This window comes from Pan troglodytes, chromosome 16 (assembly GCF_028858775.2).
Source record: "Pan troglodytes isolate AG18354 chromosome 16, NHGRI_mPanTro3-v2.0_pri, whole genome shotgun sequence".
Classification (NCBI taxonomy): Eukaryota; Metazoa; Chordata; class Mammalia; order Primates; family Hominidae; genus Pan; species Pan troglodytes.
This window is the reverse complement of record NC_072414.2, coordinates 89051102-89627817: the sequence shown is the minus strand read 5'-3', so window position 1 is coordinate 89627817 and position 576716 is coordinate 89051102. Positions and strand designations below refer to the sequence as shown.

At 37.7% G+C, this 576716-nt stretch overlaps 5 long non-coding RNA genes across 7 annotated transcripts; 3 read left to right on the top strand and 2 right to left on the bottom strand.

Annotated features, from left to right (window-relative positions):
• Positions 1-158838: 158838 nt before the first annotated feature.
• On the top strand, positions 158839-257172 carry LOC104002450 (uncharacterized). Its single transcript, XR_001709630.3, has 4 exons — positions 158839-158955; positions 251360-251557; positions 255952-256131; positions 256794-257172. It is a non-coding gene; the product is annotated as an uncharacterized LOC104002450 (long non-coding RNA).
• LOC107968436 (uncharacterized) lies at positions 244556-271243 on the bottom strand. The gene is made up of 8 exons (XR_001709626.4): positions 271111-271243; positions 253121-253197; positions 252502-252649; positions 249554-252076; positions 248629-248720; positions 248464-248537; positions 244888-244950; positions 244556-244774 (listed from the first exon to the last, which is right to left on the bottom strand). It is a non-coding gene; the product is annotated as an uncharacterized LOC107968436 (long non-coding RNA).
• A 17685-nt stretch (positions 271244-288928) lies between these two features.
• On the top strand, positions 288929-474536 carry LOC104002448 (uncharacterized). 2 transcript variants are annotated; one of them, XR_010151529.1, is made up of 7 exons: positions 288929-289747; positions 296146-296283; positions 379961-380093; positions 385926-386035; positions 386111-386227; positions 471038-471213; positions 473259-474536. It is a non-coding gene; the product is annotated as an uncharacterized LOC104002448 (long non-coding RNA). The 2 variants fall into 2 exon arrangements; XR_674759.5 differs by having other exon boundaries at positions 288930-289747; positions 386108-386227.
• LOC134808481 (uncharacterized) lies at positions 377524-517713 on the bottom strand. Of its 2 annotated transcripts, XR_010151531.1 has the most exons (5): positions 517293-517713; positions 516947-517063; positions 402561-402647; positions 381946-384828; positions 377524-380047 (listed from the first exon to the last, which is right to left on the bottom strand). It is a non-coding gene; the product is annotated as an uncharacterized LOC134808481 (long non-coding RNA). The 2 variants fall into 2 exon arrangements; XR_010151530.1 differs by having other exon boundaries at positions 516947-517713.
• On the top strand, positions 493980-541148 carry LOC134808482 (uncharacterized). Its single transcript, XR_010151532.1, has 4 exons — positions 493980-494065; positions 495598-495650; positions 501252-501330; positions 540795-541148. It is a non-coding gene; the product is annotated as an uncharacterized LOC134808482 (long non-coding RNA).
• Positions 541149-576716: the final 35568 nt, after the last annotated feature.

Sequence of the window (576716 nt, the reverse complement as noted above, 5' to 3'; positions counted from 1 at the left end):
GCCCATTTTTATCCCCTAGGCACTGAAGTTACTCTTAGCTCTTCTATTCCCAACCTTGCCAGACACCATTTCTGTGCTTTCTCTGGTGGAGGACTCGATGTTTTGAATGCTGGGGACTGACTTATTTCTGTTTCACAGTCCAGATCAAAATTGTGACATGGACAATGTTGTTTTCCACACCTTGTTCCCCAGTGATGTTCTTTATTCCATTGCGGTACTTTATTTTCAGGGCTCAGGGTCCTCTGACATCTGACCTCAATTCGCCTGACCTGCCACCTAGTCTACTTTTCAGGGATGGCTATGCAAAACATCTTCCCAAACTTGGTGACTTAAAGCAACATCCACCTTCTTATTGCCTAGGTTTCCATGAGCTCAGCTGGGCAGTTCTTCTGCTGGTCTTGCTTGTGGCCTCACATAGGCTTGTAGTCACCCAGTGACTGGGGCTGGAGTCATGGAGGCTTGGTTCCTATGGGGGCAATGCTGGGGGGCTTTCCCTCATTATCTAGTCTCAGGGTCTTTCCACTACAAATGGGACAGATGTACTTCTTATGTGTCCTCTCTGCATGCTTGTATTCATTTCCTGGGGTTGGTGTAAAAGATTAACACGAACTGGGGTGGCTTAAGAGGAATTTATTTTCTGACATTTCTGGAGTCCAGACGTTGGAATCCAGGGGTCCGCAGGGTTGTGCTCCTCCAATGACTCTAGGGGAGAACCCTGGAGAAACATCTTCCAGCTTCTGGTGGCTCCAGGTGTTCCTTGACTTGTGGCAGCATCACTCCAATCTCTGCCACTGCCTCTGCATGGCCCTCTCCTCCTCTGTGTCTCAAATCTCTCCCTCTGTCATCCAGGCTAGAGTGCAGTGGCATGATCAGGGTTCACTGCAGCCTTGACTTCCGGGGCTCAAGCGGTCCTCCCGCCTCAGCCCCCCAAGTAGCTGGGACTACAGGTGCGCGTTACCATGCCAAGCTAATTTTTTTAATTTTAGTAGAGCTGGGGTCTCACTATGTTGCCCAGGCTGGTTTCAAATTGCTAAGCTCAAGCAATCCTCCTGCCTCAGCCTCCCAAAGTGATGGGATTACAGGTGCAAGCCACTGGGCCCACTGACCTTTTGAAAAATAAGGACATTGTTATTGGATTAGGAGCCCACCTGGATAATCCTGGATGATCTCAAGATCTTTAACTGAATAAGATATGCAAAGACCTTTTTTTCCAAATAAAGTCACATCCACAGGTCCTCGGGCTTAGGACACAGACATATCTTTGTAGGTGATATCATTTAAGTCACTGCAACTCCCCACAGCAACCACTTCAAGAGAGAAAGTAGAAGCTGCCATGCCTTGTAAGGCCCAGAATTGGCCTGGGGTCATGGGGGCCCATGTCTCTATTTATTACATGTTGCAGGTCCAGCCCAGATTCAGAGTATCACATGAACACCAACCCAAAGAAGCATGGCTCACTGGGACAATGACTGCTTATTTGGGGGGTCATTCTTCCTGAAACCACACACATGTCCCCCTGCCTCACGAGTTAGGGCTCTCTGAGTGGACTGACAGTAAGCCGGCTCCTTAGAATAAATGGTGATTAAAAGATAACAACGTTTTAATGTGGTTTTCTCCCAAAAAAGAGTGACTTTTAAGTCAACCTCTTCAAAATTTCATGTGAAATCACAACCTGGTAGGAGAAATATTTTCAGTGGAGTGAGGGCTAGGGTGATCATCGGTGCTTTGCAAGGACCTGCACAAAGACCACTTTGTGCTTTGCCATGAGTGGGCTAAGTGCAGAGTGTAGGACTTTCACAGGGACAATTTTGAAGGGTGTGGGTTTTGCAGGCAGACAGATCTGGGCTCCACCTCAGCAGTGATGGTCACTGTGACACCCTGGGAAAAGTATCAAGGGTCTCCTCCATGAAATGCAGGGAGTATGCCTAAAGTCCAGGGGTGGATGTGTGGGCTCCATTGATGATAAGGACGGTTATGACCATGATGAAGATACGGTATTGTGAGATCAATGTGACCTGTCTGAGGAGTATGCAAAAAGTATTGATGTACCCTTGATTCAAATGGAGCAACGTAAACAACTGTACCTTAGCTGGATACCTAATAGTCAGCTGCATTTTTAAGACTTAACTCTTAATTGCTTTTAATTAATACACAATTTCTCTTTTTGTTTTATTAGTTAATAAATGCTCCATATGCAGCACCCGTTGGTTTGCAAACTCCATAGAAGAACTTCTGATAATCTCACATCTCTGAACTTGATTTAGGGGTAAGAAAAGGATTGGCCTGATAATTCCTTGAAGAATGAATTTAGTTTGGATTTATTCTGTGTGAGAAGAAAACTCTGATTATGTAGAGTCCAGGTTTGCTCTGGTTTCCTGACCTTTCTCTCTCAGAGCCCACTTCTTGGAAGCAGTCACCGGAGATGTGCAGCTGGTATTAATTGAAGTAGCTGGAGGAGACCTCACGCTCTGATGACAGCAGGGTTTGGTTTCTGTGAGATATGACTCAGAGGGTTTTCTTTTCTCTCTCTCTTTCTTTTTTTTAAGAGATGGGGTCTCACTATGTTGCTCAGGCTGGTCACGAATTTGTGGGCTCAAGCAATCCTCCCGCCTTGGCCTCCCAAGGTGCTAGAATTACAGGCCTGAGCCACTGCACATACCTGCTGGCAAACAGTGTCTTTGTGGCTCTAAACTAGCCCCCACTGTGTGTGGCCCTTGGTAGGTTCAAAAGCCAGGGCTGGAGAAGGATTCCATGGACCAAGGAGCTGGCAGAGGCTAAGGGTCCGGGTGAATTGAGCTCCGTGTTGGTGGGTCTCACTGCCTACCCATGAACTGCCTCTGATAGCCGCCAGGGTTCTTCCTTCCTCCTCTCTCCTTCAGTTCTTCCCCTTCACATGTATTTTCTGATTAGTAGTTTATGCATGTATGGAATTTGGAAGTAGAAGGCCGGTTTTAAATTCAGCTCAATTGTTCATTCCTTCTTCTCGGATTTTTGTCAAATTGTTTTGCGTCCCTGAGCCCAGAATGTTTTTATCTGTGAAAGGTAAAAAACCACATCTGCCCTGGTCTGTATTTGTGTAAAGAAGATGGGATTAGATGAGACAGTATCTGTGAAAGCTCTTTCACAGAGCTACCCGCCCGGTGCTCCTCCCAGGTGAGTGATCATTTGTATATTCCCAGCTGAGCATGAGTGCTTAAACCCATGGATGATTGGAACATTCCAAGAAGTGCAGAAAAGAAGTGGACAGGTGGAACTGGGCAGATGGCATGGCCTGGGCCAGGTGTTCTAGGTGCAGAGGAAAAAACCTTGAAGATTATCTAGAGTCATACTCATTCTATAGAGGAGGAAACTGAGGCCGGAGGGGTGAAGGGCTGAGTCTAGCTCCCAGACTTCCTTTTCTGTCATTATTTTAACAGCATTTATTGTCCACTGCAAAGACCATCTATAGATTTGTTTATTGTTTACCTGCTCTCCTGCCTACTCCAATATCACCTAGGCTGGTAAGCCCCCACCACCCACAGAGAGCTGGAGCCTGTCTTGTTCATGTCTGTGTGCTCAGAGCTGTGGGCAGTGCTGTCACATAATGGGCCCTGATGAAGAGGCATGAGCAACGTGCCTGATGCTTCTCCTGACTCCCAGTCCAGGGGCCTTGCTGGTTCTGCTATTATTTTCCCATTTCAGGGATGGTGCAAATCCTGCAGGGTTGCTCTTTCTTTCTTTTAGGTCTTGGACATCTCTGAAATAGAAGTCCTTAGCAGAGACCTGGCTGTCATTTCCCATCTGCTCCTAGGAAATTAATAGAAACGGAAGATTGCTAATAGGTCAAGAAGCTACCCATGTGGAAGGTGTGAGAGAAGTGAGCTCCATGAGGTCAGACACTGGGCTGGCATGTTTATGGTTGTGTCCTGATGACTGGGTGAGAGACTGGCCCAAAGGAGACCCTTGGCAAATGTCTGTTAAATGAAGGAGAGAATGAAGGAATGGCCTCTTTAGAATATTGATAAACGTGTAGCACAACTGCAAGGTGACTGTTCAATTGACATATTGATGGCCTTTTACTATTCCAAAAGAGGACGGAAGAGGGCAGAGGGATGACAGGAGGACACATTGTGTTTTTATCTGTCAATGGACGTCAGAATATCTGGTTGGGTAGTTTCTGTGCAGATGGGGGTGGGGTGAGGGCGCAACTGCAGCTGCTGTGGGAATGAGCAAGCCATCACTGAAATCGTAAATATGCCACGGACCCACACTGGGATGCTGACAGATGCCCTCCCTGCAAGGCTCAGATGGGAGGGACTCCTGGAGTCCAGATTTTAAATTAGATTCACCTGAGCCCAGTCAGTGAACTGTCATCCTTCGGCTGGAATGGAAAAGGGGAGGGGGGAGGAATGGAAGAAAATCTTTGTAGCCGAGCCGACCTGACTTTCCTCAGTGGGAGACACATGAGTAGTGTTTCATGTCAAGGAGAGGTAGTTAAAATGCAGACTGCTCGATCCTGGTCTCAGAATTCGGGAGGTGTGGTTCGTGCCTGTGGACCACTCATCTTCCCTTCCTTTGATCTATCACTTGATGTGGAGAAAGGTTTTTATGTGTGATTCCCACATAATGGGTAATTTAGTCCATCCCACTATGAAAAAGTGGTAAGTCTAGTTCTAGTACATTTGCTTCAGTTATTCTTAAAAGTACCTAAAAATATATTATTCTCGTATGCTTTAGATAGCCTGACTGCGTTTTCTTGGTTGTTTATAATTTTTGAGCTCCTTTTAGCCAGTTGAAAGACAGTGAGTTGCAAATTAAAAAACAAAATAAGGATGAAGGCATGTACTCTGCCAGTATGCACATTTGGGTGAGAAATGTGATGTCAATGGAATATATTGGCGCATCGACCAAATAGGGTTTGCCTTATTTATAATTGAAATTGGCACATCACCGTGCATGTTAAGTTTCAGGTCCTTTCCTGGTCTTTTTATGCAGTGTAACCCATACTTAAAAAAATACCTCTCCCCTGATTAAAGCCTGAGCATTGTATTTTTGAAGTAGCTTTCTCGGCCAGTCAAACTGAGTCCTAAAGTAGTTTACAAGGAGTCAACCACAGAAACTTTAGATTTAAGGCTCAGACATGACCATAGCTGACTGAATGGAGTGGCTGCCCATAGAAAAGTTCAAGTTCATCAGACTTGGATGAACATCTGCAAAACAAGACTAGTAAGCTCTGATTCACACACCTCACACCTCGTGTCTACTCTTCATTTAAAAGTGAATTCAAAAGTTTCAAGGTTGCAGAAGAATTTTCCTTCACATTTTCATTTCTCAGAGGATATTCTACAGGCTGACGTTTCTCCAAGAAGAATATATATTAAAATAATCAGTGGCCAAATTGCCCTTGGCCTTTAAAATAGATACTGCCTATCCTTGGCCTTTCTTGGGGAAGGACTTGAAGAAGTAGAGAAATATGAAAAGAAGGAGTAAACCTCTGAGTTTCTGTTTTGGTTGAAGAAGTATAAGGGGAGAAGAAGGTGGCTTCCAAGATCTAATGGGATGGAAGAGATTTTGATTTTTTTTACCTAACTGGGGAAATGGAGAAAGAATATGTGTGACTATGGTGGTTGAGTAATTTCTGAAGTTTTATATCTGACTGCATGTTTTACCAGCTTCAAACCTGATAAAACAGGATGCTTTTTGGACCAACTTTCAGGGGAATTGGGGTGACAGTATTTGTGAACAGGGCTCAAAGTGAACTGAGAACAGGGTATAAAACCTTTGTGGAACACTCTGAGTGAGAGAAGACCTTGTCTGCTGAAGAGAGGTATGATAAGACTCGAGCATAACTGCTTTTTGCTTCTATGCTAAAAAGTTCTCTTTCAAAGCAAAATGCTCCAAGGTTTCCCACACACTTCATTCATCATTAAAGAAAAATAAAATCTTTTCATACATTTTCAGCTTCTTACAATGTACTCTTCTGTGCTTCAGAGAACTTTCAAATCGTACCCTAAACATTTTAGTAACAGGACAGAATACTTAAGACATGTATGCCATTCTCCCTGCATTTCCCTCCCTTACAACCAGGCAGCCAGGTGGCGTATGTCCTTGTTTCCAGAGAGGCAGGACAAAGAGAAGAAGGTCATTAAAGCTATGATATTTGGTGTCTCCGAGAGGAAAGGAAGGGTGGTTTCCTGGACTGTAAGGATTCAGGGAAGCTGGTGCTGAAGCTCTTGAGAACTTTGAACCACTTAAGGGCAGCACTCTGGCTCAGAGAAGAATGCAGGTATGGTCTGCTTAGACACTTGGTTCCTTGCCTTGGTAACTACTCTGGCTCACGAATGCATAACAGCAGGCAAAGGCACATTGCTGGGAATTGCACAGGCTTTAGCTATGATGATATTAGCTATGCCCAGGATAGTATTAGAGATTAGAAAATTTTCTCCTGTTTCCATGAAGCCAAGTATGTTCTATGGATTCTGGAGTGAACCTGGGAAAGGGGATGTGGCCCAAATAATGCCTGAATTCCATACCAACCCACCAAGATGGGGGCTAGGGTAATTTTAAAAAGAAGGTCCACAAATTCTTTGATATTTTTCCCCTATAAGAGGTGCAGTTTATTTACATTCTCTTAAGTGTGGGCTATACTTAGTGCCTTGCTTCTCATGAATAGCCTATGGTAGAAGTGATAGATGTCACTTCCAAGGTTAGGTTATAAAATGACTGTGGCTTCTCTCTTGATGTGCTGTCTCTCTCTGTCGAGTGGATTGCTTGCTGCGTGAGAAGCAGGCAGTGATCAGCCCTTGTGAATGGAAGTCCCCAGCTGGCAGCCAGTGGGAAACAGAAAATGTCTTTTATGTGATAGCCACGAGAGTGCCTCTAATCTCATGAGTGATATCCCCCCACCTTTGCCTCATGCTATTCATTAGAAATGAATTAATAGGTCTAGGCCACATTCAAGGGGAGGTGTTTATACAAGATTGTGTATTACAAGAAGTGGGGATCACTGTGGGGGGGTCACCTTAGTGGATACCATAAGGACCAATTTAGCTTCAAAGATGTATTTTAAGGATGAGACCACATTTTTTCCTCTGTAGATGGCTCTACATCTCTGTAGATGGCTTTCCCCCTCTGTCTTGCTCTAGTAGTGAATTCCTTACTGAAGAGAATTTTTTGGCACCATGTTTTGTGGCACTCTGGGAAGCATTGTTACAGAAAGAAAACCCTGGTTCCTTTTCAGATTACAAAATCAGCTGCATGTGTGGAGAGCACGCATATAAGTCTTTCCTTTCTAACAAATCAGTCCTTATAAATAATCTCCAGGTCAGAGCCTATTAAACCTGGGTAGGCCCAGAGTGAGGCCACACCATGTTGACTCCAGAATCAGCACTTTGGCTTGGGAATGTGGCCTGAGGCGTACTTTCGGAGTGATAAGATTGTTCTCAAGAATCAAGGAAGAAACATCACTATGATCAAAATCATCCACTCAGAGAAACAGCGGTTGATGTTACTTTAATGGCATCTATAGAGCTTCCAAATATTAATAATAAAAATCCAGTATTGATTATTATTATTATTATTATTATTATTTTTTTTTTTTTTACCTGCAGTACAATCACAGGGGCAGGGGAAGAGATAGAATGGCAACACGTCAGGAACATTCTGTTACTAAGCTAATTATAACCTTTCAGCACAGAATTCATTCTACTGTCCATCAATTGGGGTGGAGGGGGGTGGGAGGGGGGAGAGAGAGAGAGAGAGACAGAAAGGCCTGACTGAGATACTAGAATTTTGCAGTTGCAAGCCCTTAAAAATAGCAGAAAGCTGAGAGATGATAAATAATATATGAAGCCAGGTACTGAGCCAGAGGCAAGTTTTCTCCCTGTGAATTCTGCCATTTACATCTCTGCTGCGTGTCTCTCAGCAGCACCTTGCCAGGTATAAGGAACATTCTTGGTTGGATTTTGCCTCTTATTTTGTTGGGTTCTCACAGGACTTCTACTTTCAAAACCCCCACCTTTTGAGTGCTGCTTGCTCTCCTGGGCTGCAGGTCTCTCTGTTTTTCTGAACTTCAAAATGCAGATTTGTAAAATAGGATCTCTTTTTCTATCTCAGAAGGAAAATATTGTGCTGAAACTTTAAGTAGATCTGCTAAATGTACATATTGGTAGCTCTGGCAGTGTGTAAACTGACCAAGGGAATCAGCTTGTGGAGCAGATGTCTGGTGTTGTGAAGCCCCGGTATTGTTCATGTAGTGTTGTGGGTTCCCCAGCAGAAGGCGGTCCCATTGAGCCTAGCCACCATAGCATGGACACAAGGCTGACACTGTGACTGGATTTGCTCCTCCCAAGTCCTTTCACCCCTGATGACCAGTGATTCCATCACTGTAAAGCTCCTTGAGGACGCTGGATACATCCCGTGGATCTAAGTTTTGTTTTGGTTGTCTGACCATAGGGCTTTCAACACATGATTTTGGAATAAATTAACATATCAATGGAAAATATAAATTACATATATGCATACACATGAATGAAACATTCTAACATTGTGTCAGTTTTTGAATGAGCTACTGACGTGGTGGAAAGTATGTGTGCCTTGGCCTCGGATAATCTGGGTTTAAGCCTTTCTCTTTGTACCAGCTGAATAAACATGGACACATTAATTAAATTCCCCTCTCCACAATGCATATAATACTGGTAATGCTGATCCCACAGGCTTCTGAGTATAAAAGTATAAACACACGATAGTCGCTAGGTAGTACTTGGCATTTAGTGGAAGCTCAACAAATGTTTGTACTTCAGGTGGTATAGACAAATGAACAATATGCACTTCTTTTTTTCCATATCATTTATTCTTTATTGGTTTATTGACTTTATAGGTGTGCTCCTTTCTCTCACATTGGAAGATGCTGATGATTTCATAAAATTTCTGGTGTCTCAGTGCCAGATTGAGTACTTTACACAGTACTCAAATTTTTTTAGAAATTAATTTTTTTAAAGGGTTGTTTAAATGAAAGAAGGTCTAGAATCAAATCACGGTCTGAATTCCTCCGTGACCAAGAGCTTTAATATTTCTGGGCCTCCTTTTCCTCAGTTATGAAAAAGAGGATTAAAAACATCTGTCTTTCAGAGTTGCAATGACAAATGAATATGTTCAAGTGCTTAGTATGGAACCTGGCACACAGTAGGTCCATAACAAATTTTAGTTCCCCTTCCTCCTTCTACTCAAAGTGCTGAGAATCTCTCGTCTCTGCTCTGATCCTGGTTGGCTCTGGTGACATCTTTTGTTCCGTAAATCGATGTCTCCAGAGGCATGTGACTGGAGGCAGCAGATTGGATGTGTAAAGGTACAAGAGAAGCCATCCCTGACTCAATTAATCTCCCTCTGCTGATGGAAGGATGGGTGAAAAAAATAATAGTGAACACTCAAAACCCAGTGGCTCAGCTCAGGAAGTAAAGTAGAAAAGAATGTAAAAGTAGAGTTCCTGGTTACCTGTTTTCTTTTATTTTTTTTTCCCTTTCTACTGCCGGTTTCCTTGCTGTCTCCTGAACCCATTTGAAGCCAGACCTTGTGTCAGCCTACCATTTTTCAGTTCTTGCCTCTCTCACTTACATAACTTTATAGATTGGTTATCATAAATCCATCTGCCTGTTTTCTAAAATACTTTAAATGCAAGAAAGCATTGTTAGCAATATAGCTGATGCTCATCTTGCTGTGTCAATCAGTCCCTTGCTTAAGGATAGGTGCTCATGGCTAAAGACAAGTGGGCTGTTTGCAACTCAGCTCATGCCTGAGGCTTGACTAAGCATCTTCTTCTCAGGGCATAGACTCATTTTCTTCCCAGATGGCAGCCATGTTCTCCTAAGGAAGGAGCTGAGTTGACTGGGAGCTCCAAGAGCTTTTGGGAAGACCTACTGAGAACTTTATGATAGGCTGAGAAGTACTTTGTGGAATAAGATAAGTTTGAGTAAAAGCCTGTGCTCCTCTCCATTTTCTATTTCTCCACCCTCCACCTTCCCAACCCGCCTTCCCCAGCAATTAGTGGGCTTCTGCTAACTCTGTAAAATGGACAAAGAGAGATAAAAGTAGTTTCTTGGTTTTGGTTTCATAAGTCCTAAACCCATTAAAGGAATTTTCAAAGTAATTCCTAAGTACACCATTAAGGAGGAAGTGCCCCTCTGGGAGAGTCATCAAAATTGAGCAAAGGGGATGATTTCTTCTAATATAAAGGCAGATTTCTTCTGGGGTGGGAGTGGATCCTGAGCCCTGGATAGATGAGCCCAGAGACAGGTTTGGGGCAGGAGCCTGGTGAGTTTGCCAATCCTTGGAGAGAGAAGGTCTGTCTGGTGTGCCCCAGTAGATGGGACTATGCCCAATCTCCAAGAGATGTCTGTGCTTGCAGGGCAATTCAGAAGTAAGAAAGAGCCTCTCACTGGACTGCAGAAGGACTCAAGGTCCAGGGTAGCAAAGTCTCAGTAGACATACAGGTGGACATGGGGCTTGGGGACATCTGGAGGGGCTCCATGACATTGACTGGGGTGTAAGTTTCTACAACCCTGCTGACATAGGTGATTGAAATAAAGATGAAATTTAATTAGGGAACAAGGAAAAGTAAATTCCTTACACAATAGAGTTTATGGCCCTAAAGCTATTTTCTCTACATTTATCTCTATTTTATTGACATCAGGTTGATGTGTACAAGGACTTAACAGTTTGTTTTGATGGGAATTGGCAAAAGACCCCACCTGGAGCTGTCAGGGAAGTCTTCTCCACCATTGCCTTTGCTCTGTCATCTCAACTTGCCCAGATCTCACACACTGGTCATAGCTTTGTCCTGATTTTCCCCAAAAGTGGACCATATATCTTTAGGCAGATAGATCCATATTAAACAGACAGACACCAAAGACATACAAAATTCCAAGCCCTGGGTAGAGAAATGCAAGTCGTTTGGTGCACTGGGTGCAATATTCATCAGGACTCATGTTGAAAATCACAGAAAAACTAACTCAGTTTAGCTGGAGCCCATAGGCAATTTCCTGCATGATAGACTCAGAAAGTCCAAGGAGATTCTGACATAGTAGAATCAGGTACAATTTATTCAAGACTAGGTTTCTTTCTTCTATTTATTTTGGCATCATCCATAGGTGTGGGTTGTTTTCGTTGTGGTCCCCAGTAAGTCTGGGTTAAAACCAGGCAGCCCCTCACCCTTCAGAAAGAAAGTTTCTCTCTGTCAGTATTCCTAACAAGGTCTCAAAGGGCCATCTGCTTGGTTTTCACTGGTTTTCGAAGTTTTTCCTAAACTAATCACTGTGCACAAGAGATGCCACAGTCTGATGGTTTAGCCTGAAGGATATTTTTAGCTCTCGATGTACAGAAGAATTTCTATTCACTAAACACAGGGATTGAAAACAGGTCAAAGTTAGAGTGTGCAGGTGAGGATGGTAACAGTGGGAAAACAGAATGCTTTTTAGCTAGAGAAGAGAAAGGAATGCTGGGCAGGTCCAAGCAATGCTTGTCAATTGGAGGTTTAATTTTCAAGAGAAGCAGCTAGAGAAATTGGTAGGGTCTGATTAGAAAGGGTTTGGGATTCTGAATTTGGAAGCTTGGACTTGTTTGCATTGCAGCCAGTAGAGCACAGTTATTGGAGATGGCAGAGGTGGGAAGATCACACTATATGAGTGGGAGGGGACACGGGGATAGGAGAAGGAGCAGCACTGGGCATTTATCAAGGCACAAGTGCTGGCACATCTTCATTTTCAGCTTTCAATTTTCAAAGAGCATTGTTTTTGATAGTAGTGCAAAAATGGACTCTGATGCTTCCGATTTTCTCCCTCAGTACAAAGAGTCAAGTTCATGTCTGTGTTTGTCATTATTTGTTTGGTGCCATTGGAGCCCCATACCTCACAGACTATTTAATGGGTCCATGAACAAAGGAAATACAATGCATGTACTCACAGTGCTCCATATTTTGAGGGTTAAAATGATTCTGTCCTGGAAAAGGGAGATGAGTTTTAATTTTTTACTAGGATTTCTTACCTCTACACTGTCAAGCAGGTAACCTGTATATCAAACGAGATGCATGTCAGCCACCCTGAATGTTGCTATTGGTGTCTAGTACCTATCAGCCGAGAGATCTAGGAGTTCTAGAAAAGAAAGACTCATATCCAGAATAGCTTTGGTGGTTTAGGTAATGCTTGTACTATTTGAAATCACTCAAAATCTGATTGCCATAATTTTTAGAAGTAGGCATCTTCTTTCGAAGTAATCGTCCATAATCTAAACAAAAAAAGACGAAAGGCCTACAGCATGAAAAGAGGCAAAATGGGGACATTCTTCCGGCATTGCCCCAAGAAGCTTAAACGTTGTTTCAGAGCTTGGCTTAAGAGCTCCACACGTTTTACAGAGTTCACAGCTGCTGAGGTTTAAAATGTAATTACGTTTAATTATCAGTGTCAGATAAAACACACACAGCCACTCCGGCCCAAGTGGAACCACAGCAATGAGGAAAGTGAAGTTGGTGGCAGAAAAGTGACACTTGAAGATACATCTTTGATTCTTTTCAAAAGAAGCTTCTTGCCATGAGACTTCTCTGAATGTTCATCAGAGGAAAATGACAGTAGAGACTCTGGATATAAAGAATGTTGGAAGATTTATGTGCCAACTCTCAGTTAGATTTATTTTGATAAATTGTACTGTATCAATATGTAAAAATCTAATAAATATAACTCTTTAAAGAGGGGGCTGCTCTAATTTTACTGTTTCAGAGAAGAGGTTTGGCAAAAAGTCAGACTGTGCATTAAAAACACACTTTCAAGAAGTCTAATAAATAAAGTCTTTGAAATATGGTTTCCCAGTGAAAGGCATTTTAAATCATTTTGATAAAGAATCTAAATTAGACCTTTAAATAAGAAAGGCAAGTTCCCTTAACATATTATTTATAGATAGTTTGAAAATAAAATCTTTGCAAACTGACTTCTTGTTCTATTCTTTACAAGGCAAATATATTATCAAGTTTTAACAGCACATGTGGTTAGCCGGAGAATGCCTTCATTAAAGGAGGAAGGCCATGGCTAGCTAGTTAGTATTTACTGAGTGTTTAGTATGTGCTGGGTGCTGTGTGAGATGCCATATGTATACTGTCTCATTTATTCTCAGGTGAAGAAATTAAGCAAGTAGACCCTGGATTCAGAATGCCTGTCATGGTTGAGCTGTGTGACCTTGAACAAATTACTTAACCTCACTGTGCCTTAGTTTTCTCACCTATGAGGCCAATCATAACATCTGAGTAATAAGGACTATTGGAAGGTTAGTTAAGTCTGGTCCATAGAAGATGCCAATGTGTCATATCATATAATCATCCTCATTTTAACTAGGCTCAGGTGATTAAGAGATTGGCCTATAAATAACAGAGCTGATCAGAGATAGCACCTGGACTCAAACTCTGGGTGTCATCTGTGTCTGAGGATATCCTCATATCAGTGAATGTTCAGAACAATGTTCTTCACAGCTTTCATCTCAGACTGTACAGTGTTTGCATTCATTCATTCTGTCATATTTTATATATGTGTTATATGTCTATAGCATATACTGTATGCTATATTATATAGTAAAATATATTTTATATTATGCATTATGTATCATATTAATGCAACATGATATTATATAATTTTCCATATAATTTTATCATATAATATACTCTATTACTATATATTATATAATAGTATGTATACTATATAGTACATAACATACACATATGTATACACACACATATATATACCGAGGACTAAATCTGTGCCATGAACTGGGTATAAAATGTGACAAGAAAGATTCTGTCCTGCTGGACTGAACTTACAACAGAAAAACAGACCACAATAAAGTATGCTAACAGTTATGATCAAAAATCATAACCATTGCAGGCACATTACTATGTGCAAATCAGGCACATAATAATGGTGGAGTGGAGAAGTTACTTGTTGTGGGACAAACAGATTTTGACAATCTAATTATTTCTATTATTTCTATTATTGCTAAGGTAGAATTTCAGTTTTATTAGAACACCCCATTCCCCAAATGTTTTGGATAATCGAGCTATCACCGGAACAAACACAAAGATTAGGAGTGGTTAAGATGTTGCTCAAGGCACTTTGTGTTGATTACGTGCAGCTTGGTAGAGTTGAAAGGGTAGCTGCTACAGTCAGCCACGCTGGAGTTAGAATCTGCTCTCTACCACTTCCAAGTTAGGTGACTTAACGATGATATTTAAATAACACTTAAGTTTTCAGAAACTCAGTTACTATCTCTTCAAAGCGGGGACCATGCTTCTTTCATAGAATTTGTGGGTGTTTAACAAGCCCTGACCTCCCCCTACCTGTCCACCACTGCCCCACATAATTTGCTTCATACCCAGAGCTTCATTGTTCCTGACAGCTGTGCACGGGGGATGAAGGTCTGGAGAAGCGCTCAGGGTCCTGGTCCCTGGATTTTTAGTCATGAGTGACATGCCATAGATGTGAACCACCTCGGTGACCAGCTATTCTTCCTGTAGATTCTCCACGAAAGGACTGAACTCTGGATGAGACAGAACACAGGGTTTATTGGGATTGGCTGTTCATTACTGGGAGGTCCTCTGCCCTGCTTACACTTAAGTTCACTTGGTTGGATCAGCTCAACTCTCTTGGGGCAGCAGACTTCGGGGACACTTCATTGACTATTCTGGGATCAATCTCTCTGTCCCCTTGTGTGCCCAAAGTCAGTTCAGAATTCCCCGTCTAGCCTCCAAGCCCTACTTCTCTCTTTAGAAAATAACACACTGCCCTGAGGAAACACACGCTGATTGGTAGAATTTGGAGGATGCTGCATCAAAATGAATTAGAATTATTTCTGTATTTAGTGACTCCCCCAGGCTTTGATTGGGAAGACGCTGAACTCGAAACAGTCACCAAGGGGAGACACACGGACTATCGCATTTCTCTTCTGGATCTAGAATCTAAAAAGCCTCACTGGAGAAGTTTTGCAGCAACTGAAGCCACCATCTCCCCATCTCTGGATCTGCAAACTGGCAGGAAAGAAGGGGCTGTGAATTTATAAACTCTCCTTCCTCTCCTATACGTGGGCAGAGACACATATTTAGTGAGAAATTTCTTTGTTAGGCACTGTTTAAAACTATTTAAAAATCAATTTTTATTTACAAAAATGCTATCTAGTGTCACTGCAGCTTAGATTCAATGCTTTTACCCTTCAAACTTAATAACAAAATACACCAAGGAAAATGACTTCTCCATTCCCTCCAACATTCATATTCAGGCAGGCGCCAAGGGCCAGCACTTTTCATATTAAGGTAATCCACATTTGTTCATATCTCCTGCACCCAAGGAAAATGAACCTGCATCCTTGATGAATAAATTGCATTTCTCTGCAAGAGGAAAGACATACGGTAAGGCAGTTAAATGTCAGGAAAAATCACGTTCAAAAGCCCATCTGAAATAAAAAGGATGCCACGAGATGTGACATTCTTAGCTTCATCGCTACCCAATAATTGTTAATTAGATTAATTACTGTCCGGTATGCTGAGCTGGAAACTTCATTTTCACGCGATAAGGTGTGAGGTTAGCTGCTTTGCCTGCCTGGGACTGATCTTGGGGTTTCAGAAGCAGCTGCAGGAGGAAGTATAGCCAGAAGATTTCGGCAGTCACAGCAGAAATAGAGAAAATAAAGTCTCAAAAGCCTTCAAGTGTCTGTGCTTGCTCCACCAACCCACTTGTCGATTAAATTAAAGCATTCCTTCCAGCTCAGTTCTCCAATCTTCAAATGCGTCTCAATACACTGTTTGACATCTTAGCCCTTCTAAGAAATGAATCATATTTTCTCTGTCATACTTGATTGCTGTTGACTACTAATTCACCCTGTATTGATCTCAAGTCCATATTTCTTACTGTTACGATGGGGAATTATCTCATGCTATTAAAATGCTGCCAAGTTGCAGAAGCCTTTACAATTGCTGTACCCAGAGGCCAAGTTCATCCTCCTAAAGCATGGCAGGATTGGGCATTTAGATGCGACTTTTTGCCCCTCGATTTCTTGTGCTTTCTTTGGTATATGTGTCAAGAGGCCCTATTATTTGTGTGAGAGAGAAGAAACATGGTGCTTACATAGGAGTAAAAGCAGGTTTAGAGGGAGATGACATCTCTGTAAAGGAGCTTGCCAATTTGCCATATCCTAATACTTTTCTCTGGTCCTGGAAATTCCAAAAAGAACCTCATGAAAAAGGCTCCTTGTTCTGAGATATTTTTTACTTTGTCTAAAATGCAGACAATATGAAAAGAGGAAGACTTGAAAATATCATGTTTTCCTGATTAAAAATATTATATGCTTTCATTACAAAGAATGTTACAACCTAGAGAAGGATAAATAAGAAAATAAAGCTGATCCTCCACCTCACCTCCCAGGGGTTGCACTCCTCAACCTCTGTATTTTGGAAGAAATAGCATACAGTGTTCAAGAGCATAGACTCTGACCCCAGATGCCCGGGGCATTAATTTAGACACTAGTATTTACTAGCTGGGTGACCCTGGGCAGTTTGCTCATCTGTACCCCAGGGACAGTAGTGATAACTGTAAAGGAACATATAAGGCGATCCATTCAGAGAACCCACTCTGATGCCTAGCACGTAATAAGTATTTGATGTTTGCAGCTATCACCATTTGATTTTTTGTGTTATGATTTCCTCCCTCCATGCACGGGCATGTCAATGCTTATGTGTGGCAGAGTTTTTCAGGCACTGGTTGCCACGTCAAAAAAAAAATGTTGATCAGACATTTTATCCTATTTCATATATTGAACACCTGAATTTAATGTACTTGTTATACAACTTTACTTTATTGAATCATAGTAATTTATATTGTTGCATAAATCATAAGCCTGAATAGGAAATGAAGGTCCATTTTTCCCCCAGGCAGCTGAGAGAGTGATTCGACTTGCAGCTCTCGGAAATACAGCCAGATGCCTTATGGGATGGTAGAGCGCCAACTTGGCTCTGGGCACAAGGCTCATATTGGGAAGGGAAATGAAAGCTAACCTTACCTGTTACCTTTCCCAGCAAGAAAATTGTAGAGGCAAAGAAAGGAGGGTGAAGAAAGAGTTCCCAGGCCCATTACCCACCACCTGAACGTTAACAGAGGTCTTATTGAAAGCACCACCTCCGTGGCATTTGAACCCATGACCTATGAAACATGAAGCAGCTCTGCTGCCCAAGGTCCTGGAAAAGCTTTTGGGGCGGGTGAAATCAAATTGGCCAGAACTGGCTTCTGGCCAAAATCCCAGGAAGAATCATTACTTTTTCTTTGAGGTGGGAAGAATTGGTGGGAGGGAGTATCCAAGTTGCTGTAATGACTGTCTTTTTAAGGAACGACCTTGCTAGGGAGAGTGCAATTACCTAGGTTGAAATATAGCCAGAACCTAATATCTCTGCTTTTGTAAGACGTGCTAAGACATTGTTAATGACCTAGGGTGAGGACCTAGGTTTGCCGGAAAGAAGAGACTGAAAGAAGAGAGGGTGTTAGGCTAAAAGGAAGCAGGCTTGGCTTTTCCAGCCTTCTTATCCGGCATCAATTCAGAGCTGGCTCAGAGGGACGAGCAATAGCACTGAGGTTGCCTTGAAGGCCTTTCTCATCAACTTGGTGTATTGACTTCTTTTGAAGCTATTCATTGGCATTGCTGTTGAGTTGGTGGGGGGTGGGTGGGCTTGTCTAATGGTGTGGGGGAATAAAACGAATAATTGTTAATTAGATTAATGACTGTCTGGTATGCTGAGCTGGAAACTTCATTTTCATGCAGTAAGGTGTGCATCTTTGGAAGAGGGCTATTCTGTCCTGCTGGCACATAGGACTTGGAATGGTTTCAAGAAGTGCGGACCCTAGGACCAGGGGGAATTCCCATGGGCTTGAGTCAAATGCTTTTAGAACAGCCAAGCTCCTCTACCCATCTCCAGGACCCAGGCCTGAAGGAGGTGTCCCTCCCCATTTTCCTCCCAGCCTATCATTCCCTTGGACCTCTTCTTGTTTTTTGCACTCTTCCTCTCTTATACATTTGACCAAATGCTGGTTTTATACATGCTTGGAGATTTTTGCCCAAATTGCAAATATGCATTTATCTTTTTAACACATCTGTACAGTTTATTTCAGGTTACAAAAAGTATTTGCACCTATCCATCTTCCTTTCCACCTCATATATTATCTTCCACCTCATATATTATCTGGGATGTGAGCAAACGGTATCATTTCACAGATGAGGAAACTGAGGCCAAAATATTGAGCAATTTATTGTGAACCCAAAGTCCACAGGAAGTCAGTGATGGAGCCGGGGAATGAACCAGCCTTGACCTAAAGTCCCTCTTTACTTTGATTAACAAGAAACACAGTAACCTTACCTGTTACCTTTCCACATTGCCTGTGCAATGTTTTGTATAGTAGATTAGATTAGATTTTTGCTGAAATTAGAGTTTCTCCAAATAATTTTCATTGTGTATGTTTAAGGTTATGCGCTTGGCTTCTGATATGCAGGAGAGAAACCGTGTATCCCTCCAGCAGGGCTGCCCTGAAGCAGTGCCTCCGTCTGGCCTCTTTGACGCTGACAAGTCACTGGACCCCAGGGCTCCAGTTCTGCTGCATCCCAGCTCCTGGCCCCTCTCCATCTCCCTTGTCCTGGATGAACCGATTTTTTTTTTCCTGACAGCCCTCCCCCATCTGTTCTACTTACCCCATCTCATCAGGATGTCTTTTTGATTTAAGGCCAAGCCTTCTCTCCTGGGTCAGAGGGGGCCTCCGGTGGGAGCTGTTGCTGCTTTCTGCATTCCCCTTCCCAGCCAGCGTGGGGGCTGTTTCTCGGGAATGACATGCCTCTCCTCACACCACACCTCGTTTGGTGCCTTTGTTTGCTCATTTCTTTTCCAAGTCCTGGCAACCAAATAACACCTCAACACAGTTATAAACTTCTACCATGAGTTGTCACTGATGTTTTGCAGGATTGAAACTGCCTGATTTTTTTTCACCTTCTTCCATGTGAGGCTAAATGTCATCCTCGGAACAGCCCAGGAGAGCCTGGCAAACCACCTACCCTGCAGGGAAGAGTCCACTCTGGCTAGGGAAGAGACCACTCTGGCTAGGGAAGAGACAAACTCTCTAAGCTGTAAAACTGTAGGAGAAACAAAGAGAATTCAAACCCCCAAGGCATGCATTCCTCAGGATCCAGTCACTCATTTATTCAATAGATGTTTAGGAAACACTGACTTCTTAATGGGGCAAGCATGGTGCTGGGTGCCAGGATTATAATGCGGAGTAAGACGTGCCCCTACTCTGGAAGAGACACAGAAATGAGAGTGTGGCAAGGTAGTTACCGTGAGATTGGTGAGAATTGGGTGCCAGGCACACTTCAAAATAAAATCAGAGGCACAGACCCTCAAGCACCTCCCAGAGTGGGAAGCACTTGGCAAACTTGAGCTTGGTTAAAATTTGAGCTCAGGAGTCCAGCTAAGGATGGAAAAAGTGTGCTCAGGCAGCAGTAAGCATCCGGGAAAGCCCAGGGTAGTGAGTGTTGGAGGGATTGCAAAAACGGGAGGAAGATGAGGCTGGTGCAGAAGGCAGGAGCTACATCAAAGGTTTGAATGGTGCCTTGAGAAACAAGAGCCACCTCTGAAGGCCCTAACCAGAGTTATGTTGTAGGTATCATGGAGGCAGGAAGCAGGTGGGGTGCTGTTTCATTCTTCCAGGTGAGCAGAGAGGAGGACCTACACCATTGTGGTGGTAGTGGAGATGGGTCCATGTAGTTTTTCGGAGGCTGAAGCTACAGGGCTTGGAGCTGATGATGAGTGAAAGAGAGGAGAGATTCCAAGAACACCCTATTTCTATCCAAGGCAATTGTTGGATGGTGAATGGTGCATTTGATGAGATAGGATATGCAGGCATTGGTCTGGCAGGGAGGAGAGGGTGAGTTTTATTTTGAATATAAATATTTATTTGACTACTGAGTAGGTATTTGGACAGGTTGACATGAGCTTGGCACATAAGTCTGGCCTGAAAATGTCTTCTCATAAGAAGGATATTTGATTGTCGGCTGTGAAAATTTTCGATGACCACCTGGAACCCATTCTCATCCCTTGGAGAACAACAGATAGCACCAGAAGGCAAAAACATCACAAGTCCATTTGCTCCCAGGGTATAGGCAAGGCAAGAGTGTGCTGCTGACTTGGGTCTTTTTCTGACTTCTCTTCCCAGAATCTTGTAAGAAGGCAGGAGTTCTAGATTGGTGAAGAATGTGGTTGGGAATGCAGTTGACAAGGCTGACCATGCTATTGACACCATGGACAATGCAGTCTGATGTCCACACAGACTCCCTACACTCAGAGAGTCATGCTGCAAAGGTGCTTTTTCTGGGAAGAGGCCTCTCTCCTCAGTAAGACTCAAGACCTTGTACACAAGACCTCTGTTATGGAAGAAACAAATTCTCTAAGCTTTGATTCAAGCTACCCAAGCTGTGAGAAGTCAGAAAGGAGCTTAAGGGGAAAGGTACCAATTGACCACTTCAAATCTGAACCTAAGTCCTCAGCAGGAAAATACTCACAGTCTACAAGGAAAGAAATGAGTGGGCTATGGAAGAAACAGAGCCATTAAATCTTATATTGAATGTTTCCTCTGTCTTTCTCTCTAGATAGATGAATAGATAGATAGATAGATAGATAGATAGATAGATAGACACAGACAGACAGACAGATGGATAGATAGATATAGATGGTGGATAGATACAGACATAAGCATACCTGTAGCTGTCATTTATCATCTCTCTATGTATCTTATCCTGTCTATATCTATCTATCTATTATCTATCTATCTATCTATCTATCTATCTATCTATCTATCTATTTATCATCTCTCTGTCTGTTTATCATCTCTCATCTACCTACGTATCTATCATTGGTCTAATTCTTGAAGAATAGGCACCAGAATATGAATGGGTCACTTTTCCATTCATTCAATGTGCAATGACTCAGTCTTCTAGTAGTTGGGGACTCAACAATAAACAGAAAGACAAAATCCTGACTCTAAGCAGCTTACAGTCTAGGGAGTAATTTTTCTTCTTCTGTTGGGATTGTGTTTGTGGCTCAGCTTCTCACTGTGGGACCTCAGGTGGCCTTTTCTGGCTTTGGGATTTTGCCTTTGAGGAACACTACACCCTGAGTGAGCTATGCTAGGTGCATTGTTTGCAAGCTTTGGTAATGGTCTTTTGGTTTCTTCTACTAAAACTTCCTCCTGATTATAACACTTTCTCTGGATTTCCAATAAGCTCCCCTTCCTAATGGAGGTGAGCTACTAACTTTGACACACGTGAAGAATCCAATTTTCTTTGAATTGAAAAAAGGAAAAGTACCGTTAGTGAGTTTTCATCATTAATTTGGCTTTTATAAAATATAAAAGCACTTGGTTATTGCAGTCTAAACACACATCAACCTTGCTGTGAGGGACTTAGGCTGTGGAATACAAATCATGCTGACTAAGTGCACAGAATAAAATCACCCTGTGTTCACATTTTACTAATGTAGAATTCAATAAAAAAAGAATGCACTCTTTACAACTACAGGATACAGGAGCCCTGAGAAATCATCATGTTTTACCCTCCTTTAAAGGTGAAGGTGTGGAGACCTGCAGGGGCTAGTTACCTGCATTTCCCAGGGCTCAGTTCCCAGAGTCCTAGCCCAGTGTTCTGCTCCCTAAATTGAGGGAGATCCCTCCAGAAAGGCCTGAGTGTGCTCTTTCAGAACTGCCACAACCTCTGCCCAGCTTAGGCCTCACGGTCAAGCCCTTTGCAGGGCCTAGTAGATCTGGTGCTCTCCACCCCACCTCTTTCCAAGGCCAAAAATATAGAACATCAGCCGCAGTCTGGGAATCTTATCCACCCTGTAAGCCTCCTCTCCCTCTAGAAAGTCACCTCCATCTAAAGAAGCCAGGGAGTGATGCAATGTCCCAAGAGCCACAAGCAATAGATAGTATGGGCATTTTACAGATGAAGAGACCGAGGTTCTGAGGGATGAATGACTTACTTAATGAGAAGGTCGTGGGAATGAGAGGCCTGCACTCAATTTCAAGTTTCTATCAAAGCTTTATATGTCCTCAGCCACATATTCCACAGCCTCTTCCAACAGCCACTGCCATTTATAGTTCTATGCCAGGCTTTGTGCTGAGGGCTCTGCAGGTGTTACTTAATTTAAACCTTACAGCCACACTGTGAGGCAATGGGTGCAAGAAAGCAAAGCAAGCCTGTTCTGGCCTTTCCTGGATGGCAGAACTTGGCTATTTAGATGACTTCATCTTGCTGCAAATGCCAGCCTCAGGGTGGCTGCAAACACAATGCGGGGACAATGATGCAGGCTGGAAGCATGCCAGGGAGAGGTTGCTCACTCTTCCCCCACTTCTCAGAACAACAAACAAACAGACAAAACTCTTGTATTAGTCAGCTCAGCCTGAGAGAAGGAAATACGGTAAACTGGGTGGCTTAAACAGCAGAAATAATTTTTCTCATAGTTCATTCAGTTTCTGGTGAGGGCTTCCTGCCTCGCTTGTAAGTGGCCACCACCTTCTCATTGTGTCCTCACAAGGGACTTCCTCACTGTTTGCAGAGAGAGAGAGAGAGAGTGCTCTGGCGTGTCTTCTTATAAGGACACTAATCCTATTGTATCAGGGCCTCATCCTTAAAGGCTCCATCTTCAAATCCAGCCACACTGGAAATTAGGGATTCAACATACGGATTTTGGAGAGACACAAACATTCAGTCCACAGTAATCTTCAAACTACAAATGCCAAATAACAGCAGGCTCAGCCGGACTTTCCAGGGCCACCTTGCGGCTTGTGAGGCTTTCCCAACCTAGGGTGTTTCCAGATTTGCCTGAATTATCTTTTAAAATGTATATAATTAAAATGCTTTCTATTCAAATAACTTCCCAAATATGGTGTAGTCAGTTGTCCAAGATTGGGTTGAGCCCGCCTGCCCCAGATTGACCGGTCTTGCTGCACAGTGGCAATGACCAGGCTCAGGGTTAAGAGCTCTCTTTTCACGATTGATTGCACAATGCATTGGTCGTGATCTTAATAATGAAAATCAATGCCCTTCCCATGTCAGTAATGGTGCTAACCTGTCTCATGGGGTTATTATTAACATTAACTCAAGTTAATGTACATAAAGTGCTTCCAATGATGCCTTGCTCATAGTAGGCATTTTATAAGCATGTGCTAGTGTCATGGTTGTTTTGTTGTTGTTATTGGTTATTAAAGCTGTTTTCCAGTTAAATTTACTTCCATTTAACTAAAACCTGTAGCTACTTTATCAATAGGCTGCCCTATACTATGTGAAGCACTGGGTATTTGCTACTGGATAATGGAGACGTGGCCTCTGAATGCACAGTGCCTGAAGGTTATCAAAATAGCACAGGAATATAACAATACTTGGGCAGTGGAAGTGCCGCACTCACCTTGAATGTGGCAGGTGAAATAAAGGGAGCACTGAGCCTGAGGGAAGGTCTGGGTTCTAGTCCTGCCCACCAGCTCTATCAAAGGGCAAAGGCCCTCTTCGGCTTCAGTCCTTTCCTTTGTAATAGAAGAACTTAGATATATAACCTTGGAGGCTTCCTCACTCTCTGCATTCTCCGTGGTAAGTCACTGAAGACACTCCATGTCAATTGACTTCTCTGTCCCAAAATATCTGCTACAACATTATCTTTTGGTTCATCAGCTTCTGTAGAACAAGTTTAGATTCCGTTTGGGTCTATATGTTGTAAGACAGGGATCCATAACCCCCAGGCCCTGGATCAGTACTGGTCCATGGCCCATTAGGAACTGGGCCACACAGCAGGAGGTGAGCAATGGGTGAGTAAGCATGACCGCCTGAGCTCCGTCTCCTGTCAGACAGTAGTGACATTAGATGCTCATAGGAGTGCAAACCCTACTGTGAACTGCACATGTGAGGGGTCTAGGTTGTGTGCTCCTTATCAGGATCTAACTAATGCTTGATGATCTGAAGTGGAACAGTTTCATCTCTAATCCATTCCCCCTCCCAGCCCCTGTCCACAAAACCGGTCCCTGGTGTTGGGGAACACTGTTGTAAGATATACTTGTGGAAAAAAAAAATCCGTTTTCTAGGCTGCTTAGTCATTGACGAACTCCAAATATCTAAATGCCTGGCTGCCTTTACAGTTTTTGCTCAAGTATTTACCATCATGAAAGCAGGACCTAAATACAGAGCTGCACTCATCATTTGGATATGCTGGGATCCTTTGCCTGCTCAGTGTAATCCTTTTAAGGACCATGCTGGATGTTCCTTAAGCAATGGTTCATCACCCTTAAGCAATTCCAGTCTTGAAAAGAACATCTCTCTGCTTTGTTTTTGTGCATCCCCACATGTAGGCCATTCGTGAGTGAATATATGAGGGCTTTCTTCAAGAAGAGGAAGGGCCAAGAGCCACATCAAGAGAGCAATTGAATGAGGAACTTCTAAATGCCAGGCCTTAAATCATCCTGGCAAATGGTTTTTCTGCTTGTTTCTTTTCTGGTCGCCAAAGTTTGATGATGGATTTACATTGGCTGGAAAGAGTTGGAGCTGATGATATTAACCCAGTTGCTAGAGTGATGTAGGGCGTCTGTTCTCCACAAATAATGGGTCTCATTCTGAGAGTGTTGGCTATCGTAAAGTATCTCAAGTTTTGATGAGGCAATCTTTGGTTGAGAGGTCCTTGCTACACCACCCCATAAATGAAATTGGCTACTATAGAAAAAATGTTATTATGAACATTTGAGAAACACACCCAAATGTCTTTTCTTACCTCGTGGCTGGTCATATTCACTGAGAAAGCTTTATAATCGTCTTTGAAATTTATTGAATTCAGGTAAAGCTATGATTTAATAATGTTGATGATGAATTATACTGCACATTACCATTCCTGGGGATGACTTCATTACATTCTTATGGTGGATAGAAGAAATGGAGTGCAAAGAGGTTTTCTTATTTTCCCAAATTCATTCAGCAGTATAACAGCCACAACTCCTCCTGCCTTGGTGTTCTTTGAAGGCTTTCTACCAGATGCTAAAGTTCTGAGATCTCTTGCCTATGTCCATATCTTCAAGATTCATACTTGTAATCTATATGATTACACAGTCTTCATATAGTAAATGAAAAAATCCTTTAACTCCAGGACCTCGGAAAATTCCAATAAAATTCTTCACAGTTGTGCTACCCAGAATCAAATTTTCATGGTTATTTTCCTTTACTGACATTACAGCCTCCATATATTTTGAAATATACAAAATTTCCTCTTTACTTAAATATTTCCTAGCTTTCTCTTTTCATCATGGGTACTGACCAATCTTCTGGAAAAGTCATTTAGTTTAGAATTGCAAGAAAGAGTGGCATTTTTATAGAGTTTCTAGTTCAAGTCATTCATCTGAGAATTTCATTTGCAGAATCTCCTTTCCAAGGTGATTCTGCAGTGACCATAACACTAACATCCCCTTAATATTAATTTAATTTTAAAATTACATTTCAGGGTTTATCATTTAGTCACAAATAGCATCATTTTACACATCAGATGAATAGAAATAGGAGTGTATCTTAAAATGCAATTTACAGATTGCTTAGTTATTGATATTTAAAACAAGTAAACATAGTTGGGTCAAAGCAAACCTCAATGAAAAAGTGAAATAAGTTTATACTTTTTGCATTTGGACATTTTCCGCATGTTGGTGCTCCAGAGATATTTATTACTTTATTTATTTTATTTATTTATTTGAGATGGAGTTTCTCTCTGTCACCCAGGCTGGAATGCAATGGCGAGATCTCGGCTCACTGCAACCTCCGCCTCTGGGGTTCAAGCAATTCTCCTGCCTCAGCCTCCCAAATACTTGGGACTACATGTGTGAGCCACCACACCTGGCTAATTTTTGTATTTTTAGTAGAGACGGGGTTTTGCCCTGTCGGCCAGGCTGGTCTCAAACTCCTGACCTCAGGTGATCCACCTACCTCGGCCTTCAAAAGTGCTGGGATTACAGGCGTGAGTCAACGCTCTTGGCCTCCAGAGATCTTTAGTTCTTCTTAGGTGGAAGTCAGATCTTTGTGGGATGGGAAGGCAGCATCTTCACTTATTATGTGAATGGAGAAAATAACCAATACCATCAGCCATTACTATAAAACCTTGCCTAACTCAGTAAACTTCATATGCTGAGTCATGTGCTACCATAAATGGAGCTATTTTTCCACCCTTGTATGATGTGGACAGCATCTCTCAGGATCCTGAGCATTGTACCTCATCCATAAAAATATACCATTCCTTTTTTTTTTAAGGATCACTGTATAGCAAGCAATAAAGTTTCCTTCTTAGTTGGCTTATATACTGGTAAGAATCAAGACTTCCTTGTCTATGCATTTCACCAGAACCTAGCATGGGCATTGAACACCGTGATGCTCCATAAACGTAGACTGAATGCATATTAATTGGCCGATCCCAGAAAAGGAAGAATTGGGAAGTATGAGGAGATGGCTTTTCTGTGCTATTGCATGGTGTATTGAGATCCTGACTGTTACATTCCGAATGTGTGTGTCCTCCAAAATTTGTATATTGACATCTGTCACCAAAGTGATGGTATTAGGAGGTGGGGCCTTGGAAGGTGATTAGGTCATGGGAGTGGAGCTCTTATGAATGGGATTAGTGCCCTAATAACAGAGACCTAAGAGAGCTCATTTGCCCCTTCCACCATGTGAGGACACAGTGGGATGACAGTTGTCTATGAACCAGGAAGGGAGTCCTCAGCAGACTGAATCTGCCAGTGCCTTGCTCTTAAGATTTCCAGTTTCCAGAACTGAGAGAAATACATTTCTGTTGTCTATAGTCTGTCCAGTTTATGGTATTTTGTTATAGCAGCCCCCGTGAGCTAAGTCATTGACTCAAACACAGAAGTGAAGGCCAAAATGGTCACAGGGCCATAGGAGAGGCAGAATTAAAAAATCTCTTCTCCCATATATTCTGGAGCTTTTCAGCAATGAATCCTCAGTCTCCTGTTCTTTCAGGCATTTGGAAGTAGAATATAAAAGGTTCTAGTTGTTTCAAAACAATCAACCTATGATGAAACCATTTGGAAAGTTATTAGAATGGTAACTTGAGCCTGATATTTGCTTTTTGGGACTTCCTGGCTGCATTTCTCTGCATTATCCCAGCATAATAACAATTCCTAGAGCTATACTCTGTGGTTTGCTACATGTTGTTTAGTTTTTAGTGATGTCGTTGCATAAATAGTGAACTGGAAATCAAATCATTTTTGTACCGGAGTTTTAAAACTGATTTGTAGATTAGCCCTTCAGTTATAGATGTCTGGATTAGGGACTACTCAGTTTATACAGGAAGGCTTTGGATTTTTCAAACACTTCCTGAGTGTCCGTCTACCCAACAAGAAAATTGGCTACAAATACAATACAGCAATCTCCCAGCATGCCAGATGTTTCATCTGATCTAAGTCTCTTTGGAGGAGGCCAATTAAAGCAGCATAGATTTATCCCTATCTCTGTTAAAAATAAATTTCCATTCTTTCTTTTACCACACATAAGGTTTCCTCCATACAGATAAACAATAAGAAACAATGAACTCAGTGTTGTGTGTAGCCTTGATATGTAGTCATTGCACCTGGGACATTGGAGACAGGATTGCAAAGGACTTTGTTAATTGCACACTGGGGCAGATGCCCTTCCTCTGAGGATGGTTTTAGGATAAGTCTGAAACAAATAGTCCATTCACCTCTTGTTATGACTCACGATATACACGTGCTATGAAATTATTTTCTCTCAGATATCTACAACGCTGACTGTACCTTGGAAACATAGCCTGAAGCTTGGGAGGAAAAATATAAAATTTAGGACATCTTCCTCTATGTATAGCGTAGGCTCAAAATATATTTTCACTCTTTAGAGCTACATGTGGCAATATTTTTATGTTCATGGAGAAAAAAGACAGCCCATTTCTGGAAGTCTGATTTTTCTTTGTTTTTCTTCCTGTTTAGAAGCTGTTGTGATGTTTATAAATATCCCTAAACAAATAGCTCAATGTTAATTTTTGTGAATAGCAATTGTTTGAGAAAAAGCAAAGGGAAATATTCAAAGCAGAGGCAGTTTTGCTTCCCGGAAATGGGTGATTTGCTTAAAGAATGTATTTCAGAAGCTGCAGCAACAAGCCCATTTCATCTCAGTTTTTATCCCACATGCAGGTTATATTAATTTTTATGGATGAGTTACAGACTCAGAAAAAGAGAGGCAGGGGGCTTTGGTAATGGAGAAACAGAGTGACCCACACTCTATAAGAGCAGGGAGTGAGTTCTTTAACTATGGACAACTGATTTTATTTTCAGCTTTAAGGCTTTCATCACTAACCAAAAGGTTTACAAACTAGTTGAGCTTTCTCTGTCACTGGTAGATTAAGCCCTACAGACAACATCTGATAGTTACATAAAACCACAGTTCACTTATTACCAGCAGTAGAAGGATTTATAAGGGTCATTTGTTAACTTACATCTCTTTTCCGTATCACCCCAAGATCAAAGTGTGGATAAACAGGATTGATAAACATTGTAAGCATTTTTTTGAGGACACAACTCATCACACTGCTCTCTATGTAACATTTCCTTATTTAGCAAATATCAGTTCTATTGGTAATGAAAGCTGCAATGCTGAAGCGTCATTTTCTTAAGCCTGTTGGAATCATTGGAGCACATCAAGGAGAACAAACAAAACTTGTGGTCAAGAGGCAGGAAGGATACAGGTGTTGATGGTCAGACAGGGAGAAAATCTTGCCAGGAATACAAACCTTTGTGTTCTAAAGTAGGAATACTGTGTCTGTGCTTGCTTTCTCTGTTCTGACAATCTATTCTCTCCATTCTGGTTAAAAACTCAGATCTAGCCTACTAGTGAACATTGGTCATGGAGTAAACTCACTTTTGTACTGGGCCCTACAGTATACACAGTGCCTCCGCATAGGACTCCACCAGATCTTCCCAACGCAAGTGTTGGTGTATCAGTCCTGAAGAAGAACCAAAGCTCTGAGAGGTAAAGTGATGCCCTTAGAGTTACGCAGCCAGCCAGTTGCAGTTCTTCAGTTCCTATGAAGGCCAAATCTTTTGCTTCTCTTCTTTCTAAGATACAACATTCCTCTAAATTGAAGGGGAAGGGGAAAAAAGAGTTGGGTTTTGTGCCCAGCTGCACCACTTTGTCACCATCTGGCTTTTCATGCATCTATTATCATATCCAGTTTGGGGAATTAGTATTTATAAAATAGCCCCAACTGACCCTCTGGGTCAAGTTATGCTGCTTCTCCACAAGTATGCAAATGTGTTATGTCCTACAGGGTCAGGATAGAGTGCAGGGCTTAAAGTTCAGAGAATTAGACATATGGTACCAAAATATCCCTCAATTATGGGCTAAACATGTCATGCATCTTTTTAAAAATATATCTTCACTTTTCATGGCCTCTTTAGTAGTGAACAGCTCTATGATTAAAAACAACAGTCCCACAAGTTTATTATCTATGGTGTGAGTAGTACTTAAACAAAATTGTTTTGTATTAGGAAAGCAATTGATTTTCATTGTAGGTAATCCATATATACATATATTTTGAGATGGAGTTTTGCTCTTGTTGCCCAGGCTGGAGTGCAGTGGCGCAATCTCGGCTCACTGCAACCTCCGCCTCCTGGGCTCAAGCGATTCTCCTGCCTCAGCCTCCTGAGTAGCTGGCATTACAGGCACGTGCCACCACACCCGGCTAATTTTGTATTTTTAGTAGAGACAGGGTTTCTCCATGTTGGTCAGGCTGGTCTCGAACTTCCGACCTCAGGTGATCCGCATGCCTCGGCCTCCCAAAGTGCTGGGATTACAGGCTTGAGCCACCGTGCCCAGCCTATATATTTTTTAAAAGTGAAAATAAGCAAATAATTTACTTACAATATTACATTATGATTTCAGCTTATTTACTTTGAGTTTTCATCTGTTTATATCCTATCCATACATTTTTCATATCATGTCATGTTATGAAATGTCATATCACTGAAGTAATTACTAAAATGGAATAATTATTTTATATATTAATTTTTTTTGAGATGATGTATCGCTCTGTCATCCAGGCTGTAGTGCAGTGGCACGATCTCTGCTCACTGCAACCTCTGCCTCCTGGGTTCAAGCGATTCTCCTGCCTCAGCCTCCCAAGTAGCTGGGATTACAGGCATGCACCACCATGCCTGGCTAATTTTTGTATTTTTAGTAGAGACAAGTTTTCACCATGTTGGCCAGGCTGGTCTTGAACTCCTGACCTCAGGTGATCCACCCGCCTCGGCCTCCCAAAGTGTTGGGATTACAGGCGTGAGCCACCGCACCTGACATTTCTTGAGATATTTAAGCAGGATTATTAAGGAATAATAGACATACAATAAATTGCACATATTTAAAGTATATGGTTTTGTTAAGTTTTGACCTACATGTATACTTGTGGAACCATCCGCACAATCTAGATAATACACATATTCATCAATCCCCAAAAGACTGCTCATGCTCTCTTGTAATCCATTCCTTCTTGTCCTTCCCCACACTTCCATCCCCCATGCCAACAGTAATTGATTTTCTGTTAATATAAATTATTTTATATTGTCTAGAACTTTATATTAATTTATTTTCTATTAATATAAATTATTTTATATTCTCTAGAACTTTATATAAATGGAACCATAGCATAGTTCTTTGCTTTGCATCATTTACTCCGCTTACTTATTTTTTATTCATTGATGTTATGTCTCTCAATTTTTCATTCCTTTTCAGTAGTGAGTAAGTAGTCTATTTTATGGATGTACTGAAATGTGTTCATGTATCTATTGATGGACATTTGAGTTGTTTCCAGGTTTGGATATTTCTAGAAGTCCTTATACGGACTTTAATTTATCTCAGAGAAATACCAAAGAATAGAATTGCTGGATCATATAGTAGGTCATTGCTTAACATTTCAAGAAATTGCCAAACTGTTTTTCCAAAGTGATTCTACTGTTTTCCATTTCTCACCAGAATTGCATGAGGGTTCTAGTCCTCTACCTCATGCCAACACTTGGAAGGGCCAGTCTTTTACATGGAGGGTCTAGTCTAACGGATGTGTAAGTGGTTTCTTACTGTAGTTTTAATTTGCATTTACCCAATGACCACTACTGATGTTAGGCAACTATTTTTGTCTTATTTGTCATCTGTATGCTCATTTGAAAATTTTAGTAGTTTCCTTATTATCAAGTTTTGAAAGGTCTTTATATATTCTGCTTACAAGTCCTTTATCAGGTATGTGATTTGCAGATATGTTCTCCTTATATGTGGCTTGCCTTTACATTCTCTCAGCTGTACCTTTCAAAGAGAGTGCATTATTGATTTTGATTAAGTTAAAAATATGAAAATTTTATTCTATGGATCATTCTTTGGGTATCATGTCAAAGAAATGTTTGCTCAACCCAAAACCACAAGGACTTTCTCCTATTTTATCTAAGTATTTTTTTTAAACTTTTATACTAGGTTCAGGGGTACATCTGCAGGTTTGTTATACAGCTGAATTGCATGTCATGGGGATTTGATGTGCAGATTATTTCACCACCCAGGTAGTAAGCATAGTACCCCATAGGTAGTTTTTTGATCTTCACCCTCCTACCATCCACCCTGAAGTAGGCCTTGGTGGCTGTTCCCTTCTTTGTGTCCGTATATACTCAATGTTTAGCTCTCACTTATAAGTGAGACTATGCAATATTTGGTTTTCTGTCCCTGTGTTATTCACTTAAGATAATCGTCTCCAATTTTATCCATGTTGCTGCAAAGAACATGATTTTGTTCTTTTCTATGGCTGCATAGTGTCTCCATTGTTTATATGTAGCACATTTTTTCCAGTCTACCATTGGTGGGGATTGAGGATGATTCCATGACTTTGCTATTGTAAATAGTGCTTCAGTGAACTATGCATGCATGTGTCTTTATGGTAGAAAATTTCCATTCCTTTGGGTATATACCCAGTAATGGCATTGCTAAGTTGAATGATAATTCTGTTTTAAGTTCTTTGAGGAATTGCCACACTGCTTTCCACAGTGCCTGAATTAATTTACATTCCCACCAGCAGTCTATAAGCATTCCCTTTTCTCTGTAACCTCACCAGCATCTGTTATTTTTTGATTTTTGAATAATAGCCATTCTGACTGGTGTGAGATGGTATGTTATTATGGTTTTGATTTGCATTTCTCTAATTACTAAATATGTTTAGCATTTTTTTTGTTGGCCATGTGTATGTCTTCTTTTGAAAAGTGTCTGTTCATATTCTTTGCCCACTTTTCAGTGGGGTTGTTTGCTCTTGCTTCTCAATTTGTTTAAGCTCCTTATAGATGCTGGATATAAGACTTTTTTCAGATGCATAGTTTGCAGATATTTTCTCCCATTCTGTAGGTTGCCTGTTTACTCTGTTGATCCTTTACATTTTGCTGTGCAGAAGCTCTTTAATTTAATTAGATCCCATTTGTCAATTTTTGTTTCTGTTGTAGTTGCTTTTGGTGTCTTTGTCATGGAATCTTTGCCAGGGCCTATAACAAGAATGGTATTTCCTAGATTAACTTCCAGGATTTTCATAGTTTTAGGTTTTACATTTAAGTCTTTAATTCATCTTGAGTTGATTTTTGTATATGATTTAAGGAAAGAATCTAGTTTCAATCTTCTGCAAATGGCTAGCTAGTTATCCCAGCACCATTTATTGAATAGACAGTCCTTTCCCCACTGTTTGTTTTTGTTGACATTGTCAAAGATTAGGTGGTTGGAGGTGTGTGGTGTTATTCCTGGGCTCTCTATTCTGTTCCATTGGTCTGTTTTTGTAGTAGTACCATGCTGTTTTGGTTACTGTAACCTTGTAGTGTAGTTGGAAGTTGGATAATGTGATGCCTCCAGCTTTGTTCTTTTTGCATAGGATTGCCTTAGCTATTTAGGCTTTTTTTTGTTCCATATAAATTTTAAAACTTTTTTTTTTCTAGTTCCATGAAGAATGCCATTGGTAGTTTGAGAGGGACAGCATTGAATCTGTAAATTGCTTTGAACAGTATGGCCATTTTAACAATATTTGTTCTTACTATCTATGAGCATGGAATGTTTTTCTCTTTGTTTATGTCATCTCTGATTTCTTTGAGCAGTGTTTTGTAATCGTCATTGCAAAGATCTTTCACCTTCCTGGCTAGCTGTATTCCTAGATATTTTATTCTTTTCATGGCTATTGTAAATAGGATTGCATTCTTGATTGACTCTCAGCTTGGACCTTGTTGGTGGATAGAAATGATGTTCAATTTTATTGAAAGCTTTTTCTGCATGTATTGAGATGATTATGTGGTTTTTCTTTTTAGTTCTGTTTATGTAATGAATCACATTGACTGATTTGCATATGTCGAGCCAATCTTGCATCCCAGGGATAAAGCCTACTTGATCATGGTGGATTAGCTGTTTGATCTGCTGCTGGATTTGGTTTGCTAGTATTTTGTTGAAGACGTTTGCGTTTATGTTCATCCATGATATTGGCTTGAAGTTTTCTGTTTCTTGTGTCTCTGGCAGGTTTTGGTATTAGGGTGATTCTGGACTCATACAATAAGTTAGGGAGGAATCCCTCCTCTTTATGTTTTTGGAATATTTTCAGTAGGAATGATATCAGCTCTTTTTTTTTTTTTTTTTTTTTTTTTTTGAGATGGAGTCTCGCTCTGTCACCCAGGCTGGAGTGCAGTGGCACAATCTCGGATCACTGCAAGCTCTGCCTCCCAGGTTCATGCCATTCTCTTGCCTCAGCCTCCCGAGTAGCTGGGACTACAGGCGCCCACCACCACGCCCAGCTAATTTTTTTTGTATTTTTAGTAGAGACAGGGTTTCACTGTGTTAGCCGGGATGGTCTCGATCTCCTGACCTTGTGATTCACCTGCCTTGGCCTCCCAAAGTGCTGGGATTCAGCCCTTCTTTATACATCTGGTAGAATTGGACTCTGAATCCATCTGATCCTGGGCTTTTTCTGGTTGGTAGGCTTTTTTTTTTTATTATTGATTCAATTTTGGAACTCCTTATTGGTCTGTTCAGAGATTCCGTTTCTTCCTGGTTCTATCTAGGCAGGTTGTATGTTTCCAAGAATGTACCCATTTTGTCTAGTTTTTCTAGCTAATGAGAGGGTTTTTGTTTGTTTGTTTGTTTTGTATTTCTGTGGGGTCAGTGGTAATGTCCCCTTTGTCATTTCTTATTGTATGTTTTTGGATCTTCTCTTTTTCTTTACTAGTCTATCTAGTGATCTATCAACCTTACTTATTCTTTTAAAAAATCAACTGCTGGATTCATTGATCTTGTGTATGGTTTTTCATGTTCGATTTCCTTCAGTTCAGCTCTGATTTTGGTTATTTCTTGTCTTCTGCTAGTTTTGGAGTTGGTTTGTGCTTGTTTCTCTAGGTTGTTAATTTTAGATCTTTCATACTTTTTGATGTGGGTGTTTAGTGCTATAAACTTCCCTCTTGACATTGCTTTAGCTGTATCCTACAGATTCTAATATTTTTGTTCTCATTAGTTTCAAAGGATTTCTTGATTTCTGTCTTAATTTTATTGTTTACCCAAAAGTCATTCAGAAGCAGGTTGCTTAATTTCCATGTAATTGTATGGCTTTGAGTAATTTTCTTAGTATCGATTTCTGTTTTTATTGTGCTGTGGTCTGTCAGTGTGGTTTGTAATACTTACTTTTTTTTAATTTGCTAAGGATTGTTTCATGGCTGATTGCGTGGCCAATTTTAGAGTAAGCGCTATGTGTAGACAAGAACAACATTGATTTTGCTGTTTTTAGGTGGAGCATTCTCTATATGTCTGTTAAATCTATTCGTCAGGTGTCTAGTTCATGTCCCGAATATCTTTATTGTTTTTTTCACCTCGATGATCTGTTTAATCCTGTCAGTGTGGTGTTGAAGTCTTCCACTATTATTGTATGGTTATCTATTTTCCTAAGCATTTTATGGTTAGGTTTAATTTCTATAGTCTATTACAAGTTAATCATACATGGTACGAGATAGATCAATGCTTATTTATTTATCCGCACAAGGACATTCAATTGTGCTAGCACAATTTTTTGAAAAGCCTATTCTATCTCTGATGAGTTGTCTCTATACATTTGTTAAAATGATTAGTTGGCTATATATGTTTTTATATATTTCTGAATTCTGTATTCTATACCATGCCTGACTTGCCTATCCTGATACTAATACCATAGTATCTTCATTGCTGTAGCTTCTAATAAGTTCTTAAATTAGGTAGTGTTAGTCCTTCAACTTTGTTCTTTTTCAAAGTTGTTTTGGGTATTCTATGTTGCATTATCATATACATTTTGGAATCAGCTTGTCAACTTTTAAAAAGGTTTCCTGGGCTTTTAATTAGGATTGCCATATATAAAATGTCATTTCATCATGTAAAGCTATGAAATCATCAACATGGCAGAACATTCCTAAGTGATTATGTACCTACTAAGAGATCATCAAAATACATGAAGAAAAGTTAATATAAGTCCAAAGACAAATAAACAAGTTTATAGCAATGGTCAGAGATTTCAGTACCCTCTCTCAATAGTTTATAGAACAAGTATATACTACATCGGTAATAATATAGACTATCTAAATAACACAATCAACCAACTAGAACTCAGTGATATTTATAGAACACTCCACTTAAAATAGTAGAATATGCATTCTTTTCAAACACATATGGAATAATTACCAACAAATACCATATGCTTCTTTCCTTGGATATCTTACTTGGTTATGGGGTATAATCCTTTCTTATATTGTTGGGTTTGGTTTGCTAGAAGTTTGTTGGGTATTTTTGTGTCTATATTTAGAAAGGATATTGGTTTTGTAATGTCTTTGTCTGGTTTTAGAACCAGGGCAACATCAGTCTCATAGAATAGATTAGATAGTGTTCCTTCCTCTTCTATTTACTGTACAAGTTTGTAAAGAATTGGTATAAATTCTTTTAAATGTTTATTTGAATTCTTTAGTGAACGCATCTAATTCTAGGCTTTACTTTCTGGAAATTTTTTAAATTACTAACTTAATCTTTAACTTGTTATATATAAATTTATATTTATTTTTTCTTTTTTCTTTTTCTTTTTTATTTAGTTAGTGTTAGCAGTTTGTGGCACTTTGCTACTTCATCTAGGTTATCTAATTTGTTGGTATGCAGTTGTTTATATTATTTCCTTATAATTCCTCTTATTTCAGTAAGGTTGGTAGTTATGTCCCCTCTTATTCTTGATTTTAGTAATTTGAGTCTTTTTTCCTTTTTTGGTCAATCTAGCTAAAGATTTGTTAATATTGATCTTTCTGAAGAACTGATTTTTGTAATCATTGATTTTTATAGTGTTTTTCTATCCCCTATTTCATTTCTTTCCATTCTAATCTTAATTATTTCTTTTCTTCTCTTTGCTTTAGGTTTAGTTTGCTCTCCCGCACCCCACCCCCCTCAGTTTCTTAAGGTGTTCATTTGAGATATTTCTGTCTTTAAAAAAATATTAGTCTTTCTCTCTAAACAGTGCTTTAGCTGTATTCATAAGTATTGGTATGTTATCTATAATCCATCTACAATTATTTTCCAATTTTCTTTAAGATTTCCTTTTTAATTCATTGGTTATTTAGGAATTTCATATTTGGGAATTTCTAACATTTCCTTTTGTTATTAATTTCTAATTCTATTTGGTTGGACAATATACTTCATATAATTAAAATTATTTTGTTTATTTTTTAAATTAAGTTTAATTTTATTTTAAGTTCTGGGATACATGTGCAGGACATGCAGGGTTGTTGCACAGGTAAACAAACATGTGCCATGGTGGTTTGCTGCACCTATCAACCCATCAGCTAGATATTTAACCCCACATGCATTAGCTATTTATCTTGATGCTCTCCTTCCCCCCATTCCCCCCACAGGCCTCAGTGTGTGTTGTTCCCCTCCCTGTGTCCATGTGTTCTCATTGTTCAACTCCCACTTATAAGCGAGAACATGCACTGTTTGGTTTTCTGTTCCTGTGTTAGTTTGCTGAGGATAATGGCTTCCAGCTTCAACCATGTTCCTGCAAAGGACATGCTCTCATTCCTTTTTATGGCTGCATAGTATTCCATGCTGTATATGTACCATGTTTTCTTTATCCAGTCCATCATTGATGGGCATTTGGGTTGATTCCATGTCTTTACTATTGTGAATAGTGCTGCAATGAACATACACGTGTATGTATCTTTATGATAGAATGGGTCAAATGGTATTTCTGCTTCTAGATCAGTTGACATCCACCCATGAAGGAAGCATTTAAACCAGTCCAAGCCAGAGGGGAATTGCCAATCTTAGTGGTTAGTTCCTCCAAGACTCTCCATCGCAGGCTAAAGTGCTCTGGGGCCCTAACAGTCTAGGCCACAAGGACTGCAACTCCTAGGTGAGTCCTAGTGTTGAAATGGACCCAGAGCTAGTGGACTGGGGGTGGGAGGAACACAACCTATAGACACCAGCTGGGGTGGCTAAGGGAATGCCAACATCACCCGTTCCCTAACCCCAGGCTGCACTGCTCATGGCTCCAAAAAAGACTCCTCCCTTCCACTTGAGGTGAGGGAAAGAGAAGGATTAGTGGGAGAATATTCTCTTACATCTTGGATACCAGCTCAATCACAGCAGTATAGGGTACCAGTCAGAGTCATGAGGCCCCCTTTCCAGGCCCTAGTTTCTGGATGACATTTCTAGACACTATGGGTCAGAAGGGAACCTACTTCCTTAAAGGGAAGAACCCAGTACTGGCAGGACTTATTATCTGCTAACTGGAGAGCCATTGGGCTTTGAATAACCAGCAGTGATACCCAGGTAATATATCATGAGCTTTGGGTAAGACTCTGAGACTTGGTGGTTTCAGGTGAGCCTCAACACATTACCAGCTGAAGTGGCTATGAGATGAGACCCCTTCTGTTTGAAAAAAGTAGAGGGAAAATTAAAAGGGACTTTGTATTGCACCTTAGGCACCAGCTTGGCCACAGGCGGTAGAGCATCAAGTGGGCTCTTGGGGGTCCCCAATTCCAGGACTTGTCTCTTGCATGGCATTTATGGACATGCCCTGGGCCAGAGGGAAGCCCACTGCCCTCAATGGTGAGTCCCAGGCCAGGAAGCATTCACCACAAGGTGACTGAAGAGCCCTTGGGCCTTCAAAGAACATCAGTGGTAGTCTGGCAGTATTCCCCATAGGCCTGTGTTGGCAGTGGCCACATGATAAGGATCCTCTGCCTTTGGAAGGGGAGGGAAGACTGGGAAAGACTGTATTTTGTAGTTTGAGTTCCAGTCCAACCATTGTACAACAGAACGCCAAGTAGACTTCTAAGGTTTTTGACTCTACTACCTGGCTCCCAACAGCACCTCTGGACATGCCCAGGGCCTGGGAGAACTCACTGCCCTGAAGGGAAGGACACAGGCCTGTCTGGCTCTGCTACCTGCTGATTATGGAGCCCTAGGGCCTTGAGCAAACATAGGAAGTAGCCAGGGAGTGGTTACACCAGGCCTTGTGCGAGACCCAGTGCTCTGCTGGCTTCAGGTCAAACTCAGCACAGTCCTGGTGGTGGTGGGCACAGGGTTGCTTGTGTCACTCTACCCCCAGCTTTAAGTTGCTCAGAACAGAGAGAGAGAGATTCTGTTTGTTTGGGAGAAAGTAAGGGAAAAGAACAAGAGCCTTTGCCTGGTAATCCAGAGAGTTCTTCCAGACATTGTCCAAGACCATTAAAGTAATACCTCTATGAGTCTATAAGAACCACAGCAATACTGTGCTTGGGGTGCCCCTTAAGGCAGATGCAGCTTAGATCACAACATCTAAGTCCATTTGAATATCTGGAAAGCTTTTCCAAGAAGGATGGGTACAAACAAGCCCAGACTGTGAAGACTACGATAAATACCTAATTCTTCAATGTCCAGACACAGAAGAACATCCACAATCATCAAGATCATCCACGAAAACATGACCTCACCAAATGAACTAAATAAGGCACCAGGGACCAATCCTGGAGAAACAGAAATATGTGACAGTTCAGAAAGAGAATTCAAATAGCTATTTTGAGGAAACTCAAAGAAGTTCAAACTAACACAGAGAAGGAATTCAGAACTCTATCAGAAAAATATAACAAAGAAATTGAAATAACTTATAAAAACAATCAGAAATTCTGAAGCTGAAAAATACAACTGGCATGTGGAGGAATACATCAGTTGTTTAACAGCAGAACTGATCAAACAGAAGAAATAATTAGTGAGCTTAAAGACAGGGTATTTGAAAATACACAGTAAAAGGAGACAAAAGAAAAAAGAATTTTAAAAAGACATGTTAAAATTTACAAAGTTTACTGTTCTTACTGAAATTCATGCTTTTCTTAAAGAAATGCTTCTTTAATTTCCGCAAAACTTTTCTTTTTTTGCAGTCCCAAAAAGTAGGTTTTGACATTTTTTCTTAGCGTTCTCCTTGTTTTAATCAAGGAGTACGTTTCTATAGGTCCTTACTCTGCCATTCCAGAAGTGCTTATCCCAGCTTTCTTTTGATCAGGGTTAAGAGGATGTATTTTTTCTCATTTTTAAAAATTCTATTTAACTTGGTAATATAGTCTAAGTTCACTTCCTAGAGGTCACAAATATTTGACTTGTGCTTTTTTAAAAAAAAATCCCTGTGTTCTAGTTGGGATGTTTAAATGATATACATTTGATGTAATGACTGATACAGTTAGATTTACCTCTGCTATCTTGCTATGTGATTTACACTAGATTCATCAGATTTTTGTTTCCCTTTCCTCCTTTACTACCTTCTTTTGGATTAATTGATTCAATTTTTGCAATTTCATATCCAGGTTGGATTATTAGCTGTAACTTCTTTTGTTACTTAGAGATTGATTTATGATTTATATAGTATAACTCTCCATTTTATCACAGTGCATCCTCAAGTGATATTACACCATGGAACCTTACAATAGTCTGTTTCCTTTTCTTCTCTCAACACCTTTGGGCTACTGACGCTACACGTTTTTTTAAAAATGTGTTATTAAGCAAATACTAAATTGTTACTATTGTTTAAATATTAATTAACTTTAAATACATTTAAATAACAAAATAAATTATATATTTTGTATGTTTTTAGTCCTTGAAAATTTCTGGTATTCTTCCTTCCTTTGTGCAGATTCATATTTTCATCTAGCATTGTTTTTCCTTCTGCCTGAAGGATGTCTTTTGACAAATTTTGTTAGTCTGGATCTGCTGGTGATAAATTTTTCTGCTTTTTTACATCTGAAAAAATTTTAATTTTGCCTTTATTTTTGAAAATTATTTTTTCTTAATTCTAAGATGACTTTTAAAAATTCAGTATTTCAAAGATATTGCTCTACTGTCTTCTGGCTAGCATTGTTTCTGATGAGAAATTTGATGTCATCCTTATATAACATGTCTCCTTCCCGTGGCTTCTTTTGAAATTTTCTCTTTATCGGTGGCTTTGAACAATTTGATTGTGATATGCGTTAGGGTAGTTTTCATTATGTTTTCTGTGCTTGGTTTATTGAAATTCCTGGACTTGTGGCTTTATAGTTTTCATTAAATTTTGACATTGTTAAGGTATTATTTCTTCAAATATTTTGTTGCACCAGGTTTTCTCCATCTTAATATCTAAAGCTCAAAACCTCAGTGTCATACTTAACTTCTCTCTTTCTCTTTCATGACACATTTATCAATAACTCTTTTTTGTTTCTTTATTTAAACTATTTCTTGAATCTGTCCACTGATCTCCATTTCCACTAACACCTGCAAAACTGCAGCTGCATCTTCTGTGCAGCTTGATATGATAGACTCATGAGTGGTCTCTTTATTGTCCTCTCTCTTCTTCCCCAAACCGTTCTCCACTCACATCCATTGTTTTTATTTTTCCACTGCTTGAACCCATTTAATGGTTTTGCCTTACTTTTTTTTTAAATTTTTTCTGAGACAGAGTCTCACTCTGTCACTCAGGCTGGAGTACAATGGCGCTATCTCGGCTCACTGCAACCTCCGCCTCCCAGGTTCAAGCAATTCTCCTGCCTCAGCTTCCCGAGCAGCTAGGATTACAGGTGCCCACCACCATGCCCAGCTAATTTTTGTATTTTTATTAGAGATGAGATTTCATCATGTTTTTCAGGCTGGTCTCGAAATCCTGATCTCGTGATCCACCTGCCTCGGCCTCCCAAAGTGCTGGGATTACAGGCATGAGCCACCGCACCCGGCCACATTTTTTAAATAAAATTTTTTTTTGTTACAGGATTGTCTAGATGAGAAAAGTTGCAGAGATAGTTTGGTGAGTTTCCTTATACCCTGTACCCAGTTTGCTCTATTTTTAACAACTTACATAATTATATTTTTCACAACTAATGAACTAATGCTGATATATTCAGATTTCATTACTTTTTGCCCAATGTCATTTTTCCGTTCTAGGATCCATCCAGAACCCCACATTGCATTTAGTCATCTTATATCTTAATCTCTTCTGGACTCTGGTAGTTTCTCAGAATACCAGAGTGTTTTCTGATGACCTTGATGACAGTCTTGAGGCATAGTGGCCAGATATTTTGTAGAATTTGAGCTTAAGTTAAATTTGAGTTTATCTGATGTGTTCTCATGGTTAGTCTTGAGTTATGAATTTTTTGCGAGGAAGATCACAGAGGTGAAGTAATCTTATCATCACATCTTATCAAGGGTTCCTAATGTTAACATGACACGCCACCAATGATGTTATTAACTTTGATCACCCTGCTGAGGTAGTGTTTTCCCACTTTCTGCAGTGTAAAGCTACTACCCCCTCATACTTTTCTCTTTATAAGCAAGCTACAAAGTGCACCCAAACTTAACAAGCAGCAAATTAAGCTCCACCTTTTCATGGAAGGAATAGGTACATAGATTATTTGAAATTCTTCTATATGGAAGGTTTGTTACTTCTCTCCCTTTTATTTACTTAATCATTTATTTATATACATGTGGATTCATGGATGTTTATTTCATACCTTTTTAGATTATAATCTTCAAGTAATCTACATTTTTAATCTTGTTGCTCAAATTATTCTAGCATTACTGAGAACCCTTTCATTTGGCTCCTATGTCCCTTTGACACACCCTCATCATTTTCTTTTTTGAGAACTTCTTTACTTATGGGACTGCAAATGCTCTAGGGTCATCTTGTACGGTCCCTGCTCCAGCCCTGGAATGAGTCATTTCTCCAAACCACCCTGCGTCATTTTGCTGGGAAATACTACACAAAGTCACAATCTGGGCACCCATCACATTTTGAATTAGATTCAAACTCCATTTCTTAGCTTACAAGACCTTGAAGTATTTAGTCCCATTCTGTTCTAGAAACAAGGCTTCAGTTAGTTCCTAAACCATCTCACTCTCCTTTCTGCCACAGGACATTTGCCCTTGTTCCATCTGTCTATGATGTTCTTCACTAGGCTCTTTACAGGACTGGCTCCTTGCAAGGTAAAGGTATTTACTTTTAAATAAATCCTCCCCTAATATCCTGTTGAAAGTAGCTCTTCACCTTCATTTTCTATCACAGAAGGTGTTTTTTTTTTAATAATCACAAATATCATTACTTCATTTATTTACTTGTTTATTTGCTTAATGTCTATCCCCACATTAGGAAGTGAGCTTCATGAGTTCAAGTACCTTCTCGGTTTTACTCTTTGTGTTTTCCTAGCATCTATTATAGAGAAGATAATAAATAAGTGCTAATTTAAAGGCTTAGTCCCTCTCTTTACTGCCTCTGATGTGGATGTTATCTATGTGTTCGCATGCTTACTCTTCCTGCAATCCTTTTTTATTTTCTCTGTCTCCCATGATTGCGTAAATCTGACTTTATAGAGGCCACTTTGTTTTTAAATTATATTTAGGATTGCCAAGTAGCTTGAAATTTATTTTCCTGATCTTACAGCAAAATATTTTCAGAGCTTTGTGATTTTTTCCCCCTAGTTTATTTCTTTTGTTCTGAATCATTTCCTGTAGCACTGATAAGGATTTTGTGTTTTGTTTTGGTTTCTAGTATAGAATGAAGAAAGATTTTTAGGTTCTTAGTATTATGCTTTGTAAAAGATTGTGATTGTAGTTGATCCTACTCTTAGCAATTTGGGTGCCAATCATTGTCCTTTTCAGATCTATATTTCAAGAATGAGTTGACATGTACTATGACAAACTAGTTTCTATTTCTGCACAACAACTTACTACCAAATTCGTGGCTCAAAACAATGCACATTTACTATCTCACAATTACCATGAATCTGGATACAGCTTAGCTGTGTCCTCTGTTCAGTGTCTCAGAAGGTTGCAGTCAAGGTGATGGCTGGGCTCCAGTCTCATCTTGAAGCATGACTAGGGAGGAATTCATTTCCAAGCTCATCCAGATTGGTGGCAGAGTCTATTTCTTGTATGGCTGAGATCCCTGCCTTTTTACTGACTAGAGGCTAAAAACTGCCCGTAGGTTCTAGAGCCCGCCTCCTCGTCTCTACCTACTACCCTGTGGTTTCTTGCCATGTGGCCCTCTCCATAGTTCAAAACATGACTTTTTGCTTCTTCAAGGTCACCAGGAGCATCTTTCTCTCTCAACTCTATTCTTCTCAGAGCGTACCCCCTGCTGCCCCCAGCCATACACACCAGACAATCTCATAAGTTAATCTGAGGAATGACATCTTTTCTTTCACCTTTGCCGTATTGGATAGAAGCAAGTCATAGGTTCCACCTGCACTCTAGGAAAGAGGAATATAAAAAGGCATGACTCTTTGGGAGGTCACCTTAAACCCATGATTAACGGAATGACCAGTCTGTCTTAGCTCTTTGACTGACCTGGAAGTCACTCTACCACAACTGCCTGGTTATCTGTCATTCTGAATAGATAAAGTTCATGTTCTCTCTCTTTCTCTGTCCTTTTCTATCCCATTTTTATTTTTATTTATTTATTTATTTATTTATTTATTTATTTATTTATTTTTATTTATTTTGAGATGGAGTCTTGCCCCATCGCCCAGGCTAGAGTGCAGTGGCGCGATCTCAGCTCACTGCAACCTCCGACTTCCGGGTTCACGCCATTCTCCTGCCTCAGCCTCCTGAGTAGCTGGGACTACAGGTACTCACCACCACGCCCGGCTAATTTTTTATATTTTTAGTAGAGACGGGGTTTCACCGTGTTAGCCAGGATGGTCTCGATCTCCTGACCTCGTGATCCGCCCTCCTTGGCCTCCCAAAGTGCTGGGATTACAGGCATGACCCACCGCGCCCAGCCCCCATTTTTATTTGGTCAAACTATACTCCCTAGAAAGCAATTCTTTTATTACGTTTTAGTTTTTGATTGATATGGGAATAGCATTAGTGGTGATGGACTCAGAAGAAGAATTGACTCTAGAGGCCACCACAAGCACACAGGAAAGGGATGATCACTGAGTGATCTAGAAACATTTTTTTACTTCTGAGTCCTCCTATTTCACTCAGAAACAACTGTGACAGGGGCTGCTAATACAATATCACATTAAACACAAAATCAAGAAGCACGTATTTTTATTTATTCTCTACACCCCTGTTAAGGGATAGATGGTGTCTTTCTAGGTCTGTTGTCCAAGGATTTGTTGACAAGAGTTTATGCTTCTTTCTCCAGCCCTAATGATTCTTTTATAATTTATGCCTATCTGGAAGTCACAGTTGCCTCACAGTGACGGCAGTCGCTAATGATCCATTTACATGTGTGCTGTTACAACATCTTCAGTGCCTACTGTGTATCAGCTCCTCTGTTGGGGGAACAAAGTCGATGAAGAGACTATGATCTCAATAAATCCCTAATCTGGTGGAGAAGGAAGACTTACGAACAAAAAAGATAACAGAGAAGCTGAGTACAAGTTCTGCAGAGGACAGCAGAAAAAGGAATGTTCTTACGGGATATGGGGAACCAGGGATGTCTCTCAGGGCATGCAATGTCTGACTTGGGTTTTGAAGAAGAGAAGATCACTGAGAAGTCAGAAACCAGAAGAATATTCCAGGTGGGGAAACATAGAGAACTTACGGGCTAAATCCAAGGGTGGTTGCACCAATGTCACAGCTCTGATGGCTCTTTAAAAGTAAAATTAAAAACAGATATTTTAATAAGTCTTTTAGAGGAAGATTCCCATTTGTATTAGCTTTCTAGGGCTACCATTACAAAGTACCACAAACTGGTGGCTTGGACCACAAAAATCTGTTGCGTAGTTCTGGAGGCCGGAAGTCCAAGACTATGAGAAGCTGGTTCCATCTGAGGGCTGTGAGGTCTGTTCCAGGTGTCTCTCCTTGGCTTGTAGAGGGCTGTCCTTACACTGTGTCTTGTCATATTGTTTTCCCTCTATGTATGTCTCTGTCCAAATTTCCCTTATAAGGGCAATAGTTATATTGGATTGGAAGCCATCCTAATGACCTCATTTTTACTTAGTTACATCTGCTAAGGCCCTGTCTCTAAATAAGGTGACATTCTGGGATCCTGGGAGCTATGACTCCAGTACATCTTTTTGAGAAGGTACAATTTAACCCATAACACTGCTGTAGAGGGCTTGAGACAATACCACATCAAGAGGAGGCCTCAAAGGACTTGAGATGGCTGGGGTATTGGAGAAATTCAAGGCAAGGGTAGCTTATAGGAACTCAGTGGATGCTAAACTAGTGCTGGTGTTGGAGCAAATGCAGGAGGCCTTTTTTCACTGCTTGGTTGCAACATTGCAGGGCCTGGCACATTCTAGAGACCCATGTCTATTGAACGAGCAAATAAATGAATAATAACAGATATCACTGGCAGCCAGTGGGGCTCCCTGCTGCCTTGGCCACTAAGTTCCTGGTCCTGAAGCTGGCACTGAGGAAAGGGGTGATATTGGTTCATGAATTTATTTCCTGTGGTGCTGTTTCAACCAGGCACCCTGGGCTCCTTCCAATCTTCCAAACTCTCCTCGTGCCAGGAATATCTGATGCTCAGTATACTTCCCATCTCTTTTGTGCTCAACCAATTCCTCTTCACCCTTAAGGCTCTGTCATCGGTCTTAAAATGTCTTCAACTACTTAGAGTCCTTCTGTGTGCTCTCTTTTATTCCTAATTATTTTGTGTGAGACTCTTGCGTGCTTATTTAGGCATGAGCTGATAGAAGACAAATGCCTAGTCACTGGTTTTCTTATATTTTCTCATCACTATTACTACCACCACTCCTTCTCTTCCTCCTCCTCCTCCTTCTATTACTACTGCTACCACCACCACCAATACTGTCAATGGCAAGAATAGCAATGACTAATATTTGTTGCATATTTTCAGGACACCAGACACCATGCCAGATTATCTTTAACCCTGACAAAACTCTTCATGATTGACAAAAGGACATTAGTGAAATGGAAGTATTTACATATAACTCCCAAGTAAGAATTGAGCTCAAATCTGTCTGATTCCAAAGTCCACGTGGTTAACCTTCATACATGCTCGCTGGCCGCTAGTAACATCAATTGGTACAGCTGTTCTTATAATTCTTACTATTACTTTTACCTCCCTGCAGGTCTCCGAGTTTACTTTGATATATTTCTTGTGACCCATTACTTTAATTTCACAATGATTTCAGGAATAATTATCCCTCATGAGGGAGTGAAAACCAGAGGCCATACCTTTGACGGTTCTCTAGAACAAATTATGGCTAATGATGGGAAGAGTCTAGTCTGTGGACAATTCAGATGTTTCAACTGTAGGAGATATGATTTGGGATAAGAAACTGCTGGATAACTGCTGGCATTTTCATTTTGAAAAGTGGCGAAATAAACTTCAATATTTTAGTGTCTGTTAGAACCTCAGGAACAAGACCCATCACAAGGCAAGTACAGGACAGTCCCTAATTCAGGTGGGACCTTAACTTTAGACTTGTGGGGTCATTTCCATATAAGATCATACCTATAGTCACAGATATATTGATAAGTTTCATGAGAAATGTTATCATTTTACTTAATTTTTAAATGTAAACTATTATTATTTGTTATAATTTTTATAAATCTATTTTGGCATTTCTCAATTAAAAAAATTAAAAAGAATTAAAGTGTCCTGGGTCTTACTTGACCACTAAGAAGCCCTGAGGAGGGAGTCTAGGGAAGTCTTGCTCTTGTCCTGACCCCTGCAGAAAGGTCACTGGGCAAAGATGTTCGGTTTTGGGTTTTGGGTTATTTCTGCTGGAATGTGAGTTGATCTTTCTAGTTCTCTAGGGAGAGGAAAAGTCGTGGGTTTTCTGGCAGAAAGAGACTTTGAGAGCATAGAGTCCGACTACCTCATTCTCAGACATGCAATCTGCGGCTGCACAGCATTTGGGCCTTGTCCGCTCCCACACACTCTTGGTTGTAGGTGAGCCCTAGTCAGTCCTGGGCTGCTGTCCTGCTGTCACTCTGCCTTCTTGAGTTTCAGGGTTCAGAACTCAGACTAACTCTATACCCCATTTATGGACTTCTTTGTGGGCTGAGGTGGAGTGGGCTGCAGTAAACACATGGACCAAGGGAGCCGGAGAGGAGTTTCAGGGGGTAGCGCTTCTGAGGGCCAGTCCTCCCAGGACAGCTGATGGAGATGTATAGGTGGAGTCTTTCCCACTGGTCAAAGACAACGGTGCTCAGACCGTGGCCGTCTGTTCTTGTGGCAGATAATGGCAACACTGGTGGATAGAGCCCTCAGAGGATCACTCTGACCTTGAATCTAGCCAGGTAAGCTACTCCAGCCTCAGTTTCTGTATCCGTCCATTGGGAATAATGGACGCAACCAGTTATTGTGAGGATAAACCGAGATAAAGCCTACACTACATGGGGCCAAATAATATTCGGTTCCTTTCTCCTCAACTTCCTGGGTGTAGATTATAGTGGGAACCTTTTCTGAAGTAAAATGAAATCTATTCTAGTAACAAATGGTTACAACCAATAGCAAAGACCTCAGTCTTACCAATTTGAGAAGCACACGGCCATTTTTTCTTTTATATGTTATCATGCCACCATTTTTTCCTTTTGTATGTTACCTATGTCATCCAAATCCAGGAAATGTCAAGAAATCACGGCTACTGTAGTTGAAACCTTAAATTAAAAATAATAAGGACAAAATAAAATCCTCAAATAATCATAGTTTTCTTAAGATGCACCCGAACCTTAAAAAGTAAATGTAGTCTTGACCTTCAACAAGCAGGGCTCGTGGGTGCTGTATTTTTGTCTCCCATTTACCTTTAAATCCACTCTGCATAGTTCATCTGTGGTTCATCCATGATTTTGCTTATCGCTGTTAGTTTCTGCAACCACTAGAGTCACAAAAGCACTACCTCAATTTAATTATTTAAATGTCCAGTCCTGTTAATCATGAGAAAATATTCTTTCTCCAGCATTCCTCTCCTCTTCTATCTCTGTCTCACTTCATGCTGACCACTGACCAGATGGCCGGGAGGTCAGGCCGACTTCCTTCTCATCCCGCGAGATTCTCTGTGCTTCCTCCTCCCTGTAGCTCAGAATGGTTATGAGGCTGACAGGATTGGAGTCATAGCAAGGAAAAGAATTAAGACCAACAGAAAAACAGGTGGGTTTTTTTTAAGAGCTGGGGTCTCATTCTGTCACCCAGGCTAGTGTGCACTGGTGCAGTCGTGACTCACTGCTGCCTCTACCTCCTGGGATCAAGGGATACTTTTCAGCTTCCTGAGTAGTTGGGAATACAGGTGCACACCACCACACCTGGCTAGTTTTACAGGTGACTTCTTACCTGACTATTACTGACCTGGTCACCCAGCTCTGTACTCTCTGATCTTGGCATATATTTAAAATATTCTATTCTGAGATTATCCTCTATCTATCTATCTATCTATCTCACACACACACAGTGACACACACACGCACACACACACACATCTCTGAGCCCCTCTCACCAATTTTTCTCTCTTGGTGGGTTTAATAACCCCCTGCTTCAACTGATCACTTGTGACTTCCTCGCTGCTTCCGACCACTTTCTTCTGAAGTTCTCTTCTTTCCTGGTGACCCTCTGTCATGTATCTAAGGCAAGCCTAGACCTTTATCCTGTGTGGATCACAGCTGGACAACAGGAAATATCAAGGATTCATTCTCCTAACAAACTCTGGGGTGCAAGTCTGTGCCCACATAGCATCAGCCACTCCCATGTTCCGCCGTCAGAGAAACCAGCCTAGGCACTGTGGCCCCAAACAACAGAGACACACATTTAAGCTATCCAGACTCACATTTCAGCTATATGCATTGGGTTACTCAAGCCTCTTTCTCCAGGAGGTAGTGATAAAGGGTTGCCAGGATTGGAGTTGGGGAAACATGCCCATTATTTTTCAATTTCAGATAAACAAGAAAAAAAATAGTATAAATGTGTCCCATGCAATATTTGGGACATACTGATACTAAAACAAAATCATTCTTTATCTGAAATTCAAAGTGAATTGGACGTTCTCTATCTTATCTGCCAATTCTATGGTGGTCAGATTCAGAAATACTCCAGGTCCTTTTATGTCCACAATCTACGTGAAGTATTAAATATCTTGTGACCAATTTTTAGCAAACTTTTTGAAAATGTTCCATCCATTCTGAGATATCGCATTGGAAGCTGGTATTTATGGTGTCAGGCTATGGCTGAAATTTCTGTTGAAATATCCCACTGCATTTTTAAGAAAATACTCTTTGCTCACCATTCTCAGCACCCAAACCTCCCCAGCCGTCAGGAAACCTGCATATTTAGGACATGTTGGTTCAAGTTTAACTTAGCCATTATACCAAAGACATCTTTACCTTCATAATTTGGAGACAGATTTCACAGGCAGTGCTTATGCTGAAATAGCAACTCATTCGGAGGTGTCGGGATTCCTAATGTGTTAGAAATCACTGCGCTTGATTCCACTTCTGCAGCACAACTGGCTCCTGCCCAGTATTGGAGAACAGGGCGTCTAATTCACAGGGAACTAAGGCCAAGATTTCTACATACGATTGTCTTATGGGGCCAGAGCTTTTTTTTTTTTTCTTTTAAGTGGATGATATATGATACAAATATTGTTCTTAATCAAAAGTATATTAGCAATCTACCACAACTGCAGAGTTACAAGGAAGCAGTACAGCATGTTTGGAGAGGATTATTTTCACAAGAAACACGTATTCATTTCTCTGTCTGCCTTTATCAACATGTATTTATCAAAATATGGAAGCTTGTCCATGGGCCACATTTTAATTACTCATAGGTTGCCTGAAGACAGCTGCAGTCTAGGAAGGAAGAGAGATTGAAAAGAATAAGGTGCTTTTAAAATTTGGCCATAATTGTAACTAGAGGACTCTGTTGGCTTTATTCCAAAACTCTAAGGAGCTGTCTTCCCCTAGTTTTTTTTCACTGACGTTTCCCCATGCAGCATTTACACTGGCTCTCATTGACTTCATCAGCTGTTATCATGTATATTTTTATTTTTCTTTGGTAATATTTTCATAATAAGATTGTATAAATTCATCAGAGGAGATTTGGAACATACACCTGTACAAAAAGAGACAGAAGAATGTATTGAATCCTACTATAAAGGCATTACCTTTTGGAAGTTCTAGAAATACTATGCATGTTATTTTTAACAAAACAGAAATCATGTGAAATATGCTATTTTGTAAATGACCTTCTTTGCTTAACTATATAACATAACATTCTTTTTATTAAATAAAATATCCATAATGCCATCTTTGGCTGTGGAGTGTGTCATCATAAAGATGTACCACAAATACCCTTGTTGTTATATCCAACAATGATTATACATACATATTTTTTCTCATTTTTTTATTAAAAAGAAAAAAATGAAGGGAATTAAGAGTCCTGGGGGAAAAACTGGGCTGCAGTGAGGCATGAAGCTCAGGTCTTTATTATACATTCCTTGTCCTATTTGCATATGTATATAGTTTTTCTTATTTTTGAAATCACTGTGAATAATTCCATAGCAAACATTTTTGAATACAAATCTTTCTATAGAGCCGATTGGCGTGTTTTAGTATACAATTTGAACAATGGAATTTTATAGATCAAGGAGAAGCACATTTTGGGCGCCTTTGAAGCGTATCACCAAACCGCTTTTTGGAAAAGCCGTAGCATTGCCCTTCCACTGATGTTCTATGAGACTGAATAATTTTCTAGAAAATTTCCTGAACCCTCATAAACATTGAGTGTTACTGCTTTGGAAATAAAAAATAAAATCAAATTTTATTTAGCACATAAAATTTTTCCAACATTTAACAGATAAGCAAAATGGATGGATTTTTTTTTTTTTTAGCTCTGTTTTATTTATTTGTTGTTGAAAGTTAGGAGGTTCTCAACTTTAGCTTGTTACGCCAAAATTTTGGGCGGCCTCTTATAGACAACCTCTTATTCAAAATATGAGGGATTCTTGTTTGCATGAGTTAAAGAAACTAGGCTTCTTAGAAAGAGTGATATGGAGAGAAGCCGTACATAGGATGCCAATCATTTGTCAAACACTCTGCTAGGCATCTTCCCAAGGAAAATAACCCCATTCCAATTCAACTGCTTCCTTTTTTTTCAAATATGTCTCACAGATTGTGGTTTCCTCCATTAAAGCCACAATTGCTGCTGAGTCACAGTGTATACATAGATGTGTGTGTGTGCATGTTTGCTTGCATTTGTGCATATGTGTGAGCCCGTGTGTGTGTGTGTGTGTGCTTGTTTATTGGCTTTTTGGTTCTTTTCATTCTCACTAAAACAAAACAAGACAAATTTGATTTTCTAATGGAAGCCGTGTGGTGTACTTGTACACATTTTGGGCGCCCTGTGTATCTGGGAATGTGTGTGGGGTGTGGAAGAGTGGTTTTCTTTTTTTTTTTTTTTTTTTTGAGACGGAGTCTTGCTCTGTCGCCCAGGCTGGAGTGCAGTGGCGCGATCTCAGCTCACTGCAAGCTCCGCCTCCCGGGTTCACGCCATTCTTCTGCCTCAGCCTCCCGAGTAGCTGGGACTACAGGCACCTGCCACCACGCCCGGCTAATTTTTTGTATTTTTTAGTAGAGACGGGGGTTTCACCATGTTAGCCAGGATGGTCTCGATCTCCTGACCTCGTGATCCACCCGCCTTGGCCTCCCAAAGTGATGGGATTACAGGCATGTGCCACCGCGCCCAGCCGGAAGAGTGGTTTTCATGCCATGTGGTGCCTGTCTTGGAGGAAGGAAGATTCGGGAGACATTAAAGAATGAGCAGCCCTTTGTCTGCTTTTCTGAGTGTTTTGTCTCTGGGCTGTGTCCCCGCAAGTCAGGCATAAACAGTAGGCCCCAAAGTGAGTGGCGACTCCTCAGTAATAAACTTCCACAATGATGCACAGTTAATCAGGATCCCCTTTTGATTTCAAGCACTATTGTTAAAAATTGTTCTCTGTGCTACTTGAATTCCTATTAATCTAAGTTAATTCTTTTGAAACCTTAAATATTGTGGCATCTTAGTGTCATGGTAATCTATTTTTTTCTCTTATAGATGAGGACATAGAAAGATGAACTTAAAGCTGAAAACTGAACTTAAAGCTGGAAAAAATGAAGCAATCTCAGCTATGATAGCTGTAATAGAAAAATGGAGTTTTCCTCAGTTTTTCTTCCTCAGAATAAATGGGATGATCCTGATGGCTGTTTAAGTGGAGAGGATTTGTTTGGTAAGCACTTCAGGATGAAGATGCATACTTTAATAGATTCCCAGATGAGGAAGCACCTATATCTATGCTTTCCATCTGCTACTTCTTTGGGAAAAAATGGAAGACAGAAACAGCAAAACTTGTAGTCGCTCCAAATACATCCTCAGATAGAGCACAAAATATAATAGACAAAAGCCCTACTAAACCAAGTTTACGTTTAATGAAAGCAAGGGCATAAAAGAAATGCATAATGTCTAAAGTAGATACATCAAGAAATAGCAGTACCTGTGCAAACAACATTTTTAGAGATTATAGAAGTAACTGCTGAAAAGGAAAAAACAATGGAGTTAAGAGTTCTAGGGAAAAAACTGGGGTGTGGTGAAGCAGGAAGCTCAGGTCTTTCTTTCTTAAAATGTCTTTTCATTTATAATTCTATAACATGAAATATTGATTTCAAAACAAAACTTCAATGAAAGAGAATGAGAGATAGAGCAAGAGTAAGAGAGAGAAAGAGAGAGGCTCGAAAGGGTGAATGAATGAGCCTAGGAGTTTGGAGGAACTTGGATAAAGGGGGAAGAAGTAGTGCAGTATAAGGAGATCAATGACCTATTACTTTGTTTAATTAGTGCAGGCTCATGACAGGAGACTGAAGCAGGAGAGAGGGGCATACAGCAGAAAACATGGAAACTTCCACCTGCTGTTTCCATTGCATTTTTGCAAGTCTTCCTGTGTGTCAGGTATGGCTGCTGGCGCTGGCCTTGGAGGATCTGCACTGGCTGCAGTCTGCAGTTAGGTCTAGACTCCCAGTCCCAGCACCTTAGAGACCTCTGGAAATCAGGCGAGGAGACCAGCTGTCTGAGAGAGCTCCACTCTCTGGCTGCCCCTGCCACAGTGCCCAAATAAGGTATTTTTTGAAATCAGCCTTTATTAGTGCCTGTTTCTCTTACTTCTGGTTCCCATATATTTTATAACTTCGTTATAAAAATGTGCTATTCCAGGCCCTAACATTTAGCCAGAGGTTGAAAGTCTTAGCTGGTTCTTATGACGTATCAGAAGAGGATTGTTTTACTTGTTAGGTGACTTTTGGGTTTTCCTACATCAATGGACTTTTTAAACCATTGAATTTTGTTTTTAGTATTTAAAAACTAATTTATTTTAATGAAATATTGAAATTTTGGTGAATGTTCAATTTGTCTTTTTTTCCTGGTGGGAGAGATATTGGCCCCTTTCTCAATGAGCTGTTCTGGATTAAGCAAAAGCTGTCAATATTGGTCCAATTTTCAGGAGTTAAAAATGAGTTATTTGATCCCAGTACATACAGGGTTTTATTAAAACTAAATAACTCTGACCTAAACATCTTCATTCTGGGTTGTGCCAAGGAACAGAAAACGTGGACTGTATACCGGAGCTGTGTCAGTCTGCACCAGTCCCAGGATGCGCTGAGACAGGCTCAGGGACATGGTGTCACCTGCTGATGCCTTCACAGCAAGGGGTGGAGCCAGCAGCAGACAGAGGTCCTGGCTCAGCTCAGCGGCTCCAAAAGTTGCTGCAGAGCAAGGGCGGAAGGCGCAGGCTCTTTCTCTTCTCTTCTGCTTCCACCTTCTCTTTGATTCAGAATGTGGCTTCCTCCTCAATAGGAAGAATGTCTCTTAGGAGAAGATCTGAAGCCAAGGTGGGGGCAGTGGGAAGGGACATTTTGCAAGAGGATTCCTAATTGTCCAAAAGCACTGAGACTCCCGCTAAGATGGTGTCCTCTGCGAGCTGAGGGTCCTGCTGGAGGAGAGGATCTCCTTTGCCTGCGTGAAAAGCAGAAAGGGCAGAAGATGAGCTTCAGTTGCGAATGACGATTGATTGAATGATTGTATTATTAGAACTGTTACTTGTTTCGTGGTTATTTATGTCATAGATTTAATTTGTATCATATATTTGTACTAATTATTTTTATTGATGATAATCATAGGAAGAGCTGTCACATCAAGGTTTTGTCATGTGCTAGGCACTGCACAAAGCACTTGAATGACATCCTTGAAACTTTTCCCATACTGATCATACTGGAGGATGTCCAGAGAAATACAGAAAAGTGGTTTGGAGGGGAGTAGCTGATGGTAAGTTAAATAAATAATAATAAAATTAGCCAGACTTGGTGGTGCATGCCTGTGGTCTCAGCCACTTCGGAGGCTGAGGTGGGAAGATTGCTTGGACCTGAGAGGTCAAGGCTTCAGTGAGCTGTGATCCTGCCACTGCACTCCACCCTGAGCAACAGAGTGAGACTCTGTCTGAAAAATAAATAACTACACAAATAATATTGATCAATAACAGATACAAGACCACTATGACATTGGAAAAGATAGCAGAATTAGGATACAAATGTATGACAGGCTGGAACCATGAACCATCACCAGTAAGAATATATCTTAGATCACTGAATGAATGTATGGATATTTTCTTAGTTTCAAAAATACAACTGCATATGTCTATTAGGGGAGCATAGCTTAGCAGCCAGTAGCACAGATAGAAAGATCTAGGAGATTTCCTGAGTGCAAGTTATTACATGGTGTGTGTAGCTGCCAAAATATTGACTGTGATCTTTGGTTGCATTGACAAAGCCCGAGGTGCTCTATCTATTCTGCGGAGTATTTTCTTTCAGATGCAGCATTTAACGAGAAAAGTACGTGAAAGAGTTTGTTCAGAGGACAGCTATCTGGCTTTTGATGGGACTTCAAACCACGTCAGATGTGGAGCTAATAAAGAAAGGTAGGCTGCTTAGATTGAAGAAGGGACTGAGCGAATGAGAGGGAGAGAGAAACAGAAACAGAGAGAGAGAGAGAGAGAGAGAGAGTGTGTGTGTGTGTGTGTGTTGGGTGGGTGGGAAGAGATAGGAAGGGCTTGAGCATTGCCCTCCGAATTCTGAAGAGTTTAAGAGAAAATCAGCATCCTCTTTATACCAGTGGAGGCCAAGGCAAAGCCCAGGAGGTGGTATTTACAGGTAGATCGAGTTCAGTTCAGATTAGGGAAGTATTTTCAAACATTTGGAACAACTGCCAGACTAATGAGTTGTTCCAGTAGAGCTTTCAAAGTGTTTTCTTTTGAAAATTCCTTAATTTTATAAATTTAAACCTGTACCTTTAAATCATAATATTTGAGCAATGGTCAGTAGATGGCGGTAGGATACCATGGATTTTACCAGTGGCAGCTGGAATTTCACCCTTCAATATGCTGGAAGTAGATGATTTTTTTCTAATTATTATTGGAAGGTGTATCCTAATCTATTGTTCAGAGAGAAATTGCTGATTTGAAAAACAGGAAATAATACTTCCTAATTAAATAGACGATAATGAGTAACAAATACTTTTATGTTGCCTGAATGCTACCATGCTGTTTCTTTATTGGCCTCTAGAAATTTGTGGTAGGAAGTGTGTGTGTGTGTGTGTGTGTGTGTGTGTAAATGAAAGGTCTGGTTTGTTTTAAATAATTCCAAAATGTAATATACTAATTTTGTGTAAAATTTTAAAAATACATGACTGAATTGAATAGAAAATATTTCTATGAAGCATTGCATTGAAAAATTTTATTTTCTTCTTTATACTAGCACCTTTTTGTACTTAGACATTATGAATTTTAAAATAAAAGTGTGCATTCTTCATAAATGCGCTGAATTAATTATTTTTTCCTAGTAGTTTGTAAAATAAAGTTTGTTCAGAAATGGTCAGCTTGGGAGATTTTTATCTGTATGAGATTTTTCTCTCCCTTTGAATTTTTTGGGGAATTTTGTAATAGCGGAAGGGCCTGTATTTTTAGACACACAAGCCTTAATAAATATTCTTTAAAAGTGGATGTATGTCCAAAACATGTGGAAAATAAAACATGTTGATGTTTAATTTGGAAAGAGGAAGATAATGCTGATGCCACCCCTTCCCCACTTTTTTTGTTTTTCAGAAAGTGTAGCATGATATTCTTGTGTGTTAGGTTCTTAAGTATCTAGCATAGCAACACCTTTTTCCCATCTAACTCTGAGCAGCGTATTTAGGCTGGCTGCCTGTCTAAAAACTTGTTTGTGGAGAGCAGTTAGTCACAAAAGCACATGTGGGTCCCTTATTCCTCTTCAATTCTAAGCAGTGAATATACTCCGGGCTTCCAGGGAGACAAGTTGTTTTAATTTGCTAACATTTTGGGACTCTCCAGGACTGTGAGAAGCTAATTTCCAAGTTTTGGGAGACCCCTGATAGAAGCTTAGGCAGACATTTTCTAAGATTATCTCTGAGACAAAAAAACAGGCAAAATATCAATTTCTGCACATGAGTCTCATGCAAACCATACAGTCCATTCAAGCACGTTCTTTTTCCCATTCATTTTCTCTCCCTCTTTCTTTCTCTTTCTCGCTCTCGTTTTTATTTCAATTGATGGGATACATGAACAGAGTTGTACTCCCCTATGGAGTGAATGGAAGCTGGGAGATCAACGCCCTATCACAGAAAGGCCGTGTGACCTTCGCCAGGTCCCTGGGCTGTCTGAATCTCTGCTTAGTCATCAACAAATTTGCTCTTCTGCTGATGGAAATTTGGCCGAGAATTATGAAATGAATGTCTGAAAATTTTTCTTGTTACTCCCATAACAAAAAGCTCTATGTAAAAAGAAAGTAACGTGCTTGTGTCTAGAACTATCAAAGAATTTCTTCTTTGGCTAGTAAAATAATCATAATTAATGGTCGTCTATGCATTTTCCCTACAAAATATTTATATCGCCCTTTAAAGGAAAAACTCAGACAGGACTAAACGTTCTTTTTTATTTTAGCAAATAACGCTAATGTTCTTTTTCTATTTTATATACATATGTACACACACACACACAGGCCGCAAGCACACACAGACACATATATTATTCTTCCTATATGTGTAGAAACAACGTATAAAAATATGTTGTACATTTTTTTCTTGCTTCAGTGTTTCTGCATGGGTTAAAAATGTAACAAAGTAAAATTTAAGCTCTTTCATGCAAGCATTAGTTCTTTAATATATAAATTGTTATCAGTTAAGTACTGCTTTAAGGAATACTTCTTCTTGCGTTCTTTTTTTTTAAATTGAATATTATTTAATGAGAGGCTGGAATCATATGTAATTCTTTTATGAACATGTAATGTAAAACTTTTAGAGACTTGCTTTAAATAAGAAACTTGCTAAGATATCTGAACAGTTGTATACTGATTTCTAGATTATCAAGTTGAAACTCAAAGGTACGTTGCGTTTTTTTTAAAAAAAAAATCTCTTGATGTGACAGAATTTGTCAGTAAGCAAATATTATGCTCATAAAACAATTTTTTGGAGAGTATCATGATAGAAGTATTGCACAGCACAGAAGTTGTTCAACTTGAACTCATAAAACATCATATTATTTACTTGTCTTTTCCTTTGAAAAATAGTTAATTATTGAAGCACTGAGAACATTTTACATTCCTGGCTTGTGGTTGTGTCTTGCAAACGTGAGACTAATGAGAGCAAGTTCTCACCCCAACTCTGAACTTGCTGACTTATCTGATTTAAAATCCGAGCATTTGAACATTGGTGAGTTATTTTAAATAATGATTCTATTTTGTTGTTGCTGCTGTTTCATGAAGAGTGATTTTTTTTTTAATTCAACAAAGACAATGCCTTGGATCTGATGTAGGAGAAAAAGGAGTGATGGGTCTGGCAGACATCTATGGCGTGTATATTTATTTAACGGTTTGCTATAATGCTTATTATTAATGATGACAATCATGAACTTGCATGCATTGTTTATTTTGTAAATACACATAATGGAGCTTTCAAAAAAGGAGATCAGCTGCCCCTTGCAACGATGGCCGTCTGCTGTGGAAGTAACTACTCAGAGACCCTTTGTGACTTGGGTTCCTGACCCAGTCCATTTCACTATTAATGCTCTTGGAACATTTTATGAAGTCCATTTATAATTTCCCTGCTCCGAGCATCTAAAATGAACTGCAGGTCTATGTTACATCTACATGGTAGATTAGATTTGAGTATCTATAAGTGGATTTGAACACCAACAGTACCTGCAAAACTAAATATGCATTAAATGCCATGAAGTTGTGGTCATAAAATGCAAAAAGGATTTCCGAGTTCTTGGGGGATTGGGGACACTCTTCAGATAGGACATAGGTAATTTGATTAACATGCACCTTGAATCTACTTTGTTTTGATTCTGGAGCAGAAATAAAATGGGCAAAAACTCTACATGAAACCGGAGGCATCTCAGTTTATTTCAGTACTTTTAATTTTTATTTTATATCTTTATGGCAACTTATAAAACTTCTACTGGACATTTGGGCTTCATTTTGACCTTTCCATGCTCTTTCCCTAGATCTGAATTATTTGGTTTTAGTGAAAATGGAAGGAGTACAATAAAAAGAAGCTCAGTCTGAGGGGCACAGCTATTCCTGCATTAATTCCGGATTTAGTCGTGTGCTACCTGAACTCTGGGACAGCCAGCTTGGCGTTTATATCTCCCTCTCATTGAAAGTCCGAAAATCCCAGGGAAACATTCGAAGGAAAGGAGAAAACGTTTGTTTTCATCAATTTTACAAACCCTGGCTCTAACAGATCTTAAAAGGGCGTCTTACATAGTGCAGAGACGCTAAATACTACATCTGCTTTAAATATTGTTGGGTGTCTCAGGCCTTTGTGGAGAGAGTTTGATGCCGTCTTTTGTTGTAGGACAACTAGTGTACTCTGTGATGCAGGGGAGGTGCTAGTTCAAAGGATACAGCCTTACTTCGGGTTTCTTTTCTCTCTTTCTTCCTTTCTTTCTTTTCTTCTCCCCTCCGCATCCTCCACATTGTGGTTTTTGCTTGGGGGGGGCTCTAGTTTTAAACATTCACATGGAACCCCCAGTCTTTCTTCTTTCAAGAAAAGACAAGCCCTTTATAATAATAATTACAAAATCTGCAGTAAGGTTTGTAAATTGAACATACATGAAGCTATATTGGCTACTATCACAACCTTTTGTCTTAAATTGGGTAAATAACTCTCAACTTTGTGCTTGTGGAATGGAAGGTATTTATAGATATTAATTACAGTCAAGCTAATTTAAAGTATCCTTTATTAACTTTCTTCCGGTTTTATGATTTTCAGGAATAATTGCAGCCACCTACATGCACAGTCTTCACATAATATTCTTAATTGTATTAAATATCTACCCGCACTCAGTTTACATAGCATTTTAATATACATCTTTTATTCAGCAGAAGTCTAAAGGCTTCTCTTTATTCAAACTGAACATTAGATCAGAAAGTGAAGAAGTCGGAGACCTAGCAATGAAAGCAGGCCTTCCCTGTTTCTCCGACAATGATTTCAGGTAGGTGACTGTGTGTTTGTTGAGAAATGGACTGGATGGGATATTGACAGTTTCCTATCAATAGCTAGACCCTAGAGGCCTGGCTGTTTGGGCCCACACTGATTGACTACTCTTTAATAGACATATAATTGTTGACAAATACCTTCCAATAGACTGTGGCAGCGCCCAGGCAGACAAAGGAGATTTCAGAATGATAGAGACCAGAGCTGAGCCATTTGGTAGAGGCAGTGCCTTACAGAGGAAAGGACTTTGCACATAGTGAACCTACTAAGAGAAACCAGGTCAGGGCATCTCTGTGGCCAATCCTGGGCAATCCTGCCAAAATCGAGAAATTTAAAAAGACTCATTGTTTCCGTGTATCATAGAGTTTGCTGGAGAGGGATGAACACAGACTGTTTTGTGCAGTTTTGTATCCAATCTATTACTTTGTCCATGTTTAAAAAATTATTGATAGGGAGAGAGGGGTGTGTGTGTGTATGAGATTTGATACCTAGAATATTTAGCTTGTTTATGGATTGTAAAACCTATCAATCTGATCCTTGTAGAAACACAATAGGCTATTCAGATAATTTCACAGAGTCTTGGACAGTAATAAGAATTATGGAAAAAATTGATTTTAGACATCAGCCCCATTTACAACTGAAGTATCAGAGGAGCTTGGAGATGTCCCTATAAGGCTGATGCATCCAGGAGTATTCGGGAACCTCCATCTCAGCCTCCGCGGCTTGTCTGGCCAAGCCTGCCTTCCCAGATCAATGCCTGGCTGAGAAATAGCTCTTGAAAGTTTGCCTCACAGGATGCATTCTCTCGGCCCGTTCAGTTTCAGTAAATCTCCCTCCTTGGGGGCTCACTCTCAACCACAGGAGGCCACAGTTGCTTTCAGTATGTGACAGGAGCCTGCTGACAAGGGACTAGGTGATCTCATTTAGATCTGCAAGCTGGTGTAAGCTTAATAAAATAATAAAATAAAATATAAACAGTTAAAATGCAACCTCAGCCTCATTGTCGCCATCATACACCAGACAGAATAGCAGATCGAGCCAGGCCTAATGTCATCTGCGAGGCAGGTTCCCTCATACTGTCCTCTGAACGCATTGGGTTGACACGGCAGACCGCCTCCTGACATCCTGCATGAAACTGAACCAGCTTGTGCCCAAAAGACCTTGAGTCCTGCCTTTGATTCTTATTGATCAAATACGCAGATTAAATCCCACATCACAAAGCAAGGCAAAACCCAAGCTTTCTCTGTCAACTTCTAGGAATCCCGGTGAAGCCCTTTCTGAATTATCTTCTTATGCATGAAGGAGAGCTGGAGTGCACATGTATTTCAGGAAGATATACATGGTGGGCAAGCAGATACGTAGGTCTGATAGCTCCCAGGCTTTGTGGCAGGAGGATGAGACAGATAAGAATGTTGTGCTTGTTACCTGTTGTCAAATTCAAACCCATGGTTAGGATTCATTTGGAGAGAAGAAAAGATTATTTTTGAAGTTGCTTCTTTGCAATCTGTAAGCATTCCTAAACAGGCAGGCTTCTGCAAACAGCTGCCTCAAAATGTTGTGTGTGTGTGTGTGTGTGTGTGTGTGTGTCCATTAATTCAGAATTACTCCAATTACAAGCTTTTGATGCTCTGAAACCCTCTCTCTAACCCAAAAGAGATGGAGAGCCCTCGGACCATCCAATCAGATCATTTTCCCTGCCGCCTGCAGCAGATGTAAGCAATTTACTTTTTTATTTCTGCATATTCAGTGTGAGCGGAGCTGTTGGAGACCTTTCACCCCAGAGCCTGCAGGATTCTAACCCTATCAAATTAAAGCATTTTGCTCACTTATTCCCAAACGCTTTGCTGGTGCTAAGCAGACATCCCGCTGCATAGCAATGGCGGGTGTTCGTGTCCACTCATAGCCCCAGCCTAATCAGAGGTTATTAAGGAAAATATACAGTGCTTTAATTTGATGAGATTGGTTATAGGTAGTGCAGTTAAAGGTCACACTCCTGCGTGTATCTCCCTCCGTCTCTGTAATATTTTCTTCTCGCTTGACAATCCTGAGCTGCAAACAATAGGCCAAGGCGACACATTTATTTTTGACATGCTGTGATGGGCTCAATAGGGATAAAGATTATTTAAGGATTGCATAAACAAACATCCTGGGCCAGGTTTTGGTTACATCTTCCACTCTGTGCTCTGTGTACGCTGTTGCCGTAAAAGAACATGCTCAAGCAATGAGCCTCCTTTGGGCAGGAACGCATTTAGATGGAGGGCCCAGATAGGCTGCTGCCAGATGGCCGGGTCGCCTGCCTAACTCCTGTTGCTGGCTGTGCAGGGAGGGGAGGTGGCTCCCAGCTCCCAGGGAAAGGTGCCTCTGAAGGACTGATTTGCTCTTCTGACCCTGGAAACTTCTCCACCTGCTGTGAGCTAATTGAGCTGGCCTGTCCGCATCCATAGGAGTGGTGGGGCCACTGGGGGCCCACAGTGGCTGTTTATTTGTGTCCATCGCCTCATTGAGAAGAAGCCAGGTAATGGAAGGTGGCCCACTCTTTCCCAGGCAGAGAGAGAGAATTACCCAGCTCTCCCTGCTCTTTTGAGGGTTGATTTTCATACCAACTTTTCTCTCTTTTCCAGAGAAGCCCTTTCTGATTTCAGCACATCCCAGCCTTGGGGAGGCACAGTCCGAAGATAAGAGTCCTGCTTCTTTGGGGTGCTTAGACATTCTCATTTTCCCATTTCAGACACATCGTCGAAGGCACAGAGAGAGGCATAGGAAGGAACAAGGGCAACTTCTAATCTTCTGTCAAACTTAATGGTTTTTGTGTATGTGTCCCTGTAATAGACCAACTGCAGGCTGATTTACCTAGAAATTTACATGAAAATTGCTTTATGCAGCTGTATGTAAAAATTCAAGCCGCACAGTGTCACTGTACCATGCAGGTCAAGGCACAGCCCGGGGTATTGTAGCCCAAAACAATTTGTTTTCAGTCCTGGGAGGAGGGGGAGGGATGCAGCAGGATGGGGGCCGAAGGAGGACACCGTGGGGGCTCTTCAGGACAGCACTGTGTTTCAGGGAGCAGCGAAGGCAGAGGGACATCCTGCCTCCTCCCTCTCTTCCCTGAATGTGCTCCCTGACTGGCATCTGTCTTTAATATCTTTTTTTTTCCTTGAACCTTTAATACTTTAAAGGAATATTATACCCGATTTATCATCTTAGTCCTCAAATATATTACCTAATGCAATACGAAATTATTTGAAAGTCTTCCCACTTGAACTGAGAAATACCAGGGATAAGACTGCTTAAGAAATGGTTGCTGTGTGCTCCTGGAGACCAACTGACAATTCCACAAAAATCTTCTCTCCATATGTTGTTTTGTTTTCAATTTTCATATGCTTGAAATGTGGTAAGTTGGAGATATTAGAGAGCTAATAATAAAATAATAATAATAATATTAAAGTAGAGGACTTTGGAGCAATTTCTCATTGGGAGCTTGGGGGAAGGCGGGGTCAGCTGAGGGCAGCCTCCTGGGTCTGACTCAGGTCTAGAGGATGTTCCTTTCCTGCCTTCCTATTGGAAGAGCCAGGGGACGCCAGGAAGTTGTGTGTGATTCTTCAGGAGCTCTTGTTGCATCTGCAGTTCGGCATGCAATGTGTTTCCCTCTGTGTGCAGGTGGCCCCGAAAAGGTGGCTCTGCAGCCTGCAGATCAGAGACCCTGTCAAAAATCTCTGCAAAGATGCAGGGATGCCTCCATGCACAAGAAAATTCAGCCTTTTCTCGGATTGCAGAGCCTATGGGCCTGGCAGTGAACTTCCCAGATTTCTAAGGAAAAATCCCATGAGCTAAAAATGCCAGCAGCAACTTTTGAGTTCTACTTAATGCTTTATAAATTTGGGTATGTGTGCATATATCTGCATTCATCAAAATTCTTTATCATTGCTTTATGTTATTAAATGTTTTCATGAAGACAGTTAATATGATAACTGCCATTCTCTATAGTTACATGGCTGAGTGAATATCTTTATTTGGAACAATTCGTCACAACTGGGATCTGGGTGGTTCTGAGAATGCCTTAGAACTGGGTGGGATGGGGTGGCTGAGTGAGAGTGAGGGCAGCCTCTTGAATGGATGGATTTTGTCTCTTCATCTTTCTGATGACCCTGTCTCAGGACTTTCCCCCCCTTATTTCTGTTGATTCTCATTTAAAACTGATCCCTCTGGTATGTGTCACAATTTTGCTTTGCTTAGCTCCAGATTACATTTCCCCTGATACAAAGCACACCTAAAATAATCAAAGGACAAATGAAAGGCCCACTACCCATTCGTACATAACATGCAAACCAATTTTTAAAATTATTTGAGTTTCAGCCTTTTAATTTTAGGACCATAACTTTGCCAAGAGTGGTACTCTAAATTCTTGCCCTTATTTAGGAATTTATGGAACAATTAAGATAGGTTATTACCCTTCCTTGAAGGACAGAAGGCAAGCCATAGGTCAGCTGAGAATATGCTTTTTTGGCAAATATCTAAAGTGTTATTTTGACAGAATATTTTCTAATGTTGTAGGACCTTAAAATACAAACCTGGTTATTTGGGAATCCGTAGAGTATAAAGTATGAAAATATTTGATGATTTTCTTCTTATAAGCATTATAGTACAAGAAAAAATGGTTTTAGTATATGCTAAATAATACTGTTATTGGTAGACAGATCTTACAGGGCTAGGTAAAGAATTAAACTGACTTTGCAAGTTGTCAAGCTGATTACACAAATTAACTAAGGACAAATACTTAAATTACTTCTATTGGCTTATCTCTTCAGTTGTATTCCAGAATATTTTTTGAAAATGGAATATTCCTTTAAATTGTCCTCAGATTGATGTCATTATAGTATCATCACCAGTCTCATAAAGTGGCTTGATTATTGTGCTTTAGTAGACAGTGCAGGGTTATAAAAGCTGCATCTCCCGTCATGATTTCTCACAAGAGTTTCACATCATTGAGCCCCTTCAGCTGTCACATGCATCAGTGACTGTGTCATGTTATTGAACATAACCTGGAATCAGGAGAAACTGAATAGAGAAGTTTATCGAAATTTAGATGAATAATAATAATAAATTCCAAAAGGTTATTTCTAAATATTTCTAATAAAATATTTGAGTTACTCTTGGATATTTTATTGTCTATGTAGAAAACATGCTACATCTAGTTTCAAATAGATAATTTTACCTCCCTCAACCCTGCAAAGAAAAAAAATCCAAACAAACTGTGTTTGGAATTTAAATGTTAGAAGGTGCTTCAGTCTAATAAATATTTTCCTAATGCGTTAATTGTGAAGCTTTCCTTGTGTGAACAGGTTACTTTTGAAGATGATGACTTTCAGCGACATGAGCGTCATGCTGAGACGCTCTCTATGTAATTCTGAAAAGAGCCGCTAGGTGGGAGTGGTGCCAACAAGGGTAGTTCCGGTCTCTTAAATGAACTAGGTGGGATCCAGAGATTGTGTGATTTCCATCTATGAATATGGCTTCCCACAAAATAGAGCTATTTGTTAAAGCAATAAATAAAATATTCCATTAATTAAAAATTTCCAGTGTTTTATCTGAATCTAAAAAGAAGTACAATCTGAGAAGGAGAAAAAAAGCCATCTAGGTATGTACAAAGGAAGTGCCCATCCAAGACAAACTTCGGCTGTCTTAGTTGCTAGTCATTTAGTCCTGCTAGGCTTATGTTACCATCACGGATAACAATGAAAAGTTACTAAAGCACACATTTTTTACTCTGCTAATAAAAAAAGATTCCTTTTGTAGGCATCTATTGAGAAATTAAAAGAAAAAAATCAGAAAAAATGATATTCTAAGCCGTGAAAAAGACCTCCCCAAAATTCCAAAATTTAACATGGGCTGAAAAAATTTTAAATTAACCTATTCAGCAATTTAAATATACTATTGCAAATATCTAGCAGGCCTAGAAAGAAATTATGAATACAATTATTTTAAAAAGAAAAAAATGGAATACAACTCATAAAGACATTGGATGCTTCCAAAACAGTAGTAAAAAGCACATTCATAGCATTATTAAAGAAAAATAAAATGAAATGAGTTAATCATTATACTCAAGAAATGAGGAAAAAAACTCTGTAAATATAAAGAAGCAATATTGGTAAGGAATATAATTGACAAGTAAATGGAGAGGTACATCTAAGACACTATTTTTATAAGGAAAACAATTTCAAGACCTATGTCTGGAATTCTCCGTAAGATAATAAAATGGCTAGCTCAAATAAACAAAATTAGAAGTTAGAAATGATGAAACAACAAATATAAAGGAGATAGAAATTATAAATCCTCTAAATCTATGCCAGAATATTGAAGCACTCAGTAAAATAAATCATTTTCTTTTTTGGAAAATATAAAATACTGATATTAATTCCAAATGAAAAAATACTCTGTGCTAATACCATTTTTAAAAGCATAAATGAATACTTGTAAATTTTAAAAGGCTAGAATACAAATAAATTTAATCAATATTTAAAATAATGCAACATAGAGCTTATTCCAGGAATGCAAAAGGAATAAATTCAATCTCACATGCAATTGTTTTATAAAGTAGGGAATATACATCTTGAGTGACTAATACACTTATCAACAATACATCCCCTGTATTCACATAAGAATCAGAAACAAGACATGAATATTGATGATGTCCTTGTTATTATGGAGAATGTGATAAAAATTAAACAATCAAAAGATAAAATAACTGAACATTAATAAGATATTTTATTAAGGTGGCTGAATACAACAGAAATAAATATGAAACTCTCATATGTTTCCTATATACTGTATAAGCAATAAACATTTAGACGTATAATGGAAACAACTAATTCAGAGGAGAGAATTAATTGAGGGACACATGAAATCCTATGTTAATTAGGAGATATTTTCAAAAGACAGTATGGCTATTGCAGTTCCATACTGATTTATTTACAGTTTTAACAAAGTCATCGAAATCCTAGTGTCATTGTTTTGGCACTTTTTTGTTGTTATTAGAAAGTTCAGTGGCTGAATGGAGGGTTGGAATAACCCCAACCCCTGAACAAAAAGACTAAGTAAGAAAGACCTGCCCTAGTAAATAGTAATTTTGTTAAAAGAAAACTGGACATAATTTAGGAAGGTACATTGGTATGAGCATTAGTAGAAGAGATCAATGAAAAAGAATAGAGCACCTTGAGATAGACCCTCCAATGCAGATGTATTTCAGCAAATGTTTAAAGTGGCATCACAAATCAGTAATTTTTTTCCAAACAAATGAGGTTCAGACAATCGGTATTGACAAAAATGAAGATCACATCAATATATCATTTCAACAGCCCTGGAGGAGTGAGGAGTCCTCCTGAAGTGGCATCAAGGTAGGAATACAGAACCACTGTGCTTGAATTTATGGCAGAACACTTCACATCTGTACTTGCTCCAGATGTTGCAGGGGTCCAGGCTTCCCTGGCTACTGTGCACCCTGAATTCTCATCATCTGCAGTCTGTTTTGTGTGTACCCTAAAAGGACCTAGTCTACCACTCTTATTCTTTCCTTCAACCTTTGCTAATTTTTCTAATCTTGTTTTCTTGATTTCAGCAAGAACTCCTCTACATCTTCAACATTTTGTAGAGCATTCCCTGCGATGTGGAAAATTCTGCTGGGCTATTCCCTGAGGACACCTATACCTTTCGTGTCCGGAATTGGTGGGTTCTTTGTCTCACTGACTTCAAGAATGAAGCCGCGGACCCTCGCAGTGAGTGTTACAGTTCTTAAAGGCGGTGTGTCCGGAGTTTGCTCCTTCTGATGTTCAGATGTGTTCGGAGTTTCTTCCTTCTGGTGGGTTCGTGGTCTCGCTGGCTCAGGAGTGAAGCTGCAGACCTTCGCAGTGAGTGTTACAGCTCTTAAGGTGGTGCATCTGGAGTTGTTCCTTCCTCTCGGTGGGTTCGTGGTCTCGCTGGCTTCAGGAGTGAAGCTGCAGACCTTTGCGGTGAGTGTTACAGCTCATAAAGGCAGTGTGGACCCAAAGAGTGAGCAGCAGCAAGATTTATTGCAAAGAGCCAAAGAACAAAGCTTCCACAGTGTGGAAGGGGACCCTAGCGGGTTGCCACTGCTGGCTTGCAGCCTGCTTTTATTCCCTTATCTGGCCCCACCCACATCCTGCTGATTGGTCCATTTTACAGAGAGCCAATTGGTCTGTTTTACAGAGAGCTGATTGGTCCATTTTGACAGAGTGCTGACTACCTCTTGAGAGTTTTCCAGGCTTTGTAAGGCTTTGGAGCTTTCCTGAGTCAGGGCCTTTGCACATGCTATGTCTTTTGCCAGAGGGGCTGATTGCTCAGCATTATGCATGCCTGGTTCCTTCCCATCATGTAGGTCTTCTGGTCAAGTACCCCCTCTTCAGAGAACGTTTCTCCCCCACCCTTCCCCTCCAGTGCGCACTGCCAAACCCTGCTCGCAACCACCCTGTTCTCTGTCCTATGGTCACTCAGTTGACATCACAATCCGAAATATTATTCATTTCCCTTTCTGGGAATAAACATTACAGGAATAATCATAGTTGTAGAATGAGATTTGTATACAAGGCTGCCTATGTCTGTGTTTTTATAATGGCGAAATATTAGAATCAGCTTAAACATTGACAAATATGTGTAAGGCTCAGTAAATTACAGTATATCTTGAGGGAAGAGCATTAGTGCAAAGACATTAAAATTTTGTTGTTCACGAATGATTGTTGGGCACAGTAGCTCATGCCTATAATCCCAGTACTTTGGGAGGCCAAGGTGGGTGGATCACTTGAAGCCAGGAGTTCAAGACCAGCCTGGCCAACATGGCGAAATTCCATCTCTAGTAAAAACACACACACACACAAAAAAAAATTAGCCAGCTGTGGTGGTGCATGCCTGTGTTCCCAGCTACTTGGGAGGCTGAAGTCACAAGAATCACCGGAACCCGGGAGGTGGAGGTTGCAGTGAGCTGAGATAGCACCACTGCACACCAGCCTGGGAGATGGAGCTAGACTCTGCCTCAAAGAACTAAACAAAACAAAATGAAACAAACTATTGACTTATGAATGATTATTTGGATTTTTATTTTCAGTTTTCTGCACTACAAACAATCCCATATTGAACATCAATAGATATCTATTTATATCTATTTATCTAGTTAACTATCTATACATATATGGATGTAATGGGATATAATGACTAGTGTTTTCATTTTTGGTAGGATGATTCACAAAAGTGGAATTGTAATATCACATAATTAGGATCTTTAACATTTTAACACTTCACACTGCCTATTTCACTATAGTGTTGTCAACATTGATTGTTTTCAATCTGTTATTTATTTACCAATCTCTTATAACTTGAAATGGAATTTTACTTTTTAATTTGCAGTTCTATGACTATTAGTAAATGTCAGTAACTTAAAAAATTTCCATCTCCTAAAATTCCTTTCTTATGTGTTTTTCTTTCTTCTGCATCCAAGGGTAGGACTGAGGAAACAGGAGAGAGAGGCTTCCAAATCGGTCCAATGACAGCCTCACTAACTGAAGTTATTTACTCATCATTATTTTCATAATAGCTAAAATCTGCATAACAATTTTCTGTTTATAAAATACTTTCATATCCATCATCAAATTTAATATGGGGTACAAACCATGCACAAGACGGTCTGTAAAGCACAAAAGTAGCTCATTATGCATAAATATAAAGTGCTTTTTACTACTCTGAAGATTCCCAAGAGAGAATGTGTTCTTATTCCCCATTGCTTCTTCTAATACTGATTTGGGAGGAGCCATGAGTTGGATATGTTAATTTTTATGTTTGTGGTCCTGCTACATCCTCAATCTTCCATTGTATAGTACCTTAAAGATGCCCATTGTTGATACCAAGTACTATTTGGGGATGCATTTAAATTTTCTGTGTGTGCCCTAAAGCTTGGGAAAAGCATAACAGCTAAACGTGGCAATTTCCTGCTTACTTTAAAACTCTGCCTTAAAATGTTGCCAGTCTGGGGCTGTGCAGAGAGAGAAGGGGCAGCAGCCTAAACACAAGAGAAAGGCAAGCTCTGTTTAACTCGATGTTTGCTCACTATGGCATGGCTGATGCTGCCTGGAAAAAATACTGTGAGCCCATCATTTCCACCAAGGGACCAGGGCATGGTTTGGCATACCTATGCCACGATGCATCCACAAGGCCAAATTAAGAGACGATGGCTCTCTGGGTCTAGTTTAAGGAGAAAAGAGCCCTCTGCAAACAAAACCTACCTCTGAAAAGGCTCCACGGGACACAACATCTAAAGGTATTTGCCATGGTCTGTATATTGAAAGTCAAATAGCTCTCATTCAGGAGCAAAGCCCATCTTCCCTTTTTATGTCTTCAGCACTTATTGACAAAAGCAAAGTTGAGAATGGCAAAGAGGGATTGTTCTGCTGTGGCTTTCATACAGAGGAGGCACTGGCTGTAAAGACAGGGCGTAATGATCCACCCCTCTTGGGAGGGATTGTGGACGGATCAATAAAATGCAGACATTGATACAGAACAGGCACATGGTATTCCTCACTCCCACATCCTCTTTCCTGGGGGCACTCAAAGGCTATTGACTTTGGGGATATTGTCATGAGCTGGGGCCAAGGTAACATATGGTGGTTTCTCTTCCTTCTGCCTGCTCCGCCATCTTGGTCATAAATGGAGGATAATAGTACTAGAGAATAGGGAAGATAAGGGGTGTATAGGGCCACCATGTCTACCAAGTCCAGGAGGTGCTGTTTACAGGCTGCAATGTGAATGACACCCTCAGGGGCTGGGTAACACCTTATGGCTTGGACTCTTGAGTGACCTTTTCTTGTATCAATGTCAGTCAGCATGCTATTGATCATCCTCTTCAACTCCCAAAGCATCCATCTTCTTTGGTGAGGATATAGAGCATTGCCCCATGGCTGCTGTGGTCACGCTGTTCTTGCCCATCGATCCACATTGAAGGACACACTCCTCACTTCAAACCATTTCACATTCTCTTCAGGTTTCATCAGCAATGAGAACTTAATTGAGGGAAATTAGATCTCCACAATCCTACATTGGAATATAGAAAAGTACGAGGACATGCACGGCACTTTGAAGGCTTTTAAAACACGCAATGCCAGACTTCGGTGTGCCACATGGAAATGCTTCACATTTGCATGCCTACACATTTTATCCTGTGAACTTTGTCTTACCTGCTAAATAAGCTGTTCAGTGACTTTAAATAACTACTGAATTAAAAAAATCTATAAGGTTACCCTGGGTTCAGGTAGTCATTTGCATTGAGGCAGTAGAGAGAGGCCAGGCTGGGATGAGCTGGTTAGGAACTAAACTCACAGGGGCTCCGCTCCTAAGAGGATGAGCTAGACCTATGTGACTTCCTCCTTGCAAAGGGGAGGTGACTCTGGCTGGCCTGATCTTTCAAAGGATGCTTTTATAGCCTTTGTTCTGATCATCCAAATGGATTAAAAAATTACAGTCATTTTAACTAGGTGGGTCTTTCTCATTTATTATTCATATTCCGAGATCCATTTCTGATGCTTAAGAATAATGCAACCCTCGTCAGAGGCAGCAGACCTGACACAGGATCCTGGGTCTAACATAACTCGGCTGTGGAACCTAGGCAACTTATTTAATATCTTTGAGCCACATTTCCCACCCCAGTAATGAGGGATTAATTGGATGTAAGGGGTTGTTTTGTGATATTAGGTAAACTATGCCATACGAGAATACCTACATAATTCCTGGTTCACTTTAGGTGCTCAGTGGAGATCAATTAAAGCTGAATCTGGCTGTGACTAAGAATGCAGGAGGAAGTCGGTATCTGGTGAGTGCAAAGGGCCTAGGGTCATGTACAATTAATTACTCCATTATTCCTCAGTTGTCCCCAATGCTCTCCAACTGATGCACCCACCCTCACTCTTCCTGCTCAAATGGTATTAACCCACTTTAGATGTTTATTTTATTCTTCAAGATCATCTTTCCACAAATATTAGATGCCTACTAAGTTCTATGTGTTCAAAGTAGTTGAAAGTGATACAGAAGATTTAGAGATGAATTAGAAATTGATTGAAGACATGCCCATGTATGTTCATTGCAGCAATATTCACAATAGCAAAGACATGGAATCAATGTAAATGCCCACTAATGGTAGACTGGATAAAGAAAATGTGGTACATATACACCATGCAGCCATAAAAAAGAACAAGATCATGTCCTTTGCAGCAACATGGATGGAGTTGGAGGCCCATTATTTTAAGTGAACTAACAGTAACAGAAAGCCAAATATCACATAGTCTCACTTCTAAGGGGGAGCTAAACATTGAGTACATATGGACATGAATAAGGGAAAAACAGACACCAGGGCCTACTTGAGGGTGGAGAGTGGGAGGAGGGTGAAGATCAAAATCCACCTATGGAATACTGTACTTATTACCTGGGTGACTAAATAATTTGTACACCAAATCCTCATGACACAAGTTTACTTATATAACAAATCTACACGTGTACCCCAGAACCCAAAATAAAAGTAAAACAAAAGACAACAACAACAAAACAAACAAAGAAATTGACTGAAGAATTTATATTAAATGGGTTACCCATGAATAAAAATGCGTTATGGTATTGAGGTTGCTCATGCTGCTGATGGTGATGACAGTGAGGGAGAAGTGAGTTCTAGTTTCCTTGGGCCACATCTTTCTAGGGATAAAGCCAGTTGTTCTCATTCATCTTTACATTGCCAGCCTCTATTATAGAGGTCTAGAATCCAAGTCAAATGACTGAGTGTATAAATGAATAACCTCTGCCCAGCAACTGCTGGGTTTACCACAGTGCCCGCCCTCACACACACTTGAACATTTCTCATTTGAAACCCTTTGAAGAACTGCTTGTTTCCATTCTGTTCTTTAAAGAGGTTCTTTTACAAATGAAAAACAGTACAAAGCTAAAATTACAGTACAACACATGCTGAAACTTTCCTGAAATGGCAAAGATCACAAATCCAACAACTGCAGTAGAAAAGCAAAAGAGGAGGTGAAGGCAGCAGCTAATCAGGAGGCAGAGAGTGGAGATCTGATGGAGTTTCTACAAAGCTTTCTGTGCCAGAGACTCCTTCCAAGAGCAACCTCAGGCCTGCCTCCCTACTATGAAGGAAGCATTCAGAGCTACATGCACTTCAGAGCATGAGATGGATGTTTTAACATTGTGATGAGAAATTCTCTTTCTCTCTGTTCCAGTTTTTGATACCATGGGAAAAAGCCCTCTGGTCCTTGCTCTTATGCAGAGATGCTTCCAAGAAACAATAGAAGTTTATTTCCTATCATGGGGGCATTAGCATCACTTTGTCTTGTCTGTTGAGTAAGGCCTGAGTATGCTAACACCTGGAAAGCCTCAGGAAGGCCTATGTGGGCTTTGTGTCCCTTAACCCTGAGGATTCTTTGCTTCTGAGACATGAGCAAGAAGGAATTGCTGCTTAGTAACTTCAGTGTTATCATTATACCTCGACCACTGAGTTCTCCATCTCCTGATGGGAAGCTGTTGTCTTACTTATTAACCTCTCTCCACAGTATCAGGAACCAGAAAGGGATCATTATTCGAGCTCTTCTAATTTAGAAATGCCCCATGTTTTTGATCATCTGAACTTTCTTTTTTTAAAAGACAATTGGTGAATGATGTTAGCCCAAGCTCCGTGGCCCAAGTACCAAGTACTCAATATCCTTTGTGAGTGTTTGCTTCTTACAGTATGCTTTTATATGCATAATCTTACTTGAGATTTAGCACTCTTTCAAGGCAGGTGGAGAGGGACTGTTATCCTTATTTTATTGCCAAAGAGGGAATTGCCCAAAGAAGTCATTTGATCCACCAACAAGAATCCCAGCTCTCATAGAAATAGAGTTGGGGCATAAATCCAGGTTATCTATGATTTCTAGTCCAACGATCTCTATTACATGTAAGATTAGTTCTTTTCCTCTAGGGATTCTGAGTAGAAAGAACTAACCAATACTGAAAATATGTCTTCACTAGGACATTTTCCAGTCCTCACTTGTACTGTTGAATATTGATTTGTTTCTCTATCTCCTTATAAAAGTCACCCAGATATTTGCTGACTCTTATTTTCCTAAGATACCACCACGGCAAATAGATTAGCCAACCAACAGTTCCATACTGTTAAGTATGTTCTCCTTGGAAATGTTAAGAAACGAAGCTTGAATGGGACGAAGCATTGGGAAGTGAGGGCTGACCCCCTTCCTCCTCATGGCTGGGAGCCGGTTAACACTGGCCTTTGGCAGAGGAAACAAGCCTCCATGGCCCCGGCAAAGCCTTCCAGCTACATTGGCCTTTGCTCTGTGAATTCTGCCCTCTTTTTTACAATAGGACATTTTTAAAACAAAGCCAGCATTTGTGAAAGGTCACCTGCCAAGAAGAGCAGAGAGTATCAGTGAAAATGACAGGAAGAAGATAAACAAACTGGAAATCATCTGTCTCCAGTGTTTACCCAGGCTGGCAATTTTGGAATAATGGCCTATAGGGCTGATAGCTAGAGATGCTGGAAGGTGAGGTTCCCTGCCCTCTTCTCCCTACCCCCAGACATTAAGGGCACTTTTTAGAGTCTGGCTTACTTACTGATGGTTCCTGTCAACGGTTCTATTATTTATATATGCTGCTATCTAGTTTTAATACTTAAAAGGGACCATGCTTGGAAAATATATTAGCAACTTGTAAATTATAATAATATTTCAAAGTAGTAAACTTGGTACAGGGGCTAGGAGAGGAAGCATTGCTTTCCCCAACTACTGGTGTATACCACAGTTTATTTATTTGTTGAAGGGCTGGTCATTCCTGTTTAAGGAACAGGGAATCTGGAAGAACAGAGCTCAGCCTGTCCACCTACCAAAGCCCAAGGCACACTTGTTTCATGGCTCTGTCTGGGTTTTTCCCAATCTCTTTCTAATAGTTCTTGACTAACTTTATCTCATTGCAAATGTCCTTGTTTTGGGGGACACATCTGAAACCGTTAAAATGGCATGAATGATGTGAATATAGCTTGACTGGATTATAACTCAATCTACCAGTGACAGTCACAAAGAACAAGGAACTAGCAATGTTTTAGGTGGCCATTTATAGGAAATGTGCCCAGAGCACATGAGGGCCCAGAGTCCCCTGGAGAGGATGTACATGCTCAGTGATCCCGTCTTGAGCTTATTGGAGATTATGATTTACTCAGATATTATTAGGTGAATCTTATGGCAGCATCTATCATGAGAGACAAACTTCCTCTAGATTTACCATAAGGTTCTGGACTTTATCTTTGAAATCAATATCATAAGATATTAATGTTTCTATATAGGTCAGTGCCAAAGATTTGCGGTGTGGCACTACTAAAATTTATTCACTTATAATAGCAGTAAGGATAATTCCTGGAAATTTTCACTCTTGCAAGAGTAGCTGAAGGCCCTCCCGTTGTTAAAAAATGTGGCTTATTAGAATAGTGATATGCATATCCTGGGGGCTAAATCATTTTCCTTGAAATGAAGCAATTCTAACAATTAGATCTTGATGAATAGTTGCCTATAACACTGGTAGCAATTCTGTCTCCTGCACCAAACTTAGGAAATAAATTCTACTTAATAACTGTTAGAACTTTTTAGGATTTTGTGAAAGAGCTTAATAATATGTTATTCCTCTTGGCCGTATAATTTTAGTTTTTAAAATATGTATTTTCTATGTATGTATATGCACTCACGTATAAATGAAAATATAGTTATATTATATGTATATATATATATATTTGAGACTCCAATCCCTCAAACACATACACATACACACATACAGCTCTTAGAAAGCCGTTTGTCATATAAACTTTTCTTTGTTCTTTCAAAGTTTTATCCTATACTAGTTGAAACTTGGCTTGGGGTGGTCTTTACGCTGATGTCTGTTTATACTTCTGTATTACCAATGCACTGGGATCTTGTCAAACACATGCATTATCTTTCACAAAGGAAGTGTAGAAGATGGTTAAAAACACTTGGTTTGGGGTGAAGTTAACCTGGTTCAAATCTTGGTTCTGCCATTTACAGGCTACATGATTTTAGAGAAATCAGATAACGCTTCTGACCTCCGTTTGCTTCTCTGTGAATTGGCATGAAAACATCTACCATAGAGATGTTCACGTCTGTGGATGTCCAAGAGGCTGCTCAGGGCGTCATCTGAAGCAAAGTGCTAAATAATCATGGCTATTGTTATCATTTCTGTAATTATAACAACAACTCATCAATCATATTGCTTTTTTCAATTTATAATAGATTACCAATAATATTTTGTGCTCTCAGGAAGTTAGAATAGTATAGTGGAAAGTAAAAGGATCTATTGTTTGAAAGCCTGATGAGTCTTATCTTCCAAACAATGAAATGCGAATGATAATGGTCCAATATCTGATGTTTTTCTTGCCCTGCCCCTTTACAGTGTGGCCGCGAAGACAACTGTAAGTAAAGAAATAATCTAGGTAAATATTCTTCATAAATTTTAAAAGGATCTCCAAAAGTTGCTTATTGTTCTTGCTGTACCTCCTTTTACTGATATGTTAGGTGAGGTGAATTTACTTTGCATCCAGCCCCGTAAGTTATCAAATTTTGGCTACACATTCAGATGGAATACTTAAAGTTCCTTACAATAAAATTACTTTTTGGTAATGACCCCTTACGGCGATGTTGTCATAAAGTTTCAGTGAGGACATTTTTGTGGTACACAGCAATTAATAATTTCTGTCAACTCAATGAGTTTTTAGGAAGTCAGACACTTCAATATATGGCACAGATAGCATCTTTAAATAGGTATTTTTTGGAGGGGGATCTTTTTGTACATTTACCATCAAAATCCCTGGATTAGGATCCCAGAGACTCATGTAGTTTGGGCTTTACTTCTTAACAGCTTATGATCTAAAGCAAAATGCTTTACCTGCCATGCCGTGGGTTCTTCCCCTTCAGATAGTGGGGGTGTCGGGAGCTAGCTGCATCAGATGTTCTTTTTTCTAAGACCTCCTGCACATCAAAAACCAAATAATTTAGTGAAGACTGAGGTGAGTATACTTAGGTACATGTGAATGTATGTGTATATGAACATCTTTGCTTATTCATATATTTTCTCAGTAGCTAGAAGGGAGTCTCTCATTTTGAGAGAGGGAGTCACTGAAAAAAGTGTATTTGATATACATTTGAAAAATTAAAATTAAGGCCAGATTATGCCAATGTTTTTTTTTTAAAAAAATACAACCCTTTGGCTAACTCTACCATATCCAAATCTGACTCTTAAAATGCAAAGACTTGCTTTAAATCATAACTCTCTTAATTAGGGTCATTGCTACAAATGAAAACCGATTTGGGTGCTCATCTAATAAGAAAATGCCAGTTACGGTATATTATCAACCCCGACTTGCCAGGCATTGAATTTCCTGATATGGTCTGCTGGGAACCTTAAATGAACAAGAGCAATTATAAACCTAAAGTCTGCAGCCATTTGTTGGCATTATCTCAGGATAATTTCCCTGAAACATTCATGATGAAATGCAAAGGTAGATAATTTAAAAATCCATTTAAAATAGCTGTGGTATAATTTAAGCTAAGGTCTTTCTCTATAGTGGACATTATACTGAGACTGTGCATTTTTAAATGGATCCTTTACAAATGATCTTTTCTTAGATATCATTGCCCTGGGAAGCATTTTAAACAAGTTTAAATAATTTTCTTAACTATGGTGTGAGTAAAACAAAAACATTTGTACTATTTGTTTTCTATTTAAATGAAGAAAATCAAAAGAAGTTCACCTTGAAGGAAGTCTGCCAAAAGCTCATTATTATCCAGAGGAAAAAGGCAAAAAATCAACAAGAACATCACTACCTTCTTCTCTCCTGGCTTTTACACGGTGTTAATCTTCATGTTCTTTAGGTGACTTGAGTAGCCAAAAGTAAAGATGTGGTTATTCCATAGACATATAAGTATGGTGAATATGTAGAGTGAAAAATGGATTTGATTTTTTCTTTAATATTTCCTCTGTCAAATACTTTCTCCTCTGTCAAATAGGTCCCATGAAAAATGTAAGCAAAATAAAACAAAAGTGAGTCTTACAATAGGAAAACGGCTAAGATGGTAGATAGATAGATACACACATACATACATACACACATATATACATGTTGAAATTGCAGTGCCAGATCTGTAACTTTTCTTTTTATCTCTCTATCTCTCCACCCACCTCTCTTTAATTTCTTTTCTTAAGTTCTTGAGCAGGGACTAAATATCAAAATTAAGGCTCAATACTAGCCCAATTTTGTTGTTGATTTCTCAACTCAGAAAATATGGGTTTGTAATGGAAGTTCTGACACAAGCTTTGCTCTAATAACCTATAAGATGGACCAATAAACTACAGCAATAGCCTATTACCAAGAACTATAACTGCTCAGAGAACAGAGCAAAATTTATTTTGTTCTTTATCTTGCGTGAGGTCTCTAGCATAACCCAGGTAATTTGGGACTTTTCTTCATAACGCAGGGAAATCTCATGCTTAGCCCAGAGAGAAGCCCTAGATTCTGAGAGAAGGTTTCTTCCCCTAACATCCCATTCGTATGACCTCAAAGTGAGATTTAACTCATCTCTGAAGAAATTTAAATTGGGATAATATAGAAAAGGCCTATAGATTGTTATTTATGAATGATTTTGAAGAGAACCTCTTGAGAGATTATTAACAATGCTTTTCATTTCTTGGTCTTCTATGTCTTTTTCTTCACCCTGGTGCTGCTTGGATGGATTACTTTAAAAGTCATGCAATAGTCATCTTTCAGAAATTTATTTTTAGCAGCCTCTAATTTCTTCAAGTTCCAAGTCATATCTCAGCCATAATATTTCAATCACTTAATAATGACAACTTGTCGGGAATGGTCATTTCATGTTGCCCACAGTAGAACAATGAATAGCGGCTGGACCTGCTGCCTCCCAGGCCCACGTTCTGACCCTTAAATTCATTCTTCTTCCATATATCACATGTCTCTTGAGTGCAGAGTCACTGCTATTCACATAATAAGGCTCATAGTTTCTGGCGCTGAACTCAGAGTCTTACATTTTTAAGATGGGCTTTCAGAAAGATGGATGCAAACAATTTCAGATTTGAGAAAATGATCCCTGGGTGACTGCCCCAGACACTGTGAATCTCCTACCTTCTTCAGATTGTAGTGGCTTTGATCCTGATTCAGCCTAGAGATTTTTGTCTCTTGTGTTTGCCCCGCTAAGGATTTAATTTCTCATTTGCCTTACCAGAATCTGGCATTGATGATTTTCCCTGAACCATTCTCTGCCTTACAGTTCCGTCGTGACATCCAAGCTCCTGCTCTCTCTGGGTTGTCACATTTACGTTTCTGAACACCTTCCTTTTTTCTAATCCCCAAAAAACACCTGGGTCACATCACTCCATCTCAGTAAAGGGTGATTTTAGGGTTGGAATAAAACTGTTTTTTACCAAAAGCTGGGCAAACTGTGCATCTACATGAAAAGCAAACTCACAGACTAAAAGTATAACTCTATCAGAAAATGAAACTCCGGGGAGTCGTGTATGCATAGTTACGAATTATATACTAGAAAAGAAGAATAAAATATCAAGGAGTAAGAAGGAAACAGTGGTGAGTCAATACATCCCGTACAAAGATGTTTCTCTACTACTTTGTCGTCTTTCTCTCAGCTTGTTGGTTGTTACAGTAAATAATTAGAGGCAAAGCAATTCTGATCCATTTTATGTGAACATTGTTAAAGGAAATAAAGGTGGAGGCAGACAAACATAAAAACTACTAAGAAACCAAGAACAGAAATGGCTAATTATAGAGCTGCTATTAAAATGCGTTTTTCCCTTTCTTGAAACAGAATTTTTGTTTGATAATTAACAGACCTACAGGGCCCATTACCTTCTCAGACTCTGAAGGTATTGATCCTTCTGTCTCTTGCTGCCACATTTGTTCTTTCTGGGTCTTCTTCCCCTGAGAATTTTGCTGATTTCATAATTGGAGGGTGGAGTGAAGGCTGGGGAAGTTACCAGAGATGACCCGCTGTGTGTGTGGTTGGTGGGGGTGCGGGGGTTGCTGCTCAGTCCTCCATGCAATTTCCCTGCTTTATTTTATTTTACTTTTATTCTTTGGTGATTTTCACACTTGAAAGGTTCTACGTCAGGATATTGTTTTTAAAAAGCAAAAACATTCAGATGTACAAAATACATATACTTAAATTCAAACACATATTCTATCACTGGGGATATATTTCTCCTGTACAGCAAATGGTTCCATTTAAGCCAGATCCCTCTGTGTTTGGTCATTTAAAAGAAATGGAGAGCAAACAATTTTTACTATGCTGAACTCAATTCACAGCCAGAAGCTCTTGGCTGCTGGTGAATTTAATAATGAGATAGCTCAGGCCATTCCATAAAGAGATTTTGCTTTGAGCAGAGACTTCCCTGCAAAGACCTTCTTCTTGCTTCTCCTTCAGGACCCAGGATAGAGCCAAGTGGACTTCTGGGAGTATTTTTCTGGGCTGTGAATGGGGGAGCAAGGGAGAGGCAGGCTTAGTTTTGAAGGCTTCTTGGAAGCAAGCTAGGTGCCAATTCATCTTAGGGCAGTCTTGTCAAAGGAGAATGGGGTCTTCTATGAATATTGTTTTTACTGGCAACAAGCAGTTTATGAGGCTCCTGACTCCATCCAGAGTTTTCCATTAGCAAATAGTTCCCACGAATGCTCTGACTAGTATAAAAACCACACCAAGCCATCTGATCATAGGTAAGGTGCAGTCATGCAAGCCAAAATTCAAGGAGTAGATATGGAGAAAATGTAGGACTTCTTTTCTTTTTATAACCTCCTAAAATTAGATTTTTAAAAAAGAGACCTAATTTTAATAGTAGAAGACTCATTTTAGTACCAAAGAGCAGTTCCAGATTGAATATACGGAGTGAAAGGATTTTTCTTTAAACTTCTGTATGTTCTTGAATGTGGATCTTACACACAGTAGGACCTCAGTAAGTTTTTGCTGGCTGATCATAAATTACATTCTCTGGGAGTCAGTGAAATAAGGAAGGAAAAAGAGAAGGGGATTTAGTGTTTAATTTCTTTGCTGTATTCTACTCTTGCGTATCTTCTGCAAAGAGTTGAGACTGTGGTATTGGGAAATTGGTGACGTGGACAGGCCCTCATTCCTTTATATGGTCGGATTAACAAAACAGATAGATGAGGGAGGAGGAAGCAGGTGTCCGTTACGGGAGAATAAGGTTAGATCTATTCTGACAACCTGGCAATGGAAAACCTTTTAATTCAGAGGGAGCCATGAAATCCCACGATCTAACTGAAGGTAGTCCTTGAATGCTAAGAATTCACGCAGGGTGTAAGTTCCCTTGTGGGTTCACCCTTTCAGGATGTCCCTGGCCATGCTGGTTCGCAGCAGATCAGAGTAGACTGCTGATCTGACATTCTCATGTGTCGCCTGCCTGTGTCACAGCTGTAACCTTAACACCAGGGCCTGAGATTTATTTCTGACATCTGGCACAAGTCATCAAGACAATACAGCCCAAAGTTGAAAGGCAGCAAGTGTGCCTATGGCTGTCACTCAAACCCTGTCTATGTGCTGGGCTCCCCACACCCTTGATTAACCAGCCTCGTTAGAATGTAATCTGAATGTCCTTATCTCTTCGGCCCTGTCTGTGGCTTGTTTCATTTTCTTTTTTCTTTTTGAGGCCAAAAGCCTGAACAATAATTTGATTCTTTATGTTCGGCAGTACTTTTAATGGTCATTTCTGAAGTTTAGCTGGTTCATAACCTCTGTAATCACGAGGCTTGGCATTTTTCTTCCTGAAGAATCTAAGGGAACAGGCAGGAATCTGTCCACATTCTGAGCCCCGGCCGTGCCTCCTTTCATCCTTCTCTCTCCCACACATGCCCTCGTGGCTCCGCCACTCACCCCCCAATGCAGGTCTGTCAGTGGCAGCGAGAGGTCGACATCAAAGCTCGTTCCCAGCCAGCGGCTCGCCTCTAATGCTGGCATTACAGAGAGACACGGAGAGTGAGTGTGAGAGAGAGAGAGGGGCCAAGGGAGAGAGTGAGGGAGAAGTACTGGGTCGCTTGAATGGCCTCTCACACAGAAGGAGCCTGAAGAATAGAACAAAACCCTCCATTCTCCCGCTCTTTGTAAGACTCTGGGGCAGAATGGGCATGTGTGGTGCACAGCCGGGTTTGAACTGCATTAGCACTCTTTCAGTTTACAAACAAGAGGCCTAATTTAGAAGAAAAATCTCCTATCTGATTATTTCTTTGTGCTCATCCATGTGGAAAAAATGTCTGTTCAGGGTGGGGGTGGTATTGAGGTGGCTTATTAATTCTTGAGGCTGAATGATGATTGTGAAGGGCAATTGGGAGATCATTATTCATCCTTAATTTCCAGACTTAAAAAAATAAGTTAAGGATTGCTAGTTTCGAGCACTATACAAAAATATTAAGCAGATCTTATTGTCACTCTAACTAGCTTTTTCACAAGCAATGCAGCAAATACTTGTAGTATGTGATCAAATGCCTCCTTTCTCTTAATTATGTCTCATGGCAATATGAGGGGATGCAATTAGGGTCACTGATAGAGAGAAAGCTTCAGATAACAGAGAATTTTTTGAAAACTTCTCAGTTTCCAGCACCATGACAGGTACCGATCCTCTGAGTCCAGACTGCTCACAATACGCACCAGAGGTACTGCCATCAGGTTTTTCAAATGTGATAAGCTCAGATAGGTGGGGAGGAAATGGACGGCAGCTTCAAGGCTAGATGATTGTTAAGTCTTTTTTGTTTTTTTTGTTTTGTTTTTGAGTCGGAGTCTTGCTCTGTTGCTCAGGCTGGAGTGCAGTGGCACGATCTCTGTTCACTGCAGCCTCTGCCTCCTTCAGGTGATTCTTATGCCTCAGCCACCAGAGTAGCTGGGATTACAGGCACGCACCACCACACTTAACTAATTTTTGTATTTTTAGTAGAGACAGGGTTTCGCTATGTTGGCCAGACTGGTTTTAAACTCCCGACCTTAAGTGATCTACCTGCCTCGGCCTCCCAAAGTGCTGGGATTACAGGTGTGAGCCACCACACCCAGGCTGGTTAAGTCTTATTGTCAGATGATTCCAAAACTCTGCTGAGAAGGCTTATTAATTTCTCAATAATGAAGGAGAGGAAGAAATGTAAAGTAGAAAATTCTGCATGGTAGGGGGAGAGTAATGTTTTCTTAAAACAATATTCCAGTTTTTTTATAAGGTAGGTGAGGTAGAATTATGCCATGGAAGAAAATCTCTTCTGGCATTTTGGATATGAAATATGTTTTAAGGAGAAATAAGATGAACCCAGACATTGGTTTTGGAATATGTCTGGTCTTCCATTTTAGACAGTCCTTTTGTTCACTTTCATATTGGCATATTTTCCTAAATTCTCAGAATTTAGATACTTGGTGGTCTTATGACTGTTACTGAGATCCTACACAAAGTCACAGCCTTGGGAAAACAACAGAGAAATCCAACCACTCATGGCTGGGGGCAGCCTCTTGTCTACAGGTAAGAATGAGAGCTGAGTTGGAATTCTGAACTTGGAGAATATCTTCACTGGAAATCTGAATTTAGAGACAGTATCGTTAGCTCTCAGCAGTTCAGATGTGTTCTTTCCTTGAAGGCAAGAAGAATGAAAAAATATTTTTTATTGCATGTGACCACTGATTGATCAATGGGGGTTACCTAGCGTACAAGGTTAAAGGGAATGCTAAGATTGCACCTGGACTCAATGGCAAAGACGCGATGTTAGATTATTGACATCTGCTCTGTGTGCCTATGTTTGCATATTGACAGGGATAGTGGCATGCACACTGCATTTTTTTTATTCCTGGATTGGGTTATATAAAGAATTCTTTCATTCCCTGAGATCCCAGATACTACAGGGCTATTATGGACTTCTATTTTATCTTGTAATTAATAATAAGGTGGCTCTTGTGATTCAGCCTCGGTATAGCAAACACTGCTGGTCCTATCTTCGTTGACTTTATCTGCTTAGGAGAAAGCTACGTTCTGCCCCGTTTTTGTGGAGAGGGAGTTCATTTTGCTTAATGTGTTGGTGGTAGACCTATTATCCTGGCAGTGTTTTGAAAAAGGGCATGCAAGGCAATTCAGATCAAGAAAGTCTCTTCCCTAAGTCACAATTTGCTCAATTTTATTAGCTTTAATGAGGGATTCGAAAGAAGAGAGCATTATCTTCTGGTCTTTGTTTTGTGAGAAGGTAATGATTAGAGCTGTTCTATCCATGATAGGACAAGGCTGAGGGGAAAATAATAGCATGCTGAGTGCAGCATTGCAAAAAGATAGAGAAAATCTGCTTCTCTGATGAGGTTGTTGAGCTCTGAAAAAGCCAAGTTGGAACTGCACTATCTGCAGACTTCTTGATCTGTGAGCTAAATTCTACTTATAACCCAACTCGAGACAGGTATAAAACATCAGTGGAAATCTGCTGGGTACGTGCCCATGAGAAAGGGAGGAGGTTCTGAGAGGAACTTGTAAAGAAAGGCACACTGGAAGAAATTGCACTTGTTTGCCTTTGGCCACTGTTCTGTTAGAATGTGATGCTTGGAGCTTCTCTAGCTGTCTTGTAACCACAAGATAAGAAGCCCAGGTATAGATGCCTGGGCTCTTACCAGCACTCTGAAGTGCTGGTAAGCTGACTTTATTGAACAGTAAGATCAACTGTCTTTAAAACTAATGTACCCTTTTTTATTTTTTACTTTTAGTTTTTTGAAATTGTATGTTCCTTTAATTTTCACGGGGCAATGAAACAAATAACAGGAAAGGTTTTAATATAGAAATAAGCATATGTCTGCAACCTATGAAGGCTAAATTAGATGATGAAATACTATACAAAAGATGGTTTCACCATAACTTTGTAAGTTCATTGAAGTCTATATAATGTTCATTAAGCTGAACATATTAACAGTGCATAACTTGATCAATTTTGACAGAGCTATACCCCTGTCAATACTGTTTTCAGTGTAAGATCTTTTGCAGGTAGTTGTAGTGGTATTATTTGGTAAGCTTCAGTTTCTAATTAGTCACTGCTAGTATATTTTTCTGTATATAATTTATAATAATATCCTTTTTATATTAGTATTGTATCTGCAACCTTTTTAAACTCACTTATTTATTCTGTATCTTTTTTGCAGAAAATGACAGATTTCTAAATAGGCAATATATGATCTATAAATAAACTCAGTTTTATTTATTTATTTCCAATATGGATGCCTTTTGTTTGTTCTTCTTGCCTATTCCATTGGTTAGAACTCCCATATAATATTGAATAGAGATTGTGAGAACAGACATTCCTATCTTACTCCTAATCTGATAGGAAGGGACATTCAGTTCTTTATCATTAAATATGATGTTAGCTGTAAATTTTTCATAAATTTCCATTATCAGATTTAAAATTTTCCTTCTATTCCTGGTTTGCTGAAAAATTTTATCAGAAATATTAAATAGATGGATTTTACCAATGTTTATGTTTGCGTATAATGAAATAACTATAGAGTTGATCAATTTTGATTTGTTAATGTGGTGGATTACCCTGCTTAATCTTTGAATGTAAACCAATCTTGCTTTCTTATGATAAACTCCACTTTTTAATAATGTATTATAATATCATTTGGATAAATTGTTGGATTCAACCTACTAAAACATTGTCTAGCATTTAGGCTTCTATGTTCAAGATGGATATTTTCTTTTTTCTTTTTTCTTTTTTTTTTTTTTTTTTTGAGACGAAGTCTAGCTCTATCGCCCAGGCTGGAGTGTGGTGGCTCCATCTTGGCTCACTGCAACCCCGGCCTCCCCGGTTCAAGGGATTCTCCTGCCTCAGCCTCCTGAGTAGCTGGGATTACAGGCATGCGCCACCACACCCAGCTAATTTTTTGTATTTTTAGTAGAGATGGGGTTTCACCATGTTGACCAGTCTGGTTCTCAAACTCCCGACCTTGTGATCTGCCCGCCTCAGCCTCCCAAAGTGCTGTGATTACAGGTGTGAGCCACCGTGCCTGGCCTAGAAGAATATTTTCTTTATTTGTTATTATAATTTATGTGCCTGAATTTGGTATGCATGTAATATTAGCCTTGTAGATTACATTGGGAAGTATTTTCTCACCCTTAATTTTCTGAAAGAGCTTACGTAGAATTAGTATTTTATCTTCTTTAAATGTTTGTTAATATTCACCCATGGAGTCATCTCAGCCTGGGGTTTTATTATTTAACAAATATTTAGCCATGTATTTAATTTCTTCAGCAAATATAGGGCCATTCAGATTATCTGTTTCTTTTTGAATGAGCACTGGTAGTTTGTATCTTTCAAGTAATTGATCCATTTTATCTAAGTTGTGGAGTGTATTGACATCATGTCCTTAATATTTCTGTATTAGATCCGTAACATCTGCAGAATTTAAAATGATGCTACCGTATCACATTCATGGTATTTATAATTTATGAATTCTGTCTTTTTCTTTACCGATAAGGCTAGTTAGAGGTTTGTCAATTTTGCAGATCTCCTCAAAGAAGCAGATTTTGCTTCATTGATTTTTCTATTGTTTTTATGTTAACTATTTTATTTCTACTTTGACCTTTCTAATTTTCTTTCGTCTTTTTACTTTCGTTTTAATTTGCTCTTGTTTTCCTTCTTTTACTTAAGATGGAAGCTGATATTAATTTGATAACTTTCTGCTTTTCTAATTTAAGAAGTTTCTTGCTATCCATTTTTTGGTAACTCTTGCTTTAGAAGCATCCCACCTATTTTGGCATGTTGCATTTTTGTTTCCATCCAGTTCAAAGTGCTTCCTACTTTTCCTTTTAAACTCAGTTATTGGGTTGTGGGTTATTTTTATGTGTGTTATTTTGTTTGCAAATCTTTGGAGATTGTCTAGATATCTTTGTGTTAGTAAATTCTAATTTGTTTCCTTTCTAGTTAGAGAATATACTTTGTACCATTTGATTTTTAAATTTTATCCGCATTTTATGGCCCGTAATACAGTCTGGCTTAGTAAATGTTCTCTGTGCACTTTTTATATGCATTCTTCTATTGTTGAGTAGAGGTTTTATAAGTTTCAATTAGGTCGAATATTTTGAGAGTATTGGACATCTTCTATATCCTTACTGGTTTTTTGTCTAATTGTTTTATCACCTATTAAGGAAGGTTGATTCAATCTCCAAGTATAATTGGGAGTTTTGAATATTTCTCCTTAAAGTTCTATCAGTTTTTATTTTCGTATTTTGAAGCTCTGTTATTAGGTACATAAACATTTAGGATTGTTATCCTAAATATCCTAGGATTGAAATATATCCATTTATCATCAGGAAATGTCCACCTGTATCCATAGTGATATATTTTCTATGAAACATACTCTATCTGATATAAAATAGCCACTCCGACTTTATTTGACTATTATTAGCAGTGTGTAACTTTCCCTGTTTTTTTCTTTTAACCTATTTGTGTCTTTATATTTGAAATTCATTTCCTATAGGCAGCATAAAATTGGATCTTGCTACTTTATTCACATAATAATTTCTAGCTTCTTAATCAACTTTTTAGACTATTTAAGTTTAATGATTATCAGTATGATTGGATTTACATATACCATGCTTCTATATGTTTTGATAAGCTACATCTCTTCTTGGTTCCCTTTTCCCTCTTTTTTCTACATTCTTTGGGATTAAAATTTTTGTATGGTTCCCTTTAACTCCATCATTAGTTTATTAGCTGTTGCAGTACTGTTTGTTAGTGGTTGCTTTAGGGTTCATAGCATGCATTTTTGAATTATCAGTGTTGACCTTCAAACAGTAGCACATAAATTGATACATATTACGGAAACCTTACTGTGTTACTCTTCCATGTCCATATTACCTTTTCTTTATTATTATTACTTCTACATATGTTACAAACCCTTTTAAAACATTATTATGTTTTAAATAATCACATTTCTGTGCAGAAGATTAGAAATTACAATCAAGCTTATTTAAATGAAAGAGAAAAATTATGTATTTACCCATGTAGTTGCTATTTCTGGGCTCTTCATTAGTTTATGTCCATATTTCTCTCTGGTATAATTTTCCTTCTACCTGAACAACTTTTAACATTTATTGTAGCATTACTCTGCTGCTGCTGAATTCTCTCAGCTTTTGTGTGTCTGAGAAAGCCCTTATGTTTTGCTGGGTATATAATTCTAGGTTGAGAGACTTTTTCCATGTTTAGTACTGTAAAGAAATTTCTTCACTGTGGTCTAGCTTGAATTATTTCTGAGAAATCTGCTGTCATTTAGATGATTGTTCTACAAATAATCTCTTTCTCCCCACCTCTGGCTGCGTTTAAGATTTATTTTCATTACTTCCTTTAACAATTTCATCATGATATATTTTGGTAAAGTTTTCATCACTTTTCTTTATGCCTGGAGTTCTTTGAGATTCTTGGATCTGTGGGTTTATAGTTTTTATCAAGCTTGGAAAAATTTCAGCCACAATTTCTTTAAATAATTTTTCTCTTTCCCTTTCCTTTACTCTCTCAGGGACTGCAGTTACATGTATACTAAGTCTAAATTGCTTAAAGTTGTCCTATGCCTCACTGATGCTATGTTTACTATATTCAGTCTCTGTGTGTATGTTCTTTTTATCGTGGATTATTTTGTGTATTTTAGTTCAATAATCTTTTCCTTTTCCATATCTAATCTACTGTTGGTTCAATCCATTGTATTTATCACCTTGTATATTATACTTTTTATTGCTGTAAGTTCAATGATCTATTAAAACATTTATTTGTATGTTCCTTGTTAGTATGGACAATCTTTACTTTCTTGAATGTATAAAGTATAATATAATAACTTTTAATGTGTTCTATTATCTTTGTCATTTCTGGGTCTATTTCTATTGATTTATGTTTCTCTTAATTATGGGTCACATATACCTAATTATTTATATACCTGTTATTTTTTTATTGAATTTCAAATTTTGTGGAATTTTCCTTATTCATTCCTGGATGTTTTTATATTTTGGTAACTGTCCTTTTGCTTTGTAGTGTGATTATCTCATTCAATTTACCTGGAAGTGTCTTTTTTAAAAAACTAAACATCCTGCATCCCAGGAACCTTTCTATCCAGGGAATAGTTTGATGATTATTCATCCTAGTTATTCAGAAAAATTTTGATCCAGTACATCTTGCTTTTAAACTTTATTAACTGGATTCAGGGCATCATTATTCTAAGGCTAAACTTGCGCCACTAGTGAGGCAATATGCTTCTCAGTTGTCTGCCTGATTATTTTTGAATTATGATATTTTTTTGTCTGGCAGTGAGAGCAATAACTGTGTAAGCTTCAGGGATTATTCCTATTGCTCCTTTTAGGTGGTTGCTTCTCTGATCTTTGTCTCTTTTTTTTTTTTCACAAACATGTACCCAGGAGTACTTAGCTGAAGCATCAAGTGTGACCCTTTGCTAATGTCTGGAGCTATCTATGCAGCTCTTTCTTGTCTGGTCTGCTGCCCAGTATACTTTAGCTGATTTTGTCTCTCTAGAATTCTAGTATTGTCTCCTCAACTCCTGGAGACCAGTAGACTGACAGGTTCTCTTTCTCTGCATTGTGGCGTGGCAGATTTTTATAGACTACCGTCTACACAAGTACAATATAGTGTATCTACATTTACTGATTCTTTGTGTGATCACACCTTTCAAGTTGCCATTTAAATAGACACTGTGGGTTGCTTATTTGGTAGCCCTTTACGTCCTTTCTTACTGGCAGAGATCTGATTTTGTTTAGATGTTCACCTGACTTCCTTCCTCCAACTTGGGTAGATTCTGATTAGAGTAAATTAACACAGACATTATATTTGTAAAATTAATCCCCATTGAGGCATGCAACTCTAAATCAGTTCTTTCCCCACTGCTGTGAACATTTCATTGTGTAAATACAAAGGAACTTCAAAAAGTTCACAGAAAATGTGTATTATGAAGAAACTATGCATGGATTTCATTTTTTTACACCAAAATAAACTTGTACTAACTTGTTATAACATGTCTGAAGGGGATCTAGTTTGAGGTACTGAGAAGGATAAGACATCAGTTTGAAAAGAGGCTCTATCAGAGCAACATAAGTTCTGAAACAAGAACAAACAACAAATTTTTGGTGAAGCTTGGGTGGAGAAGGGTGAAATCATTGATACTTTATGAAAAGTTCATGGATACTATGCCCAAAGTAAATCAGTATTTACAAATGAATAACTCATTTTAAGAAGGCATAAGACAATGTTGAAGATGAAGCCTGTAGCAACAGATCATCTACATAAATTTGTGAGAAAAAATTTCATCTTGTTCATGCTGTAATCGAAGATGAACCTATGGTTAAAAGCAGAAACAATAGCCAACACTGTAGGCATCTCAATGGATTCAGCTTACACATCTCAATTGATTCAGCTTACACAATGCTGACTGAAAAATTAGAGTTGAGCAAGCTTTCTATTCCATGGATACTGATACTGTTATGACCAGATCAGCTGCAGACAAGAGCAGAACTTTCAATGGAAATTTTAAACAAGTGGAATCAAGATCCTGAAGCATTTCTTTGAAGAATTGAAACAAGTGATGCAATATAGTTTTAACAGTATGATCTTGAAGCCAAAGCACAACCAAAGCAATGGCTACCAGGAGGTGGAAGTGGTCCAACCAAAACAAAAGCAGACCAGTCAACAGCAAGGATCATGGCAACAGTGTTTTAGATGCTGAACGTATTTTACCTGTTGTCTTTCTGAAGGGCCTAAGAATGATAACATCTGCTCATTATGAAAGTGTTTTGAAAAAGCTAACAAAAGCTTTAACAGAAGAACAACCCAGGAAAACCTCATCAGTTTTTCTTTACCATGACAACACTCTAGTTCATTCCTCTCATTAAACAAGGGCAATTTTGTGAGAGTGTTAGTAGGAAATCATTAGGCCCTCACCTGATGGTTCTGATTTGGCTCCTTTTGAATTCTTTTTGTTTCCTAATCTTAAAATGTCTTTAAAGGGCACCCATTTCTTTTCTGCAAATAACAATGTAAAAATGATTGCCTTGACATGGTTGAATTCCTTGGATGCTCAATTCATTAGAGATGAACTAAATGACTGTATAATCTCTTATGAATATGTTTTAACCTTCATAAGGCTTACATTGAGCAATAAAGGGTTTCTTAAAAAATCTTTTAATTCCATTTTCCCCCCAAACTGTTAAAAGTCCCCTCTTAAAATGGATCAATCTATTTTCTTTTCAACGGTTATATTGATACTTTCTTGCTTTTTGTTTCATCTATGATACTAATACCATGAGCATCCTTGTGCATGCCCTTTGAAGTGGCAAATTTTATTGTTTATTTCTTTCTCCAAAGAAACAACTTTCACTTGTATTCCTATATGCTATGTTTCTGTTTCTTATTCTGTTTTCTTTTTCTTTCTTTAATTCTATTAAACAATGTGCTAAAGAGGCAATTCAGAGCATTAAGAAAAACATAAAAACAGAAAAAATCAGTCATTATCATTTACTTGGGATTGTATTGACCATTTTAATTTTAGTCTTATGTATTTCTGTTATTTTACAAATAATTAATAGAATAATAGAATTAAGAGAGAAAGGATAGTGAAAAACAAGTTGATTGGAAATTTTAGTAAGAGTATAAACATAATAAATTCCAAGTTTTATTCCAGATTTTCTTTGTTTTTTAAGTATAAACACATATTAACATATTTATAAATATAAATATTATGCCCCAAACAAGCAATGTTTTTAATGCAAATAACTGCTCATCAACTGTGAATATTTATCCGGCTTGTATATACTGATTCCGGGTATTAAAACATCTCTAAAACTCCAGCTTAATGTTATCAGTTTCTTCTTGTATTTGCATTGTCAAAATAAATACTTTTGAAAAATCTGATGGCTCATCGTTTTGTTGAAGGGTTGACTACCTTCTTTGCTCTATTATGGAAAATGTTTTCTTATTTTGAATAATAAACAGATTATTATAATCAATTCAATAAGCTTTTATATATTTCATATCATCTATTCCTTTCTAATCATCTAAATACCTGCCTTCAGCATATCTCTATGTAAAAACTGTATTTTGGAGGTAAAAGCTGTAGATACCTGCTACAAGTATCACTGACAAATATAGGGATGTCAGGCAAACACAGCATATGTTTGAGAAGGGAGCAAAGAAAGGGTGATAAGGTGTTATTTTGAAAGTACCTTGGCTGGGCATGGTGACTCATGCCTATAATTCCAGCACTTTGAAAGGCCAAGGTAGGAGGATCACTTGAGGCCAGGAGTTGAGACCAGCCTAGGTAATGCAGAAAAATCCCTATCTACAAAATATAAAAAATAATTATCCGGGCATGGTGACATGCACCTGCAGTCCTAACTACTTCAGAGGTTGAAGTGGGAAGACTGCTTGAGCCCAGGAGTTCAAGATTACAGTGAGCTGTGATTGTGCCATTGCACTCCAGCCAGATTGGCAGGAGTGCAATGATAATTAATAAATAAAATAATTAATAAATAAAAATAAAAATTATCTCACAGATATTACTCTTAATTTTCATTCTAAATGTTGTTTTATGACATCTTCCATATTTCCTAAGAGATAAAATTGTTCTAAATTTAAAACTTATTTTTCTGTCAAGAAAGGGCTAATTAATATCACGAGAGTTGAGATTTAATATTATTTTATTGTATTAATAATGATCTCAATTATTTCTTTTGATTTTACTCCTTCTAGGTCAGTAAACTTTGTAAAGAAGAAGTATGATTTCATCTGTGTTTAATTTAAGATAATTTTGTTGCAAAGAAGACAAATACACTAAAACTTTCTTAGGTGGAGGGGTTTATGACAAGGGATGATGAATGGAATCTTGTGAAAAATCCAAGAAATGGAGTTATACCAGAATTACAGCACTGAGCCTCTATCTTTTGTAGCTATTGCTGCAGAGTGCTGTGTAACAAACTGCCCCAGGCTCAGTGGCTTAAAATAGCAAACAATTATTTCTCACTCCCAGGTCTATTGTCTAGCTGTAACTCTACAGGGATAGTACAGACTCTCCAGGCTATCAGAGGATTCAAGTGTGCTCTACCAGATCTCATTCTGGGGACAGACTGAAGGAGCAGTAACTACCAATGGCATGCTTTTCTCAAGGTGACCTTTGCAGCATAAGAGACCAAGGAGGTGACATAAGCACATCAATGGCTTTGCTACCATCTTGACTGCTGACATTCTACTGGCCAAAATGATTCACATGGCCAAGACCAATAGCAGCGGGATGGAGAATTAGATTCCACTCAAAGTGGGAGGGTATCGCAAAGTTCCATGACAATGCGTGTGAATATATCCTTATTATTCACTGGATTCGGGTATTGGGACCCATAATTCAATCTCCCACAGCTTTCTTGGAGGCTGGCATGGGACTTAAGGCTATTCTGAGGTTCTTAGCAAAGAATTTTGTTCCTTTAATTAGAGATAACTATCTCAGGAGTTTAACATGTCATGCTCCCCTCTTTGTAGTGTCCTTGACAGTCGAGGTCATTAACACTGTAGTCAGTGACATGATCCCACGCCTCTTCTGCTGCACTAAAACTTGAAAGAATCCACAATGGCCACGTGGCAGTAACAGCTTTCAATTTAGAGGAACTACTATTTGATATCATGATGGAAGCATCTCACTCTTACATTTAAAACCATTAGATATACAGACCTAGAGTCTTTATTAGAATAGCTGACATTTTGCTTGCAAATCATGTGTTGTAATTCTGCATGGTGGCACATTTGTTTTTATATCTTTTTACGCTTTTGACTGTGGGAGAAACATCTCTATATGTCAGTAACTGATTTGTTTCATATGCCATATACTACAAGACAATATTGTGACAATGATATTCAATAATTAAATCTACAGCTGAATATTCAACCGGGCATTTGTATTAGTTTGTTCTCACACTGCTGTGAAGAAATACCTGAGACTGGGTAATTTATAAAGAAAAGAGGTTTAATTGCCCTACCGTTCCACATGGTTGGGGAGGCCTCAGGAAACTTACAATCATGGTGGAAGGCACCTCTTCACTGGGCAGCAGGAGACAGAATGAGTGCTGAGCAAGGGGGGAAGCCCCTTATAAAACCATCAGATCTCATGAGAACTCACTCACTATCAAGAGGACAGCATGGGAGGAAACTGCCCCTGTGATTCAATTACCTCCCACCGGGTCTCTCCCATGACACATGGGGATTATAGGATTACAGTTCAAGATGAGATGTGGTTGGGGACACAAAGCCAAACCATATCAGCATTCCAATATTCTATTATGTCCACTGCTTATGGATGATAAGTACATGGTGTGACCAGGAAATACCATTTCAACCTCCCTAGGCAACTGCAATAAGAGTGGGACTATTTCCAGCACACTTAAAAATTGCTTTGTTTCCTGCAAATGATACCCTTAACGTTTCACCAAAATTAGGTGATGCATTTGAACTTAACGTTTGAGGCCCATTCTATGTGTTGGATATATCACTTTGTGTCAGTTAATTTCTCGGTGGTATTCTTTGTTACTTACAAAATAGAAACAAATAATCCTAGTTGCCGCTGCAGATTGAATACCTGCAATGCGTGTTTCTTGTTAGGGTGGGCTACACAGAATGGTTGGAGGATAGAGCAAGGCAGCAGCCATATAGTAGCACTACACACCCTCTCTCAGTTATTCTGTCAAACATGAATCTAGGTGCTACTGCGAATGTATTCTGAAGATGTGAATGAAACATTTAATACATTGACTTTAAGTTAATCAAAAAATAGATCATTCTGAGTAGCCCTGCCCAATAAGGCAGGCTCTTTAAGAAAGGGCATAGGTCTTTCTTGGGTCCAGAGACTTCAAACAGCTGTTGGCTATGCAATTGCTCTCCCTACCCTCTGGGTTTTCCTTCTTGACTGAGGCATGTGGACAAAAAATTCAGCTTGTATGCCTAGGGTTCCAGTCTGCTTGTGATCTGCCCTTCCCAATTGCCTCGTCTATGAACTTTGAATTTCTCTAGCTAGCCCCAACAATTGCATGAACCAATGCCTTGAAATAAATCTCTTTATTTATGTACATATAGACATATATAGATAAAGATATAGACCTATATCAATCTATATATTTATTTCCATCTAGATACCTATACCTCCTACTAGTTCTAATTCTCTGGTTGAACCCTGACTTATAGAGACCATCAGGATCCTTCTAATTTAGCTTCCAGAATACCAACTGGCATTACCAATTGGATGAAGAAGGATGTTCCACAATATAATTTTTGAATCCTCAATTATTTCATGAGTAAGTCTTACCAGTCAACAATGTCTTTAACTCCAGATAGATCTTTGATATTTTAATCAGACTGTATTCCACATTAAATAGGACTGGAAAGCCAAAAATCACAGGACATTTAAGGAACACATCCAGAATGAAGGCAAACTGAAATAAATATAGAAAAGGAATCCAGAGAAAGAAGAAAGTAGAAGAAAACTCCTCTTCATTCCGCAAAAAAAGTAAACAAAGAATTCATATCCTAAGACAGTTAAGAATAGATATCTCACTCATGAAAGAACAATTTGAGATGAAAGTAATTGAGTTGAGAATAAGAAGGGACTCGTGGAAACTAAACAATGTTTCAGCCAAAATAAAATCTCAGTAATCAGGTTAGATATTAAACAAAAAATATTAATAGAGTACATATTATACGATTCAATTATATAAAATTCAAGAATAGGCAAAACCAATCTATGGTGATAGAAATCAGAGCAGTGATTATTCTACAGAGTATGGGTGGAACTTTCCAGATGGGGTCATGGAAATGCTCTATATTGTAACTGTGTGGTCACATGGGCCACACAGGATGGTCACATAGGCCTACAGGCTTCCCTCGCTTTTTCTCAGGAAGTAAGTTCCAAGGCTCCTAGTGGATGCCTGAGACCATGGACAGAACCAAATTCTATATATAATATATTTTATCCTACATGTAGATGCCTATCATAAATTTATGAATGAGGCACAATAAGAGAGTGATAATAATAACTAATAATAAAGTAGAATAATTATAACAATATACTGTAATAAAGGTTATATGACTATGGCCTCTCTCTCAAAATGTCTTATTGTACTGTACCTTGGGTAACTAAGACTATGGAATGTGAAACTACAAATAAGTGGTAACTATGGTATACACCCATCAAAACTCATTCAACTGTACACGTAAAATCTTTGCATTTCACTCCATATACCTTTTACTTTGATTTAAAAAATCCTGAAAAAATGGAAACAAAAAGTGAGAGATACTTATTTTAAAAAATAAGAAATTCAATATAAAATCCAGGAGATTCAATATTGAACTGATAGGATTTTCAGAGTAAACCAACAGAATGAAATTATAAATTAAACAAGTTACTTCTAAGAATCCAAGGCTATGGATTCCCAGATTCAAATGCCCCCACTAAGAATTCAAAGTAATGAATAAGAAAAGACCAGCATCCAGGTAACATATCATACCATTTCAGGAATTCACGAATAAAAGTTTTTAAAGCTCTCAAAAGGAAGAACAGATCACATATACATACAGAGTAGGAAGAATCAGAATGTCTTTGGCCACTTCAAAAACAATATGGAAGAGAAGAAAGTGAAAGAATGTTTTTATAATTCTGATTTTTTTTTTCAACCTAAGACAGGCCTAAACTATGGATCCGTTGTGAGGAAAAATAAAGACATTTTCTTCTAAAAGTTCTCAAAGTGTTATTCTTTCATGCTTCTTTCTCAGAAAACTACCAGAGGATATGCTCCGTCTAAATAAGGAAATTAAGTCAAGGGAGCGAAAGAGAAAGCAGGGATGTGTGCCACCAGACTAGGGCAGGACATGCCCAGATGACAGCTGTGCAGTGGGCCTGGAGACAAAACTGTCCAATCTGGGACAAGAGGCGGCCTGAGTATTTAGAAGAATGTATGTTTGTGTGTGTGTTTTTTTTAAAATACCGTTACCTAAAATATAAGATCAAATTGAGAGGAGTTTGGGATAAGATTCTTGATAGGTACCTAGGAAACTAAGAAAAAATATTACATTTATTAACTTCAGGGGAGAAATAAAAACAAGAAGTTGAACAAAACCGTGAAATACAGACAGGAAATTTAGTACTTTCTGCTGTAACTGTAAACAATATTTAAATGGTCATGGTAATGTAAACACTAAATATTGACTATTGTTTTATAACTCTAGGGAGAAATTGACTAAGAAAGTATGTATTTGTGTGTGTGAGGGGTGGGGTTAAGAGCCCTTGATTCTTATCTTCCACAGTAGAAGTCAATAGGTAATATCTAAAACTGAACAATTGAGAAATAGCAATGCAAAGTTATTATTTATAAACATGGGGATAAATACCAGAAGCAATAAATAAAAGAGTTGGAAATGGTTTGTTTTGAGGGATGAGGATCTTGAGGGTGAAAGGTCAAGGAATGGCTGTTTTTCATTTTATTGTACATTACAAAATGTGTCCATTTTGCTTTTATACAAATATTAGGAAAAAATAGAACAATATAGAGAAGACTCATGGGGCTGCTCTGAAAATCAAATGTGATAACATGACATACCCCTGTTAAACTGTAATTTGCTATATAAATATTTGTTATTATTGTCACCATCATAGAAGACAACATGGATAGATCACTATAATAGGTATCAAGAAAATGGAGACCTTATCACAGTCCTGTCACTCACTGCCTGTGTGAAACAGGACAAATCATTCATCAGCTCAAAACATCAACTTGTTCATTTATAAAATAACCTAATTTCTGCCTGCTCACTCTATAGAGTGGTATGAAGCTCAAGTACATATGAAAGTATTTCACTAGCTATAATTGCTGTTCCTTAATGGATAATGATTATTATTTCAAAGATCTGACTCAATAGGCTAAATATGTGGGAAATTTTAGATTGACTTAAAATCACATTTGCCAAAGTGATTTACTTCTGCTTCCGGAGACAGGCCATGTAAGAGTTTTCATTCATTCATTCATTCATTTCCTCAATAAATAAGAGTATAAGAGTGTGGGGGATGATCTGAATATTGCGCCCACTGGCTTTTCTTGTTCTAAGCCAGCCTGTCACCATGGCTTTTTGACTAACCTGGGTTTACTCTTGCTTTCTGTATCAGGCAGGAAAATAAGAGCATAAATATTTAACCTTCAAAAAGGGACTCATTTACTGGAACTCTGACTGTATGAAACAGGGTTATAAATCTTTCTGAGCTATTTCAATATGCATAAGAGAATGAAACCACATGAATGACGGAGTGAACCTTAACCTTTGACTGTTTAAAAGCGTAGTTTTTTTTCTCTCTCTTAAAAAAAGGGGGCCTGTGAATGTATATATGTTTGTCAGACATACATGATGAAATTTATCTCTTAAAGTGGCCCCTCCTTTTTTTCCTGTGCTCTGAAATTTATAACAAGTCTGTCAAGAAGCTGAAAGGAAATTATATTTTATAGCTGCCTATAGGTTTTGTTATGCTGGGAGAAAATCATTTCACTTTGCTCACAATAGACCGAAAGGCAAATTCTCATTCTTTGGCTGCCTGTCAATAAGAAGAGAGCAGAGGATTGATCTTCAGTGCAAAGATAGGCGACAGATTCCTGTAGACTGAGGTCCATTGTGGTACTTATATGTGCTTTCTGAGGGTTTATATTTAATTAAAATAAGTTGTTAACCAGCAAACAGAAACAGTTCTTTCTCTATGCATGATACTGTCTTAGATGCTAATACAAGATGTAATCTAAGTAGATGCAGAGGTTGTGCAAAAACGCTTACACACTCAAGCTTGGGAGCAAACTAGAGCTGAAGCTGTAGGAAGGAAGAGGAACAGAAGTTTGCCAGTCCCATGTGCAGATGGTTGTACATTTGCATGTAATATTTTATTTAACCATTATGGTCTCCTTTACAATCCACATTCCACACATAAGAATATTGAAGTTCCAGGAGTTTAACTTTCCCTCAAGTCACTCAGGTGAGATATGGTGGAGCCTGGAAAAACCCTATTATGTCTTGTCTGGCTCCTTTTCACCTCTTTACCTTCATTTTGATTTATTTCAACAAACAAAGATTTACTAAACACCTAGTACGAATCAATCATTATCCCTGACCTCAGGGCATTTTGAGATTTTTTTTATTAAAATAGATGTTTTATTATCATCTTACCAAACATCTAATTTACTGTATCATATTTATAGATGGCTAGTATTAACGTCATATGAAACTTAGCACAAGCCTTGATTCTGAAGACAGTTTTTCCATCGGGTGAAATACCTTATGTAAGTGTTGTTAAAGCTCTCGGTTGTGACTTATTCTCCCATACTTCCTCTCTCTTTAGCACCATAGCACCATTTCACACCCTGTAGCTCAAAACAAAATGCTACAAACCACCTCTGACTCCTTCCTTTCCCTGTTCCCCCACTGTGCTGCATTGCCAAACCTTGTCTGTATTTATAGTATCTGTCAACTTCTTGTTGCTGCTGCTTCCTCTCCTCTGGCTCTACCCAGTTCCCAGACATTATCTTTCCTCCATAGGCTTTGTATTAGCGTTCCCCAGAGAAGTAGATCTGATAGGATAGATGTAGATATAGATGCATAGGAGATATGCCATCTTCAAGTCGGAGAACGAGGGAAAGTCCGTATTGCAATTCAGTCTGAGGCCAAAGGCTTAACCCTGTGGGGTCCACCAGTGTTAAACCATGCAGTCCAAAGACCCGAGAACCAGGAGCTCTGATGTCCTAGGGCAGGAGAAGATGGAAGTCACAGCTCAAGAAGAGAGAGAACTCACCCTTCCTCTGCCATTTTTTTCCATTTGGGCCCTCCGTGGGTTACATGATGACCATGCACATTAGTGAGGCTGGATCTTCTTTACCAGTCTCCTGATTCAAATACTAATCTCTTCGGGAAACATCCTCACAGATATGCCCGGAAAGATTGTTATTCCAGTTCTCTGGGCATCTCTTAGCCCAGGCAAGTTGACACATATAAATAAGCATCACAGACCCTATGGCAACACCTTTCCTGCTTCTACTGTTACCCTAATCAATTTATCTTCCACATGCAATTTGTGCCAACCTTTTTCAAACATAGATGATCCACTGCTTTGAACTCTCCCAGGATTTCTCATTTCTCTTAGCATAATCTCCAGAATCTTTGCCACGCGCACTGGCTCCTGCACTGTCTGGCCTCATCTCTCTCCACCTCATCCCACATCGCTTGCCCCTTGCCCAGGAGGCTCTTCCTCTGCTGCCCCTCCCTGGTTGGTGAGTACGCCAGAGCCTTCCCACATCTGGGCCTTGACACTGGAGGTTGCGTCTGCTGGAAGTTCTCTTCCCTCCCTAGCTGCGCTGCATAGATGGATCCTTCTTAATCCTCAGGTCCTTGCTCAAATAACAACTCCTTAAGGAGACCCGAGTTTCCTAGTGAAATTGGCCACCTGCCCAGTACCCTACGCCCCAACGAGTCTTAATAGCGCTATTGACAATCTGCAATTAACTTGATTATATCATCTTGTTATTAAAATACTCTGTCTGCTAGTGTTCTGCTGTCGTTCTAGCACTGAGAACAGTGCGTGGCACCAAGGAGTTGCAGCAGAAATATCTATTTAATGGATGCATAAGCCTGAGTGAGTTGCTCTAAACATTGTAACTGAGGAGAATAATGAACCTGTGAGCTCACTTGGAACCTGTCCCTATTCTTGCCAATTGTTCTTTGTTGAATCCACCTGCAGGCTTTGCCTTGCTAGGGCCTGAGATTGGCTCCTGCTCTAACAGAAAACAGAACCATCTGTGCAATGCTCCCTCTCTAAGGCAGAATGCCTCCCTCAAACCCCTGGAGTTGATGCTTACTTGTGTTATCATGCAGCTTTCATACAACAGACATGTGGTTAGTGCCTGTTCCGTACCAGTCATTAGTTGAAGTACTAGACATAGACATGAAAGTGTAGTCTTCCCCCAGTGTGGTGCAGTGGATAAGAAGATGAATGCAGCAACTGGGATGCCTGGGTTTAAATCCCAGCTCCACCTCTTACTAGCTGTGTAATGTTGAGAAGATATTTAATCTGTGCTTGCCTTAGTTTCTTCATATGCTGAGTGGAAGAAAATAATAGTACCTACCTCATAGGGCTGTTTTGTAGATTTAATGAATGTATGTTTGTAATTTCTTAGTGTTTCATGTAAAGTAACTGCTATGTAAATACCAGCAAATAAATATACTTGTAAATAAAATATTACCCTTTTCCTAGAAGGTGATAGGCTTTTGGCGGCTTACACTGCCATGGTGTTAAGCTTCATCAAAAATCCTCTTCCCTAACTCTTCTTGCTCACCCTTCTTGCTCAGTACCGGGGTATTGGTGGTTCCTGGGCCTCTCTGGCTTCGCTTTTGGTCTGCTGGTAGTCCTTGCACATAGCACGGCGTTTCACTCATGATAGATGTGCAATGCAGAAAAAAAAAGAATTAATAAAATGAACTGTTGCATCTTTTAAGGTCAACCTGACATCTGGGACTCTGCAGCCCCTGTCTTCTCTGACCTTCACTTCCTCACCAATCCTTTAAAACTTCCCTTAGCATTTGTGATCCATGAATTTCATGCCATCTCTTTACTGTTTTAACTGTGCAATTGCTTCCGGACACCATTGCACTCCTTCCTTAGAGCTTATTTAGCTCACTTTTTATTTGAATTGATTTTTTTTTGTTACAAGAAAGTTCTAGCAGCTGACATGGTAGCATACAAGTCCAGCTTTCTTCTGGTGTGTTTGTGGTCTCTCTGTAAACTTAATTTTTTTTCAGTTTTTGAAAGCAGAAACAATATTTGGGAAGTCTCACTTTTAATCAGTGAAGTTAACATGAAAGTGTGACCTCTAAGCCAAACCTTTAAACACTTGACTTGACAATTTATTACTTTGGCAGTTATTGTTATTAGACCAACCCTAGGAACAAGTAACTCATCTAAAACACGTTTTTCGCCTGCTGTTGTTATTAAGACAGGTGCAAACCTACATGGCATCAGGCAACCAGTCATTTACAGACAGCAAAACATTACAACCTGGAGTTACCGTCCACACTCCAGACACTTGGCATTGTGACCTCCTTGTGCCTCAATAAACTGGCCATAAAAATTGACCTTTTAGTGAAACAGATCTTTTCTTAGAGATAGGAATGGTTATATATGTTAATTATATCTCTGATCTCTCAAAGGCACATATAGCCGTCGTTCAATGTGAATCATCAAATGTGGCCCAAACACTTCAAAAGAAAATCAAATGGAAAAAAATTAAAGTGTTTTTCTTGCATTTGCGTATGTATCAGTACAATTGGATTTCTGACAAAACAGACAAAACTGTTTACTTTTTATAAATGTACTTAAATAAGTTGTAATACTGATATAGCTATTCCAGTTCTAAGTGGGATCTCAAATTTAACTTAAACATCATAAAAGTCTCCACACCCTAAGTCTGGATTAGGTTCAAATGAGCTAAGCAGCTGGCTGTTTCATTTTCATTGTTTTTCTGAGTACATGGTGTGTCAGACTTTTCTCAAGAGTGAATGAGGGGGCCACATTTCTCTTATTATAAGCTAAACATGTTCTTCCAGTATAAAATGTCTTTAAAAGAGAAATTGTACTGATAGGAATTTGGGGAAAGTGGGAATAAAAGCTATATAAAATACATAGCACAAAATACAGAGACTTTACTCATGGTGAAGGTTATCCTTGAAATCTTTACTATTCCTTTAATAAACGACAGGGTTATCTCCCGCTTTTCTAATTCGCAACAATTTAACAATAAAAATAGAAGTTTTGAGAAGTTCCTAGAGGCAGGTAAACTCACGGCCACATGGACTGCCAACTGAGATCCTCAAAACAGAGGATCGAAAAATAGTAACAACAGCGTTATTGAAAAGTAACAATTATAGAAAAAGAGTTCTTTGGGGCCACTTAGGATAGGGATAAGTTGTCTTCCTGGAGACACTCCTATTGCACCCTAAGGCTAAATTTAATATTCAGTATAATGATACCTTAGAGGCAATTCCAATTCTTCCAATATGTAAATATGTGTTAATAACAGATCTCACCGTTAGCAAGAGTTCCATCCAAAAATATAAAAAAACGGGTATGTGTGACTGCTCAAAGTATTAAGCCTTAATCACTGGAAAATTCACTTATGAGACATATATTATCCTCAATGCTTCATAAGAATGGCAAAGGAATAATCATTAATAATAAAGGCAGTAATAATTAACCACCTCCCTGCCAGGCTTTGTTTGAAAGACGTTGCATGATGGTCTCACATAATTCTTACAATAACCCGTGAAGTAGCAACTACTGTCATCTTCATGAGGGCACTGAGGCACAGAGAGGGTATGCATCTTGCCCAGCATCACACAGTGAAGACAACATTCAAACCTGTATGCCTGAGGTAGAAGCCCTACACCATGTCACCTCTCAGGTCTCAGGGCAGTCAAGTTCCATGGTTCCATGATCTCAGGGACTCCCAGTGAGTTCCAATGGGGAAAAAGATAAGTGGCATAATATTAGTAATCTATAATTTTACTAAAAACCTAAAAATAAAAATAAATATGTGCTATGAAATTTTAGTGTAAACACCCAATTTGTTATATTGTACACTGTCTAATCCTATGCAGCTTTGGCGATTGAATCAGCTTTCACAAATGAATATATGATTTAATAAAATAACATTTTAGACACTGTAAGTGAAGCAAACATCCTATGTAAGGAATACAAAGAGAAGCCAAATACTAAGAATCCTATGGGTGCACACTTTACATCTTAAAAGAAGAGTTAAAGAAACCACAGTTCAGTGCTTTTGGGGACCTACTACAGATTCAGATACTCATGGAACTGGGTTTCGAGTCTCCTACCTAGCCAATAGGAAATCCATTTGTGAATTCTAAGGACTAAAATAGTTAAGAAATATAAACTCACAAGAAACACATAAATTATTGATAATTTATTCAGTATACAGCAAGGATTGGAGATCAGTGTAATATACAAGATCTCCTGCCAGAAAGCTTATGTTGAGTAAAATGCAACAGACTTTATTCGTATTCTTGTGCTTTTCTTTTCTTTCTTTCTTTCTTTTTTTAAATTGAGATGGAGTCTCTCACTCTGTTGCCAGGCTGGAGTGCAGTGGTGGGATCTCAGCTCACTGCAACCTCTGCCTCCCGGGTTCACATGATTCTCCTGCCTCAGCCTCCCTAGTAGCTGGGACTACAGGTGTGCACCACCATGCAATACAATTTTTGTATTTTTAGTAGAGATGGGGTTTCACCATGTTGGCCAGGATGGTCTCGATCTCTTGACCTCATGATCTGCCTGCCTCGGCCTCCCAAAGTGCTGGGATTAGCTCTTTTCAAGTCCAAATTTCCCAACCGTGACTCTTCAGTGCCCACCTAATCTGGCCCTGCTCACCCTCCATCATGCTTTCTTGCTATGCCCATGCTTGTTTGCTGGGCTCCTCAAAGTTCCTCCAGTTTTTCTGAGCACTTACTCCCCTCAGGCCTTTGGACTGACCCTTCCCTCTGCGGATGATGCTGCTAAACAGAGTAATCTCAGTTCTAAGTGTCATGTGCTACTTCCTTTGGAAAACCTCCCCTGGCCTAGGTGCCACCATGTGATCCTTTGGGACCTGCCTCCTGTCCTTAGCACTTACCCTTTTGACCTGTGACTGTTCCTTTGGGTGTACCTCTGGTCCCTCCCTTCCTAGGCTGTAAGCTCCACCTGTGCAGGGACAGGGTTTGTCCTGTTTGTCTGTCCCAGTGGATACCACATGAGAGGCACTGAATATGTTTCTTCACTGAATAAACAAATATATGATTTTATTATAATCTTGTTTTTCTACGGAGGGTTCCACTGACAAAGTTTGCTCACCTGTGTCATCTTATTTACCATCTCGACCACACTGAGCCCCTCTGAGACATCAGCATGGGGCCTGGGACTGCCAGCCCACCTTTAGCACACGTGAACTGACAAAGTAGGGTTCCCCCACCCCTATTTTGTAAGCTTATTCATGTGAGAGGTTTTCTAAGAAATTTTAAGGAAAATTACATTTAATCGGATATTTGATGAAGATCCATTTATAAAGATAAGAACATTTTACGAGCTGCCTAGGAGACGCCCGGAGCTGGGGCCCCATATGGACAAAGCTCTCGTTTGCCAACAAAAGCAGTTCTTCCCCATCCCCAGGCAGCAGCTCTAGAAAACGATCTACTGTCGTTTGAATCCTTTTTACTGACAATCTCCCTTTACCACATGGTTTTCAGCACGCTTGACAGAATTTTTTGTTAAACCATATTTCTAAGCTTAGAGTGTGCATTTTCCCTATTTATCATTCTGTCCTTGGTCTAAGTTTCTCCTCAAGGCCACTTTCACTTTTCCGACAGGCTCAAGCATATCTGAATCGAGAAAAGCAGACATGATTGAAGCGCATTTATCTCCACTAATTAAGAGGTGAGTATCAGTTCTAACAGCTGGGCCCTGAGAGTGTCACTACAGCAGTTAAAGCAATGGGCTTTCCACAATTTGACATATTTCTTTTGCATCCTTCCCAGGAAAGCTTACCAATAAGGTCCCAGCTCCTTGTCTTGGCATTGAAGGTCTTCCGTCTCTGCCCCAAGCTACCTTTTGGACATTTGTCTCTTTTTAGTTCTGTGCACACGTTAGATGCCTGTGGCCCATGCAGTACTCCTTGTCTGGAACTTTGCTCCTAATGTCCTCTCTACCTAATGGCTTTTATCTACCTGTGGGAATTACATTAACTCTTAATTCAGCAAATGTAATAACACCATGGCTTACCTACCTATCCTAGGCATTAGGAAATTCTGTGTTTTTGTTTTGTTTTGTTTTTTGTTTTCTCTGAAGGGAATGGTTGTCCCCAGTAAAACTCACCTGAGAAAGAAATTGCTCCTGGGAAAAGAGCAAGAGAGAAGGAGAGGAACAAATATGTACCTCTCTCAGAATGGGGACAAATTGGTCCAAAGTTCAAGTTGTGAAGATTCCCAGAGGCTTTCTGGAAGTATCTACCCTTGGAAAATTTGAAGGAGGGTAGGAGCAAGCAAAGCAAGTGGTCTTCCCAGGAAGGTCCTATTAATAGATTGGCTTGGGCAAATAGTTCAAGTGGTCTGGGGCCAGGGTAATACAGAATAATTGCATCTGGGTAAATAGCAGTGTTTTTTGCTTGCCACCTTGGAGAGGAACACGAAGTTTCTCTTTGTTCAGGTTTAAAAGAGCTGTTGGAGATCCGAGTTGGTGTTGGAACTTCCACTTGTTCTTCAGCTAGGAGCCTGCTAGCTGTTCCGGGCACTCCCATGTTATAGATACTTTGAGAAAAAACAAACAAACAAACAAAAAAAAAACGCTTGGTTGTCTGAGGCCTTCTATTTCTAAGATAAACCATGCTGCCACTCCCGAAGGTGGTTTCAATGACACAGTATGTCGTTGTCTTAACAATGCTGTGTATCCCACCTCTTGAAGACAACTGGGGAGGAGAGGCAAGTGTGTACAGGGACCAGGTAATCTTCTGGAAGAGAAAAATAAATATTCAGGCACCCTGCCCTTTTGAAAATAACATGATAGAACATCTCCAATGATAGTGAAACCCTATGGGAAATGTGACTGGGCCCAGCCACCTCGCAGGAGGAAGTTTAAGATAGATAACCAAAGCTCAATCCCAAGACTGAACTGTTTTTGGAGATGTAGCTGTTAGAAACAGAATGGAGCCGAGACCGGAGTCCTTTCCTATCCAAGCCAATGGGGTGGGCTTTGAAATCATGACTGTGCATTAAGCATATAATGCAGACGTGTGCCATTTTGTGTCCAGGCTTATGCCAGGCTGAGCTGAGATTGTAACACCAGATGAGCCTCCATTTCATCCCCCTACACCTGGAGAAGCTCTTGTAGGAGGAAGGCTCATGGAGACACTTTAAACTGGAAGCAAGAGACCCCAGGGAAGAGTGTTCTTAGGCAGAGGGAACATAACATGCTAGCGTGCTATGAGGGGGTAAGTTTGGCTCACAGTCGCCAAACAGGTAAGTGACAGTTCCAGGTATCTTCAGTCTGTTTATGAAGCACATACTGGTGTACACTCAGCTACTGTTCATTTCTTTACGCATTTTTAATGTTATATTTTGAGACGATTGCAGATTCACATGCAGTTGTAAGAAATGATGCAGAGGGATTCCATGTACTCTTCACCAAGCCTCCCACAATGGTAATGTTTGCATAACTACAGTATGGTATCTTAACCAGAAAATCAACATTGTTATAATCCACCTAAAACATTTCTCCAGTTTTATATACCCTCATTTGTGTGTGTGTGTGTGTGGGGGGGTGGTATTTAGTTCAATATAATTTTATTACCTGTGTAGACTTTCATGACTACTAACACAGTCAGCATGCGAAACAGTTTGAGGACAATAACGCCTTGTTCTTGTTTTGCATTCCGTCAAAACGTATTTAAGCAAGCCTGTGTCAAATGGAACCCTGAAAAATATGGCTTTATTATACTGGTGTCATTAGAGGTCTTCTGAGTAGTTTAAAGTATACAACAATCTGTTTAGTTGGGCTTTTTGATCTTAATAATAAGATCACTAAGTGGCAGTTCTACATGGTGTAAGGCTAGAAGACTATCTAGTCACAATTCTCGAGACTGAGTTGATCTAGAAAAGGTGTTGCATCAATTGCTTTGAACACCTAACACATAGAACCAATGCACGAATACCTAGCTCCCTGGACACCTGATCAGTGACCAGTGAGCTGGAATAACTAGATGAACATTTAGAAAGAATAAATTCATTTGGAACAGAATAGTCGTAGAAATACTGTACATTTCGTTCATTTGAAAAATATATAATATCAATTGTTTCTTCTTCCCATATCGACATGGAAACTAGATGTGGTTAATGACTCAGCCGGTAGTGATTACAAATAAGGAGAAAATGACCATGTTAATGCTATGGAGTACTAAGGTACGATGCTGGAATACGATGCTGGAATACTAATATTGACAGTGATATATTATTGAAAGCGTGGTGGGGTCGTTATTGTGTCGTATACTCCCACCTGATAGAGAGTCAAAGTCCAGGGCCGAGGTTCCCCTGTGCTTCCTATTGGAATTCTCCTCCCAAGAAGGATAAATGAAGAAGTCTGGAGGTAAAATTAAAGTTTTCCTAGGAATTACTGCATAAGGATAGATATGGTGCTGGAGGAGAGTGTTGAGAAAGAAGACGGGATTAGGCTGTACTGGAAGAGCTGAAAATGGTGTCAGGGAGCCTGTCTGATCACTTTGTTGGTCTCTGACCCTAGATCCCACCACATCCACACTCTGCCCCTCTTTCATTTAACACTTCTATTGCTCACCCCACAAAAAGTAGATAGAGTAATACTAGTGTTTCTCTGGGAAACACTTCTCATTAATAAACATTACAAAAGATACTTAATCTTATTAATGACCTGGGAAATGGGAATTTAAATCAAAAGTATGATGCTTTGGAATGATAAATAATCTCAGTCAGGGAAGGATACTGAATAATTGTTTCTGAATGATAGACCTTTGTTTCTTTTGAAACGGTAAGGTAGAATATAAGTCTCTGGACACAACTGATATATAAATTGAAATAATATTTTTGATACTTAAAACAGCATTGTGCAATGGAGTTGCAGTTAGTAGACTTCCCCTGGCCAGCTGCACGTGGACCAGGATGCAAGTGGATGTGCCACATCACCTGGATTTTGAGGCTGCAGTTGTGGCTTTTGGTCTGGAATGCCCTTCAGTCTCTGCTGATGGCAACCCAGACTCCCAGAGGTGGAAGGCAGTGATGATGCCTTCTAAGCTGACCTCAAATCACTCACGACTTTCACATCACACCCGGGAAGGAGAAAGCCAAGATTTGCTTGAAACTTCTTTGAGAAAATGTACTCAGTCCTGCCTGGTCCATTTATGCTTTCAATCCAGTATTTTTCTTTTATTGAAGTAAAACTCACTGCCTCGTAACTTCTTGACAGCAGCTCTATGCTCCAGAGTACACAGAAAAGTTGAAACCTGTGTGCATATGACAGGCTTTTAAAAATGTGAAGACAGTCCTCATGTCTCCCTCCCAGTGCTTTTTCTTTCCCAGATGAAGTAACTACTTCTATTTAGTGGATGTGAGCCGTGCAAGGTACATCCTTGATGTGTTACCCACATCATCTCATGAATCTTGTCAAGAGCATCACCAGAGAGACATCATTATTGACACTTTCAGATGAGAGAATTGAGGTTCAGAAAGGAAATGGCCTCAAGGTCCCCCAGCTGTGTTAAAGCTGAGGCTGGAGCCCCAAACGACTCACTGCAGAGCGGATGTTTCTTTTACGCAGATTAACTCCCATGGCTAAATGCCCACCATGCCTTTAATCTTCCCTTCATATCCCAGACCCTATATTATCCTGTTCTCAGTGAAACCTCCTGCAGTGTATAACTCTTGGTTTTTTCTGCCCTGCCCCTGGCTTCCTTGTGAATGGCTGGTACCCGCATTCTAATCAGAAAGTTACTGTAGGAGCATGTGAGACTCCGTGAACTTTGCTATATGGGATTTAGACAGGGGTGGAATCTTTACATAGGCCTCATATAGGGTTCCCTGGGAGTTTTTTTTTTAAACTGGTACTTTGAGAGAGAGGTCATCCTTCTCTGGTGAGGGAATGGTAATATGTAAAAAGTGAGAACTGCTTGCAGCTGGTAATCGAAATTTTTACAGTTTTAAAATTCATCAGTTTTCTACAAACTAACATCAGTCTTGAAGTTTGTAAAGTGTTTGGGCCCTAAGCAATAGTAAGTGGTCAAATGATCCTTAGGAAAACTTGTAGAATGCCATAACTTAATAATGAAGATTACTCCATCCTTTCTGTTTGCCTTACTTGCAAGTATTTGACTTTTTAAAAAAATCTTACATAAGATGTCTATGAAGTGAAGCACTTTCTGTGTGTAATTCATGGTCTTTATAGAGCAACACATTTTTGCCTTACCCTAATATTAGAGCACTAATTTGGAAACCTGAAACCTTTAATTTTGAATGGGGATATCCCAGAAGAATCATCAGAATCACAGACAATCATGTCCCGTAGAAATGCCTATTCCTGCTAAACCCCTCTCTGACAAAGATTCCAGAGGACTGGCATCAGCTCTCTTCTGGCTAGTACAAATGAGAAACCTAAAATGTAGTTTCTCATTTGTACTCCAAAGCAGAGTCCTTAAGTCTTGGACTAAGAAACTGAAATGTAAATGCAAAGTCCAGATTCAAAGGCCATGGCTAGGGTATATATACAAATATATATGTATATAAGTATATTTATTTTTAAATATATTTGTAATTATATATAAATATAATAAACCTATACAAACGTGTATATATTTATAAGAATATGTTTATTTTAAATAAATTTTTATATAAAGTGTTGATTATTGGCAACCTTAGAAAGATACCATATTCAGATTGATACACAGATGACTAAGGTTTAATCAGAAGAAGGGAGTTGATTGAATAACCCTTTAGTAGTAGTACTCAGATGTTACTGTGTATAAGAATTGACCAGGAATTGTGTTAAAAGATCAGTTGCTAAGCTCCATACTTAGAGATTTAGTAGGTCAGTGTTAAAGCCCAGTAATCTAGTTTTTAAATAATTTTTAAATGTCATGGATTCGAATGCTGGCTGTCTGGGAATACCACTCTGAAAGGGTCCTTCAAATCTATACCAGACACATGTGCTCACATTAACTGTAAATGCGAAGTTAAAAGTGTATACTTATTGTTAGAGGATTTTTTTTCATTTTCTTTTTGTTGCCTGTCTATGAAAGGTATTGAATCAGATATAAAAATATCACATGGGGCAAAGTATGGGTAATCCAGAGTGGCTGAGGAGTGAATTCACTTCAAAATTTAAAAAAGTGAGTAAACTAATGGATACCCGAATGCTTTTTTGAGCCTATCATTTCTCTTTACATGCCCGATTAGAAGAAAATGACACACAATGGGACACTGAACACCATTTGATCTTTCTACTTTTCTCTTTTTCAAATGGGGATTTTACTGAGGCTTTTTCTGCCTTTCACCTACCATTATTCAAATGTTTTAGGCTTACTGAATTTAAAATTTAGATAATATATTTCAGATGTATAAGGGGCTACATGTAGTTCTCAACTCTACAAGGAACAGAAATACATTGAAGAGGAAAGAGTGGGCCTATGAAATTATCTCTGGATAAAGTAATTAGCTTATTCCTATTTGGAAGGGCTGGAAAGAAATACATTCATGGTAATACATGATAATTTTAAAAAGTCCAATACTTGAAGGATAAATACTCTTGAATATAATGTTGAAGTCATACTAAAGAAATCTATAACATTCTAATAAAATCATATATATGAGAAGAAGGACACTTGTCTACTGGGAAGTCAAGGGGTGGACTGTAATAGAAATATTTAAGTTAATTTAATGAATCAATTAATTAGTTAATTTATGTCCTCATCTTCTTCAGGTACATTATTTGTTTCCTTCTGGTGGCTGCATATCCCCCAATTCTAACAATAAGTTTCTCATTGTAGATTCACAGCATGTGTATTGTAGATATACTTCTAGGCACAGTAATTTGATCCATGGGAAAATATTCAAATGAAGCCACACACATTATTCAGGTAAATAGAATATTTCCTTGAGATTAAAAAAATATATTAAAAAATAAATCAGGCAATCTCTCCCAGAGTTGAAAGATGTCAGTTGTTAAACACAGGGTTTGATAGTATCATAGTATTTATTGGTGATGGAGGAAAAGAGTCAGAGAGATTGATTATATTCCATTACCTATCCTTTGGAATTGAGACTATTCTTTACTGAGAAAATGACTCTGTTAAAATGTGGTTAATTATTCAATTAAAAGGCAAGTTAAAACATAGAATGTGTGTAACAATAATAATGCCAGCTTTGGGTCAGAGGCACTGGGTGTGTGCCACGCATCCATGACCTACTGTTTGAGTGAACGTGGACAAATCATTTTAGCTCCCTGTGTGTTGAGGGTCTCATCTATATAAAATAAAAATTTACTTAAAAGTTGTTCTGAAGCTCTACTAAATTAATAAAAGAGCTTTGTAAATTGAAAATCATGCTACAAATAGAATGAATAAAAATATAAAATGAATAGGGTGAGGAAAATATTTTTGGCAGTTCTGTCTCAGAAAAACAGCTATCATTTACCCCGCATTTAATATGCCAAGCACCATACCATACACTTTATGTATATTATTTATTTCATTTAACCTCACTTTTACCCTGTAGCCTACCTCATATTACCCAAACTCTAAGGATAAAATACATGAGGTCTAGAGAATTTGAGTAGTCTGAACAAAATCACACCTTAAGGTTTGTGCCTAGGATTAACACCAAAAAATAGTCCATAAAAAGAAATGCTGATAAATTTGACTCATGAAAACAAAAAGTTTTTCCTCTGTGAAAAAATTCTCATATGTTGATAAATTTGACTCATCAAAACTAAAAATTTCTGCTCTGTGAAAAGGATAAAAAGACAAGCTACAGACTGGGAGAAAATATTTTCAAATAACATATAGTCTCAAACTCAACTATAAAAAACCTCCGATTAGAAATGCACAAAAGATATGAACAGACAATTCATTGAAGGGGATATACAGATGGCAAATAAACTCATGAAAAACATTTAACAACATTAGCCATTAGAGAATGCAAATTCAAACCACAGTAAGTTAATACTACATACTTGTCAGAATGGCTAAAACAGCAAAATAATGATAACATCAAATGCTGGACTGAATGCAGAGAAACTTAATCACTCACACATTGCTAGTGGAAATGTAAAATGGTACAGTCATTCTGGAAAAAGTGTGGTAGTTTCTTACAAAACTAAACATGTGATTGCCATACAGCTCAGCAGTTGCATTTTGGGTGTTAATCCCAGGTAGTTAAAAGTTATGTCATACAAAAGCCTGTATGTGAATGTTCACAGCAACTTTATTTATAATAGCCCAAACCTAGAAGCAATGCAATGCTTTTTGATGGTGAATGAACAAACTCTGGCACATCCATATCATGGAATACTACTGAGGAATAAAAACGAGCAAACCACTTGTCTTTGTTCATGCTGTGCCGCTATAACAGAACACCACAGACTCGGCAACTTATAATAAACAGAAATTTATTTCTCAGAGTTCTGGAGTCTGGGAAGTCCAAGATCAAGCTGCCGGGATCTTGCAAGGGCCTTCTTGTGAAATTGTAACATGGCAGAGGGTGTGATATGGCAGAAAGGTAAAGAGAGGCTAAGAGAGAGAGAAAGAGGGGATAAACCCACTCCCAAGATAATGACATTAATCTATTTATGAGAGCGGAGCACTCTTGACCTAAACACCTCTTAAAGACCCCACCTCTTAATACTGCTACAGTGGTAATTTGATTTCAACATGAGTTTGAGAGAAATCAGACATTGAAGATGTAACACCATTTGTGAGGTCCAAAGCAACTCCATCTTGGATTCTAATCTGCCATGTTGACTTCGGATTAATCCTTGTTTCAGGAAGTCCTCTAAGTTTCCAGTTTATCTATTGCTCCTTGTGTAACAGCGGGTACTTACTGTAAATCCTATACATCCTACCCTTATGTCAAATAATCTTGATGTTACCCTACCCCAACTGTCCAGCACATGCCTTCTGAATCATGTAAAACGCTTCCTCATGTACACGATTCCTGGTTCTGGGGTGTTTGACGCAGGGGTTAGGATGCATTATCTTGTCTTGCCACTGCCAGAGTCATAGACGTGGCTTCTGTTCCCGAGTCCCTGTTAAATGTTTCTTTTTAAGAAACTGGATATGTCAGCCTCTTTCTTTGGCCTTTCAGCTTCCTCAGGTTTTCGGGCAGGGTTTCATAGACCTGCCCAATGTGAAATATCACTGATATGTGCAAAGAATTGGACGTATCACAACGGAAATGAATGGAGTGAAAACAGCCAGTCCCAAGATATTAACGTACCACATGATTCTGTTTGTGTGACACTTTTACAATGAAAAATTAGAGAGATGGAGATGAGATTAGTGCTTGTAGTTGTCAGGGTGTAAGGCACAGGGAAAAAGAGAAGGTGATTATCGCTACAGAGGGTAGCATAAAGGATTCATGTGATGCACCTGCTCTGTATCTGTATTGTGGTCACATGTATGTGACTACACATGGATAATATTGCAGCAAACTCACAGACAACCTCTGCTGAAATATCAGCATGGTTTGCTGGTTTCATTGGTGTCAACTTGTTGTATAAATTTCCTGGTTATGATTTTTTTACTATAATTATGCAAGATGTTATCAGTGAGAGAAACTGGATAAAGGGCACATGAAATCTCTCTGTATTATTTCTTACAGCTGCAAGTGAATCTGCAATTTCCTCAAAATAAAAATTTACAAATCCGTGTGTTCGAGCGTGGTGGCTCATGCCTGTAATCCCAGCCCTTTGGGAGTCTGAGGCAGGCAGATCACTTGAGGTCAGGAGTTCAAGACCAGCCTGGCCAACATGGTGAAACCTTGCTTCTACTAAAAAGAGTTACAAAAATTAGCTGGGCATGGTGGTGTGTGCCTGTAATCCCAGCTACTCAGGAGGCTGAGACAGAGAATCACTTGAACCTGGGAGGTGGAGGCTGCAGTGAGCCGAGATGGCACCACTGCCCTTCAGCCTGGGTACAGAGCGAGACTCTGTCTCCACAAACAAACAAACAAACAAAAAACAAAACAGGCACTGTGGAGTAAATTCTCTGTGTTCCCATCTGAGAATCTCTGTTTACTTTTTAGGTGACATTGGGCATTTTGCCTAACCTTTCATGGCGGCAGTGTGCTCGTTTGGAAAATGGGACTACCCTAACATTTAACTCAGACTTATTGAGTAAATAGTTATAAGTATATACATATATGAAGTCAGCATAGTGCCTAGCACAGAGTCAGCAATCAATCATTGTTATTTATCATTGTTAATTGTAAGAGAATGCTGAGAGTTAAACACTAACCTGTCTAGTATAAATTTTATTATTTAATTCAAAATTAAAACGATAGGCCAGCTGAGTATTATTTTCTCTAAATTCGTTTCAAAGTACTAGAATCACCCAAAGAGCCTTTAAACAGTATCAATACTGAGCGCTCATGTCCCTAGAGATTCCAATTTAATAGCCTGGGGTGGGGTCCAGCAATTATTTTTAATGCTTTTCAAGAAATTCTAATGTGCAGCCTCGGTTAGGCATCACTACAGTGTATGTGTTATTTTCTTATTCTGTCGTTTAAAAGTACCAAGCTGATTTAGTTCAAAACTTGGTGACATTGCCAGTTTTGCTCTCCCTGCTCTGGCGAAGGGCATCATTTATTAGAGGATAGCTCACCGAAAGGATTACAACTCCCCTGGATGCTTAATAATGGAGTGATTACTAATCCATAGATAGTCCACAGTCAGATGGAGGCAGCATTTTCCCAGGAGAATCTTGGAATGCCTCAAGGAATCAGCAGGCACTGGAGCATCAATACATAAATTCGGCTCAGCTAAGACCCAGCACAGGCATGAATGGGAACATTTGGAGAAGAATTTCTTTTTCTAGTCACCTATGAATGACAATTTTGGGCCTCTCTTTTAGAGCAAATTATGCTTTTCAATTCCTGTTATTCAATAGCAGATAAAAGACATGGGAAATATTCTAATCGATACCACTTTGGTAGTTTTCAGGAGAAGAAAGATTTAAAAAGAAGAACACTTGTTTGGTTTTTCAATATTCTATGTGTCTTAATAAAAGAGAGGCCCATACTATTGAATTAAAAGGTTTTTTTTTGTTTTTCTTTCATTTAAAAAAAGTTGTATGAAATTAATATAAAGGCATTCCAACTTATTTACTTGTTTCAGATACAATCTCTTTATTCCATGTCTGCACGCCCTCCAGCTCACACCGCGGGGCCTCTAACCTTCCACCATGGTCCTCCCCTGGACTCTCTGTGTGTGCAGATCCTCTTCTGGAGCAGAACTGGGTTGTCACAGGCCTAGAGCGTGTGTTTGGAAGGTTCTGACTTTGCTGTCTTGGGAATCAGTTGCCAACAAGGGTGACCGAGCTCCTCTGCTAGAGACAGGCCATGTCCAGAGGCCCTGGAGGAGGACATACCCCCTAGAGGGAGAGGCAAGGGTAGGAGAGCCAGCCTCCTGCTGACAGTGAGCACCAAGGCCTGGGTGCAGGAGGCCTGCCTGGAGAACATCCGGCCCAGCCCAGCCTGGCTGCCCGCTGAACCCAGCCTCCTTGTGAATGGTGTGTATAGCGGAACTGTCCAGGCCAACGCAAAAGCATGGGAAATAGAAAGTCCTTATGGTTTTATGCCACTTAATTTGGGGGTCATTTGTTATATCTCAATTGATAGGTGAAACTCATGCCAGCTTCCTGATTTTAGGAAGAGTTGATCCAATTTGTCTGGTGCTCAGGATCACAAAATATCTCAAACAATGCTCATTGGTACTCAGTCTCTAAAAATTCTATTGATATTTTTCTTAAGAAACATAGTTCTTGATGATTATCTTCTTAAAGACATAGACACGCACCACTACCACATTCATTAATAATAATAACAACAACAACAACAACAAAACTAGTATATTGTGATTTGCTTGGAGTGGCCAGCTTCAGAAGGGAAATGAATAACTGTTTTCCAGAATCAAGGAAGATTCAACTCGAGATGTAGCATTAGGCAGGCAGGCAGGCCAGTGTTGAAGCACTGGTTTACTGGGCTGGAGATGGGTAGTTCACAGACTCCATGCATGGTTTGACTATGAAAGAGGAGTCCATGAACACAGATTACATGTTCATTCTCTCAATGCAGTTTTTGGCTAGGTTGCATTAATACATATTCATCAATATATCAGTAGAAAAACGCTGAGCTCTGTTAATCATACTATAGACCTGTAGTCAAAAGGTGTTTTTTTTTTTAAAGGTGTTTTTGAGGAGAAGTAATGTGAAAAAGGGAGCAAACCATTTCATAACACAGATTAGATGCCACATAATATACAAAGCTAAGAGAAAGGAAACTTATTTTGGGCTCCAAAAATGTTGGGATGTGAGACTGAAATTAGTACTCATGTTTCTGATGAAAGGTCTCAAACTGAGTACTGTGGATTATTCTAGGCCATTAATAACCACAAACTGCTTGAAATAACCATGGCAACAACCAGTAGCTATGTACAGTACAATCACCCTGATTACCATAGAATTAGCACAAAACAAATGTTTGTTCTTTTCCTAAATAGATGTATTATGATGATGATAACAGCTTCCTATTTACCCCAGGTTTTCCCATCACCACTCCTACTCCAAACAATGGAAAGATGACATCTTTGCATGATATTTGTTTCCATTTCTTTTTTTCCTTAAGTAAATTTTATTGTATATATTTAAGGTATGTTTCTGATTCTTTTCTAAAGAGCCTAGGACAGTGCAGAGGGGAATGGGTGGTAGCCTACCTTTCATTCCCATCCCCCTTTGGCTCAGTGATACACAAGAAAACGTAACACACACTTTGATTCATTGATCACCGTCTGGGCTCCAGGAGGAGGGATTATAACCTTTAAAAATGTGCCTGGAAGCTTTAAATTCAAATGGCCAGCCTGAACTGCATGTTAATTGAAATCATGTAATTTTGGTGTCTTTGGTATCCAGAGAGCATGGGCCCCAAATTTCATCTGCTCCTAACACAGAGACGTAAACACACCCCAGCCTAGGGCGTGTTAAGTTACCTGTCTCTGTGCCGCCATTGTGTACAACTCACAAAGACACAGCCAGACCAGGTATCATCGAGGTAGGCCAGCAAGTGAAGACTGAAGTCTAGTCTCAGCCTCTCAGCTTGCTGGCATTGTGAGCCGTGACGACAGCTGGCACTTGGCTGTCCCCAAAACCCCCTTTCACGGTACCCAGCACCACGCTTCCACACGCGATTGAAGCAATTAGCTGCCGTGCGGCTGATGTACCCCGCAGAGGACTGGTGGCTCGTCTGACACATCTGGGCACAGAAAGTAATTGAAACAGCTGCTTCCGCCCATATGGCAGCAAAAGCTGGTTGTGCAAAGTCTGCTGCCTGGGCTGCACCAACCTCGGGCAAATTAGCCATCATTAATCCCCAGATCTGACCAGCATACACAGAGCCACTAATCAAGACAGCTGGGGGGTTGGGGGAGGTGGCTGAGAAGGACAGTCCCTTTAAGATTGCTAAATGGCATCCCAGGTTAAAAAATAAAACACACACACAAGCACAAATTGCAGTCTTCCTCTTCCAGAACACTTTCACTCCCTCTGCCTGACGAGGACAGGCTGCGTCTGTTGGTGCTCCTCGTTAGGCGATTGCTAAAATAGCAGTGCGACTTTCTGGAAGTGTCACACTGCTCTATGCAAGCCTGGCATCCTGCAGTTATAAATAGCTAGTTGCGTGGAGAGTGAGAACACGGTATTGTGCTGTCGTGGTGAGCTGGCTAGCCATGAAGCCCAGAAAACCACAGTAATTGGGGGCCTGCTTGAGAAAGGGGAACAGCACCTGACTTGGGTGGGGGAGCACAGGCAGCTCTGCCTCTCTTCTGCAAGGTGCCATGCATGGTTTGGGCAGGATTTGCCTTCCAGCTCTCCACTGACCTCTCAGGGATGCGCCTTCTATTATGACATGGAATTTTCAGGTAATGACTAAGAGTTAGTTGTTGCAAATGAGCCTTGTTGACAGGTGAAAGGTCACAGGCCATCTCGCAGGTAAAGGGTAGCTGTCTCACCTCTGACACAGACATTGATTAAAACACACGCTGCTGTAGCTTCAAAGGACTGTGTTGACTCAACTTCCACACTGTGGGATGGAATAGGTGGCTGTCTTATTTACATTCCAGAACTGATGTCATTATTCAGATGGCTCATCGTTATGCCTGACAGTGACCCATGTAGGTGGTGCAGTGCATCTGGGCAGGGAGCGGCAGGGGTGAAGTGTCATCCCAGAGGTGTCAGAGACTCATCCTGAGTGGTAGGGGTACAAGCACAGGGTGGGTCTGCATGCCCCTGTCACTAACCCCTGAGGGCAGAGAGGCAGTCCAGACTTGGGGATTTCAGTTCTTTGAGAAATGGAAGTTTACATAATGAGTTAGATTTGAACAAAAAAAATTAGCTGCTATTAGAGTCATTGTCAATTACTCTGAGTTAAGTGTTTTCTTCATTGGTAAGTCTGGACTTCAGACAGATAAGAAGACTTCAGAGAATAACTTCATCCTGTGCTTTGGAAGAGACAGAGGGGATGGAGAGGTCAGAGAGAACTTGATGCTTCTTTTTCAATTCAGCATGTCAAATAAATCACTAACTTCATCTTGAGTTCCATAAGGAGAAGGCTTTCCTGCAATAGAAGCTCTTGTCTCCACTGCACAGGCCCTGCAGACTTCTTCCTGGTGTCAGTGTGAGTTGATTCTACTTGCTTCTTTGGAGAATGTTTTGACTTTCTCCCCACTGTTGTTCACCTCTGCCAGCCTGTTCTATGTGATAACTAACAAAAAAGGAATAATAAATAACCCTTGCAACATGAGACAGTTATTCACATTGTTGCTAATCTTTCTCATCAGTCTTGAGGTCACTGTGATGACTGTTGTTTTCTGGCACTTTTGCTTAGGGCGTGAAGGGGAGGAGTGAAATCCTTCTGGAAAATATAACAGAATAGCAGTTTTTGCCGGAATAGCTACTTGCGGAAACGTGGTCAAAGGTACAGAAAAATATGTTCTGATATATTTTCAAACCCTTCCCATTGTAATTGTTATTATGTTGGGTTGACTTTTAAAGTAGAGGTTAGTTTTACCAACAGTAGGTGATGTGGTTTGGCTGTGTCCTCATCCAAATCTCACCTTGAATTATAATAATCACCTTGTGTCAAGGACAAGGCCTGGTGGAGATAATTGAATCATGGGTGCCGTTTCCCCCATACTGTTCTCCTGGTAGTGGATAAGTCTCACGAGATCTGATGGTTTTATAAATGGGAGATCCCCTGCACAAGCCCTCTCTTGTCTGCCACCGTGTAAGACATGTCTTGCTTCCCCTTCACTTTCTGCCTTGATTGTGAGGCCTCTCCAGCCATGTGGACCTGCGAGTCCATTAAACTTCTTTTCCTTTATAACTTACTTGTCTCAGGTATGTCTTTATTAGCAGCATGAGAACAGACTAGTACAATAGGTTACTGTTGTTGTTATTGTTGTTTTGTTTTGTTTTTTTACATTCTTCCCCCTCAGATATTCCTTTAAGAGGATTCTTTAGCCCAATGGGCGTGTCTTCTTCTTTAGTGCATGTTCTGTGTTCTTGTCCATATTTCATATTTATTCCACTTTGGCTGCATGCTTTATGGGGTAGATAATTAGTTACCACCACGCATAAATAATAGTATTTATTGCAAAGTAACAATTGCTCATATTTACTAAGTTATTTTTATTAATGCATTTATTTGTCAAATATGTATTCAGTGCCCACTGTGTGCTAGGTACTGTGGTATAGCCACTGGGGATGTCATTGTGAACAAATTCTTGTCCTTGTAGAGCCCAAGGGAAAATGTCCCTTTTCCCTCTGAAGGTTTGCTGAAAGTCAGCTGACAAAAGGCAGATTAATAGGAGAAAAGGCACACAAACTTAATAACATGCACGGAAGGGGTGGGGAATCAAAGAGTGATTATCCCACCATGCAATGGGGTACAGATGGTTACATACCCTTTTTCTTAAAGGGAAGGGAGGTGGGGAAGTGTGGATGATTTTAGAGGGATAGTAAACAATTTATATGGGAAGTCAATGGGCTTGAAACACATAAAGTGGCCAGGGACAAAGTCTGTTTGGCCCATGCAGCAGACAATGCTTGTGACAAAACTCTGTCCTGGTGTGTTGACCGACTGCAGTCTTTCTTCCTGAGATATGAGTTCAGTTAATGAAAATTCCAAAAAGGGGCCAAAGGTAATTTCCTTCTTTGGTGAGTCTGGACTTCAGGCAGATAAGGAAACTTCCGAGAGCAACTTCATCCTGTGCTTTGGGAGAGACAGAGGGGATGGAGAAGGTCAGAGAGAACTTGATGCTTCTTTTTCAATTCAGCATGTCAAGGCACCCAGTTGTGGAGTATCAGCCTGAGCCCCAGCATCTTCATGGAGTTTGCAATCTAGTGATGGGAGACAAATGGGAGACAAAGAAGAAATGAATAAGTAAAATACACACACACATCATATACACACACACACATGCATATGTATAGTATAGTATAGTATGCCCAATGGTGGTGAGTACTAGGGGGAAAAAAGAATAAACATGGAGGAGGAGTGGCCATGATTGGGTGTCAAGCCCTCAGATGATCCCTGAGGGGTGGACATCTGAGCAATGACTTGAGAGAGGAGCGGGCAAGAGTCAGGTGAACAGGACTGGGAAGAGCCTTCCAGTGGGAGAAGCAGCTCTCAAGGCAGGAGTTGTGCTCTGTGGGTTGGAGAGCACCAGGTACTCAGGGTAGCTGGAGGCAGGGGCAGGGGATGAGCTGCCGAAGTTAAAACCGGAGAGAAAGGGGTGATGAATGGGGGCACGGATGCTGTAAATCTTTGCAGTATTTATGTTTTTTCTAGATGAGATGGTAAACTACTGGAGAGTTTCAAGCAGCAGAGTGTTAAATTAAGCTTATCCTAAAGCTGCCTCCTTACATATTTCAAGTTCAGCCTGAAGGACTCTTCTTACATAGTGAGCTGTAAACTAACTGGATGTGTAAACAGACTATAACCTACTCTCGTGTCAATCACTGAGTTTCTGCCAATCACAGGTGGCCAACTGTTCAAACCGGGTTTAAATAAGGCGAACACTGAGCTGTAACCAATCCAGCTGTTTCTATATCTCACTTCGGTTTTCTGCATGTCATTCTCCTTTTTCTGCCCATAATTTTATCTGACTGTGCACAGCTCCAGGATCTGCCTGAACTTATTCTGGTTTGGGGGCTGCCCAATTTGGGAATTGTCCTTTGCTCAATTAAACTATTGTAAATTTAATTTGTCTAAGGTTCTCTTTTAACAAGAGTGATATATTCTGACTACAATTTTAGCAGAATATGTTGACTGCTCTGAAAATTGTTTGTAAAAAACAGGAGGAAGAAATAAGACCTGTTAGAAGGCTATTGCTATAGCCATGTAAGAGATGCCTGTGGCTTGGACCAGGTGGCCATGGAAGTGAGCGAGGGTAGAATCTGGATGCATGTTGAAGGCAGAGCCCAAGGATTGTCTGAGGAATCCCATGTAGAGTATGAAAGGGAAGAGTCAAGAACCACTACAAGGCTTTTGGCTAAGGTTCCTGAGTTTCTGCTCTGCACCAGACTCTGTGTTCAGCACTTTTTATTTATTATTTCACTCATTGAATCATGAAACCATAGTGAGTTAGGCATAAGATCTTCACCATGCTACAGAATTGAAGTAACTTGCCAAGGTCATGTCAGAGGAGCAGTGACAGACACAGGTGGAAACCTGAGACTGTGTGACCAGTGCCCTAGAATTTCATCACTGCTCTTCTTCTAGATGCCAAGGGGAGTGTAAAACTGGGAGCTAATTCTCAATGTTGGCTTGATTTTTCAGTCATTACTTGCCGTCAGCCATCCCCTTTTCTATTTCTGTGGCAGCTTCTTGTTTATGAGAACCAGGATGGAATGATTCTGATGTTATGCTTAGTTCCCAGCCTCTAGTTAAGAACAACAAAAAACGACTTTGCCTGGATGGCTTTGTGTACCTTTATAAAACTGGGGTCCCCATCCCCAGTAAGTTCTTTATTTTTATTTACCGCACTGATTATATAATATCCCCTATTTCCTTAAATTTTCTTCCTCATGGGATAAAATTCCTGACCCAATCATGATAGAATGACTTCATCATTAGATAAATGTTTTCAAACATTATCTAGATAGTCACTGCTAGGACTTAGGTCTCTGAAATTTATTTTCTAGTGTGACCATATGTCCCCACTGAGCTTAGGGTGATGTAGTCAGGAGTCACATTTCAGAATTCATCAGATGCTTCTAAATGGAGTGTTCCTTGGGGAGTTACTTGACAGCATAGTATTTAAGAGTCCATGTTCTGAAGTAAAACTGCCTGCAGTTGATGGCTTGCTCTGCAATTCCTAACTGTGTGCTATTGGGTGAGTTACTTTACCTTTCTGTGCTTATGTTTCATCTTTTATAAAATAGAGATAAATAGTATCAATGTCAGAGAGTGGTTATAGGTATTGTTACCATGCATATGGTCCGTAGAATTACAGCCTAATAAATTCTTAGTAAATATTAGCAGTTTTAAAATCATCATCATCATCATCATCACCACCACCACCACCATCATCATTATATAACACAATCCTGGCTAAAATGTATCTCACCAAGTTTGGGTTGAATTGAGAACAGTCAACTGGAGATAAGTAATATTGACATTGCCTGCCTCAACCATTTAGATGTGTTTTCCATCTAAACACTGATATATTATTTGCATATATAGCTTAGACAATTACTAAAAACATATGCTTTTAAATTATGGATTTACAAGCAATTTGGGGACTATGACTAATTGTGATTCAGAATCAATTACCGTCAGTCCAACTAAAAATTATGAAGCACTTTCCCAAACCCACCGGTAACATTTGGGAGGCCCAGGGAAAGAGCACAGATGGAGGATCACATACCATATATTTAAATATTTAAAATAGATTGCACCCTGGACTGTGTAGCCCATATCTGAGAATGACTGCTCCCTCCTGGACTCTGGATTGGATATATGATCATTGGAACTGAACTTTATGCTTCATTCTCCCTCCATGCACTAACAGTCCATTTACCTTTTGCCCCTGAAACCAGAATGACCTTGACGGCAGGTTCATAACAATGAGTTATCTCATGAAGGCAAGAAAGGAGTCTGATGGTTTCAGATAGCTCTGGTGGTAGAAGCCCTTGGAAAAACAGGTCCACACAGCCCAATAACATGCCCCAGCATCGCTAACAGAAAAGAAATAGTCTTCATGCAGACCTCAAAGAATCTTATCTATTTGGACTTGCTAGAAATGAACTGCAAATGAACTTTGGGAAAAAGAGTATATTGTTCTTCCTTTTCAACCTAATTTTAGGTTCCTAGAATGACTCTTTTCAAGAATGAGGGCTAGAAAAATATATAGAGAGAATTAGAATAGTACAGAAGAAAGACCCACAAGAAAACTACCTTTACCTTTCATAGGTCTAAGGTTTCTTTGACTTCCATCTCTTTTGTAATAATGGATGACATTTTCACTAGACAACATGCTTCCCTGTTTTATCTCCAGGATAGACTTCTATTTTGCTTACTTGGCATTTGTTGATTCATCAGAGAGTTTTAATTGAGTTATCGTCGGGATAGAGGAAGGAACTAACTTCCCCGTTACATACAACACACTTTACGTATTCCAAGAGTGAAGAAAGACCTCATGTTCTACATGAGAAAGATTGAGTCAGACCCAATTATCAAACCCCATTCTGTTGGCAAAGAGCATCTTCATTTCAACTGCTTCTTCAGGGTGTTCATGGATAAAACTTACTGGTCAGGTGTGTAATCCCAGCAATTTGGGAGGCCAAGGTGGGAGGATCACCTGAGCTCAGGAGTTTGAGACCAGCTTGGGCAACATTGTGAGACCAAGTCTCTACAAAAAATTTAAAAGTTAGCTGGATGTGGTGATGTATGCCTGTAGTCCCAGCTACTTGGGAGGAAGAGGTGAGAGAATCACTTGAGTCCAGGATGTTGAGGCTGCAGTGAGCCACGATTGCACCACTGCAAACCAAGCCTGAGTGACAGAGCAAGACCCCGTCTCAAAATAAAATAAATAAAATAAAATAAAACTTCTTTACCATCCAGCCCTGGAGGGCAGGGAATCACCTCCAGCGTGATATAATTTGCCTCTGCTGTGTGTGTGTGTGTGTGAGTGTGTGTGTGTGTGTGTATGAAATGAGGGAACCTCCTAAATCATGTTAAGAGTTTTTATGGTGTAGTGGAATCTGAATCTGGGGATGGGAATGGGTGGGTTACAAATAAACATCTTTTCTTCTTTTAGTTTAATACTTCAGAAAAATGAATGCCTGCCTCGATAAATTAGTTTTTTTTCTCTCTTTTTCTACCAATATTTAGGGTTCCTTTTCTTTCATAGCATTGTGATAAATATGAGTCGGAAATTAATTCATAGGGTAAAAAGACACAGTCCAGTTATTTCCTCTTTTAGTTATTTGAGTCTCGCTTCTATTGTACACCCTTTGAAAGGTGATCTTTATGGATACTTAAAAGAGGAGAGTAAGCATCCAATCACAAAGAACCTGATGTGCAGCAATGTATTCAGTATTATTTTGCAGATTTCCTCTATGAAAGCTGATAAGTAAGCAGTAGAGTTGGAAAATGAAATCCTCTATTGACTTCAGACTCAAATTTTGTCTCAATTGCTGACAAAACATAACCAATCTTTTAGTTATTGCCAATAAAGATTATATGCTTTAGCAACAAATTTCTTCACTTATTTCCAAGTGTATTTTTAACAGCCTAATGGGACAAGAGCTCTTGTCGATATTTTTACTTATTAGAAAGTACTTATTTTCTCATTGACAAAAAGATTTCGAGCGCTCACATAGAAAGAGTGGTTAAAATTTTTGATAAATATACTTATTACTAGAATTCTCTGAAATATGATGTGTCCTTATTCTATTTTCTTATGTTTCAGGTTGGAATTTTTTAGCTTCTGGTTACAGGCTGGTATGAGACATACAGGGAAAAGGGTAGATACACTGCGATCTTTCTATGTTTGTTTGTTTTTTCTAGTGATCTATAAACTAATATCATAAAGATCTGAAATGAATATACTGTGTTTCTGAGTCAATGAAGAGATAATAATTTAGAACTGACTGCATGAGAATAATCATTAAACCAACACAGTTTTTTTCTTAAAGTGGTGTTTGTATTAGCATTTCCTCTAGTTTTTGAAACAATCAGTGCTAAATATGGTCCGAGGAGAGCGTATATAAATTACTTTCCCCCGGATGCTTCTTGAGTAAATGCTAACTAAAATCATCATTTCCCTAGGCACTTTTTAATTGGAGGCTGAGGAGAAAGAGGCGAATGCAATGCCAGTCGTGTGCGTATTGGTTCCCAGCTTCCAACACACCTTTTGTGGTATTGAGAGGGAGACTCTGAAACCACACTTCTGCTTTGCCAGCTGCTCATGTTATAGGCTCTGCAAATAGCGGGCGATAGAGAGAGTGAGGCTAAAGGAGGAGGAAGGCACCACCCAGTCTTGCCTGTTTGCTTCCTGTGCCTTTCAGCATCGTTCCAACTATGGCAGCTGTTTCCTGCCCCTCGTTCATTCTCGACTCACAGAACAGCCTAATTGTGTCCTTTCGGAAGTTTGAGTAGCAGCCTAGAAATGTTTCCTCATTGGAGGTCTGAGCCCAAGCACCACAAAGTTCCTCCTCTTTGCTCCCAAGATCTGATAACCACAACCACTTCCCTTTTATTCCTCCAGGTATGATCTTTGGGTTATTTAACTTGGTGCTGTCTTTTTGTTCTTTAAGCAGCCCAGCACTCATAATGTCTATTCCTTATATATTAAATTCTGGACACTGGCAGACAACAAGTTCGTATATTCCTGATAGTGTGGAGGTGCTGGGAGATGTAGGGGAGAAAAAAACTTCCTTTTGAGGCAGGAGAATAGGGTGTGGAGGCAGGGAACCTAAGGCCGATTCACACTGACTTCCAGGAACTGAATCTAAAGGGGAACCTCAGCTTTCCACACCTAAGTGACAAGGGGGAAGCTACTCCCTTTGCAAACCACACCACCCCCTCCCGCCCTGCCCCAGCTTTTTCTGCATGGCAGCTGGAAAATTGAAAATACCTCTGATTGGTTGCTTTTGCAGAAATGCTTTTCTGGATATGTCCTGTGATAGTAAATCACCTTCTTCTTCTTCTTCTTCTTCTTTTTTTTTAGATGGAGTTTTGCTTTTGTTGCCCAGGCTGGAGTGCAGTGGCGTGGTCTTGGCTCACTGCAACCTCCTCCTCCTGGGTTCAAGTGGTTCTCGTGGTTCTCCTGCCTCAGCCTCCCGAGTAGCTGGGATTACAGGAACCCACCACCATGCCCGGCTAATTTTTTTTTGTATTTTTAGTAGAGACGAGGTTTCACCATGTTGGCCAAGATAGTCTTAAACTCCTAACCTTAGGTGATCCACCTGCCTCGGTCTCCCAAAGTGCTGGGATTACAGGCTTGAGCCAACGTGCCTGGCTGTAAATCACCTTCTTATATAAACTATTCTGCAATTGGTCTTCTTTTACTTTCATTCAGTGGTATCTCAATTGATTTACAGATTTATCAGTGGAGGTCCAGATTCAGTAGGGGTGTGGTAGAGTATTCCTATGAACTTGTGTATTTGATAAGTTCCTCCTGAGTTTCTCATGGGCAGCCTGGAGACTGTCCTTGTAATAAGATGTATTAACTTGAGTTGAAACCAGAAGTGTGACTTTGTACCCCAGATTTAAGGAAACATACTTGAATCATAGATGGGCATGGTTCCCTTCTCCTCTTTACCTAAATATGTCCCTGGCATTCTAATTAGATTTTTGGTAGTAAGGGTTGGATGGGGACAGTTTGCAAAGAGCTCCAAATTCAAAGGCTTTAATCCGATCCAGAGCACAGAGCTGTTCTTTCATCCACTCTCCTCATCCCGTTCTGCTCCTCCTGCGCATCTGGCTACGCTTCTGCTCCAGCATTTGAAGGGTCAGATCCCTCGAACACCATGTTTGTTTGTTTGTTTGTTTTTTGAGATGGCGTTTTGCTCTGTCATCCAGGCTGGAGTGCAGTGGCGCAATCTCTGCTCACCGCAACCTCCGCCTCCTGGGTTCAAGCGAGATTCTCCTGCCTCAGCCTCCCGAGTAGCTGGGATTACAGGCATGCGCCACCACGCCCAGCTAATTTCGTATTTTTAGTAGAGACCGGGTTTCTCCACGTTGGTCAGGCTGGTCTCAAACTCCTGACCTCAGGTGATCCCCCTGTCTTAGCCTCCCAAAGTGCTGGGATTGCAGGCGTGAGCCACCACGCCCGGCCAAGACCATGCTTCTTATTCAGAAATGCATATCTTCTTCTTATAAAATGTGTCTTTTGGTTGGGAATTGTGGCTTATGCCTATAACCTCAGCACCTTAGGAGGCCAAGGCAGGAGCATCACTTGAGTCCAGGACTTCCAGACCAGCCTGGGCAACATAGTGATACCATATTTCTACAAAAAAAAAAAAAAAAAGAAAAAAAAAAAAAGAAAAATATATGTCTTTATACAGTACATTTTCCTAACAACCCTTAGATACATTGTTTTTCTTGAGAACTTAAACACGGATTGTTAAATCCTGATAGAACAGAAATAATTATAATATAGAGCTCATGTCCTGAGACTAAGCTAAGACAGAATTTGCAAATGTACCTCAACTGTTTTAAGTCTGTGGTGGAATGATGTAAAAATTCAGCCATTCTTCATCAAGACTATCTTCTCTCATTTCAGCCTTTACAATCTTCTTCCCTGCCCTTATGGTTTCCCGATTTTCTAACCTCTTTTTGGACCTTCAAATTTGGACATTCTATTCCAGCTCAATGTGGCATCCTCTTGGACTTAATTCTGCTATTCAGCAATTGGCTTCAGCAGCATATTTCTCTCTTTTTCTGTTCATTGTGAAGTCAGGTGATATAGAGTTATTTTTCTTAGAGGGTGTACTTGGATGGCAGGCAAATTGCAAGAATGGAGACACTAGAGCTTAGGACAATCTCAAATACATATGGCTTTCAGAATTGTGCATGAGCCCCAAAACCTTAAGACAGATGTCTATATCTCCTTGACCACTATTAAGAATATTGGCTATATTTACAGAGTTCTTGAGAATTTTCGTAGCAGGTTAGCATTTATTCTTGTAGGGAGATGGGAGTTTGTCAACAGCCATTCCATTTCTCAAAGCATAAGTAGAATCTCAGGAATGGGCCAAGAGTCACCCAAAGCCACATCGCTTGATGAGGCAGAGTGAGTATGAGAGTCCAAGTCTTCCAATTCTGGAGGCTCCACCAGATCACGCATAGGGAACTGAGACAGTTCGGAGCCAGTCAGGCCAGTGTTCTAGTTTCCAAATTTAGTTTCCCTGACCAGTGCAGCCTAGTTCAGGAAGAAAAGAGATAGAAATATATTGCCTGTGCATTGCATATTTAATTTACGTAAAAATATATTTAATTTAAAGAAATTCCTGTAAGGTGATAGACTAGTAACTTCCTGTAAGGTGATAAACTAGTAACTGTCACTGTGTCCATCTTTCTACTGTATTACCATGAACTTTGGTAAAAGTTACAAATAGGGGTGGTATGTCTGCTTCAAATATTCAAATCCAATTTAAGAAATAGTTTGTCCCACCAACACATGCATGGGTTTTCCCAGATCAAATTTACCTTGTAGCTTATTCTCAGTTATCAACTGAAAATTGTATTATAGGTGCTTCTTCTTATCATCTGTTGACTTAGGAATTGTCCACCTGTGTAACAGATGGAATGTGCACTGCCTCAGCCCCATCATTAGTCTGGGCGGGAACCTAGCTGTGCAGGTGGATGATGTCACCTGCTGATCCCACTTACTTCTATTACTCCTGCAGTAGCCCAGGGCTGTTTCTGGGCTCTGTATTATCTGTAGTTCCATCACTCAACATCCTCCCTACCCACTCCCTTCTGTGCTTCCCACACATTCAGCATTCAGCTTGCATCTAAGAATGCAGGACCTTGACTCAGACAGGCCTCTGGGAGTCATGTTAGAGGTGAAACTTTTCTCCGCCTCACCCTCTGCTCCCAGCTCTACCTCCATATTTGCATTTGCTGAGTGCCTGTGGTTGCCTCCTGCACCCGAGACTGATTTTGACTTCCTCATTTTGAACCATGTTATTCCTTAGGCCAAGGCTTGAAGTTACCCTCTGGCTCTTTCTTGCTGCCCCAGGACATAGTTACATTCCATATGGGTCCAACTCATAAGCTCATGGTTTCTGCTCAGAATTAATAAAATTTCCTGCTTGGATGACGGCATTCTCCATGGCCACATACACTCTATCCTTCTTCTCTCCTACTATTTTGCAGCTTAAAAATATCTCTTTTTCCATCTCTTTAATGGCACTAATTTTCTTGCTGGTGTAACATAAAACAATATTACATACTGTATCTATCTGTCTATGCTTATAAATTAATGTGAAGGATAGGTAGAGATGTGCAAATTGTTTTAAATCAGAAACATAGCTTTTGTCACTTACGTTCCAGATTTTTCGTTTGGCATGTATCTCCTCACTGCTATGTGCATTGACTCTTCATTTCTGTATGCCATAGTGACTTGGCCACTGTAGCTACTCAATAAATGTTTATTGATACTGACTGATAAGGGTGAGATGTTTAAGTCTGAAGTTTGGGTAAATTCATTTTCATCGTATTTCCCCCCTTTGGAACCAAAATATTCGTAATGTTAAAGTGTTTAGTTCTGGAGATATGAAATTCAGTTAGAAGATTTTTAAGAGTATGTAAGTGAAGGAAAACAATTATTTTGGGAATAGCTGGTTTAAGTGGGAGTTAAATGAGGTGCAATTTGGGAGAGAGAAAAGAACAGTGTAAACTCGAAGAAACTATGCTTAAGATTAAGAGATATTCAAGTAAATCTGAATACACTTGAGTAGTCTCTTCAGTAAAGTTTCATTTGTAGATTAATTTTGCAGTTTACTAACTTAGAAAAAAGACATAAATTATTCTTTGATACTAATAATATGTTGCTCTTTTTCTGTTCCCTTATAGCTTGTTTGCTAAGACCTCACATTTTCTCTTCATTGATTAATATTGTTTTACATTTCTGGCACTGTATTTTTGATATGATAGTAGATGTACAATGGTATTTTGGTAGGCCAAATACTGATATAAATACTGTTTTCACCTCACATTTTTTTTGAAGCTAATATTTTTATTTTAAAAATGTAGGAGACACAACATTCCATAACAGAAGAAAAAGGTGTGTTTATTGAAGTAGGTTGTAAGAACATTTACAATGCATGCTAATCTCCAATTCAAACAATTGTTTTCTATCCATTCATCCTTCTTATGTGACTGTTTATAAGTCTGCTTTTATATCTCTGCTGGGTTATTCTTATGTTAGCTTTTATCTCTATGCTTATTGCCCAGTGGTTGCAGGAAGGCTACTACAACTCCAGATAATATGTCTACATTCCAGACAGAACAGAATAAAGGCTTTTCGTTAAGCTCCATTTAGGAGAATTCCCTTATCCCTCGTCAACCATATCTAGGCCCCCTGGCTACCACTAGACCTATCGCTCGCCAAAGGAAAATAAATTACCAATGTTTAGTCTAGATACTCTCGGCAGCCACTGAAGTAGATACCGGCCTTCTCCAAGATCAAGAGATTTCCATGGCTACCTGAACAAAATAGTTTTGTTTTGATTTATTTTATTTTTTTACTTTGTATTGAAGTTGAGGGATAAGTGTAGGTGGTATGAAGAGTTTAGCCAACTGCAAAGTTAAAGGGAGCAGTCCACACAATTTCCCTTTTATTTCTCACATAAATTGCAATTTGGGGGCTCCCCATAAAGCATGCTCACGTTTGATCATACACTAACTAGAAAACTCACAGAAATCACTGAGAACTGTTGTACTTACTTGCAAAGATTTATTACACTGAAACCAATAAAAGTTAAAATTAGACAAAGGAGGAAGCACACAGGGCAAAGTCTAGGGAAGCACCTAATGTGAAGTGTCCTCATTGCCCTATCTCTGTGTAGTCAGGACAGCATTACTCTCCTGGTATTGACGTGTGACAGCATGCACACAGGATTGCCAACCAGAGAAGCTCACCTGAGCCCCATCACTACAGGTTTTATTTGGGTTCCATTATGTAGGCATCATTGTTTACTCAAATGGCTGTTCCTAGTGTCTAGTTTCCAGCCTCTCTGGGTGGGACCCAAAGTCCTCACCATAAATCATATTTTTTGAGTTTCTCATTTGGCTAGCTCCCTTCCTAAGACTATGGGGTATGGCCAGCCTCATTTGAAATCACACGGTTAAACAATCTAGTGTGTCCCAAGACCTACAAGGAAACAAAGATATTCCCATCAGGTAGGACATTTCAAGGACTTAGAGGTTACTTCTCAGGAGCCAAGAGTAAAGGTCAGACCTTTCTTTGGGCAAGGTTAATTTCTTTCCTACATATGTGGACAAAAGATAGTATTCATCACAAAGACAACTTTGGCTAAAACATTCAGGAACACTGGGGGAAATGATAAAACTGAATGGGATGACTTTTTTTCAAGATCTAGGGATTTGAAGATTTAGTAATTTAAGAATTACAAGAGGTAAGATCATTCTCTGTGCAAGAATTTTCCCAACTCTGCCTTACAGAATACATATTTCTAGAGATAAGGACACTGCATGTGAAAGAGAAAAGTTTGATCAAATATATTTGAAAAAGACTGGGCTTTACCAAAGTTAAGCCAGTCTCTATACCACTGGACTCCCCATGGTCTTTAATATGTTAATATAGCAGTTCTCAAATTTTTGGTCTTAGGACACTGTACATTCTTAAGAATTATTGACAACTCCAGAGAACTTTTGTTTAGGTAGGTTTTATCTGTTGATATTTATCATAATAGAAATTAAACTAAGAAGTTTTATATTTATTTAGTTATTAATTCATCTAAAAGTAAAAATAAACACATTAATGTTAACATAAATAATTTATTCTTATGAAAGTAACTGTTTTCCAAAACAAACAAAAATTAGTAAGAACAGTTATATTGCTTTCTATTTTAAAAAATTACATAGTGTTTAAACGAGTAGAAATCAGCTAGGGCCAGGCGTGGTGGCTCACACCTGTAACCCCAGCACTTGGGATGCCGAGGTAGGTGGACCGCTTGAGGCCAGGAGTTTGAGACCAGACTAGCCAACATGGAGAAACCCTGTCTCTACTGAAAATACATAAATCAGCCGGCTGCAGTGGCAGCTGCCTGTAATCCCAGCTACTCGGGAGGCTGAGGCAAGAGAATCCCTTGGGCCTGGAAGGCGGAGGTTGTAGTGAGCCAAAATGGCATCACTCCACTCCAGTCTGGGTGACAGAGCAAGATTCTGTCTCAAATAAATAAATGAATAAATCAGCTATATTTTCATATATGTTTCTGTATATAACCAGTTAAAATATATTATTTTAGTTAAAATATATGAAGAAAATCTAGCCTCACACCTAAATGTAGTTTGGACAAGACAAACCATTTTAATAGGCTTAGAAGATAATTTCAGATATGATTTTTAAATAATATACTAAACCTTTATAAGTCATGGTTTCTTAAAAATTAGTTGCAATGTAGAATTTTTTAAAAAATCAATGTAATATTCATATTCTATACTATTAAAATCTATTATTTTATCTTGCACTTTCAATGGTTGTTTTACACATGCATGGTTTTGAAACATTATGTGTTGGTTGTTTGAAAAAATATTGTGTTACTAAGTTATATAGATCATCCAAATATTAACACATTTGAGTATACAATATCAAACACTTACATTTCTTAATATCAACACCAGTCTCATCAAAAAGTTTTTAAAAATTGAGAAGCTGTCAAGATCAAGAAACAAGGTTTGCAAACTTAAACTTCTGTTTTTTCAGGAGCAAAATTATTGCACTATTAGTTGTCCTTGAAAACTACAGGCTCACTTATTTTATCATCAAGAAAGTATCTGCCAAATATCCATGGTGAATTACCAATAGTTTTTCTATCTTTTGTTTATGAAAAACTGATGTTCCATTTAAAAAATGGTTAATTCAGCTTGCAAATCAAACAGTTCCACAAGTGATTTTCCTTAAAAGCAAACAATAACAATAACAACAAAATGTTAGGGAAGCAGGAAGCTAGGAAAGCCACAGTAACACTATTTGAAAATCAAGTCCATCTTAAAACTGACAAGGTACATTCCTGCCAGTCATGACCCATGGATCCAAGATGTTTACAGCTAAAGGATCAGCTTTGTAATGCTTGCAAAAACAAACTCCTGCAACAACGGAAAGTCCAGATGTCCCAATACACATAACAATATATGCTTTCAAGAAAATTACAGTTATGCTTTGATGTACTTACATGATAAAATGTCAAGGATAGTTTTCTTTAAATCAATAGAATAACAAATTTTGTCATGCTGTCAGCCCACCCACATGTAGTTTAATCTCACAGCCTAGTTTAGTCTTTATATAGACAAGACCCCTATGTACAAAAAACGTAAAGCAAAGACAGTGCATTCCTTCACTTGTTTCCTGAGGATGTGCTACTATGTAATGGAATAGCTTTCAATAAACTACCCTCTCTTGGAGTTTGGATTGGGACCTCAATTTTTTTTTTTTTTTTTTTTTTAAGACAGGGTCTCGCTCTGTCAACAGGCTGGAGTGTAGTGGTGTGATCTCGGCTCACTGCAACCTCCACCTCCAGGGTTCAAGCGATTCTCCTGCCTCAGCCTCCCGAGTAGCTGGGACTACAGGCAGGTACCACCAGCTAATTTTTGTATTTTAGTAGAGACGGGGTTTCACCATGTTGTCCAGGATGGTCTCGATTTCTTGGCCTTGTGATCAGTCCACCTCAGCCTCCCAAAGTGTTGGGATTGCAGGCGTGAACCACCGCGCCCGGCCACACATTGTATTTAATATGTAGAAGTGCTTTGGAGTATGTCCCATTTTGTCATTTTTTAGTATTAAATATTAAAAAGACATATATTGAATTTGATTTTTCCATACCACATGCAAGGAGCTTGGAAGTGGCCACTGTATCCTAACAAGTAAAAAGCTGAACAAACTGAAAAATCATGTATCTTCTTAGGTCTTAAGAGAAGTGAGCTCAGAGGGCAAACTCCTGCTCTCCCAATTGGAGAAACATGCAGGCAGGTGAAGAGAATCACAACGTGCTGGAGCAGAAACCTCCTTGGGAAACAGTACTGGGGTAGGAAAGGCTTAACTGTAATTGACGAATTGTTTCTTGGGGACTCAGTGTGGACAAGTCTGAGTTAAAAACTCCAGGGGGACCCCGTTTTGGGGTGGGGTGCACGCTTTTGTGACCCTTACCTCCAGGAGCACAACCAAGTTCCCACAATAATATCAGGGAAAATTCCCCTCATGTTTCCAACAGGGGAAGGGAAAAAATAACTATTTTGAAATACACCGGAGAGGAACTATTTAACCAGAGCTTAAACTGCTGGGGTTTTACTAGACCCTAATTGACCTGGGAAAAGGAAAATATCAGTTGTAGCCAACTCTGGATATCTTGTCCTATCTAAGGAGGGAGAAAATAAAATTAGAAAAACAAACAGAAAGAAATATTTGTGAAATTCAAAGTCCAGAGGCACAGGTTCACCAAAAACCTGGGACCTAATCACGGCACTATAGAATGCTTCCCCTCTCCCAAACTTTAATGTACCTCACCCAGTACATCATGTTTGGCTTGAAAAAAAATCAGAAGGCATACTAAAAGGCAAAAAAACACAATTTGAAGATACATAGCAAGCACAGAGCCAGACATAAATGCTTCCTCTCCCCCAAACTTTAATGTTCCTTTACCCAGCACATCATGTCTGGTTTTAAAAAATTTTACAAGGCATACTAAAAGGCAAAAAACACAATTTGAAGAGACAGAGCAAGCACAGAGCCAGACATGGCAGGGATGTTGGAATTATCATACCTAGAATTTAAAACAGCTTTGATCAATGTGCTAAGGGTTCTAATGGCTAAGTAGATAGCATGCGAGAACAGCTGGGCAATACAAGCAGAGAATGGAACTTCTATGAGAAAAAAAGAAATGCTAGAGATTAAAAACCAACTATAACACTGTAATAGGAATGAAGAATGCTTTTGATAGGCTTATTACTAGACTGGACACAGCTGAGGAAAGAATCTCTGAGCTTGAGAATATCCATAGAAACCTTCAAAATGGAAAAGTAAAGAGAACAGAGACTGAAAAACAGCCCTAGAACATCCAAGAACTGTGGGACAGCTACCAAAGGTGTATATATCTGCAATGGGAAGATCAGAAGGAAAAGAAAGACAAAGGAATAGAGACATATCTTGAGAAACAGTGACTGAGAATTTCCCCCAAATTAATGTCAGACACCAAACCACAGATCTAGGAAACTCAGAGAACAACAAGCCAGAAAAATGTCCCAAAAAACTACTTAGATGGATTGTTTTCAAACTACAGAAAATCCAAGATAAAGAAAAATTCTCATAAAGCAGCTGGATAAAAAACACCTTACCGAGGCAGAGCAAGATGGCAGCATAGAAAGCTCTATCAGTCATCCCCCCGGAGGGATACCAAGTTAACTACTGTCTACACAGAAAAGAACACCTTCATAAGAACCAAGAATCAGGTGAGCACTGACAGTGCCTGGTTTTAGCCTCATATTGCTAAAAGGGGCACTGAAGAGATAGAAAAAAACAGTATTGAATTACTGACCCCACCCTTCTGGCATCCCCAGTAGCAGCAGCTTGGTGTGCAGAGTATCTCAGGGCACTGGGGGAGGGAAAACACAGCAATTGTGAGGCATTAAACCCAGTGCTGTCCTGTTAGAATAGAAAGAAAAAATGGACCAAACTCTGCTGTCAGCCACTCATGGAGGGAGAATTTAAACCAGTTCTAGCCAGAAGGGGATCACTGATCCCACTTGTCCAAACTTGAGTGCCTGCAAATCTTGCCACTGACGGCTACGGCAGCCTGTGTCTCCACATAAAGTTGAAAGGCAATCTAGTCCATAAGGACTGCAACTCTTAGGCAAGACCTAGTGGTGAACTGGGCCGAGACAGTGGACTGAGGGTGCATACAACATGTTAAGACACCAGCTGGGACAGCCAAAGGAGTGTTGGCATCACACCACCCCCTGACCCAAACCCAGGCTGCACAGCTTGAGGCTTCAAAGGAAACCTCTTCCTTCTGCTTGAAGAGAGGAGAGGGAGAGTGTGGAGGAATTTGTCTTGCATCCAAGATACCAGCTCAGCCACAGTAGGATAGGGCACCAGTCAGAATCATGAGTCCCCCATTCCATGCCCTAGCTTCCAGATGGCATTTCTAGACACAACCTGGGCAAGAGGAGAACCCACTGCCTTGAGGGGAAAGACCTAGTCCTGGCAGCATTCATCACCTGCTAACTGAAGGGCCCTTGGGCCCTAAATAACCAGCAGCGATACCCAGGTTCTACACTGAGGGACTTGGGTGAGCCTCTGAGACTTGCTGGCTTCAGGAGAGACTCAGCACATTACCAGCTGTGGTGGCTATGGGGCCAAACTCCTTTTGCTTGAGAAAAGCATACAGAAAAGTAAAAGGGTCTTTTTCTTACATCTTAGGTACCAGCACAGCCACAGAGGAGTAGAGCACCAAGCAGGCTTTTGGAGTCCCTGATTCCAGGACTTGACTCTTAGATGGCATCCCTGGACCTGCCTTGGGCCAGAGGGGAGTCCACTGCACTGAAGGGTGAGTCCTGGGCCAGGCAGCATTCAGAAGAATCTGACTTAAGAGACCTTGGGCCTTAAGTGAACATCAGCAGTAGTCTGACAGTACTTCCTGTGGCCTGGGGTGGTGGCAGCTACAGAGTGAGGTTCCTCTGCCTTTGGAGAGAGGAGGGAAAAGTGCCGAGGACTACATCTTATGATTTGAGTGCCATCTCAGCCACAAGGCAATAGAACACCAGGTAGACTTCTAAGGTCTATGACTGTAGTCCCTGACTCCTGGATGGCACTTCTAGAGCCACCTGGGGCCTGGGTGACCTCACCACCCTGAAAGGAAAGACACGGGCCTGGCTGCCTTTGCCACCTGCTGACTGTAGAGTCCCCAGGACCTTAGGTGAACACAGAGAGTAACCAGGTAGTGGTTAAAGCAGGTCTTGGGCGAGACCTAGTTCTGTGCTGGCTTCAGATCTGACTCAGCATAGTCATATTAGTGGTGGCCACAGAGGTGTTTGTGTCACTTCATCCTCCAGCTTTACTTGGCTCAGAACAAACAGTGAGATTCTGTATGTTTAGGAGAAAGTAAAGGAAGAGAACAAGAGTCTCTGCCTGGTAATCCAGAGAATTCTTATAGATCATGTCTAAGATCATCAAGGCTGTACCTCTATGAATCTGCAAGAACCACAGTGTTCTTGCAGATTAGAGGGGGCTTGGGATGCCCCCTATAACAGATAAAGCTTAGATCGCAATACTCCAGTATTTTCAAATAACTGGAAAGCCTTACCAAGAAGGTTGCCTACAAATAAGCCCGGACAGTGAAGACTGAAATAAATATCTAACTCTTCAATGCCCAGACACCAGAGAACGTCTACTAGCATCAACACCATCCAGAAAGCATGACCTCCCCAAGCGAACTAAATAAGCCAGCAGGGACCAATCCTGGAGAAACAGAGATATGTGACCTTTTCAGACAGAAAATGCAAAATAGCTGTGTTGAGGAAAGTCAAAGAAATTTGAGATAACACAGAGGAAGAATTTGGAATTTTATCAGATAAATTTAACAAAGAGATTGAAATACTGAAAAAGAATCAAGCAGAAATTGTGGACATAGAGAGTAGAAGGATGGTTACCAGAGCCTGGGAAGGGTAGTAGGGGACTGTGGCAGAGGTAGGGTGGTTAATGGGTGCAGAAAAAATAGAAAGAATGAATACAACTTACTATTTGACAGCACATCATGGTTGACTATAGTCAATAATAACTTAGTTATATAGCTTTAAACAACTCAAAAAGTGTAACTAGATTGTTTGTAATTCAAAGGATAAATGCTTGAGGGGATGGATATCCCATTCTCCATGATGTGATTATTTCATATCACATGACTGTGTCAAAACATTTCATGTACCCCTTAAATATATGCACCTACTATGTACCCACAAAACTTTTAAAAATTAAAAAAAAAAGGAACAAAAATTGAAGGAAAAAAACTTACCTATAGAGGAATACACCTACTATGGACAACAGTTTGGAGGTTCCTCAAAACACTAAAAATTTAGCCACCATGTGATCCAGCAAGCCGACTGCTGGGTATATGCCTCAAAGAAAGGAAATGAGTGTATCAAAAATATATCTACACTCCTGTTTGTTGCAGCACTGCTTACAACAGCTAAGATTTGGAAGCAACCCAAGTATCCATCAATAGATGAATGGATAAAGAAAATACATATACACAACGGAGTACTATTCAGCCATAAAGAAGAATGAGACCCAGTCATTTGCAACAACATGGTTGGAATTGGAGATCATTATGTTAAGTGAAATAATCCAGGCACAGAAAGACAAACATCACATGTTCTTACTTATTTGTGGGATCTAAAAATCAAACCAGTTGAACTCATGGACATAGAGAGTAGAATGATGGTTACCAGAGCCTGGGAAGGGTAGTGGGGGGTTTTGGGGGGGTGGGTCGGGATGGTTAATGGGTATAAAAAAATAGAAAGAATGAATAAGAACTACTATTTGACAGCACAACAGGGTGACTATAGTCAATAATAATTTAGTTATGTATTTTAAAGTAACTTAGAAACTGGAACTGGATTGTTTGCAACTCAAAGGATGAATGCTTGAGGGAATGAATACCACATTCTCCATGATATGATTATTTCACAAAACATGCCTGCGTCAAAATATCTCATGTACCCCTTAAATATATGCACCTATTATGTACCCACAAACATTTAAAATAATTTTCTTTTTTTTTTTTTTTTGAGACTGAGTCTCATTCTGTCGCCCAGGCTGGAGTGCAATGGTGCAATCTAGGCTCACTGCAACTTCCACCTCCCAGGTTCAAGCGATTCTCCTCCCTCAGACTCCTGAGTAGCTGGGATTACAGACATGTGCCACCATGTCCAGCTAATTTTTGCATTTTTGGTAGAAACGGGGTTTCACCATGTTGGTCAGGCTGGTCTTGAACTCCTGACCTCGTGATCCACCGGCCTCGGCCTCCCAAAGTACTGGGATTACAGGCGTGAGCCACTGCACCCAGCCAAAATTTTTTAAAAATTTAGAAGAAAAATAGAAGAAAAAGAAAAACTTGCCTATAGAGGAACAAAAATAAGAATTACATTTGAGTTCTCAGAAACTATGTAAGCAGGAAGAGAATGTTGTGAAATATTTAAAGTGTTGAGAGAGAGAGAGAGAAAAAACCACCAACCTAGAATTCTATAACCTGCAAAATTATCATTTAATAGTGAAAGAGAAATAAATGCTTTCTCTGACCAACAGAAATTGAGGGAATTTATTGCCAGTAACTTGCCTTGCAGGAAATGTTACAAGACATTCTTTAGAGAGAAATAAAATAATACAGATCAGAAACTTGGATCTACATAAAGAAGACAAAAGCATCAAAGACGGAATAAGTGCAGGTAAAATGAAACTTTTATTTTTTTAATTCTTAACTGATCTATCATATAAGAGCTTGTTCAAAATAATAATGGCATCAATGTATTTAATTATACTTTCACAAACAAAATCTGTATTAATCTCTTCCCATATAATGAATGACACCAAAATTTAGTACTTAAGGCAACAAACATTTATTACCTCACAGTTTCTGTGGTTCAGAAATGCCAGCTTTGCTGGTTACTGTGACTTAAGTTCTCTTATGAAGCTGTGGTCAAAATCCCAGGACTGTATCTAACTGACAGCTAGGCACCAGAGGATCAGGGGGTATTTGCCTAGAAACTCACTCATGGGTTTGACAAGATTCCGTTGTTTCCAGGTTGTTGGCTAGAAGTCTCTTTCTGTTGCTTGCCATGTGAGCCTCACCAAAAGGCAACTCACAATACAACACGGCAGTTGGCTTCTTTCAGAGCGAGCAAGAGAGCAAGAGAGAATGAGTGCCCAAGCCAGAAGCCAGTCTCATTGTAACTAACCTTGGAAGTGACATCCTTTTACCTTTGCCACAGTCTGTTCATGAGAAGGGAGTTTTAAGACCAGGCGAAGCCAAGGAGGGTGGATCAGTTGAGCTCAGGAGTTCAAGACTCGATTGGGCTACATGGTGAAACCCTGTCTTTACCAAAATACACACACACACACACACACACACACACACACAATTATCTGAGCGTAGTAGCGCATGCCTGGGGTCCAGGCTACTGCGGAGTCGGAAGGTGGGGGGATCCATTAAGCCCAGGAGGCAGAGGTTGCAGTGAGCCTTGATTGCACCACTACACTCCAGCCTAGGCAACAGAGCAAGACCCTGACTGGAAAAAAAAGAAAGGGAGTTTTAGAAGAATTACTTCAAGGTGATGTAAATGGTAATTACCCTAACTTGACCATCGTACAATGAATATATGCATTGAAACCTCCCACTCTACTCCATAAACATGTACAATTATTTTGTATCAATTTTAAATAAAACATTAATTAATGAGAAAAAATGAAGAGATTCATTTGTTCTAGTCACATTCAAAGGAAGGGGACTGCACAAAGGCATGAACACTAGTCAGTGAAGGCTATCTTTGAAGTGTTTATATTCACGTATGAATGTAATCGTGAATTCTCCTTTATGTAAATGTAAAGACAAAATACATTTCTTAATAATTCATGAGTTACAGGAGAAATCTTAATGGGACTTAGTGATTTAGCAATAAGCAGCAAACTAAGCAACAATAATTGTTTTATATAATAAAACTTGCAAATGTAGCTGTAAGAGTATCTTTTGAATGAAATCTAAATGGTACATGCTTATATTAGAAAACAAAGGGCTAAAAATGAGTGAGTAAATACAACCTAAAAATTTCTTACATCAAGAATGATTTTTTTAAAAAAGGGTAAATGAAAACAAAAACTAAACAAACAAACAAAAGGAATAAAAAAAAAAGTAGATTCTCTGAAGGTATCAGGCTCAGATGGTTTACCAAAGCTTAAGGGAAAAATGTAATCTTTATATTTGCAATAATTCAGAAACTAAATTAGAAAGATAGCCAAATCTAGCAATGTATTAAAAATAATTTATCACAAACAAGTAGAGTTTAACCCAGGCATGAAAGAATGGTGCAATGCTAGAATGTCTATTGATGTGATTACTAAATTACTAGATTAAGGAAAAACATTAAAAGCTCAATAGATAAAGAAAAAAGTCACCATATAATATTCAACCCTATTGATGATAAAAACTTTAAGTTCACTATAAATGGAAAGGGACTTCCTAACTTGGTTAAATGGTTTCTATTAATACCATAAAACAAGTAAAATTCTTAAGATTCAACTACTTGAAATCAGGAATAAGACAAGGATCCCTGCTATTACTGCTACTATTCATCATAGTGTTGGATGTTCTAGATAATGCAATAAGACTAATAGAAGAAATAGATATTAATGTTAGAATGGAAGAGTTGACATTATTCGGAAATACAGTATATATTTTTTGAGACAAGTTCGCTCTGTTGCCTAGGTGGGAGTACAGTGGCATTACCATGGCTCAATGCAGCCTTGAACTCCCAGGCTCAAACAATCCTCCCACCTCAGCCTCCCGAATAGCTGGAAATATACACGTGCACCACTATGCCTGGCTAATTTTTAAAAATTGTTTTGTAGTGATGGGGTCTCACTTTGTTGTCTAGGTTGGTCTCAAACCCCTGGGCTCAAGTGATCCTCCTTCCTTTTCCTCCCAAAATGTTGGGATTATAGGCATGAGCCACCACATCTGGCCAACAATATGATTTTCTAATACTGAAAAATACAAAACAATCTAGTCAAACTATTAAGATTATTAAGGAAGTTCAGCAAGTTTGCTAGCTATAAGACCATCATAACAATAATACAAAACCTTGTAAGTGTCCTATATACCCCAAATTACCAATGAGTTCCTTAGTCCCAAATCTAACAAAAGAAAAATTCTAAATTAATAAAAATTATTATGTTTGAACGGGAAGTATTAGCAGTATAAATAGATAATCCTATCTAATTAGGTTTATAAAATAAATTATATGACAGCTAAAATCCTCAAAGGATTTTTTTGTTGGATTGGACAAATTGATTCTAAAATATTAGAATAAATAAACCAACAATAGAAATCCCAGGAGCAGACTCAGGTATACATATGACCTTGATATATGACAGAGGTAGCCCTGCAAACTAGTACAGAAATGATGGACTATATCGTATGTAGCACTGGGACCACTGGATATTCACATTGAAAAAGTAATTAGATGCAACAATACTTTCAGATGGATTGCAGTTATAACTAAAGAAAGTAAATCTTCCAAGCCTTTAGAAAATATAGAAGAATCTATTGATAATATTTGGATAGAAAACATTTTTAAAATAAGATACAAAAATCACAAAGAGAAATTAGGATAAGTTCAACTCACAAAAAGTATAAAATTCAGTGTAACAAAACCATTAATAAAAGTTGAAAAAAGCATTATGTTGGCAATATCTATTTGCAACACCAATCACAAGTAAATGATTAGGGGGGTCAGGTGTATGAGAATACTTAGTATTGAAGAACAAAAACAATAAAAAATAAGCAAAATAATATAAGGTTATAAAGATGTCTGCAGAACAATGCTTGTAACTGTGGAAAATTGTAAGTAACCTGAATATCTCTCAAATGGATGGAATAATACACAGCAATCAAAACAAACAGATCATGCATATATATGTCAACTTCAACATCTTAAAAAGCAAATCAATACATTAACAACCTAAACAAACAAAAACATAGTATTGACTAGAAATGCCAACCTGTAGAATGAAACATGCAATGTAGTAAACTTATTTATATTAAAATACATAACCAATATTAATGTAAATTCAGATGTATTAAAATATTTTTTAAAATACATGGGCAAGATAAATATCACATTACTTTTGTGGAGAAAAAGAGGACTAAGAACAGGGTGGGGCCTCTTCTTGCTTTGACTTTGATGTAGGAGATAATTGAAGGAGCATGTCCAATTACTCATATCAGTGGTTCAGCCCATGCATACCTTTGCCTGTTTTTCAGGGATCCTCCAAATCAGGGGGAGAGAGGATGGGTGGTCCTAGGACATCAGACGGGCGCATTCAGATGGTGCATTCAGATGGGTGCATTCAGATGGTGGTGCTTTTTGTTCTCCACCTCATCTTAGAAGCTTCATTCTAGATGGCTGGGTGGGAATTCATCCTAGACACAGTTCTTACTCAAACACATCATGAATCTAAAGTGAAACAATTTTCTTGAATTCTCTGAACATCAGCTGTGAGTCCCTCATCTCTTTGGAACCTACATGAGCAATCTTCTCCCTATATCAGGCTTCCATTGACAACCTGTTTATTGACTTCTCAAGGATTTTCCAATGATCAAAAATATATTTTTGTATTTTTTCAGGAATTTTCTATACCATTTTTATGGTTAACCATCATGGGAGATTAAAAAATAACTTTTCTGAGAGAGATCATCTATAAATTAAAACATGCTTATATGTATATACTTAAATTCCACTGGGGCCTCATGGAGAGGGGAAGAGTGAATGGGTAGGAAGGTGGAGAGTACTGCCAGCATGCTTTGATCTTGAGCATCATTAAGGTGTTGGTAGAAGAAAAGTCCAAGTCTAGCTGATATGGAGTTTACCTTCCCATAACACACTTTTCTGTATCAATAACATACATGATAAATAGATATGGCCAGCCCCACATGACTTAGTTTCTCTGTTAAGCTCCTGGTATGATACTTCCATTTCAAAGAGAAGACTGGAGATTTACCACTGTGAAGGGAAACAGAGGAAGGTGATGGCATAGGTCAGGGATGGGCAAACTTCCATTGTGAAGGGCCATATAGTAAATATTTTAAGTCTTGGGTCATTTGGGGGCATCCAGGCTCTGAAAGAGAGAGTGAATTTGCTCTTTGTTTGAATTTTTGTTCCATTCAGGACCTCAGCTGATTGGATGATGCCCACCATATTGGGGGAGGATCTTCCCCACTCAGTCTACCAACTCCCATGCCAATTTCCTCCAGAAACACCCTCACAGACACACCTGAGTAGCCGAGTCATTCTAATTAAAAGCTAAACCACCTGGATTTTCCTTACAGCAGAAGAGGAACAAGGTCAGTGCCTACTGAAGCACTGAGAATAATGAATGTTTTCCCAGCTACCTGGGTATCCCTTAATTCCGTCAAGTTGACACTTAAGTCAACTATCACAAAACTTAAGAAAAGCAATTTTTCTGAGTTAGGGAATGTAAAGGGAAATTGTATAAAATTAGCTTTTAGTTTTAAAAAAGGACGCAGAAATAAAAGAGCCTATCTCCAGCTGGCTGAAGGCCTGGGAAGAAAATTATCTGACAATGTTATTTGGGAACTGCAGGACAAATGGTTTCTAGAAGGACTCATTGAACATTTGCAGGAAGAGAAGCACGTAGAACTCAAATCGTATTTGTAAAAGGAGTAGAGTGAAAGACAGAGCTTTACTTTTTTGTCATGCAGCAGGATTCCATCTGAAATGAAACTTGGAGCCATCACCTTTCCCACTCAGACCTGTTCCATTTTCACAATGTGACCTCTTCAGAGAGCAAAATCAATAATGTGTCTGTCTCAAAAGCTCTGGTTGTGATACGTTTAAGGCTTATCATGACTTTCATAAAAACAGCAATAAATGTCCTAATAAATGTGCAATTCTAAATAACATAAGGATATTTTCTTAAACTGGCTGAGGGCAACCCCCTATTCGGTCATTTACCTCTGTGGATCAGATGGATCTTGACTAGTATCAACTCTAAGTCTTAGTTTACCAAGAACAGCTTCAGCAGACTAGAGAGTTATTATGCACAATTAAAATGAGAATTACAATCTGTTTAGTTTTTTCTCTTACGTGAACAAGTTCAGTCAATATAGCATTTTTGTCCTTGCATAATTTTGGCACTGAGAATCATCTCATGATTGCTAAAATCCCTGCAGGAACTTTCATATGACTATGTGGTACATACTGAATGCAGATTCAGAATAAAGTCAACAAAGGCAAGAAGAGGCAAGCTGGAGGGACGCTGCGAAAGGGAGAGAGAAAAGGACAGGTCTGATGACCTTATTTGAAGTCCTAGACTTGGATATCCCTAAAACCAATTTAGGCCTTGGTATTCTAGTTATATGCGCTAACACCAGTTATTGAGGTATAGCTGACATTACAATACAAAACACCCAGATATTAAAGGCACGATTTGATGCATTTTGGCAAATGTATACACTCTTGTAACCCACAACCTCTTTTAAGACACAAAATATTTCTATCATCTTGTAGAGTTCCTCCATGAACAACAATCCTCCTGCTATGCCCCAGAAGCAACCATTGTTTTTATTTCTATGTCCTTGGGTTATTTTTGACTATTCTTTAACTTCAAATAATAGAATCATTGAATGATTCTGTTTCTATTTTCTTTTGTGTCTATCTTCTTTCACTCAACATGTTTTTGAGGTTCATATATGTTGTTGCATATAGCAGTAGTTATTTTTATTAATGAATTTTAACTTATAGTATGAATATGCTGCAATTCATTTATTTGTTTACCTGTTGATTGACACTGAGCTACTTCTGAGTTTTCATGATTTTAAATGAAGTTGATGTAAACATTCTAATATCCCTGTACAAGACTTTTGGTGGACATGCTATTTTTATTTGTGAGGAACATAAATACCTAGCAGTATAATTTCTGTTTCATGGGTAAGTATATAGATTTATTAGAAAGTGTCAGTTTTCAAATGAGTTGTACTATCTTACACGTCTCTGTGTCCGGAATTAGCTCCTTCTGGTGGGTTCTTGGTCCCACTGACTTCAAGAATGAAGCCGCAGACCCTCATGGGGAGTGTTACAGTTCTCAAAGATGGTGTGTCCAGAGTTTGTTCCTTCAGATGTTCAGCTGTATCTGGAGTTTCTTCCTTACAGTGGGTTCGTGGTCTTGCTGACCTCAGGCGTGAAGCTGCACACCTTTGCAGTAAGTGTTACAGCTCTTAAAGGTGGTGCGTCCGGAGTTGTTTGTTCCTCCGGTGGGTTTGTGGTCTCACCAACTTCAGGAGTGAAGCCACAGACCCTCGAGGTGAGTGTTAACAGCTCATAAGGGTAGTGTGGACCCAAAGAGTGAGCAGCAGCAAGATTTATCGTGAAGAGCAAAGGAACAAAGCTTCCACAGCATAGAAGGAAACCCTTAGCAGGTTGCCGGGTGGCCAGCTTTTATTCCCTTATTTGGCCCCACCCACATACTGCTGATTGGTCCATTTTACAGAGTCCTGATTGGTCCATTTTGCAGAGGACTGATTGGTCCATTTTACAGAGTGCTGATTGGCCCGTTTTTACAGAGTGCTGATTGGTGCGTTTACAAATCTTTAGCTAGACACAGAGTGGTGACTGGTGCGTTTTTACAGAGTGCTGATTGGTGTGTTTACAAACCTTTAGCTAGACACAGAGCACTGACTGGTGCGTTTTTTACAGAGTGCTGATTGGTGCATTTACAAACCTTTAGCTAGACAGAAAAGTTCTCTGAGTCCCCACTCCACCCAGGAAGTCCAGCTGGCTTCACCTCTAACTTCCAGCAACACATACTTGCCAAAATTTGGTATTGTCAGTGATGTGGTTTGGCTGTGTCCCCACCCAAATCTCATCTTGAATTGTAGCTCTCATAATTCCCACGAGTTGTGGGAGGGACCAGGTGGGATAATTGAATCATGGGGTGATTTCTCCCATACTGTTCTCACAGTGAACAAGTCTCATGAGATGTGATGATTTTATAAGGGGTTTCTCCTTTTGCTTGGCTCGCATTTCTGTCTTGTGTGCCGTCATGTAAGACATGCCTTTTGACTTCTGCCATGATTGTGAGGACTCCCCAGCCACATGGTACTGTGAGTGCATTGAACCTCTTTTTCTCTGTAAATTACCCAGTCTCAGGTATGTCTTTATCGGGGGCATGATAATGGACTGATAGAGTCGGTTTTTATAATTTTAGGTATTCTGTCTATAAAAGTTATTTGCCTATTTAAAAATTTTTCATTTTTTGTATTTTTGCAATGTTTTGTGAAACTCTTATATGTGATAGATATAAGCACTTGGTCAGACACATGAGTTACAAACATTTTTTTTTAGTATGTGACCTCTCTGTTCATTTTGTTAATGAAGTCTTTTGATCGTTGGAAGCTTTTACATTTGATGAAGGACAATGGTAGTAGACACTGTTGGTGCCTAACTCAGGTCTTCTTTGTTAATGGTTCTCCCATTCCTCGGGTAATGTGACTTTGGCTGTAAAAGGCTTATTGCAATAGCCTTCTCAGGAGAACTGGCCTCAGTCAATGGGAGCCATCTCATCTAGAAACAGCTGGGAGTCCATGTGCTCTTCTGGTGTGGCTTAGACAAATGACTGCATAATATGAGGGTATAAACGGCATGTCCACTGACCTCCATGTGGAATGACTATGAGGTGTCATTTTTGTTCTGGAACTCTCTATGGGATTAAACAGAGGCTGGATGCCAGCTGACCCCACTTCTTTCCTGAGCTTCTTCCTCTGCCCTATCTGCTTCCCTTACTTTCACAGATTTCTCTTGCAGTCACTCAGTAAATGTCGCATACAAGAATTTCTGTCTCTAGAGAACTGACTCTAAAACGCCAACTCATCAATTTTTCTGCCTCTAGAGAGCTTACTCTAAAACACCAACTCATCAATTTTTTTTTCTTTTATTTTTTTCTCTTGAGACAGGATCTTGTTCTGTCACCCAGGCTGGAATGCAATGGTGTAGTCTTGGCTCACTGTAACCTCCACCTTCTGAGCTCAAGCAATTCTCCTGCCTCAGTTTCCCAAGTAGCTGGGACTACAGGCACACACCACTGCACCCAGCTAATTTTTGGATTTTTTTGTAGAGTTGGGGATTGCCATGTTGCCCAGGCTGGTCTCAAACTCCTGAGCTCATATGATCCACCCACCTCAGCTTCCCAAAGTCCTGGGATTATAGGTGTGAGCCACCATGCCTGGCCTCCAGTTTTTTGTTTGTTTGTTTGTTTGTTTTTTAATGCTTAGTTTCTTGTTTACAGCCTAAGAAATCTCTGCCTACCCCATGTCATGAAGCTATTCTTTTGTTTGCCTTGAGGAGCTTTATCATCTTACTATTTATATTTATTTCGGCTGAGGATCTATTTTTAATTAGTTTTTGTGCATGACATAAGAATCAAGTTTTATTTTTATTTTTTCTTAAAAACATTCAGGTGTTCCAGCACATTTTTTTCCCTAAATAATTGTATTATCACCATTGTAAACAATCAGTTGACCACATACTTCTGCAACATTTATTTTCATTTTCATTTTAACTAGTTTGGAATGGGTTTCTATTTTTTGGACTGAAAAGTCCTGGCTAATTTAAGGTATCCTTTTTATTTGGCTTTCCACTAGGGCTGCTAGATTTAGCAAATAAAATATAGGACACTGCCTTATTCTGTTTTCTGCTGCTATATCACCACAGACTGGGTCATTTATAAAAAAGAGAGTTTATTTGGCTCATGGCTCTGGAGGATGGGAAGTCCAAGAGAATGGCACTACATCTGGTGAGGACCTTCTTGCCACATAATTCCATGGTGGAAGGTGGAAGGGCAAATCAGTGCAAGAGACATTGAGAAAAAGTGGATCTAACACCCACAATAACTAACCTGTTCTGGTGATAATGACACTAATCCATTCATGAGGGCAGGGCCTTCTTGACCTAATCATGTCTTAAAGGCCCCATCTCTTAGTATGATTACAATGGCAATTAAATTTCAACATGAGTTTTGGAGGGGGCATTCAAACCAGAGCAGATACCAAGTTAAATATGAATTTCATGTATACAACAATTTTTAATAAATACATTCCACAAAATATATGGGACATACTTGTACTAAAAAAGTATTAATGTATAACTGAATATCCCCTACTTTGTGAATATTTAATATTGCATCTAATACAAATGGGCATCATGTATTGTATCTGAAAAGCCTACTTCCACCTGACTTACTGAATTCTGATGTTCTGCATCTTGTCACTGCCTTTTGTCTGACCTTCTCCTATCTCATCTTTCCAACTACCTGCAAGATGAGGCTTTCCAAACCTCTTCACTCTGATGTCTTAGTTCTCCTGTCTGGAAAGCTGGAATGGACAATTCACACTCTTATCACAATCTTCGACTCTCTTGGCTGTCAGCTACCAAAGAAACTTGATTATTTTTAAAATAATGTTCCACTTCTGAGGTGCAAATTCGATGTTATTGACCTGTCAGAACAGACAGAGAGGTGTTATGACTTCCTGACTCTCGTCAGCAGTGGGAGTGGGTTTAGGTCAATCAACTCATATCCTTACACCTGAAGCTCGGTGACTAGGACTCCAGCTGCCACCTTTGACTACTAGACAGTGCCAAACTATCAGACTTTGGGGAAATTTAATCTGTGATTATGACACCATGAGGATCAATTTGTGAGCCGCTGGGAACACACCTCCCCTAACCTGCACACAGGCATTACAACCCTCAGCCATGGAGTGGGAAGACTGTGGAACTCTCCATAGAGATTGTGAGAGATGCAAAGTGAGGAGGGCAGGCATGGAGGGAAGATCACAAGCCCACAGCCTGTTCCGCAGTAACACTTTCTTTCCTTACCAGGAGACAAGGATTTGAAAAGTGCAGATGTTGTCTTATCGTGAAATATTGCCTGACTCTCTAAGATGAGATGAATCAAATGCAGAATCACAGACGGTAACAAGCTAAAGCCTCATTATGGATTCTTGGTGACAGAGGCAAATTTCCTGCAAAGCCAGTGAAACACAAGGCCCTCCTTTGATTAATTACAAATTTTGTATTTTTAATTAATTTGTTTTTCTATTTTTAAGAAGATCTCCCAAAAGGTGTGAGTTTTAGGCTCCACAAAGCCTGAAGCTTACCCTTCTCATTGCTATGAGGGCAAAGACAGGGATGTGCAGATTGGAAATTCATGGCCCATGGACATGGTGGTCCCTCTCTTGGCTCATCTATCTGTCTCACAACCTTCAGGCCAGTCCTCAGTAATCTACACCAGACAACAACTCTGAGACCAGGATTTAGTTATAATTTGCTTCTGTAATCTCTCTGAAGAGAGCATTCCAAGAGTACCTCTTTCTGCCCTGCTCTGCTCATGCATATTCTTTTCCTTCCCAACACATTTTTAACCACCCTCCAAGGCAGTAATTTAGTTCACATACTTGTGAACCAAAGTTACTTTGTTTCTGTAAAAGCAATGCAAAAGTAAGGCTGCATAGACTTGATTTTGAATAAAAAAACACATGAAATAAAAATTTTGATCTACTCCCATTAATGCAGTATTGCAAAGGCTAGTACATTCTGAGTGTTTATTAACTAAAGAACAAAACAGCAACGATTGATGTACAAAAATATGTAAAGTTATGTCCTACTTTATGAATATTTAATATTGTATCTAATACAAACTGTTATGTAAAATCTAAACTTAAAAAATCTCTTAAAGAAGTAAATTCTAGAATGACGTTTGGCAGAGTCTCTAAATTGAGCTCCCTTAGTTCTTTTAACAGATTATTCTGGTTGATTATAAATCTATTTCTGATAAATTTCTAGAACAGTCTTTATGAGTAAATAGTAATGTACTTACATTTAGCCTCTCTAAAAATGTTTGATTTATTATCACCAGAATTAGAGAATTATACATTTTACCTTGTTCTGGCTAGAACTATTAGATAATTACAGAAGTTTAGTAGCTTAGTTGTTTAAATTTTGCTAAAAGCTTTACTGTGATTCTGATTCTGTTTGTTTCACACACATACCTGCAAATCATTCCACTAATCTATAATTATTTTAAACTATGCTTAGTACTTAGGAAACAAAGTAGAAAATATCTTGGAATATCATTAAATTTTTTTCTTATGATTTATTTATATACACTTCTTTATTCTACTTTATAAAATGTATTTTTATATATCATTTAATCTTTATAACACTCTTATGACACAAGCTGAGCAGGTAATTTTTTCTTTATTTTAGAGGTCAAATATCTTAAAAGCAGACACAAAGTTGGTACGTAGATTTATAACGTGTATCTTGGAACTCTTTCTACTGAATTTTGTATGCCGCCTCTTCCTTTCTTTAACCTCCTCTTTATCTGCCTGACCAGTTGGTATGTACCTGCTTCCTGTGTGCTCAAAATTAGAAAAGTTATATGGACATTGACTTCAATGAGATTAAAGTTTAGTTGGCAGGATATATACATATATACACACATACATATATATACACCTATATATGCATGTATGTGTGTGTGCACAAATTTACATATATATGCATATATAGATACTATTACAAATATATGCACATACAGACACTAATTATTTTAAGAGTCATACAAAATGGCATATTTTGTCATTTTGTCTCAAGATGTGATTTATATATTTATTTTGAAAATTTATTTAGGGCCCTACTGTGTAAGAACCAAATGAAAGCTTCTGATAAAAGCTCTTGCTGACATTTAGAGGGAAAGGGACATTTGGGTTGGTCAAAGAGAAAAACATAACCTTCCTGAATCCTTATGAATCTTCATGGATCTTTAAGGAGAGTGAGACCAGGATAGGCAAAGAGAAGTTGACAGGTCGTTAAGGGGAAGAAGTCTGGAGGCAAGAAAGAACAAGAGTACCGTGGGCACTGGTGAAGCTATTTGACTGCTCAGAGAAGAAGGATTTGGTAAAATAGTATGTATTTGCATACAGAAATGGGCACAAATTGTGGAAACCTCATATTCAACATGAACATCAATTTCTTAACTATTGATAATGCTCATAGTTCCACCATTGACTCTCTTTTATTGTCTACAAAGATAGTTTTTAGAGGGTTATTGATCCTTTGAGAATTTGTTTTACATAACAAATTTTGCCTTATTAATGTATATATAAGAATGCATAATTTTATAAGGTTAAGGACCTTAAATGCCCCTGAGGCTGATCTGAAGACTTCTAGGGTTAGAAAATCTTCCTGCACACTCTAACTAGAACCTAAATCTCTTTCCTAAACTCCAGATCTACATATTCAGTTACCTACATTCTGATGCCCCAAATGAAACTAATTATGTATCCTAAATAATCAATTTATCTGATATTTCATGACAGAATAATTCAATACCGCTACCTACAGTAAATGGCAGAATGGTAGATCCTACACATAGGCACCGAAGCCAGAAATTCAGGAGACACTCTTGGCCCTACCTCCTCCTTTCTTACCACTTGTTAATTTCTCAGACAATGCTTCTTCCCACCCAATAAGCTCTTTCGCTATTTATGGGTTTTATCATTTCTACCCTGGATTGTCACAACAGCTTTTTAACTATGGTCTCTGCCTCCAGTCTTGCTTCTCCCTTCCAGTTTATTCTCCCTATTGTTAGAAGAGTAACTTTAGTAACACTAATAAGAAATCTGATCACATCCTTCACCTGCTGAAGATTCTTCAATGATTTCCCCAATGTCTTAAATAATACAATTGATACTCTGATATCGTACGGATATTTGTCCCTGTCCAAATCTCTTGTTGAAATGTAATCCCCAGTGTTGGAGGTGGGGCCTGATGGGAGGTGTTTGCGTTATGAGGGCAGATCCTTCATGGCTTGGTGCTGTCCTTGCCACAGTGAGTGAGTTCACTTCACAGGAGATCTGGTCATTTAAAATGTGTGGCACCTCCCCTTTGTCTTGCTCGCACTATGTGACATGCCTGTTCTTACTTCATTTTCTGCCATGAGCAAAAGCTCCCTGAGACCTCCTAGAAGCTAAACAGAAACTGGTGCCATGATGCTTATACAGTTTGCAGAAACATGAGCCAATTAAACCTCTTTTCTTTATAAATTACCTAGTCTTGAGTATTTCTTTATAGCAAACAAGAATGGCCTAATACATCCTCCTCAGTAGGATGAGGTTCAGCCTCTATTTTCTTTGCTGGCCTCGTGCCTTTCACATGCCCACTCTTAGCTTCACATCTGTGCGTTGCTGTATGTTTTCTCCTGTTGAAAATGTGCTAAGATTGTCTTCTTTCCCTGGCCAATACCAATTCATCCTCAGAGATGCAGCCCCTGAATCATGCTGTTGTGCACCCTTTTCTCACCTCTCAAATCCCAGAAAGGTGCCGGTCTTCTGCATAACCATAGTGCTCTGGTCTTAAATCTATTAGGACAATTTTTAACATCAGAATTTCCTGTTTCCTGTCTGTCTCTTCCTAAAGTCGTGACTCCTCTGAAACTTGGGGCGGTTCATTAGTTTCCGGTGCAGTGTCCCCGCATGAATATCAGAATGAATAAATGCTGTAGGCCAGCGGTTTTCAAACTGTTCCCAGGTGCTCCAGAGAACACTTCCATGATGGCACAGACATGAAATGTTTTCTTAGAAACAAAAATTTAAACCATCCAAAGAAATTATTCGTGTCTAATTGGCAATTTCCTATTTCTCAATTCCTATAATATTATATTTGCCAAAAAAGTTACACTCTAAAAAATATTTTTGCAGGTAATAATGACAAATTTTTGAATTAAGGACCAATAGAATAATACTGTTTCGATAACAATTACTTGGCAGAATGATCAATAGGTATTGGAAAATGGCAAATAATTGATCTAGTGAGAAATATAGATTAACACAATTCGTTTCTAAGTCCAATAAAATGTACATTTATTTTTTAAACATTTCTTTTGTTTCTAACAGGGGGCTTTGGATTTTAAAACATTTCTTTTCTAAGAAATGCTAAAACTGGTGCCATGATGCTTATGCAGTTTGCAGAAACATGAGCCAATTAAACCTCATTGGCTGTTGAGGTTTAGCAGGGGGCTTTGCATTTTAATAGCAAGCACTTTTGTTCAGCTCCCTATCTTGGTCATATATGGTAAAGTTCAACATTCTAGAAGTCGACAATGCCACACATTCAGTATTTTCAAATCCTAGCAAAAACAGAAAACATCCACTATGTATGCTCTAAAAATATGATTTCTACTTTAAAAAAAACTGAATACTCACCTGTGGTTTATTGTCCAAAAGTTTTTAAAAAGTAGAAAAGACTTTGCATCCTGAATAAAATGCGATTGACATTTCATATTCCTTACTTCTGAAGTACAAAAAAAAAGTGAAATGGTCTTCCCCAAAAGGAAAGCTCTCTCTTATATTTATGTTTAAAAATAAACAAAAATTCCCTATTGGATGATCATCTAAAAAGTCCCAGTCTATAGAAAGTATATACTCTGACTTTTAAATGTCGACCAGCCTTGGAAATCTATATGACATAAACTTTTGCCAAAAAAATCAATCTTGAGTTATGATTTGATTAGCAGAAAATTGCTATCACATTTGTTTCTACATTTGTCTACCTCATGTCCTTTTCATTCATAGGCTGGCTGATTCAAACCTTCTTTAAAAACTCCCCGAGAAAGTCTGTGACATTAAAATGTCCTTTGATGCTCTTTCGCTAAGCAGTGAATATTAACAGTTATGGTGACCCTGTTCCCTAATGTGTCTCAGCAGGATCAATAGCAGTTAAGTGCCACTGTTTTACAATTAAAAAGGGGATCATTTTAAATTTAAAAGCTCATAGCTAATTTTCTTCTTGGCACTTAATGGCATAATTCATTTTTGAAAAACCTCATTGGGAGAACATAGACTTTTTTTTTTTTTTTTTTTTTTTTTTTTTTTTTTGGTGGCAGCACAGGAAGAGGCTAGTTTCGCACCCCTTGTTGCCTCTGAAATGATTTGTAGTGTTCCTTCATTAAGCTGTCAGCAGGATATCCATAAAATTCTCTCCAAAATAGGGACCCGGATGGAGAGCATGAGCAAGCATGGCGATTCTCTGTAAAACTGTTCAGCAGCCAGTTTTCTTGGAACTTTCTTTCTGAATGCTGCTGTTTTCAGCCAATCTTGCGTTTTTGTTCACAATTTTTTCCTCATTTTCACTATTCTTTTTGGCGACTGCCTCCTGTTCCCTATTAGGAACCTAGGCACATGACAGGTGGTTCAGAGCAGTGCATACATATTTCCAACATGTAATTGGCCAACATTATGCTGGAAATGTCATTCTGATTCTACCTCATTGACATTGCAGAGAGCCTCAGCTTCTTTCCACACAACGATGGCTTTCCTTTTCCCCAATTACAACAGTAACAGACGCATCAAGTTACATATACACTATATCCCTGGGGATAAGCACTTATATAGATCCACTTTGGGGTAAGTCTCATGTCTGCTTATGGAATTTACATTATCTTGAGGCAAATGAGAGAGATACTGTCATTTATATTTGTTGCTTGAACTTAGAAGAGTATATTAATGCACTTAGTCCTTTTTTGAGGTATTTTTGAATGTCTATTTTAAAAGTCAAAGATATTTACTTTTCTCCTAAATAATACTACTACTCCTAGGAATTAAAAAAGGAAAGAGTTGAATACAAGGCACTGTGCTTAGAGCTTTATACATCTTTTTTCTATCCTTCTAACCTTACAAAATGGACATATTTTTCATAAACTACAGATGAAGACAATCTCAGAGAGGTTAGGTTAGCGGCTTAAAGTCACACAGTTTACAAGTATTGCAAATGAGACAAAAGTCTTGAACTGCCTTGTTCTAAACCCCTCATCTTTCAACCACAGTGTCCATCACATTCAATGAAACTGCTTTAGGTTGACCTATATATCCTTAGACTTACATTCAAAACTAAACTCCTAAGAATTCTTAGGTTTTTCAAGAACATTTCCAGGATACTAGTAGTTAGAAAATTAGGACCGGTCAAAATATATTGCATTGTTATTCACGTAAAATTTAATCTATTTTTACAATTGTTTTTGACTTTTGTTAGTTTAACACAGTATGTCTATCACAGACCACGAGCTGTTACTCATTAAAGACTAGATGAAATATTCCACCTTATTCAGTTTTTTGTGTGTGTCTGATAATTGCCTCTGTAAATATAAATTTTTGGGGGAATGCTAATTTTCCAGGGGCATATGCATATTATATTAGAGTTTGGAATGGAATATTAGAGCATTCAAGGCCCAATGTTCCCTGAGATTTGAATTAATTTCTACTACAGAAGTTTATCTTTATATCCAATTGAAATTTTCATAAATGCCCCCCTCCCCACTATTATTTTGTAAGAATATTATTTTAAGAAATAATATTATTTTTACAAAATAATAATAATTGTGGGAAGGGGGACATTTATGAAAATTACCATGCCTTATAGAAAACAGAAGTGATTGTATTTTTAAAAAAGTATGTATACAAAACTCATTTTCCCTTTTTCTTCTTTTTCTGTCCTTTTCCCTTTCCTCCTTTCCTCCCTCCCTTTCTTCTTTTGCCTTCTTCCTTTTTAAATATTTTTCGAACATATTAAAATCTAATATAGCCTTTGAATTCATTTTTCTTCTTTTCACCAGACATTGCTGTGCAAGTGGCAAAAAGAGTCCTGTCCCAGCACTGCCAGGGTAAGATAAAGGCTGGTCATCTGTGCATGCGTTCATCTGAGTGGAACGTGAGTCCCGGGGGCTGCTGCCACCGTGCCGGTCCCTCCTGTCATCCGAGCCCGTGTCAGAGGACGCGGCGCCTGCAAGGCAAGTGCCGTGGCTCGGGTTGCCCTACGCGCGCTGGTCTAACACGCCACCTTAAAACACAATTAGCCGCTGACACCAGGTGCTGCCTGGTTCTTGCCACGTTGCACTTCTCACGTTTCTCGTAACGGTGTTTGTAAAGTGCTCCCCCTTTTCAGTTAGCAGGGCTGCTCCTTCCACTTCCCCGTTCACCTGTGCAGCTGCCGGGGTCTCAGGGAGCCCGCGCCCAGTGCTGGCAAAATAGCTGAAAGCCTGTCATCAGGCAAAATTTATTCCACATGCTGTTGATGAAGCCAATCAGTGCTGTGACTCCCCTTTTGTTTATGTTTAAAGAAGAGACGAAGGAAAGCGTCTATAAATAAGCTCAAGCGACATCGTCGCTGCGTGTGTCCGTTTCCTACTGTTGCGTGCTGGGCATGGAGGGGTTCAATCCCCCGGTTTCACGATCTGCCCCTCTTTGAAGTGGCTGCAGGTTCCCGGGCTGCTTTGTGCATCCAAAGGGATGCTTTGCGCTCCTCCGCATCCCTGCAATAAACAATACCTGCTTCATTTTTTTTCCCCGTAGTAATTATCCTTTTATATTTACATAAAGGGGCTGCCCTCTGAGTGGGCATAAATGCTGACGACCATAGGAGTTAGTTACTCTGTGCCTGCCTGAATTGCATTAGCTGCTAATTACTCTGAGGTCTCCCTAATGTCTCTGGTCTTCTCCACTAAAGCACACTGTGTAATTTAAATTTACATTGTGTCATATTACACTGGGGTTATGACACAGCCAAGTGTATTTTGACGTTACACTTTGTTTTCCCCCTAATGGTGCTTGCAGGAAGAAGGGTTGCCGCAGGTGTGGCCAGATCCTCTAGGCAAGAGGTGTGGATTCAGGTCCTACTAGTCTTACTCCTGATGAAGCTGGGCAAATCAGTTGGCTCTGGAGTAATTAGTAGCCCCTTCCTCACTGACCATTGCAAGGTAAGTGTTTTTGCATTCTTTCTGTTCTGGTGAGAGATTACGTGTTTATGAAATGCTAGTTCGGCGATTTACATTTATTTCTACAGCACCCCATGAACTGGGCGTCATTATTCTCGTTTCACTGCAAGGAAAATGGTACTACTCAGCTTTAGGAAGCAAATTCTCTCAAGACCATCCTCTCAGAGAGTGGGTGCAAGGCCCGAATGTGAATCCTGGTCTCTGAGTCTCTTAAGTACTAGTGTGCACCCCTACACCATAGGATTAGGTGATACATTGGAAAACCAAAAGAGTTACATTGTTGTAGGGTTGAGGTGTGTTTATATGTATTATGCAGATGTATCTTCATTGATATAATTTTTATTTATTTATTTTTTTGAGATGGAGTCTCGCTCTGTCACCCAGGCTGGAGTGCAGTGGTGTGATCTCAGCTCACTGCAACCTTCACCACCTGGGTTCAAGTGATTCTCCTGCCTCAGGCTCTCGAGTAGCTTGGACTACAAGCGTGCACCACCTGGCCGGGCTAATTTTTTTTTTTTTTAAGACAGAGTTTCGCTCCTGTTGCCCAGGCTGGAGTGTAATGGCGTGATCTCGGCTCACCACAACCTCTGCCTCCCGGGTTCCAGCGATTCTCCTGCCTCAGCCTCCTGAGTAGCTGAGATTACAGGCATGTGCTACCACTCTTGGCTAATTTTGTATTTTGAGTAGATATGGGGTTTCTCCATGTTGGTCAGGCTGGTCTCAAACTCCCAATGTCAGGTGGTCTGCCTACCTCAGCCTCCCCAAATTTTGGGATTACAGGAGTGAGCCACCACGCTGGGCCTAATTTTTTTATTTTTAGTAGAGATGGGGTTTTGCCATGTTGGCCAGGGTAGTCTTGAACTTCTGACCTCAAGTGATCCACCCACCTTGGCCTTCCGAAGTGCTGGGACTATAGGCATAAGCCACCATGCCTGGCCAATTTTAAATTTATTTTATTTTTAAAAATAAGAACAGGGTCTTGCTATATTGTCCAGGCTGGTCTCTAATTCCTGGCCTCAAGTGGTCCTCCTGCCTCTGTCTTCCAAAGTGCTGGGATTATAGGCATAAGCCACCACACCCAGCCTGATATAATTTTTGATTAACTGATCTTCACAAACACCATACACAGTAGGTCAGACCTGTTGCTCATGCAACATTGCAGGTCATTCCACGGGTTCGAGGTGAACAGGCAATCTGCCATGGGCCAGATTGCCAGAAACTCCCATCGGCCCTTTGTCCAACAAAGCACACATTACCTCTAGCACATTTTAAAATTTGTTGTTCTACCAACTTGATCACTAAAATTCAGTGTTCCAAACTAGCTCTTGTTTTATTGGATACTTTTGAATGCTATAGAACTGTATGACACATTCTCAGGAATGGAGGTTCAGGAGTAGCAAGACATGAGTGCAGTACCTTTTCTGTTATGTCAGTTCAGAGGTATAATTTCTATTAAAAAACAGAGTTAGTCTCTGCTGCTCCAAGCAGGGAATCATACTCAAAAGGCATTTGACAGTAATCAGAGCAAAATTTCAGGCTAATGCTAAGACTCTCTGAAGTTAACATGGTTCAGTAAAACGGATTAGCCTTTTTCATAGTTAGCCCAGTCGTTCTGGGATGAAGCTGCCATATCATGAGCAAACAGAGGGGCAGAGAGTTGTAGTAGAGTAAAGGGCATGATTTGAAAGCTAGCTCCACTCTTCACTAGCTCAAGGGAACAGGCAAGTTACCAATTCCCCTGAGGCTCAGTTTTCTCTTTTGCAAAGTGGAGATAATAAATACACATCTATTTTTTGGAAATACAAGGACAAAGTAAAATGGGGATCTAATAGCTTCTGGTACAGAATAGGAACTCAAGGCAAATCTTCCTCTTCTTCCTTCTTTTTCTCTTCATTGTCTTCTTTCCTTACTTATTCTATATCTTAGATTTTACTACTGCATTCCAAAGACAATGGAAGCTGACTTCTCCCTTTCTTACACCGCTGGCATTTCACTGAACAACCTCCTGTCTCTTCCACATTTTTGGTGTTTCTCGCAGCCTTGTGGCCATTCCCATGGCCTTTCTCACTTTCTGTGTTTTTTCCGACCTTCCAGCCACCTTTCCCAATGCTGGCGGACTTGTCCTTCTGAAATTCAGGCCAAGCCATGTCATTCCATTTTATTTATTCAATACTAACTTCTTCAAATCTTCAAAAAGTAAAGAAGCCAAGTTTCTTTGTTTGTGTGTTTTTACTGATTTTTACTGAAGTATATTTGATGATGGGGTAACTATTAACAGTTTATGGAGTATTAGAAATACAAAAACCACAGTTTGAGAATCAAAAAGCTACACGGTAGCCTCCCCCTTATCTGCAAAGTAGCATCAAGCCCCATATATACTGATTTTTCCTGTGTATACCTACCTATGATAAATTTAATTTATAAATTAGGCACAGCAAGAGAGTAACAAGAAAACTAATAACAAAGTAGCAGAATTATAACAATATACTGTAATACAAGTTACCAATGTGGTCTCTCTCTTTTTTTCTCTCTCTCTCAAAATATCTGATTGTGTTGTACTCACCCTTCTTCTTGTGATGATGTGAGATGACAAAATGCCAAATCATGAGTTGAGGTGAGGTGAATGACTTAAGCATTGTGATACAGTGTTTAACACTTGTGAATTATTTATTTCTAGAATTGTTTATTTAATATTTTCAGACCACCAATGACCTCAGATAACTGAAAATGTGGAAAGAGTAACTACAGATAAAGAAGAACTATGATATAAAGCTTTTTGTTTGTCTTCATGGAAGCATTTCTTCCTCTTCCATTATTACTTTGTTGATGACGGTAAAGAGAAACATTGTCAGTAGGTCCATTTTTAGGCTCACATTTAATGAGCATTTACTCTATGACAGGCACTGTGTTAGGTATTTTACATGTACCATATTGCTTTAATCTTTCTCAACCCCTATTAGGAAACAGCTATTGATATTATTTTCCAGAGTGAGAGAGGCTGGAGAACTCTTCTAAGCAGTTAGGTAGGCTAGTTGAGCTGGGATATAAATGGAAATTGGGTTGATGCCATTTTCAAGCAGGCAGACCTATTTTGGCGTTCTGTTTGCACCCAAGGACTATTTTAAAAGTTTGGCACACATCAGCACATTTGCCAATCCCAATTCTTCTAAGATGCACTTGCCTTGTTGTAATTAGGGAAGGGCCTATGACACTCACATCTGAAATACAGGGAAGACATTTAGATGAAACTTTTAAAAAGACTACGTTTGTTCTCCCAACTCTGTCTTGTTTTAGATCTGCTTGTGCCTCCAGTCATGTTGTAAATGAAATCAATTATTACCCCTGCTTTCTGATTTTCAACCAAGAGCTAAAATTTCTGCCACTCTTTTTTTTATTACTAAGGGGTTTGTAGTTTAAAATGATTTATCTCCTTTGGTTTAATAACAGGAGGTTGGGATTTCAATCCTGAGTTTGGTTCAGAAATAAAGTAAAACCACATGGTCCGCAGGTTGAGGGGAGAAGGCAAATACCCATGCTAGAGTATAAAGAGAACTTGTGGGGAATCACAACAGCTATGAACATCCTGCTGCGTGGTTTCTTGTCTGTTCCATTAAACAGCGCACACTGCAGCCTCAAAACTGAGTGGAGGGCCTCCTTTGGATGACATGAGACTGCTCATCGTCAAGAGAGCAATTGAGTTTCTATGTGACCTATCTGAAAGTGGATAGTTGTGCGACCTCAAGCAAGCCACTTCTTTCTTCTGGATTTGGAGTTTTTCAATCCATATAGCGAACCCACCCCAGTGACCCTGGCATCTTGCTCTTTCTCAAACCCTGTAGGAGTCCTCATGCCTCTGCTTCCAAGGCTCCTTCTATCATGTTCCCCTTCCCTCGGATATCCGCAGCCTCACTTCTTTATGCCAAAGCGTGTATCACTGTTTAGCCTATTTTACTTTTTTAAAACCTTATTTTTAGAGCATTTTTACATTTATGAAAGATTGCACAAAAAATAAAGTTCCCCTATAACCCTTCCTCCCCATCCCCCCTCCCTCAGTTTCCCCTATTATGAACATCTTGCAATAGTGTGGTCCATTTGTCAGAATTAATGAGTCAATGTTGATACATTATGATCTACTAAATCCCATAGTTTACATTAGGGTTCAATCTTTAAGTTGTGCATTCTATGGATTTTAACAAATATATAATGATATGTGTCTTTCATTACAGTATCATATAGAATAATCCCTTTGCCAAAAAAAAAAAACCCACACACAAACCCTGTATTCCATCTACACATTTCTCCCTCCTTTATCCCAAACCTCTGGCAATCACTGACCTTTTTACGGTCTCTTCACAGAATTTCAAATAGCTGGAATCATGCAACATACAGCCTTTTCAGACTAGCTTCTTTCATTTAGTGATATGTATTTAAGCTTCCTCCATCACTTTTAATGTTTGATAGCTCATTTCTTTTTATCATTGAATAATACTCCACTATATGGATATTTTTCTTTATCCATTCACCTATTGAAAGGATGTCTTGGTTGCTTCCAACTACTGGAAATTGTGAATAAAGTTACTATAAACATGATGTGCAGATTTTCTTTTGGATATACATTTCCAATTTATTTGCATAAAAAACCAGCAGTGCAATTGCTGGAAGGTATGGTAAGCCTACATGTAGCTTTGTAAAAGACACCAAACTGTCTTTGAAAATGGCTGTGTTAATTTACTTTTTTTACTCTTAAAAGTTTAACTATATGGCTCACCAATTATGAAAGTGCCTCTTTTTTTACAGTTCCCTCAACGGAACCTGTTGCCAAACTTTCAGATTTTTGCCATTCTGCTAGGTGAGAAATTGTATTCCGGGGTAGTTTTCATTTATGGTTCTCTTTGTGTGAGATCTTGGCATGTTTCACGTGTTTGAGGGTTACTTGGTGTTCTATTTCTGTGAACTGGCAATTCATATCTCATGCTCATATTTCAATCAGGTTCTTAGTGGGTTTTTTGGCCTCTATTTTTAACAGGTCTATGTATACTAAGGGTGTAAACCTTCCATCCGTGGTATAAATTAGAAATATTTTCCCAAATTTGACATTTGTCTTTTTACTTTACTTTTTTTTTTTTTACTATGACACATTGTCTTTATTGCAGTCAAATGTATAATTCTTTCCCTTATAACTTACTGATTTTGAATTATAGTTAGAAAAACATTTCCTTCTGAGGTTATGGAAGAATTCATCTACTTTTTAAAATCTCTGATCCATTTTGGAATGTTTTCTGCTGTAAACTGTGAAAGAAAGATCAAATTTTATGTTATTCCATATGGTGATCCATGATCCTAACATCATTTATTAAAAGCTCGACTTTTTTCCCACTGATATTTCAGATGTCATTTTTATATAAGCCAAATTTCTATTTGGAATTGTAGACTCTTTCTGGGTTTTGTAATTGTTCTGTCCACCTGTTCATTTATGCAGGCGTCAAAACATACCATTTTCTTTATAGTTCATTTATAATATTTTAATATCTGGTAATAAATATTTCCCAGTATTGCTGCAGAAGAATATTTTTATCAATTATTAAGATATAATTTATGTGCAATAAACTTCATTCATGTAAATTGTACAATTCAAAGTACTTTGATAAGTGTATTCACTGTGAAACCACTGCTACCATCACCATGCCAATAATTTCCAAAACCAGCGTACATTTCCTGTTGCCCCTTTGAAGTTCATTCTGCTCCTAGTAAATGAATGATCTGCTTTATGTCAATGTAGATTAGCTTGCATTTTGTAGACTTTAAAGTAAATGGAAACGTGCCGTATTTATTCTTTTATATATCACTTCTTTGACTCAGCATAATTATTTTCAGAGGCATATTATGTGTCAGTAGTTTATTCCTTTTGTGATCAAGTAGAATTTCATATTATATGAGTAAACTACACTTTATCCATTCACCTGTTCATGGACATTTGGGGGGTTCCACTTGGCTCTTAAAAATGAAACTGCTATAAACATTTCTGTACGATGCTTTGTGAACATATACTTTCCAACCTTAGGTAAATACTTAGAAGTGGAATGCTGAGTCACGTAGTAGGTGTATGTTGAATTTTTTTAAAACGGCAAACCGTTTTTTAAGGTTAATGTTCCATTTTACATTCCACCAAAGTTCCAGTTGTTGCATCTTTCGTCAATGTGTGGTGTTGGCAGTCTTCTATATTTTGACTGTTATAATGGATATGTACTGGTATCACTTGGTGATTTTAATTTGGATGTATCTCATGATTCATAAAGTTGAGCATCTTTTAATGGGATTATTGGCATTATTATTTCTTTTAAGGTGAGTATGTTCAAATTTTTGCCTTCTAAAATATTGTTTTTTATATTGGTGGATTATATGAGTTCTTTATGTATTCTGGATATATGTATTACAAACATTTTTATCATTCTATGCTTTGCTTTTAATTGTTTAAAATGCAAACTTTTTTACTTCATTACAATCATATTTATCATTTTAAATGGTTTGTGTGTTAAATGCCCAAGCTAAGAAATATTTGTCTATCCCAAAGTTGCAGAAATTTTTTCTACTTTTTTTTAAAAAAGGTTTCATCTTTGACATTATATCTATGCGTCATCTCTTATAAATGCTGTATATCATGTGATGTACGGGTCACTTTGTTTTTCATTTGGAAGTCTAGTTGTTTCGGCGTGATATGTTGTAGAGGATTCTCATTTCTTATTGCCAAGAATCAACTGGCAACATATGTGTGAGGCTACTTCTAAACTTTATTTTGTTCTATTTATCCGTATGTTTGTTCTTTCTCCAATACCACGTGGTCTTGAAATCAGGTAGTGTAAATTTTCGATCTTCATTTTCTATCTTGATTCTTTACTCCCAGAGCTTGTTTGAACTTCCACACAAATTTTAAAACTGCCTTTACAAAGTGCTAACATTTTTTTTCTACAAAAAAAGCCTGGTAAATTTTTAATTAGCATGAAGTTGAACATTTAGATTAATTTGGGAAGAAACACTGTTTTTTAATTCAGGAAACCAGTATTTCTCTGTATCTATTTAGGACATCTTTCATATCTTGTAACAATATTTTGTAGTTTTTAGTGTAAATTATATACAGCTCTTCTTAAATTTTTCTAAGTATTTTGTGTTTTTTGATGTTATTGCAAATGGCAATGTTTGTTTTAGTTTCTTTTTTTTGTTGTTATACTTTAAGTTCTAGGGTACATGTGCACAATGTGCAGGTTTGTTACATAGGTATACATGTGCCATGTTGGTTTGCTGCACCCATCAACTCGTCATTTACATTAGATGTTTCTCCTAATGGTATGCCTCCCCCAGCCTTCCACCCCCGTGATAGGCCCCGGTGTGTGATGTTTCCTACCCTATGTCCATGTGTTCTCATTGTTCAACTCCCACCCATGAGTGAGAATATGCAGTGTTTGGTTTTCTATCCTTGTGATAGTTTGCTTAGAATGATGGTTTCCAGCTTCATCCATGTCCCTGCAAAGGACATGAACTCATCCTTTTATATGGCTGCATAGTATTCCATGGTGTATAAGTGCCACATTTTCTTAATCCAGTCTATCATTGATGGACATTTGGGTTGGTTCCAAGTCTTTGCTATTGTGAATAGTGCCACAATAAACATACATGTACATGTGTCTTTACAGTAGCATGATTCATAATCCTTTGGGTATATACCCAGTAATGGGATGGCTGGGTCAAATGGTATTTCTACTTCTAGATCCCTGAGGAATCGCCACACTGTCTTCCACAATGGTTGAACTAATTTACACTCCCACCAACAATATAAAAGCGTTCCTATTTCTCCACATCCTCTCTAGCACCTGTTGTTTTCTGACTTTTTAATGTTCGCCATTCTAACTAGCATGAGATGGTATCTCATTGTGGTTTTGTTTTGCATTTCTCTGATGACCAGTGATGATGAGCATTTTTTTTCATATGTCTGTTGACTGCAAAAATGTCTTCTTTTGAGAAGTGTCTGTTCATAATCTTTGCCCACTTTTTGATGGGGTTGTTTGTTTTTCTCTTGTAAATTTGTTTAAGTTCTTTGTAGATTCTGGATATTAGCCCTTTGTCAGATGGGTAGATTGCAAAAATTTTCTCCCATTCTGTAGGCTGCCTGTTCACTCTGATGATAGTTTCTTTTCCTGTGCAGAAGCTCTTTAGTTTAATTAGATCCCATTTGTCTGTTTTGGCTTTTGTTGCCATTGCTTTTTGTGTTTTAGTCATGAAGTCTTTGCCCATGCGTATGTCCAGAATGGCATTGCTTAGGTTTTCTTCTAGGGTTTTTATGGTGTTCGGTCTTACATTTAAGTCTTTAATCCATCTTGAGTTAATTTTTGTATATGGTGTGAGGAGGGGATCCAGTTTCAGCTTTCTACATATGGCTAGCCAGTTTTCCCAGCACCATGTATTAAACAGTGAATCCTTTCCCCATTGCTTGATTTTATCAGGTTTGTCAAAGATCAGATGGTTGTAGATGTGTGGTGTTATTTCTGAGGCCTCTGTTCTGTTCCATTCGTCTATATCTCTGTTTTGGTACCAGAACCGTGTCATTTTGGTTACTGTAGGCTTGTAGTGTAGTTTGAAGTCAGGTAGTGTGATGCCTCCAGCTTTGTTCTATTTGCTTAGGATTGACTTGGCGATGCGGGCTCTTTTTTGGTTCCATATGAACTTTAAAGTAGTTTTTTCCAATTCTGTGAAGAAAGTCAATGATAGCTTGATGGGGATAGCATTGAATCTATAAATTACCTTGGGCAGTATGGCCATTTTCATGATATTGATTCTTCCTATCCATGAGCATGGAATGTTCTTCCATTTGTTTGTGTCCTCTTTTATTTCATTGAGCAGTGGTTTGTAGTTCTCCTTGAAGAGGTCCTTCGCATCCCTTGTAAGTTGGATTCCTAGGTATTTTATTCTGTTTGTAGCAATTGTGAATGGGAGTTCACTCATGATTTGGCTCTCTGTCTATTATTGGTGTATAGGAATGCTTGTCGTGTTTGCCTATGACATGATTATATATTTAGAAAACCCCATCGTCTCACCCCAAAATCTCCTTAAGCTGATAAGCATTTCAGCAACATCTCAGGGTACAAAATCAATGTGTTTTAGTTTCTAATTCGTGTTAGTATACAAAAATACATTTGATTTTTCTATATTTACCTTTAATCTAAGAGTTTTCTAAATTTACTTTGTTGTTTTGTAGAATTCTTAGGATTTTTGTGTAAACAATTATGTCATCTTCAAATAAGAGTTTTATTTCTTCCTTTCCAATCTCTATTCCTTTTGTTTCTTCTTCTTGCCTTTTAATAATAGGACACTTAGTATAATTCTTTTTAAATTTTTTTTTAATTTTTATGGGTAAATAGTAGGTATAAATGTTTATGGGGTACATGAGATATCTTTATCTGTATCATACACTATGCATACAATGTGTAATAATCACTTCAAAGTAAATGGGGTATCTTATCACCTCAGGTATTTACCATTTCTTTGCGTAATGATAAATCATTCCAATTATGCTTTTTTAGCTTATTTTTAAATTTATAATAAATTATTGTTGACTGTAGTCACCGTATTGTGCTATCAAATACTAGATCTTATTTATTCTATCTAATTGTATCTCTGTACTCATTAACCATGCCCACACCCTCCTTTCCCACTACCCTTCCCAGCCTCTGGTAACAATCATTCTACGCAGTATTTCCGTGAGTTCGATTCTTTTAATTTTTAATTCCCACAAATGAGTGAGAAGATGTGAAGTTTGTCTTTCTGGCTTGGCTTATTTCACATAACATAATGTTCATCAACTCCATCCTTGTTGTTGCGAATGACAGGATTTCATTCTTTTTTATGGCTTAATGGTACAATTTGAAGTCAGTAAATGTGATTTCTCCAGTTTTGTTCTTTTTGTTCAGGACAGCTTTGGCTATTCTGGGTCTTTTGTGATTTCATATAAATTTTAGGATTGTTTTTTCTATTTTTGTGAAGAAGGTCATTGGTATTTTTATAGAAATAGCATTGAATTTGTAGATTGCTTTGGGTAGTATGACCATTTTAACAACATTGATTCTTCGAATTCATGAACAGGGAATATCTTTCCATTTTTTGTGTCCTCATCAATTTCATGCATCAATATGTTATAATTTTCATTACAGAGACCTTTCACTTCTTTGGTCAAGTTTATTCTTGGGTATTTTATTTTATTTGGAGCTATAGTAAAGGAGATTTCTTTCTTGCTTTCATTTTCAGATTGTTTGCTGTCGTCAGATAGAAATGCTACTAATTTTTGTATGTTGATTTTGTATGCTGAAACTTTACTTTTTTTAATCAATTCTAATAGTTTTTTGGTGGAGTCTTTAGGTTTTCCCAAATATGAGATATATCATCTGCAGACAAGGATAATTTGACCACTTGCAACTTAGATATCCTTTATTTCTTTCTCTTGTCTGATTGCTCAAGTACTGTGTTGAATAATGGTGGTGAAAGTAGGCATCCTAGTCTTGTTCCAGATCTTACAGAAAAGGCTTTCAGTTTTTCCCCATTCAATATGGGTCTGTCATATATGGTTTTTATTGTGTTGAAGTATATATATAAATCTCTTCATGATACAAACTCTCAAAAAACTGGGTATAGAAGGAACATACTTCACCTTGTATTTCTAATATTATTATTATATATAATTACATATTATATATTATATAATTACATATATTTCTATAATTATATATATTATATAATTACATATATTTCTATAATTATATATAAATATATATAATATTTAATTATATATTATATATAATTATATATAATTATATATATTATTACATATAATATATATAATTATATATAATAATTATATATAGTTATATAATATATACTGTGTAATATAATTATATATTATAATATACAATATATAATATGTAATATAATTATATATAATACATAATATAATGTAATACATGATAATATATTATATATGGGATATATATTATATAGGATATACATAAATATAATATATAAAATATATGGGATAAAGAACATATTTTTAAACAAATATGGGATTTAGTTTTATATGTATTATTTATATATCATATATATTGTAATATATTTTATCAACCTTTTAAAAGTGTTTTCAACATTTTTTTCTTGTCAGTAAATGCAGATATACTATCATAATTTACCTATTAATTCTCTGATCGTTGCTTGTTCAGGTTGTTTTAAATTTTCCTCAATTATAAGTTACATAGCAGTAGATACCTTTATGTGGACAAACTAATAATAATTAAACAAAATTGAAGAGAATTTTTTCTGACATGCAAAATATGATCACGTTTCAATAAATAAGCAAAAGAATAGTGAAAAATAAAATTGCTGCCAGTTTTACAAAAATTCACGTATTTAGTTTTCATACCATTTAATCAATATGAACCTCTTTAAAGCCTGATAACTAGCCAAAGAATGTGAACATAGACTAGAAAATGCATACTGGAAAAAAACAGAATAGTTGCATATTGCATCTCATGTTAAAACAAATTTTAAAAAATAGAATTTCTGTACCCATTAAGTTGACAATTAAAATGAAAATCTTCAATTTGGAAAATGGGTAATGAGACAGGGATTCTTATGAATCACTGATGGGTATCCAAAATATCCTTTGTAAAGATCTTTAGCAAAATATGTTACAAGTCTTACAATATTTATTCTCTTTGACCTAGTTCCACTTCCTGGAATCAATCTTAAGAAAACAATCCTAAGTACAACATTTTGTGGAAAACATTTTAAAATAATAATAATTGTTTAATTCCATTAAATATGGAAAACAAACCTCAACATAATATTATAGGGACATTGAGCTAATTGATATGAAAAGATGCAGAAATTAATAACAATTTTGACAAAATTACTTCAATAGTTGAAAAATGCTTCTATTTTAAGAAAAAGTGAGCAAAGTAAAATTCAAATTCTATATATAGAATATGAGATAACAATATGAAAAACAATATGTATAGATAATAACTAGATGAGAGTTCACAAAAGTACCTGTCTTTGAAGACTAGTATGAAAAGTAGCAATTATTTTAACAATTATTTCTTTCTTTCTTCCACAATAAGGATATATTAGGTTTGTAATTGGAAAGTAATCTTTATTTTCAGTTTTATGTGATTTCTTGTTTCATTAATTTGACAGTATATTTTTAAATGTTCTAATGTACACATGGGGCATAGCCCCTAGATTCAGAAATTAGATAAGGATGCTTGCTAGCTCCACTATTACTCAGCACTGTTATGGATACCTTACACAATAAAATAAGAAAAGGAAAAGAAATATGATGTTTAAATATTATAAAGAAAGAGTGAAAAATATTTGTAGATTATCTGATAGCTAGATAAAATTGGAACCAAATTTAATACAACAGAAACAAAGAAAAAAGCAAGAAGAGAGTTTGGTGCTCTTTACAAGATAAACATATCAATAGTCCTTTCTGTATTGTACCAACGTACAGTAGGAAAATGGGAGGACAATCACATCCACATGCAGAAGTCTCTAGAAATGAAACTAATGAAAGTGTTCAGGACCTAGATATGAAATAAATGTTAACAAATTACTAAACAGCTAAGCAAATGGAGATATATTTTTCATGTTTTTTAATGAGAGAAAATTGTAATAATAATGAAAATAATGTTAGTTAACTATATACTAGGCACCTTTAAGAGTGGTTATATAGCACTCATTTTATACTTATAACATTTTCCATGAGGCTTGGGCTATTAATTTCACCATTTTATGCATATAAAGTTGAGAAAGCGTAACCTGCGTGGCCTGAGCCACTCCTGCAAGGTGCTTTTCTTTTGTTTTTTTTGAGTTGGAATCTCGCCCTGTCACCCAGGCTGGAGTGCAATGTCGCGATCTTGGCTCACTGCAACCTCCGCCTCCTGGGTTCAAGTAATTCTCCTGCCTCAGCCTCCCGAGTAGCTGGGATTACAGGCACCTGCTACCACGCCCGGCTAATTTTTTGTATCTTTAGTAGAGACGCGGTTTCACCATGTCCTGACATTATGATCCACCCGCCTTTGCCTCCCAAAGTGCTGGGATTACAGGCCTGAGCCACGGCACCCTGTTGGTACTTGGTTTTAAATCCAGCTCCCAATAGAATATTTTAATAAAATGTTGCATCTTAAATTTATCTTAAATAAAAATGGTGCTAATACATACAGTACTATTTTGAAAGCAGTTCAAATTTTGAAAAACTATAGTCAAATAGGTAATGTTGGAAGAGAAGGGACAATTTTGTCAATGAGATAAAATAGGAAATTTAGTTTTTGTTGCAATCTCAAGAGTGGGGAAAGGTGAACAATTCACAGTGGCTGCTGTGCCAGTTTCCATCTCTATGATATAAATAACATTAGACTTATATCACAAAATGTATGTAAAACAAATTCCATATAGACCAAATAACTAAATTTGAAAGATTATGAAGTGTTACAATTATTCTATATTAGGAAGATCTTTCTAAGTAGGACATAAAACTTGGAAGTCTCTCAAAGAAGACTTCCTGTTTTGGCTAAATATACTGAACATCCTCTTCGTGAAAAAGACACCTCCAAATTCAAAACCAAGCAAAAAATCAATGTGATAACATACCTTGAATATATACAAATCTCCCATTAATCACTGAAGAAATAGAAAGAAAGGAAATAAAATGCAATTTTCAGAAGAAGAAATACAAATAACTAAGACATACATGAGAAGACACTCAGTCCCATTGACAATCAGGAAAATACAAAATAAAATAGCTTCTTTTTATTTCCCCATAAGAAGAATGAACAAAACGAAAGATTAATGTCAAGTGTGGGTAATATTGTAGAAAAACTGACAATTTGATTGTAACAATTTAATTTTTTGCTGACAATTTAGCAGTATGTATTGAAATTCTCAATTTGTGTACTGTTGGACTAAGCAATACTACTTCAAAGAAATTGTCTTACATAAATACATCCATATATCTTTGTAATAGTAGAATTTGGACACAATCTAAAAAAGAAATCAAAAGCAAATTTCTTCGGCAATAATAATACATCAGTATCATGGAATACACTGTAGCAACTAAAAAGCATGAGGCATTTATGAACATTTTTAATGTCAAAATAAGCCAAGGCATATTTTAAAATAAGACAAGCATGTCTAAGAGAAGATGGTATAGTAGCATCCCATTTAAGTAAAACTAAACGCTAAACTAAACTAACTTCTTGTCATCTGCCATCCTGCCACCCCCAAATATTGCTGCCTATATGTACATATTAAGCTTGTCAATTTGATTGTAGTCTCTTTCATATGCAAGTATTTTGGAAAGTTCCCATGTTAAGCATCCTCTGTTGGCTCAGGCAAATAAGCTCAGTTTCCAAACTTACAGATCCCACTCAGCAAAACAAAAGTCTTTGTGGTTAATCAAATAAAAATGCCAACTAAAAGAAGCAGTGTTCAAAATGTTATATTTATTATGATTCCCAATATTTATTTTGCATTACTTAGTTTTCTGATAATTAGAACAATTTTGCTATAGCTTTACTTTGAATGTATGTCCTTTATTCCTTGGCTCCATAGAGGCTGTACAGACGCCTTAAAGATGAATGCAGGTATAGTGAGATATTGTAGTTCCCAGCATTTTGCCTGATGAGTCACCCTTCCTTTCTAATAATACAGTCATGTTTCAGAGAACTGATGGCTTCAACTTTAAATATAATATATTAATTTGAAGGCAATTCTTTATTATCACTTACAGATATGTTTCCTTTTTAAACAGCTTAAAATATCAATGAATGGTTAAAAAATAAGTGTCAGTCTTTGTCTTTGGGCTCATATTTATAAGCACTTCCAAAGACCTGGTTGAAATTATATGTTAACGAAGCATATTCTTCTTGCATTTCAGTTCCTTGAGCTCAAACACACCTACCTCTTAAATTGACTGTCTTTGTGATCTTGGCCAAGTTACTCAACATCTTTGGTCCTCATTTTTCTCTTTGGAAAGTTCAAACATCTAAAAATATAAATAAGGTCTCTTCTACCTCAAATAATCTATAAGCGAGTAAGTCCAGGAATCAATATAATTTTATGTCTATGACTGAATTATAATAGCAATAATTAAAATCCATTTAAAAGAACCAAGAAGACAAATAACTCAATGCAAAGTTACTTATTTTTTAAAGGTCTGTGAGTTATCAATACAACATAAGTGGGACCAATATTTGCATGTGTCTCAGATACTTTATCTGATATACACCAAAATATAGCTTGAACTTCATTAACATGTGAGAAAAAGTCAATAGCAGAAGATGGGTCTTGTTAGGTGACTTCTTGGATACAATCAGCATTTCAATTGTCTTACATATATCAACCAGTTAACATTGTTTATACAATGTGGAGTAAGTACCACATTAGAGTGTTACAACATCACACACATAGGAATAATTAATCTATTATACTTTCAACATGAAGGCATGCTTTTTCTTTAGCTTGTCATTTAAACAAGGCATTCTAAAAAGAACTCCCTGGAAGAAATTGGGAGCTAGAGGTGAACATAGATTGAAAGTACAGTGGTCAGATATACCAGATAGTTGTAATGTATGGGTATAACTTAGAGAGACACCAGCCTTTCCATAACACCATAGAAAATCTCTGACTATGGGCTGATGTTGTGTTCAGAGCAAGTTGAGACAGAAAGCCTTCTGCTACAAAAGCCTAGAATTTGTTGAATTCCTGACCAATGTATAGGTGTATTAACACAGTTATGGATTTATTAAGTGGAAATAGGTAAGGGATGCCAACCACTGCATGTCATTTAACAAATTTCAACCTATGGGCTTGGGATATATGTTTCAAAGGGAGTACAAGATGAGATAAAAGAACCCTACCCTGGTATTGTTAAATGATGAGGGCTCATGAAACCTTGTGGATATTTATATATTGACCAATGTAGTTAATTAAAAAGGTGAGTGAATAAGGAGTGAAAACCTGCCTGAGGTTGAGTGGGATGATCACCATCAGTAGATCTAATTTTAACTCTGCAACGTTTTATTAGATGGATTCACCATCACCAGCAAAGAAATGCAGAGCAAGGGTGAGGCAGAGGTCTCCATATTTGCCAGACCACAAAATGGGGGTGGTTGTAGCCAAGAGACATGGAAACTGGATATTCTAGGGTATTTTTTTCTTTGTATTTGATAAAGTGCTGATTATTTGAATCAAGATCTTTAACAAGTTCTTGACATCATGTGTTGGAGACAATTGTTCTTTCTTCTGTTTCTCTTGCCTCATATTAATGCTTTTTGTCTGAACTTTTTTTTTTAATGATGATCTGAACATCTTTGAAGAGCGGTTGTCACTTCTAGGTGGTTGAAAGGGCAGGATGTGTGCAGCATGGGTGGCATGTTGCACCAGTGTCCTCGCTTGTTGGGCAATTATAAGCTGTGACCATCTAGTCCTGCCATCCGGAGAGGTAATCCTTAACTCTGTGCTGTCAAAGTCTCCCTCTGAGTATTCAGTTGAGTAAAAATTAGCACACATCTGTGAAGAATGTGTACTCAAGGCAGGGGAAAGAGCATCTGAAAGGATTAGAGTGAACAATGACCAACACTCTTGTGGGGAGATTAGTGGATGTCAGGGGCTGGAAGGAGGAGGAGGAGGGAGTGGCTGCCAATGGCTACTGGTTTCTTTTAGGGTGACGAAAATGTTCTAAAATTAGATGTGGTGAGGGTCACACAAGAATAAGTTAAAACCCACTGAATTATATATTTTAAAATGTTAAACTTCATGCTACATGAATTACATCTCAACAAAACTTTTTCTAACATGCTGTGATTTTGTAGAAAAATTGGAGTGGCTATATTAATATCAGAAAAAGTGTATTTCAGTGCAAAAATATTTTCAGGCATAAAAAGGTAAATTCATAATAATAAATCTGTTGATTCATCAAGAGCACATAATGTATCTAATAACAGATTTCAAAACACGTGAAGAAAAGCTGATAAAATTGCTAAGAAAAGTAGACAAATTTACAACTATTGTCAGATAATTCAGTACCATCTGTGTAATAATTTATAGAATAAGTAGCCATAACATCAGGAGTAATAAAGATTTAAATAACATAATTAACCAAATAGACCAAATTAATATTTACAAAATATTTCCAGCCAACAACAGCAGAATACACATTCTTTTGAAATGTACATGGAACACTCACTGAGATAGACCATATTCTGGGTCATAAAACAAGCTTTAAATTTAAAATAATTTATGTCATATCAGATAGATTATGTGAACATCATGGCATTAAATCAGAAATCAATGATAGAAAGATATATTTTAAAAATCTCCAAATATTTGGGAGCTAGGTAACACATTTCTATAAGAAAAAATTACAAGAGAAATTAGAATTTATTTTTATCAGCATGAAAATGCAAACAGAAGATATAAAAAATGTTTGAGATGCAGCTAAAGTAGCATTTGAGGAAAACTTATAGCCCTAAACAACTTTGCTACAAAATAAAAGAAGTCTAAACTTAATGATATCAGTTTAACCTTAAGAAACTATAAAAAGAAAAGTAAATAAAGCCCAGGAGCAGAAGAAAGAAAACGATATGGATGAGAGTAGAAATCAATGAAATAATACAGGCAAACAATAGAGAAAAATGCGAGACATGAAAGGCAGGTTTAATTAATCTCTACCTAGAGTGATGAGGAAAATAGCAAGAAGACACAAATTGGCAATATTAGAAATACAAGAGGTAGACAGACACGATGGAGTTTAGAGATTTAAAAAAATGATAAGAGAATATTATGTACAACATTATGCCAATAAATTTGACAATTTATATGAAGTGGGCAAATGTTTTGAAAGACATTAACCACCAAGTTCACTCAAACAGAAACATGTAACCTGAATTTCCCTATATCTGTTAAGGAAATTTAATTTTTAATAAAAGCAAAAAGAAAACAAACAAAAACTTCCCACAAAGAAAACTCCAAGCCCAGGCAGCTTCAAAAATTTGGCAAAATATATGGCTTTTAAGTAAGAAATAATACAAATTCCACATATACGCCTCCAGAATATTAAAGAGGAGGGAATATGTCTCAACTTATTCTATGAAGATTGTATATCCCTGATACAAAATATAGACAAAGCTGTCTCAAATAAAAAAGAGACAGAAAAAAAGAAAGTAAGAAAAAAAATCCTATGAACGAAAAAGTCACAAAAATATAGATACAAAAACTCTAAACATATTTTTAATAAATTAAATACACCAAAAAATTGGATAATAAAGAATGATGTTTTTCCTAGGCTTCCAACTTTGGTTAACTTTCAAAAATTAATTAATCAATGCAATACCCAATATTAACAAGGTAATCTGATGCACATCTCAATCAATGATGACAGAAATTTGGCAAAATATCACATTCATTACTGTTATCATCTCTAAACAAACCAGAAAGAAATAAACTTAGTCTGATGGAGTATACCTGTGAATAAACATATAGCTGGCATTATACTTAACAGTGAAAGAGTGAATACTTTCACTTTAAGATTTGAAAAAAAAAAGACAGGTATGTTTGTTCTCACAACTTTTATTCAATATTAGATTGAAGGCTACTCATCTGCACAATATGACAAGAAAAATAGAGAAAAGGTTTTCAAATTGGAAAGGAAGAAGTAAAACTCACTTTATTCCCAGACAATATGAGTATCTACATAGAAATTCCTGTAGAATCTAGGAAAAAACTACTATAACATCGAACTATTTAGTTAGAGAATATAAGATCAATTATAGATTAATTATAATTCATATGTTAATACTAACAAGATAATTGCAAATTAAAATGTAGAAAACAATGCCATTTATAAAAGCATAAACAGATTTAAAAATTAGAGATAATGAATTTGTGCAAGGGCTAAATACTGAAAACTACAAAATATTGCTAAGAGAAATAGAACAATATCTAAATGTGTGGAGAGATATACCATGTTCATGGCTCAGAATACTTGATATTGTTAAGATGTCAATTATCCCCATATGCATTTGTAGATTGATGTTCAGTCCTAATCAAAATCCTAGCTGGCTTTATTTATTTTTTATGTGTGAAAATTGGCAAGTCAATTCTAAAATTCACAGGAAATGTAAAGGCCAAAATAACCTTAGAAAAAAAACAAAGTTGAAGGACTTGTAGTGTCTGACTTCATGACTGATTATAAATCTAAAGTAATAAAGACTGTGTGGTATTGGTGTCATGATACAAAATTAGATTAATGAAACACAATAATGAGTTTCAAAATAGATATGCATTAATGGTCAATTAATTTTTGACAAAAGTGAAAAAGCAATTTAATTGAGAAAATTATTATTTCAGTAAATGTTGCTGACAATTTGATATTCATCTACAAAAATGGACTTTGATACAGAAATGATATAATCTCTTGGAAAAATATCTCAGTAATTTCTTAAAATAAATGTTACATATAGATGTACTATATAACCCAGCCATTCTCATCTTAGAAATTTTTCCAAGATAAATGAAAACATGTGAATGTCATAAGGGGGTATAATAGTCTGTTTTCACACTGCTATAAAGAAATACCTGAGACTGGGTAATTTATAAAGGAAAGAGGTTTAATTGACTCAGTTCCACATGGATGGGGAGGCCTCAGAAAACTTACAATCATGACAGAAGGGGAAGCAGGCACCTTCTTCATAATATGGCAAGAGAAAGAAGGGAATGCAAAGGGGGAAGAGCCCCTTATAAAGCCATCAGCTCTCGTGAGGACACACTCACTATCATAAGAACAGCATGGGGGAACCACTTCCATCATCCAATCACCTCCCTCCCTCAACACATGGAGATTACAGGCTCCTCCCTCAACACATGGGGATTACAATTCAAGAAAAGATTTGGGTGGGGACACAGAGCCAAACCATATCAAGGGGCAAGAGAAAACGTTTGGATGTGATGGATATGCTCATTATCTTATTTGTGGTGATGCTTTCATTGGTGTGTACATATGTTGAAATTTATTAAATTTTTCACCTTAAGCATTGCATGTTAATTAACACTGCATGTTAATTAGACTTCAGTAGAGCTATTTTGAAGAATGATACATAATGGGGGTATATTTTAGGTTTAAAACCTATGTACAAAATGAAGGTATACAGGTTTAACCAAAGCATAATAGTAAAAAATATAGAACCTTCTATTAAATATTTCACATGCCTCATTTCATTTAGATTTTCATTAGTGCTTTGATGTAGATAGTATTATTTTATTTTATAACAGAATAATTTGAGGCTTATGTGTTAAGATGATTATTGGGAGGAGAAGTATTGTTATGAACTGTTAAAATGATTATTGGGAGGAGAAAAAGAAGGGTTATAAAGAAAGATTTTGCTGCGGTAACTACTATGCTTGCTTGTGGTTTATGAGGGTGATTAGGGATTTTTTCTTGACTTTAATTATAGACCTACATATAGTATGAGGGCTTGCATTTACTAATGAAGTCTTAAATTACTTAAAACTGGAAGTAATAGTACTTACAACGATGGAACAGATACACTAGTATTTTGCAATAATCTGTGTCTGTTTGATACATTGGGCTGGGTTCTGTTCTTTGTACTTTAGGAAATACCAGTGAACTTGAGTTTCTCCAATGAAGGTGATCACAGTGATGAATGACTTGGCTTCTGCACAGCAAAAGACATGATCATCAGAGCGAACAGACATCCTACAGAATGGGAGAGCATTTGTGCAATCTATCCATCTGACAAAAGTCTAAAATCCAAAGTTTACAAAGAACTTAAACAAATTTACAAGAAAAAAACAAATGACCCCGTTAAAAAGTGGGCAAAGGAGATGAACAGACACTTCTCCAAAGAAGACATTCATGCAGCCAACAAACATATGAAAAAAGCTCAACATTACTAGTCATTAGAGAAATCCAAATCAAAACCACAATGAGATACCACCACATGCCAGTCAGAATGGCAATTATTAAAAAGTCAATAAACAACAGATGCTGGTGAGATTGTGGAGAAAAAGGAACACTTTTACACTGTTGGTGGGAATGTAAATTAGTTCAAACATTGTGGAAGACAGTGTGGTGATTCCTTAAAGAACTAGAAGCAGAAATACCATTTGACCCAGCAATTCCATTCCTGGGTATCTACCCAAAGGAATATAAATCATTTCATTATAAAGATACATGTACGCGTATGTTCATTACAGCACCAATCACAATAGCAAAGACATGGAATCAATCCAAATGCCAATCAATGATAGACTGAATTAGAAAAAAAAGTAGTACATGTATACCATGAGTACTATGCAGCCATAAAAGGAATGAGATCATGTTCTTTGCAGGGTCATGGATGGAGCTGGAAGCCGTTAATTTCAGCAAACTAACACAGCAACAGAAAGCCAAACACTGCATGTTCTCACTTATAAGTGAGAGCAGAATGATGAAAACACATGGACACATTAGGGGGATCAACACACACTGGGGCCTGTTGTGGGGATGGAGGAAGGGAGAGCATCAGAAGAGTAGTTAATGGATGTTGGGCTTAATATCTAGGTGATGGTTTGTGATATGGTTAGGCTTTTTGTCCCCACCCAAATCTTATCTTGAATTGTAATTCCTATAATCGCCAAGTGTCTAGGAAGATACCTGGTAGGGGGTGATTAAATCACGGGGGTGGTTTCCCCCATGCTGTCATTGTAGGGAAAAGAAAGAGAGATCAGACTGTTACTGTGTCTATGTAGAAAGGAAAGACATAAGAGACTCCATTTTGAAAAAGACTTGTGCTTTAAACAATTGCTTTGCTGACATGTTGTTAATTTGTAGCTTTGCTCCAACCACTTTGCCCCAACCACTTTGACCCAACCTGGAGCTCACAAAAACATGTGTTGTATGAAATCAAGGTTTAAGGGATCTAGGGCTGTGCAGGACGTGCCTTATTAACAAAATGTTTACAAGCAGTATACTCGGTAAAAGTCATCACCATTCTGTAGTCTCAATAAACCAGGGGCACAATGCACTGCGGAAAGCCGCGGGGACCTCTGCCCTTGAAAGCTGGGTCTTGTCCAAGGTTTCTCCCCATGTGATAGTCTGAAATATGGCCTCGTGGGATGAGAAAGACCTGACCGTCCCCCAGCCCGACACCCGTAAAGGGTCTGTGCTGAGGTGGATTAGTAAAAGAGGAAAGCCTCTTGCAGTTGAGATAGAGGAAGGCTACTGTCTCCTGCCTGCCCCTGGGAACTGAATGTCTCGGTATAAAACCCGATTGTACATTTGTTCAATTCTGAGATGAGAGGAAAACCACCCTGTGGTGGGAAGTGAGACATGTTTGCAGCAATGCTGCCTTGTTATTCTTTACTCCACTGAGATGTTTGGGTGGAGAGAAACATAAATCTGGTTTACATGTATGTCCAGTCATAGTACCTTCCCTTGAACTTAATTATGACATAGATTCTATTGCTCACATGTTTGTTGCTGACCTTCTCCTTATTATCACCCTGCTCTCCTACTACATTCCTTTTTGCTGAAATAATGAAAATAATAATCAATAAAAACTGAGGGAACTCAGAGACCAGTGCCAGTGCAGGTCCTTGGTATGCTGAGCGCTGGTCCCCTGGGCCCACTGTTGTTTCTCTATACTTTGTCTCTGTGTCTTATTTCTTTTCTCAGTCTCTCGTCCCACCTGACTAGAAATACCCACAGGTGTGGAGGGGCAGGCCACCCCTTCAGTCGTCATGATAATAAGTGAGTTATCAAGAGATCTGATGATTTTATAAGGGGGTCTTCCCCCTTTGCTTGCCAGTCTCTTGCTTGCTGCCATGTAAGATGTGCCTCTTCCCCTTCCACCATTATTTTAAGTTTCCTGAGGCCTCTCCAGCCCTGTGGAACTGTGAGTCAATTAAACCTTTTTTCTTTATAAATTACCCAGTCTTGGGTATGTTTTTATAGCAGTGTGAAAACAGACTAATACAGGTTGATCTGTGTAGGAAACCACCATGGCACACATTTACCTATGTCAAACTTGCACATCCTGCACGTGTACCCTGGAACTTAAAATAAAATTGATTAATAAAAGGAAAATATAATTGTATGAAGATACAATGTTATTGAGCCTCAGTAAGAGAACTATTGGCACAATCATAATTTAATATCTTAATTACTGCTATATGGCACAATACTGTAGTTCTCCTGGGCAGCTCCAAAGGTAAGGATTAAGACTTGAACAGGCAGACTTGAATATGAAAAGGTTTCCCTGCTGACACAGTAAAATGGAAAAATGTGTTTGCTTTTCATGGGTGGTGCTTGCAGTGGCTGGATGGCACTATAGAGGAGATCCTAACATTGGGCTTATTTTGAATCAGTAAACTTTAAGGTCCCTCTCTACTCAATAAAATAAAATTAAAAGTGAAACAAACAACTTCGACAATCAGTATGAATGTATATGTAAGTATACCTAAGGAGAGAGTAATGAATGATACATGAAATAAGTAAAAATAGTCAAATTTATCAAGTGTTTAATATTGATCAAGGAATCATACATAATATCAGCTGATCATTACTGCCACTCTATCAGATAGATACTATTTTTGTCTTCCATGATTTATAAGGTAAATGAAGGTAAGAAAATTTAAGTTATTTGTCCAAGAATACACAGCTGGCAAGTAGTGGAATTTGGTTTTGATCCCGGATCTCCCTAAGTTCATATACAGAGCTCTGAATTACCATACTGTGTTAGGAATTTGTTGATAAGTGTATGGATTTCTTGATAAATTTGAGTTTCCACGAATGTTTATCCCACATATATAATGTAACTGAAATGAAACACTAAGGAAATATAGTAATTCCTGGCTACCATGATGATGGAAGCACTCAAGAGTCTGTTATTTGGATTATCCCTTAAGGAATAACCTGAACAAAGCACAACTTCAAAAGGTATAAGGCCAATAGAATACAACATTGATATTGTAGAGAGATGAGGAGTGATCCTGAAAAATTTGCTGACCACAGATTTTTCTTGTTTTTGAATGAGGGAATGTAGATGTTGGCCTGGTATCTATAAACTGGTTTATATCTAAAAACACTGGTCCATTGGGGTTATTTTGAGCAAAATATAGACGTGATAAAAACAAGATTTCAAGTGATACACATCACCATTTTTCACATTCTTATATACTGGTAGTATGTAGGAAATATTTTAAATGGTGTTGGGTATACTTGCCATTAGAAAGGTCTGTACTCAAGGGCTCCAGATCCCAGAGTAATTGGGCAGTAGCAGAAGTAAAAGATGTTTCAAAAATCAGGAAAGGAAGCAGAAGGAATTTTTTTAAAGCTTCATATTGAAACTCTGGGAAGGCTACTTTAGGTTGGTATTTTTCTTAGAGAATAAAATAATTTTAGGGTTGGAGAAGTTATTGGCCTCAGCCTTACTGTCGAGGCTGGGATCCCCTAACAACCTTGACCAACCTCAATTTGATCATCCAGAGGTCCCCACTTCTCAAGGCTACCCATCTGTCAAGAAGAGATGGCCAGCTATCTACAAAATTCGTGTTCCCCTTCTTCCCTAGAAGAGTTATCCTGGCTATGCACGTGGCTGCTCAGTTCATTGTCATATCCCGGCCTCCCCTGCAGTCAGGTGTGGCCATCTGACTATGCTATTTCCCACGGAAAGTAAAGTGAAGACATGTGTGCTGTTTCTGAGTCTCAGATGGAAGACATTTCAGGTATTGATAATAGATAGTGATAGAAAGGTAAGTGGAAAACACTTCTTCCTGCCCTCCACTCTTGGCTTGGTGGGGAGTGTGGGGGCAGCAGGAAGAGGAAAGTTCAGTTAAATTTTATTTGTGAGTAGAAAAGAGGAGGTATCACCTGCAGACCCTTCCACAAGTCTGCTAGCCTTCTGAATGTTAAGATTTAGTATTCTTTATCAGACTTTTGAGCATCTCAGTTTCTCTCCCTGCATTAAACAATCATTGCAAAACAATTACATCTCTATTTTGATAATGTGGACATACGTATATTTATTTTACTATTGTCCCAAGTATGATGTTGCATAGAAGCCACAGGGGCTGCACTTACTCCATAGAGGAAGGGGGTTTGTGCTAGAGGGTGACCAGATGGAAGGCAAAATAATAATAATAATAATAATAATAATAATATTAATAATAATAAAGGAGTGACTCAGATTCTTCTTCACCCCTCTAGAAAGACAAAATTGCAACAAATTTAGATATAAATGGCTTTTATGCAGAATTTATGATTCAGGACAGACTCCATTCTACAAAATAGAATGAGACCTCTCACGGGGCAGTGGCAGAACAGTGAGGTCTGTACGTGGGGAGCAAGGAAACAGAATAATAGGAAAAAAAAGCTGATTGGTTAACATCAAATTACTTGTTTTTTTTTTTTTTTGTAACGGTTAAAGCAGAGAGAACTTTCTTAATACTTGGACTCAGGTAGACTGGAGTCTCCTGTTTTCAAGAAAACTATTCTGTTTAGGGATCCATCTACTTCCTTAAAGCTTCAGTTTGATCATGTGGCATTTAGCATGAGTGACTTCATTTTGGTTTGGTCTGTTGGGGCCTAGTGCAGGAGCTCAGTCCCAAGCAATGGCCTCCTCCTGTGCCCCAATTAAACAAATTTTGCCAAATAACTGTATTTCTTCTGGAAAATATGATCAGTTATATGCATATTTTAATATTGTCCCTAACATGATGTAGCCTAGAGGCCCCAGGGGCCACATTTACTCCACAGAAGAGGAGGAGTTAAGCTAAAAGGCGAAAAGATGGAAAGCAAAATTTTAAAATAATAATTAACAAGTGGCCCAGATTCCTCTTCACCCCAAGTTGCTGAGAAGTGGGGTGATAGAACACTTGCCTCTGCATGAGTCTGTGCAACTGTCTGCTAGCTCCCAGTGGGTGAGAACTCTCACAGCACACTTGCTTGATTTCATGCATTCAGGGATGACCCCAAATTGTTCAAAATGGTGGAAACATGAAACTGAATTTGGCGTGACTGAAACGAGAACTGCATTACAGCACATTTATTTTTAATTTTTCAAGATTCTGAGAAATGCAAAGTATAAATGAAGGAAGAAAATGGCATTTAATTGAATTCACCTTTTATTTTGATAGAATGGCAGAAAGTCTAAGTAGAAGCAGGGCTTTGTGTATTCTGTAAAGTTAACCTACCTCCATCTGCAGCTGACTTTGCTAGGAGGAATACACAGAGAAGTCTGGCATCCTTAGAAATGTGCTGTTGTGACACAGTTACCTGAATAACTAAACACACTGGAATCTCCCCCAAACACAGCTCAGGTGGCTAATGCTAACAATTATAGGGTTATCTATAGGGAGAAACTAATGACCATCTCAACCAAAATAATGAATACTGATAATAACAAGAATAACACATCAGCTGGCATTTAAGAGTGTGTGTCTCTACTGTGCTCCTTCTTGAGGACGTTGATTATCATGCCATTAACTTAGAAGAACTCAAAATCTCTGGTTGTAGTGGTCACACTCCCTAGATTTACATTTATCTAATTTACATTATCTCATTTCATGATCTTTAACCATTCTATTGCCTAGAAAGAAAAACTCCTGAGATCAAATAATTTGACTTTGTTACAATTGTTAAGAACAAACAACAAAAGAATTGTCCCTCACTTGTCTTTGCTGCAGGCAATGGGTATAACACATGCCTTCTTTTCCAGCTTTTAGAATTCCAGCCCTAATTAAGTAGCAGGTGCTTCTCAAAGCATCAGACTTACCTGGAAACCCATTAGACACACACATTCTCAGGGCCCCACCTTGGATCTACTGGATAAGAAACTCTGGGAATGTTTTTGTGCTGTAATGAGGCCTCCAGGTGATTCTGATTGACCCTCAAATCTGAGAACCGCTGTGATAGCCTGATGCTTACGAAATGCTATGATGATTGAGGACTCACAAAAATGTATGGACAGCTTTTAAAATACCACATCTAGGTAAGCAGACTGCTTATCTACACTTAGCTCTCAAAATGAAATAATATTTTTTCTCTTTTAATTACCGATGAGTCCTTCTAAGAAGACTGGGGAGCAGAGGGGAAGAATGAATGAAACTAGCATTTGTTTAATGTCTGGTATCTGCCCAACACTGTCCTGAGCTTTTCCAGTCTATATCTCTAATCTTCATGAACAACCATATGAAACAATCAGCCTTAATCTTATTTCAAAGATCGGGAACCTGAGGGATTGCAACTTATCCAAATGACAGAGCTAGTGTGTTTGTTTTCTGTGGTCAAAACTCAAATGCTTAACACATGGGTAATATAAGTAAGTGAAATAAAACCTAGAGTAAATGAGAAAAGATACAATTTTCATGGTAAAGGACAACTGATCCTCAGCATTGATTTTCAGGAGAAATAGAGCGAGTGGGGAATGACACATCTTTTAAAGACAGCAGCCGTTTTTCAGTTCTTCCAAGTTGTGGCCAAAATATTATGCACCCAATGTTGTCTTATTAGATTTTTTTTCTCCCAAGGAAGCCTAAAATTAAGATTTGAACCTAAAATCTCCGGTTTTAATGATGATTTTTAAAAATCTCCTTTTTTAATGATGACTTATAAAATATGTGCATGAAAAGAATTTTGAATAACAAACTAAACACACCTGCTAGTTGAGTTTGGCCAGGTAGTGACCTCTGGTATACTGTAATGTCAAAAACAGCCTGCTTGTCCCCAAAAGCCTATTTCTTTCTGATGTCTCTGCTGAATTCCAGCTTGATAGAAATAGTATGGAAGATCTCTACCCCCGGTATTTATTTTAGCATTTGTTCAGGCCAGTGTGTCTAGTATTTTACCCCTTGGGGAAGAAATACAGACTTCTATGTCTAACAAAGCTCACTAGGCTCAGTATATCAGAGGCGGTGAGGCTGCTGTCATGGGGCAGAGCATCTCAGGGGATCCCCTCTTAAGTCCCTGGACCTGCAGGGCGTTTGTACTGGGGTGAAGGTCTCCACACTGGCAGGACACAGGCCTGTCTTCCTGTCAACTGGCAGGAGCAGCAATCAATATTTCTGTAATTACTAAGCCTCCTCTTTGGCATAGCTAAAAAGGCAATTCAGTCATGTGCTAGTTCTGCAAACAGAGCTTTTCTAAATTCTTCTTTTTATCCTTCTTTACATATTTATTAGAACATTTTGGACGGATCCATGCAGAGTGACTGAGAGTAACCGGCAGAATGAGCCCCACTGATGCCTGCTCTCCCCAGACTATCAAACCATCAGTGGAGATTGGACAGGTCTTGATGAAATAAATGTTGGCTGCTGACTCGTCCAATTTTGCTGCACTCCTTTGTGTCACTGGCACAGGCTTGTCCAAGATTGAGATATTTACAAACTGTCATCTTTCATAAATATCTGCCTGAGTGACACTTTCTCCCTCCAACACTTCTCTTTGAAATGCACCTGGCTGACTCCTAGCCTGAGGAATTTCATTGCTTGTGATGGGTGATTAGCAAAGGGATGCTTCTTCCTCCTGGTGCCTGCCTCTTCTCTTCTGCTCCCCTTATGTCCCACCCTCCTCACATCCCCACTTCCATCCCTTCCTTCCCACCTTTTCTGGGAAGGCCTGAGTCATAGTTCTAAAATGCTAAAGACAGCAAATTTGTCAGAGGTGTTATGAGCCTACTGCAAAAAATACTTTTATTCAACTTGCTAAAATTACAGTGATTAACAAACAACCAAAAGTTTGTCATAGCTTTTCAAATGAGTTTAACCTCCTCTTAACACACAATCCTCTAAAATCTCCAGGAGGGATCTCACCATGTTAATATGCTTACAGAAATGGATATGGCCTTTTAAAATGCCCTTTGGCTCTAACGTCCAACAGCAATGGAAACAGCAATGTTTAAATGACAAAGTTAGTAACAATATCCATTATCATTTCCATAGCCTGTTTTTTTTAAAGGATTGATGTAAGAGCCCCCTGAAGCAGCCAATACCGCCACTGCACAAATGAATCAATATGCTTGCACATAAATGTTGGAATTAATATAAGCACTGAGATATCAAATTCAAATCTCCAACTGGAAAAGGATCACTACATTAAATGGAATTACCCCTTATTAGAAATGAATATGTAGAGATTATAGGATAATCAACATTCTCAGTTCCTAATGTATCTGATCAGATTTCTCATGCATAATTTATCTGAAAGAGATTTAATACCCTAATGTAGGATTATTTTTATAAATTTGGATGGAAGAAATTTTAATCAGTAAGATTAAGGGAAATTCTTATTTAAGGTAAAATCTTGGTAGATTTTTAATACTCATAAATAATATAATCTCACATGTAAAACCCTTAACAACCTTATTTTGCTGCATTTTTTTTCAATTTTTCAATCTAGTATCAACTGAAAATTATTTTAAATCTAGCATTCAATGAATAAATTGTCTCTCTAGGTGATATGAAAATGTATCCTAGAAACAAAAATGCAGTTTTGCTCAGTGTACGGACAGTATGCCTTAGCATTTCTGATTTTCATTGCAAAGCTATCCCAAAAACAATGTGATTAATGTAATGTAATATAGTACTATGCTACACTATCCTATACGGTAATATGACATGACAATATGACATATACGCTGTTGGCTTGAATTTCCATTAGAATTTTTATGTACTACATAAGATTTGTAGTACTTATATAATGTGATTGGCATGCAAGTTTTATAAGCTCATGTAAGTCTTACAATATACATTTTAAAATTTGTTCTTTTAAAAAGTTTACAATATTTATGATACATAATTATATATTTATTTTATGAGATACACTGTATTTTAGTTACACTTTTTGACACCTTGGACAATGATGGATTTAGAGTGAGCAATTGATAGAAACTTAGAGGGTCTCTCATTCCATCTCAGAAATACAATTTAACCATGCTACATGAATAAAAATTGTGAACATAACTAGGGAGGAAAAGTTGACAAATTTAATTAATTTTCACATATCTCATTGGTTAAAGAGATGTTTTATCACGTTCAATTAACATTTCCATAATAAAAGATTATTTTTTCTCTTTTAATGCTATCTATAACAGATACAGCAAAAATGAGACCCCAACTATTCAGTTACATTCACTGGCAGATTTTGGAATTTTGATCCTGTACCAATCACTGAACAATTCTAAGCATTTTTACAAATTTTATCTCATGTATTCTTCACAATCACTCTGCAAGAAAATTAAACGTTATAATTCCCATTTTGCAGATATTTACACTTGACTTGAGAGACATTAACAAAAACTTTTCTCCAAAGGCAAGTGAGTATTTTTCTGGCTAGTGGTGGGCACCTAACCTGGTTCTCCTGACCACACCTGTTTTCACAATTCTCAACGTGGCTTGTTTCTCATTTTCTTTTGGGTAATTGGCCATCATTACTGGGCAAATTCAGCACAGTACAGCAACCTAGAGCTCTAGCAATTGCGAACCTTGTGTAGATATAAAGTTTTTTATTTTAAATGAAAGTAAGGCTTTCTAAAACCTGTATAATTTGACCTCTTCAGGATTTTGTGCTTGAGACTTTTGACGGCTCTAGAATACAAGCTCTAGCTAAACCCCAAATAATGCAAGACATAAATATAATTTGTTTTGAATGTACTATAGCTGAGCTATTGATAGTTATTTTTGGTTACTGGACATATATAATCAAAAGTGAGAGCACAATGATAATTTTGCATGGGTTGTTAGTGAACATTGAGAAATGTATTTTTATCTGTGTGTTCTTCACAGACTCAAAGAGTACCAGAAAAGAGTCCTGCATTGATAACGAGGGACTATTTTAGACGTAGATAGCTTCTGAAATATTTCCAACTCTAACACCAGAAATCTACAAGAGCTATACTTAATAATTTTTGTTAATCAATTCCTTAATAAAACTTGCATTAATGTATCTTTTAAAGCATTTTCCAAAGATTCAGTTGAGTTTTTTACATTATTGATTTGGATTTCCGATAGAAGGTTGTATACTTAAAATATTTAATCTCCATTTATTTTCCTGACTTGGAAGCACTAATAGATCCTGAAAAAGGGTGGAGCAAACTTCTACCTCTATGGTAAATCAATAATAAACCCATTGAAGAGATTTTTTTTAAGTTTTTATGTCTTCCCATTTGATTATGAGATTTCCTATATAATGATTATCTTTGTATCACAGAAAGTTGTGTATGAACTCAGCGACTAATTTCCACCACCAATGAGCCAAATATTAAACACGACTTGAATATACCCTTGAGTTATCATCAGCCTAATTCATACGTATCAACTGCTTTCATTGGTGACTTTTAATTAGTCATTTTGTAATCCTGTTGTTCAGTATTCTTGGAAGTTATTTAATTTACTTTGTAAAACCTGGGCATGTTTCTTCAACTTGAAAAGCCAAATGAGGAGGAAAACATCTCTTTCAAATCAAAACAAGGTATTTTCTTATTTATAAAGCACCTTATAAAGATACATATGACAACATTAGTGAGTGCATAAAGCGCTATAATCTCATTAGCTGGTTATTGTATTAATATATCTACTTTATTGACACTTGCTAAACTGATATTTCTAAGATGATTTAAGAGGGTGAGACTACTATAATTTTGCATGGCTTGCTAGTGAATATTGAGAAAAGTATTTCTGTCTCTACTGTCTTCACAGACTCAAGGAGTGAAGGCAGTAAAGCCTCAAATATAATACAGATGCATTATGTCTTTCAAATGCTGTTTGTCAACATTAATCAAATTTACCTAAAATATTTATGTAATAACAAACTTGTTTATTGACTAGTAAGTCAAAGAACTGGAGTCATTGACATAGGAAGAATATCTTTCCCACCTCTGTCATCCAAGAGAACAATGTAAGAGTTGGGTAAAAAATCTCAGTCCTGTGCCTAGCACTTTGGTTGACCCAGAGTAGATGCTTGTTACATATTAGTTGAACCAAGAAATAAATGAATCAACTAAAAATGCACTGGAATTTCTGATTAATCCAAAAAATCTTAGCTCCCATTCCATTGAATCTTTCAGTAGCATATCAATTTCACTTTTGATTCATGGCCATGTTTATTAGTAGTGTGTCTACTACATGAAAGCCTTCTCGGCCAGGCGCAGTGGCTCACGCCTGTAATCTCAGCACTTTGGGAGGCCGAGGCGGGCACATCACAAGGTCAGGAGTTCACCGTCTCTACTAAAAATACAAACCCTGTCTCTGCTAAAAACACAAAAAATTAGCCGGGCATGGTGGCAGGCGCCTGTAATCCCAGCTACTCAGGAGGCTGAGGCAGGAGAATTGCTTGAACCCAGACAGTGGAGGTTGCAGAGAGCGGAGATTGCACCACTGCACTCCAGCCTGAGTGACAATGTGAGACTCCGTCTCATGAAAAAAACAAAAAAACAAACAAACAAAAAAAAAAACAAGACTTCTCACTATGTGTAATAGGAGACATAAGAATAAATAAGACAGTTTTTGACCTCAGGAAGCTTACAGAATAGCATTTTTTTCTTTCATAGGATTTAGTTAATCTTGAAAAGGGCTCAAATTCTATTGCAAAAAACATAGTGGTTGTAATTGCAGGATAGAGATTCTGGACATATGAGTCTGCAGCATGTTTCTTTTGTGAGTTCACTGCTATCAAACAGAACATTAGATATTTACTTCGAAGCAACAGCCTTCAATACATTGCCCACATTTGAAAATTGTGTTTGCATATGGGGCTGCCTGGTTTCCAATGGCCAGATGGATCCTGACTACATGCCAAGTAATGTTTTGGGCCCATGAAATTCATTAGTACTATTACTTTTGGCATGAGTTTAGGGAAAAAAAATCATTGCCCTGAAATAAACATAATCTCCTGCCTTTTTCTGGCTTTCTAAGCTACCCATATAAAGTTTTGAGTATCCTGTCTGAATAAATGGGGGGCCCCAGCAAATTCCAAGGTTGCTTCCTGATTCACATTTCAAGACACAAATGCGTCCACGCGCGTTCATTGTTTAATTTAGTCTGCTTGCATAAAACTGCAGGTATACTCCTCTTTCCTTGCTGTCTCTCTCCTAATCGTGCTCTGTACATTGATGTTGGCTTTGATGTAAATGGGTCACTTTATTAAGGCTGGACTCATGTCGTTGTTCAAAAACATGCACTCCTAACTTTACGTTAGTATAATGATGTGCCCCACATTTATCTCTGTATATGAAGAGGCACTTCAAAATCTGAACACCACTTCCTCCACACACAAACACAGATGTACACAAAGACACCTATGTATGCCATTTCTCCTCTGAGTTAATCAAATGTAAAGGGTTTATTAGGAACCAAATTCAACATTATGAGAGAAATTCTGGACCTTGGCACACCAAAAAAGACTGCTCATTCGCAGGACATGTGGAATGAGTCCCCAGAAACTAAATATCAAGCAACAGTTCACCCATTACCATTGTTAGTCTTGAACCTTTGTTTCATGTTTCCTTTGTATTCTTCCTGGGTTATTTTCTCACTCGTGATGAAAATAAACATAAAAACAAGGAATACAGATATAATGTAATATTTTTCTAATGTTTTCAATTAAGCAGCAGCTGCTGTTACCAAGCTGTCATCTCTGTTGCTAAGGGGGTTTTGTGTGTGTGTTGGTGCAGGACTGGTAACTTTAATACACTCATCCCATTGCTAGGACTCTTATAAAGTACCTCTGTTAACACTGTTAATCTAATAGGGGCTTGAAAGCAGCACCATTTTTTCTATTAAATCTACCTGTGGTTGATAGCGCATCTTTATCTGAAACTAGTTAAGATTCTCATGAGTCAGATGAGACTGCTAGGACAAAGAGAATCCAAAAGTTAAGATTTTTTTTTTTTTTTTTTAAACCAAGTCTCCCTCTGTTACCCAGGCTGGAGTGCAGTGGAGTGATCTCAGCTCACTGTAATCTCTGCCTCCCAGGTTTAAGTGATTCTTGTGCCTCAGCCTCTGAAGTAGCTGGGACTACAGGTGTAAGCCTGTAGCCTGCCTGGCTAATTTTTATATTTTTAGTATAGATGAGGTTTTACCACGTTGGCCAGGCTAGTCTCGAACTCCTGACCTCAAGTGATCTGCCCGCCTCAGCCTCCTAAAGTGCGGGGATTACAGGCGTGAGCCACTGCACCGGGCCTAGAGTTAAGAATCTTGTTGGCATTTTGTGACTAACTGAATCAGCTATGTTTCTTCAGTTTCCCCAGTATAACTGAGCAGATCCTAGGTAACAAAAGTAAAGTCTCCCAGCATGCAATGGATGGAGAGTTGTCACTTCATGCACACAGGGCCACCCTGCAGTAATGAACCACTCAGAGAACAGACTAAATTCAAGAGCTAAACCCCACAGATCCAGCTCCTGGCATCAAGTCTGGCATACAAGAAGTATTGGAAGGGTCTTTGCTGAATGAATGAACCCATTCAATGAGTATCTTCTTATTACCCAGCCTTTCAGAGTCTTTGAAATGGAGGGTATAGGAATTTTCTCCCATCTTCAAGCCTTTGCCTCCTCCTCTAGACCTGTAAAATCCTAAGTAGAAAATTGCTACCTTCATGAATGGAGAGACTTATTCCTTTGACCTGGCATAGTTTTATCTGACAATATATTTTAAAATCTGCAGGGATATTTCCTGCATATTCCACAGTGATGTGAATCTCTTCCTAGTCTCGAGGATGCTACTCAAATATTTTGGTTGCAATATATGTGACCTGGTCTATTCTATCCTTTAGCTGAACAAATCAAATAAGCTAAAACTTCAAATAAACTAATAGGAAAAATAGCATAATATATTCTACACTTGCTATCTTTTTGCGACCAGGTTGTCTTCTCATTGAGAACAGGAATTATATCTTATGTTTCTTTCTATACCTTGTGGTCTTGCATGTAATAAACACACCTATTTTGAGAGATTAGAGAAGAGACTGCAAAAACTCATCCTACACCATCTGCCCCATCTTTGTCATCACAGCCATTGATATTACTCTAGGTTTCTCAGCCTTTATTCCAGCCATTTAAAAATACCTCCTATGCATTTTAAAATTTTCTTTCTGTTTCAAGGCTCTTGAAGACCAAATATAACTGTATCCTCAGAACAAATCTTGTGCCCATAAGCATTTTTTTTTTTTGAGATGGGGTCTCACTATGTTGCTCACGTTGGTCTTAATCTCCTGGGTTTACACAATCCTCCTGCTTTAGCGTCCTGAGTAGCTGAGATTACAAGCATGTGCCACCACGCCCAGCTCTTATGAGTATTTTATGGACAAATGGCTTATTGATGTTTTGGGGGCTAGAACTTAGGTTTCCTGATCATGCTGTGGGCTGTGAGTGAGAAATAAACTTTTGTTGTGGTAAAGCACATTTTAGGGATTGTGGGTTTCTGAAGAATAACCTATACCTTCTCCTGACTAATACAGCTTTCTTTCCACTACACTGTTGTTTTATTTCTTCATAATATGTGTATATCTTTAGTTTAGTTAGTTTGTTTGTTTGTTGGTTTGTTTGTTTTTTGTCTCACAGTGTCGCCAGGCTGGAGTACAGTGGTGCGATCTCTGCTCACTGCAAACTCTGCCTCCCATAGTCAAGCGATTCTCCTGCCTCAGCCTCCCAAGTAGCTGGGATTACAGGCGCCAGCCACCATGCCTGGCTAATTTTTTGTATTTTTAGTAGAGATGGGTTTTCACTATGTTGGCCAGGCTGGTCTTGAATTCCTGGCCTTGTGATCTGCCCGCCTTGGCCTCCCAAAGTGCTGGGATTACAGGCGTGAGCCACCACACCCGGCCTGTATCTTTAGTTTTATAGCTCTATGTCTTCCAACTATTTACTGCCATCCTTGCCTGGGAAGTATATGATCATTAAGAATAATGATCACTTAAAATATCCCTGTACTAACTAGAGGTAAATAGATGTTTTTCAACAAAACTCCTCTATTATATTTTGTACCTTTCAAATATATGTATATATTTGAAAATTATATATATTATGTAATATACGTATATTTCATTTATAAACTTTATTTTGTCCTATTCTCTTTTAAAGCAGTAGAGTGAATTTGGAAATAACAGAAATAGAGGACAAGTATGTTGGCTCATGGCTGTAATCCCAGCACTTTGGGAGGCCAAGGCAGGAGGATTACTTGAGGCCAGAAGTTCAAGACAAGCCTGGGAAATACAGTGAGACCTCCCATCTCTATAAAAAAATTTTAAAAATTAGGCTTGGTGTGGTGTGCCTGTACTTGCACCTACAGGGGAGGCTGAGGTGCAAAGATTGCTTGAGCCCAGGAGTTCCAGGGTACAGTGACCTATGATCATGCCACTGAACTCCAACCTGGAAGATAAGGGGAGACCATGTCTCAAAAAAAGAAAAAGAGGAGGGGAGAGGAGAGGAGAGGAGAAGAGAAGAGGAGAGAAGACGAGAAGAGAAAGAAAGGAAAGGGAAGGAAGGAAGAAAGGAAAGAAGGAAGGGAGGGAGGGAGGAAAGAAGGAAGGAAGGAAGAGGAAAGGAAGAAAGAGAGAGAAAGAAAGGAAGGAAGGAAGGAGAAGGAAAGAAAGAAAAAAGGAAGGAAGGAGAAGGAAAGAAAAAAAGAAAGGAAGGAAGAGAAAGAGCAATTATAGTTATATTCTGGTTATTAATTCCTTGTTAGATAAATAGTTGGCAAATATTTTCTCCCATTCTGTGGGTTGTCTCTTGGCTTTGTTGTTTCCTTTGCTGTGCAGAAGCCTTTTACTTGAAGTGATACTACAGTTGCATTTTGCTTTGGTTGCCTGTGCTTGTGGGGAATTATTCAAGAAATCTTTGCCCAGACCAATGTCCTGGAGAGTTTACCAATGTTTTCTTGCAATAATTTCCTAGTTTGAGGTCTTAGATTTAATCTTTAATCCATTTTGCTTTGATTTTTGTATGTGGTGAGAGATAGGGGTCTCGTTTCATTGTTCTGTATATGAATATCCTGTTTTCACAGCCTCATTTATTGAAAAGCCTTCCTTTTCCCCAACATATGTTATAAGCACCTTTGTCAAAAGAGAGTTCATTTTAGATATAGGGATTTATTTCTGGGTTCTCTGTTCTGTTCCATTGTTCTATGTTTCTGTTTTCATGCCAGTACCATGCTGTTCTGATTAATATAGCTTTGTAGTATAATTTGATGTCAAATAATGTGATACTTTCAGTTTATTACTTTTTCTCAGGATGGCTTAGTCCATTCTGGATATTTTTATGATTCCATATGAATTTTAGAATTGTTTTCTCTATTTCTGTGAAGAATGTCATTGGTATTTTGTTAGAGATAGCACTGAATGTGTAAATTGCTCTGGGTACTATGAACATTTTAACAACATTGATTCTTCCAATAATGGACATAGAATATCTTTTCATTTTTGTGTCCTCATCAATTTTTTTTGCATCCATGTTTCATAGTTTTAGTTGTAGAAATTTTTAACTTCTTAGGTTAAGTTTATTCCTAGGAATTTGTTTTATTTGTAATATTGTAAATGAGATTACTTTCTTGCCTTCTTTTTCAGATTGTTTCCTGTTGGCAGATAGAAATGCTACTGATTTTTGTATGTTGATTTTGTATGCTTTAACTTCACTGAATTCATTTATCAATTCTAATAGTTTTTTGGTGGAGTTTTTAGGTTTTTCCCAAAATAAGATCAGATCATCTGCAGACAAGAATAATTTGTCTTATTCCTTTCCAATTTGGATGCCCTTTATTTCTTTCTCTTGTCTGACTCCTCTGGTTAGGACTTCTAGTATTCTATTGAATAATGGTGGTGAAAGTGGGCAGCCTTGACATGTTCTGCATCTGAGAAGAAAGTTATTCAGTTTTCCTCCATTCAGTGATACTAGCTGTGGGTCTGTCATATATGCTTTTTATTGTGTTGAGGTATGTTTCTTCCCGTTTTCTTTTTGAGGATTTTTAATCATGAAAAGATGTTGAATTTTATCAAATGAGTTTTCAACATTGATTGAAATGATCATATGGATTTTGTCTTTCATTCTGTTGATATAATGTATCACATTGATTGATTTGTGTATGTTGAAACATTCTTGCATCCCTGGGACAAATACCAGTTGCTCAAGTTGAATGATCTTTTCAGTGTTGTTGAATTCAGTTTCCTAGTATTTTATTGAGGATTTTTTGCATCACTGTTCATCTGAGATATTGGCCTGTAGTTTATTGATGTGCTTTTGTCTGGTTATAGTGCAAAGATAATACTGGAGACAGAGAATGAGTTTGGAAAGATTCCCTCCTCTATTTTTTGGAATAGTTTGAGTAGGATTGCTATTTCTTCCTCTTTAAATGTTCAGTAAAATTTTGCAGTGAAGCCATTGGGTCCTGAGCTTTTATTTGCTGGGAACCTTTTTATTATGGCTTCAGTCTCATTACTTGTTATTGGTCTATTCAGGTTTTGGATTTCTTTATGGTTCAATCTGGGTAGGTTTTATGTGTCTAGGAATTTATGTATTTCTTCTAGGTTTCCCAATGTATTGACATTTAGTTGCTCAGTGTAGTCTCTAATGATCCTTTGAATTTCTGAGGTATTGGTTGTAATGTCTCCTCTTTTTTATTTGAGACAGAGTCTCGCTCTGTCGCCCAGGCTGGAGTGCAGTGGCACCATCTTGGCTCACTGAAAACTCCTCCTCCCAGGTTCATGCCATTCTTCTGCCTCAGCCTCCCGAGTCTCTGGGACTACAGGCACCCACCACCATGCCCGGCTAATTTTTTGTATTTTTAGTAGAGATGGGGTTTCACTGTGTTAGCCAGGATGGTCTCGATCACCTGACCTGGTGATCCACCAGCCTCGGCCTCCGAAAGTGCTGGGATTACAGGCGTGAGCCACCGCACCCGACCTCAATAATGTCTCCTTTTTCGTCTCTGATTTTGGCTATCTAGTCTTCTTTGTTTTTTTCTTAGTCTGGCTAACGGTTTGTCAGTTTTTTTTTTTTTAATGCAGCTTTTTGTTTCATTGATCTTTTGTATTATTTTCATTTCAATTTCATTTACGTCTACTCTGATCTCATTTTATTCTACTAACTTTGACTTTAGATTGATATTACTTTTTTACTTTTTTAAGATGCATCGTTTCATGGCTTATTTGAAGTTTTTCCATTTTTTGATTTAGGCACTTATGGCTATAAACTTTCCTTTTAGTACTGCATTCACTGTATCCCATAGGATTTCTGTATTTTGTTTTCATTGTTGTTTGTTTCAAGAAAATTTTTAATTTTCTTCTTAATCTCTTCATTGACCCACTGGTCATTCAGAAGCATATTGTTTAATTTTCATGTATTTGTATCGTTTCCCAAATTCCTCCAATCATTGATTTTTAGTTTTATTTCATTATTGTCAGAGAAGATACTTATTATTTCAATTCTTTTGAATATTCTAAGACTTGATTTTTTGTCCTCACATATGTTCTATCCTTGAAAATGACCTAGAGAAATGCCGAAGAGAAAGAATGCATATTCTACAGCTGTTAGAGGAATTCTTCTGTAAATAGCTATTAAGTCCATTTGGTCTATAGTGCAGATTAAGTCCAATGTTTCTTCGTTGATATTTTGTTTAGATGATCTGTCCAGTGCTGAAAGTGAGGTGTTGGATTCTTCCGCTATTATTGTATTGTGGTTGATCTCTCTCTTTAGCTCTAATATTATTTGCTTTATTTATATATATATCTGGGTGTTCCAGTGTTGGCTATATTTGTATTTATATTTGTTATATTTCCTTGCTGAATTGACCCCTTTATCATTATATAATAACCTTCTGTTTCTCTTTTTATAGTTTTTGTCTTGAAATCTATTTTGTTTGATATAAGTACAGCTTCCTGCTCTTTTCTGGTTTCCACTTGCAAGGAATATCTTTTTCCATTCTTTTATTTTTACTTTGTGTGTGTCTTTATAGGTTAAGTGTGTTTCTTGTAAGCAACAGGATCATTGTGTCTTATTTTGTTTTGTTTTTCATCCATTCTGCCACTCTGTCTTTTGATTGCAGAGTTTAGTTCATTTACACTCCATGTCAGTATTGATAAGTAAGGCCTTACCCTGCCATTTTGTTATCTGTTTTCTGGTGTTTTGTGGCCTTCTTTTCCTTATTTTCTTCCTTTCTGTCTTTCTTTCAGTGAAGGTGATTTTCTCAGGTGGTAAGTTTTAATTTCTTTTTTATTTTTTGTGTATCTATTGTATTTTTTTTTCAGATTGCCATGAGGCTTGAAAATAATATCACATAACTTATTATTTTAAACTGATTACAACTTAACACATTGTATAAACAAACCAACCAACAAAGAAACAAAGAGAAAACTAACAACAACTGTACACTTTAACTTTATCCACCCACCTTTTAAATTTTTGTTGTTTCTATTCATATGTTGTACAATAGCTTTATTAGTTGCCATTGTTATTATTTTTGATAATTTTATCTTTTAGTCTTTCTACTCAAGATATGAATAGTTTACACACCACAGGTGTGGTTTTATAATATTCTGTGTTTTTCTGTGTATTTACTATTACCAGTGAGTTTTGTACCTTCAGATGATCATTAACTTCCATTTCTATCAGATTGAAGAACTCTCTTTAGCATTTGTTATAGCACAGGTCTGGTGCTGATGAAATTGCTCAGCTTTTGTTTGTCGGTAAAGCTCCATGTTTCAAGAATATCTTCACTAGATATACTATTCTAGAATATAAGTTTTTCTTCTTCAGCCCTTTAAATATGTCATGCCAGAATTACAGAAGAATTACCTGATGGAGCCTCTTGATCTCTTTCGTTACTTTCCCCAAAACAAACGGAGACTCTCTCTCTCTCCTGAGCTACCTGGAGCAGGGGGAGGAATGATACAAGCACCCCAGTGGCCACCACCACCAGGACTGTGCTGGGTCAGACCCAAAGCTAGCACAGCACTGGGTCTCACCTAAGGCACACAGTAACAACTCTTTCCTGGTCTGTAAGGTTTCCACTGAAAAATCTGATGCTAGTTGTATTTGAGCTCCACTGTATGTTGTTTGTTTCTTTTCTCTTTCTGCTTTTTGGATCTTTTCTTTAAACTTGACCTTTGGGAGTCTGAGTGTTAAATGTTTTGAAGTACTCTTATTTGGGTTAAATCTGTTTGGTGTTTTACAACCTTCTTCTACTTGAGTATTGATATCTTTCTCTGGGTTTGGAAAGTTCTCCATTATTATCCATTTGAATGAACCTTCTACTATGATCTGTTTATACCTCCTCTTTAAGGCCAATAACTCTTAGATTTGCCCTTCTGAGGCTCCTTTCTAGAACTTGTAGACATGCTTCATTTTTTTTATTGTTTTTTCTTTTGCCTCCTCTTACTGTGTATTTTCAGATAGACTGTCTTCAAGCCCACTAATTTTCTTCTATTTGATCAATTCTGATATTAAGAGACTCTGATGCATTCTTCAGTATGTCAATTGCATTTTTTAGTTCCAGAATTTCTTCTTGATTCTTTTTTATTATTTCAACCTTTTTGTTAAATGTATCTGATAGAATTCTGAATTTCTTCTCTGCATCACCTTATATTTCATTGAGCTTCCTCAAGACAGCTATTTTGAATTCTGTCTGAAAGTTTGCATATCTCTGTCTCTTGAGGATTGGTCACAGGTGTCTTATTTCGATTGTTTGGTGAAGTCATGTTTTTCTGGATGGTCATAATGCTCGTGGATGTCTAGGCATTGAAGCGTTAGGTATTTGTTGCAAGCAGCAATGATACCTGTCCTTTTTAGGAAGGCTTTCCAGGTATTTGAAAGGACTTCGGCATTGTCTTTTGTCACCACAGCCATATCTGCTTTAGGGGGCACCCCAAGGCGAGTAATGCTGTGGCTCTTGCAGACTCACAGAGGTATCATCTTGTTGGTCTTGTGTAAGATCCAGAAGAATTCCAGAGGAATTACCTGATGGAGCCTCTTGATCTCTTTCCTTACTTTCCCCCAAACAAATGGAGACTGTCTCTGTGCTGAGCTACCTAGAGCAGGGGGAGGAGTGATGCAAGCACCCCTGTGGCCACAACCACTGGGACTGTACTGGGTCAGACCCAAAGCTAGCACAGCACTGGGTCTCACCCAAGATACACAGTAACAACCACCTTAATACCACCTATATTCACTCAAGGCCCAAGGGCTTTACAATCAGCAGGTGACAAATCCAGCCAGGCTTGTGTTCTTCCTTTCATGGTGGAGAGTTCCTCCCAGCCCCAGGTGCATCCAGGGATGCCATCCAGGAACCAAGGCCTGGAGTCGAGAAACTTAGGAATCTACCTGGTGTTCTATTGTACTGCATCTGGCTGGTACCAAAGCTGCAATACAAAGTCCTTCCCAGTCTTCCCTTCCCTTTCTTCAAGCAGAGGAGTCTCTTGGTGGCCACCACTGCCTTAGGCCCATGGCAAGTACTGCCTGGCTATCATCGATGTTCACACAAGGTCCAAGGGCTCTTCAGTTGGCTTGTGGTGAATGTTGCCAGTCCTGAGCCTCTCTTTTCAGGGAAGTGAGCTCCTCTCTGGCCCAGAGAAAGTCCAGAAATGCTATCCAGGAGCTAAGGCCTGGAATCTAGGACTCCAGGAGCCCACTTGGTGTTCTACCCCACTGTAGTCAAGTTGGTACTCAAACTGCAAGACAAATTTCCCTTTACTCTTTCCTCTCTTTTCCTCAAACAGAAGGTGTCTTCCCCTCTAGCCATCATAGCTGGGAGTGTGCTGGGTTATACCTGAAGCCAGCACAGCTCTGAGTCTCACCCAATTTCCATGTCAAGTACTGCCTGGCTACCACTGCTGATTTTTTAGGGCTCAAATTGCTCCTTAATCAGCAGATGATAAATTCTGCCAGGATTGGGTTCTTCTCTTCAAGGCAGTAGGTTCCCTTCTGGCCCACGGTATGTTTAGAAATGTTCAGGTAGGGCCTTGAATGGGGGCCTCAGGACTCTGCCTGGTAACCTGTTCTACTGTGGCTGAGCTGGTATCCAAGTTGCAAGACAAAGTCCCCTTTATTCTTCCCTCTCCTCTCTTCAAGTGGAAGGAAGGAGTCTCTCCTGGACCTGCGAGCTGCACTGCCTGGGCTTGGCGGAGGGGTGACACAAGCCCTCCCTTTGTTGCCCTGGCTCGTGTCTCTCAGTAGGTCAGTGCACTCCATGTCCACTGGCCCTGAGCCCAGCACAGCACCAGAACTTGCCCAGGAATTAAAGTCCTTGTAGCCTAGGCTGCCTTTCAAGTTTATGACCCCAGACCACTTTAACCCACAGTGTCAGGGCTTATTCAAACTCAGGTTCCAACCTGGGATGGATGATTTGCCTCTGGCTAGGGCTGGTTTAAACACTCTTTCCATGGGCTCAGGTTGAATTCTGCCCTATGTTGCTTTCTGCTGTGACAAAGCAGTGCTTAATTCCAATGCAAAGTCCCACAGTCGCTGCACTTTCCTTCCTCCAAGAGCACAAGTTGTCTGTCTGCACCCCATGGTCCCTGCTGGGGGATGAAGGAGAGGTGCTGTAGTGATTCAAGACTACCTTTCCTACCCTCTTCAGTGCCTCTTTCCTTAATATGACGTTAAAATCAGATATCGTGATTGCTTACTTGATTTTTTTGCTCCTTATGAAGGTACTTTTTTTGTATGGATAGTGGTTCAATTTGGTGTTCCTGCGGCAGGACAATTGCTGAAGGCTTCTCTTCAGCTACACCACCTCCCTCCAGCAAATTCAGTATACATTTCTAAAAGACAAAGATCTTTAAAAATATAAACACAATACTATTACAGCACTTAAGGAAATCAATCGTAATTTCTTCCCATTCTCAAATACCTGTTATTGTTCATATTTTCTTGATTTTATTATACTTCGTAAAAGTTGGCTGACTCAAATAGTATTCCCCCAAAAGGTATACAGCTATAAAGTCTCTCTCTCTTGCTGGGTGTGGTGGCTCATGCCTGTAATTCCAGCACTTTGGGAGGCCGAGGCTGATAGATCACCTGAGGTCAGGAGTTTGAGACCAGCCTGACAAACATGGTGAAACTAAAAATAAAAATATAAAAAGTAGCTGGGCGTGGTGGTGGCAGGCACCTGTAATCCCAGCTACTCGGGAGGCTGAGGCAGGAGAATCGCTTGCACCCAGAAGCAGAGGTTGCAGTGAGCCAAGATCGTGCCATTTCACTCGAGCCTGGGTGACAGAGCAAGTCTCCATCTCAGAAAAAACAAAAACAAACAAACAAAAAACTCTATCTTTTTTTTTTCAGCTGGAACAAGAACACTTAATATGAAATCCACCCTCTTAAAATTTTTTTAAGTGCACGATATAGTATTGTTAATGGTAGATCCAATGTTGTATATCAAATTTCTAGAATGTATTAATCTTGTATAATCATGCAACAACATCGAGGAACCTTGAGGAAGGAAGTAAAATAAGCCAATCACAAAGGGACAAATACTGCATGATACCAGTTATTCAAAGTATATAACACAGTCAAACACATAGAAGTAGAGTGGAATGGTGGTCTTCAGGGGCTAGAGGGACGAGTGGGGAGCTGTACAGTCTCTTTTGATCTGTATATTTCCACTCTATGTATTTTTCCCTTGTAATTCACTTTTTGACAAACCTCATATATTTGTTTTTCTGTAAAATTTCTCACTTTCTGAATTTTGCTAATTTCGTCTTTGTTCTGTCATGCCTGCATTTCTTCCTAACAGGCTGTTGGATCAGAGGTGGATCAGCTTCAGGTTCAATCATTTGGCAAAAATGTCTCATAAGTGGTGGTATGTTTTTCCATCAGGAAACACTATCTAGCTGTGTGTGTGTGTGTGTGTGTGAGAGAGAGAGAGAGATGTTTGAGTTTACCCAGTTATTTAAAATTCCCTATCAGCTCTCACCTAGGGGCAAAATTACCTTCTTGGAGAATAAGAGCCTTTCAAATCTCATAGTTGATCTTTGTGTGGCGTTTTCCAACAAATTAAGTGCTTGGGCCAAATGGAGTCATCTCTTGTAAAACTAATCATGAAATTTCCCAATCATGGGAAAAATAATCATGCCAATGTATCAGCAGCCACTCTGGGTACTCTTTTGCTATTAATTAAAAATTATAAGTTAAAAAAACCCAAATCAATAATAATGTGAAAAGATACCATTTATTGAGCACTCAATATATTCTAGTGATTGTTCTAAGTTCTTTATATGTATTTACATTTATTTCCTTTAAAATTCTGATAAAGTTTTCCAGTCAGGGTTTCCTCAACTATTTACCAAAACTTACTGAGCAGCTACCATCAATGAGGCACTGAGCATGAGCTTGGCTCATAGAGGTTAAATCACTCGAGATCAAATTTAGACCCTAAGGCATTGACTGAATAGCCTAAAGGTATACCTACACAGTGGAATATTGTGTAGCTATAACAAAAATGGGAAATATCTTCATGTTTTATGTGGTTGATCTTCAGCATGCTTTTTGTTTTGTTTTGTTTTTTGTTTTGTTTTGTTTTTGAGATGGAGTCTCACTCTGTCACCTAGGCTGGAGTGCAGTGGCGCAATTTCGGCTCACTGCAACCTCTGCCTCCCTTGTTCAAGTGATTCTCCTGCCTCAGCCTCTTGAATAGCTGGGATTAAAGGCACACACCACCACGCTCGGCTAATTTTTGTATTTTTAGTAGAGTTGGGGTTTCACCATCTTGGTCAGTTTGGTCTGGAGCTCCTGACCTCATGATCCTCCCGCCTCGGCCTCTCAAAGTGCTGGGATTACAGGCGTGAGCCACCGCGCCTGGCCAGCATGCTTTTTTAAATGAAAAAAAAAAAGCAAACTGGAGAAAAGTATCTATGGTAGTTATATAGTATTTATGTCATAGACATTGTAGGATTGTGCATGTGTGTGTGTGTGTGTGTGTGTGTGTGCACACAAAGGAAGGATTAATTAAAACCAAAGAAAGGGAAAACATTTGTTAAAGCTGGAGGAGGGATGGAGTGAGGTGAAGGGAATAAGAAAGGTAGTTAGCCTTCTTTGATCACATTCCTTGTTTTCCAGATTTGTAAAAGAAGGAAATTACCTCTAGAGGCATTATCATGGAACGGAAGGAAAGGGAAGAAACTATGAAAAACCAGAGCTAATTATATAAATAGGACTCTCAGAAAATATAAACAATTTTTATCACTTAGAAGAATATAAATATTATCACTTATATTATATTAATTTTATTTATATTAATTAATTTCATTTACATAGATATATAAATAATTGTCAGTATTATCAGAAAGATATGAAATATGGTAAATCCACAGAAACACAATCATCGATATGCCTTAGAAATTTAATATTTGATTATTCAGGTAAAATAAAACACTAAGTAAACAGGGCAAATGGCAAAAGGGCATAGCTGAATGGAAATTAGTGAGCTCAAAGGTCATTCTGACGAATATCTACTAGAAGACAATGCAAAAGAACAAAGAGATACAAAAATGGTAGAGGAAAATGTAAGCGACATGGTAAACATACCACGAAATCTCCATGTCTTTTAATAAGGAGCTCAAAAGGAATAGGGATGCAATTGATGGAGAAAGGTTGTACTTAAAACAATGAGAGAATATTCCAAGAAAAGATGGCCTTACACAGAAAGAGCTTCCCCAACTCCAGAAAGAAAGAACAAGAGGTAGAAGACCCACCCAAATACCCTATAATGAAACTTCGAAACTTCAAATTTTATGATGGAATTAGCTGAGGAGGAATACACACATATGCAGACACACATACATACATATATACCTCTAATCACACATTCTCTCATACACAACAAATAATGCACAGAAGAAAATGAATCCATTATTTGTGTTTGCCTTTTCTTACAAGACAAATAGAGAGCAAGCAAGTCTTGGTCACTGGTGTCTTACCACAGGGCTCAGCATATAACCTGTCATTCAGCAGGGGAGAAATCAATGTTTATTGCAGGAAATAGGCATATAAACAGGAGGTTGAAGGTCTGAAGAGAGCTGCCATGATTTACTGTGCAGAGGGAAAATACTACACTTAGGATTAGAAAGCCTGAGTGTTGGGCTCAGTCTTCCCATCAAATATCTGTGTGACTTTAGGCAAATTTCTGAAGCTTGTTAAGTTCCCCGCCCCCCCCCAAACTTTTTTTTGCCTATCAAGGTAACAGTTAACTTTAGTGATCTCCAAAGCCTATTCTAGCTTTATTTTTCCATCTCCAATGAAGCTCATCCACTCCAACTAATTTTTGACAATTTTATCCACTATTGAAGTTGCTTCGTATGGCTGGCATCATGCTTTCTTTAAATTTCAAGGAATTTTCCAGTTCTTATTTTGTGAGAAAATCTATGTTGTTCCTGCTGACTCTTGTTAGATAAGTTTCAAGCTTTTTCCTCAAAATTCTGTGTTAAAAAAATGTCTTTATCTCATGTAACATGAGGATTTCTCCATGGACAGAGAAAGGAGATTTCTGTAAACTGGATGCAGCTTCTGGTATCTGATGATTTCCGGGTGCTGGCCACAAGGCCTGGATTGTCATGGAGCAAGACCATTGCTTCAAGTGCACTAACCTGTGCATTAGGGACCCCCACACCCAACTTTGGCTGCATTTCCATCTAGTTATGATTCCAGGTTTAGCAGTCTAATGGCACACTATCTCCTAAGGGCCATATTTCATGCTGATATGATACTGTAGGAATAGAGAAAATTATTGAATGATTGCTTACTGAGCACCTTCTACGTGCCAGACGCTTTCATTATGAAACCCCTCAGCAGCTCCGGGAGGTGTTATTTCTTCTTTACAGGTGCTGAAATTAAAGGTCAGAATACTAGTCATTTGACCAACCAAAATCTCTACTCTATCCTGCCTCCTCAGAGTTACAGAATTGCAGCATGTTCTCGTAATAATAATACCCGGTAGTGGAGCCTCGATTTTTAACACTTAGGAGTAATGCATTTTGGAAAAAGCAAAGCTCTGAACTTTAATAAAACAACTTCCTCTTGTATGATTTCTTACATAGACTATAGCATATTTTGTTTTTTTAATTTAAAACTTTTTTGACCAATATCAAGATGGCATTTAACATAACAAGATATAATTATGTATTGCTTTTTACAATCAAATTAGGCTAGCAACAAATTTCTTCCTAATATGTAGTCATGGATGCAAGACTACAAGGGGTCCCTATAGAAAAACTTTGGCATAACCATGCCCTTATCGGTAGTTTTTACTTTCTGAATGATAGCTTCATTTGGGGACCCAATCTTCATTTACAAAAAAATTTTTAGGAGCTATTGAAATGATGTGCTTATAGACTTCTGCTTCAAATTTCTTAACCGTGGATCGTGTTTCATTAACATGCTGGATTCTTAGTGCTTTCGTTTTAAAACTGAACATCTTGTCTTGACACTTTGATGAGCGGTGCTATTTTGTGGCTGATTAATGTGTCCCAGGCATTTCTGCAGGCCAGAAGCAGGTTAGAGTTAGCGCTCAGCATCCTGCAAGAAGGTGATCTTAAATTTTTGTCGATGTTGGTGAAATAGAAGTGCAAACAGGTCACGTTAAATTTCTTAGCTGCAGAAAGACATTAAAAGAGGTTTTCAAAGTTACCTCACCTTTAATAAAATGAAGTCATCTTATATATTAATATATTAATATTACAGCTGGGTTTAAACTCTTGTAGACCAAGCTTTACTTAATAGTTAAATCAAATTGAATCTCAGATTTTATGAGTGATAAAATGACAATAAAATAGGTCTGGTCAGTAAAGATAATAACTTGATTCAGTACTTTGGATGTAAGTGTTTAAGGTTTCCATGATAAAACTGTAATTTTATACCCCAAAGTGTGTTAATAACATTAAGTGAGGTAATAAGCAAAGTGCATTGACAATGCAATACCCGCAGGACCACAGTAATAGAAATAATTTATAATGTATCAGCAATAAAATCTTTAATGTTATCTCAATTCAGGCCAGGCACCATATCTGGGGTTTCAGATTACACATGCCCCCTTTCCTCCCCCTGCTATGGGCACAAGTGTTAACCTAAAATAATTAAGAAAATGGTTTTCAGAGTGCAGAAACCTCTCACAATTATGGACATAATGACTATCCTATTAACTATTTCCACCCTGATCCATTTATGTTTGATTGATAGAACTTATTCTAAAGTTAATAAGTAAGCATTTCTAAAAATAATCCTGAGAGACATTTTAATTCACTCTTGGTTTTCTGTATTTCAAACAGAACCAATTCCTAATTTTTAAAATATACCAAGGACTATTTTTCAGACAAGAGCCAGTCATTCGTATGGCTGTCCAAGTACTTTACTTCGTAAAATCTTTGTTCCATGGTTTTATAGTTCGGAAATGAATTCCACAGGTTTTATCTTTTTTGAATCATCCTAAAAGAATGCTTTCCTAATGATATAAAGTTAAACAATTTTATTGGGTGACTTTACTTACTGTCACTGAAATCATCTATTGGCCTAGGTGCATTTCAGCTGATAACAACTCGAATTGTAGCACACAGGAAGAAGGCCACATTTAAAGAGCTAATCCATAAAGCACCACCATTTCATAGGACAACAGGTTTCTAAATGGTTTAAAACTACACGTATGAATATATGGAGATGCTTGAGCTTCAGCCCCTGCAGTTTCATCCTGGTTTTTAAAGCCTGTTCCAAATATTCTTCTCATTGACTCTAAAATTCATGGAAAAAGACAGATATTTTATGCTTGGGTATTCAAACTAATTATAATAAAGATAATAATCATCATAGCCTACATTTACTGAGTTTACTATGATTCCAATGTTAAATTACATTTAAAATTAGTTTAATTTCATAATAACTCAATCATTATCTCATTTAGTATGAGAGGAAACTAAGAGAAGGAGAAACTTAAATTACTGCACCAACATCCCTGGGCGGTAGGTAGAAGAGGGCTGCTAGTGGAATAAGACTGTCCAACTCTAGAATTAATGTTCCTGAGCTACCCATCACCCTACAAGGCTGTATCTAACAAAAGTTGTCCATAAGTTCTTTCTGTAATTTTTTTTCATATAAGGTTGTTATGCCTAGAGGTAAAAATAGCTTTCAAATATCCTATTTCTAGGAAGTAATTCATAGCATCTCTGAATGTTACTTTGCCTGATGATTATCCACAAGGGATGTAAAATGCACAGAAATGATATGGAAGGCCAGGGGAAGATCTCAAGAAACAAATTCTGTCATCCTTCTTGATTCCTTGTTCCTATAAAATCTTTTACTTCCAAAGGCCTTCAGGTCCACCCAAGTGTGGGCTTTGATCATGTCTTGGGTTGGTCGGGGCTCAGAAATACAAAGTCCATTGCTCAGATAGTTCAGCAGTAAGTTCAACCTTCCTAGCAATTGTCCTCTGACTTTAGTAGGTCCCACTCTCACCTCACCCTGTGGCCTAGTTACTGGAGAGACTTCTACTCATATATCCGCAGATGCTGAGTTTCTGCCTGGAGAGCTTTCCTGGAACTCCTTTTATACATGATAGCATTTACTCACTCTCATACAATTCCCTCTTCTCCAAAGAACTAAAATTCAGCTTCTGGATCTGGGGGCCAATAACTTACTGCCTGTTGCAAGTGTCTCCAATTGTTGCTTGCATAGATATTTTTGCATGTTATCTAGAGAGGTGCTAATGATAATAATAACTTCTATTTCTGATTTGATTATATTCCTCACATTTTATCTGGATGAACTTTTCTCTTTAGTCTATAGCTGGGTCTTTTTCTGGAAGGTGAAGGAATGGGAGAGAGGCCTGATGGACTCCAGTTCCATTAATGAGAGTTAGCTCAGAGGAGTCAAATGAAGTTGGTTTTGGTCAGATGCATGGGCTCAATCTTTGATCCGCTGCTCACTTACTAAGGGACCTTGACAAACTCTGAATCTTAGTTACTGCCTCCTTAAAACAGGGATAATACTACTTAGCTTTGAAGGCTGCTTTGATGTTGACATGTTTGGGTACTGACTATGGGTGAATTATAGCCATCGTGGAGATCCTGGTCCTTTTCCTACCGTTTTCCTGTTTCTCCTGGGTTGACCCTATCCATTGGCAATTGAGTTCCTAGGCACTGTTGTAGAATAAAACCCTTTCACTACAGACATGGTGATTTTGAGCGCACCCTAGAATACCCCTGGGATTTGGAATCTAGAACAATAAGATGTAAAAGCTCATGTCATACAATTTGTTCATAAGCCTCATCTTAATGAAACTCTCAACGTGAAAAACTACAATGAAGAAAACAAATAATTCAGTGCTATCACCTCTTTTTAAAATGTTGTGGCCTGAACTGAAGCTCAAAATGTTGGTTTGCAAAAACCCAGCGTTGACTATGCAGTGGCCATCCCGCATTGATTCAGGCTTCTAGGAAACTCGTAGGCAAGTTTAGAGAGGATGCTGTGTGGTTTCGGAACTGAAAAAACCTCTTACCACACGTCAATTGGATCTGGTTGTTGTCAGTCTCTGTCTAATTTATCATGCCTGCAGATGTGTCTACTGAGAAAACTTCACCCATCAGCCTGGGAGTATTTGCTCCAGCGTCTGAGCCATCTGGAGAGAAGCAGGAAGTTTATCAGCAAACTCGGCATCACCATATTGTGGGTTTTAGAATAAAAACTGGTGAATGTTTTGCTAGGGTGGAGCTGAAACATCCCCTCCACAGGGTGTTTCTGTTCTACTCCATAGGCCACTGATCAATTGGGCTTCATTTCAGATTTTCTCAATTGATAGGCTATGTGAATTCTCTGAAGAAAGCCCAGAGAACATTGGATAAAAAGGGACAGATTTTTGCTTTTATGTTCTTGGGGAGCTGCAAGTAAAACTGTGCAGATCGGTTGTCACTGAACAACAGGAATGTGTGTCCTTCACGTAGACTCTACTGTGACTTGCGCTCTATGGAGCTGGGCAGGACACAATCTGCCCAAGCTTACATGATAATCCAATTAGCTCTAACCCAGCGTCTGGTACCTAACAGAGGTAGACGTGTTCAAAGAAATTTTGAGCGACACCTCACTTTCTAATTAGGTCTCACATACTGACTCCCTCATACCAATAATAGTTGCTTAAATTCTGTTTGAATATTTCGAGTCCTCTGGAGATTTTTCATGTGCCGGTTCTGTTTTCTTATGCTCATATCTGTCCCATTTGGGTGGCTTCCTGCTTCTTTCAGGCACACCTTACTGTAATCCCAGCCTGCCTTATTGTTGAGCCTGCTCCTAAAAAATCCCTTAATTTATCTAGTGGATCTCACAATGTATGTTGCCAATAAACAAATTGTTTTATGTCAACATAAAGACAATAAATGTATGACTCAGGTAGCTATATGTTCAAGGAGAATATCTAGAATTTCTTGGATCTGAGAACACATTTCTAAACTGCAACAAGCTGGGAGGCAACATTATTTAACAGGGAGCGTGTTGCAGAATATAACCCTTTATTAAACTCTGACACCACCATGGCTACTTGCAGGAATAGAATAATTTTCAGTTGAGGCTTTCTTTCATCTTTTAAAAAGACTTTAGTCTTTGTTCTAACTTGTATACCACAAATTCTGATCTGTTAAATTATTTCCTACATATTTAGAAACAGAATCTCTTACAGTCACTATCTATCCCATGTGCCTTCCAATTCCATAGGTGCATTTCACATTCTTACTGCTCCAGCAGTCTATACTGACAGACAACACAACTCTTGATCTGTCTCTTCAGGTGGCTCAGACTAGCTAAGCAAAAATAATAATCTTATCTTCTCAAAGCTCCTAAATGCAAAAATAGTCTGGCTGTTTATTGCATCAGGCTTTTAGACCCAGGTATATCAGCGGAGTGGAGAAAGTGGATTATCACTTCCTTGGCTGGATATGGCAGCTTCAAAGGAAACAAAGAGTCATAGATTAAAGGGAGTGTAGCCATACCCAGCCTTTCCCAGGAAGGTTTAAAGCTTCCACACTTAGGGCCTTATCAGTCTGGAAGGGGGATCCAGAAGATAAACATTAAAAATAAATGTCCCAAAACTCCCGATTATCTTTTCTGCCTCCTTCTCCATGTCTGGTCAGCAATGTGTTAAGTGAATTGAAACTAGATCGTAGGGAGACAGTCACAACCTGGTTATCAGTGGCAGTAAATGGAAGATAATAGCCCCACTAGAGACTTATGAAATGGCTTGTCTTTGAGCTGCCAAAGTGTTTAGTCTCTCTTTTATTATATTCACAGCAGTAATCCGATATGTCCTGACTTCTGTCATCTGTATGTAATGCTTATCAACTCTCTGTCAGTGATTCACCCTCTTGTCAGGGACAATTATTCCTCAAAGTGCCGAGGTTATGACTGAAGTAATATTATGACTGGAAAGAAAATATGAAAGGTGTAGCACATCACAGCAAGCAATCTGGGAGCTGACGTCAAAGTAAAGGAAAACATTGCCGATAAAAGGAGAACAGAAGCCGAAGTTTTGTTCTCTGTGCTTGGGGCACGGCTGGCATGGCTGAGGCCAAATGGGCAGAAGACCCCCGTTGCGAAGATGCTTTACTAATTCATGATGGTGGCACTGCGTACTTCTGCCCTCGCCGCTGTGTCACCATTCCCATTTCACATCGCCATTTATAGGGGCTTTGAACGAGGTTGCTAAAGTGCATGCTTGGTGAAGAAAGTTGAATGGAAATAGGGTAGCAGAGAAGCTCTGTTTTATAACAAAGGATGGAAGCCTGCTGCTCTGTGCAACACCCTTTGTGCTCGAAGATCTTTACTTACGCTTGGGACATGTTTTAAAGGATCTCACATCATCCTTGAGAAGGCAGTGACGGTGCCCCAGGGAGAGCTGGGGATTAGAAGGAACCAGATTAAGCCAGATGGTAGGGAGGGAGGATAGTGGAATGATCAGGAGAATTAGATGTTAAAATATTGAAGAAGTAAAAGTTGTAAAGTCAGACAGGATTGGTTTTGAATGCCTTATGAAGCTTCTGATGCTTCATGGTCGTCTGATCATGAACAACCTACCTCACAGCTCTGAGCCTAACACCGTCTTATAGAGGATAAAATAGCTGTTGATAATACCTGTCTCATGGTGCCGTTGGAGAATCAAGAGATAGTGTATATAAAGTGGTTGGGTTAATGCCCAACAGATACCTTATGATAAATAGTAGCATGTGACTACATATAAGATATTGTTTAATCTCCTAGAGTCTCATTTCCTCATGTGTAAATATTTCATGCTTCCCCTGACATAAGCAAGAGCACCTCGACATAATCTAACATAACATAACATTCGGTAATGAAGACCTACGCTTTGGTTCATGCTCCATGTGGTGCCATATGAAGCAGCTCCCCGATCATTTCCATGGAGGGAGAGCAGGAATGCCATTGAGGACCCTGTTGATTATATTACCAGAATTCCCTGTGTGAGGAGTCCTGGTTGGGACCAAGACGGTGACAATAATTTTTTTTTTAACTGGGGATACAGTTTCTGCTGAGCAATTGGTTTGTATTTTATTTAAAAATCTGGAGGATTGCCTAACTTATGTCATGCAATTGGATTACTGCTGAGGAATTCACAGGCAAATATGAGGCAAGTGCATAGAGGAGGTTGATGTTCAAAAGATTTAGAAACCAGCAACACAAGGGCCTACCTACTATTTAGAGTGTGCCCTGGCTTTAGAGTTGGAGCAGTCTCCTAGCCTTGCTGCTTAACTGGCCGTGAATCCTAAATTGCCGATGAAGTTTGGTTGCCTAGAAAAGGGGCTCAGCAGCTTGAGTACTGAGTACTGACTGGAGCCACTTGAAGGTTTAGGAAGCAAGCAATTTCTCTAATACAGAAATATTTCACTCTTTTAACAACTGTCTGGCTGTACTGGTGGATACCTGACAACTGCCAGCCCTATAGGAAAAGCATAAACTCCATGGCACACATTTTTATATTGGTCTCTATGTTGTGTTCTTAACCTCATTTTTCTTTCCTTTAAAATTTATTTATAAATTATTATTAAAGGGTACATATGGCAACATGCAAATATTTAGAAAGTAGAGACATCTAAAGAAAAAAGTAAAATAAATGATCTTTTAAAAATCTCTGGGCCGGGCATGGTGGCTCACGCCTTGTAATCCAGCACTTTGGGAGGCCAAGGTGGGCGGATCACCTGAGGTCGGGAGGTTGAGACCAGCCTGGCCAACATGGAGAAACCCTGTCTCTACTAAAAATACAAAAATTAGCCGGGTGTGGTGGCGCATGCCTGTAATCCCAGCTACTCAGGAGGCTGAGTTGTGGTGAGCTGAGATTACACCATTGCACTCCAGCATGGTCAATAAAAGCAAAACTCCGTCTCAAAAAAAAAAAAAAAATGTATATATATATCTCCCTACCCTGACATCACCACCACCAACTTCTTTGGGCCTCCATCCATGTGTATAAATCTTGACATGTTATTGATTTTAATGAGAACACACTTTGAATTTTACCATTAGGCATGAAAATTGTGGTTTATTTCAGAGAGAAATTCAGTAGGATATTTTGGAGTATAAGTACTTAATATCAGTTCTTAATGTCAGTAATTAATTTAATAGTTTTTCTTTTTTAAATTAGGAAAGAATGTAAAATGTTTCAAAATAACTTTTTGGCAAATATTAAGATTAGCACATAGGATTTCTTTTTTGAACTTATGAATTATTTAACTTGGATATCTAATTTTAAACCATCGTCATATTTCTTTAATAATCCCCAGTTAATCCTGGTGTAATAATTAAAACAACTAACTTATTTTAGAAGTTGTATATGGGGAGCGTCTGCTGTCTTTGATGCCAGGGTTGTCTTAGCTTTGGAAAAAGACATGGAAGGCTTCCTTTTCTTATAGTTTGGACAAGTTCATGGGACATGAAGATGATCTAATATCTAAGTACCTAAACATTTGAAGGTGCTAAAAACAAAATCCAAAGCTGAGCTTTACAGAAGTAGCTGTGACTTTTTCAACGTATTTTTATAGCTACCGGATTATTTGTGTAGTTTTTCTTTTTAGTAAAATTTTGGCATTTATGTTTTTCCACAAAGCTTTATATTCTGTCCACATTTCCATATTTTTTAGTATAGAATTGCACATGGGTGGCTCTTATGATAAAATGTCCTCAGTAACTGGTATTGTTTTCCGTTTCTTTCTCTGATTACTGTAAGTCCTCTCCCTCTTCTTACATTTTCTAGGCCAAAATATGTCTTTTGGTTGATATTTTTAAAGAGGAAACAAACTATTTTTTGTTTGTCACTTAAATATTTTGTTACAATTCATTATTTTTTACATTACTGTATATTTTTTCTTACTTTCCTTGGACATCTAGTTGCTCTCATTAAAGTGTTTTAAATCAAATGCTCTGTTTCTTTATATTTTTTGGGCAATAATAAAAGCATCATTTATTATGTAAAATTTATTCTGAATATAGGTGGAGCTGCGTATCTTAAAAAATCTGATTATTACCATTTATCACTATTTTCTGTTCTTCTGATTTCCACTATGACCCAGAAATTATTTTTATTAAGGAATACCTTCTAATTTCTAAGTGGATGGGGCTTCCACTGAAACTTTTGATACCATGTTCTAGTAATTTTATTGTGTCCAGTGAATGTGACTAGTGCACATTTTACTTTGGAAAATTTTTAAGATTTTGTTTTTGAACCGTAAGTGGCTTTTGTAACTAACCCCTTTGCTTCTGGGAAAACAACAATAGAATTAACCACAACAGCAGTGGAAATCCAAGCCATGCTTCCTATCACCTTTCTTATTGATGTTATTTTGGTCTATGTTATGTTGGCTTTTAAATGGGGAAACCAGTTAATTTATCATCCTAATGGAAACACTTTTGAGAGTGAAAGGGACTGTTAATTATTTCTGGACAACAAGCTACACTAGGTTATCCTAGATGAAATGGGAGATACGTTCACCTGCCTCATAATACACCTTAAATTATTTCTGAAATAATGCGGGACATTAACTCAATAACAAACCTTGCACATATTATTTGTTGTAAGATTTAAACATTGGGATAATATTTGTGGCCTAACATATGATCACTTGTGAAAAATCCATGAGTGATGGAAAAAATGTCCTTACTTTCCAGTTGGGCCATTTGGGCACATTTTATATGTCACTGAAAACAATTTGAAATCCTTCAAATTGGAAAAGGTCCAATATTAAATAATTAAGAACTTCCATAGCTTTTATAATGTTTGACTAGTCAAATGTGCAAAATACCCAGTTCCGTGTCTGGTCCGTAATAGATACTGATGTTACTCTACATGAGACTTTGGTAATATATAGGGGTATGTGTGTGTATGTGTATGTATACACATTTATACTTCTTTATATATTTCCTACAGCAAAAGTATACACCTAATGTACAACATAAAATATATCTAGTTATGGTCATTTTGTGTTGATATGATTTAGAATTTTAGAAGTGGCTGAGTCATGCTTTTAAGATTCTGGGATCTCCTTTCATTCTTTACATGGTCTTAAATTCCAATGAAATATGCTTTTGGAACTAATTAAAAGAAGATTTATATTTCAGTTGTAGCAAACGTGTATTCATTTCCTCAGAAAGTATTTAAGTGAGGTTTAAAAGGTGTAATTTTAAAATAGTTTTAAGCTATTAAATATAAAATGTGGCCTTTAAAAATATGAAATGAAAAGTAGCTGAACAAACATGGAGGATGAAATGGATAGCAGGAAACATGGCCTCCATGCTCCTTTTCCTTTCTAACAGCACTAACAATACATCTTGAGATTCAGGCCTACTCCAAAACAAATTTTAGAAATTAGTCAAGTTTTTTTCTTAGACCAGTACGTCTCTACCAACTGTATATTGTTTGTAAATAAATATTAATTTCACTGAGGATTCAGAAATTTTTTTTCCTTGAATTTTCCAGGTCGAATTGGGAAAATATTTTTAAGGGATTCAAATATTATAAAGACATATTAAAATCTTCCTGACCATCAAATAATTAAACATGAATATACATGGACATATATTATATTGATTTATATACTTTATATATATTGAGGCCTAACACACACATAAGACACACATATGATGCAATGTGCCATCATTGCCTTTATAACTGCGATAGTGTAATTACGTAAAAGCACAGGTAGAAATACGTTTTTCTTTATGGGATTTGGGGATCAATTTGGATAATCACTTGTGAAAAGTGAAGAATGGAAAAACTGACTGACTCTAATCATTAATAAAATATCTCAAGTGAGATTTCTTAGAATGCCTTTCAGGTCTGATTAGAAATTTGAAATATTGCTGTGCATATCTATGGGCATGACAATTCTTTTATTTTATTATTTTATTTTATTTTACTTTAAGTTCTGGGTACATGTGCTGAACGTGGAGGTTTGTTACGCAGGTATATATGTGCCATGGTGGTTTGCTGCACTTATCAACCCATCATCTAGGTTTTAAGCCCCGCATGTATTAGGTATTTGTCCTAATGCTCTCCCTCCCCTTTCCCCCACCCCGTGACAGGCCCTGGTGTGGGTGGGTGATGTTCCCCTCCCTGTGTCCATGTGTTCTCATTGTTCACCTCCCACTTATGAGTGAGAACATATGGGCATGAGAATTCTTGAAGAGACATAAACACTAAGGAGGGTGTCAGAAGAACAGCTCGCAGAGGGCAGGCAGTGCCGGTGGGTACCCAGCCACTATTTTATCCTGTCCCTTGGTTCTCTCTGAACACCAGAAAAAACGCAAGACTGATAACAACAATGGTGTCATAATCCCTTCCTCCCTGATGCCCTCACTCCACAGTGCCCCATTTGTCAGTTTTCCTAGCTCTGAAGCTCTGCGTCAACAGCAACGCTAGCCATGCAGACTCCCTTCTTCCTGACTGTTGTCATAGCCAGAATTGGGGGACCCGCAGCTGCAGGTTGTTGGGGTTTCTATGGCAACTGACTAATCCACAAGTAAGTGATGATGGGGCACTTCAGACACCAGAATTCCATTTTGAAAGATGTTTGTCACTCTTCTGTTCCGTGACGTGAATTAAATGTGCAATATCACTCACAGTGGGTGAAAAATCATTACAGCCTGGTATAGTCTTGTACCCTTAGCAAGTGAGTGCATGTGGTGCTTTTGGACATCGACTACTATATATCCATCAGAGTTCTACCAAAGAAACAGAACCTGTGTGTGTGTGTGTGTGTGTGTGTGTGTGTTTGCACCATCGTTTAGAAATTTTAGTTCAACGAATTGGTATATGCCATGTGATTGTGGGGGATGACTAGGCACATCTGAAATCTGCAGGGCAGCCCAGGAGCAGGCAGGAGCTGATGGTGCAGTCCGCAGACCACATTTCTTCTTCCTCAGGGCAACCCCAATTTTGCTTTTCAGTCTTTTGATTGATTGGATGAAGCCCACCCAGATTATTGTGGATGATTTCTTCTCAGTCATCCAACCAATCTGTGACCAATCTGTGATTTAGTCAACAGACTGAGGTGTTAATCACAGCTACAAAATACCCACAAAGCAACAGCTATTTTAGTGTTTGATTGAATAATTGGATATTATTGCCTAGCCAAGATGACGTAAAACTAACCACAACACTAGCCATAAAATATTCTGAGGTTCATTTATTAGAATGTTTTTGGATTATTATCAACATGCATGACCATCATCAGCTCTGGATGATTATATATTAGGGACAGGAAGACTAGACTTTTTTTTTTTCTGAGTCATATTGCTTCTGAAGATGGACTGAAGGGTTACACTGCTTCTCTGACGAGACCACAGAGGTCTATGCATTCCAACCAGTCACCTTTGATTTTGGACAAGAATTGCTGCACCACCTTCCAGCCTGAAGAATGGGAAGCAAAAATGCTCTTTAAACTTTGTCACATCCAACAGCCCTGCACCCCAAGTACAGCAAGAACCGTGGTTGTCTGCGGTCATGTGGGACCTGGGTCATATGAACTTATATCAATATGCAAAAGGGAATGAAAGTACTTACTGGAGAGGCAGAAACTGCCCATTAGCTGCTGAGCTAAAGTTGTTTGTGAGGAATGGATGAACAAAAAGTAGAAGGGGTTCATGGTACTTTACTTTTTGCTTTTCCTATAACTGATTAAAGCTACCCTTCATGTACCTGATGGCTAACCCCAGGACTCTGGTGTCGGACAGCCTGAGTTAGCACACTGACACCTCCACTTAACCTGTGTCAGCATAGTGATCTGAAACATGGAAAGCATGAAAGCAGACACTTCAAAGGTAATTGTGAAACAGGCATGAGAAAATACACGCGAAACTCTTCAAACAGTGTGAGACACATGGCAGGTAAGTGCACACCCAGTGCTGGCTGGTAAGGCACCGTGCACATGTGGCATATGTTATGGCTTCAGAATACTCTTACAGGATTTTTCTAGTTGAAGGAACTGAGTATCAGAGAGGTTATTAGCTTCCACAAGGTCACAGAGGTGGTAAGCGGAAGCATTTAAATCGCAAATAATTTCAAAGCTGAAGATCTAAATCACTAGGCTATGCTATTTTCCTTACAGAAGAATTGAAATATCAGGAATAAACTGAAAATCAACAGAAATAAACAGGAAAAGTCTGTAATATACTAATTTCGAGCCCCTATTTTTCAGTCTTTGTTCATTATTATTATATACAATCTCTGTCTGTCTTTAACTGTGTGCACTAATACACATAGGGTCACTCTCTGGGGAAAGAATCTGTGCCATTCATTATTGCATCTCCAGAGCTATCTATGTATCTGGCTCATATTAAAGGCTTATTTAAAAGATGATTGAATATGATATATATGGCATATGCTTTTTTTGGTAGTAAACCAGAATATTAATAAAGATATCATAAATATACTCTTTATTAGATAGTCCATAGCTTGTTTTCATCCTGTTAACAGGGAGCGCTGTGAAGCCCGCTATCATGTGAAGGAGGGAAGATGGTGCCACATTTGTAATGGGAGAGGAACTGGGAGCAAACTCTCTGACAAGTGCAGATTTTCAAGCACGCTTCTTAAAAAAATGGAGTGATGAGATAAAAACTTGGGAGTGACAGCAATCGACCGATTAATACCTAGATAGATGAAATTCCACATAAACTCAGGAATGAAAGTGTAGGTTAAGAAAAACCAAACATTCAGTCTCCTCAGCTATTTTGTTCTATTCAGGCTAGGCAATGGGGCTGCTGTTTACACTGTGACATCCTCAGTGGATGCAAGGCACATGTCAACTTTCATTTTACATCTGCGCTCTCTCTGAAAAGCATTAGAGTAAACTTGTGTTGAATGAGTGAAAATCCAGGAGAACCATCTCACACAGTGGGAACAACAAGTAGAATGTCTCCAGAAAGATGAAATGAAGAAGCTGTAGTAATGTGAAAGACTTTGAGCAAAGTTGACATGGTCTGGGGGTCCCTGGTCTTTGAGGGATGGGGGAACAGGAAACAGGCGGGATGGCAAAAGGAGGAAGAGAAGGGCACAAAGGAGAGACTAGGAAAACTGATACAGACTCAGAGCCAGATTCTGGAGATAACAGTTTCAGAATCAACACAGATTGTAGAGGAGGCACAGTCTCATAAGGCCTTCTTTTTGTTTTATGTTACTTTTTGCAGAGCCACTGTGACAGCCACAATATAGATGGGTGTTAGTGAGTATATACAAGTCTTCTCCTAAGACACCTGTGAACAAAGAGAGGCATAGGTGCAGCTGTTGAAGTTAGGAGATTGAATTACTGTATCACAGGCTGCTGGATGGTAAATTGAGGTCCAAATTGAAATGTGATTTCTAGCTGTACGTTACAGGGATATCTGTTTAATGTTGTAGGGAATAATTGAAAAAAATGGAGAAATCAAAACAACAGAGTTCACAAAACTTGAAAAATTAGAAAACATTTCAAAATAGATCCAGGGCCTTATAAGTTCATGATCAACTAATCAGTGGGCTGAATAAAAAGTTAGGAAAATTTAATGGGAATCAGTGTAATAACCAAAATTTGGGCCCAAAAAGTCAACAGCACAAACCCAAGAAGGAGATGCGGTGATTTTATGATACCCTATATAGCTGACCCTAAGTTCATGCATAAGAAAGCAAAATAGTAATCTGGATGCAAAATTCCTGACTTGGACTTCAGCTCTTTTAAAGAAGTATAAAGTCTGTCATAAGTAGTGAGAAAGCCACTTAGGCCTATGGACTGTGTTGATCATCTCTGGAATTTGGAATTAATTTCTGTACCAATAGCTTTTAGTCATAAAACACATTTATAGACTCTGGAGTCCAATATACAAGAACTTGAGTACTGACTCTTTATTTATTATTATTTTTCTTTCTCTTTGTTTCCTTCTCTGTAAAATAGGAATAAGACAACATCGCTCATGCTATCTTTGTGAATATTATAAATATGTTAAATCACCTAACACACAGTAAACAGCCAATTAATGTTAGCAAGGATGTGACTCAAGAGTAATATTGTTTTTTCAAATATTTACACATTGACGTAAGATGGGAGCTTAGATTGGGGCTCCCAAAGAGGGATCCTAGTCTGCCTTGAGGTCAATGTTAACTCATTGGCTGTGATCACACTCCATGCAATTCCCTCTTCCTCATAATCACACTCTTACCCAAAGTTGTAGGAAGGAAGAGATAAAAAACAAAAACAAAAACCAGAAACCAGTCAGTTGATTTAGTTGATCTAGAATAGAATTCAACTATTCAATAGCATGTCACCAGATGTATGCCACTGAATCCAGAATTTCATGGCTAGAATCAATCATGTCACTGGAACTGAAAATGACTAGTGTCTATTGAGGGAAAGGTTGAAGATTAGGGACGTGGGTTTCTGGGATGGGATCCTGATTTGGATTCACCAGCTTTTGCCTTAGTCTTTTCTTGAGCTCTTGCTTTTTCTCTTCATGCATTGTGTTTGCATCTCTAGGGGCACAAGAGGTTATCTAAGCTCTAAAACTTTCATGGAAAATTTCTTTGGATCACTAAAAGGAAGAGCTGCTCAAGCATAAAATGAGCCACCTCATAAAGTAGTGAGTTCTCTGTTTCTAAACGTGTGTGAATAGAGGCTAGATAATTACTTCACTCAGGCATCAGAAAGGAATATGTACGGGCAATAATGGTTAAAGAATTTCCCAGGATGGAATTCTATGATTCTAGTACATCAGTGAGCATTATGCTATCTACACTGATTCATGGCATTAGCATTTTAAAATCTGAATTGACCGAATATTATTTAAAATATATTTAATATTGACATATAATCTTTCTATATTTTAAAAATAGCCATAGAGTTGTTTTCACTAGTTAAGCTATTGTATACTTTAACACATATTTTTATACTACCTCCAAGTAGACAAATCACTGGTAATCACAACTTCTATTTAAAACCATTGTTTAATTTCTTGGTCACCTTAATAAAATTTTAAAGCAAATCACAGACATCGTGTCACCTCACCCCTATATATATCCATATGCCTCTGTTTAAAGAAAAAAAGTTTGTTTTTTATGTAATCGTAATGCCATACTTATATCTTACAAAATGATCAATAATTCATAGATATTACCTTGTACCCAGTCTATATTTAAATAACCTAGGTTTTCTTAAAATATAATTTGAGTTGATAATATTTTAATGTACTGTAGTTTATTCAAACATTGCCCTATTGAAAGGTATTTGGATTGTTTTCAATTGCTTGCTTTTAAAAATAATGCCACAGAGAATATTCTTGTGCCTAAGCAATTTTTTTTTGGCCAGGTAAAATTGGGATAGATTTCTAAAATTTGTACTATTCAGTCAAAAAATTTGTTTGTCATTTTGCCAGATATGATCATTTTTTTTTCCATGTGTCTACAATTTTGCATTGCCACCATCAACCCATGAGAGCGTAGGTTGGCCCACTGCCCTTCCAACTGAGTCTTGTGTCAAAACTTTCATGAGATGTCCGTTTAAATTTGTATTTTTCTTATTAAAATTGAGGTTGAGCAATTTATCCACAACCTTGTTAAAATTGTTATCTTTTATTTATTTTTTAAATAATAGTCATCCTAACAGGTGTGAAATAGCTCATTGTGGTTTTGAGTTGCATTTCCCTGATGATTAGTGACGTTGAGCACCTTTTCATAGACCTGTTGGCCATTTGTCTGTCTTTTGTGGAGAAATGTCTATTCAAGTCTTTTCTCAATTTTTAATTGAGTTGTAGGAGTTCCCTATATATTTTGGTTATTAGCTTTTTATTGAATATGTGATTTGTGAATAATTTCTCACATTGCATAGGTTGCCTTTTCACTGTAGAGTGTTTTCTTTACATGTAGACGTGTTCTAACTTAGTATAAGCCCCATTTGTCTATTGTTGCTTTTGTTTCTGGTGCCTTTGGTGTCATACCCATGAAATCATTGACAAGACCAATGTCATGAAGCTTTGCTCCTATGTTTTCTTTGAGGAAATATACAACTTCAGTTCTTACATTTAAATTTTAATCCATTTTGAGATCATTTTGGGGTATGGTGTAAGATAGGGGTACAACAGTTTGCTCGTTAGCAGATAGGAGCATAGCAACCAGTTAACATTCTTTGGCATGTGGATGTCCAGTTATCCCAACATTATTTGTTGAAGATGCTCTTCTTTCCCCATTGTGTATTCTCAACATGCTTGTTGAAGATCCGTTGACTGTACATGTGTGGGTTTCTTTCTAGTTCATGCACTCTTGTATCCCCAAGCCTTCTTGTGTGATATTCCTTTTTGTTGGAATACCACGAGCACTTTCTGACAGGCTTTTGTCCATTAGGAAGATTTCCACTCATCCCACAGCATCCATTCAGATATTACTTCCTCCCAGAAGACTTCCTGACCCCCAGTTCTGAGGAGACTGTTCTACGATAACATCTACTTCATATACTATGGCATTATGCTTTGTTCAAACTGCTTATTTAATTTCCATAAATACCATGGGGATAGTGATTATACCTGCATTGTTTGTTCTAGTGCCCAGAACATTATTCTATGCTATGCAGGATAAATGTTCCACCAACATGGGCAGAATTAAGATTTTCCATTACAATGCTATTTACAATAGTAAAAGATTGAAACTCATGTATATTTTCAAAGATAAGAACATGGTTATACATATTATGGCACATGGACATGATGAAGTCCTATGCAATAATTGAAAAAGCATGTTTTGAAGCACTTTAATGACAAGAGATTTTATGAAAAACGTAGGTTAAAAGCAATCTGAAATATGTTCTCATTTTCATAATGAAGATAGCTAATATTTTAGAGATTACATTTGCAAACATTTTGCTAAATCCTTTAAGTTAATTATTCTGTTTAATTATGCTAGGTATTCTAGGTAAGTGAAACGCATACTATTATTATCCTCATTATAGAGTTGGGGGTAACCCAGGTAGACAGTGATAAGTCAAAGTAGTTTTATACCTTTTTTTTTCTTCAACATGTATTTTAAGTTCCGGGGTACATGTGCAGAATGTGAAGGTTTGTTAGATAGGTAAACCTGTGCCTTGGTGGTTTGCTGCACAGATCAACTCACTAACTATGTATTAAGCCCAGCATTCATTAGTTATTCTTCCTGAAGCTCTCCATCTCTTCACCCACCCCAGTGGGCCCCAGTGTGTGTTGTTCCCCCTCATGTGTCCACTTTTAAGTGGGAGCTGTATGTTATCACCATTCTAGTTAGCTGCTCCTCTAACCTTTTATGAAAGTTATCTATAATGATTTATATATCTTTCCTTACTGGTGGATTAAAAACCAGGTTTTTTCTGACTTTAAAATGCATACTTTAAAACTCTAGGAAGACACAGACAGACAGAACTATGAGTGTAGTGGGTGGGGCCAAGATGGCTGACTAGAAGCAGCAGTGGTAGGAGGTTCCTGCTGAAAAGAATCATAATAGCGTGTGAATCCTGCACGGGTAACTGAGGTATCCAGGTTCTCTCATCAGAACTGAGTAGGTGGCTGGCATGACCCACAGAGAGGAAGGAAGAGCAGTGTGGTGCGGGGGCTCATCTAACAGCCACATGGGACAGGGGAGCCCCCACCCCCACAACCAAAGGAGGTGGTGAGTGAGCATGCTTCCCAGCTGGGAAACTGCTTTTCCCATGGAACTGTGCAACCCATGGATCCTAAGATCGCACTAGTGAACCCACCCCGCCAGGACCTAGGTTCCCAACCCTGGAGCCGCGCAGATTCTCAACAGCCTCTCAGGTAGAACCTGGTTAATCCTCCGGGCTCCTGGAGGGAGAAGCAACCAGCACCACAGCTGCAGCTGCCTGCTGTCTAAGCCATTTGAGCTCCTTGTGTTAGGGGTAGCAACCAGCACTGGAGTTGATAGCTGCCTGACACGCTAAGTTCCCTGGGCATAGGAATGGTGGTGGTAGCCATCTCCATAGCTCCAGGCTGTGCTTTTTCCCTGCTGGCACCAGGGAGGCTGGACACTTGGTCCCAAGTGGTGTCCCCCACAGCCCAACACATCTGCTGTGGCAGACTGTGGCTAGAGCACCTCTTTAGGCCTGACCCTGACCCTCCTCCTCACTGTATGGGGCCTCCCTGCAGGAACTCCAACAACTCCACCAGGGGCTCAGAGACAGAAGTCTAATCTCCCTGGGTCTGAGCTTCTAGGGGAAGTGGTGGCCATAGTCTCTGTGGACCAGCTGACTTAGCCTTTCCTCCTGCTAGTTCTTAGGAATCCAGCAGCCCAGATGAGTGGGTTTCCTCCCAGCTAAGCACACCCTCTCCACCAAGGGACAGTCAAAGTGCTTCATTAAATGGTCCTGTTCCCCATGCCACTCAACTGGTTGAGACCTTCCAAGAGGGATTGTCAGGCACTCTATATAGGAGCCATCCTACTGACATCAGGTTGGTGCTCCTCGAGGTCAGAGATCCCAGAGGAATGAGCAGGCACCCATCTTTGCTGTTCTCTAGCCTCCTTAAGTGACATCTCTAGGTGCAGGAGTGAACCAGATGAGTAGGGTCTGAAGTGAACCCCCAGCAAACTGCAGCAGCCCTGCAGAAGAGGGACCTGACTATTTAAAGAAAAACAAACAGAAAGCAACAACAAGAGCATCAAAAACAATAAAAAAGTACCCACAAAAATCCCATCCACAGTTCAGCAGCCTCAAAGATTGAAATTAGACAAACTCGTGGAGATGAGAAAGAATCAACAAAAAGAAAGCACTGAAAACCCAACTGGCCAGAGTGCCTCTTCTCCTCCAAATGATCGCAACACCTCTCCAGCAAGGGCGCAGAACTGGACAGAGGATGAGATGGACGAATTGACAGAAGTAGGCTTCAGCAGATGGATAATAACAAACACCACTGAGCTAAAGGAGTATGTTCTAACCCAATGCAAAGAAGCTAAGAACCTTGACAAAAGGTTAGAGGAGCAGCTAACTAGAATAACCAGTTTAGAGAGGAACATAAACGACCTGATGCAGCTGGAAAACACAGCATGAGAACTTTGTGAAGCATACACAATTATCAATAGCCAAATCGACCAAGCAGAAGAAAGGATATCAGAGATTGAAGACCACCTTACTGGAGTAAGGCATTCAGACAAGATTAGAGAAAAAAGAATGAAAAGGAATGAACAAAGCCTCTGAAAAATATGGGACTGCGTAGAAAGACTGAATCTACAATTGATTAGAGTACCTGAAGGAGATGGGGAAAATGGAAAAAGCTGGAAAATACACTTCAGGATATTATCCAGGAGAACTTCCCTAACCTAGCAAGACAGGCCAACATTCAAATTCAGGAAATACAGAGAAAATCACCAAGAAACTCCACGAGAAGATCAACCTGAAGACACATAATCATGAGATTCTCCAAGGTTGAAATTAAGGAAAAAATGTTAAAGGCAGACAGAGAGAAAGGTTGGGTTACCCACAAAAGGAAGCCCATCAGACAAACAGCAGACCACTCAACAGAAACCCTGAAAGCCAGAAGACAGTAGGGGGCAATATTCAGCATTCTTAAAGAAAATAATTTTCAACCCAGAATTTCATATCCAGCCAAACTAAACTTTGTAAGTGAAGGAGAAATAAAATCCCTTCCAGACAACCAAATGCTGAGGGATTTTGTCACCACTAGGCCTGCCTTGCAAGAGCTCCTAAAGGAAGCACTAAATATGGAAAGGAAAAACCAGTAACAGTTACTGCAAAAACACACCAAAATATAAACACCAATAACACTATGAAGAAACTGCATCCACTAGTGTGCAAAATAACCAGACAGCATTGTGATGACAGGATCAAATTCACACATAACAATACTAACCTTAAATATAAGTGGACAGATACTGGCAAATTGGATAAAGATCAAGGCCAACCAGTGTGCTGTATTCAGGAGGCCTATCTCATGTGGAAAGACACATATAGGCTCAAAATAAAAGGATGGAGGAAAATTTACCAAGCAAATGGAAAGCAAAAAAAAGAAAGCAGGGGTTGCAATCCTAGTCTCTGACAAAACAGACTTTAAACCAACAAAGGTAAAAAAAGACAAGGGCATTACCTAACGGTAAAGGCATCAATTAAACAAGAAGAGCTAACTATCCTAAATATATATACACCCAATACGGGAGCACCCAGATTAAATAAAAAAGTTCTTAGAGACCTACAAAGAGACTTAGACTCTCACACAATGATAGTGGGAGACTTTAACAACTCACTGTCAATATTAGATGAAAGAGACAGAAAGTTAACAAGGATATTCAGGACTTGAACTCAGCTTTGGATCAAGTGGACCTAATAGACATCTACAGAACTCTCCACCCCAAATCAACAGAATATACACTCTTCTCAGTGCCACATGACACTTATTCTAAAATTGGCCTCACAATTGGAAGTAAAACACTCCTCAGTAAATGCAAAAGAACTGAAATCATAACAAGCAGTCTCTCAGACCACAGTGCAATCAAATTAGAACTCAGGATTAAGAAACTCACTCAAAATCAAACAAATTACATGGAAACCAAACAACCTGCTCCTAAATGACAACTGGATAAATAATGAAATTAGGTCAGAAATCAAGAAGTTCTTTGAAACCAATGAGAACAAAGAGGCAATGTACTATTATCTCTGGGACACTGCTAAAGCAGTGTTAAGAGGGAAATTTGTAGCACTAAATGCACACATTAGAAAGCAAGAAAGATCTCAAATTGACACCCTAACATCACAAATAAAAGAGTTATAGAAGCAAGAGCAAACAAATCCAAAAGCTAGCAGAAGGCAAAAAATAACTAAGATCAGAGGAGAATTGAAGGCAATAGAAACACAAAAAAACCGTCCAAAAAAATTAATGAATCCAGAAGCTGTTTTTGTGAAAAAAATTAATAAAATAGATAGGACTTTAGCTAGACTAATAAAGAAGAAAAGAAAGAAGCATCAAATACACATAATAAAAATGATAAAGGGGATATCACCACTGACCCCACAGAAATACAAACTATCATCAGAGAATACTATAAACACTATGCAAATAAACTAGAAAATCTAGAAAAAATGGATAAATTTCGGACACATACACCCTCCAGATACTAAACCAGGAAGAAGTCTAATGCCTGAACAGACCAATAACAAGTTCCGGAATTGAGGCAGTAATTAATAGCCTACTCACCAAAACAAGCCCAGGACCAGACAGAGTCACAGCCAAAGTCTACCAGAGGTACAAAGAGGCACTGGTACCATTCCTTCTGAAACTATTCCAAACAATTGAAAAGGAGGGACTCCTCCCTAACTCATTTTATTAGGCCAGCATCATCCTGATACCAAAACCTGGCAGAGACAGAACAACAACAAAAACTTCAGGCCAACATCTCTGATGAACATTGATATGAAAATTCTCAATAAAATACTGGCAAACCGAATCCAGCAGCACATCAAAAAACTTGTCCACCACGATCAAGTTAACTTCATCCCTGGGATACAAGCCTGGTTCAACATATGCAAATCAATAAACATAATCCATCACATAAACAGAACCAATGACAAAAATCACATGATTATCTCAATAGATGCAGAAAAGGCCTTTGATAAAATTCAACATCTCTTCGTGTTAAAAACTCTCAATAAACTAGGTATTGATGGAACGTATCTCAAAATAATAAGAGCTATTTATGACAAACCCACAGCCAATATTATATTGAATGGGCAAAAACTGGAAGCATTCCAAATCGGTACAAGACAAGAATCCCTTCTCTAGCCACGCCTATTCAACATAGTATTGGAAGTTCTGGCTAGGTGAATCAGGCAAGTGAAAGAAATAAAGGGCATTCAAATAGGAAGAGAAGAAGTAAAATTGTCTCTGTTGCCGATGACATGATTCTATATTTAGAAAACCCCACTGTCTCAGTCCAAAGCTCCTTAAGCTAATAGGCAACTTCAGCAAAGGCTCAGGATACAAAATCAATGTGTAAAAATCCAGAACTCACAAACATCATGCTTTATTTTACTGAGCTAGAAAGAGCAGAGGTACAGGGAAGTCAAGAAGTGAGGCACAAGGTTGTGATCAACATATAAGTGTATAGCAGTTCCTGTTTTCATAATTTTAAACATAAGGAAGCATAACTAAAAAGTCTACGGCATTTTAGAATTTACAAAGCACTTTCACTTGGATGGTCTCAAAATCAATATAGGAACCTAGATAATCAGGTTCAGTGTTCAAAGACCTAACAGAATCAGCAAGGTTCTGTCTAGGATGACTTGAACATTAAGCTATCCTTAAAAAAAAATCTGCAAGAATACACAGGAGAAAGTTTTTAAGACCTTGGATTAGGCAAAGTGGTTTTAGATATGACACCAAAAGCATGAGCCCTAAAATAAAAAATTGTTAAATAGGGCTTTTTTAAAAAACACCTTTTACTCTGTGAAAGACAGCGTTAAGAGAATAAAACAAGTATATTAAACAACATGTATATTAATCTATTTTCAAATCACATATCTGACAAATGACTTATATCCACAATATGTAAAACAAAAACAAAAAAAACCAAAACAAATCCTTCAAAACTCAACATTTAAAACAATCATCCAATTTTTGGTCAAAGATTTGTTTTTAAATGCTTCACCAAAGAAAATATACAAATGGGGCTGGGCATGGTGGCTCACGCCTTTAATCCCAGTTCTTTGGGAAGCCGAGGTGGGTGGATTGCCTGAGCTCAGGAGTTCGAGACCAGCCTGGGCAACATGGTAAAACCCTGTCTTTACAAAAATACAAAAAATTAGCGAGGCATGGAGGCGTGCACCTGTAGTCCCAGCTACTTGGGACGCTGAGGCAGGAGAATTGCTTGAACCCGGGAGGCGGAGGTTGCAGTGAGATGAGATTGCACCATGCACTCCAGCCTGGGTGACAGAGTGAGCGAGACTCCCATCTCTCTCTCTCTCTGTATATATATATATATTATATAATATGTGTGTTTGTGTGTATATATATGTATATATATATATATATACACACACAAATGGAAAATAACCTCAATGTCATTAGTCATTAGGACAAAGAGAAAATTAAAACCACAATGCAATGCAACATACATCTATTTAAATAGCTGAAACCGATAGAATGAACAGTCATAAGTCTGGCAATGATACAGAGCAACTGGAACTCTCACACATTGCTGGTGGGAATGTAAAATGGCACAGCCACTTTGAAAGCGGTTTGGCTGTTTCTTCTAAAGTTAAACATACACTTACCATATGATCCAACAATCCCACTCCTGTTTATACAAGAGAAATAAAAACTTAGGTTTACCAAAACACTGTAAGCAAAGTGCTTTATTCATAACTGCTAAAAATTGAAAACAACCAAAATGTCCCTCAGTTAGTGAAACAGTTGCACATACATTCAGTGCAACATTGCTCAGCAATGAAAAGCAACTACTCATATGTATGATATGAATGATCTCAAATGCATTATGCTAAGTGCAAGAAACCCCACTCAAAGACTATGCACTGTATGATTTCGTACACCCCCACCCCGAGAAAAGTTTGCTGTAAATTAAATAAAGAATAAAAAATGTCAAACATATATCACAACCATTCCTATACATCCACAACAGACAGGCAGAGAGCCAAATCTTGAGTGAACTCCCATTCACAATTGCTATAAAGAGAATAATAAAATATCTAGGAATAAAGTTAACAAGGGATGTGAAGGACCTCTTCAAGAAAACTACAAACCACTGCTCAAGGAAATAAGAGAGGACACAAACAAATGGTAAAACATTTCATCCTCATGGATAGGAAGAATCAATATTGTGAAAATGGCCATACTGCCCAAAGTAATTTATAGATTCAGTGGCATTCCAATCAAACTACCATTGACATTCTTCACAGTATTAGAAAAAATAAAACTACTTTAAATTTCATATGGAACCAAAATAGAGCCCATATAGCGAAGGCAATCCTAGGCAAAAAGAACAAAGCTGGAGGCATCACGCTACCTGACTTCAAAGTATACTACAAGGCTTCAGCAACCAAAACAGCATGGTATTGCTACCAAAACAGACACACAGATGAATGGAACAGAATAGAGAACTCAGAAATACGACGGCACATCTACAATTATCTGCTCTTCAACAAACCTGACAAAAACCAGCAATGAGGAAAGGATTTCCTATTTAATAAATGTTGCTGGGAAAACTGGCCAGCAGTATGCAGAAACTGAAACTGGATCCCTTCCTTACACCTTATACAAAAATTAACTCAAGATGGATTAAAGACTTAAATGTAAAACCCCAAACCATAAGGACCCTAGAGGAAAACCTAGGCAATACCATTCAGGACATAGCCATGGGAAAGGACTTCATGACGAAATGGCCAAAATCAATTGCAACAAAAGCCAAAATTGACAAATGAGATCTAATTATAATAAAGAGCTTCTGTACAGCAAAAGAAACTAGCATCAGAGCAAACAGGCAACCTACAGAATGGGAGAAAATTTTTGCAATCTACTCATCTGACAAAGGTCTAATATCCAGAGTCTACAAGGAACTTAAACAAATTTACAAGAAAAACACAACCCCATCAAAAAGTGGCTAAGGATGTAAACAGATACTTCTGAAAATAAGACATTTATGCAGCCAACAAACATATGAAAAAAAGCTCCACATCACTGATCATTAGAGAAATGCAAATCAAAACCAAAATGAGATAACATCTAACACCAGTCGGAATGGCAATTACTAAAAAGCCAAGAAACAATAGATGCTGGAGATGTGGAGAAATACGAATGCTTTTATACTGTTGGTGGGAATGTAAATTAGTTCAACCATTGCGAAAGACAGTATGGCAATTCCTCAAGGATCTTGAAGTAGAAATACCATTTGATCCAGCAATCCCATTACTGGGTATATACCCCAAGGAATATAAATCATTCTACTATAAAGAAACATGCACATGTATGTTTATTGCAGCACTGTTTGCAATAGCAAAGAGATGGAACCAACCCAAATGTCCATTAATGATAGACTGGATAAAGAAAATGTGCTACATATACACCATGGAATACTATGCAGCCATAAAAAGGAACTAGATCATGTCCTTTGCAGGGACATGGATGAAGCTGGAAGCCATCATCCTTAGCAAACTAACAAAGGAACAGAAAACAAAACACTGCATGTTCTCACTCATAAGTGGGAGTTGAGCAATGAGAACACATGGACACAGGGAGGGGAGCAAGACACACCGGGGCTTGTTGGGGTGTGGGGGGGAAAGGGGAGGGACCCTAGAGGGCAAGTCAACAGGTGCAGCAAACCACCATGGCACACATATACCTACGTAACAAACCTGCACATTCTGCACATGTATCCTGGAACTTAAAGTAAAATAATAAAAAAAAAAAGGACTGTGAGTGTATACACACCTGTGCGCATGCAGACACAAACGCATACGCACACACACACACACTGTCAAATACAATGTTTTTCTATTTATACCACAGTGGGTGGGAGCATAGCAACCAGTTAACAGTTGCTACATCTAGATAAGAGAAATATCAGTGACTACAACTTTGATTTTCTCTCCCTCTTACTTTTCCCATGGAAAGCATGCATTATTTAAAAAGGAATCAAAATAGTACTTTCAAAGAGAAATCTTTCTGTTATTAATCCTCTAATCCACATGACTTCTCTAGCTCATTTGCAGACCTACGAAGGAGGCCCTTGGGATACAAAGGTAAGACTCCCATTTCCTGGTGCATTTCATTTGTTCGTGGACACGTCTATTCTCTGATGGCAAGCATGTAACTTACAAGCATCCAAATCGTCTGCACAATACAGACCTTGTCCCTATATATAATACTGGGCAAGCTGTTGCTCTATGGACAGCATTCGAGTCTCATTCATATGGCCAGAGCCAAATATTTGTTTCTAAAAATGGGAAATGAGATCTTTTTCATTTGAGTGTTTTCATTCATTTACAATAATTCGACCAAATATTTTTGAATACTTTCTACACACCAAAAACCATCCAAACATCTGGGGGATCTGTAGATGAAAGACAGATTTCTGCCTTGGGGAGAGGGAACTCACAATAGGGTCAGGAAGAAAGTCATAAAAGCAGAGATGAAAACAGCGTAATGATTGGTGTGGAGGAGATACGAGTAGGAGGATGGAGTGTACGGGAGCAGGGTTCTCATCTCAGACATTGGTATAAGCTTCGGGGACTTACTAGTGACTGAGGTCCCCATCTTGTATGCAACATCAGCACTTTCAGAGTACCTTCAATGAGATTCATATTTCATTTCAGGTGATCTTCTCAACATATACCTCAGTTAACATTGTGCGGATGGCCGCCTTCTCCTCTCCTGGAAATATGCAAATTGACAACACATTTGTAGGTCTCACTGGTTTGTATCAGAGTTGGCGTAGAGGTTAGTTTTTACCTGTTGCTCTTTCTTGCTCATGGCCCTTTGGACCTTTTGCAGACTTAATTGTGTCCAGCTGGGTCTACTTTGCCTTTTCCCCAAATAGGACAAAGGAATACTTACCCTGACCCATTTTCAAAGGTTTTACCTTTTCCCTTTGGATTTGTGGGTCAGCAAACCACACCTTCCTTGACTCAGCTCCCAAATTACCTTAATCACCGATAGCATCGAAAGGGTGACCTCCACCCTGCCCTGGCTTCTTTGGTGCCTTTAAATCACACTTGGAGTCATTTAAAACAGTATCAGCAAGCTGTGGTCAATTCCTGACACCAGCTGGAATTCAAACCTTTCATTCCTTACTGGACCAAGGTGTGATTTATAATTAAAAGAGTTCTTTGTCTTCCACTTTCAAACATTAAAAAAAATGCTCTTGAACTAACTCTGTCTCTCTCTCTCTCTCTCTCTTCCCTGCATCTATTGACTTCAAAATCTAGGGTTTCATTCCCACATCAAATTGTTCTATTGTCACCTCAAAACCTCCATTTCTTCACTTGTAATATAAATAACCATTTATATTTGAGGGAAGAAACAGAGACAACGATGTATAATTTTAAGAGTAACAGACACTAAAAATAAAAATAAACGTGAAAGGATGAAGAGTACTGATGGGTGGTTAGTTTCAGGTCTAAAGGTCAGGGAAGGACACTCTGAGGAGGTGACATTTGGCAAGACACCAAACAGAGTGAGGGAGTCAGAAAGGAAAATATCTAGAGAAAGAGTGTTCCAGGCACAGAGGATAGCAAGCGTATGTGACTTGACTACGGGAAGCTTGCTTGGTGTGCTCAAGGGACAGCAAGCCAAGAAGTGTGGCTCAAAGGCAGGAGTGAAGGGGGGAAGTAACCAGATCACATGTCACAGCGGCGTACAGCCAAGGGGATGGTTTTGGATTTGGAGATTAAAAGCCATTAAAGTATTTTTAGCAGAAGTTGGGGGTAACATAATTATATTTTCATTTTATTATTGTTTTCTTTTTCTTTTCTTTTCTTTTCTTTTTTTTTTTTGAGATAGGGTCTCGCTGTGTCACTCAGGATGAAGTGCAGTGGCATGGTCTGGGCTCACTGCAACCTCCCCCTCCCTGGGCTCAAGGAATCCTCCCACCTCAGCCCCCTGAGTAGCTGGGACTACAGGCGCGGCACCACCAAGCCCAGCTAATTTTTAGTGTTTTTTGGTAGAGACAGGGTTTCGCCATGTTGCTCAGGTTCATCTCAAACTAACTCGTGGGCTCAAGCGATCTGCCCACTTGGATTGACATGGACTTGGATGGGGTCCTTGTCATGACAACCTGAAACAGTTTAATTCAGAACAGGGGTACAAGAGGAAGAAATAATAAATAAGTATGATGCTTTTGTCCTGAGCAATGGAGTGGATGGGGTTGCCATTTACTGAAATAGGTAAAACTAAAGGAAGGTTCATAGGGGAGTGCAAATCAAGAGGTTGGTTTCAGATACCTTATATGTGATAGGATTAACAGATGCCCAATTGGAGATTTTGAGAAGGGAAATATATATGCAAGTTCAGCTTAGGGGGTGATGGTGGAGATGGAAATTTGGATTTTAGTGTATATACCAAATGCTGTGAGGCCATCTGGTAAGACGGGCTCAGAACTTGAAACTTGCCATAGAGGGTTATTGATAACTGTGATAGGCGTTTCAAATGAAGTGGTGGAAACAAGGCCAATGGGATTATGTTCTACCCCAAAGGAAATCTGTGTAGAAACAGGAAGTATGGACAACTAAACTGAGAAATATTGAGATAAAAGAGGAGTCAGAAAATGATGCCCATTCACAAGGCAAAAGTTTGCTATATTAAAAAATAGGTGATATGAAAATACAATGTAACGTTGTAACAATAAGTAGAAATGTCTGATAGCATTTTTCAGACATTCTGATCACAGGTAGATAAAAATATGCAAAGAAAAGACTCCAGAAAAAAATACTTCCGAAGTCTCAATGGTGGTTTTTAAAAATTTTATAGTAGCATTACAGATGTTTGAAAAAAATCTTTATTCTTTTTTGTATATATCTTATCACGCATATATACTACTTTCAATTTTTACTTCTTTTTACTAAAATTCATGAATCCATCTCCCTTTTTATATTTAAATTATTGCAGTTCAATTTAATTTGGTCAATAGGTGTAGTCCTCCCTGAAAATATATTCCAGGATTCTCCCCAGATATTCTCATTATGATGGGTTCGGGAAGTATTCAGTTCAGAATTTACTCAATATTTATATCCTATATCTGAGCAAACTTTTCTTTTCTGTGCTGACCTCACTCATTTCATAGGCATTTTACCCCTTAGTTTATTGTGGAATAAATTTTACAAGTGATAAAAACTTGATAGGGCTTTAGATATTTATTTGTTTAAACTAATTCTTGCATATTCCCTCTTCCATTTTTATTTTTGAGTACATTCTCTTATGGTTATTTCAGAGAAGTTCTATAAATTGTAAGGTTTCTGTGTCGGAAAGAAACTTTATTATCCCCTTCAATCTCCAATGATAGTTTGGCTGGTTTGACTGAGTATAGCATGCTAGGTTTGAAATACTCTTTCTCAGAATTTTGATGTCACTTTGCTGGGTTTCTTTACTCCATACTGCTAAGGAGAAATCTGCTATCAGTCTGACCTCCCTTTCCTTCTAGATAATCTGTTTCTTCTGGCATCTAAGATTACTTCTTTCAGTATTAGTTTTATAAAACTTGATTTTATTGTTGTCTCAATGTGAGTTTTTGGTTAGCTTGTGATTAAATTTTCTCCACTCAGTACCATGTACTCATTCAACTTGAGGACAGATGATATTTATTTGTTTATGAATATATTTATTATGCAACATTTCTGGGATATTTATTGCTACTGTTTTTTTCAATCTTTTCCTCTCTTCCACTCTCTTGTCACTCAATATACAAACGGTTTTACATAGACATTGAAAATTTGGATCTCTCTTTAAAATATTTAGACCTCATTTTATACATTTATTTCTCTTTAACTTTTTGTGCTGTGTTCTACAAATGTCTCCCAATTTGACCTTCTAGCTCTTCAATTTGCCCTTCATTTTATCTAATTTGCTATTCTGTACATGTAATGTGCTTATTTATACATGTACGACAATTATTACAGGACTAACTTTTCCTCCCCAAATCTCTATTTTGTTCTTTTCACTACTACTGGTACTTGTTTCCTCACATATATTCTTTTTTTTTTTTAATGACAATCATAATACGCTCTGTAGCTCCTATTTTAAGATTTTCTTTTTTTATATATTTGCTCTATTACCTTTATTATCCTGGGTATAAGTTATTCTTAATTTTGGATTTTCTATTTCTCTTTCATGCGCATCACCTCTCTCAAATATTTGGTAAATCTTGATTCTATACTCAACTTCTGTGATTGATTGACTTCTGCATATCTCCTGGTCTATGGCAAATACCCATTCTGGGGAAACCTTAGCTTATAGCTATGGCTGGTCAACTGTCTTCTCCAGGTGATGGCTCATGGCTTTATTTTCATTGTGACTGCCTTTTCTTTTTTCAAATTCGTGTATTATTGGCGTGTTTTCCTATCCAGTTTATTATTAGCAAATTTCATATATCTAGTTTATATCTTTTTTACTAATGTTATGAATCGACTCTTAGTATCTTAAAACCTTAAAGAGCTGGACATACTCTTGGCAGGAAGTGGTCTCATCATTGGTTGATTGCTTCCAGCATTTGTTTAGGTGCTTCTGGAATTTTGATGGTCTTTATCTCATGATGTCAAGATGGATGCCTCAATCTAGTCTTCCCTTCTGCCCACCAGTATCCTTCACAGGAAACAACAGAGTGAGGTCATAACAGGACTCTTCTTCCCAGAAACTTCTTCTCAGACTTCCACTCAGAGGTCACTGGCCAGAAATGATGACATATGGATTCCTTAATTTCAGAGAAACAGAAAAATAAGCATCATCTGCTAAAAGAGAATGGGGTTATACTGACTGGCTGAGGACATTCATGCCCGAGCCACTAGGTCTGGGCAAATTGGGCACTTTCAAAGTGCATCATGAAAGTGTTCTTAAGAAAAAGGTGGGGTATGTGGATTCTGGATAAGCAAAGTGTCTGCCACACTGAAATCCTTATCTAGTTTCCTAAAATCCTAGATTAGAAAATTCAAATGGCTTCACTTGTGTGATTATTGTCTCTGCTATATGCTTCAGAAGAAAATAAAAGTATGTTCATAACATTCATTTTAAATCTATCAGCATGACTATAAGTTTCTTAACTTCATATAATGTTCATTTTATTTGGCAGAGGAAAAGGAAAAAAAAACTTTGATTACGTGGAGAATGATTGTCCTAATAAGGGTTCTATAAATGGAGAAATTCTACTCTACCCTTAAGCCTGCCTCCCTTTCCCAAAACAATGGAAAACAAAACAACAACATTTATTCCTAAACATTGGGATATACAATGTTGATAAGGGTGTGCTGAAACAGATACACTCATAAATTGATGGTGTTGGTACAATTATAAAAAGCTTTTAAGAAATCAGCTTGGAATTACAAATTAAAAGCTTTGATTGATGGTGTTTCCGTATTTTGATTCAATCATGTCCTTATTGGGAATTTATGACTAGAACATTTGAAATCCAGGCAAAGTTTTATGCATAAAAATAAAATTATAAAAATGAGGCATCTACAAACTGGAATAATACAAGGTTTTTAAATTATACATATAGAAAATTTTAAAGACATAGATTGTTTTCATAACTAGTAAGTGAAAAATCCAGATACAAAATTATTCATAAAGTATCACCTCATTATGTAAAAGATAATTTGGAGAGACTAAACCCACAATTCTAAATCATTTCTCTCTAGTAATTTCTGCTGGTTTACCTGTATTTTTCTGCTGGTTCTAACATTTCTACTTTAAAGAGAGATGGCTTTGACAAACTGTAAAAGCCAAATAATAATAGCAACCCCAATATCTGTGGCTCTCCCTTGTGAACCACATTACATACTGTAAAATCCTCCCACATTTATTTGGTTTTCCCAACACTGTGAGGATGAAAAGACAAGCATACTTTCTCCATATTCAGTTAAAGAATGTGAGGTTCTTGAGTTAATTTTTGTATACAGTGTAAGGAAGGAACCCAGTTTCAAATTTCTACATATGGCTAGTCAGTTTTCCCAGCACCATTTATTAAATAGGGAATACTTCCCCCATTGCTTGTTTTTGTCAGGTTTGTCAGAGATCAGATGGTTGTAGATGTGCGGTGTTATTTCTGAGGCCTCTGTTCTGTTCCATTGCTCTATATATCTGTTTTGGTAGCAGTACCATGCTGTTTTGGTTACCATAGCCTTGTAGTACAGTTTGAAGTAAGGTAGTGTGATGCCTCTAGCTTTGTTCTTTTTGCTTAGGATTGTCTTGGCTATTTGGGCTCTTTTTTGATTCCTTATGAACTTAAAAGTAGTTTTTACCAATTCTGTGAAGAAAGTCAGTGGTATGGGCAAATGGGCAGTGGATGGGCAAAGACTTCATGACTAAAACACCAAAAGCAATGGCAAAAAAAGCCAAAATAGACAAATGGGATCTAATTAAACTAAAGAGCTTCTGCACAGCAAAAGAAACTATCATCAGAGTGAACAACCTACAGAACGGGAGAAAATTTTTGCAATCTACCCATCGGACAAAGGGCTAATATCCAGAATCTACAAAGAACTTAAACAAATTTACAAGAAAAAAACAAATGACCCCATCAAAAAGCGGGCAAAGTATATGAACAGACACTTCTCAAAAGAAGACATTTATGCAGCCAACATATATATGAAAAAATGCTCATCATCACTGGTCATCAGAGAAATGCAAATCAAAACCACAATGAGATATCATCTCATGCCAGTTAGAATGGAAATCATTAAAAAGTCAGAAAACAACAGATGCTGGAGATGCTCTCTGTTTTTACACTGTTGGTGAGAGTGTAAATTAGTTCAACCATTGTGGAAGACAGTGTGGCGATTACTCAAGGGTCTAGAACTAGAAATACCATTTGACTCAGTGATCCCATTACTGGGTATATACGCAAAGGATTATAAATCATGCTACTATAAAGACACATGCACGCGTATGTTTATTGTGGCACTATTCACAATAGCAGAGACTTGGAACCAACCCAAATGTCCATCAATGATAGACTGGATTAAGAAAATGTGGCACTTATACACCATGGAATACTATGCAGCCATAAAAAAGGATGAGTTAATGTCCTTTGCGGGGACATGGATGGAGCTGGAAACCATCATTCTAAGCAAACTATCACAAGGACAGAAAAACCAAACACTGCATGTTCTCACTCATAGGTGGGAGTTGAACAATGAGAACACATGGACACAGAGTGGGGAATATCACACACTGGGGCTTGTTCGGGGCTGGGGGCTGGGGGAGGGATAGCATTAGGAGAAATACCTAATGTAAATGATGGGTTGATGGGTGCAGCAAACCAACGTGGCGCATGTATACCTGTTACAGACCTGCATGTTGTGCACATGTACCCTAGAACTTAAAGTATAAAACAAGAAAAAAAAAGAATGTGAGGTTCAGTTGTTCCAGTCATGGTGAGCGACTTCCCCAAGGTTATCTAGCTTGTAAGTAGTGGGACCTCAATGCTTGATTCCTGGTTTCTACTTCAGTGTTTATTCCACTCATCAAGACATTTCTTTCCTTTGTATGCAGTGCCTAATTTCTATCTTGAAGAACTCATTGTAGATTACTTGGATTTGGTAGATAATCTGAATTCCACTTCTGGGCTCCAAGTAAACACTCCTGAATAATTCCAGGAGTCCTTCCAGTAACAGCTGAGAAAGATAAGGTTTTCTGTGACAAAATAGCACAGATAATATGGAGTGGGTCCACAGTACCAGGTTTACAATAAATACAGAGGAACACTCCAGGTCGGTGGCCACCCTGAAACCCACTGTGAAGTCATTTGGCAATTTGGAGAAAAGTAAACTGTTGCAGGTCAGAAACACTTTCTTTCTGTCACCATGACCTTAACATCTGTGTGCTCTATTCTCTCTAAATTGGGCAAAAATTCTCTTCATCTGGCCATTCTGGGATGGCATGAGAATTAATCATACTTTTTACTTAAAATTTCTTCTACAAAACAAAAACACCTGTGCATGCAATTAAATATAAGGTTATGAAAGCAGTTGTTTTCACTTAGTCTTTGTGATTTAATGACTACCTTATTAGCACATGTCATGTGGGACTACTAGCCCTGTGTAATACATTAATTCAAGAAAATATAACTATAATAACTATATCATGAGTAGAAAAAAGCTCTTGCTGTATTTCATAAAATGAGGAAAAGATAGAAATACAAATAACCAGCAATCATTCTGAATTTCATTAATTTTCACTATTTTAACTTGAAAATATTTTTAAAAAATAAGTGTCTCATTCCCACTTCTTTTTTATTTTTTTATTTTTATTTTATTTTATTTTATTTTATTATTATGCTTTAAGTTTTAGGGTACACGTGCACAAGAAATGCAAATCAAAACCACAATGAGATACCATCTCACACCACTTAGAATGGCGATCATCCCCACTTCTTTTGAGTCACTGAGAAGGTTAGTCTGTCTTTCACAGCAGGGCTATTAGTAAAAATTCTCAGTGATCTGGCACTTTCAGCATATTTTTCAATCCCAAAACTAATGTAAATTTCATCTATCTAGCAACTTTCTCGTGTCCTTGCCCAGGTGCCCACCTGGGATCCCTCTAAGCACCCTTCATGCACTAACATAAACGTTGATTTCTCCCTGGAAATTTCCTTGATCTTCCCTTGCTCATATGACCTAGTACTTAATAAACAGTTCATTTAGTGCAATTATCTCATAATATTATAGTTAATTGCACACACAACTGGTTTTCCTACTGATCATGAATTCTTTGGTAGCATGGACACTATTTGGGAGCCCTTGTTGCTAGGAAAGTTAAAAGAACTTAAAAATTATTATTGAATAAAAATGAATTCAAAGACCCAGTATCTCATACTCTGGTGGGCTCTTCAAAGGGTTTTCTCTCATGAAACATGAGAATATATTAAATAAAAATATTTCAAAATATAGACATGAATATGATCAGAGTTTTTTTCTGTATTCAAAGGACACGAAATGGAAATTGATTCAGGTTGTTCGTTCCAAGTTAAAATGAACCTCTTTATATTTTAAGAGCAAGCAATGCAATTTTTGTTCCTCAAAAAGTCTAAAGACAACTTAGTCTTTATGAGCTAGTGACTGCTTTAGAAAACCTCAATAATGCATAATGTACATATAGTTTCATCTGCCTATGGAGAGGATTATGACCTAATAGTGGTTCTTAGTGTTGATTGCAGATTGGAATCACCTGGGAGCTATATAAATCACTGATGTCTGGGTCCCACCCAAGTGCTCAGAGGTGTAATCGGTGTGGATGGTTGCGGCTAATAGCTCCCCAGGTGAGACTAATGTGCAGTGGAGGTTGAAAACTCTTGCCTTATAATAAAATAGCACCCAAATGTCATATGAGCCACACCTGGACCCAAAATGGACCCTGCTGATAAATTAGCTTATAGCATCTTGTGAATACCTACAGCTTCTCAAACATTATGGAACTGAAGCTGAGAAGTATATCATCTGCCTCCGAATAAAAATCCCCAACATAAGATAAAACCTTCTTTTACTCCAAGTGTTGAATCATTGGAATACCAACAGATCCAGAGCACAGAGCTAGAGCTGCAGCATGGGAATACCCATGCACATATTATAGACTTAGGACAGGCTGTGATTGACTACCCGGTTACGTCAGTCCTGGGGGTAGTACTTTCTGTATTCATATGGGTGGATTGTAGACAATTGTCTGGAAACTCCAAAATTCGTAATTTCCCATCTAGGAGTTGAAAAAGAAGTTCATGTGAGAAATAGGTTCCTTTCTGGCTAGGGCCAAAATATCCAATAGATACTGCAATGAGGAGAAAACAGGGATATATCCAATGAGAATTTTAAGTAGCAGCGCATGATTTCTATTTTGCTGTGGTATGCATTTGTTTCATTTCACATCCACACCCACACACATATACCAATAAATCACAATTAAGCAACTTTGGGAACAAAGAATCAGAACACAATGAACTTTTCCCACAAAATCCAGATATGTGTTTTGTTTGTATTTGCAACAAGCTGTGATTCCCATGTGAAAGGTATCAGTGTATTTCCTCTTCCTGTCAATCATGCCAGGAAAACTTCTGGTATGTTGGGTTATGACCTTTCATCCTGGACATGAGCCAAAAGCCACCAGTAATTTGACTGCTGTAATTATTTAGGCTGTTTCTAATAAGCCTAAAAATGTGATGTTAACATTTTTCACATGTTTGTAGGCTTCTGGCTTTCATGCTATACTCAGCATGCCATGATAAGCTTTTGTTTCGTTTTATTGGAAGAAAATATAATTTTTCAATAGCTGAATTTTGATCATTGTTTACTGCTAGAAAATATCTTGCCTACAGGGCCATAAGATATTATTTCTTTAAAATTTTGGCAATTTTCTCATGTTAGGCCAAACTTTTAACAATAATAAAGATCCATGCAACATAAATTTACTGAGCAGGTACTATGTGCTAGACATTGTACTAGGTTCTGTGAATGAAAAGATAAATAAGACCAAGTTCAGATCCTGAAGTAGATGAACTGGTAAAAATTAAATTAACATTTAATGCAATTAGCAGAGGCACAGAGTTTAAGTTCCAGCTCTATGGATTGTGAGTATGTCACTTTTAAGTATGTTATTATTGTATAGACTGGGAAACTGAGGCACAAGTTCACACAGCTGCTATGCAGAAGAACTGAGAGCTAGACCTAGGGATTTTGGCTACACACACTGTATGGAAACCATTATGTCATCATGGTTCTGGAGTCTAAGTTGATTCGTTGTTCGGTTTAAACAGAGAAGAATGTTAAATACCATCGTGAGGAAGGGGAAATACATATATTATATATAATATATATAATATTAATATTTAGACACTTTACAAATTTACTTATATTTTATATATTTATTAATCCATGTTTTATAATATATATTTGTGTATATATAAATATTTATAATTTTAAAAATATAATTCAGTAGCATGGAAAGAATCACATGACCTTAATCTGAGCCAATGAGTCCCTCTTGTCTCTTTAGAGAAGCTTATCTTCAGGGTCAAATTTCAAATACTAAACATCCTGGAAGACTTCAGGCTTCTGAATGCATTTCGTAGAGCCAGGTCTCCATCATAAACGTACTCTAGAATGGGTCATCCTGCCTGACTTGGAGACATGGGTAGTCTGGTAGTCATACAGGTAAATATCCTTAGCCTGTCATAAGCAGCACAAAACAAAGTCAATCATTAGGAGTTGGACTCTGCAGTTGAAGGAGTTGGACTCCATTAGTTTGAAAAATATTTATTGAGTGGAAACTGAACAAAGATGCCAACTGGGTTGTACAAATAAGCAAGGATTCCTGTTTTATTTTTTATTCTTTTTTGTCTGCCTCCTTAGTAGAGGTACCAATGGAGGAAAAGGTAACGCAGGCAAGGTTGGATGTGCCGTGCAAAGGAGGCTCAGGCCAAGTACAGACTGGCAAGGAAATTATGCTGAAAGTTGATGTTCTCCTTCCGTTAAGAAAATATAGACATCCAATGGCAACACGAAGTTGAAAAAGGCTGCCACAATTACCATTCTCCTTACGTCTTTTTATAAAATCCTTTAAAAGAAAAGAAATGACTAATTAAGACACGTAGATAGTTTAAACACTAGTGCTATTCTCTGGCTCATCCACTTTCTAGCCATGTTATTTTGAGCATGCAAGTTACTTACCTGTGACTCATTTTTCCCTTCTGTGAAATGGAATGAATGATTGTTGTCTAACTTGTAGAGATACTATGGGATACAACAACAAAAAAAAGCTTTTACATATAGAGACTAGCAAACATTGAAAGCTCAATAATTTAGATTTCTTACTGTATTCTTAATATGATCACAAAGAAATGTGGTTTTTTGAGGACACAAATACAAAAACAGAACAAATGCAAGCTATTGACTTTCTCTATGGACAGGCCAAGAGAAGCTAGCGGATTTCTGTGAGATGATTTCAAAGCTACACGCAAAAAAAGGGGGCTGATGAACAAAATGGCCTGTCTTATACGGTGGCCCTTCTAATCATCCTTGGCCCCTACCCTGTGCCCCACGACCCCTACTTATTTCCTCTATTGAAATCTCATAGGTACAATTTTTGTGAGAATGGGTCACTAAAAAAAAAAATGAGTCTAAGTTCAAAGAGACACTTTGGGCCTGAAACAAAAATATAAATTAGCAGAAGGCTCAGACTGTTGCTCCCAGCAACTAATGCAAGGACTGAGAATGCACTTGCCTTAATATTTCAAGTTACTCTTAAAGAGGGTACCAGACGCAATTAAGTTTCCTTGCCTCTTGAGTTTGAATATTTCAAATTTATCTGCAAAAGTGAGTGAGATGACCTAATTGTACCTCTGCTTTTCACTTGAATTTATCTTTTTGAGTGACAGGAGGTTGCTTCTTAGGCAGATGCCTTCCTTTTAATAATTCAGTAATTAGATGCAACGCTGTCAGCTGTGAAATTTCCGACAGCTTTTCAATGACAACATATTGGAGGATTTTGTGGTCCTCCAAGGTCTTTCTCAGTTGTCTTTAACAGGAAGGACAGAGATACAAGACAGCATCCTCACTCAGGTGTGTGCAAACCCAGGTGTGGAGGTTGCTGAGCATTTACACCCAAATACCTTCATTTCCTCACTTTCAGATCACATTAGCTGTAAAGGGTCAGGTATGGCCTGAGGAAGTGCAAAAGAGTAAAAATAAAATGTCTCATCATCTGTGCACTCTGATTTTGCAGAGAAGTTATCCTATGGTTCATTCAGTGAGCATCACCTTGCTGAAGAAAAGGGAAAGATATTTTAGAACGCCATTGTGTAAATTCTGCCTACACAAAGGTATGGCTTTGGTTTGAATCTCAAAAATTATTTTTGCAAGTAATCTAATTTTTTTCAAGAAGAAACCTACCAAAGAAACAAAAAAAGGTGAAAGGTGCTAACAGCAGCAAACTAATTAGCAAATACAACCCAGCCGTTTTGCATTAGCAGACTTAGTCACATTATGTTTTATGTCTTTGTTCATTGGCAAGGACTTCCAGTAGCTTAATAATTCACTCTCAGACCTGCTTTATCAAGAAGACACTGTGTTTTAGAAACTATAAAAGATCATTTAGAGCAGTAACAAATTACTGCTTTTAATAAAATGCTTTTTTCACTCAATAGGATACCGTAAAAAATAGTCTACAGAGAAGTAGTCTATAGAAAAGGAACATTTTTAGCTTTGAGAAAATAATACTGGGAAAATGATAATGTAGTCATGAATCATGGTACAAAAGAGGATAAAGAGGCTCATTCTCTGACATCTCTCTCTGTGGCTGCCCCATCAACCTGTCGGATCATTCCTTTAGAGTCTCTTTTTACAAGCTCCTCTTTCTCCAAGCTCAATCCTTAAAGCTGGGTGCTGCAAAGACCAGTATCTTTGCATTTGCTCTTTACACAGCATTCCCCAGTGTGGCCCAATCCATTGGTTTCCAAAACTGGACACATGTCAGATTTCCTCAGGGGGCTTTCTAACCATGCAGGTTCTTGGCCACCTTACCTGACATGCTGAATATAAACCATGATGGGGTGGACCAAGGAATCTGTGCTTTTACAAGTTTTTCCAGGTGATGAAAGATCTGAGAATCTAGGTTGAAATTCACTTGCATCACTGAAGCTGCTAGTAGCTATAAAGATCTGTGTTTTTAGCTCTCATTTCCCTTTTAGTAGCAGGCATGGCTGTATAACTGACTGATAAATGTCTGTGTCTGTAGGTCACTCATATTCTTCACATGCAATGTGCCCGAATCGGCTTCTCCCATAGTATTCATTTGGGCGACCCTTGTATCCACCCATGCAACGAATACCTTCAACTCTTGTCTCTCCCTCGTCCTCTCTATAGAGTTATCAAGCCCTAAGACATGCCCTCGTTACTCCATTTTACTCTCCCTGTTGTAGTTTAGGATTTTCTTACTTAAATTTTTCCTGTACTAGAGTGGCAATGACCAAGTCAAGAACTGCTGATGGGTGGGATGTGAGGAGACAGTGAAGACAGGGAGCCAAGAAAGGCGCTAAGAATTTTGCCTTAAGCAGCTGGGGATACTGGCAACCCTTTATGGATATGACTAAGCCTGGGATGGAAAAGTGTCCTACAGAAGAATAAAAATTCAAATATTGGACATATTAACTTTGAGATGCCTATGACATATCCCAGTTGAGATGCCTATGACATATCCCAGTTGAGATGCCTATGACATATCCCAGTTGAGATGTCAAGTAGGCAATTTTATATATACATATACATATACATATACGTATACATATACATATACGTATACACATACATATACATATATGACTTCAGATCTCTTGGGAGGTGCTTAGGAGATATAAACTTGGGTGTCCCCTGCAAACAGATGACATTTAAAGCAGTGAGAAGGGAAGAGACTATCAGAAGAAGAGAAGAGGGGAGTGGCCAAACTTTTGAGAATGGCAAGCAATTTTCCAGGCTTTTACTGCTCACCCTAATCTATCACCTATGTTCCAGCCACATCAAATCATTCTTTATGCCCCAGATAAATACAGGCAGTGGGGAGCCAGATGTACTATCCCAGACTGATTCTTCCTGTATCTGCCCATTGCAACTTCTACTCTATTGCAAAGAGCCCTACGCCCCAAATAGGAGGTGAATTACCTCGTCACCATATCTGAACGTGGGATTGCTCTTCTTTGAAAGGACTCAGAAAAACATCTTAGCCTTAGACTTGTGCCTCTAAATTACTCCAAGTTCCTCCCAGCCCCAGCAAGCTTTCTCATTCTGTTTGTTGCAATGTTCTTTAGGTTTCAATGGCTTACAGTAAACCTCTGTAGTCAGTCCCCAGAGCTTCTCTAGGGATATGTTGAAAGATGTTCTTTGGAATTTAGAAATCGTTTATTAATTCAACAAAGCTAGGCTTTTAATATCATGAACTTAAAAACAAAGTTAGTTTGAAATTCTAGCTGAGCAATGACTTCTTTGTCCTAGATGGCATCTGACATCCTCCCGAAACAATTAATGCCATTGATCCAGTGAGTGAGAAACATCAGTGCAAAATGATTGGCAATGAAGGAAAAATACATTGTTTTCAATTTCACCCCCCTCCCCATCTACTTTCTCTCTCTTCCAGACCTTTGCACCTTTGAAAAGCACATTTGTTTTCATGAAAGTGCTCTCCACTCCTCTTCCCAGGAAGTGGGTTGTCGGTTTTCTGTGTGGAGCTGCCCCCAGGAAGAAAGCCTTGCTCACCCTCTGAGATATTGTTGAGCCTCATCTAGGTTGAGCAGACACCCATCTTCTAATGCAGGGCAGAAATAAATTATCTGAAATGAACAACGAGTGTTTGTCACGCAGAGACAGCAAAAGTAGCATGGCCATAGAAATCCTTCCCACCTGGATTGCAGGCGTACTTACTTTGGAACCCATTGTGTGTGAGTTTGTATTTGTCCACAATGCCTTTACCCATAAGAATTTCAGTTGTCAGATCTATTCCTGTTGGCTATAACCTGAAAAGGGAAGTGAGAATTGAGAATAAAAAGGCTGGGGTTGGGGGTGGGCAGAAGCAGAGAAGATGGCTGAGGTGAAACCAGATATTTTTGCTTTTATTTTTTTCAAAGAAGCCTTAGGCAAAATGATACTGAGGGGGTGAAATTTAAATTTTAATACCATTGTCTCTTAAGAAGGGAGCTGAAACACACATATTTCTTATGGGCCAAAACAAAGTACTTTGTCATAAGTTTATCATGAGCAAAATTGAGACCATATAACCTTGCATGTTGAGTTGGTTAAATACACAAGCTAGTTCTTGATTCGGAGACCACAGTCACACACACACACACACACACACACACACACACACCCACACACACACATGCAACAGGCCCAAAGTGGAGAGAATGAAACTCAGAAAACTTGTTGTACATACTTACATACTATGGGACAAACAAAATTTATAAGTATTAAAAATACTAAAAGTTTAGGTCCTCAAACTATTTCAAGAAATTAATGAAGATAAGTCATATTATTTGTTCTAAATATATTTATTCAGACAGAATTATAAAATATAACAGGGAGTATGTCGTAGACTGGCCAGATGTTTTGTTTTAGTTATATTTTCTCTGCATTCATAAATCTATATAGTCAGTCTCAGAGCTACGGCATGTGCAAAAGACAAAGTTTAACAGAACAGCCTAATTAAAAAGAAACTCCTTATTTTACTCACAGGGCATCAGAATATGAAGTACTTAGAAACATTTTTAAAAATCTCCTTTTTCTGGCTGTTCATGTTTCTTTGATCCCAGAGTTACTCTAGCACGTCTTTTCTCAGGTCATTACTTACCAAATTCTCTCCTTAACTCCCCACCTTCTTCCTCTCCACATGATTCCTCTTTCTCTCTATTCTTCCCCTTGAAACTGTCATTACTTTATGGCTTGTAGTGCTAGGTCATTTCCTTGACATTCTTCAGTCCCTTTCTTCTTTGACTTTCTTGGTCTCTAAGTTCTGCGTCATAAAAATTCAAAGAACAGAACCTTGACAATAACGTTCTGTACTTATCAAGCTGAACATATCCTTAATCAGACCACAGTGCTTGGAGCACAATGGGCCCTTAAAAATGGGGACAAGAGGGAAGAAGAAAGGAAGGCTGGGGCAAGCAAAAAGGAGAGCCAGATTTCTTTGTCAAGTTTTAAAAGTATCGCTGTATGGAAATTTTACAAAAGAAATTTTGAACACCACAGATTTCTGCCTTTTGAGTTATTATTTGCATTAACATAACATTAACAGGGCAACAATGTTTTTAGATTTATCATGTGGTTAAGCAAATTGTTAAACACATTTGATTACCGAAAACAGGGAATATGGTAGAAGATCAAAGAAATGCCAGAAATTTTTATTTTATGTGGGACATTCGGAATTTAGTTGAGCCTGACAGAGTCCCGCTGGCTAACACCAAGGAGAGACTATTGCTGGCCCCATGCAAGTGGCTGGAATAATGGAAGTCAAGAAGGAAATCTCCACATGGTCGACACTTTGAAGTTGGTCATAGATAGGAAGTTAGAACAAACTCCAATGGGTGAGGGGTCGTGAGTTTACCAGGAGAAGGTAACTGAAGACTAAATGAACAAAAAGAATTTGTGGTCACACGAAAATAAGGAGCAAAACTTCAGGAACAGTCTGAGATAACAAGAAGGTTGGTCCCCCAGGGCTCAGTCTTATGTCCCCAGTGCCATTTGACTTTTTGAAACCAAGTCTCGCTCCATCGCCCAGGCTGAAGTGCAGTGGCGTGATCTCGGCTCACTGCAACCTCCAACCCCCAGGTTCAAGCGATTCTTCTGACTCAGCCTCCCAAGTAGCTGGGACTACAGGAGTGTGTCACCACGTCCAGCTAATTTTTATATTTTTAGCAGAGATGGGGTTTCACCATATCGGCCAGGATTGTCTCAAACTCCTGACCTCGTGATCTGCCCACCTCGGCCTCCCAAAGCCATTTGACTTTTATTTCAGGTATAAACATATGTTTATACATCATAATAAATAAATAATATAAGTTATTTATTTCACATATGTTTATACCGAAGTAAAAGTCAAATACATTTCCTGAAAAGAATAGTGGGTCCTTGTCACCCAGAAGATGTAGAAGTGGTATGGCAAGAGAAATTCCTATTGCCTGTGTTAATTGTTGCTTTACTTCTAGTGCAACAAATGAAGTACTTCTTCCTTGTCTAAATATTCAGATAGACTTTATTTTGCCTATTTGCTCTTCATTCCCAGAATTTCTTAGATTAGAGTAAGGGTGCTGATGGGTATTACAATCTTACAAATCAAGTTGAAGATTATGGGCACTGTGGAGTTCACATGTAAATGAGAGTTGCTTAACATGCGTCAGTGACAGTGAAACATAGAGATGTTGCCTAGATTTGAAAATATTTCCGCAAATTATATACTGTTTTGTCATGAGCGCTTACTAAATATCTGCATACATTTGTGTGTGTTCTTTTATGACGACCTCAATGGCTTCTGTTGTACTTGTTATTTGCTGTCTTTACTGTCTTTGCCACGTGTATGTATGACATGTTAGCCATTACTGAGTTGACAGACACTCCCAAATCTGTATATAAATGCAATCTCCAACCTTTTCCTCTATAGCTTTATTTCCAATATATGGGTCCCATCCCATTGTAACACTAATTGAGAACTTCCCATCTGGAGGAAAGCAGAGAATGAATGACATGTAACATTGGACCCTAAACAGAACCAATGACAAAGCTGTGAGCTCACAAGCACACTTCTGGAGAACCTGGCTACCAGAGAAGTGTTATTTCCAAGCTGTAAAATCACTCAGCAGTAAGTCAGATAACCCAGACTTGATTTCCTCTCTTCACTTCATTCCTTTGCTCGCACTGTTCCTGGGGATTGAAATGTTCTTTCATGCTCTCTTTACCGCATTAACTCCTGGTCATTCTTAGACCCCTTTTACATGAAATTCTTGTATGTGTTCTTCCTTGTGTCAATAACCTCATATTGAATATTTGATTCTTCCAGTGTGTAGTAGCTAGTCCCTCTGTCACTCCAAAGAAGTACATTTCTTCTTCTCCAGAACTTGTGAATATGTTAGGTTACATGGCTAAGGGAATTCAGGTAGCAGATGGAAGCAAGGTTGCCAATCAGCTGATGTTAAAATGAGAAGATTATCCTGGATTTTCTGGGTGAGTCCAGTTTAATCAGAGGGTCCTTAAATGGTGAAAGGGGAGGCAGAGGAGTTGGAACCAGAGAAATGCATCATAAGAAAGATTTTCGCAGAACTGCTAGATTTGAAGATGGAGGAAGGGGCCACAGCCAGAGAATGGAGGCAGGCTTTAGAATCTGAAAAAGGCAAGGTAACAGATTAGGTTTAGTCTCCGGAAAGGAACGCAGACCTCTATCACCTTGGTTTTAACCTGTGAGACTCAGGTTTGACTTCTGACATCCAGAACTCTAAGAGGATAAATGTGTATTGTTTTAAGCCACTAAATTTGTGGTAATTTGTTACAGCAGCAAAGGGAAACTAGTACACTGTCTGTGGATAAAGACCATTCCAAAGGGTTTGCTTGTATGTTTCTTCCACTAGGCTGGGAGCTTCCTAAGGTCAGAAACTAGGTATCGTTCAGTCCTATACCCCTAAAGACCTATTATAATATGTAATTAATTCCTGAGTAAGAAGAGACATAGACAAGAGAGAGGAAAGTCAAAATTCTAACTGTATGTTTAAATCTGTGATCCACAAATACTCTCCTTACAGGCTAAACTACCTGAGAGTATCATCTGTGGCTTGTGTGGTTGTCAAAATGGTGAACAGCAATCTTCTCAATAGTGGTTTGGCTCCTCTGTTCCTCATGAGCCCAAATGATTTACCTTCCAAAAATCACCAAGAAGATAAGGCTCAAACCAGCTGCATAGCTAGAAGGATTTGAGAAAATACAATTACGGAATAAGACCAAAGCCATACTCTAGGATAAATCATAGCAACCAGTGATTTTATTCTTCAAAAAGAGAAATAGTATCAAATATTGCAAAAATATTAAGAAGAAAAACAAAAAATAGGAGGACAGTAAAGAAAAAGAAAATATTATCAAAACCAAATATAGATATATGCCACTGATCAATAAATAAAAGTTTTTAGCCTGTAGAGCCAATCAAAGAGACAAGACTTAAAGCATAGATAAGCAAAATTAATTGAGAGAAAGGCTGTAATGCTGAGTCTTTGGGGAATTGAAAAGCTAGGTAAAGAAGGGATTAAGAAGGTATTGAACAACCAGAAAAGATCAATGAACATAAAACAAATTTTAAAAATATTTTCAAATTTTATAAAATATAGGTTCTAGGACCATGAATTATTTTAGACTTTCATGGAATATATAATTTTCATACCATTTAAGTTGTCTGTACCAAATATGGAGAAATTCAAAAACCATTTCCTGAAGCTGGCACAATCTTGTTCTGAAAACCTGAGGGATGACATGAAAAGACAACTATGTATTATTATATCTTATAAGAGTAAACTACAAAAATTCTAGGAAAAATACCAATTCTCCTACAATTACCACTACCATTGTTACATTATTTATTGTGTTCTTGTTATCTGACAGACAATGGGTTAAGAATGCTTTATCTCAGATAATCTTTATATCCACCTGTTAGTAGATGTCATTATTATTCCCATTTTACAGAAGACAGCTAAATGTTAACAATATTAAATAAATGATTCAAGGTTACAAACAAACAAGGAAAGAGCAAGATGTTAATATAGATTTTTCAAACACCAGAGCCATTCAATAATAATAATATTGTAAAATAATCATCATTGAAAATAAACAGTGGTGATCCCAGGAATATTTAAGAGGCTTCATATGGGTAAACACATACATACCTAAAGACCAAACAAAAGCTATGAGAACCTCAACAGAAGCCAAAATCCATAGACTTTATCACCAACTTATAATAATAAATAAGTAAAACAAAAGAAAGCAAAAAGCTATACACAGAAAAATGAAACTCCTATTCAAAACCTACTACTTTAAGAAAAACATAACCTTCTTAACATAAATGCTTAGAAATACCAGCCAATATAACATATTAAATGGATGAAATTTTTAAAAATTTCCATCAGTCAGAAACATAACTATAATACATACTACATGTTAATTACTGAATGTTTTCATAACTTCTAGTCAATATGCTAATATATCAAGTAGAAATGTTTACAAGGTATAGTAGAAAGAGACAAAAAACGCCCTCATGATTTGAAAATAATTTGATAATGTACCTAACGATTCTTTGGAAAGCAACTGAAACACTAAGAGCTTACAGCATTTTGTAAAGCAACAGGATAATTGGTAAGTACAGAAAAATCAATATCTTTTGTATAAGTTCTCAATACAAATCCAAAGAATTAGAAAAAAAATGTAAGATTGCACAGGAGTCTGAAACACATAAGATACTTAGAGCTAACCTAAGCTGAAATATATGTAAACACGGTTAAATAATAGAACCTTACAAAGAGAGACAAAAGAAGCTTTAATAAATGATATATATGTATATAAATACACATGCATATACATATATACTGATGTTCCTGTATTTCAAATTAGTTTATAGGTTTAATTCAATTTCTGATAGAGTGTTCTAAAACTTGTAAAATCATTTTAATCTAGAAGAATAAATAGATGAAAATAAGTAAGACATTTGAAAAAGTACAGTAATAGAAGCATACTTACTTTACAATATATTAAAATATAAAACCACAATAATTAAAATGAGAAGTTATCAGGGAATATATATTTTGAATTATTTTTAAAAAGGGTTTATGATTCTAAAGTAGAGGTATTTCTGTCTGCTTGTGTGTGTACGTGTGTGTGTTTCAACCTGCAATATAATAGTGAAAGCATTTCAAATACATGGAAAAGTGACCTATTATTCTAAGATTCATCTTACAAACATCAAATATTATTTCCAAAGTAAGTTAAATATTTGTATTGCGGTGATACATGGAGTAATTCTTCCACTAACCTGAGACTTAAGAGAAATTGTGTTATTTAGTCTCAGGATAGAGAAATAATTGCTAATATATAAAACAAGTGGAAAAAGTACAGGTAGTATACAAATATATACAATTTTATTATTTTACATAACCCTAAGAAAAAAATGACACAAATGACAAAATGGGAAACATATTTACGATAAACCAAAAACAATAACATTATTTATATTCAGAGAGTTACTAAAAACCAGCGCACAAAATTGTCAACATTCTAACTGAATATCCAAAAGATATTACAGAAACTTTGCATATGAAGGGCTGTAAGCGTTCAATAAACAATTGTTTAATGAATATATTTTCAACTGAACAGTAGATTAAAGAGGAAACAGGTTAAAAAAGGAGTGCAATAACTTTTTTATTTCCTAACAAAAGGGCAATGATACATAAAATTATTTAATAATACTTGTCCAGATATGGTTGTCTTATCTATAGGTGGAAGTGTAAATTATCAAAAATATCTTCAAAGCAATTTTTAAAACTATTGTCAAAAGGTCAAGAGCCAAGAATATACATGCATTTTGATTTAGTAATTCTATTTTTATAAATTTACCTTCCTGAAATAAGCAGCATGCTTACAAACTTTATACACAGGATGTGTATTATATAGTGTTATCCTTATAAGAGCAAAAAATGTTAGCAATTTACATGTATAAACGTATAATGGGTTTTATGCAATAAATAAATGAAAGCTTGAAGGAATATTTTCTGCACAGAAATGTTACTCAATATAATTTTAAGTTAAAAAAGTAGCATGATCCCGATTTGGCATATATTATATATATGCAATGAAAAAGCTACAAGGAAGTATGCTGTATAATTAATAGTAGTTATCTCTGGTTGATAAGAGAAGAAAATTTTACTTTTATATTTTCTTTTTTAAAAAAATTTAATGCAATCTTTTTCATTAGCTTTATATGAAAACACACACACATATATTTCTAAACAAACCACTGAAAACTCTATTACTAATATTAATTGCTAAAATAATGAATCAAAAATTAGAAATTTAATTTTGGCACATATTTTAATAAGAATCATTCATATTCTCTATTTCCCTCCCAATTCCTCAAATAGAATTAAATAGGATAGTAAAGAAATATACAAACTAAAATTTGTACTATCAATTTGTGAGTTCTAGCAGACTTTTCACTTTTGCTTCTAGGTCCCTGCAACTGATGCAACCTTTCCTTTAAGAGAATAGGACATCATGTTCATAAAGAAACTTGGATCTCGAACATACCTAAAAAGCAGCTTAAAGTCCTTGGAGCAAACGGTACAGCTGAGAAATGTTACACCAGTTGGGTGTCAATCCATAAAACCCGTTCTAGAGAAAATCGTGGAGGTAAAAATAAAGGAGGAAGAGTATAGGGCAGGATGGTAGCTTTACAAATGAGTATAACACCTGAATGGAAAAAGAAATTAAAAAGACCTTCTTGATAGTTGTTGGAATTATTTGTTTAAAATGTTACTGTGTAAGAAAGAACAAGTCATTCTGAGATTTGAGCATTATGTTCAGTTCTTTTTCAGATGGTGCCCAGTTTAACTCAGTTGAGGTCTTAGACGCTGAAAGTATTTGAATTTAGAAGGAATGAAGAAAACAATTCAAAATTTACAAAACCTCACACCCATTAGAAAATATGGCACATGTTTCTCTCATTTAGTTAGCACCCCCTTTTTTTCTCATTGCATCTCAAATTTCCCAGTTGGTCTTGGATTCTTATAATGATAGTATGCATACAGGGAAAACGTAGAAAATCAGTAATTTAGGCAGGAAGTGGAATTCTCAGTTTGTGTTTTCTAGTTTCTCCCTCATTTAAGTAAGTTATTAATGTTTAATGACATAACTGTGACTCTGAAGTTCAGCAGTCACAGAGAAATTCTACTGAAGAAAAAGAACTTTGGAATATTTTTCTTTGTCACTCCCTTGAAGAGTGTTTCAAAGATTAGGGGCCTATGTACTTTGCTTTTCTCCAAGTTATAATAAAGATTATTTCGTTTTTGCAGATGTTTAAAGACATGAAGCCAAAGACAAATTTTTCAACCAGAACCCTCAAGAAATGTCACTTCTGTGTCTTGCCAAGAGAGATCCAGCATTTTTTCTACATAAACATCTGCTGGAAACATTTTAAAGGGAGGCATTTTAAATAATGACGTTTATAGCTTCTTGTTCTTTAATAAGTCTGAAAAAGAAGAAAAATGAATTTGTGATACATTCCTTCCCAAAGCAACTTTTCTTCACTGATATGCATCATATTAGATGATCTAAAAGTGAAAATATTAACATTATGTTGGGGGGAAATGGTTAAGAACATTTCTCTGAACTGTCTGTATCAATCATACCTGAGAGTCAGTCATAAATCACAGGTTCCTTAAACTCCAGAAACTCCATCAGTTCATTGTTTCGCCTACTTGTTTGTTGCAATTATACTACATTTATATTTACATAATAATTGGATTTTCTATTAAATTAAACAAAAAACCTCTCAAAAAAGAGAGTCAGGGAACCATAACTTAGCTATACAACCTGAACAATGCAAACTCATTTGTAGTTAGAATGGAAACTTCATCTTGTACAAACTAACACGGATGTTTGGGGATAATTCTCTGTAGGAAATGCAAGATATATTGCCAGGCTCTTTAAGGTTCCATGGAAAAGACACACACGCATTGCCTTTGGTAATAGGTGTTTATTGCAAAGATACACAAAGATGTAATTTAGCAAGAAATGTTATCTCGTAGTTACTTTGGGTTTCACTGTTTTAAAGAATCAAGTGTACTGCAGGCATCATGAAGAAGTGAGAAAATGGCTTGGCACCTTTCAGATTACAAACTAAGCTCAAATGATATGTCTTTTTTTCCTTTACCCAGCATTTTAACTTCCCCAAACAACTGATTTGATTGACAGCTTTGCCACCATCAAAAACCTATTGTCATGAATTTCACCCAAGTCAGCTCAGGGTACTTATGCACTAGTACTTAAGTAAAAGGTTGTTTCTCTTGACACATGGAGTTCAAGCAATTAATGACCAATTCAATGAAGTACTGGTTTTGGTCCTTTTAGAAATTAGCAATGGCCATGGCTGAAACAATTTTCCTGGAGTTCTTCTGCAGCATATTCAATAAATTAGATAAAATGGAAAAAAGTGCATAAGGCAAGGATTCAGTATGTATGCCTTCAAATGAAGACAGGTTATCACCTGAAAATAGCTTTGGAGACTGACAGTATACTGAAAAACATTATTAGTAATTACTACTTTTAGGATGGTGGAGTAAGATCCTCCATCAAAACATGAGTTTCCTAAACTCTGACATCAGCCTCCAAACCACATACACCCATCCAATGAAACAGGTAAAAATCTGTCTGGCTACTAGGTGTTAAATGCAGCCTTTGAGGAATAAGTATCTTATATGAACCAGGGACAACACGTAACTAATCAGGTGACAAGATGCAGACATGGGTTAAAATTTGAGCAGGAACAGCAGAAATTTAATGCTATAATGGAAATAGACTATAGAATTACTTCACCAAACTTACTAAACAAATAAATAAACAACCACATACACAGCCAAAACAACCCTTAGTGTGTGTTGGTGAGGGGAATTAGAATAGGGACTTGCTAGAATATATTATTTTTAAAATTTCAGTTTTCAACAGCAACAACAAAAATGTCATCTACAAAGAAATAGGAAAATGTTAGACAGAAGAAAGGAAGTGGGCAATGGAAATATTGCTTTGGAAGAGGCCCAGATGGTGAATTAAAAAACACCTCCAAGCAATTATTACAGATATGTTCAAAGACTAAAGAAAAACCATATTTCAATAATTAATGATTATAATGACAATGTCTTATCAAATGTATTATATATCAATACAGATAGAAAAATATCGAAAGGAATCAAATGGAAATTCTATATTAGAAGTAAAATAAAAACAAAATTAAAAGTTTACTAGCAGGGTTCAACAGTAGATACAAGGAAGCATGAGAAAGAATGTGTAGATTTGAAGATAGATTCAACAGAGATCATGCAATCTGAAGAGTAGAGAAAAAAATAATAAAAACATGCAGGCAGCCTCAGAAAAATGTGGGATAACAATAAATACATTAACATACATATAATGGAGTTACCAGAAGTATAGGCAAGAGAGAAAAGGACAAATAAATATTCAAAGAAATAATGGATGAAAACTTCCAAAATTTGATGAAGACATTATCTAAACATCCAAGATCAATTAATGAACTAGAAGGAGGATAAATGCAGAGATATATCAACACCCACACACATCATAGTCAACACATTAAAACCCAGAGATAAACATAATATTTTCAAATTGGTAAGAGGAAAAGTACTCAAGTACCAGGAGATTCCACTAAAATTAATAGCTGACTTTGCAACAGAAACAATGGAGGTCAGAAAGCAGTGGGGTGACATACTTAAAGGGCTAAAAGTAAAAATAACTGTCAGCCAAATATACACACATTGAAATTATTTTTTAAAAATGAAGGTTCAGGCCAGGTGCAGTGGCTCATACCTATAATCCTAGCACTTTGGGAGGCCCAGGCTGGCAGATCACCTGAAGTCAGGAGTTCGAAACCAGCCGTGACAACATTGAGAAACCGCATCTCTACTGAAAATAGAAAAATTAGCTGGCGTGGTGGCACATGCCTGTAATCCCAGCTACTCAGGAGGTTGAGGCAGGAGAATTGCTTGAACCCAGGAGGCAGATGTTGCAGTGAGCCAAGATGGCACCACTGCACTCCAGCCTGGGTGACAGAGCGAGCCCTCCTCTCAAAAAAACAAAACAAAAAACAAAAAGAAAAAAAAGTAAGAAGGTGCAGTGAGTACCTTGTGAGCTAAATAAATACCCAGATAATTGTTTCTTTAAGAACTGCTTTTCAAAAATACCAAAGGAAATTAATCAAACTGAAAGCAAGTTAAACCAGTCAGTAATCAAATCCACAGAGAGAAAAAAAAACACTCAAAAAGGCAATTAGGTAGGCAACTACAAAAAATGAGATAATTGCCTATTTGTTTTTTTCTTCTCGTAACCATTTTAAAAAGCAATTGTTAAAAATATGTAAATAATTATATTATTGAGCCTATAATATGTAGAAATGTAATATATTTGAAAATAAGAGCATAGAGGAAGTAGGTAGAAATAAAGCTATATAGGAATGAGAAAATGATACCACAACTCAAATACCTAGGAAGAAATAAAGAGAACCAGAAAGAGCAAATAAGGAGATTAATATAGCAAAGTCTATAATATATAATTTATCTCCTTTCTTCTCTTAGCTTCCTTAAAAACCTTAAAGTATTATAAAGCAATGATTTTATCAGTGTATTTTGGGGCTTGTAGCATACAAAGACATAATTTATTTAGCAATAATAGCACAACAACTCAGGGTGGGAATTGAGCTATATAGAAGTAAATTTTGATATTTCACTGGAACTAAGTGACTGTAAATCTAATGTAGATTCTGACAAGTTGAGGGAATATCATAGTCCTTCAGGAAACCACTAAGGAAATACCTAAAAATATAATTAATATTATTAAAATATTTAAATATTCCATTAGAAAATATTCATTTAATATGAGAAGACCAAAACAAGTAATCAAGGCAGAAAAAGACATGAGGCATATAGAAAACAAAAAGCAAAGTGGCAGAAGTACATACAATCATGTCAATAACATTAAATGTAAATAGATTAAATACTCCAATCAAAAGGAAATGATTGTTAGATTTGAGCTACAAGAGACATATTTTAGATTGTAATATGTAAACAACCTGAAACAACTTGCAGACTATAACCACAAAAGAACTGAGATGGTTATGCTAATATTATAAAGGAGAAACATTAAAACATAAAATGTTACTAGAGATTAAGAGGAACATCTTATAATAATAAAAGGGCCAGTCCATCAGAAATATATAACAAGTATAAACATATACTCACCTAATAAAATAATCAACTAAACATATAATATAGTATTTGGAGACTTCAATACTACACTTTCAATAATGAATTGAGCAACTAAATAAAAAATCAACAAAGAAATAGAAAGCTTGAACAACACTATAAATCAACAAAACCTCACAGAAAACTGTACAACCCTGCACCCAACAAGAGTAATATACATATTCTTCTCAAGTGCAAGTGAAGCATTCTCCAGGATCAACTATATGTTAGGCCATAAAATAAGCCTCAACATTTTTTAAAATTTAAAATTAATACAAAAACATGTCCTTAGTCCACAACAGAATGAAAGTAGAAATAAATAACAAAAGAATACTTGGAAAATTCACAAATATATGAAAATTAAAGCACACGCTGCAAAATAAACTAGTAAGACAGAGAAAAAAGATCATAAAAAATTTATATAAATACTTCAATATGAATGGGACTGAAAGCAACACATACCAAAACATACAGTATGCAGCTAAAACTGTGTTAATAGGGAAATTTATAGCTGTAAATGCTATAATAAAAAAGTAGAAAGATCTCAAATAAATAATTTAATTTTCATATAAAGAAAATAGAAGATGAAGAATAAACTAAATATGTAGCAAACATAACAAAGGAAATACTAAACAGAAAAAAATATAAAATAAAGAATAGAATAAAAGAAAATCAATGTAAGCAAATATTAATTCCTTCAAAAGATCGACAAAATTGACAAAACCTTAAGTAGTCTAACTGAAAAAAAAAACAAAGAAGAGTGGAATTATGAAAGTCATACACATGAGAATGGACATTGCTGCCAATCTTGCAAAAATAAAAGTGCTCATAAGGGCTGGTTGCAGTGGCACATGCCTATATTCCAACCTACTTGGGAGGCTGAGGCAGGAGTTGCTCAATGAATTCTCGAACTCCCAGGAGTTCTCCCAGAGAATTTCTTCCATTAAACTCCTGAACTCCCAGGAGTTGAGTCCAGCCTGAGCAATATAGTGAGACTCCATTTTCAAAAATAAATAAAATAAAATAATAAATAAATTAGATGTATTATGTGCTGTTAATTATTATAATGGAATAGTATGAACAATTGTATGCTAATAAGATAACATAGGTGAAATAAGATATCTGGATTAATGTACCAAAATACCCATATTCTCCTAAATTCTCTGAACCTACAGAAGTAGCACAGTCTTCTCTATTACGTGGTAATGTTTCCCTTAGCAAGAAGATAATGAAGAGACCTCTTCTATGCAAAATAGCATGTATCAACCTTTGTATCAGTGCAAAAAGAGAAAAGCACCGTATTTCTGTTTTGGTAAGGAGCTGCAGTCTTAGCCAAAATATATTGCAGAAATTGTGAGAGTATGTATGAAACTAGAATTTGAGGTCCATGAGGGTGTAAGATAAGATGGAATAAGAGAAAGTTATCAATTTGGGAGTACTCTCCCCAAATACAGTATTCAACACCATTGAAAGAAGCAAGTGAAATGGTGCAAACATGCTGCTAGCATGGCTCCTAAAGGCAGAGAGAAAGTGATGACTTAAATTAAGCAAAGTTGGCATACCAGAATTACTATGGTAGGTGCTGGAAAACAGGGATTTAAAAGTCAGAGAAATGAGCATGCTGGAGGAGGTATACAATGAAAAGTAGAAACACTCATCAAATGACTGTTCCGTAGAAGGGCTTGATTATTTTAAAAAATCATTTAGGAGTAAACTAGCATAAGGGGCACTAGTATCACTAAGAAGCTCAAAGATGTCTCCCATCTGTAGGCCAGAAACTGTTGATGGGAAAGTTCAATAGAGAACAAGACTCAGTGATAGCAGTGGACATGAAGAAAGGAAAAAAGAAAAGAAAACAGGTGGCATCACGCAATCATCAGAAGCTGATAAACTTTGGGTGTTTGTCCCACCCAGATCTCATGTTGAAATGTAATCCCCAATGCTGGAGATGGAGCCTGATGAGAAGTGTTTGGGTCTTGTAGGCAGATCCCTCATGTCTTGGTACAATAGTGAGTTCTTGCAAGATCTGGTTGCTTAAAAGTGTGTGGCACCTCCCACTTTCCCTTGTTGCTTCCTCTCCCCATGTGATGTGCTGGCTTCCCTTCACCTTCTGTCATAATTGTAAGTTTCCTGAGACGCTCACCAGAAGCAGATGCCAGCACCATGCTTCCTGTACAGCCTGCAGCATCGTGAGCCAATTAAGCCTCTTTTCATTTTAAATTACCCAGTCTCAGGTATTTATTTATAGCAATGAAAGAATGGTCTAACAAAGTAGCCAGTTGAATGTAATTATTATAATTATCAGTATGGTCAAGTGGAAACCAATGGTCTTGACCTGTAGAGAGCCACAGGTAACAAAACTTAGTTTCCACAGGGTCAAAACACTTGGATAGCAAAGGAGGATCCTTCTCAATCTGTAAGATCAAAATAAACTAAGGAAGCATAATTTGTAGATAAAGGCAGCCACTTCAATAAGTCACAATATCTTATCCAGTTTCTGCACATTTTCAGGTCCAGACTTACTGGCTTAAGTAGTGCCTAGGTCTCCCAGGAATTAAGACTCTGTAACAGTATGTGTATATGCAAACTTTCCCATTCCTTTCCTAAATAAACACATGATTATTTACTCAGGTAACAGTAGACTGGGCAGAGAAGAACATGGAAATATTTTGAATACTTTTGAAGTTGGGTCCTAGTTGATATTGATGTATAGAGACTTGAAGTATCATATGAGCTTACTGTTGGAGTGGTTGCATATGGGCATATAGAGTAGCTATAGTGGTAAAGATTGATACTAAGCATGGACCCAACAGTATGAACTTGTACTTGCCAAATCTGATCTAGCTACTTCCCCTGCTAGAAATCAACTCTGCCAAAGACACCAAGGCTAAGTTCCTGACACAGAACCATCCCTAAAGGAGACCAACCACCAACTTAATTATAAATTTTCTACATTGGACATACCTCCCCCTGGAAGGATGTTGTTAATTTTATGTGCTAACTTGACTGGGCCATGTGGTGCCCAGATATTTGGTCAAACATTATTCTTGCAGTAATTGCGAAGGTGTTTCTGGATAAGATTAACATATGAATAAGCAGACTGAATATATCAATTGTCCTTTCTAAGGTTAGTTGCCCTTATCCAGTCACTTAAAAGTCTGAATAGAACAAAAAGCCTGATCTACTTATAAATAAGAAGAAACTTCTCCTGCCTGAGTATTTTAAGGTGAGATATTTGTCTTTTCCAGCCTTTGGACTTGGACTGAAACTTTAGTTTTTCTTGAGTGTCAAGTCTGCTGTCCTTCAGACTGGAATCTATACCATAGGTTTCCCGCCTTGCTGACTAGAGATCTTGGGACTTCTCAGCTTTCAAAATTTCAGGAGTTAATGTCTTAAAATAAATTTGTCTATCTATCTATCTATCTATATCTATCCATCCATCCATCTATCTACCTGAAACCAGCCCAATTTTCCCATAGAACTGATGTTTTGGGTTTTTTAAATAAACATAGGATTTAACCCTCACAGTCTTAAGCCTTGAAACTTACACTTGTCTTATCTGGGTTCCTTTCTCAGGAAACCAATCATCAGGCCTCCCAGAGAGTATCAGGGAACTGAAACTTACCAGATCACCGTCTTACCAGACAATGAGATGCCAGACCCCTTATCTGTCATGATTGCCTAACTCACCATCTGCTTCCTGTTGACCAGTGCCTCTTTCTTACCCCTCACAAATTCCTGTTTTCCTGTGTGTAATTACATTCCTACCTCTCTATATAAACTCCTAATTTTAATCAGTTGGGGAGATGGATTTGAGACTTATCTCCCGTTACCTGGCTGACATCACCAACATTAAAGCCTTTCTTCCCTGGCAATACTCATCTCAGTGGTTGACTTTCTGTGCTGTGAGAAAACGGACCTTAGATAAACCCCTGGCATTTGGCAATCTGTCTATCTATCTATCTATCTATCTATCTATCTATCTATCTATCATCTATTGATCTATTGATTCTGTTTCTCTGAAGAGCATGGATTAATACAGATTTTAATACTAAGAAACCAGGTGCTGCTGCAACCAATACCTAAGCACCTGGAAATGGTTAATGGGTAGAAGCTGGAGAGTTTTCAGTACATCCTGGAAATATGGATGTTAAAGGAGATTCTAGTAGGGTCTCAGATGAAAATTAGGAGCATATTATTAGGAATGGGAGGAAGATGATTCTTATTATAAAGCAGCAAAGAACTTGATGGAAATGCATTCTAGTACTTAATGGAAGGTAGAAATTGTGAGTGATGAGAGTTGGTATTTAGCTGATAAAATTTTTAAGCAAAGTGTTGAAAAGGTGGTTGCTTTCTTTTGATTCCTTACAGTAAAATGCAAAGGAAGAGATAAAGAAGGAATTGTTAAGCAAAAAGGAACCAGAACTTGAAAATCGAAAATTCTCATCCCATCCATAATGCAATAAATGAGAAAGCATGTTCTGAAGAGAACACCAACGGTGTGACTACTAGACTGTCCTTCAATAAAGAACTATGGAATTATATGAGCACAGACACTGCCAGTTGGAACTAAAAGGGATAAAGATGGGATAATTGGACAGAATGAGAAGATAAAGCTATTTGGCTGCACACATGCACTATTTTCCAGGAAGAGGAAGAATGCCCCATTTATTGCACTATGGATGGGCTCTGAATTATCCAGGCAATTCAGAGATCAGGGATACTTCCTTGGTTTCAACAGGCCAAGGAGCTTCTGCCTAAAGCATTGGGGGTTAGGAGCATGCTGCAGAACCATTGGAATGGGACTTCCATGAGCTTTGGGAACAGGAAATTGACCCATAGTGTGGGTGTGATGCTCCTATCTCAGTGGTCCTGGAGAAAAGACTATTAAACTAAAGAAGAGTGCTCTTTAGCCTTAAGATCAAATGGAACAATTTGACTTGCCTGGTTTTGTACTTGTTTTAGATCCCTTGAAATTCATGTGTGAAAACCCTAAACCTCAATGTGAGTATATTTGGAGATAGGGCTTTGAGGATGTAATTGAGGTTAAATGAAATAATAGTGGTGGAGTCTTAATCTGAAATAATTAGTGTCCTTATAAGACGAGAAGGGAAAAGGCCAAACCTATGACTGATTGGAGTACCTGAAGGAGATGGGGAGAATGGAACCAAGTTGGAAAACATACTTCAGGATATCACCCAGGAGAACTTCCCCAACTTAACAAGATAGGCCAATATTCATGTTCAGGAATCCAGAGAACCCTAGTAAGATACTCCATGGGAAGATCAACTCCAAGACACATAATCATTAGATTCTCCTAGGTCAAAATGAAGGAAAAATTGTTCAGGGTAGTAAGACAGAAAGGCCAGATCTTCTATAAAGGGAAGCCCATAAGACTAACAGCAGACCTCTCAGTAGAAACTCTACAAGCCAGAAAGGTTGGGGGCCAATATTCAACATTCTTAAAGAAAAGAATTTCCAACCAAGAATTTCATATCCAGCCAAACTAAGCTTCATAAATGATGGAGAAATAAAATCCTTTTCAGACAAGCGAATGATAAGGCAATTCATTACCACTAGGCCTGCCTTGCAAGAGCTCCTGAAGGAAGCACTAAATATGAAAAGGAATAAACATTACCAGGCACTGCAAAAAAAAACACTGAAGTACAAAGACCAATAACATTATGAAGCAACTACATCAACAAGTCTGCCAAATAACCAGCTAGCATCATGATGACAGGATCAAATTCACACATAACAATATTAACCTTAAATGTAAATGGGCTAAATACCCCTATTGAAAGGCACAGAATAGCAAACTGGATAAAGAGTCAAGACACATTGGTGTGCTGTATTCAAGAGACCCATCTGATATGCAAAGACACACATAGGCTCAAAATAAAGGGATGGAGGAAAATTTACCAAGCAAATGGAAAGCATAAAAAAGCAGGGGTTGCAATCCTAGTTTCTGACAAAACAGACTTTAAACCAAAAAAAAATTTTTTTAAAGTCAAAGGGCATTACATAATGGTAAAGGGTTCAATTCAATAAGAAGAATTAGTTCTAAATACATATGCACCCAAGACAGGAGCATTCAGATTCATAAAACAATTTCTTAGAGACCTACAATGAGTTTTAGACTCCCATACAATAATAGTGAGAGACTTTAACACCCCACTGTCAATGTTAGATCATTGAGACAGAAAATTAACTAGGAAATTCAGGACTTGAACTCAGGTCTGGATCAAGTGGACCTGATAGATATCTACAGAACTCTCCACCCAAATCAAGAGAATATACATTCTTCTTGGTGCCACATGACACTTGCTCTACAATTGATCATATAATTGGGAGTAAAATCCTAGAAGAAACTCTAGGTATTACCATTCAGGACATAGGCATAAGTAATGATTTCATAATGAAACCTCAAATACAATTGCAACAAAAGAAAAAATTGACAAATCAGATCTAATTAAAATAAAGAGCTTCTGATGATAGCAAAAGAAACTATCATCAGAGTGAACAGACAACCTACAGAATAGGAGAAAAATTTTGCAATCTATCCATCTAACAGAGGTCTAATATTCAGAGTCTACAAGGAACTTAAACAAATTGACAAGAAAAAAACAAACAACCCCATTAAAAAGTGGGTGAAGGACATGAACAGACATTTCTCAGAAGAAGTCAGTTATGCAGCCAAAAACCATATGTAAGAAAGCTCAGCATCACTAATCAGTAGGGAAATGCAGGTCAAAACCACAATGAGATACCATTTCATGCCAGTCAGAATGGCGATTATTAAAAAGTCAAGAAACAACAGATACTGGTGAGGTTGTGGAGAAATTAGAACACTTTTACACTATTGATGGGAATGTAAATTAGTTCAACCATTGTGGAAGACAGTGTGGCAATTCCTGAAAGACCTAAAACCAGAAATACCATTTGATCTAGCAATCCCATTACTGGGTACATACCCAAAGGAATATAAATTATTCTATTATAAAGAAATGTGCACACTTATGTTCACTGTAACACTATTCACACTGGCAATGACATGGAACCAACCCGAATTTCCATCAATGATAGACTGGATAAAGAAAATGTGCTACATATACACCATGGAATTGTATGCAGCCACAAAAAGGAACAAGATCATGTCCTTTGCAGGGACATGGATGGAGCTGGAAGCCATTATCCTCAGCAAACTAATGAAGGAACAGAAAACCAAACACTGTATGTTCTCATTTATAAGTGGGAGCTGAACAATGAAAACACATGGATACAGGGAGGGGAACAACACACCCTGGGGCCTGTTGGGGAAGTGGGGCGGGGAGAGCATCAGGATTAATAGCTAATGCATGTGGGGCTTAATACCTAGGTGATGGGTTGATAGGTGCAGCAAACCACCATGGCATACGTTTACCTATGTGACAATCCTGCACTTCCTGCACATGTATCCCGGACTTAAAATTAAATTATATTTTTTTAAAGAAAGAAAGAGAGAGGTAAAGAGAGACATATTCTTCTGTATCCATAGAAACATACTTCACATATGAGCACACAATAGAAGGCAGCCATCTGCACGCCAGGAAGAGAATCCTCACTAGAACCTAACCTTGCTGGCACCTGGATTTGGGACTTCTAGCCTCTAGGACTGTGAGAAAATAACTTTGTTTTGTTAAAGTCACCCAGTCTCTCCTATTTTGTTATGGCAGCCAGAGAAGACTCAGACAAGAAAGCAGGGATAGATACATATTCTAGTTATTAGTTTCTTTTTCTAACCACAGAGGCACATCACCACTGCCTGAGGGCTCATAAAATGTTTGATATGTCATTATAAAATCGAATACAACAATGTGTAAGACCAAGGGAATCATTTGCAGTAGAAGAGTTGCAGGAGTGAGACATGATCCCGGATCCACTGCTCACATCACATTTCACACCCCACAGATGCTGCTTGCCTGACAGAGGAATGGAATGACTTGCTGAAGGAGTAGCAGAAACACTGACTTGGAGGTGATGACTTGCAAGAAAGGAGAGTCATCCTCCAAGATGTCAGGTGCAGTATAAATCAATGATCTTCAAAGGGTACCTTTCTGTAATAGGAGAAGACATTCATCTGGGAATTAAAGTGTGGAAGCAGGACTGTCTCCTAGCTATTCGATTAGAAAACTTTTCCTTCATATCCCCGTAATTATTGGCTCTGTGAGTTTAGATATCTTGGTTTCCAAAGGTATATGCTTTCACTAAGGAATGCAGCAGGAATCTCACTAAATTATAAGTCATGATTACTGCTTGTGAATTTGGGGGATCTTTGCAGCAAGGGGACAACAGACAACAAGAGGAATCACCATCCTAGAATAGCAGCTGACCCTGAAGATCAGAAGCTAGGGCTGTCAAGACACAAGGATGAATACGTCTGACAAGCAGGAGACCCACTTGAATTGAATGCTTCTCGGTGTTCCCTTGTCCAGTTTTGTTGGTAAGTGGACAGACCAGCAGCCCCAAGCTGAGAAGAAAGAACACAATACACAGAGCTCAAACCCTCGAGGAGTGAATCTGTGTCATGTCACCAAGTAAGCTATGAAAGCCAGCAGTCTATAAGGAATCTAGGTTTAAGAAGATCTGTGAATTGCCAGGAGACCAACCTCAGTGTTGGACCCTAAAGTTTGTTCTTCAAATCTTCCTTTTATAAGTCCCCTTAGAAACAGAGTCTCACCAGCATCCTGAAAGAGCTGCTTCCAGAACTTACATGAAGAAGTGAATACAAACAATATGAGTGCTATACCGTAGTGGATTATATAATACGCCACTTACCTCTCCCTTCTTTTTCCAGGTGCTGAAGTATTTATCTCAGGCCACTCTTAGCTGCCAGTCCTCCTTATGAATTACCTAAAGCTAAGATAATTTTTTCATCCAAGTTCACACTCCCTTGCTGGGGAAGCCCACATCCAATTACTGGTCAGTGTGGGAGTGTAAAAGCTGGTTCTTTCCCTTCAATTTGGTACAATGTGAGGGGCCATCTTTGCTTCAGCTCCTCATATAAGTTGGCTGAGACTTTCGTGGAGATGACGTTGTAGCCCAGTTTCTTTGTGTCCAATCCTGCTGCTCTTTTTTCTATCTACAGGTGTTCATTTTAAGAACACTCCCTAAAACTTCATGCTCACTAATCCCCTTCTCAGACTCTGCTTGCCAAAGTACCTGACCAGCAACATTCTTAGCACAGTGACTTGTACAGAGTATGGTTATTAAAAAGAACTATTAAACTTTTAATAAAAAACTTGGGGGAAATTATATATATATATATGTATGTATTTATGTGTGTTATAAATACATGTATGTATGTATTTATGTGTGTGTGCACTCTCTCCCTCTGTCTCACACACACACAGACACCTGGCTTTGCATCATGCAAAATAACAAACTCAATTTTAGGCAGAACATAGCTATTCTAATACGTGTAAAATATTTGCATGTGATTTTGGAAGTTTAGTTCCCAGGTCAGTTTATATAATTTTTATGTTAGGGCCTAACTCGAATTAAAAAATTTGTAGAATAAAGTATATTCCATTTCCCAGATGCTTGAAAATACAATGTTTTAAAACACAGCCCTTACCCTTTTAGAAGAATCTCAGAGTTTGGTAAAAACTTCAGATTTAATGACCATGTGGAAATAGAGTGGCAGGATTTTTATTCTATCATCATATTGGAGAATTTCTCATCAGAGTGATTGGTGGTACACCTTGACAGAGTGAGTTTTCTTTTTCTTTCTTTCTCTTTCTTTCTTTCCTTTCTTTCTCTCTCCTTCCTTCCCTCCCTCCCTCCTTCCCTCCCTCCCTCCCTCCCTCCCTCCTTCCCTCTCTCCCTCCCTCCCTCCGTCCCTCCCTCCTTTCTTTCTTTCTTTCTTTCTTTCTTTCTTTCTTTCTTTCTTTCTTTCTTTCTTTCTTTCTTTCTTTCAGACAGAATCTCACTCTGTTGTCCAGTCTGGAGTGTGGTGCTGCTATCTCGACTCATTGCAACCTCCGCCTCTTCGGTTCAAGCAATTCTTCTTCCTCAGCCTCCCGAGTAGCTGGTATTATAGGTCTGTGTATAGGCATATAACCATGCCTGGCTAATTTTTGTGTTTTTAGTAGAGACGGGGTTTTACCATGTTGGACAGGCTGATCTCGAACTCCCAACCACAAATGACCCTCCTGCCTTGGCCTCCCAAAATGCTTTACAGGTGTGAGCCACCACACCTGGCCAAGAGTGAATATTTTTAAAAATGAAAATTATGTCTCTCTTCTGAACCCACACTTCCCATGGCTTCCCATCACACCTGGAATAAAATCAAAGCTCCTATTCCAAGGCCACATACAACCTGACACTTGCTTCCACTGAAGGTCCACATGTTTCTTCTTTTGCCTTGACTTAGTGCGTTCAGCCTCTCTGGCCCTCTCCCATTTGCAGGGATTCACCGTGCTCATTCTTTTTTTGATGCTGTGCTTGGTCTTCCCCCTTCTTGGAGTAGGTCCTGCAAGATACTCCCATTGTTCTCTGACCTCATAAAGTTCCTGGCTCAGGCAGAGCTGTGAGGACAGCTATGCGTGAAAGGACAGCTCTGCCTGAAACAGCCCCCCACCTCCGCTAACTCAGGAGCTCCTGGAACTGCTTTATCATGCTGCAGTGCACTTACCACCATCTGGAATTACATTGCACATGCACTTATCTATGTAGTTACTTATTTTCTCTTTCTTCCACTAGAATGTAAGCTCTTTGAGGACAGGGATTGTTTTCTGTTTTATGAGGACAGGGATTATTTTCTGCTTTTTTTTTTTCTTCCTCCTCAGATCTAGAGGAATACCTGATACAATATAGGCACCCCTAATAAATATTCAGTGAATGGATTGCATTGATTTTCCTGTTGAGTTTGTTGCATATGAATGGAGAGTTCAAGAGTTTAACAATTCTTTTTCTGATTTGGTGAACTCCGCTTTTATCAAATGGCATGAAAACCTGAGATCAGTGGGATTGAAAATTTAGAAAATATCTCTTGGGAATTGATGTAGTATCTAGTATCTCCTCTTGGGTTAAGAAAGGTGGTCCCAGAGAAAAGGTTCTGGTAGGGAAACAAGAGGTTTCATAAAAGGAGTAGTGTTTTATTTACTATGAAATCAAATCTATATCACTACTGTTTTTATTCCAGGCATGTAGAAAACAAACAAGCAAAACACCTAAAATAATTCTACAAAAAGACCCTCAAAGGGCGTTTTATTAAATAAGTATTCATACATATGTATGCATAATCTCTCTCTATATATAGATACACATGTACCTCCCTCTATATATATATATTCTTGAATATAATTAAAGACATGTTATCACAGTTCTTCGTTCCCACAGTGGGATAAAATACATTTGTTTGGTCCAAGTCTAGTCCCTGCCATTTCCCCATTGCTTGAGCAAATTATTTAATTTCAGAGAGACTGAGTTGGCTCATCTTTGAAATAGTGATCAAGCCTAATTCACTGGAGTAGTGCAAAGACTAAATGTTGTAGTCAATGTTAAGTGCCTGGCACCCTGCCTTGGATTGAATGCTTGCAATGTATGCATTCCATAAAAGATAATTCTTCATTTTTCCTGAAGAACTTTCTGAGTTTAGGTTACTCTTTATTTAAATCCTCCTCAGCTTTATAAAACACATCATCATTGAATTTGAATCTTCCAGAGTCGTGTTTCTAACTCACATTTTTCTCATAAGCAGTACAAATTTACCTGAGATGTGACGGATACATAAATTTGGTAAGTTAGCCCTTCCAAATGAAATAAATAAATGAAAGGAAATGGAATAAACTATCAAAATCCTCATGCGTCTATTTATGGCTGAAGTGTTTTATTAGATTTTATAACAAAGTTTAAAAACAATATCAAGTAGGAATGCGTGTGTGCTTCTTAGGTAGGTAACCGGATGAGCCCATGTTACAATATGTTGAATTTTGTCTATATGGGAATGCCTTTAGGATGCCCTCATGGTGCCAAAACTTAAGGTGGACAGAGAATGAGAGGAAGGCTCTGACACGCAGAGCAGGAACTGTGATCTGCTAACCAGGGTCCAGATGCTGGCCAGGAAAGAATTTCATTTCACAGTCTGCAGGGAAAAAAGGGAAATCTAGAAATTCCTTAAATTGAATATTGTTCCTACCACACTGTTTCATTCAGATTCACTTACTAAAAGCCTCAAGTGTGTTTAGCATAATACTCTTATTAGCACAGGCAAGATTACAATGAGTTGTCATTTCCACCTTCCTGGATCAAGTGGGATGAAATAATTCTCAGGTCTTTCCTAGGTATAAAACACCTCTGCAGAGGAAAGAGAAAATTCACCCAGGGTTTCAGCATGCTGGAGTGTGTGGAATGCAAGTCTTGAAGCTTTCCAGCCATGGCATTTAAAAATAAAAATATGAATTGAGACAATGCCCAAACTTTCTTATCTCAGACAACAGTCTTCTTCAGAAGACCTACCAGGCTGAGAAAATAGCTTTCTTTGAAGGAGTAGACTATTTGTAATTCCCTGGGATCTAGCTCTCATAATTCTAAGAGGTTTTTTATAAGTCATGTTTTTCTCTGTTTTCCCTGTGACTCTTTACACCTCTATGTCTCCATTTTCTTGTACAATCTCAGCAAAAAAATAAAAAAAGAAAGAAAAAATGTGCTGTGAGCATTTAGCAAGTTGTTAAAATGTGCATTAGAAAATCACTAATGGAATAGATCCACCCCTGCTTCACTCCCTGATCTTAGATAATTGCAGCTTTAATCCCAAAGATGCACCTTCTCCCTGGAAAAGTGCAATTTGATCTCAAGAGTAATTCTTGCTTGAGAGATTGAGAATGCTGAATCCACCAAAGGATCTGCAAAGTGTGCCTGTTCCCCTCTAGGTATTGAAAGAAGTACCCTGAAGAGAAATTTACTAGGGCCTAAAGAGCAAGATTTCAGTCGGTATCACCTGTCGAGATGTCAAGACCCTGTCTTCTTTGCCCCTCCCCTGTGTGTGTGTGTGTTCATGGATATGTTTATCTATTGGATAATTCTCTGGGGTTTCATGTTGAGCAAATGCCTCTCCGGGAAGAAATTCCTATGTATTTAATACAAATTGGAATGAATCTTTCATATATAACCAAAAACGTATTTAGAAAACACAGTACTTAAAATTGTGTTTCACAGGTTTTATGGCCTATACAAAGCCTAACATCCAGAGACAACCTCAACATCATTATTTTGGTTTAGAAATATGGAAAGTCATACTTTAAATACCTGCTTACCTGAAGACATGTCAATATATACAGAATAAAAATGAGTTAGAACTTTGTAAATATTGTTTTAATATTAGTCCATGTTTTGTGAACCCCTTTTAGAAAACCCCTTTCCTTAAAGAAATAGTCACTCATTTAAAATATTTTGTACCAAATAGATTGCCGTATAATCATTGAGCCACCTAAATTTTTAGCTTACAATAAGCCATATATAATCACTGTCACATATTAAAATAAAACAAACAATTTGACTATAAGAAACCAAAAACTTTTCTTAGAAATTCTACTGTATAAATTTTGGATAGGTTATTGTAAACTTCAGTCTGTGGGTAGGTTATCTTTTACTTGGTGGAAGGGATGTAGAAGAAACAAATAAAAATATTTCCTTTTTTTTTGTTCTTCCTTTGAATTGAGAAGAAACCATGTTCAGAAGAAAGACAGTTTCTTTCAAAAGAATTTGTACAGATATGTATAAAAATATGTTTACCTTTTCAAGTAGATGGTCTTTAATGGTGGATCCGAGATTCAATAATAGAGCCACTATGGCTTATACATAAATATTTTCTATAAAGAAGTCTAAAGATAAAATCAAAGGAGAAAGGTCAACATGGAAGTTACCAAAATTTTAAAAAAATTATGGCCAAATCTCTCCAAATTTATTGATATTCTTCAGACCTATAATTATAGAAAGCATTACATACTTAGTTCCAGAAATTCTCCATTTCCATTATTGCTGGATAAGCCATCTAAAAAGCACTTGAAGCTGATGATGTATGTTGTTTACACTCTTGAAAAAACATCCTCTCCAAATAGGGGGAAAGGTTAGAAATGATTTGTACTGCATTGATCAATTTATCTGAGTTGTCTTTCAGCAGATTGTATTAATGGAACTTCATTTTCTTTTATTCAGTCGACGGCCAATTTTTTGTTGTCTCTTAAAAAGATCAATGAACATGTCTCGCCATCTTTTCACAAAACAAGATGATTTTTCCCTTAAAGTTTCAAAAATACTTTATTATTTTGTTGTAATAGATGTTTGTTCCCCTCTTTCTTGCTTTCAACCCCCTGCAGTGAGTTTTCTAATGCCTGTCTATTCTTTCATATCTCTTTGTAGTTCCGACTTCAATACCTTAAATTTCCCTTTTTTTCCATCATTCTGGGTCTACAGATATCTTCAGGGACAGCAGCTTCTCCACTCTTTGGCCTGCACTGGGTGGAGAGGCTGATGGTATTCACCACCGCAATGAATAAACACAATCAAAACGAACATCCACAACAAGAATGCACTTTGATTGGGGCATTATGCACCACATCTTTCATAGTTCATAAAAAATGAAAGCTTGCTGCTTTTTACCAAGGCTAGGTAAAAACCGTTGATTCTCTTTCTCTGCAAGGACGGTAGGGTGACTAGTGGCCCCCATATGTCATTTCTTAACATTCAGGGTATGTTTCTATGAATGTAATTGCTTCTTTCTGGCTGGTGGAATAATTCATTTTTATTATTTTTTTATTGCAACGGAAAATATGAAAAGCAAGGAGACAGTAAAACTCAATTTATCTACTTGTCTCTTTCTTGTGCATAGCTGATCTCTGGTTCCTTCTGTCCCTCCTCTGCCCTTCATTATCTTCACCACCCCTCTGGGCCTAACACATGCCCAGACTATTGACATCTGTTAGGGGTCGCCACTTCTGGAGAGAATTGGTGCATTCAATAGGAGATTTTTTATTGAATAGCAGTGAATGCCATGTGATATATACTAACTTCTCCCAACCACTCACCACAAAAGAAAAGAAAAAAAAAAAAGACAAACACACAATGAGCAGCTTCAATACATACATTAAGCATAGTAGTATAGATATCTACATGTTGAGGATGGTATTGCACTTCTTCATTAAACACTCAGAAGCATTTTTGAAACATATTCTGGGGAGAAAATAAAAGAAAAATGAAAATCAGTTTTGGCATATTCATGCATGCATTACTTTGCAAAGTCATGATGGCAAAACAATGTTAAATTTTGATAGGACCAGTCCTAAATTACGGCTTCCTGGGGAATGGGTTACCCATGGGTTAGGAGCAATCACAAATTACCCTTCACTCCCAGGATCCCATAGTATATGGAAGAGGATGAATGAAGACTGAAACTGTGGTATTTTAATGGGAGAAGGGAGGACAGAGGTGTTTCCTTTATCTTGAGGATTATCATTACTCTCACCTAAGTGGGACATCCAGGCATTAGTCCATATTCCTCCCTCTTAATCAGTCACCAAGTCTTACAGATTATCTTTCCTAAAAGTCTCATATCCATCACCTTTTCTATTCATTCCCTCTTACTTAATCAGTCACCAAGTCTTACAGATTATCTTTCCTAAAAGTCTCATATCCATCACCTTTTCTATTCATTCCGCCAGTTTCTTAGTTCAGGTTTGCATCATTTCTCACCTGGATGACTAGGTCAGCCTCCCAACTTGTCTCATTTCCTCCAGTATGGCCCTTGAAATGATCTCCCACACTCTGCCAAAATAAACTTCCTAAACTGCAAATATGATCATGTCATTATACTCCCCAGACTACCCAAAAGCCCCCGCCTTAGTTTCAGAACAGAGCTCATATCATTGCCATTTCTCCTTTATAGCCCCCCCTCCCATCTCCCTCCTACATATGCATGTGACCCTGCAGAAATGGGGACTATCTGCAGTTTCTTTCTTCATCCTGATATTTTACTCCTCAGAACTTTCCCTTTACCAAGAAAGAAAAGTTTTTTTTTCATCAAGCAATTTCCTACTTAGTTTCAAAAGTGAAACAATATGAAAGCAAAAATGATGAATCTATCAAGCAGAAAATGCAATCTCAAATAAAATATTACCTTCTCAGAAGTCCCACCCCGACTCCTGAGTAGGATAAAATGTTCCTTTCATAGGAACCTCTGCTACTTCTTTATAAAACTGACCACAGTTCTGTGATCATTGATTTAGTTGATACCAGACGATTGTGGCCGTTCCTTTAGCTTTCATTTCCTGGTGTTGAGTGTTTTGCACAGTAGACACTCAATAAATATGTTTGGTATGTTAAATGAGAAATTTGGACTAAACATCTGTACTTGACATGCTTTTTGGGTTGGAAATCACAGGAGCATTCCAAAGCAAATAGAGTGATAAAGGGGCATTGACTTTTGAGAAACCTCAGGTATTACAGAACCCAAGGGCAAGAATTAACTGCTCCCGTGAAGGTGACTCCCAATGACTGAGCACTGAGTAGTAAACTCTCCTTCCTCAATCTCTTTAAGGGTATGTGCTCTCTTGTCTCTTGTCTCTGCTTCTCTTTGCTTACTGGCACCACTCTTCTCTACCCCTAAAGGCCAAAATTTGAAACTGCCCTGGTTTATGTGTGTTCTAGCCCAGTCCTAGCCTTACATAACATTCTAATTCAGGCACTTATTAGACATTACTTGTAGTTCTGAGTCTCTAACCCAAAGTCTCAATTGAGAGAGACAAATTACCCCAACTTGGGTAAGTATCCATCACTGGCCCTGAATGAGCTGGATCGGATAGTTAAAAATGGAGTCAGTGGCCATTCCTATGGGGAGGGGTAAGAAAGAAAGGGCAGTACATATACAAGGTCAATTGTGGTCTACTTTCAAAACAACCAACGGCTAACCCTCATCCCAATTCTCCAATTTATTGTAGAAACTTCATAGGGTCCATGATCAGAAAGTCATGCTTATCATTATGCTTAATGATGTGCTTTCCTTGGGTCCACTTAGCATTTTATAAAGAGTTGATCCATGAGATTCCTTCCCAGTTGCAATATCTGGTGATGCTAATTCTCCAGGATTACAGAGCACAAATTCCTAGGGACAAAACTGACTGGCAGAAGGCAGAGAAACATCCAATCAGATTCATTCTTAATAATTCAATTTTAAAAATGAATAAAATAATGCAGTCCTAAGCAAATTTGGCTTATTAGTGTTGTTGTTCATTAGTAATCATGATAAGGACCTCATTTAAAATGTGATTATATTTTGATGGTTCTCCTGTAAACATCTATTACTGCGACTTGCACCCATAAGACAAAGAAAGACACCTCTTGCTTAGGTACTGTGCTTTCACTTAGAAACAAACAAACAAAACAGTCTTCTAAAGCGTGCATTATGGGTTGAATAAATTCACACGTTGATGTGTTAACCCCCATTATTTCAGACTGTACCTTCCTTGGGAATAAAGCCATTGCAGACATAACTAGGTAAGATGAGGTCGTTCTGGAGTAGGGTGGGCCACGAGACCAATATGACTGAGGTTCTCATAAAAGGGGGAGCTTTAGACACAGCTACACACAGGGACGATGCCACTTGAAGATAACAGCAGAGATTTGTAGATATTTCTACAAGCCAAGGAATGCCAAAGGTTTCAGTAAACCACCTGAAGCTAAGTGAGAGGCATGGAATTCGTTTCTTTTCACAGTCCTGAGAGAACCAATCCTGCTGACGCTTTGATTTTGGACTTTCAACCTCCAGAACTGAGACCATCAATTTCTGTTTTGCAAGCAGCTCAGTTTGTGGTACTTTGCTATGGCAACCCTAGGATACGAATACACACAATAAAATGAAACAGTCTATAAGCTTGAAAATTGTACAAATATTAGAAAATATAGGAAATTCCAAGATGGTCACTAACTCTTCCAGAAATAGAAGTACATTTTTGAGATTAGCATTCAAAGTGTTCAGTTCACATTGTAGTCTAGGGTTTGGAAACTCTCTGCTTCTGAGAATCTTTCTTGGAACTTTTTTTATTCCAAGAAAGATCACCCTCATTACATTTTAATCAACTGTAGGTGTCACATAATTACCACTCCTGGAAATCTTCTAAATTAAGACCATGCATGTTTTCCTACCTCATTTTCCTTCTTTATAAATCGAAGATGTAATGGACAAATATCTCCTAGAATTTATGTGAAGACTGGGTGAGAAAAAGCATGTGAATTGCTTAGTAGCCCAGTGCCTAGGACAGATTAAATGCATGATAAAATTTATCTATTTTTCTTAAAGTTAGAAAATATTTATACTCCTCAATCTGTATTTTGATACCCATAGCTGGGATGATTACCTATCTTTTTCTGTTGGTTAAGGCCCATCTTTCCAAATGGATCATATTTAAAGTAAACCTTTAATATAAACAGATCACTTTTGGAAAAGGGGATCATAATTTTACAGTCTATGTTTCTTCCCCATTCTCCTCAAAGTCTAGCGTAGTGCTGAGCACACAGCATATGATAAGATAGTGAACAAATATGTGATGTATGAAGAGACAGATGAATTTTTCCAAGCACAATTGGAAATTGAAATGAAAAATAACACCATTTATAATATTAAAAACCTATGAAATACTTAGATAGAAATCTGACAAAAGACGTGCAAAACCTATATAATAAAAACTTTAAAAACCCAGCTGAGACAAAGTATCAAAGGCATAAAGAAATGAAGGGATACATTGGCATTATCTCTGAAGGACTCAATATTGTTAAAATGCCAATTTATCCCAGTCATTTACAAATTTAACACAATTGCATGCAACATCTCATGGGATTTTCATAGGCCTTGAAAAGATGATTCTAAAATTTACATAGAACTTCAAAGGACTAAGAAGAGCCTAAACAATTTGAACAAGAACAAAATTGGAGAATTAACACTACCTGACTTTAAAATCTATAAAGCTATTGTCATCAAGACAATGTGGTACTGATACAAAGATACAAAAATAAGTCAGTGGAACAGAATAGAGTCCAGAAATTTCCAGCTAAACATATAGGCAAACAAATGATTTTCAGCAAAGGTGCAAAAACAATTGAGTGTAGACATAATAGTCTTTTTTAAATAAGTGGTACTAGAACATGTGGAAATCTATACGAAAAAATAAAATCCTAAGCATACCTTACAGTATATATAAAAACTCAAGCTGTATAAAAGAGCTAAAGAACAACTTAATGCCGTGAAATTTCTAAAATAAAATATAGTATGAATCTTTGTGACCAGGAGTTAGGCAAATATTTCTTAGCTGTGACAGCAAAAGCATAATTTAGGAAAACATAAATTGATAAATTGGGCTTCGCCAAAATTCAAAGTTTCTGTTCTTCAAAATACATCATTAAGAGATTGAAAAGATAAGCTACAGACTGTAAGAAAGTGATCTCAAATTATGTAACCCATAAAGGACTTGTATGCAGGATATATCAAGAAGTCTCAAAATTCAGTAAGAAAAAAATGCAATAAAACTATGGACACAAAGTTTGAACATACGTCTCACCAAATTAGATGTAGCCAATCAGCACATAAAAAGAGGCCCACCACCATTAGTCATTAGGGAAACGCAAATTAAACCCATGAAGAGATACTACTACAAGTCTATTAAAATGACTGAAATTAAACAAAAAACTGACTATACTAAGTCTTAGAGAGGTGTGGAGAAACTGGAATTCTTATTCATTGCTGGTGAGAATGTAACATGCTGTTCGAACTTTGAAACGTGCATCGGCACTTTTTGAAAAAGTAAAACACATATCTACCATACGATTCAGCCATTTCCACCTTAGATATTATCCAAGAGTAATGAAAGCATATGCCCATCCAAAGACTTGTACATAGATGTTCAGAGCAGCATCATTTGTAACAGTCAATAACTGGAAATAACTCAAATATGCATTAACTTGTGAATGAGTAAACAAATTATGATATATCCGTATAATAGAATATTACTAAATAATAGAATCAATGAACTATTAATAAATGCAATGACATGGATGAATTACAAAATTTTTTTTCTGAGTGAAAGGAACTAGATAAAAGTGCATATTGTATCATTTAATATATATACAATTCTAGAAAATGCAAACTAATCTATAGTGGCAGAATACAGAGCAGCTGTTGCTCAGCGATGGTAGGGGAGGGCAGGCAGGAGGGAGGGACTTACCAAGGGTTGGAGAGGGAACAGATATGTTCATTGTCTTGATTGTGAATGATCATTTCACAGGTGTAAACATATGTCAAAACTTCTAAAATGATATACTTTAAATAAGTGTGGTTTGTTGTAAGTCAATTTTGTTCCTCAATAAATTGGTTAAAATGCCCCATATACTTACTGAAAATATTCTCCATATACTTACATTTCCTTTACATAACGTTCTTGAATAGACAAAACTTATCCAAAGTGATAGTAGCCAGAATATTGGCTCCTTTAGGAGAAGATGACGGGGAAAGGGTAGGTGGGGAACTTCTCAGGGGAGGATGTTCTGTATTGTGATCTTTGTAGTGTTATGTATGAAAAAATTGAAAAGATGTTTAAATGATAAAAAAAAAACCCTCACCTTTTAGAAACGTTAAGATACAATACAATGGGGTGGAACACATAAAACTTGACTTCCCAAATTATTTTGTTTAAAGCATCGATGCTTCCTGTTCGTTCCCAAGTCCCTTGGAGATTTTTATACAATTAGCATTTTCAAGGCTCTGAAGATTTTGCAGTAAAGGGACTTGCTTAACTTTGTTTTAAACCAATGTTTCCAAGACTTATTGGACCGCTGAAACATTTTTTTTATTTAACACTTTTAAACATCTGATGGAACAAGTGTTCCAAAGGGATATATTTTAGGAAACGCTAAACAAGCCAATTAAAAATATACCATTTAGAATCTATGGAGGTTTAGAGAGGTTAATTGTTTTTGTCAGAGCTCACACTGCTTGCAAAGGGTAGAGGAAGGATTGGAAATGCAGAGCCATTGGACTGGAAGGCCATTGTGTATTCCTCCCATCCTTTCCTGCTCCAGGCCTCAGTTTTCTCATCTATAGACTGAGGAGATGAGAACATACAAAGCATGAGATAGCCATTGCTGCCGCCACTTTGTTCAACTGTGTTTTGGGGTAGCTTAATGAAACATTCTGAGCTTCAGTTTCCCTCCCGTAAAATGAGAAGAATGATACCTCAACTGCTTTTCTTCTTTTCATTTTGTAACTTAAAAAATAACCAGGTAAAATAAGATGCTTTTAAAGGTTGCCCAGATCCACCGCCTACCACACCTTGATGCTTGACTTCTGTGTGTCAAAGTCATTTGTGTGTCAACAGTTATTCTTCTGCTTTGGGTTTCTGTCAATAAGTACCTTCAGGCTTGGCACACACAGAGAATCATTAAATGTCCCACCTCACCCAACCAGATTTACAAAAAACATATTTTAATTTGAATATTTGATGTATTTAACAGCAAAGAGAATAGGCATCATTTATGCATAATGTGCTTATGATCATGCTACTAATGAGTTTCTATAAAAACATCATTTCATTTAATCTTAATAAAACACTCAGAAGAAAGTATTATTATGTCGATTTGCACATTAGAAAAATACATTCCAGAGTATCCAATCAACTACCTAAACTTTGGTCTTATCAAGAGGTGAAACCACAGGATAAATCGGGTCTGTCTTCCTCCCGATTCTTTCTCTTTCTCCCTAGATCACTGCTGGTTTGAGCACATTGGTGTGGTTTAAAAGGGGCTTACGAACCAGGCGTCTCTCCAGGGCTTATTGCTGTGTTTATTTTTCTATTTTATTTTTTTTTGAGATGATTTGTTTTTTTATTTAAAAAAATGTAAGCAGTAAAAAGGGAGAATAATGCTGGAAGAGGGTTACCAGATGGATAAAATAGAAGCTGCTATTTATTTTTAGTCCATGAACACAATCATTCTTGGGGGATGAACAGGTAATGCTCTTACCTGGCACCTCGTAAAACTCTGAATTGAGAATTTTGTCATTTTTTATGGCATTATATGGCTATATGACTTTAGTGTGGTTTATTTTGGATTATTCATCTGCAGCAACAGTGAAAGGTACCCAGAGCCTGGTTCCTGGCTGACAGCCACCTCTTTGTCACCTCTCCCTGGAGAACCAGGCTGGGGCAAAACACTTCCCTTCTCAGTGTTCCTTTCATACCATAGAATATAATTACTTTATTGTAATTGTATTGACTATCATGACATGACAGTTAATAAACCTGTGTAGTAACCAGATAGGACTCAGAAAAAATATGATCTTGATAAATATATGAATTTACACTTCAGGATAATAGAATGTAAGATCTACAAGGCCAGGGAATTTTGTCTGTTTTGTCAAAATCAATGTATTCTAAATACTTAATACAGTACCCGGTACAAGGTAGTAGATGATCAAAACAATGTCTGTTGGAAGGATTAGTAAACTTCCCTGGATTTTGAAGTTCTCTCTATCAAAACATGGGTCTGTGCAGTTTGAATTTCCACAGTGTTTCACTTAAACTGTCTCCAAGTTTAAGTGAAAGGGTTCATTGCTGTTAAGGAAGTTTTGAGCATTGGTCATGCGGGGAGTATATTTTTGAAGCATGGATCTCTTTATGGTTCCCTGAAATCACTGTCAAGACCAGCTACAAGCTGTATCATTCATTTCCATATGACAGTACTTAGTAGACTGCTGTTTACTAGTAGAACTAGTAAGCTGCTTTGTAACAGAGCAGTTTTAGAAATACTGTGTGCCTTTGTGTGTGTGTGTTCTGAGTGTATGTGATAAAGGGGTTTTGGGGAAGGAGTTTTAAGAATCCTCTTTCCCATTTCACATGTGCTCATTTCATGACACTCCTCTTTCTTTTTCCTTAGCCACGTGGAGCTGAGCCTTTTCTAGGACAGTTTTATCACTTTGTTTTAGAAGTGGAGTTATAGAGCTCACCTGTTGAGGCCTTGGGTCCCACTGTTGCTGTGTTTATTTTTTATCTTACAGAGATAAACAGAACTCATCTACGGTGCATCTCTGAAGCCTTGTCATTCGGGATTTGGAAAATTCAGGGTTTTTCATTCTACCTACTTGCCATTTATAGAGTTCTTCAGCTCTGTCCAAATATTTCTTTGATAAAAACAAAAACAATGTCAAGTTTATATGGAAGTGGAATAACAAAAAGTGCAGAAATCTGCCCCCCAAATAAACAAGCCATATGGTTTTTTTCCTTTAGCATTATGGAAGAGGACTGTGTTAGTCCCTTTTCATGCTGTGAATAAAGACGTACCTGAGAGTGGGCAATTCACAAAAGAAAGAGTTTTAATAGACTTTCAGTTCCACGTGGCTGGGAGGCCTCACAATCATGGTGGAACGCAAGAAAGAGCAAGTCACATCTTACATGGATGATGGCAGGCAAAGAGAGAGTTTGTGCAGGGAAACTCCTTCTTATAAAACCATCAGGTCTCATGAGACTTATTCACTATCACGAGAACAGTATGGGAAAGACGTGTCCCCAAGATTCAATTACCTCCCACCAGATCCCTCCCACAACACATGGGAGTTAAAGATGAGATTTGGGTGGGGACACAGCCAAACCATATGAAGGACATTATCAAAACATGGCCTTCCAAATTATCAGGAAATAAATGTGTGTCCATAACAAATGAATTCATAATGCAAAACACACATGTAATGATGAAGCAAAACATAACACGTACATTAGCTTAACTATGTGAATAACCAGATGTGGTCTATTGGAATATTTTCTAAGTAATGCTCTGCAAATGCCAATTTTTTGTACAGATTAGCCAGTAATATTTACTAGTTATTTATTTATAAACAAACTCCTAGTTTTGAGTGTCTACCATATATCATATCCTGTGGTAGGTGGATGTGGAAGATAAAGTCATTCTTGATTCCTTTCCTATGTAACATAATATTTTAAAGGCAAATTTAAAAACTACAGGGTTATTCAATAAATCAACTAAGCTGAAGAATAATAAGTATTAATTAAAATAATAAAATATGAATAAATACAAGCAGTCATGACTCAAAGCTCTGCTCCATCTGATCCTTTGGAACCTATCTCATCCAATGCCATTCTCCCCTATATGTGCTCCAGTGATATTGGTATCACATCACTCCTTATCCACTTTTAATTTCCTTTGAATTATTAATATATTTTGTAGTTTTAAATATTTTTACTTTTTATTTCTATAGTTTTTTTTTTTTTTATTTTTATTATTTGTGTCATATACAGCTAACAACCATGGGCAGAAAGGATAGGCTTACTAAAGGCAGCTGTGAGAATTCCTTGACCTAAGCATTTATTCCCCAATATTTACTGAAAACTGGCTAGCTGCAGGCACCAGGTTAGGGGCTGGATTAGAGATGAGCTCTCTAGTTGGGTGACTCTGAGGCTGCTTACCAAAGATCAGTCATGCCCATCAGCTCTCTTCAAGAGAACACCAGGTATACTGATGAAGTACTCCTATTTTTAAATATTATGAACCATCCAGTCCTATGAGTCATGCCTTTTTTTGAAGCATTGCACTTGGCATAGACTGCATAGTATTAATAGTTTGCATGTTGGTAGAATGATTGGTACATTCAAATATATAATTATCTCATTCGATTTTATTCAAGTTGTAATTTTCCACAGCATGCTGCTATAAAGGTGTTTCCTTCTTCTATCCTTTTCCCCTTCTCCTTCTTTTTTTCCTCCTTCCATCCCTTCTTCTTTCCTTTTTTCCATCCTTTCTTCATTTCCTTCATCATTGTCTAGGCTACAGATGATAGGCAAGTAGCTTACAATCTACGGTGGGACACAGACAAACATTAACAACACTGATGTAGTGAATTCCATCATTCCAGAATTACAATGAGTTATGAAAATATGAGATAAAGGTAAGGGATAGGAGAAGGTCACTCTAATTAAACTTCCATTCTTGAGATCTGATGGGCTTGTTTTTATAAAAGCGTTACCGGCAATGATGGGATGGCTACTGTATTTTTATGTTCACTAGTCCATGGATTTCAACAAGAAGTAAATTTTTCAAGGGGACAGTGGTAGTTAGTAATAGAACATATCTGACACATGTTATATAGTTTCCCAGGCAGAAGCACCTGGTCCATAGGCTGGATTATGCTAAGCCACCTATTAATTTGAAGTCTGAGTCCTTTTATGAAGAGCATGATCAGGACACAACATGCTAAAGCTGAAGGATGTCTTGTTGAAGAGAAACAAGTGATTCTGCTGTTAGCATTGATTGCTAATTGACTAAGAGACTAAGTGCAAACCTACACAATCCCTCCAATGAAGAAAACGACAGACTAATGGCTGCAAAATATTTGCTTTCATCTTGTTTTATGAGATATTTCTTAGGAAGGAGTATTCTGTCCAGGAGAAATGAACCCTTTATCATAAAGTGATGCTTATGCAAATAATCTAGACATGAGAAATACAAAATAGCATTTCTTATAAACCTGGAAAGAGCTAAGAATTCTTCACTGTGGAACTATACTGATCATTAGGTTCACATCAAGCAATGAATCTAATTAACTCTTTCAAAATAAATAAATTTTATTATGGCCATGAAGCAAATTTCTAATGTATTTTTGAAACTCAGAAAACTGTTTTGACAATGCCATATAGAGCTGAAGAAAAATAATCATTGGCTCCCTCAGGTGCAGTCGGCTCAGCAGTGGGCCAAGTCTATGAAGGCCGGCTGTTATCTTCGTCATATAATCTCGATCTGAGTGAGAAGAAAGAAGCAAATAGCCCAAACATTTATGGAATGAGAGAAGCGTACAAGTTAATGTTCTCTTCACTCGTCAGGTGAGTGAAAGGACGTAGGTTTTCTCTCATGCCCTGGAATCCAACGCATGAGTTATAAAAGACCAAACAAAAAAAGAATAGATGCCACCAGGAATCTTTTTGGAGGGACCGTTATTTTTTACAAGGCGGGTAGGGGAGTAACCTAAGTGTCCATCAAGAAAGCAATGGTTAAATACATTATGGTAAAGAGACAAAGTGAAATGCGTCTAAAGAATGAGATATTTTCATTATTATTGATATGGGAAGGTGTTCAATGTAATTACAAGAGAATGAATATGGCAAAATTCTCTGCTATAAAGAAAAAATACATACACACAAGTATCTATGTGTATATATGTTTCTATACATTTATGCGTATATTTGTGTGTATAGGTATAGAGAGATGTCTATAAATAAGAACACTTCGGGAGCAACAAGCCTATTGGGCTGGAAGCAGAGGATGAGGCTGGCTCTGGGGAACAGGAATTGCACTTATAGTTTCTCTGTGTATATATATTTATGTATATTAGTGTATGTATTTGTGTAGTTTGTGTGGTGTGTGTGTGTGTCTGTGTGTGTGTGTCTGTGTGTGTTTCCAGAAAGCCATTAGGATCAATCACCCTTTGGTTAATTTTATGATTAAATAATACTAAATTTGGGTGTCTTGATCCAAAACATAAGTGAAAATTAACTGCTATGAACTCTAAACCTATTTTAGATTTAAGGGAAATTATAATCATTCTCCTGATAATGAGTAGCAACATAAGAGCCACAGATGTTTTGAATTAACTCTGATGACAGCATAGGATTTCTTCTGGCTGTTGCTCTCTTGTTAAATCATGTCTGAGGTATCCCTTATACCAAGGTATTCTCAAACATTTGCAATTTTAAATCAGCTTAGACATACCAATGTGAAACCAACTTAGAAATGAAGTCTGTATTCATTTCTCTTTAGATAGAAGACACATAAAGTCCCAGATAATATGTGTTAGCCAGGTGTAATTGAGATCATAATATTTTATCTTTCTCATTCTTTGTACCTGTGCTAAACCTGGCCCTGGTTAGCTTTCCCCATCTTGTAGGACTTCTAACAGTATTTCGATAAAACCAATATGTGATACTGATTTGCTCCTTGATCCCTGAACAGTGGTACATTTTTAACCATATTTCACTCCAGGCCATCTTGTAATTCCATCACTTGACTCCATGCCTAACTCTAGCTCTCCCCGTCTTCTTTGTCCATGTTCCAGGTAATGTGATTGGTACTACCACTGATGTATGGAACCCACAGTAGACAATGTCATGTTGGATTCTCAAGGCAAAGTGGAACTGGGTATACAGCTGTGGTGATTTTTAAGGGTCAACCTAGCAGAGCTGGAAATATGATTTCCAGAATTGCCCTCCTGTTATGGTTTGAATGAAGGTTGCCTGCAGAGGAATTTGTAAATGACTGGGCAGGTGAAGTAAAACAGTCGTCCTAAGGTTCAGAGAGTTGGAGTAGGGCTCCCAGCCTCACCGGAGCTGGGGCATATTGTCACTGACCCACTGGCTCTTCTTGCTGGGAAGGGCAGCCACTTGGACCCCCTCTCCTCCAGCTCCTGCTGTCTTTTCAAGTCTTAGGCCAAGTCCTGTTCAGAAATGTGGCCTAAGGTGTCACTCCTTCTTCAGATCACCCATGCCATCAAACTTGCAGGCAGTGAGAGACAGAAACAGTACCAATTTGTGCTCACAGGTTCCCATTTGTCTCTACGGGTTCCAGTATGTCCTCATGGATTTCAACTTGTCCTTGCGGTCACCACTTTCTGTCCAGCTTTTCTTCCCAGCCACAGGTCCTGCTGACCTACAGTGACTGGAGCCTCACCACATCCCACAATTACATAAGATGCAGCCCATCATAATCCCCACAGTCTGTGTCACTCTTAGTGGAACTACTTCCCTGACCGAATCCTAAATAACACAAGAGCAAAAACGTTTCTCCATTGTTTCATATATCGGCTAGGTCTGAGGGACGGGACGGGAGCCCCTGGGGCTGGCGCTCCCTCACTCTGTTCTTCATGTAACGTATTCACACCATGTGTATGAGCATTCAGCTTGGCGGGTGGAGCAGTTCGGCATTACTTGCTGGAAATAATTCAGAGCACTTATAACCAGGCTTTGGAACCCAAGCCAAGTGTTCTCGAGCACATCCGTATGGGGAACAAAAGTTTTGTTTTGTCGCCATCATTCCCTCACCCGCTTCGGATGGGGAAATATTTGAAAAACGGAAGTGCACATAATATTCTGCTTGTGCTACCAAAGTTCTAATGGTGTTTACCTGAAATGTTTCTATCATTCCCAAACTTTCAGGGTTTCTGTTGGTGATTGGCGAGGAACAGATTGCACTTTCCTGAACTGAAATCTAATGAATGCCACAAAGTGAAAATAAACTGGAGACACTTGAAAAAAGAAAAAGAAAAGAAAACTCACTTCAAGAACCCGAAGCTTTCCTACCCCTCTTCTTTTCCCCTCACTTGCAGCCAGCTAAGCTCCCCACACATTCTGATCGTCTCCCTGCACAGTGTCTGTGGTGGTGACAACTGATTCATGTGTTCATTTGCATATCCCCCGGTGCCAGCAGCAGAATACAGAACGGGCCTCCTGTGCCGGCAGCCAACACAGCACTGGCAAATCAGGGAGCTGTCAGAAACAGCTGTCCATTAACGGAGTTTGTGGAAACAACCAGGAGCTGTTTGAAAATGCTAGGTGGTAGAATTTAATTGGAGTAGCAACTGTTCAAAATTAAGATTAAAAGGACCAGTCAGTCAATGTGGATTTCGTGACACCTTAAAAATAACGTTTCAGGTTTGATTAATGCTGCATGAAGTTTGCACATTTCTCTCCTTTGCTGATAGGGCCTGCGTGCTGATAGTTGATTCAGTGAATGTATCTAGCAGTGATAGCTCATGGGCTCCAAAGGTCAGATATCTTATTCTCTATGCTGAAGCCCTTGTTGCTTTAAGGAAACAGGATTTTAATAGGAATCACATGCAGATCGACTACAGGGAGCCAAGCGGTAGTGGAAGAAGCAAAGTTGGCGGTTTTGGAGACGGACGTCTATTTATCCACAGTGTGAGTATGTCTCAGCTCTGAGCAACCCACCTCATCCCCTAAGCCCTCCTGGCCAGATACAGGAATTTACAGAATACACTCGCTTCCCAGCAGTGAGTTGAGAAGGAAAAGAGTTTTCATGGCCGGTTTAATCCTTGGCTTCTCTCCTGAACATGCCGAAAAGGGTGTCAGATGTTGCCAACATTGAAGCAAAGCGGGGAGTGGGTGGATGGGGTCACTGAAATACGAGGATCCGTAATGGTTTCCTAAAAAGACTTTTTATGCTTCTGAAAAATCTCAACTTTAGCATTCATTAAGATCAGAAAACAATTCTAACATGCCAGACACAGCTACTTGTAAATTGAAACAGAGTTTGTAACCCCAAACACCACATTTTAACGATTTTTAATTTATGATTGAACTCTAGGTACTCAAGTCAACAGTCTCAGTTCCACATTCATGATTCCTATTGTGGTCATTTAGTTTAATTCTTTGACTTTTATTCTTAAATAGATTGTCATGCTACTTCTTATAAACATCCATTTTAAAATTGAAAAGAACATTGAATGCAATTGAGGATGACAGCACATTTAGAGTATATTTAGATGTAATTGAGGGGGAAGGGGGTAAACTTGTTTTTCTAAGAAAACATCAGAGCAGATATACAGTAGGGTCAGGGCAATGAGTGCAAGGCGACAGTTCCAGATAGGTAGTGCACGACAGCCAGGAGAGGAAGTGACAGCTGGTGGCTTTAGTAAACAGATTTCAGTTTAGGATTTTCTGAACATTTTAATATGCTTCTCCACTGTATCTTTTGTTCCCAATTCAATAACAAAGCCGTTTCTTATTTGTTGCCTTGAAGTATCAGTTTGGTTAGAAAACAGATACAGAGAAAAAAGAAAGTCATTTGGTATTAAAACAAAACATTTCTAAATATCTGATGCAATGTTATAGTAAAATGGCGGAGGTGAAGGGAAGCGAAGTTCTCCAAAAGAAGAGAGCCTGGTGGGAATGCTTGCGAATGGAAAGACGTGGCATTTCATTCCTCGGAGGCTTTTCGCTTAAATTATGATCCCCTCCCAAACAATGTATATCTCCCAACTTCTACCCAACAGATCAAGAGGCCCAACTGACTGGTAGGGTCTTTAAAGAGAAAATAAAAGCTGTAAAGAATGAAACTGAGTAACACTGAAGGCATTAGTCTTATTAACAGCCAAGCTCATTTCAAAGATGCTGGACATTGAAAGAGATGGTTGTCCTTGAGTCCTGCTGTCTGTGTGGCATACACTGCCTGTCTCATGAAAAGCACCAATCTGTGTTTGTTGTGAATATCTGTGAATACTGTCTTATGGCAGCTAGTTTTTAATTGTTGTCAGCCTCAAGGGAAAATGTGATTGAGTCCTCCATGCTGCAATAAGGCAAGAGGAGCTGTTCTTTGAGTGAAAATGTTCCCATTCAGCTATAGGGAACGAGAGAAATGCTTCAGAATTCAGCGTTTCCCTTGCTATTTTTAGTTAAATTAGGCTCACAATCATGAGACAGCGCTGCTGCATTGGCCCATGATATGACCAAAGTAAGCTGCTAACATTTCTGTAGCTTACAGAGATTCTAAGGGAAGTAGTTGTTGGAAAATACTAGTTTTAAGTAAAAAGATAAATGAAATCGAGGAAGAATTAAACATAACGTGATGGAAGCTATCCTTTCATTTCACTAAATTCTACTGAGGGGATCATGGAAAGAATTCATGTTTCAACAGCATCCTGGTCTCGATTTTCAATTTTCTCAATTCTAGTTTGAACATTCAGGAAGAATGCAGATTATGCCAATAGATTTATAAAATGTATGGTTAAGACTTACTCATGCTAGCTCAATTAAAGAGTGGCATATAGTAAAAAATACTGTGAGGATTTTAAGAAAACAACAATGAAGTAAGTGGAATCAAGACATGTTCATGGTCTCTCTTAGGACTTTTCCTCTCTTTTCTTCCCTGAGCAACGTGGCCATCTCTTTATGTCCCTCATAAAGCTGGGCCTTGAACGTGACTTGGCTTGTTCCTGTAGCAGGTCACCAAAAATCTGTCTTTCCACACAGGCAGCCCTACTAATTTCCAGGCTTGCCTTGCTATGAAGGGTGGTCCCATGATGTGTTTTGGTCAATGGTATCTGAGAAGAAGTAGCAGCTTCAGAGCCCAGGTTTGTAAGAAGTAGAACCCTCATGCTAGTGGATGGCCAAGCCACAAATGCGCTCGGGGATAGTACAGCCACAAACGGGAAGGATCCTGGGTCCCTGAGCCACTGATGGAGGAAAGCTACCCATGAACTAGAAGCATCTAATTAGACTGCCACACAAGTGACCATAAACTTGTCTTTGAGGCATTAAAAGTTTTCATCAGTTAGTTATTGCATCCTGTCCAAAGTGAACTTCTGCACATGATCCTGAACTTCATAACCCAGTTTCTTTCTGCCACCTGCCATTATTCCTCCAACCCATCTATTCCCCACTCCCACTGATGTAATTGACCAGCTCATAGTTTTATTTTAGGCCTGGCAGGCAATAGGTTTCCGACCAGCCGATGCGTCAGCTGCAGTTGCTTGTTCACACTTGACCTAACCAGCTCTGGTCATTGTGTCTAGTCACAGCTGTGGGCCTCACCTGTCAGAGGATAATATAAGTACCACAGGGTGGGAGAGTGAATCCTGGGTGGAGTTGCAGTAGAAACAGTGGGGAGCACTGCCTGTCCCTGCTGTTATGAGCTTCCAGCAGAAACCAGACTTTCACAGCTCTAATGTGTAAGACTTTGTGAAGTCAAAGATATCACTGCAAGCTTATAGGAATGTGTCTAACTTCTTAAGGTGAATTCTGAGTTAAACCTGCATGTGCCAAAATTGTAAATGGACCACTACTGCTGTCATCCTCAAATTCCTTCTCATTCCCAATAATAAGTCTCCTTCTCCTTCCAAATGAAGGTGTTATTTTGTCATATATTCACACAAGGAATGTGATCTTTGTCCTTCAGAAGTTTCCAATGTAGGAGGGGCTGTCAGGAGCCAATATCACAATGCTAGGTTTTGTAGGTATAACATTGGATGACATAAAGTATGATTTCTGTTCATAATTCATGCATATGACAGGCATCCACAGGGCATGTGCACCTTGCAATCTGCACAAAATGTCATGGAATCCCATGGGTAATGTGCACATATTCAGCGCTATAACTGGTCCATGTATCTATAGAGTTTTAGCTCTGGTTGATACATATATATGTATATATATATGAGTGTATATATATATATGAGTATATATATATGTGAGTATATATATGAGTATATATATGTGAGTATATATGAGTATATATATGAGTATATATATGAGTATATATATGAGTATATATGAGTATATATGAGTATTTATATATATGAGTATATATATGAGTATATGTGTATATATATGAGTATATATATGAGTATATGTATATATATGAGTATATATATGAGTATATATATGAGTATATGTATATATATGAGTATATATATATGAGTATATATATGAGTATATATATGAGTATATATATATGAGTATATATATATGAGTATATATATATGAGTATATATATATGAGTATATATATATATATATATATGAATGTTCATGTAATGACATCAAACAATTTTTATCTAGTTTGCCCAAAGTATATACTACACTTCCTGGAGAAAGGTAGAAATGTTGGAATAGCTTGGATAGCCCTAATCAGTAGAATTTTAAAGCTGAGAAAGTTTTCTTCTTAGCAGTAGAGACAAATGAAAGCAAGAGCACTTTCCTCTGGGCTGACTCTGCATTGCCTAACAACTCAACAGAGCATTATGAAAACAATTTATTTTGTAACACAACTACAAAGGAATTTTATAAGTATTTTTTTTTGAGACTCGGTTGCATCATGCTGCCCAGGCTGGAGTTGCTATTCACAGGCACGATCATGGTGCACTACAGACTCAAACACCTGGCTCAAGCAATCCTCTAGCCTCAGCTTCCCAAGGAGCTTGGACTACATGCAGGTGCCACCTGGCTTAAGTGTATATTTTTTGGACTGAATATGAACATTTTAAGATTACCTGTGTACAGACATTATGTGATTCTTTCAAAAGAGTATTTAGCTAAGTAACTTGTTTCTGTTGAGGAGGTATTCTCGTTTACATGATCAGTAAATCTTTTTTGTGTGGCTTTTCGGCACATCGTCAGTCATTTTACACTGTGTCACTTAAACTATTGCTCCAATATTACCATATTTAGACAATGGAGTTTTTTGGGATTTTTGTTTGTTTGTTTGTTTGTTTGTTTTTTGAGATGCAGTCTCGCTCTGTCGCCCAGGCTGGAGTGCAGTGGTGCGATCTTGGCTCACTGCAACCTCCAACTCCCGGGTTCAAGTGATTCTCCTGCCTCAGCCTCCTGAGTAGCTGGGATTACAGATGCACGCCACCACGCCTGGCTACCTTTTTTTAAATTTTATTTTAGTAGAGACAGGGTTTCACCAAGTTTGTCAGGCTAGTCTTGAACTCCTGACCTGGTGATCCGCCTGCCTCGGCCTCCCAAAGTGCTGGGATTACAGGCATGAGCCATTGTGCCCAGGGTTGGAGGTTTTTCTTTAAAAAAAGGTAATGGCTAGAGAAGAGAATGATACCTTTAGTATAGGGGACTAGGCAATAGGGTGTACCTGTAAAACACCATGTGACCTATTGTCTAAATTCATGCTTCGGCTGAGTCTTTTAAAAAATTGTCTCTGTTTGGCTTAATTTTATTCAAATAATTTGAACCACAGAAAAACAGGAAAAGGAAGAAGAAAAGAAAATTCAAAGGAGTGATGTAGTATAGTGTTTTAGAGCTCTGCCTCAGGAATCAGAAAGGAAAAGAGCCAATAATGACTAGAGCCATAATCAAGGCTTTGGATAACATCGTGGACCTCCCCTCTGAGCTTCAGTTTACTCCTTGTTATAATGTGAATACCATGTTTTCTTGGGAGAAATGAATAAGTTACTCCATGCAAAGTTCTGCAGATGGCACATGGCACATAAGAGTGATCAGCCCATCTAGGGGTGATGCTCTTAGCATAAGCATTACCATTGTCATTGTCATCACAATTTCCCACATCCCAGCCCTCTAACACATTGAGGTTTCTTTCTTTTCCATGCTTTATATTATGCCTATTTGTCTTCCATATTTGGATCAGACTGTATATCTGTAGCCCTAAAAGTTGATATTACTATGTTTTAAAATAAATGTTTTTCAGTTCTTTTTAAAGAAAATATAATACTGTGCAGCTGTAGTACTTTGTTGTCACCTATTTGTCACATTAATCTTTTGTTTGCTAGCATTGACAAATTATGTTCTGATAGGTAATCATTACCTAACGGTAAATGCCATACTACAGGGTGACCTCATACAAAAAGTGTCATTCTTATTCTGTAATATCTGAATTAGAAAAAGATGCACTGTATTTTCACAGAGCCAGTATTTATATTCTCCCAGCAAATGATTTCCAAATTTGTATAGTCCTGCCTCAACTTTTTCAGTGTTTATCATCACATATGCACGTGATACATACACACATGTCCTTTGCTCTAGCACAGTTAGAATAATGCACAAATATGCAACTTTCTTTAAATGAGCCAGATAATCTATGTTTATTACTAGAGAAATTCTTATGACTAAGCAGAGCCTCCAGATTTGAAAATAAATACACAAATGAACACTATCTACACCTGTAACCGCATGGGTCACATTGCCTAGCCTGGCAGCAGAAATCTTAGCTAGAGCTGAGACACGATAAATAGAAATATAAATTTCAAAACAAGGAGAGGCAGGCCAGAGAGAAAGGGGCTGTCTTCTAAATGGGAGGCTGCAGCAGGTCACCTCGCCCACTCCTGTGTGTGTGTGTGGCGTGACTCTCATTCAGTCCGGTAAGATTCTCAAACAAAGTCCAGTGTCCTAAAAATATTTGGAACTATTACAAAGCATAAATTATAAATGTGTCAGGAAAATGGGAAAAGGTGTCTTGGGCCTACTTAAAGCACAAAATGATCTCAACCATTATTCAACAATGATATGAACATCTTTTATTTCATTTCTCCTTAACCGTTCCTTCTGTTTGCTATCATTTCCTGCTCAGCACCATGTCAATAATTACTAAATTAGCGGGACGCCTGTACAATTTCAGCTCAAGTGTTATTACTGACAAGTCAAACAATGGGGCTGATGGAAAAGATGGGACTCCATCTCCTTATTTAAATGGACCGTGTTCAGAAGGAAAGATTGAAGCCCCCTTTTTCTTCAAAAGAAGGAGGGAGGGAATGGTTTACATTTTGTGCAGCTCAAGGACACAGAGTCAGAGGAAATGCCTTTTTGACAGAAACCTCTTTTCATTTCCAGGGGACAAAAATGAAGGTTATTGAAAAGAATCATGCTTGGTGGAAGAAGTAATTACATTTTTTTTTCAAATCTCAGAGGAATAATGCTTTTATATTTCCTGCGATGACCCAATTTGCACTACAATATGCTCCCTTAAATGTAAGTGTGCGGACGCCCTCGCCCTGTATTGTTTTTCACTGGTAAAGATGCCCTGTCGTACCTCAGATTAATTTCTGTACTGGTCTCCCAATACACAAAAGCAACTGCACCATGGTTGTCCGTTTTTACCATGATGAGTAAAAAATGGCAGACTTGGCCAGTTCTCCCCCCCAAAAAAGTCAGAGAGTCAAGTAGCTGCAGCTATAAATCATCTTCTCAAATTGTGTGATTCAGGGCCACTGACATGTCTTGAGCGGGAAGGAAGTGGCCTGAGTGCTCCAAAGGAGAGCTGGGGCTCTAGCTTCAGCAGCCAGGTGCTGGTTAATTGGACTGGAAGAAAGGGTTTCTTACTCCTAGTCCTTGTTCTCCAGCCTTACTATATATGCATCTATCTCTAGAACTCTGCTATCCACAGCTATACAGGAACAAGCTTCAGAAATATCTTTTCTCTACAATAAGAGGTAGTATTTTAAAAACTGTATTAAATATTTGTTAAAATGTGTGTATCTAGCAACATGATTGCTAAGAAAGACTCCAAAATAGTGTTTAATACCTCTGAGCCATTCTTTGATTATTTTTATTAAGATGCTTAAAGCACTTTCTGGAAATTTATTTGAGTTTGATATAGATAGGAACTCACTGTGCATAAAACTAAGCTTAGTTTTGAAATGTCAAACAAACCTTCTATGAACTTTGGCTTGCAGTGAGGTAAACATTTATTTGGGAAATACATATGTGTGATTGCTTCTCGCTATGTTGGCTAAGATCAAGTGTAGGAAATATATGTATGTCGCCTGTTCCAGTTTACTTACAAACAAATTCTAGATTTTCGGAAAAAAATGATCATGCATTGTGTCATTTAGCATGTTGGAAGGCCCTAATCTTAACTCTTTTCAACCTCCAAAAAAGATGGGTGCTTAAACAATGTTAATGAGGAAAATAAATGAAGGTGTTAATGAGGTTTCTACCTTTCTTAAGGAAATGTTTAGATTTTTATTTCTTATACTCATTTTCTCATACTAGCTATGGAAATGATGAGGATAATTTGGGGTGATTTGTTCTGAGAGCTGACAGGGAGGTAGGGTTTCTGTCACCTGCAGTAACTCAAAGGGAAGTACACACGAGCCCTAGACTACCAGATATTCAACAAACACTTGCACTGTATGACTAAGAAAAGAGAATTTGCTTCTGTTTCACTAACATGGACTTCTGACACTTTACATAAATGATCATAACGTTGATGTTTAGTGGTTAATGGACATTTATGGCCTCTGAAAAGGCCTGTGCCACCAGATAACTCATGCTCAAGAACATGACTGTAGATTTGAGTAATCTTAGTAATGAATCATTAGGTATAAAAAGACCCTTAATATTGCTCTCTTTTCTTTATTGTACTTTAAGTTCTGGGATACATGTGCAGAATGTGCAGGTTTGTTACATAGGTATACACATGCCATGGTGGTTTGCTGCACCCATCAACCCGTCATCTAGGTTTTAAGACCGCATACATTAGATATTTGTCCTAATGTTCTCCCTCCCCTGGCCCCCCACCCCTGGACAGGTCCCAGTATATTTTGTTCCCCTTGCTGTGTCCATGTGTTCTCATTGTTCAACTCCCACTTATGAGTAAGAACATGTGGTGTTTGGTTTTCTGTTCTTGTGTTAGTTTGCTGAGAATGATGGCTTCCAGCTTCATCCATGTCCCTGCAAAGGACATGAACTTATTTTTTATGGCTGCATAATATTCCATAGTATTTATATGCCACATTTTCTTTAGCCATTCTATCATTGATGGGTATTTGGGTTGGTTCCATCTCTTTACTATTGTAAATAGTGCTGCAATAAACATACGTATGCATGTGTCTTTATAGTGGAATGATTTATAATCCTTTGGGCATATAACAGTAATGAGATTGCTGGGTGAAATGGTATTTCTGGTTCTAGATCCTTGAGGAATTGCCTCACTGTCTTCCACAATGGCCGAACTAATTTACACCTCCACCAACCATGTAAAAGTGTTCCTATTTCTCTACAGCCTTGCCAGCAGCTGTTGTTTTCTGACTTTTTAATAATTGCCATTCTGACTGGTGTGAGATGGTATCTCATTGTGGTTTTGATTTGCATTTCTTTAATGACCAGTGATGATGAGTTTCTTTTCATATGTTTGTTGTCTGCGTAGGTGTCTTCTTTTGAGAAGTGCCTGTTCTTCTTCACTCACTTTTTGATTTTTTTTCTTGTAAATTTGTTTAACTTCCTTGTATATTCTGGATATTAGTCCTTTGTCAGATGGGTAGATTACAAAAAATTTCTCCCATTCTGTAGGTGGCCTGTTCACTCTGATGCTAGTTTCTTTTACTTTGCAGAAGCTCTTTAGTTTAATTAGATCCCATTGGTCAATTTTGGCTTTTGTTGCAATTTCCTTTGGTGTTTTAGTCATGAAGTCTTTGCCCATGCCTGTGTCCTGAATGGTATTGTCTAGGTTTTCTTCTAGGGTTTTTATGGTTTTGGGTTTTACATTTAAGTCTTTAATTCATCTTGAGTTAATTTTTGTATAAGGTGTAAGGAAGGGGTCCAGTTCCAGTTTTCTGCATATGGCTAGCCAGTTTTCCCAGCACCATTTATTAAATAGGGAATCCTTTCCCCATTGCTTGTTTTTGTCAGTTTTGTCGAAGATCAGTGTTGGAAATGTATTGGCAATGTCTAAGCTCTGACTAGTGATTGAGGAGATTCATAAGAAAATGGAAGAAGGAAAAAGAAAAGAAAAAAGATACAATTAAAATAAAAATATTTATAACATTTGAATGTCATGATTTTACCTGGATATGTTCATGGGTCTCTTACTCTGTCAACTGATTTTTCTTCTCACTGAATTGACTGGATTCTGATTGTGTTTGAATCCTTCAGCATATGTTTTATTGTACAGGATAGGTAGAAACGTTTTTTGAACCATCAGTTATTTGAGTTTATTATTTATCCCAATAGGGTTTATTTCTTCGTTTACCATTAACATTTTTTGCAAGATATTTCTGAATTTTGAGGCACTGACTAGTAATTCGAGTAGATTTTTAGATGATAATCTTAATAGAAAAATCATAGATAGATGTATATATAGGTATTTCAATATTCTACTAATGGGGATTGTGGTGTTGCAAAAAAATATTTTAGCAGACTCTTCAAAATCACATTTTGCAGGGAGTGTAGAAGATGATGTTGATTCCCCTGACACTAAGGGCTGGTAGTTTTCTCGGTAGGGCTTAACATCATGCTTTTGAGTGGGGCTCTCTGTTTTCTGGAGTTCCACAGACCCACACTTCCACTCGTCACAGTAGAGCGAAAGGACCTTTTCAATTAGAGGTTCCTATTAAAGAGTAGCTTAATTAGATATATTAATTTGGAAGTTCCTAGCATGCACATGTCCAAAATAAAGGATTAATCTGCTAAGAAAAGGACAAGTTTCCCAGGATTATTTTATGTAAAGCCTGATATTTCACTCAGTGTGGTCAGATTGCCTGGAGTCAATGTGTAGCTCTGCCATATCAGAGCTAGGGGACTTTGGTCAAGCTTCTTAACATCTTCCCCCTTTGTAATGCGAGGAAGACCATTCAGGAATATTCACTGCCTCATAAGATGATGGTGAGAGTTGAATGGGTTAGTTAGATTTGAATGACAGAGCTCAGAACCATGCCTAACACAGAGTATATGCTTGCTTGCTAATGGGGAGCTATTGTTGTCATTACCATTATCATTGTTATTATCATTATGGCAAAATTATTCTGAAGTCTGTCCCGGTTATGTCACTTTTTCAAATTTATGAACATGGACTTTCTAAATCAAAATGGAATTGTCCTTTGTCACTTGCAGTCTCCATTAGGCAAATAAACATTTCTATCAACAGAAACCATAGAAAATGGTCCACTGTCAGGTACTGACACAACCGATTTATTTACCATCCGTTCACTTAACAGATATTTATCAACTTCACGTAACGCCTTTGGTAATCAGATATTTAGCAACTTGCATTACATGCAAGACAGCTTGTAAAAATGAAGGTGTCCCAAGTATGGAGTTGATAGTGTAGCTGGAGAGAAGATAAGAGACATGATTGCACACATGCATGCATATTCATGTGTGTATTTTTTTATAGAGGAATTAGAGAAAATTTTTGAGAATTTTGAAAAAAAAAAACCATGGGACATTAAAAAAATTAATTTGTGGGACACATTTATCAAGCACCTAGGTGATTCCAGTAATGGAGCCTAGTCCTGTGAGGTAAAATATATGTCTTGGATGATAGTTAACACCCCATAATTCTAGAGGGGCTAAAGAAGAGGCTAATGACTGATATATGTACTCAAGAGGGAATAATGCCTGTAATTCAAAGAACTATTATATAGTGTTAAACCTAATTTACAAAATGTATGTTAAGGTATGTGATTAAATTATATTGTAGAGAAAGTCTTGCAAGTCAAGGAGTTTCACGTTTCTTTTGGTTCTAGCAGTGCCAAAGGCCCCTTTCATATAACAGCTGCTATTAAAGGGGTAGTTCAAATGCACAACAGCTCTTAAAAGTTCCTATCAGTCCATATGTCTAAAATGAAGCAGCCCTGGTTCATCCCTGATCCTGTCCCCAAAAGGCAGCCCTTTTTCTTGTCATTTACCATGTTAGTTCTTTCAGAGGTCATGGCTATATATTTAAATTATATTTTTAGTGACCATTTATTGATAGGCTGTATTTGGGCCTTATTTATTTATTCATTACCTGTTATATTTTCCCTATTTACTATCTTCTTGACTCCCTAATTTGTAACTCATACCTTTCCCTTGCCATGCCCCTTCACCTCTGAGAATCTATACTCTTATTTTTACTTTAACATTGCCAAGGTTGATAAGCTTTCCATTCTCCATGGCATCCAATTAACCATATGTAAATTATGCTTTTCTCATTATCCCTTGTGTTCTTAAATCTCACAATTAATATCTTAGGTGTGGTCTTGTCCTATTTATTTTTCTAAGAATTTGTGGGTCCTTTCAATTATTTTTCTGAGAATTCGTGGACCCTTTCAAGTATAAGTTTCATGTAAGGAATTTACTTCTCCATCATTAGTTCCTTTATTAATCCAACTGATATTCATGGAGTTCTATTATGTAACAGACCCTATTTTAGGCACTTGAAATTTGTCACAGAATGAAAACAGAAAGAATCCTTGCCCTGGGGGAGTTTACATTCTATTTGGGTGAAGACAAACAATAAATAATAAATATAATAAATATACACATTTATATAGTAACTGTGAGTAGGATGCCTGGGAAGGAAGGAGAAGTTGCAATATTTAATCAGTTGGTCAAAATAGCTTTGTTAAGAAGATAATATTTGAGGTAAGACTTGAAAAAGCAAAAGAATTAACACAACAACAACAATTTGAAGGAGAAGCATTTCAGGAGGAGGAAACAGAAAATTATCCAAAGACAGTACATGGCTGGTATGTGGTTGGTGAGACTGCAAGGGCTTGAGACCTGAGGGGAGGAGAAGGAAAATACATGGTCAGGGAGGTAAGAGACAGGGCAGAGATCTATTTTAAGGTCCAAGAATTTTACTCTGAGTGAAATAAGGGGATATTTGAGGGTTTTGGAAAGAGGAATAATATGAACTGGTTTGTATTTTTAAAAAATCATTTTGAATGTATATCGATAATGGGCTGCAGAGGAGAGCAAAGGTACAAACATGGATGTTGTACCTTAGGATGTTGTTGTGGTAACCCAAGTGAGCAGTCATCATGGTTGAGGTCGATGAATGTGGTGAGAATGTGGTGAGAGGTCGATGTGGTGAGAATCATCATGGTTGAGGTCGATGAATGTGGTGAGAATGTGGTGAGAGGTCGATGTGGTGAGAATCATCATGGTTGAGGCAGAAGTGGTGAAAATGTACATCCACATATACTTTCTGGATATCTTTATACACAAAACACCCAGAATTTGCTGAGGAATTGGATGTGGAATATGAGAAAAAAGATCTAAAGGAAACTTTTGACCTGAGCAATAGGATGAATGGTGTTGCAATACTCTGATACCAGGTCTGGGTGTTAGACATTATAGTTAGACATTATAGTGGGGCGGCAAGTAGGGTAGGGATAACAACACAAGGTGTAACAACACAAGTCATCGACATACAAGGGAGTATTTAAAACATTGAACCAGAATGAGACAACCAAGGGAGTGAGAATGAACAGAAAAGCATATCAAAAAAATAATAATGCAAATTGGGCCTCCAAGTAGATGAAGTCTGAGAAATGTCTACTGAATCTGGCAGTATGACGGTCATTGGTGAACTTGGTGAGAGCAGTTCTTCTGGAGATGTGCAGTGAAAAGCCTGGTTGGAGAGTCTTCAAAGAGAGTAGCAAGAGATTGATGGAAGGCGATGCATATAGACAACTCTTATAAGCACTTTTACTGTGAAGGGAAGCAAATAAATGAAGCCAATATTGGAGGAAGAAGTGAAGACAAGGACATAAGCGTATGTTTGTGTGTGTGTGATCTTTCAAATGAGAGAAATAACAGATTCTATATGATGTGAAAAAATCCAATAGAGAGCAAAAATTTGGAGTAGGACAGAGGGGAGAATTGCTGGGGGGACGTTCTTGAGTAGGCAAGAGGGGATGGTATCTAGAGTGCTAGTGCAGGGATTGTCTTGGGTGAGAGTAACAAGCCAAGTGTGAGAGCACGGAGGCTGACACTGATCAATGGTGCATGTCATAGTGGAAGACGGAAATTATCTTCTGATCGCTTCAGTTTTCCTGGTGAAACACGAAGCAAGGTACTAAAGAGTGAATAGGGAGGGAGAAAAGGTATTTGGGTGAGAAAAAAGAGAAGGTCCAAAATTGGCCTTTTTAAAATTATTTATTATTATACTTTAAGTTTTAGGGTACATGTGCACAACGTGCAGGTTAGTTATGTATGTATACATGTGCCATGTTGGTGTGCTGCACCCATTAACTCGTCATTTAACATTAGGTATATCTCCTGATGCTATCCCTCCCCCCTCCCCCTACCCCACAACAGGCCCCGGTTTGTGATGTTCCCCTTCCTGTGTCTATGTGTTCTCATTGCTCAATTCCCACCTATAAGTGAGAACATGAGGTGTTTGGTTTTTTGTCCTTGCCATAGTTTGCTGAGAATGATGGTTTCCAGCTTCATCCATGTCCCTACAAAGGACACGAACTCATCATTTTTTATGGCTGCATAGTATTCCATGGTGTATATGTGCCACATTATCTTAATCCAGTCTATCATTGTTGGACATCTGGGTTTGTTCCAAGTCTTTGCTATTGTGAATCGTGCTGAGAACAGTGCTGCTCCAAGTGTGTGCAAACTGGACTCCAGGTCAACAGTGTCTGATTAAATAAGTAGTAGCCAATGAAAATAATTATTCATAAAGTTTTACAGTAAGTTCATATTGCCTCAATGTCCAAGCTCATGATTCATATCAGTAAATGTGGTTACGTGCCTATTTTGTATATGAGTGTATTCATTTGATGGCACAGCTGCAATGCAAGGTAAATATTATTTTTTATTTTTTGAGGCAGGGTCTCGCTCTGTTGCCCAGGCTGAAGTGCAATGGCACCATCTCGGCTCACTCCAGCCTCCACCCACTGGGTTCAAACGATTCTCATGCCTCAGCCTCTCTAGTAGCTGGCACTATAGGCATGCGCCACCACGCACAGCTAAGTTTTGTATTTTTAGTAGAAATGTGGTTTCATCATGTTGGCCAGGCTGGTCTCGAACTCTGACCTCAAGTGATCCACCCTCCTTGGCCTCCCAAAGTGCTGGGATTACAGGCATGAGCCACCACGCCCAGGTGGAAAACATTATTAAGGCGTTACCTAGATTAAGGTACTTGAACCAGAAAATAAATCAATAAACTGCTTCCTTCACTGAGAATGTTTTGATATGAAAAACGATGTCAGCTGAACTAAACAGTGACTTAGTAACTTGGTAAAAATTGTGAATTACACAAAGCCTAGTGTATTGCATTTGAAAGTGTTTTCATTTTATGGGATAATATGGAAACTGATCATGAACAATGATTTTTTTGCTGAGGTACAGATTTTGAAGAGAAAAATCTTTGTTTCAAAAGTCTAAACTGGAAGATTAATTATTAGTGTTTCTGTAAGAGAAGTCACCAGTTTGGACCCAACTTTTTAAAAAATGCTAATTGGACAACCAGACCTGCTTGTTTCTCTCATATCTTTGGTATTTTAAATTAATAGTAATGTTCCCATGCAAATAGAAGGTAAAATTGAAGGGCAAAAGCAAATATTAGAAGCTTGTAAGAACAGAGTTTCTACAGATTGTTTTAACATATTTCATAATTTAACAATGATTTTTAATAAAAAGTTGATGGTCTTGATCTTGCACATTTATAAAAGGTCATAATAGTACAAACTACAAGTTGGTGGACAGTTTAAAATTTTTACTTTCTATCAAAAGTTGAATGACACATAGGAAATTTAGGGATACAAGCTTCATCTTTTCAATCAAAAGACAGATTTATGTAGGACATTAGAAGATTGGAACTTGCTACCAATTAAGAATTAAAAATAAAATTTTATAATATACCATTATTTGCTTCAGTATGAATAAAAGAAAATAAAAGAATTTTCTGAGCTTGCTTTAAAATCTCCTCTTCTAGTCTCATAACATACTGTAAGATTGCTTTCTCTCCTTTGAGTATTGTTAAAAAAAAAAACTTGGAAACAATTCAGGTATACATTATCAACCACAGGTAGGGTTGCCACAATTCAATATAGATTACATGAGTTAAAAAGCAAAAGCAAGCAAATTTTTCACAATTATGATTTACACATTGACATATATGAGTATTGGTTCAAAGTATACTTATAAGCATTCAGTATGGGGATTAGCTATTTCTTTTAGTTTTTTTTTAATTTTTGATTACAGAACAACAGAAAATTATGAGTGCAATAAAGATTTTCTCTGTATATTGTCTGTACTTATATTTTCAGTGACCAAAGCCATTCAAATTCTTTTGTTTTCCATTATTTTATCCTGAGTATAGTAACTAAAGTATAATTTTATATCTGCCAAATCTAACAATAAACTTGAACTCCATTTGTAGCTCCCATTTTTCATTTATTTTTAATTATGTTTTACACAAATTTCAATCTGAGGTAAATTGGAGGAGAAGCTACTACTTTACTATAAAATATTTAAGAAGCAGTGCCATCAGTAGTGAGTAATTTAAGGTTCTCAAGCCAAGGAGTCACATGGTTAGAAATATACTTGAACAGTACACAAGAAGACGGATTGATGGGTGTCCGTAAAATCATGTAATAGCAACAGAATGAGTTAGTAGTAAAGGCCAGCTGGCCTAGAATTATAAATCAGAAATAATACTAAGGAAATGTTTGCAATGACATTGTGGTAAAGGGAAGGGAATCTAAGGTCTTGGGTGCTAAGAAGACTTCAAGGCAATGAGAGGAGGAGAGACTATCATGAGATTTTGAATATTTTCAGCTGGAAGTTTTGTTGTTGCAATGAATGACTAGAGGAGGATTAGATTAGTAAAGAGAAAAAGACTCCATCATACAATATTCACTCAACAAATATTTGAGTACCTATGGAGTACTAGACACAGTTCTAGAAACCAGGGGGACAACAGTGCACCAAAAACTTCAAAGTCCTTGCCCTCATAGAGCTTATATTCTAGCTGCAGAAAGATAGACAATAAATAGTAATTAAATAAGTTGCTAAATGTAGAATACAGCAGATAGTGATCAGTGCAAAGTTAAAAAGCCAAGCATAGTAAGAGAGATTAGCAGTGTTGACATAGGGACTGGAGTGAGTATTAGTGTTTTAGAGGATGATCAAGGAAGCCCTCACTAAGCTTTTTCTTGGGCAGAGACTGGGAGAAAGTGAGAGAATGGGTAGCGAAGCTATTCGAGGGAAGAATGCAAAATACCTGAGGCAGAAGTTAGTTGGGAGGGAGGAGGGATAGCATTAGGAGATATACCTAATGTAAATGGCGAGTTAATGGGTGCAGCACACCAACATGGCACATGTATGCATATGTAACAAACCTGCACACTGTGCACATGTACCCTAGAACTTAAAGTATAATAAAAAAAAAGTAAAAGAAAAAAAGAAAAGAAAAATAGCCAGGAATCTAGTTTCAGGGTATTGAGCAGAGGCAAGGGATGTGGGTAGGAGATGATGTCAGAGTCATGGGTCAGGCCACCCAGGCCCCTGGAGAATAATATAAGAATTTTGATGTTTGTTCTATGTGACGGGGGCACATTTGGAATATATCAAGAGGAAAAATGACATGAATTAGACGGTGATGTTTTAAAAGGATCACAGCGACGTTATACTTATAAACTGTGGAAGCAGGGCAAGATTGAAAGAAGGCAATCCAGTTTTGAAATTATTGCAATAATCCAAGCAAGAAATGATAAGAAGCTTGTTGCTAAATGACAGTAGAGATAAGAAGAAGTATTTGAATTCAGTATATATTCTGAAAATGGAGACATTGGATAGAGTGATGAGAGAAGTTTTCCCTGGCAAGATGACATTAACCTGAGAATGAAATACAAGAAAAAAAAAAGGGGGGTGGAAGAAGGCGGGAGAGCATTCCTGTCAGAGGAAGGATTCAGCACACAGTCCATGGGATAGAAACAAGCTTGGTTTATTTCCGACCAGAGAGAAGGCCATGAGCTAGAATGCAGTGTGCTGTAGGGAGAAAAATATGTGAAGTCAGAGAAGGCAGGACCCCATAGGGTAGAGTATGTTTGGATGTGGAAGACTTTGGGATGTGTTCCTAGATTGTAAGCAGATGAATGACCTAAATTTAGCTTTATTTTTAAATGAACTTTCTGAACACTATGAAGAACTAACCATGGAGGTGGAAGACAAAGTGGAGGTGGATTTAGTTTTCTGATGTATTGAAATTTAAGCAGATTGAGACTTCTAGTCACGTGCAGATGTTTCAAATGCGGGGGCCAGTCAAGCTAAAACCAGTTTGAAGCATGGGATACCAACAGCTATGAGTCACTGTCATTTCCCATCTAGATCATGAGGCTATGACTCACCAGTGTCACAATTTCTTTTCTCTAGAATATATTTCTTCCGTAATTAGATTTTATATATGTCTGGCCTGTTTCTGATAAGAACGCCTTTCAATGATGCTTTAGGGATAGTGTTTGCTTTGGCAGGAAACAGAGTCTTTGCTAGTTAAGGACTTTTTTTGGTTTTTGTTGACTTTTACATCCATTACATGGAATTTCAGCAGCTCATAATATTCCTAATAGAAAGAAAAATCATGGCCAATTTTGAAAGCCAAAAACTTAACCTGTTTGTTGCCTCTAGGTCAAATCATTTAATTGAACAAGTAAAAGAGAATGCACTTCTGCCTGTTGGAGACACAAACTTTTATATTATTTTCCAGCACCCTACTCAGAGCAATGGAGGCTAACAGCACCGGGAGAACGATAATAGAATGAACAAGGGCCAACTTCCAACCCACATCTACATTTTTCATGTTTCAGTTTGGTTTCTGACTTAAATGTTAAGGAAGACAAAGATTTTGTTTTGAGCGATGACTACACTGGTTTTAAAAGTGGAACACTAGGATGGCCCATAAATATCCTTGAGATCAGACAATGTGGATGGTCGTTTGCCTCTTCTACTTACTAATTGGAATTTTAGTAAATTAAATTTTCTTCAGAAATTTATTCTTTCTGGTCATAGTGTTAGCTAAAATACAGATAATAAAACTGTCATTAAAATGTTACTGAAAAATTAAATGTACTGATGTACATAAATTGGAAAGTGCTTCATTAACAGAACACTCTATAGGAAGAAAATATAATTGCTATTCATGTCAGTATTTATATCCAGATATAAGAATTTCAAAATTCATATTTTGGATTTTGTCTCTAAGTAAATAGAAATATAATATAATCAATAGTATCTTTAACAATACCATCACAGAAAATATACAGCAACATTTACAAGGCTAATCTTTATAAAAGTCTTCAACTTTAGATAGAATCTTAAAAAGAAAAACTTTAAGTAGAAATCCAATCAATGGCCTGCCATAGCCTATAAGCACAACCTTATCACAACCTTTTGTACTCTCAGAGGTATATTGGGTAAAATGCATTACTAGACTGAATGATACTTAGGAGGGAATATACTATGCTTTTGAAAAACATTTCTTGTAAACTTTACAAGAACAAGTAAAGAATAATAATTTCTATGCCTTTCAATATTTGTGATATGTTTCCCAGGAACTCATTGTGATTAAAAGGAGAATCAATTTCATAGCCTTGATCCCAAAGATCTCTTTTTTACTCTCATTCCATAATCCAGGTGATCCACTGACATGCTCAATCATATATTCATGAATTAACAGCTAATTGACTTGATACTGGTTAGTTAAAGGAATGGTCTTCTTTTTTTTAATTTTATTATTATTATACTTTAAATTTTAGGGTACATGTGCACAATGTGCAGGTTTGTTACATATGTATACATGTGCCATGTTGGTGTGCTGCACCCATTAACTCGTCATTTAGCATTAGGTATATCTCCTAATGCTATCCCTCCCCGCTCCCTCCACCCCACAACAGTCCCCAAAGTGTGATGTTCCCCTTCCTGTGTCCATGTGTTCTCATTGTTCAATTCCCATCTCTATGAGTGAGAACATGCGGTGTTTGGTTTTTTGTAAAGGAATGGTCTTCTAACCTGTGCATACTTTCAGGGGGATAGTGCCCTTTCCAGAATTAAGGTATGTAAAATAATGATTACTGACAAGTGAGCACTCTTCTTTGCCATTTGCAGAGCCAGGCTACCCAGCACTGATTTTTGTGTGTGCATGTGTGCAATTCTTTGTCCATTTCTAAGTCTTGTAGATCAGATCCTTCACATCTTACATGAGAATTCTAAAGAGAAAAATGCAGATTTTTCAAGATCTCTGATGGGTTTACTTTAGAGCGGGGAAAATGGCAGCTTGTGTGTACATGCCAAAGTTCCCAGAGTCCTGATTGTTACTGAGGGCCTAGTATGAGTCACGTCCTGTACCAGGCCCTGGAAATTAAAACAAAACAAAACAAAGCTAGGTGAATAAGCCATAAATCCTCTGAGGACAGTGCCTGTCTATGGACACACATGGACAACTTTAATTTATTTTCTAAGTGCTCAGGTAACTGTCGTAGGAGTGAGTTTAATTCTTGCACTGGGTATTTTGCAGTCTGAATGATAATAATGGAAATAATGATAAACATTTATTAAGTGGTAACTATGGGTAAATGGCCAGTATATTATTTCTAATCCCTAGGATAGTTCTAAAGAGCAGGTGGTGTTGTCCAATTTCCATTATCCTCCCTTTAAAAAGCAGAGGATCAGAGAGGTGTAGCAACTTGCTCAAGGATATATGACTAGTAAGTTTCTGAGTCAACATTCATACCCAGATCTAGCTTCAAAGGCTATCTATCTATTTTCTTTGCTGGTTCTCTAAATACCATACAATCTATTATTATAAAGTATCTTCTAGGAATTAGTTAGTCTGTGTGGGTCTTGCATGGTATAGTAGTTAATACAAGGCAATTAATGTAGAAGAAAAATATTTTCCTTTATATGCTTAAATAAGTTTGCATTAAAATATCATCTTATTTTTTACACATCATGTAACAGAACCATCATACTGTTCCTAATGTACAGAAGCAGAAAGGGCTAAAAAGATGAAATGCCCTGCGTAAGGACATACAACTAGAAATTTGCAGACCTGTGGCTGAGATCTGCTCTGCACATCCCAGTGTCACTTCCCCTGTGTGGTTCTGAGCTAGCACAATAGGGATCAAAGAGGAACTTGCTGAGCTGCAGAAGCAGAAGTCAAGTGGTGGCTGTTGTTCTCAGATGGTTGTCTCAATCAACCTGGAGATGAAGAGAGAAAAGTCACCCACTGGGTATGAATCCAGCTTTCCTCTCTCTCCTCCACTTCATATCCAACTCTGGCTTTGTGGCCCAACTGCAACCATAGGCCCACCACTAGATGTTTTACCATAAGCCTGCAGAGGCAGTAGCTACACAGAGACCACAACTTCTATGTAACCCTTTTGTGAACTCCCTCTTCATGGTTCCAGTTGGATACTAGACATGCTTGAAGTCTCAGATTTCTCTTTAAGCTTTAATCTTTCATTCATGCCAGCAATTCAGGAAAATTTGTTAGTGACTCTCTGGTCTTTGACTATCCCTTCTAGAGCTCCATTTTTCTATGTCTGCATTTGTGTAAGGTCTAGTTTCTATAACACATCTCTTATTCTCCTAAAACTCATAGTGGCTCTACTATCTTGAGGGGACCATGACTAATGCAGTAATTGTTCCAAGAAGAACCTTAAAGTTGGAGTTGGTTCTCTGATCTGACTAGACGTAGGAGCATTGAAGACCTGATGTCACTGATAAACAGGACACTGGTAGTCCCTGGCGTGCATTGGCAAAACATTCTTTAGATTATCATCTATAGTCAGCTGGAGGCAAGTGTTCTTTGAAGGCAAAGCTTTGGGCAAGTAACTAATAACAAATAATGTTCTAATGAGGATAGAGAATATAATGTCTCTTGGTCTTGGTTGCACAGGATAACTTGAATAAAGAAAATGAAAAGTTCAGGCTTTAATTCTTAGCTTCTTGTCTAGATCAAGGGCTAAGAAGCTTTTCTGGCTGCCCTAACATAAACTCTTATCCCCGTAGCCACAATGGTAAGATTTCTGAAAAACAAACCTCAAAGCTAATCCTGATGGTGGCTAAATAACAATGCAAATTAAATTCACAACTTTTAAGAATCTCAACTTAAAGCTAGGGCATTCATTGGGAAGAGGGAGAACCTATAAATTTAGGATGTAAACATATGGGGAAATTCCAGTGAAGCTGAAGACATTACACTTTAAATTCTGGCAAGCCTCCTTTGCCAGTAGAAGCAGCCATATTGTCTCCATCCAAGGAGGTGACGATTTTTCCTGAATAACCTGTAATAGCCTTTACTTAGGTCACCGTCTTCAGGGTACTGATGATCTTCAGGATTTACCCACTGTCTCTCATTGCTTTTGGACCTGAAACCATAATCCAGTCCCTGAGGACCTAGAGGTATAAGTACATGCACCAACAGACTAGTAAGGTGTTGCCAATTTAGATTAACAGAAACCTGTGGACAAGTTATGATATTGGCCCATAAAAGTGTTGGATCAAGTTAGAAGGGATATAATATTGAATCAGAAAAAAATTGTATTTTATTTTATTTTAATTTGAGACAGGGTCTCACTCTGTTGTCCAGTCTGGAGTGCAGTGGTGCTATCATAGCTCACTGCAGCCTTGAATTCCTGGGCTTATGAGATCCTCCTCCCTCAGCACCCTGAGTAGTTGAGGACCACCATGTCCAGCTAAATTTTCTTTAATTTTTTTTTTTTTTTTTTTTTTTTTTTTTTAGAGACAGGGTCTTACCGTGTTGCCCAGACTGGTCTCAAGCTCCTAGGCTCAAGTGATCCTCCTTCCTCAGCCTCTCAAAGTGTTGGGATTACAGATATGAGCCATCACACTTGGCCAGGAGAATATTTACTAACAGAGATGTAGTAAGTAGAGAGTTTGGATTCAATGCAGTAGAGCAAGAGGTGGGACTGACTCTATTCAATTGTGCAATTGGTTGACTAGAGGCTGAACTAAATAGTAGCCAACACTATTAGGCTACTAGTAGGTAGGTAAGAATCCTGAGCCTCCTTTACATACTGAAGAGAAGGCTCCTCAAGGCTTAGGATGACAGGGGTGTCTTTGTGTACTCTATGTAATCGTTCCTCGCTTAACTCTAGCTAGATTGCTATGCTACCCTGGAAAGTTCAGAGAACACTGCCTCTACAAATTTCTCAATGCGTTGAGAGAGACACTGCTAAGAGAAGCATTGTCTTCAAGAGTTCTGTGGTGGCTATTCTGTTTAGGTCAAGATTATGAGCGGGAAATGCTGCTATAGAACTGGACCCTTGAAGATGGGTTGCTCGGGAGACAGGGGCCAAGTGAAGACAACTACCAGAGACAGTTCAAGTGGTGATTCTAAATAGGCAACAGAGCAAGAGTAGTAATCAGAATGGTTTGACCTTCAGAGATCTTTCTGTTAGGCCAATTGACTGCAGTGTCTTTAAAACTGAAATAGATGAGGAGTCTTCAAAAACCTTCCATGTTTGTGTAATCAGCAAAGTTTTAGGTTTGTTAACAGAAGTTTCACTCAAATCACCACATTTTGAAAGTCTTGGTTCCTCAGCTAGCATCCTTTAAGTGGATACAAAGTCCAATCCTCATGAGAGATAAACCTGCAAGTCTGCCAGCAATTTATATAATATTCTTCCTTGTATTCCCATAAGGGACGTCTAGCCCTTAAATAGGGTAACTATGCTTTGGGAAAGGGGACTTATTCAGACTTTTCATGGATTACTGGGTACTGGCTCTGTCATAAATTATTTCTGGAGTTCTCAGATCTTGCTGTTGTCCACCAATCATATTAGGGATTTATAGAGACCAGGCAATTAATTAACAGAATTTTGATTCAGGCCAAGTGGGTCCTTCAACTTGGCCTTTTGTTATTTGCTCAGTTCCAAAATGAATAACATAAACAGGCATATTTAATAACTCACCAAATCTTTATATTATTTCAATGAGCTTTCTAGTAAGGACTATTACGGAAGCCCATAGTACAGCTTCTACCTACCAAAACAGTAATCCAAGAGCAATATTGCTTTTATTTTATTATTTTATTTATAGAGGAATTCCAGAGATTCAGTACTGCTATGAAGGACTTGAAGAGTGTAGAGGTGAATTGCTATTGTATTCCCTTTCAACTTGCCTATTTGACCATGCATACAAAATATGGATTTTAGAGAAGATAGGAAATTATTATAGACTTAATCTAATGATAATTTAAATTGCAGTTATTCTTGATTTACTGGAGCAAATCAATGTATCTTCTTGTACCTAGTATGTGGTTACTGATTTGTAAAATGTGTTTTTTCCCTCTGTATCTGTTAATGAAGACTACTAGAAGCAGTTTGCTTCCATCTGGAAGGAACAACAATGCACTTATACACTGTCTTATTTTAATTACCCAGCCCTCTGTAGTATTATCCAGCAACTAGAGAACTAGCTAGTAAATATTTTACACTTGCAGTCCCCATATAATCTCTGTTCCATATTATTATTTGTGTTTTTAAAAACCCTTCAAAATGTAAAAACCATTTTTAACTCATAAGCCTTATAAAAACAAGTCACAGGCCAGGTTTGGTTTATGGTTTATAGTTTTCTAACCCCTGATCCAATCCACAGGACCTCAATCATATCTCTATTACATAAGACCCCGTATTAGCCCACTACATTGATAACATTATGTTGACTGGACCTTGTAAGCAGAAAGTTGTAATTATACTGGAAATCTTAGGAAGGCACAGGTGTGCTAGAGCATGGAAAATACATCCCACAAAAATTTAGTCCTAATTCCTTGGTGAAATTTCTAGGAATCTAATGGTCTCAGCATATAAACATATATCTTCCAAGGTAAGGGAAAATTGCTGCATTTGGGTCCTCTTAGCACAATGGAAAAAAAAATGAGTTTCTTTGGATTTTGGAGGCAACATATACCAAATTTGGGCGTGTTAATCCAACCCATTTACCAAGTAATCCATAAGACTACCAGTTTGAGTGGGGCCCAGGGTAACAGATAATCCTCTAACAAGTTCAGATTGCCAGGTGAAATGTTCTGGGATTTTGGCCCATATGACAAAGCAGTTCTATTGGTGCTTTGAAGGGTCACTGGCAGAAGGGATGTTGTACAGAGCCATTGACATCTTTTGTAGGCGAATGCCCTCAATTCACTATGCAACATAAATCATCAGAATTTTGAAACAAAACTTTGCCATCTTCTGTGTGTATTTACTCTTCTTTTGAGAAACAGCTCCTGTTTATTACTAGGTCTTAGCAGAGACAAAACACTTGACTATGAATGACAGTATTACCAAGCCAGGTGACCTAGGCTACTGATTTTAAACTGCATATTTTCTGATCCACACAGTCATAAAATTGGCCATGCACAGCAGTACTCCATCATTAAACAGAAGTGATATATATAGGATTCGACATTGGTATGTCCTGAAGCTTCTACTCCTGCTATATTCCCTTCTCTCTCTACCTCTCTTATGACATTATGGGGAGTTTCTGGTGAGTAAGTATGAACAACATTCAGATCTCATTACAGAGAGTCTGCGTAAAATGCTGGAACCAGCCAAAAACAATGACAACTGCAGCACTGTAACCTTACTCAGGCGAGGTGCTGAAGGGCAGTGGTAAAGGAATATTTTCGCAGTGGGCGACATTGAGCAGTACACCTCTTTGTTTATTTTTCTCTGCAAAGAGAAGTGACCAGAGATACAGATCTACACTGATTCATTTCAAGTAGCTAAAGGTCTGGCTGTGTGGTCAGGGCGTTAAAAGGAAATGATTGGAAAATAGGTAACAATGAAGCCTAGGAAGTGTTTCTTCTTCAGGGCACAATATGTGAAGATACTTATGTTCCATTTGAATTATGATGAAAAGTCATCCACTTCAGAGGAGCTTGTCTTAAATAGATGGTCTCTTCTGTATATGTCAGTCAGGTCCTTCCCCCAGCCACTGCTGTCCTTGTCTGATGGACTCGTGACTATGGTAGAAGAACAGTGATTTTGCATAGGTTTATCTATGTGGGCTTCCACTTGCCAAGTTCAATCTAGTTGTAGTTACCTGCTTTTCAACAGGAAGCAGGAACAAATATCTGTTATGGCATCATAACAGCGGATGCTGGCATCATAACAGGGGATGATCACAGGGGAGTAATCAGCCTCCTCTGCTTTCTAACTTAACCTAAAACACCTTGTTTTCACAATACATCCTTCCAGTGTTAATGACTGGAAAATATTAATTTGCATTTTTAGCAATTCAACAGCTTGGGAAAATAGCCTATCTAAAATAATCTTACTTACTTTGAACTCATTTAAATTGATTTTTTTTTTTTTGGTGAAGGAGTGATAGATTCTAATTCTTATCCAAGACTTCATATAAATACAACAAATAGTTCTCCTACATAGCCATGTGAATATTGCCATCAAGTCATTTAGCTATGCTCCATCATAACATCATGATTTTGGCTAACGTTCTATAGAGAAGAGAAAATAAGCAAGACTAGCTGATTTAAAGCTTTCTACTGTCTAGAGAGTGTCTTGCAAACCCTCAGGTATAATATTTATTCCCCTTCCCCATCATGATTTACTCTACAATTTATAATCACACTTGAACTGCCAGTTCTAAATCAAAGAGCATTTTTGAGATGGTAACACAATTCTGTAGAGGACTACTAAATCTCTCCCTTCAGCATACTTGAACTTTCCAGGACTCCTTGGGGAAGACTCATAAGATGCAACACCATGGTATTCAAGTCACTCGTGTGAAAATATTATGATTTTTGCTAATTGGACCATTAAAGCACAGGTTTCAATAAAATCTGAACTATTCCTTGAATAAACTTAAGTATGATAACTTGAAATAAATACTTTTTCATACCGTACCCTGCAAAACTGAACCTATCATTTCATTCAGCCAGGCAATAGACAGATGCTAGACATGAATGACTAACACAAACCAATATTGGCTATCTTGTGCCCACTCGCTGGACTGACCACCAAAATTAAGCATTTTTACTATTGAAGTTTCTAGACTAAGACTGAGGCATTGGTGAGTAAAAAAGAAATTAGAAATCTGTTTCTCAGATGAAGCCTCAAGGTTGGATGGTAGAGAGGTGTGTAAAATCAGGGAGAGGAAGGAACTGAGGATGACATCATTGTCTGTCTCATTCTCTATGAACCTATAGCACCTTTGCTATGCTTCTATGGTGAACTTCCTTTCCACTCAACCTTGTGGTCAGAATTTATGCTACTATAATTTGTGGAAGAAGAAGGGACAGAGTCATACATCTGCAAACCTCTCCTTATTCTTTTCAACGTTACTTTCCTTTTGAAACTTAGGAAACCCATGATCAGAGTTGAAAAGCAAAGGTGCTGACAACTACATCTAAATTGAAAATAATTGGATGCTTGTGTGTCAAAGCACCAAGGCATAAAGCCAAGTATCTGAACATCAATGGAAAGGCAAGTGGGTCAGAAGATAACCTGTATATCCTGTATCCCTCTGTATCACTATCTTCTGAAGGCTCCTTTTGGAATACATCGTGTTCTCTTGTAACCCAATGAAGTCAAAGCCTCTTATTATAGTATGTTAATAGTGCTGGACAATTCAGACGAGACCTCTCCAATGGAAAGGAGTCATCTTTAAAGGCTTGAGAGAAAGTAAGGACCTAAAATAAACCTTGGCAAATCCCTACACTATAAAGTAAAATATTTGAAATATTCCTAAACCAAGTCTCTGAACATAAGCATCTTTTCTAAGCTAAAAAGAAGGTAAAGGCAATGATCTGACAAGCACAAATCAGTCACTTTGATGCAGTAATTAGATGACAAATTCTTACATGTAATTCTTACAGAAGAAATTTCCAAATTTCACTCGATTTATTCCCCAAAAGATATTGAAATAAAAGATGTTTATTAATATAGAAATTAGTATTTTTAATTAACATGGTATACATTTTTATTGGTGTGTAAAATAAATTTCTCAAGGAGTAAAAATATTTTATAATAAGAAGCTTCACTTCTTTTTAGGCTTTTGATGACACTAAACACTGGTATAATACATTTTGGACTCTGGGCGCTGTGAAATGATTCTGCCCTCCACCTTGGTAAAAACCAACTTTTAATAGAGTTCCAGTAGGCAATGCTATTCCATCTAGATGAGATAGATAATGGTTTGGAGTTAGTGAACTTGGTCAAAACTAAACTTGGTCATGTCCTAGTTATATAAATTCAGAAAAGGCATTTAACCTTTCTGAATGTTAGTTTCTTCCTTCTTAATATGGTAATCATAGTATCATATTGTTTGCTGTGATCATTAATTCCAATAACCCACTTAAAGCAATAGTAAATGTTCACTATACATTCATGTATTTTTCTCTCCTGACCTTCTTCTCTCTCTTTTTCTTTCATAAAAGAGTTAGTACTACATTAAACTGCAAGTAGCTGAACACCTAAAGTAACAATAGCTTAGACCATATAGAAATTTATATTTTTATCTTCTGAAACTATAGGCAGTCCAGGGCTACTAAGATGGTTCTGTGATCACCAACTCATGTCCTAATATAGCTCTCCAGGCCTCTCTATCACAGTTATATTTGAAGGGAAAGAGTTGGGGGATGACCATATACCCTTGCTCCAGGGACACTCCTTAGAATCCAGACTCAATGTGTCCACTTTTATCTCACTGGGCAAGTCTTACTAACAAGACTTCTGTGATGGTTAATTTTATGCATTAACTTGACTGGATCATGGAGTGCCCACATATTGGGTTAAACATTATTTCTGGGTGTGTATGTGATGGTGTTTCAGGAAGCAACTGGCACTTGAACTGGCAGATTGAGTAAAGCAGATGACCCTCTCCAATGGGAGGGGCAGCATCCAACCACTGAGGCCCTGAACAGAACAAAAAGGCGGAGGAAAGGAGAATTCACTCTCTCTGCCTGGGTACACGAGCTGGGATGCTGGTCTTCTCCTGCCATCAAACTGGGACTTACATCATTGGCTTTCTGGTTTTCAGGCTTTTGGTCTTGGACTAGAATTTATACTCAGTTCTCCTGTTTCTCAGGCCTTTGACCCAAGACTGGATCTATAACACCAGCTTTTCTAGATCTTCTGCTTGCAGATGGTAGATCATCAGGCATTTCAGTTTCCATAATCCTGTGAGCCAATTCCTTATAATAAATCTCTCTCTCTTTCTCTCTCTCTCTCCATATATAGATAGGTAGATATAAATATATATCCTATAGGTATGTATGTGTATTTGTGTACAGGTATATGTATATACACATATATACACATGTATGTATGTGTGTGTATATATGTGTGCATGTACCTATATATGTGTATATGTGTATATATTTGTGTGTGTGTGTGTATACGTGTGTGTGTGTATGCTCTAGGTTCTGTTTCTCTGGAGAACTCAATATGGCTTCAAAGAAAGCTTGGAAATGTAGTCTTTATTCAGAGAGTCATATTTCCAATTAGAAACAGCTTGTTTTTGTTTTTTATAACAGATACATAAAAGAAAAATACAGAAAAATGGAGAATGGATAAGATTAAAAACTCTCAGCCTCTAATATACCTCCCCCTTCTATTCTTCCCATACCACCCAAATGGAGTCAAGAATACCGATGGAATTACACCAAGTAGTAATTTTAAAGATTACAGTTGTATCTCTATATAATCAAATTATTCTTTAATTCAATGGACAAATTTTAGTGAAAGATTGACTGGATCAGTTGCTTTGACATTATATAGAAGGAGTCCAAAATGGAATTACATCTTTTTTAGTAATCCAAATAGCGGATGACTTTACTTGAGTCTATATTTACACTGTCAACTGAGAAATTTAGAAAATATTGAAGAGAAATGATTATAAAAGGCTTTATTTTTAGGAGAATGAGTTATTTTAATAAAACAATCACATCACTTTTTCACATATTTCTACCAAATGAAAAATAAACAGCAAAAAATAAAAAATAAAAAGTAAGATGTGGCTTTGCAAGTAAGAATCCAATTAACAGATGAAAACCACCAGCTAAAGCAGTTTTCTGCTTTCATATGGAAGAGAATTGGCTGGATAATCAATTTAATTGTACATAAATGGGCCTGTTGGGAAGTAAAAATAAATTTGGCAGAAATATATTTTACTCAGGGGTTTGGGTATGTGAGTTAGAGAAACAATGTTGGTTTGAAATGAAATTACACACACTTAAGTCTATAGATGTAACAGGTTTTCAACACTTCTGTTTCTCTCTGTCTCTCTGTCTCTCTCTGTCTCTCTCTCTCTCTCTCTCTCTCTCTCTCTCTCTCTCTCTCCAGACATTTAGCTGGAAACTTTGAACTTTTATCATCTGCATCCATACAATACGCAGCCTTTGACTCTCTGGAGTGAGCCTGATCAGGCCTGGAGTTAGGAGAGCTGGGCTCCAGACTGGATCTTCTCCAGGAAATCTGGCCTTGAGGTCTTCCCTGTGAGATCATGAAAGAGTAGATGATTTCAAGATGATTGTTTCTAGAAAAATCTTTCTAGCTCTAGGATTCTTCACCTCTGTGCCTGCATGACTTGAATTTACTGACAATTTACCCAATGTTTGGTGTAGGAAAAGTGCATTTTGTCCAAGGTGACCCAAGAGTGCTATGGCATCTTTACTTGGTAAGATGCCTTCTCACGTTTGAAAATCTTTTCCTGTCATGAAGGCAGTGTTGCTTTGAATGTGCACGATTTCCCACTGCTGCTGTTTAAATGATAACAGCAGGTTCAAGTGATTTGCAAACTGTCAGGAAAATGACCTCAGACACCCCAGTTATTTTCAGTGACTGTAGATACACCCTTAGGCTAAAGCCACAACAGAATTTTAAATAAAGCAGGATAAACCCAAACTGACTACCTTCCCCACTTCTGACACTTTGAATGGTTAAGGACCCTTCAGCCTGGCTCCAGTTCCTGTTCTGTTAGAAACACCACATTACCTGCAGAGGGGTGCCCAAGAACTGACATATTCTAAGGAGAAAAATGTATTATAACATTTGCTTTAAATCTCAATTATTAATCTCCTTTCCTAACTATCTGAAGGGCCTCTCTCCTCCCTCACCCCCAGTTTATTCCAGATATTTTCAACACACTTAAACACAATTTGGAATTATTTTAATTATTTCTTTGTTTTATTTTTTATTTTACTTTAAGTTTTGGGATACATGTGCAGAACATGCAGGTTTGTTACATAGGTATACATGTGCCATGGTGGTTTTCCTGCACCTATCAAACCTGTCATCTAGGTTTTAAGCCCCGCATGCATTAGGTATCTGTCCTAATGCTCTCCCTCCCCTTGCCCCCCACTTCCCGAGAGGCCCCGGTGTGTGATGTTCCCCTCTCTGTGTCCATGTGTTAAAATCTGACCCCTTTACCAGAATTTCCCATATTAAAGGGAAGGGACCAAGCCTATTGCATTTGTCATTATTTTCCCTGATGCCTGATACTGTGTATGGCTCATAGTGGGTGCTTAATAACTATTTGCTAAATGAAAGAATCAATAAATAGATGAATCCAAACTCAGAAGATAAGTCTATGCAAAGTAAAGCAAGTAGCATGGTTGGGGTTAATAATTAATCTATTTAATCAATGCTAGTGCATTATTCTGACATAGCCGTGACCTTATACCAGGCTGGGCAAATTTCTGCCCACCAGTAAGTTCTCTTGTTAAATTTTGTTTCAAAGCATATCATTTTTCTTTCTGTGCTAATGTACTTTTTACTGTTATAGATTTTCTAAATGTATTCAAACTGTACCCAAGACGGCTCATTTTGTTATCAATTCCTCAAGTGCTGGCTCCCTAATCATTAACTAATTGTCTCTGTGCTCTATTGACAACTTGGCCACCTTCTTGCTAATTTTTGCTGACACGATGGAGGCCCCCAAGAACTGGGCTAACCTTTGGCTGTTCACACAAGAGCCACAGGTGGTAAAACAGTCGATCAGATGGGACCTTGTGTTCAGGAAAACCTCATCAGCGTTCCAAGTGATTTGTCTAATGAGGCATCATTAATTGACAATGGGCGGGTAGATGAAGAAGTTCCTTTACTGAGATTACAATTTTGCTAAAATGGACCAGAGGCTTAGGGAAACAAAAGCATGAGTAAAGGCAGAACTAGTGGTGGAGGTAAAGACTATGCTTTAGGCTAAGATAAGAAACAAAAACTACTGATCACTTCATCAAACCTCCGGTCTTGTAAACGTTGTAAAAGATGGATGTGCTATAAATCAGCCACCACTAGTATTTCACAGTTATAACTTGTGAGATGATTGCACAAGATTAGAGATATTGGTATTTACTTATTTAAAAAATAGCTGGGGCATGCTAGTGATATCGCTGTGAAGGAAATGGCAAGAGCTGGTATTGAACTTTAAATATGATATGGCCATTTAGCCTATGCAGCCCAGTTACGCTTACACTTATATATCAGCCAGTGGTAACACTCATTCACCCAACCTATATGTGCTGAGTACTGATAGAATGCAGGGATGTTCTGATGTATGTGGATAATTGGGATGTGATGTACACATGGGTAAACATCAGTTAACAATGGAAATACAAGAATATCTGCCCACTAGGAGTGTACCTTCTAAAGGTGAGAGAGAGATGATAAACAGGAAAGTTAATACATGAATAAACTATATAATGTTACAAGGTTATAAATGTTCTATGTTGACAAAAGAGAAAAGAGTGGAGTGAAAGGGATCAGAGTTGGGTGGGTGGAGGAGTATGGCAAATTTTTTTATTTTTAAAAAGGAGTTAAGGCAGTTAGGACAAGCCTCATGGAATCCTGAAGAAGTTGAGGAAATTACCCAAGATGGGAAAAGAGCAAGCCCAACAGGCAGGCAGAGACTTTCTGTGGGAGCCAACTTGGCACATTGAAGTAACCTGTTGTGGAGGTATAGCTGGAGTGGAGTGAGCAAGGAGGAAGGAGATGAGCTTAGAGAGGTACGGGTGACCAATATGAATGAGAGAAGCACATCACAGTCTTTTGAACTATTGAAAGAACTCTGGATTTTAGGTGTAGCGTAACTACAAATCATGGTAGAGAATTTTAACAGAGTCAATAAACTGATCTAAGATGTGTATGAAGAATTCTGGTTGCTGTATTGAGAATAGAGACTATGCACATCACTGTATGCTTTAATAATTTAAAAAACATTGAGTTGGACATGCACCTGCATAATGATTCATTTGCACTAATTTGGAGTTCTTGGTATTCCTCTACTTGCTTGTTTTCTGGGAGGTTGTTGTGGAAAGGCTTTGACTGGCTTTAATAAATGAGCTTATTGTCTTTCACAAGTGCACCTGTCAAGGAAACACTAAGGGAGAGAACCTGCACTGACAAATTATGCCACTTAAATAACTAAATGTTGGGGATCTGGTGTGAAAATGCCATGAATCTGCAGGACCATGGGAAAAGGAGCACCCATTTTGGCTGAGCTGATCCTGTTACTAGTTTCCAAAACCAAATAAATAATCTGGCATCTAATATCCAAAAAGGAATAAACTTAGTGGACAATTCAGTTTCATGAAAGTTTCTCTGTCCTTGGCTACCCAGCCCACCTTGGGACTGAAGTGCAGCATCAGGGCTATCATATGCTATTGGGACACCACATAGCTATTTCTCATTGCGCATACCCTTGGGAAAAAATTAGGAAGAATATAAAAACTACCATTATTTTTGCTACCCAGAAAAGAATATTGCTTACATGTTTTTATGCCTCCTTCCAGATTTTAAAAACAATTGAGTTCATTGTGTATTATTCTGAACTAGTTTATAAATACCTTACACTTAATATGTATGCATTAATAATTATTCAGTGAACACTGGTTCAATGTGTATGCCATGCATTATTTTATATCTCACTGCCCCATCATGCTATTTTCAGGTGGTTAAAAGCAATTTAGAAATATAATTTTAATTAGTTACACTTACTGGTCCATTACATGGAGGCAGTACAGTGCAATGGTAAGCATGCAGGCTCTGGAATAAGATGTGTCTGGTTTGAATCCTGAACCAGCCAGGATTTGCTAGGCTTGTTAGGAAAGTCACATAATTTTTCTGAACTTCCATTTCCTCATCTTCAAAATGAGGAACATCATACTATCTACTTCCTAGGGTGTTTTAGGAGGTTTGAGGTCATGTAAGTAAACCATTTGGCAAATTTCCAGACAGCTAACAATCATTTAGTAAATAAATGATAGTTTTATTATTATTTTATTTACCTGTAAAACATTAACTATTGTCTGGAATTTGTGTTTTTTTCTAGTTGTTTACTATTAAAATAATTCCACAATGAATATTGCATTAGTCTGTTCTCATGCTGCTAATGAAGACATACCTAAGACTGGTTAATTTAATTTATAAAGGAAAGAGGTTTAGTGGACTCATAATTCCACATGGCTGAGAAGGCCTCACTATCATGGTGGAAGACAAAGGAGGAGCAAAAAGATGTTTTACATGGCAGCAGGCAAGAGCGAGCTAGTGCAGAGGGACTCTCCGTTATATTCACTATCACGAGAACAGCATAGGAAAGACCCATCCCCGTGATTCAATTACCTCTCACTGGTTCCCTCCATGACATGTGGGAATTATGGGAGCTACAATTTGAGATGGGACTTGGGTGGGGACACAGACAAACCATATCAAATATATTTGTGGTAAAGTTTGTTCTCATTTATAATTCTTTCTATGAGGGTTAATCCTTAGAATTAGTGGACAAGATTATATATATATATATATATATATATATATATATATATATATATATATATGAGAAATTTTAATCATTGGCATTGAGTATCATAGTCTTTATTTGCAATGTTAGAGAAAACAAATAAAAAACCTCAAACTATTATCTTGTTATTGCTTTAGTTCACATCTTTTTCCTACAGTAATAGTACAAAACCAACTTTTGTTTTTCTTAGCCATTTTTGTGGATTGCCTGTCCATGTTCTCTGAACTTTATTCTACAGTGGGATGGGGTGGGAAGAATTGTTATTATTTTTTCCTACAGATATAAGTGGATTTTGAAATTATTTCTGAAAAGATCATTTCAAAATATGAAATTTATATTTAAATATTTTACAGCAGATGATTTTACTTTCTATGATTGTTAAATGAAGTTGAATTACTTTTTCTTTTTTTTCCTCTCTTTGGAAACTTCACTTGTAAAAAAGTTCTAAAGGTTAGCTCTCAACACTTTTTAAAATAGTATTTATTATACCATACATTGATGCAATTAATATAGATACAGAATTACACACCAGGTCTAAGTGCCACTAATATTCACTGCTAGTAACACAGAACATCAAGTACTGTAACATATCAATAGTGTAATGGAAAAAATAATCAGAGAGAAGGAATTAAATCTATGCACATCTTGGCCTTGTGGTGTCTGTACTAGAAAGGGTGACCTCTTGAGAATACCTCCATATTCTTGGAAATTATTATTTTGTTGTTGTTTTCTTATCTATTCTGCACTATTCATTTAATTCAAATTTTTTAAAATAATACTGCAATCAAATTTCAATGAAATGACAAAATATGATGATATGGAATTTAGTAAGTTTTTATTGCATTTGAGAGAAAAAAAGCGACTAGAGGCTAGATTCAATACATAGATAATTTTTATTTCTGTTCCAGTCTATCCCTGTCCCAAATGAACCTACACTTGTGCTATCATCACATTATGATTCCCAAGCATTTGGCTAACTATCAGTTTGTAAGGGCCAATAAACATCTTGTGCCTGCCCCCAGTAAGGTAAAAGACTTAGTGTTGTCAAAATTTTCAGTCCCTACTTTATTTCTTCTATGGTTTTGTTCCAACTTTTATTTTAAGTTCAGGGGTGCATGTGCAGGGTGTGCAGGTTTGTTACATAGGTAAACGTGTGCCACAGTGGTTTACTGCACAGATCATCCCATCACCCAGGTATTAAGCCCAGAATCTGTTGGCTATTCTTCCTGATGCTCTCCCTACCCCTAGCCCCCTACAGGTGCCCAGTATGTGTTTTTCCCCCGATGTGTCCATGTTTTCTCATCAATCAGCTCCCACTCATAGGTGAGAATATGTGGTGTTTGGTTTTCTGTTCCTGCAATAGTTTGTTGAAGATAATGGCTTCCAACTCCATCCATGTCCCCGCAAAGGACATAACCTTGTTCCTTTTTTATGACTGCATAGTATTTCCTGGTGTATATGTCCCATATTTTCTCTATCCAGTCTATCATTGATGTAACCCCCACTTTAAGCAGAAAAGTCAGCCTTATCACCACTTCTTTTTTTTTTTTTTTTTTTTTTTTTTGAGACGGAGTCTCGCTCTGTCACCCAGGCTGGAGTGCAGTGGCGCAATCTCAGCTCACTGCAAGCTCTGCCTCCCGGGTTCACACCATCCTTATCACCACTTCTGTGTGGTGTCATAAGAAGACAAGAGCTTGTGCTGGAAGATCTACTTGACTCTTCAGTGGCACCGAAATATGGGAGAAGTGGGTCAACCTGGGATACTGCTGCTCATCAACAAAAACTCAGATTCAGATAATCCACAAGAGATTATTCTATTCTGTTGTTTGCATTTGAATTATTGTTTTTATCTTGGCCAAATTTTTCAGTATCTTCACTTATAACACAGAGAATAATATTAGTAACTTCCCTTAAGTGGTTTTGTGAAGAGTAAATGAGTTCATATGTGCAAAGCACTATGAAGAGTAACTAGTGCATTATAAGCATTTGGTTAGTTCCATTGTCAGAGTATTATTATTGTTTAATATTGTTGTTATCTTGACTTTGGCTTTGTGTTAAATGTAACTTCATTTTTTTTCTCACTAATTCATTATTCCCAGTTATTCAACTATTTGAATTCAATTAATCTAGACAATCAATCAATAAAAAAGCAATTAGAAAATTCACAGTTTTAATTGAACTGTGTTATATTTTTGGTAGCCTCAGCATAGATTTATTAATAGATACAATCCTATTGTAATTTAGTGTTACTTACTTAACACTCAATTAAATCCCTAAATTTGAAATATAATTAATTTATGCCTTAGAAAGAATGTTTTGTTACACACAACAATGTTAATAGCACCACTGAGATTGGATAGCTACTCTAGATATTGTGAAGTTTTAAATAATCCCTTCTGGGGGTAAGCATCTTAAATAATTGGACTTCAGATCAATAATTTGGCTATTGCCCAGTAAATACTAGGTATATTTAATTAAGAAGAAAAATACAACTGAATGGATTCATAAAATAATGAAATATTCTGAAACTCAAGGTTAACAAAATTAGCAAAATTAGCAAACATAGTTGGCCTAAATATTATTGCTGATGGCTTTAAGTGGACATCAGGTCTAAGCCTTAAGTAGCATCTTTTGCACAGACTGTTCACTGAGTTTGACAAGGGGTCATATTAATTTTTAGTATTAATTTACTTCTAAGAGTCAAACTAAGTTTCTGGTCTTTTACTCAAATCCCATATAAGTTATATTTTCTTTCCTGTCCTTGATATTTCTCACTTTACCAAAAGGATAATTTACCTCTTCTCTGACAACTTATTTTCTAATCACCTGATCACTCTGAGTCACAGTCATGAAAATTTGGTTAAAAATGTTTACAATGCAATATCTTGACCAAACCACTGACGAGAAGCTTCCTCTGCAGTCCCCTTTGTTGCTATTCTGAGATGACATCTATTTATTTCTATCCCTGGGTTTCCATGGAAATAATTTATAATTGTTGTCAAAGATGGACAGTCCACACACATTTTAAATAAGAAGAATATAGCAGCTTTTCGTTGAAAAGACTAGTTCTGTCATTGTCTCTGAGAACCTAGTTCTAAGCAGCCGTCCATGACATTGCAGTTCAATAGTGGGTACCATTAGCATTAAACTTCCATGAATGTTTTCAAGAATATTTAAAAATGTAATCCATCGTTTTGAAACTCTCTGGTTTTCTATCACTTCTCTAACAAATCTAATATTGCACAAACTGGGAAACTATTGCATATATTTATATTTTATTTTCATTATGCACTATAAATCAGACCATAACTAAACACACATGTTTATATTGGGTAATCAGTTGCTTTCTCTTTTGAATAACATCCTCTAGGTAGAATATACTGGACAGAATATAATCAGTTACCTTCATATAGACCAACAAATACCTATATTCAAAATTATATAAGATTTCCCCAACAGTAGGTGTGTATATCCATGTGTGGTCACCAAATTTTTTAGGTGTACTTGGTAACTTTAATTGCCTTTTTATGTAATATTTTGGGAGCCCTGTGAAATGAACTCATATTTAGAGATGCCATTCTAATTTTTTTCAGTTGTGCGGAATCTCCATGTGTAGACAATTGTGGCAAACCTTAAAATCACATGGTAATGACGAATTTCTTGGCTTGGCCATTTTTCCTGAGCACTTGGTGATAAAATATTGCACAGGTACTCACCGGAAAATGTTGTGCTCACTCAAAAAGTTGTTCTCTCCTGCAGTAAAAGAAGACAAATTAGATTTCCTTAGAATTTCCTACTCACAACATTTCAGTCTCTCTCCCACAATGTGCTATCATTCATGTAAATTGAATTTTAAGGCATTGCTCTTTTAGGAAGCTGATAACACAGAAGAGTAACCAACTCAACCTGCCTTGCTCAAGACTGTACTGTTTTTAGAATGGAGAATTCCATACATATCCCAGAAAACCCCAAATCCAGGCAAACCGAGGTGATTGGTCATCCTATAGTATACTTAGAAGTTCTATTATCTGTCTCTTTATCTCTCTCTCTATCTCCCTATCATGTTTTTACAATGCGTGTGTGTGTGTGTGTGTATATACACGTATATGTATGTGTATATATACATATATGTATGTATATATATACACATATATGTATATATACACGTATATGTACATATATACACGTATATGTACGTATATATACATGTATATGTACGTATATATATACACGTATACATACACACGTATATATACACGTATACATACACACGCACATATACACGCATACACACGCACATATACACGCATACACACACACATAAACACGCATACATACACACGCACATAAACACGCATACATACACACGCACATATACACGCATATATACACACGTATATATACATGCGTATATACGTGTGTATATATATGCGTATATGTACGTATATACACGTATATGTACGTATATATATACACGTATATATGTACGTATATACATACACGTATATGTGTACGTGTATATACACGTATATATATACACATAATACGTATATGTATATATACACGTGTATATACGTCTATATATACACGTGTATATACGTCTATATATACACGTGTATATACACGTGTATATATATGTGTATGATTGCCTTAATACTTATGGCTTATTTTTTATTTTAAAGGATAGCAAGTGTGAGAACACTACAGTTCATGCTGTTCTTCTAACCTGAATACTTTTTCGTAAAGAGTCTCCTTTAAAAGGAGACTCTGGGCCGGGCGCGGTGGCTCACACCTGTAATCCCAACACTTTGGGAGGCCAAGGCGGGCGGATAACGAGGTCAGGAGATCGAGGCCATCCTGGCTAACACGGTGAAACCCTGTCTCTACTAAAAATATTAAAAAATTAGCCGGGTGTGGTGGCAGGCGCCTGTAGTCCCAGCTACTCGGGAGGCTGAGGCAGGAGAATGGTGTGAACCCACCTGGAAGTTGGAGGTTGCAGTGAGCCGAGATTGCGCCACCGCACTCTAGCCTGGGCGACAGAGCAAGACTCCGTCTCAAAAAATATAATAATAATAATAATAATAATAATAATAATAATAGGCTCTGAATTCATTTAACCTCAGAAGCACACCATGCAGGACAAGACCTGAAGCTGGCCTGACATTCTCCTGCCCCTGGCACCCTGTAGGTGGAGCCCTCTGCTAATTCCTAGGGTCTCCCACACAGATTGACTTTTTTAGGGTTGATGATGATTGATTATGGTGGTTTCTTCATTACTTTAAACCTAATCAGTGCTTGGAGTAATTTGGGTAATGATTGCTCATTATTGGCAATTGTGAAGTTTAAGTCTTTCTTTATTTTGCATCACAAGGCAGCCAGTCGGGAAATACTGGGAAACATCCCAGTTCGCACACATCTTCAAGGAGAGAGGGGGACTAAATGATTCACAAAGCTCAGTGATGGACAGGAAGTCGTGGAGGTTTTGCAGAAGTTATATTACATATTTTCTTGGCAGGAAACAATGACATTTCCCACTAGATCAAATGTGATAATCAAAGAGACAGTTCTTACTGGATTTGAAAGCCATTCAGCCTTTTACTGAAATTCCCAAGTTCAATAAATCATGCTATTTCATATCATATTGTTATATCACTCTGTCTTATAAATGAAGATCTATGATTCTCCAACCAATTTGCTATTGTTGAAAAAAGATAATTAATGATACTAACATATAAACCAATGCTGGTTTACATTACAACTGATTAGATAGTGAGTTTTTAAGGTGTTTCCCAATCTTTCTTCAGTTAAATCAAGTTTAAAAGTAAGTTTGCTTGTATTGGTTGATTGATTTACAGCCTGAAAATTGGCTACACAAAAGGGAAACATTTTAGGCTGTTCAGCAACTAAATAATTTACAAAGTCATTGGATACCTAAGGCTATTACACATAGTGGGTTTATTAAATTATGTTCCAATAATGTTTGAAGACCCATGTAATCACAAGAGAAAAAAAAATTCAGAGACTGCATTCACAATGTCAAATTACAGGTAATGCTGCTTGTTTGTTTTGTGTGTATATGGATGATGGGGCTAACATTCTAATAGTTGTAATGGCTTTTACAATTTTAGACCACCGTAAACAGAGCTATTATACCTTAGAAAAGTTCTCAATTTGATCTTTTCATTTAAAGTATGTCTGTTTTTATGTCTAAAGTGTATATTGGGAAAATTTTCAAAAATTCCTTTAAAGATATAAAAGCACATTTGAATGCATGTTTTTGGATAGGATATTCAGAAAGATGTCATTTCTTCCAAGGTAAAGTTAGGAATTTAAGCCAATCTCAATTCAAAATCATAGTTTTATTCTAGTGATATATTTGTTGTAAATTTTGTGTTAAAGAATAGGAAAGCAAAAAGATAAAAATGGAAAGGAAGCCAAGTCTTCACAGTCATCAAAACATACTATAAAGCGAGATTTACAATTAAAGCAGTATGGAAATGCTATACTAATAAATATACAACCAAAGAAAGCGAATAGAAAATTGAGACAGAAACTTAATTACATATAGAAATTTATTGCAAAATAAAATGTGGCATCAAAATTAAGTAGAGAAAGATGGACATTTTCACAAAATGTCTTAGGATATCTAGAAAGCTTTTTGGATTAGATCAATTTCTCAAAATTTATGCTAGGGTGAATTTTATGTGAAAAGTGTACTGAAGGAAAACATGGTTGAATTTCTTTATAACATGAAAGGGGGATAAATTTTTATAACTGCAACTTTAAATCCAAAAGTAATGAGGAAAGATTGATAAATTTGGTTACTATAAACGCACACACACACGGCAAAGTGAAAAGTGAATACCAAACATGACACATTTACAATTTATACCCCAGACAGAGTTCACCTCACTAATACATAAATTATATGTGTGTAGTGTCTGTGTGTGTGTATATATGTGTTTTTATGTTATATATATGAATTATATTAAATGTATATAATTTATAAATATATAAATGGAACTATAAATGACCAATTACCCTAAGAATGGGCTAGTAATATGAATAAAAAGTTCACAGAATAAGAAATGCAAATAGCCCCAAACCATATAAAAATATGTTCATACTAAATGAATATTAAAACTAAATTGAGATATTCTTGACTCATCAGATTAGCAAAAATCAAAAAGTTTGAATACTCTCTGCTGAAGGGGCTGAGGGTAAATAGTTACTCTCATACCCTGACTGTGAAAATGTAAAATACTCAGCTTGTATGAAGAGACATTGGCAACATCTAGCAAAATTCCACGAGCATTTACCTTTTGACCCAGTAATTCCAATTCTCAGAATCTATGCATCAGCCATAACAAAACAAAACAAAACACAAACCAAACACTCACAAGGCTATTCAATTTAGCACTATGTAGTACTATTTGTGTGGTTGTGTGTGAGTGTGTATTTGTGTGGTTGTGAATACGCAGAAACATGTTTATACTGAGAAGGACACAGCTCTCCCATCAGGTGACACCTATTTAAAAAAAATCAACTCTGATTTAAGCATGAATGCAACAACATTGTGGAGATACTTCCACTGGTTTAAAAATCATTTATTTCAATTCTTATTTTAGGTTTAGGGGGTAAATGTGCGAGACTATTACGTAAGTAAGCTATATCTCACTGCGGTTTGGTGTACAAGTGCTTTCTTCACCCAGGTAGTGAGCATAGTAACTGACAGGAAGTTTCTCTACCCTCTACTTCCTTCTACCCTCCCCAATCAAGTAGGCCCCAGTGCCTGTTATTCCCATATTTGTGTCCATGAGTACCCAGTGTTTAGTTTCCACTTATAAGTGAGAACATGCAATATTTGGTTTTCTGTTCCTGCATTAATTGACTTAGGATCATGGCCTCTAGCTGCATCCATGTTGCTGCAAAGGACATGACTTCTTTTTCAGGGTGGTGTAGTATTCCATGGTCTATATGTACCACATTTTCTATATCCAGTCCACTGAGGATGGGTACCTAGGTAGATTCCATGTTTTTGCTATTGAGAATAGTACTGCAGTGAACATACACATACAAGCATTCTTAACCCAATTTATATTCCTTTGGGCATATACCCAGTAATGGGATTGCTGGGTCCAGCGGTAGTTCTAAGTTCTTTGAGAAATCTCTGCACAGCTTTCGATAGTGGCTGAACTAATTTAAGTTCCCATCAGCAGTGTATAATCATTCCCTTTTCTCTAAAACCTTGCCAACATCTGTTATTTCTTGACTTTTTAATAATAGCCATTCTGACTGGTTTGAGGTGGTATCTCATTGCTGTTTTTATTTGCGTTTCTCTAATGATTAGTGATGTTGAGCATTTTTTCCTATGCTTGTTGATCATGTGTAAGTTTTCTTTGGAGAAGTGTCTGTTCATGTCCTTTGCACATTTTTAAATGGGGTTGTTTGTTTCTTAGCTAACATCATAACAAATGGGCAAAAGTTGGAAGCATTCCCCTTGAGAAATGGAACAAGACAAGGATGCCCATTCTCACCATTCTTATTCAACATTGTACTGGACATCCTAGCCAGAGCAATCAGGCAAGAGAAAGAAATATAAGATATCCAAATAGGAAGGGAGGAAGTCAAACTATCTTTCTTCATGGAAGATATGATTCTATGCCTAGAAAACATCATAGTCTCTGCCCAAAGTCTCAAAGAACTGATAAACAACTTCAGTAAAATTTCAGGATACAAAACGAATGTACAAAAATCTATAGCATTTCTATACACCAACAATGTCCAAGATGAGAGCCAAATCAAGAATGCAATCCCATTCACATTAGCCAGACAAAAAATAAAATGCCTAGGAATACACTTAACCAGGAAGTGAAATATTTTTATAATGAGAATTACAAAACATTGCTGCAAGAAATCAGAGATGACACAAATGGAAAAACATTCCATGCTCATGGACATGAAGAGTTAGTATTGTTAAGATGGCCAAACTACCCAAAGACATGTATATATTCAATGCTATTCCTATCAAAATACCAATGTCACTTTCTGCAATTAAAAAAAACTATTCTAAAATTCATGTAAAACCAAAAAAGTGCCTGAATGGCTTAAGCAATCCTAGGGAAAAAGAATAAAAGCAGAGGCATCATGCTACCCATCTTTAAACTATACTACAAGACTATAGTAACCAACACAGCATGGTACTGATACAAAAACAGGCACACAGACCAATGGAACAGAATAGAAAACCCAGAAATAAAGCTGTATACCTGCAGCCATCTGATGTTCAACAAAGTTGACAATAACCAGCAATGGTAAAAGGACTCCCTATTGAATAAATGATGCTGAGAAAAACTGGCTAGCCATATGCAGAAGATTGAAACTGGACCCCTGTTTTTCACCATATAAAAAAAATCAACTCAAGATGGATTAAAAACTTAAATGGAAAACATAAAACTATAAAAATCCTATAAGAAAACCTAAGAAATACCATTGTGGACATAGGCCTTGGCAAAGATTTCAAAGGAGTCTCCAAAAGCAATTGCAACAAAAATGAAGATAGTCAAGTGAGACCTAATTAAACTAAAAAGCTTCTGCACAGCAAAAGAAACTATCAAGAAAGTAAATACATAAACCAGAGAAAAACTATGCATCCAACAAAGGTCTAATATTCAGAATCTATAAAGAACCTAAGGAAATCAACAGGTAAAAGTACTTTTGCTTGTATTATTCAATTTAACTTAATGTTATTTATTTATTTTTAATTTCTTTTGAATGAGGCAAAATCACATACATAAAATTTACCATTTTAAAGTATGCAATTTAGTGTCAATCACTACATTTAAAATGTTAGGCAACTCTCACCTGTGTTTAGTTCCAAAACCTTTTAGCACCCCCAAAATAAATCCCTTACCCATTAATCAGCCACTCCCTACTGAGATTTTTAAAAAATAAAGAAAACTGAGCTGGGAGAGATTGTTTCTGGAGATCATTCAGTTCCTATGTGCTGAATCCTTATAAGTAAAGAACAAATGTTTGTGTAAAGAAATAATAGCTGAAAATAAATGTCCTGAAATTTGATGGAAGACACGAATACAGTAGTCCCCCCATTTGTGGTTTCACTTTCCATAGTTTCAGATACCTGCACTCAATCACAAACCAAAAATAGGTGAGTACAAACAATAAGATATTTTGAGAAAGAGAATGTTCATATAATTTTATTACAGTATATTATAATAATTATAGTTTATTACAGTATATTGTTATAATTGTCCTAGTTTATTATTAGTTATTATTGTTTATCTCTTACTGTGCCTAATTTGTAGATTAAATTTTTGTAGGTATGTATGTATAGAAAAAAGCACAGATAGTATATATAGGGTTCAGTAGTACCCATGGTTTCAGGCATTTACTGGGGCCCTTTGAATGTATCCTCCAAGAATAAGAGGGGACTATTTTATCAACACCCAGGAAGTTCAATGAGCAATAAGTAGGACGAACACAAACTGAGACATATCATAAACAAACTTTTAAAAACAAAGGACAGAGAACAAATCTTCCAAGCAGCCAGAGTGAAGTGAATCTTTACATATAAATGATCCTCAAGAATATCAGCAGATTTCTCATTGGAAACTTTGAAAGTTAGAGTCACTGAGCCAATATATTCAAAGTTCTGAAAGAAAAAAAAAGACTATCAACCAAGAATCCAATATAAAGCAAAACTGTCTTTCAAAAGTGAGAGAAATTAGGATATTCTCAGACAAATAGAAACTGAAGAAGTTTGTTCCCACTAAACCTACCCTGCAAAAACACTCAAGGGAGTCCTGCAGGATGAAATGACAAACACACAACACAGTAACTCTAAGCCATATGATAAATACATAGGCAATTATAAAAACTAGTATTTTTGTAAAAATGGTTTTTAATTGTACTTTTTGTTGTTTACATGATTTAGAAATTTGTACATTACAAATATTAGTCTAAAAACTAGTTTTATGTTTAATTTGGTTTGAAACTCTACATTTTGGGTATTATATAATTTATGAGAATAATATTATATATGTCAAATATTGTTAGTTTATGTTTGGGGGACACAGAATGTAAAAAAATGTAATTTGTGACACCAACAACCAAAAGGGGTTGAGAAGAAGCAATAAAGGAGCTGAAACTTCCTACATTATTGACATTAAGCTGATATAAATTTAAATTAGAGTGTTTTAATTTTAGGATATTAAATGTTATTCTTATGGTAATTAAAAAGAAAACAGCTATAGCATTTATACAAAAGGAAATAAGAAAGAAAATGGAAACTTTCACTAAAAGTATCAACTAAACAAAGGAAGACTAATTCAGGAAATAAGGGTCAAAGAAACCATAAGACTCACAGGAAACAAATAGGAAAATGACAGAAGTAAATCACTCTACATCAATACTTACTTTTAATATAAATTGATTAAAAATTTTAATTAAAAGAGACTGACAGAACTGTTCTAAAAAATGTGGTTCAAGTATATTCTGCTTACAAGAGACTCATTTTAGATCCAAAAGACACAAATAGATTTAAAGTAAAAGGGTGAAAAAAGATGCATGGTAATTATAGCCAAAAGGGACATTAAATCAAAAATAGATTACAAGAGAGAAAGCACTTATATACAGTATTAATAAAGTTTCAGTACAAGAAACTATAAGAGTTACTAATGTTTACACAACTAATGACAGACCACCAAAATACACTATGCAAAAACTGACAGAACTGAGGAGAAAAATGGGAAGTTCTACAATAAAATTGCAAACTTTCATACTCCATTATTAATAATGGATATTATATCCAGACAGAGAATAAGTAATGAATAGAGCAGCAGTCCCCAACCTTTTTGGAATGAGGGACTGGTTTCATGACAGACAATATTTCCATGGACTTACGGGCAGTGGGGATGGTTTTGGCATGATTCAAGTGCATTACATTTATTGTGCACTTTATTTCTATTATCATTACATAGTAATATATATAATGAAATAATTATACAACTCATCATAATGTAGAATCAGTGGCAACCCTGAGCTTGTTTTTCTGCAACTAGGTGGTCCCATCTAGGAGTGATGGGAAACAATGATAGATCATCAGGCATTAAATTTTCATAAGGAGCATACAGCCTAGACCCCTTGCATGCACAGTTCAAAATAGAGTTGCACTCCTATGAGAATCTCATGCTACCACTGATCTGACAGGAGGCAGAGCTCAGGCAAGTGATAAGGAATGGCTGTAAATACAGATGAAGCTTCACTTGCTTGCTGGCTGCTCATCTGCTGCTGTGCAGCCCAGTTCCTAACAGGCCACGGACCAGTACTAGTTCATGGCCTAGGGGGTGGAGACTTATGGAGTACAATATACCAATTAGATTTAACAAATATATACAGAACATTCTACTGAACACCAAGTGTACACACCTTCTTCTCAAGGACACACAGGGCACTCTCCAGGATAGACCATATGTTTGGTTACAAATTAAGTCTCAACAGAATTAAAAGACAAATATATACTAAATATCTTCTCCAACCACAATGGGATAAAGTTTAAAATTAATAACATAAAGTTGAAAGTAAAGTTGGAAGGTTCACAAAATTGTGGAAATTGAATAGCACACTCTTAAGCAATGGATCAGAAAAGAAATAATAAGGAAATTAGAAAATACTGGTGGATTAATGAAAATGAAAACACAATACACCAAAACTTATGGGATATAGCAAAAACAGTGTAAGAGAGACATTTATAGCTATAAAGGTTTACATTAAATACCAAGAAAGGTCTTTTGAAAAGTATCTGTGCCTTTTGCTCACTTTTTAATGGTTTTTTTTCTTGCAAATTTGTTTAAGTTCCCTATAGATACTGGATATGAGGCCTTTGTCAGATGCATAGTTTGTAAACATTTTCTCCCATTCTGTAGGTTGCCTGTTTACTCTGTTGATAGTTTCTTTTGCTGTGCAGTAGCTCTTCATTTTAATTAGAACCTGTTTGTCCATTTTTACTTTTGTCGCAATTGCTTTTGGCTTCTTGGTCATGAAATCTTTGCCTTTTCCTATGTCCTGAATGGTATTGCCTAGGTTGTTTTCCAAGGTTTTTATAGTTTGGGATTTTAGATTTAAGTCTTTAATCCATCTTGAGTTGATTTTTGTATATAGTATAAGGAAGGGGTCCAGTTATAGTCTTCTTCATATGGCTAGCTAGTTTTCCCATCACCATTTATTGAATAAGGGGTCTTTCCCCATGGCTTGCTTTTGTCAACTTTGTTGAAGATCAGGTGGTTGTAGGTGTATGGCCTTATGTCTGGGCTCTCTATTCTGTTCCAGTGATCTATGTGTCTGGTTTCGTTGTTGTTTTTTTTTTGTTTTGTTTTTGTTGTTGTTTGTTTTTTACTAGTACCATACTGTTTTGGTTACTGTAGCCCTGTAGTATAGTCTGAAGTCAGGGAGCATGATGCCTCCAGCTTTATTCTTTTTGCTTAGGATTGCCTTAGCTACTCAGGCTCTTTTTTGATTTCATATAAATTAAAAAAAATTTTTTTTTAGTTTTGTGAAGAATGTCATTGGTAGTTTCATAGAAATAGCATTGAATCTGAATTGCTTTGGACAGTATGGGCATTTTAACAATATCGATTCGTCCTATCCATAAGCATGTAATGTTTTTCCATTTTTGTTTCATCTCTTATTTCTTTGAGCAGTGTTTTTTAGTTCTCCTTGTAGAGATCTTTTGCCTTCATGGTTAGCTGTATTCCTAGGTATTTTATTCTGTTCATGGCAATTATAAATGGGATTGCATTCCTGATTTGGCTCTCAGCTTGACCACTGTTGGTATATAGAAATGCTAGCAATTTTTGTACATTGATTTTTGTACCCTGAGACTTTGCTGAAGTTGTTTATCAGCTGAAAGAGCTTTTTGGCCGAGACTGTGGGATTTTCTAGATATAGGATCATGTTATCTACAGACAGGCATAACAAAGGTGACAGGGAAGAGCAGAGGTAAACATAGATGGACTGGGAATATCAAAGGTTAACAGAAGGCAGGCACTCCCAGGGTATTTATGAGCAATTCATAGCAGTAGAAGCATATGACATCAGCTAGAACAGAGGGGAGGTAGAACTACAGGCCGTGGCACACATGTATTCCTCCCCTTTCTTGGAAATTTCTTCAGAAACTAGTGAAAGAATAAGGTCCTGCCACTCAATGGCTGGAAGGTATTAATCCAATGGATTTAGGGGCCAATTATGAAATTGTTTACCTTAATACCTCAGACCAGTGGGGCTGAGTGAACCTCTAGATCTTACCATTTTAAGTATACATAAATTAATTCATCTATTAAGTTTCATTTGTTGCATCAGTCAATATATGTCATACAGCTACTATTTGCCAAGCAATCTTCTAAGGCATGGTAATAGTAGACATAGAGATCAATGGGAAATAAAGGAATTTAGAAACAGGTTCAAATATGTGACCAATTTTTTTTTATCAAAGAAACCAAGAGTAATTCAATGGGGGAAAGCATAGTCTTTTTAAACAAATGGTGCTAGAACTACTGGATAGCCATATGAAAGAAAATTTAACTTTGATCCTCTCCTTACATCATTTAAAAAATGACTGCTAGCACACCAGCATGGCACATGTATACATATGTAACTAACCTGCACAATGTGCACATGTACCCTAAAACTTAAAGTATAATAAAAAAGAAAAAAAATAAAAATAAAAATAAAATATCTTAGAGAATCCTGAAAAAAAAAAAAAAAAAAAAAGACTGCTAAATGAATCTTGGACCTAAAGGCAAATGCTAAAATATAAAATTTTTTTAAAAACTTAGGAAAAAAACATTTAAGATCTTGGGATAGGCAAATGATTCTTAAGACATGAATAAATATAAACTATTAAAAAAAGATATTACACTTCTTTCAAATTAAAAATACCTGCTCTATGAAATATATAATTAAAGAAATAAAAACGTGAGCCATAGACTGGAAGAAAAAAATATATATATGAGATACATGTTTCCAGAATATGTAACACTTACAACTAAGTAATACAAATACAGACAATTCAATAAAAATTAGCAAAACATTGAACAGACACTTTATAAAAGAAGATGTATTAACTGCTAATAAAGACATGGAAAGATGCTCATTATTGTTAAACACCAGAGTAATGCAAAGTAAAACCATAATGAGATACCATTACATACATACTAAAATAGCTAAAATTAAAAAGACTGACATTATCAAGCGTTGGTGAGGATGTGGAGCAGCTAAAACTCTTATGCATTTCTCCTGGATATGTAAAATGCTAAACCCACTTTAGAAAACAATTTGGCAGTGTTTTTCTAAAGTTCAACATAAATGTATTATGTGGTACAGCCATTTCACTCCTTGCTGTTTATGCAAGAGAAAGAAAATGTGCAACTACATGAAGACTTGAACATCAATATTCACAGCAGCCTTATTCAGAGTACTGCAGTACTGAAAGCAACCAAAGTGTCCATCAATGGGGGAATACAGGTACATTCATAAAATAGAGTATTATTTAGTAATAAAAAGAAATAAATATTAATATATACAACATCATGGGGGAAACTCAAATATATTATACTGAGAAAAAAAAAAGCCTGGATGCAAAAGAGTGCCATATTAGTCATGATTCTCCGGAAAAATGAAACCAATAGGAGATATATATTATATGAATAATTTTATAATAAGCATTTGGTTCATGTTATTAGGGAGGTTAAGAAGCATCATTATCTACAGCCAAATCACCCTGAAAGCAACATATCTTGTCTGATTTTGGAAGCTAAGCAGGGTCTGGCCTGGTTAGTACTTGGATACAAGTGCCATTATTTTCAGTCTGCAATCTGGTGACCCAGAAATGCCAGTCATGTAATTCTAGTCTGAATCCAAAGTCCTGAGGACCACAGGTGCCCATTGTGTAAAATCTTGGTCCAAGGAATTGTAGAAGAGTTATGTCCTAACTCAAACAGGCAGGCAGACAGCAAAACTAGTGCTTTCTTCCTTCCTATGACTTTTTGTCCTATTCAGGTACTCAAACACTTGAAGGATGCCCACCTACCCAAGAGAAAGCAATCTACTTTATTGAGTACACTGATTCAAATACTGATGTCATCCAGAAACAACCTCATGGACTCAGCCCTTAATAATATTTAATCTGGGCACCGCTTGACACACTTTAGTGGGCACATTACAAGTACAGGCTATGATTACAATTACGTGATACTGCAGTGAAAAGAAAATCTGATTCATAGAGTCAGGCACTAGATCAGTGTTAGCTGGGCTTCAGTATGTTGGGGAAAAGAGAAAGTTTCAGGATAATGGAAACATATATCTTGATTGCATGGTAACTATACAAAAGTATATGTTCATCAAAAATTGAATTGAATGTTCAGAATGGGTATATCTTACTATATGCAAATTATACTTCAAATAAGTTTATAAAACAAAACATTCTTACACTTTAGCAATGCTGATAATATTCATGAGTAAAATTCTCCCACCCAGTGATCTCACTATTGTATACACAGCTAAGTTCACTTTGATCACAATAAAGTAAGTTTTTGACTTTTGGTACTTTCTAAGTTATTGGCTTCTCTTGCTAAACTCTCATCCATATAAACCATTATTTGATAGATGAATTATCTATCAAATAACTATATTTTCCCATTGGTTGGAGGCTATTATCCTGTTTTCAAAAATTAACTTAAAATGCAAGTTTTAGAAATGCTTATCAATCAAATATTAAAATAGAAAAAAATTATTGTGATGTTCTTAAATTGATTTTTATTACCCATTGTTTTATGAAAATAATATAAGATTATGGATTAAAATAGTTCACAGAGCTTTTACACATTAACCTGTGAAAATAAACTCAATTAAAATTTCTGTATATTTTATATTAAACCTATATTTGTTATCAAATGTCCACCAAAAAATGAATGTTTCCATGAATTCTTTAATAAACTTACTTTTATCTTTTAAAAATAATAACTATATAACAACAATGTTGTCACACAAATGTTTATGATGTAACACTAAGATAGGAGAAAACAAATATATAAATAGTATGGGCAGTATAATTATATAAACTTACATGTACGTTAATAAAGACTTAGGGCTTACACAAAGGTAAAAACAGTTTTTCTACTGTTTGATGAGTTGTTGATACTTTGTTTTCTTTCTCTAAACTTTACTTAGCATTACATAATTTTTATCCTAAAAATGATACTGGAAGCAAGATTGTTGGTATATAGTGAAGCTTAAATTGTTTCCTTTCCACTTTCAAAGCTTGGAAATATAAACCCAAGTCTGATGTCAATCAAGACTAGGTTTGACTTCTTCTTGAGCAGTTTAATGACTCTGTGGTTTTGGGGTATGTTATCTAAACTCCTTAATTGTCAGTTTCCTGCACTGTGGAAGGAGGCTAGTAATTGCATCTACTACTGAATGCTATCGTGAAGATTAAATGAGGTACAGTGCTTAGAAAGGTGCATAGCACTCAGTGAGTGCTTAATAATGTTTCCTAAGAGCAATAATATTAATAGCAATGGTAATAATGAGTATGAGAAAGATTTTAAAAATGTACCACTCTGCTGGAAATTAAATAGGGGTGAAGGATATTGTAATCACAATTTCCTTCAAAGTTTAACTTTAATATTTAATTGCTGTTTATGAAGAATCACCTGGTGGCTTCAGTTCAAATATATTTGATTAGAAATGGGCATAACAATAAGCCTGAATGCTGAATGAAATTCAACAACCTCCCTGTAAATTATTCGATTGAGAAAGTTATAATAGGCTACCATTGACAAAAGAGCTCATGTAATTGCTCCCTTAATGGCATGATTTTTATTTGCATTAGATGCTTAATTCTGGTCAATTATTTAGGTGTAAATTTGTTTCTTGGGCAAAGTAGTTTGACTTCTTGGTCTTGGCCACAATGATGTAAATTTCCAAATGGTAAGTGCTATGATTTTTTAATTTATTTTTTATTTTCCAAACTTAGATTATCTTTGTTGAAATGAGGTCTCTACTGCCAGCCAATGATCAATATGTCCCATCTGCCTTTTTGGTCTTTAAAAATTTCCTCTCATCTTGACCAAATTTGGTGCTTGTACACAATAATAAAACCCTAACAGAAGAAAAGATGTAAGTGATCCAATAGTATCGCACTCCCATTATTCAGAGATGTTTCGTAAGTGTTCCCAATCACACAGGTGGCTCTGGCTTATGACTTCTGTCCTGGCATTCTTCCCATCACACCAAATTGTGCTGTGCTCTAGAAAGGCAACATAAACTTACATCGTGATTGAGTCCTTTCTCATGAATCCAGAAAGACCAGCAGCAAGCCAGGGTTCCCAGTGGAAATAATGTTTTGTCATTTGTAATGAATTTCAATGGAGTTTTGTAGAAACTTAATGACTTAAATGTTTCATATTGAAAAGTGGCTACCTATAATTTTTTTTTAAAAAAAGCTTTATATTTAAGATTAGTATATGTGGTCTGAGTGTCACTCAAAGTGGTTTCATAAATTTTAATGGCACTTGGTGCAAGTGCACTTACATATTTACTGTGTTATATGTTTCATCCTCCACTACAGCTCTGGCCAGGCTATTTCATCCCCATTTGTGATTCAAAAAACTAATGCACATGAGGTTGAATTTCAGAGTCCAGAGCCCTCAATTGTTGGAAGGCTCAGTGTTCTCCTGCTTTTACAGGCAGAGAAAAAACTATTTAAAACTTAAAACTACTTAAAAATGATTAACTGTTCTTTATCATCATCATTATCCGTTTATTATGACTACTTTTGAAAGAAGATGAGGAACAAATGCTGCCATAAATACAAGATCCCTCCTGCCAACGAGTATCTTGATGTGATAACTAAAATTTAAAAACCAGTTAATTGAGATGATTGTGGCTCTTGGTGTCATTGAACGCTATCAGCAATAAGGAAGAGTCAACTGAGAGAAGACATGTCTTACTCATGAGCAGAATTTATATCTGTGTTTTCTTTCCAACTCCAGAAGAAGTCTTCTCTAAACATTACTTAGATACGAATATTTTGGTACTGTAAAGTTATCCTAAATATGGGAAGCTTTTTGGAGTGGGTGGCCATGTTGACTTATTCAGGAAGGGATGTGAAAATTCAGATTTTCCTAAGGAAGCCAGTGAGAGACAGGAGACGTCCACTAGGTTTTGGTTATGCTGTGTTCTGACTCAACCCTTATTACTCTTGGAGTGGGGGCGCCTAGGTAATTGCCAGTTAGTGTTGAGTTTTCTAATATTTGTAAGAAGATAATTCTAACAAACAGAAACATGCATAGGAAATACACCGTTAAGAAGTATACCGGCATGATGCCAATGATTATATTTGAATTTTTTATTGTTTGTTAGCTAATACTCACATTTCTTACTATATTCAGTAATATTTCATTATCAACATGTTTAATTTAAAATGTATTAAAATTATTATTAATTATCAATATAATGATATTAATAAGCTTTCATTTATCAGCAACATAGACTCTGTGTTTGTGTGAGTGTGTGTGTGTGTGTGTAATGTTCAACAGTTTTGTTCCTGAAATTCTATGTTCAGGGCCTCAGAGTTATCTGAAGGACCATTCTGCAGTTTTCACGTCTCATCTGCATAAGCAGAGGTTATAAAGACAATGTCACTGGGGAGAGGACAAACTTGTATGCAAACTAAAGTTAGTTTTAATCAAACATGTTTTTTCTTTAAAACTAGCGTTTTCTCTTCACTTATAACTACTCCCTTTTTTCTTTGTTTCAATAAAACAAAGAAAATGTGGAAAATATTACACAAGCCAAAGTTAACAGATAGTTACCCATATTCAATCACTTAGAAATTTAATTTAATTAATGCTAAATAAATAAATGTGCTGCACACAACATGGCATAAGCAGAATATTTCCATTGCCAGCATGCATATCCAGGGAATTTACATATCTTCTCTACCCCTTTCCTGCCCATCCCCCTCCTGCAGATACATAAATGAATAAATAAATAGCCTGCATAGAATATATCAAGTTTTGACTCTCGCTTTAAAGAAATTAAACCTTCAAACTGTTTGACATTTGTCTATCTCCCATCTTGATGTGAATAAGCTGTGGGGAGCAAACTTCCTACCTCAGGTGTATTCAAGGACATTAACTCAAGCCATTTCTTGCATCATCATTATCAGCTTTAGCCAAAATGAGCTATTAGTGCTTGCTATGAAGTCAAAGAAATCAGCCTCTGAGAATGACAGAATACTGCACAGTATGTCACAAGATTCCATACTAGGACTAGTGTGCTGCTAATAACAAATGGCAACAAAACTCTTCAACATTCAAAAATTGTTTGGATTATCAAAACTGTTTTCTAGTCTTCTTTCTTAATTCCTAGTTGATTGATGCAGAGCTCAAGTTTAAGCCTTGATGCACTCAGAAACCACGAGGCACACAGGCTGCCTCCTCAAGAGAATTGAGGCATTTTTTTTTTTTTGGCAAACTATTTCCAAATGGTGCACCTCAGTTAACCCTGCTCAAAATGCAACCCATCTTAGCAGGTGGAAGTAGTTTAGTAAGGCACCTCCTCTGTCAAGTGTCAGAAAAATGATTTTGAATAACAAATGCCACAAAGCACAATCAATGTCAACAATTACAGATTAAAATATCACATTCAACAGATGTTTGAGTGTTTTCCTGACAAGGGTCTAGAATTTTCCCTGAGATGAAACTTCAATTTAATCTCATCACAAACCGGAGACAATTGTCCGCCCCCTCCCAGAGGGAGACTTTGGGTTCTGTGGATTTTTATCCTTTTTCTAGAGGTACTGCTTACTCCATCTTTGCCAGATTATAAGATTTGCCTGGAACACCTGTTAATAAACATATTCTCTCTGGACTACTCATATGAAAATCACTGGGGGATCAGTCTGGGAATAGGTATCTTTACCAAGAGCTTCAGGAGACATATCTCAAAACATCATTGTCAAGGATCTCTCCTTTTCTTTTTCTTTCTTTCTTTCTTTCTTTCTTTCTTTCTTTCTTTCTTTCTTTCTTTCTTTCTCTTTCTCTCTCCCTCTCTCTCTTTCTTCTCCCCCCCTCCCCTCCCCTGCCCTCCTCTTCCCTTCCCTTCCTTTCCTTTCTTTCTTTGACAGAGTTTCACTCTTGTTGCCCAGACTGGAGTGCAATGGCGCAATCTCAGCCCACTGCAACCTCCGTCTCCTGTGTTCAAGTGATTCTTCTGTCTCAGCCTCCCAAGTAGCTGGGATTATAGGTGCCTGCCAACATGCCGGCTGATTTTTGTATATTTAGTAGAGACAGTGTTGAAATATGTTGGTCAGGCTGGTCTGCAACTCCTGACCTCAGGTGATCCACCTGTCTCAGCCTCCCAAAGTGCTGGGATTACAGGCGTGAGCCATGGTGCCTGGCCCTGTCAAAGGACTTCTAATTCAAAAATGGGAAAAGACTGTTCGTATCCAATCCCAATAAGAATAAAAGACTTTAAATTGCAGCAAGAAAAATGACAGTTACAGATGAGGAAGAACATCTTTAACATTATTTTTGAAAAGTGAAAACGTGGAATCTATTTAGTGGATAGGATAATCATTCAAATGTGGATATTTTACATACCAGGTCTTAGTTCTTGAAACTATACGATCATCAAACAGTGATAGAGTTATCATAGAACCAGAATCATTAATTTGCAATGAAATAGTGCAGCAAGGTCTGCTGCTTACACACCACCTTCAAAAACAGGGGGAAAAAAGAATAAAACAGAAGATCAAAGATTTGTTTTGTTTTATTTTGTTTTAAATCACAAATGCAGGAAAGAGAAGGAGATTGACAACTGGTAGAACTGGCAATAAAAGAGCAGAGTTGTCGAAAGCAGAGGAAATAACTCTTAGAGTACTAATGCATCAAGACATATGAGATGATATTGGTACCTATAAAAGCACAACAATAGGCTGGGCACGGTGGCTCACGCCTGTAATCCCAGCACTTTGGGAGGCTAAGGTGAGTGGATCACCTGAGGTCGGGAGTTCAAAACCAGCCTGCCAACATGGAGAAACCCCGTCTCTACTAAAAATACAAAATTAGCCATGTGTGGTGGGGCATGCCTGTAATCCCAGCTACTTGGGAGGCTGAGGCAAGAGAATCACTTAAACCCGAGAGGCAGAGGTTGCAGTGAGCCAAGATGGTGCCATTGCATACCAGCCTGGACAAAAAGAACGAAACTCCATCTCACAAAAAAAAAAAAAAAAAGCGCAACAATAGATTTTAGAGATTAAAATGTAAACATTGATATAAAGGGCAATTAATTTCAGGGTTAATGTATAGTTACAAGATGGAGCTAAAGTAATTCTAAGAAGCAGCAAGCAAAACTTTTAAAAAGATGCAAAATACAAAATACAAGAGTTATGGGGGACAGTTCCTATTTCTGACATCTATCTCATAGGAATTGGAGAAAGGGAATCTAGAGAAAATTAAAGTAAGGGAATGGTAAAATAATGATAGAAAAGTTGATCCAGAACAGAAATAATACATGAATCCCAAGTTTGAGAACAGACATCTAGTATCAAGCAGAACGAAAAAACAATTTGATTCTAAACAAACAAAAATGTTCATGGACCTGAATACATTTAGATGCAATTTTAGAACACTAATCAAGAAGGAGGAGAAGATAAATTAAAAAAAAGATTCAGAAAAACAACATGCAAAGGTAATCAAAGTATCTTAAAGTGAACAAGAATTCTCTCGACTTTAGACTTTAATCAGCAATTAAATCACTAAATGCAAGAAAAGAATGGATAAATATTATCAGAGTCCTTAATAAACCTAACTTGGAACTTATTATTCTATGTCCTGCCAAAATATTTATCAAATATGAGTGCATAGTAAAATAAAATAATACCAGAGATATGGACATTCATAAGCAATATATCTATAGACCCTGTCTGAAAGAAGTACTGGAAGATATAATCAATACGATGTTAAATGGAACTCAGAAGAGGATATGATTTTTGAAGCATTGAATATTGAAGAAGTCTAAGTATAAATAAATGTTGATTTTTGGGAAAGAGGTAATAATCTAGAATGAAAAGACAGAGAGCAGCAATAGGGTAGAGTGAGTAGAAGTACGAATTCAGTATATATAATTGGGTGGACAGTCTTGACTGATGGAAAAAATTTGTCTAGATTAACTATAAAATTTGTGAAAAATATATTTGTTTCTTAACTTTCTGAGTGGCTGCTAAAATAGAAATAAAATATTTCCTAATTAGTGTTTTTTAATTGAGAGAATGAGCTAAATTCACCTGTGTAGAAACAGAAATTGAGTAATAAAATCCAGCTATACACCAAACAACTATTCTTTATACACCTAAACAATGTAAGGCAAAAGAAAACACATACAAAAAAAGCAAAATAGCATAAAACAACTAATGATATTTGCCTCTGAAAAAATTAAAATTCAAGATATCTAAAGGGTACAGTAGTAATATTTTGAATGGATGAAAGGAACAATCCACCAATAAAAATTAGATATCTATTGACAAAAAGAAAAAAAGATGATCTAGAATGAATACTTAAAAAATTCAATTCTAAATAATTAATGGATTAAAGACACCACTTAAACATAATTTAGAATGGATTTAGAAAAAAAAAAAATGAGAACATTACCTGACACAGGCTAGTGGAAAGGGACCAAAGTAGTACTTAAGAAAAGTTATAGGATTTTGTATGTCTTTTTTACAAAAACAGAAAGATCAAAGTTAGATGAATACTGTACAGAAATGATAAAAGGAGTTATTGAAAACTATGCATATCAGTGACTCTCATGAACAAAATGTTGAGCAGAAAAAAAGACAGACACATAAGATTACATATGGTATGATTCCATGTACACAAAGAACAAAGCCATCAAAGTCATATAAGCTGTTAGAAATTCAATATACTGGTTGCCCTTTGGTGTGTGCGTGTGATGGGGTGGGGAGTGGATGGTTGTTAGTGATTGAAATAGGAAATCAGGTGGAATTTTGGCAAGAGTCCAGTTTTTCATCTGCTTGTTGGTTACACAGGTGTGTTTAGTTTGTGAACGGTAATCAAGTTGTCCACTTAAAATGTGCATGCTTTTTTGATATGTATGTGTTATATATAATATTAGTAATATATATCACTAACATCCAATTAAAATAAATTTAATTAGCGTTCAACTCATGAGGCTTGGAAAAGTACAACAAAGTTTACATTGGTGTTACAATCTAGGCAGACAAAAGGCAAAAGCTTTCAAAATTAAGGAAAAAGTACCCAGTCTCTTCTTCCTAGCCATTCAATTCCTCTCTATATACTATACAGTACACTCATTCATCTGCATAAAGAGTAGGTTCTCTAGATAAAGAATGGAGTGCCAATTAAATGGAGATTTCAGATAAATAATAATTTTGTATTATAAATAAGTCCTATGCAATATTTTATTTGCTAAATTGACAGCCTTAAAGATGATGTCCATGAGCATTCCTTGCAGCATTACTGGTAATAATGAGAAGAACTTATATCAAGGTCAATGTTTATCAGTAGCAGTATGTTATATGGCATAGACGGCATGTTCATACCATTAAATGTTACGAAGAAGGAGGCTGCACCATAGGCACTATCACAGACAAAATCACCAAGTCATTTTTAAGCTAAAAAAAATTAAAGATAAAACCCACACACAAAACAATAATATATATTTGTTTCAGTTCATTTCTATGATTACATACCAATAGCAAAAGGCTTGAAGGATACACAGACTGCATTGGTGACAGTGGTTTCTTCTCTTGAGGGAACAGTGGTGATTGGTGGTTGAGGAGAGGTGGATCGGGGGTGATACAAAGGATACTTTAGCATTATTCTTAGAAAAATGGATTGCATCTTGTGATTAACAGAAACACAAATCAAAGCAATAGATTTATTAAAAATGCATCTTTAAAAGGCAGCCAAGTAACATGTAACCTCGTAATGATAAAATGGTGCTTCAAATAGTGCACTCCTTTAAAGCAGCAGCATTGACTCCTGAAGAATAAAACGATGATAATATTCCTTCCCAGTGTTTCACTTTTTGCAATTCACATTTCAGTGTGAGAAACTAGGATATGGCTAGTGAAAGTAATGTGCTACTTTGAATGTGACCTGGGAAACTCATCAGGGATAGTTCAGTCTACTAAAGTACCCTTGTGTGTTTTTCCACATATGTGGGTAGCTGTAAAACATTAGAAGAATCAGAAGGCTGATGAGAATGAATTATCACCACTCAAAAGTAAAACATCCAATGGGGAGAAGATTTACACAGTTGTCTACAGATTTACACTGTAGACAAATAAGATAAATGCAAATTATTTATTGATAAACCATCTTGAATCAGTGCCAATGTTGTAAATAAGCAGGGAAGAAAAGCTTCAAGATTTGAAGGAGCAAACTCGATGGCTCAGAGGACTGTCCTTTCCACACTGAGCTTTGAACATGTACAGTATTCAGTCTCCCATCCTTTCTTTCAGAACAGTTTATTGACTGTTCACCGTTAAGTGCTGAGGACTCTGTCTGTGTTGTGGATTCAGCAGCAGTCAGGATGAGCACATCCTCTACTTCCTGAAACTGCTAGTGATGATGTCTTTCTAGTAAATATTACATATGTTAATAACAATTTTTAAAGACTCACAAGTCAAGCTAATCTGCTTCCACAAAAGGAAAAACTAAACTCCAAATTGAGAATACTAGTCATGTTTGAATTGTCAGAATTAAAGGGGAGTGCCAGAATATCAGAGCAGTTAAGGAGACAGATCTTTTTAATCCAAACCTCTGTTCACATGGGCATAGCTTAGCACTATGGTATTTTAAGAAAGCAATAATTTTAAAGCCAAAAGACTACATCTGACCTGAAACAAGTATCTGTCCATTTACTGCTGTAGATTTATTATCTGGGAACAAAAATGTAAATATTCAGTGCTCTTAATGTATCAGGAATGGGATGAATTCAGGAAGAATCCACCTTCCATTTAATAAGTGTATTAGTTGTGTAAAGACTGAGATTCAAATGTACTCCCTGTGTAACTTCCCAGCACATCCTTTGCAAAGCCTAAACTTCTTGTGGAAACTCCCGACTTGAAGGTTTATTGTGAAAACTGGCTTGTGATAATGCATACGAAATTACTCTGAAACATATAAAGAAGTATACAGAAGCACTGAATTGTTTTGAATCTGTGAGTTCTCTTCCTAAGTCATGTTCCTGTCTAAATCTGAAACTTTTAACTAGTCTATGGGTTGTACACAGAAATGTATCTACTAGCAGAAAGATTTATAAAAGTAAGTAGTTAATTTTTTAAACTTACAAGTTATGGCAAAACCCTCTTAAGATGTGGTATCTGTTGAACTCCAGCTGTGCACTTATATTTAAGAGGAATCTGCCCTGAGGATTGTGGTTACATAAGACATCTCGTGTTTAATGTTTATTTATAGGTTCTTGGCAAATTCTCATGGAAACTTTTCAATGCCAACTCTACATTGCTGAACCAAAGATTCATAAGATGCTTTTATTTAGATAAATTGTGTAATTCACTGGTAGGTACAAGAAATTTCCTTTCCAAATTACGTTTTTTTAGCATGAAGTATACATGGTCAAACCTCTAAGGCACTCAGCTGATTTTATAAATAACATTGATACCTCCTCTCACAAAAACATTACCACACATATCATCCACCTATTTAGGGTCCTAAAATTCTATTTAAGCATAAGTGCCTAGACAAGAACAATTACTAGATGGTGGAGGTATTCAATAGGCTCCATTTGATCACTGTGAGCCAAGTCTTCCCCCTCCCCCCTCTCCCCAGGAATGTATATGGATTGTGAGTTAAAAGAGGTATGTTTTCCTTCTGGGTGACAGAGCAGGTGTTTCCCTGCTGAGCTAGGTTACCATGCTATATTCTCAGGTTTTGTAATAGCAAGTCCAGAATCATAACATCCTGCCCTCCTCTTTTTTTTTGCAATATACTGGCTGTTCTTGAAAATTACTTTTCCACAAGAAGCTGAGGCTTTGCAAAAGGTGAACTGAAATATTACATTGAAGGTACATTTGAATCTCAGTCTTTACACAATTAATACAATTATTAAATGTAAGATGGGTTCTTCCTGAACTCATCCTGTGCCTGATCCATTAAGGGTACTGAATATTTACTATGTAAAAAAATGAATTTAGTTACTTGTAGTTTTATTTAATGCATTTTATGTGCCTACTAATTGCCATGGGGAGGTCCTGAGGGATTTAAAGATGAATAGAAATGAATACAAATATGAAATAATGCGCCTAAACAAGGGTATCATTGTATTTCCAGAAACTCAGGAGGCTGAGGCAGGTGGATCATTAGAGCCCAGGAGTAGAAGGCCAGCCTGGACAGCATAGCAAGGTGCTGTCTCACAAAATAAAAATGAATAAACATCAAATGTGACACTGGAACGTAACACTTTGAATTTGATTTGATTATGATGTGGAATGACATTTGAGTGTTTTTGTGATTTTTTTTTTTTTTTTTTTGCTTTTAATAGGGTCCTACCTGAGCAAAATGCCTCAAGGGTTGAAGGAGATTTTCAGGTCTGTGTACAGGTGCACGGACTCAGAAAAGAGGAGGCATGATCTTTGTGCTTCTGAAAGGCACAGCAGACCTGTAAATTAAATTCAGAAGACACACTTGTTGTCTTCCTACCATTACACAAGCAAAACCTAATTTGTGGAAACCTTCCATCAGTATTTGTCTTGATGAGTAGTTGACATACTATTACTTAAACTAACTCCCCTGCCAGGTCTTTGGGAGAATTCTACTCAGTGCCAAACAGTCTGTTAAAATCTTGCTTCCTAAGCCTGTGCATTCCAAACTGGAGAGTGTGAGCAGCTGCTTCCCATGGCTGAGGAGAAGGGACTGCCTTCTGCGTCCTGGCTGCAATTTCATGTTGTTTGCATGGACCCAAAGCCCTCTCATCAGACCAATCTCCTAGCAATTTTCATAAGCCCTAACATATCTGTAGAATGTGAATAGTTCCTCATCACTTTCACATACATTATTTCATTGGAGACACTCCAATGGCCCAAGGAAGGTAAGCAAAGCAGATATTTTTATCTTCACTTTACAGCTGAAAAAACTGAGACTGGTGGACATTGAGAGTCTTGCCTATTAAATCTGATCTAAAACTCAAACCCAAAATCTAATTTGGGATTAGAATCAAGGGCCATTCCATTATATCACACTGCCTCTGCTTTTAAATTTGAATTAGTTTGTATATTATACCTTGAGACCTGAGGTAGAGGACAAAGACAATAGAAGATTTTAGAGTGTAATCTGAATCTTTGTAATATCACAAAACATTCCAGATATAATTTTATGTTATGGGGATACACACACACACACACACACACACACACACACTCACACGTCTTGTTGCTCTATTTCTATTTTATCTACTTCCAGTTTGCCTCTTGAGTCTGGTAGTGGTTTTGACAAAACAAAACAAAAAGTCTTCTAGTAGCCCTGAAATGGAGAGAAATTACCTTAAAGTCATCATTTCTCTGAAAGAGTCACCTTTCTATGAGTTAGGCAGATCAAATTCAATTGAAACTTTAAAATCAGCATTTGATCTTGTTGCAGATTTGTTGCTTCATGAGTCATGTCTTATCAGACGTTTGCTTTTCACTATTGAAAATCACATTTATAAATTTCCACAATTTTAATTAAATCTTTAGACCCTCTTTGTTCCAATATGTTGTTGAGTCTTGAGTTTCTCATCTGTAAAAGGAAAAGTTCAAGTGATGACCTCTAAGGTCTCTCTCGTCTTTACATATCTGCAACTTTTCCCTGTCACTCTTCTACCATAGAGTAGCCATGGCCAAATATTTTACAGACAAAGTTAGTGTACATAATGACAAGTATTACTCATTCAGAGAATCTTGTTTAAGAGACATCATCTAACAGCTATGTAATAAAAAGAACATAGCTATATGTGTTACCAAAAATAATTTTTCAATAAATTTGAATATGCATATATGCCATACAGACCTATAGATGTTTTATACAGCCATTATCATTGTAGGCAATTTAGCTTGTGACAAGTTAAACAGCTCTTTATTAACTAAGTAACCTCTGATATTTTTTTAAAAAATTGATCCAGGGTTAGATATAGCCTTTCTGTTGAAACATTTATGATATATAGATTTAATGTATATAAATCTCTTCTATTATTCATATACTTTGTGCTGCTCATAGATTTTTAATTTTTTTTATTTTGCTCTCTGGAGAACTCTTCAGTTGACTTCTAAGCTTTTAAACCTTCTAAAGAATCAGTCACATTTTCTTTGGTTATTTTTCTACATTATGCTATGATTGAGTCCAGTCCAATAAGGGAAACACATTCTTTATGCCATTGTACAAGGAATAAATTCAGACATGAAAAATAATCCCATAGCCAATATCTTAAGTAAATAATGTTATAATGTTATCTCATCACCAACAAAAATATCCTAGCATAATCTAATAATTTAGGTCACAAAAATCCATAGATAGATAGATAGATATCAGGGTGTAGAGTCATTTGGGTTTTCTTTTCTCTTTTGTTTGTTTTTAGATAAAAGAATGTATCCTGTAATAAAAGTTAAAAGCATATTACCTATAAAAATGACTTCCCAGGTAGTATCTATTAATGGAAAGCTATGGCTAATACAGGAGAATGCTAAGTAGAGATAAATGTTATTGTATAATTATTATAAGTCCTGAATAATGAAGTTACATATGAAAGGAACCATTTAACACTCATCACAGGTAAAAAGACACATCAAGAAAATATGCTGCTTCATTATGAAAAGTAGTTGCGCAAATATACCAAAATCTGGACCAATATCAGGTTCTAATTCCAAGTCTTATTTCCAGGTAAGCATGACTTGCAATCATTGGCCAAGGCTACTGATCAGGACTTGAAATGTGAAAGATGGCTTCAACATGAACTAGCAAAGAATGATCTGAACAGTTCACATATCCCTTTTTGGAGGTAGAATTGGAAATGTCTGACGTGTTGTATTTACAGCACCAGGCTTCTCTCTAATATTGTTAGCAATTCAAGATAGCATTTTTTTTTCCTACTTCACCACATTTATAAACCATAGTGCATTTTGGTGCCAGGTGCAAGGGAATTCCAACTCTGAGATCCAAGTTAGAGGGTTTTTTTGGTTGCCTTTTATTTATTTATTTATTTATTTATTTATTTTTTCCTGGCCAGGCCAAGAAACTAAATAAAGCTAATCATTTAGGAAGAGGATCTTTTGGATCTGTTTCCTTTAAGAGTGCGGTATATATGATAATGACTTTATTGTCATCAAATAGAATACAATTAATTTTATTTTTTAGTATGTTATCAGCAAGCAAACCACCAGTATTAGCTTGATACCATCTGGGAGTGACAGTTTCCTTATTACAAAATATGTAAAAATATGGATTCCCTTAAGGAATCTGTTGCATTGCATCTGCTCAGATTTTTGTTATATGCTAATGGTTTTAACCCAGCATATGAAGCATGCAAAAAAAAAATAACTGAAATTTTTCAGCTAAATTACTCGTTTCACATTTAAAGTGTCTCAAAGATGGGGAAAGCTACATATGCGGCTTTAGCTACAGGGGATTGAGCAGAAACAAAGAAGGAAGGAGAGAGCATGTCTCCTCTTACCTGATGTTTAGTCATCCCCATCTTTGTCTCCAGAGAGAGTCTGACTGCCCACATAATTAAGGCCACTTGATATGTGAGGGAGGTGTGGGGAATGGAGCTATCTGATGCTAAATCCCAAATGAGCACTGGTTGTAACAAAGAGATGGCGACTGATAAGACAATTATTTTCTGTATAGCTCTGTGTTCATAATATATTAAACAATCACAGTGATTAAAGCGAGCGATTATAATTATGAAACTATTCTCTGGGATAGCGTTTCTTTTCTTTCAATCCTTGGCCTTTTTGTATTTTCTCACCTTTATTTTACTTGGATGTGGGAAATTCATTGGAATGAATTCTGCCTATTGATGAAAGAGTGTGCTTGGGTGTGAGCCAAAAGCATGTAGCAGATTTCAAATGCTGGCCTCTGAGTATCAACCATTTAGGGGAAAGACCTGTTTGTGAATGAGACCATAGTGACAAGCTGAATTTGGTTTACAGAGTAATTCCAGGCCAGAAGTTTTATGTTGGGGTGTTGTTTCTTCTGTCTGATTGTGAAGCTATTGCTTTCAGCTAGCAGAATTTTCACACGTGTGAAACAATTTGGTATGAGTTGCTTTCCCATGTCTATAAGTCCTCAGGCTCCAGAATGTAAAATATGCTAGGTATTACTTTGTTAACAGCATCATCACAAGATACATCTATGTATTGTCTTAAAATTATTATCAATGATTTATAATTTACATGTATTTATCACAATTGATATTTTCTTTTTCTGATAATAACAATGGCCCAATATCTCTTTGTAAGAAACATAATGGACATAAACCACTATAGTCCATAATAACTCTTTAATTTCTTGATAATATAAGCAGTGTTTGTTCCCCATATAAAATATTCTCCAAAAAGCTGGAGTACATGAGAAGCACATTGATACTCCTAAACAAAGTGATGATTCAGTAAGAAAGTACCATATATTCTTAAATCCATCTTTTTCAGTCCTTCCAGGCTCCATGGAGTGAATGTCTTTTTGGGATTGTACTGATGAAAAAGTCTGAAGCACATTGAGCAAGTATATATTAATACCTCCAGCCTGAAAAGACTCCCATAAGGTCTATTGATTATATATTTTTCAAAAAGACAGCATAAAATAAACTAGCATAAAATAAATAGACTAGCATAAAATAAAACAACAATCCATTTCTTTTTTAGCTGCCCATCTTGAAACTATTTTTTTCTTTTCCCTTATTCACTATAGCTCCTTATCCTGTTGCCTGCTGTTTTCAGTATTGTTTATGTGGGTTACATAGATTGACCTAGGGTAATCAATACTTTTACACACACAAGTGCCGTCACAGGAAATAATGTTTTATAGTGTAATTTGTAGACTAGTCACTGCCAATATGCTCCTCCCAATAGGAAAGTTACTCCAGTTTCCCTGCAGAGTAAAAATAGCTACTAAAATGATAAGAGATGGTATATAGTTGTGATCAAAATTAAAATTTTGCAGGCCTTAAGATAAAATAATCCTTGAATATCCAGAAGGGGAAATGAAAGAAACAGAGACATTAATAAAGAAGAAATATTACATTGGCTGTGTTTGAGTCAGCACATACCAAGAGACAAGAATCTCTTTCTCCCAAGAAGTCATTTAGTAAGCTACACATCTCCTAAGGAAGAAATGTCACCTGCAAACATTTTATATAAAACAATCTTGGAACCTATTTCCAGTCTTAAATTTCTCTTTTTTTTCTTTTATTTTACCTTAAGTTCTGGGATACATGTGCTGATTGTGCAGGTTTATTACATAGGTATACGTGTGCCATGGTGGTTTGCTTCACCTATCAATCTGTCATCTAGATTTTAAGCCCCGCATGCATTAGGTATTTGTCCTAATGCTCTCCCTCCCCTTGCCCCCAACCCCCTGACAGGCCCTGGTGTGTGATGTCCCCCTCCCTGTGTCCATGTGTTCTCATATTCAACTCCCACTTATGAGTGAGAACATGTGGTGTTTGGTTTTCTGTTCCTGTGTTAGTTTGCTGAGGATGATGGTTTCCAGCTTCATCCATGTCCCTGCAAAGGACATGAACTCATTCTTTTTTATGGCTGCATAGTATCCCATGGTGTATGTGTACCACCTTTTCTTTATCCAGTCTATCATTGATGGACATTTGAATTGGTTCCAAGTCCTTGCTATTGTAAATAGTGCTGTAATAAACATATGTGTGCATGTGTCTTTATGGTAGAACCATTTCTAATCCTTTGGGTAGTTTTCTCATTTCTTTAATGTCACTTTGATTTAGTGAGAGCTTGAGAAACATCAGGGTCTGTGCTGTATGTTTTAGTTATATTTTCTCATTCAATACTTGCAATCACCCTTCAGGCTAGGCATTATTTTAATCCCATTTTGCTGATCAGAAAAGTGAGAGTTAGAGAGCTGAACAAAGTTCCCTGATGCAACTGGAATTTAAGACCAGGCATATACATAAACATAGCTCAAGCTCCTAACCACAGCATGGGACAGGGAACTTATTTGAGTCTTTGGTTACAACTTCTGCTGGAAAGAATTGAGTGTATTAGAATGCTTGTTAAAAGTGGGGAACCTACTTAGGATCTGTTAATGAACATTAAATATTCCATATAGAGTTTTTCTTGTAGTATTTCTTCTTTACCATATCTAGAGGAGTTACCACTTTGGCACTTAAATCTTTGCTAAAACTGACCTCTTATCAAATATCAGTCCTCCAATATTAATAGCATTCCACAGCAGCATTCTGTCCTAGAAGTCCCCTTGAAGTTCCTTGAACCTTGCTTTCTACTTTCATACCAAAGAGCTAGGGAGAGTCAATTTTATAGTGTGCCCCTACAAACTGTTCTGTTCTGTGTTTTTGTGGTTGTTGTTGTTGTTTTGTATTTTTTTAGCTTTGAATGCTAATTGATAGGGTCAGAAAGAAGAGTTACTATTCATCATTTAAAAGCTAAGAATTTTTATTTTAAATCTTACAGCTAGGCACCTGTGTGGAGGTGCTGCCAAAGGGGAGTTTGTAATGGATCCCAATGAGGTCAGAGTTAGAGGATTCTTCCAGTATATTCCTGATGAGGTATTCAATAACAGATTTAAGTGGTACTTAATGTTTCCCCACTGCATGCTGTCAGTAGACTTTAAACAAAATCGACCTGGAGTGTAGCTTTGAACTTGGTAAGCCAGGGGAGCTTAGTAGAACTTTACTGATGAGCTTGCAAAAGATAGGTTGAGTTCATAAAGATATAATTAAAAACATGGCAGCATGAAACTTGATAAAATCCACCTTTTAAATAATTCAGGAGATGAAACATTACTCTTTCTTCTGCCCCTTGATGGTATGTTTCTATAGCTACCAAGGCCATTGTATTTAACATTTATTACTATACTTGAAAAGAAAATTTAGTCCTATGCTGTTATAATTTTATTTTTTAAAAAAAACTATACAGGAAGAATGTGCAGAATGAGTTACTAAGAAAGTTAAAAGGTTCATAAAGTAATTTGTTTGGAATGGTGTGTAATAGCCATTTGAAAATTCAGAAAAGTCATTTATTTGATGGGCAATGTTGGGTAAGAGCACTTCATATTTTGCTCCTTATCAGTCCAATTTCAGACCTGGAGGTGAGGGACAGGTTCTGGTCTTGCTGGTCTTGCTACTCAGCTGACCTGGATTTTAGGGTTTGACTCTGTCCTGGCCACGTGGTGATTAGGGCTAGAGACACTTTATCATTGGTCCAATTAAAGTTAATCATTAGATTTCTGAGTAAACAATTGGCAAGGGGCAAAAAAGGGGCTCCCTTTCCATAACCTTACTGATTTGATAATATGTCAGATTGATGCTGTTGGTTTTGCCCAATGGGAGGGTCCCTGGACCAAGAATGAAGCCAGCATGAAAGAAGGCAGAATCTAGTGACAGAGATGGAATCTTAGCTTTCTTGGTGACTTGACAATAGCCATTCCTGGAACATGTTCCTTAGAACTCTTTAGTAATGTAATTAAAGCAAATCTATTTGTTGACTAAGCCAGGTTGGTTTTTGTTACTTGAAATGAAATTAATACTAACTGCCAAAGTGAGCCAGTTCACTTTCTGTCCTTCTAGCTCTAACATCAATATAAAATTCAATGCACTCTCCCTGTTGGTATGGCTCTACCAACCACTTCTCTGTTTTGCCCAGCCCCTTCTCATTCAACAAAGACCCTTGAAGATTACACACCTCATTTAGCTATTGCTCATGAGTATCTCCTTATCTGATATTCTGTCCATGGCAGGGTCATCCTTCAATGGATCCCTGGAAAAATTCACCTCCTTTCGAACGCCTTCTCTGTGACTCTACTTTACTCCTTCTTTTGCTTCTCTAAGTGTTTTACACTGATCATAGCACATAATTGGCACTTCATTATCTACTGTCATTCTGTAAGTCAATGTTTATTATTATTATTCACTTTATAGATAATGTTCCTCTTCCACTGAAGAGGTAAATAGGCACTTTGGTCATACCTGGGTCTCAGGTCATCACATTCATCAGGACGTCTACTCTTATATTAATACTATATTTGAAAGTCATGCATAAATGCCACTTGAATAGAAAGATGAGAGGTTTGCTGGTAACATATAAGTAGAAAATCTGTAGTTCCAATTTCCTTACATGAGTATACTTATCTTTTCAACTCCATTGTGTGGTTCTTTTGTACATAGTTTCTGTATTCTAACATCTTTATGACTTAAAGACCCTAGTAGAGCTTAGACACATAGCAGGTACTCAGTGCTAATTTTCCTTTCTTCTTATTGTCCCTTATTAACATGATTTCAAGATGAAAGTTTTAGTCCTTAAAATGGCCCACAAAGCCTCAGTCTTCCTCTCATTACTTTTCTGCCTTCATCTCCTACCATTCTGTCTACATCCATCCACTGAACTGCTCTGACCTTCTTGTTATAATGGAAATGTGGCAGCTGTGCTCCTGCCTCAGGGCCTTTGCACATTCTATTTCCTCAGCCTAATGTACTCTATATGTGACTCTGTCCTCCACCTTTTCAAATCTGTGCTCCAATGTTGCTTTCTGTCCTACTTAAAATGTCATACTATGTCCCTACCTAAAAGCTCTCCTCATCTCCCCTATCCTGCTGTTCTCTGTAGCACTTTTCACTTTTTTCAGACCATGTGATTTAGTTATATTTACTGCCCCACTACAATATAGAGAATAGGGGCTCTGTTTCCCTCTCTCTCCCTCTCTTTATTCATTGCTGTACCACCATTCCTACAAAAGTGCCTGGCATATTTGAGATACTCAATAACTTTCTAATGAATATATTTTAAAATTATGTTTATTTCTTAAAGTTTATATACTTACCACACTCACCTGTCAAGCAAACCTGGTTCTCTCCTAGTTTTCTGTGTCCTGAGTGACCTGCTTCCACACTACCACTCACAAAAACTCATGCCTCTTGTTTGCGAGGTCCTCCTGCCCATCTTTACTTAATTGTTTTAAAACTTTGTAATTGACCACTCTCTGAAGGTATTCCCTTTCTCTCAGTTCCCATGATATTTATGATTTGTACCACTCCTTTGAAGATACGTGTAGCCTTGTTTTTCATATAAATTTTGTGTGTTATCTTGTTTCCTCTCAATGTTTATGTTTCATTCTTGAGCATAAGAAAGAACAATTTGTACAATCACTCCTTTATAATTATGTTCTGGTCATTTAATCATTAATTAATTAGGAATATAATTAGTGAGTGCATGATGTAAGACAATACTGGGCTAGGATTTGGGGAATACAAGCTCCCTGCTCCCAGTCCTTAGTGATAGACTGGTGGTAAAGAGAGTCAGAAAAACAGGTGACTACAAAATATGATGTAAGAAGAGGGAAAATAAATGTAGCAACGTGAGAAGGACTATACCGTGACTGGAAGAATTCTTAAGGAAGGGATGCATCAGTAATGTCTTCTGGGGAGAGAAATGACTTAAGAATTAAGAGCGAAGAGAATGAGAAAAATGTAGCAGGCAGAAGAACCAACTCAAAGTTTGACCAACTCAAATTCTTTTCAAAGGCGAAGAGAAGAAACAGCATAGTTTCGTGTGTGTATGTGAGATGACAAGCAATGGTAAATGGGAGAGTGACAGAAGGGAAAATGAGTTAGGAAAGCAAACAGAAAGTCTTCTCTGTTTGCTTTCTGGCATATATATATGTATATATATATATACACACACACACACACATATACACACACACACATATACATGTATAAATGCATTTATTTTATTATATACATTTTATTGCATATTATACATATTTTAGCCATATGTATGCTATAAATAGGTAATTAAAATATATAATTTATATATTATATATATAAGCTAGGACCGATTTGGGTTGCAAGTAGTAGAATATTTGTGACACCAATAATAACACTCTGAGACCTCACATAGGGCTGACCACATGTCCCACTGTGCCATGTTTGTATTTGTGCTATTTCTGATAGTGCCCACTTCCATTCTGAAAAGGATCCTGGTTTGGGTGATAACTCAATCAATCCCTAACATAGCCAGAAGTCTGGCCTTAGAAACTGATCTGTAGCTCAGCCGTATGGTCAGGATCCAGGCTTCCTCCTGGCCTTCTGCTCTGCCCTCCTCCATGTCTTCTTATCCTCAGGCTTGTCTCTTTAAGGTCACAAGATGATTGAGGCAGCTCCAAACGTCACATTCTCCCACATTCAAGGAAGCTAGATGTCAATATCTTTGCCAGCACCTTCGTTTATTAGGAAGCAGAATCCTTCCCCAAAGCAACTTCTCTGTTCCTGAAATCCTGTTGGTCAGAACTCTGTCACATGCCCATCCTTAAATCAATCACACGTAAAGAGAAATGGGGTTACCATGCTTAGACCAACAGGATTTTAAGGTCTCATAGAAGATAAGAAGTAGCTACTGAACAGGCAACAAATTGCCTGCCACAAATATATTCTTGGTTTCCCATGGAATAGCCATTAACTTTCTACAGGGCCCTGAGAACAGTTTAGATGGCAAGAACAAAGAGCTTAATAGTCACATTTTTTGCTTTTCCCTAGCAGAATCTCTTCAGATAAACAAATTTATGTCATCCTCATCTCCCTATGAAGAAGGGGTTATGGGGTCTGAGAAGAGTGATAATGGGGTACCATAGATCCAGATTTAAGTTGCAGCTCACTAACCGTATGATATTAGGCTAGTTACTCATTCTCCTTGAAAGTTATTTGTCTCATTTCTAATAGATGATGATAACTCTATTTCAGATTAGTTTCAAAAAGTAATAGCAATGACTGGGAAACACTTTGCAGGGTACCTGGCATAGGTGCTTAATAATTAGAATACATTATTATTGGTCAAAGGATTTGGGACTTAACCTGAGTTTTAACAGTGATAAAAACATAATCTGCAAAACATGAGCAATGCTCTACTTCAAAGACCTAGGCAGGGTAAGGTTGGTTTGTGGACTTATGAGCACCAAATTTTCAACCAGCAGAGCTGTCTATCTGGTCAGATAAAAGCTACGAAATTACAGTCTCATGGTAATGCTTCCCATACTCTCTTCTGCAAGGCCAAATATTGTTAATCTGCTTCAGGTTGTTTGTTTTTAAGTATGCTTATCTTGTATCTACTTTGCTTAAAGCCATGAGGGCCAGCAGTATGCACCTACCTTCACGTATCTTCATTGCAATGCAAAACCTCTAAAATGCTGAGCATATTTTTAACTTTCGATTTCTGCAAGTAGTCAAAAATAGTTAGTGAAATCTACATGTTTTTCATCTATTTCTAAAGTAAAACAACTCATGTACCCTTTTGACCGGGCTTGGTGTTCATATTCCTACTGAAGCAGGAAAATTTCCCTGACCCCTTGGCAGGTGGGAACTGGAGTGCACAGGTGCTAGAAGTAGCCAGCCACTTGGATGCCGGCAGAAGACTCCACTCACTCTGTCCCATTGCGTTCAACCCCTTGCAGGAGGGGGGAGCACGGGTGAGTGGGTGCAGGAGCCAGGGCAAGTGCTTTTGGGCACTGGCAGGAGCAAAACTCTGTGCAGCTAGGGGGAGCACCTGCGAGCCCGGAAGCCCCAGAGGGCGTGTGTGACAGTGCTCTTTTAGCTTTGCCATCCATGGACAGCTTAAGTGTAAAACACCTCAGTGGGCCCTCTGCCTTTTTGCATGAGGCGGTTGCTCTCCACCAGCAAGGGCAGAGAATCAGTGTGACAGCCTTTAGTATCTGCACCCGTGGCACCTGAGCTCTTGTTCAGCGTCCAAGAAAAATCAGGTTGCACGAATGAATTGAAGGGTGGTGACACAGAGGATTTTATTGCTGATGAAAGGGGAGCTGGAAAGGGGATAGAGTGGGAAGATAATCTTCCCCCAGAGTCTGGCTGGGAACGGCCAGACTCCTCTATGAAGCAACGCTGTCAAGCTGTCCCTCTGGAGTCAAGCTGCTTCTCTCCAAGGTCCATCCGTAGTCTCTGAGGTCCCGCCGCTTCTCCTCTTCTCTGCAGGCGAAGCCTGGAGTTTTTATATGCGCAGAATTGGGGGCAAGGTGGGCCATGGGTGGTTTTGGAAAACGCAACATTCTTGCAGTGAAACAGGCAATGCTAAATGTTCTCACTTTAGGCTGTGGTTCCAGGTTTGAGGGTGGAGCCTTTGCCGGGGACCTGCCCTCTTCTGCCCAGAATTTCCCTGCCTCCTGTCCCTATCACTACTCTCTAGCTACTGCCACCCTCAGTCACCTGGACCTTCCACTGAGCACTGAGTGTGGAAGGAGATCCTGATAGGGAAGACGTGAGGAGGCAACCTGGAGAAAGAGGGTGACTTCCTTATGTGTCAGTGTAATAAATCACTCCAAAGATTTAAAAAAAAAAAAAAAAAGATGTCACTTAGTAGACCAAAGGCACTCATTAGAAAGTGTGGGGTTTCCTGCGAGTTAGTTGGCTTGAGATTTCTAAAACTCCCAAATCAAGTCAGAAATAACCCTTTTCCTCATCCTCATAGTACATTTCTGGCTTTGGTTTGCAGAAATCAGATTTGTTTTTCTTGATCTTCATTTATTATCAGAATGTGAGAGACATACTTTTCTGAAGAGCAAGGTTATTCAGTGTGATATTTCTACCTTTAACTTTGATTAAACAAAAGACTTTACATCCTAACTTTATTTATTTATTTTATGGGTTTAGAATTCAATAGCAAAGAATTCTTACTATTAATTCAAGGCTTTTCCATGCAGTCTGCATGATGGAAGAGAATCATCCAATGTCTGATTTAGAAATGGGAGCAGATATTAGTTACTTCTTAAAAGAAAAGGGGGAAAAGTCCTGATCTCAGATATTTGTTTAAAATTTGTACTAGCATAAATATGCTATAAAATTCAGATTGATAATGTAACTGACATAACATGTAAAATAAGGTATCAATCAAGTAGCAGAACATTAGTATTTAAACAGAGTTAATGTAGCAGGCATTTGACTTTGTATGTACGTATAGAATCCTTATTAGTTATTATGTTTTTAAAGAGTCAAACTTTGATTCCTAAAGTTTTAAGTGACCTTTTCCAGATGAACCAAAATGATTAAAATTTTTAAGTTCTGTGCACAGCATATCAACATGTATTTACTGAGAACCATATATTTTCTTGTAACCCTAACACCGATTATGTTATATGAGCTTCATAAATTCGTAAGTTAATCAGCTAATAATTACCTTAATGAAACAGTCATAGTAGATGAATGGAAACACACACATTATAGGAAATATGGAACACTGCAAATGATGACATAAATAAATTCAGAAGATGGGACTTCATAATTGCCTATTTGCTCGTGAACACATTTATTAAAATGTTTGTGTCACAAGTAAACTCACCTGTTCACTATGTCTCTGCCATCCCTAATCAAATTGGCTTTACTTCAAATTCAAGTTCAAAAGTCGGTCAACATTGCATGGCAATTCTGTGATTTCCTGGTAAGCTTATTTTTCCACTTTGGTATGATTATTTCATAGTTTATTCTCTATTCCCAAATCTTCATATCCCTACCCACTTTGTACCATGTACTGAGTAAAAAGAAACTGTCATCACCATCATTCAATCTTACAATCAGTCCTCCCTGCACATGTATCCATCTTCTTTCCTGTGACCACAGTACAGGATGTGTTCCACTTGGTCTAACTTCTTCCTATGATCTTCTCAAATGCTGAGCAGCTGCGTCCTTTGCCTGTCATTCTGGATGATTAGACAGTCTCTCCCCCTGTCTTTAAAAACCTCATCAAAAGTAGAACATGGTCTATCCTTTCCCTTTTCCATGTTGAAAGTAGCTTTTCTTGACCACATATGAAGTTTCTGTTTTCCCTTTGGGCTACACACTTGAATGTGTATCCACACATGTGCCATATCATTTGAATGTGTCAGAAACCTCATCATTAATATGTATACAAACAGAACTCTCATCATCCATCCCACCACTCAATCACTCCTGTCCCCTCATCTTCACTATATGTGCCATAAGCACCACCATCCAAGCATTCATTCAAGCCAGAAGTCTAATCATTCTTAATTCCTCCCTTTCTCATCTTCTTGACTTTCAATCCAAAAAGTACTGTTGATTTCCATTACCAAAATATATATTCTATCTTTCCATTTTTCTCCTTCTCTGTTGCTATTGCTTTAATTCAAATTATTATTTTCTATGAGCTACTAAAATATTTTTCTAACAGAAGAAGAAGGTGTTATATCCAGGGTGCTAATTTAAAGTCATGTGGCAAAAGGAGGTCTAAATTTGGCTTAGTGTTAGAGTTGAAAGTGCTATAATATCTTTCCAATGAGCAAAAATAAGGTCACGTTTGTCTGTGAGCATGGCTCCTTAGCCTGCTGCTTTCCTTATCTGAAGGATCCCAAGGGGGCGTGGCCTATGAGGCCACTGGGGATGATGAGAAAAGCTGGCGATGAGAGAACTCACAGGCCTGTGGAGAAGGAAGATTTCTGAAAGCTCTTGTTTTCTAGCTCATATGGTCAACTCTTCAAAAGAGCATATTTGACAGTCAAACAATTAATACACATTTATCTAGCAAGGCACCGTAGTCTAACAGGATTGGGCATTTTTCAACACAAGAGTATTTTGAAAACATATATTTAACCCAAAACACCTTGTTTTATCTTGAAACAGCTTTTAACTTCAGGCTATTTTCAGTAAGGCTGCAGTATTTCTCAAATACTCCTTGTCAAACTCGAAAAAAAACCATGAAATAAATCAGAAAATTTGTGTTTTAATTATTTGTAATTTTCTGTCTATTTACTGGGAAAAATACCCTAATTTCATAGCACTTTTAAAGCTTATTTTGTATTTAAGATTTTTTGGGACAGATATTGGATCAAATCAAATCAATTTATGTCTCTACAAGTTGCCCTTCAAAGATATTATTGGCTGCAACAGAAGATAAGGATTAAGTATCATACATACAAAAATGGTTTTCAATCAAGAACTTCTTTAAAAATGATGTGTGTAATTATTTGAAAGTATATTGTACTTTTTGAATTTTGTGTAGTACCAGGTTCAATATGGTAATGGTTGTCTCCACAGGGGCGTGTGGTAATTGTTGACTGCATATTTGCTTTTATTTATTCAATACTTACCTTTTTGTTTTCTTGTTTTCTGGGGGATTTGGGGCATTAAACTGACTTATTTCTAGAGTAATCTACCAAGTGACATTTGGGGTGGCAAAATGATTTTAGGAAAAAGGAGAGCACACATAACTAACACTAAGTGTTAGACTTCAGAGATTAAAGATTTCACAAACTCTGGTATTACTGTATTAATCTCCTAGTACAAAAACTGTAATTGTTTAGATTATTTGACACCAAGCTTATCTTCAGCTACTTTTGAACTTTGTTTCTTTAAATTTGGAATGTAATCTCCCATAAGTACCTGGTCCATTTTCCTTTGGGAAGAGCATACGCTTGGTCCATGTCAGCCTCCAAGTTCGGTCAATTACCCCCAGGAATCATCTCTGATGAACCTTTCCAGCATCAGTGATTACAATGATATTCTTACTGTTTGGGGATTTTAAATAACAGGACAATCAGGACATGTTCCTTTTCATCTTTGCCTCCCATAATTTTCTTTGGTAGAGGTCTTATCAAACATGCTTGATTTTTTCCCCCTAATTATAACTCTTCAAAGGAGAGAAAATGGGACTTGGAGCCAGGGTTTTCTAGCAAATGCTTCTAGGCCCACAGCTGCTCCAGCTTTTGAAGTTCCCTCTGCTCACCTCTTGATGCTGCAACCCTCTTAATAGCAGCATTAGCTATTTCAGCTCCATTTTTCTGACAGTCTTGGTGGAGAGAGTGAGGGAAAGCCTTTCATGTAGGACTTTGTTGCCCTGATATGACGCTTGAAAGATAAAAATAATTCTGATTTATCTAGTCCTGGCACATACATGTAGCTGTAGTCTCCTTGCTTAGTAAGCAGGAATGGCTTTTACTAAGTCTTTATTTGCCACTAATAATGGAGATTAGAACCCTATACAACCAATTTAAAAGACAATGACTCAAGGATGCACCTATTCAATACAATGGAAACATAAGATCCAAATTAAACTACAAACACTCCAAATAACAAACTCTGTTTCCAGTCAGAAATGGCTAGTGAATAAGAAAAAATGTTATTAAAATCCTTTCTTCTCATAGCTAGAGAGGAAAAAGTAAAACATGTATTGATGTTACAAATTAAAAGAAGAAGAACAATGTGCAATACAATCAATCCTGTCCTTTAGTGGAAGGCGATTTTAACATTTGTAAGTTTAGTTGCATAATGCAGTCAAACCATACATGAAGTCATTTTGCTCCAACACCTGACAATGCCACAGCTCTGGATACCTATTTTGCTTTCCAGATACGGCAGAATACAGTCATAGGGAGGTTCTGCCTCTTGTTGAAAAAATTGTTGAAGTTGTTGATAGCATTTGCATTCATCAATTTCAACGTGGATGTTGAGAAAGAACCACATGTAAGCACGTGCCTTGGCATATACTGAACACTGACTTATTCCATGGAGCTATTAAACCCTTTTAACTCTTCACAAGCTTTTTTTTTTTTTTTTTTTTTTTAACTTTTTTGGATCTTATATGAAAGTATATTTGAATATACTTTGATTCTTGGGGGAGAGGGGACAGAAAAAACTGTGTAAATTTGAGGCAGGATTAAAACAGTTGTGCTTGTCCTTTTTGTTATGTATGAGAAAAACAAGTATAGCCCAAAGAATATCTGAAGTCAGAGTGAATTGGAATACTTGTGCTTTGAAGGAAAGTGAAGTTTTTTGTACAGTCAAGTTAATTGGGCACATCTTTTAACAGACCTAGGTTTCTGCAAATCATTTCTGGTGCAAGTACAGTTTCAAAGTATGCTTTTCAATCATATTTCGTCCTTGTTCTTTGAGAGTTAATTAATATGTATATTTCCGGAGTTGCGCGATTGTTGGAATGGTGTAGCTGGAGCTTCAGAGCAAGGTGCTATAGGAATATAGACAGAAAACAAAATGGGTTGGTAACTGGTACATGGTGATCTGCTCTTCTTATTGGAGTTCTCTTGGTGTTATTTGACAGTGTATATCCTAGAAACCTTACTATGGGGCTACCATGGGCAAGATTCCATTTTTTGGTAGATAGATTTATTCCTGAAGGTTGTGAGAAAACTCAGTGTTAATCTATTGGGACTTGATGCATGAAAAGTTAGGTTTAAGGAAAATATTTACTCCTGTTTCTGCAAATGGGAATTCAGGGCTGTTTTCTGAGGCACTGAGATTCTCGAAGCTCTCCTGCTGGTGGTGAATGACAAATTTTGCCTCATATGACAGCTGGAATTGCTCTGGCATTTCCTGTAGAATAGTTTTAGTTTATCTTCCATCTTTTGATGGCCTTGTTCTACCCTAGAAAGAAGTTTAGAGAACAGAGTTCTCTTACACCATCATAACTGCATACCCCTACCTTCATACCACATTAGTGACCGCAGCAGAAAAGTGTAGAGAGCTCTGGCCAGTGGAGCAACATCTTGGGAATGTCACTAGCTGCTACAGCTTAGCATGGTAAGAGTCCAGGCAGAGGGGCTCTGGAGAGCTTGTACTTGACAGTCCTCTAGGGGACTCAGAAACAGATGGGAGACATTTGAAGAGAAGGAGAGTTGCCAAATAAACATGGAAAGTCCTGAGTAAACATTGCAGAGCAAAATCAATTCCCTAAATCTCTGTCTGAATACCACAAAAATAATAAAACAAATAAGCAAAAAGTTGCCAGCAAAAACTAAGTAAAAAACAAGATTTATCCCTCCTGTCATATGCTTCTAAAAGATACAACCAAGAAAAATTAAAAAAAAAATTAGTGAAGTTCTTAATTGCATCTCCCTTCCTAAGATGTGGCACCAGACATTAATGAGTCATCAAACTTCTGAGAGCTCTTATTCATATCCCACAATCTTGGGACCATCAAATTAAGGATGTTCAATTGAATCTAGAGAAAAGCAAGGAATGATTCCAGCTATGGTAGAAGAAATGTTGATGGAAGCTGAAGGAATTCACTGTGTTCCTAGAATCTGTGGTGAATTAGGGCATTGAACTGAATTCTTCAGGCATTCCTTCCATTAAATATGTAACAGGCGCAACAGGTTGGAGAGTACCCTGATAGAAAGACATTAAACCATCTCTTGGATACGAGGGGCTGCCAAACTTTGGGCTGTGGGCTGACTACTGATCTTGTGAATAAAGTTTTGTTGGAACACAGCTATGCCCACTTGTTTATGTATCGTCTATGGTTACTTTTATGCTAAAACAGCAGAGTTGAGTAGTTGCAGTAGAGACCACAGTGGCACAAAGTTCACATATTACTATGTATCTTTTTATGGAAAAAGTTTGCCCATTCTTGTCATAGAAGAAAGTGGGGAGTTTAGGTTTGCCAAAACAGAATATCACACTCAGATAAGATCAATAGTGAAAAAGACATTTTACTAATTGCATTACAAAATATACAGAAAGGCTAAATAGAGCTATCTACATTAAATATATTAAGTTACAAATAAGAAAGAGAAAAATGGCATGGTGTTTGTGTCAGCAGGCCACACACACACACACACACAACATGCATGCACAGAAAAGAAACAACCATAAAATCTAGTTTGGGATAATACGTAACTTAAGGAAAAATGGAAATAGTGCTTTCTACCATGAAAATTACTAGAGTATAACTTAAGGAAACATTTCAAAGACAAGTTGATAAACCAACATAAATTGATGAACATAAATATAGAGCTCAGTAAATAACTGGATATTTACAAAGCAATATACAACAAAGCAACCCTCATCTTCATATGACTACTAAAAAAATTAGAAAGAACTGGAAACAAAAGAGATAGGGCTAAAAAATCAAATCATGGAAGTAGACAAAAGCCTTGAGCATAAATATAAATTCAGAAAAAAGGGAAATGATTTAAAAACTAATGAAAAGCTGGAAATAGACAAATATGTCCTGACATTGATATTTGCTGTTCCTATAGTAGATACTATAAAGCAGGGTAGATACATTTTCTTGAATTAAAGGAAGAAATAATGTTCGAATGGAATGGATACACCATATTCCAGGAAAATCTGACGCAGAGCAAAAGGGGTCTTTTTAAAGTTGTCTTTTAAAGTCTCTGGGTATTCATGAAGAAAAGCAAGTCATTTATAATGGGGAAAACAAAATCGGGCTGGTCTTCACCATGACAATTTTCAATGGCAGAAGGTAATGAGATAATAACCAATAGTTGCTGAGGAAGATGAAATGTAACTCAAGAATATAATAGTTGTTCTTCACATATGAAGGCAACAGATAAATAGGCTAATTCGGAGAAGAATTTATAGACTAAAAGACCTACAAAATCTTCTGAGAACTTACTGCCCCAATGCAAACTCAAACAAAACTTCATGGAGCTTAATCATTCAAAAGAGGAATGAAGGAACCCTACTAAAAAGATGAGTGCAGCATTAAATGTCAGAAGAGAGCACGGTGGTGTTTGCAGTGCACTGAGGAACAAGCTAACACAGGCATATTTTATACACAGGTTATCTTGCTAGCTGAAAGGCACCACACATTCTCACACATGCCAGAATGTATGAATGAAGGAACCTTCCGTCCAGAAAACTGATACAAGTAGATAAGTACTTAGATCATTAAAGAAAGAAAAAATAATGATACCAACACAGGCATTTAGTCAGTCAAGAGCCAACAGAGATGTAAATAAATACCACAAACTCAGAAGTAGCCTCGCCATAATAGTAACTAGTGATATCATTCATGGCAATTATTGAAACAAACAGAATAGAGTTGTAGGACATAATTTAAAAAATCATCAACCTTGAAACAGAAAAAGAGATGCTGAGTCAAGGGAACTAGATGTGGAAGAAAATATGTTAATTTTATAAATTTTTATGGTTTGGGGTCACTACAATTGAGAACCATTTTTTTCAGAAAAACAGAATGATTCCTATGCATTCAATTTTTATGGTTATCTGTTTCTATAATCTTTAATATCTCTTAGGAACAAATAGTTCACATGGGGATAAAATATTTCCCTAAAATTGAGTGATTCTATTAGTTTTATCACAACTTTAATTTATCCTATAAAATTCAAATAATATTAAATGCTCTCAAACTTAAAATTGCACAGATGCATTTTATCTTATTTATATGTATCCATTCATCCACACACATTTATCCATTGTTCCATCCATTAGTCTCCTTGTTTCTCTCTCTATCTGTTGTTTTATAATCACATTTATCTTTGTCGTTATACTTATATGTATATGTATATACATGGATTAAAATGTGTAAAGTAACATTTCCCTAATGTTGGCAGTGGCTATTTCTGTGCAGTCATGTTTTTCAAAATTATTTTTCTTTCTTTGTTATGTTTATTGCTTGTGTTAAAATAATAGATATGTAAATTCATTATTTAAACAAAAAATGATTTAGCTCATTATTCATAAGCCCTAAGAACATTTGGATTATATACGTGAAATAAAAAACTCCTGAAAGATTTAATGTATCATTTACAAACAGCATTGTGAACTTCAGAAAGCAAAATAATTTTTTTCAATGCAGTGGACCTATCTGCCTTATGAAAAATCATAAAGTGGACAAAGCCCACTTGTCCTGGATGCGTTCTTTCTCCTATGTGATGACTCTCAACCTGTGAATGGTATCGATTTTTTGAACATCTATTAGCATAGGAATCCCATTGAGGGCACTATGCAGAGTATGCTTAACTTTGTGGTTTCCCACACTTTCTCTAAGATAACTTTTTTCTTTTTTTTTTTTTTGAGAGGGCGTCTCGCTCTGTCACCCAGGCTGTAGTGCAGTGACACCATCTCGGCTCACTGCAAGCTCCGCCTCCCAGGTTCACGCCATTCTCCTGCCTCAGCCTCCCGAGTAGCTGGGACTACAGGTGCCCGTCACCACGCCCAGCTCATTTTTTGTACTTTTAGTAGAGGCGGGGGTTCACCTTGTTAGCCAGGATGGTCTCGATCTCCTGACCTCGTGATCCACCCACCTTGGCCTCCCAAAGTGCTGGCATTACAGGCGTGAGCCACCACGCCCAGCCGATAAATTTTTTTTTTTTTTTTTGCTGTTTCCTGTAGCCGTTTAGTAAGATATGGTTGCCAAGACATTGCTATCTGACCTATTATCCTATTATGTAATACTTTCTACACCACACTTGTGAACAACTCCATCCAAAGGAGTGAATAAGGCCACACAGCAAATGAGAAAGGCGTTTATGAATACAGATACATCGGGATGCTCCTCAAATCCCATATCCCTTTTGCTGACAAAAAGGAAAGGGATTGAACCACTAGTTAAATATCCAGCATTACAATCTTCCCATTTTTTTCCCCATAAGATTAAAGAAAGCTTGACTCATATGTTATTTAGAAAGTCAAATGAGTAAAAGTGAGACTGCAAGGAGCTTAGAAAGTATCCAGTGAATTAGTATGCCTAAAGAAACTGAAGATCAGGAATAAAATCCATTGTTTTGGTCTTTGAAAAATATGATTGATTTTAATGATTAGCCACATCCCTAGAAATTGGATTCACATCTATTCCCTTTGGAATATTGCCACATTTCCTAAGGATAATCCAAGCAGATAATCATAAATAGCAACAATGATAATGCAAGAGCCTGAAGGTACCTAGAGGTGGGACGGTGAGTGGAACACAGTTTGGGTCCCAGCTTGTTTAACTTTTTTTTTTCCCATAGTATTTACATTGTATTATGTATTATGAGTAAACTGTTTAATAGAGGTGATTTGAAGTAGACAAGGGCATGTGTGTAGGTTATATGCAAATACTGTGCCATTTTAAAAAATTATTTTATTTTATTATTATTATACTTTAAGTTTTAGGGTACATGTGCACAATGTGCAGGTTAGTTACATATGTATACATGTGCCATGCTAGTGTGCTGCACCCATTAACTCATCATTTACCATTAGGTATATCTCCTAATGCTATCTCTTCCCCCTACCCCCACCCCACAACAGTCCCCAGAGTGTGATGTTCCCCTTCCTGTATCCATGTGTTCTCATTGTTCAATTGCCACCTATGAGTGAGAACATGCAGTGTTTGGTTTTTTGTCCTTGCAATAGTTTACTGAGAATGATGATTTCCAATTTCATCCATGTCCCTACAAAGGACATGAACTCATCATTTTTTATGGCTGCACAGTATTCCATGGTGTATATGTGCCACATTTTCTTAATCCAGTCTATAATTGGACATTTGCATTGGTTCCAAGTCTTTGCTATTGTGAATAGTGCCGCAATAAACATACCTGTGCATGTGTATTTATAGCAGCATGATTTATAGTCCTTTGGGTATATACCCAGTAATGGGATGGCTGGGTCAAATGGTATTTCTAGTTCTAGATCCCTGAGGAATCGCCACACTGACTTCCACAATGGTTGAACTAGTTTACAGTCCCACCAACAGTGTAAAAGTGTTCCTATTTCTCCATATCCTCTCCAGCACCTGTTGTTTCCTGACTTTTTAATGATAGCCATTCTAACTGGTGTGAGATGGTATCTCATTGTGGTTTTGATTTGCATTTCTCTGATGGCCAGTGATGGTGAGCATTTTTTCATGTGTTTTTGGCTGCATAAATGTCTTCTTTTGAGAAGTGTCTGTTCATGTCCTTCACCCACTTTTTGATGGGGTTGTTTGCTTTTTTCTTGTAAATTTGTTTGAGTTCATTGTAGATTCTGGATATTAGCCCTTTGTCAGATGAGTAGGTTGTGAAAATTTTCTCCCATTTTGTAGGTTGCCTGTTCACTCTGATGGTAGTTTCTTTTGCTGTGCAGAAGCTCTTTAGTTTAATTAGATCCCATTTGTCAATTTTGGCTTTTGGTGCCATTGCTTTTGGTGTTTTAGACATGAAGTCCTTGCCCATGTCTATGTCCTGAATGGTAATGCCTACGTTTTCTTCTAGGATTTTTATGGTTTTAGGTCTAACGTTTAAGTCTTTACTCCATCTTGAATTAATTTTTGTATAAGATGTAAGGAAGGGATCCAGTTTCAGCTTTCTACATATGGCTAGCCAGTTTTCCCAGCACCATTTATTAAATAGGGAATGCTTTCCCCATTGCTTGTTTTTGTCAGGTTTGTCAAAGATCAGATAGTTGTAGATATGCGGCGTTATTTCTGAGGGCTCTGTTCTGTTCCATTGATCTATATCTCTGTTTTGGTACCAGTACCATGCTGTTTTGGTTACTGTAGCCTTGTAGTATAGTTTGAAGTCAGGTAGCGTGATGCCTCCAGCTTTGTTCTTTTGGCTTAGGATTGACTTGGTGATGCGGGCTCTTTTTTGCTTCCATATGAACTTTAAAGTAGTTTTTTCCAATTCTGTGAAGAAAGTCGTTGCTAGCTTGATGGGGATGGCATTGAATCTATAAATTACCTTGGGCAGTATGGCCATTTTCACGATATTGATTCTTCCTACCCATGAGCATGGAATGTTCTTCCATTTGTTTGTATCCTCTTTTATTTCATTGAGCAGTGGTTTGTAGTTCTCCTTGAAGAGGTCCTTCACATCCCTTGTAAGTTGGATTCCTAGGTATTTTATTCTCTTTGAAGCAATTGTGAATGGGAGTTCACTCATGATTTGGCTCTCTGTTTGTCTGTTATTGGTGTATAAGAATGCTTGTGATTTTTGTACATTGATTTTGTATCCTGAGACTTTGCTGAAGTTGCTTATCAGCTTAAGGAGATTTTGGGCTGAGACAATAGGGTTTTCTAGATATACAAGAATGTCGTCTGCAACCAGGGACAATTTGACTTCCTCTTTTCCTAATTGAATAACCTTTATTTCCTTCTCCTGCCTAATTGCCCTGGCCAGAACTTCCAACACTATGTTGAATAGGAGTGGTGAGAGAGGGCATCCCTGTCTTGTGCCAGTTTTCAAAGGGAATGCTTCCAGTTTTTGCCTGTTCAGTATGATATTGGCGGTGGGTTTGTCATAGATAGCTCTTATTATTTTGAAATATGCCCCATCAATACCTAATTTATTGAGAGTTTTTAGCATGAAGGGTTGTTGAATTTTGTCAAAGGCCTTTTCTGCATCTATTGAGATAATCATGTGGTTTTTGTCTTTGGTTCTGTTTATGTGATGGATTACATTTATTGATTTGCGTATATTGAATCCACCTTGCATCCCAGGAATGAAGCCCACTTGACCATGGTGGATAAGCTTTTTGATGTGCTGCTGGATTCGGTTTGCCAGTATTTTATTGAGGATTTTTGCATCAATGTTCATCAAGGATATTGGACTACATTTCTCTTTTTTGGCTGTGTCTCTGCCAGGCTTTGGTATCAGGATGATGCTGGCCTCATAAAATGAGTTAGGGAGGATTCCCTCTTTTTCTATTGATTGGAATAGTTTCAGAAGGAATGGTACCTGTTCCTCCTTGTACCTCTGGTAGAATTCGACTGTGAATCCAACTGGTCCTGGACTCTTTTTGGTTGGTAAGCTATTGATTATTGCCACAATTTCAGAGCCTGTTATTGGTCTATTCAGAGATTCAACTTCTTCCTGGTTTAGTCTTGGGAGAGTGTACGTGTCGAGGAATTTATCCATTTCTTCTAGATTTTCTAGTTTATTTGCATAGAGGTGTTTGTAGTATTCTCTGATGGTAGTTTGTATTTCTGTGGGATCAGTGGTGATGTCCCCTTTATCATTTTTTATTGCGTCTACTTGATTCTTCTCTCTTTTATTCTGTATTAGTCTTGCTAGTGGGCTATCAATTTTGTTGATCCTTTCAAAAAACCAGCTCCTGGATTCATTAATTTTTTGAAGGGTTTTTTGTGTCTCTATTTCCTTCAGTTCTGCTCTGATTTTAGTTATTTCTTGCCTTCTGCTAGCTTTGGAATGTGTTTGCTCTTGCTTTTCTAGTTCTTTTAATTGTGATGTTAGGCTGTCCATTTTGGATCTTTCCTGCTTTCTCTTGTGGGCATTTAGTGCTATAAATTTCCCTCTACACACTGCTTTGAATGTGTCCCAGAGATTCTGGTATGTTGTGTCTTTGTTCTCTTTGGTTTCAAAGAACATCTTTATTTCTGCCTTCATTTTGTTATGTACCCAGTAGTCATTCAGAAGTAGGTTGTTCAGTTTCCATGTAGTTGAGCAGTTTTGAGTGAGTTTCTTAATCCTGAGTTCTAGTTTGATTGCACTGTGGTCTGAGAGACAGTTTTTTATAATGTCTGATGTTTTACATTTGCTGAGGAGAGCTTTAGTTCCAACTATGTGGTCAATTTTGGAATAGGTGTGGTGTGGTGCTGAAGAAAATGTATATTCTGTTGATTTGGGGTGGAGAGTTCTGTAGATGTCTATTAGGTCCGCTTGGTGCAGAGCTGAGTTCAATTCCTGGGTATCCTTGTTAACTTTCTGTCTTGTTGATCCGTCTAATGTTGACAGTGGGGTGTTAAAGTCTCCCATTATTATTGTGTGGGAGTCTAAGTCTCTTTGTAGGTCACTCATGACTTGCTTTATGAATCTGGGTGCTCCTGTATTGGGTGCATATCTATTTAGGTTAGCTCTTCTTGTTGAATTGATCCCTTTACCATTATGTAATGGCCTTCTTTGTCTCTTTTGATCTTTCTGGTTTAAAGTCTACTTCATCAGAGACTAGGATTGCAACCCCTGCCTTTTTTTGTTTTCCATTTGCTTGGTAGATCTTCCTCCATCCTTTTATTTTGAGCCAATGTGTGTCTCTGCATGTGAGATGGGTTTCCTGAATACAGCACACTGATGGGTCTTGACTCTTTATCCAATTTGCCAGTCTGTGTCTTTTAATTGGAGCATTTAGTCCATTTATATTTAAAGTTAATATTGTTATATGTGAATTTGATCCTGTCATTATGATGTTACCTGGTTATTTTCCTCGTTAGTTGATGCAGTTTCTTCCTAGTCTCAATGGTCTTTACATGTTGGCATGATTTTGCAGTGGCTGGTACCGGTTGTTCCTTTCCATGTTTAGTGCTTCCTTCAGGAGCTCTTTTATGGCAGGCCTGGTGGTGACAGAATCTCTCAGCATTTGCTTGTCTGTAAAGTATTTTATTTCTCCTTCACTTATGAAGCTTAGTTTGGCTGGATATGAAATTCTGGGTTGAAAATTCGTTTTTTTAAGAATGTTGAATATCGGCCCCCACTCTCTTCTGGCTTGTAGAATTTCTGCCAAGAGATCTGCTGTTAGTCTGACGGGCTTTCCTTTGTGGGTAACCCGACCTTTCTCTCTGGCTGCCCTTAACATTTTTTCCTTCATTTCAACTTTGGTGAATCTGACAATTATGTTTCTTGGAGTTGCTCTTCTCGAGAAGCATCTTTGTGGCATTCTCTGTATTTCCTGAATCTGAATGTTGGCCTGCCTTGCTAGATTGGGGAAGTTCTCCTGCATAATATCCTGCAGAGTGTTTTCCAACTTGGTTCCATTCTCCCCATCACTTTCAGGTACACCAGTCAGATGTAGATTTGGTCTTTTCAAATAGTCCCATATTTCTTGGAGGCTTTGTTCGTTTCTTTTTATTCTTTTTTCTCTGAACTTCCCTTCTGACTTCATTTCATTCATTTCATCTTCCATCACTGATAGCCTTTCTTCCAGTTGATGGCATCAGCTCCTGAGGCTTCTGCATTCTTCACATAGTTCTCGAGCCTTGGCTTTCACCTCCATCCGCTCCTTTAAGCACTTCTGTGTATTGGTTATTCTAGTTATACATTCGTCTAAATTTTTTTCAAAAAGTTTTTAACTTCTTTGCCTTTGGTTTGAATTTCCTCCTGTAGCTCATAGTAGTTTGATCGTCTGAAGCGTTCTTCTCTCAACTTGTCAAAGTCATTCTCCATCCAGCTTTGTTCCGTTGCTGGTGAGGAACTGCGTTCCTTTGGAGGAGGAGAAGCACTCTGCTTCTTAGAGGAGTTTCCAGTTTTTCTGCTCTGTTTTTTCCCCATCTTTGTGGTTTTATCTACTTTTTGTCTTTGATGATGGTGATGTACAGATGGGTTTTTGGTGTGGATGTCCTTTCTGTTTGTTAGTTTTCCTTCTAACCAACAGGACCCTCAGCTGCAGGTCTGTTGGAGTTTGCTAGAGGTCCACTCCAGACCGTTTGCCTGGGTATGAGCGGCGGTGGCTGCAGAACAGCGGATTTTCATGAATCGTGAATGCTGCTGTCTGATCGTTCCTCTGGAAGTTTTGTCTCAGAGGAGTACTGGGCCGTGTGAGGTGTCAGTCTGCCCCTACTGGGGGGTGCCTCCCAGTTAGGCTGCTCGGTGGTCAGGGGTCAGGGACCCACCTGAGGAGGCAGTCTGCCCATTCTCAGATCTCCAGCTGCGTGCTGGGAGAACCACTGCTCTGTTCAAAGCTGTCAGACAGGGACATTTAAGTCTGCAGAGGTTACTGCTGTCTTTTTGTTTGTCTGTGCCCTGCCCCCAGAGGTGGAGCCTACAGAGGCAGTCAGGCCTCCTTGAGCTGTGGTGGGCTCCAACCAGTTGGAGCTTCCCTGCTGCTTTGTTTACCTAAGCAAGCCTGGGCAATGGCGGGCACCCCTCCCCCAGCCTCGCTGCCGCCTTGCAGTTTGATCTCAGACTGCCGTGCTAGCAATCAGTGTGACTCCGTGAGTGCAGGACCCTCTGAGCCAGGTGCAGGATACAATCTCCTGGTGCACCGTTTTTTAAGCCCATCAGAAAAGTGCAGTATTAGGGTGGGAGTGACCCGATTTTCCAGGTGCCGTCTGTCACCCCTTTCTTTGACTAGGAAAGGGAACTCCCTGACCCCTTGCGCTTCCCGAGTGAGGCAATGCCTCGCCCTGCTTCTGCTTGTGCATGGTGTGCTGCACCCACTGTCCTGCGCCCACTGTCTGGCACTCCCTAGTGAGATGAACCTGGTACCTCAGATGGAAATGCAGAAATCACCCGTCTTCTGCGTCGCTCACGCTGGGAGCTGTAGACCAGAGCTGTTCCTATTCGGCCATCTTGGCTGCCCTCAAAAAATGCTGTGTTTCACTTTTAAAAGACCATGTATTTCTTGTTAGACCATCTTCTCTGTCCTGTGCTTTTGTCCCAACTCTTCACAGTTCAACATAGGAGCCAATTACAGAGGCTAGAATGGATTCTTTGGCTCCCTTTGTCTTTACCCTGGTGTTTCTTGCATGCTATCTGGACGAAAAGCTCAAGGCTTTTTTTTTTTGTCTTTAATTGATTCATAGGACAGGCTTAACCCCTCCCACCTCAGAGCAGTTATATTTATATGGGGGTAAACATTTAAAATATAATCAAGGGAAAGTGGTTCAAATCTATTTCATTAGAGCATAAAAGTAATTGCCAAGTAGGCTTTAAACCCATTCAAAATATGAATTGCAGGTCTGGGGGGACCACCAGAGGCAGCACTGGCCTCCCAACCCATATAGGCCAGGGCTGTATCTTGAGTTTCATGTCTGCCGTGTGGACCAAACCTACCCCTGTGACCACAGAGACAGAGAGGCAGTCCTGAGATGCTGAAGAGACCTCTAATCCTTGACTTCTCCTCCTCCATTCCCCTTCCCCTCATCACTACCCCATCCCTCCAAAAGCACAAGTGTGTAAAATGTATTCATTTGCCAGAGGCTGTTTATTCTGTTTAATAGACACTTGTTGTCCCCCCATCCTTTCTTTTTAGATTGTCTGAATGGGCACAAAGCAAATTAGTGCAAAATGCTTTCAGCCAAGTGTCAGGTGGAATCATAGTGAAGAATGCTCCACTCTTGGGCTTTCTAACTCTCTTGGTGTCGTCCTGACAGCTTTGTCTCCCTCAATTATAGCTTCCGCGATGTGTTCTCTGTGTGGAGCCCCAAAACCAATACTGTAACTTCGGGAGGTTCTGTTTCAACAAAGACATCTTGAGCTCACTGTGAAAGAAGAAATCATAAGGATTAGAGAAAGGAGCTTTGCAAAGTAAGTCTCAAACATATTTTTCTGAATGGGGCATTTCCAGGCTTCTTTGGTTCTTGTAAAGATTAGGAAGTTCTACAACCATGCCACATATGAATGATATGTGGCATGAGCAGGAGACTCATTAATGACCTTTGTTTAAAACAAGCCTTTGGAGCCAGGAACTACTGGGAGCCCTTAATGTCCTTACACAAAATGTGTCTGTTCAAGTACTTCTGATATTACGGGGGAACCTCAGCATGCAACGAAAAGGCAACTACTATTATGTATTGATAATGTTTGTAGTTCTCAGCTCAGCTTATATAGAAATAAGTTTAATTGGAACTTACATGATAATCTTCCAAGTCTAATTATTTTTAAACCATTAACAAATTTTATTTTTTCGAGATGGAGTGTTGCTTTGTCACTCAGGCTGGAGTGCAGTGGTGTGATCTTGGCTCACCGCAACCTCCACCTCCCAGGTTCAAGCGATTCTCCTGCCTCAGCCTCCCGAGTACCTGGGATTACAGGTGCCCACCACCACATCTGGCTAATTTTTGTATTTTTAGTAGAGACAGGGTTTCAGCACATTGGCCAGGCTGGTCTCGAACTCCTGACCTCAGGTGATCCACCTGCCTCAATCTCCCAAAGTGCTGGGATTACACGCACGAGCCACTGCACCCGGCCCCATTCACAAATTTTAGAAAAATTATCTCCTTCTAGCTCTCTATCTCCATTGCTTCAGCTCTCTCCCTTTCTCTCCTTCTCTCATCTGCTCTGTTTCTTTCTATTTTTTTCTATGTCTGATGACAGCATACTATATTTACTCTAATATCATCTGGAACCTAAAGCAATTATCAATGATCACTAAAGTTATCATCATCATCCATCCACCTATTTATTAAAGCCTGTGGAATATAATCCTTTTAGTAACTCAAAATGTGGAAAATACAGTAATAGATTCATGTCTACAATAATAATTTAAAATATATGCAAACCATCTAATTGCCTCTAGTCCAAATGGTACCAATTAGATGACATCTACTGGGATTGCTTTCCAACATAATTGCTCTGATAATCCAAGCTCCACCAACAAAGTGGGCTTTAGAAGCCAATTGCTGTTGCAAGACTCCTGGAAAATTTGGGTAGACACCTAGACACCTAACTTAAATCTGAGCCAATCAGATCCCAGAAGTAGGGATCTGAGTATCAGGCAGACATCTCTGGGAGGCAGAAGGAACATCCATGAATAACTGTTGCTGAGATTCCTAGGTTGGATTTGGCTTTCCAATTTATTAAATTGTTCAACCTTTTCTCTGATTCTATGCAATGCTTTTCTTACAGATCTTTTGAGGATAGCCACCATAGTTACTTGCGACAAAAATAGTCTTATGGAATCAGATTTGGATAGCTAAACATGAGCAAACTTTAAATGAGATATTGAGTGTAAATCTATAATCATCTTTTACTCTCAGTGTAATCTCTAAGGCATGGTATTCTGCCTGGCAACCTAGGTTTTAATAATGGATGATTATATTAAGTGTGTAATTTTTCTTTTCTTGGCCTTGATTTCTGTTTTTCTTCTTTTGACAAAATTTAAAAACAGATGAAATTAAATGGAATTTATTGGGAATATAGATAATTTATTCCAAATTAGATGCATTTAGATTCATTAGATGAAGAAAAATATTCAGACAAGTCAAAATGAAAAAGTGGAAAAGTGGAAATGTATTTATAGGTGTTATTTTTCACCTCTTCAGTTTTAACCGATCGTTTTATTTTATGACATACCTGCATTTCCATGTTTAGGATAGAACATGGAACATGTATGTTCCTGCCTATATTAGGCAATTCTTGCATTGCTGTAAAGACTTACCTGAGGTTTAATTGGCTCAAGGTTTTTCAGGCTGTACCAGAAGCATAGCGCCAGCATCTGCTTCTGGGGAGGACTTGGGAAGCTTTTACTCATGGTGGAAGGCAAAGCTGGGGCAGGCATCTTCACATGGAAAAAACAGGAGCAAGAAGGGGAGGGAGGTGCTACACATTTTAAATGACCAGATCTCATGAAAACGCACTCACTATGGTGACAACAGGACCAAGTCATGAAGAACTTGCCCCTATTACACAAACACCTCTCACTAGGCCCCACATCCAACACTGGGGATTATTATTCAACATGAGGTTTGGAGAGAACATACAAACTATATCATTCTTCCCCTGGCCCCACAAATGGTTCTCACAGTTCAGAATATAATTATTCCTTCTCAATGGTTCCCCAAAGTCTTAACTGATTTCAGAATTAATTCAAAAGTCCCAAGTCCAAGTCTGAAGTCTCATCTGGAGATGAGTTTCTTCCACCTATGAGCCTGTAAAATCAAAGGCAAGTTATTTACTTCCAAGATATAATGGGGGTATAGGCGCTGGGTAAATATCCCCATTCTAAAAGTGAGAAATTGGCCAAAAGAAAGGCGCTACAGGCTCCATGCAAGTTTGAAACTCAGCATGGCTGTCATTACATTTTCAACTTCTAAAATAATCTCCTTTCAGTCCATGTTCCACCTCCAGGGCACACTGGTGCAAGGAGTGGGCTCCCAAGACCTGGGGAAGCTCTGCCCTTGTGGATTTACAGGGTTCTGCCCCAGTGGCTGTTCTCATGGCTGTTGAGTGCATGTGGCTTTTTCAGGCAAGGGGTGCCAACTGCTGGTGGATCTACCATTCTGGGGTCTGAAGGATGGTGGCCCCCTTCTCACAGCTCCACTAGGCAGTACCCCATTGGGGATTCTCCAACCCCACATTTTACATCTCCCCTTGTCATGCCCTAGTAGAGGTTCTCTGTAGGGGTTCTGTCCCTCTAGCAGGCTTCTTCCTGGGCACCCAGGCTTTCTCATATCCTCTGAAACCTATGCAGAGGCTGCCAAGCCTCCTTCACTTTTGTACTCTGTGCACCCACAGGCTTTTAAGAGCACATGAAAGTCATCAAAATTTAAGGCAGCTTGTGCTCTCCAAAGTGGCAATATGAGAAATACCTGGGGCCCTTTGAGCTGAAGCTGGAGCCAGAGTGTCTGGGATGTGGGGAGCAGTGTTCCAAGGCTGCACGGAACTGTGTGGTCCTGGTCCTGGCTCACAAAATTACTTTCTCTTTCCAAGCCCCAGGGCCTGTGATAGAAGGGGCTTCCTGGATGATCTCTCGGAAATGCCTGTAAGGCCTTTTCCCCATTGCCATGGATATTATCACTTGGCTGTCTTTTATTTATGCAAATTGCTCTAGTAAGTGATTACTCTGCCACCTGGTTGAATTCCTCTCCTGAAAAAGCATTTTATTTCTTTGCCACATGGCCAGGCTTCAAATTTTCCAAACCTTTATGCTCTTCTTCCCCTTTAAATATCAGTTCCCAACTTTAAGTCATTTATTTCCTCCTGCATCTAAGTGTAGGCTCTTAGAAGCAAATAGGCCACATCTTAAATGATTTGCTGCTCAGAAATTCCTTCCACCAGATACCTAAATCATCACTCTTAATTTCAAACTTCCATAGATACCTAGGGCATGAACAGAATGCAGCCAAGTTCTTTGCTAAGGGATAATCCTTGTGACCTTTGCTCCAGTGAGCAAAGCCATTTCCATCTGAGACTTGGTCAGCTTGGCCTTCACTGTCCATATCACTATTAATGTTTTGGTCACAACCATTTAACCAGTCTCTAAGAAGTTCTGAACTTCCTGTCATCTTCCTGTCTTCTTCTGAGCCCTCCAAAGTCTTCCAACCTCTGCCCTTTACCCAGTTCCAATGTTGCTTCCATGGTTTCAAGCCCTGTACCTTGGTACCAATTTTCTATATTAACCATTCTTCTGTTGCTATAAAGAAATACTTGAGTGTGGGTAATTTATCAGAAAAGAAGTTTACTTGGCTCACTGTTCTGCAGGCTGTAAATCATGGTAGCAGCATCTGCTTCTGAGGAGACCTCAGGAAGCTTTTACCTATGGCAGAAGATGAAACAGGAGCAGGAACTTGACTTGGTAAAAGCATAAGCAAGAGGGGTTGCGGGGAAGTGCCGCACAATTAAAAAAAAAAAAAAACAGATCTCCTGAGAACTCACTCACCATGGTGAGGCCAGCAACAAGCCCTCATGACCCAAACACCTCCCACCAGTCCCCACCTCCAACACTGGGGATTACAATTCAGCATGAGATTTTGAGGGGACATCCAAACTATTTCACTGCCGTGGCTTTTTCCAAAAATTTCAAATCACCAATTATAGAACTAGTTTAATTTTTATTCAAATATCTTGCTGCCCATTCCAGTTCACAAATGGTAATGAATTCTATACCATATGATTTCCAACACTTGAGATGATTCTTGGCTTTCAATTTACTTGCCCCCAGATAGATAGTTATATGTTTACTCACATATATCAAATCTTAGATACAAAGGGTACAATATTATGAACCAGGGTTATATATTCCTGGAAAGACATCTTACAAAAAATAAATAAATGCTAACACATACTATAAACTTTTAATACATATGTAACAATTCAGTTAATATAATAAGTATGCCTCGAATGTTCTTTCATGGGGAAGGGAGAGTGGATTTTCATAACGGACTGACCTTGGCTGAAGATGTATGAGGCAAGAGTCCAGGGAAGCTGACTCAAAGGTGAAATTATTATTTTCCAGAAAGATTTCCCTATAGCAAATAGCATTTTTTTTTCTTCAAAGAGTTCTAGTGGCTCTCAAGAGTAAGATCATCTTTTGCATACATACCTAGAACACAGAATCCTATGTAGAACGTCCATCATTTATTAATGATTGTTTGCTCTGTTTCATTGCTGAGTGACTATGAAGGAGAGTCTATAAATTTCATCACTTATTGAGAATATAATCTAAAACAAATCATTATCCCTCAAAAGAACCTGACGGCAAATAGGATATAGATAGGTAGATATTAACATTCGCGGAATGTAATCTCTGTGCCTGCAGACAAATTTGGTGCCATATTTATTTTCCTAAAATGCAAGAAACTTACATTTTAGTGAAAGATAAAAGCCAGTAGTCTTTATTTTTTCAATTCATAGAATAAAATATTTTCAACTATTTCAGCTATAAGCATGAAGACAAATCTATATAAGTAGATACAATACAACTATTTTAAAAGCAAAGACAATAGAGCAAAGCAAATTAACAGTTTATTTATGTAAAGTCATCTTCATACATTATTTTACTTAATCTTTATAATATCTCAGTGTGGTGAATATTATAATATCCATTTTTCAAAGGCTGAGAAGCATTTAAAAAATTACCTTAATGCAAATATCTGATAGGTAGAACAACCAGAATTTGAACTCTGGTTGGTCTAATTCCAAAGCCTTGGGCTACCTCCATTATGCCATGTTTCTATTATGAAAGTCACATAATAGGAGGGGAAAATGAGATAATTAAAATGTGTGTTTTCTTGTACATAGCCAATCCTAGCCATCTAATTTCTGGGATATATGTTGAACATTGGTTCCTAGTTTTTTCATTTGTGAAATCCCTTTTGCCCTGTGGAATAAAATTCATTATGCCTAATGCAAAGCTATTAATATACAAAATAGCCTGCTTTCATTATTCTCATTAGCTAATAAATATGTTTTTGTTTGAGTGCTAACCTTAGTCTAGAATGAGACAAATGAGACTAATGACTGACTGAAGAAGGGAAAAAGTATTTTTTTCCTACAGTTCATCACAAAAAATACAATAAATATTGATGATATTATAAGCCATAACATTCAATATTGAATGTTTACAAAGTGAACACACTGGCATTTATAACATCTTAAATACAATTTGTCACAAAGCCTTATGTTTTTTTTTGAGTACAGGTGATTTAAACAGAAGAGAGGACCACCCCGCCAACAAAATGTCCAGGTCCTATTCCATGGAACCTATGAACAGGTTGCCCCACATTGCAAAAGGGACTTCACAGATGTCGGTAAGTTAAGGCCATTGAGACGAATGATTCTGGATTGTCTGGTGGGCCCAATGTGATCAAAAGTTTCCCTAGAAGAGCTACAGAAGATGCGATAATGGAAGCGGAATCAAAGACAGATTTGAAGATGCTGCCGTCTTTGGAGAGAATGGCCAGGAGGCAAGGAACACAAGCAGCCCCTAGAAGTTGGAAAAGGTAAGGAAATAGATTTTTCCCCTAAGAGCCTCTAGAAGGAACTCAGGTTTGCAGACCATCACCTGGAATTATTCATACCTAGTGAAACTCATTGCTGACTTCTGACTTCCAGAATTGTAAGCTAACAATATGCATTGCTTTACGTCACTGTGTGTGGTGATTTGTTACAGCAGTGATGGGAAACAACACAATAGGTAAAATGGAAAGGTAGAGTCTTGGGTCCTAACTCTTCCAGTTGCATCATAAGGCTCAGTATGATGAATGCCGCAAGAACCACAGAATAATATTAAATGACTGTGTTTTGCAGGGCATTTAGGCAGGTGCATCCTGTGGCTATGTATCTCAGTAACCTATTTGGGGAAAAGCTCATGTGGCAAATATATAAAAATCAAAATTCAATAAAAACCATGAACTAGCCTTTAGGTTAATGTTTTTGTTTTAATAATACATATTCCATTATTTCAAACCCATGTTTTTTGTTTTACTTGGTGAATCTCTTATTCTTGTTCTCTGCCTTCAGATTTCACATATTAATTCTCCTCTTTATGATGTGAGCATTTTTGACAACATTTGTAATGTGAGTGTATCTAACACAATGATGGGACAAGGTAGAGATACAACAAACACTTTCTGAAAGCCTGTAAATAGCCAGATGCAACTTGGAAAGCTGAGGCAGGAAGATCTTCTGAGGTCAGGAGTTTGAGTCCAGCCTGGGCAACTCATAGCAAGACCCCATCTCTATAAAAATTTTTTTAAAAAAGAGCTGGGTGCGGTGGTGGGTACTAGCTGGGTAGCTGAAGTGGGAGGATGACTTGAGGCTAGGAGTCCCGGGGTTGCAGTGAGCTATGATTGCACCACTGCACTCCAACCTGGGCAACATAGTGAAACTGTCTCTCTCTCTCTCTCAAAAAAAAAAAAAAAAAAGCATGAAAATTAAAACAAGCAGCTTTCATTTTTTTCTTTATTGAGTTAAGCATAGTAATGATTTAAAAGGGGGCAATGAGAGTCGGTATAATGCTATAAACTGGGACACTTCTATTCTCTTCAGTTACACTTTAATAAGAGTTAACAGAAACTCTAAAAATCAGTTTGACAATATGTACCAACATCTAAAAAGATGCTATATCCTTTTTCCTGGCAATCTCATTTCAAGGAATCTAGCTTAGAAAACAATAATCAAATATATAACAAAATAATTATGTGAGTGATGATGATTAACAATGAAAAATGTCAGGAAAATGACTATTATGTCAATTATTTTTTAAAAATGTAATACCCTAGGAAATGGGATACAGAATTCTATGTATTAATAGAACGATACAATATTTTTTGCTTTCTTAAATGTTTTTCTAATTTCTAAAGTTTACACACTTTTTCATATCTATCTCTTATGAATAGAAAAGTTTGGTATAACATTTATGTATCCTGTGTATTCCCAAAATAAAAGGAAAATGACTAGATGATTCATTTACTGAGAGCTCAGACACACAAAATGCTTGTTTTAATGTCAGAATCATACCAATTGTCAACCAGCATGAATCAAATCTGGTGTGTGACTCTCTAATTATTTACACCTACATAATAACCACCAGATGCTCACTGCGACACAAGAGTTAGCTTTAGTACTGAGAGCATTTGTATGTAAATGAAATAGATATTGATACAGTACACCCAGGCCACTGGTTTAACTGTTTTTAATGGAACTAATTCATATGAAAGTCAAGCAACAAAAATTTACCACATTTCCTTACAAAATAGATGGCGAGCTATTTGACTAGAATGGTTAAATCAACAAGTATCACCACATATGACTGCTTTTTTTCAAGTGATCAAATTACAGGAAGCATTATGGCTCTTAGAATGGTGCACAGAGCCTACTGTTGTCGCTGACTCATACTAGGTCCTCATGGATAGTTCTTGAATCAATGTTTTAATAATTTATTAATGTCTATCAAATTCTTATCACATTTTTTGCTATTTTGACTTTTAAGCAAGTACTTCCAACATTAAAATGCCTTAGTCTGTGCTACTAATACACTCTGAGATTAGTTCTTGTCAGCCTGGTATGAGAATTATAATGCAATAGAAATTAATGAAACCCAAGTTTGAACCCTTGCATATTATTCGAATCATATTTTTTCATAGATTTCCCTTTTCCTCCAAGGACCCTGTCTCCACAAACTTTGAGGTGAAAATCAAGGAGGAATGCTTTCCTTCTAAATATCTTCGATATTATTCGACAGTGCTTATTAAGTTTCCAGTGAGCCCCAGAGACATTGTGCCGTAGGGTCTTTCAGAGCAGATGGACACATTCAAGTCAGCTATAAAGTTGTGTTCCACGTGCTACCATCAGCGTAGCCCATGTGTCTTATGGAAATACTTGAGAAGAGTGTCTGCTCTGGGCAGCAGACACCACTGACAGTAATGGACGCTGTGGTTCTGCCTGAATACAAATTGTTTCCTTCTTCTGAAAATAGCACCTTGATTCTCTTTGGGACCATTATTGAATGCATGGACTTTCAAACTACACTGCCATGTTTGAATCTCAACTCTGTGAGATCACAGACAAGTTACTTAACATCTCTGTGCATGCTGCTAGTCATCTGTAAAATGGGGATATTATGAGGATGAACTGAGCAATGAATCACAAAAGCAATTAGAACAGTGCCTGACACATCATAAGCCCTACAAATTATCTGTTAGATAAATAGACAAATCTTCTCTCCTGCATTCTGTCCCCATGAGATTCTCTGCACTCCCTTGGCCAAGAAGTGGCACTTGATCTAAGTCAAATCCAGTCAGGCTCATTGTTAATAAACATCCTTGTCACACGTATCCTGGTATGTAAGTCTAATTATTATTCTTTAGGGTAGATTCTCTGAAATGAGATGGCTGGGTGACATATAAAAATTGTTAAGATTCTAGTACATATTGTCAAACTGCTTTTTTTTCTTTTTTCTTTAATTTTTATTTTTCCTTATTTCTTCTAAAAAAATAAACGGGATGCATGTGCAGAACATGTGGGTTTGTTACATAAGTATACGTGTGCCATGCTGGTTTGCTGCACCTATTGACCCATCCTCTAAATGAGGGGAGTCAAACTGCTTTTTTAGGGAGTTTCTATTACTTTTAGAAAGTAACTGGAGTACATTGAAAAGAAACATTTTGACAGTGAAGCCCTAGAGAACTTCTTCATTAGTTTCTGCTACCTAAAGCCTTAGAGTTGCCGGCTCCTGTATTTCATATAAAAGAAACGAGTATTTCTCTTCTTATGAGAAGGTTGAATACTTTTAAATACGTTTAAGGGTCCTTTGTATGTCTTTCTTTTTATTTACTTATTTCGTATCTTTGATAGTTTATTATTGGGTTGTGGATGTTTATCTTATCTTATAGAAGATTAGCTTTTTTTTTTTTTGTCTATGAAATGAAATGACTGACACCCTTCCATGCAGAAGATTTATATTTTCTACATAACCAAATTGATCAATCTATTTTATGGCTTCTGGATTTTGAGTCATCATTAAGTTCTTCTGCACTTTAGATAGGTAATGTAGTTTCTCCATGTTTAGTTAAGTACTTTCACATGTACATTCTTGACTTATTTATTCTACAATTCTACAATCATTAATTATACTAATTTATGCTGGATTATGATGCTAGCCCAGATGGATATATTTATAAAAAACTCTCTTCAATGTTATCTTCTAGTGTTTTTATGATTCATTCATTTTTGCTTCAATCATTGATCAATTTGTGATATATTTTGGTGCACAGTGGCAATGCACTAGACTTATGCCATTAATTATTTTAGGAAGCATATGCTCAAGAATCCAGAGCTCTAGGTAGAAAGTATTTTTACTTCCTGTATTGAGGTATTTATTCTGGCACTACTTAGTAAAAAAAACTATCCTCTCACTGATGAACTGTCATAGCATTTTTATTTCCAAAAGCAGTTGACTATAAACATAAATGTTAATTTCTGGTCTCTCAATTGTTTTCCATTTTTCCATATTGCCATTTTTCTGCCAAAACTACACTCTCTTGATTTTTAAATTGCAGCTCCACGGTAAGTTTCAAAACCGGATGGTATCTGCCCTTCCACATTTTCTTCTTTTTCAAAATTGTGTGTGATCTCTTAAGTTTTTTGAACTCTCATATAAACTTTAGGATCAGATTAAGAATTTCTGCCAAAAAAAATTCTCCTAGAATTCTGATAGTGATTGTGAATTCATAGAAGTATTTAGAAAGAATTACCATTCAACCAATATTTACTCTTCTATCAATGAACATAAAGTATCTCTCCATTTATTTTGATCCTGTTCAATTTCTCTAAGCAATGATGCCTTATTTTGCTAAGTCTATTCCTAAGTACTTAACTTTTTTATCCTATTGAAGATACAAATATTTTACTCTCTCTCTCTGTGTGTGTGTGTGTGTGTGTGAGAGAGAGAGAGAGAGACGGTCTCACTCTGTCACCCAGGCTGGAGTGCAGTGGCACAATCCCAGCTCACTGCAGCCTCCATCTCCCAGGCTCAAGTGATCCTCCCACCTCAGCCTCTTGCGTAGCTGGGACTACAGGTGCAAACAACCAAGCCTCACTAATTTTTTGATATTTGGTAGAGATGACGTCTCAGTATGCTGCTCAGGCTAGTCTCAAACTCCTGGGCTCAAGTAATTCTCTTGCCTTGGCCTCCCAGTGTTGAGATGACGGGCGTGAACCACAGTGCCAAGCCTGAAATTTTTTACTTTTCTATTTCAAATTCAAATTTTACATTTCAATTTCAAAATTTCAAATTGTTCATTGCTAGTATATAAAAGTTCAATGACTTTTTGGTATCTTTTGGCTTTGTTAAACTCATTCATTAGCTCTACTAATTGAATTGTGTATTCCTCAGGATTTTCTAAATACAGAATCATGTCATTTATAAAAAGACAGTTTTGCTTCCTCCTTACAAGTCTGCCCTCTTTTCAGTAATTTTATTTTTCTCACAGCAGTGTGTAGAACATCCATTCTATTCAACTTTGTTGAATAGAAGTGTGAGAGTGGGCATCCTTGCCTTGTACCCATTTTTAGGAAGAAGCATTTAGTCTTTCACAATTAAGTTTGATCTAAACTGTAAGTTCTTATGGATTGTTTATATCAGGTTGAAGAAAATTCTTTCCATTTGTAGTTTCTTGAGACTTATTATCATTGTTAGGTATTACATTTTCTCAAAAAGTTTTTCTATATCTACAAAATGATCAGGTTAAATCTTTTTCTTCATTCTATTAATATTATAGAAATGCCATATAATAATGACATACAATATTTTTAGGTGTTGCCGAATTCAGTTTGCCAAAAATTTAATAAGAATGTTTGTATTTATATTCATGATAAATATTGGTGTGAAGTTTTATTTTCTTACGATGCTTTTCTCTGGTGTTGGTGATAGAGTAGTACTGGTTTTATAGAATGAGTTGGGAAGTGCCCCTTCCTCTATTTTTTGAAAGAGTTTATGAAGGATTTTTCTTATCTCTACTTTAAATATTTGATAGATCACACCAGTGAAGGCTTATATGCCTGTCTTCTTTTATGGAAAAAATTTTAATTACTATGGTAATGTCTTATTATAGTTAACTCGGGTTTTCTATTTCCTTTTGAATCAGTTTTGATAATTTACATCTAAGTTTTATTTTATGTAAATTATCTAATTTTATGGCATATAGTTTTGCACAATATTATACTTAATTCTTTTAATTTCTTTGTATTTGTTAATAATGTTCCCTTTTTATTACTGATATTGGTAATGTGTTCCTTTTGTTTACTTTTTGTCAGTATAGCTAAGGGTGACTCAATTTTATTTTTGATCTCAAAAAAGCAACTTGGTTTCTTTTATTACTGTTACCACTTTCCTGTTTATTTCTTTTGTTATCCTTCTAATGTTAAATATTTTCTTTCTAGTTTTGTTTGGTTCGATTTCCACTTGTTTTATTAGTTCCTTAAGGTGGAAGCTTAAATCATTGATTCTAGAACTTTCTGATTTTCTTTAGTTGTTTTTTGCTATTAATGTCCCTCTAACCATTGCTTAACTGAACCCCATAAATTCTGCTAGACAGTACTTTCATTTTTGTTAATTTCAGTATTTTCCTAAAATTCCCTTCTGGATTATTTAAAAGTATGTTGTTAAATTTCCAAATATTTGAAAAAGTGGCTATTTCTACGATTTCTGTTTGTTGATTATCTCTAATTCCATTGTGGTAAGATAACAAATTTATAGGACAAAAATACCTTTAAAATGTTTTGAAGCTTATTTTGTGACCCAGAATGTGCTCTATCTTGGCGAATTCCCCATATGTGCCTGAAAATAATATCTATCTTCAGTAGTTACACGAAAGGGTTTATATATGACAATTAGGTCAAATTGTTTTATAGTCCTGTTCAAGTCTTTAAACGTGCTGAATTTCTATCTTTCTTATTAATCACTGAAAGTAATTCACTGAATTCTTTCACCAGTTATTGTTGAATGGTTGATATATCATTTCAATTTGCTAGTTTGTTGTTTCATGTGTTTGGGATTCTCTTGCTAGATGTGTATACACATTATAGTTGTTATGTATGATTCTCTTGCTAGATGTGTATACACATTATAGTTGTTATGTATTTCTGATGTACTTAAATTTCCCTCTACAAATTGCCCCCTACATATTTAGGGACTAAAAAAAATTCAGTCAATCTATGTCTTTGAATGCAAAGTGTTTTTGGTAGAAATTATAGAATCAGGTTTTAAAAAAAATCTAATCTGGCAGTCTGGTTTTTCACTAAAGAGTCTTTACATCTATTATCATTTGTACATAGTTAAAATTTTATTTGCCAATTTGCTTTCCATTTGAATGCTACCTTTTTTTATTTTTTTATTCCTCTCTTACTGTTTTGTTTTAGATTACATAAATATGGCTTTACTTCTGTTATTTCTTAATATATTATTTTGAGGGTTCTTTTTTTGTAGTTGTTGTAGGCATAATATTCCTCTAAACCTACTTCAAAATAATACTAATTTAAATCCATTAAATATAGAAACTGCTTCACTATATGTCCCTTTTCTACCTTCTCCTTTTTGTTATTTTCCTGTATATGATAAACCCCTGAAACCGTTTAAAATTGTAATTTAAAAAAAATCATAAGAAGATATGTGGCTACCTTATTAAGAATGATTTGGCTATTTTCCAGAACTCCCTGTTAAATCCTTGGATAGTCCTGTATTCTACATCTCACCTCCAATCGACCTGCAATCTCAGCCAAATGAAGCCTATTCTCCCATGATGGGTAACTTCCTATTTTCAAAGCCAGCCACACCTTGACTGAACTAAGGCTCTGACAGAGCTGGCAGGTGGGATGGAGGATGGGAGCAGCCTTACTCAAAAATGTCTCAGATGACCACATTTAATACCAGAAGTTTGGTAGTTTTCATGAATAAACCCTTCTCTCTTCTATGCCTTTGGTTAAATAGCAGGTTGCTGAAATGATTTTTTTTTAATCATCTTATCCAGATTTATTGTTGCTTTTTTGGGAATAGGATTTGTTGACCTTCTCACTCTGTCACACTGGAAATTGCTCTCTGGACATGTTTTATTGTTAAAAGACACTTCTAAAAATACAATACAACCTAAAGATCTTAACTGTTCTCTTGACAAAATTTCTGCATTGCCTGTCAAGTTAAGCCTAGACTCTCCTGCCCAAGTTCATGGCTCATTTGTTCGGCCCCAGGCTGCCTTTAAAGCCTGTCCCTGACCTTGAGTGTGGCTTGGCGGAATAGCCTACTCAACATTTTCCTTTCCTCTCCAAAATGCTTCCTTTTCTCTTACTAACCTAGACAACTCTCTGTTCCACCACATGGACACTTCTTAGAGACTCTGTTATTAGTCACTTTTATACAGAGTATATTCCGCCACAGTGAGATAGTATCTTTTTTAAAGCAGAGGCTATGCATTATATATCTTCTTTGTTTCAAATGAGTCTAATTCAGATCCTTAAGCAGGAAAAGCATCACTGAATATTTGTTTCATAAAATAAGGAATAAAAACATGATATATTTCCCTCTGAGGGACAGTAATTAGCATCAGGCAGAATAAGAGAAATGCTGAAAAAAGAGATCTTAAGAAAGAAATTCGGTGGAGCCAAGATGGCCAAATAGGAACAGCTCCGGTCTACAGCTCCCAGCGTGAGCGACACAGAAGACAGGTGATTTCCGCATTTCCATCTGAGGTACCAGGTTCATCTCACTAGGGAGTGCCAGACAGTGGGCGCAAGACAGTGGGTGCAGCGCACCCTGCACGAGCTGAAGCAGGGTGACGCATTGCCTCACTCGGGAAGCTCAAGGGGTCAGGGAGTTCCCTTTCCTAGTCAAAGAAAGGGGTGACAGACGGCACCTGGAAATTCGGGTCACTCCCACCCTAATACTGCGCTTTCCCTACAGGCTTAAAAAACGGCACACCAGAAGATTATATCCCACACCTGGCTCGGAGGGTCCTACGCCCATGGAGTCTCCCTGACTGCTAGCACAGCAGTCTGAGATCAAACTGCAAGGCGGCAGCGAGGCTGGGGGAGGGGCGCCCGCCATTGCCCAGGCTCCCTTAGGTAAACAAAGCAGCAGGGAAGCTCCAACTGGGTGGAGCCCACCACAGCTCAAGGAGGCCTGCCTGCCTCTGTAGGCTCCACCTCTGGGGGCAGGGCACAGACAAACAAAAAGACAGCAGTAACCTCTGCAGACTTAAATGTCCCTGTCTGACAGCTTTGAAGAGAGCAGTGGTTCTCACAGCATGCAGCTGGAGATCTGAGAACAGGCAGACTGCCTCCTCAAGTGGGTCCCTGACCCCTGGGCAGCTTAACTGGGAGGCACCCCCTAGTAGGGGCAGACTGACACCTCACACGGCCGGGTACTCCTCTGAGACAAAACTTCCAGAGGAACAATCAGGCAGCAGCATTTGTGGGTCACCAAAATCTGCTGTTCTACAGCCACCGCTGTTCTGCAGCCACCGCTGCTGACACCTAGGCAAAAAGGGTCTGGAGTGGACCTCTAGCAAACTTTAACAGACCTGCAGCTGAGGGTCCTGTCTGTTTGTTAGAAGGAAAACTAACAAAGAGAAAGGACATCAACACCAAAACCCATCTGTACGTCACCATCATCAAAGACAAAAAGTAGGTAAAACCACAAAGATGGGGAAAAAACAGAGCAGAAAAACTGGAAACTCTAAAAAGCAGAGCGCCTCTCCTCCTCCAAAGGAACGCAGCGCCTCACCAGCAACGGAACAAAGCTGGACGGAGAACGACTTTGACAAGTTGAGAGAAGAAGGCTTCAGACGATCAAACAACTCCGAGCTACAGGAGGAAATTCAAACCAATGGCAAAGAAGTTAGAAACCTTGAAAAAAAATTAGACGAATGGATAACTAGAATACCCAATGCAGAAAAGTCCTTAAAGGAGCTGATGGAGCTGAAAGCCAACGCTGGAGAACTATGTGAAGAACGGAGAAGCCTCAGGAGTCGATGCCATCAACTGGAAGAAAGGGTATCAGTGATGGAAGATGAAATGAATGAAATGAAGCAAGAAGGGAAGTTTAGAGAAAAAAGAATAAAAAGAAACAAACAAAGTCTCCAAGAAATATGGGACTATGTGAAAAGACCAAATCTACGTCTGATTGGTATACCTGAAAGTGACGGGGAGAATGGAGCCAAGTTGGAAAACACTCTGCAGGATATTATGCAGGAGAACTTCCCCAATCTAGCAAGGCAGGGCAACATTCAGATTCAAGACATACAGAGAATGCAACGAAGATACTCCTCGAGAAGAGCAACTCCAAGACACATAACTGTCAGATTCACCAAAGTTGAAATGAAGGAAAAAATGTTAAGGGCAGCCAGAGAGAAAGGTCGGGTTACCCACAAAGGGAAGCCCATCAGATTAACAGCAGATCTCTTGGCAGAAACTCTACAAGCCAGAAGAGAGTGGGGGCCAACAGTCAACATTCTTAAAGAAAAGAATTTTCAACCCAGAATTTCATATCCAGCCAAACTAAGCTTCAGAAGTGAAGGAGAAATAAAATACTTTACAGACAAGCAAATGCTGAGAGATTTTGTCACCACCAGGCCTGCCATAAAAGAGCTCCTGAAGGAAGCACTAAACATGGAAAGGAACAACCGGTACCAGCCACTGCAAAATCATGCCAAAATGTAAAGACCATCAAGGCTAGGAAGAAACTGCATCAACTAACGAGGAAAATAACCAGCTAACATCATAATGACAGGATCAAATTCACACATAACAATATTAACTTTAAATGTAAATGGGCTAAATGCTCCAATTAAAAGACGCAGACTGGCAAATTGGATAAAGAGTCAAGACCCATCAGTGTGCTGTATTCAGGAAACCCATCTCACGTGCAGAGACACACATAAGCTCAAAATAAAAGGATGGAGGAAGATCTACCAAGCAAATGGAAAACAAAAAAAGGCAGGGGTTGCAATCCTAGTCTCTGATAAAACAGACTTTAAACCAACAAAGATCAAAAGAGACAAAGAAGGCCATTACATAATGGTAAAGGGATCAATTCAACAAGAAGAGCTAACTCTCCTAAATATATATGCACCCAATACAGGAGCACCCAGATTCATAAAGCAAGTCCTGAGTGACCTACAAAGAGACTTAGACTCCCACACAATAATAATGGGAGGCATTAACACCCCACTGTCAACATTAGACAGATCAACGAGACAGAAAGTTAACAAGCATACCCAGGAATTGAACTCAGCTCTGCACCAAGCGGACCTAACAGACATCTACAGAACTCTCCACCCCAAATCAACAGTATATACATTTTCTTCAGCACCATACCACACCTATTCCAAAATTGACCACATAGTTGGAACTAAAGCTCTCCTCAGCAAATGTAAAAGAGCAGAAATTACAACAAACTGTCTCTCAGACCACAGTGCAATCAAACTAGAACTCAGGATTAAGAAACTCACTCAAAACCGCTCAACTACATGGAAACTGATCAACCTGCTCCTGAATGACTGTTGGGTACATAACGAAAGGAAGGCAGAAATAAAGATGTTCTTTGAAACCAACGAGAACAAAGACACAACATACCAGAATCTCTGGGACACTGCTTTGAATGTTCAAAGCAGTGTGTAGAGGGAAATTTATAGCACTAAATGCCCACAAGAGAAAGCAGGAAAGATCCAAAATGGACACCCTAACATCACAATTAAAAGAACTAGAAAAGCAAGAGCAAACACATTCAAAAGCTAGCAGAAGGCAAGAAATAACTAAAATCTGAGCAGAACTGAAGGAAATAGACACAAAAAACCCTCCAAAAAATTAATGAATCCAGGAGCTGCTTTTTTCAAAAGATCAACAAAATTGATATACTGCTAGCAAGACTAATAAAGAAGAAAAGAGAGAAGAATCACATAGATACAATACAAAATGATAAAGGGGATATCACCACCGATCCCACAGAAATACAAACTACCATCAGAGAATACTACAAACACCTCTATGCAAATAAACTAGAAAATCTAGAAGAAATGGATAAATTCCTCAACACATACACCCTCCCAGGACTAAACCAGGAAGAAGTTGAATCTCTGAATAGACCAATAACAGGCTCTGAAATTGAGGCAATAATCAATAGCTTACCAATCAAAAAAAGTCCAGGACCAGATGGATTCACAGCCGAATTCTACCAGATGTACAAGGAGGGAGGTGGTACCATTCCTTCTGAAACTATTCCAATCCATAGAAAAAGAGGGAATCCTCCCTAACTCGTTTTATGAGGCCAGCATCATCCTGACACCAAAGCCTGGTAGAGACACAACCAAAAAAGAGAATTTTAGACCAATATCCTTGATGAACATTGATGCAAAAATCCTCAATAAAATACTGGCAAACCGAATCCAGCAGCACATCAAAAAGCTTATCCACCATGCTCAAGTGGGCTTCATCCCTGGGATGGAAGGCTGGTTCAATATACGCAAATCAATAAATGTAATCCAGCATATAAACAGAACCAAAGACAAAAACCACATGATTATTTCAATAGATGCAGAAAAGGCCTTTGATAAAATTCAACAACCCTTCATGCTAAAAACTCTCAATAAATTAGGTATTGATGGGGCATATTTCAAAATAATAAGAGCTATCTATGACAAGCCCACAGCCAATATCATACTGAATGGGCAAAAACTGGAAGCATTCCCTTTGAAAACTGGCACAAGACAGGGATGCCCTCTCTCACCACTCCTATTCAACATAGTGTTGGAAGTTCTGGCCAGGGCAATTAGGCAGGAGAAGGAAATAAAGGGTATTCAATTAGGAAAAGAGGAAGTCAAATTGTCCCTGTTTGCAGATGACATGATTGTATATCTAGAAAACCCCATTGTCTCAGCCCAAAATCTCCTTAAGCTGATAAGCAACTTCAGCAAAGTCTCAGGATACAAAATCAATGTACAAAAATCACAAGCATTCTTATACACCAATAACAGACAGAGAGCCAAATCATGAGTGAACTCCCATTCACAATTGCTTCAAAGAGAATAAAACACCTGGGAATCCAACTTACAAGGGATGTGAAGGACCTCTTCAAGGAGAACTGCAAACCACTGCTCAATGAAATAAAAGAGGATACAAACAAATGGAAGAACATTCCATGCTCATGGGTAGGAAGAATCAATATTGTGAAAATGGCCATACTGCCCAAGGTAATTTATAGATTCAATGCCATCCCCATCAAGCTACCAAGAACTTTCTTCACAGAATTGGAAGAAACTACTTTAAAGTTCATATGGAACCAAAAAAGAGCCCCCATGGCCAAGTAAATCCTAAGCCAAAAGAACAAAGCTGGAGGCATCAAGCTACCTGGCTTCAAACTACACTACAAGGCTACAGTAACCAAAACAGCATGGTACTGGCACCAAAACAGAGATATAGATCAATGGAACAGAACAGAGCCCTCAGAAATAATGCTGCATATCTACAACCATCTGATCTTTGACAAACCTGACAAAAACAAGCAATGGGGAAAGGATTCCCTATTTAATAAATGGTGCTGGGAAAACTGGCTAGCCATATGTAGAAAGCTGAAACTGGATCCCTTCCTTACACCTTACACAAAAATTAATTCAAGATGGATTAAAGACTTAAACGTTAGACCTAAAACCATAAAAACCCTAGAAGAAAACCTAGGCAATACCATTCAGGACATAGGCATGGGCAAGGACTTCATGTCTAAAACACCAAAAGCAATGGCAACAAAAGCCAAAATTGACAAATGGGATCTAATTAAACTAAAGAGCTCCTGCACAAAAAAAGAAACTACCATCAGAGTGAACAGGCAACCTACAAAATGGGAGAAAATTTTCACAACCTACTCATATGACAAAGGGCTAATATCCAGAATCTACAATGAACTCAAACAAATTCACAAGAAAAAAACAAACAACCCCATCAAAACGTGGGTGAAGGATATGAACAGACACTTCTCAAAAGAAGACATTTATGCAGCCAAAAAACACATGAAAAAATGCTCACCATCACTGGCCATCAGAGAAATGCAAATCAAAAGCACAATGAGATACCATCTCACACCAGTTTGAATGGCGATCATTAAAAAGTGAGGAAACAACAGGTGCTGGAGAGGATATGGAGAAATAGGAACACTTTTACACTGTTGGTGGGACTCTAAACTAGTTCAACCATTGTGGAAGTGAGTGTGGTGATTCTTCAGGGATCTAGAACTAGAAATACCATTTGACCCAGCCATCCCATTACTGGGTATATACCCAAAGGATTATAAATCATGCTGCTATAAAGACACATGCACATGTATGTTTATTGCGGCACTATTCACAATAGGAAAGACTTGGAACCAACCCAAATGTCCAACAATGATAGACTGGATTAAGAAAATGTGTCACATATACACCATGGAATACTATGCAGCTATAAAAAATGATGAGTTCATGTCCTTTGTAGGGACAAGGATGAAACTGGAAACCATCATTCTCAGCAAACTATGGCAAGGACAAAAAACCAAACACCTCATGTTCTCACTCATAGGTGGGAATTGAACAATTAGAACACATGGACACAGGAAGGGGAACATCACACTCTGGGGACTGTTGTGGGGTAGGGGGAGGGGGGACGGATAGCATTAGGAGATATACCTAATGTTAAATGACGAGTTAATGGGTACAGCACACCAACATGGCACATGTATACATATGTAAGAAACCTGCACATGTACCCTAAAACTTAAAGTGTAATAATAATAAAAAAATTTTCAAAAAAAGAATAAAAAAGAAAGAAATTCAAGATACGTAGTCTTGATTTCCTTAGAAAAATGATTACTTCATTAGTTCTAAGTGAGCATGGGATAGGAGCGATGGGGGCTTAAGGATTAAGGGTATTTAAAGCAGCCGAGGTTGAAGGCTGAGAGAAAACCAGGTTTGGGTGAGAGATGAGAGATGGGAGTAAGAGAAGAGAGAAAAGCAGAAATGCCCTGTGTGGGGTGCCCTCACAGAGCTCTGGACATAGCTTAGAGTAATTTTGAATTGAATGAAACATGGTCAGACTAGAGATATCCCTAGCCAGAAACCTAAGTGTGGGCTTCCTTCATCTCTGTGCACAAAACGTAGATACATCTTTGGTCTTCAAATGCCTTTACAAAGTCAGGCAGTGTTCTCTGTGGAGAGCTGGCTCGATTTTCTTTCACCTGGTCAGAACCATTCAGAGTGTGCATACAGGATTACAGGAAGCTTTCTCTTCCCACACTAAGGCACAACTAAAATTGTCTGGTGCAAAGTAGAAGCCTGAATTTTTTTTAAATAGGAAATCAGAGTTAAGACCACTGTAACCACAGATTTATATGAAATAGAAATTACAACTGTTCATGATCTTTTAGATGCAAAGTTATCAATGAGACCTAATAAAGACTAGTGTTCTTTTTATGTCAATAGGCAAAATAGTATTATTTATTTCAGAAATTTCTCTAAACTTTCAGTGGTTTACATTTTTACCTGCCTCAGATAATGCATTTACCATTTTTGTTTTTTTAAAACCAAATTCATATGATGAATCAGTCTCACAATTTATAGTAAGATTAATTTTTTTTTGAAACAGTCTTGCTCTGTTGTACAGGCTGGAGTGCTGTGGCACAATCTTGGTTCACTGCAACCCCCGTCTCCTAAATTTAAGTGATTCTCCTGCCTCAGCCTCTAGAATAGCACCATGCCCAGCTAATTTTTGAATTTTTAGTAGAAATGGAATTTCACCATGTAGGCCAGGCCGATCTCGAACTCCTGATCTCGGGTGATCCACCCACCTCAGCCTCCCAAAGTTCTGGGGTTACAGGCATGAGCCACCATGCTGGCCAAGATTAAAATCTTGTATTATGTTTCCATATTACTGAATTTAATTGAACTGTTTTAGAGTCCTTTCTGCCTTCCCTGATAGAATAATTGTGTACACTGGAGAAAATTTCCTGGTTTATTACTGATTCTACACTAACTCAGTCCATTCTATGCTACCGTGAAGGAAGTCACAGCTCACACTTGTGAAAATGTACCCATTGACATTAATCACCATTTTATACTGCCCTAAATATATCAGATTAAACTTGGAGAATTTTTTTTCTGCTATAAGGTAAAAGTTGTGTCCTTTTCACAACTTTTCACAACTGAAATGCTTAGTTCAATCTTATTTGTCCCTTGTGAAAAAAATGTAGAATTTACTACTCACATAATGTTTCTGCTGTCTTATAATATTTCACAATAGTCAATTTAAAGATCTCATCATCTGATGTAGCCCATTCTTACAGCTTGTTGTTAAAAACACTCAATAAACCACACGTTGGAATAGAAGTCAGTGATATGCACTTCTTACAGAATAAAATAGCAACAGTAAAATATCTTGTCCTTTGCTAACGTAATTCCTTCGTATTATCTCCACCGCCCTTGTTTTCCTCTCCATAAACCTTATTTTGATGTCTTAAAATGTGGATAATCCCTAACTTTGGTTAGTACTCTTTGGCTCAAAGGAAATAGTTAAGGGCATAAATATCAGAACATTTGAAATATAGATTATGTTCAGAATCGAGTCTATGACTTAAAAACAAAATTTTGTGCAGCTATTCCACTATTATTCTGGAAAAAATGACACTGTATCTAGTAGGAAGCCAGAAGGGGACAAGCGGAGTATTGGCAGTGGGCCAGCGTTTTGTGTTAACTTCAAGAGCAGAGGTGATTTTTAATGCTTCAACATCATTCATGAAATATTATATATATAATTTGTACTTACAATAACAAGTGTGCTCTCCAAGGAAACATTAAAATAAATAGCTTCTTTAACTCTTTTGTACCTTGATCATATCTTATTTTGATGAACCTATAAAAAAGGAAGATAAGATTGATGTTGGACAGATCAGTAGGGCAATCATGTAGTTTATTACATATTTATGACTCTGAAAGATCAAAGGATGTTTTTATGCACATAACTTGGCAAATGCATTTTGCCACGTTCAGATATGTTCCAAGTGACTTCAGTGGGGAAGTGAAAAGATCTGGCACTATGCCTGTAATGCTATTTGGCAAGACACTGAATGATGGTGGGATTCAAGAACACAATAACATACTGTATTACATGTATATGTACACACACTCTATATATGTATGCACACATTCACTGGTATATAGGAAACGTGTGACTGTATACACACTCTATGTAAATATGCTCAACTCTTACATAATCAGAGTAATTAGATGAAATAGTTATATCTGTGTGTATAGTAATATTTTGTATACTGGAAATGTTTACATTATTCTTCCTTATTGCAACAATTTCAAGAAAATTTTAATTACCGTTAATACATCACAGATGATTAATATAGTACTGCATACACTATAACTAATATTTTTGTATTTTTACTAGAGATGGGGTTTCACCATGTTGGCCAGGCTGGTCTCGAACTCCTGACCTCAGGTGATCTTCCCTCTTCAGGCTCCCAAAGTTCTGGGATTACAGGTGTGAGCCACCGTGCCTGGCCCCTACTTCCTGCCTTTAAAGTTGATTCTTCAGAGGTTGATTTACATTTGCAAAACATCATGGCTAAAATAATCAGAGGACAAACATTAAATGCTGACCAAAATAAGAAAACATACTAGATGTTATGTTAAAAATAACCAGAAAGGTTTGCCATAAAGACATGTAACTTGGTCTAATTTTACAAAAACAAGATGACTGTTTGCTTGATTTTTCCTTTTAGTCTTGTCTTTTTTATAAGTGAGTAATTTGGGAGGGCAGCTTGAACACCAAGTGGAACAGCACCTAAACACTGGTACTTCTTGCCTTGTGTTGGCACTCACACATGTGAAAGGTACAGGTTTGCATGAGATTTCCTACAATGCACACTGCATACATGTATATAGACTAAGGCTAAGACAATGCTATTAGTTAGCCTCAGGGGTAAAAATTACTTCTTGCAAGTCATTCTGTGCATAAATGATACTCCAAGGTGTGAAAGCAGAATCTGTTCTTCAAATAGGACAGGTAAATGCAAATATTTGTGTTTGAGCTTCATAAGCTTGAAAATAAAGAATAATTCCAGATTATAATTTTATACTAATTGATTGACTCATACAGTTGAAGAAGGAGGGTATCAAAACGTCCTAATAAAGAACCTGTCAACATCATGGAGGGGAGTATCAGTATTACCTGGAGCTAGGGTGACTCAGGGCTTCTCGTTGCATGACTGTTGTTATTATGCATATATGTGTTATATATGAATATGCGAGTGTGTGATGTGGTATAGTATAGCATAATTAAAATGTGCTTCATGCTCTGATTATCTGTAGAACAGTTTTTTATAAAAAGCTTAGTTGTTACTATTCACTGATAGAATTTGTGTTGCTCCAAAAAAATTATAATTTACAGATATAAATACGTGACTGTAGGTATAACAAAATATGTATTAAGAAGAGTGTGCTCCCAAAACCCTAAAACATTTATTAGTGCTGTCACAGAATTAAGAAGACATTCTATAAATGAAAATTTGAACTAGAAAAGTACAAATTCCTCAAATTTTATATGACTTGAAATGATATTCCTTAATGTTCTTACTAGGGACTTTTTCCTTTTTTTTTTTTTCTTTTAGGCTTACTTGCTTCCACTTTTGTCAAATCCCAGTGAATCCCAAATTCTTTGTTAAACGTAGACAGAAGTCTAGGCTTTAATGAAGAACCACATCCCCTCCCCACTAAATCCTTTCATTTAACATGCACTCATGATTATCAAGCAGTTGAGAGGGTATTAGCACTTACAAAAAAAATCCAGATTTTATTTTTACGTTTTTCACATATTTTATGGAGTATAGACCACACACCTATTAAAGGGCTTCTCTTAATATGATTTGAGATTTGTAGTCTTTCCTCAGGAGACCAACTCAGACTATGTCTTCCTACCTTTCAAAGAGCAATAGGCCACAGTGTTTAAGAGCATGATCTCTGAAGCCGGATTGCCTGGATTTGAATCCTGACCACTTAATCACTATGCAAGCTTGAGTGAGTTATTGAACTTCTATGTGCCTCCATTTCCACAGCTGTAAAATTACGATGATCATAGTTGCTGCCTCAGAGAGTTCAATGAACACTGTATCTAAAATATCTAGAACAGTGTCAAGCAAATTGTTAACACAGCATGATAACCATGTCAAATTAATGCAATTAGCTATAGGGTTCTCCAGATAGTGACATTCCCGGACCACTTCCCCTTCCTGCGTCCATCAGATATGTATTGAGTGCCTCATGCATGCTGGATTCCACGTCAGATGGACCACACATACAGACTAGCAGGAGCCTATGCTCAAGGATACTGTTACAACATGCTCTTCTTCTGGGATCTGGAACTCTAAATTCTTATACTGCCCCCTCTCAACAACAATGAATAACTTTACAGTGATAAAGCCTGACAAAAAGTACCTTAGCCATGTGATCAAGGTTAACATCATCCATTATAAGCAATGTAGATAGCATGCATTCTTCTTATGTGATGAGAATCACATTTTACACCTGTGGTTTTCTCCCCAAAACCCATCACCACAATCAAATCATGAGAAAATCATCAAACAAATCTGTATTGAGGGACACTCCACAAAATGCCTCACTGCTACTTTTTTTTTTTTTTTTTGAGAAAGAGTCTCACTCTGTTGCCCAGGCTGGAATGCAGTGCTGTGATCTCGGCTCACTGCAACCCCCGCCTTCTGATTCAAGCGATTCTCCTGTCTCAGCCTCCCAAGTAGTTGGTACTACAGGTGCACACCACCACACCTGTCTAATTTTTCTATTTTTAGTGGAGACGAGATTTCACCATGTTGTTCAGGATGGTGTCGATCTCTTGACCTCGTGATTAGCCCATCTCGGACTCCCAAAGTGCTGGGATTACAGGCTTGAGCCACTGCGCCTGGCCACTGCTACTCTTTAAACTGTCAAGGTCATCAAACACAAAACCTGAGAAATCGTCACAGCCAAAAGGAGCCTAAGGAGACATGATAGCTAAATGTGATATGAATGATATGAATCTTGCATGGGACTTGGAATGGAACAAAAGGACAAAATAAATCAAACAAAAAAGGAGGTAAAAACTAAGGAAATCTAAATATAGATTTCATCTGAGTTTATTTAGTTAGTTAATACTGCATCAGTATTTGTTCATTCATTTTGACAAATGTGGCTATGATAATTTAAGATTTTGCCAATAGAAATAGTGTGGCATATATAGGAATTCCTTGTTCTATCTTAGCAGTATTTCTATAAATCCGAAGCTGTTTTAAAATTTTAATTTATTTATAAAATACCCCTCTCTGCCCCAGAATTCTGGTCATAAAATTATCTCAAATTCCAGGGACCCGTGAATGGCCAAACCCTTAAACAAGAAAATAATCCCTTTTCTGTTCAAGGACTTTAGAAACAGACCCGTCCAAACAAAAATCACTGTCAATGATGCAGCTTGAACATTCTCCTACACATTTGTAATGGAAATGTAAATGGAGCTAAAGATTCAGGACCTCCATTTTAGAGTAATAATAAAAGCTAGCATCCACTGAGCCTTTATTATATACTAGCTCCATGTGAAACTCTTTTCATGGATTAGCTCTTGGAAGCTGTTCAACATCCTCCACAGTAGAGACTCTGATTGCCCCCAGATGGGAAGACCGTTTGCTCTTGTATCTGTGACAGGCTTGCCCCTGTGATGGTGCAGTTTTAATTCAATGCTGGGCTTGTAGAGGTCTCTCTGCTTTCCTTAAACTGAGTGCCCCCGTTCAGATGACTAAATGGCTATTTAACAAGTGCCTCCACTGGGCTTCCTGGCATAAGCTGTGTGACACTGTAACATTGCACAGGGTCTCCAGTGAGACCATTCACCTACAATGGAGAACAAGAACAGTCAGTCTTAATCCTACAGTCAAGAGTTCATAATACTATCTGCATGCCCACAAGGCAACAGAAGCATTTATCTAATGATTGTGGATACAGAAATAGCAAGATGGGGTCTACGTACTTAGTGAATTCTGGAATTTTGAAAGTACACTGGAAACAAATCTCTGTTATTTCAATTAATCAGTCTCATAATCACTCTTAGTTGGTCCTGCAGAAAACACTGAGGAAAAAATGACTACACTGAGTCAAATCACCAGTTTACTTCAAAGCTAGACAAGAGCACAGTGTCCCACACTCAGAAGGAGCCCCAGCTCAGTCCAATGCTCTCTGGGCATCATTTGGAAATTCCTAATAATTTTGGAACAAGGGGGTTCTGCCTTTTCATTTTGCAATGGACCCCACAAATTATATAGCCAGTCCTGTGTGTAAGTTTTACGTTTGTTTTTCTCAAATGAAATCTCAAGTGCTGCTTTTTAAATTATATCTACCAGTGTAGCTACACAACTTCATCTTTGCTGAGTCTTCTTCTAAAAGACAGAGCTAGTCTTAAGAAAGTAGGTGTATTCTAATTCCTACATATAATGTCTCAAATCAAGCGGTGAAGTAACAGGACTCAACTCCTATCTTTCTATCTTTCTGTTACCTGTTTGCAAACACTGAGTTCAAAGCCTGGGCAAGTAGACACATTGAACCTGTGGTGAAATCCTAATCACAGATACAGACACTGTCAAACAAACCAAGAGAAAGTCATCAATGCACGGCTATTTTCCTATCTGGCCTGGTCTAGAAGACTGAATACCCCAGTGGTTGGCCTACAATCACAGTGCAAAATTACGGAACTGAGAATGGTTCAGGAGAAAGTATCCTATGCAATCATGTGGCAGAAATATTTTAAGGCCATTTATCTGCAACTGACTTTGTACCCACCAGAGCCAGGCAAATTCTGATCTCCAAATTTGCCAAGAGATGAAAATAAATTCCCTTTATTAAAGAGAAGTTATGGACAAACATTAGCAAAGGATCATTAAACGGAATCACACATAGACTTTGTACACACCGAAGGAGCCCAATACTAGTAGTTTTGAATTTAACCAGGCAAAATTCTCATCACACCAATGAAAGTGTTATTTTTTGTTTGTTTCCTGCAGAAAAACTAAAACCAGGAATAGATATTTCTGCCAGTATTTTTATAATGCTTCATCATCGAGAAGAGTACAAAGAAATCTACTGAGAATGCCATCAGAGTGAAATGTCTTCCTTAAATATAAGAATTTTCTGAGTGCTGCTAATTCATTCTATTTAAAGAACCCGATTTTAGAATGACCTGCCTAATGGAGAGATTTGGTTATTTCCACTTTGAATTCAACTACACAATACACTTTTTTTTTTTTTTTCGCTCTTGGCTTTGGCTTTACAGCAGCCTCTAATTCTTACTCCTACAAATATCCCTACTTCCTTCTTGGGCATTCTCTCTCCCTTCCTATTGTGTCCTCCTGAGGTCTCTGCCTCTCCCTGGAGAATCTCGGGGCCAGGGCTTGCTTTGGTAGCTGAAGGCCCCTAATGAGAGTAGCACTGACATCCCAGCCTCTAAGAAAGTGCCTTGTCTGCGTGGTCACCTCAGAGCATGCTTGCAGAGGGTATCTTCTCACCCCTGTCAAGAGCTTTTGTTGAGTTCAAAACCTTATTACAATTAGAGTGGAAAAGCCTCACTGGGTTATTTAGATGTTATCTCTGCTGGCAGAGAAATTTTCTGCAACATAGCCTGTAAAACTTCTTGTAAACTAAAGTTAATTGGCAGAGAATCCTCTGGTGTTCTAGAGATAATTGTGGGACACTGTCAGGAGGTTTCCTTTGGGTTTACAATGGAATAATAAAATATTTTTTTTCTTAGCTTTCTTTCTTCTTTTTTTTTTTTTTTGGTCTCAACTCTCTCTATTTATCTTGATTCTTCCTCTATGAGATTTTTCAAATGTCCTACCACAGAACAGAGACCAATTTCGCTCATTTGTAAAAATTAACTAGTTTCATGTTCTACATGTGTCAATGTATCTGCCAAGCTCAGCTTCCACTTCACCCCTAAGCAGATAGTCTTTTGGGCTGTTGTCTACAGCAGATGGATTTGATGGGATTGCCTATTACCAATGGGAACCAATTAATAAGCTCATAAAGGGCCCAGGATACGTACTACTCCTCCTGAAAGTGAGGAGTGATTTCAATTAGATTTTCTTTTCTTTCTTGGAAGTTTGAATTAGAAGTGCAAAGGAACTAGATGGTAGTGGGGGGAGGTGAGAGATCCCCATGCAGAATTAAAGGTGCTGGCCATACATATATATGCAAGAGAAAGAAAAGAATAGACACTTGTGGGGAGAAAATCAGAACTGTGAATAACCGTGAGAGACCCAGAGAATAGCCACAGCTCTTCTCTTTCCGATTATATTGTGTAGAAGTTCCACCGGTTCTTTATTTCATGTCTTTCCATTCAATATGATCTTTACGGAACCAATGTGGAAGAAGCTTGTATAATACTCTATCCTTCTTAGCTGAGCTTACTCAACTGAACTATTTTTAAAATGTTTGACTATTTAACTGGGACACTGAGACACAAGGTAGGAGTGGAGGTCCTGTCCTCATTTTCTGCTGAGAAACAGGGAAGAAAAAAATGAAGACAAGGTATGGATTTCCTGTTGGGAACACGATGCATGTGGTGCCATAATCAAATTTACTTCTCACACAACCTTAGAACGGGGGTGCAATTATACCCCTATTAGGTGAGATTGGGTGTGTTCAGGGTGGTATACGTGAAGAACATACCCCTATTTGGTGAGATTGGGTGTGTTCAGGGTGGTATACGTGAAGAACATACCCCTATTTGATATGGGGAAACTGAGATTCGAAATGTTAAATTATCTGTCCAAAGTAATTGAAGAGTCCAAGATTTAAACAATTTTTTTTCCAGTTTTAAATCTCACAGTATTTTCATTATGCAATGTCACTTAACTACAATAACAACAAGGTAAATGCAAAAAGAAGAGAGAAAGAAAAAAAAAAGGAAGGAAAGACAGAAGGAGAGAAACAAGCACTGACTGAGTCCTTACTACATGCAGGATGCTTTACATGTTACTTAATTCAGTCCTCACGACAACATGCAGAACAGAACTGACATTTGTATTTTTATATATGAGAAAACTGAAGCTAAGAAAAGTCATGAAAATTACATAGCAAAGGGTGGAGCCAAGATTTATGCTAAGCCAAATTGACTCCTATACATCAGCTTCCACTAAACTGTGGCTTGGTCCTGGAGAAGCATCCATGCCAGAACAACAGAACAATTATAGATGCATGCGTACCTTGAACAAATATAGAGTGAACAATGTAGATGTAAATACAAACAAAATGTGAGTTTGGAGGGAGCCATCATAACACAGACACATTCAAAACACTTATGGAGTCTGGAAACAATCGAAGAAAGAGGATGGATGCCCAAAACAATGGAGGAAGCCATGGATTGTGCCCACCCAGCGGACACTGCAACACGCAAGCAGCCAGTGGACTAGCAGGACTCCCAGAATAATACTGAGATGACAAAGGCAGCACGTGCTAATGTACAATGTGCTCATCACTTCTACACATTATTGTATATTTCCCTGGGTTTTCTGAGGAATGGGTAAGTTTGATAGCTGATAGGGTTTGGATCTGTGTCCCCACCGAATCTCATGTCAAACTCTAATACCTAGTGTTGGAAGCGGGGCCTAGTGGGAGGTGATGGAATCATGACGGGGCGGGGGGTGGTGGTTTCTCCTGAATGGTTTAACACCATGCCCCTTGGTAGTGTCCTCAAGATAGTCAGTGAGTTCTCCTGAGATCTGGTTGTTTAAAAGTGTGAAAGTGTGTAGAGCCTCCCCGCTCTGTCTCTCTTCCTCCTGCTCCAGCTGTGGAAGATGTGCTCGCTTTCCCTTCACCTTGCACCATGATTGTAAAAGTTTCCCGAGACCTCCTCAGAAGCAGAAGCCACTGTGCTTCCTATACAGCCTGCAGAACCATGAGCCAGTTAAACATCTTTTCTTTGTAAATTACCCAGTCTCAGGAGTGCGAGAATTGATTAATAAAATGGTATATTTATAATAAAATGTTTCTTTGAGTATAAGTCTGTTTCCATTCACTAATACAAATTATAATGACCAGATTGACAGGTGTTGAATGTTATCTATGTGCCAACCTCTTCAAACATTTATTGTAATTCATTCTCATCAGGATTGCTAGTATCCCTATTTTTAGAAGCAACAACTAAAACTCATAGTGGTTGGAGAACTTCTCTAAAAGCATGTAACTATTACACATAGAGACAGGGTTCCAGCATCATCAGACCTGACTTCCAATCTAGTGCTCTTTCTACTGTTCCTCAATTATTATCACTGCTACTAGGCACTAGACAGATGACAGACATTTCCACCTTCTATTGTATGGTGCACAAGCCATGCAATGTAATAAGGAGTCAGTATGAAAGTTTTGCATTTCTAGGTTTTCATTAACATAAAAAACATCATGCCCTTCTACCTTAAATAACTAACTAAATAAAATAAAGTGTGTGTAAAACCAAAATAAATTCAGCTGCTTGCAGAGCACTTGGCACATAGTAGGGACATAATAATTACTTGCTGAATAAATGCATGAACAATTCAGAGAACTCTTGATTGAATGTTTCTTTTCTTTAACTTGCCTATTCAGCATAATCCCACAGATTTTGAGCCAATTATTAATGTTGGAAACGCGTTTAAGGGAACAATGCTTTTGAACACAAAGAACCAAGTCACTTTGGTGTGTAGTGGTGAAGCCTGAGCCTTTTGTCCCTCTGCAGGCAGTTTACTATTAAGCTTGCTGATTAGCTAATCAGCAATTAATTTAATTATTAATCCTATTTACATATTTGGATTTTTGCTGTCATTGAGCAAACACTGCTACCCTCCCCTTGCTTTGAATTTTAAAATTTAAAAAAGGGTTAAGAAGGAGAAGATAAGTGACAAATGAGGCTATGAGATGCCAAACAAACCAGTGACTTGTAATGAGAGATTACACATAAAGGCGAAAAGGAATTACATGGAAGCTGAGTGAAGGATGGACTATTTCTCTGTAGGGACTTCTAAACTTTGAGGTAGAGACTATGTATAAATGCACATCTGTATACAATTTATAACAAAACCTGGGAGCAAGTGCAGCTGCTGGCTAAAGCCCACATGTCCCCATAATTTCCATGGTAGTTGGTGGCAGTAGGGGAGGGGTCACAGAATTTTTTAGCATCTTTGATGTCAGTTTTGTTTAGCCTGAAATTCAGCTGAAAATGCTGCACTTCAACTAAATATTAACGTGCACTCTCCAGTAAGAACAAAAAAGGTATAAATTATGTCTGATTGAACAAACACAACCCCACTGTTGAACAGCCAGTCAATGGAGAGGGCAGGGAGAGGCAATGGAGCAAGGTAATGTGTAATCTCACCAGTCAATGGACTGTGGGCAGGCCTGGGCAGCCCATCGCTGGAGGTGTCAGGGAGATGAATAGCAGAGTGTCCTCCTCAAAAATATGATTAATACCCTACTCGGTCCACTGCTGAAGATGTAGTGGGTGCAGCTGGTCTGGACAGCAGTTGCATAGAGGGAAAATCCAGGATGATCGCAACGGAGCAGAGAGGGCAAAGAGGAGGGCAAACAGCCACCTGACTGGGGATGCTGAGGCCTGGAGGGTGGGGCGGGGTCTTCACTGGCCAAAGGTCTTTGCAGGCTGTGGCTTAAGTAATGCTTGGGGCCCTGTCATGCCTGTGTGCCTGAGCCCCAGAGGCCATTGCGTTGAGGGAAAAAGACAAGCTGGAGTTGAATGTTTGTGGAATAAACAATGATCTTGAAGAACTGTGATATTTATGATATAAGTGCTGTGTGAGCAACACGCTGTCTTCAAACTATTTAATTCTCACAGATTAGTGTGAGGTAATGGGAGAGAGAACTCCTCTTCTTCAGGTGGAGAGACTGAGGTCCAGAGAAGTGAAGTAACTTGTTCAAAGCCATGTCTTCAGTAGGTGGGACAGGGGTCCAGAACTCACAAACTTTCTCGCCAAACCAAGCTGACTCCCCAGAGATTTGAAAACAAAACAAAATCAAAAAACCCTTTGATCAGAGTTCATCTTTGGCCATTTACTGCAGTTTCCTCTTATCATCTCTTCTGCCCCTTCCTTTAAAGGGTTTTGGTCAGACTTTTTTTCTGATTTTCTGTTTCTTTATAGACAAGGATGTCAACAAAGGATTTTCTAAAGTTTTTAGCTCTATGGTCACTTAGTTTGTTACACACACACAATCACACAACGATTGTAGTGACAAGCAAATCGATATGTTCTCCTATTTCACTGGCAGAAGACAGGAGAACTTTCTGCTCTGGGGCAACTATGACTGCCATATTTTCCTCCTCAGGTAATTCCTCCTGAGTGGTCAAGATACTACAATGTTAATAAGGCCAACACAAAACTTGTCCTGGCGCACTACAACACCAGGATGGTGTGAGACAACAGGAACACAGAAGGGAGGTCTACTTAAACCTAGAATTATTGGTTTACTGCCTGCTGTTCTTAAATGTAGTGAACTGAAAGCAGAGTTCTACAAAACTTAATATTGAAATTCCAGAAATGAAAAAAATAAAGACAAATATTTGAAGTCCAATCCAAGTTAACTCTAATCAAGAATTGGTCTTATATTACACTTTATAAGTGTGGGATGAATCCCAAAGAAATGGGTGAAACATCAGAAGGTGAGAAGGAGTAACAGAAAAGCTGAGGTATCAAGTTGACGATACAATCTAATAGACAGTGATCACTGTGTATCTGTTTCTGAGGAAATGGAAAGATGTTGGAGGGAAAACATTATCCAATAATCCAAAGGGTTTCAATGATTTGATCTCAGTAATCAGAATTGTTATGATAATGTATTTATCATGTGTCATAGTTTATATTTTTCAAGGTCCCTCCACAAGTGACTTCCAGTATATCTTTATTGGTTTCATATCCAATACGGCTTTCCAAACTGTCATGTACAAAGTGGTACTTTGTTAAATGCTGATTCTTATTTATTAGTGGGGCCTGAGATTCTGCATTTCTTAAAAGCTCCCAAGGCATGTGGATGTCACATGTAATACATTTTGAGTATCAAGGCTCCATCATACCTCTTGGATGGTAAAACTGAGCAAACACACAAGTAGTAGTAGGTAGCAGAGCCAGAATTTGAACTCAGAGATGCTTGACCAGAAAACTCATACCTCCCTGGCATATCACTGCCCCTCAGATGAGGGTATGTCACTCAGTTCCAAAAGAGTTTTGACATCAGTTGCAAAAGCAGTAGGAAATAGGAAATTAAGTTTCTGAAGTGACAATGTTCATCTCAGGTCAGAGTGACCTCTTTGTAAGGTCTCCAACATCTCTTTGATGTTGTGCCTCTTTGTGCCTCTGAAGAGATGTTTAAACAAATTCCCTGCTATAGAGATAGCCAGGTAGGACCACCACTACAGAGCAGAGTAGTTCCTCCTGGACACACTCATAGTTGTTTAGAGTCAAAGTGTTTATCGACACAGTCTAGAGGGCAAGAGCTTGCCCAAGCGCCCCTAATCTGGCCATGGTGGAGATCGTCATGCACCCTACATTTCTAAAGTTGGTTTCACACCACGCTCCCCCACAATCTTTTAAAGCTTTACCAAAACAGAAAATGAAGTTTATGCTGACGTGACCCTAAAGCCACCACTCCACCAAGGCCACCAAGGTAACTGGGATACATTCACAAAGGTAAAGCCAATGGCCACCATTTCATGTCATCTTCTTGTTCTGGACTTAGTCAGACATGTCTGCATATTGCAAACAGACAAAGGATGGAAATATAAGTAATACATTATCTGATCATAAATTATTTCTACTGTTTCACACTTTGTATCACAGCAATTCTTGCTGGATTTTATATCTATCATTAGATTATTCATTTTTTCATGCTTACCACAAATATTTCTTAATTCTCCAGCCTAAGCCACAATCTTGAAATGTGATAAAAAATTATGTATCTATTACTACATATGCATAAACAGATATATAATAATATGTAGTAAAATATAAATACACATTTATGCATGTTTGTGTACGTACAATTATTTTCCACTCAGTTTTAGTATGAAAAAAGAATAAAATAAATAAATGAGTGGTTTTGTTGCCAAATTAGTTTGGGAAGTATGCTTTATACCTTCTTAAAAAATCAAAACAATGTGAAAACTCTTATGGTAAAGAAATTTATTTAACATTATTTAGTTTTGCATTTCTAACAAGTATTTAAGTTTTGTTTGTTTGTTTTTACTTCCTGTTTATAAAAGGCTCACAGAATAGTGCTCTGTAGACCCTTCCTCAGGAAATGAATCTTGTATCAATGAGTCTATTTCTGGTTTATGGTATATGTAGTATAATACAGTAGACACATTTGAATTTGGTTTTGATCAACTGCAATCTTTTAGATCGTTGCAACAATGAAACATTTTATTTGTAGAAGTGTGAGATAAATTGTATCCTTTCACATTTTCTATTTTGGACATTCCCTGAAATAAGTGTGTTTCTAATCAGTTGCTTCCTTTCACCAAAAAAAAAGGAAAGAAAAAATATGTACGATGTTCAAGAGACTTTAAATAAAGTGTAAGGTAATTTTTTTTTCTCAGAATTTAGCCTGATACGTGCATCACATGCACATCACACAAATGACACAATACATGATTAACATGACACCATACATGATTAACATGACACCAAAGATGAGTTACCATTTTTAGAAATGTGAGAAGAATTTATTTATCATGATACAAGGTATCATATGAGAAAATTATGTAAATATTATCAGAACTGTTCATTGAATTCATCTCATTAATGTCACAGGTTTGGAGCGATCATCTAACCTAGCCTTTCAGTTCCCAGGTGTCCAAAGACTAGAAATGACACACTCAAAGTCACACAGCTGGTGAGCTGAGTAATGTGGACAGAAACCCTTTCTTATCTTTAGGCACCAAGAACTTGACTCTGCCTCAGGAGCCTCAGGAAGCTCCTCGAAGGGGTCTTACTAAGGCCATTTCCTCCTCTAATTTCATGTGTTCTTAGGTTTCAAAAGGACTGGTTGAAAACTAAGATCTTAAATCAATTCATGGTGTTGGGAATGGAGCAGGATAGAGATCGTTCCTGAAGGTAAATATAAATTTGACATTTTCCCAAAATTTTACATAAACAAAATAAAGTGAAAAATTCTGAGGACAAGGTATTGAAACGAAAAGTATTTTGAGTTTAAGAAATACAAAGGTGGTCTGTTAATTGACTTGTACAAATCATTTTCTTGATTTATTATATAAATAGCCACACATATTGAAATAGTTTTTAGTATAGTTTGGAAATTACATTTTAGGACCCTGGGGGATGGGGAAGGCTTAGTATGTGGAGACATCACCACCACATTAAGGAGAATTTCATTCTATAGTGGAGATGAAGAAAATACAGAAAACTGACATCATCCTTGCATTTTCTTCTCCTGAATACATAATCTCTCTTTAAGTAAAACACTAAATAAATTCAGGGACTCAAGACTCAGGCTAAAACTAGATGCTTTCAAAGGCCCTGGTTAATGAGGAATCTTTTAAATGTGACATCTACAGTGCAAATTAACCAATATTGCATAGCAAAAATCTCTCACAAGAAATCTGGTCAATGGTTTATGACAAAAAAATTAATGCTTTCTGTCAAGAATAAGGGTTAAGTTTAGTATTAATCATAAAATGACCTTTAATTGCCAAACAAAAGCACTTTGTTATTTCACTACAATCCTGAACTCACCCTGAGCATTAAAAAAAGTCATAATTTGCTTAGTATAAATATATTAAAGTATTAAGCCCACTCTGCTACTCAATTAGTAAACATGTCAAGGGGTGGGTGAGTTATTCATGGTTCAGAGGGCCAGCCCCTTTTCACAGGGAACTTTTTTCACTCTAATGAAATGATGGATAATCTGGAAGTAGGTGCCTTAAGAAGATATTAATCATTCTCTGTGGTAATGTTAATCATGCGTTCCATCATCTCCAGATGCCGTGGATCACCTTCCTCTGAGACAAAGGGCACCTAAGCCAGGAGAGTCCTTTTGATCACCTTTCTACAGAGACCCTTACATGCGGCTGACATTAAGACAGCTTTAGATTTCAGGGCATCCTTAAGATAAAAATGGCAAATGTCGCATAAAACTCCTTCAACTGATTTTTGAGCAACATAAGCTGAGCTCTCTCTCAAGCCCTAATTATTTACCTTTTTTTACGTTGCTCCTATTATAACAGGAAGGGACTTAAGCTATAGAAGTGGAACACAGAAGTCCATCAAGTAAAATCCATAAATGTACGTCTTAGCAAACTGCTTTTATAGTCTAGGCTTCTAATCTTACAAAATGTTAGTGTTCAGCGGGTCAGATTTATCTCTTAAAATGTCTCTGATGTCTCCTTGAGTTAATGAAACAGCATGCCTCCAGAGATACTTCTGGCCAATTAAACATTTTTATGGCCAGTGTTTCTTTAAAGAGAAAAAAATGTTAAGTGTAATCTGAGGGCATATCTTATGAGGCTAAAATAGCTCCCATCACAGACTAATTTTGAATGCTTCATAGACCCCAGTGCCTGAAGAAGAAACCTGGAATGATTCCTAATGCTAAGAGGTTGCTCCATATAAACTGCCTCGGAAAGATGAACCTGAGGGAAACCGGTAATACTCCCGTCATCCTGCAGAAGTATTAAGGACTCTAGAGGTTAGATAACATCTTCAAATACAAGAGGCAACATTTTCTTAAATCCACATGTGTACGTGGCCCCATCTGCAACTGTACAAGAGGGTAACTGATGAGATTATAAGATCTCCTTTGCAGGAACAACTTTACTTGCAGGCAAACACTCCCTGTATGATGGCTTATAATACTCAGACACAGTCACTAAATATTTTGATCAACATGTGTGTACACAAAGAGCGGGGGACTCACTTCTGGCCTGCTGGAGAAAACTGGTTACTTTGTTCTTCTCTCAAATTTAGCCCTCTAGTCACCCTCCCTGCTTGGTTGGTGTATCTCAATAATCCACCAAAGTGGCAAAATACGTTTATGTAGGTATATTTGTGATTTGCCTAATGGCTTGTTTTACTGGGTTTTCTAACTCCAAATACTTTTACCAACATTTTATTTCACCTCCAATTTTCCTCTACCCCCGTAAATAGGCCATATTCTAAACTTTGTCTGGTACCAAAATAGAGATATAGATCAATGGAACAGAACAGAGGCCTCAGAAATAACACTGCATATCTAAAACTATCTGATCTTTTGACAAACCTGACAAAAACAAGCAATGGGGAAAGGATTCCCTATTTAATAAATGGTGCTGGGAAAACTGGCTAGCCATAGGTAGAAAGCTGAAACTGGATCCCTTCCTTATGCCTTATACAAAAATTAATTCAAGATGGATTAAAGACTTAAACGTTAGACCTAAAACCATAAAAACCCTAGAAGAAAACCTAGGCATTACCATTCAGGACATAGGCATGGGCAAGGACTTCATGGCTAAAACACAAAAAGCAATGGCAACAAAAGCCAAAATTGACAAATGGGATCTAATTAAACTAAAGAGTTTCTGCACAGCAAAAGAAACTACCATCAGAGTGAACAGGCAACCTACAAAACGGGAGAAAATTTTCGCAACCTACTCATCTGACAAAGGGCTAATATCCAGAATCTACAATGAACTCAAACAAATTTACAAGAAAAAAACAAACAACCCCATCAAAAAGTGGGCGAAGGACATGAACAGACACTTCTCAAAAGAGGACATTTATGCAGCCAAAAAACACATGAAAAAATGCTCACCATCACTGGCCATCAGAGAAATGCAAATCAAAATCACAATGAGATACCATCTCACACCAGTTAGAATGGCAATCATTAAAAAGTCAGGAAACAACAGGTGCTGGAGAGGATGTGGAGAAATAGGAACACTTTCACACTGTTGGTGGGACTGTAAACTAGTTCAACCATTGTGGAAGTCAGTGTGGCGATTCCTCAGGGATCTAGAACTAGAAATACCATTTGACCCAGCCATCCCATTACTGGGTATATACCCAAAGGAATATAAATCATGCTGCTAGAAAGACACATGCACACGTATGTTTATTGCGGCACTATTCACAATAGCAAAGACTTGGAACCAACCCAAATGTCCAACAATGATAGACTGGATTAAGAAAATGTGGCACATATACACCATGGAATACTATGCAGACATAAAAAAGGATGAGTTCATGTCCTTTGTAGGGACATGGATGAAATTGGAAATCATCATTCTCAGTAAACTATCGCAAGGACAAAAAACCAAACACCGCATGTTCTCACTCATAGGTGGCAATTGAAGAATGAGAACACATGGACACAGGAAGGGGAACATCACACTCTGGGGACTGTTGTGGGGTGGGGGGAGGGGAGAGGGATAGCTTTAGGAGATATACCTAATGGTAAATGACGAGTTAATGGGTGCAGCACACCAGCATGGCACATGTATACATATGTAACTAACCTGCACATTGTGCACATGTACCCTAAAACTTAAAGTATAAAAAAAAAAAAAAAAAAAAAAACTTTGTCACCTCGTAAAGCAGCCCTACCTTGGACATTTAATTTCAATTGCCAATTGCATGATAAAAGATCAGTATCTTTTTTTCTCATAACCTCAATTCTACTGAATTTCTTTATTGGCCTCAGTGTGTTTTGCCTCTATACTTTCCTTGTCTGGCTCATGGAACTGGTCAAAACCCTCTATTTCTGTATATCTTTATGTCCAATACAACCAGCCAAACCTCAAATATGTAGTGATTTCACAAAATACGCTAGGTTATTAAAGCAAATCTTTGACTCTACGGCCTGTTAAGTCAACTGGTCTCACTAATTTTCCCAATTTATGGACAACTCACTCAAAGTCTCCCATGAAGCTTCTTCACTCTTCTCAAGCATTGGCCTTGACTTTGTTCCCCTTTTTCTCAGCCAGTGTTCTTACTGCCTTCTTATTGGAAAGAGAGAGGCCCTCAGAAGAATTCTCAATATTCTATTGCCTTGGGCACCAGAAATATGCCCTTTTCTATGTTCTTCACTTTTGTCTTCTTAAATGACAATATGTTCTTCTTTCTTTGTTAAAAATTCACTTGAGATCTTGATTTCATATTCTGCCTTTTCTTCTGGAATTGTGCTCCTGTACTCATGCTTTCTTGCTCCAGAACCTATAATTTATCTCAATCATAAACAAACCCAAGGCTCTCTTTCTCTCTAGAATAAAAATGGTTCCTTCATTTCATGCCTCTTCAATCTCTCTCTCTTCCAATTATCATCTAAAATTCTTAGAAGTGGAGTCTATACTTCTAGATCCTGTACTGATTTACATATATCTTCTCTCAAATCTATCTGGCATTTGATTTCATTGATGTATTGAAATTTAAATTTCTAAGGCCATCAGTGACTTCATAGCAAATATTCAGAGCTTGTTATATACCTGGTTTTATTCTAGGTGCAGGACACAGTAAGAAACAATATATTTAAGAAGAGACTAATAATTTTTTCAGAGCTTACATAATATTATATTGTCAAATGTAATGATTATTTATTTTTCTTGACTTTCTGGATCTCGTTAATTGCTTCATGTACCATTTGCATCACTTTAACAAATCATTCCCTATCCCATCCTTGTGTATTAGCCTGAAGCGTCAGTATTCTCTAAAGTTCTTAGTTTTTCCAGTGTTCTTTACGACCATGCATTTTGTAGTTAATTTTAACACTCTTATGTGTTCAATTACCCTTATATGCTGATTTCTCTTATTACTATAGTCTAAACTCTTCCTCTAATCATCAGACCTATATATCTCTGTGCTTCTGAGTTTCAAACACTTATATAGAGCAGAGACCGTCACATTCAGCATGCCCAAATTTAACATGTCACCTGCTTAAGGTCAGCCATTTCTTCTTTTCTTAACTTAGTTATGGCACCAACAGAATCTATCAATTCAAACTAAAACATTGAGGATCATGCTGGATTCTTCTTTCTCTCTCTATCCTTTTATCTAATAAAATATGTCCTCAAACATTCATTTTCTGAATATTTCCTGTTGAAATTATATTTCCTAATTATTTTACTCTGCTTTAAACCCTAAGTTCTCTCATGGGCATTAATAACTGCTTATTATCCTCCACCTCAATTTAATCATTCATAGAGCAAACACAATTTGACTATGATGAGACTTACAAGTTACTTAATGAGAGAATAAAGCCGAAGTCTTCAACATGGCATATAATATTCTTGTATAATAGTTTCCATTGGCCTTGCCAGCATTATATTTGATCATTTTATGACTCACCACTTACATTTTACCACAATGAACAACTTTTATTTTCTTTTGCACACACAATACTTTTTGCTTATTTGTTGTGGTCATTTTTTTTAACCTTCACGTTTTCACTTATGCTTTCCTATCTGCCTGGTTGTTTTTCTTCAGTGGTTTACTCAAATTCATGCTTATTCATCTCTCTTTTTTTTTTTTTTTTTGAGATGGAGTTTAGCTCTTGTTGCCCAGGCTGGAGTTCAGTGGCATGATCTCGTCTCACTGCAATCTCTGCCTCCCGGGTTCAAGCCATTCTCCTGCCTCAGCCTCCTGAGTAGCTGGGATTACAGGCACGCACCACCATGCCCGGCTAATTTTCTGTATTTTTATTAGACATGGGGTTTCATCATATTGGCCAGGCTGGTCTCAAACTCCTGACCTCAGGTGATCCACCTGCCTCGGCCTCCTAAGGTGCTGGGATTACAGGCATGAGCCACTGTGCCCAGCTGCTTTTTTTTTTTTTTTTTTTTTGAGACAGAGTCTCGCTCTGTTGCCCAGGCTGGAGTGCAGTGGCATGATCTCGGCTCACTGCAAGCTCTGCCTCCCAGGTCCACGCCATTCTCCTGCCTCAGCCTCCCCAGTAGCTGGGACTACAGGCGCCCGCCACCACGCCTGGCTAATTTTTTGTATTTTTAGTAGAGACGGGGTTTCATCATGTTAGCCAGGATGGTTTCGATCTCCTGACCTCGTGATCCACCCTCCTCGGCCTCCCAAAGTGCTGGGATTACAGGCATGAACCACTGCGCCCGGCCTGCTTATTCATTTCTTAAGGCACATTGCATATGTCATATCTTCCATGGCAGTATATTCTCATTATCTGTCACCTCCACACTATTGTTGAGTAGATGTCCATCCTGTATGTTCTCCAGCACTCTGTGCTTACAGTAGCATTTTATAATTATCTCTTCACAGGACAGGTCAATCTTACTAAATTGTAGTTACTCTATATTAATATTTCTAAATCCTCCTTTTATTCTTACTCTCTAACTCAGTGTCTGATATAGAATATTTCATGAAGATTTGAAAAGAAATTATTTGAAGAAAGGAAGAAAAGGAAGTTACTCATTATTCACCTTAAGAACTCGAAGCAGGTGGCATTTTGTGTTTTCCAAAGAGGCTACATCCACGCATACCATCCTACTTTCTCTTCCACAATGAAGGTGACCTTCATCCTTTAGGGGATGTGGGTATTTATTTTATTCATAAACATTTAGTGAATGGCAATGGCAACTACAAATATGGGCTTTGGGGATGCAAAGATTATTACCTTATGGTTTGTTCACTAATGATATCAGGAGAGGATATACATATAAAGACATAACTATATTACAGATTATAGTGAGATTAGAAAGGGCAGAGGTGCTTTAGGAGGAGCACAGATGAAGGTGTTTCTTTTTTAGGAGTTTGGAAAATGATCATAGAGGAGATGACATTTAAGTAAAACTTGGAAAAACCAGTAAAAGTTGGCCAAACAAAATCCAGGGAAAATATATTATGGAGAAGACTATGTGTGAAATTACAGGAAGTTAAATATGAGAAATTTGTAAAACCAGATGTAGTTCAGAAAGGCTGGGATGCAGGGTGCCTTTTTGGGGAATGATGGCAGATGCATGCTAGATCTTTCTTTCTCTGAAAAGTGAACTTTCTTTAAAAGACTAGTGTCAGGGGGCATTGGTACCCACACAGTTTTCCAACATCAGCTCTCTTCTAGCAAGTACTCAGAGATATGTCAGAGTTGGATCACTCTGGTGAACTAAACAAAACTGCATACTCACCCTTTCTTATTTTTTTGTCTGAAATATTCATGGTTGAACAATGTATCTCCCCAGGGACTTGAATGATGATATTACTGAAGGCTCAATAGTGGTCTTGTACTTCTTGTGCAGCAGGAGTTATTTCAGGAACAAATCTGCCCATGCTGAGGCCACTGGAACTCATGTGACTTTTTAAAGCAAGAGTCAGGATGTGCCCTTGGACAACCTACTTTTGAGATGACCTCTACAAATATCACAGGCATGAATTGCTCTCATCCTGCTTCCAAGGTAGATGCTTTTGCTATTGTTTTCCTAAGATTGGGTCTTTCCTGAGGACTTACTGCACTGGCACAAACAATGCATTTCCCCCAAGTCTGATAATGTCCCATGGTGGTGGACTCAATCACATCTCCTTCAAGGTCTTCTCACCAGGAGAAGCTAAGCACACACCTCCTTGTTCCTTCAACTCACAGCCAGTAACTGTTAGAAACATACACAAACAGGCCTCTTATAAGGGTAATTATTAATGTTCACATGTAGTTTAAATGCATAAAAAGAAAACATTTCCAAAGAGCCTCTTAATTTGCGTATCTGCCTTGCTCACAGTAAAGTTAGTAATTCTTTTCTTTTCTTCTTTAATTGACATATATATTGTACATATTTACGGAGTATATAGTGATGTTTCTATACATTTAATGTATAGTGAGCAGATCAGAATAATTAGCATGTCCATCATTTTGAACATTTATCATTTCCCTGTGTTGGGAATATTCAGTATCCTCCTTCTAGCTATTTGAAACTATCTAATATGTCTTTTTTTTTTTTTTTTTTGAGATGGAGTCTCACTCTGTCACCCAGGCTGGAGTGCAGTGGCATGATCTCGGCTCACTGCAACCTCCGCCTCCTGGGTTCAAGCGATTCTCCTGCCTCGGCCTTTTGAGTAGCTGGGATTAGGTGCCCATCGCCACACCCGACTAATTTTTTAAACTATATTTATCCTACAGTGCTATAGAATTCTGCAGTTTATTGAGTCAGTACTTCTGTTCCTCACTTGAGCAACTATATAAAGATGTTGTTGATTATAAACACATTATCAGTTAAAAGTAGCAAGGAAATCCTACCACATGAAATACCCATTTCTCAATTAAAATGTGCTGGCATATATTAGGATTAAATATTTATATGTATAATATAAAATAATAAAAAGTCTATCTTAGAACTTTAAGATAGGCTTTATCTCTATTTCATACACCAGTTGAAAGTTAAGTAAAAGATTCATACCCAATTTAGCAAAATTCTAACTCACTCTCAGGTTTCCTTAATGGCTTAGTCTAAAGACTTACCATATTTCCTAGGCATCATTCTTCAAAGTGATACTCTGAATGAATGTAAAAATTATATGCTAATTTTTTTGAATTTTTGAAAATTTATTTTTAATTTAGTTTTGTATCAGTGGTAGTGGGTAGTTGGCAGGAATACTGGAATCTCCTACATATTATAAAGGTATGGTATCTAGTAGCTGAATATTTTTCCTGCTACAATCAATTATGTTAGTGTTTTTTGGTCAAGACAAGTTAATGAAAATAATTATTTTTTCCCACGGATATTCACCAAAATATAGACTACAATAAAAATTATGTGTAATATTGAGGATGAGAGAAAATAAGTTTTCTAAAATTATATATAGAAGTTGAAAAAAAGATTTTTACTAGTTTGTGTTGATCTTTATATGCCAAGTAGATATGAAAAATACTTGTTGTTTGAGTACAGTGCATCATAGCACAACTTATTACCCTAAAGATTTGGAAAGGTGACAGGTCAAAGGATGCTCTCCCATATGCCTGAAGCAAACATGTTTCATAAAATATTCAAAAAATTTAACTTAAAATATTGGCATTTTCTCTGCTATGTCATACCAATAATCAAACAATTTTCTAGTTTTAAAATTCTCTTAGCATATTAAGAAATAGGTTACCTATGTCACTACTAAATAATAAAAGTGCCATCTTCTCCTTGTATGCTGACAATAGCCTATGAGGTCAAATTTATAAGAGCAAAATGTGAAGTGGCTGGCAGGATGTTAAGGATACCTGGACTTATTGTGAATCATGCTGGCCTTGTCAAAGGACACCAGTTGCTACCAGGGACCATGGTCACACAAGGAAAATACCATGGGAAAACAATTGCCTATATTATCTAGATAGAAACACTTTAGTTCAGTAATTGGCAAAAGCACGTCTCCTATAGCCCCATTTTCTTTTGCAACCTTCCAACTTAATCTGCTTAAGCCCATTGCTTTTCCTGACATTCCCATGTCCTGAAAACCATTAGCCTAACTTGTATTTGTCGGGACTATCTATATCCTTGGACTATTTATAAACGCAAGCTGTAGTTAGAAGACAAACCAGGTTGATATACTCTGATTCTTCCTTTGTATTTGTTGTTAAAGAGTGCACTCTTTGATGTGTTCACACTCATTTCACAGGGACTTGCTGATACAGCTTGGCCAGTAAATAAAAGGCATCATGGGATAAGAGAAAGAAGTAGACCTTGAAGTGAGGCTGGCCTACACTTAAATTGTGACTCTATCACTGCTATGTGGATGACCTCAAGCCAGTTATATGGCCTCTCTGGCATTCAGCTTCCTTATCTGTAAAACAGAGATATTCATAAGTGTAAATGACCAGTTATGGGCCTGTTCTGGGGTATCAGCTCAGTAATTTACAGCTATTGAGTTTTTCTGGAAATACAATCCTCTAGAGGGTGAAGAATTAGTTACATTCTGCTCTCTTTCCTCAGGTCACACCTGGACATTTTTTCTTTATTTCTGGAGTCCACCCTTAAGGAAAAGGGGTTTTTATGAATGAGCAAATGCACCAGAACAGTATAGAGAATCAAGATTTTGTTCTGTGAGCGATGGCATGGAGGAGAGACTGTGTGGAATGGGTAGGAAGTTTTGTAAAATAATTGCAGATATATAATGTGTGAAAATGTAGAACTATTCACATGATCCCAGGGAGCAGGACTGAGACTGGAGTGTAGAAACTTCAAGTAAGCAAAGTTGTAGCAATAGAAAGGAGAACTTGGTCATAATCCAATAGCTGACACAAGATGTACATCTGTCCAGACAGACGCTGGCTAACTATTTGGTCAGTGGTCAGTAGTCTCTACAGGTGGGCTGAGTAATAGTAAAGTGAATTGTACTATTTGGTATTAAGAAGATGTCTGATCCTAAGAGTTTATTTCAATTCCACGTGAATTACATAACTTACAATGACAATTTAGTGGTCAATTTCAAAAAGTAGTATTCACCAAGTCCAGTGAGGTAGAAACCACCGGACACGGTCACCTCCTCCTTCTCTAATCATCCTCTTTCCATTTTTCACTTAAACCCTCTCCTCCGCCACCAAGTCAATCTAGGCCCTCTGCCATCTGGTCCTAATATATGTTCCCAGTCTCACAGGCTGCTTTCTGCTAACTGGCATTCCTAGCTGTAACCACACCCAGGCTGCTTATTCATGCAAATGGAAGCCATGACTTCTCTAGCCTCCATGCCTCTGTCCACGCACGCCATATACCTAGAAAACCTCCTCTCCTCCCTTGGTCCTAAGAATTTCTCTTCTTGTCAAACCCTAGCCACGTTTTTAGGATCATGACTGTTTCTTTAACAATACCAAGACACCCCCGAGGCCAGGACCATACCTCCATGTCTGCCATTGTCTCAACAATGTCATGTCAATGTGAGGTCTTTTCGATGTTAAAAGATATTGATTTACCAGAAGCATTTTTCCTTAAAATAAATAAAAATTAAAACTTAAAGAAAGTTATGGGATTTTTGTAGGCATTTTCAGCTGTAGTCATGTTGGCTACTCTTTAGTGAGATATTGTTCTACCAAAGTTTAGATACACAAAAACAATAGAAGATATACACCAAAATTTTAAATAAAATATAGACGATACGAGGCATTTCAGGCAGCAGATTTACTGTAGATGATGATTTTCCACATTTCCCAGAAAATTGTAACCACAAGCTACTCTGATTGATGGGGTCAGGCTCCGACTGAGAATCCGATTGGAGCTTCTCCTGGCTTTGACAAGGACGCCTGCACTCCTCTAAATTAGACAGGGCCTCTGCTCTCTGTCGGGTACAACCCAAGCCCACATTGCCTGTTTAAAGAAACAGCGATTTTTGTTAAGATCCAGGACACAGACTTTGAGGGCACAAATGCATACTTTTTCCAGCTTTTCTCCCCCTCTAGTAAAACAAAGGCTTTGAAAGCATTGCATATGCACGCTTGCAGCCATTGCATTCTGACTGTCTGTTGGTTGATGATGATATGACTATCCAGCATCAATTGTTTCCAGGTTATTTTATGAAGGGGATCTATTCTAAATTACCTTTTCCAATAAGGTAAAGACATCATTTCTTTGAGGGTCATAGTTGCAATTTACAAATACTTCCCAAAACAGTCATCTCTATTGCTGCCTTCTCCAGTTGATCTGAGTTTTATAAGATGACTCGGCATGCAATCTTAATCTTGCCTTGACCTCCAGTGCCCACTTTGCCTGGTAAGCCCTCATCCAAGGAGGATGTAAGATCTTTGTTGCTACCTTCTGCTTACTGAGAGACCATCTTCCCTTCCCAGTATTGTTTCCATCAACTCCATTGAGCTCCAACACTGCTTTCTTCTTCACCATGTAGTTCTATGCTGAAGCTAGAGCCCAATACATTTGGTTGCCATCCTGATTTGGTAGCTCCTTCCTCTTGGGCTCCAGCTGTACGTAATGGCTCAGTTCCTCTTTTGAACGGGCCCACCAACTGGCAATGGCTATTTGTCTTTGTGAGTGTCCACTCGCAATTCCTACCTCTGACAAATCGTTGGCACTTCCACTGCAGGACTCTGCCCCATCAGGAATCCACCAAAGGATATCAATAACACTAAGACCTTGCTAGTTTTCTCTTCACTCAATAGTGAAAATGGAATTTGGGGATAACCATAGGGAACTGAGCCAGGACACAAATGATTTAATCATTAATATCTTAATGAAATATTGGTTGGAAATCTACCATATAACAGGGACCATACTAAACACTGCAAATATATATAGGCAGTCAGTTTCTTAAAGAGTCAGAGCCCCTAGAATAAGATGAAGCTGAATTTTTCTTTGCATATATTTAAATGTTAATAAGATAAGCCCAAATAAGCCAGAAAATACAACAAAATAATACAAAAACAAAAATACATCAAAGCCGTGAGAATGCACAAATACACTCGGGGAGCAAACCTGGCTTAGCGCCCTCCTTGAGAACCTTTATCTCTGTTCATCAGTCACCTTCAGATTCTCAGGGTGCATCAGAGACCCTGAATGAATGACTTCTGATGTACAGAAAATTACATCTTCCGAAGTTTAACAAACTTAATCAAACTAAACTATGTTTTAATGTACACTTGAAAGGAAAGCAGAATCTCTCCTTTAACAAAAGGCGCTAGAATTAGAAAGAGACTCATTTATTTATTTGAATGTTGGGTGCTATGCTAGGCAGGATAGTGGCCCCTCAAGGATGCCTACACCCTAATCCCCAGAACCCGTGAATGTGTTCTGGCAAAATAAATTTTGCAGATATAATTAAATTAAATATATTTGGATAAGAAGATTATCCTGGGACATCTGGGTTGGCCCAATGTCAACACAGGGTTCATATGCAGAGAAACAGAAGGGTCAGAGAGAGAAGGAGATGGAGGAATAGAACCAGAGGTTGCAGTGATGGGTCATGAGCCAGGGAGTAAGGGCAGGCTTATTCCTCAAAAGCTGGAAAAGCAAGGATCAGATTCTTCCCTCGAGCCTCCAAAGGGTCACAGCCCTGCCAACTCATTTCAGATTTCTGATTCTCAGAACTACAAGGAGATAAAACTGAAAACTTCTGTTGTGTTAAGCCACTAAGCTTGTGGTAATTTCAGCAGCAATAGGAAACTAGCATAGGCATATAAGGCATTAAATCAACGAATATTTCATTTCCATTGGACTTCCAGGAAGAAATTATCTGTATGTGTTAAATTGGAAAACGTTGCTGATAATTCATATGGAGAAGAAAATCTACAGCTCATCTGAATTTGATGTGTTCAGGTGATTCACAAATAATGTGAATAAAATAGATGGAAAACAGCACAGTGCTTTATGATCTTAGTGTTACACTTGACTCTGGACAAGCACAATCAGGAAAAACAACAAAGGGATTCCTGGGAGAAGATGCTCATTAATATGATGGTTACATAGAATTTTGTAATAATTCTTTATGAAAGTAGAGACATTAACAAAATATACGCATTATCTGAACTCTTTTTTTATCAGTTCAGTTACAGGGAAGAAGTATATAATTTGGAAACTAATGATTTCAAAATAAGTGACAATTTAGAGAAGAACACATTGAGGCTCATGTCTCAAGCTTAACATCAGTGACTCTGAAGGTCCATAAGTAGCTTCCTGAAACTGTTGGTTAGAATCATTTAAGGGAACTACATTTGTAAAGGAATAGGTCAGTGGTCAATGTAAATACCAAAACAAATAAAATCGGTATCACTGGGGGTAAGGAGGAAAAAAAAAAAAAAGAAAGGCAGGCTATAGTAAAACCTCAGACATTTCAAACTGCTCAATAATGCACCTGCCTTTAATACAAATCATTAAAACACTGAAAAGCCATTATCTTGTCTTTCTTAAAGTTTCTGAAATTTGTAATATTATGGTGAAAATGTTGGTATTATTACTTAAATTTGTACTTTTCTTTAGGGAGGAAAAGCAGTAAGGACTGTTCATTGGCGTCATTGTGTCCACCTCCATATGACTCGCATACCTGCTCCACTGCTCTGGTTCAAGACAATTAATCCTAATATCCAACCCCTCCTGTGGTAATTTCTCATCTTGGCAGGTCTCTTTCTGTAATAGCTAAAGGGGAGTGGCAAGTTCCCAAAGCCTGAGCTCAGCCAGATGCACTTTTCCTCATAGACATGAACAGCCTGTTCTGGTCTCACCCTTTTTCTCCTTCTTGTCCTTCTCTCCTTCCCTTGTTTCCTCTTATCTTTTTCCCCTTCCTTTTCATCTCTCCTTTCTTTTCTTCCTCCCTCTTTTCTTCCCTTCATTCATTTTCCCTCCCTCCATTCCTTTCTCCCTTCTTCCTTCCTTTCTTCCTTCCTTCCTTCCTTTCCTTCTTCCTTCCTCACTCCTCTCTACCTCCCCTCCTGCCCTCCATCCCTCTCTCCCTTCCTTCCTTTCTCCCTCAGTTCCCTAAAAAACAGTTTGACTTCAAAAATAAAGATAAAGCAAAGCAAGTCCCACAGAAATCTCACCCAGGATTTCTGCATAGCGGAGAACATTTGCTGTAGCCCCTTCTACCAAGTATAATTAGGTGATTGACAAATGGCAGGTAGCAATGCAGATGGAAATAACCTCTATTATCATGCCTTCCTGACTCAGGGAAAAAGCTCTAGTGCCCTAATTTTTTCAACCCAATTCCAATTTCATATTTATGAAAAGCTAGTGTCTGCCACTCCCCAGCAATCTGCTTATTGAACATACTTTTCTGCAAGCATAATTATGTCCCCCATCCCTTGATATTGCACCCTTTTATTTCATTTTCCTCTCCACCTCCTGCTGTGCTGACTGCCATCTCAACACTCCATGCTCTGACCAGGAGAATAGGTCATTGATTTTTTTTTTTTCCCAAAGCCAGTATCACTCTAAGAATTGGTCTTGATCTCCAGAGACAGTGAGTGTAAGAGAGAGAGAGAGAGATGGGGAGAGTATGATAACACCGCCATAGGACACTGGGTCGAAGGTCCCTATCCACTCTGGGGCAGCTACATTGTGTTTCCTCCCTCCCCTGACGCCATCTCCTCTAATGACAGATGCTCCTGTGTGAGTGCTTATACTGGAAATTGGATGTCATTTCTGCCTGGGCATATGATTATCATATGTACACATGAGCTTTAGCCAAGATCTGCATTTGGAAAGCAAGTGAGCAACAAAGACAATATCCATTATCAGTCTACAATTTTGGATAATCTTTTTAACCAGCTTAGACAGACTGCGCATCACTTATTCACATTTTAGATAGCTTGGGCAGACTGAATATTTACCAATGACTTTGCAAACTAACACTCTTTGTAAAGTTATATGTTACTCCTAATTTGAAGGCAACAAAAAGGACAGGCTGCTAGGTGGTGACTAGGATTGGTAGACACCTCTTTTCTTCTACGATTCTGAGATTTGACTTATAATACAGACTGAACATATGCTTTATTGTACTAGTGAAGAAACAACCAGCAGTTAGTAATTGACTGAGAATCTCTTTCATGCCAGGCTCTCACTTAGGCACATGGAATATGGTGAGAAGCCAAGCAGACAAACGTAGTTTTTTCCAGTAGAGGGGAAGAAGGTGCAAATAAGATTGTACTCTTAACTGTATGTGAACTTGATTTGACTACTATCTTCAAATGATCACTTTGATTTTACTTGTATGTGAGGGAACTGCTCTGAGTATAGTTAGACTTAGCTTAATACTTTTATCCTTTTGACTATATTTTGGGTCTTGTATCCATACATTCTTTTATTATTTTTAAAAGCATTAGAAACTAGTTATTTCTATCATATAAAGTAGATCACTAAAAGAAAAACCTTTCCAGATATTTTTTGTGTAACCTATAACCATTTTACAAAAATATTGTGTTCCCATTCTCCCCCCTTTTTATTTTCTGTAGGTGTTTGTGTGATTGGTTTTGTTTTGTTGGTTCAGTTTTGGTTTTTGAGCGCCCCAATATCTGCATCATCTGAAAGGATTTTTTTTCTTGGACAAATCATGCAACTCACCACCCACCATGCACCTGTTTAGCTTTAATTAATATGATGAATCCTTGCCTCCTTACCTAAAGTGAAGTGTCTAAGGCTAATACATTAAAGATGCCACACACAGATAAATATGACTGTTAGAACAATTCTGATATTATAAACAGGAATTATTTTGTGTATATACATAACACCTTTTTCTTCTACCTCATTTTTTTCATCTTTTTCCAAATTCATCATATTACATCTCCATTAATAATTAACTATGCCTTTGAAAAGTGACGACTATTTCCCCTGGTTCATATTCTAAATATGAATGCTCATGTTTTGCTTTTTTTAACATAAGTTTTCTTCATTATCTAAAGATAATCCTCCATTTTCCTTCAACTTCCATATATTTTCTGAAAACATAATAATTAGTTAAATGTTTTTATTTGACCATCTAATTTTCTGCATATGTCAGTTCAGTTTCTCATATCTGAGGCTGAGACATCTTGAATACTGCATCATAGTATGGATTCTGAAATTATGTACTTAGTAGACCTACTAGCATATGTTGATGGTTTTATATGTATCCATATACACACATTCAGGATGCTTTGACAAAAACTTGATAATGTGGATCACAGATCAACTAGGTAAAAAGCAGTTCTTTTATAGTGGCATCATTTATAATTGCCAGAAACTGGAAGCCACCAATATGTCCTTCAAATAGATGAATGGATAAATTCAATTCTTCCTATCCATGAGCATGGAATGTTTTTCCATTTCTTTGTGTCTTCCCCGATTTCTTTCAGCAAGGGTTTGCAGTTCTCCTTATGGAAATCTTTCACCTCCCTAGTTAGCTGTATTCTTAGGTATTTTATTCTTTTTGTGCCAATTGTGAATGGGAGTTCGTTCCTGATTTGGCCCTTGGCTTGCCTGTTGTTGGTGTACCGGAATGCTAGCTATTTTTGCATATTGATTCTGCGTCCTGAGACTTTGCTAAAGTTGTTTATCGGCTTAAGAAGCTTTTGGGCTGAGACCATGGAGTTTTCTAGATACAGGATCATGTCATCTGCAAACAGAGATAGTCTGACTTTCTTGCCTCCTATTTGGATGCCCTTTATATCTTTCTCTTGCCTGATTGGCTGGGCCAGAACTTCTGATGCTATGTTGAATAGGAGTGGTGAAAGAGGGTATCCTTGTTTGGAGCTGGTTTTTAAGGGGAATGCTTCCAGATTTTGCCCAGTTAACAGGCTTTTTAAAGTATCTTTTGGTGTTCATCTTCTCAGGGAATTATTCCATAAAAGTTTTTTGGCAATCTATCATCATACCTGAGAAAGCTTAATAGTAATTGTCTCTTCTTGCTCAGCTAGACTATCTGCAGCCCTTAAGTGCAAAAGGTATTTTGTTTTGTTTTGATTTTCCCTCTTTTCCTACACATCTGTCTTATCCTAAGTCTGGACCTTTAAGTAATTTTTTCCTCTCTTTTAAATTTAATTCCCTTGTCTCTAATCTTACCCTAGCTAATCCTTCAGGAATGATTAATGTCCATTTTGACAGATATTTTTTGAGTCAGTGTTAGAGTTTTCATTTATGTTTTTTTCTTTGGCTAAAAATCCCTGATACTGGGTAACAACATCAAGAATGAACAACAAGGTTGGTTCAAAGTGAATGATGACCTGATCTTCTCAGAGCAGATTAAAAGTGATCTCTTTTCTTTGAAAAAAGTGAGCCCTTTGGACACTTTACAAATACATTCCATGGTCTTAGCAATAAGGTCATGTATTGTTGATTGTGAACATTCCTGTCCAATGAGACTTTGAAAAGAGTACTATTACCACTTCAAATAAAAACTGAGCAAGGCTTGAGTTTGCAAAGAGGAAAACCAATAGTAACTCTTATAGAAGAGAATCAATTCCGTGGTGTGCCACATAGTCATATATGAAATTTGAAATGAGTTACTGGGAACTCATTGTGGCTCTTCCTGAAAACCCTCTTAACTGTTATGGTTAAAACAGCTACATGAGTTTAAGAGACTAAATAACCAAGACTTTTATATCCTAACCCTGCTTGTGCCCCAGGCTGGCCAGTTTAAAAACACCCAGTCTGATCAATCTATTGCAAACATTGTCGAAGAGGGCCATGACATATGGGATTCTGAACACTAGTAACAGGATTGTCATAGACTTTCAAGGGAGCTAAGAAATTATTCCTAAGTATTGTAAAAATAGCATCTTACAAACAGAGCACTTCATATTATACAGAGTGGCTCTCATGTCTCAACAGCAAAACAAAGACTTTAAGAAATCTAACAAACTATATGCCCAATAAAACCAAGCATAATTAATTGAATTATGTAACTCCATAAGAAAAAAATAAAACAGTAAAAAATTAGACTTAATGAAAATAATTATTGGTTCTACTATTTATTGTATGATCTAAAGCTTTCTAAATGCAGGTGACTGAATTATAATTAATAAAATTAATTGTTAGGTAGTTTTTTGGTTCAACTGGGGATTTTCTCCCCAACATTTATTTATGCGTATTTAAAAAGTGTTAGCTCTATTCAATAAATGCCAAGCATCTAATAAAAATAAAATAAAGTCACTACACTCACCTTTGGAGAAATATATTCACAACATTTTATAGATTCATGTTAATGATAACTTAGTAAGTTAATAAATGCCATTTATTGAGAGTTTACTTGTGTTAAACACTGTCGTTATTTCCTTCAACAAAATAACATCTGTGTTATTATTTTCTCTGCTTTACTGATGAGGAAACTGGGTTTCAGAGTGTCTACATGATTTGCCCAAGGTCACTCACTCAATCAGTGACAAAATTCTAATGACAATTTTGCACAGGCTGATGGGTAACTAGCCCCTGAGCTACTTCACAGGAGCTCTCACTGCCCAACAGGCCAAAGACAGAGAGGGCGATGTTCGCAGCACGTGGAACACTGAGGGAAGGGCAGAGGAGACCTCTAAGATGAGGCTGACTGGGGAACCCAAGTTAAAAGTTGTAAAATGAACTTTGGTCAGGGATTCGGTGGGGGTATATGTCCCATGCTGGGGTGACTCCTCCTCTAAGGTGCAAGTTACTTGGAGGTAGAAAACCGCTGAGGCAATTGGAGCCCAAGTTTCAAAAGAGGTCTCTGAGAGCCTCTCTCTCACTACCAGCCTTACCTCCAAGAAGGCCAAAGCCTGCTCCTTGTTTGAAGATTAATGGGATTATTTATAATCCCACTTCTTGTTTGAAGATTAGCAGTTTGTTTAAGAATGACGCCAGATAAATGAATAGCCAATACATACGACCAGCCTAGACAGTCCAGACAGATATATGTACACTGAAATGGACACACTGACCATCTTCAACACTTGAGTTAAGTCCCATCTTTGCCCCATAACTCCAACCCAGAACCTCCACATTTTCATGCCTGGACCACCCATGGTCTGAGTGCATGGAAAAGGGTCAAGATGAGATTGCCCAGCATTCTCTGCAGTCCACCTTCTATCTTCTGCTTCTATGTATGTTAAACTCCTGAGGTGTGCTTCCACAAGGTTTAGTGGGGGTGACTGTCTTTCATGGTAACTACAGCATAAGAATGAATCAGCATCTAGTGATTACATGGAAATCAGGCCATTTAATTTATCAGTTTAGATACTGATTGGTAATTACTCTGTATAAGATACTGGTTTTTAGAATCATGTGCATTCATGAACCTATATTTATTTAAATTTTAACCAAATATTTATACTTCTATCACTTGAAATATTAAATACATGTCAATTATTTTGAGCTTAATAAACTGCATAAATGTGCTTATAAGAGTTGAGTATGTTCCTCAGTTTACCACAGAAACAGTTTTAGGCAAAATACTACCTTTAGAAACTAGTATTTAATAAAAGACACCTGCATATTGCTTGCTTAAGGAAATAACCTTATCTTACAGTTACAAAAGGCTGTATCTGACAAGAATGAGGTTTATCATTGTATTTATAAAGAAATGTACAAACAAATTAATAATGTGTGTTAGTATTTTATTAATCACACTTCAGATCTGCAAGAAAACTGACATTACTGTAGGTACAAGTGAGCATCACAAACCCATCAATTAGGCAAAATACAAACTTCATCTATTAGATGCTGGCCTAATCTGTACATTACCATCATCAAAGAACAAAAGTAGATAAAACCACAAAGATGGGGAAAAAACGGAGCAGAAAAAGTGGAAATTCTAAAAAGCAGAGCGCCTCTCCTCCTCCAAAGGAACACAGTTCCTCACCAGCAACGGAACAAAGCTGGACGGAGAATGACTTTGACGAATTGAGACAAGAAGGCTTCAGACGATCAAACTACTCCGAGCTACAGGAGGAAATTCAAACCAAAGGCAAAGAAGTTAAAAACTTTAAAAAAAATTTAGACGATTGTATAACTAGAATAACCAATACACAGAAGTGCTTAAAGGAGCTGATGGAGCTGAAAGCCAAGGCTCGAGAACTATGTGAAGAATGCAGAAGCCTCAGGAGCCGATGCCATCAACTGGAAGAAAGGCTATCAGCGATGGAAGATGAAATGAATGAAATGAAGTGAGAAGGGAATTTCAGAGAAAAAAGAATAAAAAGAAACGAACAAAGCTTCCAAGAAATATGGGACTATGTGAAAAGACCAAATCTACATCTGATTGGTGTACCAGAAAGTGATGGGGAGAATGGAACCAAGGTGAAAAAACACTCTGCAGGATATTATCCAGGAGAACTTCCCCAATCTAGCAAGGCAGGCCAACATTCAGATTCAGGAAATACAGAGAATGCCACAAAGATACTCCTCGAGAAGAGCAACTCCAAGACACATAATTGTCAGATTCACCAAAGTTGAAATGAAGGAAACAATGTTAAAGGCAGCCAGAGAGAAAGGTCAGGTTACCCACAAAGGGAAGCCCATCAGACTAACAGCGGATCTCTCGGCAGAAACTCTACAAGCCAGAAGAGAGTGGAGGCCAATATTCAACATTCTTAAAGAAAAGAATTTTCAACCCAGAATTTCATATCCAGCCAAACTAAGCTTCATAAGTGAAGGAGAAATAAAATACTTTACAGACAAGCAAATGCTGAGAGATTTTGTCACCACCAGGCCTGCCATAAAAGAGCTCCTGAAGGAAGCACTAAACATGGAAAGGAACAACCGGTACCAGCCACTGCAAAATCATGCCAAATTGTAAAGACCATCAAGGCTAGGAAGAAACTGCATCAACTAACGAGCAAAATAACCAGCTAACATCATAATGACAGGATCAAATTCACACATAACAATATTAAGTTTAAATGTAAATGGACTAAATGCTCCAATTAAAAGACACAGACTGGCAAATTGGATAAAGAGTCAGGACCCATCAGTGTGCTGTATTCAGGAAACCCATCTCACATGCAGAGACACACATGGCTCAAAATAAAAGGATGGAGGAAGATCTACCAAGCAAATGGAAAACAAAAAAAGGCAGGGGTTGCAATCCTAGTCTCTGATAAAACAGACTTTAAACCAACAAAGATCAAAAGAGACAAAGAAGGCCATTACATAATGGTAAAGGGATCAATTCAACAAGAAGAGCTAACTCTCCTAAATATATATGCACCCAATACAGGAGCACCCAGATTCATTAAGCAAGTCCTGAGTGACCTACAAAGAGACTTAGACTCCCACATAATAATAATGGGAGAGTTTAACACTCCACTGTCAACATTAGAGAGATCAACGAGACAGAAAATTAACAAGGATACCCAGGAATTGAACTCAGCTCTGCAACAAGCGGACCAAATAGACATCTACAGAACTCTCCACCCCAAATCAACAGAATATACATTTTTTTCAGCACCACACCACACCTATTCCAAAATTGACCACATAGTTGGAACTAAAGCTCTCCTCAGCAAATGTAAAAGAACAGAAATTATAACAAACAATCTCTCAGACCACAGTGCAATCAAACTAGAACTCAGGATTAAGAAACTCACTCAAAACCGCTCAACTACATGGAAACTGATCAACCTGCTCCTGAATGACTACTGGGTACATAACGAAATGAAGGCAGAAATAAAGATGTTCTTTGAAACCAAAGAGAACAAAGACAAAACATACCAGAATCTCTGGGACACATTCAAAGCAGTGTGTAGAGGGAAATTTATAGCACTAAATGCCCACAAGAGAAAGCAGGAAAGATCCAAAATGGACACCCTAACATCACAATTAAAAGAACCACAAAAGCCAGAACAAACACATTCAAAAGCTAGCAGAAGGCAAGAAATAACTAAAATCAGAGCAGAACTGAAGGAAATAGAGACACAAAAAACCCTTCAAAAAATTAATGAATCCAGGAGCTGGTTTTTGGAAAGGATCAACAAAAATGATAGACTGCTAGCAAGACTAATAAAGAAGAAAAGAGAGAAGAATCAAATAGACTCAATACAAAGTGATACAGGGGATATCACCACTGATCCCACAGAAATACAAACTACCATCAGAGAATACTACAAACACCTCTACACAAATAAACTAGAAAATCTAGAGGAAATGGAAAAATTCCTCGACACATACACTCTCCCAAGACTAAACCAGGAAGATGTTGAATCTCTGAATAGACCAATAACAGGCTCTGAAATTGTGGCAATAATCAATAGCTTACCAACCAAAAAGAGTCCAGGACCAGATGGATTCACAGCTGAATTCTACCAGAGGTTCAAGGAGGAACTGGTACCATTCCTTCTGAAACTATTCCAGTCAATAGAAAAAGAGGGAATCCTCCCTAACTCATTTGATGAGGCCAGCATCATCCTGATACCAAAGCTGGGCAGAGACACAACCAAAAAAGAGAATTTTAAACCAATATCCTTGATGAACATTGATGCAAAAATCCTCAATAAAATACTGGCAAACCGAATCCAGCAGCACATCAAAAAGCTTATCCACCACGATCAAGTGGGCTTCATCCCTAGGATGCAAGGCTGGTTCAATATATGCAAATCAATAAATGTAATCCAGCATATAAACAGAACCAAAGACAAAAACCACATGATTATCTCAACAGATGCAGAAAAGGCCATTGACAAAATTCAACAACACTTCATGCTAAAAACTCTCAATAAATTAGGTATTGATGGGACGTATCTCAAAATAATAAGAGCTATCTATGACAAACCCACAGCCAACATCATACTGAATGGGCAAAAACTGGAAGCATTCCCTTTGAAAACTGTCACAAGAGAGGGATGCCCTCTCTCACCACTCCTATTCAACATAGTGTTGGAAGTTCTGGCCAGGGCAATTAGGCAAGAGAAGGAAATAAAGGGTATTCAATTAGGAAAAGAGGAAGTCAAATTGTCCCTGTTTGCAGATGACATGATTGTATATCTAGAAAACCCCATTGTCTCAGCCCAAAATCTCCTTAAGCTGATAAGCAACTTCAGCAAAGTCTCAGGATACAAAATCAATGTACAAAAATCACAAGCATTCTTATACACCAATAACAGACAAACAGAGAGCCAAATCATGAGTGAACTCCCATTCACAATTGCTTCAAAGAGAATAAAATACCTAGGAATCCAACTTACAAGGGATGTGAAGGACCTCTTCAAGGAGAACTACAAACCACTGCTCAATGAAATAAAAGAGGATACAAACAAATGGAAGAACATTCCATGCTCATGGGTAGGAAGAATCAATATCGTGAAAATGGCCATACTGCCCAAGGTAATTTATAGATTCAATGCCATCCCCATCAAGCTAGCAATGACTTTCTTCACAGAATTGGAAAAAACTACTTTAAAGTTCATATGGAAGCAAGAAAGAGCCCGCATCGCCAAGTCAATCCTAAGCCAAAAGAACAAAGCTGGAGGCATCACGCTACCTGACTTCAAACTATACTACAAGGCTACAGTAACCAAAACAGCATGGTACTGGTACCAAAACAGAGATATAGATCAATGGAACAGAACAGAGCCCTCAGAAATAACGCCGCATATCTACAACTATCTGATCTTTGACAAACCTGACAAAAACAAGCAATGGGGAAAGGATTCCCTATTTAATAAATGGTGCTGGGAAAACTGGCTAGCCATATGTAGAAAGCTGAAACTGGATCCCTTCCTTACACCTTATACAAAAATTAATTCAAGATGGATTAAAGACTTAAACGTTAGACCTAAAACTATAAAAACCCTAGAAGAAAACCTAGGCATTATCATTCAGGACATAGGCATGGGCAAGGACTTCATGGCTAAAACACAAAAAGCAATGGCAACAAAAGCCAAAACTGACAAATGGGATCTAATTAAACTAAAGAGTTTCTGCACAGCAAAAGAAAGTACCATCAGAGTGAACAGGCAACCTACAAAATGGGAGAAAATTTTCGCAACCTATTCATCTGACAAAGGGCTAATATCCAGAATCTACAATGAACTCAAACAAATTTACAAGAAAAAAACAAACAACCCCATCAAAATGTGGGTGAAGTACATGAACAGACACTTCTCAAAAGAAGACATTTATGCAGCCAAAAAACACATGAAAAAATGCTCACCATCACTGGCCATCAGAGAAATGCAAATCAAAACCACAATGAGATACCATCTCACACCAGTTAGAATGGCAATTATTAAAATGTCAGGAAACAGGTGCTGGAGAGGATGTGGAGAAATAGGAACACTTTTACACTGTTGGTGGGACTGTAAACTAGTTCAACCATTGTGGAAGTCAGTGTGGTGATTCCTCAGGGATCTAGAACTAGAAATACCATTTGACCCAGCCATCCCATTACTGGGTATATAACCAAAGGACTATAAATCATGCTGCTATAAAGACACATGCACACGTATGTTTATTGCAGCTCTATTCACAATAGCAAAGACTTGGAACCAACCTAAATGTCCAACAGTGATAGACTGGATTAAGAAAATGTGGCACATATACACCATAGAATACTATGCAGACATAAAAAATGATGAGTTCATGTCCTTTGTAGGGACATGGATGAAATTGGAAATCATCATTCTCAGTAAACTATCGCAAGAACAAAAAACCAAACACCGCATATTCTCACTCATAGGTGGGAATTGAACAATGAGAACACGTGGACACAGGAAGGGGAACATCACACTCTGGGGACTCTTGTGGGGTGGGGGTAGGGGGGAGGGATAGCATTAGGAGATATACCTAATGCTAAATGACGAGTTAATGGGTGCAGCACACCAGCATGGCACATGTATACATATGTAACTAACCTGCACATTGTGCACATGTACCCTAAAACTTAAAGTATAATAATAAATAAAAAAAAAAGAAAAGTAGAAATACATGCAATTAACACTTTACGTGCCCCAGCATTTACCCTAACAGGGAGCAAATCCTAAATCTCAGACCACTCACTCTATTCGTTGAGCATGGGGATCCTCTATGTTTCTCCATCCTTTCTCCCAGATGTTAATAACCTCTTGGATAAAAATAAAAGGGAAAAAGTATTGGAAGAGTCCAATGTATTTTAAAACCTGTAATGCTCAAATGAAACCAAACAATACTTCGCAAACTGTAAATTGTCATAGAGGTGTAGATTATTATTTCCATTGCTAAATTATCCTAACTGAACCTAGAAAAAAAGAGAGACAAGTAAATATAGTAAAATAATAATTATTTCTGAAGGAAATGATTCCACAGTATCAGCACAAAATTAAAGGTCTGGACCAATAGGTTTCTATTTACTCTAGGCAGAGAATCTTATCTGGAACAAATAGATACTCAAACTAGCATCTTGTAGATAGATCCTCATGAATGATAATGTTTTCACTAAAGGTTTTGTTTTACAAGACTTCACCACCCTTGAGAGGCAATTGCGTTAAGATAGTATTGACATTTCTCAAGATAGTATTGAAAAGTCCACATCGATTACACAAGGCAATTGATCAGTAACAGCACCTTGCAAGTACCCACTATTTTGCCTTCTAGTAGAGTAGCAAGTTCTGTGCTGTCAGTGTGTCTGAATCAGGTATCAATAACAACAGTTGTGTGATTTTAGAAGGACACATTCCAATATCTGAACCTCTGAAAGATGGAAAAGGATATATCTTACCCTCGTTAAGTCTTCTGATACTTGCTTAATCAGAAACATAACTCTCAGATCCTAACTCTTAATATATGGCCCAGCCTCATCCAACTTTTCAAGTGTTTCCTTTTTCCCGTTGTACAGTTTTATTGCATTTTAATGGTGATGAGTGATATACTGTCATAGGAGAATATATTTTCATTCTGAGTCATATAAAACTCTGGCTCTAGTATCTAAATGTTAGTCACATCTGTTAATAGGCCAGAGATTGACCCTCTCTCTCTCTTTTTCTTTTTGAACCTGGGATTTGACAAATTTTAAAACAAACATGTACTCAATGGCAAATTTATTATCATATTAATTTTTTCTTTTATTCATATAGATAAAAATACATGCAAACATATGCACTTGTGCATACATGGTGCTGCTTAATGAACATATGTCATTGTGGAAGGAGAGGAGAAATCCGGGCTTGTTCATTGTTAAGAGGACCCTTCTGCTGAGTGGAACCTGGCCATCTTTGATCAATGTGGCTAAAGCTTGTGAACTGACTCTTCTACTCCTGGTACTTACTTATACCATTTTTTCCCACCAAGGAACACCCTTAATGGATTTTAGTAGAATCGCCTCCTTTCACTCTTAGTGGTGCCATTCCCACTCTGTCATAGATGAGCAGCCTTATTAGTCACACTCAGGACCAGTACTACCAACAATCTGTCACTGTGGCCGACGGCATGCATCATCCATGATAACTAAACATTCACCCCAAGATCTGATGATTTGTCTTGGCACTGCATCCTGTAGCACAAAGCAACAGAAACCAGTGGTTATGCCTGTCCTTTCTATCTTTTATTCTTTCTTTATTTTTTATTTTTATTTTTGGTCATAGCTCAAAGCTTATTGAGTGTAAAAGACATTTTCCCTTTAAAAAATGCTTACTCGATGTTATCTCCTTCACGCTCTGGGTTGAGCTCATTTGGTGAAGGGTCATCACACGCTCCCTTTGTGATAATGTCAGTGAGTCAGTAGAGTGGAGTGGGGATTTCGGTTTCTATCTGAATTTTGACGATCTGCTTTTCTTGCAATATTTAACAGGAAAATATGGATTGCAGCCTGTGCTTGCCTGCCAAAGTGACTCTTCCATTTTATTATAGTTTATTTTCCTTTATTTCTAGGATGAGTTCTACAATAGACACAGACAGGGAATAGAATTAGTGTGAGCCAATCAGATCCTATTAGCATAAGCAACCCCCATAAGGTGATCATGATGTACAATGCCAATGCTAGTACTCTTGGGTGCAATAATTTATTGCAATCATAAAATGTATGTAAAATAAATAATATTTTTAATAATTACTGTTTATTGTGTGCTTATGTTTTGCCACGTACGTGTCGAGTATTTTAGTTTGATGGATTATTTGCATTTTCTCATTTTATTCATGTTACAACCCTATATGGTGGATGCAGTTTTTATCATTTTACAGATGAGGAAACTGAGACTATAATGGATTAAAGACTTTGGTCAAAAATACACAGCCCACAATAACAGAGCCAGAATGGCATTCAGGTTTGTCCGCCACCAAAACCTGAGGTCACCAGCAACAATTCACAATAAATTGACTTAGAAACACAGTGAGGATTCTGCAAAAGATAAAATGTACTTTTAGTATCACACCTTCTAATAAGCAAATAATTTTAAAATATACTTTTAGTTAATACTTTGCAAGGTACTATTCAGATGTCTAGCCGCCTCAAACATCTTCTCTGCCTTCCATATATCTGTAAGCAGATGAATAGACATATTTACATGATACTATCCTGCCCTCCATGCCTCTGGGCAAAGCTGACTAGTTTCAGGGCTTCCACTAGTGTCAACCTAACTGAACCAGCTGGATGAGCTCTCTCCAGATTTTGAGAATGGCATTCAGAGAAAACTAGTTAATCTTGTGTATTAGTCCATTTTCACACTGCTATAAAGATACTACTTGAGACTGGGTAATTTGTAAAGAAAAAGAGGTTTAATTGACATACAGTTCCGCATGACCAGGGAGGCCTCAGGAAACTTACAATCATAGTGGAAGGCGAAGGGGAAGCAAAGCACATCTTACATGGCAGCAGGCGTGAGACAGCGAGAAGTGCCACACTTTAAAACCATCAGCTCTCGTGAGAATTTGCTCACTATCACAAGAACGGCATGGGGGAAACGGCCCCCATGATCCAATCACCTCGCACCAGATCTCTCCTTCGACATGTGGGGATTACAATTTGAAATGAGATTTGAGTGGGGACACAGAGCCAAACTAACATCTTGAGTGTAGCTGATGGTGAAAGACTGATGCAATTTGGACACATAGGTTAGCTATCTTTCACCATGAGGACTGAGAGGCAAAGACAGCCAGTTTGCCCAGACAAAAGAAAGAAGTTGATGCAGACAAGAAAGAGTCTGGGTTTTCTAATTCCCAGTGGCAACTCCTTTTGAGATCATGCTGCATGCATCTTCAGGATTCTTTAAGACACCTTGATTTCAATACTGAATACTCAATTATCATACCCATGACCTTACTAATCTTATTAATACTTTTAAGTTAAATGAAAACCCCTCAAATTGAAAAAGGTTCAGCTAATGCATATATTTGTTTTTTGTTTGTTTTTGTTTTGTTTTGTTTTTTGTTTTGAGGCAGAGCCTCACTCTGTCACCCAGGCTGTAGTGCAGTGGCGTGATCTTGGCTCACTGCAACCTCCACCTCCCAGGTTTGAGCAATTTTCCTGCCTCAGCCTCCTCAGTAGCTGAGATTACAGGTGACCATCACCACACCCCGCTAACTTTTGTATTTTTAGTAGAGATGGGGTTTCACCATATTGGCCAGGCTGGTCTCGAACTCCTGACCTTGTGAGCCACCCGCCTTGCCTTGGCCTCCCAAAGTGCTGGTGTTACAGTCATGAGCCACTGCACCTAGCCCGTTTTCTTTCTTTCTTTCTTCTTTCTCTTTCTTTCTTTTCTTTTCTTTCTTCTTTCTCAACTCAGATTACAATGCATGACATATGTGGACCAATATCAGTGACTGTAAGGCAATCTGGGCTTCGAGCACATAGATATCCTTGGTACAATAGATAAAGCATCCTCTTATATACTGTATTTACTAGGCAGGAACTGGGATGCTTTAATGTTTCCAAAAACAGAAAGCCACCCCTTCACCCCCGAAGACTTCGGCTCTCACTGGGTCACTGTAACAGATGAGGAGGTTACCTTACGCTCTCTCCATCCTGAGAAGCAATGTTGCACATTCAATTCCCCATATCTTCCAAGAAATGATGGTGGCCCCAGGCTCTTAATGTTTTACACTTGTGTTATTTATCTCTCTGCAGTCCCAAGGGATCAAATCTGAGACACCACAGTCTGCCATTCAAAATGTGTGATTTTACTAGAAAATAAATATTTCACGCACAATGTCTACTAATCCCTTTTTATCTCTCAATTAAAAGAGGAAGGAATTGTCTTCTAAGAGAGTTGAAATAATGTTTTTCTCCCCAACATCAGAAATTAATCTTTCCAGTAGATGTTAACCACCAGCCATTGTCTTTTGCTTCCGCCATACCACTTGCCAGGACATGGATATATCATGTGTTTTTAGTCTCCTAAACCCAAAATTTCCCCACCACCAACTTTTTATGGAACCAATAAAATCCTAATTAAGTCCATTTCAAGACTTAGGTGAATTTCAACATGGGTGAGATGGCTCCTCTTTTATTCAGTCCTCTCTCATATGTTCCCATGCCCAAAGCTCAGTATTTGCATTTCCATTGAACAGCTGTGCAATATGTTTTATATCACAGGTAAGAACTCATGTGCCTATCTCCTGCACTAATTTAAGTTTTTTGATGCAGACTTTGTCTAACTTATTTTTAATTATTAAAATGTCCAGTAAATAGGCAAATTTATATAATAGAAATATAACAAAAATTGTTGTTTGTCGCATGTAAATAAACCCAAGTACAAGTTCACATTTCCTTAACAGAAACCTTCTTTAGAGTGTGTTATAAGTTTAGAATATATATATATGTGTGTGTATGCGTGTGTGTGCGTGCACGTGTGTGTGTGCATTCTAAACTTATAACACACTCTAAAATGTGTATATATATGTGTGTGTATATGTATATGAAGTGTATTATAGTGTACCTAACTGGGCTTCAGGCTGCCCCCTGAGTTAAATACATTAATATTGCAGGCTGTGGAGCATAACAATAGTCTTAGCAAATAAAACAGAGAATATTAAGTTGTCCCAGTTTACTGTTTAACAGTTTTATGAAAAACAAAACAAATAAACAAAAGATAGCAAAACTTTTGGAGTTCAACGAATTTTGGTTTTCAGAATTACAGGTAAGGGACAGCAGATTTAGAATTCCATAAGGACTTTCTAAAAGAGTAAATGAAACTGTACCCATAATTATATTAGACCCTTTAAGAGGAACTCTTTCAGTCCATAGATCTACTAAAACGCCGGTTATCACATGGTTCAGGCTGCCCTAGATGATTTCAGGGCCAATGATAGTAGTGTGTTACGCACACTCATAATTCTCCAGGTGTGCAGGGTAAATTACATAGTCAACCTAATAATACTTAATATTTATCCAGTGCTTAATTCATGCTGGGTGCTGTTATGAAGTGCTTTACATGTACTCACACATTTAATCCTTACAATAGCACAATGAAATAGGCACTATTTCCATATTTACCAAAATGGGAATTGAAGCAGAGAGAGGTTAATTGACTTGTCCACGTTCTCACAGCTAAAAATAGTGGAGCCCGAATTTTGATTCAGACAGAATGATTCTAGAGTCCTCTGAGTTCCCCCATCTTAACAGTTACGCTGTGTATAAGTCTCCTCAACTGAACTGCTTAACTGTCTTTGACATAAAATGCTAGATTCATAGCCTTAGATATTTCATTTTAAACCCTGTTGCTCTCTGAATTATAACTCTAAATTTATAGACTTATGATTTAATTGATTTGCTGATAATTTCCAAATTGCTGAGAGACACCTAGACTTAGGAAATGGAAATGTAGCTTGTTGAAATGCACAAATTACTCTTTAATTATACTTAATAAAATAGGTACACAAAATTAAACACAATTTTTTAGGACGGTGACATATAGCCCATTGAATTTTATTTATTAGAAATAATCCATCTCATTCCAAAAAGAAATTGAGGGGCCAATTGACATGTTCACATTTCAACTTTTTTTTTTCATAATGAATAAGAAAAAAACATGATAATATCTCACCTGAGAGTATTTAGTATATTCATTGCCTAGGACTGCTATAATAAATACCACAAACTTGGTGGCCTAAAATAACAGAACTGTATTCTCTCATACTTCTAGGGCCAGAAGTTCAAGATCAAGGTGTGGGCAGGGATGATCTCATCAGCAGGCTCTGAGGGGAATAAAATCCCCCACGCTCCTCGGCCTGCATCTCTATCTGCGTCCATCTCATGCAGCACATGCTTCTCGGTGAAGCAGAGTATACAGCTCATCAGAATCCTTCATTTTTAACAATTGTTGTACTTTGTATCTTTCAAAATATTTACTTTTAATAGTGCTTTTTTTTTTTCAGAACGTATAGACCTTATAAAGAAAAATATTCTTCAAATATGCAAGGATTCACTGAAATACATTTTCTCACCCCAATCATTTCCCTTGAGTAAAACAAGGAAGGGGCTGAGCATGGTGGCTCATGCCTGTAATCCCAATGCTTTGGGAGGCCGAGGCAGGAGGATCTCACATGAGGCCAGGAGTTTGAGACCAGGCTGGGCAATATAGAGAGACCCTGTCTCTACAAAAATTTTTAAAAATTAGCTGCACATGATGGTGCTTGCCTGTAGTCTCAGCTACTGGGGAGGCTGAAGTGGGAGGATTGCTTGAACCCCAGAGTGTGACGCTGCTGTGAGCTATGATCAGGGAACTGCACTCCAGCCTGGGTGACAGAGACTCCATATCTAAAATAAATAAATAAATAAAATTTTAAAAAGCTCTGGTTAAAAAAGAGGAACATATGTATTTGGAGTGGAGGCATTGTAACAAAATTGCCATATTAACAACTGCATATGAACTTTAAAGTAGTTTTTTCCAATTCTGTGAAGAAAGTCATTGCTAGCTGGATGGGGATGGCACTGAATCTATAAATTACCTTGGGCAGTATGGCCATTTTCACGATATTGATTCTTCCTACCCATGAGCATGGAATGTTCTTCCATTTGTTTGTATCCTCTTTTATTTCATTGAGCAGTGGTTTCTAGTTCTCCTTGAAGAGGTCCTTCACATCCCTTGTAAGTTGGATTCCTAGGTATTTTATTCTCTTTGAAGCAATTGTGAATGGGAGTTCACTCATGATTTGGCTCTCTGTTTGTCTGTTATTGGTGTATAAGAATGCTTGTGATTTTTGTATATTGATTTTGTATCCTGAGACTTTGCTGAAGTTGCTTATCAGCTTAAGGAGATTTTGGGCTGAGACAATGGGGTTTTCTAGATACACAATCTTATCATCTGCAAACAGGGATAATTTGACTTCCTCTTTTCCTAATTGAATACCCTTTATTTCCTTCTCTTGCCTAATTGCCCTGGCCAGAACTTCCAACACTATGTTGAATAGGAGTGGTGAGAGAGGGCATCCCTGTCTTGTGCCAGTTTTCAAAGGGAATGCTTCCAGTTTTTGCCCATTCAGTATGATATTGGCTGTGGGCTTGTCATAGATAGCTCTTATTATTTTGAGATATGTCCCATCAATACCTAATTTATTGAGAGTTTTTAGTATGAAGGGTTGTTGAATTTTGTCAAAGGCCTTTTCTGCATCTGTTGAGATAATCATGTGGTTTTTGTCTTTGGTTCTGTTTATATGCTGCATTACATTTATTGATTTGCGTCTATTGAACCAGCCTTGCATCCCAGGGATGAAGCCCACTTGATCATGGTGGATAAGCTTTTTGATGTGCTGCTGGATTCGGTTTGCCAGTATTTTATTGAGGATTTTTGCATCAATGTTCATCAAGGATATTGGTCTAAATTTCTCTTTTTTGGTTGTGTCTCTGTCAGGCTTTGGTATCAGGATGATGCTGGCCTCATCAAATGAGTTGGGAAGGATTCCCTCTTTTTCTGTTGATTGAAATAGTTTCAGTAGGAATGGTACCAGTTCCTTCTTGAACCTCTGGTAGAATTCAGCTGTGAATCCATCTGGTCCTGGACTCTTTTTGTTGATAAGCTATTGATTATTGCCACAATTTCAGAGCCTGTTATTGGTCTATTCAGAGATTCAACTTCTTCCTAGTTTAGTCTTGGGAAGGTGTATGTGTCAAGGAATTTATACATTTCTTCTAGATTTTCTAGCTTATTTGTGTAGAGGTGTTTGTAGTATTCTCTGATGGTAGTTTGTATTTCTGTGGGATCGGTGGAGCCTGCATCGCCAAGTCAATCCTAAGCCAAAAGAACAAAGCTGGAGGCATCACGCTACCTGGCTTCAAACTATACTACAAGGCTACAGTAACCAAAACAGCATGGTACTGGTACCAAAACAGAGATATAGATCAATGGAACAGAACAGAGCCCTCAGAAATAACGCTGCATATCTACAACTATCTGATCTTTGACAAACCTGACAAAAACAAGCAATGGGGAAAGGATTCCCTATTTAATAAATGGTGCTGGGAAAACTGGCTAGCCATGTGTAGAAAGCTGAAACTGGATCCCTTCCTCACACCTTATACAAAAATTAATTCAAGATGGATTAAAGACTTAAACGTTAGACCTAAAACCATAAAAACCCTAGAAGAAAACCTAGGCATTACCATTCAGGACATAGGCATGGGCAAGGACTTCATGGCTAAAACACCAAAAGCAATGGCAACAAAAGCCAAAATGGACAAATGGGATCTAATTTAACTAAAGAGCTTCTGCACAGCAACAGAAACTACCATCAGAGTGAACAGGCAACCTACAAAATGAGAGAAAATTTTTGCAACCTACTCATCTGACCAAGGGCTAATATCCAGAATCTACAATGAACTCAAACAAATTTACAAGAAAAAAACAAACAACCCCACCAAAAAGTGGGCAAAGCACATGAAGAGACACTTTTCAAAAGAAGACATTTATGCAGCCAAAAAACATGAAAAAATGCTCACCATCACTGGCCATCAGAGAAATGCAAATCAAAACCACAATGAGATACCATCTCACACCAGTTAGAATGGCGATCATTAAAACGTCAGGAAACAGCAGGTGCTGGAGAGGATATGGAGAAATAGGAACACTTTTACACTGTTGGTGGGACTGTAAACTAGTTCAACCATTGTGGAAGTCAGTGTGGCGACTCCTCAGGGATCTAAAACTAGAAATACCATTTGACCCAGCCATCCCATTACTGGGTATATACCCAAAGGGCTATAAATCATGCTGCTATAAGGACACATGCACACGTATGTTTATTGCGGCACTATTCACAATAGCAAAGACTCAGAACCAACCCAAATGTCCAACAATGATAGATTGGATTAAGAAAATGTGGCACATATACACCATGGAATACTGTGCAGACATAAAAAATGATGAGTTCATGTCCTTTGTAGGGACATGGATGAAATTGGAAATCATCATTCTCAGTAAACTATCGCAAGGACAAAAAACCAAACACTGCATGTTCTCACTCATGGGTGGGAATTGAACAATGAGAACACATGGACACAGGAAGGGGAACATCACACTCTGGGGACTGTTGTGGGGTGGGGGTAGGGGGGAGGGATAACATTAGGAGATATGCCTAGTGCTAAATGACGAGTTAATGGGTGCAGCACACCAGCATGGCACATGTATACATATGTAACTAACCTGCACATTGTGTACATGTACCCTAAAACTTAAAGTATAATAATAATTAAAAAAAAAAACTGCAGCGTTAATGCCTCCACTCTGTCAGAACTGAAACTCCCTGGACCAGCATGCGCCTGAGATCCTCGGCCCTAGATCTGGAGATTGGAAGTGGGGTAGTGTGGGCTTTTGAGGCCAGAGGCCAAGCTTTATTGACAACAAAATGAATTAACCATAACAATAATAATCATGATGGTACAATTTGCTGCCATCGATTTAAATGAAACTCTTTTTACATGTTTTTGCTTGACTTTGTCTTTAATAGATGATATCAAAATCCCACAAATTATGCTTTACAGGGAATGACAACTATAAAAACCTTGATTCCACTACTTTTAGTTCTCTGAACTGAATTTAACGGGCACCACTTTATGGGCAGATTCACTTTGGGGTAAACACATAGGTGTTATCTTGTTATTATTTCCTAAGGCTCATATTCTTCATGTATTTCTTTTAATGTGACATTGAAAGTAAGCCACTGCATTGTGTGACACTTAGCAGCACTTCTTATATGTTTAAAATTTATTGAATAAAAAATAATAAATCCTGAAGTCAAGAGGAAGCCTGATGATTGTACCAGTATATTTCCTCAGCCGGCCCTAGGACACTACTTGAGCCTACAAAGTTGTTCACTGCCTTTTGTCTTTCTCTCTTTATCCAAATTCATGAGGGAATCCCCTGTCGTAATTCCACGTGGAAGAACCTGAATTCATTTTGGACACCCTTATTTAGACAATTCCATTTCGGATATGCACAGGACTCTTTATGTGAGGTCCCAGAGACAAGGTGATTCCTATCCTGTGGGAAGTGGACATTTGTATTCGATCAGTGGATGGAGAAAGGAACCAGGGAGCAGCCAGGTCATTCCTTGGAGGTCACGGAAGGAATCAGCATCACGCACGAGGTGTATAATTCTAGCTCCAGTGTTCAAACCACTACACTCACCTGTGTGTTAGACATGAGACAATTTGCAATGTCTTTAGAAATTGAGTTTGTTGCCAAATATGAAAGTTTTAGCTTATTTAGCAAGTAGGAATTTCTAAACCAAATCTCTAGTGTGGAAAATGTGATTTTTAAAATTGTCTTTAAATCCAATTAAGTATGTTTCAGAGTCCCTTCGCATTCAGTTGGTGGGAAATTCAACCTCAGAGGGGACTGGTTCTCCTCAGTGTTCCAGGATGTTGCAAAGGTCCCGCTGTCTTGGAACATGTGGGGCATTTCTTTCTTTATTCCACCCAGGTGTTTTCCCAGTACAATGCCCAAGTATGAGAATTGCTCCCACAACAAAAAAGAGTTTGCCCAGCTCTCTTCTCCCTTCCTGAAGCCCTCCAAGGAATCCCCCTGTCTCCTCTCTCTTTGGACCATCTAACTTAATATCTTCAATCAGTAGAGATTTTCTGAAAGATTGGGAAATTCCATTGACTGCATGCGTCTACTAAGCAACAAAGGAGAACAAATTCTGGCTATTTGATTTAAATAGGGAAAGAGGAAAAATACTAACTGCTAGCGCATCCATCACTGAGCCCCAGGCACCATTCGTAACACTTTACATATGTTTAATTAATATGGCAACAATATTGTGAAAAATGCCACCTTCTGTATTTTCACGACGAGAAACTGAGGCACAAATACATTCATTAAAATGCCTATGTCCACCCAAACAATTAAGTGGTGGAGCCAGGATTCTAACCCAGGCTGCCTGGCACCCAAGTCTATATTGTCTTACATTTTATACTGTTATCATAATACAATATCATAATACAATAAATTATCTTGCCACACTTGCAGTCCTAAACCACTGCAGAGGAATTTTTAATTTGATGTGAGATTTAGGAAACATGGATATATTTATTAGCAAAATTAGAATAATATAAAAACTGGATTTTAATATGTACTGTATATAAAAAGACAAGCTAGACGCTAAAGAACTTCAATGCTAAAAGAGATATCAGACCGCATAGCATAAACAAAACTAAATACATGGAATGAATTTCTAGTATTGTCAATTAGTGCTGTGCTGTAATCCTTCTGAATTTTGTTCCCTCATGTTTATAATCAGCAAAATACTATATAACTTGTGGAATGTCTGTTGCATGAATAAAAATTACAGTAAGACAATTTTGTGGTATACTATGTAAATTGTCAAGCACGAAATTTTTGTTTAATTTAGGCATTTTATATATTTTTAAAGGGAATAACATTTGTACAATACAATACTAAGCAGGCATTAAAAATCATCTGTTCTCTTGAGCCAGAGAGGCGGAGGTTGCAGTCAGCCGTGATCATGCCACGGCACTCCAGCCTGGGCGATAGAGGGAGACCTCGTCTCAAAAAAACAAAAACAAAACAAAACCAAAAACAAATAAACAAAAAGCTTTTCAAAGACTAGCAAATTAAGAATTGTTAAAAAAAAAAGGTACTTATAATCCTCATTTTGTTAAAAAATAGTTTTGTATACTGCATATATTGTTGAATACTCCAGCCAATGCTCACCAGAAATATATCTGCAGTTTAAGTTAGGTTTATAAACTTTCTGTAGTAAGGGGAAGCACGCCCAAGGTATATCTCAGCAAGAGGCTCTTGGGACAGGCTTGTTGTGGGATTCAAGCTTCTGCTGGGTGTTTTTGGTGAGGGGTTTAAGGAAGTGAGAGGTTGACAGTAATTTTAGGTGCTTTCTTGAAAGAGTGGCATTTGGAGATTGGATATTTTAAAGATTTTTATCTAAAAGTCAGAAGAAATGAAGCTGAGCTAGAGTGGTCAATGATGTGCTAATTACTGATGTTGGCCAACAAAGGAAGACGTTTGGTTGTTTTTGTGGTTGTGTGACATCCTTGTCTTTGCCTTCTGGTCAGGCATGATTCCAGTGTGGCCTTGTTTTCATCCTATTTTACCACAGTCACAGAGGGAGCTCATTTAATTATTTGGGACATTCTGTGAAAAAGATTATGTTCAGGCCAGGCACGGTGGCTCACACCTGTAATCCCAACACTTTGGGAGGCTGAGGCAGGCAGATAAAGAGGTCAGGAGTTCGAGACCTGCCTAACAAACATAGTGAAATCCCGTCTCCACTAAAAATACAAAAATTATCCAGGCATGGTGGTGCGTGCCTGCAGTCCCATCTACTTGGGAGGCTAAGGCAGGAGAATTGCTTGAACCCAGGAGGCGAAGGTTGTGGTGAGCCGAGATCGTGCCACTGAACTCCAGCCTGGGCAACAGATTGAGACTCTGTCTCCAAAAAAAAAAAAAAAAAAAATTTATGTTCAGTAGGGAACATTACAACCTAGCTATTAGCTGCCAGGGTCATTTTGGCTTGTTTGTTTGTTAATCAATATATAGTGAAAAGACCAGGTAATTTAGTTGATTTTCTTCAGAAGTGAATTAGCTTTTAAAATTTCTACTAACAACAAATATTATATTTACAATTGTACGTATAGAATTTTATTGTTACCTATAATTATGTATAATTATATATAATTTAAATATAAATTATGTAATATTTTAATCTATACTATATATGTACATATGTGTGTACATATACACAGAAAGGGAGAGAGATAGGGACGTCTTTTCTGTTACTCACTGGGATGCATGCAGCTCTTAGCAGCAGTCAGATTAGAATTTGTACCTAACTCAATGACTTTTCCACAACTTTGATGGCTTTAAGAAGACTAGATTTTTATTTACTGCATTCTTATTGCAAATTTTGGCCTTATTGCTATTTGCCTTGAGAGGGCAAAGAGTCATTTCACAAGAAACAGCCCTAAGTTGCTTTTTCATCTTTGATGAAATTAAGTTTTCCTAAATCTGGGCGATATATTACTCATTGCTTTGCAACCAGATGGGATTCCTAATTGCAAATTAATTCTAAAGTCCTGGAGGTCATGGCCATATTTTATACATCCTTATGTGATGCTCTCCAATATGACTGACAAAAGTTATCAATGCTCAATAAATAGTTGCTGATGAGTAAATCACACACACTTGTGTGGGCGCACACACACAGGCGCACACACACAGGCGCACACACAAGTGTTTCTGGTTGGTCTTGACATTTTCATCGATACTCATTTTCTGACATCTCAAAACTTTCCACTTCTCTGTGTATGATATCATAATAATATAATAAACATAGTTAACCAATTAGTGTTGAAGATTAGAACAGACAAGAAGGAGAACTGCTGTGTCCTTCCCTCTTACTTCAAATACATACCCCATGTCACATGGAGTGATTTGTACAGATGGTGAAGAAGCATCTGTACAAGAGAAAAGAGAAGGCAACAGGTGGAAAGTCTCTGTGCAGCTGGTAAAATGATGTTCCTCTCTTTGGCAAGGCAGACGAATCAGTGCCTACAGACCAGGGAGAGACCTGTGGCTTCAGAGACACAATTTCTCACTGGCCCCTGATACTGAGGTGGCTCCAGCTGAGAAGCTGGAGGAATTTGGAAGCAAAGTGCAGTACCAGTTTTAATGGACTAGAACTTTGTCAGTGATTAGAGGATTAACATGGGCATGCAATTACTAAAAAAAATAGTGAAGAGAGATGAATATTTTTGTGTTTTAAGGAAAAAACTCAGAAACCAGAGTTTTCTGCAGAGCAACTGGCAATACAAGTCTGGTACATTTACTGAAATATGAGAAAACTGAAAACATGGAAAGATGGTCCATTAGCTAGCTAATCAGCCCTGGAAGATGAAGTGAGGGCATTGAGATCCTTATTTTGAAATCAGGAGAAAAGAGGGGCAAGTTTAAATGATGAACTCAGAGGCATCCTGAAGGGAATGCCTGGCCCACTTCTATTGCAAATGTCAAAGTGTTTTTGAATGTTAATGTCCCTGAACCTACCCTGGGCCCAATTTCATAATTTTAATTGACTCTTGTGTATAAAGAATTCCCACTGCTGTCAATTTAAATTGTGCAGTTAGAACTCCAGGACTGGGTTCACTGTCTGCCAAGAGTATATTCTTTTAATACATTTTTATTTTTATAAAACCACATTATGAGTCCAGAGGGAGAAATTGGGTAGAGGCTAGGGAATCAAGCCTGGCCTCTCCCTTAAATCACTTTCTGCATTTGGAAATGTCAGCCACTCGGAACACCCTTTCCTTCAAGTGAAAAACAAAGAGAATACTACTTATATCGCAGTAGACATGGGAAAGGATTAAAGTTTGCATAGTCGACCAGGGTAGACAGAAGTGAAGATCTATGCAGAAAGAGAAAAAAAGGGGACTTGATCCTGATATGTGAGTGCATTTCATCCTGAATTCAAAACCAAAACCAAACAACTAAATTCGACCAGTTTTGGTTTTTGAGACCAAATCTCAAAAACTAGGACATAAGTGATTAAAATCTCCACTAGAATATTCTAGCTCACCTCTGTCTAGGAATTCCAGTGAAGACTGTCTCCTTGTTAGAAAGACAAAAAGCCATTTGTTGATACCATGGTGCTGGCAAGTGTAAGTAGCGACAGCCACATCATATTAACTTATAGCAGGGATCTTCCTTTCAGCACTGAGTCTTGAAAAATTAGACATACCGATTTCAGTAATTTGTTGCACGGTAGTGATGTCTTTTTTTCCCTCCTTTAACAGGTGTTAATTATTGCATTTCAAGCAATGTAAAATATAGCAGCCTTGCCTACTGTCAGGTCAGCACGGGCTGGTGAGGTGTCCAAGTATGCATATGTGTGAGCATCTGACAGTGGGTGGTTTTGTTGCTTGCTTTATAAATATATTTGAATAAATGGCTTTTGAGTAAAGTGGTTGGAATTTAACAATTTAACTGGATTGACATATGAATTCACAGGAAGGGCTTAATTCTTGGAAAGACAGTTGTGCTTTGCCATGGCTTTGTCAGACGTGTGCGCCACAATTCAGAGTACCTGGTGCAGTCAAAAAGAAGGAGGAGTCTACTGCAGAAAGAGAAGAGAAACCAGGAGTGAGGCAGAAATGGAAATGATAAATAATCTCTCCCAACTCAACCCTGACTCAGTCTCATTTCTCTCAGAGATCTAAGTAACAATGTTCAGATACTTAATCAGGGATACATATATATTTGTGTAAGTGTGTATATATAAATACATTTGTGTACATGTGTTTATATATATACGTATACGTATATATGTATAATACATATATAGATATATGTATTATACATATATAGATATATGTATAATACATATATAGATATATGTATAATACATATATATTGATATATGTATAATACATATATATTGATATATGTATAATACATATATATTGATATATGTATTATACATATATAGATATATGTATAATACATATATATTGATATATGTATAATACATATATATTGATATATCTATAATACATATATATTGATATATCTATAATACATATATAGATATATGTATAATACATATATAGATATATGTATTATACATATATAGATATATGTATGTATACACATACATATACCCCACATACACAAATGTGTATATACAAATGTATATATATACACATATATATACAAATGTATATATATACACATATATATACAAATGTATATATATACACATATATATACAAATGTATATATATACACATATATATACAAATGTGTATATATTTATATTTGATTGCAAGCAAAGGAGTATAAATATATATTATATATAAATATATAATTAATAGATTTAATACATTATATATATAATTACATATATATGTATTTATATATTTAATGTATGTATTTAATTGAAAGCAAAGGAGTATTTCTTTAAAATGCTGGAGAAAAAATACTGAATTTATTCACTTAAAAGGTTTGAGTTGGTCCCAAAAGCGTTTTAGATGGAGGCTGGGGTGGAGGGGTAGAAGCTTATTTTCTTTTAATCAGAATAAAGTTATTAGACATAAATGTCTCCTTACTGACCCAGGAACAATAACCTCAGGGGGAAATATCACCTAAATAAGGTCCCTCCCCTCCTTTATGGCTGGGTCAGGTCCTTGATCAGTTGCAAGGTATTTCCCTTGAAATGGCCATGAAAGCCTTTTCCTGGGAATAGTTCACTCTTGTAGGGTTATGGTGAAGCAAACTATGTAAAGTTTGATGCTCCTTGAATTCAGGAGCAGGTCTTTTAACTTCCCCTTGTTAAGGTGGAAAGACGTGGTGAACAGAAATGTTCTTTTCAATTTGAAACTTCATGGAGGATGATCTCTTTGTGGGACTGGTACTACACACCGTGGCTCCACGTGACCTTTTCGAGGATCCCATGGTGGTTTTATCTTGATTAAAATGGTTCTATTCACAGGAGGGGAAGGGCTGTGCCATCATCCTCCAAAAGAAGGTGGAAAAGGCAAAAGATGGAAAGAAGATACCACTTTCTCGTGGAAAGGCGGGAGGAGAAGAGAAGGAGTGAGCACAACAGAGAGGCATGTTGGAGAATGAGGGAGAGACAGAGAGAAGGAAATAAAGAGAAAAGCCAGAGGCTCAGGAAATGGCAGGGAAAGTGATCTAACTAATTGTCTGAAGAGACATTCTGTCCATTTCTTCTTAGTGCAAGGCAAGAAGGAGGCACTATCAATCCCATTTTGCAGATGGGGAAACTGAGTCCCAGTGTAAATTACCATGCCCAAGTTCACTGGGATCACGTGTAGCCAAACCAAGATTCAGTCTTAAGTTTGCTAGACTTCAGACTCTGCCCTTTCCATAAGAGAAGGAACACCTGTGTTTCATTTTGATGAATTCTCAACAATACCTTTTAAAGTAAATAACGAATGGGCCCCTCCCTGACCTAGACAAGAGCCTACTTTGCACTTTCACCCTCAGGTTCCCCTAAGAAACACCACAACCATTATATCTCCGCTAACCAAACCCAATCATCTGGTTTCCCAACAACACCAGGAATTTTTTTTTTTTTTTCTTAGAGACGGACGGTAAAGGCAAGAGAATGATGGTGGAAATAAAACTGTTGTAACTCCATGCTGCCTCTGGGATTTATTTACCGTTGATCATGGCTGGGGAACTCTTTAAACCTTACATATGTGTAGGATTGTGAAAGTCAGTGTGCATATGCCAAAAAAGAGGGAGGACAGAGCGAAGCCTGATGAATAAAGAGGAAAATTCCAGAGAATGAGTAGGATCTGTGGGGTGAAGAGGGGATGCAGCATTGTAACAAAGTAATGGAAAGCTCCAGGAGAAATTACAGTTATATGATCTGTACCCAAGGGGGAAGTATATACAAGAACACTTTTTGCCCACAAAAATGTATTAGGTGGTAATGGTTCCTTATGGTGCTGTGTTCTCTGACCGAGCATGACACATCATGGTTTGAGGCAGGCAGGAGAGAGACATGGAGGAGCGGGTTCTCTATACTCACTGCTCCCTGTGCAGTTATGCAGAGAGCTCCCTACACTAAGACAACCATTTGAGAGGGCAAATGGGGCCTGGAGTGCAACCTGAGTTTCATCACCAAAGCTGTCGGCCCTGAAAGCGATTATTTTTGCCCTGAGGATGCACCTTTTTCTAATTTTCAAAAGTTTGTAGTGTGGATTGGGTCTGCCCTGCCTGCAGCCTAAGGAACCCAGAAGTGTCAGTAAGATTATGTTTGAAAATAAAATTCATCTTTCCTGTATTCTTTTGCTGTACCAGGTTCCCCCCTGCCCTATTTATTTTTTCTCTCTAGAATTCACCAGTGGTCAGACTCTGATGATTTATAAGGCTCAGGGGTAACCAATGCTTTTTAAAGCACGTGTCATAAAGGAACAATGAAATGCTCAAAATTTGAATAGACCCAGGAGACAGAGGCAATTCCTAAAATAGTGGCTCAAGCAGCGTGTGTCTGCTTCATTTTCATCTTATAGACCATAATATTTTATGTGGAAAATCATTTGATCAGCACGGGAGTTTTGATCTGTTCTGTTTCTGACCTGGGCCGGTTCATCCCTCCTTAGGCAACCTGGTGGACCCCACTCCCAAGAGGTCACCATATTGATGAATAACTTAGTGCGGATACCCAGTCGGCATAGCATAGCACACTACAGCCCAGAACTCCTGGGCTCAAGTGATCCTCTTGCCTCAGCCTCCCAAGTAGCTGGGACTACCGCACCACCGCACCTGGCGGAAAAGTCATTGGAAAATCAGAGTTGCTCATTGCTACTAATTTGGAGAACACTTACATTGATCCCTTGTGTCTGAGGAAGATGCTACTAAACTGAAGAGATGTTCTTAAGCCCTCTCTGCATCAGAGGGCTCTTACTTGCAATTACCCGCTGGACATAGATGCCAGGGAAAAACTATATTTCTATTTACAATCTTAATTATTTGCAAAGCCAGCTTTCTCCTCTAACTTTCTTCCTCTCAAACAATTATACAATATTTTGACCCAAGTTCAGAGACTAATGTCTGCTATAGAAAGCAGGCAGACAGTGTGATATGATGGCCAAGAACCTAGAGGCCCAGACAGTAGTCATGGTAGAGTCACTATTTGGTTTCATGATCTTGGGCAAACCACTTACCTCCTGTGATTATTTAAATTAGACAAACATTGCAGTCTGTCAGTCCCATGGAGGTTTTTGCAACACTCATTTGCATATTAAAGACCCTGAGGAGTTCTACAATACAAAACCCTGTTTACGAATTTGAGAATGTAAACTTGTTTTCCTTCATAGCACAAATATTGATACACAGAGCAGAATATTCCAGACAGAGAGAAGAATGTCAAAGAAGGCCTAGAAAAGCAGAAACAAACAAAGAAAACTTGACATAGTAAGTTCTACCTAGCCAGAATCTGAAGTGACATAAATCCAAAGCGGAGTAGGGAAGAGGTCTGGCCTCGAGATGTAAACTTTGCAGAGCTTTGCAAGTCATGTTGTGAGCTGGACCCATCTCTAAAAACAGGCTTCACTTAGAAATGGACACAGCCCTGAACTAGAAGTTGTAGGGTCTAGGTACTAGTCCCTGTTCTATCCCAAATGTGGAGACTTAATTAAGCAAACCATTTCCCCCTGTTTAAGCATCAGCCTCCACATCTGTAGCACAGGAATACTCTGTATGCCTTACATGGTTTTGTGTATCAATTAAGTAAGAGCTTATGGAAGCGTTCTAATCTACCCTGTACTCCCTAAGCATAAAAGGTTGACCCTGCCCCCTAAAATCTTATGGCTATACCTATACTTTTCTGCAAGTTATTATTTTTAAATTTACACTTTAATTAAATATCAAAAAACAATGCATTTAGTTGTTTTGAATACAATCAAATGGATACAAATAGATACTCTAAATAATTGAATTGGTACTATTAGATGGCACACTTGAACATTGGTTACTGACAGAATCAACTGAAATTCATGATCTCTGGCTGACGGATTTCAGAATCTTTTTTCTTGACAGATGGAGAGATTTGAAAATAGTTTAAAACACATAAGCTTACTCACCGCAATTGATTTGAACATATTTACTGGATTGTTTTAGCTTAAATAGACAGAAGTCAAACCTAAAGACTTTTTATAAGAGTTGATCACCATATATAAAAGTTCTATTGTGAGCTTAAGACTGAGGATGAAAACTTATATCAGAGCTAAGGGGACACAGAACTTGCACCTGAGCAGAGAAAAGTTTTATAAGATCATTTAGAGATCTCAAGTTTTCTGCTGCAGCTGAAGCAAGAAGATACTATTCTTCCAAAGGGAACAAGAAACATCTGAGAAGTGACTGAAATGTTTCAGTGTATCTTACACATAGACTGCCCCTTTTTTGTAAAAAAAAAAAAAAAAAAAAGGGCTCTCTCACTACCTGTTAGACATGCCAAGGGCGACGCGTTAGATGTCCCAGCTTTAGAAACAGATTTGCAAGCCAGAGTGTTCCAACCCTGCAGTTGGATTGTGAATTTTTAACCTTCACAAGTTTGGCCTTTGAGCGGGACTTGAGAAAGGAAGAAAGAAAAGAGGTAAAGAATGAAGAAGAAAAGCAAAATAAATCAAAAGCAGCTTTCTTGGTAACGCCGACATCTCCAAGGCCACGTGCAAAAGGACTGGGTCTCTAATGATATCAATTAGGCCCGACCCGCTGGGATATGGGAGATATATTGTATCCACAGAGTCTGCTCAAGTCCATATGTAAAAGGTCATTAACTGGGTACCGAACATTACAAATTATCGGCCAAGGGTGCCTCTCTATTCCCTATGCTTTGAACAGTTCTGAAATAAATTATAAACAGTAATGGTTTCATGTTGACAAGCTAATTCCACTGAAATTTTTCTTTCTAAATCAAGGAAAGTATTATTTTTTAAAAATATCCAGTGTGTGTTGAATGTGGATTCATACTGGCACACACATGTACACATAAGCACAAAGAAAGGCAACCGCCTGCTTTTCCCAGCTCCATTTCCCAGTTGGGATGGGGGATAGGTGACTTCTCCATCAGAGTGAGGATTTCCCAAAACATTTTCTTCCTTGGCTGATCTCTTTGCATCTCTTTCAAGGCACGGTGGGTGTCTTCACAGCAGTGGGTGCATTTGTTGAAGCAGACACTGTAAACTACTTAATAAAGGCTTACAATTCCATATTGGTGTGGGACTATTTTGGCAGCCCTTCAGGGAGATGTCATCTCTCCCAGGGCTGTGTTTAGGATGCTGTGGTCACCTGAAGGCATTCTCACAGGCTGACAACCAGCGGCTCCTTGCTGCCACCCTTCCTCTGATGCCCGGCCTCACGCTGAAGCTGCAGAGATTTCCCAGTCCTCAGAGAGAAACTTTGCCAACTCAAGCAAACAAAACAGAATTCTGCTACATAAATCAATTTGAGTTGTGGTCCAACTACATCTTCAGCGTTTGGCAAAATGCTGAATTATCCAAGAAAGGGGCTTCCTCTGATAAGATCACATCTTATTTCTGTGCCCCAAGAAAACCTTGCTCAGAAGACTGATTTGGGGTGACTTTTTTCTGATTTCTATACCTAATTTATTCTGTATTAGAAGGTAAGATCAAATAGATCTGAAACCTCTCTGCACTAATTTTAAAGTGACGACTTGAGTTTGTTTTCACGTTTTGGTTTCTGTATTTTTTTTTTCAATTGTTCATGTTAGATACTTTAGAGTACTACAAATTTTGGCGGTGAATTTGAAGAGATTAAAAAGTATATATATATTTTTAAAATAAAAAACAGATTTCTAGAAATGGAAATATAAGACGGGGAAACTTGACCAAAATATATTCTCACCTTGCAGTACTATGCCACCATATGAGTGTGGAATTGTTCTCCATTCAATACGTTCTTCTAAATTCACAAAATAAGGCACAAGAGTAGCAACACGGTAATCCTGTGGCCCTTGCTGTAGGTTATGTTATTCTTTCTCTCTCTGACACACAGCGAGAGTGACCAGCTCTTCCCATTTTGCACAGGACTATTCCTTGTTTTAGAACAAAAAGTTCCATGTCCTGGGAACTCCCTAGGTCCTGGGACACCAGGAGGTGTGGTCATTTCCACTCCCAGACTAGTGTTCCCTGCCCCAGGGTGCTGCAAAGTGAGCTCCCTTTCAGGATTTTTCTGAAAGACATCACCATAACAGCACACTTTAATTAAAAGCTAAACTTTCCATGTGGATCAAAATTTGTACCTGTGAGATATACTAAAATCACAGAAGCACAAATCCTCTCAAAGACAGTGTTTCTCAGCATCAGAATACACAGTCTGTGAAGGCACCACTTAGCACCCCTTCCGTATAGTTTAGAATGAAAAGCCTCTTCTGGGCAGGGAGTCCAGCATCCAGGTAATGCTTAGTGGCACCAATGCTCTAGAATAAAAAGTGCTAGGAGGCACTGCAGAATTTTCACTCACTAAATCCCAGTCCCAGAGGGAACACAGGCTTTTCCTAGAATGACCAACATCTGCTTTAGGGACTCTTAGAGAAAAAAGGCAGCTGCATATAAGACATAAGTGGTTCCAAGTGGCTCTTTCATTCTCCAATATCCAATCTCAGTGACCTTTATAGTATCTGAATTTATGATCAGGTCTTTAGCTATACCCTGAGTTCATTTCCCCTTATCTTGCTTTACTGTTGACTTGTCTGACCCAAACTTTCTATTTGTGAAAGAAAAAGACACAATCTTAGATTCACAGGGCCTGGCTTTGAGCTGGCTCAATTGTGTCCTCAGTCTGGCACTTTGAACGAGACCTTGAACTGTTCATGACTTCCATCTCCTCATCATTAACAGGCCCCATAAGATTGATGTCGTTGGGCTGTAAGTGTTTAGCAAAAATGTCTATGAATCATGGACCACAGCCCCTGAGAAATAGTAAGTGCTCAAAATATATTCACTGAGACCAAATTCCCCTTGAGATTTCTTCCTGTCTCTCTACTTAGTTCTCTGACAACTCATTTTCTGACCCTTTATTGACTTCTCCTCTTCGTTACCCGAAATTGAGTATGAGAACATTAAGTTGAGGATTTCTGAAATGTTGAAGACAAAGAGATTGCTGCTAGTGTGTGTTATTGGAATACTGAACTTTCAGCCTGTCTTGATGAAGGTTTAGTGATGGAGAACAGCCTCATACGTTTCCTTAGAGGCAGTGGAGAGAAGTGGTGAAGATAGTGAGCTTTAGAGATGGGTTGCCTATGTTTGAATTCCAGCTCTGCAACTCCATCACTGCATCCCTTGTCTAGGATTTATCCCTCTGTGCCTCAGTTTTCTCATCTCCAAATGGCAGCAATGATTGTAACTCATTCCTAGAGTTGTCATTTTAAATATACTATGTAAATGCATTAATATGCACCGAATAATGGCAAATAGTTAAGTGCTCAGATAGTTCAGTGGGTTCAGCTATTACAACTTCTTGAACCTCCCCAGGAGCCCATGTTACCACTGGTTTTTCCACCTGGCTCCACCTGTAGCATGCAGATACCCTCAACAACGCTCTGTATCCATCTTTCCTAGAGCATTCAAGCACTCATCTCTTACAGGACGTCAGAATGATTTACTGAATTGTGATTGGAACTCATTAAAATATAATATGTTTGGGTTTTGTTGATTATGTACTTAAACTGAGCTCTGAAGTTTTGTTCATCATTTAGAAACCTGGTAAATAGAATAATTTCAACATTTGCAGATTGTATACTCAGCTGCTGTGATTTACTTTCACTTTTAAGTTTCTTTCCTCAATAAAGTGTGATGACTTTGACTATTCTAAAATGGGAGGTCTTCTGTTTGGTAATGTATATTTTTTATTGTTATTGAAGCTTTTGTAGTTTTGTAGTTCTTGTAATTACCTGGTGACCCTCCAGCTTAGTGTAAATGAGCTACTTACAGGTAGAGACTTAAAATGGAGACACTACTTTGTATTTTAGGGATTAACTGAATTAGGAATTTAGGGACATGCAGAGAATACTAAAGGTAGTGAGTGTTCTAGTTCTTCCTTGCTGTATATGTACATACTTTTATCATCTCAGTCATCAAGGCAGAATAATATGCAATTTCTTTAGCCTTGGATTATTTGTAGTGCTTTCTTGTACCCTGATTACAGTCATGCTGAGCAATGATAGTACTTCTACTATTTGAAGTACAGGATTTAGGAACATTTCTCATCCTTCTTGTCCATCATATGTGTCTGCCAATGGTAGGCATGTATGAATGAGCCGAGATGCATGGGCACTCCTCGAATAGGAGCTCAAACTGAGGCATTTATGTGTGCAACAGGGAAGGTCTCTCGTGCCAGGTCTATGGATTAGTGGCCCCACAAGGCCAACATAATGATAATTTCTATTTGTCCACTTGACTGGGCTACAGGGTGCCCAGATATTTGGTTAAACAGTATTTTGCAGGTGTATGTGACAGTGTTTTTAAATGAGGTTAACATTTGAATAGGCAGACTGAGTAAAGTAGATTGCTCTCCCCAGTGGGGGTGGGCTCCTCACCTAATCTATTGAAGGTCTAAATATAATAAAAGACTTATGAAATACAATTTCAACAGAGCATGTATTTTGTGTCACCTATGTGTTATTGGTTTACTTATTTTGTAATACAATTGGAAAGGTAGTATCAGCAAAGACTAAAGTCTTGTTTGAGAGACTACAGTTAAGAAGGAGAAGCCAGTTTCTTTATTCCTAAAATGTGCTGTCTCCTGTTACAGCAGCTTCTGTTGTTATTTTTGCCTATGAAAAACATAAAAACAAAAACAGAAGCAAAACTCTTGGTTAGCTCACATAAAAGGAAATTCTCTCTGTCTATCTTCGAGCTGGTGCCTAGGTCTTCTGCCTTCAAAATCAGATTGAGACTGGAATTTACACCATTGGCTCTCCTAGGTCTCCAGCCTGCTGAATACATATCTTGGACTCCTCAGCCTCCATAATTATGTAAGCCAATTCCTTACAGTAGAGATAGATATAGATAGAGCTCTTTACGGTTTTGTTTCTCTGGAGAGCCCAAAGTAATACAGTCACCCTATTTTGTCTTTTCCCTTTCTTCACCCTCCACCAGCTTAGTTCCAATGAGCCGTCTTGTGCTCTAAGTCCATTTATCTGCACCCAGGAACCCATTTATGTGTATTTAGAAACTGTAGGATTGGCTCAAATTCAGTGTGAGCTCCACTGATGGCTTCACATGCTTCCTCAATCTCTGATCTTTGTCCACGGTTCCAGAGATCAAATAGCTTCTCTGTATTCACCCTTGCTTTCCCCTTCGGATCTTCCTCCTTCTTTTGTTCGTCTCATCAATTTTCAACATTTCTTCTTTCAACATGTCCCATATTGTCTCAGAAAATGCAGATAAACAAATTGTTACAGAAATAAAAAGCATAGTGAAAGCAGCAAGAAATAGATAATGCTACAAATATATCCATCAGTTCGGAAGACAGGCTTGAGACAAACAAAAAATTATAAGAAAAAAGATAAAAATAACTAAAGATAATATAGAATCAGAGATTAATGACTGGTGTACTTACAAAAGGAGCAGAACTAACTAACACCCAATCAAAAAACCTGACCATTTAGTAAAAAATAGATAATCAATGGAATAGAAAATACAGGGAAAATGTCTTCAGATAAGATAATTAAAACCAAATATATATGTTTAATTAATACATCTTTGTACTATTAAAAATTTCAACAGAGCTGAGCACAGTGGCTCACACCTGTATTCCCAGCTACTCAGGATGCTGAGGTGGGGGCAATCACTTGAGTTCAGGAGTTTCAGACCAGCCTGAGCAACATAGTGAGATCCTGTCTCTCAAATTTTTTAAAAAAATGTGGTTGCACAGGTAGTTCCAGCTATTCCAAAGGCTGACACAGAAGGACCACTTGAGCCCAGGAGTTCAAGGCTGCAGTGAGCCATGCACCACTGCAGTTCAGCCTGGAAGACAGAACGAGACGCCTTGTCTAAAAAAATAAGTAAAAATAAAACTTCAACAGAGAGTGTATTTTATGTAACTTGTTATTGATTTATTTGTGATAAAATTGGAAATTTAGTATCATCGAAAACTAACTTCTTGTTTGCGATACTGTTGTTAAGAAGGAAAAGCTAGAGTTTCTTCATTCCTAATATTGTGGTGAGACTTTTGTCATTGCATTTTCCATTGTTATTCATATATATGGAATAAAAATCTAAAACCAAAACCAGAAACAAAACTCTTTGCCAGCCCACATAAGGTCTCGTATGATATGTTCAGTGTGAACCTGCTCAGCTTTCTCATTTGTGACACACATACAGAAATTATCATGAGTCCAACATCACCCTCTACCCTACCTCGCACATGCTCTTTAGAGAACAGAGGTCACCTTCCATATTCCTAAACCAATGCTTCTCAGCTGAGGGCTAGGGAGGCACTTTTCCTTCCAGCAGACATTTGGCAATGTCTGGAGATATTTTTGGTTGTCACGACTGGGGAGTGGTGGTGTGCTACTGGTGCCTAGAGGGTAGAGACCAGGGATGCTGCTAAATATCTCACATTGAACAAGACAGCCTCTACAACAAAGAAGTATCTGGCCCAAAATATCACTAGTGCCAAGACTGGGAAACCCTGTTCTACACTCCTAGCATTTGGCACAATAATTTGCATGTAGGTGGAGCGCTGCGTAGCTTGTTTATAATTGATTGACAGAGAGTGGATCTAAATAAACCTTTTCTCTCTCTCTCTCTTTAAGAATTAATACCTAAGGTATATAACTGACTGCCCAGGCTTCGTTTGTTCAAAACCCTTTCATATTCGCTACCTTATCTGATGAACAAATCTCACTATATCAAGAGGAGAGAAAGCGTATAATTAGCAGAAATAGCACTGGATGTAGGGTCTAGGTTAAACCTGATTTCACTTATCAGCTATATATCCACGGCAAAGTCAGGAAAACACCTTGGGTCTTAGTGATATTTTATTGCTAAAATGATGGTATAAAATCATTCTTTTTCTTTGTTTTAGTTTTAAGACTAGTACTTGGACTCAAGCAGTATGACAATATCCCTATGTTACACATCAGGAAATTGAGACTAAAATAAATTAGTTCAATTTCCCATTGTAACATGACCTATAAAATCCATGGAAGGGGATTCAGTCATCTCACCCACACCCAGCAAGAGGAAATTTCAACCTATTAAAGGTTTTTTGCCTCATTATTATCATTAATTTTCATGGACATCTCAACATGACCACAAATATCAGGCACAGACAACTTACACTGAAATGGATCATTCACGTTCACCCCTTTTTAAGTTGACAAATGGCCATACCCAGGTGTAGAGGTGAGCCCATATGCACATCATGACCTTAGCCTGAAAATATAGTTCTTTCATTTTTTTGGCTGCAAAATACGATTTTTTCTTCCTTACACCTTCACTTTCTGAGCAGCTTTAGAAACACATCTGTTTTCTATATGTTGAGGAAGGAAAACATGAGTGCTTTATTATGCCCTACATAATCTAATACATTACATCGCTTATGGGCTGTGTTATTTTGTAAAAAAAATTCCCAGAAATCTCTAGAGGTACAGAGGCACAGAAAGACCTAGAAAAGAAAGCTTCCTTGAACAAGGAGATGCCAGGGCATCCCTCAGATCTTAAAGCAGCCATGCTCATGGGTCCAGTCCACTCCTTTCAAGATTGACAAGTGATCACTTAATCCCCTAATAAACTTTATTTATAGAAGAGCACTTGAGATTGCAGGCCACCTGTGCACATCTGCTTGGAAGAACCATAGGGTCTGGACGGCAGCCTTGTTCTGTAATCAGTGAGATAAGTCAAAGTGAATAAGAGTTGGACTCAGACTCTTCACAGTGTGTTCCCTGGACACATAAGGGGCACTCTCACATAGCTGTACATGATTTCTTTTCAGACCAGAAGACCACTACTATCAAGGCAACCCCTCCAGTATAATTACTGACAGGAAAGAAGCCCTTCTCAATGCCCAATCTGTAATTAAGCAGGAATCCAAGTACTATTATGGTCCAGCAATGAATGTTACCTTAGTGTTTTTATCTTTTCAGAGAATAAGCAGTGTCTGGCCGCCACATTGAAGTTCACATTATATATTCTCAGTTCTATTCATGATGAAGACATGCTTTCAATTACTTTCTTTTGGAATGCTCTTTGAGAAAAATAATATTCTAAGGAGTAAACCAAACCTAATAGAAAACTGGGCAGAAGATTTGAAAAAGCAATTCATAGAAGAGAAAATGCAAATGAACTATAAATATATGAAAATATTCTCTACCACATGAATTTAAATCAGAGAAATAAAATAAAAAATTAATGAGATACATTTTTACCCCATTAACATAAGAAAAAATGAAAAGTTAGACAATGTCAAGTGTTAACATGGATGCGGAACAAAAGAACTGTTACCCATTGCTGGTGACATACATTGATTTAAACTATTTGAAAAATGATTGGTCAATATCCAGTAAAGTTGAAGATGCCTATATTTTATCACCTAGCAATTTTGTTCCTCAGTACATATGCTAAATAAACTTTTGCATATATATACTATTAATAGCAGGCATAACAAAGAAAGCTCAGTGAAGCACTGCTTATAAAATGATAACATTGAAAACAATACACATTCATCAGCAGAAAACTGAAAAAGTTGTGGTGGGATCACAGAATAGGATGTTTTTAACCATGAAAATGAACTAGAGTCTCAAGTACACACATGGTTGTGTATCAGAAATAAAATTCTGAAAATTATTTGTGTGAACAAGAGCACATAAACCCAGTAGAGAGGTGATATATAGTATGTATCTGTATGTATACATAAACATTTATATGTATGATATATGTATATATACACTCTAGAACACATATGTATCATATACATATATGTTTGTTCTGGTATGTATATGACATATATTTATATTTATACTTATATGTATATATACATCCATATGTATATATGTGTGCATATATACATACTACCTATCAACTCCCTATAAAATCTAGAAGAAACATTCATTTGGTGTGCTAAAATATATAATCTTATCTCATTTCTGTAAAGTTATTTCCTCAAAGGAAAATCAGTCAAAATCAATCAGCACACTAAAATATAAAACACTCATCTCCTTTGTGTGCGAGACTCCGTTAAAAAAAAAAAAGAGAGAGAGAGAGAGAATATGTTATAAAAATATTTAGCAATTGCTATGGTATAGGCACTGGCAATCAGAACAGATAGTAGCTACACCATTGTTTTGGCCATATTGGAGTTGAATGTCAGCCCTTTCCATATGCTTTCAAGATTGCACAATGTGCAATGATAGATCCAAAATAAGATACAAACTTGCTATCAAGAAATTCCAAATCCTGAGAGTGTACTAGATAGAGACCATCACTTCTGTATTAAAATGAATCATCTGCAAGGGTCTCATGCTTTGGATGTTTCTAGGCAGTTCTGATTCTGATTCTAGCTCTGTTAGTCGTTGGACTATTCTGAAATTCTGGCATTTCATTACATAACCTCTATTTCACAGACATCCTTTTACACTCAACAGTGGTATAGAAACCTTTGTCAGCTTTCAGATTTGTGGCTCAGGAGACAGAATCCCATAGGATAGATAACAGTGATTTAGTTTTTATCTGAACATGAACATATGTGTTTCTCTTTTTTTTTTTTTAAGAGAATAGTACTAATGCATATGCAATAAATTTTAAGAAAGACAGGGTTTCAAGTATCAAAAACTGTTCTCTGGACCTCTGTTGAATTTGAACCATTCTACATGACATGAATAGCTCCACTGCCCCACTAACCTGTGAGGCCACTCTTGGTTGGCAGGTGAGAGAAGAGATAAAATGAGACATGCAAAGAGTTAAAATAAAGAGAATGTTCCTCCTTGACCTTCAGATTCTCCTTATTTACTCCTGGGTTGAAAGAACATGAAAGTTACTGCAAAAGCATTTCAAACGTCATCATGATAGAGGGAATCAAACAATTTAATTAAGAGTGAAACATCAATGTAAAATGCTGACGATTTCATCCTTGAGGTGCTGATGGTTCATATTAGTATGGAAAGAATGCAGGTAAGACATTTTCAATGCATGAAAACATCAAAATGTTTTGAAAGTTATTTTAAAGTCCAGTTTCCTTTATGGATTGAAATGTTATGGCTTTTAATCACTTGTTCTATCAGCAACTAACATTCACTAAATAATCATAAATTAAAAATTATAAAATTATAAATTAAATAAGGAGGCAGTCAACGGCTTAACTAATTCATGCACTAAGCATTTCTGTACACCCACGGTGGGAGGAACACTGTAGCACAATAAAAGTGCACTAAATCCATAGCATTCTTTAGTTTCCACACTGAAAGAAGAAAATGTAATAAATATAGTTTCTATAGGGTGTGATGAAACAGAATTTGGGGATGATAGCGTTCATAGGTAGAAAGGATAGAAGATAATATGAGGAAATTAAAATAGAGGGGAGGTAAATGAGCATAAGAAAATGTTCAGGGCAGTAATAATCTAGCACAGTTGGAAGTCTCATGTTAGGCTATCAGCTCCAAGGCAGCAAGGAAAATACTGGTTTTATTCTCAGCTGCCTGATACATAGAAAGAACTCAAAAACCTCTTGCTCAATGATTGAGTGAGACATAGCAGATTCCAATATGTAAGGAGGTAGTTATATAAGGGGGAAGTGTAAAATGAAGGTTAAAAATGAAGTTAGGGCCATATTGTGCAGAGTATGGAATGCCAGAGTGAGCAATGTAGCCATTAACTTATATGCAAATGATGGGAGTGGATATGTGAGAACTGTATCCAGTAATAGCAAATAGCTCTTATTAAGACAAACTCAGAGAAAAGAATCATCAACTCTGGAAAAAAATATGAAAAGCAACTACCCAAATACACTGGGCAGTGAATAATAGAGGCAGATGTTGGACAAGAATTGTCACTTAAAAAAGGGAATAGTTCTCTATGAATATCCCATTTTCAGAGATTATTTTATAGAAGACAAGTCCCAGACTGCATATCACATCAAGTATGTAAAACTCCAATAAGAAGCCTACAGTATTACTAGTCTGCAGAATGAGAGGATTGAGCTTAGGGCAACTACAGCCAACAGAAAGTGGGGAGAAATCCTGGAAAGGATAAAACAAGAGACAGAAATCCCCAAGTTCCATGAATCAACTCTGCCCCAATATCTGAATGAATCCTGAATTATGCCTGTACAAAGTGAATTCCAAGCAGCACAGCTAAAGTTAAGGAACAAGCCTGAGAACAGACTATCAAACGCAAGGCAGACAGAGTTTCTAGTTTAAGTTCAGCCAAGTTAACTAACAGCTTTAAAAATACTCAGCATTCTTTGAAAGAACATAACAGAATCCAGAATCTCTACAACATGTTATTTAATATATTCAGAATAAGATATTTCACATAAAAAGAAATAGGCTTATAATACCTATTTTAAATGGAAAAGAAAATGATCGGTTTCCAATTCCCAGGTGACCCAGATGTTGGAATTAGCAAACGAAAATTCTAAAGCAGTTTTCATAACTATGCTGAATAAAGTTAAAGAAAATATGCTTATAATAAGCTAAACGATAGTGAATCTCAGCAGATAAGTCCTAGAAATAAAAAAGTAAATATCTGAAATATGTAAAGAAAATTACTAGAGTGGAATGGATTTAATAGAAAAATGGAGATGACAGAAGGAATTCAGTGAATGTGAAGATAAATCAGTGGCAGGTATTCAATCTAAAGATACAGCTGATACTGAAAAAAAAAAAAAGAACAAAGCTTCAGAAATTGAAAGGGAGTAGGAACCCCCTTAGGAGCCTACTGGGCACCCTTCCCAACATTCTACCCCAAAACCCATGTCCCCACCACAGAAATAATGGAGAATCTTGAGTTCCTTCAAGGGAAATTCCAGGCACCCAGCAAGCCTTGAGAAGTAAATGAGCAACCTGATAAGCAAGAAAGTAATAATAACTTAAAACAAAAGCCAAGGAAGTTAGAGTCATGAGATGTTTGGTTCTTGATAGAAACTAAAAATAACATCTTAACATATGTCCCACCTGTTTTGTTGTTGTTGTTGTTGTTTTGTTTTGTTTGTTTTTCAGAAACAGGAGTGATAAGGGGGAACTGAGGACTAAATTTTTCTAAAGGTCTTCCTAAGGGTCCTGGAAGAAGTCACGTTTATAAGCCAGAACTTACATATCTTTCTGCTGTCCCAAAATTTTTAAACAAAACTACTCTTCCTTAATCAACTGCAAATCAGAAAATCTTGGAATCTACTTATGACCTGTAAGCCTCTGCTTCAAGATACCCCACCCGTTTAGACCAAAGCAATGACTAACCTCCATGTATTGAGGTATGATTTTGCCTGTAACTTCTGCTTTCTTGAAAGTTACCCATACCTTTAAAGACCCTTGCTTGCAAGCCACTGAGAAGATGGGTCTAAAGTGTGCATTGCCCCATTCTCCTTGCCTGGTTCCCTGCAAATAAATGCCCTCCTTTCTGCAGTGGCAAACCTCAGTGTGGATATTTGGTTTTACCCCACTGGATGAGTGGATCCACTTTGGTTTGGTAACAAAACCTATGGGGGAATATAAAAAGCTCTAACGTACACATTATTGGTGTCCCAGAAAACAAAAATAAACCATTAAGTAGGAAAAAGTATTTGCGGAAGTGATGACCAAAAATTTCTCAAAGTCATAGTTTTCATAAGCTCAATGATGCTCATATAGGGTACATACAAATAATACCACATCTTTTCTCGTAAGCGTTAGACTGCTGAAAACCAAAGGAAAAGACAAACTCCTAAAGCTGGCTGAGAAAAATGTCATCATGTTTAGAAAAAAAGACAAATTGTCCTTGGCTCTCTATTAGAAAAATTGGAGTCCAGAAAATCATGGAATACTGTCTTAAAAGTTCTAGAAGAAAAAAAAATATGTACACACACATATATATTTATATACATATATATATATCAACCCAGAAATCTACAGGCAGTGAAAATATTTTTTAAGAGTAAAAGCAAAATTAATATACTTCCAAATCAAAGAAGATTAAGAGATTAGTCACAAGCAGAATTATGCTATAAAAAAAGTAAAGCTCTTCAGGCAGAAAGGAAATTATGCCAGATAGAAAACTGCATATTTCGAGTTGAATAAAAAAGAAGTCACTGGAAATGTATAAATGGAAATGGTAAATACACAAGATGCAGGGAATCAATGAAGATTTTTGAGTATACGTCTGAATTATTCTGTGAGCTTGTTATTCATTTATTAATCTGTGAAATGTCCCAAGAAAATATAAAGAACATTTCAAAGATATATATTATATAGCTATGATATTGTAAAATATATATTTGGCCTTTTACCCTGTTTCTGGCAATACAATTTCTAAAATCCTTAGAATCTCCAAAGTGGTGTTTTCTTTACAGAAATGAGTTGACTGACAGCTGGCTGTCCCTGGGCAGCTTCAGGATGGGGGTTGGTCTTCTGAATGAATGACCTAAGCAGGGCTAGAAGATTGGGACATTCAACTCCAACTTTCAAAGAGGGGAGAGGGGCTGCAGGCTCAATCTTAAACATGACTGAGAAAAATGTCATCATATTTAGAAAAAAGACAAACTATAATTGACTCTCCATTAGAAAAAATGGAGGCCAAAAAATACTGAAATATGGTCTTATAAGTTCTAAAAAAAAAAAAAAACTACACCCACATATATAGTCAATGGCCAATGAATTGATCATTGTCTACTGGTTATCAATGCTAAATGATTTAATCAATCATGCTTATGGAATGAAGCCTCCATAAAACCCCAAAAAACTGAGTTTGGGGAGCTTCAGATAGGCAAACAGGTGGAGATACTGGGAGGGTGGTGCCTGGAGAGGGCATGGAAGCTCTGTGCCCCTTCCCATGCCTCACCCTATGAATCTCTTCATCTGTATCCTTTGTTATATCCTTTATAATAAACCAGTAGTTCCCTGAGTTGTGTGAAACACTTTAGCAAATCAATGGAATCGAAGGAGGGGGTCATGGGAATCCTGATTTATAAGTCTGTCAGTCAGAAGCACAGGCAAAATAACTTGAGGCTTGCAATGGGCATTGGAAGCGAGGGGATTGTGCGGCAGTCTTGAGGACTAGCCCTCAACCTGTGGGATCTAACACAATCTCCAGGTAGACAGTGTCAGAATTAAATTAGAAGGCACTCACCTGGTGCCCACTGCAGACTGATGGGCTGCCTGCTGGTGGGGAAAGCCCTACATATATTTGGTCACAGAAGTCTTCTATGTTGATTGTTGTGGGGTGAGAGCAGAGAAAAAACAATCTGAGTTTTTACCACTCAGTAACATTTTTAAAAACCTATAAAATGAGTTGCAAGGGAAAATGAAGCTAGGTTAATAATTTGGAACAAAAATCTTCTTTGTGCATAATATATTGATGGTGTCTTATGCACTTGACAGAAGCCACTTGCAGATCTATGAATTTAATCTACATTAGTAAGAGACTTAAATGATCTGGTTCATTGCTAGGTCCTCAGCATCCACGGGTAAAAAGGTTAAGGAAAGGCATTCCGAGAAACAAATGAGGGGCAGATTATCAGAGCATAAGATGCTTTTGGGAAGAAGGAAGCACCACTGCTTACCATATCTATAGGTTCTACAAGGCAAGGACAAACCAGAGACTCAGGAAAAGAAGACCTAGCTCTGATACCAATAAAATCAAAACACAAGATGTATAGCTGGCAGACATTCAGAGACAGTATAGTCCAAATTCTTGTTGTTAGCCAAGAAAACTACAGCCCAAAAATGTTTGTTGAATGACATCTCAGGTGTAAAAAAAACCGGGGGGGGGGGGTTGATATCAGAATTAAGGGCAAGAACCCAGAAAAAAGAATTGAAGTTGGTGATTTATTAATTATTGTAGGTCATATAAAGGAATATCAATAATTTATTTGTCTAGAAGAAAACAACGGTCTAGTAGCAATATACTACCATTTAACTTATGCAAATTCTAGAATACACACTGTTACTCTGTTATTTGTATCTGTTTCTCTCTCCTAAAAAATAAAAATATCATGGGCTGTACACTCAACTGTGTACTGTATACTACCATATACATTATATGTGAGCATATATTTACTATATATACATTACTATATAGACAGAGATAAGGAATAGATCCTCTGCACCGACAGAAAAATGAATTTTGTCTTATTAGAGCCATTTCGTCTTGTGTCTCCTTTTTGCAGCTGATTAGCTATAACCTAAATAATAGAGAAGTTGTAACCAGGAAGTAAGGTGCTGTCATAACAAAAATCTAAAAACGTTTGGAATTTTAATTGTTTAGTGGTGAGCAGCAAAAACACAGATATCATAGCTTGGGAAGCTAGTGTCGAACTACTTAGTTACAACTTCGAGGGCAGATGGTTAAGTTTTTCAAGACAACTAAAAATAAAATTGTTAAAAAAAAACTCAAAATGGGGCGGGGCACTGTGGCTCACGCCTGTAATCCCAGCACTTTGGGAGGCTGAGGTGGGTGGATCACCTGAGGTGAGGAGTTCGAGACCAGCCTGACCAACATGAAGAAACCCCATCTCTACTAAAAATACAAAATTAGCTGGGTGTGGTGGTGCATGTCTGTAATCCCAGCTACTTGGGAGGCTGAGGCAGGAGAATCGCTTGAACCTGGGAGGTGGAGGTTGCGGTGAGCCGAGATCATGCCATTGCCCTCCATCCTGGGCAACAAAAGCAAAACTCCATAAAAAGAAAAAGAAAGAAAGAAAGAAAGGAAGGAAGGAAGGAGGGAGGGAAGGAAGGAAGGAGGGAAGGAAGGGAAAGAAAGAACGAGAAAGAAAAAAGAAAAAAACTCAATGATTTTGTCTGTTGGATGCTCCTTGCCGCTTCTAGCAAAGTCTTAGAGAAAGCCTGAGTAAGAATATGCAGGCAAAATGGAATGACGTTGAGCTCTGGGGATTAACGAATACCTTAAACTTAAATCAAATAAGAATCCAGATTTTTGGGGGCTTTTAAGATGAAACAGCTCACTGCTACTGTAGCCAAAACAGCAAGTGATAAGCTTCCAGATCTCTTTCGAGTATTGCTCATTAAGGTTTGTCAGCCACAAAATGGAAGTCAGTCCAAATAAAAGTCAAATGATGTTGTCTTTTTACTCAAGGTTGCTATTTCAGATGATCTCAAGGATTCGCCATTAACAGGAAGATAGGGAGATAGACCAAGCACAGAAGCCAGAAAATAGAACTGAATGCAGAGGCTTCAGAGGTTATGTCCAGAAGAGAGTTTCAAGTGTGGTTACCTACACCTGACGCTCACTGGAAGTAAACAGACTGAATGCCTACTAAGTCTCAGGAAGTTATACTGCCAAAGAGACTCCGAGCTGAGTCTACAAATGTCTGATTTCTCAATATCTGAAGTCAATCTGATCCTCTATCTTTAACAGTTACAAAACTGCAACTTCAAGAATGGGATACTTTTCCTCATCCCATTCAGAAGTGCTTCTAAAAGGTAATGAAAAAGAAAAACCTCTCAGATGGTGAAGCCAGAACTCTTCAACCCAAATGGAAAGGACAGTTCCTCCCAGAAAGAAGAATCAGGACCCAATCAAGGAACTTTGCTGCTAAGTCAAGGGTATTTGCAATGCTGCCCAGCAGGATTTGCTAATCACAATGAATCACTGACTTCTGTGTGTTTTTCATTTTTCTCAATGGGGGTTTTCTTCATTTTTCCCCCCACTATATTTTGGGTATTAGGGAGGGAGAGATTATTTGTCTGTTAGTTTATAGGTCACTAAACTGCAACAAATCACAGCTGGGCTTGGTGAAGAATAATCCACAGGTGGCCTGAGTCTTTGAACTGGTTGCAGTAACCGAATGAGACCTTGTGTTTTCCCCTTGGGGTCAAGGTAAATACGTGTCTAAAGAGAAATTCATGGTTTGACTGGCTATGCAAGGCAGACTGGAGTAGAAGACTGGTTTTCTCTCAAAATCCATCACCTCTTATTCCATATAAGTAGAACTCAATAACCTAGAACTTTCCCTCTTACTAATCCACAGTCTCCTTAGGGTGGCCATAGCCAGTCAGCTTGAGGCTGTATTTCCCATCATTCATTGCACCTCAATGTAGCCATCTGACTGATCTTATCAGTGACATGTAAATGGAAGTAAGGGATTAAATTGCATATTACTTGCCTTAATTTTATTTTCTTCCATACCGCCTGATCCTGCCTTGATCATATGCAAAACCTGCAAGAGGAAAAGCACCTGGATCCCTGAGTGATTTCTGGGAACAGAGTTGCCAGGCTGGCTTAGCTAGCTTGTTCTCTACACCTGATGTTACTTGAAAGGGCCATTGTGATTTCCTTTTTTTTTTTTCTTTAACAACATGTGAGTCTACACTCTTGCACTCTAAGCCATACAAGGACTCATTTTGATTAATATAGTTCTCACCTTATTAGACATTTACATTAGGAACTAATTCACAGGCAAAGTGCAATGTTACTGTATTGTTAGTCTTTAGCAAGAGTTTGCTGGCTAAATGATCCTTATACCTGTAGTTCATCTCTTTCCACTCCCCTTACCCTCACTGTTAGGAGAATTAGTGAGGGTTGGCCAACTTGGAGATAGTGGGCTATGTCACCAATGAGCTGGTACGGGGAAAACTAATGATTCAGGCTATTTAATTTCCTCTTTTATTAGTAGATCTTCTCTCCACAGGATAAATTGGATAAGAAAGCTGGAGTGGGAGAAGTTCTAGTTTGCTCTCCCCCTCCTCTCCCTCCTATCAGCCTTGAAGAGGGCCCATTTCCCTTGCCGGGTAGCACAGGAAACGTTTTTCTCTTTGATTCTCATTTGGTCTTCATTTTACATCCTTTTTGCTTCCACTTCTCTAAACTGGATACAGTTTTGTTGGTCACTTTTCTTTCTCTTCTTTTCTCCCCCTATCCTGCTTCTGTCTGGGCATTAAATCAATTCCTAAATCTTTTTTTCTTCTCTTTTCTGCTTTTTACTGGAGAATGGGAATACATTTCCTGTTTAGAATTTTGAATACTATGTTGACATATTTTTAGAGATATTTGGTATTCAATCTCTGGATAACTTCCTGTTATCTATGACCATAAGCAACCTCCTCTGTCCCATGGATTCATTTCTTCTCAGTAGCTTAGTATTTTCTCTAGAATTTCTTTTACAAAGGAGGTACATAGTCTTCTAGCTTGGGCACTTCCAGTCTGTATTAATCCGTTCTTATGCTGCTATGAAGAAATATCCAAGACTGGGTAATTTATTAAAAAAAGAGGTTTAATAGACTCACAGTTCTGCATGGCTGTGGAGGCCTCATGAAACTTACAATCATGGTAGAAGGCACCTATTCACAGGGCAGCAGAAGAGAGAATGAGTGTCAGCAAGGGAAATGCCAGATGCTTATAAAACCATCAGTTCTTGTCAGAACTCACTCACTGCCACCAGAACAGCATGAGGAAACTGCCTCAATAATTCAATTACTACCAGGTTCCTCCCATGACATGTGGGAATTATGGGAATTACAATTCAAAATGAGATTTGGGTGGGGACACAGTCAAACCATATAATTCCATCCCGGCCCATCACAAATCTCATGTCCTCACATTTGAAAACACAATTATGTCTTCCCAACAGTCTCCCCAAATCGTAAGTCATTCCAATATTAATCCAAAAGTCCAAATCCAAAGTCTCATCTGACACAAGGCAAGCCCCTTCGGCCTACCAGCCTGTAAAATCAAAAGCAAGTTAGTTACTTATTAGATACACTAGAGGTACAGGCATTGGGTAAATACACCCATTAAAAATGGGAGAAATTGGCCAAAACAAAGGGGCAAAGGTCCCATGCAAGTTTGAAATCCATTGAGGCAGTAATTAAATCTTAACGCTCTGAAATAATCTCCTTTGACTCCATGTCTCATATCCAGGTCAAAGTGATGCAAGAGGTGATCTCCCATGACCTGTGGCTTTGCAGGGTACAACTCGTTTCCTAGCTGTTTTTCATGGGCTGGCACTGAATGTCTGCAGCTTCTCCAGGCACACAGTGCAAGCTGTCGGTGGATCTACAATTATTGGTTCTGGAGGACAGTGGCCCTCTTCTCACAGCTACACAAGGCAGTGCTCCAGGGGGAACTCCAAATCCACATTTCCCTTCTACGCTGCCCTAGTAGAGGTTCTGTTCTCCATGAGGGCTCCACCCCTGCATCAAATTTCTACCTGAACATCCAGGTGTTTCCATATACCCTCTGAAATTCAGGTGGAGGTTCCCAAACCTCAATTCTTGACTTCTGTGCACCCGTGGGCTCAACACCATGTGGAAGCTGCCAAGGTTTGGGGCTTACACCCTCTGAAACCACTGCCTGAGCTGTACCTTGGTCCCTTTTAGCCATGGCTGAAGCGACTAGGATGTAGGGCTCCAAGTCCCTAGGCTGCACACAGCAGGGGGACCATTTGTTCCTTCTAGCCCCCTGGGAAGGGCTGATTGGAGGGGCTGCTGTGAAGGTCTCTGACATGTCCTGGAGACATTTTGTTCATTTTCTTGGTGAATAACATTCAGCTACTCATTACTTATGCAAATTTTTGCAGCAGGCTTAAATTTCTTCCCAGAAAATGGGTTTTTCTTTTCTATTGCATTGTCAGGCTGAAAATTTTTCAAACTTTTATGCTCTGCTTCCTCTTGAATGCTTTGCTTAGAAATTTCTTCCACCAGATACCCTAAATATCTCTCTTAAGTTCAAAGTTCCAAAGATCTCTAGGGCAAGGGCAAAATGCTGCCAGTCTCCTTACTAACACATTGCAAGAGTCACCTTTGCTCCAGTTCCCAACAAGATCCTAATCTCCATCTGAGACCACCTCAGCTTGGACTTCATTGTCCATAACGCTATCAGCATTTTGGTCGAAACCATTCAACAAGTCTCTAGGAAGTTCCAAACTTTCCCATATCTTCCTGTCTTCTGAGCCCTCCAAGTCTCTAGGAAGTTTCAAGGTTTCCCACATTTTCCTGTCTTCTTCTGATCCCTCCAAACTGTTTCAACCTCTGCCTGTTACCCAGTTCCAAAGTCACTTCCACATTTTTGGGTATCTTTACAGCAGCGCCCCACTGCCCATACCAATTTACTGTATTATTTCAGTCTCACCACTGCTATGAAGGAATACCCAAGACCAAGTAACCTATAAAGAAAAGAGGTTTAATTGACTCACAGTTCTGCATGGCTTGGAAGGCCTCAGTAACTTGCAATCATGGCACAAGACACCTCTTCACAGGGCGACCGGAGAAAAAGTGCCAGCAGAGGAAATGCCAGACGTTTATAAAACCATCAGATCTCTTGAGAACTCACTATGACGAGAACGGCATGAGGGAAACTGTCCCCACGATTCCATTAACCTCCATTGACTCCCTCCCATGACATGTGGGGATTATGGGAATTACAATCCAAGATGAGATTTGAGCGGGGACATAGCCAAACCATGTCACCATCTGTCCTGAATCGGTGCTGGGGCCTACCTATTGGCCTTTTTCAAGAAAAGATAGCTACACTGATTGAAGCTCTTGGTTTTCAGATTATAAAATAGAGCATAAATCTCTTCCCACATTGTCCTATTTCTCTCTTGAAATGGTTACCCCATATATGCCACAGACAGCCACTCTCTTCCCTGTCCCTGGACACTATATGGTTGTAAAAAACGTTTCCTGTCTGTCATGTTTTCATGTCCCTTCCTTCTCACTGCCTATCCAAATTCAGCCCATCATTCTAATTTTTTAGAAGTTTTTTATTTTTATTTTTACAAATAATGAATTACAATATGTCTGTTTTTCTGGAACTTTGTTTTTCATACTCAGTAGTTTATCATGAATACTTATTAATCTAACTCATTTGTTAAACTAGCTGCACAATATTATACAGTATTAATGTGCCATGATTTCGGCCCACCCTTCTTGGATCCACCTCCCTCACAGAGTCTCCTCCGAACCCTGTGGCCCACATGGGCTTTCACATCTGACACCTCTTACTTACACACAGGCTGGAACAATGTTTTATGTTAGGCTCTAATTTGTATGTTTGTATGAAATAGTAATCCCTTGAAACTTGGAAGTGTAACTTAAATTTTTTTACCCTCATGGTATCTAGGACAATAAGTATAAGGTTATGAAATACATTAATCCCCTTAGCTGCAAAACTACATGAAGCATATTTGTCTTCCCAATGTCTAATACAGTGCCTGGCATATAGGAAGTGCTCAATTCACGTGTATCCAGATGAATGAATGTAGGAATGAATGACTCAATTAAACTTGATACTCCTGTTTGGAGAAATATTTTAATCTTCTAAAACAGCAATATCTGAATTCAAATGTGGCACCTTTTAATCTCCTTTCTCTTTCCTCCCTCTCTGCTAGGGCTGTTCTTACAGAAAAGAATATTGCACGTGTATGATGTTTTGACAAGGGTTTCTATTAATAGAATCTAAAGAAAAAATGAAAGCAAAGTGAAAATCCTATAAATGATTTTTTTGGAAGGTTGGAAAACTACTTTAAAACTAAAAACAATCTTGCAAATTAATTCTCAGGTGATGGCAGCAAGGAAGACATTATCTCAGAGTTCAGAACTAACCCTGGAGCGGGAGGGAGGCAGTGGCAGAGGCCACACTTTAAGAATACTAGAAAAGATTTTATGACAAATTAGGCTCCAGATGAAACTGCTCCTGATGTTACAGGCCATCATTATGCACAGCTATGGAATGCTGGTATGCATTAATAATAAAGATCAGCATCGCCTTCTAGGGAAAAATAGAGTCTTCCTTTAATTAACTTAAAATTTTATCAAATTGATTGAAAAGCTCTTATCCTTTTCAATTTTTTTTTCTACTTTCAAGTTTTTTATGCATGGGCCCAGAGCAGATTCATCCTAATCAGCTGGTGTTTTGTAAATGGCCTACTTGCTTTGTGGTTCAGAAACAGCGGAGCAACAAGGAAGAGGCAATGCAGGGAATGGAGTGGGAAAACGGAAGAAAACCTATGCAGTCCACTGCAAGAAAAGAAAATGTTATTTCCTTACAAGCAAGCTATGGGCACAGCGTTTTCTTACACTAAGGCACCGAAGAGCAGTTATGTTTTAGCAGATGACATGGCTACTATGAACTCTACATCTATACATCTTAAATCAGGAGGACTGTGGTGGGCATCCCTTGGAAGCCCATTTCTACCTACTCTTCGTGTGCGTGTGTATACAAATATACGTTGATTTATTTTCTAACTGTAGCTGCTTGTGTGTAGGCCACTTCTTTCAGCAGAGGTCTTAAAGTCCATGGCAAATCACCTGTCAGGGGACATTTAAGGAGAGTCCTCATGAACCCATAGGTGTTGGAGTCACTTGCATTTGAGCTGGAGCCGAAACCATGAAGGTAAATAAAATCATCTAGAGGGAACAGCAAGATGAGAAAATATTCAATGTGTCTGCATTTATCTTCATTTTTCTATGAATCTGGGATAAGCTTTACTTGATACATTTTATTTCATACCATGTCCTAATACTTGTGGTTCTCTAATAAGATTAAATTACGTGTATACTTCTGGGTTACAAATAAAAATTATGCTCATTTTAGTAACAGTGGTGGTTAAAATGCTTAAAGTCATTATAATTGAACAATGGGCAATAATAATTTGGGGAGGCCATAGCTTAAGGATAAAAATGGTGACCCCCAAATAGTCATTCACCTCATCTACTTGCTCTGGTGTTAAATACAGTTTCAGGTGGGGCCCTGGTTATAAAACTCTTAAGTTATGAGCCACTGGAAACGTGATGAATGATATAGACCTTCTCCTCATAAAAATCATATATGCATAAGGCCGGGTGTGGTGGCTCACGCCTGTAATCCCAGCACTTCGGGAGGCCAAGGCGGGCAGATCACGAGGTCAGGAGATTGAGACCATCCTGGCTAACACAGTGAAACCCCGTCTCTACTAAAAATACAAAAAATTAGCTGGGCGTGGTGGCGGGTGCCTGTAGTCCCAGCTACTTGGGAGGCTGAGGCAGGAGAATGGCGTGAACCCAGGAGATGGAGCTTGCAGTGAGCCAAGATCGCGTCACTGCACTCCAGCCTGGATGACAGTGTGAGACTCGCTCTCAAAAAAAAAAAAAATCATATATGCATATACATGTAACATTTTACATACTATTTAGAGGGCTCATTAAACTCCTAAATTCCATCTGTAGATTCCAAGTTAAGAAGTGCAATAATCTTTAGCAAGTTTCAAAAGATGATTTTTCCATCCTTCCTAATATGTGAGCTGAGTCCAGAAATGTATCATTGACAGTAAAAGAAGAGCCCAGTTCCATCCCTTGATTCCCAAATCCATAAGCCTTTGCTATGTCAGAAACAACATTATATGTTGACCAGTGATGTAGACCATCAAACATGTTGTGGACAACATTATCCTCGGCTTGGTGATGCTGCCTACCTTGCCTCAAAAGTCCACTTCACTATGGTAATAGGCCACCTGTTTCAGTGTGATGAAAAACATGGTTAAGACTAGTGAGTTAATGAATATGACTCTTTTTTCACTCTCTCTTTCTACACACACACACACACACACACACACACACACACACACCAGATATATTCCAAGGCATTGCTTCTGATCAACGATGATGCCTCAGAAGACACCGTGAAGCTGTATAGGACAGAGGCATCATGAAGGTGAGTTGAAGGGGATGAAATGGGAATCACCACCTTGGATAGTTCAAATTCTTGGTCATGTCAGGAATCTCTGTAATCACTCCAGAAATGTCTATTTCTGCTTAATGCCATGGTAGCTAAAGGCAGCTTTAATGCCTTCCACTTTCCTCTTCCTACCATAATAAACTTCACTCCAAAGATCAGGGACCCAATATAGAAATTTTTCTAGTTTCTAAGTATGCCTATTTTAACTATGGTTTCTGAAACTGGGGAGTAACCCCAGCATGAAGCCATGGTCCTACTGAGCTCACTGTGAGAAGAACAGAAGCCAAAACTCCACTGATCTCCTAACCTCAATAAGCACCCATACCGATGGTGGTGTTTTGGGGTCTCTGTAATTAGTATCAGCTCAGTGCCCAGCAACCCCTGAAAAGTCTGGTTATTTACCCCTTGTTGGTGGACTTCACCCTGGTAAAGAGGTTCAGGTACCTCCGGAGAATGCTAGGAGAAAGGATTATGCTATACCTTTTTGGTAGTGTAGTCAGATCCTTCCTAAAGAGGACTTGATTCCCTTGTCCCCTATCTTTATGCAATTTTACACTGGGACTGTGAACTGGTTCATGTCTGAGGATTTTGTGGAAATGCCATGTCTCTTAAGTTGGTGATTCATTCATACTTCTTTTCATCAGACATGGAGATTTTCTACTTATAAGCATAAAGTAAAACAGTAGAGCGATGCACAACTATTTAATTTATAAGAATGCCTTGATCAATCAGCCAATGCCAAAGATCTCTGAGGGTCGAATCCTTTTGATTACTACGATGGCTCTGCTGTCCCTTTTGGTCACCGCATACATCTTGTCTCTGGTGATTAAGTACTTTCACTTAACCCCTGCAACCTTAAGTTTCCATCATCTTTGTTGAATTCTAGGAACCCTGTTTGTCACTCTTGTTTTTGGCCTGCAGGGAATAGCCACCAGAGAGCTCTTTAAGGATGCTGTCACTCTGCTCACAAATGTATTTCTCAAAGCTTTCATGAAGAAAAGCTTCTCTAGCCTCTCTTGGAGGACACAGGGGATTAGTAAGCAAGTCTCACAGAATAAATTTGCTGGTATTTCAATTTCATTCAGTCCACATATAGTTCCATATTTCAACCATCCAAGCAAGCAAACTGTTAAACACTTTAGTCACTCTGTTTAGTGCAACCTTATCTATAAATTGACTAGATCTGACATTATTTTTTTAACTCATAAGCAACCTCCCTAGAATCCATTTCTACTCATATATCCCAGGGTATTTCAATATAAATTGGAAAATCATGCAATTTTGTTGTTCTCTGACAACACTTCTCTGGTTATAGGTCCAGAAGGAATGAGAGGAGATTGAGTTAGATGCTGAGGAGTTTAGTACTCCCCTTCAAGAAAGCTACCAGGAAGGAGCCAGCTATAGGTTTTTCAAGGAAGGGAGAATGATCTACTGAGGAGAGGAAATATTGCTTATATTGGAAAGAAAAATTGGCAGACTTTAGACATTCACAGACCTCACCTTCATTGGAACCTGTCCATATGACCCTATCTTAAGTTTCAGGGTCTCATTCCTTCTCAATTCGTGTCCAAAGTTCATATGATTTTGCATGGTTGTGAAATCTATATCAAATATAATTAAGTTACCCACAGAAATAGACTTTCAGTTAGTTTTCATAAATGTAGACTCTGTGGTTCTTCAAATTCTCTACTACACTTAGAAAGTCAATCAAATCCCATTATCCTTACTTTAAATGAAATGTGCAATGGCAGCAGATACTTGATAACCCAAATCTCATGCAAAAATCTCTTAAGAGAATTCTTAAGTGGTTACAAGAGGCTGTGGGCTGGGGGGTTAGGGGCATGTTAGTCAAATAAGGCAAAATTTCAGTTAGGAGCATTAAGTTTAAAGGATCTATTGTACATCATGACATCATGGTGAGTGTAGTTAATAACAATACGTTGTATTCTTGAAAATTGCTAGGAGGATAGATTTTAAATGTTCTCACTACACACACACAAGATTAAGTATGTGAGGTAATGTATATGTTAATTTGCTTGATTTAGCCATATCACAATGTGTGTATGTATATGTGTGTGTGTGTGTGTATATATATATATAAACACCATGCTGTATATCATAAATATATACAATTTTTATTTATAAATTAAAAATATCAATTGCAATGCAAAATAATTTTAAAAAAAATCTTACATCTTTGGGGCTTAAAAGCCTCAACTTCACTGAAGATAAAAAAAAAAAGAAACAAAATCTCTTAAGACCATCTCTAATGCAGGTCTACACAGGGAAAAGAATCCTGGGAAATCTCGTTTTGGTTGCATTTTAGAGATAGTTAATGGGCAGTTAGGATTGGCACTCTCTACTGTATGACTCCAGAGCTTAGGGTAGAGTTGATTTATAAATTAAAAAAAGTAAAATCAGAAAAGCCCACTAACTTGCATCATCCCCTCTCAATCCTGGCACAATTTATTGAACAGCTACTTTGTGTCCAGCACTTCATTGCATGTTGGGAAGATAAAGAGAAATGTAAGCCAGTCTCTGTTATAGTTCTCATCTTTTTCTCAATTATTCTTCAGACAATTTATTTCATTACTGTTTTTCAAAGCTAAAAGCAGATCTACTATACCCTTGTCAGAAAATCTCTACTCATGTTGAGTCTGGTCTTCATGTATATACCAGAAGCGTATACCAGACCGAGGAGTAAAACTTCCCATCATGTATTCAACTCATACTGTAGGATCTTAAATCCATATTTAAAATCTCTGTGCTTTTATTTTACCTAAAAGTTTTTTATTTTGACCTTTCACTGTATTTCTCTATATTAAGTCATTATTTCTAACACATTTTCCAATGGAACATCTGCCCTTGGGAAAAGAGTTCACTTCAGTCCTAGCTCCCCACCATACATCACTGGAGCAAAATCTAAGACAGGAATAGAAAAAGCATTGAGACATCAAAGGCTTAGGTTTGTGAATCATATAATATTGTCAGTCATTTTGAAGGATCCCATTATGACACTGAAATAGAAATACCATGATTAGGTTATCAGAATTTCACTCATTTTAGTCTCTGTTATTAAAGAGGACAAAGAATTAAAGTATGTGTGTCAGGGATACATCAAATTGCAAATGTTCTTCAAGGGTAAATCAATATTATAGGGTGACCATTCTGCAGGAAAAGTAAAGAGATATGTAAATATGAATAAGTTATTTTTTTGTCAAATAAACATTTAAAACTCCTTTTCCTGAGGCTGTGATCTCTTAGAAAATGCTTTCTGTCTAGCCATTTACTAAGTCACTACCCTAGGACCGTCCTCATCGTGGTTTGCTCCCATTCTTGTTGCCTCCAGTGGCACCTGTTCAGGCTATTTAATGTAGAAAGCCCTACAGAATGCACCCAAGCAAGATTAAAGGTCTCCCCTGACGTGGAATGAAGGGGGAATTATACAGTTTGCAAGAGAAAAGATAATAAAGGAGTGAGTCTATAGACATACTTTGATGAATTATATAGAGACAATTTTCTGTCATTAGTAATGTAGGGCAGAAGACAATGTTTCTGATAGATAGATGTAAATTCATCATCCAGACTCCATTAAAGAGAACTACAAAAGATCTGTTGATTTGAGCATTGCTTCCAAGAGCTATCAGGTAATGGTAGCAGGCCCCTTGCATGAAACTTGGACACTGCAGTAGTTGAAGGCTCATTTGGATGAAATAGCCACATTTCCAGGAATGTTGTAAGTAGTAAGAAGCCATATGGCAAATTCAGCCATCTGGATCAATGACTGTAATACCAGACCAATGGTTTGGCATTACATGGTAAAATAAATATTTTACAAATATTGCCTTTGACCACTGAATTATCTTGTGTTATAGTGAAAGGCAATGATTATGTCTTAAAGAAACAAACATTCATTGAAAATTTTCCTCTAAGAAATTACGGATCTGCCTGTCCTCCCCATACCCCATTCCAGAAAGGAAAATCCTAGATAGAAATTATATTTTACAAGTGTAATACAAAGAAGTATCTATCAGAACAAATGTAAAAATGCCTTTTCTTTATTTCATTCTCATCAGGAAAAAAAGAGCATTATCTCTGTGACTTCCTAATATTTTGTTGTATTTTATCTGCAACCTATAAAGCCACTATCTGCCATTATATATAATAATGAGAAGTCCTTCTATGCCCAGATGTTTGCTGTTTTACAGGAACCCAGTATCCTTTATCCACCTCCCATCCCACTTCTCTGCCAATCCTTATGGTGCTTGTCCATTTTACAATAAGGGAGCCCCAGGAGTCCATGCGAGAGCATCAGATTTAATCACTTTATGCAAAGTCAACATAGAAGTCCAGATAGCAAGTTGAAAACCCCGTAATTCTTAATTCAGTATCTTGCTAATTGGTACACATTGTAAATTAGAACATGGGTGGTGGTAGCTGTTCTTTTCTTAAAGTTTCTGAAGAATAAGAACATTATAAACTCCTTTGAAATGACAGAGCAGTGCTCAACATTCTTACCTCCAGTCTAAATCTGGGCCCCTTTTTCTTAATTTGTATGAGGGCAGTGAAGCTCTTTCATCCTTATCAGTGATGAAGGATCCCTCTGAGAGCTAAAGAGAAATTATGAGCCCTTTGCTCAGAAAAGCATCCGAGTACACACACAAAATACATACATTTGTGGCTGGGCGTGGTGGCTCATGCCTGTAATTCCAACACTTTGGGAAGCCAAGATGGGTGTATCACCTCAGATCAGAAGTTCAAGATCAGCCTGGTCGACGTAGTGAAACCCTATCTCTACTAAAACTACAAAAATTAGCCGATGTGGTGGCGCACCCCTGTAGTACCAGCTACATGGGAGGCTGAGGCAGGAGAATTGCTTGAACCTGGTTGCAGTGAGCCAAGATCATGCCACTGCACTCCAGCCTGGGTGACAAAGTAAGACTTCATCTCAAAAAATAAATAAATAGAAAATAAACACATTTGCATACAATGTCAGGAAATATATAGGCTCCCTGGTGCCCACCCATTAACTCCCCATCCCTTATCTGTAGAATAAGTACCGTGGAAAGTTCTGATGTTTCAATTACAACATACTTTTCAAAAAGATACATAATTATGTAGAAATTAATAAGAAAACCTATTACAAGTAATATAGTAAAACAAGCGAGAAATGGCTTAGAAATCAACAAAGGTCAAGATGAAGATTTTTAATGGAGGAGAACTTAAAACCTAAGTAATAATAAAGCACTAACATTGTTTGAGTCCTAATTATTTCTCATCTGAATTGATAACTCTGCCTTTGGACTAACCATCATTTATTATTTTTGAAACAGTTGTGGGGATAATTTTTAATAAAACAGTGTCATTCTCAGCCTCAATATCTTCAGCCTCCCTTTTGCACGTGAGGAGAGCAGAACATGAATGAACTCTCACACACAGGTCCCGCCTTCCCTTGCAGAATCATACATTATCACTCCCTAAAGCGCATTGTGCACTTCCAAGTAATTTCAGAATATTTGAAATTCACCAAGGCTGACAAATTATCTCACATTTCTGTTGATATTTTTAAATGTTACCCATTTATCCTGTAATGTTTCCTTGTCTTCCTCCACTGCCTGACAGGTACATATCCACCCAGAATAACTTCCTCTAGGAACTCTTTTATTGCTATTTTCACCATACTCTCAGTTTCCTTAATATTGAACGCTCATTGGTTAGTTTCTCATTCTCCAAATTTTTAATCGTACAACACATCAATGAAGAGTTTTGATTATGCATCTTTATCACACAAACACATACACCTAAAACACACATGTATTACTACGTCAAAGCATTCTGTTTAATTAAAAAGTTCCACAAGAAAATAAATGTTAAAGGATTCATGAAAATGAATCAGAGGGAAATGCGAATCAAAACCACAATGTGATACCACTTCATACCCATTAGGATGACAATAATAAAAAAGACAGGTAACTGCAAGTACTATCAAAGATATAGAGAATTGGAACCCTCATCCTTTGCTGGTAGAAATGTAAAATGATGAGGCCACTTGGAATATAATCTGGCAGTTCTTCAAAGGATAAGCATACAGTTATCATTCCTAAGTACACACATAAGAGAATTGAAACCATATGTCCATATGAAAAGCCTTATACATGAATGTTTATAGAGATATTATTAGTAATAGCCAAAAAGTGGGAAAAAGTCCAAATGATCATCAACTGATGAATGAATAAATCCAATGTGGTACTTTCAATAGAATATTATTTAGCAATAAAAGGAATAAAGTACACATGCATGTTACAATGTGGATAAAACTTAAAAATATGCGAAGTAGAAGATGCTGGTCACAAAAGACCATATACAGGATGAGTTCATTTATGTGAAATGTCCAGTATAAGCAAATCTAAAGAAATAGAAAGTAGATAGAGGCAGAAAGTTGTTTGGAGGTTACCTAGGTCTGTGCCAGGGACGAAGGTAGGGTTAAGGAAAATGAACAGCAGCTGCAAATGAGTAGAAAATGTCTTTTTGGTGCGAAAATGTTCTAAAATTGAGTGTGGTGATGGTTGCTTAACTCTGAATATACTGAAAATATTACATATTGAATGGGTGAATTACATGATATATGAGTTATATATAAAAAATTACATTGAAAATAAATTAAGATAGGATTTCTATTATATCAACAGATCATCTTTTACAGGTGCCTCTGGAGTGTATATACCATAATCTTCAAATTTTATATTTAGTAACTGCTTCTTTATTTGATTCTTCTTCAGAGTATAAGACCCAGAGCACAGCAATTTTATCTCACACTTAAAATTCTTTATATTTAGCGTATCTAGTACTATAAATACTTAATGAGTACAGAATGAATTTATTGATTGATTAATTAACCAAAGAGCTAACCTTTCTCCTGCCCTAGAATTCGTCAAAATCTAAATTGCAGCTTATTTCTAAAATTGTGTTAAAAGACACGTTACACAAAATTCACCATTTTAATCATTTTTAAGTACACAGCTCAATGGCATGAAGTGCATTCACAAAACTGAATCTCTGTACCCACTAAGCAATAAATTCTTATTACTTTTCCCCTTAGTTTCTAGCTACCACCCTTCTGCTTTCTCCTTCTGACTTTACTCCAAATACTTCATTTGGTGCTATCATCCACATTTGTCCCTGGCTTATTTAACTTTTCCCAATGTCTTCGAGCTTCATCTACTTTGTAGCATGTGTCAGAATTTCCTTCTTTTTTATGGCTGTATAATATTCCACTTTATCTATGATCACATTTTGTTTATCTATTCATCTTCTGACAGACACTTGGGTTGCTTCTACCTTCAGCTATTGCTAATAATGCTGCTATGAACATGGTGGTACAAATGTAGGTCCCCGATTTTAATACTTTTGGTTATGGGGTGAAAATTAGGAGAAACCATGATACTGCTTTCCATCCCAGCTGTACCATTGTTCATTCCCAACAGCATTGCATAAGGGTTGCAAGTTCTCCATGTTCTCACAAACTCTTGTTATTTTATGTGTTTTTTATGATAGCAATCCTAATGTATATGAAGTAGGATCTTATAGTTTTGATTTGCATTCCCCCATGATTAGTGATTTTTGAGCATCTTTTTGTATCTTCACTGGCTGTTTGTATATCTTTGGAGAAACAACTAATCAAGTCCTTTGTCCACAAAATAGATCCACAGCCTAATTTAGCTCCTAAGAGCTAAATTATAAAAGACTTAGAAGAAAACACAGGGGGAAAGCTTCATGTCATTAGATTTAACAATGAGATCTTGGCTATGACACCAAAAGTGCAGGCAACCAAAGAAAAAAATAGACAGATTGAACTTCATGAAAACTTTTAAAAATTATACATCAAAAGACAATATCAACAGAGTAAACAGGCAAGCCACAGAATGGGAGATAATAATATTTGCAGTTCACACATCAGAAAATAGATTAATATACAGAACATATAGAGAACTCCTGAAACTCAACAATAAATTTTGTTTTAACTGTCAGAGCTAAGGATAACTATCAGAATATTTTAGTATCACTCCTCACAGCAGCTGTACTGCACTTTAAAAAAAAAAAACAAACTATATTCTCTCAACTCATACTGGGAAGCCTGAACTTATGTGTGAGTGGAATGTAAATTCTGAAGGCTGGAAGTATTGAAGGCATAACTAGAATAAGAAGCTGTATTTCCTTTGAGTTTTTTCTTTTTTATCATTTTTCATTTTCTCTCTAGTATTACAAATTAGCAGATGAAGAAAACAGCTCTCTGTGCTTATGTGTGTGCATTTAGAAGTAGAGCAGGCATTTTTATCAGCTAGACAGTGAGCTTTTAAAGCAAATTAGTAAGAAGAGAAGCAGGGAGGTCCAAATAAAATCTACTCAAAGTGGAGAGCAATTGTAATGGGGCTGGGGGTGGACTGAAATATTGATTCCTAATACTTACTCTCTTCATTATTACACGCAGTGACAAAAACTATCAAATTATAACCAGAGGCCATTTTGCAGGAAAGGGCAAGAGAAGAGAACAACCACAGATGGAAACTGCCATCCAGTTTTTGTAGCACAGTAGTGACGGCGACAAAAGGTCAGCAAAGGGGAAGGTAAATAATGTAGGAACAATGCTGAATCTGGGTTCTGATTCAGGCAACAGGAGCTCAGGCCTACATGCCTACTTTTTGATTTTACCATGGCTGGACTTTCAGAAAGACAGCCCTAGTCACACGCCTCCCCATCCCACCTTTTTCATCTGTCTCATCCCTCCCATACGACTTCTGCCAGAGAGCACCTAGCAAAATGCCTCTCGTACACAACCAACAGTTACTCATCTACTAAGGTAAGGAATGCCAACATTGTATTATCTACTGAGTGAATTATTAAACAAGGGTGGAAGGGAAATTAATGAGGCAATGGAAAACCTAAAACTTAGAGTAATAATTTCCTTCCCCCCGACAAGGGGGAACAGGATGTTAGCGCTTAGCAAATCAGGTGTGTCCACACTTTGATCTTTATCTTGGAGATTCTTTTACATTATGAATTCTAGAACAGTGGTAAGTGGTAGCTTCTACAAACAGAAATTTACTGCCAATGAAATTAAATGTGTGGCTACAACATCAAACAACCAGAATTTAAGAATTATTATGTATGTTCTTTTCTTATCCTATATATAAGAAATAAAGCTTACATATTTACATAATATTCATGTTTTAATCTTTTAGCATTGAAACTAAATTCCCACTCAAATGAGTTAGTGAAAGATTCAAAAATTTCTATTTTGTCTCTTCATTTGTATTATTCATAACCAAAATAAACATTAAACACAATAGGCATCCTAATTTTTTTTTTTTTTGAGACAGAGTCTTGCTCTGTCACCCAGGCTGGAGTGCAGTGGTGCGATCTCGGCTCACTGCAACCTGCACCTCCCTGGTTCAAGCAATTCCCCTGCCTCATCCTCCCGGGTAGCTGGGATTACAGGCACACGCCATCAGGCACGACTAATTTTTTATTATTTTTAGTAGAGATGGGGTTTCACCATATTGGCCAGACTGGTCTCGAACTCCTGACCTCAAGCAATCTGCCTGCCTCAGCCTCCCAAAGTGCTGGGATTACAGGCATGAGCCACCGCAACAGGCCAGCATCCTATTTTTTTTTAATGTAACTACAGTGTTGACATTCCTGATTATTATTTCATAACAAGAAAACTGAAGGCCACGCTAGTGTAAAATATATGACCTCTTTTTTTTTTTTTCTACTAAGAAGCATTAAAGGCGATGCAAGTTTCCTTTTGGAAGAAGAATCTTTTTGCCACCAAGCTGGTATTAATTTCCTGTTCAAAAGGGGCTACGTTGTCAATGTGACACTTTAATCAGCCCCCAATGTGACTGGGAAATGCCGACTTCACAATCAATGTCAATGTATTTCATGTCGTCTCGATACCTCTTAGTCATTTTGCTTCAGAAGTGCGTGAACAGGGTCAATATATTTCATTAGTTTGTTTCATCTGAAGGAGAGTACAACACGAGAACTTTGATTATATTATAAGAATTGCTTTAATGTGACACCGATTCCCTGATTGTGCTATACCAGACATTCAAGGGCTGGAGGGCAACAAAATCATCTTTCCCCTAAACATTCATCCAGCCACCACCAGCAAAATGTGCCGCAAATGAAAGAAGAAAATAAGATCCAACTCAATTTACATAGTGGAGATGAGATTATGCTGTCATAAATGCATTATAAAACAGGATCATGGAGATTAACTTTGAAGAATGCCAGTGAATAGTAACAATTCTTTTCCACTGTCTAATTGTAGCAGTAAAAATATTTATGACTCTAAAATTTAATAGTTATTTTCATAGTACTGCCACATAATTAACTGCAATAGAATGTTTGTGCATTCTTTCTCAGTGAATTTTATAGCTTCATGACTATCAAACAAATACAAAGTGACTGCATTAGTCCCATCTAATTCTTCCTTTAAAATTATTCAATGGCACTTTTATCCAACAATCCTTGTTGTTTACATCTGACCTCTTTCTAGATGAAGAGGCTACCATCCAGCTCCTCACGAAGTGGATCTTGTAGAGTAGCTATTCACTTTGACTTTTATTATAAGATATGGTATATATTTCCTTGTATTTTGCTTTGTTTCACTGTTTATCTCTACCATTTCAGAGAACAGAATAAAGTGAGGGTCTGAAGAATTATCAATAAAGCATGATCCTTTCGTAAGTCAATTTCTGAATGCAGAATTCCTTTTTGCTTAGACTGTGTTTTGTTATTGCACTCTAGCATGTTCATTTGCCATCTACGCGCCTGCAGATAGAATTATTCACAGTAAACATCCAGGACATACTTTCTTGTTTCTGACCTATACCCCATTCAAATCTTGTCTGAGGTTGGCCATGGCTTCTTGGAGAAATCCAGATGCCCCTGCCCTTATGCTATGTGCTGATTTTTGTGGCTGAGACTTGACTCTTCTTTTTCCAAAAGACTTGTCTGGGGTTTGCCATGTCAGCACTTCCTGTTTTATATCATCATGCTGGAGAGTACCTAGCCAGAACTTCTGGCCAAACCACTGCTCGGTATCCCTTCCAAAGTCTATAGGTATTCAGGAGACAGAAGTCAGACATACTTTTACTGAAATCACATTTTTTCTTAATATCTTCATTCCATTTCTTAAGAAAAAGACTGACATAAAATACATTCTATTATTTCTTTAAAAAACAAGCAATGTTATTGACCTTTAATGAGTATTGTCTCTCCAAAATACTAAAAGAAACCCCATAAATGCAGCTTATCTTGCACTTAATGCATTAGTATCATAAAACGCAATTTTAAAAAGCCACGTCATTATGGTCTTTTATGTTTCTTAGGCATTTTCATTTCACAAAGGAAATCAGCCTTTTTGCCAAGAAAAAGAGAATTAGGGAGAATGAAATTTTATGTAGCAATATTTTACTCCTATTCATAAATATTTTTTGAATTTTAAAGTCTGTTATTAAAAAGTCATCAGTAGTTCTGCTAATAGCTATTATCTTTATTTTATCACAGAGTATAAAGACAGATATTATTCACTAATGGTTATAAGCGATCATAACCAAAGTAACTTTTAACACAAGATTTCAGTAAAAATGTCTGTTAGGTAATGCTATACTTTAGATGTTTATTCCCTCCGAATCTCATGTTGAAATTTAATTCCCAAAATTGGAGGTGAGGCCTAATGGGAGGTGTGTGAGTCATGGAACTGGATCTCTCAGTGACAGATTGATTAATGCCCTTTCTTGTTGGAGGTGAGTGCATTCTCCCGCTATTAGTTCTCTAAGTGCTCTCTAGAGAGCTGTTTGTTGAAAGGAGTCTGGCACCTAACCCCATCTCGCTTGCTTCCTCTCTTACCATGTGATCTCTGCACAGCCAGCTCCACTTTGCCTTCTACCATGAGTGGAAGCAGCCTGAGGCCCTCACCAGAAATCAAGCAGAGGCTGGTGCCATGTATTTTGTACAGCCTGCAGAACTATAAGCCAAATAAGCCACTTTTTAAAAATATATTACCCAGATTCAGGTATTCCTTGATAGCAACAACAACAACAAAAAAATAGACAACAACACTCAACAAGTAAAGAACTACAAGAGTAATACAGAAAAATATGGTGTCTATCTTAAACAGATACAAAGAGCATATGCACAGTGCTTAGCAGTATGTTAGAGACATTGTCAGTTCAAACGTCTTTGCTAGTAACAAAATGTCCAACTAAAAGTCATATAAAGTTTATTTTTCACACATAACAAGAAATCTGGAGATAAGTGAAATGAATGTGGAATTGTGACTCAAAGAGAACTTTGTTCCTCTTTTCACACAGACACCCTTATCATGCTATCTGCAGCCTTGTCACATCAAGGATGCAAGGTAGTTCCAAGCATTTCATTCACATGCATCTTTCAAAGAAATAAGATCATCATGGATTTCCTCATGCACACCATTTCATTCAGCTTTGAAAACAGTGCTTCCCAGAACTTTCCTGGAAGACATTCTTTTTACTGGGACTTGCTTGCTCACATAGCTAACTTCTGCCCTACAGGAATCTAGAGAGGAGTAGCCAGAATTTTCTGCTTCTATCATGAGACAAAGGAAATAAAAGGGGTAGGGGATGGCCATTGGGTAGACAACCAACAATATATTCAACAACATGAAAGTTTATGCTCAGTAAATCCTTAAATCTAAGAATAAAAATACAACTATTAGTTTATTCAATTTGGAGGGAGATCCTCTATAAAGATAGGGCAAACAAAATAATCATAGTCTTAATTTAAGAAAGACTGGATTTAGGGCAAGAATCATGAGACAAATGAAAGCACTTTAAAATACTGAGGTTATAGTTACATTGGAATGCTGTGCCAACTTTAAAAATAATGAGACAAATCTTTAGATTCTTTTAGGGAATCATCTCTAAAATCTGTGTCTATGATTACACACACATACACATTACTGAAAACTGTGTAATGCCTGAGAGTATTAAAAATGTATAAACTCACCTATAACTACATACACATTTATGCTTGCAAATGCATTGAAAGTTTTAAAAAAAATTATCCAAGAAACTTATGACAGTTTCTGGGAATCTGGATGCCTGGTGAGCAAGGAGAAAAATAGACTTATTTTCTAATAAATATCCTTCTGTATCTTCTAAATTTTATGCCACATGGATAGTTTAACTCTTTTTATTTCTCATAATATATTTATATATAAATGTGTGCCTATATATCAATAAATATCATAAACAGATGTAACTTTTTATTTTAAGGGAGGGTAGTAAGAAAAAGAGAAAAGATGTATGGCACCAATAATAAGGAAACCATTAAAACTTCTAACTGTGCAAGATTAGAACAGGATCCAACCCAGACTATGAAAAAATCTAAGTGATGAAAACACAGCATTGCTCACATGCTATTTGATAGAGAATAATTGGTCTAAAGCAGATTAATGACAGATTTTCTTATTGATATCTTTAAGAGGATGTTGATTTCTGTTTGTATATGCAAGTCCAGTTTATTATAATAAATACCTGCCTAGGAGAAATAGAAAGCATAAAGAGGTCCTTTTATGATTTTATGCAGTGCTACTTCCTCCATCTCACCAGATAGAAAATAATGACAATGGTACTAATGATGATAATCAAAAATATTCTTAGTGGTGATGCAGTATTCCTCAATTTTGTAACCATAGATAAGTTTTTAGGATTAAATAACAATTATAAATTTAAATTGAGAGGGTACAAATTTTGACTATTGAACTACACCACAAGGAAAGCAACTTTCTTCATTTTTATGACTAGCATTAAGGGAAGCAACAATATGGCTGTGAAATAGCTAATCAAACTTATGGATACATTTCTGGCTTATGGGTACTTTTTCCTCTTTCCTTTCCTTTGCTATCCTCTCATTTCTTTTAAATGATTAAAGCAGGAGGTAATTTTAAACAAACTTTTTTTGAAACTGATCATGGACAGTGATTTTTGCCACTTGCAGGTCTTTCTATTCTAGAATTTAATCTAGTTATAAACTTGCCATATCTCAATAATATTGTCGGTACAGACAATAACACTCAGCAAATATATTTTAAACTCTCAGAAATTCAGTCACAAGATCGGTTACAACTTTTGCTATCAAGGGAACTTCCCAGGCATATTCCAGTTTGAAGATTCTGCCAAGAAATCTGAGCTCTGTTCAAAGTTCTAGCTGTCATTTCATGAAAGAATCCTGGAATTTTAACAGTTTAAACAAAAAGCCTTCTAACATCTTCCTTTCCCACTGGGAATACACTTCCAAAAGCCTCAGAATCTGATAAAACATTTTCTGGGACTTCATTAAATTTTATTTCAAACATATTATATGTTTAAATGTATATACATGTTTTCCATGCGACCAATATTTTATATAACAGAAATATATGTAATGATAGCTACAAAGAAGAATGAAATGGGCATATAAAATGGCCATACGATTTTATTTTTAAAACTGCTGCTTGAATGCCTGATTATTTAGTTGCATTTTTCACTCATTCCTCGCTCCAATTCTCAGTTTGTTATTGTTATTACAGCTTATTTTCTATTTAGTTACTCTGTAGTCAGCACTATTTTAAATCTTGGGAAAAAAATCTACAGTTGCTGTGACTTTGCAAAAGTAATTTAATTGACTCAGGACCTGACCTCCAAACTACAGCGATGTGATTAAACTGAAGCAGAGTACCAATCATCTGAAATTCCCTTATAATCCTCCACAGAGGCCAGGTTTGCTGGTGCCCATATTCACGTATGGGCCAAGTTTGCTTGATGAATGCGAAGGATTGTTCAGTTGGCCAAGCAAGTCAATGAACACAATGTGCTTGTTACACTAGGATCTTCCGTCTAAGTCAATGGGGTTGTGTCTCCAACTAAAGGAAGGATGGGAACCCTCTTCTTGGAAAGACTTAAAAGTTATTACATTTTTTAGAGAAAAGTAGATGTATTATTTATTCATAAGGCCAAACTTATGATGAATGAGAGTAATTAATATGCTCCCTGGTTAGAATGGGTGGCAGAAAGAATTAGCTGAGGGGTTAAAAGAAAAGTTTATCTGTGTTTAGTATCTCAGGAAATAAGGTTACCTGTAGTAAATTAAGTGTTTTGGTGTCTCAATATTACTTGCTAGCTAAAGCATTTAGCACTAGCTTTAGCATGACAAGTAGGAAGAAAATCCTTAATATTTATATTGCATTGGTAGGAATATAAGGCTTAATGTAGAGTTCATAGAATTCCTTTTATAAAATGGCTTGTACAGCATATGATATATTTAGAACACTAAATGAATTAAATGCCTCCAGATGAAGGTTGCTGCTGAGCATGACAGTGAATGAGCCACAATGCAGATTCATTGATTATCTTAATTTTAAGAGTCAACAGCAGGCCCAGCCTACTCTGAATAGATATTCTCTACAACAAATGCTCTCAGTCCCCTCACTAGCATGTCAGATCACTTTTGTAATGGCATTTCAAACTCTGGAAAAGAAAGACACTGTGGAAATTCAAGGTCAGGTCTTATTGTAGTTGTTATTACTGTAAAAACATAACCAGCCAGAATAGATTACTTTAACTGAATTTTTAGTTTAACTGAGAGTCATCCAAAATGCCCTTTTTAAAAACATCTGTAGTTTAAACATGACTTATATGTATTAATCCTGTTTCCTGTCTTAGACACTGCAAGCAAAAGCGAAGTTTTTTAAATGGCTCATCATTTTGTAAAAGCTCTTTTTTTTGTTATTTTGAATGAAATAACATTAAATGAAGAAAGGAAATTGGAATAAAAACAAGATAAGCACTTTTCCCAATTTTGTCATTCGCTTGCTCTGTGATCTTGAGCTTTTCCTGTGTTGTGACTCAGTTCCCTTCTAACCAAGAAAGTTACACTTGTCCTAGCCACTTTCCAAAGCTGTCAAGAGGTTCACCTTTGCAAAGAAACATGCATACACTTTGGTTAGCATAGAGCATTATAGAAATATTAAAGATTCTGTGGTTAGAGAAAGCAGACTGAGCTAAATATATACCAACCCTAGATTATACCCTAAGGGGGTGAGTTTCTGTTTGATTCATTTTCAGTAGTTCTTTGCTACAGCATTAAATTATTAATAAGTTGCATCTGTTGCCTAAAAATATAATTTGAAATCATATCTGCCAATAATCAATGATTTAACCTAGGCTCTAGTTTTTAAAAGTTTCTCTTGGCTGCCATGTAGTGAGTATCCTTTATGTCCTGGATATCATGCTACACGAACCTTTTGTAATTCTTATCCACAGTAGGAGATTAGAAAGAATCCTGATTTCTTGCTTCTTATCAACAATGTAGAACTTTCTTCTGGTTCTTTCCTTGTACAAGGTAAGCAGTGTGAACCTTTGAAAGGTCATTATGAACCTCCAGTTAACCTTCCAGCAACTGTCCTAGCCTTTCAATTTTATGTTATTATGTAAACAATAAAACAATGAAGATTAATTTATTTTAATAATAAAGAACTTCATTGACAACCTGCTTATGGTTAGACACTATGTCAATTGCTGAAGACAAAAATGAAGCTCACATCACTTGTGAGGCTGCCTTTGTCTCTGAGGAAGCAGAATGAGTAAGTAAATAAATACAACACAGTGAGCTAACAACGAGGCAAAATTATGAATACTGTACTAGGAGACCATGCACAAGGAAGAGACAAAGTCAGCTGGCAGTGTTAGGGAAATTCTTCCTAAACAAGAATATATTTGGTGGATGAAATAACATTGTTAGTTGGAGAAAGGGGTGTCATATCCAGGATCAATTTCCATGTGGATAGAAGCATAGACATGAAAATGTGAATCTTTTCGTGAGAATAATTGCAGCTCTGTTTTGTGAGAGCTGTGGGCAGTGGGAAGAGGTACAAGATGAAAATGGGTTTGGGCCATATTATGAAGGACCTGCTATGCTGTTCCCAGGAGTATGGCTTAAGATGCTAAAAGCAATGGGAAAATATTCAAGATTTCCAGTAGGAGTATGATATGATCTATTTTAGAAAGTTATGTAATATATGGAATTGGTGGTAGAGTTAGGAAGATGTAGAAAAAAATCTACGTTTTGGGACAAAAAAACGAGGGTCTAAACAAAAGCAGTTCTGAGACATTTTAGAGTAAAGGCATAGTGATCCTTTTGTTCTAAGGGAGAGAGACAGGGAGAAGTTCACGTGCCACACAATAGTTTAAGTGGGTAATGAATGATAATGACATTAACAGTAATAATGAAGGCAAATATGGGAAAAAAATACTCCTTTGGGACTTAGTACCAGTGATGCTGTAAAACATCAAAGTGAAAATGTCCAGGAAGCAACTAGAAAACTGGATCCATAGCTCAAAAATAATAGATGATGTATCTCTGTTCATCAGCAGCAGCTGATGTTACTGAAACGGATGGAAGATACTGAAATCACCCCAAAACATGCTCCATTAACCTACAGAATTAATAGTTTCTCTAATATATCAACACTTACTTTCTTCTGTAGTCTTTCATAAAAATGGGTTTCATGACACTAGGTTATTATTTTATAGGTGTCAACTGTTACTAAGGTAATCCTAAAATTTAAAGTATAAATCAAATCAGGGATGCTATTAATAAATATGCTTAAGAAACAGGTGCAGCCTGGGACTGTTCCTGACACACTGAAACATAGGATTATGCTAATTACTGTCCATCAATTTTTTTATAACCCTTTATCATTCTAGAAGATCCATGCATGCCATCATTAACTTGGATAATAGGAATTCAATTTTGCTCATCTCTGCAAACTGCATTTCTTTCCAGATACATACTCCTCTTGTCCCTTTTTAATAGTATCTTTTTGGTTTTAATCCCAGAACTCTAGGGCTTCAATTAGCATTTTGTAAACTGTGTCTTAATATTTGCAATTGGTAACTGTGTATTAGTCTGATTGTGGTGTTTATGAAGATATTATTCACTAATTAATGTCAAAAGTGAAATATATATGAAGTTAATTTAATTTAAAAGTAACTTATGTATAAAGATTATTGAGCATAACTGCTTTCAAATGATACCGAAAGCAAAGAGGCCTTTAACTTAAAGTTTTACGGCTGGACTTTCCGGACCTGCATATTAGATGCTTGAAATTTGCCACACTACGCTAACAATAAGTTAAAAATAAACAAACTTTAAAAATGTTCAACTCTTCTTAAATACATCAGAGAGTAAGATCACAGGGAATACTGCTGCCTGTACAAATTAGAAAGGCAGACAGGCAAGTAAAGAGAATTGTAATTTATTAGAGGAGAAATCCATCAACAGAAACCTCCATGGGAACATGTGCCTGGGTAGGAAAACCTAAACTGTGATTGATGGATTTTTGGAAACTCAGTGTGAATAACTCTGAGGGTTAAAAATCAGGGGATGGACTCAGTCATAGGAGGAACCCCACACAGTAAATATCAGAGAAAAATCCCCTTATGCTTCCGGCAGGAGGAGGGGAAAGGAACCACTTTGAAATATGCCAGAGCATCCTGTTCTTCCAGTCAAGGCCTGCCCTCCAAGATAAACTATTATTAGACTCTAAGCTGCTGTGACTTTCTCAGAGACTACCCTACCTCAGAGAAGAAAAATATCCAGTTCCAGCCTGCTACGTCTTTCCATGTGGAGGAAGAAAGACACCCAATTTTAGCTCACTCTAGCCATTCGGCCCCACCTAAGAGGGGACAAATCTTGCTATTTACTAGTGAAATTCACAACCAGGGACATAAGCTCATCTAAAGGCTGAAACCAAATCATAGGACTATAATATACTTTCTTTTCCACACATCTTACTACTACATTAAAAAAGACATGTTTACTGCAGCTCCTTTTTTTCCTAAAACACCATGTTCACTTCTCAACAAAAAATTGCAATGCAGACTAAAAGGAAAAATAGATAGTTTGAAGAGATTGAACAAGCATCAGAACCAGGATCAGATATGGAAGGAATGTTAGCATTAACCAACCAGAAATTTAAACAAACAAACAAAACTATGAGTAATGGGCTCAGGCTTTTTATTTAAAAAATAGACAACATGCAAGAACAGATGCATAATGTAAGCAGAGACACGAAAATTTTAAGAAATAATCAAAAAATCCAAAAGAAATGCAAGAGATCAAAGACATCGTGTCTAGTTTTTTGTTGCTGTAACTGAATACTTGGAGAGACTGGCAAATTTACAAAGAAAAGTCATATATTTCTTACAGTTCTGGGGGCTGGGAAGTCCAAGGTCAAGTAGGGCACATTTGGCGAGGGCCTTCTTGTTGGTGGGGACACAATGCAGAGGGCTGAGGTAGTACAGGGCATCATGTGGTGAGGAGGCTGAGTGTGCTGGCTCAGGTTTCTCTTTCTACTCCTATAAAGCCACTAATACCACCCCTCCTCATGACCTCCTCTAATCCTAATTACCTCCCAAAGGTCCCACTTAGTGAATACCATAGTCGTATTTCCCACCCCTTAATTCTATTACAATAGGGATTAAGTTTCACCATGAGCTTTGGTGGAAACAAACATTTAAACAACAGCACACTGTGACAAACATAAAGAATCTCTTCGATGGGCTCATTAGTAGACTGGATACAGTTGAAAGAATTTATGAGCTTGGGGATATTGTAATAGAAATTTTCAAAACTGAAAAATTTTTTTTTGAAAAAACAGACTAGAAACTGTAAGACAGTTACAAAAAGTGTAACATATGTGTAATAAGACTATCAGGAGAATAAATAGAGAAAGGAATAGAAGCAATATTTGAAGTAGTAATGACTGAGAATCAAAAAGAAGTCTCAGCTATATGTTTTCTACAAGAAACCTATGCTAAATAATACACATATGCATTGAAAGTAAAGGTTGAAGAAAGATATACCATGCTCAACTATTTAAAAGAAAAAAGGCAAAGTGCAGTGGCTTATGCCTGTAATCTGAAACAGTTGTCAGGCCAAGGCAGGAGGATTGCTTGAGGCCAGGTGTTCAAGACTAGCCTGGGCAAAATAGGGAGACCCCTATCTCAACAAGTACTACAGAATCAACTAGGCATGGTGGTGTACACCTGTAGTCACAGCTTCTCCAGAGGCTGAGGTGAGAGTATTGCTTGAGACCAAAAGTTCGAGGCATCAGTAAGCTATGATAGAACCACTGTACTCCACACTGTGTGACAAAGCAAGGCTCTGTCTCTAAACAAACAAGCAAACAAAACAGAAAGCAAACAGGAATAGCTCTATTAATTTCAAAAATACCAGAAAGTGAGCGAAGGATATGAACAGACACTTTGCAAAAGAAGACATTTATGCAGCCAACAAACATATGAATTAAGAGCAAGGAAATTTATTCGGGATAAGTGGGGGTATTACATAATGATAAAAAGGTCAATATAGTAAGAAGGTATAACCATCCTTAATATTTAGGCACTTAAAAACAGAGCATCAAAAATATAAAATAAAAACTGATAGAACTATAAGGAGAAAAAGTTAAACCCACTATTATAGTTGGAGACTTTAAACCTCCTCTATTCAAAATGGACAGATCCAGAAAGCAGAATATTATTAATAGTAAAGACATAGAATCAACACTACCATCAGTCAACTAGATATAATTGTCATTTATGCACTGCTATATCCAATAGCAGCAGATCACATCTACCTCTCAAGCTTGCACTGAGCACTCATCAACCCAGGCCACATTCTGGGCAATAAAACACACCTTAACAATTTTAAAAGAATAAAAATCACACATTGTCTTATTTCAGACCACAATGAAATTAAGCTATAAATCAGTAATAGAAAGACAGCTAGAAAATCCTCAAATATTTTGAGAGTAAACAACTCACTTCTAAATACCACATGGGTCAATGAAGAAATCTTAAGGGATATTAAAATATTTTTAAAAACTTTCTATAAAAATTAAATTCATAGAAACAGAGAGCAGAAGGGTGGTTACCAGAGGTTGGGGGTTGGAAAATGGGTAGATGTTGGTCAAAGAGGACAAACTTTGGTTATTAATATAAGTTGAATAAAAGAGACCAAGTATCTGTCATGGTGACAATAGTTATTAATAACATATTGTATACTTATATCTTACTAAGAGGGTAGATCTTAAGTATTCTCACCAGACTCACAAATACGAAAAAGATAGCTATTTAAGGTGATGGATATATCAATTAGCTTGATTTTGATAATCATTTTCTGTGTATACACATCCAAAAATGTCATGTTATACACTCTGAACTTATACAATAATTTTCAATTATATGTTGCTAAGGTTTGGATATAGTTTGAACCTACCAAAAACGTATGTTGGAATTTGATCCCCAGTGTGGTATGTTGGGAGATGGGGCCCAGTGGTAGATGTTTGGATCATGGAGGCAGATTCCTTATACATAGATTAGTGCCCATTTCTAGGAGTGAGTTGTCATTCTCATAGGACTGAATAAGTTACTAGAAAGTGCATCGTTATAAAAGTGAGTTTGGCTTCCTCTCTCATCTGCCATGTGATCTCTTTGCACATGCCCACTCCCTTTCCACTTTCTGCTATAAGCTGAAGCAGCAAGAGGCCCTCACCAAATACAGATGCCCAATCTTGAAATCTGAACCATCAGAATTGTGTGCCAAATACATATATTTTATTTATAAATTACCCAGTCTCTGGTGTACTGTTATAGCAACATAAAAAAGATGACATATGTCAGTAAAGCTGGGAAAATTTTTAAAATATTTTGAACTAAATGAAAATGAAAATGCAACTTATCAACATTTGTGGGACACAGTGAAAGCAGTGCTTAGAAATTTATAGCATTGAATACTTTTACCAGAAAATGAGAAAGATCTTAGATCAATACTCCAAGTTTCTACCTTAGGAAATTAGAAAAAGAAGAGTAATTAAGTCCAAAGTAAGCAGCAGAAAGGAAATAATAAAAATTAAACCAGAAATTAATGAAACAACAGAAAATCAATAAAACCAAAAGCTGTTTATTTGAGTAGATCAATAAAAGTTATAAACTTTTAGCCATGATAACTGTGGGGTTGAAGGGTAAGAGAGAGAAAACACAAATTACTAATATCAGAAATAAAAGATAAGTCATTACTACAGATCCAATGGACATGGAAAGGATAATAAAGGAATACTATAAACAAATCTAATTTCACAAATTTAGAATTTCACAAATTTGAAAAACCAGATGAAATAGACCAATTCATACAAAAAGAAACAATCTGAATAAGCCAATATCTATTAAAGAAATTTATTAAACATTAATAAACTTCCCAAACAGAAAGCACTGTATTCAGATAAGTTCACTGGTAAATTCCATTATATACTTCAGAAGAAAATTGTACCAATTCTCTATAATTACTTCAAGAAGACAGAAGAAGATGGAATACTTCCTAAATCACTCTACGAATTCAACATTACATAATATCAAAACCAGCAAAGATATTTTAAGAAAAGAAAATAACAGGCTAATATCTCTCATAAACATATATTCAAAAATCCTCAGTAAAATGTAAGCAAATTAAATCCAACAAAGTATAAAAGGAATTACACCCACAACAAGATACGATTTTTCCCAAGTATGCAAGGCTGGTTCATCACTAGAGAATCGATTATTATAATTAATTATATCAAAAAGCTAAAAAAGAAAAAAGAAGCACATGATTATATAAATAGATGAAGAAAAAGCATTAGGAAGAAATAAATAAACTGTTTGCAGATAACATTATTTTCTATGTAGATAGTCTGGAAGGATCTATTAAAAAACACCTGGAACTAATAGGCAATTATAGCAAGGTTGCAGAATACAACGTTCATACTCCAAAAGTCAATTGCTTTTTTATAAATCAGCAATAAACAAATGGAACTTGAAATTAAAACACAATATTATTTACACTACCATCCTCAAAATTAAATACTTAGGTATAAATCTAAGATATATATACAATATTTATGAGAAATAATACAAAACTCTGATGAAAGCTGTCAAAGAAAGACTAAATAAATGGAGAGAGAGTCCACATTTATCAATAGAGCAAATATTGTAAAGATACCATTTTTTCCAAACTAGGTCTATAGATTCAACCTAATTGCCACCAAAATCTCTTCAAGTAATTTTCTGAATATCCACAAAGTGATCTCAAAGTTCATACAGAAAGGCAATAAATAAATAAATAAAACAGTATAGCCAACTCAAAAGTGAAGGAGAATAAAGTTGGTTTACTGACACTACCTCACTTCAAGACTTAGTATAAATCTTTATTAATCAAGACGGTGAAGTATTGGTGAAACAACGGACAAATAGATCAATGGAACAAAACAGAAAGCCCAGAAGTACATCCACATCAATATATTCAACTGATCATTGATCCCATGGACATGGAAATGATAATTGACCAAGGAACAAAAGCAATGCAATAGTCATTTCAACAAATGGTGGGACAAATGAACATCTAAATTAAAAAAAAAAAAGGTGTGGGGACAAACCCACACCTCCACACCCTTCACAATAATTAGCTCATAATGGATCATAAAACTAAAGTAAAATGCAAAACTGTAGAATTCCTAAAAGAAAGTATAGGAGAAAATCAAGGTGATGTTGGGTAGGGGGATGACGTTTTAGGTACAACATTAAAGCCATGACGCAAGAAAGAAAACTGATAGGCTGAACTTAATAAAAATTAAGAACTTCTGCTCTGTGAAATAAGTGAAGAGAATGAGAAGAAAAGGTAAAGACGGGGATAAAATACTTACAAAATATGTATATAATAAAGGACAGTTGTCCAAAATATACAAAGAACTCTTAAAATTCAACAGTAAGAAAGCAAACAACCCAATTTCAAAATGGGAAAAGACCTGAACAAAAAATTTTCTCCCATTCTGTAGGTTGTCTGTTCACTCTGATGATAGTTTCTTTTGCTGTGCAGAAGCTCTTCAGTTTAATTAGATCCCTTTTGTCAATTTTGGCTATTGTTACCATTGCTTTTGGTGTTTTAGTCATGAAGTCTTTGCCCATGCCTATGTCCTGAATGGTATTGCCTAGATTTTCTTCTAGGGTTTTTGTAGTTTTAGGTCTTACATTTTAGTCTTTAATCCAACTTGAGTGAATTTTTGTATAAGGTGTAAGAAGGGGCCCAGTTTCAGTTTTCTGCATATGGCAAGCCAGTTTTCCTAACACCATTTATTAAATAGGAAATCCTTTCCCTATTGCTTGTTTTTGTCAGGTTTGTCAAAGATCAGATGGTTGTAGATGTGTGGTGTTATTTCTGAGGCCTCTGTTCTGTTCCATTGGTCTATATATCTGTTTTGGTACCATCTTCCCAGGAGGCATTGCTTGCTTCAGCCCAGGTCCCGAGGGGTAGGGCACAGCTGTAACTGGGAGAGGTAGACTCCCTGTTGAAACCCTACCTGAATTCAAGATTTAGTATAAATCTTTATTAATAGAGATGGTGAAGTATTGGTGAAACAACAGACAAATAGATCAATGGAACAAAACAGAAAGCCCAGAAGTACATCCACATCAATATATTCAACTGATCATTGACCCCATGGACATGGAAATGATAATTGACCAAGGAACAAAAGCAATGCAATAGTCATTTCAACAAATGGTGGGACAATTGAACATCTAAATTAAAAAAAAAAAAAGGTGATGGCTCCATTGCAACTTGGCCCCATGGAAGAGGATGTAGCAGCAGTTTGGCTCACTGATGGTGGTCCACCAGGCAGGGGTGGTTGAGCACTGGAATGGGAGGGTACTGCAGCCACTCATCCCTGGAGCAGAACACCCTCTAGCAGTAGTTCCAGTTCCAAGAAGGCATAGCACAGTAGCTGTGTTGACCACAGCAGGTGAGGTACAGTGTCAGCTCCTGTTCTGGGGGAAGCACAGCTGTGTAGACTCAACTGGGCTTACTGCCTGTGAGGACATTTTCCCGCATGGGGAAGTCCCTCCTGGTTCTAGCTGCTCCTGGATGGGAAATGGGGTGGTGGAGGCCAGGTGTTTACTTCTGTTCTCTGTGGCCATCCTGGATTTCTGTTATCCAGAATCTACAAGGAACTTTAACAAATTGACAAGAAAAAAAAAACAACCCCATCAAAAAGTGGGGAAAGGATATGAACAGACACTTCTCAAAAGAAGACATTTATGCGGCCAACAAACATATGAAAAAAAAAAAAGCTCATCATCACTGGTCATTAGAGAAATGCAAACCAAAACCACAATGAGATACCATCTCATGCCAGTTAGAATGGCAATCATTAAAAAGAAGTCAGGAAATAACAGGTACTGGAGAGGATGTGGAGAAATAGGAATGCTTTTACACTGTTGGTGGGAGTATAAATTAGTTCACCATTGTGGAAGACAGTGTGGCGATTCCTCAAGGATTTAGAACCAGAAATACCATTTGACCCAGTCATCCCATTACTGGGTATATACCCAAAAGATTATAAATCATTCTACTATAAAGACACATGCACACGTATGTTTGTTGCAGCACTGTTCACAAAAGCAAAGATTTGGAACCAACCCAAATGCCCATCAATGATAGACTGGATAAAGAAAATGTGGCACATATACACCATGGAATAGAATGCAGGCATAAAAAATGAGTTCATGTCCTTTGCAGGGACATGGATGAAGCTGGAAACCATCATTCTCAGCAAACTAACACAGGAACAGAAAACCGAACACCGCATGTTCTCACTCATAAGTGGGAGCTGAACAATGAGAACACATGGACGCAGGGAGGGGAACATCACACACTGGGGCCTATCAGGGGTGAGGAGGCTGAGGGAGGGATAGCATTAGGAGAAATACATGGATCCCAGAACTTAAAGTATAATAATAAAAAAGTGGTAAAAAATAAAATAAAATAAATACATGAACAGACATCTCACCCAAGATACACAGATGGCAAGTAAGGATATGAAAAGATGTTCAATACCACAGGCCATTATGCAATTGAAAATTTAAATAAAAATGAGACATCACTACTCACCTATTAGAATGGCCCAAATTCAAAATACTGCAATTCGAGAGTAATGTTAGCAAGACAGCCAACTAGAAGCCCTTAGTTCTGGTCTTCTCACCCCAGAAAGACAGTCAAAACAACAAACAAGTACATTTTGATTAAAGTAACCAAAGGAGAACACTTGAGTACCTCAAAGGAGTAGCAGGAACCCTGTAAAGCACAGAAACCCAGGATGGCCACAGAGAACAGAAGTAAACACCTGGCCTCCACCACCCCATTTCCCATCCAGGAGCAGCTAGAACCAGGAGGGACTTCCCCATGCGGGAAAATGTCCTCACAGGCAGTAAGCCCAGTTGAGTCTACACAGCTGTGCTTCCCCCAGAACAGGAGCTGACACTGTACCTCACCTGCTGTGGTCAACACAGCTACTGTGCTATGCCTTCTTGGAACTGGAACTACTGCTAGAGGGTGTTCTGCTCCAGGGATGAGTGGCTGCAGTACCCTTCCATTCCAGTGCTCAACCACCCCTGCCTGGTGGACCACCATCAGTGAGCCAAACTGCTGCTACATCCTCTTCCATGGGGCCAAGTTGCAATGGAGCCACCACATGTACCTCTCCCAGTTACAGCTGTGACCTGCCCCTCGGGACCAGGGCTGAAGCATGCAATGCCTCCTGGGAAAATGGTGCCCTGGCAGAGCCACTCCATCTACCTAGGCAATGGTATTGCCTAGGTTTTCTTCTAGGGTTTTTAGTTCTGGTCTCCTTACCTCAGAAAGACAGTCAAAACAATAAACAACTACATTTTGATTAAAGTAACCAAAAGAGAGCACTTGAGTACATCAAAGGAGTAGCAGAAATCCTGCAAAGCACAGAAACCCAGGACGGCCACAGAGAACAGAAGTAAACACCCGGTCACACCCTGCCCCTTGTGGCTGAGCTGAAGTGGCAACCTGCCTCCTGGAAAAACAGTACCTTGGCCACCCAGAGCAGTCATGCTCCTCCAGTGTGTGAGTTGAATCTGTACCCTGCCTCCTGGGAAATGGTGCCTTGGCCATCTAGAGCAGCCATGCTCCCCTGCGCTTTAGCGGAAGCAGTGCCTTGCATCTTAGGGAAAAACTGGCTTGGCCACCCAGAGCAGTCACATCCCCTGGGTTTGAGCTGAATCAGCACATCACCTCCTGGGTAATTAGTGCCTTGGCTAAGCCAAGCAGCTGTGCATCCTAGGGATGGTCAGATGTAATAATCTCTAACCTAGGGAAACAGCATCGGCTGAGTTGAGACACTCTGCCATACAGACCAAACAACCTTAGTGCTCTGTTTTTCTAGAACTGGACTAACTCCCTAGTGTCTGAACTGCTGTGATACCTCCTTTATAGAGACTGGAGTAATCACTGTGCTGCTCCTTACCCCCATTCAGCGTTGCCACTCCACCTGGCCTCACAGAGTCTGGGATATTGATGTATTCTATCGTCCCAGGGTTCAGAGTCACCATGACATGATGCCTCATTGCCAGAGACTGAGTTGCCACTGTGCCCTATTGGCTCTGGTTGCCAAATTACAACTGTACCCTGCCCCCTGGGCCCAAACCTCCAGAACATTCCTTTTTCTCCAAAGCTTGGCCAATGCTATAACCTGTTCCCCTGCCTCTCATGATTATAGTCACAGCTACTACCTGGGTTTCTAGGACCAAGCTGCTAATGGGTGCCTCAGAGTCACAGATACCCAAGTTCTGTGGGCAATCTACATCCACTTGTTACTCACAGAGTTAACCTGAACTCCAAGACTCAGGTGCCACAATTGGTTCACAAGATTCTGAGCCTTGGTCCCTGGCTCCACGCCACTCTAGCACCTGTACTCTAAAACCCAGAGCTACTACAGCTGCTTATGGCAGTGTCAGACCCAACACCGGAGGGATGCCTTTGGCTAAGTCTCCTTATAGGGAGGGAAATTGAGAATAAGAAGACCTCAAACATCTTTGCCATCTAGGAGCCTAAAAACCTATGCTGCTGCTGCCACAAACTCATACAGCCTAGGCCACAGAGGCATTCAAAGTCATCACTGACATTGATCACAGCTGAAGATGCTGCATAGAAGCTATTCTCCTGCATCTACTTGGAACGAGAGCCACCATACTTTTCCCCATTGGCGCATAAAGACCCAACTGCAGGTTAAAGTCCTTCTGTACAAAAGCTACTTGGTAAAGTTTGGAAGAAGTAATTTTTTTCATGAGATGCACATAAATCATTGCAGGGACAGGACAACTATGAAAAAGCAAGAGATTATGACACTATCAAAGGAACACAATGATTCTCCACAAAGAAAAGGAAGTTTACAAATTGCCTGAAAAGGAATTCAGAATAATGATCTTAAGATAACTCAGTGAGATACAAGAAAATACAAATGCACAATTCAAGAACATCAGGAAAAAAATTCATGATTTGAATGATAAATTTAACAGAGATATTATTAGAAGGAAACAAAACACTTGGAGATGCAAAATTTAATGATTGAAATAAAAATGCAATAATGAGCTTCAACAGCAGACTAGATTAAACAGAAGAAAGAATCTCTGAACTTGAAGATAGGTCTTTTGAAATTATCCCATCCTTCATCTTGGTAACTGCAGCACTTATCAAAGTACATTATATATTCAAGAAATGTTTATTGAATTGAATAAACTAAGATACCAACAACAAAAGAAATTACCCAGTTGAAGAGAAAAAAAAAAGAAAAAAAGAATGAAAAAGAGCAAAGACAGCTGCAAGACTTATAGGACACCATTAAACAATCAACCTTTTGCATTAGGGAAATTTCAAAAGACTTAGACACGATGATAAAAACAGCTGATTTAATAAAATAATTCCTGAAAACTTCCCAAGGCTTGAAAGTGAAATGGACATCCAAACACACGAAGTGCAGAAGTCCCCAAACATAATCAACAAAAAAAAGAGATCATCACCAAGGCACATTATTATTAAGCTGTCAAAAGCCAAAGATAAAAAGAAAATTTTTAAAGCAGCAAGTGAAAAGTATCAGATCATATATAAGGGAATTTCTGTTAGACTATCAGTAAATTTTGTAACAGAAACCCCTACAGTCTAGGAGATAATGGGATAATATTTTCAAACAGGCAAAAGAAACAACAACAACAACTGCTGTACAAGAAAACAAATAGAAATACAAAGCTGTTCTTCAGAAATGTAGGAGAAATAAAGTTTTTCTCAGACAAGCAAAAGAAAATTTGTCACCATTATACTCGTATTACACAAAATGCTTAAAGAAATTATTTAAGTCAAAACAAAAAGATGATAATTACTAACATAAAAACATATAAAAGTATAAAACTTACAAGTCAAGATAAATATATAGTCAAATTTCAAATATCCCAATACTGTTATGGTGCTTTCGTTCACATTTTTCTCTAGTATGAAGGTTAAAAGTCAAAACAGTAAAAAATAATGATGGCTACATTAAGTTGTTAAGAAAACCATAATATAAAAAGGTATATATTGGGACATCAAAAAAATAAATTACAACGAGGAGGGTAAAAGTCTAGAGTTTTTGTATACAAATGAAGTTAAGTTGTTAGCAGCATAAAATAGTCTATTATAACTATAAGGTGTTTTATGCAAACCTTATGGTAACACCAAAGCAAAAAACTGTATTCAAGGAAAGAAGGAATCAAAACTCAGTACTAAAAAAACAACAAGTGAAAAAGATAAACAACAAGAGAGGGAGGATGAAATAAAGGAGTTACAAAACAGCCAGAAAACAATTAACAAAATGGCAGTAGTAGTCCTTATGTATCAATAATGACTGAAAATAAATGAATTAAATTATCCAGTCAAAGAAATAGAGTGACTGAATGGGTTTAAAACGCACAATATCCAATTATGCGCTTCCTATGAGAGATGCACTTTAGCCCTAACGACACACATAGGCTGAAAATAAAGGGATAGAAGAAGATATTTCATGCAAATAGTAACCAAAATAAAGCAAGAGTTGCTATACTTTTAACAGATAAAATATACATCAGGTGAAAACCTGTTACAGGAAACAAAGAAGGTCATTATTTAATTATAAAGGGCTCAATTCATTAAGAAGACATAACAATTGTAACTATATACACACCCAAGATCAAAGCTCCTAAATAAATCTAAATAAATAAAAAATAAATCTTAATGGACATGAAGAGAGAAATAGATAGAAATACAATAATAATAGGTGAGATCAGTACCTCATCCTCAACAATGTACCCATCAACAAGAGAGAAAATTAATAAAGGAATAGTGGAATTGAATTGCACTAGAGACAAAATAGAACTATGAGATATATACAGAATGTCCATCCAACAGCAGCAGAATACACATTCTTCCTTGATGTACACATGCAACTCTCCCCAGAATAGACCATGTAACAGTCCACAAAACAAGTCTTAACACATTTTTAAAAATCAAAATCATATCAAGTGTTCTTTCTGACCACTATTGTATGAAACTAGAAATAAATAACAGGAAAGGCTTTAGAAAATATGCAAATATATGGAAATTCCACATCATGTTTCTGAACACCCATTAGTTCAATAAAGCAATTAAAAGTAAAATTTAAAAATTTCCAGAGATAATTAAAAATAAAAACACAACATACCAAAACCTGTGGGACCCAGCATACTCAGAACTCAGAGAAAACTTTATAGCAATAAATGCCCACATCGAAAAAGAAAAAGATCTCAAAAAATAAACCTAAAGTTTCACTTCAAAGAACTATAAAACAAGAACAAAGTAATCCCAAAATTAAGAGAAGGAAAACATAATAATAAAGATCAGAGCAGAAATAAATGAAATAAAGACTAAACTAATAGAAAAGATCAACATAACAAAGATTTGTTTTTTTAAAAAATAAAATCTAGAACTATAAATCCTTTAGCCAAAGTAACTATAAAAAAGGGAAAACTAAACGAAATCACAGACACAAAAGGAAACATAATAATATACCACAGAAATACGAAGACTAATACAAAAATATTATGAACACCAATACGCTAACAAATTGTAAAACCTGGACAAAATGAATAAATCCCTGGACATACACAACCTATTAATATTGAATCATGAAAATAATTAGGAAACATGACCAGACTATTAATGAGTAATTAGATTGAATCAGTAAAAAAAAGTCTTCCATTAAAGGAAAGCTGAGGGCCTGGTGGCTTCCCTGCTGAATTCCATCAAACATTTTGAGAACAACTAATACCAATTCTTCTCAAACTACTCCAGAAAAGTAAAGAGGAGAAAATTCTTCCAAACTCATCTTAGAAACAAGCACTACTGTGATACCTAGACAAGGACACAACAGCAACAACACTACAGGTCAATATCCCTGATTAACATAGATGCAGAAATCCTCTACAAAATACTAGCAAACTAAATTCAATAGCACATTTTAATAAATCATTCACTATGACAAAGTGGGATTCACCCCACGGATGCAAGGATGGCTCAACATACACAAATCAAAAAACATTTGCATGACATTAATGGAATTAAGGATAAAAACCATATGATAATTTTCATAGATGCAGAAAAAGCATTTGACAAAATTCAACAACATTCATGAAAAACCCTCAACAAATTAGGTATAGAAGGAATGTATCTCACCACAATAAAGGCCGTATATAACAAATTCACAGCTAACATTATACCGGACAGAGAAAAGTTGAAAGCTTTTTCTATAAGGTCTGGAACTAGAGAAGGATGCCCACTTTCACCACTTCTACACAATACTGTAGTGGAAGTCTTACCCAGAGCAATTCAGCAAGCAAAAGAAATTAGATTTCTAATTACTCCATGAAAAAACGAATAAATTCAATAAAGCTGCAGGATATGAAATCAACACACACAAATCAGTAGTATTTCTATATGCTAATAGTAAACTATCTGAAAAATAAATCAGGAAAACAATCCCATTAGCAGTAGCTACAACAACAACAACAAAATAAGATACCTGGGATTACAGCCAAGATGGACGCATAGGAACAGCTCGGGTCTACAGCTCCCAGCATGAGCGACGCAGAAGACGGGTGATTTCTGCATTTCCATCTGAGGTACCGGGTTCATCTCACTAGGGAGTGCCAGACAGAGGGCGCAGGTCAGCGGGTGCGCGCACCATGCACGAGCCAAAGCAGGGCGAGGCATTGCCTCACCTGGGAAGCGCAAGGGGTCAGGGAGTTCCCTTTCCGAGTCAAAGAAAGGGGTGACGGACGCACCTGGAAAATCGGGTCACTCCCACCCTAATACTGCGCTTTTCCACGGGCTTAAAACACGGCGCACCAGTAGATTATAACCCGCACCTGGCTCGGAGGGTCCTAGGCCCACGGAGTCTCGCTGGTTGCTAGCACAGCAGTCTCAGATCAAACTGCAAGGCGGCAGCGAGGCTGGGGGAGGGGCGCCCGCCATTGCCCAGGCTTGATTAGGTAAACAAAGCAGCCGGGAAGCTCGAACTGGGTGGAGCCCACCACAGCTCAAGGAGGCCTGCCTGCCTCTGTAGGCTCCACCTCTGGGGGCAGGGCACAGACAAACAAAAAGACAGCAGTAACCTCTGCAGACTTAAATGTCCCTGTCTGACAGCTTTGAAGAGAGCAGTGGTTCTCCTGGCAGGCAGCTGGAGATCTGAGAACGGGCAGACTGCCTCCTCAAGTGGGTCCCTGACCCCTGACCCCCGAGCAGCCTAACTGGGAGGCACCCCCCAGCAGGGGCACACTGACACCTCACACGGCCCGGTACTCCTCTGAGACAAAACTTCCAGAGGAATGATCAGACAGCAACATTCGCGGTTCAGAAAAATCCACTGTACTGCAGACACCACTGCTGGTACCCAGGCAAACAGGGTCTGGAGTGAACCTCTAGCAAACGCCAACAGACCTGCAGCTGAGGGTCCTGTCTGTTAGAAGGAAAACTAACAAACAGGACATTCGCACCAAAAACCCATCTGTACATCACCATCATCAAAGACAAAAAGTAGATAAAACCACAAAGATGGGGAAAAAACAGAGCAGAAAAACTGGAAACTCTAAAAAGCAGAGCGCCTCTCCTCCTCCAAAGGAATGTAGTTCCTCACCAGCAACGGAACAAAGCTGGACAGAGAATGACTTTGATGAGTTGAGAGACGAAGGCTTCAGATGATCAAACTACTCTGAGCTACAGGAGGAAATTCAAACCAAAGGCAAAGAAGTTAAAAACTTTGAAAAAAAATTTAGACGAATATAGAACTAGAATAACCAATACAGAGAAGTGCTTAAAGGAGCTGATGGAGCTGAAAGCCAAGGCTCGAGAACTACGTGAAGAATGCAGAAGCCTCAGGAGCCGATGCCATCAACTGGAAGAAACGGTATCAGTGATGGAAGATGAAATGAATGAAATGAAGTGAGAACGGAAGTTTAGAGAAAAAAGAATAAAAAGAAACGAACAAAGCTTCCAAGAAATATGGGACTATGTGAAAAGACCAAATCTACATCTGATAGGGGTACCTGAAAGTGATGGGGAGAATGGAACCAAGTTGGAAAACACTCTGCAGGATATTATCCAGGAGAACTTCCCCAATCTAGCAAGGCAGGCCAACATTCAGATTCAGGAAATACAGAGAATGCCACAAAGATACTCTTTGAGAAGAGCAACTCCAAGACACATAATTGTCAGATTCACCAAAGTTGAAATGAAGGAAAAAATGTTAAGGGCAGCCAGAGAGAAAGGTCGGGTTACCCACAAAGGGAAGCCCATCAGACTAACAGCGGATCTCTTGTCAGAAACTCTACAAGCCAGAAGAGAGTGGGGGCCAATATTCAACATTCTTAAAGAAAAGAATTTTCAACCCAGAATTTCATATCCAGCCAAACTAAGCTTCATAAGTGAAGGAGAAATAAAATACTTTACAGACAAGCAAATGCTGAGAGATTTTGTCACCACCAGGCCTGCCCTAAAAGAGCTCCTGAAGGAAGCACTAAACATGGAAAGGAACAACCGGTACCAGCCACTGCAAAATCATGCCAAGTTGTAAAGACCATCAAGGCTAGGAAGAAATTGCATCAACTAACGAGCAAAATAACCAGCTAATATCATAATGACAGGACCAAATTCACACATAACAATACTAACCTTAAATGTAAATGGGCTAAATGCTCCAATTAAAAGGCACAGACTGGCAAATTGGATAAAGAGTCAAGACCCATCAGAGTGCTGTATCCAGGAAACCCATCTCATGTGCAGAGACACACATAGGCTCAAAATAAAAGGATGGAGGAAGATCTACCAAGCAAATGGAAAACAAAAAAAGGCAGGGGTTGCAATCCTAGTCTCTGATAAAACAGACTTTAAACCAACAAAGATCAAAAGAGACAAAGAAGACCATTACATAATGGTAAAGGGATCAATTCAACAAGAAGAGCTAACTATCCTAAATATATATACAACCAATACAGGAGCACCCAGATTCATAAACCAAGTCCTGAGTGACCTACAAAGAGACTTAGACTCCCACACAATAATAATGGGAGACTTTAACCCCACTGTCAACATTAGACAGATCAACGAGACAGAAAGTTAACAAGGATACCCAGGAATTGAACTCAGCTCTGCACCAAGTGGACCTAATAGACATCTACAGAACTCTCCATCCCAAATCAACAGAATATACATTTTTTTCAGCACCACACCACACCTATTCCAAAACTGACCACATAGTTGGAACTAAAGCTCTCTTCAGCAAATGTAAAAGAACAGAAATTATAACAAACTGTCTCTCAGCCCACAGTGCAATCAAACTAGAACTCAGGATTAAGAAACTCACTCAAAACCGCTCAACTACATGGAAACTGAACTACAGGGAAACTGATCAACCTGCTCCTGAATGACTACTGGGTACATAATGAAATGAAGGCAGAAATAAAGATGTTCTTTGAAACCAACGAGAGCAAAGACACAACATACCACAATCTCTGGGACACATTCAAAGCAGTGTGTAGAGGGAAATTTATAGCACTAAATGCCCACAAGAGAAAGCAGGAAAGATCCAAAATGGACACCCTAACATCACAATTAAAAGAACTACAAAAGCAAGAGCAAACACATTCCAAAGCTAGCAGAAGGCAAGAAATAACTAAAATCAGAGCAGAACTGAAGGAAATAGAGACACAAAAAACCCTTCAAAAAATTAATGAATCCAGGAGCTGGTTTTTTGAAAGGATCAACAAAACTGATAGACCGCTAGCAAGACTAATAAAGAAGAAAAGAGAGAAGAATCAAATAGATGCAATACAAAATGATAAAGGGGATATCACCACTGATCCCACAGAAATACAAACTACCATCAGAGAATACTACAAACACCTCTAGGCAAATAAACTAGAAAATCTAGAAGAAATGGAAAAATTCCTCGACACATACACCCTCCCAAGACTAAACCAGGAAGAAGTTGAATCTCTGAATAGACCAATAACAGGCTCTGAAATTGTGGCAATAATCAATAGCTTACCAACCAAAAAGAGTCCAGGACCAGATGGATTCACAGCCGAAGAGGTACAAGGAGGAACTGGTACCATTCCTTCTGAAACTATTCCAATCAATAGAAAAAGACGGAATCCTCCCTAACTCATTTGATGAGGCCAGCATCATCCTGATACCAAAGCCTGGCAGAGACACAACCAAAAAAGAGAATTTTAGACCAATATCCTTGATGAACATTGATGCAAAAATCCTCAATAAAATACTGGCAAACCGAATCCAGCAGCACATCAAAAAGCTTATCCACCATGCTCAAGTGGGCTTCATCCCTGGGATGCAAGGCTGGTTCAATATATGCAAATCAATAAATGTAATCCAGCATAAAAACAGAACCAAAGACAAAAACCACATGATTATCTCAACAGATGCAGAAAAGGCCTTTGACAAAATTCAACAACCCTTCATGCTAAAAACTCTCAATAAATTAGGTATTGATGGGACAGATCTCAAAATAATAAGAGCTATCTATGACAAACCCACAGCCAATATCATACTGAATGGGTAAAAACTGGAAGCATTCCCTTTGAAAACTGTCACAAGAGAGGGATGCCCTCTCTCACCACTCCTATTCAACATAGTGTTGGAAGTTCTGGCCAGGGCAGTTGGGCAGGAAAAGGAAATAAAGGGTATTCAATTAGGAAAAGAGGAAGTCAAATTGTCCCTGTTTGCAGATGATAAGATTGTATATCTAGAAAACCCCGTTGTCTCAGCCCAAAATCTCCTTAAGCTGATAAGCAACTTCAGCAAAGTCTCAGGATACAAAATCAATATACAAAAATCACAAGCATTCTTATACACCAATAACAGACAAACAGAGAGCCAAATCATGAGTGAACTCCCATTCACAATTGCTTCAAAGAGAATAAAATACCTAGGAATCCAACTTACAAGGGATGTGAAGGACCTCTTCAAGGAGAACTACAAACCACTGCTCAATGAAATAAAAGAGGATACAAACAAATGGAAGAACATTCCATGCTCATGGGTAGGAAGTATTAATATCATGAAAATGGCCATACTGCCCAAGGTAATTTATAGATTCAATGCCATCCCCGTCAAGCTACCAAGGACTTTCTTCACAGAATTGGAAAAAACTAAAGTTCATATGGAAGCAAAAAAGAGCCCGCATCACCAAGTCAATCCTAAGCCAAAAGAACAAAGCTGGAGGCATCAAGCTACCTGACTTCAAACTATACTACAAGGCTACAGTAACCAAAACAGCATGGTACTGGTACCAAAACAGAGATATAGATCAATGGAACAGAACAGAGGCCTCAGAAATAACGCCGCATATCTACAACTATCTGATCTTTGACAAACCTGAGAAAAACAAGCAATGGGGAAAATATTCCCTATTTAATAAATGGTGCTGGGAAAACTGGCTAGGATATGTAGAAAGCTGAAACTGGATCCCTTCCGTACACCTTATACAAAAATTAATTCAAGATGGATAAAAGACTTAAATGTTAGACCTAAAACCATAAAAACCCTAGAAGAAAACCTAGGCATTACCATTCAGGACATAGGCATGGGCAAGGACTTCATGGCTAAAACACCAAAAGCAATGGCAACAAAAGCCAAAATTGACAAATGGGATCTAAGTAAACTAAAGAGCTTCTGCACAGCAAAAGAAACTACCATCAGAGTGAACAGGCAACCTACAAAATGGGAGAAAATTTTCGCAACCTACTCATCTGACAGAGGGCTAATATCCAGAATCTACAATGAACTCAAACAAATTTACAAGAAAAAAACAAACAACCCCATCAAAAAGTGGGCGAAGGACATGAACAGACACTTCTCAAAAGAAGACATTTATGCAGCCAAAAAACACATGAAGAAATGCTCACCATCACTGGCCATCAGAGAAATGCAAATCAAAACCACAATGAGATACCATCTCACACCAGTTAGAATGGCAATCATTAAAAAGTCAGGAAACAACAGGTACTGGAGAGGATGTGGAGAAATAGGAACACATTTTCACTGTTGGTGGGACTGTAAACTAGTTCAACCATTGTGGAAGTCAGTGTGGCGATTCCTCAGGGATCTAGAACTAGAAATACCATTTGACCCAGCCATTCCATTACTGGGCATATACCCAAAGGACTATAAATCATGCTGCTGTAGAGACACATGCACATGTATGTTTATTGTGGCACTATTCACAATAGCAAAGACTTGGAACCAACCCAAATGTCCAACAGTGATAGACTGGATTAAGAAAATGTGGCACATATACACCATGGAATACTATGCAGCCGTAAAAAATGATGAGTTCATGTCCTTTGTAGGGACATGGATGAAATCGGAAATCATCATTCTCAGTAAACTATCACAAGGACAAAAAACCATGCACCACATGTTCTCACTCATAGGTGGCAATTGAACAAGGAGAACACGTGGACACAAGAAGAGGAACATCACACTCTGGGGACTGTTGTGGGGTGGGGGGAGGGGGGAGGGATAGCATTAGGAGATATACCTAATGCTAAATGACGAGTTAATGGGTGCAGCACACCAGCATGGCACATGTATACATATGTATATGTAACTAACCTGCACATTGTGCACATGTACCCTAAAACTTAAAGTGTAATAATAATAAAATTAAAAAAATAAGATACCTAAAAATAAATGTGTCCAAGAAGGTGAAAAATCTCTCCACTGAAAACTATAAAACACTGATAAAGGACATTGAAAAGAACACAAGTGCATTGAAAGATATCCCATGTTCATGGGTTGGTAGAGTTAGTATTGTTAAAATGTACATACTACCCATACTACCCAAAGTGATCTACAGATTCAGTGTATCCTATCACAATACCAACAACATTCTTCACAGAATCACAAAATACTGAAGGTACCAAATGCTGGTGAGGAACACACAGTTATTTCTGGTAAGAATTCAAAATGGTATCACTACTTTGAAAGACAATTTTTTTTTAACCAAACTAAACATACTCTTACCTTATGATCCAGCAATTGTGCTCCTTGGTATTTACTCAAATGAGTTGAAAACTCATGCTCACACAAAAACCGGCACACAGCTTTATCTACAGTTGCCAAAACTTGGAAGAAACAAGATGTTCTTTAGTAGGTGAATGGATAAACTGTGGTACATCTGACAGTAGATTGAGCTCTAAAAAGAAATTGGCTATCAAGCCATGAAAAGATATAAAAGAATCTTAAATGTATATCACTAAGTGAAATAATCCAATACTGTATGATTCCAACTACTCTATGACATTCTAGAAAAGGCAAAATTACAGGGACAGTAATACGATTGTCAGTTCTCATGGATTGATCAAAAGGAGAAAACAGGCGGAAACTGGAGGATGTTTAGGGCAGTAAAATCATTCTGTATGATATTGCAATGGATATATGTCATTATAAGGTTGTCCAAACCCACAGAATGTACAACATCCAGAGTAAACCCTAATGTATACTATGGGCTCTGAGTGGTAGTGATATGTCAATGTAAGTTCATCAATTGTATAAATGTACCACTGTGGTAAGGGATGTCAATAATGAAGAGGGTTGTCATGTGTAGGGACAAGGGGCATAAGGAAACTTTATACTTTCTGCTCAATTTTTCTGTGAACACAAAATTTCTTTTAAAAAATCAAGTTAATAATCGAAAAGAAAAAATGTATTGCTGCTTCTTTATATATTTATCATGAATATAATTTTACTTTAAGAAATGCAAATAATAAAAAAAGCGTAAATAGAGAGAAAGAAACTTTAAGCACAGATTCTTACATCTTGCTTCTGAGCTAAGATTCTAATAGGAATGGCACTTAAATGAGAAATCGATACCTAGTCATTTTCAAACTCTCCAAATTAGCACCTTTATCCAATTATAGGCCTGCAAGGCAATCTGTTCCAAAAAGAAACACAGTATAAATAGTCAACATGAGTTCAACAGACTAAAACATGTGTGTCCCAAATTGCTGGATTTAGGTCATTATATTTTTCCAGGCAGCTAATTTTCCCCTTTGAAGTGCTCACAGAAGGTCAGAAACAGTTTAAGCATCAAAGCTTTATGAATTAAACAGTTTCCTCGCGAACAGAGGAAGGCGGCTTTGCCTGCAGAAACACTATTGTGAAGATCTCTGGCTAACCTTCAACTAGGATGCATTCCACAATGGGGAGATCAATAGCCCACAGTCACCCAGAACAGATTTCAAGATTTTTAATACAACTGACCCTTTACACATAAAATGCTCACATCTTTAACTCGGAATGCTGCTGATTCCAACTATTTCATTTCTGCTTACTGATTACTTGGAGGAAAGCATGGTGGTAGAAGAGATGAAGATAAGTGTGAATGAAAACAAGCCCCAGGTAATTTTCTCAAATAACTGCACATATACACTGCAAAATCCTATGAAGTCTATTACATATATTCTTTTCCACACAATTGGCTGACCACAATACATTCCTTTTCTCCCTCATGATAAATATGTTTTATCATAGCACAGAATGCCTCCAATGTGAACCTTGCTTCTGCTCATTGCTAGATCTAGAGTATCCTGCAGCGTTCAATAAACACACCTGGTTGTGTCCATCGTATGAAAGAGTGGATTGAAAGCCAACGTTTTAGAGTTTTACTTGGTTAAATATCTGTATCTCCTGTCAACTGGTGATATTTCATAGTGGAGGAAAAAAAATAATTTAAAGGGGATTAAGTATCTTCACATGAATTTTATTTTATTTTATTTTTTGTTTCACATATAACCTGGAGTCCACAATTAATAACTCTTCTAGTTTCTGTTCTGGTTCTAAGCATTTTTCCTAGCTCTTCAGTTTGCCACTTTGCCATTCTTTTCTTTCAGTGAAATTCTTTCTTCTTGAATCAACCTTTTTTCTTAGACACATCTTGAAGACCTACCTCAGAAGGCAGTCATCTGAGTGGAAAGGCCATGGGCTTTGGCTTGGGACAGAGATGGTTTCTGTATGGGCTGTGTACTGTCTGGGCACTCATGGGTCTCAGTTTCCTGTCTCTAAAGTGGTGTGTTGTGAGGATTGTATCGTGCGAAGAACATTATATTGTTCAATGGGTGTTATCTTTATTATTGTACAGTTTAAACCTTATCAGATGCTTTAATCTACTTCTCCAAATCTCTAACAAATGTTTCCCCAACTATAATTTGATTACCTCCACTGCTGCATTACCCCTGCACGCAGCTCAGATTATTAAAAAATATAAATTTTATAGAACTAAAAATGTGCCTCCTACAAGCTTATGCCAATTGTTTCCACGTTTTCTCTTTGAAGGACAGAAAAAAAGTCTATTTTTTTTCATTTAGTGATATTTTGTAAGTATCAAATATATATCTAATATATGAAAGATGTGATAGATAGATACTACAGAGAGCTTCCATATACCCGACACAAGTTCCTCCTGTTGAACTAATAGACTAATATTATTATATTAACTAAAGTTCATATTTTATTCAGATTATAAATATTTTTTTCCTAATGACCTTTTTCTACCCCAGGAACCTATCCTGGAAAAAGATCATTAGGAAACTGCATTAGGTACCGCATCACATGTTGGCATCATGCCCCTTCTCAGTTTTCCCTGGGTTGTGATCATTTCTCAGACATTCCTTGTTTTGGATGACATTAACCACTTTGAGAAGTACTGGTCAAGCATTTTATAGAATGCCCATCAGTGTGGGCTTCTCTGATAACTTTTTCATGGTTAGAGTGGAGTTGTATGCTTTTGGGGAGGAAGACTAAAGAGGTAAGGTGACATTTTTATCATAACATATAAAAGATCCATGCTATCAACATGACTTATAATAATAGTTGGTGTTGACCTTGGTCACATGGCTGAGGTTTTCCAAGTTTCTGTAGGGTAAATTACTTCTTTCTCTCTTTTGATGTGCACTCTTTGGAAAAGATGTTGAATGTGGAGCCCACAATTAAGGGATAGGAAGATACCTACCACATACCTGAGGGGCCAATAGCTACAGAATTTATTTGGAATTTACTGCACTAGAGATTTGTCTCTTTATCCCCATTTATTTATTTATTTATTTAATCATGTAAAAATGGCTGTGTCTTCCTTTGTTTTGATTCTGACCTCACTATATTTGGCAGCTATTTCTTTTACTCCATGGCTTATGGGAACTCCTTTCTAGTTTCATTTACCATGAGTAATTCCACTATGCTTTTATTTTTTCCAGTTGGCTTCAGAGAAGAGTGCGGGATTAAAAACACCTTTAATTCATCATTCTTAACCATGCATTCCTGCAATTTATTTTATTTTTAGTCATAGGCCCATCCCAGGAGGAACTATTATTAATGCTTTACAGACAAACATTTGAAATGTTTTCCTGAACTGCATACACACCTTATTTCAAAAACAATTAACTTACAATTTGCATAATATTCTATATATCTTTCATCTTTAAGCAATATATCTGGGACAATTTTTGATACCATGAATATATACATTAATCTCATGTCTAAATCATTTGCCTAACATTTCATTATATTGATTTGACATATTCTTTTATTGTTAAGTCCTTCAGATAGCCTCCAAGATTTTTTCATTATAAATATGTAAACAAATCTTGTGATTTTTTTTAAAATCAAGATTAATTTCTAGGTGGAGAAGGGTATACATATTTTAAAATTTGGTTGCTTGAAATAGAAATGTACTAACTGACACACCCATCGTTAGTAAAAGTAAGTATCAATTACCCAACACTTCACCCATTACAGTGTGAAATTATTATAGGAATCATTATAGAAAATATTACATGCTGCTATTTTTTTAGCATTTGCATTATTACTAATTATGTTGTACATTCTTCTTACATGTTTTTGGCTATTTGCATTTTTTTTCTGTTGTGAAATATCTATTTAGACTCTTGGCCATTTTTCTTTTGGGTTATTTGTCCTTTCACATATCTTGACAGGAAACATTCATAGATTATTTTTCCTTCTCTTGTAGTATATATTCATACATTTTGGCCTATGTAATTGAACTTTATTTGTGATTTTTTAACATTAAAATCTTTTTATTTTTTAGAATTCATAATTGACCTATAATATATGCACATTTGACAATCTTCCCTGTTAAGAGTTTCTGGGTTTCACATCATAATTAGAAAGTCTTTCTTCGTTTTAGAATTATATAATGTTTTCTAAATTACTTATTAAGATTTATTCATCTCCCCTAGAATTTATTTTGTTATAAGGAACAAACATTATGATTATTCTATTTATTCTGTTTTTACCTAATACTGTTACACATTTTATTTTATCAGTAATTTCTACTATAAATTCCTGACTGAGGAGAATGACCTAAAATTTCTTGTCATCGGTCACTGAGCAGCTTTGCCCTTCACAGAATAGAACCACATTCATAAATCGTGACATGCAAGAGAACTTTATAACACAAAATATACAATTCACACTGAAGTTAGGACATGTATGCATACATTTATTTCTGCATTAAAAAAATCACCAAATATTTATAATCCAAAGGCATAGAACAATAAATAATAAAAATCTTAGTAGAAAAAGAACTAATCTGCCTCTGTCCATGTTGGACTTAGTGCAAGCACACAAAAGATTGTAGCCATAGGGAATTAAAGAATCATTTATGAGACAAATAAAATGGATGCCATTCATAACCTAAAACTACAATACACCTTCTTCTAAAATGTCCATGGAATAAAATATCATCTGATTTTACTAATATATTACACTACAGATAACTTCAATAAATTATAAAAGGTAAAAATGGTATAAGTCAATATTCAGATCACAATAAAACAAAAATGAAAACAAAAACAAAATTGGAAAAGGAAGTAAACCAATTGCAGAATGGGAGAAAATATTTGCAAACTATGATCTGACAGGGGACTGATATTACGAACTTACAAGGAACTCAAACAACTCAACAACAACAACAAAAAACCCTCAAATAGCCTCACTAATATGTAAGCAAAAAACATGAATAGATATTTTTCAAAAGAAAACGTGAATGGCCAAAAAGCATATGAAAAAGTGCTCAACATAATCACCAGAGAAGTGCAAATTAAAACCACAGTAAGATACCATCCTACACCAGTCAGAAAGGCTGTTATTAAAAAGTAAAAATCAACAGGTGTTGGCAAGGATGCAGAGAAAAGGAAACACTAATATATTGTTGGTGGGAATCTGAGTTAGCACAACCTCTATCAAAGACAGTATGGAGATTACTCAAATAACTACAATAGAGCTACCATTCCATCCAGCAATAAAAGACCACTACTGGGTATCTTCCCAAAGGAAAAAGAAATAATTATATCAAAAAGACATTTGTATTCTCATGTTCATCAAAGTACTATTCACAATAGTAAAGATTTGGAATCAATCAAAGTGTCCACCAACAGTTGAATGGATAAGGAAACTATGGTATATATATACACAATGGAATACTATTCAGGCATAAAAAAGAATGAAATCATATATTTTGCCACAACATGGATGGAATTGGGGGGCATAAACTTAAGTGAAACAACTCAGAAACAAAGTCAAATGCTGCGTGTTATCATTTATAATTAGAAAGTAAATAAAGTGTACACATGGACATAGAGTGTGAAATAACAGACACTGAAGACTTGAAAGGGTGTCAGGACATTGGAGCAAAAGGGAGAAGTTACTTAACGGGTAGGGCCTACATTCAGGTGATGATTACACTTAAAGCCCAGACTTCACTGCCATGCAATATATCCATGTTACAAAACTGGACTTCTACCTATTAAATTTACACAAATAAAAAATATTAAATTCTCAAGTTTTTGATAAATTGGAAATAAAATTCAAAATTAAAGAATATTCAGAAAGAAATATAATATAAACACTAAAATATACAAGTATATGGCAAATCCAAAAGTACTCAGAAGAAATTTCATAATCATTAAAGTGTGCAATTCTAGACAAGCAAAACAAAGTATTATTGATAAGCATTTGCTTCAGAGGGTGAGAAAATATAATAAAGTAAACAAAGGGAAAGTACCAGGAAAATTTGGTACGCATACATGTAGAAATTAATTAGAAGAGATGGGTAATTCCAAGGTCTAATCTTTAAACTAATCAATAAAAGACAAATCATTGTCTACTTCTACGAAATGTGGGTCTTTATAAATAAGCAACAGAAACTAATGCTGATTATTTTAAGCAGATAGAGAAAGGAAACATTTTTAAAGGGCACTGACTAGTTACAAAATTAAAGATAAGCAAATATGACTTAGGGAGAATAGGAGAGAAGCCAACAAGAGTAATCTCAATACAGAAATTGAAGAGAGCTGCCAGGGCTCTGGCTTGGTGTTAGCCACCTCCTGAACACTGCACAAGGTTCACGTTTCTGCAAGAGTCTAATTGGCCTAGCTTGGGTAAGATGCTTACCCACACATGTGTCTCTGCCAGGTAAGATAATTTTCTATGATCGACGCAGTCCAGTTTAAATGCCTACTACTCTGATTAGGATGCATGCGTGAGCACTTTTATCTTCATTATCAGCAGGCCCACAATGGAAAGGAAGAGCATATGTTTTGAAGAGAGAATGAGATTCTGTCACCAGGAGTAAAAATACTACACAAGGAAAAGTGATATATGCTTTTAAAATTCTATTCCCTTAGGTGCCTAGTATTAATATTAGCCCTCATAGAGTTAATTTTTGAGCACTTTTATGTCACAGAAACCCTGAGAACATATGCTCACATGCACAAACTCTTTGTGTCACTCAGAATTGGTTAAAGTTATATCGTAGTAATCCATAAATTGAAAACCACAGTGGCCTCAAGCAACTAGGGTTATTTCTTACACACAGCACAAGTACATCACATGTTTATGTGTAGGTTAAGGTGTTTGTTCATGCCATCCTTATCAGGAAACAGGTTGATATAGCATCTACTACTCAGAGCCCAGCCAATAGCCAGGGCAGAAAGAGAGAGCAGGAAACCACCAGCTGTTTAAGTTTTGCCCACAAATGACACATTTCACTTTTGCTTACATTTCTCTGGCCAAATCAAGTCACATGGCCATACCCAATCTCAAGAGGTTTGAGGATTGAAAATATGATTCTATGATATGTCTAGCACAAACACAGAGTTTTTAGGGCACTGGGACTATTCTACATGATACTATAATGGTGGATACAAGTCAATATACCTTTGTCAAAAAAAAAAAAAAACATAGAATATACACGTCCAAGAGTGAACCCGAATATAAACTATAGACCTTGGGTGATAATAACATGTAAAAAATAGGTTCATAGATTATAATGAATGTACCACTTAGGTGCAGGATGTTGATAGTGGGAGAGATTGTGCATGTGTGAGAGAAGATATATGGAAACCCTCTGTACTTTCTCCTCAGTTTGTAAACCTGAAATGGGTCTAAAAATAAAATCTATAAAGACTAAAGTCAATAAAATTGTACTGTATTTGGGATTTTTCTTAAATAAGTAGATTTTCGCTGCTCTTGTTGCAAAATGTGTACGAGATAATAGATATGTTCATCTATTTCACTATAGTAACCATTTTATTATCTGTTTGTATTTCATAACATCATGTTGTAGACCTCAAATAGACATGATAAAATTTATTTTTAAAAACTAGAAAACAAAGTCTATTTAAAAACATCAGAAAATATAGAGAAAATTAACAAAGACACAGTCTCAGTGAGGAACTAACAAAGATCTAACATTTATGTAAACAGAATCCAAGAAAGAGAGGGAAGCATACAGATGAAGAATATTAGAAGCAATAATAACTTCCAAAATGTGATGAAAAACAAAAACTTACAGATTCAAGTAGCCAAGTGAATCCTAAACAGGATAAGCCTAAGAAAGTGTATGGCCAGACACATTATAACCAAATTTCATAAACCTAAAATAAGGAAAATACTTAAAAACAGCTAGAGAAAAATAACACCTTACCTGTAGGAAACAATAATTCAAACAAGGCAGATTACTCATCAGGACTCAGACCAGAAAAAAGTGGCACAAAATTTTTTGAAGTTTAATAAAAACAGGACAGTTGATACAAAATTTTAAACCTCTAAAATTATCCTTTAGAAATATGAGTAAAATAAATAGGTTCACAGATTTAAAAAATATGAGGTAAATTAAAAGTATTTGTCAGCAGCAGACTTTCTCTGAGAGAATAAATTAAACCAAATTTTTCTGGCAGAAAAAAATAATAAAGGAAAATTTGGAACATCAGTAATCAAGAAAAAGCAGTGGAAAAAAGATCAATGTATATATTAAGAACGATTAAGGAAACACATGCCCATACACTTTCCACTGATCTTTCCTAATATATACAAAGGAGTAGATATAATAAATATGACTAACTAAAAAATACAGATTATTCATCTCTTCTTTAGTGTTTTAAATTTTGTTTAAAGGTTGAAAGCAAAAAGCCATAATATTGGTGGTTTCATAAAATGTATATAAAAGTAACATTTAAGATGTTTATATTGTAAAGGGATGTGGGGAAAAGAAACTAAAGCTTTCTATATTACACATGAAGGGGTGAAATGTTTCTAAAAACAGACAGACATTTTAAGTATGGATTTTGTAATCCTAGAGCATATAGACACAAAGCAAAGTACAGAAAAATCAAAACAGAATACTAAAATATGTTCAAGCAACCCAGAGGTAGTCAAGAAAGAAAAAAGAGAAAAGAAAAACATAGGTAAACAAATAAAAAACAAATAATATCATAACAGATTTAAATTCTAGCATATCTATAATTACATTAAATGTAAATGATCATGTCACAACAATTAAAAGATAAAGACTATCAAATTTGTTACCCAAAAAATGATCCAACTATATGCAATCTATAAGAAACTTACTTCCAATGTAAACAAAATTTTAAATGTAAAAGGATGAAGAAAGATATACCATACAGACTCTAATTATACTGAATGGGCAAAAACTGGAAACATTCCCTTTGAAAACCTGCACAAGACAAGGGTGCCATCTCTCATCACACCTATTCAATATAGTATTGGAAGTTCTGGCCAGGGCAATCAAGCAAGGGAAAGAAATAAAGGGTATTCAAATAAGAAAAGAGGAAGTCATATTGTCTCTATTTGCAGATGACATGATTGTATATTTAGAAAACCCCATTGTCTCGGTCCAAAACTCCTTAAGCTGATAAGCAACTTCAGCAAAGTCTCAGGATACAAAATCAATGTGCAAAAATCACATGCATTTCTATACACCAATGATAGACAAACGGAGAGCCAAATCATGAGTGGACTCCCATTCGCAATTGCTACAAAGAGAATAAAATACCTAGGAATACAGCTAACAAGGGACGTGCAGCACCTCTTCAAGGAGAACTACAAACCACTGCTCAAGGAAATAAGAGAGGACACAAACTAATGGGAAAACATTCCATGCTTATGGATAGGAAGAATCAATATCATCAAAATGGCCATACTACCCCAAGTAATTTATAGATGCAATGCTATCCCCATCAAGCTATCATTGACTTTCTTCACAGAATTAGAACAAACTACTTTAAATTCCATATGGAACCAAAAAAGAGCCCACAAAGCCAAGACAATCCTAAGCAAAAAGAACAAAGCGGAAGGCATCACGATACCTGTCTTCAAAAAATACTACAAGTCTACAGTAACCAAAGCAGCATGGTACTGGTACCAAAATAAATATATAGACCAATTGAACAAAACAGAGACCTCAGAAATAACACCACACATCTACAACCACCTGATCTTTGACAAACCTGACAAAAAGAAGCAATGGGGAAAGGATTCCCTATTTAACAAATGGTGTTGGGAAAACTGGCTAGCCATATGCAGAAAACTGAAACTGAACCTCTTCCTTACACCTTATGCAAAAATTAACTCAAAATGGATTAAAGACTTAAATGTAAGACCTAAAGCCATAAAAACCCTGGAAGAAAACCTTGGCAATACTCATCAGGACATAGGCATAGGCAAAGACTTCATGACTAAAACACAAAAAGCAATGGCAACAAAAGCGAAAATTGACAAATGGGATCTAATTAAACTAAAGAGTTTCTGCACAGCAAAAGAAGCTATCATCAGAGTGAATAGGCAACCTACAGAATGGGAGAAAATTTTTGCGATCTACCCATCTGGCAAGGAGCTAATATCCAGAATCTACAAAGTACTCAAACAAATTTCAAGAAAAAAACACACAACCCCATCAAAAAGTGGGCAAAGGATATGAACAGACACTTCTCAAAAGAAGATACTTACGCAGCCAACAAACATATGGAAAAAAGCTCATTATCACTAGTTATTAGAGAAATGCAAATCAAAACCACAATGATATACCATCTCACGCCAGTTAGAATGTGATCATCAAAAAGTCAGGAAACAACAGATGCTGGAGAGGATATGGAGAAATAGGAACACTTTTACACTGTTGGTGGGAGTATAAATTAGTTCAACCATTGTGGAAGACAGTGGGCGATTCCTCAAGGATCTAGAACCAGAAATACCATTTGACCCAGCAATCCCATTACTGGCTATATACCCAAAGCATCATAAATCGTTCTATTATAAGGACACATGCACACGTATGTTTATTGCAGCACTATTCACAATAGCAAAGACTTGGAACCAACACAAATGCCCATCATTGATAGACTGGATAAAGAAAATGTGGCACATATACACCATGAAATACTATGCACTCATTTAAAAGGATGAGTTCATGTCCTTTGCAGGCACATGGATGAAGCTGGAAACCATCATTCTCAGCAAACTAACGCAAGAACAGAAAACCAAACACCGCATGTTCTCACTCATAAGTGGGAGCTGAACAATGAGAACACATGGACACAGGGAGGGGGAACATTACACACTGTGGCCTATCGGGGGTGGGGGGCGGGTAGGGGAGGGATAGCATTCAGAGAAATACCTAATGTAGATGACGGGTTCATGGGTGCAGCAAACCATCATGGCACATGTATACTTACGTAACAAACCTGCATGTTCTGCACCTGTACCCCAGAACTTAAAGTATAATGATAATAAAAAAAAAACCTGGAATTACAATATTAATATCAGGAAGAATACACTTTATATCTAAGAAAACTAGGAACAAAGAACATTATTACTTAAAGATAAAATGGCCAATTCATCATGCAGACATAATAGTCCTTAATACATAATCAGGAGTGTTTCCATGTACATGAAGCAAGAAGTAACATAACTGAAGGAAATAATAGACAAGTCCACTAGACAGAAAATTAGTAAGGATATAGAGAAACTGAATAGCACTATCGTTCAGTAAAATCTACCTGTATTTTTAGAACACTGCATCTAACAACAGATAAATACAAGGTATTTTTAATTTTATATGAAGTATTTATCAAGATAACCCATATGAGGCCCATCAAAAGTAATATTAAAAAGAACTAAACTTATACCAAGTAGCAAAGTATTTTCTCTGACCATAATAGAATAAACTAGAAAACAATTGTAACAAAGTAAATGAGACAATCTCCATTCATTTCATAACTGAACAACACCTGTAACAATAACTCACAGGCAAAAGAGAAACTGCAGTAAAATTAGAAAATATATAATATTAAATATTTAAATGGAATCAAATTACATAGAACTACACACACCAACACCCAAGTGAATGCAGTAAATATTTATGAAATTAGAATAAAGTCTGTAATATAATTGACAATGTCGTGCTGCTATAATTGTCTGTATTGATATTGTACAAGAAAAATATTTTGTAAATTTTACCATTAGGTGAAAATGGAGAAAGGATTCAGTGATCTCTAAGTATTATTTTTGCAATTAACACTAAGCCATATTATATACATATATATATATTATATAGATGTGTGACAAAAATTAAAAGATTTACATATTAAAATCCATGGGCTGCAGTGAAAGCAGGGCTGTGAGGGAAATTTATAGAATAAACTGTTTATGTTAGAACCGAAGAAAAGTCTAAAACCAATAATAGGAGCTTCCACTTCAAGAAACTAAAAAAAGGTAGAAATACATGTCAAGCAAATAGAATTAAAAAATTAGATTGTATTAGAAATCAATAAAATTCAAAACAGAAAAATAATAGAGAAAATAAATTAAACAAAAAGCTGATAACTCAAAATATCACTAAAATAATTAATTTCTGGCAAGTATGACTAAGAAAAAGAGAAGGAATACACATATGACAAATATCTGGAAGGAAACATCGGATATCATCACAGAACCTAAGACATTAACAGGGTAAGAGAATATGGTAACAATCCCATGCATATGAATGGGAAAACTTATATGACATGGATAGATTCCTGAAAAACCATAACTTATTATAATTCAACCAACATGAAATACTCCTATGACTAATAAAGTAATTGAATTTATCAACAACCTTCCAAATAAGAAATCTTCTGGCCCAGATGATTTCACTTGTAAATGTCACCAAATATTTAAAGGAGAGAAAACATTAATTCTACACAATATTGTCAAAGAATAATAGAATATAAATCTCAACTCATTTTATAGGGCCAGCATTACCTTGATACTTAAGCCAGAAAAAGACAGTACAAGAAAGAAAGAAAGAAAAGTAAAAAATATGTGTCTTTATATAGAATGATTTATATTCCTTTGTATATATACCCAGTAATGGGATTGCTGGGTTGGATGATATTTCTGTCCTTAGGTCTTTGAGGAATTGCCACATTGTCTTCCACAATGGCTGAACTAATTTATAGTCCCACCCACAGTGTAAAAGCATTCCTTTTCCTCCACAATCCACCAACATCTGTTGTTTTTTGACTTTTTAATAGTAGCCATTCTGACTGGTGTTAGATGGTATTTCACTGTGGTTTTGATTTGCATTTCTCTAATGATCAGTTATGCTGAACTTTTTTCATACGATTGTTGGTACTATGCAGCCATAAAAAAAGAATGAGTTCATGTCCTTTGCAGGGACATGGATGGAGCTGGAGGCCATTATCCTTAACAAACTAATAAAGGAACAGAAAACCAAATACTGCATGTTCTCACTTATAGATAAGAGCTAAAATATGAGAACACATAAATACGTAGAAGAGAACAATACATACTTGGGCCTTTTGGAGGGTGGAGGGTGAGAGAAGGGAAAGGATCAGGAAAAATAACTAATCCGTACTAGGCTTAATACCTGAGTGATGAAATAATCTGTACAACACACCTCCAGGACACAAGTTTACCTATGTAACAAACCTGCACTTGTACCCCTGAATTTAAAATAAAAGTTTTTAAAAGAAGAAAAAAATCAAAAAGGAAATCATAAACCAATATCCCACGTGAATGTAGATACAAAATTTTCAACAAAATCTAAGCAAATTAAATCCAACAACACATAAAAAGAATAATGCATGACAACCAAGAGTTTTTTTGTGTTGTGCACAGTGTCAAGAGTTGTTTATTTCAGGAATGCAAGGCTGGTTTATTATTTGAAAAATCAATCAAGTATACAACCCTACGAAGAGTTTAAAGAAGAAAAATCATAATCATCTCAATTGATGCAGACAAAAGACTGAACTAACAACCATACATAACAAAAAGTCTCACATAGTATGAATAGAGAACTTCTTCAACTTCATAAAGAGGATCTTGAAAACCAATAGTTAATATTTCACTTGACAGTGAAAAATTGAGTGCATTCCCCCAGACATCAGAAACAGAGCAAAGATGTTCATCCTCACCACTCCTATTCAACATTGTACTGAGAACCCAAGCAAGGGCAATAAGGCAAGGAAAGACAGGCAGACCCATGTAGATTAAATTGGAAGAGATCAAACTGTCTTTACTTGAAGAAGACATTATTTTTTTCTATATAGAAAGTCATAAGGAATCTAACGAAAAAATAACTCCTAGAACTAGTAAGTTCAGCAAGGTCACAGGATATGACATCAACATACCAAAATCAGTTTTATTTCTGTATATTACCAATGAACATAAAAACACAAAAATAAAAAACATACATTTTACAATAGCTCCAAAAATAATAAAATCCATCTATGTATATCTGTCAAATTATTTACAGCCACCGTATGCTGAAAACTACAAATGCTAATGAAATGAAACAAAGGATAACTAAATAAATTGACATACTGTAGTCATGATTTTGAAGACTCCATATAGTAAAATGTCAATTCACCCTAAATTTGTCTGTTGATTTAACACAATTCGTATCTACATTTCAGCATGAGTTTTTTCTGTACTGTGAAGCTGAATCTAAAACATACACATAAGACAAAGGAAGTAAAATAGATACAAAAAAATTGAAAAAAGACTACCTATATTTAAAACATTCTGTATATCTACAGCAATCAAGAGAGACAGTGGCATTAGGAAGGAGAGACACATAGATCAAGGGAAAAGAATAGAGAGCTATAAATAGACCCCATATAATTACAGCCTTCTGATTTTATACAAAGTTGCAAAAACAATTTAATGTAAAAAGGATAGCTTTTTAAACATATGTTGTTAGAGAACGTGGATATCAGTTGGTGAAAATGTTAGCCTCAACCTAGACTTCATATTCTCTACAATGATTAATTCAAAATGTACCACAGATCTAAGTTTAAATATAAAACTCTAAGACTTTTAGAAGAAAACATTACAGAAAATCTACCACAAAGGGGCTAGTGACAGATTCTTGGGCATGACACCAAAACCAGAATCCTTAAACATAAAAAATCATTAAATGGGACTGCATCAAAATTAAGCACTTTTGTTATGTAAAAGTCATTCTTAAGAGAACAAGAAGATAAGCCACATATTGGGAGATAATATTAGCAATAACCAGCAAATGACTTATTTCCAGAATAAGCAACTCTCTGAACTCAGTAGTAAGAAAACAATCAAATTAGAAATCAGGCAAAAGATTTAAAAAGATATTTCATGGAAGATAAAAGGATGGCAATTAATTACATGACTAGATCTCAATATTATTAGTCATTAGGGAAGTGCAAAGTAAAGCCATGAGGAGATACTACTGCTCACATATTAGACTGGCTAGAATAACATACTGGTAACATTGTACCACATGCTGGAGAGAAGGCAGAGAAAATGCATCTCTCATACATTGCCAAGTGGGAAGGTTAAATGGCATAGCCACTGTGGAAAACTGCTTAGTAGTTTTCTTATAAAATTAAATGTACACTTCCCATATGGCCCAGCAATTGCCTGGGTATTCACTGGAGAAATGAAAACTTAGGTTCACACAAGAATCCGCACATCAATATTCTTAGCAGCTTTATTTTGTAATATACCCAAACTGGAAACAACCGAAATATCTTCCCCAAGGCAGAGTTGGCTGAATAATGACCCCAGAGGATATTAGATACTAAACTCTGGAATCTGTAAATGTCACCTTATGTGGAAAAAAAAGGGTTTGTGTGTACATGTGATTAAATTAAGAATCTTGAGCTGGGAGATTATCCTGGATTACCCAGGTGGATCTTAAAGGAGATCACACTTCATGATAACGAGGAGCTAGAGGTAGATTGGACAGATAGACATAAGAGGAGAGGGTAATGTGAAGTCAAAGGCAGAAATTGGATTGATGTATCCACAAGTTAACAAATGCCAGCAGCCTCCAGAAGTGGGAAGAAGCAAGAGATAGATTCTCCACCAGAATATCCAGAGGGATCACGGCACCATATCTCGGCCAACACCTTGCCTTCTGCCCACTGGTACTGATTTTGGACTGCTGGCAGCTAGAACTGTGAGAGAATGCATTTCTGCAGTTTTAAATCATAAAATTTGTGCTAATTTCTTACAGCAGCCACAGGTAACTAATACACTGGATGAATAAATAAACTGTGGCACATCTATTCAATGGAATATTATTCAGCAATCAAAAGGAACAAACAATCGAAATGCGCAATACATTGGATAAATCTCAATGACATTATGCCTAGTGAAACAAGCCATTCTCAAAAGATCATATACTGTATTACTCCATTTTAAAAACTTTCTGTAAATGGCCAAACTGTGATGATGGAAAACACAACCATTGTTGTCAATAGAGTTGTGTGAAATGTGTGATATAAAATTGTAGTGTGAGGGAAGTTTTGAGGGATGATATTATAACAGTTCCATACCCTAATTTTAGTGGTGGTTGCACAAATCTATACATTTGAGAAAATCTCATGGAAGTGTTCACCAAGAAAATGGCAGGAAAACTGACAAAATTTAAGTAAGTTATTTAGTCAATTTTTGGTTTTGATAGTTATTCTCTTTTGTGAGATGTTATCACTGAAGGAAGCTGAGTGAAGGGTACTTGGAATTTCTGTATACTATTTTTGAAGCTTCAATGTGAGTCTAAAATTATTTCAAAATAAAAAATTAAAATACAAACTAGCAATTATAGCTAATGTTTATGAAGGTTTTCGATATGCAGGTATTATTAAGTCTACAAGTTTATTTAATCTTTATAACATAAAGAGATAAGATAGTGTGTGCCTCTAGTCCTAGCTACATGGGAAGCTGAAGTGGGAGGATCAGTTGAGATCAGGAGTTTAAGGCTGCAATGAGCTATGATCATGTCACTGCACTTCAGCCTGGGCAACAGAGTGAGTCTTTAAAAAAAATTAAATACTGTCTTTAAAAAAAATTAAAAATTAAAAATAACTATTGTTTCGCCCATTTTCAGAAATGGGATCACAGAGAATTTACATAACTTTCTCACAGTTAAAATGCTGGGAAGTGTTAGAAGCAGATATGACACAAAGGCAGTCTGACTTCAGAGCCCATCCTCATAACCCCTATTCTCAACTGTGCTAGGATAGTCATTGTGGCCAAATTGGTAACAGCAAAATCAACAACAGCAAATGGAAGCAATCTGCATATTCATCAATGAGAGACCCATGAATTATCAAACATATGATACATAATATACTGGTTAAAAAACAAAAAAGGTGGTAAGATATGAAAATAATTCCAAGACTTATATAGTGAAAAAAGTGAGATACATAATAGTCTGTATAATGGGGCAATAATTCGTATGGAAGAAAATACAGCAAAGAGAAGGAAACAACAAAAAACATTTGTATATATTGATGAGTGTGTGCATGCATGTGTGTATATGTGCAGACACATGCTGTGCTGCAACCGTGTTGTATATAAGAAATTGCTGAAGTTGGTTAACAATGGGAACTTCTTGGGAAATAGAACAGACCATGTATAGCGACAAGGGCTTATAGCAGATGTTGCTAACTGAAACATGATGTTCATTTTCCCTTTTTCCTTTGAATTAGAGAACGCTGGGCTTTAACTGAACACATAGCTACCCAACTAAAGCATCTTTTGCAGCTAGAAATGGCCATGTGATCAAGTATGGAGAAACTAGAGGGGTTGGCAAGTGATGAGTGTGACTTTGGACCACCTCCTTGAAGATGCAGCTGCTTCCCAGGACTTCTTTCCCACTTCCCACAGGCTGGAGAGTGGGCACCCAGGCTTTAGTCACAACCACCAAGATGACCCTGTGGGGGAGGTGACAGGGAGAGAAGATGGACCTCTTGGAGAGGAGCAGCCACATCTCCAGCTATGGACTGCTGACATAAGTACTATTTAGAGAGAGGAAAATAAACTATCCCGTGTAAGTCAGCCCATATTTGAGTGTCTTTGTATAATAGTTTAGCCTGTATTATAATTAGTACAAATAATTATTATTGTATCCTCTTTATTCATTCAACATGTATATAAATATTAACAGCTTAGATTTCAGTAATATGTCGACATGAAATAAAATAAATAAAAAATTGCAACTTGGTTATGAACTCTGAGGGGGATGAATGTGGTACAGCAGACGCCCATAACAGTTTTGAGCAGTCTTGGTGTCGGAGAATGTTGCATTGAAAAAGAAGTGGTTGGCCGGGTGCGGTGGCTCACGCCTGTAATCCCAGCACTTTGGGAGGCTGAGGTGGGCAGATCACGAGGTCAGGAGTTCGAGACCAGCCTGGCCAACATGGTGAAAACCCATCTCTATAAAAGTTAGCTGGGCGTGGTGATGTGTGGTTGTAATCCCAGCTACTCAGGAGGCTGAGGCAGGAGAATTGCTTGAACTCAAGAGGCAGAGATTGCAGTGAGGTGAGATTGCACCATTGCACTCCAGCCTGGGAGACAGAGTGAGGCTCTGACTCAAAAAAATAAGTGAATAAATAAACAGGTGGGTGACCTGAGACTTGAGGAGTGGGAAGAAACTTCTGGGACTAAAGAAGGAGCAAGGAGTACTTCAGGCTGTGCAATATATAAAAAGGTCCCAAGAAAAGGAAAGCAGGCTTAGTAGAAGGATGGAAAGAAAGGGAGTCTCATTGGGGGAATAGTCGATATTCAAAAAGGAGAATAGTACATAGGAAAATCCATACAGAATCTTAGAAATCATGTTATGAAATTTTATCTTTACCCAAGAGAAGCTCTTGAAGTGTTTTTAAGTAATCAAATTTATATATTTAAAATATCCTGTTTGCATTGTGGAAAGTGGATTGGAACAGTGAATGCAGGTAGATACATGAGGAGGCATTTTCATGGACTGGACAAGCATAGGTGGACTAGAACCTCTGTGGTGGATATGTAGAACACAATATAGATTCAGAGAGGGGTCTCAACAACGAATCAGTGGGAAGTTAGGGAAGCAATAGCATTACTGGTGACTCCTAGGTATATGGCCTGGGCAACCAGTTGGGAAACACAGAAGAAGAGAAATCCCAGTGAGGGACTGATGGGAAATAAGACCAGGCATTCAGCTTTGAATATGTTAATGTTAAGGTTCCTTCGAGCCTACTTTAGTATCGACTGGACTTTTTAATACATAGCTTATGTTATATTCGTATAATTCAAACGTGAATCACAGAAACTATCTTGTCCTCTAAATGTTGCACTGCGAAAATCTTGTCTCATTGTACATTTAAACACATTGAAGGCAAAAAAATTTCAAACATCTTTAGTATCCCCAGATTATTTGATAGAGTGATATTTAAATTTGAAAAGTTGCTCTCCACATATTTGGTATTTGATTAAACATACAAGTGTAAAACGCTAATAGTTGTTCTTGGATAGAGGGATGAGAATGTACCACAAAATGGAGTCTGTGATCTGTTTTTCAGCTGTCAAAGGAGCTTACACTTAGGAAGGGGAGGATGGGGTAGGAAAAAATACTTACATAAATTAAGACAATCAACAAAGAGCAGGCAGGTGGGGCAGAGTGGAGCAGCCTGAAGGTGTGGAATAGTAGTCAGGTTCAGAATTATAAATTGGAGCACTAGTGCTGATTGGAAACCGTGTGCAAGATGGACCAATTAAAGTTGGAAACATTCACAATAACCCTCAGATCCAAGTTCTTAAGAGAAGACCTGTGTCTGCTTTACCGTTTTACCCACCAAGCACAGAGTACTAGGAGTCCTTTGCACAAAACTGATGATCAGAAATGGTTTATTCTTAATTATTTAATTTATTTATTAATATTCCCTACTTAAGCATACATCAACACATATAGATATATAATGGGCATGTTGATGTTGTCAGGAGAAAAATCTTCATAGTAAATTAAGTATATTTCAAACAGTCACCAAAATGTATTTTAAATTATCGATTTACAAATCTATTGGATCTGTTATGGGTTGAATTATGTTCTCCCAAGGAGAAATGTTGAAATCCTAGCCTTCAGAATCCTCAGAATTTGATCTTATTTGAAAGTAAGTTTACAAAGGTAATGAAGTTAAAACGAGATCCTTAGGATAGGCTCTAATCCAATGGTTATTATCTTTATAAAAAGAGAAAATGTGGACACAGAAACAGACATGCATAGAAAGAAGACGATATGAAGACATACAGGGAGAAGATGGCCATGAGAGACTGGAATGATGTATCTACAAGCCAAAGAATGCCAATAATTGCTGGCAAACATTAGAATCTAGTACAATTGAGAGAAAGATTATATCCTAGAAATGCCAAAGAAAGCACAGCCCTGCTGACACTTTGGTTTTTGACTTTTAGCTTCCAGAACCAAGATAATAAACTCCTATTATTTTAAACCATCCAGTTTGTGGTGCAGTATTTTGTAATGGCAGCCCCAAGAAACTACTATCTTTCTTTCTCTCTCTTTCTTTCCTTCTCTTTCTCTTTTCTTCTTTTTTCTGTCTTTCCTTTCTTTTCCTTCCTTCCTTCTTTCCTTCCTCCCTCCCTCCCTCCCTCCCTTTCTTCTCCTTTCTTTTTCTTATCTGTTTATCTATCTGTCTGTGTGTCTATCACATTTCTTGTTCTTTATTTGAGGATATACATTAAATATCAGTCATGTTGTTTTATTTTCCAGTTTTGTCACAGAGGAATTAATGCAGGGAAACCACATATATCCTTTAAAATATATAGGAAGAAACTCACAGGCACACACATACTACTGCACCTAATTTTTAAAATGATATGAATAACGCCTTTGGAGACTTGTAGCTCTCTCTGTTTGCCTCCCTGAATTTGCAGACATAGTGGCTAAAACACTGCTTTCAACTCCATCTTTACTGACCTCCTGGATGAAGATCCCCTCTGGAATGTGAAGATCAGAAATCCCACTGTGATAATGTCACTCTTCAGCTTGTTGAAAATCACTGTAAAATGTACTTGTAGTAAGGCATTGTGACAGCAAGACACATGCCCTGGAGTGGCCCACAGCCTAAATGATAGATCCTGGAAAGCAGCCCAAGTGGAGCGTGTGAGGAGCAGAATATTTGCACTTAGATGAAGCAACTTACTGCTTGCTACAATATTCACAGTTTTTATTCTCGCAAATATAGATCCACTGCATTATCTTCCAAGTACTCACATGTTTCTATTCACAGAAAATGGTAGAAAGGTTAAAAAACAGAAACAGAGAAAGTCACACATTATTGATAAACATCTTTAAAAACTACAGTGAAACAAGAGTATTTTTTCTTTAGGCAAACCCAATATACAAAAGTAAGAATTTATGAAGTAGAATTACTGAGGGTTCAAGGGAAAGGGAGATAAGTATGATGAATATTTTTATGAACACAAAGCCACAACGGACCCAAAATAGGTTAATAAGAGTCAACTCAGTCACATGAAAAAAATAATTTAGTTCATCTCATTTTGGTGTTTGTTTTGTAAAAGAGAAAGATGCAAACATTGTATCATTTCATCACCTTTTTTTGCATCGATATGGAGAACTCAATTCATTATTACAATAGACTAAAACAGTGTGAGTGTGTGTTTACATCTCTGACTTCCCCTATTTCATTGTTTTTTCCTTATCATTATCAACCCATATTTAAATTAATTGTGTGTGTGTGTGTGTGTGTGTGTGCGCGTCACTCAAACCAAAATGCTGCATGAATGCCATGATGACCAGACCAAGGATTTGGTACTAAAATCGCTCAAGACACAGCCATATATATATATATATATACACACACACACACACACACACGTGTATATGTGTATATATGTGTGTGTGTGTGTCACAAAAAGAATCTTCCTAAAGTAGCAAGTGCCATAAGGGATACCTACCCATGCGAATTCAGAGGAGGTATAAATTATTGTTGACAGGGAAGGAGTCAGGGAAGTCATTTGACCCGTGCCTTAAAAGACAGGTGGGGTTTGCTCACATGAAGATGAAGGAAAGGGCACGGGAGGCATAAGCATAAGAGACAAAGCCTAGGACATTTACGGGAAACAGAAGGAATTCAATTTGGCTGGAGCATAGGGCATAGAAGAGCCAGGGGGTTGGGGTTAGATATTCAAATCATGATTACTACATTCAGTACCAAGAAGGTTTTGAAATTTCAGAAGCCTCAGAATGGCCTGGTCAGAACATTTTTCCAGGACAATGACTCTAATAGTATATCAGAAAGATTACAGGGGGCAGAAGGCACAGAAAAATCATGAGACTACTACTACAATGGTCATGGTGAATGGTAAAGGGATTTTGGCTTTAGTAGTGTCAGTGTGATATGGTTCCTTAACCTTTATAATCTGCGTAGGAGGAATTTACAACAGCATTTAACTAAAAGTCCTACAAATTCTGGGAAATTGGTCATGACGAAACATGGGTAAGCTTTACAGGGTCTTACTAGCAGATATTTTCACTGTTTTCTTGATTTTCATATCCATAGGCATAAATTACATTGCAATTGCAGGAGGGCTTCATAAAGGAGGTGTTTTGTTGGTTTTGTTCATCTCTGTGTTTCCAGTCTGGTGAATAGCACTAAGTGAATCGTAGATTCAATATATCTTTTGCTTGATGGGATTGCCATATTCTCAAACTTGAATAGTTAAAAACTGAAATTGTTAAGTGGTCCTTAACAATGTCAAAACAATGACCCATGAGGAGTTACTAAAATAATCTATGTAGTCTGGAGCCAATGAGGATTTAATTACTCATGCATCCCTTACTCCCACATCTTATAGCTGTGAATGATTTCAATATATGTTTAAAGAATTAATAAACCACAATGAAATAAGATTACGATAAGTACTCAGGTCAAAATCTCTGTTATTTAAATGACTCTGTTCCTTGTCTATTCAATATTAATTTCTAATGTCCTTCTCAGGTGTGATATGCTGTAAATATATGAAACAACAACACTAATACTACTGTGTATTAAGCACTACAAATTCAGTAATAATAACTACTATTAATTAAGCGCTTGAAAAGGGACAGACCCTCCTCTGAGTATGTGATAAATATCATGTCATTTAATCCACACAATAACCCCATTGCTTATATATGTATGTATGGTTTTGTGCATGTTTGTGTATGCATTCACACACATATATAACCATATATGTGTAAGACCATTTATGTCTGTATTAGTCCATTTTCACTCTGCTGATAAAGACATACCCAAGGCTGTGTAATTTATAAAGAAAAAGAGGTTTAATGGGCTCACAGTTCCACGTGGCTGGGGTGGCCTCAGAATCATGGTGGAAGGTGAAAGTCACATCTTACATGGCAGCAGGCAAGAGATAATGACAGCCAAGCAAAAGGAGGAACCCCTTATAAAATGATCAGATCTGGTGAGACTTACTAACCACCATGAGAACAGTATGGGGGAAATCATCCCCATGATTCAGTCATCTCCCACTGGGTCCCTCTCACAACATGTGGGAATTATGGGAGCTACAATTCAAGATGAGATTTGGTTGGGGACACAGCCAAACCATATCAATGTCTTACACATATGTGGTTATCTACATTTATATCTATACCTATATCTACATCTATGTCTATCTATCTATCCATCTATCTATACACATATGGTTATATATAGGGTTCTATTTTAAGGTGAGAAAACTGAACTTTAATGGTGACAATTAACTTTCTCAAATAAGTGGTCTGTATTAGAACTGGAACTCTTTCTCAAAATCCATCCAAGAGAAGAATCTACCATCAACTCAATTGAGCCAGTCAGAAAAGGATGCAATACATTTTGTCTGTTATCTTTGAAGAGACTTGAAGTTGTGTTATTTGGAGTACAGATCCCTCACCACCTAGCAATGCCAAAATTCTGAGGCATGTGATTCATCCTGGGAGAAGATTTCCAGGCAGTGCCAAACAAATTTAATGCTCTTTTTCATGTTAATGCGGAGACTACTACAAGGAACCGCAGTGATTCTGAGGAAGGCTGGTGATTGCACAAGCAGATTATTCAGCTGCATCTGCTCCTGATCTTCCTCTGTGAGCTGTGGAGCCTGCCTACCTCCAGGCTCTCAGTTAACCCCATCTTGCTACCTGGCTTCTGGGAGACCCCAACTCTCTCTCCATGAGGTCTCTCTCTTTTTTTTTTTTTTTTTGACTTTTCAGTTCTCTCCTTACCTTGCTGTAAATCCACTCCAGCTAGGTGTTTGACCAGCATTCTCATGGAAGTCAGTGAATGTATGGAGCTTCCAGAAAAAGTCAGTTTAAAATGTAATCCCTTTGTTAACGGATACAAAGGGCTTTGAGTCAAATAAAATTGGGAAGTGTGTAATTCAATTCTCCCTTAGAGATTTATGAGTCAGTGAGACACAAACTGAGAAATTCTCTGGTGAAGGAATCTGTTTAATTTTGTTTAAAGAGTTCTCCAAAGTCATGCAACCCTTTGTTGAGGAACACTTCGTTGCTAATCTGCGGCCAAGGACACACCTTAGAAATGCTGTTGAAGTGATGTCCAATGTGCCTCCCAGGTCCTGAGGACCATGCACCTACTGACAAAAACCACAGTGAGCTTTTGCATTTACTCATGGAGGGCTGACAATTGTTTGTTCAGAGGAGCCGATGAGATTTTTTTATCTTTTTCTAGGACTAGAAGGAAAGTTACATTAGAAAATACCAGATGAATGATTTAGATTTATGTTCAATGAAAGTTTTAGAAGAGACAGAGAACATCCTAAAGGCAGCAAAAATGGTAGTTTAAAGGTATCAGTAAAGCTCTGCCCAATTCCTAGATTCTGTGGTAGGTCCCAGCTTACTGAACCAACTTTAGTTTTATCAAGTATAAGTATTTATGCCTCCTAAATCCCTATTTATCAACACTTTTCAAAGGATAGGAAGAGAAGATCTACTCCTCTGATCTCTTTTACACCACGTCTCCTCCTCTTTCCCCTCTTCGTTTTTTAAAAAATATGTAGTAAATTCATTTCAGGTTTTCCAATATGAAACTAGATTAGGTGTACTATCTACTATATGCAAAACTTTTACTGAAGACGTAAAAGAACCAATCATAAATCTACACTCAGCAATGAATTTCCTTAAGATTTTGATGTATTTCCTGTTAATGTTCTTTAGTTATCTCTAATTGAACAATAACTTAAGTCCAAATGTATATTTTTAACTAATGATAGAAATATACATTTTATGTTATTAAAAATTCCACCTAAAACTCCTAACAATGACATATTATTTAATTTTATATCTGTGCTATGGTATGCATTATTAAGTCTTTAAAGTAGGAATATAGTTGTTGCAATGTTTTGTCATTTTAAGTAATGTGTGAAACGAACACCTTTGTGTCAGAAAATGTTGCTCTCATTTTGTTTATTTATTTATTTATTATTTATTTATTTTGCTCAGGCTCCTAGACTTTGTAGGACTGTGTATAAAGAAGAGATTAAATCAAGCTATATTAAGCATCTCAGTGATTTGTAGCATATTTACTCACTAAAAGTCACAGGTCAAGGTTGATGGGCACATAAAATGTAGAATTTTTCTTAATAATTAAAATGTCTTTCCTAATAAACTTCGATCCAATGAGAAGAGTAAAAAAATAACAGATGTTAGTTCAGTCTGAGCAAATGTAGTCCCATGTAAAAATTTAAAAAGAGAGCCCCATAGAACCTCGGTTATTTAGGTACAATGTCCAGTGTCTTAGATTTTCTATCCTTTCCCTTGCTCTCTTGTACAAAATTGTTGGAATCTGGCATATATGGCCTTCTGGTGTGCAGAATTAGGGAAAAGTGAGATCAAATTAAGCCCTGTGGAGCCTCACTGCCCCTGCATGACTGGTCTGGCCCCCTGCTTAGCCTGGACACCACGAGGACTATTGGCCCACTTAGCTTTTCAGAACGACAAGCCTCCACCCACTAGTAGTGCTGCGGCTTCAGCCATTTGGCTCTGGACACAAAATCTCTGTGGCCTCCTCACTAGGATCCTCGGCCTCTGAGGGGCCACCTGCGAGCTTGGTGGCCTTTTCTCATGACCTTGCTGGAATATACAGACACCCCTGGATACTGCTCTGTGAGCACCAAAGACAGGCTTCAAGGAAACCAGGACCATTCTCCTAAGCTCGTCTACCATTCTGTTCTTTTCTACTACCTCCTGCCAACATTTCTATATTATGTAGGAAGTGGCTATGTATGGAGTATCCCCTTTAAAAAGTGCCATTTTTCTCTGTAGTGCTCCTATAAAAATGTGTCCTATACATATTAATACATGTTGAATTCAAAGTGCTATCCTTTCTCCTTGCACACAGTGAAGTTTTGGAGAGAAATAAGATCTTCCTATTTTTCCCTTCTTTGATCCCCGGTCCCCTAGCTCAGATATGATGAATGGAGGATTTTCATTTCCTTTGCTATGTCTTTTGTTCCTCTACTCATAGCGCACAGGAAAACTCTATGACCAAGTCTGTCAGGTTGCCCTTTGTTCAAGGTGAAGAGAATAGAACATCTTCCCCCCTCCCCACTTTTGACTAAGTCAGGTTTTGGAGCACACTGCTTTGTTATGGAGACAAAAATCCCAAGTTCCCGTGTTGGATGGCAAAGAATGAACATGAATGCTTTCTTTCTCTTCTCATTCCTGTTGTAACAATTCTAACCCTCTTTCACTACCAGGCTGACAGATAGCTTGAACTGATTAGGGAAAAGGGAAAGTACACAAAACTGCATGAAAGAAAATCTCAGTAAAATGTTGGAAAATATTACCATCATTACAGTCAATCCCTCAAGTGCTCTCTAGGAATGCTCATGGCTCCCTGAGCTCCTGGTTTATTTTGCCAGTCCATGTTTCAGATGTTTTATGCTTCGTGTGCAGACGAGAGATGCTTCCTGCCTCTGAGTTTTTGCTGAAACCTATTCTCCTGCTTAAAATCCCCTTCCCTCCTATGTTCAGCACTGCTTTCTCCTGTCTGCTTAGTATTTCATCCATGAGTTCTTTTCACGTGGCTCTGGTTGCACTAGCCATTTATTCTACTTGTTTAACTGTACTTAATACTCTGATGTAATACTTAATTGCACTTATTTTTAATGAGTTGTTCTTCCCCTAGAAACCTCTTGACATCAGAGATCATCTCTTATTCCTCTGTGTATCTCCAATGCATTAACAAGGTTCACTAAATATTTGCTAAATGAATTATAGAACAAGTACAGATTGTGACAGAAGAGGAATCCTAAATGGTAGAAGTCTGTAACATCTTTCTGTGTTTTGACATTTCGGGGCAATGTCCTGAGCAGCCCCCAAATGCTAACAATGACAGGAAAAAAAAAGGGCAACAAAAGGTGTGCATGCTGCCAAGTACCTACATGCAAACAATCCCTCAGGCCAAGCATGCTCATGGCTGGGGTACATGAACTTGCCTGAATCATTTCAGCCCATCTCTAATGGAAATCTAATGGAAATCATAAATTACCAAAACAGGTCCACAGGTGCTGAAATTTACTACTGTGTTGACTGCTGGCAAGGTCTGAAACTGAAGAACACTGCACGATGTGCTACAAAAATGAAATATTTATTACATTCATATTCTCCCTCAAGCCTTTTTTTAAGCCTTTTTCTTGGTGGCAAAAATAACAAAGCACCAGAATTTCAAGACAAACCAATTTGCACAGGCATTTTTAGAAATTTTGTTAAATAATTCCCTTTAATGGTTCAAAGCTTTTCAGCACAGACACAACTTCATGAATTCTAAATAAACCTTAAAGCCAAAGGGAAAAGGGTAGAAATGTTCTATCTCACAAATTAATCTGCACTTATCTCATCACCAGATACTACAGACAGTTGTCTTAGCCTCACCAGTTCTTAACCTCTCAGAACCAAATTAGTCATTGAGGAATTAAATGTGCTTGGTTAGGGCCGCCTTAATGAACACAAGAGGAGCCAATATCCTGAACTAGTGCATAAAGAAAGAAAGATCATGTGGCTTGGAATAAGGTCATGGAGAAAGCCCTGAATAAAAACACTGAAAGAAAAGATGTTGGAACACATGATTGCAGAGCATAGGGTGGGAGGGAGTTCACAGGAGCATTGAAGCTTCATTTCAGGATGCCTTTCTCCACTGCAGGAGTCCAGCCATCACCCATCACCAGTGGAAGCTGGTGTTGTCTTCCTGGCTGAAAATGGATTAAGTTTCCCAAAACGTAGGATGTAGACATTGCAGCTATAAAAATGATTTAACATGATATATCAATAAGAAATTCAATAAATGATAAATCACCAAGTAAACAGCAATTCTCTCTTGAAAGGTCTGTGTGTCTTTCTGGTTATCTCAAGAAGGAAAGTTAAGTTCGAGGCTCCTCTTCTTAACACTCTATTCTTACCCTTTTTAAACAAATGGAGACAGGCTCAGAGCCTCAGGCATGCCGTAACATGTAGTTCACATTTAGAAACTTTGCTTTGATTTCACAGCATTTTCATAGCTATCTAGTTTTTATTTCAAATAGTAGTAGTTGTTTTCCATGTCACTTACCACGCAAACTTTTAAGAATACATTTAAATACTGTAAAAAATGACTCTATATCTTACATTCATGCAAACTGTTAAGTAAATAAGAAGGTGGGTGGTACTGATAGAGCAAAATCATGATTGAACATTGGCTTAGTGGATACATCTGTGTCTACTCTCAAGTAAAGGGCAGCAGGCTGTCTGAGAGAGCCAGGTAACTGCCTGCAACCTACAAACTGGGAAACACAGCTGGCCAGGTTCTAATTTCCTGAACTGGGCCAGGATGGAAGACGTAATCAGATCCACAACTTACACCTTAGACCCAAACTCTCAGCTGAGGGTCAGGCTCTTCTAAAGGGCTCAGTTAGCCCTACTGTGAACTGGACCTCAGTGAAATGATTCACAAGCAACAGATGGAAACCACATGGGAAGAGAAAGAATAATAACACCGAGTGTTGGGATGCTGATGACCCTTTTTACCCCATTAGTTTATATATAACCCTTTCTTAGGATTTTTATAAGTATTCTTCTAAATTATTATTATTATTAATCTCATTTACTTTATTGCCAAGACTAATGTACATATATTGGTAAGACAAAGCAGTAAAACTAAAGAAAAATGACTAGGTAGCAAAGTTTTCCCCTGATAGGACACAGAAGATAAGAATGACTAATGAACATGTCATCTAACCTTAGAAAATCAACTTTATTTATTTATTTATTTATTTATTTATTTATTTATTTATTTTTTGAGATGGAGTCTTGCTCTGTCACCCTGGCTGGAGTGCAGTGGTACAATCTGCAACCTCCACCTCCTGGCTTCAAGAGATTCTCCTGCCTCAGCCTCCTAAGTAGCTGGGACTACAGTGGTGTGCACCACCACGCCTGGCTAATTTTTGTATTTTTAGTAGAGATGGGGTTTTACCATGTTGGCCAGGTCGGTCTCGAACTCCTGGCCTCAAGTGATCCACCAGCCTCGGCCTCCCAAAGTGCAGGGCTTACAGGCATGAGCCACTGCGCCCAGCCTAACATTACTCTTATACCTTCAAGGACCCACAGATTGTGGAGGAGGAAGTTCTGGAAAGTTAGATACTTGCCCATTGAAACTAATACTGGGGTAAAAAAAAGGAAAGGTACAGATGGAATTTTTTATATTCTGTCCACATGATATCCCACAAGTAAATGTGGTTATGGAATTCCTTTTTCAAAGCAATGGTTAATATCAAAAATGACTTTGAGCTCTGAAAAAATTCAAGATTAAAATGAAGATAATGCCAACATTTTTTAAAATAATACATTGCCTAAACACTAGACATCACTAATACATTATTTAATGCTAGAAAAAGAAAAATCTCCACGGAAAATTAAGCTTGACCATTTGAAATAAATAAAAGAATCTAAAATGGACATATAAGCCCTTGAAAATATAATCTTCAATGGGAAAATAAACTCTTCTATATACAGAAGGCCACCTAAATGACTTGAGGCAGTAAAAATGAGTGGAAGAATATTCCCACAATATATTCATTCTACAAACTTCAGTTCGACTATGGGATTGACTTGTAGATACCAGCGAAAGAAATTTGAGAAATGCAGAAAAATTTTCCAGTATTCAAGGATGAGTTTATGGCCATAGATTAGAGAAGTCAACTGACAGACTCCAGGGCCCTTTGCTATGTCAAAATAATGACAGCCATCTGATGCTGTGTCTTTTTTATTGACACAAAGGAGGAGTCTCTGAAAGCCTTTACATTAAATGCAGTCTTCTCAACAATGCCTTTCTGTGTCACATTCTTTTGTCATACCCTCCCACACTAATTCTGTCCTTGATTATGTGTCTTGTGCCAACAGAACAGAAGCAAATTTCATATAAACAGTCTTCAAAAGTAATTCTGCATCTCTACTCCTCTTGGTCTTCTGCAATTGTCACACAGACAAATCTCGTCTTTTTTTTTTTTTTTTTTTTTTGAGATAGAGTTTCGCTCTTGTTGCCCAGGCTGGAGTGCAATGGCACAACCTCAGCTCAACACAACCTCTGCCTCCCAGGTTCAAGCGACTCTGCCTCAGCCTCCCAAGCAGCTGGGACCATAGGCATGTACCACCACACGCAGCTAATCTTGTATTTTTTTTTAGTAGAGACAGGGTTTCTCCATGTTGGTCAGGCTGGTCTCAAACTCCTATCCTCAGGTGATCTGCCTGCCTCGGCCTCCCAAAATGCTGGGATTACAGGCATGAGCCACCGCGCCTGGCCCAAATCTAGTCTATTTTGATGAAAGGATGTATTAGACAAGTGGAGAATTCTGAATCATTGCAGTTGAGGCCAACATAAGATAGCTGTCTCTGATGTCTCACTGACCATGGACAAACTGAGCTCAAACGAGTACCTTCCAGATTAGTAGAACTACCCAGCTTACCTGCAGACTCATGAGAAGTAATAAATGGTTGTTGTTTTAAGCCAACAAGGTTTTGTGTGGTTTGTTATGGCATTACTGTGCCAATAGATAGGAAATACAAATGCCAAAAGCAGTATTTTGTTCACAATGATCTAAAACGTGATTTTGTAAATTCTAAAGATTCTAGAACAATGAAAGTTTACAGTGAAGAGGTGTTTACAACACATAATCTCACCATTAAACAGATTCATTTACAATACCCAACCCCACAAACAATGACTTCCATTTTTAGGGATAATAGTGTCATTCCTCTAATTTGTTCTAAGCTGTCCTTAAGAACTTCAAAGTCTCAAGTCCTATTGACTCTCATTTCAGTATCCTTGGTTGTTCAGTTCCTTTTCTTTAAACTAACTGCTTTCAGATCCTAAACATCTCATTTCTGGTCTCTAAATAACCTCCAAATTGTAATCACTGAAACATTAGATATTACTAACACATTATTTAATGGTAGAAGAAGAAAAATCTTAAGGATTATACACATTAACCCTTGTAAAGATAATCTTTAATGAGAAAAGAAACTTGTATATACAGAAGAACTCCTGAATTTCCACCTCAATGTTACATTGAAATTTATCCTACATTATAGAATAGTTTTTCTACTATAATGGTATTGTCATGATAATTCTATATGCAAAAACCATTGATGAGTCCCCATTTTTCTACAGGATTTAGACACATTTTGAAACAACTTGCATTTCTAGAATTCTCTTCTCAAGACTTATACCCAAATCCAGAACTGTGATACAATCAAATAAAGCAAAACTGCATAGGAGCCAATGATGGTTTAGAGTCATCTGTCTCTCTCTATTCCCTATCCAAACCATTTTTTACCCGTGTATTACCACCCAATCTGCCATACCTCCCGTTATCAGTCCATTTGCATGCTGCTGATAAAGACATACCCAAGACTGGGTAATTTATACAGAAAAAAAGGGTTTAATGGACTTACAGTTCCACGTGGCTGGGGAGGCCTCACAATCATGGCAGAAGGCAAGGAGGAACAATTCACATCTTACATGGATGGTGACAGGCAAAAAGAGAGCTTGTGCAGGGAAACTCCCATTTTTATAACCATCAGATCTCGTGAGACCCGTTCACTATCAGGATAACAGCACAGGAAAGACCCACCCCCATGATTCAATCATCTCCCCCTGGGTCCCTCCCACAACATATGGGAATTATGAGAGCTACAAGATGAGATTTGGATTGGGACACAGAGCCAAACCATATCACCTCCTCCGCCCGGGTGTTCTCATTAGCATTTGTCTCAACCCTCAGGACACCTAGTTGATCCTGCTGCTTCTAATCTTACTCTAAATTCTATCTGTTTATAGGACTATGCTTGAGCCATCATGTTGAACAGATACAAACGGCTACACTTACACTATACTGCACAGAACTAGTGTCCCCTGAAGTTGTTTAATGATGGTGGTACTGAAATTCCCACTCTACCATGAAGTTTGTTTACATTCTTAACATTTTCCTGGAATTGTCATCTATACACTATGGCATATGTCTGGCTTCAAGTTTATGATGTCACTTAACAAATATCCTTTCTGATAGTAATTTTTTTGGCATCTCCCTGGTTCCTGCTTCCTCATTAGTTCTTTTAGGCCACTGCTCTCCCGTCACCCTTGTCCAAAGTGTTTTCAAATCAACGAAAATATGTAATCCTTGAATTCGTTACTGAAAATGCAATTACTTATTGTATTGTGCTTATTTTCTAGAAGAGAAAGAGGTTTTAGGGTATCAAAAATTACTTCTCATTATGAGAGCTTTGGTGTGTAATAACTAGGTAGAAAACATGCTATAGGGGATGCCTAATAGTAGTTATGAAGGGACACTTGACTCTTTGCACACTTGGATCAGAGAAGCATGCTCTTGACCAACTGGAAGATATGGAAACATCCCCACCCCCCACTAAGAGATGAGACTCCCATGGTGATGGTCTAATTACAAAATGGGCTGATTAGCTTTGGGTTGCCTTGCTATGAAATGCACCGTCGGTAAAAGCACCACACTGTCTTCTCCCATAATATTTCCCTCCTTTGGGGATCCAGGATCCAGTATAAAATGGCGCACTTAACTCTGGGGGTTTGTCTTTGCCTTCAGCTCTTTATTTGCTGCTTATTTGGCCCCAGAAATGGTTTCCTGGCCCTCTTCCTCCAAGGGCTCCACCCTGAAGCCAGTGATCCAATTAAGAAACTGGCAAATGAAAAATCTTGCAAATGCCAAATCTTCTACCTGTATGTGTTGTGTGTGCGTGTGGCATTTATATATAAAAGAGCTCTGATTAATTGGCTTAGAAAGATAAGCACTTAAATATTTTGTCACAAAAATAGAAACTTTAATGCCTTTTGTTCTCGTGACTTTAGTAATCTTTTGGAAATAAAGACACTTTTAAAGATTATTGGTAAATAAAAAGTCTTGAAAATGTAGACATTTGGTCTAAATTAAGGTCAGCGATCAGATTTGCTAAATGCTTTAAGGTCAAATTATTTCTTTGACTTTTGAAAATTGTTCGATTTACCTACTTTGGAGCATTAGATTATAGATAAGCCTGGGGACATATGGAGAGCCATCCCCGCTAGACATGCTAAAAAGAGTCAGACCTTATCTTCATTTCTGTCTGATTTCCTAGGCTCCAACCCCTAGCACATAATTAAAATCACTTACTTATCAGGTTTTTCACTAAAAATAAAAGTTGCTAAGAGTTAACATTGTAACATGCAATTGAGACCACTGGAGAGACAGTTTTACAAACAGGGTGTGTAGGGAGTGTGTTTTTGGTAGAAGATTATAAGAAGGCATAGGAATATGGCTTTTGTTAAAGGGAATATAATTTTGTCTAGTTCAGAGGGTTTTAAAGATTGTCTTAACCTAAAAGAGTGACGGAAGAAAACTGAAGGTTTAAGCAAAGTAAAAAGGATTTGTAAAGGACTGATCTTATAAAAAAAATTCTGTGGGTATAAACAGATTGGCTAAAATTTAAAAGAAATTATTTAGCTTTTATCTGTAGGTTAAAACATTAACATGATAATGTTGTAAGGCCAGAATCTGGGCCCATGTGTCTGAAAAACAGGGTTTTCTTAGAAAATTGACCTGCTGTTTGATGGAAAATTGTAAAGGGATCTAAAAAGTGTATTGAAATCTTATGTTCAAACTAATTAAAACTGGACAGAGATACAAAATTTTATTTAAAAAACTAGCTTTTACGTTAAAGATGCACTAATGCAAACATGAAATTTGTTTTTTTCTTTTGAAGATGATTTTTGTGTAACACTAAAAGATAATGAAAGAGTTTTGCTTTTTTTCCCTGGGTAAATGGCAGGGAAAAAAGGAGGAGAGAGAAAAGATAAATTTAGCCTCATGCTATCTTTATTGTATGTTGCTTGGAAAGCTAAGTCTCCTCTACTAGAGTAAAGGTTTTCTTTTTTAAAACTTGTTTAGAGTTACCATTTTGGCCAAATGGATGACTTATGGTGACCTGGGATTCTATTTTGTGATATCAAGTGTTTTAAACCTTTGATATTTGACAAACTTTCCAAAATCAAATTATAAAGTATGTCTCTTTCTGGACTAATCTTTTAGATATTAGGTTCTCTAAAGTCCAAAAATGACATTTGGCTCATTTTGTATAGAAATCATACAGGAAGCACTGCCAAATATGAAATGGTGTTTTGCTTTCTTTGGGTTATATTTGTGTAAATGTGTTATAGGCATATGTTCTGAAATTAAGTAAAACTCCTATAATTCTAATATGACTTAGTATATGTTATCTATCTGTAATAATAATTATTATGTTAAATGACTGTGTGCCACAGAGGTAAAAAATTTACTTGTCAACCATGTCTTTAACTGTGGCTGGCCTAAAAGTGTTTTTGTCATTCACAGACAATTGTTGTCTCATTTTCATCCTCTTTAAAAGATGGTTTTATAATCAGCTATAAAATTAAACAGGTGCTCTTAAATGCAGGATTCTGACTAATAACTCTGGAGATTGTGACATTAGAAGAGAGGGAAAACTTTCAAATAGAAGAGTGAATGGTGTTTGGTTTTCTTTGGACTGTATTTGTATAAATATTATATTATTAGTATGTGTTCCAAAATTTATGGGAAACTTCTATAATTCTGATATGATTTAATGTACATTATTAATAATAATTGTTATATAAAATTGTTGTATGCCACAGAAGTAACCAAAATTCCTAGTCACCTGTAGCTTTAATAGGGGCTATTGACTTGTCATCCACAGACATTTTGTCTTGTTTTGATCCTTTTCAAAAGGCAGTTTATAATCAGATATAGGACTGTGAGTGCAGGTCTCAGATAACTTTAAAAATTGTGCTATTTGAATAGAGGAAAAAATGAAACTTCTAGGAGTCTCATGGAGATTTGATGTGTTAAACGTTGCTGATCCTTTTGTTTTCAGAGTCAAGATAACTTATTTCTTTAAAGCTATTTGCAGCTTTAACAAGTGAGTAAAATATACTCCTGTGAACAAAATTTGGAGCATATTTGTTCCTCTCTACCTGATTTCTCCAGAATTTGGAAACTATTTGTGAGTATTCTCAATTTATGGCAGTACAGTTAATTGCATAAGTGCAATAAGAATCTGTTTTATTTTGTAACAGGATACAATTGAAACTGGTTATTTTACCAAGGCTTTGACTGGAATGGCATGCTTCCTTTAAAGAATCAAAGTTGACTTATAGAGCCAATTAAAGCCCAGTGGGGCATCTGGCCTCATACTTTGTCCGCACAGAGTACCTGTACAAGATACCTGTACAGGAACCTGTACAAGGTTCCTGACCTGTGGTAAGTAAAGAATGTCACTTTCTAACAGGCCCAGGAACCCCAAGTTACCTTGGGACCTCAAGAGGAGAGGAATTTGCCCAACTCATAGGTACTTGAGGGTACACACCCATGGCTGGGCTTGGCTTTTAATAAGTGTTATCTGAGATTCTTCATGGAACAGAGTTCTACCAAAGCCAATTTAAAAAACCTAAGTAAAAAATAATTATTCTTGCTGCACTTTATGCAAATAATCAGGCCAAATACAGTAAGACTAAAGTTTCTTTTGTAAACAAATCAGTTCTATTGTGATTTGTTTTTAATAAAAATGGGGACTGGAGGGAGACAAAAATATGCTTCAAAAGAAAAACTGAAGTACACTGTTGTTAACTGTTCTTAAGGTTTTTTCTGCAGTTTAGACTAAATTCTAAATTCACTGTGGGTTAGAAGTCTCCAAACTAATGTTTTCAAATCTTTGCTTTTAAAATCGGGAATTGTAGTCCTCATCCTAGGACTCGTTATTTATCTTATAAACATGCTGTTTACTTAAATATCATCCTGAAACATAAATGAAAGTACTATTTTTACCACACAAGCCTTGCAAGCCCAGCCAAGCCTGCATAAATACACTCAAGACAGTTGCGAAGTGGGTCTACTCTTCTCTCCTTGGGGTTCACTCCCATTCCCGCTATGTCCCCTGTAAGCAGGAAAAATCTAGAGTGATCAACAGCCTTTTCCCATCTTCACAGCCTACACCTAAAGATTAAGGTGTTATAAAACCCAAAGAGAGGGACTGAAAGCGCAATTGCAAAATGATGACTGAGACAGTGAGAGATCTAACTTAATTGACTCCATCTTGCTTCTAACCTCCAAACTGTCCTTGTTCATTCCTGGGCATAGGCTGCACTAACTTCGGGAGAAACATAGTTTATAGTTTAAACAAAGATGGTAAGAGCCCTTTCCCAAAGCAGACTTCCTTCTTGCCTGGGGACTAGATTGCCTTTGTAGGACTAACATTAGCCACAAGATTAGAAATTATAGTTCAGGAGTCATGCAGCTGGAGGCTACAAGATTCTGACCCTCCCTAAACTGCTTCTAAGATCAGTGCTTGAGATATTTGGCAGAGCCTGCACTTGATGGATCAGCTGGCACCTCCCAGATCAATAAACTGGCTCATCTGATCTTGTGGCTCCCATCCGGGAACTGACTCAGCACAAGAAGACAGCTTTGACTCCCTATGATTTCATCCCTGACCAATCAGCACTCCCGGCTCACCGGCTTCCCCCAATCTACACGTAATCCTTAAAAACTCTGCTCCCCTAATGCTTGGGGAGATTGATTTGAGTATTTTAAAAATTCTGGTCTCTCACACACACACAAAGAAAAAAAGAAAATCGAGGTTGCAAAGAATAAGTGACCTCTGGATATTTTTGTTCACTTCTAGTTCCTTATCATGTTTATTAAGATGTTATTTTAAATATAACTATAGCATTATTAAACTGGATATTTCCTCAGAAAAATATTTAATGTGAACTTAAGTGATACTTCTGAAGCAGTGGAATTTTGGTTTCTTTCACTATATTTGATACACTAAGATGAACATTTTCTCCATATTTACAGAAATAATCTGGTTTGTACTCAAACTACATTCTCAAAACAAAGCAGAATATAACATGAATTTTTTAAATAAATAAATGTGTAGTATTTTTTTCAAGTTTCTATTTCAGGAATCTATTTCCAAATCCATTAATGAAGTGAATATATTTCTCTAAAAATATTTAAAATATTCCTATATAAATTGTAACCTGAAGCAACTAATCATCTTCTAATTTAGCTTAAAGAAAAAAATACAGGAATAGAAAACGTGTGTGTGTGTGTGTGTGTGTTTGTGTGTGTGTGTGATTTTTGGAAGGTTGTCCAAGAGACTGGTATTTTTTTTCACCTGACTCAGAGTACTGATGTAGAACCAAAATACTTTGGATAACTGGTAGCCACTTAGTACAAAAGAGAGTTCAGTGGCTTCTTGCAGTGCCAGAAGTGCCAGTACTTGTCACACTGTAGACAAAGGCCAAAACAGCTCACCACAATTGGGAAAAAGTATCCTGCTCATGACTTTTACAATGAGATGGAAAGAGAAGAATCAAATATATGTCCAATTTTTTAGCTTTTTAAGAGGCTACCTAAGGGACTGATTTTTGTCTCATGTGACTTAGAGCACTGATGAGGAGCTGTCATAGTTTGAATGCCTGGGGACTGCAAAGAACAAAAGAGAGCTTGGCATATAGTTCTGGAGAACCTGCAGTACCACAGACAGACACAAGAGAGAGCAAGAGCCCACAAGCTCCTAAAAAAGAAACCAGCAAATCTCTCTAATCTGGAAATTACATGCACAAGCTCAGAGAAAATGCATTTCCATAACATGTTTGAGAGGCCCTCAGAATCTCTAGTCATGCTGACTGATGAAGGTATTCCCCTGTATGAAATCAGTCTGTAAAAACTCGAAGCGTTAGTTGTTTTTTCAAATAAAAAAATTACAACAAAAAATAAGAAGACACATGAAGAAACAGGAGAACATGACCCAATTAAAGGCACAAACTAAATCTCTAGAAACTGACTATAAAGAAATTGATATTTACAAACTATCTAAAAAAGAATTCAAAATCATTGCTTTACAGAAGCTCAGTGTGCTGCAAGAGAATGCCAGATAGACAACTAAATGAAATCAGAAAAACCACAAGTGAGCAAAATGAGAATATGTACAGAGATAGAAACTACATGAGAAAAAGCTAAGTAATTTTAGAGCTGGAAAATAAAATAGGTGAATTGAAAAATTCACTACAGCAGATCAACAGCAGATCTCACAAAGCAAAAAAAAAAAAAAGTCAGTAAACTCTAACACAGGTCATTTGAAATTATCAAGTCAGAATAATAAAAAGAAAAAAGAATGAAGTAAAGAAAGTCTAATTGATGTACCAGCACCCACGAGCAGACCAATATACACATTATGTGAGTGTCTGAAAGAGAAGAGAGAAAGATTACAGCAGAGAATTTATTTGAAGAAATAATGGCCAAAATTATCTGAAATGTGAGGAAGAAAACAGACCACATTAAATTCAAGAAGCTCAAATAACTTTAAGAAAAACCCAAATAGGTACAAAACAAGACACATTATATTCAGACTGACAAAAGTGAAAGGAGAGACTTGAAACTAGTAAGAGAAAAGCAACTCATCACATGAAAGGAGCTGCCATAAGATTATCAGTGGATTTTTTAGCAGAGACTTTAGAGGCCGAAGTGAGTGGGATGATACATTCAAAAGGCAAAAATAAATAAAAATTGCAGCCAAACATAAAAACTGTATCTGGCAAAACTATCTTTCATAAATCAAAAAGAAAGAACTTCCCAGATGAACAAAAGCGGAGGGAGTTCATCACTACCAGACCTACATAAGAACTACCAAAGACAGTCCTTGGCGTTGAACAAAAAGGACACTATGTAGCAACATAAAAGCATAGAAAAACATAAAGCTCTCTGGTAAAGGCAAATATAGAGATAAATACAGAATTCTATAATATTGTAATGGTGTTGCATAGAGCACTTTTAATTCAAGTAAAAAATGTAAGCAATATAAGCATAAGAATAACTACAACTGTAAAACAATGTTAATGAATACAAAATATTTTTTAAAATGTAATTTGTAACATCAGTAACAAGTATGTGGTGAGGAGATCTGAAAGAGTAGTTTTGTATATAATTGTAGTTAAGCGGTTCTCATTTTAAAATAGATTGCTACAATTCTCGATGTTGTATGGGATCCCCATGATAACTACAAAGAAGATACTTATAGAAGTTGAACAAAATCAATTAAGAAAGAAATAAAAGCATGACACTACAAAGGATCAATGAACCCAAGGGAAGACAGCAAGAGAGAACAAGAGGGACCAAACTAATACCATACATATAGAAGACAATTAACAAAATGGAAATAATAATTCAGTAATTAAGTATAAATGGGTTAAACTCATCAATCAAAAGACACAGCGTAGCTAAATAAATTTTTAAAAAATCAAGATCCAACTATATGTTGTTTATAAAAGACTGACTTTAAATAAAAAAAGACATGCATAGCTTGAAAACAAGAAGATGGAAGATTTTTCCATGCAAATTTTAATCAAAAGAGAGGAGGGTTGGCAACACTTATATCAGACAGAATAGGCATAAAGTCAAAAACTATCACAAGAGACAAAGAAGTACAATATATTGTTATAAAGGTTTAATTCACCAGGAAGATATAACAATTGTAACTATATATGCACCTAATAGCAGAGCACTTATATATATGAAGCAAACATTGACAGAAATGGAGAGATATATAGACAGCAACATAATAATTGCAGGAAATTTTAATACCCTGTTTTCAATAAGAGATAGGCCAACTAGAGAGATCAACAAGAAAATAGACAACTTGAACAACACTATGGACAAACTAGACCAACAGACATATATAGAACACTAAACCCAAAGTTTGCAGAGGAAGGAAATAATAAAGAACAGAGCAGAAATAAACTCAACAAAGAATAGAAAAACAATTTAAAAATGCATAAAATGAAGTGTGTTCTTTGAAAAGGTTAACAAAACTGGCAGATTTTTAGCTGGACTACAAGTAGAGACCCAATTAGCAAAAGTTAGAAATAAAAGAGGAAACATTACAACCAATGCAAAAGAAAGAAAAGGGATCATAAGAGACTACTATATGAACAATAGTATGCCAACAAATTAAATAACATAGAATAAATGGATACATTTATAGAAACATACAACCAACCAAGACTGAATCATGAAGAGATAAAAATAAAAAATCTATAACTAATGAGATCGAATGAGTAATTGATCAGTAATAATAATAAAAAAAAATTCCCCCGCAAAGAAAAGCACAGGACCAAAAGCATCATTGTATTAAGCAAAGTTGAGGATACAAGCCACCATTCAAAAATCAATTACATTTCCATACATTAACAATGAATAATCTGAAAAGAAAATAATATTCATTTATAATAGTATCAAAAAGAAAAAAATACTTAGGAAAAACTATAATCTAGAAGGTGAAACACCTGTACACTAAAACTACAAAATATTGCCTAAAGAAAGTAAAGACAATATAAGTAAATAGAAAGACATCCTGTTTTCACGGATTGGAAGACTTCGTATTCTTAAAATGCACATAGTACCCAAAGTCATCTACAGATTCAATGCAATCTCTGTGAAAATCCCAATGACATTTTTGCAGAAATAAAAAAAAGACTCCAAATAGCCAAAACAATCTTGAGAAAAATTTTAAAAACCTGGAGCCCTCGTATTTCCTAATTTCAAAACATATTACGTAGCTACTATAATCAATATAGTATGGCAATGGCATAAAGATAGATCAATAGGTCTATGAAACAAAACAGAAAAAAATGCTTTACAAAAACTGTTACATTTATAATGAAATGATCTTTGACAAACTGCTAAGGCTTTGCAATGGAGAAGAATAGTCTCTTCAACAAATAGCTGTAGGAAAGTTAATGTATATTCGTAATGCTTGAATTTGTTATTGAAAATGCAATTGCTTATTGTATTGTGCCTGTTTTCAAGAAGAAAATTGAGTTTATAAAGGATAAGTCAACTCTAGATATTTTTGTTCATGTCTAGTTTCTTAATGTGTTTATTAATTAATGTTATTTTAAATACAACTATAGTACTATTAAAGTAGATATTTACTCGGGGAATATTTAGTGTGAACTAAAGTGATACTTCTCAAGCAGTAGAACTCACTTGCAGAAGAATGAATTTGAACCCTACCTTACATCATATTCAACATTTATCTCAAAATGGATTAAAGGCCTCAAAATAAAACCTGAAACCATAAAACTCCTAGGGAAAAACAAAGTTGAAAAAAAAGTTTTGTAACATTGGATTTTGCAATGATTTCTTGGTTACCACATCAAAAGCACTAGCAAGAAGGCACAAATAGATAAATGATAGCACCAAACTTGAAAACTTCTGTGCAGCAAGCAAAACAATCAACACAGTTAAAAGGCAACCTACAGAATGAGAGAAAATTTGCAAACCATATATCTGATAAGGGATAAATCTCACAAGTATGTAAAAACTCCTATAACTCAACATCAAAAAACACCAATTAGTCAAATTTAAAAATTAGCACTAGACTTAATAGACAGTTTCCAAAGTAGATATACAAATGGCCAATGAGAATACAAAAAGATGTTCAATATCACTAGTCCTTAGGGAAATAAAAATCAAAACCACAAGAAAATTTTACCTTATACCTGTTAGCATGACCATTATGAAAACAAAAGAAAATGAAAAACAACACAAATATTGCTGAGGATGTGGAGAACTTAGAATTGTTTATTGTAATGTAAAATGCACTGTTGATTGTAATGTAAAATGATACAGTTGCTATGAAATACAGTATGGAGGTTCCTCAAAAAATTCAAAATAGAACTACCATATGATCCAACTACCCCATTATTGAGTATATATCCAAAGGAAATGAAATCTGTACATTAAAGAGATATCCCCCTTCCCGTGTTTATTGCAGTACTATTCACAATAGCCAAGATATAGAGACAACACAAGTGCCCATTGATGAATAAATGGATAAAGAAAATGTGGTACATACACACAAAGGAATACAATTCAACAGCAACAAAAAATAATGAAATTCTGCCATTGGCAACAACATGGATGAACTTGAAGGACATTATGCTAAGTATAATATGCCAGGCACAGAAAAATAAATACTGCATGATCTTACTCATATGTGGACTCTAAAATAGTTGATCTCATAGAAACAGAGTGTAATTATAGTTATCAGAGACTGGGGATTTAGAGCACACGGGAGGATGGGAAGATGTATGTATTTGTTACTTGGATAGATTTAACCATTCCATAATGTATAAATACTTCAAAACATCATGTGGCTCACAACAAAAAATACAATGTTATCTGTCAATTTTTAAAATTAAAATATTTATAAACCTTTAGAAGATAAATTTAAAAGAAATTTAAAAATAAAAAGAAAAATCTACTATTATTCAAAGCTTTCCAAACATACTTGAAAATGAAAAGTTGGTTGATGATAAAAATATTAATATTTTGCTTAATGATAGTGCTTTATAGGGAAATATTGACATATGGTAATACACTTATTACAGACAGGAAAATCAGAATCTGAAAGCCCCATACCAACATTTTCAATGATTTGGAGAAAAGGTTGTCAAGAACATAAAGAAAACGAGAAAACTCACTGTAAATGGCTTAAAATTTTAATTCAAGAGATAGATTACGTATAGCATTTACTTATTAGCAATTCCTTTTGTGGCAAATAGTTCATAAAGAAATATTTAACTTATTTCTTCAAAGAAAAATGACAATGTAAGAAATCATTTGAGTGTACAAATCTTCCATTTTGATTGTGGTATTTCTAACTCTCAATTTTTGGAGTATTCAACTGGTATATTATTATATATAACCTGCCATTCTTGCATATGTATTTTCTTTCAATTGTCTTGATCAATACAGGGAAAAAATGCTATAAATAGGGCAATTGAGCTTTATTAGTGTTTGAGGAAAAAAAATTCATCCATGTCTAATTTTTGTTTATTTAGAACATTTTTTAAAAAGAAGTGAATGAAAGGAGCTATTTTTAAAGGTCATAATGAATGTTGTAGATGAATCATAGGTACACCTATTTAGCTCTCAAAAGCACAGGGATTCAGGAACAATATTTTTCCACAGTCTTCCTTGGCAAAGGAAGAAAATGAAAAGCATGAAATACAAGATCTGATCTGGGATTTTCATCTGTAATTTATTTAACAAATTTCCAAAGGCTATGATTACACAGAATAAGTAGTTGTGACAACTGTTTTTGGAGTCAGATCTAGATTCATATTCCAGAATTAACTCTTACTAGCTGTGTGAGTTTGAGTATGGACTTCAATCTTCTGTATCTCAGTTTTCTCATATATATCACGGGGTTAATAAGTTGGCATGTTTTATAGAACAGTTATAAGAATTACCTAAGATAAACAGTTAAATGTTTAATACAGTTCCTGGTGCATAATTAAATCTGTTAGCTATTATTAATGTTATATTATCAAAACAGAAGGGACAGGGAAGTCTTCGTAAACCACATCCTTAACCAGCATGTGGCTGAGAGTAGTTAAGGGCAACGGATCTGGGTCAGACTGCTTGAGTTTGACACTTACTAACCCTATCCAGCCCCAACTAAGCCTAACTCTAATTAACTCCATCTTACTCTAACTTACCTAGTTGTAAGATCTTGGCATACTATTAGTATTTAACCTATGACTCAGTTTTCTTATTAGGAAAACAAGCATAATTGATAGCACTTGTTCTGAGATTGTTATGAGAATGACATGTGCAGATAGGTTGAAGGTGCTTGGAACAGTCCCTGACACATGCGACTACTCTATACACATCCATCTTTTATCATTCCTTGAGCATCTACAGGTTTCACTACAGCTCAGTATCTGATAACATCATTAGAATAACAACCATTGCTGCACTTCTATACTCTTGGAAGCTCTTAAAAATCTACATGGACAAGTGCAATATTTAGAAAAATTATTTTCTGGGGAAAAGTCTGGAACCTAATCCACAGCTGCAAATATTAATTAAGGGCAACAAATGTCTGAGCTCCCCAAGGCAGCCTTAGTTTTTACTTGGGCTCACAATTCCTGTTTTCCTCTCGTGAGGTGCCATATGTGCTCAAAAACCTTTGAGAGATTTTGCTTAGTGATCTACACCAGCTTCTTTTCTTTGTTCTCTTTAATACTCAGCAAGATTAAAATATCAGCCCAGTACTCCATAGAACCTGTAGAGTGCAGGTTACTTCCAACCACAGTGTTTGGACTAATTCCAGTATAACATCATTGCAAAGCACATGCTTGCTGACTATGTAAACCAAGAAGGGAGTGTATAGTGTTTGTTTTGACAAGTTTGGCCCCACAGGGTTTGAGAATATGCTACTCTTGCTGTCTCAACCTTGGAGACTGGAACTATCATTAAAATAATAGTAAAAAATCATCTCCCCTTGCAAAGAGCTTCGGTGGCTTTTCCTTGCCTACAGGATCAAGTCTATCTTACCTAGCCTTTAAGGGCTCCCGTCCATTAGCTCTAATCACCTATCCTCTTGGCCACAGTGTTTGTTACAACGTGTCTATAAGCTTTTTCTCACAGAGTTCTATAACAAAATTAAAATTGAGGTCCAATTAGATCAAGAAACATATTCTAAGCTTCTCTAAGTATTCATACTGTACTTAACATAATAAAGGCTCTGAGAAGTCCTGCATTAAAGAAACTGGCCTGATTTCAGTTAATTCGAACTTATCCAACCAAATGAAGTGAACAACCAACCCAACCCCAAAGCAACTTTTGCCATTTGAGGCACAACCAACTGGAGAGACACTGTCGTAAAAGAAAAAATTATTCAATGAGACTAATTTATTTTCTCTTTCCAAATAACGTATGCCCCCACCCCTATTTCCTGAGTGTGTGCCTGTGCGTGTCTGTGTGTATGCGTGTGCATGAGTTTTCTCAAGTTGACCACATCCCTGGTCCTTCCCCTAGGAATCCTTTTCTCCCACATTTTGATACATCCACACTGTGCCATTTGAGCCTCTCCTGTCATGTCTAGCAGACGATGACTTTCTCCCTGATCGACATGGCTTCAGCCCTTACTATCTTATATGTCCTGCCGTTTACACCTGGTATCACATCAGTTCTCATTTTTACATATGCAAATTGCCAGTCTAAGTTCTTGAAATCATCAATCACTGTTCAGTTCTTTAAAAAATGGATCAACTTTGTAGTCAGGCTGTTGGATGAGGTCTCACAGCCCAACCTCTTCTCACTGGTGGCCTTGCTTTGGACAAGTCTTTCCCCTCAGGGCCTCAACATCACAGTCTGAACATTCCTTATGGATTTGCTATCAGTATAAAGTAAGATACTTTTTTTCTTTTTAATGAGACAGAGTTTCGTTCTTGTTGCCCAGGCTGGAATGCAATGGCGTGATCTTAGCTCACTGCAATCTCTGCCTCCCAGGTTCAAACAACTCCCCTGCCTCCGCCTCCCAAATAGCTGTGATTACAGGCACCCACCACCACAACCAGCTAATTTTTTGTATTTTTAGTATAAATGGAGTTTTCACCATGTTGGCCAGGCTCGTCTCTAGCTCCTGACCTCAGGTAATCCGCCCGCCTCGGCCTCCCAAAGTGCTGGGAAGTAAGATACTTTATGTGAAGGATCTGGCATACAGAGGACACTCAATAAATATCATTAATATTGTTGTCATGTCGCTCCCATGATGCCTAGCCTTTTAGAGTTACTGAACGATTTTAGTCATTGGTTTAATTAATGGAATGATACTGTTTGCTCTCTGTAAAGTTCCTCAGCTTCTGTTATCCCATCTGTAACACACCAAGCAATAGGCATAGACAACGCAGTGGCGATGGGAATGTGCAAAGCATGTTGCAGGGATGAAAAGGGTGAGGGCTCTGGGACAGAAGCTGCAGGTGAGAGGGTCGAGAGGAGGTGGGGTTATAGCCAGCAAAGGGCTTTGAGGGTTAGCGCTGCCTCACTACACAGGCCACTCGGTCGTTTCTCTAACCAAGCGCCATGAGAATGGCACATGAACACCCTCTCGTCATTTATAATGTTTCTCTTTCTTGATCTAACAGGCCTGAACAATATGCTGATTTGATACTACACCATTCTGACAAAGAAAACGATATCGATTCTAAAAGGAATAGCGTGTTTTGTAATGTTAATGGCTTGAAACCTCTTTTCTCCCAATGCAGAATCTCTGTGAGAAAACAGTGGTCCTCATTAATGCCTTGCGTACAGACTCCTCATTGTTTTTACTTGTGCTATTTCTTTGCACTTGGATGCAGAAGCAATAAATTTCCAGGGAAATGAAACTCACTTATCAGATTTCCCAGCATCAAGTTTCATATTAGGAATGAAAAAATCAGTCTAACTGGACTCAATATAGCTGTAAACCAATATATGTAAGTCGTATCAGAGATTAAGCCGTCATCGTTGCATTTGTGAGCTTCCCATTTCAACCTGGAAGGAATAACCATTTTCCTAGCTGTTATTTAATGATGTAAAATATTCCTTAAAACAATAAATCAAATCAATTCAGGCAACATTCAAAAGACCAAATATTGTTCTCTTTGAAAGAAAAGCATGAATCACATGAGCACATTTTCCCTCTAAAATGTTAATTTCTTAAATTTTAAAGGGAGTAATATTTTTACTCTTTTAGTGATGCTATCAAAGGTACTAAAAATCAGTTTATAAGGCAATCTGAAGATTCTCATTTAGCAAAAAAGTTCTTATTCCAAAGTCTTTGCTTTTTTAATTCAAGATCAAGTTCTAACCAATATAATTTGCTTAACATTATTTTAGTTTACTATAAGTCACTTCCCTTTTTACCAAGAAAATATTCAGTCTCATATAAAAATATAAAGAGTTATTATTAAAATATGCAGCAATAACCGCAAATGAATTTATGTTTATCACTGCCCTGCTCGTTTGGTGAATGGGGAATGACTGAGATCCACTATAATTATTGGTTTCTCTATTTTATGTTTGGATTTTTACAAACATGCACATACAAACACAAATGCACACAATAAATGTATGTACAAGTTATTGCATATACTATGTATACTTAAAATTCTAATTAAAGCAGTTAGCTATGACTCTCATTTAGCAGCACGTAAAATGAGTAATTATGCTTGTTGAAAGAGGCTAGGAAACAGCCTTAGCAACTGTGAAAGAGCATCTCATAGATCTGCAACCTTTAAACCAAGAAGTTGGTAGAGAGAAAAATCAGAAAGTAAAAACCAAATGTCATATCTTACCAGTGCTCTCTCTGCAAGTGTGCTGCGATGTATTGTTTATAAGCGATGTTTTCAACTTATAGTGCAAGAGTCCAACGTCCTTCCTGCAAAAGCACATGCCTGCAGATTTAACCAAAATTTTCAAAGATTCAAAACGTGATAGCCATTTTATGAATACCTTCAATCCAGAGCATCTGCACAGTGTCTAAATTGAACATTTAGACAAATAATTTTAATTTAAAACTCCTCTTTAAGGAAAAACTTTGTTTAAAAAAAAAAACACTTAAGGACCTAATTGTACACAAAAGATACTGTTCACAGACATTTATGCATTTGTAGTTTAGAAGAATGTTTTAAGATCATATATAAAATTATTTTGTACAATGGAATAAAAGAGAAAATAAGAAAGAAAAACAAAAACGAAAACAAGAAGATCCGTGCTGTGGCGAAAGAGGAAATAGAAACGGTTGAAGTTCTAACTCACTGGGCACTCGCAGCTCACCTCTGTTGAACAACTGGCCTTGAGAACTTTGTCAGTTACGTTTTATTCCACAAGTTTGTTGTTTCTGAATCCTCATTTTCACTTTTTTAGATGGTCAGACAAGGCTTAAATAGTGCATCGATTTATTGCTATATATCAATTTCTAAAACAACTTACCAAATCGCACTTATTGTCCTTTAATTAATATGTGCTCTTTAAACTTTATTTTTTTCTTTAAATATAGTCATTGCAGTTACAAATCTGCCCAGATCTCCAAATTCACCTACAGAGTGCCCAGAAAGTCCACCGTTCCCTTTCTGATCTCTGCCACTAGGAGGCACTGCAGCCTGCTTTATGAAGGGGATGAAATCTGGCGAAGTGAATATTCCACACAACTATGGCTCCGGTGTCATTCCCTATTTAATGGCTGTCAGTGAGGGGGAAAGACAACGTGGCGGGTAATTAAAACCAAATTGCAGGCAGGAGATGACTGCACAAGAATGATATTGTCATTAATACTGATTTAACATGCACCTGGGTAAGGTGAGGGAGTGCGGCAAGGGAATTCACACTGAAGCCAGGGTTGCCTGATTTAAAGATGTAGTGTTTCCAGCTGAAGCATGTTTAAAAACTGAATAAAACCATCATATTATGACAGCAGAAATAAAATGGAAACAAATGTTCTACATATGTCTGTAAAGAAAAAAAAAAACTTCTATTTGTTGTAGCTCCGTGGACGGAGCATGTGTCTCCACCTCTGAAGTTCAAAAGTATTTTTGCAGAAGGCTTTCTTCCCCTGTTGTTGGCTTCTCCTGAACAGGTTTGTAATCTGCTCATGTAGTTTTCTGTTTTCACAAGACTGTGGAGCTAGAACATTTTGGGAGAGATATTTACCCCATGGGACTCAGGATTTTCCAATCATGAACACCTTGCTGAGGCCATTGAAATCTAGGACTGAAAGCTTGTCAAAGGTGTGGGCAATATTGTTAATAGTATGAAGCAGGTGGCTCACGAAAGTGAATCCCAACCCCCCCCCAAAAAAGAAGAGGATTTCGCATCTTAGCATCCCTGAAATCTCTTTAAAAATTTTAATGATAAATGGCAAAACCCAGGAAACAACCACTAATCTAAGTTCAAATTAAGTAGTCTATTTTACTTAACATATGTAAAATAATCTAGCTAATATTTTTCCATATTCACTAAATATTTCCACATTATGGCTTAGGCTAAATTTTACATTTGTTGTCAGAGGAAAAATATCGTGGTCTAGATCATGTACAAATTAAAAGCAACCTCCCATTTAAAGGGTTATTGGATGTTTCAGGCAGAAAATGTGCCGAAGATTCGTTTACAATGGTTGCAGTTCACCCTACCATGTCCAGAGTTTGCTCCTTCCGGTGGATTCGTGGTCTCACTGACTTCAAGAATGGAGCCCCGGACCTTGGCTGTAAGTGTCACAGCTCTTAAAGATGGCATGGACCCAAAGAGGGAGCAGCAGCAAGATTTATCGTCAAGAGTGAAAGAACAAAGCTTCCACAGACGGGAAGCGGACCTGAGCTGTTTGCCGTTGCTGGCTGGGGTAAGCAGCTCTTATTCCCTTATTTTTCCTGCCCATGTTCTGCTGATTGGTCCATTTTACAGTGTGCTGATTGGTCCATTTTACAGTGTGCTGATTGGTGCATTTTACAAACCTCTAGCTAGCTACAGAGCGCTGATTGGTGCGTTTTACAATCCCACTACAGAGTGCTGATTGGTGCATTTTACAATCCTCTTGTAAGACAGAAAAGTTTTCCAAGTCCCTCCACCCAGAAGTCCAGCTGGCTTCACCTCTCACGACATTGAAAACGCTGTTCTGATTGATAAATCTCCTTCTGGTTTCACCTTAAATGAAATGTGTGCATTATAGAAATTGTTACCCTTCTGCCCAGCTCCAAAAGAGATGAATCATTAGGGATGTCATGAAGATTTTTAATCACATCATAAAGAAAGTAAATTCAAAGAGCATTCGTTCGGCAATAAAGAACATATTATTGAGAAAGAGCTCACTAAACAAGGTCAGGTAGGAAAAAATGATCAAATGTCATGGCTGCTGGATCTAGACCATGACAGTTTTTTTCATGCCCAAATCATGATTTACAGAACAATGATCAAATCTTCTGAATTTATTCCACAATACTTGGCTATTTACATTTTTAACGGGTTTTACATTTACAGATCTTTTATTTATCTATTTGTTGGTTTGTTTCATTTCTTCATTTTTGGAGATGGTCGCTGGACTCAGGAGCAGGTAGACATATAAAAAGCGCAAGTAAGCCTAATAACATTGAAAAATGGATAAAAGTTGGGACTTCTGCCTTTATGAAGCAGTACACATATTCTGTTCTATCACGGGCTCCACTACTGGCTACTGAGATTTTAGAGGATTAAGTGAGAGATGAAAGAGAAAGTTTATTTCACTTGCCCTTTATAAAATGTCAAAGACAATTTTCTCCAGGAAGGAAATTTCTGGAAACTGTGACACTTCCTGGATGATCCAACCTGCCCATTCAGGCCAGGGGCTCTTTGATACCGGAAACCCAAGGCAGAAGAAGCTGCCCTTTGGATGCCAGACAGAATTTTGTTTTCCAATTCAATTCTCACATTTGCACCGAAGACATCAGTGAAGCTCATCTCCACTCAAGTATGTGAATTATCTAGGATCAGTGGCTCTTATTGGGGAGTGGTGGAAGAAGATCCCAGTGGTCTCAATGGAGAAATAATTTTGGAAATGATGAGTATCCTCACATTTCAAGCTGTACAATCACTGCACGGTATGTGAAAGCCCAATTGTTAAGGAAACTTGCTGACGTGAGTGAAAGGGACAATTATTTGGACAGAAAAGGATGCTTTGCTATAATTAACATTGACTTAGGAACAGCTACACGTGGCAGGTCCCCTTGTTCTGACTGGTCTGTACCAGGGCACATGTGTTGGAGACATGCACAGTTACAAAAGGATCAGCATTTAAGCTCTCTTTCCCATTTTCACCCCATTTACTTTTGGATGAAACCTGGCACTCACAATCTCTTGAACTGTTCTCCCAGGTTGACGGTGTAACAAATATAATTTTTCAGCAAGATGGCTGCTGCCAGAAGCAGGCTCAGAAATGTCCATTTTAATTAAACATTTTACTTTCAATTACATTTCACAGTTTGCACATGGTGACACACGCTTTCATCACAAGGACTTTCAGATTGCTATATTAGTACTGTCTTCCTATGCAGGGAAATGTGTGTCAGTGAAAATTACTCACATATGAAAAACACAGTTTTTCCTTTGACTCGATCTATGGGAATTTATTTACAAAAAGAGAATAGTAGTAGCTATTTCTAGACTTCTGGCCAGATTTCGAGGTGTTCAGTAGCAGGGAGCCCCCAAACTGATAAAGGGGCAATGGTGTGATAACTTATAGCAGAAGGAACCTGTGTTTTGTTATGTATACTCTTTCTTGATATGAGAAAAATATATGGCTATGCAACTTTACTGATGTTTCTGTGCCAAGATAAGTTATTTTAAAAAACAATTTTCACTTAAAAGTATCCAAAATTTATAAAGTACCCCTAAAAGCAAATTAACCAGATTTGATTCCTATCCTCCAGAAGCTTATAATACAAAGCATACACTCACACAGACATGTATTTTTTTTCAAAATGATACATAAACACATATTTCAAGAACCTTTTTAGATGTCTCCAGATTAGGAACATATCTTTACTGCAACAAGATAGTAAACTCATCGGTGGCTCTTTCCGGAGCACACCACTTGAATAATTTATCATTCCAAGAACGCAGGGAAGAACTTTTTGTCAGTGTGCAGGTTATACATTTCTTTTTAAGCAGGTAAAACTGGGGAATACTGCAGCCCAGGCATCGTTTTTTAAGTATTCATCTGAGATGGGAGTCCTGGAGAGAAAACAGTTTGCGAGAGACCTCTTCACATTGTTTTAAGTGAAATATCTTGGGCGATCGTCCCCCCATCTTAGAGATTTAACTAGAAATTAAGCAAGAGCTGAAATTCTCCTGGACCAAATGCTCTCTGCCAATTCCCCTACAAATAAGCCTCCATGGCAATTTCTTGGTTAGAGTAAGCCTAGGAGGGAACTATGTAGAGGAAAAGAAAGGTTTAATTTGGTTCTTTCAGTTTCACTTTTGAACACTGTTTTTTCTTTCTTTATAAATGTATTATTATTAAATTATATTAAATGTGTCAGTCTGCCTTTCTTTCCTTCTTTCCTCCCTCCCTCCCCTCCCTCCCTCCCTCCCCTCCCTCCCTTCCTTTCTTCCTTCCTTTCCTCCTTCCTTCTTTCCTCTCTTTCTTCTTTCCTTCTTTTCTATTTCTTCATAAAAAGTAGGCTCAGAAAAATATATTTGTATATGATTCAGTTATTTGTTTCACATGATTTCCACATTAGAATTATCTCAAAGAGAACTGAGAGGTCAGCTTTTACAGGATATTATATTATAAAATTCATATTTTTGTCATGGAGGGGTACGCATGCTTGCATTTAATTCTGAAAGGAACATATTAAGAAAATATCTTCACAGAATGTAGATATAATAATTCTAAAGTTAGAAAAGTATTCAGAAAACTTACCAGTATAACTGTGAATGATGCTAGGACTAAATTCAAGATTAGCCCACTGCATAGAACAGATAGTTTTTCAAAGTTTACCTTCGCAAGACCTTTTTTTTTTTTTTAATAATTGCTTGCATGAGCTAAAACTCATGACAGCCACATAAGACAGGAGATTATTTTTTCTCAAATGTAGAAACTGAAGTACTTAGGCAAAGACACACATTTGGATCGCCCGTGTTGAGATAATGTTTTACCTGACAAGCTGATGCAGTGAATCCCCATGCTCCCACACAGTTATATGTGGAATGAAGAGCCAAGCATACATCTCATTTAAGGAAATGAGGTGTGCTCCTCCTGCACTAATCTCCAGAAAGACAAAGCCTTAAAATATCAGCTGGACAAAAAGACTCCCCCAAAAAAGGCTCTGGGCCACCCACAGAAAGCAGGCAGGACTAGCTGTGGGATGCAGCCCATATTCAGAAAAGCGATCCGCCATAGAACGCACGTAAAGTATATAGCTACATCCTTTGAACATTTGTACATATATATGTGCACATATGTGTAACACATACATGCCACTCGTGTGTTTTATTATCTGGATGATGGTAAAAGATGTCTTTGCACATAATTACTCAATTTTGAAACTAACCCACCCATCAACACTGAAAATATTAGTAATCTACTAGTTAGATTTTCTTATTATTGTTAATATTATATTATTGTTGTTGTTATTTTATCATTCTAATGACTAACACAG